Source organism: Pocillopora verrucosa, chromosome 3 (genome assembly GCF_036669915.1).
Source record: "Pocillopora verrucosa isolate sample1 chromosome 3, ASM3666991v2, whole genome shotgun sequence".
NCBI classification, from domain to species: Eukaryota; Metazoa; Cnidaria; class Anthozoa; order Scleractinia; family Pocilloporidae; genus Pocillopora; species Pocillopora verrucosa.
In genome coordinates, this window is record NC_089314.1 from 2,940,047 (window position 1) to 3,407,860 (window position 467,814).

Consider the following 467,814-nt stretch of genomic DNA (forward strand, 5'->3'; position numbering starts at 1 on the left):
TCCTGCTAAAAATATCCCCGGTATTTTTTCAATCAAGGAGGTACAAAAATAGATAAATAAGCTAGTTAGCAATATATTATTCTGTCTCCTCCCAATTTGTGCAACTGAATATGTATGTAGACTTGTCAGGAAATATATCATATATCGTCATAAAAGATATGTATTTTAACAAACAGATTAGTCTGCAAATTAATCGACTAAGATTTTTTTTTTCTACAAACCCCTATACTGAAAACTTCATGGCGCTGAGGCTCTTAATATCTATTGACCCCTAACTGAGGCCATTTGGAGCGTTTAACTGCGTCTACCTTCGTCAGAGCTCGTTTAACGTTTAATTTCTTCATGGTAAAAACAAATTTAGCTTTTTCAAACTCTTCTTCGCCAAAACTTTGAGTACATTCCAGAGTCGTTCATTCTCCCAATGGCATAAAAATGAATAATTCTCAAACAGACAAATGTGAAATTTTTTTCATCAATCGGATCTAGAGGATTGTATCAGATTTCCTTAGCAACTGCAATTAAACAGAACTAACGAGCTGTTGCTAATTTCCGAATAAAAGTCCAGTAGACATCTAAGATCTTAAGCGACAATAGCGGTTTAAACTTTAATTTCGCTTTCATCAACCACAAATTGCTAACTACACACTGCACGGAAACCATTGACCGCAGGCAAGTAGAGTAAGTTGATAAATTCATTGAAGCATTGAAGACAGCCGGTGCCGTTGTTTCTTTTACAGAGATTCTCAATGATCGCGAAACGACCCGTTTAAAGCAAACAAGCACCCTTACGCGTTCTCTACATTCCAGATCGCTTAGTTCAGTTAACAAATGAATATTTATACAACATTAGCTGGTTGTGGGCTCCTCTGACCCGCTGCACACCTCTTCACATGAACGCTCTCACTCACATTCGCTCCACTGAACGGTAAATCAGCTCATCCTCGTGTGCGTCAGTATTCATGACCCGTTCAACGGTTATCACCGGTACAATATATAGTTAGAGAGGCGAGCTAAGCTCTGAGAATATTGCACGAAAATCAGTGAACTTTTGCTTGAGGGGAGTCAACCGAAATAAACGTTGAAGAGGGGGCTAAGAGATTTCACAAGACACTAAAGCAAGCGAGAAAGCTCTTAATGTGACCGATAATTGGCAGGTAATGAGTACATACTGAGTTGGTTACGAACTACAAGTCTCGTCGTAAACGAGAAAGCCAGTTCAGTTTGACACGTTCACCGAAATACCTTCACCCCTTAATTATGTTATCTTTTGCTGATGTGATATAAACCAGGGGAAATCTGAGTCCATATCTTACCCCCCTGGATTTCAAGGAAAGAAGGCATCACATTGCGTTATGAATTCGCTTAAGTTAATGCAATGTTCGATATTACGAGTAATGATTTTACGTATTATAATTAGAGGTGAAAAAAATATAGAAAAGTAACTAAACGGCTCTGTTTTGGTAACCTTTTACCGTGGTGTCCTTTTTTCTCTCTTTGCACATTCTTCTATCTGATTATTATAATCCAGTAATACAGTTTCCGCTCTCTCTTTTTTTTTTGTTTTTTTTCTGTTTTAGCTTTCATTTTACAATTTTTTTTTCTGTTTGCTGAGTTGAAAATGAATACCTTCTATATTCGTTTCCTTATTTACTTGGTGGTTTCGAGAATTGCGATATCAAAGTGTACAAGCACTGCGCCATGTAAAGGAAAAATGCGTGTTTAAGTTATGTTAGTATCCTTTTCATAACGGATAGTGGAAGTATAGGACTGTCTTGCAAATAATGTTACATTAATTGCAATGACTGAAACTTTTGGAGCTAATGTATCTGTTATTAGTTCGTGCATGTCACAGAACATATGTACTTGATGTCATAAAATACTTCTGATTAAGTGTCCATACCGTTAGCTACTATAAGCGTGAGAAAAGAAGTCCATCAACATTGCACTTGCATCGCCGACTGATTTGCATCGTTTAATGAGATATGCATGGATTTCCAAAATCATGGTCTCTGCTATCCATCTCAATATTGCAAAAAAAACTCAGTTGCAGGGGCGTGATAGACTCGGGATAAATCGCTATGTAACGCCGGGTTAAGTACTTTGCTAACACTGGAAAAGATCTATTCTATGAGTGGCAGATGTAAATGCTCCTGCCAGTCTTCCAACAACCACGGTGAGGTGTGGCTACAAACGGATGCGCAGTCGTACTTGAAGCTGAATATCTTTGAATACGAGAGCCTAAACTGCGTTCTATTGGTAACAGCTGATCGATATTTACCTAAATCCCGAAGCAAAAAATAACGTAGCAATCAGTAGCAAGTAGAACAAGAAAAAGAAAGGCATACACAATAAAAACATTAATAAAATGAGGTTTCCATTCCTTTCACGATCGCCATTTTATCTCAGAAATAAGCACAAGGATCAATTGAAATGCTGCTTCGATTACTTTGTGCCTAGATAATATTTGGGCTGTACAAATCATGTTGAAAAACGGATACCTCCACGAACTACGAATTTAATGAACAAGAACGCAAAAGAGGTAATTTACTTCCTACACGTAAAAGTAGATGGTAACGGATGGACAAGATTATCGATGATTAGGTAATAAAGAACTTCAAAAGTGTAAGCCGATTATTTGTGGTACGAAACCGATGACGTAACTCCTTTGATTAACAGCCTACAATCAGTCAGAGGTGACTGATATGAGAAAGAATGTGAAATAAAAGTATTGTATCGTCCATAGATGTCTAGATTATTGTTCATAGAATTCATAAACACAAACAAAACCGACCAGTTTACGCTGCCATATTAACTCCGCTTACAAGTATAACCACATAATACCTGAATCGACCTCTTAGTCTCCACCTCCGTCCATAGAACAAAAGAACGGAAACCTCTTCAACATTTTGTGACCTTGTATTTACCTGACGGAAACTATTGTGTAAGAGTTATTGAAGTTCATTTGTTTGTTTACATCACACCTGGAGATAATTAGTATTTTTAGTCACGTACAAAAACAACCCGTTCACTCCTGCACCACTCAAGATTGACATCTTGAGTGCGGGCCAGAAGCCAAGGTCACAAATTCGAAGGTTCTACAGGCAGCCCTATGACACAATGTCTGTAGTAACCATTGATCTCTTAAGGAGTGCATCATATTGGAAGAATTTGAAAGCTTTCTTGAGAGGTGTAAATAGGATTTATCCAACTCGGTCATAGAGGTTCGATTCAGCAAGAATCGCAATTTATCTATGTTCAGCAATTCCCGAACACGGTCCCTGAACAAAATGATAAATAAATAAACAATTCAGAAGAATAAAGCTGCATTAAGAAAAGAATTTTCCAGACCTGTCAGTATCACCACTTGTAGTTAAAATGATTGAGAGTTCGTGAGCGACTAAGAATGTTAAACATATTTTGAACTAAGGTTCTTAAGTTAAATAACAGCAAGATTTAGAGAAAAATGGGTGGCTCTTATCCCGGTATATATGCTATTTTACTATTCACTCTCAAAGATGGAATGCAACATGTCATATGAAAGTCTCCAAGCAACGTACCCGAACACTTTGCCAACCCAGCCCTCAGTTTCCATTAGAAAGTGCAATTGAGAAAGCTTACTTTTTTCGATAATTCCTTTCGATTTGGTGGATAAGAGTAAACAGATGAATGGTTATAACAGACATTGTGTCATAGGGATGGCTGTTGCTCCTTCGAATATTCTAGCCTGACACTCAGTCTGCATTGGAAAGCGTATTTGAGAAAGTTACTTTTTATGTCACTCGTGCCGATACCCACTTTTTTAATTTATTCCCTTTTTTTCAATTTGATGTATGAGAGTTAAAATCTTTGGTATGTTGCATCAGGGGCTTATTACATAGTTTCTACACTTTTCCAGACCCTCGACCAGTGGGAGCGAGCGATCAAGAGGGTGGGCGAAAAATATGCCGTTGGCAAGGAAACGGTTTTTTTTTTTTTCGCTGCCTGACCCTGCCGTCTTACTTGCGGCACTTCCAATTTTCTTCTCGCTCATTTCCAGTGCGAACTTGGCACAGGCCAATTTGTTTCCGTCTTGTACCTTTCTGTTTTGGGTTTACGTATCGATTTTTTCAATTCCGGTCACGTATGCCCCCAAATACTAGAGATGATCAAGTTTGCGTTAGAAAAATCCACTGAAACAGGAGATACAGACTGGCTGCTGAGTCACAGACAACAGCACGAAAAACATAATATTAATGTAGCACCTGGCTCATTGTTTCATGCCTCGAGGGCACAACATCGTATCACGCCGATTAATTGTTGTCATTAATGAAAGTCTGGTGATATTTTGCACAAATGCAAACAAAAGGAAATTGCGTAACATCACGAACACGTACACGTACGAGATATATTTGACTCACTTCCTCTGCGATCTCTGTATCACTGATTAAGTCCCCTTAAAGCTATAAAAAGAGGTTTGAACACAATCACTTCACAGAAATTAGCGCTCTTTTGAGGAGACCGAAAATGGCTGTTGCAGTTTTAATGGTATTTCTAAAGAAGATTAAAAAGCTGTCAAGTTAAGCATGAAAATGGCCCAAAACACTTCCTGTTTGTTCGTGTAATGTTGCATTCCTCTCACTTTGCGTATCAAATGACGAGTCTTGAAACTATAGAGGAGGAACATAGAAGACATATAATGAGCAGCTTAGACAAAAACTATTCGGAAAAAAAAAAAACTTACGTCGAGTTATTTTTTGCCAAGTGATTGGATTGTATTGGTAAATCCCGTTAAGAGCACTCCACTTATAATATAAAAAGACAATTCATAAACCACAATTATCCTTTCTTTATTCTTTTAATCCGCTGTTGTTGTTGCTGCGGTTGTCGCCTTTTTTCTTTACTATTGAATTGGTACAATGTATTTTAAGATACGTGGGCGTATTGGGTGGGCCGGAGCAAGACCAGAGCCATTTCCCATAAGAGAGTGGTTCAAAAAGACGTCTAATTTCACAAAAATTCTCCCCATCAGGAGAAAAAACGTCTTTTCTTCTATCCGATGGTGGATATAATAAATCCATCGCCGACAGGAAACTTAACACTTGGGTAGACATTCTCATTGCCCATGGGGCACAGTCAGGATGCTGACAAAAGATGCTCAAAGTCTGGAGTGCATATCAGGCGATGATTTGTATGTCCTAGACACACCATCTCTGACCTGTCGTCTTCCGTGTGAACAGCGACAACGTCCTAAGTAAAAAATACAGTCAGATTTGTTTGGTTGATAAATCATGGGTTTGTTGGTTTCTTTCTTCTTTTGGTCTGTTTTTGATCTTTCTTTTGTGATGGAAATTGATATGGAGCCCTTAGAATGTTGACCAATCTCTATAGGGGTTCACCTCTCCTTACAAATAATATCCCCATAGGTACTTGACCTGTAAAACCTGTTTCTATACTTCACGACAAAGTCTCATATAACGATTTAACAAGAGGTCTTTTGTGATCACTCTAATTTAATTCTAAGGTGGTTTCACTCCTGTGTATTTTTCTCCAAAACACTACATGCACTTAAACGTCACAATATGCAAAGTTTGTTTAGTAGAGAAAGTAAAGAGCATACCTGTAAAAATCCACATGGTGTTCCCATGGTTACATCGAGAGCCACATCCCCCAAAAGCAATCTACAACGGCAAATTTTTACTGTTGAATGTTTTTCGATTCTTTTAAACATTTGTTGCGTTACAGTTACAGCTCCCATGCAGGCAGTGCACACCAGGGATGTTTATATTTCTCTCATTTATCCGTTACACTACTTTGATCAGCTTTCCCAGCTCATCATGTTTAATTGATTTAACCTTACCAACTTATCATATCTCTAGACTCAATTTCTTTAGTTCTGTTGAGTTTGCTTTGTTTTCTTAAAAGGAGGGGTTGGAAGGTTGGTCATATGTCTGCTGATGCTTCCAAGCTTGGCCACAAGAGACTCTTTTTAGGAGTGATATTGTTCGACCATAACTTTGTATAGGCATGTCACCGGCGCCCGCTTACTTTTCCTCAATGACGGTGCGCAAAAGATTTAGGAGATGAATGGTGTATATGAAAGGCATAAATGATACAGAAACGAAATGGTACATTTTCTTTCTTCATACCTGGCTTTGCCAGATCTCAACAGCTGAAGTTTACCAATATAACCCTCGGATGCATTATTGAGTGACAGCCTTTGAGGTTCTTTAGACTTCAAAGTAAGAAAATATTATATACATGAACATCAAAATCACATTACAATAATTATTATCCATTGAGGAAATTTAATTTATAGTTCAAGGTTAATTCCGTTGATTATAAGGTTATTTGCTGAGTAATTTTATCAATTTTGACAACCAGTTTAGTATAAAGCCGCATCGTTTGATTCTAGCCAGTTGATCTAAATAGCTGCTTTCAGCAGATGAGGTTAAGTTCTAGTCTAGCCACGCCCTCTGACAAATGTGTCTGCAAATGCTACATCCCAGAGTTCTTTCAAGAGTTTTAAGCGGGAAAGAAGTCACTCAGATTAGTTATATTGCGTTCTGCGAAACTCGTCTGGAAATGTTGAATGACCGAGATATTTCAAATGTTTATGGCAAGAAAGCAATAACTACATTGTTATCCAAGTTCTGGACAAAACTGTGAGAACATGTAACATGACCGAGTTCTTATAAATATTTTTCTAGAGAATGCGATGAATCTTGGTATATATAAGTTAAACGATAAACAGTAACCGTGGCTGAGTAAAGCTTTGAGAGTTACCCAAAGAACGTTAAATATACTTTTCCAAATTTCATCGTATGCCAAGCCGATACTGTTTCACAAGGATCAACTTTACAATTGGAAAAACCTTGCGGTAAAACTCGTCCCTAAATCTAAGGATCACTTAGTATGATCAGCCACACCACATTCAAAGTAAAATCCAACCTTTTCTGATGTAGCTGCTTGTTCACTGGATGTTCCCTCTGTAGTCATAGGCTCATCTTGGTTATTGGGGGGTGGTCTGATGGGCATCACATCAGGAAATTGAAAAAATAGTAACTTATGCTCTCCCTGAAAAAAAGACATTTTGATCATCCTGGTTACTGTCTTGTATAATACAACTGATAAAAATATATACAGTGTGTGTGCCTACAGTAAAATGTGAAAAAGAAATAGAGCGAAATGCAAGTACAAATACTGCATGGAGATATCATTTACATGTAGAAATACACTAAACGAAATTACTAAAATAACAGAGGGACTTTAGTAAATTAAAGTGCTTGCTTGTGGTCAGGGAAGTAATCTAAAATTATCCTTTTATCAGTTTCATCCGTACCATCGATGTTGCTGACAAGAGACTGGAAAGATTCGCTTCATCCTGTGTTTCTTTCTTCACTGCTACTTGTTTGACTGGTTTCTTCATTGTTTCCAAAGGAGGGGCTTTTCCTGAATCAACACTGTCCACATCCATGAGCTCACTTTTCACTAATTTGCAAAAGAATATTTAGTAAATAAATCCCTTCAAACGGCTGGTATGTCGGCTGATAATTTCCGCGGTCGAGATATTGTCTGAAAAATTAATATTTGGCCGAGAAGCGAAGCTTTCAGGGTAAATGTAAAATTCCACCATTACTTTTCGTATCGAGAGTTGACAGTAAATTTGTTGACTTTTTTGTGCTTTCCGGAGCAGCATTGAAAAATATAAAAAAGTGAACTCCTGAGTTCGTTTTTTTCGCGCTGGCTTTGTTTATTTATGAGGACAAATATCGACGTAAACGAGGGTTATTACGTGATAACTATCCGGCGATTTAATACCAAGTGACATAAAGTAACAAATAGAGTCGCGCGAAAATAAATGGGTGGGTTAATGGAAACTGAAAATAAAATGCTTCAGCCGACGTCAATGACATAATTCTTTTGAATTTTTCCATTAAAGAAAACAAAATGCAAACACCTGAAAGCTGAAAATAGGCTGGGAAATAGGTTCATATGAGACAAGCATCCTGCATACTGCTATGATCAGTAATATCCCAGGCATTGTGTGAATACATATAAAAACTAGAGAAAGATTTTTTCCCGTCTTGTCACGAGCGTGCCAGACAAAGAAAAAATTCTGAGTCCCCATGAGGAATCGAACCTCTGACCTTCGGATTCCGCGCTCTAACCACTGACCACAGAAACTCCACGGTAAGCGAACATTCAATATAGTCTTCCTTATTCTATGAATGCCGAATCATAGCATGCTTCACGTCACCCAATAGTAATTGCTGTGAACTTAACCACAGGCAGAGCCAAGTTGCAAATAAACAAATGTATATACTGCACCTTTCATGTCATCCTGCATTGTGGCAGACTCAGCTTGCTTTTCATTCATCCTCACTGCATGAAAGGACAGTGGCAACTGTACGGGCATGATGCCAGATTCACTGTCCATATCATCATTGATATCGCCCTAATTACCATTAATCAAAAAATAGTCATGAGTGAATGCATGTAACTGATCAGACCTATGGGTATCTTTCAACGTCTACTACATTGTACAATGTCAAATGATTTCACACAATCAGATTTTTGCCAAAAATCGTCATGTATGTGTGCCCATGTTCTGTAAAACTATGTTTTGACCCAGGTCAGAAAAACTGGCTCACACACCTCAAGACCAGGCTCACTGGTGAACTGTCTGCATGATAAAGTCAGAGCAATTTCCAACTGAGTTTGGAAGGTAACCTAGGACTGTTTTGCTTCACTTCCCTTCATGATTGATTTAAAAATTTGTGCCACCCTCCAAACCAATCAGATACTCTTTTAAAACTAAATATCCCTTTTGGATCTATTGTGCTGTTAAAACACTTTGCAGTAAGGTTAGGCTAATAGCCCTGAATCAACATTTACATGCATCCATATTGTTATAATATTGTGTAATCATGATCACTGAGATCACATGTTGCTTTGCAAGTCAGCTTCATTATAGGTCAAATCACTTTCAACTGACTGTTACAGTTATAATATTACTAGGAAATTGTACACAAATATTAAAACTACATGATCAAGTTGGTAAATAGTGGTCATGAAATGATATCATTCTGAGTCTTACACTTGTTTCTAGCATCTTGAGAACCCTTCTTGATTCTTCTTCATCATCATTACCCCTGCAACATTAATTTTGTGTTTACATGACACTCTCTTGTTTAAAGAGATGGTACCTTGAAAAATCCAAGTGAGACATATGTTCATGTAATGAGCTACTTTAGACAAACGACTTTGCTCCACCCGCACAGAGTTTCTGGCTTGAGCTATACCTTCCACCTTTTGGGATAAGTAGTAGCACCATGTACATAATAAAATCATTTCTTTGAGAATGATGTAGTGGTTACTTGCTCCAGGGGCCTAATTGTGAATGTATAGGGCATAACAGATGATGCCGAACAACCAAGGCCAGATGTATTGCATAAATGAGACATGGCATAATAAAAATACAAATTTGCTTTGGCCACTACAGATAAGACACAAGGTTTAATATACCCTTCTTTGGTTTAATACCTAGAAGAAAAACAACTTACATGTTGTACCCTTCTTTCTTAATTTTCACACCAGGATGACTGTCCCTTGTTCCAGATGCTCCATAATCTGGAATAGAACTTCCTTGCCCTTGATTCAAAATATAAATCAAAATAGCACCGTAGAAATTACAATTTACCACAAATATTGATTTCCATTGACATGTACATGTAGAAAAATATACTGTAACATAATCATCCCAAAGGTCTCACTTAATCAAGTAAGCTTTCCAGCTCACCAATTCTCTGTTTCTCAACAGGGCCCACTCCCATTGAAAAAACTGAAGATGCCTGGATAATGTTTGGTTTGCCTCGATGCCCTCTGCCTCGTCCTCTACCCTCCCCACGGCCTCTTCCCCTTCCTCCATCTTGTCGTCTTCTCTCTTCTGACCTCTAACAAAAAAAGCAAACATTTAAAAGATCTCCCTTGTTTATCTTAAGCTATGCACCTCAAACAATTTTGTAATTTAAATAATTTTTTTTCATCACATGCTACAAAAAACCGGAACTTACAATATTTCAAGGTTTACAGCAATTAAAACTAAACTAAATAAAAATTAAGAACTTGCTCCAAACTACCTATAGCAACAGCTTTCTTTAACCTTACCCCTGGTGATTTGGCAGATTCCTCTTTTGGTCTAAATGGGAACAATAGAGAAAGGACAGTGAATTAAGCAGCCAGAAAAAAATAGTTTCATTGAGGTTTGAACATTTTTGGTTGTGTTTGCTTGGCTAGACAAGGCAAGTTAGAGATGCTCATATAACCATCTGATCAGTCTGAGTTGGTAATATCAACTGTTCAGTTTAAGCTCTCAATGGATACTTTATATGTCATGCTTTAACTAGGCAGTGTGTGTCATTTGCACATTCTCTTGCTCTGTGTTTCATTAACATTTAAATTTAAATTATTTAGGAAAACGTAAAACCAGACATTCAATGGATTAACTCATAACATGGCCTGCAAGCTTGGTAAAAAGATATCTTTGCCTTGTGCCCTCAGCCAACTACTGTACATGTATGCTTAGCTCATACTTCCTGGCTTCAAAGAAAACAAAACAACTATTTTATTGTACGTGCTAGTGAAAGTATTTCTCTGTAATCACATTCCTCAGTTAACAAGTCAGACTGTTTAATTTTGCATAAGACAGTCTACATTTATGATCAGTCCAAATTAAACTCTAATCAATCATCTTAACATTTATAATTTTAGTGTCTTACTCCTGTTTAATCCTCCTGGTGGGTATATTTGGAGTGAATGTCCTCTGAAATTTTAAATGAAAGCCATATTAAACAACAACAACAAAGTTTCATTATTTTTAGATAAATTTGCTTATTTAGATATCCCTAGCACTGAATTTTACAGCCTTTTTTAAGGGAAATACACTTGCAATAACAGCGGTTACACATGAAAAACAACTCTTCTAATGTTGACAACCTGTCATTTTATGATTTCCAAAACAAATGCAGATTTTTTTCTATGCAAAAATATAGTCCCAATCTCAGTGCAGAATAGGATACACTCACTCAAAATTTTAATATGCACAGTAATAAAAACAAAAGGATAATGCTGCTATGAGTCAAGGATATGTACTTGGAAACTTATACTAACAAATGTATGGAGAAAATAAGCCAAGAAAACATAAATCTCCACATCTCTTACATAATGATTATTAGTTTATTCTTCAAGCAATTTTGAATTTGCATTTTCAACCTAATTACTGGTAGACAAGACTGCCATTTAAATATTTATTTCAAAATAACTGAGATTCACCTTTGGCGTTGAACTGAAAGAGAGTTTAGGTGTAGCTCCAAGGGTCAAATCTCTAGCTGGTCTGAGCGATGGTAGTCTACCAGGGCTGTAAAACAATAAAGTATTATAAATATTATTATTATTATTATTATTATTATTATTATTATTATTATTATTATTATTATTATCATCATTATTATATTACTGGTATTATTAATTATAACCCCAAAACAGCTGGATCACTTTAGTTGTACTAAAAAGTGATTGAGTATTCTTGCATACATGTTTTTATATATAGCAGTGAACAATCCCTATTGAGTTAATTATTGCATGATAAATTACATTTTACCGCAATATCCAATTAGCCCTACCTTGGGGATGTATTATTGAGTTGCCTTGATAACAATGCTGAAAAAAATGTAACATAAGGGGAGCTGATGATTTTTGTATACATGTACATGTATGCATTTTGCAATGTAAAGTGAAATCACCACAAACAAAACTCTACTACGGAGAAATTTTAAATGGAGAGGCGAGAGTAATCTAGGATTGCTTAGTTTTGCTTTAATTTGCTACGTGATTAATTCAGAAAATTCGCAAATCGCCATTTGCTTTGTACTACCCATCAGACAGTTTCCCTGATTTTCTTTGCATTCTTTTAGGCCCCATGTAATGTCTTCCTTTAGGTTTGTTGTGATTACTTTGGCTGTGGTTTTACAACACCCAATTGGAGCGTCTTTGATGAACGGGAAACACTCCTACACGCATCAATTTGCAAAGTGAAGCAACTTTACAACCTGATTTTATATACAAACCTCTTGCTCCCAAGAGTGGAGTTTTTCTTGAGCTACTTGGTACCTCCTTATCAGCGTTGCCATCTTTACCAGACATCACTGCTGTTATGTTTGCACAAACAATTTGTTTTCCCGCTATCGGTTCACCAAATTTTCCTTAATTCTGGGTGTTTGAGAGTAATTACGCTAAAGTCGTCCATATTGAAATGTATATTGTGTTGGTCAGCGGTCACTGTTTGCGAATAATTGTCTTCAAGTAAATCATTAGTGTTATCCCTACCTTTTTCCTGGAGAGGTGAACAGAATGTGTTTTTGATGATTATCGGGATGGAAACGCGAAAAAGCTAAACAAACTAACCAAAAGACAATAAAAAAAAATACAAAATAATTCGCTCTGACGAAGGGCTAACGCCCGAAACATCAGCTATGGAAACTCTTTACGGCGGCCAATTTACATCAAATTACCTAATCAAACAAAAATAAAGGTTTACAGTTCTCATGCCTCGTTATACTGTTGTAGATAATGAATTACTAATACACCACCAAGATGAGATCATGAAATTTATAAATTTTACAACACCCTTAGTCTTTCTACAATGTCGATCCACAAAACTTTCTTCAAGTGACTTACAGAAACGTTTTCCACCTTTCTGCGCAAACTGTACGACTCGTGGACAAAATAGATACTTTCAGTTAAGGTCGGTAAATAAATGTTTTTTTTCATCTGTTAAGTGAGATATGAATGTCAAAGTGTAATTATTAGGACAATACAGTTACATTGTTATTCTATTCTACAATCTACGTCTTTTTTCTTTACTGTCTACATACTTAGATTTTAATTCACCGGGTGTTAGGTTAAGAAGAGACGCTAATAATATTTTTCATGTTGTCGGTATTTAACACATTGCCGGATGTTATTCATTTTCATCATCTACAGGCAGGAAAACAAACAAAAAGTACGTAGATATTGTTTCGACTGTTACTACGAAATTTGGGAGCGGCCATTTGGAATAAATTAACTCATTTTGTTATCATCCAATGTTGATTTCAATTTTCTTAGCTTCTCCTTCCCCAGCGTTTTTTCTTTAATTAAAATCAACAACGGATAATAACAAAATAGAGAATGAAGTGAGATATGAATACAAAAATGTTAAGATTAGGATAAAGCAGTTACACTGTTATACTATTTTAAATTCTACGTCCTTTTTCTTCACTGTCTACATGCTTAGATTTTAATTAACCGGATGTCAGTTTAAGAAGATGCGCTAATAATTCTTTTTTGGTTGTCGGTAGTTTCCACATTACCGGATGATATTCGTTTTCACGAGATTCAGGCAAGAAAACAAACAGAAAGTACGTAGATGTTGTTTCGACTATTACTTCGAAATCTGGGAGTGGCCATTTGGAATGAATGAACTTATTTTGTTATCATCCTTTTTTTTGTTTCAATTTTTTTAGCATTTTTTTTAGTAGAATTTTTTAATTAGCTAAATTTATTTTTAAGAAAAGTTTGTTTTTATTCTATACGGCTTTCTGATTGGTTGGTTGAGTATTGTCCTGAGTTGAATAACCCTCCCAAATCATCAGTTTCTTCTCAAAACTCATAAGCTGCTCGATGCTCACTAGGCAGGGCTTGAAAACCTTCAGCAGTATCTTTACATGACTTACTGATCAACCTATACATAACTGTGGGGATACATACGTTATGAATTCTGAACACCAACTGGATAATCTTACGAAGTGCAAGAACAGAACAGAGCTCGGTGCTGTTTCAAGTGATACTCAACGACCACTTAGTCTTGATGGCGTGCAGATTGTTCTTACTGACCAAACAGAAGATAACAAGCCCATTGGTTTTTCAAGTGGCGGAAGTTCCAAAGCGGAATTGGAAAAGGAAACAAACAGGCTAGTGGATAATATTTCCAGCGCAGTCAAAGGAGAAGCGAGTGGTATTCGCATGAGGCGGATGGGGTTTGTTGCGGCCAATCACTCGGAGCTGACGAAGATGAGAGTTTTGCGTAAAAGATTAGGTGAAAATGTGGAAGGAGAAGAACCCCAAACTTTGGTCAAGAAACTGTAAATATTATGATGTCCTGTTTTTTCATATTTCAGTTATTTTCAAGAACACCAATCGAAGACACGTCGCATTTAGTAAACGGCCCATTTTTTTTATTTCCCTTTTTTTTTCTTCGAGTGGAAAGGGAACGCATCTTACAGATCCCATTATATTGTATACTTTAACACGTTCAGCCGGAAATTTACAAACAATAACTATAGCAACAACCACTTATCCTGAAAAAATAACTGAGGAATATCCACAATGGAGGATTTTTTTCCCATCGATATTTTGTTTACCGGATATGTTTTATGAATAATTGGTAAAACGTTCGTCCAATTTTGTTAATCACTCGCACGCTTACAGACCGAATTGAACTCCACTTAGTCCTTTTACCATTATTAATGAAAATTAGTTCTGTAAACATGGTATAAATCAAGAGATTATCCTTTCCTGGTCAAAATTGAGGAAGAAACTATGAGGCCAAGTTCTCAGAGGGTTTGACATTAAAAATATAATGTTTTAAGTTTCAAAAGTTCCTCAGGTTTATTATAGACTCGTTATTACAATTCTTTCTTTTTTCTTTTTCTTCTAACTGGAGATAAATTTACTTGACAGCACCCTATTACATTGTCCTCTGCTCTGTCATACTCAGAGAAATATTTTTTCTCGATTTCACCCCTTTACTTTCAGGAACAACTCATTCATCACCAATATTAGGGACACAAAAATTCATACAAAACCACCCGTTCAATGGTGTCATATAGAACATGATCCAGATAGCTACGAGGTCAGAAATTTTGAAATGTCTGCTATGTTCTTATTTACCTCAAAGTTCGTTTCAGTCGTTATCCTCAACATCATGGTGCAGCCGACCTGATAGAGAAAGAAAACTGACCAGCACATTGTTTCTTGTCACTCTTGGATCGCTATTCTTCCAACAATAATATTTATAAGTTTATTAGTATTTCATTTGGAATTTCTTAGGAGTTTTTCCTGACAGTCATCCTTTAACTTTCTCCTGGTGATGGATTTGCCTTTTTTCACGAACTCGCTCATATATCCTATAATCTATGCCGTCCGAATGCCCAAAGTGAGAGCAACTGTAATACAACTTTTATTCTGCTGGTCTGAAAGCCACTCTCGTCCAACTCAGTCGATTTCCCTCTTCGCAATCTTTAGTCTGTTTGCAGATTTTGTTACAACAGTCGCTATTCAAAAATTGAACAAAACATCATCTACGTGTACATCAATAGATTTAAACCTAAAATTATTGGAAACAAAAATCCTTTTTGGTTTAAAATAAAATGAAATTATTAAATTATGTGTAACATCTTCTTTAAAAATCGCTTCAGACTAAGCCTGCATAAGTAATCGCATGGGCCGAGTAAGATTAAGTATAAACGATCACAAGTGTTTTCAGAAGTTGCAGAAATTGTCCGAGTAACGAACGAATCCTCTGGAAGCAAAACGCTGTAAAGTCGGTATTTCGAAGTCTATCGTCTTCTTTATCAGAATAGTTTTAAAAATCGACCACATTGGTGCAATATCTATTACCGTTCTAACTTTAGTGACAACATCCAAAATATTCCTCTACTGTTATTTGCGTTAAAAATGACATGACACATAATTTTAAAGCTGGAAGCTAAACCGGAACTCTCCTCTATCCTTAATAAGCCCTAACATGAGTGGGGCGCTTGAAAAGTGTGCCTCTCTCAAAGATCTCACGCGGCGCGGATTTCGTCGAAAAGGAGGGACTACTTGTAGACTAGGCCATTTTGGACGGCCATAATTCGTCCCAGCACTAACTAGGCTGGTTTCAATTTTTTTACAGCACTCTTGCAAACAAAGCTCGGATGTTGACTAAAATGACAATAGTCGCTTCTACGCTTCGCGTATCCACGACTAAAAAACCAAATGATTTAACTCAAAATCGGAGGTAAAACGGCCTATTTGAAGTGCATATGAAAATAAAATAATCTTGACACCAAAATTGTTCAAGTCTTACACATTCGCTTCGTCTTCCCTCTCTCTGACTTCGTCGACATCAGCCACGGAAACTTGGTTTGATGCATGGCGGCAGCACAACAGTTTGCGGAATTCTGTTTAGAACCCACAATTTGTAAAAGCGTAAATAAAAGGATTTATTGTGGCACTTAGAAAAAGAAAAAAAGTAACGAGATTTGCTGCTTTTCTAGGACAGGTTTCTGGAGAAAAACGCTTCCAACGGATGAATGCCCACATTGGTATCCAGCAACACAAAAATCCAGTGGCCACGTACAACAAGACTCGAGTAACATGTATCTCCTTCAATGAACTGCTTCCTCCACAATTAGTCCTGTAACGGAGCGATGGAGCTGTGTTCACTTGATGTTGATGGGTAGTGGATAATACCTTGTAGTAGCTGAACATATACCACTACATAGCGGTACAGTGAAAAACAGTCCAAACATCATGCAGAAATGAACGATTCGAACTCTCATATTGGCGAAACCGAGAGCACATACTTCAAAGCCAGGAACGAATTCAAAACTGAGTAAATTTGTAGCTCAACCAGTCAATAAGTAAAGCAAAAGGAAAATCCAAACACAACACAACCAAATTTTGGATCTGAGGGGCGAAAAATATTTTTTGTAGTGGTTGGTCTTTACAATTTTCACGTATCGGTTAATTGCAGTCAAACCAAGGGTTGCAGGGGTTGCGTAAGTAGAAAACACGTCAATAAAACCTTGCATTTGGCATACCGCGTCGCCAAAATCCCATCTTCCAATGATTAGCGTTGTAGATGCTAAAGGCATTTCTATTGTTGCACAGAGCAGATCGCTGACTGCTAAGGCAATGATATACAGATTTGTGGTTGATCGCATGTTTGGGTTTCTGTATGCTGCCATACAGACCAGACTGTTTCCAATGATGCTTGTAATGTTTAGTGCGACGCAAATACTTGCTTCGATTAAAAGAACAGGTAGGCTTCGATTTGGCAGCTCTAAGTTTGACATCTAGTGGAAAAAAGAAATGAGTATATGAGAGATTAAAAAGGGGCAACTGTATAAATGAATGTATGGTTCATAAAAGAGAAATGGAAACAGACTCCTAAAGGTCTTATGCGCGCACCAATCGCTTCATACACCACTGCCTAAGTAGTGTTCATTACTGCGAAGATCGCTTACGTTATCGGATTGGAATCGTAAATAATGCCTTGCGGAATTCTCTTTCTTTTTCTGTTTTTCTCGTTTCATTGTTCTCCTTATCATGATTATCATGATCATAATTGTGGATACCATTATTATAATCATCATTCTTGCAATCATTCTCATTTTTTGTTATCATTCTCATTGTTGTTATAATTATTATTATCATAGTTCAGAATTGGTGTGCAAGAAATTTACAATAATTTACTTTCACGCTTTACTTGGATCGAGAAAACAGATATCCGCGCTGATTCCTTTCGCTTCTTTAAGCATTTCTGTTTTACTAGTGATTTAGATTTTAACCGGCCAAGGAAGAAGTAGATTTGCATATGTTATAACTCTAAAGCTGACAGTGAATAAATGTGCTTTCTTCAACCTTTTGTCGCTTAAGAAAGCTTTTTTTTGTCGTTATCATAATTAAACGTTTTCGGTACCGGTGCGTTTATTTGAACTCTACGTTTTCCTACTTTTGAATTAAAATTTTGTTAATGTTCTGCGTTTTTAACTCGTGAATTGCGCGCATGCGCAAGAGCGAGTTATAGATACGATGTGGGGAATGGCATTCGCTCGCTCGCTCGATTGGTCGATTCCTGTAAACTTTTTTTAGATTTTAGGCTTTTGAGTGCATTTTATAGTTTTTGGCGAGCAATAAACAGACGAAATGGCGACCTTTGTTGCTAAGAATAGTGGTGGGGTGAAAAAGAAGCCAATGATAATCTTAAAAGAGTTTTTTTTTTCGTTTTAGTTTCAACAAGCGGCGCCAGCGACTGGCAGGCATGCAAGGATTCACACTGAAATAACAGAACAACCTTCGTTTTTCATAAAATTGTAATTTACAGTCCTTGAACTTGAAAACAATCCGAAGATTCATTGAAAATATCACTTACTGCGAAGCGCTCGGAGTTTACAGATGTTCAAAAGCTTTTTCTGTTATAGCGTGAGATTGAGGACAAAATTGATCATTACGTTTCGTCGCGTGTGTTTTTCCTGTGAGAAGCAACAAAAGATGCCGGCAACTGACGAAATAACAAGTTAACACGAAAATCAGATAACACCTAAACAAACAATTTTAGCTACCGATTTTCAGTGAATTTTTAAAGAACAATTTTCTTTTAAGTTTCAAGACAATTTGAAGATTCAACATACAAACAACGTACTAAAATGCGAAAGTTACACACCACAAAATTGATAAATAGGCCTGAAATGAAATTCTATCTTGTTATTGATCATACGTTGCCTAGCACGTGACCTAAATCTACCCAGGCGGAGATCCAAAATGACGGTGGCAGGCTTGGCTTAGTCAAAACTCGTTCCCGTTTGTCTCATTTGATAAAGAGGGAATCGTTAATGTTTTCATTAAGACAGTATTGCCTTGATTTTCTAATATTTACAACGAAAGACAGTAAATTTCACTTTTCACCCACATTTACTTCCAACCTTTTCTTTTGAACCAGAAACAAAAATGATAGACGTTTAAAACACATGACATCATCCACCTTGTCAAATGTAATAGCATGATCATTTCAATTGTAATGCCTTCTTATCCCAACGTTACTTTGTTTCTTTGCTACATTAGCGAACACTGAACTGCTCGTACTCTAGATATGACAATCAACCACAAAATTCCCTAAACCAGATAACATTAAACATAATCTAAAAAATCATGTGTCAATTCACGAGTTTGCTCACAGAGCACTTTGATTTCTCTTCTGCTTCTTTTGGCAAGCTGTATTGAATGTCTCCTTTCTTTTTCTTCCTCCTTTTTTGTCCATTAATTGAAAAAGGCAGAAAAATTAGGCGGTCCACGCATGCTTCCCACTTTAATTCTTTTGTTTCTCAGTGTTAATCCATAAGTGCACGTTGGTGTAGAGAAATGTTTTCTGACAAAATTTTTACTGGCATAGGCATCAACAAGGAAACGCAACAAATGGATTGTACTCAAAACGGTTATCACTTATTTCCTTTGGTCCAAGTATTACAAAATGGAGTGTCAAAATATGACATCATATACTTGAAACCCCATCGTGCTGTCAACCTACTTTCAGCTTTGAACAAATCGATAATTCTCGATCCGTTTCCATAAAACTGAAAAAATGGAAATTCAAGTTACATGCAAATTTAATAGATATGACGAGAGTAAATGCAGCGAGTATTTAGATATGTGGAATTTTACTCACCCTGCCTGAAAGAGAAAAGTACTTTCCGCTCCTAATTTTTTTTGGCTTGTCAACTTCCGTGCGCTTAAGCTCTTAATTGCAATGGAAAATTAACATTTTAGTCAAAAATTCTGTGTCTTCCGCGCTCAAATTGAATTACTTTTCGGCAGAAAAATTATAATTCATACCCTTCTTTGTATAAACCGCAATTTCTCGTCACTTTCACATGTCCTACGCGTGCAATATTTCATTTTTATCGTTGGTTGCCCGAATAAAAGGCTTAAGTATGTATTGCAGCAACGTTACAGTGGCGTAGTATTTTGGCCTAAGGAAAAATATTTTTCCCTTTAAAGACGTCATTTCAAAGAGTTAGAAAACATGGTTACGACCCCTGAACATCAGTTGTTACTTCGCACTAAAACTTGGAACAAAGAGTTAGCTGTACACGCCAATTCATTCCGTTTCAGTTTTATCCTATTTTCTTTATCAATGTTTTTCTTGCTTAGGAAGTTTATTTGCATGTTTTATCTGCATGTTTATTTGCATTCACTAAGGTCGGCAATAGACTATTATGTTTTCTTATGTTTGAGCATTTTCTATTGTCTGTATAAGGGTTTAAGTTTTAAACTTTCATATTTCAACGTTCCTTTTTCGCTTTGTACTAAATAATCTCCACTGATTTTCCTCTTTAACCCTTTAACTCTCAGAAGTGATTAAAATGAAACTTCTCCCTATAATATCCATACCTCATTCAGCAAACAGGTCATGAGACTATTCTAATTCATCACATAGAAGTTGCCATCTTGATCTAGCACCACGTTCTCATAACTAATTGACAAGGAAATGTGAAGCAGCTAGAGAGGAGAATTAACAATCAGATCTTGGGAGTTAAAGGGTTAAACTTTTTATTTAAATTTTCCAAAGCGAAAATCGAACGGAGCGTTTGCATCGTACAGCCATTAAACAAGAAAAATTGTAGATCGAGAGCTGATTAATTATCTTTCCTAATATGCACAAAATTGGCGTTTTTCTCATTTTTCATTACAGATGACAGGCGAATTTAGGGTGAATCCACTAAACATTGAAAAGAGATCGTGGTCTTCATCAGTTGCAGAAATATTTGAAGGTTGAAAACAATTTGTTAGGTAAATAATATTTATGGCCTACCTTATCTTCAACAACGATTTTAGGTGAGTCTGTGGGTTCCTTATGGTTTTCCAGGGATAACGCTCAGAGTCGAGCAAGACGTTTTCATCTCAGAATCAGCATTTCATAAGCTTAACTCAGCCGGTCAATAAGAAAATTGGAGATCGCAAACAGAGTAATTATCCTTTTTAAGGTGTACGCAACCGACGCGTTTCTATTCTTTACTTCTTCCCCAATGATAGGTGTTAATTAAAGCTAGGTGTAATAAGTCTGAAAAACGCGATGATTAAGGGATGACTGTCGTCTATGGTAAGGGATCTAAATAGGGTTAAGATTTCTTGTTACTGTTACACCATCCGATCGGTTGATTTTGACTAGTAAGAAATGTCAACACCTCACAATAGCGTCGTTTAACTAATTTAGGTAACTGGGGTGTTACACGGGTATGATTTCCGGAGGGCCGAATTTCGCGGCTTTCGAGAGCGACTGGGCTTTTTTCAATCTTTGTCCATGGGTATTGGAAGATAGTTTGGAGTGTAGCTGAAACTACAAATGCACAGAGGTAAAATGGAAAAAAATCCAATGACGATGCAATGATAAACGGTTTAAAGGTTCGTATTTGCGAAACCAAGGGTAAAAGGGAATGATGCATCAAAAGGGGATTCAACTTTGACAGACGGATTGAGGGATTCCATAGCTATAAGCCTATTAGGCCTATTTTCCTTTAAAACGTCTACTCCTACCTTTGGCATACAGTTTGCAAACAGCGGGTACTTTGATTATTGCATGTACTTATGAAATTGTATTATTTGTGTCAGAGAGTACCTTTCATAGCTCTTCATTGTTTAAACAGAACACTTCGAGATAAGAAAAGTGGAGTGACACTGTTACGCAACAATTAAGCGGCTATCAGGATGCTGGTAAGATTGAAAATGGCGAGGACTGTTCTATTCTGGTCCTACTCACTGACCATGGGTTTAGCACAAGGTGACGTTAAGAGTACGGCCAATTACACCTTTTGAATGAGAGATTAACAAAATGTGAGGTTATTAAATATAATCGATTCTACAGTATAAACTTTTATATTCATATTTTTCATGGGATATTCTAAAATTACAATTGCATGATCTGTTTCAGTAGCGAATACACAGTCGAGAAATTCACTGAATACCACTTTATATTGGCAAAGACCTCTTTAATTTGTAAAATCAGCTAAAATTAGTGTAATGCATAGCTTATATTCTTCTCTACTGATGATTATTTTAAAACTTTTGATATTTGTTGGTTTTCCCAGGTGTAAACTTAAGTTCAATAAACTTCTTCTACTCTTCATTTTAACAGATAAACTAAACCCTAACGAAGAGGTCTTTCTTTTTATATTTCTATGAGATGTTGTTACAACTGACATATATTTGTGAACAGAGTTGCTTTTACGGTAGAATAAATTTTTAAAGGTGTGGTTAAAAGGTCGAACATGCAGCATGCCTGACTCTAACTCTTCCTCTCTGTCCACGTAATCAATTCCTTCAGATCAGCTCGATTGAAAATTATTTCGTCGTTCATTCCTTCCTAAAGTATGTGTTTTGCTTCTAAAATACTCTTTTAAAGATTTTCAAGTGGGATATCGATTGGGTTTCTAGGGTTTGGAGCCTTGCGAAATATTATCTGTAATATTCCTGCTCGTATTTCTGGCATCCGTATGGCGTAGACTATAGGATTTATTAGCGAGCTGGTAAAAACAAATGTTATCACTGACATCTCAATATGAAATCGAGACTGACCGAAAAACATGTAAAGCAACCGGGGATTAAAATGTGTAAAGCCCCAGAATACCATCATCGGTAGAAACGTTATTAACGAACCAAGGGTAACAACAAATAATGTTCGAGTCAACTTTCTTTCTCTCAGGCAGGCTGCACCATGATTTTGAAGACGACAACCAGAACGTACTTTGAGATAGATAGAGATGTAGCAAAAGAACATGACAAAAAGAAGGACAAAATAATATGAAAGATAGATCAATTCGCAATTGACATAGCTGTAAGAACAGTTGTCTAGCTCTGATATAATGGAGTTTACGACTAGAGGCACTAACCAAGTGACTATCATGATCACCCCATAAACCCTTTTCTTAATAAACCGATGCTTGAAAGGACGAAATGTTGCGTGTACTCGTTCTAATGAAATACATGCGAGATTAAAAAGGGAGACTTGATGGACTTGAAACCCAATTAGTCTCTCTAGAATAAATACCCAGTTGATATCAGGCCTATTGTACTCCCAAATATCGCAATAAGAGCCCTCAGACCAGTTAATCCACAGAGGCCCATTCACTGCTCCCACCAAGAGATCGACTATGGCCAGATGAATAATCATGTATGTACTCTTCCTCTGTAGCCGGCGCTGCTTTCCAAATACAATGATTATTATGATATTGAGGATGACTATGGTCAGACATTCAATGACGTGCACCAGAAGCCACGGAATACATCGTGACGCAGTAAGCAGCTTCCAGGGGTAGAGGATCGTGTCACTGTAGGTACTATTGTTGGGACCAGCGATCATTGAGTTCCACTTGAACCAGCCACAGCCAACCAAAAGATCTTAACGGGGATGAAAAATGTTTACCATCTAGGAGAAAAAAAGAAATATTCTTGGTATCGCTCGATTAGGTTTTGTCTGTCAGTTCACGAGTTTCAACTTGGGTAATCTGTAGCTGCAGCTTTTGGATGTTCGACTTCGGAATAAACAAACAAAAAGAGAGACGCTGCCGTGAGCACCAACAAGGGATCATCCAGAGATATTCTTCTACCAGCTTTGTTGCCCGTTTTCTTTGTTCTGATTTTCAACGCTCTAAAGCGCAAACAAAACCGCCAGCTTCGCAAGCAAATAGTTTGGTGCTTTCTTCGAACCAAAGGATAAGGTCTATCTTTCATGCATCTTCTTTCGGCCCGCACCGCTCTTCAGAAAAATAAGTCTAGAAGAAAGAGTAATGGATGGTGTTCTTAACGAAATATTGAAGTTGCCTGTGTTCGTATTGACGGGTAATATGATGGATAACGATTCTTCAAATAGGAAGCGATTTTGATAAAGAGGGTCAGTATTTTGAATTTCATTTAACTCAATGCCATCGTTTTTTATTTCCATTTTCTTCGACATGAATCTGCAAGGAACTCAGAGTTTTTGAGAAAAAGTTAAGAAAAAAAGAGCAGAAATCGGGCAAATCATCAGCAACATGAAAAAGTAAAAATGTCCGAAGTCAGCGTTTTTAACGGTACATCATTCGCTAAGGTAGAAAAACACAAGAAAAAACTATGTTATTTCAAAGCTGAAACCTAGAGAGAAAAAATACCTCACTAATGAGATTGATTCGAACAAATTATATGGTGCTGACAATCAACGACTATATACTCCATAGAACAGAAAACATATTTTAGGGACATAGGATTAAACTATGAATCAAGCGAGAAAGTTTCCCTTTATCCGTTTATAAATAAATTCAGATGCTTTCGCTATGAAGAAGCCCTCGCTATGGCGAGGAAAAAAGTATCCTAAGGCTGAATATCACCCACTGAAGAAAGAATTTATCAAGTTCTTGCAACTCTCTCGCTGCTACATCCGCTGATATAGAAGTTCTTAGCCATATCAGACTTATCCTAATAACAACAAAACACGTCACAAACTGATCAAATTTTGCAGTCTAAGGATACCAACAATCGAGCTAAAACAAAATAGGCCATATCTTACGTACCCCTATAACATCACGCGGAGAATATCAGAGACGGAGGATCCTATAGGAGGTATCTCATTAATTCAGAAATACGACTGATGTGAATAATAATGCGCTGTCGAAGAAATAAACGTTTCACCTTAAATACAGACAGCAATCATGGAAGACTTTAGCGTTGTAACGTGTGAGGGTCAATTATTAGCCCAAAAGCCGTACGTTTATTATCTAAGAAAATAATTTTTTTAGTATTTACTTTGAATAACAGAGTAAATTAGGATAAAAGCCAAATTGTCTGATAAATGAGAAATTATAAAATTGAGACAACTCCGTCTTCATTGACATCGACGTGGAGAGACAGCGAAACTAACATACTATTTATCTTTTGATGCGCGCCAAAGTATGATGTATTAAGTAATTGAGCTCTTTGACAAATAAAAGTTTTTCGGTCGTTGTATTTTCTTGCTTTTATTTCTCAGCTGTTTGCCATCTTATAATGAAGCACAATATTTGTCTTTTCTTTTTGTGATAAACGTACAAAAGGGGCATGCTGAGTCCGAACTGTGAATTACACATCGAAAACAAGATACCCTGACAGCCAGTGTACACCAAAAAAGACGAACAGGCATTGCTGCTAAGCGTCATTTCATTGTTAACCGTTTTCCGATAGAACAACTGATGTGGAATTATACTGGTGGCATTCGAATTCCATTACCTCAGCAAACAAAACTTAATCTAAGTAATTGCTTTCAGATTCCAATTGTTATTGCTATCCCTTCTTTAAAGCATTTATAACAGTCTTAAAATATTCTGGTCATAAAACAGTCGTCAGAATAATACTTAAAAACTTAAGATTGTCAGATGTCAAGCTTCATCTTTTCTTAATACTACAGAATAAAACGTGTAATTAAGAAGATTTCGGCAAAGTGCACTCCCTAAGAAAGTCACGTAGCTTTCCGACAAGAGGTAATTTCCTGCCAAAGCTTTCTACCTTTTCTGTTTATTGAGGCTTTTATTTGAATTAGATTTGCAGCGTTTAAACTCTGTATGTATTGTCGGTCTTAACATCCTCACCCCATTATGTGGCTCCGTATAATCTGAGGAGATCAGCGTATTTCGATCCTCAGTAATTACATTTTTTCCTTCAGACAGGCAATTGCCGTTCAGATAACTCGTATTTCTAAACCGCCACGACAGCGGGCATCAACGAGTTGAGGATTCCATGCTTCGTTGACTCGGCAAAGAAGCCAGTAAGTACGAACAGTCGAATATCCACTTCGCAGTCTTAAGTTCAGGCTGAAGCTTCATTTTTCGCAATAATTTTAATCAGAAAATGTAAATAAAATGTTAAAAATGGCTAAGCGACTCGCCGAATGTCAACAGCCTTTTCTTGTTGCTTATGTTTCGTGTTGAGTCTGGCTTGTAACGATAAACCCCAAGTTACATATAACATTTCAGAACAAAGAAACACACAACTAGCGGTATTATGTACGGGTCGGGCGCAGTTTCATGAACACAAATGATGAGCAACAAGGGGATCAAAAGAGATAACTCATATATTCATATATTTGAAATACAGACTGAGCCGAATGTGCACCCACTTATTTCCAGTATTTTTTTCTATTGCGAGATGATCAATTTACTTCTGTGGGGTTCCAGTCAACCATAGTCCTTTACACGCAAGAACACAGCAATACGCTCTGTTGAGGAATAAAAACAAAACAAAACAAAAAAAATACCCGTGAAAATTATCACAGCACAGAGATAAAAACGCAGAGCAGATCTTCTTCCGTTTCCAGCTCAACTTTATGATAAAACCTGAATACTCCTTCAAGCAGACCCAATTTTAGATGGACACCTTATGTGACGTGCACTTGGGCCAAAGTCGCGATCTTTTTTCTTTATTTGAAAACATACCCGCATTTGGCGAACACCTTTATTACGCGGATGTCATCACCGCAATTGTGTCCTTTAGTGACTCAAAAAAATTTTTTTAGCAGAAACTTTGAGAGGTTTAACAACAGATGGTCTTTCCTAATTCACGAAAGCTGTATTGCGCTTAAATCGTGTTCAGTTGAAAAAAATGGGAGCTTCAGATATTTCCTTCCAGAATTATCAAACTGCTTTCACGTCTACTCTTCCCATTTTAAGAAAGTAGTCATTTAACGATTATCGTCGCTTCAACGACTTTTCGTTTACCACCTGATATAAGATAAAATGTCATTTACCTTCATTTCTAAACGTTTTTATAAGCTGAATTTCAGTCATCTGGGATGGTAAACACGTCCCGTTGTTTTAATAAAAAATGTTTGCACAAAACAAAAGGCAAGCAGTTTATGTATACCAATATAATGGTTCTACATTAAGTAATTAAATTCATCCTCTGAAGACTGTATAATTATCTTTCTCTTCTAAGTCTCCTTTTTAATTTCTTTAAGTTGTCAAGAAAAAAAGGATGGAAATATATTTCGACTTCTGCCGACCGAGTTTGGGCAAAAATTTAGAATATGTCAGAAAATCATCCTGTTCTTCTGAGCTGAAGTATATGTTTGATCATTTCAACTCTAACTTTGTTATATTCAGAAAAAAAAAGTGTTAAGTGTGAAGTGAACATAAATATCTCTTACTGTTGCGCTAATTCCCTTCTCTCTCTGGAAAGGAAAGAATATGTAAAATACCTTTGTATCCTTTTCAATTCAAAATGATCTCGGACTCGACACATTGAATTTTATTTCAGCTAAGATAAGCAAGTCTCAAGGCATTTTATCAAGATTGAGAAATTTTGTCTCACAACTACAGTGTATTGCTTAACTTATATCGATCTTTTATTCAAGCTTACTTGTCCAATGGGGTTGCAGTCTGCGGCCAAGTTGCCCGATCGAGTTTGGAAAACGCGTTCTGCAAAAACATGCTCACCGCATAATATTTTTCAAACCCTTTAAATTTAATGCTGTGCCTTTTGTCAACTTGTCAAACATTCTTCCTCGTCATCTGATCTATTTCAAGACAATATGTTCTTTTATGCATAATTTGTCAACGATCTAACACCACCCGACACTTCAGAATTATTTAGTTATTCTTCAGAAGAACACCATTATTATACAAGGTCCTCAGCGGCCGGTAATCTCTATCTTAAACATTCGAGAACAAAACATAAGAAACATTCTTTCTCAAGACTGGGTGCAAGGATCTGGAATAGTATTCCCATCCGTCTTCTTTTTCTACCCAAATATGAATTTAAATGGTATACACAGACAGCTGCTAAACATTTTGACGCGAGAGGATACTTATGTTGACGTCCATACTTTAGCTGACAAATTTAGAAAATTATTCCATTTTTAGATTCATTTTCTTTCTTTTTGTTTTTCGCGAGTAATTTTATTCTGGTTGTAATACGTAATACCTAATTGGCTCCTCTGTAATTCATCGTACTATTTCTTTAAAACGTTCCTGTATGTGTATGCTCTCCTAGTAAATTCCTCTTTGCAGTGAAACTTGAAGAACGTTTGTTTCCTCGATTAGCTTCGCCATTTTTCGGGTAGGGATTGCTAGGAATTTAAATTGCCAAAGTAAATAAATAAATTTTATTGTCGTTGTTCATGTTGCTTTCCAAAGCGGTGGAGTCTTCGCCAGAATGAATTAAGAAGAATGAAAGGTTGTTATTCTAGACCATTTAGTTTAAAGACAAACCGAAATTCAAATCATAGAAGAAAGCGCGAGGTAAATGGAGTGTAAAAGGATTGGAACCGTGTTTTTTTTAGTCCTAGTCCATGCGTGTTTTCATGGCTTGCGATTTAATAAAAAGCTGAATAATGGAATCTATAGCATACTGTAAGCTCAACTTTAAAAAGATATTCAGTCACTCCTGCCAAAATGCCGGAAAGCGGTCTAAAATAAAGTCTACACCTGTAAAGTAAGAGGTCATACGATACATTTACTAATTTTTATTAATGTCCTCTTCCTGTCTGCCTGTTCTATTGATTCATTTAACTTAGCTCTCACGTAGGAATACTTTATAAATTGAAGGATTTCGACGGGTGTTTTCAGTTGAGGTAGCTAAGCTTGGCCGAAGTCTTCTCTTCCTTTTACTAATCCAAGTGATATTTCAGGCTTTTAGAGTGCCGCCGTGGATGATAACTTTCTGTCCATACCAGAAACAAAAAGATTTGGAAATCGTCCATTGCTCGCCTGAGGTATGTTATTTAAGTATAACCAAACCACAAGATTCCGAGGTATTATACCTCATGTAAATCGTGTTAAGATATCACCAACGACTGCTTCAAGAGAACCTTTTGTCTGATCGTTGCTTTCTGCATGTAGCAAATAACCCAACTTATTACACATAAAAATACCTAAAAGCTTTGGGGTCTAAATTAAAGATTTCTTGTGGTATGCCTCCTGTATTACAAATTGAGAAATCATGAATGACCGTGTTTTGCATGCATTCCTTTTTTCTTTTTAAACAACATATGTTTGTTATTTAGTTGTGTTGGCTCGTCACTAGCAATTTTCATCTCTCAATTTTACAGCAAGGCACTGCTACAATTTCACTCCACACTCAACAACTATTTAAAGTTACAAGAGGTAGTTTTCTTTTCTCCAAGAATAACTAGTTGTTCATTTGAGGTAAGCCGATAGAACTTTATGTTTAAAATTGTTGAGCATTAAAAAATATTGGCAAGAAATCTAGAAAACTCAAGAAATTGATCTGAAAAAATCGCAAGCGAAGAACTCAAACATTTTTTCTCCCGGATTTAACGCCTTAAGGTTGCATGTGGGAAAATGCTATGGTGCCATTCGATCAGTCTCTGACTTTATTTTGTGAAAAGAAAATGTTTTTCAATGTCTTTGTCGCCACTGGTGGTCTTTGTCAAGTCACACAAATTTCGAATAGTGTTTTGTTTATCCAACGTTTTGCCACTGAACTTAAAAATGGCCGCGGGTAACAAATTTGCATCGAAAAGAATGGGTTACCCACAAATTGCCAAAACTTCCGTGGCATAATAAAGGTCTCCGATGAAGAATTTAAATCGATGCTCAGAACGAAAGGGAGGAACCCGTATGGCTGTACTGCGAAGGAAAATTTTGCAAGATTCTATTAAGATATTGTTCTTCTCCATCAGTGCATTTTAGTTTAGAAATTGAACACCCGGCGACACATGTGAAAACACATAACTTCAAATCAAACAATCTCGTAATTCAAACGAATGAAAAAATAAAGGCAAATAAATTAAATCCTTTGAGTATTTTTCAAACGTTTGGTAAGTGAAAGAAGTCTTCTCGATACCCTGATTCAGATGTTAAATTCCTAGTTTAGCTGAATGTCGAAAATTCACCTTATATATAGTTACTTGGAGATGGAATTCGTTTGCATGATGCGTGGTAAATGTCAATGAAAATAATACCACAATTGCTAGGAACCATATTACAAAGAAGAAGGGACTTTCGACCCTTCAAATTTCCTACTACCCTTAAGACCCGATACCTTTCGTAAACACATTTCCTAAATATAGCTATTCTCCTTTGCAAAATGTTCACAGTTCCAAAATGGATCAAGACGACAATATCAGTACTTCAAACAGCAGTTACGGACAGAACACGACGTTAACCCTGGATCTTGCCTCAGACTGTATCCCATGGCTCGTGATATCCATAACTGAGTGCTTGGCCATAGTCATCTGCAATTTGATCACCGTTATCGTGTTCGTAAAGCAGCGTCAGCTACAGCGTCGGAGCACATACTTGATCATCCATCAGGCAATAGTCGATCTATTATTTGGTGCAGTTTCCGGTCCTGTGATTATTAGTGATCTATTGGGGTCTTACTGTGATTTATGGAAGTACAATACTGAAATCTTTCCATTAGCAAACCTTTTTCCAGTGACTTCTATTGTTAATCTCGCAGTCATTTCATTGGAAAGACTGCATGCAACATTCTCTCCATTTAAGCATCGCTTTGTCAAGAAATGGGTTTATGGAGTAGTAATTGGTACTATCTGGTTAATGACTTCATCGAGGGAGACTGTTCAAGTTATCGTATATAATACAGAAAGTGTCGTGTCTCCTGTCACCATTGCAATCTCGCCATACACAAATTGTTCAGTTTCTCTTTTAGTCATCTGCATCTGTTATATTTCAATCTTTATAAAAGTTCGACGCAGCTCTAATCCTCAACGCCACGGTGCAATCAACAGAGAAAGAAAACTGACAGCTACGTTACTTTGGGTTACGCTTGCATCGTTACTGACATGGCTGCCATTTATTGTATTTAGCCTAAATACAAACGCTCTTAACTTGAGGTCTTTCTTTCATATCAGGATGACACTGGCGGCGCTAGTTGGTGCCAATTCCTTGTTAAATCCAATTGTGTATGCCCTCAGGATGCCTGATTTTCGAGATGGAATATGTCGAATATTCCGTAGGACTCCAAGGCAAATCGCTCCAGGCAGTTTACCGCGTCGAAATCCTCTGCACACGAGTAGACTAGATGATGATGCCTGATTTAATTGTCAGTAAAGCTTGTAATAAGAGTTTCTCCAAAAATCACAGCTGATGAGGAATTCACTAGATACGTAGCTACAGATGAAATGTATCAGCATTCAACGAAGTGCCTTTCATTTGAACAGAGGAGCGAAACATAACACCAGCAAGAAAAAGAAAAAAAACGGACAAATGTCGCTCAACCGTAAGAAAAATTTGACAGTGTGAACCAAAATGGTCCATAATATTTTACGTGTGGTTATACCTTGGAATAAAGCTGAACTAAAATAAAGGAGTATGGAAATATTGTGGTCTCGGCAAACTTCTAGCACAGCCAGTCAACGTATTATACACATTTTCGTTTTCGTCAATATCACCATCACTATTACTGTTATAGTATGTCAATCATCATCATTATCATATTTATAGCTATTCTCATTATTATTATTGTTATTACTATTATTGCTATTGTTATCAATATCATCATTATTATCATCCAGATTGTCGTTTACGAGAGTTATAAAGGTTGTTGTTGACTCCACTTACCCTTGACCATCTATATCAGGTTTATTACCTATTGCGACAGGTAGGTTTGCAAAGTGCGACAGCGTTTTTTTTACAAAGTGCCAAAAGTGTGATCACAAAGTGCGACAAGTGTTATTACAATGTGCGACAAGTGTTATTACAATGTGCGATACGTATTCTAAAGTGTGACAGGTATTGCAAAGTGTGACAATTGTATTACAAATAGAGACGATTATTACAAAGTGTTTCTGTGGTTTTCTATGCTCGAGAGCACGAAAAAGCACAAAGTAAAACTTCGATGTTCATCTAACTGCGTCGCGATTCTGCTCCATTCAAAGTTAAGGTATGAGGAGACTCTCCTGCCTGAAATTTAATTTTGGTTGGGGGATTTAAATAGAAGTTTTTGTTATTTGTGTATGTAGGCGGAAGAGAGATACGGCTCCGGAAGACAGTGCCGCAGAGAGTGGAAATAGAGAAGGCTTTGGATTCGTTTTTTACCGCTAAATTCGAAAGCCTTCAATTTGGTTACCAGCACAAGTGTTACAGGTACCTGTCAGTTAGCGGGAAGACGGTGGATACAAGAAGTAAAGAACATGGTAAAATTTTGCGTTTCCTATAAATGAAATCTTTAAATCGCCAACTAGTGAGGGGTGATAAAATTTATTCTTGGTTTATCTAACTTGAAAGCCGTCGTTGTTGTAAAGTTGTATTCAGTCATGAGAAAGTAAGGACTCTCCTCCTTTGACACACAAGTAATATTTTTTAACGGCTGTAAATATATGTAAATCATGTAAATCATGTAAATCATGTAATATGCAAGCGATCTTCGCAGTAATGAACACTACGGGATTTAAACCCATGACCTCTGCGATACCAATGCGCTGCTCTACCAACTGAGCTAACAAGCCAACTGGAAGCTGGTCATTATGTTGGTTCCATACTAATAAACCCGTGAAGATTTGAATTTTTTACTGCGAAGATCGCTTCCATATTCACGTCTTTATCCGCAGTTCACATACATGATTTTCGTATATTCACAGTCATTTATTCATCACTTTACGGGTTTATTTGGAACTAACTTAATGACCAGCTCCCAGTTGGCTCGTTAGCTAATTCGGTACAGCGCTACACCGGTATCGTAAAGGTCATAGTTTTAAATCCCATACATTTTTTTCAGACCTTATTTTCATTTCTGCTTACGTAGTGATCATCACTGCGAAGATCACTTTCACATTCAAGTAATATTTTTCTTTCTGGAAAATTTTTGCAGCTACTCAATGGCCGAAGAAATCAGAAACATTTCCGACAACGAAACCTCCGAGAAGAAGAATTTCACCTTCAGTTACTCCCCGGACTGCATTCCGTGGCTTGTTGCTTCCATCACTGAATGTCTGGCCATTGTCATCCTCAATCTCCTCACCATTATTGTGTTTGTGAAGCAGCGCCAGCTACAGCGGCAGAGTACATACTTGATCATCCATCTGGCCACAGCCGATCTTTTGGCTGGAGCAGTTTCGGGTCCTGTGGCTGTTCATGATCTTTTGGGGCACTACTGCGATTTATGGAGGAAAACTCAAACGATTTCCCCATTGGCTAATTTGTTTCCCATAGCCTCACTCGTAAATCTCGCTGCTATTTCTTTAGAAAGAATGCATGCCACATTATTTCCATTTGAGCATCGTGTAATTAAGAAAAGGTTTACGCAATGGCAATTGCCGCTATTTGGTTTCTAACTTCATTGAGGGAGACCATGACGAGCCAGAGCAAACCGGATGTTAAAAAATTCGTGGGGTTTGGTTGCTATGGTGTGACATCATGATCCGGCTCAGTAGCTATCATCGCTTTCGATTTGTGGTTTCAACAGGGTGGCGTTCGGTGATTACCTTAACACCGTTGTGTACAACCTCCAATGGCGTCAATCCTGTTTATTTTGAGGGGCTGGATTTTTCTTTTGACTTTTCTTGAGGTTGAATTTCAGACATTACTCGCAATAGCGGGAAATTTGTTCTCATTTCGATCAGGTGCTGTGCGGCATGGATGCCTTCGATATTCGAAGAGCTGAATTGCTGCACTCCACGAGCGATTCGAGGGACTGGTATCTCCTGAATTCCAAAATATGCGGCATTCCTGTAGGAAAATTCATGTCGAGTAGCCCTTTGGTGTCAAGCTTTCCAAAAGAATTTAACACAGTGCAACTCTCGAATCTTAAAAATGGCGGGCACTTGGATCGACGACTAGTTCACAAAGAAGAGGTATTCATAGCCTCTTCTTTCGGCGTTGTTTCCGCGATACTTCGGCAAAAACTAAAAGCGGGCGAAGAAGAAAAGTACAGTTGGTTGGTTGATGGCATCAACAGCCTAAATATTGGCCAAGATAATGAAGATTGCCAAACAGCGACTGACACACGTGACAACAACAAGGACAAAATTCATGACCCTGTACAAAGAGTATTTGGAGTCGATTCAAGGTCAGCCATATCCATAGAGGATATCGAGAAGAGTCAAGATGAAAATCTTAAGCTTAAGGCTGAACTTGAAGTTGTGCTTTCCCAGTTAGAGGCCCTTCGAGATGAGGTGAAAAACGGCGGTCAATCGACGCTGAGCTCAGGCACACAGGACCCGGCAAAGGACAACCCGGACAGTACAGTACAAGCGATATGTGGACCTTGATCGGCGATTTTTGCGATAAGTTCCAGGTGCCTCTTGCATCTTTATTCGCCGATCAGGTGGACCAGAATGTTGAAGTGGCTAAAGTGATGAGCGATATCGCAGAACAGCTGCTGAGAAAAAAAGACCCGAACCAAGCCCTGGAAGCAATTGACTGACTTAGTGTGATAAGGAAAGTAAACAATATTGTTGCACATGAAAAGTAACTAAGGAATGTTACCAAAGAACAATGCACGAGTAAGAAAAGTCTGGTTCACTTTTCATTTTTTCAGCAGATCTACTAGTTCATTATCTGGATTGAAATTATTGCGTTACATAAACTTTTAAGCCTAAGCTTCAGTTACGAGATCTTCCTTTTTCAGCATAAATCTTTAATTTCTTCAGAATACCAGTAGAGACACTCAAATGTTATATGTCCTCTCTGGTTCAACCAGGTTGAAGTCCTGGCATAGTTGTATGCCTGAGTGCTTCTGGGATATATAACATAATAAGTATTTTGGTTCGCACATGGTAAATCGAAGTTCTAGTGAGTGTTATATATCCTCTTTGGTTCACCCAGGTTGAAGTCCTGGTATAATTGTATGCCTGAGTGCTTCTGGGATATATAACATGAGCAGTACTTTTGGTTCGCACATGGTATCGAAGTTCTAGCAAGTGTTATATATCCTCTCTGGTTCACCCAGGTTGGAGTCCTGGCATAATTGTATGCCTGAGCGCTTCTGGGATATATAACATAATAAGTACTTTGGTTCGCACATGATTTTGAAGTTCTAGCAAGTGTAATATATCCTCTTTGGTTCACCCAGGTTGAAGTCCTGGCATAGTTGTATGCCTGAGTGCTTCTGGGATATATAACATAGTAAGTATTTTGGTTTGCACAAGATATTGAAGTTCTAGCAAGTGTTATATATCCTCTTTGGTTCACCCAGGTTGAAGTCCTGGCATAATTGTATGCCTGAGTGCTTCTGGGATATATAACATAATAAGTACTTTGGTTCGCACATGGTTTTGAAGTTCTAGCAAGTGTCATATATCCTCTTTGGTTCACCCAAGTTGAAGTCCTCGCATAGTTGTATGCCTGAGTGCTTCTGGGATATATAGCATAATAAGTATTTTGGTTCGCGTGTGTTGGGTAAGACATGGTTATAGCCAACTTCAATCCTCTGGTTGGCTATCTACCAGCTCATATCCAATGCGTACTCGTGGAATAATTGTTAAGTATTTCTGTTGGATTATGGTATGGGAGAACCTGGAAAATGATGTTATTCCCTCACGATGCTACCTTTCATTACTATTATCAGAATACCCTTTCCATCATAGCGGCTATTCGGCTATTTTTTTAACGTAAGAATACCCTCTTTGAATGAACAAACAAATAATTGTTCAATAAGTTCCAAATTTATTCATCATCCAATTTTTCTTTTTTTTTTTCGGGGGGGGAGGATCATTTCAAATAATATGGAATTGTAATACGGAAACGTGGTGCCGAAAACAAAAAGCAAAAGGGGGCGAGAACCAATGATTCAAAAAAAAAATTTTTATTTATGGACCTCGCCCAGAGGCTCGGTTCATAAAGCAAAAATTTCATCCCTCAGTCTGGAATTTTACAGTTAAGCCCTCGCGCCCGGTTATTAAGTAGTTAGTATTAGCCAAGGGCTTATAACCGAAATTTTACAGTATCAAAAATTTAACATGCTGAATTCGCACTACTTCACGGTTTAAACGGCTAAATTTCACCGTCAAACTCCGCAACGTTCTCATTTTGATCGACATACGCGTTTCGTTTGTAGTCGTAGCGTGAGCGTGTTGCGTGCATTAATCGAAGGCAAAAGTCGTGGCGTCCGGTTCGTCCCTTGTTCATTTCAGGCAGACTTAAAAAAGGGGGAATTTCGCGTGAGTGTTAAAAATGACCCAAAATGACGAAATCCGAGATTCGTTCAACAAAAAGGGTCTATTATACTCTTTCTTAGTATCGATTTGCTGGCACGTACGTATTTGTCTGGCGGTTTACGGTCCAGAAAATAGAGCGGTTTCAGAAAAGGAAAGCTGACTTGGAAAGTCAGCCAATAAAGTCGGCTCGTCCGCTTTCGCTTTTGTTCCCGGCCTATTGATAAAAATCAAAGAGCCAAAATACGTCATTCACTCCAAATGTGGCATACATTCACTGACACGTTTTGAATTACCAAAATAGAAATTTTAATTATAAACGCACACTCTCGTTTCAGGATTATAACACGCTCGCGCGAAAGTTCGCACTTTCAGCGTAACATAAATGATCAGTAGCAGGGATATTGTTACAATGGAATGTTGCAAGCTGCTGGACGTCAAGCTGAGATCGTGGAGTAAAACTCCTCGATCTCAGCAGGATCCAAAGCTCTTTTTTCGGTTGCTAAGAACGTCTGGCTCGTCATGGTTCAAATCGTGTTACTCAAAACACAAGGAAATTCTCATCTTGCGGTATCATTCTCAACAGTTCCACTAATTTTGATTTGTGTCTCTTATGTTGCTATTTTCATAAAAGTTCGATTCAGTTCTAATCCTCGACATCATGGTGCAACCAATAGAGAAAGAAAATTGACCGCCACCTTACTTATTGTCACGCTTGCATCTTTGATGACATGGCTTCCATTTACAACTTTCAGAATAGTTACATATTGACATAAAGATGTTCTCTCAAGCTGGTACCCTCAACGTTCCTACTTCCACATAACAATGACGCTAGCGGCTTTAGTTGGCGTTAATTCCCTGTCAAATCCTGTTGTGTATGCAATAAGACTGCCAGAATTTAGGGCAGGTATTTGTGAAATGTTTCGCAGAGCCCCAAGCACTACATCTCAAGCTGAATTGCCTCTGACAAATCTACAGAGCAAGCATCCTATTACTGAACGTCAATCAACGTAAATACTCACACATGATCGTTTAAAAGTATGAAAAGTATCTCAAAAAATTTCATGCAATGTAAACCTTTTTGCTGCCGGAGCATTGGCATAGCGGGCACATTCTTGAAACATGTCAGAGTTTTGGTTCAACCTTTGTTCGTTGGTTCACCTCATGGAACAGCCTATAGCTATGAGGAATCACCATTTATGCGAACTTATAAAGTTGTTTGCTTTCATGAAGACCTAGATCTCATCCAATCTCGCGTTTACGCGAGGAACAGTATCCATGTCTACAGTCAAATAAAAAACTCGTCGTTCCAGCATCAATTAACAATCTACTTGTTGAATAATATATTTGAAACATGTTACGGGGAAGTAGACAATAAATTTAAATATAAAAGAAAACCATCTTATTTCTATCGAATAAACATAAGAGCAGATTTTGCTCGAGTGTAAAACAACAAGTTCTGAAAAGAGATCTCACTTCATTCCACACCCAATCATTTACCAATGAAACGTAAAAATTGTCTCACACTGTGAATTTTTCAGTTAGTCTAGCAAAGCTTGCCTTAGCAGACTGACAGACTGACAGCTCACGATAAGGCTCTTTTGACATGCAAATGAAGAAAAGAGCGTCTGAGGGGCTAGCTTGAGGGGCTACCCCCATACCCTTCCACTGGGTCTACTAATGCACAAACTGCGCGATGCTCTACTACTGAGCCACAGAGACTTCACGGTAAGCGAATTCAATTACGAAGTTCATCTGACACGCGTCCAGCATACTGCTAGGATCAGCAATGTCGATAGCGTTATGTTTGTAGAAAAAATGAAGAGAGATGGTAAGTTTTGAGCTCGGTGAAGAAATTAAGGAATATGTTTTTTTCGTCTTGTTACGAGTGTGGGACAGAAAAATTTCTGAGTCCCCATGAGGAATCGAACTTCAGACCTTAGGATTCTGCGCTCCGATGCTCTACCACTGAGCCATAGAGACTCCGCGGTGAGCGAGGTGTATTACGAAGTCCATATGACACGCGTCCTGCATACTGCTAGGATCAGCAATGTCGATAGCGTAATGTTTGTAAATAGAGTCCTAGACTAGTCCTACGCTCTTGAAAAGACAAAAAACATCTTTCTTTATTTCTTTGCCGAGCTCAAAACTTACCATCTCTCATAATTTGAATTTATAAAGAGTCAAGTTTCTAAAGAAACTGTGGTGCTGCGTCGGGAGAGAGTATAACAGGACAATTTAGTATTAGTAACGAGTTGATGACGCAAATTGGTCGCCGTAGAGAGTTTCAAATCTGACGTTTCGAGCAGTCGGCCTGAAACGTCAGGGCAGAGTCAGGACAGAGGAACCCTACTAAATTTGAACCTAGTCTGCTACACGAGTAAGGAATCTAAGCCATCCAATTGAAACTAATCGTAGCAGTTTGCATAAACGTTGATTATGACAGTCTCATTGAAATTCTGTCTCCTTGAAATAATTATTCCGATTTGTTTTCAGGCTCAATTTTACTTTCGTTTCGTTACCAGCTGCGCGGTTTATTTGGAGTCATCGCTAGAAAAACCTTCTTATTACAGGTATGATTATATTTTCTATTGTAAATACTTCTAAGGCTATTGAATACATTCATTTGTGAATGTGGTCATAGAGGGTTAGCAAAATCTTCTTCTTGGGTGCACGTTCTTTGAAAAGCAAGAGGTAATTGTACTTGATATTCGGCCTACAGTTACATTTTAGAACATACTCATTTTCCATTCAGTATGCATTTTGCGACTCCTATCTAATCTTTCCAAAAACCTAATCGACGCAACTCTACAGTCTCTCGAGTGAGAAACTTCCCCCACTTATTCTCTGAAATTAATATTCCTATTTTGATAATTTAGATGATTGCGAGTTGCGAAGTATATCGAACAATGCGAAAAATGTCCGTTCGTTTTATGCGAAATTTATTACTCCGCCAAAATTTCATTTTCTTGCATTTTTACCTTCAATTTTTGAAACACCTTACATGCAAAGCCTTGTTTGAGCATGGAATCAAACCCATAATGCCTGTGCGAAAAAGGAAAACAACTCAATCGAAACAAAATTCAAAAACTACCTAGTTCAGTTACGTCGCTCGGTTGTGTAGTTCCCTTTCAGTTTTTGAACTCTGGGGAATCTCCATTAGCTGGACCTGGGTCAGTTGTGTCCTTAATAAGATTTACGGAGTTTTTCGCACCGATCACTAAGCAGGAGACTCTAGTTTGATGTATTTATGTAATGACTTTGAGTGATACAATTTTTGGGAAATCGTGCTTGTACTTCAAATCAGACTTGTGCCAAGCGACTGAACATATTGAAACAACCTGATTATTCTTTGAATTGTTCGCTATCCATTCGCCTTATCATCTTGGATCTGTTTGAGTGCAAAAGTCAGATCTCTCGCTGAATCTCAAAATAGCGAGATGCCGAGGTAAATAGAGGTGTGTACTCACCAAGAACGAAAGCGTATATCAGACACTTTCACACCAGCTGAGATAAGTACGCCTCAAGATTAAGTACAAGCGGCAATATCGTGAGACAAAAATATTCATTGTAAACCTCTAACTTACAAATTTCTTTTCCTCTTGTTCCTGATCACACCATTGCTAACGAATTGTGTCCCGTATTTCAGTATCTGAATAAAACAAAAAATCACCAAAGGGACTCCGAAATCCCAGAGCTGCAAGAGAATCAAAATTAGCCAAAATATTACTCTTGATTACGAGAGCTTCACTTTTAGTTTGATTCCATTTCAAATTTGAACTAATTTTGTTCGTTTTTAAAGGTTTAATGGTTTTATTGGGAACGATATACTTTATCATTAAGCTTTTCAAGTTCAGCAACTAGCTTGTTCAGCGACTAGCTTGCTGATTTATCCGCTAAGAATTCCAGAATTTAAGAAAGCTCTTTCTAAGAACGTATCAGTGCAATGGGGCTCCATTTACGAGACCACAACCTAAGCGTTCCCCACCTGCTGTTCTTTTGACTAGAATCGCATGAAAGTGATGCTAACTGGCACATTTTACACGACATATGGAAAATGGCTTTCTTGTGATGTTGTGGATAACCGAAAAAAAGTGATATATTAAATTGTCATCTCTTCAATTATTAGCATTTAAAACGCCTTGAGAAAGTTGATATATCCCTTCTCACCAAACAAAGTGATTTTAAGCTTAATGTATAGTTTCAAATGAAGTAGCCTTGACTGCTATGATCTTAGGTATATACAAGACAAACTTATTAACACACACCAGGGGAACTTTTCTGGTGTTAATCATCTAAAACAAAAATATATAAGATAAAATTACGATACAGTCACTCTAAAATTACAATATAAGACGATATAAGTTACGATATGGTAAGAAGTTAGACGTCCACGTAAGAGTTTATTTCTTTATTTTCTTTTAAAATAAAAACAGATTCACATAACTTAAAAGTATGATAAAAATCTTGTTACCGAAAGCAAAACGTAAACTTCGGCTAGCGCTGAAGCGTGTGAGTCGTTTTCGACCGAGGTAAGAATTCAACCCAATGCAACCGCAGAAAACAACACCGAAAAATTTGCAAACTCGGGAAAATACGCAATTTGCTGCAAAGAAAGGGAAAAATATGGCCACCTAGGACGTAGAAATGGAGGAATGCGTACCTCGTTGCAAATGTGGGAAAGTATTTGTAACGAGATACCAAAGATTTAGAGTAAAAGCTGAACTTTTAATGCGTACATAAGCGGAAGTTAGCATCTAATCCAAAAATCTAGATTGATTACTTTTTTTCGCAATGCTTTAAAAATAGAAGCAATATAATATAATTTAGTCGGACTGCGTCATTAACGAATATTTGCTTGATCTCTTTTGCTAGTGAGATTCCTTTGCTTTTTAACCCTTGAAAGAGACCTAAAATATTGGTAGTAAATTTCTTAACTTCTTTGTTTACCACATAGGTATCTTTAATTTATTTTAGGTAATTTTGAGACATGCCCGGAGCATTCTGCAATTCTGAGTTCCGTTAGATTACCTTTGGCAAAAAGGTCCTTCCATTCATATTTACATCGTATAACATATCATCAGTTAGGAAAGGCACCCAATTTATTACCAAACTCAACAAAACATGCACTTCGCATTCCATTTGTTCGTTATGTTCTTAGCTTAACACGGGGAAACCCACAAGAAGTGAAATGTCTTAAACTAGATGGCCCAAATTATATCTCTCAATGTTTTACACCTCGTGCTCGCCTGAATAATGTAAATTTCACAGGACGCCAATGTATGAACTGTGTATAATTGTACCTATTTTTACATACTCTTGAGCTATATATATATATAAATGTGTAAATTTGATTCTCAGCTTTCACTTATATATATATATATATATATATATATAAGTTCTGTCTGACGGGCACTTAGGCGCGAAACCCAGAGTCACAGAGAATCGATGCGTCCTCTTTAATTCTTTAACTTATGTATACTAAGCTCTGCTACCAAAGCATTGAGCACTTTATGCCAAGGTAGACTCTACCCCCACATTTATATATATATATGATTTTAAATATATGAAATTCATATATTTGCACCAACTGAGCTAACAAGCCAACTGGGCCTGAATTTTTTTCAGGTCCTATTTCCAACTACTCGTTTCAGTAGTGTTCTTAGCTGCGAGGATCTCTTAATTTCGTTTCTTCACCGCAGTGCAAATATATGAATTTCATATATCTAAAATCATCATTCATGAGTGCTTCATATCTCCATGAACGCACAGATAACGTATGAACCAATTGTTTTAGAACATTTTCAACCCGATGGAAACTTTTTTTCTCGAGGGATTTGTTTGCTAACGTCATGAGCGAGCACAATAGGAATATGAAGTACGCTCACGCAATTGAATTTGATAAGACAAATTTACTAGCTATGTTATAAATATTAATATTTGCATATGCATAACTCAAATTTTATCTTGTTTTGTATTTTTAGTTTGTCGAGCGTTTTTAACATAAGCCTCTGGCTCGGAAGATTGTGCATTTACTTTCTACGTCTTCGACAATAAGTAACGTATTGTGTTCTATTATTTTGTTCAATCAGCAAGAATAATGGAACATTTGTTTCACATATTGTCATTTATCAATTGCACTTGTCTTCACTTTTTCTCACCGCGAGATATTTTTCATTTCGGGAGAAACTTCATGTCATTCAGCCAAAGCTTTTTGCCGTTAACAGATGTTCCTCCTTTCAAATTCAGCTCGGTGAATTGCATTTTAATTTTCAGGCTTGCTTAGATCTCTCTGTTTCTAAAAATTATGAAGGATAGACGTGTTTTCATTGAGTCGCAATTCGACAATATTCAACCGGAAAATGAAGTATTAGCCCCTTCGCTCTTAAACTAAATTTAGAAGGGAAACAGCGATTGTTTGACATTACGAAAGTCCTTTGGATTCCAGTATCACGGCTAAAGTTCTGAATGAGATTGATAATTGTTGACTCGTTGCCCGTGGCAAATGTACGTAAGTTTGGTAACCAAAGCACAAACCGAATAAAGAGAAGCAATATAATTTGCAGCACTAACGAACACATCTTGAGTGATCTTATAAACCTTGTAGACTCAACACAAGCTAAGTTCTCGATATCATTTGCTGGTAGCATTCCTTCTCGTCTAACTTGTTCGAGAGACCTGAAACGGTTTGTATGATTTTCTTAACTTTCGTACCTCTCATAAGATTACATCTTAATTTAAGTTGCAGTTCTGAGTTCGGCTTTCCTGCCTTCATACATGTCCGAATCACTCCCTACATTAATTAGCAAATCTTTAAACATATCTCATTTGGTTACCAACATCCATCATCAAAAAGTGCACACTGCGTTCCCATTTGTTTCGCGATATGTCCATAGCGCAACATCAGCAAGGGCTATAGGAAGTAAGTGGCAAATAACCTCAGCTCATAACAGAGGAAAAAGATACAAAGAGAACCGTAGTACAAAGTTCCAATGAAATTGACATGAATATTGGGATCCTTGTTTAACCTATCACAAATGATTAATTCTACCCTCTTTGGTCGCTGTGATATATTTCGTTGTAAACAGATATTCTTCCCTTAAAATTCAGCACTGTAATTTCCAATTGTATCCTCAAGCTTAAGCTCTCTTTTTCTTAACTGTATAATGGATAGGTGTATGTTTCCAAGAGTCACAATTCGACCAGACTTGTGGAACAGAGAACAGAGAATAGTTGCTGGGACTAAAGCTTGTATAAATCTTGTTTAGAAGAGTAAATTCTGGCTTTCCCACGGGGTCGTTAATAATTTAAGAGTAATTGAGGAGACTTCCTGGTATAACTTTAGGGTTTCTTTAGGTCTCCTCACAACTGATATTATACTTTATCACATAAATTGCGGTGTTATACAGGGATTTTCGGCCCTGAGAAAAGCCGTAACAACACACACGAAAAAACATCGTATTTTCTCACGTGTGTTGATACAGCCAATCAGCTGCTGACTCGTCACTTGCCTTTGGCGCCACTCGGTCAGGTGGATGAATGAGCGGCAAAGACTTCACGATTTTAAATACAAGTTGTTTGTCGGAGCTTTCTCGAATTATGGCGGCTAAAACATTAAAAAATCCGTATCGCTGACAGACAGTGAGGTTCAAACTTTCCTAAAAGGGGAAGAAAACCAATATACTAAAAGTATACTATATACTATACTATATACTATAAGTATACCCACTCTTTACGGTGGCCAATTTACGTTTTCAACCTAGCTGTTAACACTAAATTACCTGCTACACTCTCCCACCAACGCAGCACCACAGTTTCTTTAGAAACTTACCCCCTTTACTAAAAGAAAAACCGAAAGTTACGTATTCAGCGGCTTTGGTGTTACCATTTCTCTAGGTTAAGAATGAAAATCGACAACTGGAAGATTTGCCACCGGCCGAATTTGGCCGTTTATCTGAAAGACTTCTTTTGACGGTAGGGACAAAGCCAATAAATGAGAATTTTGTAAATTGAAAATTACGACCATTGTCGTTTTTGTAATCATGATTCAACGCATTTTTCCATCTTAAGAGTTAGCGCCAACGCACTCTACGATTGTCGATTCACAATACTTTAATGAAGTAGGCTTTTCTTGTCAATAAAGGGCTATTGTGTCTCTATGATAAACAAAATAATACATGGCTGTTGTAGATATGGAATTTCTCTTCTCGTGTACAACTCTGCATCTCAATCGTTCGCTGCGCTCACTCATAAGCTATCGAGTTGAACACTCGAAGAGAAATTCCATATCTACGCGCGCTCATGTATTATTCTCTATTTAAAACTACTCCTTGGAAAGTTTATGGTAGTGAATCAATTTGAACTTTACCTTGATACTGAAAATACCTTTAAAAATCCTACGATACCATTTACATTAGTCATTGACGCATCAACCTCGAACCGGTTATTAAGTCTACAAAATTAAAAGCAAAATATGTCTCCAGCTTGTGACTCAATGACACTGATAATTGTTATTCGTTTCGAGGATTCCTTAAGATTTTCCCTTGAATCTCCTTCACGAGAAACCTTAATTCGCTGCTGATAAAAAGCATGACGAGTCAGTAAATTATACTGATATTTGGAACAGCACTATTCAATTACATCACTTTTACCAATTCATACATCAAAAGTGATATGCATGCAATATCGATCAATTTTAGCTCATTTGAAATAATGTACAATCTACAGCTCGAATTGAATGATGAAAGAAATCAAAGTAAGTGGGTGAAAGAGATTCAGTATTATAAACGTTGCAGTATACTGTGTAAAGAAGGTGCCGTTTTTGTCATCAAACCATAATTATTCAAAACACGGTCTACAATTTTGTCATTGACCGGCTGTTCATACCCGGTTATGAACAATTGTTTTCATTGATGCAAACGCCTTGCTCGATAATATTTGATAGCACCGGAACATTTTAGAAAAAAACCGAGGATCGTTTTAGGAAATTTGCTTGCGGTTAGGTATGCTGAGATAATTATTTAATTACAGAAGTCCACTGATAAATGTTATTACTCACAAATGGCTTTCAACTTAAACCTCTTTTAAACTATCTTACCTAATACAAACAACATTATTACTTCGCTTTGGCTTCCGACTCCCATTTGGTACGAGGCAGACTAACAACAAGATAAAGCGTTGTAAATCCGCAAGAGAAGTCATCTTTCCAGCTAGTATAGTTTCCGTCTTACAAGGACTGATCTTTCTAGTAAAAGTAAAAAACATTGTGATCTTGTCCAGAAAGGCGAGTTTCATATCTTTTTTTCCAAGCTCGCGCTCGCTTCGGTTTTCGTAGACACGGATTTCGATTCACGAAACTTTTTGATAGCAGAACTTACAACTACAATCTTGCTAAATGGCTTGAACAAAAGCTGAAGCCACTTTCTCTAAATGAGTATACAATCACTGATGCTTTTACCTTTGCTGATGAGATTCGTACCCACACTATGAATGAAGATGACATATTGGCTTCTTATGACGTCACAGCTCTTTTTACCAATGTGCCTTTAGATGAGACTATCAAAATCTTAGTCAACAAGGCCTTCACTGGTGATTGGTTCAACAAAACCTATGGCCTTAATCTGCAACAGGACCAGCTTGCTAGACTACTCGAAATTGCCACAACCAATCAGCTTTTCCAGTTTAATGGTCAACTCTACCAACAGACAGATGGTGTGGCCATGGGCTCGCCCCTTGGTCCTCTAATGGCCAATGTCTTCATGTGTCATCTTGAAGAAAAGCTTACATGCGAGGGCTTGATGCCCCAGTTGTACAAGAGGTACGTTGATGATACTCTGGCTGGAATGCCTAGCGTTGATGTTGCTGCTGAGTTTCTTAGTACCCTGAATGGCCTACACCCCAGTCTAACATTTACGATGGAGCTTCCTGTGGATAACAAGATCCCTTTTATTGGCATTGAAATCGTCAAGAACGGAACTAAACTTGAAACTCAAGTTTACAGAAAACCAACAAACACCAGATTGCTCCTACATTTCCAAAGTCACCCGGATAAACGCTGTAAAGACTCTTTATTACAGACAATGATACATCGTGCCTATTCCTTGTCGTCTACAACAGAGGCTTTCAATGCAGAATGTGCCAAGTTGCGCTCTATATTTAGTCGCCTTGACTATCCAATGAGTGTTATTGATTCTGCTATCAAAACGTTTCTTTTTCTAAATTCCTCAGCGAACAAAGCAGAAAGAAACAATGATGATAGTAGCATAGTAAGAATTAGTCTTCCTTTTAAAGATCAAGTGGCCGCTAATGCGGTTCGTAAGCGGTTACGCGATCCTAGCCATAAGATTGGCCCTACTTTGCAACCAGTTTTCGTGAGCAAGAAATTGGGGCAAGACCTCAGACCCAAAGAAATCAAGCCGTCAATTGTTAATAAGCAGTGTGTTGTTTACAATTTTTCATGTGATCTGTGCGATGCAGATTATGTCGGGTATACAGCCCGACACCTTCATCAACGCATTGCTGAACACAAAAATTCGGCAATCGGTAGACATTTCTTAGAAGCTCATGGTAACAACAACCTTTTGAGAGAAAGCCAATTCACGGTTTTAAGAAAGTGCCAGAGCAAATTTGATTGCTTAGTATTTGAAATGCTCTTCATCAAGAAACTTAAGCCCAATTTAAATATTCAGACGGACTCCATACGTGCGAATCTCTTTGTTTGATATTTTCTCACGTTACAATTTTTTAATCAGCTATTGTTGTTTTTTAGTATTTATAGACCAAAAATCACTAACTTATTTTGACTTGATAATGACGTTCAGCCAACGTCGAAACGTCGTCGCTTTTTAGCAATTTTTTTTAATCTTGAAATGATTTTAAGAAATGTTTTATCGCAATTTTTTATAGTGAAATACTTTGAATAACAGAGTAAATTAGGATAAATGCCAAATTGTCTGGTAAATGAGAAATCCTAAAATTGAGACAACTCCATCTTCATTGGCATCGACGTGGAGAGACAGCGAAACTAACATACTATTTATCTTTTGATGCGCGCCAAAGTATGATGTATTAAGTAATTGAGCTCTTTGACAAATAAAAGTTTTTCGGTCGTTGTATTTCTTGCTTTTATTTCTCAGCTGTTTGCCATCTTATAATGAAGCACAATATTTGTCTTTTCTTTTTGTGATAAAACGTACAAAAGGGGCATGCTCAGTCCGAAAAGTGAATTACACATCGAAAACAAGATACCCTGACAGCTAGTGTACACCGAAAAAGGCGAACGGGCATTGCTGCTAAGCGTCATTTCATTGTTAACCGTTTTCCGATAGAACAAATGTGGATTTATACGAGTGGCATTCGAATTCCATTACCTCAGCAAACAAAACTTAATCTAAGTAACTGCTTTCAGATTGCAATTGTTATTGCTATCCCTTCTTTTAAGCATTTATAACAGTCTTAACCTATTCTGGTCATAAAACAGTCGTCGGAATAATACTTAAAAACTTAAGATTGTCAGATGTCAAGCTTCATCTTTTCTTAATACTACAAAATAAAACGTGTAATTAAGAAGATTTCGGCAAAGTGCACTCCCTAAGAAAGTCACACAGCTTTCCGACAAGAGGTAATTTCCTGCCAAAGCTTTCTACCTTTTCTGTTTATTGAGGCTTTTATTTGAATTAGATTTGCAGTGTTTAAACTCTGTATGTATTGTCGGTCTTAACATCCTCACCCCATTATGTGGCTCCGTATAATCTGAGGAGATCAGCGTATTTCGATCCTCAGTAAGAAAATCAATACATTTTTTCCTTCAGACAGGCAATTGCCGTTCAGATAACTCGTATTTCTAAACCGCCACGACAGCGGGCATCAACGAGTTGAGGATTCCATGCTTCGTTGACTCGGCAAAGAAGCCAGTAAGTACGAACAGTCGAATATCCACTTCGCAGTCTTAAGTTCAGACTGAAGCTTCATTTTTCGCAATAATTTTTATCAGAAAATGTAAATAAAATGTTGCTTATGTTTCGTGTTGAGTCTGGCTTGTAACGATAAACCCCAAGTTACATATAACATTCAGAACAAAGAAACACACAACTAGCGGTACCATACAGGTCGGGCGCAGTTTCATGAACACAAATGATGAGCAACAAGGGATCAAAAGAGAAAACTCATATATTCATATATTTGAAATACAGACTGAGCTGAATGTGCACCCACTTATTTATTTTTTCCATTGCGAGATGATCAATTTACTTCTGTGGGGTTCCAGTCAACCATAGTCCTTTACACGCAAGAACACAGCAATACGCTCTGTTGAGGAATAAAAACAAAACAAAACAAGAAAAATACCCGTGAAAATTATCACAGCACAGAGATAAAAACGCAGAGCAGATCTTCTTCCGTTTTCAGCTCAACTTTATGATAAAACCTGAATACTCCTTCAAGCAGACCCAATTTTAAATGGACACCTTATGTGACGCGCACTTGGGCCAAAGTCGCGATCTTTTTTCTTTATTTGAAAACATACCCGCATTTGGCGAACACCTTTATTACGCGGATGTCATCACCGCAATTGTGTCCTTTAGTGACTCAAAAAAATTTTTTTAGCAGAAACTTTGAGAGGTTTAACAACAGATGGTCTTTCCTAATTCACGAAAGCTGTATTGCGCTTAAATCGTGTTCAGTTGAAAAAAATGGGAGCTTCAGATATCTCCTTCCAGAATTATCAAACTGCTTTCACGTCTACTCTTCCCATTTTAAGAAAGTAGTCATTTAACGATTATCGTCGCTTCAACGACTTTTCGTTTACCACCTGATATAAGATAAAATGTCATTTACCTTCATTTCTAAACGTTTTTATAAGCTGAATTTCAGTCATCTGGGATGGTAAACACGTCCCGTTGTTTAATAAAAAATGTTTGCACAAAACAAAAGGCAAGCAGTTTATGTATACCAATATAATGGTGCTACATTAAGTAATTAGATTCATCCTCTGAAGACTGTGTAATTATCTTTCTCTTCTAAGTCTCCTTTTTAATTTCTTTAAGTTGTCAAGAAAAAAAGGATGGAAATATATTTCGACTTCTGCCGACCGAGTTTGGGCAAAAATTTAGAATATGTCAGAAAATCATCCTGTTCTTCTGAGCTGAAGTATATGTTTGATCATTTCAACTCTAACTTTGTTATATTCAGATCGTATCAAAAAAGTGTTAAGTGTGAAGTGAACATAAATATCTCTTACTGTTGCGCTAATTCCCTTCTCTCTCTGGAAAGGAAAGAATATGTAAAATACCTTAGTGTCCTTTTCAATTCAAAATGATCTCGGACTCGACACATTGAATTTTATTTCAGCTAAGATAAGCAAGTCTCCAGGCATTTTATCACGATTGAGAAATTTTGTCCCACAACTACAGTGTATTTCTTAACTTATATCGATCTTTTATTCAAGCTTACTTGTCCAATGGGGTTGCAGTCTGCGGCCAAGTTGCCCGATCGAGTTTGGAAAACGCGTTGATTCTGCAAAAACATGCTCACCGCATAATATTTTTCAAACCCTTTAAATTTAACGCTGTGCCTTTTGTCAACTTGTCAAACATTCTTCCTCGTCATCTGATCTATTTCAAGACAATCTGTTCTTTTATGCATGATTTGTCAACGATCTAGCACCATCCAACACTTCAGAATTATTTAGTTATTCTTCAGAAGAACACCATTATTATACAAGGTCCTCAGCTGCTGGCAATCTCTGTCTTAAACATTCGAGAGCAAAACATAAGAAACATTCTTTCTCAACTGGGTGCAAGGATCTGGAATAGTATTCCCATCTGTCTTCTTTCTCTACCTAAATGTAAATTTAAATGGTATACAAAGACAGCTGCTGAACATTTTAATGCGAAGTATACTTATGTTGACGTCCATATTTGGCTGACAAATTTAGAAAATTATACCATTTTTAGATTCATTTGTTTTCTTTTTGTTTTTCACGTGTAATTTTATTCTGGTTGTAATACGTAATGCCTAATTGGCTCCTCTATAATTCATCGTAATGTTTTTTTAAATGTTCCTGTGTGTGTATGCTCTCTCAGTCATTTCCACTTTGCAGATAAACTTGTTATCAAAGAACGTTTTTTTCCCTCCCGCCTCGATTAGTTTCGCTAGTTTTCGGGTAGAGATTGCTGGGAATTTAAATTGCCAAAGTAAATAAATAAATTTTATATTTGTTGTTCATATTGGCTTTCAAAGCGGCGGAGTCGTCGCCAGAATGAATTAAGAAGAATGAAAGATTTTTATTCCAGACCATCTAGAATAATGACAAACTGAAATTCAAATCATAGAAGAAAGCGCGAGGTAAATGGAGTGTAAAAGCATTGGAACAGTGTTTTTTTTTTAATCCTATTCCACGCGTGTTTTCATGGCTTGCGATTTAATAAAAAAGCAGAATAACAGAATCTAAAGCATACTGTAGGATCAACGTTAAAAAGATATTCAGTCACTCCTGCCAAAATGCGGGAAAGTGGTCTGAAATAAAGTCTACATCTATAAAAGTATGAGGTCATGTGATACATTTACTAATTTTATTAACTTCCTCTTCCTGTCCACCTGTTCTGTTGATTCATTCAACTTAGCCATCACGTAGGAATACTATATAAATTGAAGGATTTCGACAGGTATTTCCAGTTGTGGTAGCCAAGCTTGGCCGAAGTCTTCTCTTCCTTTTACTGATCCAAGTGATATTTTAGGCTTTTAAAGTGCTGCCGTAGATGAGAACTTTCTGTCCTAAACAAAAACAAAAGACTTGGAAATCGTCCAATACTCACTTGAGGTATGTCATTTAAGTATAACTAAACGACAAGATTCCGAGATATTACACTTACTGTAAATCATCTTATGATATCACCAATGACCGTTTCAAGAGAGACTCACGTCTGATGGTCGCTTCATGCATGTGGCAAATGGCCCAACTTATTTCACGTGAAAATGACTAAAAGCTTTGGGGTCGAAATTAAAGATTCCTTTTCGTATGCCTCCTGTAACAAATTTAGAAATCATGAATGACCGTTTTTTACATGCATTCCTTTTTTATGTTATTTTAGTCGTGTTAGCTCGTCACTAGCAATTTTCATCCCTCAATTTTACAGCGAGGCACTGTTACAATTCCACTCCACACTCAGCGACTATTTAAAGTTACAAGTGGTAAATTTCTTTCCTTCAAGAATAACTAGTTGTTCAATCAAGGTAAGCCCATGGAACTCAATGCTCAAAATTGTTGATAATGAAGATTAAGTTAAGTAAAATTCCGTGGTGATGCGTTTGGAGCAAATTTGTCAAGCTGCATTTATTTAATTTTGCCCCATTTTTTTTAGTAGTTAACAGGAGGACGCTGAATTGTTTTAAAAAATGATTTAAACTCTTTGTCTTTGAACCTCATTATTTTTCACCATTTGATAATTCGCACAAAATTTGATTGTTATAAACTCCTTTTAAATTTATGGCCAGTGCTTTGGTTATAATTATCATTATTATATTTGTAAGCCAACGCCGGCTAAGGAGCATTTTTAAATCTTGATACAAATTTTAACTTCCCACCGCAGGTTCACAAACGGAACAAACAAAGCCACTGGTGGACAAAGGCGAGTAACTTACGTTCACATGTGTAGGGTGACACTGAAGAAAGTTTAAATAAAGCTATTCCTACAGCTAATGTTCAATCAGACGTAACACTCGTTCGCTACACTTATTTTTCTGTGGCTATTCTCCAGTATAACTGGTCAGTCTAAAACAGCTCTACAGTCCAGAAAAATGAAAAAAGATAAACGGCAGTCTTGTTCTTTTCTTGATTAACCTGCGAAACGTTCCTAATAGTTAAACAAACCTAGAATGTTGTTGCTTTATTTGCTTTATGTAAACCGTTACGTTGTCATTCTTGTTTAGATTATTTGGCTTGCAGTAAACTGGCAATTCCAGTGGAACTCAATGGTTACAAATTCCAGCAAAGCTTCTCTCAACATCACGAACCTCGAGCACCGAAGGTCGCTCCCACCCTCTTCTTGTATTCCGTGGCTTGTTGTGTTCACTATCGAGTGCCTAGCCATTGTCGTCCTTAACATCATGGCCATTATTGTATTTGTGAAGCAGCGCCAGCTACAGCGCCGAAGTACATACTTGATAATCCATCTGGCCATAGTTGATTTGCTAGTCGGGGCAGTATCAGGGCCGATGCAGATTCATACACGCATGGTTTATTTCACAATAAGTTTAGCAATATGTCCTTTTTTCGTCTTTGCATCTCTTGTTAATCTCACTTTCATTTCGTTAGAACGTGCACACGCAACATATCGCCCTTTCAAGCATCGTTTAATCAAGAAATGGGTGTATGGACTAGTTATAGCTTTTATATATTTATTAACAATATGCAAAGGTACAATAGAAGGAGTAGGCGTTTGGCGGTTCAATAATATTTGGGTCGAATTTTCTTATTTATCTCTTCTCGTTGTCATTTGTCTATGTTATATTTCCATTTATATCAAAGTCCATTTCAGTCGTCAACCTCAACACAATGGCGCAGCTCGTCTGAGAGAAAGAAAAATTACTAGTACGTTGTTTCTTGTCACCTGTGCATCTTTATTAACTTTTCTACCGGTACTTGTTTACGAAGGTATGCTTTCACTACGTATCATAGCCATTCCAAAAAATTCCTCTCATTTTCACATTACCGACACTATACTAACATTATTCTTGGCTAACTCGCTAATAAATCCTATACTCTACGCAGTCCGAATGCCAGAATTTAGGGCAGGTATATCCAATATGGTTTTATGCAGGCCGCCACAAAACCGTTTAAATCCAGTCGAATATCCACTTCGCAATCTTTAGTTCAGTCTGAAGCTTCATTTTTGGCAATAATTTCAATCCGAAAATGTAAATAAAATATTAAAAATGGGTAGGGGACTCACTGAATGTGAACAGCCATTTCGTGTTGCATATGTTTTGTGTTGGGTTTGGCTTGTGACGATAAACCCCAAGTTACATGTAACATTTCAGAACAAAGAAACACCCAACTAGCGGTACTATGTACGGGTCGGGCGCAGTTTCATGAATACAAACGATGAGCAACATATGGATCAAAAGAGGAAATTCTCAAAAAAAACTTTATCAAACCCTATTCATTATTTGTTTACAGACTGAGCTGAATGTGGACCCAATTGTTAATTTTTTATGTGGGGTTCCAGTCAACCATAGTCCTTTGCACGCAAGAACACAGCAATACGCCCTGTTGAGGACTAAAAAAAAACTGAAAAAAACCTAAAAAAATACCCAATACAATAAATGCTTTCACGTCTACTCTTCCCATTTTAAACCGACAGTAAGAAACCAGTCATTTAACGATTATCGTTGACTTGACGACTTTCCGTTTGCCACCCGATATAAGATAAAATATCATTTACCTTCAGTTCTACACATTTTCATAAACTGAATTTCAGTCATCTGGGATAATAAATAATGTTTTCGTAAAACAAAAGGCAGGCAGTTTATTTATACCAACATAATGGTTCTACATGAAGAAATTAAATCATCCTCTGAAGACAGAATAATTATCTTTCTCTTTTAATTCTCCTTTTTAATTTCTTTAAGTTGCTAAGAACGAAAAAATTGATGGAAATTTATTTCGACTTCTACCGACCAAGTTTGGGCAAAGATTTATAGAATATTTTACAAAATCATCCATTACTTCTGAGCTGAAGTATATGCTTGATCATCTCAACGCTAACTTTGTTCTATTCAGATCGTATCAAAAACGTGTTAACTATGAAGTGAACATAAATATCCTTAACTATAGCGCCAATTCCTTAGTCTCTCTGGAAAGGAAAGAATATATAAAATACGTAGGTGTCCTTATCGATTCAAAATGATCTCGGACTCTCATTTCATTGATTTCATCTAAGATTAGCAAGTCTTTAAGCATTTTATCAAGATTGAGAAATTTTGTCCCACAAACTGTATTGCTTAACTTACATCGATCTTTTATTTAAGCTTAAGCGGCTGGCAATCTTTGTCTTAAATATTCGAGAACAAAACATAAGAAAAATTGTTTTCTCAAGATTGGGTGCAAGGATCTGGAATAGTATTACCATCTGTCTTCGTTTGACTCAGCTTGATTAATGAAGCTAACAGTCACGGTAACTAAACGGCTGCTTAACACAGAATGAAACGAGTTAATTCGACGGAGCATGTGGCAGCTTAAAATAAGACTAACAATTTGGCGTTCTGTCTTCTTTTTAAACAGTACATTTATCTGTCACTTAGTAATCTTAGCATGCAACACATGTCGTTAGTCGCAATTTTTCGTTATCAATTTCATAGCGAGTCACCAAACAAGAAATTAAATTCGAATTGGTAGTTTTCTCTCTTCCTAAAACTTGTTCTTCTTTCAACATAAGCCGATAAAAAATTAATGCTTAAAAGTTTTGTTGATGAAGAATATAATAATTTAAATTGCTAGGCGTTGTCTTTCGAAGATATTTGTTAAACTGAATTTATTTAGAAATTTATAAATAGCTATAGCGTTCAAAGACTAAAAACTCATCTACTTAAAATGCATTTCTGTTTCATCATTTAATAATTCTGGATAACATCTCACTAACAGTTGCTTATTAAAGCATCTGCTTTATCTTCGAATTACGTCTTCTGTTTTGTTTTTTTCTTCTTCTTTTGTTAAGATCTTGAGAAAATTCCAAAGTTACTCGTAGGCACAGGAGAATCATTTACGTGCACCTTTATTCAAATACGAGAACATTACAAAAGAAATTTGGCTTTCTAGCAGAAAGCACAGATAGCTTCATTAAGCGTCTACTCCATTAGCAGCTCTTTAGTTGAGGAAGTTGTTCAGCATTACTTGTCAGTTAAGGCCGAGCAAATGTTCGCCGGTTGCTTTTAATTTATGCATCTTAGTCTTCACTCCTGAGCGCAAAACTGTCTAGTTTAGCAACCCGAGAATTGCCTTACTTTATTTGTATTAATCGTGTTTAGATCCATCGCATTGAAATAGACCAATTCCAGAGGAACTCAATCAGGAATACCAATATTCCAGCAGCGCTTCTCATGATATCGCGTAATTCCAGCACCGGCGGTCGCTTCCAACCTCCTCCTGTATTCCATAACTTTTTGTGCTAAGCATTGAATCTCTGGCCATAGTCATCCTTAATATCATTGTATTTGTATCTAATATCGTTTGTATTTAATATCGTTGTATTTTCATTATTGCATTTGTGAAACAGCGCCAGCTCCAGCGCCGAAGTACATACTTGATAATTCATCTGGCCACAGTTTATTTGTTATTCGGGGCTGTATCAGGGCTGATGCAGATTCTTTTCTTCATGGCATGGTGTTTTGGGAAGAGTTGGGATACACCAGAATAACTTTAGAAATACGTCCCTTTTTCCCTTTGCATCTCTCGTTCTAATACTCTTCAGAACAAAGAGACAAACAACGAGTGGCACCATACGTGGTCTATAATCTCCTATTTGCGCTCAAATTACACAAGGCTTTGTTAAAATAATTGTCTCCGAACTAATGCATCACCCTTTATGATAATTATCTAACTTATGCTTGCGGTAAAAGCTAACACCGTACGTTTCAGTACTCTTTCATAGATTTTACGGGAAGCCTAACACTCATCCGACTTTGTTAGGTATTTTTGTCTTGGAACTTTTTCAACTTTTTGCATTGCTTGGGAAACATTGACGCGTTTTCAACCAATGAGCATTCTGAAATTTTTTTTGCAAATATATTATAGAGGGGTAACCGAAATGAACAACTTTGTTTGACCGTCAAAACTTAACTGAGTGTAATGTACAAAATTATAGCTCTCTTTGACCAATAGGGATCTTCTGGCCGATGAGGTTTTTCACTTTTATAACCCAAACGACTTGTCATCTGATGATGTTTCCTTGTTCTTCTTAATTCTTCATGTCGAAGCATAAATTTTCAGTCAAAATACCAACAACATATACCAACAACAGAATACCTTGACAGAAAAAATACAACAAAAGAAACGAACTAGCGCTGTTGCTATAGATTACTTTACTATTTATTCTTATCAACTAAAATATAACTGTGGAATCATAAAAGTGACCTCATAAGAGTTTTAGTTCACAATCTGCGATAGTTTACAAATTAAAATAGTTCGGCAGGTCGATTTTAACACTTTTGCCTGAAGTTTTTAATACAGAATCTTCAAGTGAAATGTTCAGTGAACTTCAGCCGAATTATGGCTCATAAAAAAAACGCGATTTTTTTCACATGACAAGGTAGAAAACAAACTGTACAAGGCAAGTGTTTTTTTAAATGAACGACAGTCGAATTCACCGACACATGAAGATCGCTCGGGATGACAGCGCCGCAAAACTGCAGTGACTGATGTGACTTTCTACTCAACGTATCGGAAAAGATATCAGAGCGAGCTCTTATTTTTTTCACTCGAAGGCCGGCCGATGTAGTTTCTGAGGCTCGCTTTACTGTAATGACCGGAGATCGCCATGCTAAGCGAGCCGCGATGGACTTCAGCATGATCATATTTGCTCAGACACCGTCATGATTAATATGAATTTTAATAGTTATGTCAGTTTGATTATATTTTTCATAATTTCTGTTTTGTTCTGTTTTGTTTTTGAACTCATAACTTTATATACTAAACGAGTGTTAGCTGTGTTTTATTTTTATTCCCGTTCGTAAGCTTGCAATCTAACTGAGCGTGAAAATCTTTAAAACTCGGAATGTCTATTTTGTTTTTCCTTTGAGGATTTTCGTAGCTGCTCACGTTTTAATAATGTAAATTACGGCGCCTGATATGTTTACAAACCTTTGTTTGGTTCTTCTGTTGCTACTTGCCGGCTCGCTTGTTCCGAAATTTCACTTTCAATTATCGGAAAAAAGCTAAAAAGAAGTCCCGGAAAAGGTCGAACATAGTACAATTTGGCAGATGGCATGACAGCTTTAGCTCAGTTCTATGCTCTATACTCTCGTAGAGCACGCTCTTTCAACCAATGACAGCGCGCGTTATATCCGAACTTTATTATAAATCCGCCTAAAAAGCACCTAACTCCCGTTTTAGGGCTGAAAAAGAAAGAAAACTGCACCAGACAACAATTCCACAAATTACGATTTTAATAAGCAATCGATTTTACACTACATGCATGTCAAATGAATACTTCCTTGCGGTATAATGTAAAATTACAATGATGTTTTTCACATTCAAAAAACTGCTTATGGTTTCAACGCAGTCTCAAAGATCGTATCGAGCGGGTCAATACTATTTTAATCTGGCAAAGATCTCCTTCATGTGTCTACGTTAAACCACTTTATGTTGGTATTACGAAACTATCAATCTTCATCTAATAAATTATATAACTATAACCATTTCAAAATCTTTCACCTTGCCTGAAATTTTTCGAATACCCCTTTTAAATGTAATTACAAGGAATATTTTGTGATTTAGCACCAACTGTTACCTTAAGCTCAATAGAATTATGCAATTCTCATTTTCACATATTGCTAACACTAACAAATAACAGTCGCTTTCCATCTTTTTAAAAGTACATTTTTACTATTAAAACACCTTTTACTGCTGAACCGTGCTTATAAATAAATATATACATGTCTATATATCACGGTGCAACTAATGAAAGTCGGACGATACTGATAATCAGATCGGTAAAAAATCCTCCCAACCTTCCATTCTTTCTCAAATTTTTTTGCACCCTCAAATATCTTTTTATAGATTTTGAAGTGGGATATCGATTGGATTTATAGAGTTCTGAGCCCTACGGAAAATTATTACTAATATGCTTGTTCTAACCTCAGGCATTCGTACAGCATAGATTATAGGATTTATCAACGAGTTGGCCACTACAAATGTTATTACTACCATTAAATAATTAAATGATAACTGATTGGAGAAGCTTAAAACAAACTCGGGACTGGAAGCCCAAGAACCCCAGTAAACAATCTCTGGCAGGAACGTTATTAACGATCCAAAAGTGACAAGGAATAAAGTACCCGTCAGTTTTCTTTCCCTCACACCGGCTGCACAATGATGGCGAGGATGATTGCCACGGACTTTGAGACAGATAGAAGTATAACACACGACGACAACAAAAAGTACGGTAAAATAAAATGCAAAAACGATTATTGCATAATAGGCGAAGAAAATAGTAAGGGGCACTATTCCTGATGATATCGAGTTCATGACGGTGGGTACCAACCAAATAACCGTTATAATCACTCCATAAACCCATTTCATAATGAAACGATGCTTGAAAGGACGAAATGTAGCGTGTACTCGTTCTAATGAAATGACAGCAAGGTTAAGAAAGGAAACTTGATAAACTTGAAAACCTAAAACAGTTTCTAGCATACGTAACCAAGTGATAAAAGATCTATGGTACTCCCACAGATCACAAATGCTTCCGCACCATTCAATCATCAGAGGCCCGTGCACCAACCCGACCAATAGATCGACCATGGTCTGATGGATGATCAAGTATTTACTCCGGCGCTGTGGCTGGCGCTGCTTCACAAATGCAATGATGATTATGGCATTGAGGATGACAATTGTCAGACATTCAGTGCCTAATAAAGCTAACCACGGAATACATTGTAATGGAGGAGGCGGTGGATAGTGGATTGTGTCATTATAGGTACTATTGTTGGTACTGATAGACATCGAGTTACACTGGAACCTGTGGGAGCCAACCAAATGACCTGAACAGGAAAGAAACGTCTATAATGTAAAAGTATAGACCAAAGTTCTTGATATCATGCTAGTTACGTTATATGTGTCGGTACCCGAGTTAAAATGAACTTTCGTAATCTGCCTGGTTAACTGCAGGGGTTTTGGGTGCTCGATTAAAAGAGAGTGCGCTCGTTTTCTTGGTTCTGACTCCCAACGCCCCTAAGCGCAACAAAACAAGCGGCTGCGCGAGCGAATAGTTTGGTGCACTTTTCCATCCAAAGGACTACTATTCAGTGTAATTTTTAAAAGAAAAGGCGATCTCACAAACAAAATGATTAGGAAGCGTCTGCTCGAAATGAAGATTCATTAAGAGTATTTGCGCGCTGAAATTGATTTTCCAGAAAAAACGAAGATACGAGAACTGAAAAAAAAACATCACAACATCACATCGCAGATATCCTCAATTAAGAAAAACAACTGATGCCAACTACAACTGTCTGTAGTGGAAAGAAAGTTCTTTGTTTTGTGTATAGGATCGAAATACATGCACTTGTCACACAAACCCTAGCGAGGTGCAGGCCTCAGTGCAAACGACGCAAATTCGTGTCAAGTGATGACATTACCTAAAAAGGAGATAAAATATTCGTGCTACTTACGTTTAAAAGATGATGTAAATTAAGAATGCCATGAAGTTGTGTGGTTAAATAGAAATCTTAAAATTGAGACATATTTTTCTCCTCTGATAGATTTGAGATCATTTCGAGGGTAACCGAAATGCACAGTTTTGTTTATATTTCAAAACTTAACAGGGTATGGTTCAATTAATAATTGGTCTCTTTGACCAATAAAAGTCTTCTAAATGATGAGGTTTTCAGCTTTAATAAGTCAGCTAATTTGACATCTGTTAGTGACATGCCCACTGCAGGATACCCTGGAAGCAAAAATACAAATAAAAAAAAGAAAAATCACCGCTGTTGTCATAAGTATCTTCACTATTCATCGATGTCCGCTAAGAATAATTGTGTAGTCGTACGGGTGACATCAAAGGAGTTAAAAGTTTCCACCACATTATCTTTGCAAACAAAATGGAACAAAGTAATACCTTTCGGGTTATAATCGTTTCCTCCTCTTTTTAACATCATTGCCGTCTTCAACTTTTCTGGTCATAAAACAGGCATAGGAGTAAAAACATGAAATAATTGACCAATACTAAATAGTAAAAGTAGGCTAAGGACCGTTCTAAATGCAGCATCTGGCTCAAAAATGTAATTTGTGTTTTTCTCCCTTTTTTCCTTTAATTTGTAACAAAATCTAAGGAGCCGAAGGAAACAGGGACGACCAATCTAAATAATTAACAATCTGTCGTAAAGCGCTTTAAGAAAGCAATTCCTTTTTTAGTAGATTTCAAGCTAAATCTATTCAAACACTGTTGATTAAAAAAATGAATTCGACGCAAGCTGTGAAACTTCTTCAAGAGAGAGAATCCGAATAGTAGCTACAAAAAGCAAATGCTTAGAATTGTTTCAATCATGTGCCAGGCCCTGACACCGCGTAAAACTTTTTCAGCGTTGAATAGATTCTTTTTTAAAAGGCGAATCTTTTTTCCCTTTATTTGGCAGTTACTCTAGCACTGTAGGTGGGAAGATCTAAGGGATGACGATCCGTTCAGAGATTGGTTTACTCAGAAAGGTGTCGTTATTTTGCTTTTTTTTTTTTTTTTTTTTTTAAGGCGTGGCCACAAACAAGTCAAGCGAGAAGAAAGCGCCAGGGGCAAGACAAGCGCAAGAGGAAAAGCTCCTCGTCTTTCACGTCTCACTCCTGGTACTTTTCTGTATCCCCCTGAAAAACACAAAAACGACCCCTGCACCACCGGCTGTTGAGATCCAATAGATTTTTTTAGAGTTAGGTAGTAAAATCCTCTACTTGCTTTGGTTTCTGTATCCGCCTAAAAACCGACAATGAAAAAAGGACACTTGTAGCCCCATCTTCTGAGATCATGTCCGTAGTTACACAAGAATTAATAGAGTTAGTTAGAAATATCCTCTATTTGTTTGATTTCTAAACGGATGTAGATGCGGTGAAAAAAATAACAGATCACAATTCCACAAACTGAGATTTTAATAGATAATCTATTTTACCAAGCTAAAATTTCACAGGTATATTTCTTTCTGGAACAATGTAAAATTTCAACGTTGTGTTTCACATTCCAAAAACTGCTTCTGGTTTACTTGCAGTCGAAAAAAATCGCCTATTGCAAGTAGAGCCATACAACTCAGGTTATATGCTTCTGTATTACGTCAATGCTATTTTAAACAGACTACGATCTCTTTTTATGTCTTCTTTTAACCGCCTTAACTCATCAACCGACATCATATAATTTATACAATTATAAAATTAGTAGTTAGTTCATATGACACGCAATGGATCAGCAATGTCAATAACGTCATATTTGTAAATAGAATAAGTGAGATGGTGAGTTTTGAGCTCAGTAAAGAAATAGAGAAAGACGGAAAACATCTTTCTCTTTTTCTTTTTCTTTTTCTTTTTCTTTCTCGTTCTTCCATACTATCTTTACCATTGACATACCTCTAATAATCGAGTTTAAAAAGAAGTTTAAAGATATTTAAAGATTTTGAAGTGGGATATCGATTGTATTTAAAGGGTTTGAAGCACTGCGGAAAATTATTTTTGTTAAGACTGTCTTTACTTCAGGCATCCGTATGGCGTAGATTATAGGATTTATCAGTGAGTTGGCAGCCACAAATGTCGTTTTTACCATCATAACATGAAAAAATGACTCGTGGGAAAAGCTGTAGGAAAGCTCGGAATTAGAAGCCTCAAAACCCCAGAATACCATCATCGGTAGAAACGTTATCAACGACCCAAAAGTGACCAAAAATAATGTACTCGTCAGTTTTCTTTCCCTCAGGACGGCTGCACCATGGTGTTGAGGACGACGAACACAGCGGACTTTGAGATAGATAATTATATAACATACCACGACGACAAAAATAAGGGTACAATAATATGCGAAAGAAATCAGTTTAAAGAAGTCGTAGAAGCGAGTAGAGGGTAAAACTTCAATTATTACCGAGTTCGTGACGCTAGGCACCAACCAAATGATTGTTATCATCACTCCATAAACGATGCTTAAAAGGGCGGATTGTAGCGTGCACACGTTCTAATGAAATAACAGCGAGGTTAAGAAGGGAAACTTGATAGACGTCTTGCCCTAACACTAATTCTAGAATATATAACCAAGTGATATTAGGTCTATGGTACTCCCACAGAACACAGAAAAAGCCTCCGTAGCCTTCAATGATCAGAGACCCGTACAGCAACCCGACCAATAGATCGACTACGGCTTGGTGGATGATCAAGCATGTACTCCGTCGCTGTAGCTGGCGCTGCTTCACAAATGCAATGATGATGATGACATTAAGGATGACAATGGTCAGGCATTCAGCACCGAATACAGCTAACCAAGGAATGCATTTTGATGCAGAAAGCGGTGGATCGTGGATCGTGTCATCATAGGTACTATTGTTGGGACTGAGAGACATTGAGTTACGCTAGAACCAGCCTGAATAGGAGTGAAAAACGTTTATGATGTAAAAATGATCCTGTAAAGTTCTTTGTAACATGCAATTTGTGCGTTTACTTTTCGAGTGTCGGTTCACGAGTTTAAACATTGGAAAAGGGGGTTAGTTTCTAGAGAAACTGTGGTACTGCGTCGGTGGGAGAGTATAACAGGTACTTTAGTGTCAACAACTGAGTTGAAAAACTAACCGCCGTAAAGAGTTTTAAGACTGACGTTTCGAGTGTTAGCCCTTCGTCAGAGCGATTAGAGGAATTTTACGTTGAATGTGGATGAATGGTTAAAGGAATTGTGGGTTGAACGTGGGTTTAAGCCACATTCAACCCACAATTGGGTTGAATAGAATAGAAAACGTCAGCCTTTAAACTCTTTACGGTGGTCAATTTACGTTTTCAACTCAGTCGTTAACAGTAAATTATCTGTTAAACCTTGGTAGTTTGCTTAGTTAGCTTTAAGTTTTTTGTTTTTTTTTTCTTTGAGTTTTTTCTTTTTTCTAAGGTATCTGATGAAAGGAAACCGTGCTACTCTGGTTTAAAAGATTTAATGAATGTAACCGAGAAGTTACAATTCATAGACCCAACGTTTCGAACTCCTGTCGAGTACCTTCATCAGGGGTGATCTAAACGCTGCAACAAGATGTCCTTTTGTACGCTCACTAATTAGCTGCCTTTTTCTGACGAAGAGTAAATTGGCGTCAGGAAGTAAGCCGCCATCATCAATATTTAAAGGAGTGTGGGTGGAGTTAGTGTGCCAGGCTTCCAAACAAAGGCGCTGGTGGTAACGCCGATAAGTGGTGATAATTTTAGACTTATCCCACCCAATTGTATGGTTAGTTAGGCATGTGCGCTCCGACGAAGCCGAATTTTCTTTTTTGCGAGAGAAAACCGCTTTTTGATGCTCTTTCAAACGTGTACCAAACTGACGTTTGGTCTGTCCGATGTATTCGTTATCACAGTTATTACAAGGAGGAGAAAAAATAGCGTCGGTTCGTTGTTCGTTCGTAACAGTAGGTTTGGAAGCTTGGCTAACTCCGCCCACGCTCCTTTAATAGTAGTGATGGCGGCTTACTTCCCGACGCCCATGTACACCTCGTCAGAAAAAAAGATCTATCTTTTATGCATCTTCTTTCTGCCTGCACCGCTCTTCGGAAAAAAAAAGTATAAAAGAAAGAGTAATGGCTGATGTTCTTAACGGAATACTGAAGTATTAATGAATTTCATTGAACTCAATGAAATTCAAATATTTCCTTTTTCTTCGACATGAATCTGCAAGGAACTCAGAGTTTTTGAGAAAATGTTAGTAAAAAAGAACGGAGATCTGGCAAATCATCAGCAACATGAAAAAGTAAAAATATAATAATAAAAATATAATAAAATTCGAACATAGTATATAATGCTGACAACCATGGATTATATACTCCATAGAACAGAAAATATATTTTAGGGACATATAGGATTAAACTATAAATCACGCGAAAAAGTTTCCCTTTATCCGTTTATGAGTAAATTCAGATGCTTTCGCTATGAAGAAGCCCTCCCTATGGCGAGGAAAAAAGTATCCTAAGGCTGAATATATATTACCCACCAAAGAAAGAATTTATCAAGTTCTTGCAACTCTCTCGCTGCTACATCCGCTGATACAGAAGTTCTTAGCCATATCAGACTTATCCTAACTAAAACAAACACGTCACAAACTGATCAAATTTTGCAGTCTAAGAATACCAACAATCGAGCTATAACAAAATAGGCCATATCTTACGTACCCTTATAACATCACGCGGAGAATATCAGAGACGGAGGATCCTATTAGAGGTATCCATTAATACAAACAACAATCATGGGAGACTTAAGCGTTGCAACGTGTGAGTGGAATTATTAGCCCAAAAGCCGCAAATTTATCATCTAAGAAAATCATTTTTTTAGTATTTACTTTGAATAACAGAGTAAATTAGGATAAATGCCAAATTGTCTGCTAAATGAGAAATCCTAAAATTGAGACAACTTCATCTTCATTGGCATCGACGTGGGGAGACAGCGAAACTAACATACTATTTATCTTTTGATGCGCACCAAAGTATGATGTATTAAGTAATTGAGCTCTTTGACGAATAAAAGGTTTTTCGGTCGTTGTATTTTCTTGCTTTTATTTCTCAGCTGTTTGCTATCTTATAATGAAGCACAATATTTATCTTTTCTTTTTGTGATAAAACGTACAAAAGGGGCATGCTCAGTCCGAACAGTGAATTACACATCGAAAACAAGATACCCTGACAGCCAGTGTACACCGAAAAAGACGAACGGGCATTGCTGCTAAGCGTCATTTCATTGTTAACCGTTTTCTGATAGAAAAAATGTGGAATTATACGGGTAGAATTCGAATTCCATTAGCTCAGCAAACAAAACTTAATCTAAGTAATTGCTTTCAGATTCCAATTGTTATTGCTATTCCTTCTTTTAAGCATTTATAACAGTCTTAACCTATTCTGGTCATAAAACAGTCGTCGGAATAATACTTAAAAACTTAAGATTGTCAGATGTCAAGCTTCATCTTTTCTTAATACTACAGAATAAAACGTGTAATCAAGAAGATTTCGGCAAAGTGCACTCCCTAAGAAAGTCACATAGCTTTCCGACAAGAGGTAATTTCCTGCCAAAGCTTTCTACCTTTTCTGTTTATTGAGGCTTTTATTTGAATTAGATTTGCAGTGTTTAAATTCTGTATTTATTGTCGGTCTTAACATCCTCACCCCATTATGTGGCTCCGTATAATCTGAGGAGATCAGCGTATTTCGATCCTCAGTAAGAAAATCAATACATTTTTTCCTTCAGACAGGCAATTGCCGTTCAGATAACTCGTATTTCTAAACCACCACGACAGCAGGCATCAACGATTTGAGGATTCCATTTTCCCTGTTGAAGTACAGTACAGTACATCTGAAGTAAAAGGCTGCTTCTGCAGTGCTCTTCTCCTGCTTCGTTGACTCGGCAAAGAAGCCAGTAAGTACGAACAGTCGAATATCCACTTCGCAGTCTTAAGTTCAGGCTGAAGCTTCATTTTTCGCAATAATTTTAATCAGAAAATGTAAATAAAATGTTAAAAATGGCTAAGCGACTCGCCGAATGTCAACAGCCTTTTCTTGTTGCTTATGTTTCGTGTTGAGTCTGGCTTGTAACGATAAACCCCAAGTTACATATAACATTTCAGAACAAAGAAACACAACTAGCGGTACCATACAGGTCGGGCGCAGTTTCATGAACACAAATGATGAGCAACAAGGGGATCAAAAGAGAAAACTCATATATTCACATATTTGAAATACAGACTGAGCTGAATGTGCACCTACTTATTTATTTTTTCTATTGCGAGATGATCAATTTACTTTTGTGGGGTTCCGGTCAACCATAGTCCTTTACACGCAAGAACACAGCAATACGCTCTGTTGAGGAATAAAAACAAAACAAAACAAAAAAAATACCCGTGAAAATTATCACAGCGCAGAGATAAAAGCACAGAGCAGATCTTCTTCCGTTTTCAGCTCAACTTTATGATAAAACCTGAATACTCCTTCAAGCAGACCCAATTTTAAATGGACACGCGCACTTGGGCCAAAGTCGCGATCGTTTTTCTTTATTTGAAAACATACCCGCATTTGGCGAACACCTTTATTACGCGGATGTCATCACCGCAATTGTGTCCTATAGTGACTCAAAAAAATTTTTTTAGCAGAAACTTTGAGAGGTTTAACAACAGATGGTCTTTCCTAATTCACGAAAGCTGTATTGCGCTTAAATCGTGTTCAGTTGAAAAAAATGGGAGCTTCAGATATCTCCTTCCAGAATTATCAAACTGCTTTCACGTCTACTCTTCCCATTTTAAGAAAGTAGTCATTTAACTATTATCGTCGCTTTAACGACTTTTCGTTTACCACCTGATATAAGATAAAATGTCATTTACCTTCATTTCTAAACGTTTTTATAAGCTGAATTTCAGTCATCTGGGATGGTAAACACATCCCGTTGTTTAATAAAAAATGTTTGCACAAAACAAAAGGCAAGCAGTTTATGTATACCAATATAATGGTTCTACATTAAGTAATTAAATTCATTCTCTGAAGACTGTATAATTATCTTTCTCTTCTAAGTCTCCTTTTTAATTTCTTTAAGTTGATGAGAAAAAAAAGGATGGAAATATATTTCGACTTCTGCCGACCGAGTTTGGGCAAAAATTTAGAATATGTCAGAAAATCATCCTGTTCTTCTGAGCTGAAGGATATGCTTGATCATTTCAACTCTAATTTGTTATATTCAGATCGTATCAAAAAAGTGTTAAGTGTGAAGTGAACATAAATATCTCTTACTGTTGCGCTAATTCCCTTCTCTCTCTGGAAAGGAAAGAATATGTAAAATACCTTAGTGTCCTTTTCAATTCAAAATGATCTCGGACTCGACACATTGAATTTTATTTCAGCTAAGATAAGCAAGTCTCCAGGCATTTTATCACGATTGAGAAATTTTGTCTCACAACTACAGTGTATTGCTTAACTTATATCCATCTTTTATTCAAGCTTACTTGTCCATTGGGGTTGCAGTCTGCGGCCAAGTTGCCCGATCGAGTTTGGAAAACGCGTTGATTCTGCAAAAACATGCTCACCGCATAATATTTTTCAAACCCTTTAAATTTAACGCTGTGCCTTTTGTCAACTTGTCAAACATTCTTCCTCGTCATCTGATCTATTTCAAGACAATATGTTCTTTTATGCATAATTTGTCAACGATCTAACACCACCCGACACTTCAGAATTATTTAGTTATTCTTCAGAAGAACACCATTATTATACAAGGTCCTCAGCGGCCGGTAATCTCTATCTTAAACATTCGAGAACAAAACATAAGAAAGATTCTTTCTCAAGACTGGGTGCAAGGATCTGGAATAGTATTCCCATCCGTCTTCTTTTTCTACCCAAATATGAATTTAAATGGTATACACAGACAGCTGCTAAACATTTTGACGCGAGAGGATACTTATGTTGACGTCCATACTTTAGCTGACAAATTTAGAAAATTATTCCATTTTTAGATTCATTTTCTTTCTTTTTGTTTTTTCGCGTGTAATTTTATTCTGGTTGTAATACGTAATACCTAATTGGCTCCTCTGTAATTAATCGTACTATTTTTTTAAAACGTTCCTGTATGTGTATGCTCTCCTAGTTAATTCCTCTTTGCAGTGAAACTTAGCATTGAAGAACGTTTGTTTCCTCGATTAGCTTCGCCGTTTTTCGGGTAGGGATTGCTAGGAATTTAAATTGCCAAAGTAAATAAATAAATTTTATTGTCGTTGTTCATGTTGCTTTCCAAAGCGGTGGAGTCGTCGCCAGAATGAATTAAGAAGAATGAAAGGTTGTTATTCTAGCCCATTTAGTTTAAAGACAAACCGAAATTCGAATCATAGAAGAAAGCGCGAGGTAAATGGAGTGTAAAAGGATTGGAACCGTGTTTTTTTTCGTCCTAGTCCATGCGTGTTTTGATGGCTTGCGATTTAATAAAAAGCTGAATAATGGAATCTATAGCATACTGTAAGCTCAACTTTAAAAAGATATTCAGTCACTCCTGCCAAAATGCCGGAAAGCGGTCTAAAATAAAGTCTACACCTGTAAAGTAGGAGGTCATACGATACATTTACTAATTTTTATTAATGTCCTCTTCCTGTCTGCCTGTTCTATTGATTCATTTAACTTATAGCTATCACGTAGGAATACTTTATAAATTGAAGGATTTCGACGGGTGTTTTCAGTTGAGGTAGCTAAGCTTGGCCGAAGTCTTCTCTTCCTTTTACTAATCCAAGTGATATTTCAGGCTTTTAGAGTGCCGCCGTGGATGATAACTTTCTGTCCTTACCAGAAACAAAAAGATTTGGAAATCGTCCATTGCTCGCCTGAGGTATGTTATTTAAGTATAACCAAACCACAAGATTCCGAGGTATTATACCTCATGTAAATCGTGTTATGATATCACCAACGACTGCTTCAAGAGAACCTTTTGTCTGATCGTTGCTTTCTGCATGTAGCAAATAACCCAACTTATTACACATAAAAATACCTAAAAGCTTTGGGGTCTAAATTAAAGATTTCTTGTGGTATGCCTCTTGTATTACAAATTGAGGAATCATGAATGACCGTGTTTTGCATGCATTCCTTTTTTCTTTTTAAACAACATATTTTTGTTATTTAGTTGTGTTGGCTCGTCACTAGCAATTTTCATCTCTCAATTTTACAGCAAGGCACTGCTACAATTTCACTCCACACCCAACAACTATTTAAAGTTACAAGAGGTAGTTTTCTTTTCTCCAAGAATAACTAGTTGTTCATTTGAGGTAAGCCGATAGAACTTTATGTTTAAAATTGTTGATAATGAAGATCAAGTTAAGCAAAATTCCGGAGTGATGTGTTCCGAGGAGATTTGTCGAGCTGAATTTATTTAATTTTGCCCCAGTTTTGAGTAGTTGACAAGAGAACGCTGAATTGTTTTGAAAATAATTTAAACTCTTTGTCTTTGAATATCATTATTTTTCACCATTTGATAATTCGTACAAAATTTGATTCTTTATAAAAGTTCTGTGGCAATTGTTCAGTATCACTCATCAGTTAAGATCGATCAGACCTTCGCCGCCTACTACTATGACATAAATCCATAGTCCATCAAATAGAAAGATCATCATCAACAGTAGTCCTTGTATTGGAATATTGTTACCTTTTTCGGTTTTATGTAGACTGTTTCGTTTTCATTCATATTTAGATTATTTGGCTTGCGGTAAACCAATCTCAGTGGAAGTTAATGGCTTCCAACTCTAGCGTAGCTTCTCACAATATCACAAACCTCAAGTACCAGAGATCGCTTCCAACCTCTTCCTGTATCCCATGGTCTGCTGTGCTCAGCATTGAGTGTCTAGCCATAGTCATTCTCAACATCATCACCATTATTGTATTTGTGAAGCAGCACCAGCTACAGAGGAAAAGTACATACTTGATCATCCATCTGGCCATAGTTGATTTGTTGGTCGGGACCGTATCAGGGCCGATGCAGATACATTTATTCTTTCTTTGGTGTTATGGGAAGAGTTGGAGTAGAACGTTTTCAAGAATAAGTTTAGCAATACGTCCTTTTTTCTCCTTTGCATCGATTGTTAATCTAACTTTCATTTCGTTAGAACGCGTACACGCAACATATCGCCCTTTTAAGCATCGTTTAATCAAGAAATGGGTTTATGGACTAGTTATAGCTTTTATATATTTATCAACAATATGCAAAGGTACAATAGAAGGAGTAACCGATTGGCCATTGAACGTAATTTGGGTTGTAAGTTCTTATTTCATTCTTCTGGTTCTCATGTGGCTATGTTATATTTCAATTTATATCAAAGTTCGTTATGGTCGCCAACATCAACTTCATGGTGCAGCCGGCCTGAGGGAAAGAACATTGACGAGTACGTTGTTTCTTGTCACCTTTGCATCATTATTAACTTTTCTACCAGGTCTTATTTGGGAAAGTATGATTCACCTTCATATCATGTCCATTCCAAACAGGTCCACTTATCTGCAAATTGATGGCACTATGATAACATTATTCTTGGCCAATTCGCTAATAAATCCTATTCTTTATGCAGTGCGGATGCCAGAATTTAGGGTAGGTATATCAAAGTTGGTATTTGGTAGGACGCCCCAGGACCATCGAAATCCGGTCGAATATCCACTTCGTAATCTTTAGTTCAGACCGACGCTTCATTTTTTTTTCCAGTAGTTTTGACGCGATAAATACAATATTCAAAATGGTTTAGCGATTCAAAAAATCTTTACAGCTGTAATTTTCATAATCCACATTAAAATATTCTTTGTCATTGAACATGTTTTGTGTTTAGCCTGACTTGTAATGGTAAACCCCAAGACAAAACATATTTCACAACAAAGAGACAAACAACGAGCGGGACCACAAGAATCGGGCGCATTATTATTAATGTAAATGATGAACAGCAAGTTGGCGGAAAGAGCGGTATCCAGTTCTATAAAATTAAAATACCTAAATTCTTTCTAAATTCTTTCTACGACTGGAACATAACACGGCTTAAGAGAGCTAAGTTCACCGCGGCGTCGATAAACGATGGTGAGCCACAAAATGGCCAACTGTATTTACGTTGAAATTTTCCTTAGTTGATACGCCATCACAGGCGCACTCAAGAGGAATGAGGGGAGAAAAAATATATATATTTCATAAAGTAGCCACGGCAGTAGTAAGATTAAGGACGTAACAGAGCAAAACGTTAATATTTGTTAACTACAACCTGCATCAAACAGACATCCTGTATTGATGTTGATGTTTGCTTACTCGACGGGTTTTATCCAACAGGTTGAGAAGAAAGCCCCGAAACTCTTTACATGAGTTGTGATATTCTTTTAGAGTATTAAGTCCCTTAATAGTCCGCTGAATGAATTTGCCTTACCACCCGATATCAGATTAAACATTTTTTATCTTCAGTTTTGGACTTTTTCATAAACGGAAATTCAGACAAGTCACTTGGGTTAGTAAACATTGTTTAATGCATAATGTTTGCGCACAAAAAGAGCAAGCGTTATATGTTTACTAACATATAATATTTTTTTGAAGGAAATTGGACTACAATATGTTCTGCAGCTGTAACGTATGAAGTCATTTAACGTGCTGATATTCATAAACGTCCTCTTCCTGTCCACCTGTTCTATTGATTCATTCAACTTAGCAATCAAGGATCTCGTTTCTCACTCCAGGCGAGACACAGGCAAGAGAATGAACTCCTCGTCTTTCACGTTTCCGGTACACCTCGCGCTTTCCTCGCAGTTTTCTATACCCACCTAAAAAGCGCCTAACTCCCGTTTTAGGGCTGAAAAAGAAAGAAAACTGCACCAGACAACAATTCCACAAATTAAGATTTTAATAGGCAATCGATTTTGCACTACATGCATGTCAAATGAATACTTCCTTGTGGTATAATGTAAAATTACAATGATGTTTTTCACATTCAAAAAATTGCTTATGGTTTCAACGCAGTCTCAAAGATCGTATCGAGTAGGTCAATATTATTTTAATCTGGCAAAGATCTCCTTCATGTGTCTACGTTAAACCACTTTATGTTGGTATTATGAAACTATCAATCGTCATCTTATAAATTATATAATTATAACCATCTCAAAATCTTTCACCTTGCCTGAAATTTTTCGAATACCCCTTTTAAATGTAATTACAAGGAATATCTTGTGATTTAGCACCAACTGTTACCTTATGCTCAATAGAATTATGCAATTCTCATTTTCACATATTGCTAACACTAACAAATAACAGTCGCTTTCAATCTTTTTAAAAGTACGTTGTTAAACACCTTTTACTGCTGAACCGAGTTTATAAATAAATATATACATGTGTATATATCACGGTGCAACCAATGAAAGTCGGACGATACTGATAATCAGATCGGTAAAAAATCCTCCCGACTTTCCATTCTTTCTCAAATTTTTTTGCACCCTTAAATGTCTTTTTATAGATTTTGAAGTGGGATATCGATTGGATTTATAGAATTCTGAGCCCTACGGAAAATTATTACTAATATGCTTGTTCTAACCTCAGGCATTCGTACAGCATAGATTATAGGATTTATCAACGAGTTGGCCACTACAAATGTTATTGTTACCATTAAATAATTAAATGATAACTGACTGGGAAAGCTGAAAAAAGACTCGGGACTGGAAGCCCAAGAACCCCAGTAAACAATCTCTGGAAGGAACGTTACTAACGATCCAAAAAATACAGACAGCAATCATGGAAGACTTTAGCGTTGTAACGTGTGAGGGTCAATTATTAGCCCAAAAGCCGTACGTTTATTATCTAAAAAAATAATTTTTTTAGTATTTACTTTGAATAACAGAGTAAATTAGGATAAAAGCCAAATTGTCTGATAAATGAGAAATTATAAAATTGAGACAACTCCGTCTTCATTGACATCGACGTAGGGAGACAGCGAAACTAACATACTATTTATCTTTTGATGCGCGCCAAAGTATGATATATTAAGTAATTGAGCTCTTTGACAAATAAAAGCTTTTCGGTTGTTGTATTTTCTTGCTTTTATTTCTCAGCTGTTTGCCATCTTATAATGAAGCACAATATTTGTCTTTTCTTTTTGTGATAAACGTACAAAAGGGGCATGCTGAGTCCGAACTGTGAATTACACATCGAAAACAAGATACCCTGACAGCCAGTGTACACCGAAAAAGACGAACGGGCATTGCTGCTAAGCGTCATTTCATTGTTAACCGTTTTCCGATAGAACAAATGTGGAATTATACTGGTGGCATTCGAATTTCATTACCTCAGCAAACAAAAGTTAATCTAAGTAATTGCTTTCAGATTCCAATTGTTATTGCTATCCCTTCTTTTAAGCATTTATAACAGTCTTAAAATATTCTGGTCATAAAACAGTCGTCAGAATAATACTTAAAAACTTAAGATTGTCAGATGTCAAGCTTCATCTTTTCTTAATACTACAGAATAAAACGTGTAATTAAGAAGATTTCGGCAAAGTGCACTCCCTAAGAAAGTCACGTAGCTTTCCGACAAGAGGTAATTTCCTGCCAAAGCTTTCTACCTTTTCTGTTTATTGAGGCTTTTATTTGAATTAGATTTGCAGTGTTTAAACTCTGTATGTATTGTCGGTCTTAACATCCTCACCCCATTATGTGGCTCCGTATAATCTGAGGAGATCAGCGTATTTCGATCCTCAGTAAGAAAATCAATACATTTTTTCCTTCAGACAGGCAATTGCCGTTCAGATAACTCGTATTTCTAAACCGCCACGACAGCGGGCATCAACGAGTTGAGGATTCCATGCTTCGTTGACTCGGCAAAGAAGCCAGTAAGTACGAACAGTCGAATATCCACTTCGCAGTCTTAAGTTCAGGCTGAAGCTTCATTTTTCGCAATAATTTTAATCAGAAAATGTAAATAAAATGTTAAAAATGGCTAAGCGACTCGCCGAATGTCAACAGCCTTTTCTTGTTGCTTATGTTTCGTGTTGAGTCTGGCTTGTAACGATAAACCCCAAGTTACATATAACATTTCAGAACAAAGAAACACAACTAGCGGTACCATACAGGTCGGGCGCAGTTTCATGAACACAAATGATGAGCAACAAGGGGATCAAAAGAGAAAACTCATATATTCACATATTTGAAATACAGACTGAGCTGAATGTGCACCTACTTATTTATTTTTTCTATTGCGAGATGATCAATTTACTTTTGTGGGGTTCCGGTCAACCATAGTCCTTTACACGCAAGAACACAGCAATACGCTCTGTTGAGGAATAAAAACAAAACAAAACAAAAAAAATACCCGTGAAAATTATCACAGCGCAGAGATAAAAGCACAGAGCAGATCTTCTTCCGTTTTCAGCTCAACTTTATGATAAAACCTGAATACTCCTTCAAGCAGACCCAATTTTAAATGGACACGCGCACTTGGGCCAAAGTCGCGATCGTTTTTCTTTATTTGAAAACATACCCGCATTTGGCGAACACCTTTATTACGCGGATGTCATCACCGCAATTGTGTCCTATAGTGACTCAAAAAAATTTTTTTAGCAGAAACTTTGAGAGGTTTAACAACAGATGGTCTTTCCTAATTCACGAAAGCTGTATTGCGCTTAAATCGTGTTCAGTTGAAAAAAATGGGAGCTTCAGATATTTCCTTCCAGAATTATCAAACTGCTTTCACGTCTACTCTTCCCATTTTAAGAAAGTAGTCATTTAACGATTATCGTCGCTTCAACGACTTTTCGTTTACCACCTGATATAAGATAAAATGTAATTTACCTTCATTTCTAAACGTTTTTATAAGCTGAATTTCAGTCATCTGGGATGGTAAACACGTCCCGTTGTTTTAATAAAAAATGTTTGCACAAAACAAAAGGCAAGCAGTTTATGTATACCAATATAATGGTTCTACATTAAGTAATTAGATTCATCCTCTGAAGACTGTATAATTATCTTTCTCTTCTAAGTCTCCTTTTTAATTTCTTTAAGTTGTCAAGAAAAAAAGGATGGAAATATATTTCGACTTCTGCCGACCGAGTTTGGGCAAAAATTTAGAATATGTCAGAAAATCATCCTGTTCTTCTGAGCTGAAGGATATGCTTGATCATTTCAACTCTAACTTTGTTATATTCAGATCGTATCAAAAAAGTGTTAAGTGTGAAGTGAACATAAATATCTCTTACTGTTGCGCTAATTCCCTTCTCTCTCTGGAAAGGAAAGAATATGTAAAATACCTTAGTGTCCTTTTCAATTCAAAATGATCTGGGACTCGACACATTAAATTTTATTTCAGCTAAGATAAGCAAGTCTCCAGGCATTTTATCAAGATTGAGAAATTTTGTCTCACAACTACAGTGTATTGCTTAACTTATATCGATCTTTTATTCAAGCTTACTTGTCCAATGGGGTTGCAGTCTGCGGCCAAGTTGCCCGATCGAGTTTGGAAAACGCGTTGATTCTGCAAAAACATGCTCACCGCATAATATTTTTCAAACCCTTTAAATTTAACGCTGTGCCTTTTGTCAACTTGTCAAACATTCTTCCTCGTCATCTGATCTATTTCAAGACAATATGTTCTTTTATGCATAATTTGTCAACGATCTAACACCACCCGACACTTCAGAATTATTTAGTTATTCTTCAGAAGAACACCATTATTATACAAGGTCCTCAGCGGCCGGTAATCTCTATCTTAAACATTCGAGAGCAAAACATAAGAAACATTCTTTCTCAAGACTGGGTGCAAGGATCTGGAATAGTATTCCCATCCGTCTTCTTTTTCTACCCAAATATGAATTTAAATGGTATACACAGACAGCTGCTAAACATTTTGACGCGAGAGGATACTTATGTTGACGTCCATACTTTAGCTGACAAATTTAGAAAATTATTCCATTTTTAGATTCATTTTCTTTCTTTTTGTTTTTTCGAGTGTAATTTTATTCTGGTTGTAATACGTAATACCTAATTGGCTCCTCTGTAATTCATCGTACTATTTTTTAAAAACGTTCCTGTATGTGTATGCTCTCCTAGTTATTTCCTCTTTGCAGTGAAACTTAGCATTGAAGAACGTTTGTTTCCTCGATTAGCTTCGCCATTTTTCGGGTAGGGATTGCTAGGAATTTAAATTGCCAAAGTAAATAAATAAATTTTATTGTCGTTGTTCATGTTGCTTTCCAAAGCGGTGGAGTCGTCGCCAGAATGAATTAAGAAGAATGAAAGGTTGTTATTCTAGACCATTTAGTTTAAAGACAAACCGAAATTCAAATCATAGAAGAAAGCGCGAGGTAAATGGAGTGTAAAAGGATTGGAACCGTGTTTTTTTCAGTCCTAGTCCATACGTGTTTTCATGGCTTGCGATTTAATAAAAAGCTGAATAATGGAATCTATAGCATACTGTAAGCTCAACTTTAAAAAGATATTCAGTCACTCCTGCCAAAATGCCGGAAAGCGGTCTAAAATAAAGTCTACACCTGTAAAGTAAGAGGTCATACGATACATTTACTAATTTTTATTAATGTCCTCTTCCTGTCTGCCTGTTCTATTGATTCATTTAACTTAGCTTTTAACTTAGGAATACTTTATAAATTGAAGGATTTCGACGGGTGTTTTCAGTTGAGGTAGCTAAGCTTGGCCGAAGTCTTCTCTTCCTTTTACTAATCCAAGTGATATTTCAGGCTTTTAGAGTGCCGCCGTGGATGATAACTTTCTGTCCATACCAGAAACAAAAAGATTTGGAAATCGTCCATTGCTCGCCTGAGGTATGTTATTTAAGTATAACCAAACCACAAGATTCCGAGGTATTATACCTCATGTAAATCGTGTTAAGATATCACCAACGACTGCTTCAAGAGAACCTTTTGTCTGATCGTTGCTTTCTGCATGTAGCAAATAACCCAACTTATTACACATAAAAATACCTAAAAGCTTTGGGGTCTAAATTAAAGATTTCTTGTGGTATGCCTCCTGTATTACAAATTGAGAAATCATGAATGACCGTGTTTTGCATGCATTCCTTTTTTCTTTTTAAACAACATATGTTTGTTATTTAGTTGTGTTGGCTCGTCACTAGCAATTTTCATCTCTCAATTTTACAGCAAGGCACTGCTACAATTTCACTCCACACTCAACAACTATTTAAAGTTACAAGAGGTAGTTTTCTTTTCTCCAAGAATAACTAGTTGTTCATTTGAGGTAAGCCGATAGAACTTTATGTTTAAAATTGTTGAGCATTAAAAAATATTGGCAAGAAAACTAGAAAACTCAAGAAATTGATCTGAAAAAATCGCAAGCGAAGAACTCAAACATTTTTTCTCCCGGATTTAACGCCTTAAGGTTGCATGTGGGAAAATGCTATGGTGCCATTCGATCAGTCTCTGACTTTATTTTGTGAAAAGAAAATGTTTTTCAATGTCTTTGTCGCCACTGGTGGTCTTTGTCAAGTCACACAAATTTCGAATAGTGTTTTGTTTATCCAACGTTTTGCCACTGAACTTAAAAATGGCCGCGGGTAACAAATTTGCATCGAAAAGAATGGGTTACCCACAAATTGCCAAAACTTCCGTGGCATAATAAAGGTCTCCGATGAAGAATTTAAATCGATGCTCAGAACGAAAGGGAGGAACCCGTATGGCTGTACTGCGAAGGAAAATTTTGCAAGATTCTATTAAGATATTGTTCTTCTCCATCAGTGCATTTTAGTTTAGAAATTGAACACCCGGCGACACATGTGAAAACACATAACTTCAAATCAAACAATCTCGTAATTCAAACGAATGAAAAAATAAAGGCAAATAAATTAAATCCTTTGAGTATTTTTCAAACGTTTGGTAAGTGAAAGAAGTCTTCTCGATACCCTGATTCAGATGTTAAATTCCTAGTTTAGCTGAATGTCGAAAATTCACCTTATATATAGTTACTTGGAGATGGAATTCGTTTGCATGATGCGTGGTAAATGTCAATGAAAATAATACCACAATTGCTAGGAACCATATTACAAAGAAGAAGGGACTTTCTTTACATGATTACCCTTAAGACCCGATACCTTTCGTAAACACATTTCCTAAATATAGCTATTCTCCTTTGCAAAATGTTCACAGTTCCAAAATGGATCAAGACGACAATATCAGTACTTCAAACAGCAGTTACGGACAGAACACGACGTTAACCCTGGATCTTGCCTCAGACTGTATCCCATGGCTCGTGATATCCATAACTGAGTGCTTGGCCATAGTCATCTGCAATTTGATCACCGTTATCGTGTTCGTAAAGCAGCGTCAGCTACAGCGTCGGAGCACATACTTGATCATCCATCAGGCAATAGTCGATCTATTATTTGGTGCAGTTTCCGGTCCTGTGATTATTAGTGATCTATTGGGGTCTTACTGTGATTTATGGAAGTACAATACTGAAATCTTTCCATTAGCAAACCTTTTTCCAGTGACTTCTATTGTTAATCTCGCAGTCATTTCATTGGAAAGACTGCATGCAACATTCTCTCCATTTAAGCATCGCTTTGTCAAGAAATGGGTTTATGGAGTAGTAATTGGTACTATCTGGTTAATGACTTCATCGAGGGAGACTGTTCAAGTTATCGTATATAATACAGAAAGTGTCGTGTCTCCTGTCACCATTGCAATCTCGCCATACACAAATTGTTCAGTTTCTCTTTTAGTCATCTGCATCTGTTATATTTCAATCTTTATAAAAGTTCGACGCAGCTCTAATCCTCAACGCCACGGTGCAATCAACAGAGAAAGAAAACTGACAGCTACGTTACTTTGGGTTACGCTTGCATCGTTACTGACATGGCTGCCATTTATTGTATTTAGCCTAAATACAAACGCTCTTAACTTGAGGTCTTTCTTTCATATCAGGATGACACTGGCGGCGCTAGTTGGTGCCAATTCCTTGTTAAATCCAATTGTGTATGCCCTCAGGATGCCTGATTTTCGAGATGGAATATGTCGAATATTCCGTAGGACTCCAAGGCAAATCGCTCCAGGCAGTTTACCGCGTCGAAATCCTCTGCACACGAGTAGACTAGATGATGATGCCTGATTTAATTGTCAGTAAAGCTTGTAATAAGAGTTTCTCCAAAAATCACAGCTGATGAGGAATTCACTAGATACGTAGCTACAGATGAAATGTATCAGCATTCAACGAAGTGCCTTTCATTTGAACAGAGGAGCGAAACATAACACCAGCAAGAAAAAGAAAAAAAACGGACAAATGTCGCTCAACCGTAAGAAAAATTTGACAGTGTGAACCAAAATGGTCCATAATATTTTACGTGTGGTTATACCTTGGAATAAAGCTGAACTAAAATAAAGGAGTATGGAAATATTGTGGTCTCGGCAAACTTCTAGCACAGCCAGTCAACGTATTATACACATTTTCGTTTTCGTCAATATCACCATCACTATTACTGTTATAGTATGTCAATCATCATCATTATCATATTTATAGCTATTCTCATTATTATTATTGTTTTTACTATTATTGCTATTGTTATCAATATCATCATTATTATCATCCAGATTGTCGTTTACGAGAGTTATAAAGGTTGTTGTTGACTCCACTTACCCTTGACCATCTATATCAGGTTTATTACCTATTGCGACAGGTAGGTTTGCAAAGTGCGACAGCGTTTTTTTTACAAAGTGCCAAAAGTGTGATCACAAAGTGCGACAAGTGTTATTACAATGTGCGACAAGTGTTATTACAATGTGCGATACGTATTCTAAAGTGTGACAGGTATTGCAAAGTGTGACAATTGTATTACAAATAGAGACGATTATTACAAAGTGTTTCTGTGGTTTTCTATGCTCGAGAGCACGAAAAAGCACAAAGTAAAACTTCGATGTTCATCTAACTGCGTCGCGATTCTGCTCCATTCAAAGTTAAGGTATGAGGAGACTCTCCTGCCTGAAATTTAATTTTGGTTGGGGGATTTAAATAGAAGTTTTTGTTATTTGTGTATGTAGGCGGAAGAGAGATACGGCTCCGGAAGACAGTGCCGCAGAGAGTGGAAATAGAGAAGGCTTTGGATTCGTTTTTTACCGCTAAATTCGAAAGCCTTCAATTTGGTTACCAGCACAAGTGTTACAGGTACCTGTCAGTTAGCGGGAAGACGGTGGATACAAGAAGTAAAGAACATGGTAAAATTTTGCGTTTCCTATAAATGAAATCTTTAAATCGCCAACTAGTGAGGGGTGATAAAATTTATTCTTGGTTTATCTAACTTGAAAGCCGTCGTTGTTGTAAAGTTGTATTCAGTCATGAGAAAGTAAGGACTCTCCTCCTTTGACACACAAGTAATATTTTTTAACGGCTGTAAATATATGTAAATCATGTAAATCATGTAAATCATGTAATATGCAAGCGATCTTCGCAGTAATGAACACTACGGGATTTAAACCCATGACCTCTGCGATACCAATGCGCTGCTCTACCAACTGAGCTAACAAGCCAACTGGAAGCTGGTCATTATGTTGGTTCCATACTAATAAACCCGTGAAGATTTGAATTTTTTTACTGCGAAGATCGCTTCCATATTCACGTCTTTATCCGCAGTTCACATACATGATTTTCGTATATTCACAGTCATTTATTCATCACTTTACGGGTTTATTTGGAACTAACTTAATGACCAGCTCCCAGTTGGCTCGTTAGCTAATTCGGTACAGCGCTACACCGGTATCGTAAAGGTCATAGTTTTAAATCCCATACATTTTTTTCAGACCTTATTTTCATTTCTGCTTACGTAGTGATCATCACTGCGAAGATCACTTTCACATTCAAGTAATATTTTTCTCTCTGGAAAATTTTTGCAGCTACTCAATGGCCGAAGAAATCAGAAACATTTCCGACAACGAAACCTCCGAGAAGAAGAATTTCACCTTCAGTTACTCCCCGGACTGCATTCCGTGGCTTGTTGCTTCCATCACTGAATGTCTGGCCATTGTCATCCTCAATCTCCTCACCATTATTGTGTTTGTGAAGCAGCGCCAGCTACAGCGGCAGAGTACATACTTGATCATCCATCTGGCCACAGCCGATCTTTTGGCTGGAGCAGTTTCGGGTCCTGTGGCTGTTCATGATCTTTTGGGGCACTACTGCGATTTATGGAGGAAAACTCAAACGATTTCCCCATTGGCTAATTTGTTTCCCATAGCCTCACTCGTAAATCTCGCTGCTATTTCTTTAGAAAGAATGCATGCCACATTATTTCCATTTGAGCATCGTGTAATTAAGAAAAGGTTTACGCAATGGCAATTGCCGCTATTTGGTTTCTAACTTCATTGAGGGAGACTGTTCAAATCGTGTTACTCAAAACACAAGGAAATTCTCATCTTGCGGTATCATTCTCAACAGTTCCACTAATTTTGATTTGTGTCTCTTATGTTGCTATTTTCATAAAAGTTCGATTCAGTTCTAATCCTCGACATCATGGTGCAACCAATAGAGAAAGAAAATTGACCGCCACCTTACTTATTGTCACGCTTGCATCTTTGATGACATGGCTTCCATTTACAACTTTCAGAATAGTTACATATTGACATAAAGATGTTCTCTCAAGCTGGTACCCTCAACGTTCCTACTTCCACATAACAATGACGCTAGCGGCTTTAGTTGGCGTTAATTCCCTGTCAAATCCTGTTGTGTATGCAATAAGACTGCCAGAATTTAGGGCAGGTATTTGTGAAATGTTTCGCAGAGCCCCAAGCACTACATCTCAAGCTGAATTGCCTCTGACAAATCTACAGAGCAAGCATCCTATTACTGAACGTCAATCAACGTAAATACTCACACATGATCGTTTAAAAGTATGAAAAGTATCTCAAAAAATTTCATGCAATGTAAACCTTTTTGCTGCCGGAGCATTGGCATAGCGGGCACATTCTTGAAACATGTCAGAGTTTTGGTTCAACCTTTGTTCGTTGGTTCACCTCATGGAACAGCCTATAGCTATGAGGAATCACCATTTATGCGAACTTATAAAGTTGTTTGCTTTCATGAAGACCTAGATCTCATCCAATCTCGCGTTTACGCGAGGAACAGTATCCATGTCTACAGTCAAATAAAAAACTCGTCGTTCCAGCATCAATTAACAATCTACTTGTTGAATAATATATTTGAAACATGTTACGGGGAAGTAGACAATAAATTTAAATATAAAAGAAAACCATCTTATTTCTATCGAATAAACATAAGAGCAGATTTTGCTCGAGTGTAAAACAACAAGTTCTGAAAAGAGATCTCACTTCATTCCACACCCAATCATTTACCAATGAAACGTAAAAATTGTCTCACACTGTGAATTTTTCAGTTAGTCTAGCAAAGCTTGCCTTAGCAGACTGACAGACTGACAGCTCACGATAAGGCTCTTTTGACATGCAAATGAAGAAAAGAGCGTCTGAGGGGCTAGCTTGAGGGGCTACCCCCATACCCTTCCACTGGGTCTACTAATGCACAAACTGCGCGATGCTCTACTACTGAGCCACAGAGACTTCACGGTAAGCGAATTCAATTACGAAGTTCATCTGACACGCGTCCAGCATACTGCTAGGATCAGCAATGTCGATAGCGTTATGTTTGTAGAAAAAAATAAGAGAGATGGTAAGTTTTGAGCTCGGTGAAGAAATTAAGGAATATGTTTTTTTCGTCTTGTTACGAGTGTGGGACAGAAAAATTTCTGAGTCCCCATGAGGAATCGAACTTCAGACCTTAGGATTCTGCGCTCCGATGCTCTACCACTGAGCCATAGAGACTCCGCGGTGAGCGAGGTGTATTACGAAGTCCATATGACACGCGTCCTGCATACTGCTAGGATCAGCAATGTCGATAGCGTAATGTTTGTAAATAGAGTCCTAGACTAGTCCTACGCTCTTGAAAAGACAAAAAACATCTTTCTTTATTTCTTTGCCGAGCTCAAAACTTACCATCTCTCATAATTTGAATTTATAAAGAGTCAAGTTTCTAAAGAAACTGTGGTGCTGCGTCGGGAGAGAGTATAACAGGACAATTTAGTATTAGTAACGAGTTGATGACGCAAATTGGTCGCCGTAGAGAGTTTCAAATCTGACGTTTCGAGCAGTCGGCCTGAAACGTCAGGGCAGAGTCAGGACAGAGGAACCCTACTAAATTTGAACCTAGTCTGCTACACGAGTAAGGAATCTAAGCCATCCAATTGAAACTAATCGTAGCAGTTTGCATAAACGTTGATTATGACAGTCTCATTGAAATTCTGTCTCATTGAAATAATTATTCCGATTTGTTTTCAGGCTCAATTTTACTTTCGTTTCGTTACCAGCTGCGCGGTTTATTTGGAGTCATCGCTAGAAAAACCTTCTTATTACAGGTATGATTATATTTTCTATTGTAAATACTTCTAAGGCTATTGAATACATTCATTTGTGAATGTGGTCATAGAGGGTTAGCAAAATCTTCTTCTTGGGTGCACGTTCTTTGAAAAGCAAGAGGTAATTGTACTTGATATTCGGCCTACAGTTACATTTTAGAACATACTCATTTTCCATTCAGTATGCATTTTGCGACTCCTATCTAATCTTTCCAAAAACCTAATCGACGCAACTCTACAGTCTCTCGAGTGAGAAACTTCCCCCACTTATTCTCTGAAATTAATATTCCTATTTTGATAATTTAGATGATTGCGAGTTGCGAAGTATATCGAACAATGCGAAAAATGTCCGTTCGTTTTATGCGAAATTTATTACTCCGCCAAAATTTCATTTTCTTGCATTTTTACCTTCAATTTTTGAAACACCTTACATGCAAAGCCTTGTTTGAGCATGGAATCAAACCCATAATGCCTGTGCGAAAAAGGAAAACAACTCAATCGAAACAAAATTCAAAAACTACCTAGTTCAGTTACGTCGCTCGGTTGTGTAGTTCCCTTTCAGTTTTTGAACTCTGGGGAATCTCCATTAGCTGGACCTGGGTCAGTTGTGTCCTTAATAAGATTTACGGAGTTTTTCGCACCGATCACTAAGCAGGAGACTCTAGTTTGATGTATTTATGTAATGACTTTGAGTGATACAATTTTTGGGAAATCGTGCTTGTACTTCAAATCAGACTTGTGCCAAGCGACTGAACATATTGAAACAACCTGATTATTCTTTGAATTGTTCGCTATCCATTCGCCTTATCATCTTGGATCTGTTTGAGTGCAAAAGTCAGATCTCTCGCTGAATCTCAAAATAGCGAGATGCCGAGGTAAATAGAGGTGTGTACTCACCAAGAACGAAAGCGTATATCAGACACTTTCACACCAGCTGAGATAAGTACGCCTCAAGATTAAGTACAAGCGGCAATATCGTGAGACAAAAATATTCATTGTAAACCTCTAACTTACAAATTTCTTTTCCTCTTGTTCCTGATCACACCATTGCTAACGAATTGTGTCCCGTATTTCAGTATCTGAATAAAACAAAAAATCACCAAAGGGAATCCGAAATCCCAGAGCTGCAAGAGAATCAAAATTAGCCAAAATATTACTCTTGATTACGAGAGCTTCACTTTTAGTTTGATTCCATTTCAAATTTGAACTAATTTTGTTCGTTTTTAAAGGTTTAATGGTTTTATTGGGAACGATATACTTTATCATTAAGCTTTTCAAGTTCAGCAACTAGCTTGTTCAGCGACTAGCTTGCTGATTTATTAGCTAAGAATTCCAGAATTTAAGAAAGCTCTTTCTAAGAACGTATCAGTGCAATGGGGCTCCATTTACGAGACCACAACCTAAGCGTTCCCCACCTGCTGTTCTTTTGACTAGAATCGCATGAAAGTGATGCTAACTGGCACATTTTACACGACATATGGAAAATGGCTTTCTTGTGATGTTGTGGATAACCGAAAAAAAGTGATATATTAAATTGTCATCTCTTCAATTATTAGCATTTAAAACGCCTTGAGAAAGTTGATATATCCCTTCTCACCAAACAAAGTGATTTTAAGCTTAATGTATAGTTTCAAATGAAGTAGCCTTGACTGCTATGATCTTAGGTATATACAAGACAAACTTATTAACACACACCAGGGGAACTTTTCTGGTGTTAATCATCTAAAACAAAAATATATAAGATAAAATTACGATACAGTCACTCTAAAATTACAATATAAGACGATATAAGTTACGATATGGTAAGAAGTTAGACGTCCACGTAAGAGTTTATTTCTTTATTTTCTTTTAAAATAAAAACAGATTCACATAACTTAAAAGTATGATAAAAATCTTGTTACCGAAAGCAAAACGTAAACTTCGGCTAGCGCTGAAGCGTGTGAGTCGTTTTCGACCGAGGTAAGAATTCAACCCAATGCAACCGCAGAAAACAACACCGAAAAATTTGCAAACTCGGGAAAATACGCAATTTGCTGCAAAGAAAGGGAAAAATATGGCCACCTGGGACGTAGAAATGGAGGAATGCGTACCTCGTTGCAAATGTGGGAAAGTATTTGTAACGAGATACCAAAGATTTAGAGTAAAAGCTGAACTTTTAATGCGTACATAAGCGGAAGTTAGCATCTAATCCAAAAATCTAGATTGATTACTTTTTTTCGCAATGCTTTAAAAATAGAAGCAATATAATATAATTTAGTCGGACTGCGTCATTAACGAATATTTGCTTGATCTCTTTTGCTAGTGAGATTCCTTTGCTTTTTAACCCTTGAAAGAGACCTAAAATATTGGTAGTAAATTTCTTAACTTCTTTGTTTACCACATAGGTATCTTTAATTTATTTTAGGTAATTTTGAGACATGCCCGGAGCATTCTGCAATTCTGAGTTCCGTTAGATTACCTTTGGCAAAAAGGTCCTTCCATTCATATTTACATCGTATAACATATCATCAGTTAGGAAAGGCACCCAATTTATTACCAAACTCAACAAAACATGCACTTCGCATTCCATTTGTTCGTTATGTTCTTAGCTTAACACGGGGAAACCCACAAGAAGTGAAATGTCTTAAACTAGATGGCCCAAATTATATCTCTCAATGTTTTACACCTCGTGCTCGCCTGAATAATGTAAATTTCACAGGACGCCAATGTATGAACTGTGTATAATTGTACCTATTTTTACATACTCTTGAGCTATATATATATATAAATGTGTAAATTTGATTCTCAGCTTTCACTTATATATATATATATATATATATATATATATATATATATATATATATATATAAGTTCTGTCTGACGGGCACTTAGGCGCGAAACCCAGAGTCACAGAGAATCGATGCGTCCTCTTTAATTCTTTAACTTATGTATACTAAGCTCTGCTACCAAAGCATTGAGCACTTTATGCCAAGGTAGACTCTACCCCCACATTTATATATATATATGATTTTAAATATATGAAATTCATATATTTGCACCAACTGAGCTAACAAGCCAACTGGGCCTGAATTTTTTTCAGGTCCTATTTCCAACTACTCGTTTCAGTAGTGTTCTTAGCTGCGAGGATCTCTTAATTTCGTTTCTTCACCGCAGTGCAAATATATGAATTTCATATATCTAAAATCATCATTCATGAGTGCTCTCCAAATTTCCCAAGTGCTTCATATCTCCATGAACGCACAGATAACGTATGAACCAATTGTTTTAGAACATTTTCAACCCGATGGAAACTTTTTTTCTCGAGGGATTTGTTTGCTAACGTCATGAGCGAGCACAATAGGAATATGAAGTACGCTCACGCAATTGAATTTGATAAGACAAATTTACTAGCTATGTTATAAATATTAATATTTGCATATGCATAACTCAAATTTTATCTTGTTTTGTATTTTTAGTTTGTCGAGCGTTTTTAACATAAGCCTCTGGCTCGGAAGATTGTGCATTTACTTTCTACGTCTTCGACAATAAGTAACGTATTGTGTTCTATTATTTTGTTCAATCAGCAAGAATAATGGAACATTTGTTTCACATATTGTCATTTATCAATTGCACTTGTCTTCACTTTTTCTCACCGCGAGATATTTTTCATTTCGGGAGAAACTTCATGTCATTCAGCCAAAGCTTTTTGCCGTTAACAGATGTTCCTCCTTTCAAATTCAGCTCGGTGAATTGCATTTTAATTTTCAGGCTTGCTTAGATCTCTCTGTTTCTAAAAATTATGAAGGATAGACGTGTTTTCATTGAGTCGCAATTCGACAATATTCAACCGGAAAATGAAGTATTAGCCCCTTCGCTCTTAAACTAAATTTAGAAGGGAAACAGCGATTGTTTGACATTACGAAAGTCCTTTGGAATCCAGTATCACGGCTAAAGTTCTGAATGAGATTGATAATTGTTGACTCGTTGCCCGTGGCAAATGTACGTAAGTTTGGTAACCAAAGCACAAACCGAATAAAGAGAAGCAATATAATTTGCAGCACTAACGAACACATCTTGAGTGATCTTATAAACCTTGTAGACTCAACACAAGCTAAGTTCTCGATATCATTTGCTGGTAGCATTCCTTCTCGTCTAACTTGTTCGAGAGACCTGAAACGGTTTGTATGATTTTCTTAACTTTCGTACCTCTCATAAGATTACATCTTAATTTAAGTTGCAGTTCTGAGTTCGGCTTTCCTGCCTTCATACATGTCCGAATCACTCCCTACATTAATTAGCAAATCTTTAAACATATCTCATTTGGTTACCAACATCCATCATCAAAAAGTGCACACTGCGTTCCCATTTGTTTCGCGATATGTCCATAGCGCAACATCAGCAAGGGCTATAGGAAGTAAGTGGCAAATAACCTCAGCTCATAACAGAGGAAAAAGATACAAAGAGAACCGTAGTACAAAGTTCCAATGAAATTGACATGAATATTGGGATCCTTGTTTAACCTATCACAAATGATTAATTCTACCCTCTTTGGTCGCTGTGATATATTTCGTTGTAAACAGATATTCTTCCCTTAAAATTCAGCACTGTAATTTCCAATTGTATCCTCAAGCTTAAGCTCTCTTTTTCTTAACTGTATAATGGATAGGTGTATGTTTCCAAGAGTCACAATTCGACCAGACTTGTGGAACAGAGAACAGAGAATAGTTGCTGGGACTAAAGCTTGTATAAATCTTGTTTAGAAGAGTAAATTCTGGCTTTCCCACGGGGTCGTTAATAATTTAAGAGTAATTGAGGAGACTTCCTGGTATAACTTTAGGGTTTCTTTAGGTCTCCTCACAACTGATATTATACTTTATCACATAAATTGCGGTGTTATACAGGGATTTTCGGCCCTGAGAAAAGCCGTAACAACACACACGAAAAAACATCGTATTTTCTCACGTGTGTTGATACAGCCAATCAGCTGCTGACTCGTCACTTGCCTTTGGCGCCACTCGGTCAGGTGGATGAATGAGCGGCAAAGACTTCACGATTTTAAATACAAGTTGTTTGTCGGAGCTTTCTCGAATTATGGCGGCTAAAACATTAAAAAATCCGTATCGCTGACAGACAGTGAGGTTCAAACTTTCCTAAAAGGGGAAGAAAACCAATATACTAAAAGTATACTATATACTATACTATATACTATAAGTATACCCACTCTTTACGGTGGCCAATTTACGTTTTCAACCTAGCTGTTAACACTAAATTACCTGCTACACTCTCCCACCAACGCAGCACCACAGTTTCTTTAGAAACTTACCCCCTTTACTAAAAGAAAAACCGAAAGTTACGTATTCAGCGGCTTTGGTGTTACCATTTCTCTAGGTTAAGAATGAAAATCGACAACTGGAAGATTTGCCACCGGCCGAATTTGGCCGTTTATCTGAAAGACTTCTTTTGACGGTAGGGACAAAGCCAATAAATGAGAATTTTGTAAATTGAAAATTACGACCATTGTCGTTTTTGTAATCATGATTCAACGCATTTTTCCATCTTAAGAGTTAGCGCCAACGCACTCTACGATTGTCGATTCACAATACATTAATGAAGTAGGCTTTTCTTGTCAATAAAGGGCTATTGTGTCTCTATGATAAACAAAATAATACATGGCTGTTGTAGATATGGAATTTCTCTTCTCGTGTACAACTCTGCATCTCAATCGTTCGCTGCGCTCACTCATAAGCTATCGAGTTGAACACTCGAAGAGAAATTCCATATCTACGCGCGCTCATGTATTATTCTCTATTTAAAACTACTCCTTGGAAAGTTTATGGTAGTGAATCAATTTGAACTTTACCTTGATACGGAAAATACCTTTAAAAATCCTACGATACCATTTACATTAGTCATTGACGCATCAACCTCGAACCGGTTATTAAGTCTACAAAATTAAAAGCAAAATATGTCTCCAGCTTGTGACTCAATGACACTGATAATTGTTATTCGTTTCGAGGATTCCTTAAGATTTTCCCTTGAATCTCCTTCACGAGAAACCTTAATTCGCTGCTGATAAAAAGCATGACGAGTCAGTAAATTATACTGATATTTGGAACAGCACTATTCAATTACATCACTTTTACCAATTCATACATCAAAAGTGATATGCATGCAATATCGATCAATTTTAGCTCATTTGAAATAATGTACAATCTACAGCTCGAATTGAATGATGAAAGAAATCAAAGTAAGTGGGTGAAAGAGATTCAGTATTATAAACGTTGCAGTATACTGTGTAAAGAAGGTGCCGTTTTTGTCATCAAACCATAATTATTCAAAACACGGTCTACAATTTTGTCATTGACCGGCTGTTCATACCCGGTTATGAACAATTGTTTTCATTGATGCAAACGCCTTGCTCGATAATATTTGATAGCACCGGAACATTTTAGAAAAAAACCGAGGATCGTTTTAGGAAATTTGCTTGCGGTTAGGTATGCTGAGATAATTATTTAATTACAGAAGTCCACTGATAAATGTTATTACTCACAAATGGCTTTCAACTTAAACCTCTTTTAAACTATCTTACCTAATACAAACAACATTATTACTTCGCTTTGGCTTCCGACTCCCATTTGGTACGAGGCAGACTAACAACAAGATAAAGCGTTGTAAATCCGCAAGAGAAGTCATCTTTCCAGCTAGTATAGTTTCCGTCTTACAAGGACTGATCTTTCTAGTAAAAGTAAAAAACATTGTGATCTTGTCCAGAAAGGCGAGTTTCATATCTTTTTTTCCAAGCTCGCGCTCGCTTCGGTTTTCGTAGACACGGATTTCGATTCACGAAACTTTTTGATAGCAGAACTTACAACTACAATCTTGCTAAATGGCTTGAACAAAAGCTGAAGCCACTTTCTCTAAATGAGTATACAATCACTGATGCTTTTACCTTTGCTGATGAGATTCGTACCCACACTATGAATGAAGATGACATATTGGCTTCTTATGACGTCACAGCTCTTTTTACCAATGTGCCTTTAGATGAGACTATCAAAATCTTAGTCAACAAGGCCTTCACTGGTGATTGGTTCAACAAAACCTATGGCCTTAATCTGCAACAGGACCAGCTTGCTAGACTACTCGAAATTGCCACAACCAATCAGCTTTTCCAGTTTAATGGTCAACTCTACCAACAGACAGATGGTGTGGCCATGGGCTCGCCCCTTGGTCCTCTAATGGCCAATGTCTTCATGTGTCATCTTGAAGAAAAGCTTACATGCGAGGGCTTGATGCCCCAGTTGTACAAGAGGTACGTTGATGATACTCTGGCTGGAATGCCTAGCGTTGATGTTGCTGCTGAGTTTCTTAGTACCCTGAATGGCCTACACCCCAGTCTAACATTTACGATGGAGCTTCCTGTGGATAACAAGATCCCTTTTATTGGCATTGAAATCGTCAAGAACGGAACTAAACTTGAAACTCAAGTTTACAGAAAACCAACAAACACCGGATTGCTCCTACATTTCCAAAGTCACCCGGATAAACGCTGTAAAGACTCTTTATTACAGACAATGATACATCGTGCCTATTCCTTGTCGTCTACAACAGAGGCTTTCAATGCAGAATGTGCCAAGTTGCGCTCTATATTTAGTCGCCTTGACTATCCAATGAGTGTTATTGATTCTGCTATCAAAACGTTTCTTTTTCTAAATTCCTCAGCGAACAAAGCAGAAAGAAACAATGATGATAGTAGCATAGTAAGAATTAGTCTTCCTTTTAAAGATCAAGTGGCCGCTAATGCGGTTCGTAAGCGGTTACGCGATCCTAGCCATAAGATTGGCCCTACTTTGCAACCAGTTTTCGTGAGCAAGAAATTGGGGCAAGACCTCAGACCCAAAGAAATCAAGCCGTCAATTGTTAATAAGCAGTGTGTTGTTTACAATTTTTCATGTGATCTGTGCGATGCAGATTATGTCGGGTATACAGCCCGACACCTTCATCAACGCATTGCTGAACACAAAAATTCGGCAATCGGTAGACATTTCTTAGAAGCTCATGGTAACAACAACCTTTTGAGAGAAAGCCAATTCACGGTTTTAAGAAAGTGCCAGAGCAAATTTGATTGCTTAGTATTTGAAATGCTCTTCATCAAGAAACTTAAGCCCAATTTAAATATTCAGACGGACTCCATACGTGCGAATCTCTTTGTTTGATATTTTCTCACGTTACAATTTTTTAATCAGCTATTGTTGTTTTTTAGTATTTATAGACCAAAAATCACTAACTTATTTTGACTTGATAATGACGTTCAGCCAACGTCGAAACGTCGTCGCTTTTTAGCAATTTTTTTTAATCTTGAAATGATTTTAAGAAATGTTTTATCGCAATTTTTTATAGTGAAATACTTTGAATAACAGAGTAAATTAGGATAAATGCCAAATTGTCTGGTAAATGAGAAATCCTAAAATTGAGACAACTCCATCTTCATTGGCATCGACGTGGAGAGACAGCGAAACTAACATACTATTTATCTTTTGATGCGCGCCAAAGTATGATGTATTAAGTAATTGAGCTCTTTGACAAATAAAAGTTTTTCGGTCGTTGTATTTTCTTGCTTTTATTTCTCAGCTGTTTGCCATCTTATAATGAAGCACAATATTTGTCTTTTCTTTTTGTGATAAAACGTACAAAAGGGGCATGCTCAGTCCGAAAAGTGAATTACACATCGAAAACAAGATACCCTGACAGCTAGTGTACACCGAAAAAGGCGAACGGGCATTGCTGCTAAGCGTCATCTCATTGTTAACCGTTTTCCGATAGAACAAATGTGGATTTATACGAGTGGCATTCGAATTCCATTACCTCAGCAAACAAAACTTAATCTAAGTAACTGCTTTCAGATTGCAATTGTTATTGCTATCCCTTCTTTTAAGCATTTATAACAGTCTTAACCTATTCTGGTCATAAAACAGTCGTCGGAATAATACTTAAAAACTTAAGATTGTCAGATGTCAAGCTTCATCTTTTCTTAATACTACAAAATAAAACGTGTAATTAAGAAGATTTCGGCAAAGTGCACTCCCTAAGAAAGTCACGCAGCTTTCCGACAAGAGGTAATTTCCTGCCAAAGCTTTCTACCTTTTCTGTTTATTGAGGCTTTTATTTGAATTAGATTTGCAGTGTTTAAACTCTGTATGTATTGTCGGTCTTAACATCCTCACCCCATTATGTGGCTCCGTATAATCTGAGGAGATCAGCGTATTTCGATCCTCAGTAAGAAAATCAATACATTTTTTCCTTCAGACAGGCAATTGCCGTTCAGATAACTCGTATTTCTAAACCGCCACGACAGCGGGCATCAACGAGTTGAGGATTCCATGCTTCGTTGACTCGGCAAAGAAGCCAGTAAGTACGAACAGTCGAATATCCACTTCGCAGTCTTAAGTTCAGACTGAAGCTTCATTTTTCGCAATAATTTTTATCAGAAAATGTAAATAAAATGTTGCTTATGTTTCGTGTTGAGTCTGGCTTGTAACGATAAACCCCAAGTTACATATAACATTCAGAACAAAGAAACACACAACTAGCGGTACCATACAGGTCGGGCGCAGTTTCATGAACACAAATGATGAGCAACAAGGGATCAAAAGAGAAAACTCATATATTCATATATTTGAAATACAGACTGAGCTGAATGTGCACCCACTTATTTATTTTTTCCATTGCGAGATGATCAATTTACTTCTGTGGGGTTCCAGTCAACCATAGTCCTTTACACGCAAGAACACAGCAATACGCTCTGTTGAGGAATAAAAACAAAACAAAACAAGAAAAATACCCGTGAAAATTATCACAGCACAGAGATAAAAACGCAGAGCAGATCTTCTTCCGTTTTCAGCTCAACTTTATGATAAAACCTGAATACTCCTTCAAGCAGACCCAATTTTAAATGGACACCTTATGTGACGCGCACTTGGGCCAAAGTCGCGATCTTTTTTCTTTATTTGAAAACATACCCGCATTTGGCGAACACCTTTATTACGCGGATGTCATCACCGCAATTGTGTCCTTTAGTGACTCAAAAAAATTTTTTTAGCAGAAACTTTGAGAGGTTTAACAACAGATGGTCTTTCCTAATTCACGAAAGCTGTATTGCGCTTAAATCGTATTCAGTTGAAAAAAATGGGAGCTTCAGATATTTCCTTCCAGAATTATCAAACTGCTTTCACGTCTACTCTTCCCATTTTAAGAAAGTAGTCATTTAACGATTATCGTCGCTTCAACGACTTTTCGTTTACCACCTGATATAAGATAAAATGTAATTTACCTTCATTTCTAAACGTTTTTATAAGCTGAATTTCAGTCATCTGGGATGGTAAACACGTCCCGTTGTTTTAATAAAAAATGTTTGCACAAAACAAAAGGCAAGCAGTTTATGTATACCAATATAATGGTTCTACATTAAGTAATTAGATTCATCCTCTGAAGACTGTATAATTATCTTTCTCTTCTAAGTCTCCTTTTTAATTTCTTTAAGTTGTCAAGAAAAAAAGGATGGAAATATATTTCGACTTCTGCCGACCGAGTTTGGGCAAAAATTTAGAATATGTCAGAAAATCATCCTGTTCTTCTGAGCTGAAGGATATGCTTGATCATTTCAACTCTAACTTTGTTATATTCAGATTGTATCAAAAAAGTGTTAAGTGTGAAGTGAACATAAATATCTCTTATTGTAGCGCTAATTCCCTTCTCTCTCTGGAAAGGAAAGAATATGTAAAATACTTTTGTGTCCTTTTCAATTCAAAATGATCTCGGACTCGACACATTGAATTTTATTTCAGCTAAGATAAGCAAGTCTCCAGGCATTTTATCAAGATTGAGAAATTTTGTCTCACAACTACAGTGTATTGCTTAACTTATATCGATCTTTTATTCAAGCTTACTTGTCCAATGGGGTTGCAGTCTGCGGCCAAGTTGCCCGATCGAGTTTGGAAAACGCGTTGATTCTGCAAAAACATGCTCACCGCATAATATTTTTCAAACCCTTTAAATTTAATGCTGTGCCTTTTGTCAACTTGTCAAACATTCTTCCTCGTCATCTGATCTATTTCAAGACAATATGTTCTTTTATGCATAATTTGTCAACGATCTAACACCACCCGACACTTCAGAATTATTTAGTTATTCTTCAGAAGAACACCATTATTATACAAGGTCCTCAGCGGCCGGTAATCTCTATCTTAAACATTCGAGAACAAAACATAAGAAAGATTCTTTCTCAAGACTGGGTGCAAGGATCTGGAATAGTATTCCCATCCGTCTTCTTTTTCTACCCAAATATGAATTTAAATGGTATACACAGACAGCTGCTAAACATTTTGACGCGAGAGGATACTTATGTTGACGTCCATACTTTAGCTGACAAATTTAGAAAATTATTCCATTTTTAGATTCATTTTCTTTCTTTTTGTTTTTCGCGTGTAATTTTATTCTGGTTGTAATACGTAATACCTAATTGGCTCCTCTGTAATTCATCGTACTATTTCTTTAAAACGTTCCTGTATGTGTATGCTCTCCTAGTAAATTCCTCTTTGCAGTGAAACTTGAAGAACGTTTGTTTCCTCGATTAGCTTCGCCATTTTTCGGGTAGGGATTGCTAGGAATTTAAATTGCCAAAGTAAATAAATAAATTTTATTGTCGTTGTTCATGTTGCTTTCCAAAGCGGTGGAGTCTTCGCCAGAATGAATTAAGAAGAATGAAAGGTTGTTATTCTAGACCATTTAGTTTAAAGACAAACCGAAATTCAAATCATAGAAGAAAGCGCGAGGTAAATGGAGTGTAAAAGGATTGGAACCGTGTTTTTTTTAGTCCTAGTCCATGCGTGTTTTCATGGCTTGCGATTTAATAAAAAGCTGAATAATGGAATCTATAGCATACTGTAAGCTCAACTTTAAAAAGATATTCAGTCACTCCTGCCAAAATGCCGGAAAGCGGTCTAAAATAAAGTCTACACCTGTAAAGTAAGAGGTCATACGATACATTTACTAATTTTTATTAATGTCCTCTTCCTGTCTGCCTGTTCTATTGATTCATTTAACTTAGCTCTCACGTAGGAATACTTTATAAATTGAAGGATTTCGACGGGTGTTTTCAGTTGAGGTAGCTAAGCTTGGCCGAAGTCTTCTCTTCCTTTTACTAATCCAAGTGATATTTCAGGCTTTTAGAGTGCCGCCGTGGATGATAACTTTCTGTCCTTACCAGAAACAAAAAGATTTGGAAATCGTCCATTGCTCGCCTGAGGTATGTTATTTAAGTATAACCAAACCACAAGATTCCGAGGTATTATACCTCATGTAAATCGTGTTAAGATATCACCAACGACTGCTTCAAGAGAACCTTTTGTCTGATCGTTGCTTTCTGCATGTAGCAAATAACCCAACTTATTACACATAAAAATACCTAAAAGCTTTGGGGTCTAAATTAAAGATTTCTTGTGGTATGCCTCCTGTATTACAAATTGAGAAATCATGAATGACCGTGTTTTGCATGCATTCCTTTTTTCTTTTTAAACAACATATGTTTGTTATTTAGTTGTGTTGGCTCGTCACTAGCAATTTTCATCTCTCAATTTTACAGCAAGGCACTGCTACAATTTCACTCCACACTCAACAACTATTTAAAGTTACAAGAGGTAGTTTTCTTTTCTCCAAGAATAACTAGTTGTTCATTTGAGGTAAGCCGATAGAACTTTATGTTTAAAATTGTTGAGCATTAAAAAATATTGGCAAGAAATCTAGAAAACTCAAGAAATTGATCTGAAAAAATCGCAAGCGAAGAACTCAAACGTTTTTTCTCCCGGATTTAACGCCTTAAGGTTGCATGTGGGAAAATGCTATGGTGCCATTCGATCAGTCTCTGACTTTATTTTGTGAAAAGAAAATGTTTTTCAATGTCTTTGTCGCCACTGGTGGTCTTTGTCAAGTCACACAAATTTCGAATAGTGTTTTGTTTATCCAACGTTTTGCCACTGAACTTAAAAATGGCCGCGGGTAACAAATTTGCATCGAAAAGAATGGGTTACCCACAAATTGCCAAAACTTCCGTGGCATAATAAAGGTCTCCGATGAAGAATTTAAATCGATGCTCAGAACGAAAGGGAGGAACCCGTATGGCTGTACTGCGAAGGAAAATTTTGCAAGATTCTATTAAGATATTGTTCTTCTCCATCAGTGCATTTTAGTTTAGAAATTGAACACCCGGCGACACATGTGAAAACACATAACTTCAAATCAAACAATCTCGTAATTCAAACGAATGAAAAAATAAAGGCAAATAAATTAAATCCTTTGAGTATTTTTCAAACGTTTGGTAAGTGAAAGAAGTCTTCTCGATACCCTGATTCAGATGTTAAATTCCTAGTTTAGCTGAATGTCGAAAATTCACCTTATATATAGTTACTTGGAGATGGAATTCGTTTGCATGATGCGTGGTAAATGTCAATGAAAATAATACCACAATTGCTAGGAACCATATTACAAAGAAGAAGGGACTTTCGACCCTTCAAATTTCCTACTACCCTTAAGACCCGATACCTTTCGTAAACACATTTCCTAAATATAGCTATTCTCCTTTGCAAAATGTTCACAGTTCCAAAATGGATCAAGACGACAATATCAGTACTTCAAACAGCAGTTACGGACAGAACACGACGTTAACCCTGGATCTTGCCTCAGACTGTATCCCATGGCTCGTGATATCCATAACTGAGTGCTTGGCCATAGTCATCTGCAATTTGATCACCGTTATCGTGTTCGTAAAGCAGCGTCAGCTACAGCGTCGGAGCACATACTTGATCATCCATCTGGCAATAGTCGATCTATTATTTGGTGCAGTTTCCGGTCCTGTGATTATTAGTGATCTATTGGGGTCTTACTGTGATTTATGGAAGTACAATACTGAAATCTTTCCATTAGCAAACCTTTTTCCAGTGACTTCTATTGTTAATCTCGCAGTCATTTCATTGGAAAGACTGCATGCAACATTCTCTCCATTTAAGCATCGCTTTGTCAAGAAATGGGTTTATGGAGTAGTAATTGGTACTATCTGGTTAATGACTTCATCGAGGGAGACTGTTCAAGTTATCGTATATAATACAGAAAGTGTCGTGTCTCCTGTCACCATTGCAATCTCGCCATACACAAATTGTTCAGTTTCTCTTTTAGTCATCTGCATCTGTTATATTTCAATCTTTATAAAAGTTCGACGCAGCTCTAATCCTCAACGCCACGGTGCAATCAACAGAGAAAGAAAACTGACAGCTACGTTACTTTGGGTTACGCTTGCATCGTTACTGACATGGCTGCCATTTATTGTATTTAGCCTAAATACAAACGCTCTTAACTTGAGGTCTTTCTTTCATATCAGGATGACACTGGCGGCGCTAGTTGGTGCCAATTCCTTGTTAAATCCAATTGTGTATGCCCTCAGGATGCCTGATTTTCGAGATGGAATATGTCGAATATTCCGTAGGACTCCAAGGCAAATCGCTCCAGGCAGTTTACCGCGTCGAAATCCTCTGCACACGAGTAGACTAGATGATGATGCCTGATTTAATTGTCAGTAAAGCTTGTAATAAGAGTTTCTCCAAAAATCACAGCTGATGAGGAATTCACTAGATACGTAGCTACAGATGAAATGTATCAGCATTCAACGAAGTGCCTTTCATTTGAACAGAGGAGCGAAACATAACACCAGCAAGAAAAAGAAAAAAAACGGACAAATGTCGCTCAACCGTAAGAAAAATTTGACAGTGTGAACCAAAATGGTCCATAATATTTTACGTGTGGTTATACCTTGGAATAAAGCTGAACTAAAATAAAGGAGTATGGAAATATTGTGGTCTCGGCAAACTTCTAGCACAGCCAGTCAACGTATTATACACATTTTCGTTTTCGTCAATATCACCATCACTATTACTGTTATAGTATGTCAATCATCATCATTATCATATTTATAGCTATTCTCATTATTATTATTGTTATTACTATTATTGCTATTGTTATCAATATCATCATTATTATCATCCAGATTGTCGTTTACGAGAGTTATAAAGGTTGTTGTTGACTCCACTTACCCTTGACCATCTATATCAGGTTTATTACCTATTGCGACAGGTAGGTTTGCAAAGTGCGACAGCGTTTTTTTTACAAAGTGCCAAAAGTGTGATCACAAAGTGCGACAAGTGTTATTACAATGTGCGACAAGTGTTATTACAATGTGCGATACGTATTCTAAAGTGTGACAGGTATTGCAAAGTGTGACAATTGTATTACAAATAGAGACGATTATTACAAAGTGTTTCTGTGGTTTTCTATGCTCGAGAGCACGAAAAAGCACAAAGTAAAACTTCGATGTTCATCTAACTGCGTCGCGATTCTGCTCCATTCAAAGTTAAGGTATGAGGAGACTCTCCTGCCTGAAATTTTGGTTGGGGGATTTAAATAGAAGTTTTTGTTATTTGTGTATGTAGGCGGAAGAGAGATACGGCTCCGGAAGACAGTGCCGCAGAGAGTGGAAATAGAGAAGGCTTTGGATTCGTTTTTTACCGCTAAATTCGAAAGCCTTCAATTTGGTTACCAGCACAAGTGTTACAGGTACCTGTCAGTTAGCGGGAAGACGGTGGATACAAGAAGTAAAGAACATGGTAAAATTTTGCGTTTCCTATAAATGAAATCTTTAAATCGCCAACTAGTGAGGGGTGATAAAATTTATTCTTGGTTTATCTAACTTGAAAGCCGTCGTTGTTGTAAAGTTGTATTCAGTCATGAGAAAGTAAGGACTCTCCTCCTTTGACACACAAGTAATATTTTTTAACGGCTGTAAATATATGTAAATCATGTAAATCATGTAAATCATGTAATATGCAAGCGATCTTCGCAGTAATGAACACTACGGGATTTAAACCCATGACCTCTGCGATACCAATGCGCTGCTCTACCAACTGAGCTAACAAGCCAACTGGAAGCTGGTCATTATGTTGGTTCCATACTAATAAACCCGTGAAGATTTGAATTTTTTTACTGCGAAGATCGCTTCCATATTCACGTCTTTATCCGCAGTTCACATACATGATTTTCGTATATTCACAGTCATTTATTCATCACTTTACGGGTTTATTTGGAACTAACTTAATGACCAGCTCCCAGTTGGCTCGTTAGCTAATTCGGTACAGCGCTACACCGGTATCGTAAAGGTCATAGTTTTAAATCCCATACATTTTTTTCAGACCTTATTTTCATTTCTGCTTACGTAGTGATCATCACTGCGAAGATCACTTTCACATTCAAGTAATATTTTTCTCTCTGGAAAATTTTTGCAGCTACTCAATGGCCGAAGAAATCAGAAACATTTCCGACAACGAAACCTCCGAGAAGAAGAATTTCACCTTCAGTTACTCCCCGGACTGCATTCCGTGGCTTGTTGCTTCCATCACTGAATGTCTGGCCATTGTCATCCTCAATCTCCTCACCATTATTGTATTTGTGAAGCAGCGCCAGCTACAGCGGCAGAGTACATACTTGATCATCCATCTGGCCACAGCCGATCTTTTGGCTGGAGCAGTTTCGGGTCCTGTGATTGTTAATCATCTTTTGGGGCACTATTGCGATTTATGGAGGGGAACTCAGACGATTTTTAGATTTGCCGATTTGTTTCCCATGGCCTCACTTGTAAATCTCGCTGCTATTTCTTTAGAAAGAATGCATGCCACATTATTTCCATTTGAGCATCGTGTAATTAAGAAAAAGGTTTACGCAATGACAATTGCCGCTATTTGGTTTCTAACTTCATCGAGGGAGACTGTATTAATTGTGTTATACGAAACACAAGGAAATTCTCATCTCGCTATATCATTCAAAAGGGTTAGCTCAGCATCAATTTTGTCAGTTTCTCTAATTCTGATCAGCATTTCCTCTATTTCAATTTTCATCAAAGTTCGATTCGGTCCTAATCCTCAACATCATGGCGAAACCAACAGAGAAAGAAAATTGACCGCCACCTTACTTTTTGTCACGCTTGCATCTTTGGTAACTTGGCTTCCATATAACATTATCTTCATAGTTCTATATTGGCATGAAGGTGCCTTCAGCTTAAAAGAGGCCTACTTTCATGTTGTTATGTCGCTGGCAACATTAGCTGGCGCTAATTCCATAGTAAATCTAATTGTGTACGCTATATAGATGCCAGAATTTAGGAAGGGTGTTATCAGAATGTTCCGTAGACCCCAACATCGTACACGCGTCGCTGATTTGCCACTTGGGAATCTACAGCACACACCACGTCCTACTGCTCGTAGATCAGACAGACACGTGAATACCCCAACTTGATTGCTTTAAAGAATGACAATTATCTTGTAGAGTCATCCAAATATCATGTTTAGTGAACTTTTTGCAACCAGGGCACGAGCGTAAGCCGTCAAAATTTTGGTTCGCTCCTTGTTTGCTGGTTCCTCTCATTAGTAAAGAGCCAAACAGGAATTACCTTATGTGCGAGCCAGGAACTAGTGCGACGTGATTTTATATCTACGCAGTCAAATTGACCGTTAATTTTTAATTATTTGCTTAAGCCATCACTGAACAAATGTAGTTTTCGTAGGAAGCGTTTAAAAGCCCAAAGAAAGAGGAACACATGGAGTGTAATTGAGACAAAAAGACATCGTTTTTTTGTAATAAAACAAACATCAGAGTAAACAAGTCTTGGCCACGTGCAAGACAACGAGAGTTGCTGACAAATCTTTTTTCAATGCGACACAAACACATTTGCGATGCCCTCGTCAAACCATGGGAGGTCGTCGCATACTGCCAAGGTTCAACTGCCTAATCAGTTGCGGAAGTTTGCAAATATTTATGACATAATACCATTTTGGTTTTAAAAATAGGGGCAAATCCAGGAATTATTTTCTTGAGAATCCAAAATTTGTTTCAGAAAAACATAGGTATTTCTACTTTCTCCGAAGATCACATAGGGTGAGAGATCTCTCAGGAGGAGTGAAATTTAGAGATTTCATGTTGAGTAACAACATTCGATCCTCTCTTTGCAAGAAACTTGCGGGTGTCAGACAAGTATTTAAACAAACTCACAGGTCTGAGAGGAAGAGATCTGGGTGCCCCAAACGCTTCCCCTGGATCCATCGATGCGCAAACACGAACGCAAGATGCTTTGTCATAGCACCTTCAGATTCCTTAGAGCAGATTGCCCCTAGCAAGAATGATTTTGCTTACATCTCTTCCAGTACCAATGCTGTGTCCTAAGTTAACGCGGCTTCCTAAAAAGTTTATTCTTCTTCTGATAACTGATGACACTCTTGTCAGCTACCTATCACCCTCACAAAAAACCTCTTTGAAACCTTATACTAACTCTGTATTTTCACATTCAGGAAAGTTGACCTGTACCAGGCTCTCGCATGCAATAATTGTTGTCGTTCTGTCTCTCGTCTAAACTGTTACTCAGAGCCTAAAACTGTTTGAGGAAAAGAACTCGGTAACCGTTGCAAGGTGAGGGATACATATCTTGTCTCATCTCGGTTTCCTTGATTAGGAAATGGCTAATCTTATCTTCTGTTCCAAATCATATGGCAAGTTATGGCGTGCTGCAGTCAACGCTTTGAGTGGGTAACCTGCAGACAAGCACAGAGGAGAAACCGTGGTAGATCAACTCAAACGTGTATGATTAATCCATAGGCGAAGATGTGCGGTCTCACTGCAAGCTATTGAACAAAAGGAAGTTCATTTGGTCATCTTTATTTTTGGCTTAGATCTTACAACTTCCTGAACTCATAGGAAGTTGGATTTCTTTAGAGACTCCTTCGAGGTTACTTCACTTAAAAACAGTTCGATAAGTGTCAAATTTTGGACAATCTAAACGGAGAACCCGATCATCCAACGAATTGTTATGAAAATGTAGAAATATATTGAGGGATCCATACACTTTAAACTGCACTCTATAGCTACAGTTTGACTTAACATGAACTGTAAAACAGAACCATAACCCCGTATCTGTTTTCATGTGTTCATAACATGTCATCGGGCGAAAAACATTTATTCTTTACGTCTGGAGTCTTTCTCCACCACTTAAGTTTACATGCTCCTGTTTCTGTTTACATCAAGACTGAGCGCAGCGCAAATTGATTCTAAAAAAGGGGAAGAGGGAAGTTTCTGCGAATCTTCTTCAATTTGCCTTTACACATCGAGGTCCATATAAGGTTACGCTTGTCATCGTTGTTAATTAAGATCACCGGGATGGTAAGGTTTAAGTAGGACGTCACTCCACCACCAGCAGTATGAGGCGTCCATGACCGATTGAATTTCCTCGCCAGGGATCAGAAGGAAAGGTATTTTGTTAAAAAGTTTAAATCTCCTTTTGTTTGAATTAATCGCCGAACTATATCATCCATATCCTTTTCGTGTTCGCACGAAATCAATATCATGTCTGAATGTCGATAATGGAATCAGCTTTGAGAGGTCAGCTTTTATCGCTTTTTTATAATCACTATGAAAAGATTTTTGAACAGAGACCGGGATGGTCGCCGACCAAAATTCGGAAGATTGGTCAAAATTTGCATCGAAAACGAAAACACAGAAAAAAAAAAATCGGTCGAAAGTGTCAAAAGGAATGATTGACATTTCTTAGTTCTGTCGCATCGAGCGGTTTAGTTCCGCTGCACAAACAGTTAATACGTTGCAAGAAAACAAATTATATCAACCAGACTTCTAGTTCGTAAAAGAGAACCGGAATCAGAATCAATAGGGGTTAGTTTATGTTTTTATGTTTTTTAATATCTCTCCGTTGAAGTGTTAGGCGGTATTCAAACACAATTGCCAGCTGCTATAAAATATTTCAGTCGTTGTTTGTATTGCAAACGTCACTGCGAGGAAGTTAAAAATGGATAAAAAAAAAACAAAAAAAACAAAAAAACGCGAACTCGTAGGTCAGAATATCAGTTTGCCTCCACAGAATTGACCAACGTGCGCGAAAGTCAGCAAGTCAAGAAAAGAGTTTCGTGTATTGGGGCAAGTAACCTATGATAAGAGGACTTTTTACCCCATTAAAGATATAACTTTTAATTTTCATTTATTTTTAATTATTTTGGAAAACGATGAGGAAGATCTTTATTTCCCTACTCACAATAAATTTAGGCTGGACTAACAGCAAGATAGAGTTTAAGAAATAGAATGTCATATTTCGACACTTCTTTAATTTTGCACGAACTGAAGGCAATAAGTAATTACCGTTTGGAGTCAAATCCAACAACTGTTTTTCTCGTTATTGGTCTTTGTTAAAATGTTGTTAGAATACATCCTTTTACGCCCAGGGCATTGTAAGGGATTCGTTGTGAGAAAGTAGGGATCACAACAGTTTCTTGCAAAATAAAGGGCAACATAAACTTTGGGTAAGTTGCAATTTTATGCGCAACGTTTGCTTCAAATTGATCGACGCATAAATAAAAAGTAAAGTGTGAATATGAATTCAAGTATAAGAAGTTTGGCAGACTGATCTTAAAGAATGGATTGAGTGACGCAGTCGAAAACGTTTTTACTGTGTTTTCAAAATCAAACAATGAGAACGTATTTGCCAAAAGGTGGTCGTTAAAGAAATTGTGAACGGAGTTTGACTCCACTTTGTCCTTTCGCCGCCCTTTACTCGATGCAGTTTCAGGCTCATTGCGACCAACTTTCCTTGTCATCTGTCACTTTGCAAGAAATGCATGACAAAGAAGGTGCCGTTTTTGGAGTCATCGCTAGAAAAACCTTCTTATTACAGGTATGATTATATTTTCTATTGTAAATACTTCTAAGGCTATTGAATACATTCATTTGTGAATGTGGTCATAGAGGGTTAGCAAAATCTTCTTCTTGGGTGCACGTTCTTTGAAAAGCAAGAGGTAATTGTAATTGATATTCGGCCTACAGTTACATTTTAGAACATACTCATTTTCCATTCAGTATGCATTTTGCGACTCCTATCTAATCTTTCCAAAAACCTAATCGACGCAACTCTACAGTCTCTCGAGTGAGAAACTTCCCCCACTTATTCTCTGAAATTAATATTCCTATTTTGATAATTTAGATGATTGCGAGTTGCGAAGTATTTCGAACAATGCGAAAAATGTCCGTTCGTTTTATGCGAAATTTATTACTCCGCCAAAATTTCATTTTCTTGCATTTTTACCTTCAATTTTTGAAACACCTTACATGCAAAGCCTTGTTTGAGCATGGAATCAAACCCATAATGCCTGTGCGAAAAAGGAAAACAACTCAATCGAAACAAAATTCAAAAACTACCTAGTTCAGTTACGTCGCTCGGTTGTGTAGTTCCCTTTCAGTTTTTAAACTCTGGGGAATCTCCATTAGCTGGACCTGGGTCAGTTGTGTCCTTAATAAGATTTACGGAGTTTTTCTCACCGATCACTAAGCAGGAGACTCTAGTTTGATGTATTTATGTAATGACTTTGAGTGATACAATTTTTGGGAAATCGTGCTTGTACTTCAAATCAGACTTGAGCTAAGCGACTGAACATATTGAAACAACCTGGTTATTCTTTGAATTGTTCGCTATCCATTCGCCTTATCATCTTGGATCTGTTTGAGTGCAAAAGTCAGATCTCTCGCTGAATCTCAAAATAGCGAGATGCCGAGGTAAATAGAGGTGTGTACTCACCAAGAACGAAAGCGTATATCAGACCAGCTGAGATAAGTACGCTTCAAGATTAAGTACAAGCGGCAATATCGTGAGACAAAAATATTCATTGTAAACCTCTAACTTACAAATTTCTTTTCCTCTTGTTCCTGATCACACCATTGCTAACGAATTGTGTCCCGTATTTCAGTATCTGAATAAAACAAAAAATCACCAAAGGGAATCCGAAATCCCAGAGCTGCAAGAGAATCAAAATTAGCCAAAATATTATATACTCTTGATTACGATACGATATATATATATATATATATATATATATATATATATATAAATGTGTAAATTTGATTCTCAGCTTTCACTTATATATATATATATATATATATATATATATATATCTGTCAGACGGGCACTTAGGCGCGAAACTCAGAGTCACAGAGAATCGATGCGTCCTCTTTAATTCTTTAACTTATGTATACTAAGCTCTGCTACCAAAGCATTGAGCACTTTATGCCAAGGTAGACTCTACCCCCACATTTATATATATATATGATTTTAAATATATGAAATTCATATATTTGCACCAACTGAGCTAACAAGCCAACTGGGCCTGAATTTTTTTCAGGTCCTATTTCCAACTACTCGTTTCAGTAGTGTTCTTAGCTGCGAGGATCTCTTAATTCCGTTTCTTCACCGCAGTGCAAATATATGAATTTCATATATCTAAAATCATCATTCATGAGTGCTCTCCAAATTTCCCAAGTGCTTCATATCTCCATGAACGCACAGATAACGTATGAACCAATTGTTTTAGAACATTTTCAACCCGATGGAAACTTTTTTTCTCGAGGGATTTGTCTGCTAACGTCATGAGCGAGCACAATAGGAATATGAAGTACGCTCACGCAATTGAATTTGATGAGACAAATTTACTAGCTATGTTATAAATATTAATATTTGCATATGCATAACTCACATTTTATCTTATTTTGTATTTTTAGTTTGTCGAGCGTTTTTAACATAAGCCTCTGGCTCGGAAGATTGTGCATTCACTTTCTACGTCTTCGACATTAAGTAACGTATTGTGTTCTATTATTTTGTTCAATCAACAAGAATAATGGAACATTTGTTTCACATATTGTCATTTATCAATTGCACTTGTCTTCACTTTTTCTCACCGCGAGATATTTTTCATTTCGGGAGAAACTTCATGTCATTCAGCCAAAGCTTTTTGCCGTTAACAGATGTTCCTCCTTTCAAATTCAGCTCGGTGAATTGCATTTTAATTTTCAGGCTTGCTTAGATCTCACTGTTTCTAAAAATTATGAAGGATAGACGTGTTTTCATTGAGTCGCAATTCGAAAATATTCAACCGGAAAATGAAGTATTAGCCCCTTCGCTCTTAAACTTAATTTAGAAGGGAAACAGCGATTGTTTGACATTACGAAAGTCCTTTGGAATCCAGTATCACAGCTAAAGTTCTGAATGAGATTGATAATTGTTGATTCGTTGCCCGTGGCAAATGTACGTAAGTTTGGTAACCAAAGCACAAACCGAATAAAGAGAAGCAATATAATTTGCAGCACTAACGAACACATCTTGAGTGATCTTATAAACCTTGTTGACTCAACACAAGCTAAGTTCTCGATATCATTTGCTGGTAGCATTCCTTCTCGTCTAACTTGTTCGAGAGACCTGAAACGGTTTGTATGATTTTCTTAGCTTTCGTACCTCTCATAAGATTACATCTTAATTTAAGTTGCAGTTCTGAGTTCGGCTTTCCTGCCTTCATACATGTCCGAATCACTCCCTACATTAATTAGCAAATCTTTAAACATATCTCATTTGGTTACCAACATCCATCATCAAAAAGTGCACACTGCGTTCCATTTGTTTCGCGATATGTCCATAGCACGACATTACCAAGGGCTATAGGAAGTAAGTGGCAAATAACCTCAGCTCATAACAGAGGAAAAAGATACAAAGAGAACCGTAGTACAAAGCTCCAATGAAATTGACATGAATATTGGGATCCTTGTTTAACCTATCACAAATGATTAATTCTACCCTCTTTGGTCGCTGTGATATATTTCGTTGTAAACAGATATTCTTCCCTTAGCTTTCTCGAATTATGGCGGCTAAAACATTAAAAAATCCGTATCGCTGACAGACAGTGAGGTTCAAAATTTCCTAAAAGGGGAAGAAAACCAATATACTAAAAGTATACTATATACTATACTATATACTATAAGTATACCCACTCTTTACGGTGGCCAATTTACGTTTTCAACCTAGCTGTTAACACTAAATTACCTGCTACACTCTCCCACCAACGCAGCACGACAGTTTCTTTAGAAACTTACCCCCTTTACTAAAAGAAAAACCGAAAGTTACGTATTCAGCGGCTTTGGTGTTACCATTTCTCTAGGTTAAGAATGAAAATCGACAACTGGAAGATTTGCCACCGGCCGAATTTGGCCGTTTGCCCGAAAGACTTCTTTTGACGGTAGGGACAAAGCCAATAAATGAGAATTTTGTAAATTGAAAATTACGACCATTGTCGTTTTTGTAATCATGATTCAACGCATTTTTCCATCTTAAGAGTTAGCGCCAACGCACTCTACGATTGTCGATTCACAATACATTAATGAGGTAGCTTTTCTTGTCAATAAAGGGCTATTGTGTCTATATGATAAACAAAATAATACATGGCTGTTTGTGGATATGGAAGATATGGAATTTCTCTTCTCGTGTACAACTCTGCATCTCACTCGTTCGCTGCGCTCACTCATAAGCTATCGAGTTGAACACTCGAAGAGAAATTCCATATCTACGCGCGCCCATGTATTATTCTCTATTTAAAACTACTCCTTGGAAAGTTTATGGTAGTGAATCAATTTGAACTTTACCTTGATACTGAAAATACCTTTAAAAATCCTACATGATACCTTTTACATTAGTCATTGACACATCAACCTCGAACCGGTCATGAAGTCTACAAAATTAAAAGCAAAACATGTCTCCAGCTTGTGACTCAATGACACTGATAATTGTTATTCGTTTCGAGGATTCCTTAAGATTTCCTTTGAATCTCCTTCACGAGAAACCTTAATTCGCTGCCGATAAAAAGCATGACGAGTCAGTAAATTATACTGATATTTGGAACAGCACTATTCAATTACATCACTTTTACCAATTCATACATCAAAAGTGATATGCATGCAATATCGATCAATTTTAGCTCATTTGAAATAATGTACAATCTACAGCTCGATTTGAATGATGAAGAAATCAAAGTAAGTGGGTGAAAGAGATTCAGTACTATAAACGTTGCAGTATACTGTGTAAAGAAGGTGCCGTTTTTGTCATCAAACCATAATTATTCAAAACACGGTCTACAATTTTGTCATTGACCGGCTGTTCATACCCGGTTATGAACAATTGTTTTCATTGATGCAAACGTCTTTCTCGATAATATTTGATAGCACCGGAACATTTTAGAAAAAACCGAGGATCGTTTTAGGAAATTTGCTTGCGGTTAGGTATGCTGAGATAATTATTTAATTACAGAAGTCCACTGATAAATGTTATTACTCACAAATGGCTTTCAACTTAAACCTCTTTTAAACTATCTTACCTAATACAAACAACATTATTACTTCGCTTTGGCTTCCGACTCCCATTTGGTACGAGGCAGACTAACAACAAGATAAAGCGTTGTAAATCCGCAAGAGAAGTCATCTTTCCAGCTAGTATAGTTTCCGTCTTACAAGGACTGATCTTTCTAGTAAAAGTAAAAAACATTGTGATCTTGTCCAGAAAGGCGAGTTTCATATCTTTTTTTCCAAGCTCGCGCTCGCTTCGGTTTTCGTAGACACGGATTTCGATTCACGAAACTTTTTGATAGCAGAAGTTACAACTACAATCTTGCTAAATGGCTTGAACAAAAGCTGAAGCCACTTTCTCTAAATGAGTATACAATCACTGATGCTTTTACCTTTGCTGATGAGATTCGTACCCACACTATGAATGAAGATGACATATTGGCTTCTTATGACGTCACAGCTCTTTTTACCAATGTGCCTTTAGATCAAAATCTTAGTCAACAAGGCCTTCACTGGTGATTGGTTCAACAAAACCTATGGCCTTAATCTGCAACAGGACCAGCTTGCTAGACCACTCGAAATTGCCACAACCAATCAGCTTTTCCAGTTTAATGGTCAACTCTACCAACAGACAGATGGTGTGGCCATGGGCTCGCCCCTTGGTCCTCTAATGGCCAATGTCTTCATGTGTCATCTTGAAGAAAAGCTTACATGCGAGGGCTTGATGCCCCAGTTGTACAAGAGGTACGTTGATGATACTCTGGCTAGAATGCCTAGCGTTGATGTTGCTGCTGAGTTTCTTAGTACCCTGGCCTACACCCCAGTCTAACATTTACGATGGAGCTTCCTGTGGATAACAAGATCCCTTTTATTGGCATTGAAATCGTCAAGAACGGAACTAAACTTGAAACTCAAGTTTACAGAAAACCAACAAACACCGGATTGCTCCTACATTTCCAAAGTCACACGGATAAACGCTGTAAAGACTCTTTATTACAGACAATGATACATCGTGCCTATTCCTTGTCGTCTACAACAGAGGCTTTCAATGCAGAATGTGCCAAGTTGCGCTCTATATTTAGTCGCCTTGACTATCCAATGAGTGTTATTGATTCTGCTATCAAAAAGTATCTTTTTCTAAATTCCTCAGCGAACAAAGCAGAAAGAAACAATGATGATAGTAGCACAGTAAGAATTAGTCTTCCTTTTAAAGATCAAGTGGCCGCTAATGCGGTTCGTAAGCGGTTACGCGATCTTAGCCATAAGATTGGCCCTACTTTGCAACCAGTTTTCGTGAGCAAGAAATTGGGGCAAGACCTAAGACCCAAAGAAATCAAGCCGTCAATTGTTAATAAGCAGTGTGTTGTTTACAATTTTTCATGTGATCTGTGCGATGCAGATTATGTCGGGTATACAGCCCGACACCTTCATCAACGCATTGCTGAACACAAAAATTCGGCAATCGGTAGACATTTCTTAGAAGCTCATGGTAACAACAACCTTTTGAGAGAAAGCCAATTCACGGTTTTAAGAAAGTGCCAGAGCAAATTTGATTGCTTAGTATTTGAAATGCTCTTCATCAAGAAACTTAAGCCCAATTTAAATATTCAGACGGACTCCATACGTGCGAAACTCTTTGTTTGATATTTTCTCACGTTACAATTTTTTAATCAGCTATTGTTGTTTTTTAGTATTTATAGACCAAAAATCACTAACTTATTTTGACTTGATAATGACGTTCAGCCAACGTCGAAACGTCGTCGCTTTTTAGCAATTTTTTTTAATCTTGAAATGATTTTAAGAAATGTTTTATCGCAATTTTTTATAGTGAAATACTTTGAATAACAGAGTAAATTAGGATAAATGCCAAATTGTCTGGTAAATGAGAAATCCTAAAATTGAGACAACTCCATCTTCATTGGCATCGACGTGGAGAGACAGCGAAACTAACATACTATTTATCTTTTGATGCGCGCCAAAGTATGATGTATTAAGTAATTGAGCTCTTTGACAAATAAAAGTTTTTCGGTCGTTGTATTTTCTTGCTTTTATTTCTCAGCTGTTTGCCATCTTATAATGAAGCACAATGTTTGTCTTTTCTTTTTGTGATAAAACGTTCAAAAGGGGCATGCTCAGTCCGAACAGTGAATTACACATCGAAAACAAGATACCCTGACAGCTAGTGTACACCGAAAAAGACGAACAGGCATTGCTGCTAAGCGTCATTTCATTGTTAACCGTTTTCCGATAGAACAAATGTGGATTTATACGAGTGGCATTCGAATTCCATTACCTCAGCAAACAAAACTTAATCTAAGTAACTGCTTTCAGATTGCAATTGTTATTGCTATCCCTTCTTTTAAGCATTTATAACAGTCTTAACCTATTCTAGTCATAAAACAGTCGTCGGAATAATACTTAAAAACTTAAGATTGTCAGATGTCAAGCTTCATCTTTTCTTAATACTACAGAATAAAACGTGTAATTAAGAAGATTTAGGCAAAGTGCACTCCCTAAGAAAGTCACATAGCTTTCCGACATGAGGTAATTTCCTGCCAAAGCTTTCTACCTTTTCTGTTTATTGAGGCTTTTATTTGAACTAGATTTGCAGTGTTTAAACTCTGTATGTATTGTCGGTCTTAACATCCTCACCCCATTATGTGGCTCCGTATAATCTGAGGAGATCAGCGTATTTCGATCCTCAGTAAGAAAATCAATACTTTTTTTTCCTTCAGACAGGCAATTGCCGTTCAGATAACTCGTATTTCTAAACCGCCACGACAGCGGGCATCAACGATTTGAGGATTCCATTTTCCCAGTTGAAGTACAGTACAGTACATCTGAAGTAAAAGGCTGCTTTTGCAGTGCTCTTCTCCTGCTCCGTTGACTCGGCAAAGAAGCCAGTAAGTACGAACAGTCGAAAATCCACTTCGCAGTCTTAAGTTCAGGCTGAAGCTTCATTTTTCGCAATAATTTTAATCAGAAAATGTAAATAAAATGTTAAAAATGGCTAAGCGACTCGCCGAATGTCAACAGCCTTTTCTTGTTGCTTATGTTTCGTGTTGAGTCTGGCTTGTAACGATAAACCCCAAGTTACATATAACATTTCAGAACAAAGAAACACACAACTAGCAGTACCAAACGGGTCGGGCGCAGTTTCATGAACACAAATGATGAGCAACAAGGGGATAAAAAGAGAAAATTCATATATTCATATATTTAAATTACAGACTGAGCTGAATGTGCACCTACTTATTTATTTTTCTTTTGCGTGATAATTAATTTACTTCTGTCGGGTTCCAGTAAACCATAGTCCTTCACACGCAAGAACACAGCAAAACACCCTGTTGAGGAATAAAAAAAACAAAAAAAATTACCCGTGAAAATTATCATAGCGCAGAGATAAAAGCACAGAGCAGACCTTCTTCCGTTTTCAGCTCAACCTTATGAAAAAACCTGAATATTTCTTCGAGCAGACCCAATTTTAAATAGACACCTTATCTACATATATAGGCACTATCACGGCTGCTGAATGTGGATAGTGGTACAGATTTATGCAAACGTACATTCCAAGATATTTAAATAATGAAGAAATTAAAGGAAAATTACAAAACATTACATCACAGTACACTGTAATAGAACAATTTTGAAATTTCTTTTTCCCTAGTTGATTGTTGACTACACACATGTTTGTCAGTTCACGTTAATTATTGATAATTTTGAATAAACGATTGTATGAAGGTGCAATTGATTGTGCGTCTCTATGCAAATTGTGTTATTGCGTGTCTCTAATACGCAATTGATTGTCATACCAAGCAATTGATTTTCTATTAGTGTTAATGATCAACCATTGCGCGAGATTGAAAGTATATTTGTTATGTTTGATTGTCGAAAGGTGCAATTGTTCATCCGTTAATGCTGTTAAATGTTAATACATATGCAAATAGCGTTATTGAAAGTTCATTCGCGTTCATGATGTTCATGGAACTGCAAATGAATGTCTATTTGCCGTATAGTTTCAACTGTTGACGTAAATGAATGTGCATTTTGCGTAAATGAACAGCAAAAGGTGTAAATATCTTTAACTATGGCGCCAATTCCCTTGTCTCTCTAGAATGGAAAGAAAATATAAAATACCTTGGTGACCTAATCGATTCAAAATGATCTCGGACTCACACATTTCATTTACTTCATCTAAGATTAGCAAGTCTTTAAGCATTTTATCAAGATTGAGAAATTTTGTCCCACAAACTGTGTTGCTTAACTTGCATCGATCTTTTATTCAAGCTTAGTTGTCCAACTGGGTTGCAGTCTGAGGCCAAGTTGCTCAATTGAGTTTGGGAAAGGTGTTGATTATGCAAAAACGGGCTCATACTGTACCTTTTGTCAACTTGTTAAACATTCTTCCTCTTCATCTGACCTATTTTAAAACAATCCGTTCTTTTATGCTTGATTTTGTCAACGACCAAGTACCACCTAACATTTCAGACTTATTTAGTTATTCTTCAGAAAAACACCAGCATTATACAAGGTCCTCAGCGGCTGGCAATCTCTGTCTTAAATATTCGAGAACAAACATAAAAAAAATCTTTCTCAAGACTGGGTGCAAGGATCTGGAATACTATTCCCATCTGTCTTCGTTCTCTACCTAAATATGAATTTAAATGGCACATATTGACAGCTACTGAACATTTTGACGCGAGAGGATACTTATGTTGACGTCCATACTGTAACTAATAAATTTATAAAATTATAATATTTTTCGATTCATTTTTTTTTTGTTTTTTTTTTTTTTGGTATGTTTTTGTATTGTATGTTTTTTTTCGTATGTTTTTGTTTTCTCGCGTGTAATTTTATTCTAGTTGTAACATATAATACCTTATTGGCTCCTCTATGATTTATCATATTGTGTTTTTTTCATCGTTCATGTATGTGCATGCCCTCTCAGTCATTTCCTTTTTGCAGTTAAACTTGTTATTGAAGAATTTTTGTTTCCCTCCCGCCTCGATTAGCTTCGTTATTTTTCGGGTAGAGATTGTTAGATAGGTATTTTAATTGCCAAAGTAAATGAATAAATTTTATTGCTGTTGTTCATATTGGTTTCCAAAGCGGTGGAGTTGTCACCAGAATGAATTAAGAAGAATAAAAGGTTTTTATTCCAGACCATCTAGAATAATGACAAACTGAAATTCAAATCATAGAAGAAAGCGCGAGATAAATGGAGTGTAAAAGCATTGGAACTTTTTTTTTTTAATCCTATTCTACGCGTGTTTTCATGGCTTGCGATTTAATAAAAAACAGAATAACGGAATCTACAGCATACCGTAGAATCAACTTTAAAAAGATATTCAGTCACTCCCGCCAAAATACGGTAAAGTGGTCTGAAATAAAGTCTACATCTGTAAAGTATGAGGTCATGTGATATATTTATTAATTTTATTAACTTCCTCTTCCTGTCCATGCACCTGTCCTACTAATACATTCAACTTAGCCATCACGTAGGAATACTATATAAATTGGAGGATTTCGACGGGTGTTTTCAGTTGAAGTAGCCAAGCATGACCGAAGTCATCTCTTTGTTTTACTAATCCAAGTGATATTTTAGGCTTTTAAAGCGCTGCCGTGGATGAGAACTGTCTGTCCTAAACAGAAACAAAAGACTTGGAAATCGTCCATTAATCCCTTGAGGTATGTCATTTAAGAATAACTAAACCACAAGATTCCGAGATGTTACACCTCATGTAAATCATGTTATGATATCACCAATGACCATTTCAAGAGAGACTCGTGTCTGATGGTTGCTTTATGCTTGTAGCAAATGGCCTAACTTATTTTACATAAAAATGACTCAAAGCTTTGGGATCGAAATTAAAGATTCTTTGTGGTATGCCTCATGAAACACAAATTTACAAATCCTGAATGATCGTATTTTGCATGCATTCCTTTTTTCTTTTTAAACAAAATATTATTTATGTTACTTAGTCGCGTTAGCTCGTCACTAGCAATTTTCATCCCGCAATTTTAGTGAGAGACCCAGCTACTATTTCAGTCCACACTCAGTGAATATTTTAAGTTACAAGTGATAAATGTCTTTCCTCCAAGAATAACTAGTTGTTCATTCAAAGTAAGCCGATGGAACTTAATGTTTGAAATTGTTGATAATGAAGATTAAGTTGAGTAAAATTCCGGGGTGATGCGTCTCGAGGAAATTTGTCAAGCAGTATTTATTTAATTTGTCCCCATTTTTTTGATTAGTTAATAAGACGACGCTGAATTGTTTTAAAAATTTATCTAAACTCTTTGTCCTTGAATATCATTTTTTTCACCATTCGATAATCAGTACAAAATTTGATTCTTTATAAAACGTTCTGTGGCAATTGTCCAGTATCACTCATCAGTTAAGATCGATCAGACCTTTCGCCGCTTACTAATATGACATAAAATCCATAGTCTTTCAAATAGAAAGATCATCATCAATGGTAGTCCTTGTCCTGGGATATTGTTACTTTTTCGCTTTCTGTAGACTGTTACGTTTTCATACATACTTAGATTATTTGGCTTGCAGTAAACCAATCTCAGTGGAAGTCAATGGCTACCAACTCTAGTGCAGCTTCTCACAATATCACGAGCCATAAGCACCAGTGGTCGCTTCCAACCTCTTCCTGTATCCCGTGGTTTGCTGTGCTCAGCGTTGAATTTCTGGCCACAGTTATCCTCAACTTCATCACCATTACTGTATTTGTGAAGCAGCGCCAGCTACAGAGGAAAAGTACATACTTGATCATCAATTTGGCCATAGTTGATTTGTTGGCCGGAGCCGTATCAGGATCGATGCGGATACATTCACTCGTTTGTTGGTGTTACGGGAAGAGTTGGGATATATCGTTTTCAAGAATAAGTTTAGCAATACGTACTTTTTTCCCCTTCACATCTCTTGTTAATCTCGCTTTCATCTCGTTTGAACGAGTACACGCCACATATCGCCCTTTTAAGCACCGTTTAATCAAGAAATGGGTTTATGGACTAGTCATAGCTTTTATATATTTATCAGCAATATGCAAAAGTACAATAGAAGCAGTAACCAATTGGCCGTTTAGCTTTATTTGGGTTCATAGTTCTTATTCCGTTCTTCTGGTTCTCATGTGCATATGTTACATTTCAATTTATATCAAAGTTCGTTTTAGTCGTCAACATCAACTTAATGGTGCAGCCCGTCTGAGGGAGAGAAAACTGGCGAGAACATTGTTCCTTGTCACCATAGCATCATTATTAACCTTTCTACCAATTGTTATTGTGGACATTATGATTTTCCTTCATATCATGTCTTTTTCAAACTGGTCCACTTATCTGCAAATTGGTGGCACTATAATAACATTATTCTTTGCCAACTCGCTAATAAATCCTATTCTCTATGCAGTGCGGATGCCAGAATTTAGGGCAGGTATATCAAAGATGGTATTTTGCAGGACACCTCAAGACCATCGAAATCCGGTCGTATTTCCCCTTAACGATCTTTAGTTCAGGCCGACACTCAATTTTTTTGCAATAGTTTTGATCAGAAAATGTAAATACAATATTTAAAATGGTTTAGCGATTCAAAGAATCTGTACAGCTGTAATTTTCATTACTCATATTAAAATATTCGTTGTCGTTGCACATGTTTTGTGTTTAGCCTGACTTGTAATGGTAAACCACAAGTTAAAATATATTTCAGAACGAAGAGACAAACAACGAGCGGGACCACAAGGATCGGGCGCTTATTATTAATGTAAATGATGGACAACAAGATAGTGGAAAAAGCCGTATCCAGCCCTATAAACAACAGAATGCAACATTACGTCATCTGGAGACCCCAGTTAAAACGAAGACTATATGATGAGCGAACTTAACTCAAAGTGGCAATTTTTCTTGACATTATTAATCTAAAACACACCCGTATTTGGAAAACTCCATAATAACGCAGACTTAATCATCACAACTGAGGCTTCTGTTTAATCGAAACTCTAAGAGATTTAACAACAGACTTTCTGTCGTTATTTACGAAAGCTGTACAGTTCTAAAATCATTTCCAGATCACGCTAACTTAGCAAATTTTCAGTATACGGCTTAAGAGAGCTAAATTCACCGCGGCGTTGATAAAAGATGGTGAGCCACAAAGAGACCAACCTATTTGCATTGAAATTTTCCTTAGTTGATGCACCATCACAGGCGCGCTTGAAAGGAATGAGGGGAGAAAAATATATATTTCATAAAATAGCCACGGCAATAATAAGTTTAAGGATGTAACAGCAAACCGTTAATCTTTGTTAACGACAACCCGCATCAAACAGAAATCCTGTATTTATGTCAATGTCCTCTAACTTGACGGGTTTTATCCAGCAAGTTGAGAAGAAAGTACCGAAACTCTTTACATGAGTTGTGATATTCTTTTAAAATTCGCTTTTCCGATTATGGAAAGCAAGGAGCGATCATCTGTGGGATTAACTTGGCTATTTACATATCCAAAAAAATTAATGAAATTCAAAACATAGAAGGAAGCGCGAGGTAATTGGAAAGTAAGCATTGCAAAAAGTTTCTTTTATCTGCCTCTGTTTTCTGTTGATATTTCCATGGCTTGTGATTTCATTAAAGGTAGAATCACAAAATTTAAAGCGTAACTGTAGGATTGACCTTTAAATTAACTCATTCCCCCTGGGCAAAAGGACGATTTGAAGCTATTTTAAGATATTTTCTTGAAGGAAACTGGGCTACAATATGTTCTGTAGCTGTAAGGTAAGAAGTTGTTTGATGTATTATAATTCATAACTGTCCTCTTTCTGGCCATCTGTTCTATTGATTCATTTTAACTCAGCCATCACGCATTTCGTAGGAAAACTGAATTGAAGGATCTCGATATGTGATTTTACGAGAGTTTTCCGAAGAAATCGCCGTTAAACGGTTGTTATATAACAACAGGATAAACAGAAAAGGTGGAGAAGATGGTTGTACATAAGGTACCGCCCTTTTTCATAAATCATTGTCGAGCGTCGTGCTCCTCAAACAGAAGATTTTAATTAAAAATTCAGTGCAGAGGATCAAAAGTCGACGCTGTTTACAAGTACAATCACCATGGAAGAACTGAACACAAATAAACGAGACATAGTTAACTCAATAAAGCTAACAGTCACAGAAACTTAACAGCTGCTTAACGCCGTGTTCATGATGGAAAATTAAAGAAACGGGTGAATTCGGCGGTGCATGTGGAAACTTAAAATAAGGCTGAAAATTTGGTACTCTTTCTTCTTTTTAGACAATACATTTATCTATTATACTTCCCTGTCGTCAGACGCAATTTTTCGTTCTCAATTTCATAGCGAGTCACCGAACACGAGATATTAAGTTAGAATTGGTAGTTTTCTTTCTTCTTAAAACTTGTTCTTCTTTCAACATAAACCGATATTGAAATGTTTTGTTGATGAAAAATATAATAATTTAAATGGCGAGGTGTTGTGTTTCAAAGAAACTGGTCCAGCTGAATTTATTTTAAAATCTATGAATGGCTAATAACATAACGTTCACCTGTTTCGACAAAGACTAAAAACTCATCAACTTAAAATGCATTTCTGTTTCATCATTCAGTAATTCTGGATAACATCTCCCTTATGGTTGCCCATTGGAGCATCCGCCCTATCTTCGAATTGTGTGTTCTGTTTCTTTTATTTGGTTTTTTCTTCTTTTGTTAAGATCTTGAGAAAAATTCCATACTTACTAGTAGGCAAAGGCGAGTCATTTACGTGCACCTTTATACAACTACAAGAACATAAAAGAAATCTGATTTCCTGTAAAAAACATAGATAGCTTCATTTAGTGTCTACTCCGTTAGCAGCTCTTTAGTTGTGGCAGTTGTTCAGCATTACTTGTCAGTTAAGGACGAGCAAATGTTCGCCGGTTGCTTTTAATTTATGCATCTTAGTTCTAAATAAAAAACATTATATATTAAAAATGGCTAGGCGACTCACCGAATGTTAGCAGCCTTTTCTTGTTGCATATGTTTCGTGTTGAGTCTGGCTTGTAACGATAAACCCCAAGTTACTTATAACATTTCAGAACAAAGAAACACACAACTAGCGGTACTATGTACGGGTCGGGCGCAGTTTCATGAATACAAACGATGAGCAACAAATGGATCAAAAGAGAAAATTCATATATTCATATATTTAAATTACAGACTGAGCTGAATATGCACAAACTTGTTAATTTTTTTGTTTTGCGTGATAATCAATTTACTTCTGTGGGGCTCCAGTCAACCATAGTCCTTTACACGCAAGAACACAGCAATACGCCCTGTCGAGGAATAAAAAATCTGAAAAAAAAACTGAAAAAAATACCCGTGAAAATTATCACAGCGCAGAAATAAAAGCACAGAGCAGATCTTCTTCCGTTTTCAGCTCAACCTTATAAAAAACCTGAATATTTCTTCGAGCAGATCCAATTTTAATGGACACCTTAGGTGTGGCAAACTGGGCCAACGATATGTTTACTTTATTTCAAAACATACCCGTATTTGGCGAACACCTTTATTTTGCGGAAGTGATCACCGCAATTGCGTCCTTTAGTGACTTAAAATTTCTTTTTCAGCAGAAACTTTGCGAGGTTTAACTACAGATGGTCTCTCCTAATTCACGAAATCGTGTTCAGTTGAAAAAGCCTCAGGTATTTCCTTCCAGAATTATCAAACTGCTTTCACGTCTACTCTTCCCGTTTTAAACGAACAGTAAGAGACCAGTCATTTAACGATTATCGTCGCTTTAACGACTTTTCGTTTACCACCTGATATGAGATAAAATGTCATTTACCTTCATTTCTAGACATTTTCATAAACTGAATTTCAGTCATCTGGGATGGTAAACACATCCCGTTGTTTAATAAATAATGTTTGCACAAAACAAAAGGCAAGCAGTTTATGTAAACCAATATAATGGTTCTACATTAAGAAATTAGATTCATCCTCTGAAGACTGCATAATTATCTGTCTCTTTTAATTCTCCTTTTTAATTTCTTTAAGTTGATGAGAAAAAAAAGGATGGAAATATATTTCGACTTCTGCCGACCGAGTTTGGGCAAAAATTTAGAATATGTCAGAAAATAATCTAGTTCTTCTGAGCTGAAGTATATGCTTGATCATTTCAACTCTAATTTGTTATATTCAGATCGTATCAAAACATGGGTGCAAGGATCTGAAATAGTATTCTCATCTGTCTTCTTTCTCTACTTAAATGTAAATTTAAATGGTATACAAAGACAGCTGCTGAACATTTTGATGCGAAAGTACACTTATGTTGACGTCCATACTTTGGCTGACAAATTTAGAAAAATATACCATTTTTAGATTCATTTGTTTTCTTTTTGTTTTTCACGTGTAATTTTATTCTGGTTGTAATACGTAATACCTAATTGGCTCCTCTATAATTCATCGTAATGTTTTTTTAAATGTTCCTGTGTGTGTATGCTCTCTCAGTCATTTCCACTTTGCAGATAAACTTGTTATCAAAGAACGTTTTTTTCCCTCCCGCCTCAATTAGTTTCGCTAGTTTTCGGGTAGAGATTGCTGGGAATTTAAATTGCCAAAGTAAATAAATAAATTTTATTTTTGTTGTTCATATTGGCTTTCAAAGCGGCGGAGTCATCGCCAGAATGAATTATGAGAGAATGAAAGATTTTTATTCCAGACCATCTAGAATAATGACAAACTGAAATTCAAATCATAGAAGAAAGCGCGAGGTAAATGGAGAGTAAAAGCATTGGTACAGTGTTTTTTTTTTTAAATCCTATTCCACGCGTGTTTTCATGGCTTGCGATTTAATAAAAAAGCAGAATAACGGAATCTAAAGCATACTGTAGGATCAACGTTAAAAAGATATTCAGTCACTCCTGCCAAAATGCGGGAAAGTGGTCTGAAATAAAGGTCATGCGATACATTTACTAATTTTATTAACTTCCTCTTCCTGTCCACCTGTTCTGTTGATTCATTCAACTTAGCCATCACGTAGGAATACTATATAAATTGAAGGATTTCGACAGGTATTTCCAGTTGTGGTAGCCAAGCTTGGCCGAAGTCTTCTCTTCCTTTTACTGATCCAAGTGATATTTTAGGCTTTTAAAGTGCTGCCGTAGATGAGAACTTTCTGTCCTAAACAAAAACAAAAGACTTGGAAATCGTCCAATACTCACTTGAGGTATGTCATTTAAGTATAACTAAACGACAAGATTCCGAGATATTACACTTACTGTAAATCATCTTATGATATCACCAATGACCGTTTCAAGAGAGACTCACGTCTGATGGTCGCTTCATGCATGTGGCAAATGGCCCAACTTATTTCACGTGAAAATGACTAAAAGCTTTGGGGTCGAAATTAAAGATTCCTTTTCGTATGCCTCCTGTAACAAATTTAGAAATCATGAATGACCGTTTTTTACATGCATTCCTTTTTTATGTTATTTTAGTCGTGTTAGCTCGTCACTAGCAATTTTCATCCCTCAATTTTACAGCGAGGCACTGTTACAATTCCACTCCACACTCAGCGACTATTTAAAGTTACAAGTGGTAAATTTCTTTCCTTCAAGAATAACTAGTTGTTCAATCAAGGTAAGCCCATGGAACTCAATGCTCAAAATTGTTGATAATGAAGATTAAGTTAAGTAAAATTCCGTGGTGATGCGTTTGGAGCAAATTTGTCAAGCTGCATTTATTTAATTTTGCCCCATTTTTTTTAGTAGTTAACAGGAGGACGCTGAATTGTTTTAAAAAATGATTTAAACTCTTTGTCTTTGAACCTCATTATTTTTCACCATTTGATAATTCGCACAAAATTTGATTGTTATAAACTCCTTTTAAATTTATGGCCAGTGCTTTGGTTATAATTATCATTATTATATTTGTAAGCCAACGCCGGCTAAGGAGCATTTTTAAATCTTGATACAAATTTTAACTTCCCACCGCAGGTTCACAAACGGAACAAACAAAGCCACTGGTGGACAAAGGCGAGTAACTTACGTTCACATGTGTAGGGTGACACTGAAGAAAGTTTAAATAAAGCTATTCCTACAGCTAATGTTCAATCAGACGTAACACTCGTTCGCTACACTTATTTTTCTGTGGCTATTCTCCAGTATAACTGGTCAGTCTAAAACAGCTCTACAGTCCAGAAAAATGAAAAAAGATAAACGGCAGTCTTGTTCTTTTCTTGATTAACCTGCGAAACGTTCCTAATAGTTAAACAAACCTAGAATGTTGTTGCTTTATTTGCTTTATGTAAACCGTTACGTTGTCATTCTTGTTTAGATTATTTGGCTTGCAGTAAACTGGCAATTCCAGTGGAACTCAATGGTTACAAATTCCAGCAAAGCTTCTCTCAACATCACGAACCTCGAGCACCGAAGGTCGCTCCCACCCTCTTCTTGTATTCCGTGGCTTGTTGTGTTCACTATCGAGTGCCTAGCCATTGTCGTCCTTAACATCATGGCCATTATTGTATTTGTGAAGCAGCGCCAGCTACAGCGCCGAAGTACATACTTGATAATCCATCTGGCCATAGTTGATTTGCTAGTCGGGGCAGTATCAGGGCCGATGCAGATTCATACACGCATGGTTTATTTCACAATAAGTTTAGCAATATGTCCTTTTTTCGTCTTTGCATCTCTTGTTAATCTCACTTTCATTTCGTTAGAACGTGCACACGCAACATATCGCCCTTTCAAGCATCGTTTAATCAAGAAATGGGTGTATGGACTAGTTATAGCTTTTATATATTTATTAACAATATGCAAAGGTACAATAGAAGGAGTAGGCGTTTGGCGGTTCAATAATATTTGGGTCGAATTTTCTTATTTATCTCTTCTCGTTGTCATTTGTCTATGTTATATTTCCATTTATATCAAAGTCCATTTCAGTCGTCAACCTCAACACAATGGCGCAGCTCGTCTGAGAGAAAGAAAAATTACTAGTACGTTGTTTCTTGTCACCTGTGCATCTTTATTAACTTTTCTACCGGTACTTGTTTACGAAGGTATGCTTTCACTACGTATCATAGCCATTCCAAAAAATTCCTCTCATTTTCACATTACCGACACTATACTAACATTATTCTTGGCTAACTCGCTAATAAATCCTATACTCTACGCAGTCCGAATGCCAGAATTTAGGGCAGGTATATCCAATATGGTTTTATGCAGGCCGCCACAAAACCGTTTAAATCCAGTCGAATATCCACTTCGCAATCTTTAGTTCAGTCTGAAGCTTCATTTTTGGCAATAATTTCAATCCGAAAATGTAAATAAAATATTAAAAATGGGTAGGGGACTCACTGAATGTGAACAGCCATTTCGTGTTGCATATGTTTTGTGTTGGGTTTGGCTTGTGACGATAAACCCCAAGTTACATGTAACATTTCAGAACAAAGAAACACCCAACTAGCGGTACTATGTACGGGTCGGGCGCAGTTTCATGAATACAAACGATGAGCAACATATGGATCAAAAGAGGAAATTCTCAAAAAAAACTTTATCAAACCCTATTCATTATTTGTTTACAGACTGAGCTGAATGTGGACCCAATTGTTAATTTTTTATGTGGGGTTCCAGTCAACCATAGTCCTTTGCACGCAAGAACACAGCAATACGCCCTGTTGAGGACTAAAAAAAAACTGAAAAAAACCTAAAAAAATACCCAATACAATAAATGCTTTCACGTCTACTCTTCCCATTTTAAACCGACAGTAAGAAACCAGTCATTTAACGATTATCGTTGACTTGACGACTTTCCGTTTGCCACCCGATATAAGATAAAATATCATTTACCTTCAGTTCTACACATTTTCATAAACTGAATTTCAGTCATCTGGGATAATAAATAATGTTTTCGTAAAACAAAAGGCAGGCAGTTTATTTATACCAACATAATGGTTCTACATGAAGAAATTAAATCATCCTCTGAAGACAGAATAATTATCTTTCTCTTTTAATTCTCCTTTTTAATTTCTTTAAGTTGCTAAGAACGAAAAAATTGATGGAAATTTATTTCGACTTCTACCGACCAAGTTTGGGCAAAGATTTATAGAATATTTTACAAAATCATCCATTACTTCTGAGCTGAAGTATATGCTTGATCATCTCAACGCTAACTTTGTTCTATTCAGATCGTATCAAAAACGTGTTAACTATGAAGTGAACATAAATATCCTTAACTATAGCGCCAATTCCTTAGTCTCTCTGGAAAGGAAAGAATATATAAAATACGTAGGTGTCCTTATCGATTCAAAATGATCTCGGACTCTCATTTCATTGATTTCATCTAAGATTAGCAAGTCTTTAAGCATTTTATCAAGATTGAGAAATTTTGTCCCACAAACTGTATTGCTTAACTTACATCGATCTTTTATTTAAGCTTAAGCGGCTGGCAATCTTTGTCTTAAATATTCGAGAACAAAACATAAGAAAAATTGTTTTCTCAAGATTGGGTGCAAGGATCTGGAATAGTATTACCATCTGTCTTCGTTTGACTCAGCTTGATTAATGAAGCTAACAGTCACGGTAACTAAACGGCTGCTTAACACAGAATGAAACGAGTTAATTCGACGGAGCATGTGGCAGCTTAAAATAAGACTAACAATTTGGCGTTCTGTCTTCTTTTTAAACAGTACATTTATCTGTCACTTAGTAATCTTAGCATGCAACACATGTCGTTAGTCGCAATTTTTCGTTATCAATTTCATAGCGAGTCACCAAACAAGAAATTAAATTCGAATTGGTAGTTTTCTCTCTTCCTAAAACTTGTTCTTCTTTCAACATAAGCCGATAAAAATTAATGCTTAAAAGTTTTGTTGATGAAGAATATAATAATTTAAATTGCTAGGCGTTGTCTTTCGAAGATATTTGTTAAACTGAATTTATTTAGAAATTTATAAATAGCTATAGCGTTCAAAGACTAAAAACTCATCTACTTAAAATGCATTTCTGTTTCATCATTTAATAATTCTGGATAACATCTCACTAACAGTTGCTTATTAAAGCATCTGCTTTATCTTCGAATTACGTCTTCTGTTTTGTTTTTTTCTTCTTCTTTTGTTAAGATCTTGAGAAAATTCCAAAGTTACTCGTAGGCACAGGAGAATCATTTACGTGCACCTTTATTCAAATACGAGAACATTACAAAAGAAATTTGGCTTTCTAGCAGAAAGCACAGATAGCTTCATTAAGCGTCTACTCCATTAGCAGCTCTTTAGTTGAGGAAGTTGTTCAGCATTACTTGTCAGTTAAGGCCGAGCAAATGTTCGCCGGTTGCTTTTAATTTATGCATCTTAGTCTTCACTCCTGAGCGCAAAACTGTCTAGTTTAGCAACCCGAGAATTGCCTTACTTTATTTGTATTAATCGTGTTTAGATCCATCGCATTGAAATAGACCAATTCCAGAGGAACTCAATCAGGAATACCAATATTCCAGCAGCGCTTCTCATGATATCGCGTAATTCCAGCACCGGCGGTCGCTTCCAACCTCCTCCTGTATTCCATAACTTTTTGTGCTAAGCATTGAATCTCTGGCCATAGTCATCCTTAATATCATTGTATTTGTATCTTATATCGTTTGTATTTAATATCGTTGTATTTTCATTATTGCATTTGTGAAACAGCGCCAGCTCCAGCGCCGAAGTACATACTTGATAATTCATCTGGCCACAGTTTATTTGTTAGTCGGGGCTGTATCAGGGCTGATGCAGATTCTTTTCTTCATGGCATGGTGTTTTGGGAAGAGTTGGGATAAACCAGAATAACTTTAGAAATACGTCCCTTTTTCCCTTTGCATCTCTCGTTCTAATACTCTTCAGAACAAAGAGACAAACAACGAGTGGCACCATACGTGGTCTATAATCTCCTATTTGCGCTCAAATTACACAAGGCTTTGTTAAAATAATTGTCTCCGAACTAATGCATCACCCTTTATGATAATTATCTAACTTATGCTTGCGGTAAAAGCTAACACCGTACGTTTCAGTACTCTTTCATAGATTTTACGGGAAGCCTAACACTCATCTCACTTTGTTAGGTATTTTTGTCTTGGAACTTTTTCAACTTTTTGCATTGCTTGGGAAACATTGACGCGTTTTCAACCAATGAGCATTCTGAAATTTTTTTTGCAAATATATTATAGAGGGGTAACCGAAATGAACAACTTTGTTTGACCGTCAAAACTTAACTGAGTGTAATGTACAAAATTATAGCTCTCTTTGACCAATAGGGATTCTGGCCGATGAGGTTTTTCACTTTTATAACCCAAACGACTTGTCATCTGATGATGTTTCCTTGTTCTTCTTAATTCTTCATGTCGAAGCATAAATTTTCAGTCAAAATACCAACAACATATACCAACAACAGAATACCTTGACAGAAAAAATACAACAAAAGAAACGAACTAGTGCTGTTGCTATAGATTACTTTACTATTTATTCTTATCAACTAAAATATAACTGTGGAATCATAAAAGTGACCTCATAAGAGTTTTAGTTCACAATCTGCGATAGTTTACAAATTAAAATAGTTCGGCAGGTCGATTTTAACACTTTTGCCTGAAGTTTTTAATACAGAATCTTCAAGTGAAATGTTCAGTGAACTTCAGCCGAATTATGGCTCATAAAAAAAACGCGATTTTTTTCACATGACAAGGTAGAAAACAAACTGTACAAGGCAAGTGTTTTTTTAAATGAACGACAGTCGAATTCACCGACACATGAAGATCGCTCGGGATGACAGCGCCGCAAAACTGCAGTGACTGATGTGACTTTCTACTCAACGTATCGGAAAAGATATCAGAGCGAGCTCTTATTTTTTTCACTCGAAGGCCGGCCGATGTAGTTTCTGAGGCTCGCTTTACTGTAATGACCGGAGATCGCCATGCTAAGCGAGCCGCGATGGACTTCAGCATGATCATATTTGCTCAGACACCGTCATGATTAATATGAATTTTAATAGTTATGTCAGTTTGATTATATTTTTCATAATTTCTGTTTTGTTCTGTTTTGTTTTTGAACTCATAACTTTATATACTAAACGAGTGTTAGCTGTGTTTTATTTTTATTCCCGTTCGTAAGCTTGCAATCTAACTGAGCGTGAAAATCTTTAAAACTCGGAATGTCTATTTTGTTTTTCCTTTGAGGATTTTCGTAGCTGCTCACGTTTTAATAATGTAAATTACGGCGCCTGATATGTTTACAAACCTTTGTTAGGTTCTTCTGTTGCTACTTGCCGGCTCGCTTGTTCCGAAATTTCACTTTCAATTATCGGAAAAAAGCTAAAAAGAAGTCCCGGAAAAGGTCGAACATAGTACAATTTGGCAGATGGCATGACAGCTTTAGCTCAGTTCTATGCTCTATACTCTCGTAGAGCACGCTCTTTCAACCAATGACAGCGCGCGTTATATCCGAACTTTATTATAAATCCGCCTAAAAAGCACCTAACTCCCGTTTTAGGGCTGAAAAAGAAAGAAAACTGCACCAGACAACAATTCCACAAATTACGATTTTAATAAGCAATCGATTTTACACTACATGCATGTCAAATGAATACTTCCTTGCGGTATAATGTAAAATTACAATGATGTTTTTCACATTCAAAAAACTGCTTATGGTTTCAACGCAGTCTCAAAGATCGTATCGAGCGGGTCAATACTATTTTAATCTGGCAAAGATCTCCTTCATGTGTCTACGTTAAACCACTTTATGTTGGTATTACGAAACTATCAATCTTCATCTAATAAATTATATAACTATAACCATTTCAAAATCTTTCACCTTGCCTGAAATTTTTCGAATACCCCTTTTAAATGTAATTACAAGGAATATTTTGTGATTTAGCACCAACTGTTACCTTAAGCTCAATAGAATTATGCAATTCTCATTTTCACATATTGCTAACACTAACAAATAACAGTCGCTTTCCATCTTTTTAAAAGTACATTTTTACTATTAAAACACCTTTTACTGCTGAACCGTGCTTATAAATAAATATATACATGTCTATATATCACGGTGCAACTAATGAAAGTCGGACGATACTGATAATCAGATCGGTAAAAAATCCTCCCAACCTTCCATTCTTTCTCAAATTTTTTTGCACCCTCAAATATCTTTTTATAGATTTTGAAGTGGGATATCGATTGGATTTATAGAGTTCTGAGCCCTACGGAAAATTATTACTAATATGCTTGTTCTAACCTCAGGCATTCGTACAGCATAGATTATAGGATTTATCAACGAGTTGGCCACTACAAATGTTATTACTACCATTAAATAATTAAATGATAACTGATTGGAGAAGCTTAAAACAAACTCGGGACTGGAAGCCCAAGAACCCCAGTAAACAATCTCTGGCAGGAACGTTATTAACGATCCAAAAGTGACAAGGAATAAAGTACCCGTCAGTTTTCTTTCCCTCACACCGGCTGCACAATGATGGCGAGGATGATTGCCACGGACTTTGAGACAGATAGAAGTATAACACACGACGACAACAAAAAGTACGGTAAAATAAAATGCAAAAACGATTATTGCATAATAGGCGAAGAAAATAGTAAGGGGCACTATTCCTGATGATATCGAGTTCATGACGGTGGGTACCAACCAAATAACCGTTATAATCACTCCATAAACCCATTTCATAATGAAACGATGCTTGAAAGGACGAAATGTAGCGTGTACTCGTTCTAATGAAATGACAGCAAGGTTAAGAAAGGAAACTTGATAAACTTGAAAACCTAAAACAGTTTCTAGCATACGTAACCAAGTGATAAAAGATCTATGGTACTCCCACAGATCACAAATGCTTCCGCACCATTCAATCATCAGAGGCCCGTGCACCAACCCGACCAATAGATCGACCATGGTCTGATGGATGATCAAGTATTTACTCCGGCGCTGTGGCTGGCGCTGCTTCACAAATGCAATGATGATTATGGCATTGAGGATGACAATTGTCAAACATTCAGTGCCTAATAAAGCTAACCACGGAATACATTGTAATGGAGGAGGCGGTGGATAGTGGATTGTGTCATTATAGGTACTATTGTTGGTACTGATAGACATCGAGTTACACTGGAACCTGTGGGAGCCAACCAAATGACCTGAACAGGAAAGAAACGTCTATAATGTAAAAGTATAGACCAAAGTTCTTGATATCATGCTAGTTACGTTATATGTGTCGGTACCCGAGTTAAAATGAACTTTCGTAATCTGCCTGGTTAACTGCAGGGGTTTTGGGTGCTCGATTAAAAGAGAGTGCGCTCGTTTTCTTGGTTCTGACTCCCAACGCCCCTAAGCGCAACAAAACAAGCGGCTGCGCGAGCGAATAGTTTGGTGCACTTTTCCATCCAAAGGACTACTATTCAGTGTAATTTTTAAAAGAAAAGGCGATCTCACAAACAAAATGATTAGGAAGCGTCTGCTCGAAATGAAGATTCATTAAGAGTATTTACGCGCTGAAATTGATTTTCCAGAAAAAACGAAGATACGAGAACTGAAAAAAAAACATCACAACATCACATCGCAGATATCCTCAATTAAGAAAAACAACTGATGCCAACTACAACTGTCTGTAGTGGAAAGAAAGTTCTTTGTTTTGTGTATAGGATCGAAATACATGCACTTGTCACACAAACCCTAGCGAGGTGCAGGCCTCAGTGAAAACGACGCAAATTCGTGTCAAGTGATGACATTACCTAAAAAGGAGATAAAATATTCGTGCTACTTACGTTTAAAAGATGATGTAAATTAAGAATGCCATGAAGTTGTGTGGTTAAATAGAAATCTTAAAATTGAGACATATTTTTCTCCTCTGATAGATTTGAGATCATTTCGAGGGTAACCGAAATGCACAGTTTTGTTTATATTTCAAACTTAACAGGGTATGGTTCAATTAATAATTGGTCTCTTTGACCAATAAAAGTCTTCTAAATGATGAGGTTTTCAGCTTTAATAAGTCAGCTAATTTGACATCTGTTAGTGACATGCCCACTGCAGGATACCCTGGAAGCAAAAATACAAATAAAAAAAAGAAAAACCACCGCTGTTGTCATAAGTATCTTCACTATTCATCGATGTCCGCTAAGAATAATTGTGTAGTCGTACGGGTGACATCAAAGGAGTTAAAAGTTTCCACCACATTATCTTTGCAAACAAAATGGAACAAAGTAATACCTTTCGGGTTATAATCGTTTCCTCCTCTTTTTAACATCATTGCCGTCTTCAACTTTTCTGGTCATAAAACAGGCATAGGAGTAAAAACATGAAATAATTGACCAATACTAAATAACTTTCTTTTCATTTTCAGCGGTAGTAAAAGGTGGCTAAGGACCGTTCTAAATGCAGCATCTGGCTCAAAAAATGTAATTTGTGTTTTTCTCCCTTTTTTCCTTTAATTTGTAACAAAATCTAAGGAGCCGAAGGAAACAGGGACGACCAATCTAAATAATTAACAATCTGTCGTAAAGCGCTTTAAGAAAGCAATTCCTTTTTTAGTAGATTTCAAGCTAAATCTATTCAAACACTGTTGATTAAAAAAATGAATTCGACGCAAGCTGTGAAACTTCTTCAAGAGAGAGAATCCGAATAGTAGCTACAAAAAGCAAATGCTTAGAATTGTTTCAATCATGTGCCAGGCCCTGACACCGCGTAAAACTTTTTCAGCGTTGAATAGATTCTTTTTTAAAAGGCGAATCTTTTTTCCCTTTATTTGGCAGTTACTCTAGCACTGTAGGTGGGAAGATCTAAGGGATGACGATCCGTTCAGAGATTGGTTTACTCAGAAAGGTGTCGTTATTTTGCTTTTTTTTTTTTTTTTTTTTTTTTTTAAGGCGTGGCCACACACAAGTCAAGCGAGAAGAAAGCGCCAGGGGCAAGACAAGCGCAAGAGGAAAAGCTCCTCGTCTTTCACGTCTCACTCCTGGTACTTTTCTGTATCCCCCTGAAAAACACAAAAACGACCCCTGCACCACCGGCTGTTGAGATCCAATAGATTTTTTTAGAGTTAGGTAGTAAAATCCTCTACTTGCTTTGGTTTCTGTATCCGCCTAAAAACCGACAATGAAAAAAGGACACTTGTAGCCCCATCTTCTGAGATCATGTCCGTAGTTACACAAGAATTAATAGAGTTAGTTAGAAATATCCTCTATTTGTTTGATTTCTAAACGGATGTAGATGCGGTGAAAAAAATAACAGATCACAATTCCACAAACTGAGATTTTAATAGATAATCTATTTTACCAAGCTAAAATTTCACAGGTATATTTCTTTCTGGAACAATGTAAAATTTCAACGTTGTGTTTCACATTCCAAAAACTGCTTCTGGTTTACTTGCAGTCGAAAAAAATCGCCTATTGCAAGTAGAGCCATACAACTCAGGTTATATGCTTCTGTATTACGTCAATGCTATTTTAAACAGACTACGATCTCTTTTTATGTCTTCTTTTAACCGCCTTAACTCATCAACCGACATCATATAATTTATACAATTATAAAATTAGTAGTTAGTTCATATGACACGCAATGGATCAGCAATGTCAATAACGTCATATTTGTAAATAGAATAAGTGAGATGGTGAGTTTTGAGCTCAGTAAAGAAATAGAGAAAGACGGAAAACATCTTTCTCTTTTTCTTTTTCTTTTTCTTTCTCGTTCTTCCATACTATCTTTACCATTGACATACCTGTAATAATCGAGTTTAAAAAGAAGTTTAAAGATATTTAAAGATTTTGAAGTGGGATATCGATTGTATTTAAAGGGTTTGAAGCACTGCGGAAAATTATTTTTGTTAAGACTGTCTTTACTTCAGGCATCCGTATGGCGTAGATTATAGGATTTATCAGTGAGTTGGCAGCCACAAATGTCGTTTTTACCATCATAACATGAAAAAATGACTCGTGGGAAAAGCTGTAGGAAAGCTTGGAATTAGAAGCCTCAAAACCCCAGAATACCATCATCGGTAGAAACGTTATCAACGACCCAAAAGTGACCAAAAATAATGTACTCGTCAGTTTTCTTTCCCTCAGGACGGCTGCACCATGGTGTTGAGGACGACGAACACAGCGGACTTTGAGATAGATAATTATATAACATACCACGACGACAAAAATAAGGGTACAATAATATGCGAAAGAAATCAGTTTAAAGAAGTCGTAGAAGCGAGTAGAGGGTAAAACTTCAATTATTACCGAGTTCGTGACGCTAGGCACCAACCAAATGATTGTTATCATCACTCCATAAACCATTTCTTGATGAAACGATGCTTAAAAGGGCGGATTGTAGCGTGCACACGTTCTAATGAAATAACAGCGAGGTTAAGAAGGGAAACTTGATAGACGTCTTGCCCTAACACTAATTCTAGAATATATAACCAAGTGATATTAGGTCTATGGTACTCCCACAGAACACAGAAAAAGCCTCCGTAGCCTTCAATGATCAGAGACCCGTACAGCAACCCGACCAATAGATCGACTACGGCTTGGTGGATGATCAAGCATGTACTCCGTCGCTGTAGCTGGCGCTGCTTCACAAATGCAATGATGATGATGACATTAAGGATGACAATGGTCAGGCATTCAGCACCGAATACAGCTAACCAAGGAATGCATTTTGATGCAGAAAGCGGTGGATCGTGGATCGTGTCATCATAGGTACTATTGTTGGGACTGAGAGACATTGAGTTACGCTAGAACCAGCCTGAATAGGAGTGAAAAACGTTTATGATGTAAAAATGATCCTGTAAAGTTCTTTGTAACATGCAATTTGTGCGTTTACTTTTCGAGTGTCGGTTCACGAGTTTAAACATTGGAAAAGGGGGTTAGTTTCTAGAGAAACTGTGGTACTGCGTCGGTGGGAGAGTATAACAGGTACTTTAGTGTCAACAACTGAGTTGAAAAACTAACCGCCGTAAAGAGTTTTAAGACTGACGTTTCGAGTGTTAGCCCTTCGTCAGAGCGATTAGAGGAATTTTACGTTGAATGTGGATGAATGGTTAAAGGAATTGTGGGTTGAACGTGGGTTTAAGCCACATTCAACCCACAATTGGGTTGAATAGAATAGAAAACGTCAGCCTTTAAACTCTTTACGGTGGTCAATTTACGTTTTCAACTCAGTCGTTAACAGTAAATTATCTGTTAAACCTTGGTAGTTTGCTTAGTTAGCTTTAAGTTTTTTGTTTTTTTTTCTTTGAGTTTTTTCTTTTTTCTAAGGTATCTGATGAAAGGAAACCGTGCTACTCTGGTTTAAAAGATTTAATGAATGTAACCGAGAAGTTACAATTCATAGACCCAACGTTTCGAACTCCTGTCGAGTACCTTCATCAGGGGTGATCTAAACGCTGCAACATGATGTCCTTTTGTACGCTCACTAATTAGCTGCCTTTTTCTGACGAAGAGTAAATTGGCGTCAGGAAGTAAGCCGCCATCATCAATATTTAAAGGAGTATGGGTGGAGTTAGTGTGCCAGGCTTCCAAACAAAGGCGCTGGTGGTAACGCCGATAAGTGGTGATAATTTTAGACTTATCCCACCCAATTGTATGGTTAGTTAGGCATGTGCGCTCCGACGAAGCCGAATTTTCTTTTTGCGAGAGAAAACCGCTTTTTGATGCTCTTTCAAACGTGTACCAAACTGACGTTTGGTCTGTCCGATGTATTCGTTATCACAGTTATTACAAGGAGGAGAAAAAATAGCGTCGGTTCGTTGTTCGTTCGTAACAGTAGGTTTGGAAGCTTGGCTAACTCCGCCCACGCTCCTTTAATAGTAGTGATGGCGGCTTACTTCCCGACGCCCATGTACACCTCGTCAGAAAAAAAGATCTATCTTTTATGCATCTTCTTTCTGCCTGCACCGCTCTTCGGAAAAAAAAAGTATAAAAGAAAGAGTAATGGCTGATGTTCTTAACGGAATACTGAAGTATTAATGAATTTCATTGAACTCAATGAAATTCAAATATTTCCTTTTTCTTCGACATGAATCTGCAAGGAACTCAGAGTTTTTGAGAAAATGTTAGTAAAAAAGAACGGAGATCTGGCAAATCATCAGCAACATGAAAAAGTAAAAATATAATAATAAAAATATAATAAAATTCGAACATAGTATATAATGCTGACAACCATGGATTATATACTCCATAGAACAGAAAATATATTTTAGGGACATATAGGATTAAACTATAAATCACGCGAAAAAGTTTCCCTTTATCCGTTTATGAGTAAATTCAGATGCTTTCGCTATGAAGAAGCCCTGCCTATGGCGAGGAAAAAAGTATCCTAAGGCTGAATATATATTACCCACCAAAGAAAGAATTTATCAAGTTCTTGCAACTCTCTCGCTGCTATATCCGCTGATACAGAAGTTCTTAGCCATATCAGACTTATCCTAACTAAAACAAACACGTCACAAACTGATCAAATTTTGCAGTCTAAGAATACCAACAATCGAGCTATAACAAAATAGGCCATATCTTACGTACCCTTATAACATCACGCGGAGAATATCAGAGACGGAGGATCCTATTAGAGGTATCCATTAATACAAACAACAATCATGGGAGACTTAAGCGTTGCAACGTGTGAGTGGAATTATTAGCCCAAAAGCCGCAAATTTATCATCTAAGAAAATCATTTTTTAGTATTTACTTTGAATAACAGAGTAAATTAGGATAAATGCCAAATTGTCTGCTAAATGAGAAATCCTAAAATTGAGACAACTTCATCTTCATTGGCATCGACGTGGGAGACAGCGAAACTAACATACTATTTATCTTTTGATGCGCGCCAAAGTATGATGTATTAAGTAATTGAGCTCTTTGACGAATAAAAGGTTTTTCGGTCGTTGTATTTTCTTGCTTTTATTTCTCAGCTGTTTGCTATCTTATAATGAAGCACAATATTTATCTTTTCTTTTTGTGATAAAACGTACAAAAGGGGCATGCTCAGTCCGAACAGTGAATTACACATCGAAAACAAGATACCCTGACAGCCAGAGTACACCGAAAAAGACGAACGGGCATTGCTGCTAAGCGTCATTTCATTGTTAACCGTTTTCTGATAGAAAAAATGTGGAATATACGGGTGGAATTCGAATTCCATTAGCTCAGCAAACAAACTTAATCTAAGTAATTGCTTTCAGATTCCAATTGTTATTGCTATTCCTTCTTTTAAGCATTTATAACAGTCTTAACCTATTCTGGTCATAAAACAGTCGTCGGAATAATACTTAAAAACTTAAGATTGTCAGATGTCAAGCTTCATCTTTTCTTAATACTACAGAATAAAACGTGTAATCAAGAAGATTTCGGCAAAGTGCACTCCCTAAGAAAGTCACATAGCCTTCCGACAAGAGGTAATTTCCTGCCAAAGCTTTCTCCTTTTCTGTTTATTGAGGCTTTTATTTGAATTAGATTTGCAGTGTTTAAATTCTGTATTTATTGTCGGTCTTAACATCCTCACCCCATTATGTGGCTCCGTATAATCTGAGGAGATCATCGTATTTCGATCCTCAGTAAGAAAATCAATACATTTTTTCCTTCAGACAGGCAATTGCCGTTCAGATAACTCGTATTTCTAACCACCACGACAGCAGGCATCAACGATTTGAGGATTCCATTTTCCCTGTTGAAGTACAGTACAGTACATCTGAAGTAAAAGGCTGCTTCTGCAGTGCTCTTCTCCTGCTTCGTTGACTCGGCAAAGAAGCCAGTAAGTACGAACAGTCGAATATCCACTTCGCAGTCTTAAGTTCAGGCTGAAGCTTCATTTTTCGCAATAATTTTAATCAAAAAAGGGAAATAAAATGTTAAAAATGGCTAAGCGACTCGCCGAATGTCAACAGCCTTTTCTTGTTGCTTATGTTACGTGTTGAGTCTGGCTTGTAACGATAAACCCCAAGTTACATATAACATTTCAGAATAAAGAAACACAACTAGCGGTACCATACGGGTCGGGCGCAGTTTCATGAACACAAATGATGAGCAACAAGGGGATCAAAAGAGATAACTCATATATTCATATATTTAAAATACAGACTGAGCTGAATGTGCACCCACTTATTTATTTTTTCTATTGCGAGATGATCAATTTACTTCTGTGGGGTTCCAGTCAACCATAGTCCTTTACACGCAAGAACACAGCAATACGCTCTGTTGAGGAATAAAAACAAAACAAAACAAAAAAAATACCCGTGAAAATTATCACAGCGCAGAGATAAAAGCACAGAGTAGATCTTCTTCCGTTTTTAGCTCAACTTTATGAAAAAACCTGAATACTCCTTCAAGCAGACCCAATTTTAGATGGACACCTTATGTGACGCGCCACTTGGGCCAAAGTCGCGATCTTTTTTCTTTATTTGAAAACATACCCGCATTTGGCGAACACCTTTATTACGCGGATGTCATCACCGCAATTGTGTCCTTTAGTGACTCAAAAAATTTTTTTAGCAGAAACTTTGAGAGGTTTAACAACAGATGGTCTTTCCTAATTCACGAAAGCTGTATTGCGGCTAAATCGTATTCAGTTGAAAAAAATGGGAGCTTCAGATACCTCCTTCCAGAATTATCAAACTGCTTTCACGTCTCCTCCTCCCATTTTAAGAAAGTAGTCATTTAACGATTATCGTCGCTTCAACGACTTTTCGTTTACCACCTGATATAAGATAAAATGTCATTTACCTTTTCTAAACGTTTTTATAAGCTGAATTTCAGTCATCTGGGATGGTAAACACGTCCGTTGTTTAATAAAAAATGTTTGCACAAAACAAAAGGCAAGCAGTTTATGTATACCAATATAATGGTGCTACATTAAGTAATTAGATTCATCCCTCTGAAGACTGTGTAATTATCTTTCTCTTCTAAGTCTCCTTTTTAATTTCTTTAAGTTGTCAAGAAAAAAAGGATGGAAATATATTTCGACTTCTGCCGACCGAGTTTGGGCAAAAATTTAGAATATGTCAGAAAATCATCCTGTTGTTCTTCTGAGCTGAAGTATATGTTTTGATCATTTCAAACTCTAACTTTGTTATATTCAGATCGTATCAAAAAAGTGTTAAGTGTGAAGTGAACATAAATATCTCTTACTGTTGCGCTAATTCCCTTCTCTCTCTGGAAAGGAAAGAATATGTAAATACCTTAGTGTCCTTTTCAATTCAAAATGATCTCGGACTCGACACATTGAATTTTATTTCAGCTAAGATAAGCAAGTCTCCAGGCATTTTATCACGATTGAGAAATTTTGTCCCACAACTACAGTGTATTTCTTAACTTATATCGATCTTTTATTCAAGCTTACTTGTCCAATGGGGTTGCAGTCTGCGGCCAAGTTGCCCGATCGAGTTTGGAAAACGCGTTGATTCTGCAAAAACATGCTCACCGCATAATATTTTTCAAACCCTTTAAATTTAACGCTGTGCCTTTTGTCAACTTGTCAAACATTCTTCCTCGTCATCTGATCTATTTCAAGACAATCTGTTCTTTTATGCATGATTTTGTCAACGATCTAGCACCATCCAACACTTCAGAATTATTTAGTTATTCTTCAGAAGAACACCATTATTATACAAGGTCCTCAGCTGCTGGCAATCTCTGTCTTAAACATTCGAGAGCAAAACATAAGAAAACATTCTTTCTCAACTGGGTGCAAGGATCTGGAATAGTATTCCCATCTGTCTTCTTCTCTACCTAAATGTAAATTTAAATAGGTATACAAAGACAGCTGCTGAACATTTTAATGCGAAGTATACTTATGTTGACGGTCCATATTTGGCTGACAAATTTTAGAAAATTATACCATTTTTAGATTCATTTGTTTTCTTTTTGTTTTTCACGTGTAATTTTATTCTGGTTGTAATACGTAATGCCTAATTGGCTCCTCTATAATTCATCGTAATGTTTTTTTAAATGTTCCTGTGTGTGTATGCTCTCTCAGTCATTTCCACTTTGCAGATAAACTTGTTATCAAAGAACGTTTTTTTCCCTCCCGCCTCGATTAGTTTCGCTAGTTTTCGGGTAGAGATTGCTGGGAATTTAAATTGCCAAAGTAAAATAAATAAATTTTATATTTGTTGTTCATATTGCTTTCAAAGCGGCGGAGTCGTCGCCAGAATGAATTAGAAGAATGAAAGATTTTTTTTCCAGACCATCTAGAATAATGACAAACTGAAATTCAAATCATAGAAGAAAGCGCGAGGTAAATGGAGTGTAAAAGCATTGGAACAGTGTTTTTTTTTTTATTATCCTATTCCACGCGTGTTTTCATGGCTTGCGATTTAAAAAAAGCAGAATAACGGAATCTAAAGCATACTGTAGGAATCAACGTTCAAAAGATTATTCAGTCACTCCTGCCAAAATGCGGGAAAGTGGTGCTGAAATAAAGGTCATGCGATACATATTTTTTTTTTTTTTTTTTTTTTTTTTTTTTTTTTTTTTTTTTTTTTTTTTTTGTTTGTTTTTTTTTTTTTTTTTTTTTTTTTTTTTTTTTTTTGTTTTTTTTTTTTTTTTTACGAATTTTATTAACTTCCTCTTCCTGTCCACCTGTTCTGTTGATTCATTCAACTTAGCCATCACGTAGGAATACTATATAAATTGAAGGATTTCGACAGGTATTCTCAGTTGTGGTAGCCAAAGCTTGGCCGAAGTCTTCTCTTCCTTTTACTGATCCAAGTGATATTTTAGGCTTTTAAAGTGCTGCCGTAGATGAGAACTTTCGGTCCTAAAACAAAAACAAAAGACTTGGAATCGTCCAATACTCACTTGAGGTATGTCATTTAAGTATTATAACTAAACGACCAAGATTCCGAGATATTACACTTACTGTAAATCATCTTATGATATCACCAATGACCGTTTCAAGAGATACTCACGTCTGATGGTCGCTTCATGCATGTGGCAAATGGCCCCAACTTATGTTCACGTGAAAATGACCTAAAAGCTTTGGGGTCGAAATTAAAGATTCCTTTTCGATATGCCTCCTGTAACAATTTAGAAATCCGAAAGAATGAATGACCGTTTTTTACATGCATTCCCTTGTTTTTTATGTTATTTTAGTCGTGTTAAGCTCGTCACTAGCAATTTTCATCCCTCAATTTTACAGCGAGGCACTTGGTACAATTCCACTCCAACACTCAGCGGACTATTAAATTTACGAAGTGGGTAAATTTCTTTCCTTCAAGAATAACTAGTTGTTCAATCAAGGTAAGCCCATGGAACTCAATGCTCAAAATTGGTTGATAATGAAAGATTAAGTTAAGTAAAATTCCGTGGTGATGCGTTTGGAGCAAATTTGTCAAGCTGCATTTATTTAATTTTGCCCCATTTTTTTTAGTAGTTAACAGGAGGACGCTGAATTGTTTTAAAAAATGATTTAAACTCTTTGTCTTTGAACCTCATTATTTTTCACCATTTGATAATTCGCACAAAATTTGATTGTTATAAACTCCTTTTAAATTTATGGCCAGTGCTTTGGTTAGAATTATCATTATTATATTTGTAAGCCAACGCCGGCTAAGGAGCATTTTTAAATCTTGATACAAATTTTAACTTCCCCACGCAGGTTCACAAACGGAACAAACAAAGCCACTGGTGGACAAAGGCGAGTAACTTACGTTCACATGTGTAGGGTGACACTGAAGAAAGTTTAAATAAAGCTATTCCTACAGCTAATGTTCAATCAGACGTAACACTCGTTCGCTACACTTATTTTTCTGTGGCTATTCTCCAGTATAACTGGTCAGTCTAAAACAGCTCTACAGTCCAGAAAAATGAAAAAAGATAAACGGCAGTCTTGTTCTTTTCTTGATTAACCTGCGAAACGTTCATAATAGTTAAACAAACCTAGAATGTTGTTGCTTTATTTGCTTTATGTAAACCGTTACGTTGTCATTCTTGTTTAGATTATTTGGCTTGCAGTAAACTGGCAATTCCAGTGGAACTCAATGGTTACAAATTCCAGCAAAGCTTCTCTCAACATCACGAACCTCGAGCACCGAAGGTCGCTCCCACCCTCTTCTTGTATTCCGTGGCGTGTTGTGTTCACTATCGAGTGCCTAGCCAGTGTCGTCCTTAACATCATGCCATTATTGTATTTGTGAAGCAGCGCCAGATACAGCGCCGAAGTACATACTTGATAATCCATCTGGCCATAGTTGATTTGCTAGTCGGGGCAGTATCAGGGCCGATGCAGATTCATACACGCATGGTTTATTTCACAATAAGTTTTAGCAATATGTCCTTTTTTCGTCTTTGCATCTCTTGTTAATCTCACTTTCATTCGTTAGAACGTGCACACGCAACATATCGCCCTTTCAAGCATCGTTTAATCAAGAAAGGGGTGTATGGACTAGTTATAGCTTTTATATATTTATTAACAATATGCAAAGGTACAATAGAAGGAGGAGGCGTTTGGCGGTTCAATAATATTTGGGTCGCATTTTCTTATTTATCTCTTCTCGTTGTCATTGTCTATGTTATATTCCATTTATATCAAAGTCCATTTCAGTCGTCAACCTCAACACAATGGCGCAGCTCGTCTGAGAGAAAGAAAAATTACTAGTACGTTGTTTCTTGTCACCTGTGCATCTTTATTAACTTTTCTACCGGTACTTGTTTACGAAGGTATGCTTTCACTACGTATCATAGCCATTCCAAAAAATTCCTTCATTTTCACATTACCGACACTATACTAACATTATTCTTGGCTAACTCGCTAATAAATCCTATACTCTACGCAGTCCGAATGCCAGAATTTAGGGCAGGTATATCCAATATGGTTTTATGCAGGCCGCCACAAAACCGTTTAAACAGTCGAATATCCACTTCGCAATCTTTAGTTCAGTCTGAAGCTTCATTTTGGCAATAATTTCAATCCGAAAATGTAAATAAAATATTAAAAATGGGTAGGGGACTCACTGAATGTGAACAGCCATTTCGTGTTGCATATGTTTGTGTTGGGTTTGGCTTGTGACGATAAACCCCAAGTTACATGTAACATTTCAGAACAAAGAAACACCCAACTAGCGGTACTATGTACGGGTCGGGCGCAGTTTCATGAATACAAACGATGAGCAACATATGGATCAAAAGAGGAAATTCTCAAAAAAAACTTTATCAAACCCTATTCATTATTTGTTTACAGACTGAGCTGAATGTGGACCCAATTGTTAATTTTTATGTGGGGTTCCAGTCAACCATAGTCCTTTGCACGCAAGAACACAGCAATACGCCCTGTTGAGGACTAAAAAAAAACTGAAAAAAACCTAAAAAAATACCCAATACAATAAATGCTTTCACGTCTACTCTTCCCATTTTAAAACCGACAGTAAGAAACCAGTCATTTAACGATTATCGTTGACTTGACGACTTTCCGTTTGCCACCCGATATAAGATAAAATATCATTTACCTTCAGTTCTACACATTTTCATAAACTGAATTTCAGTCATCTGGGATAATAAATAATGTTTTCGTAAAACAAAAGGCAGGCAGTTTATTTATACCAACATAATGGTTCTACATGAAGAAATTAAATCATCCTCTGAAGACAGAATAATTATCTTTCTCTTTTAATTCTCCTTTTTAATTTCTTTAAGTTGCTAAGAACGAAAAATTGATGGAAATTTATTTCGACTTCTACCGACCAAGTTTGGGCAAAGATTTATAGAATATTTTACAAAATCATCCATTACTTCTGAGCTGAAGTATATGCTTGATCATCTCAACGCTAACTTTGTTCTATTCAGATCGTATCAAAAACGTGTTAACTATGAAGTGAACATAAATATCCTTAACTATAGCGCCAATTCCTTAGTCTCTCTGGAAAGGAAAGAATATATAAAATACGTAGGTGTCCTTATCGATTCAAAATGATCTCGGACTCTCATTTCATTGATTTCATCTAAGATTAGCAAGTCTTTAAGCATTTTATCAAGATTGAGAAATTTTGTCCCACAAACTGTATTGCTTAACTTACATCGATCTTTTATTTAAGCTTAAGCGGCTGGCAATCTTTGTCTTAAATATTCGAGAACAAAACATAAGAAAAATTGTTTTCTCAAGATTGGGTGCAAGGATCTGGAATAGTATTACCATCTGTCTTCGTTTGACTCAGCTTGATTAATGAAGCTAACAGTCACGGTAACTAAACGGCTGCTTAACACAGAATGAAACGAGTTAATTCGACGGAGCATGTGGCAGCTTAAAATAAGACTAACAATTTGGCGTTCTGTCTTCTTTTTAAACAGTACATTTATCTGTCACTTAGTAATCTTAGCATGCAACACATGTCGTTAGTCGCAATTTTTCGTTATCAATTTCATAGCGAGTCACCAAACAAGAAATTAAATTCGAATTGGTAGTTTTCTCTCTTCCTAAAACTTGTTCTTCTTTCAACATAAGCCGATAAAAAATTAATGCTTAAAAGTTTTGTTGATGAAGAATATAATAATTTAAATTGCTAGGCGTTGTCTTTCGAAGATATTTGTTAAACTGAATTTATTTAGAAATTTATAAATAGCTATAGCGTTCAAAGACTAAAAACTCATCTACTTAAAATGCATTTCTGTTTCATCATTTAATAATTCTGGATAACATCTCACTAACAGTTGCTTATTAAAGCATCTGCTTTATCTTCGAATTACGTCTTCTGTTTTGTTTTTTTCTTCTTCTTTTGTTAAGATCTTGAGAAAATTCCAAAGTTACTCGTAGGCACAGGAGAATCATTTACGTGCACCTTTATTCAAATACGAGAACATTACAAAAGAAATTTGGCTTTCTAGCAGAAAGCACAGATAGCTTCATTAAGCGTCTACTCCATTAGCAGCTCTTTAGTTGAGGAAGTTGTTCAGCATTACTTGTCAGTTAAGGCCGAGCAAATGTTCGCCGGTTGCTTTTAATTTATGCATCTTAGTCTTCACTCCTGAGCGCAAAACTGTCTAGTTTAGCAACCCGAGAATTGCCTTACTTTATTTGTATTAATCGTGTTTAGATCCATCGCATTGAAATAGACCAATTCCAGAGGAACTCAATCAGGAATACCAATATTCCAGCAGCGCTTCTCATGATATCGCGTAATTCCAGCACCGGCGGTCGCTTCCAACCTCCTCCTGTATTCCATAACTTTTTGTGCTAAGCATTGAATCTCTGGCCATAGTCATCCTTAATATCATTGTATTTGTATCTTATATCGTTTGTATTTAATATCGTTGTATTTTCATTATTGCATTTGTGAAACAGCGCCAGCTCCAGCGCCGAAGTACATACTTGATAATTCATCTGGCCACAGTTTATTTGTTAGTCGGGGCTGTATCAGGGCTGATGCAGATTCTTTTCTTCATGGCATGGTGTTTTGGGAAGAGTTGGGATATAACCAGAATAACTTTAGAAATACGTCCCTTTTTCCCTTTGCATCTCTCGTTCTAATACTCTTCAGAACAAAGAGACAAACAACGAGTGGCACCATACGTGGTCTATAATCTCCTATTTGCGCTCAAATTACACAAGGCTTTGTTAAAATAATTGTCTCCGAACTAATGCATCACCCTTTATGATAATTATCTAACTTATGCTTGCGGTAAAAGCTAACACCGTACGTTTCAGTACTCTTTCATAGATTTTACGGGAAGCCTAACACTCATCTCACTTTGTTAGGTATTTTTGTCTTGGAACTTTTTCAACTTTTTGCATTGCTTGGGAAACATTGACGCGTTTTCAACCAATGAGCATTCTGAAATTTTTTTTGCAAATATATTATAGAGGGGTAACCGAAATGAACAACTTTGTTTGACCGTCAAAACTTAACTGAGTGTAATGTACAAAATTATAGCTCTCTTTGACCAATAGGGATATTCTGGCCGATGAGGTTTTTCACTTTTATAACCCAAACGACTTGTCATCTGATGATGTTTCCTTGTTCTTCTTAATTCTTCATGTCGAAGCATAAATTTTCAGTCAAAATACCAACAACATATACCAACAACAGAATACCTTGACAGAAAAAATACAACAAAAGAAACGAACTAGTGCTGTTGCTATAGATTACTTTACTATTTATTCTTATCAACTAAAATATAACTGTGGAATCATAAAAGTGACCTCATAAGAGTTTTAGTTCACAATCTGCGATAGTTTACAAATTAAAATAGTTCGGCAGGTCGATTTTAACACTTTTGCCTGAAGTTTTTAATACAGAATCTTCAAGTGAAATGTTCAGTGAACTTCAGCCGAATTATGGCTCATAAAAAAAACGCGATTTTTTTTCACATGACAAGGTAGAAAACAAACTGTACAAGGCAAGTGTTTTTTAAATGAACGACAGTCGAATTCACCGACACATGAAGATCGCTCGGGATGACAGCGCCGCAAAACTGCAGTGACTGATGTGACTTTCTACTCAACGTATCGGAAAAGATATCAGAGCGAGCTCTTATTTTTTTCACTCGAAGGCCGGCCGATGTAGTTTCTGAGGCTCGCTTTACTGTAATGACCGGAGATCGCCATGCTAAGCGAGCCGCGATGGACTTCAGCATGATCATATTTGCTCAGACACCGTCATGATTAATATGAATTTTAATAGTTATGTCAGTTTGATTATATTTTTCATAATTTCTGTTTTGTTCTGTTTTGTTTTTGAACTCATAACTTTATATACTAAACGAGTGTTAGCTGTGTTTTATTTTTATTCCCGTTCGTAAGCTTGCAATCTAACTGAGCGTGAAAATCTTTAAAACTCGGAATGTCTATTTTGTTTTTCCTTTGAGGATTTTCGTAGCTGCTCACGTTTTAATAATGTAAATTACGGCGCCTGATATGTTTACAAACCTTTGTTAGGTTCTTCTGTTGCTACTTGCCGGCTCGCTTGTTCCGAAATTTCACTTTCAATTATCGGAAAAAAGCTAAAAAGAAGTCCCGGAAAAGGTCGAACATAGTACAATTTGGCAGATGGCATGACAGCTTTAGCTCAGTTCTATGCTCTATACTCTCGTAGAGCACGCTCTTTCAACCAATGACAGCGCGCGTTATATCCGAACTTTATTATAAATCCGCCTAAAAAGCACCTAACTCCCGTTTTAGGGCTGAAAAAGAAAGAAAACTGCACCAGACAACAATTCCACAAATTACGATTTTAATAAGCAATCGATTTTACACTACATGCATGTCAAATGAATACTTCCTTGCGGTATAATGTAAAATTACAATGATGTTTTTCACATTCAAAAAACTGCTTATGGTTTCAACGCAGTCTCAAAGATCGTATCGAGCGGGTCAATACTATTTTAATCTGGCAAAGATCTCCTTCATGTGTCTACGTTAAACCACTTTATGTTGGTATTACGAAACTATCAATCTTCATCTAATAAATTATATAACTATAACCATTTCAAAATCTTTCACCTTGCCTGAAATTTTTCGAATACCCCTTTTAAATGTAATTACAAGGAATATTTTGTGATTTAGCACCAACTGTTACCTTAAGCTCAATAGAATTATGCAATTCTCATTTTCACATATTGCTAACACTAACAAATAACAGTCGCTTTCCATCTTTTTAAAAGTACATTTTTACTATTAAAACACCTTTTACTGCTGAACCGTGCTTATAAATAAATATATACATGTCTATATATCACGGTGCAACTAATGAAAGTCGGACGATACTGATAATCAGATCGGTAAAAAATCCTCCCAACCTTCCATTCTTTCTCAAATTTTTTTGCACCCTCAAATATCTTTTTATAGATTTTGAAGTGGGATATCGATTGGATTTATAGAGTTCTGAGCCCTACGGAAAATTATTACTAATATGCTTGTTCTAACCTCAGGCATTCGTACAGCATAGATTATAGGATTTATCAACGAGTTGGCCACTACAAATGTTATTACTACCATTAAATAATTAAATGATAACTGATTGGAGAAGCTTAAAACAAACTCGGGACTGGAAGCCCAAGAACCCCAGTAAACAATCTCTGGCAGGAACGTTATTAACGATCCAAAAGTGACAAGGAATAAAGTACCCGTCAGTTTTCTTTCCCTCACACCGGCTGCACAATGATGGCGAGGATGATTGCCACGGACTTTGAGACAGATAGAAGTATAACACACGACGACAACAAAAAGTACGGTAAAATAAAATGCAAAAACGATTATTGCATAATAGGCGAAGAAAATAGTAAGGGGCACTATTCCTGATGATATCGAGTTCATGACGGTGGGTACCAACCAAATAACCGTTATAATCACTCCATAAACCCATTTCATAATGAAACGATGCTTGAAAGGACGAAATGTAGCGTGTACTCGTTCTAATGAAATGACAGCAAGGTTAAGAAAGGAAACTTGATAAACTTGAAAACCTAAAACAGTTTCTAGCATACGTAACCAAGTGATAAAAGATCTATGGTACTCCCACAGATCACAAATGCTTCCGCACCATTCAATCATCAGAGGCCCGTGCACCAACCCGACCAATAGATCGACCATGGTCTGATGGATGATCAAGTATTTACTCCGGCGCTGTGGCTGGCGCTGCTTCACAAATGCAATGATGATTATGGCATTGAGGATGACAATTGTCAAACATTCAGTGCCTAATAAAGCTAACCACGGAATACATTGTAATGGAGGAGGCGGTGGATAGTGGATTGTGTCATTATAGGTACTATTGTTGGTACTGATAGACATCGAGTTACACTGGAACCTGTGGGAGCCAACCAAATGACCTGAACAGGAAAGAAACGTCTATAATGTAAAAGTATAGACCAAAGTTCTTGATATCATGCTAGTTACGTTATATGTGTCGGTACCCGAGTTAAAATGAACTTTCGTAATCTGCCTGGTTAACTGCAGGGGTTTTGGGTGCTCGATTAAAAGAGAGTGCGCTCGTTTTCTTGGTTCTGACTCCCAACGCCCCTAAGCGCAACAAAACAAGCGGCTGCGCGAGCGAATAGTTTGGTGCACTTTTCCATCCAAAGGACTACTATTCAGTGTAATTTTTAAAAGAAAAGGCGATCTCACAAACAAAATGATTAGGAAGCGTCTGCTCGAAATGAAGATTCATTAAGAGTATTTACGCGCTGAAATTGATTTTCCAGAAAAAACGAAGATACGAGAACTGAAAAAAAAACATCACAACATCACATCGCAGATATCCTCAATTAAGAAAAACAACTGATGCCAACTACAACTGTCTGTAGTGGAAAGAAAGTTCTTTGTTTTGTGTATAGGATCGAAATACATGCACTTGTCACACAAACCCTAGCGAGGTGCAGGCCTCAGTGAAAACGACGCAAATTCGTGTCAAGTGATGACATTACCTAAAAAGGAGATAAAATATTCGTGCTACTTACGTTTAAAAGATGATGTAAATTAAGAATGCCATGAAGTTGTGTGGTTAAATAGAAATCTTAAAATTGAGACATATTTTTCTCCTCTGATAGATTTGAGATCATTTCGAGGGTAACCGAAATGCACAGTTTTGTTTATATTTCAAAACTTAACAGGGTATGGTTCAATTAATAATTGGTCTCTTTGACCAATAAAAGTCTTCTAAATGATGAGGTTTTCAGCTTTAATAAGTCAGCTAATTTGACATCTGTTAGTGACATGCCCACTGCAGGATACCCTGGAAGCAAAAATACAAATAAAAAAAAGAAAAACCACCGCTGTTGTCATAAGTATCTTCACTATTCATCGATGTCCGCTAAGAATAATTGTGTAGTCGTACGGGTGACATCAAAGGAGTTAAAAGTTTCCACCACATTATCTTTGCAAACAAAATGGAACAAAGTAATACCTTTCGGGTTATAATCGTTTCCTCCTCTTTTTAACATCATTGCCGTCTTCAACTTTTCTGGTCATAAAACAGGCATAGGAGTAAAAACATGAAATAATTGACCAATACTAAATAACTTTCTTTTCATTTTCAGCGGTAGTAAAAGGTGGCTAAGGACCGTTCTAAATGCAGCATCTGGCTCAAAAAATGTAATTTGTGTTTTTCTCCCTTTTTTCCTTTAATTTGTAACAAAATCTAAGGAGCCGAAGGAAACAGGGACGACCAATCTAAATAATTAACAATCTGTCGTAAAGCGCTTTAAGAAAGCAATTCCTTTTTTAGTAGATTTCAAGCTAAATCTATTCAAACACTGTTGATTAAAAAAATGAATTCGACGCAAGCTGTGAAACTTCTTCAAGAGAGAGAATCCGAATAGTAGCTACAAAAAGCAAATGCTTAGAATTGTTTCAATCATGTGCCAGGCCCTGACACCGCGTAAAACTTTTTCAGCGTTGAATAGATTCTTTTTTAAAAGGCGAATCTTTTTTCCCTTTATTTGGCAGTTACTCTAGCACTGTAGGTGGGAAGATCTAAGGGATGACGATCCGTTCAGAGATTGGTTTACTCAGAAAGGTGTCGTTATTTTGCTTTTTTTTTTTTTTTTTTTTTTTTAAGGCGTGGCCACACACAAGTCAAGCGAGAAGAAAGCGCCAGGGGCAAGACAAGCGCAAGAGGAAAAGCTCCTCGTCTTTCACGTCTCACTCCTGGTACTTTTCTGTATCCCCCTGAAAAACACAAAAACGACCCCTGCACCACCGGCTGTTGAGATCCAATAGATTTTTTTAGAGTTAGGTAGTAAAATCCTCTACTTGCTTTGGTTTCTGTATCCGCCTAAAAACCGACAATGAAAAAAGGACACTTGTAGCCCCATCTTCTGAGATCATGTCCGTAGTTACACAAGAATTAATAGAGTTAGTTAGAAATATCCTCTATTTGTTTGATTTCTAAACGGATGTAGATGCGGTGAAAAAAATAACAGATCACAATTCCACAAACTGAGATTTTAATAGATAATCTATTTTACCAAGCTAAAATTTCACAGGTATATTTCTTTCTGGAACAATGTAAAATTTCAACGTTGTGTTTCACATTCCAAAAACTGCTTCTGGTTTACTTGCAGTCGAAAAAAATCGCCTATTGCAAGTAGAGCCATACAACTCAGGTTATATGCTTCTGTATTACGTCAATGCTATTTTAAACAGACTACGATCTCTTTTTATGTCTTCTTTTAACCGCCTTAACTCATCAACCGACATCATATAATTTATACAATTATAAAATTAGTAGTTAGTTCATATGACACGCAATGGATCAGCAATGTCAATAACGTCATATTTGTAAATAGAATAAGTGAGATGGTGAGTTTTGAGCTCAGTAAAGAAATAGAGAAAGACGGAAAACATCTTTCTCTTTTTCTTTTTCTTTTTCTTTCTCGTTCTTCCATACTATCTTTACCATTGACATACCTGTAATAATCGAGTTTAAAAAGAAGTTTAAAGATATTTAAAGATTTTGAAGTGGGATATCGATTGTATTTAAAGGGTTTGAAGCACTGCGGAAAATTATTTTTGTTAAGACTGTCTTTACTTCAGGCATCCGTATGGCGTAGATTATAGGATTTATCAGTGAGTTGGCAGCCACAAATGTCGTTTTTACCATCATAACATGAAAAAATGACTCGTGGGAAAAGCTGTAGGAAAGCTTGGAATTAGAAGCCTCAAAACCCCAGAATACCATCATCGGTAGAAACGTTATCAACGACCCAAAAGTGACCAAAAATAATGTACTCGTCAGTTTTCTTTCCCTCAGGACGGCTGCACCATGGTGTTGAGGACGACGAACACAGCGGACTTTGAGATAGATAATTATATAACATACCACGACGACAAAAATAAGGGTACAATAATATGCGAAAGAAATCAGTTTAAAGAAGTCGTAGAAGCGAGTAGAGGGTAAAACTTCAATTATTACCGAGTTCGTGACGCTAGGCACCAACCAAATGATTGTTATCATCACTCCATAAACCCATTTCTTGATGAAACGATGCTTAAAAGGGCGGATTGTAGCGTGCACACGTTCTAATGAAATAACAGCGAGGTTAAGAAGGGAAACTTGATAGACGTCTTGCCCTAACACTAATTCTAGAATATATAACCAAGTGATATTAGGTCTATGGTACTCCCACAGAACACAGAAAAAGCCTCCGTAGCCTTCAATGATCAGAGACCCGTACAGCAACCCGACCAATAGATCGACTACGGCTTGGTGGATGATCAAGCATGTACTCCGTCGCTGTAGCTGGCGCTGCTTCACAAATGCAATGATGATGATGACATTAAGGATGACAATGGTCAGGCATTCAGCACCGAATACAGCTAACCAAGGAATGCATTTTGATGCAGAAAGCGGTGGATCGTGGATCGTGTCATCATAGGTACTATTGTTGGGACTGAGAGACATTGAGTTACGCTAGAACCAGCCTGAATAGGAGTGAAAAACGTTTATGATGTAAAAATGATCCTGTAAAGTTCTTTGTAACATGCAATTTGTGCGTTTACTTTTCGAGTGTCGGTTCACGAGTTTAAACATTGGAAAAGGGGGTTAGTTTCTAGAGAAACTGTGGTACTGCGTCGGTGGGAGAGTATAACAGGTACTTTAGTGTCAACAACTGAGTTGAAAAACTAACCGCCGTAAAGAGTTTTAAGACTGACGTTTCGAGTGTTAGCCCTTCGTCAGAGCGATTAGAGGAATTTTACGTTGAATGTGGATGAATGGTTAAAGGAATTGTGGGTTGAACGTGGGTTTAAGCCACATTCAACCCACAATTGGGTTGAATAGAATAGAAAACGTCAGCCTTTAAACTCTTTACGGTGGTCAATTTACGTTTTCAACTCAGTCGTTAACAGTAAATTATCTGTTAAACCTTGGTAGTTTGCTTAGTTAGCTTTAAGTTTTTTGTTTTTTTTTTCTTTGAGTTTTTTCTTTTTTCTAAGGTATCTGATGAAAGGAAACCGTGCTACTCTGGTTTAAAAGATTTAATGAATGTAACCGAGAAGTTACAATTCATAGACCCAACGTTTCGAACTCCTGTCGAGTACCTTCATCAGGGGTGATCTAAACGCTGCAACATGATGTCCTTTTGTACGCTCACTAATTAGCTGCCTTTTTCTGACGAAGAGTAAATTGGCGTCAGGAAGTAAGCCGCCATCATCAATATTTAAAGGAGTATGGGTGGAGTTAGTGTGCCAGGCTTCCAAACAAAGGCGCTGGTGGTAACGCCGATAAGTGGTGATAATTTTAGACTTATCCCACCCAATTGTATGGTTAGTTAGGCATGTGCGCTCCGACGAAGCCGAATTTTCTTTTTTGCGAGAGAAAACCGCTTTTTGATGCTCTTTCAAACGTGTACCAAACTGACGTTTGGTCTGTCCGATGTATTCGTTATCACAGTTATTACAAGGAGGAGAAAAAATAGCGTCGGTTCGTTGTTCGTTCGTAACAGTAGGTTTGGAAGCTTGGCTAACTCCGCCCACGCTCCTTTAATAGTAGTGATGGCGGCTTACTTCCCGACGCCCATGTACACCTCGTCAGAAAAAAAGATCTATCTTTTATGCATCTTCTTTCTGCCTGCACCGCTCTTCGGAAAAAAAAGTATAAAAGAAAGAGTAATGGCTGATGTTCTTAACGGAATACTGAAGTATTAATGAATTTCATTGAACTCAATGAAATTCAAATATTTCCTTTTTCTTCGACATGAATCTGCAAGGAACTCAGAGTTTTGAGAAAATGTTAGTAAAAAAGAACGGAGATCTGGCAAATCATCAGCAACATGAAAAAGTAAAAATATAATAATAAAAATATAATAAAATTCGAACATAGTATATAATGCTGACAACCATGGATTATATACTCCATAGAACAGAAAATATATTTTAGGGACATATAGGATTAAACTATAAATCACGCGAAAAAGTTTCCCTTTATCCGTTTATGAGTAAATTCAGATGCTTTCGCTATGAAGAAGCCCTGCCTATGGCGAGGAAAAAAGTATCCTAAGGCTGAATATATATTACCCACCAAAGAAAGAATTTATCAAGTTCTTGCAACTCTCTCGCTGCTATATCCGCTGATACAGAAGTTCTTAGCCATATCAGACTTATCCTAACTAAAACAAACACGTCACAAACTGATCAAATTTTGCAGTCTAAGAATACCAACAATCGAGCTATAACAAAATAGGCCATATCTTACGTACCCTTATAACATCACGCGGAGAATATCAGAGACGGAGGATCCTATTAGAGGTATCCATTAATACAAACAACAATCATGGGAGACTTAAGCGTTGCAACGTGTGAGTGGAATTATTAGCCCAAAAGCCGCAAATTTATCATCTAAGAAAATCATTTTTTTAGTATTTACTTTGAATAACAGAGTAAATTAGGATAAATGCCAAATTGTCTGCTAAATGAGAAATCCTAAAATTGAGACAACTTCATCTTCATTGGCATCGACGTGGGGAGACAGCGAAACTAACATACTATTTATCTTTTGATGCGCGCCAAAGTATGATGTATTAAGTAATTGAGCTCTTTGACGAATAAAAGGTTTTTCGGTCGTTGTATTTTCTTGCTTTTATTTCTCAGCTGTTTGCTATCTTATAATGAAGCACAATATTTATCTTTTCTTTTTGTGATAAAACGTACAAAAGGGGCATGCTCAGTCCGAACAGTGAATTACACATCGAAAACAAGATACCCTGACAGCCAGAGTACACCGAAAAAGACGAACGGGCATTGCTGCTAAGCGTCATTTCATTGTTAACCGTTTTCTGATAGAAAAAATGTGGAATTATACGGGTGGAATTCGAATTCCATTAGCTCAGCAAACAAAACTTAATCTAAGTAATTGCTTTCAGATTCCAATTGTTATTGCTATTCCTTCTTTTAAGCATTTATAACAGTCTTAACCTATTCTGGTCATAAAACAGTCGTCGGAATAATACTTAAAAACTTAAGATTGTCAGATGTCAAGCTTCATCTTTTCTTAATACTACAGAATAAAACGTGTAATCAAGAAGATTTCGGCAAAGTGCACTCCCTAAGAAAGTCACATAGCCTTCCGACAAGAGGTAATTTCCTGCCAAAGCTTTCTCCCTTTTCTGTTTATTGAGGCTTTTATTTGAATTAGATTTGCAGTGTTTAAATTCTGTATTTATTGTCGGTCTTAACATCCTCACCCCATTATGTGGCTCCGTATAATCTGAGGAGATCAGCGTATTTCGATCCTCAGTAAGAAAATCAATACATTTTTTCCTTCAGACAGGCAATTGCCGTTCAGATAACTCGTATTTCTAAACCACCACGACAGCAGGCATCAACGATTTGAGGATTCCATTTTCCCTGTTGAAGTACAGTACAGTACATCTGAAGTAAAAGGCTGCTTCTGCAGTGCTCTTCTCCTGCTTCGTTGACTCGGCAAAGAAGCCAGTAAGTACGAACAGTCGAATATCCACTTCGCAGTCTTAAGTTCAGGCTGAAGCTTCATTTTTCGCAATAATTTTAATCAAAAAAGGGAAATAAAATGTTAAAAATGGCTAAGCGACTCGCCGAATGTCAACAGCCTTTTCTTGTTGCTTATGTTACGTGTTGAGTCTGGCTTGTAACGATAAACCCCAAGTTACATATAACATTTCAGAATAAAGAAACACACAACTAGCGGTACCATACGGGTCGGGCGCAGTTTCATGAACACAAATGATGAGCAACAAGGGGATCAAAAGAGATAACTCATATATTCATATATTTAAAATACAGACTGAGCTGAATGTGCACCCACTTATTTATTTTTTCTATTGCGAGATGATCAATTTACTTCTGTGGGGTTCCAGTCAACCATAGTCCTTTACACGCAAGAACACAGCAATACGCTCTGTTGAGGAATAAAAACAAAACAAAACAAAAAAAATACCCGTGAAAATTATCACAGCGCAGAGATAAAAGCACAGAGTAGATCTTCTTCCGTTTTTAGCTCAACTTTATGAAAAAACCTGAATACTCCTTCAAGCAGACCCAATTTTAGATGGACACCTTATGTGACGCGCACTTGGGCCAAAGTCGCGATCTTTTTTCTTTATTTGAAAACATACCCGCATTTGGCGAACACCTTTATTACGCGGATGTCATCACCGCAATTGTGTCCTTTAGTGACTCAAAAAAATTTTTTTAGCAGAAACTTTGAGAGGTTTAACAACAGATGGTCTTTCCTAATTCACGAAAGCTGTATTGCGCTTAAATCGTATTCAGTTGAAAAAAATGGGAGCTTCAGATACCTCCTTCCAGAATTATCAAACTGCTTTCACGTCTACTCCTCCCATTTTAAGAAAGCAGTCATTTAACGATTATCGTCGCTTTAACGACTTTTCGTTTACCACCTGATATAAGATAAAATGTCATTTACCTTCATTTCTAAACGTTTTTATAAGCTGAATTTCAGTCATCTGGGATGGTAAACACGTCCCGTTGTTTAATAAAAAATGTTTGCACAAAACAAAAGGCAAGCAGTTTATGTATACCAATATAATGGTTCTACATTAAGTAATTAGATTCATCCTCTGAAGACTGTATAATTATCTTTCTCTTCTAAGTCTCCTTTTTAATTTCTTTAAGTTGTCAAGAAAAAAAGGATGGAAATATATTTCGACTTCTGCCGACCGAGTTTGGGCAAAAATTTAGAATATGTCAGAAAATCATCCTGTTCTTCTGAGCTGAAGGATATGCTTGATCATTTCAACTCTAACTTTGTTATATTCAGATCGTATCAAAAAAGTGTTAAGTGTGAAGTGAACATAAATATCTCTTACTGTTGCGCTAATTCCCTTCTCTCTCTGGAAAGGAAAGAATATGTAAAATACCTTAGTGTCCTTTTCAATTCAAAATGATCTCTGACTCGACACATTGAATTTTATTTCAGCTAAGATAAGCAAGTCTCCAGGCATTTTATCAAGATTGAGAAATTTTGTCTCACAACTACAGTGTATTGCTTAACTTATATCGATCTTTTATTCAAGCTTACTTGTCCAATGGGGTTGCAGTCTGCGGCCAAGTTGCCCGATCGAGTTTGGAAACGTGTTGATTCTGCAAAAACATGCTCTCCGCATAATATTTTTCAAACCCTTTAAATTTCACGCTGTATCTTTTGTCAACTTGTCAAACATTCTTCCTCGTCATCTGATCTATTTCAAGACAATCTGTTCTTTTATGCATGATTTGTCAACGATCTAGCACCATCCAACACTTCAGAATTATTTAGTTATTCTTCAGAAGAACACCGTTATTATACAAGGTCCTCAGCTGCTGGCAATCTCTGTCTTAAACATTCGAGAACAAAACATAAGAAACATTATTGTTTTTTTAGAGGGCACGGTAACGAATCTTGGAATCTGATTGGTTCTTTACCCGGTCAGTATTTTCCTATCTCCGCCCACGGGCCAAGGTAACGCTTTCGTGAGTCGCCGAGTACATCCCAACTTTCGTTGTCATTTTTCATAAATATACCTCGTTTTCCGGCTGGGCAGTATTTTTAAGCAAACACGTCGGTCACTACCTCAAGCCGATAAATAACTTATGAATCCTCTCTTTTCTCTATATCAAATCACTTTGGTTGACAGAAAAATATTGGTTTCAGAATGAATTTGTATAAACAATAGTGTCATCACGGTGGTTGACAAGCGGCCTAAAAACCGTCTGCAATTAATTTTAATCGTTCACAAAAAGTACCCAGAAAGTTGAAACGTGAGGTATTTGGTTACAGTTAAACTAAACGATGGAACTTTCATTCATTTAATATCTGAATTTTCTCGAGCAATTTGTTCATAGTGAAAGAGCGAGCGAAGTTTTAATTTAAGTTCTACAACAAATATACGCTCCCGGTGAGTCTTTCCAATTCCATTCAATTTGGACATTTGTACCGTAAATTGCACAACAGAAATTGAAGGAATTTTTTGAGAAAAGGCCGCATTAAATTCCCTTGTGTCTCGTTGGAGTGTGCCGTTCGAATTTAGTTTTTGTGAAGGAAAGACCAGAATTAAACACGCCATCACAGCAAACAAACAAGCAAACTCTCACAACTTCAAAATAAAAAAATTGAATTTACTCACAATTACTTTCCTCGCCGTTTACTTAATGAACAGAGGTAAATCTTCGTACATGAATGAATGGTCGATGAAAGTGAATAATACTTTCCGTTAGATCATTGACTGATTTTGAAGAAAACATTGTCGTGACAGTCCTTGCCAAACTAGTTCTGTTGGTTTTCAAATGTTCCTACGCTTTTTTTTTCGTGCGCGCTCTCTAATTGACAGGTGTCAAATTGTGACAGATACTAGTAAAAATAATGTTTCAAAGTTTGTTTGGAAGCCTTTTAAATCACCTTTATCTTTACGGAAATGAAAATGTTTCGCTATGGCATCTCTCTTAAATTTGCATCACCTCTATTTCAACTATCATTTACTCACTCAAAAATTGTTCAGTTTATGGAAGATCTTGCCGTATTTACGGCCATAAATCATTCGGGTTCTTTCGGAAAGAATTTCGTCAAGTTTAAAAACAATAAATATGTTATTTACCGGCTAAGGGTCGGTCCGTATGGTAAAAAACTGTGACCTCGGTCTTGAAAATGCTGCCCTCGGCCTACGGCCTCGGGCAGTATTTTCAAGACCTCGGTCACAGTTTTTCACCATACGGACCTCCCAGCCGGCAAATAACATATATTTCTTTCTCAACTGGGTGCAAGGATCTGGATTAGTATTCCCATCTGTCTTCTTTCGCTACCCAAATATGAATTTAAATGGAATACATAGACATCCGCTGAAACTTTTGACGCGAGAGGATACTTATGTTGACGTCCATACTTTAGCTGACAAATTTAGAAAATTATACCATTTTTAGATTCATTTTTTTTCTTTTTGTTTTTTCGCGTGTAATTTTATTCTGGTTGTAATACGTTATACCTAATTGGCTCCTCTGTAATTCATCGTACTGTATTTTAGAAACGTTCCTGTATGTGTATGCTCTCCTAGTTATTTCCTCTTTGCAGTTAAACTTAGCATTGAAGAACGTTTGTTTCCTCGATTAGCTTCGCCATTTTTCGGGTAGGGATTGCTAGGAATTTAATTGCCAAAGTAAATAAATAAATTTTATTGTCGTTGTTCATATTCCTGTCTGCCTGTTCTATTGATTCATTTAACTTAGCCATCACGTAGGAATACTTTATAAATTGAAGGATTTCGACGGGTGTTTTCAGTTGAGGTAGCTAAGCTTGGCCGAAGTCTTCTCTTCCTTTTACTAATCCAAGTGATATTTCAGGCTTTTAGAGTGCCGCCGTGGATGATAACTTTCTGTCCTTACCAGAAACAAAAAGACTTGGAAATCGTCCATTGCTCACCTGAGGTATGTTATTTAAGTATAACTAAACCACACGATTCCGAGGTATTATACCTCATGTAAATCGTGGTAAGATATCACCAACGACTGCTTCAAGAGAGCCTTATGTCTGATCGTCGCTTTCTGCATGTGGCAAATAACCCAACTTATTACACATAAAAATAACTAAAAGTTTTGGGGTCTAAATTAAAGATTTCTTGGGGTATATTGTCCAGTATCACTCATCAGTTAAGATCGATCAGACCTTTCGCCGCTTACTAGCATGACATACATCCATAGTCTTTCAAATAGAAAGATCATCATCAACAATAGTCCTTGTCCTGGAATATTGTTACTTTTTTCGCTTTCTGTAGACTGTTACGTTTTCATACATACTTAGATTATTTAGCTTGCAGTAAACCAATCTCAGTGGAAGTCAATGGCTACCAACTCTAGTGTAGCTTCCCACTATATCATGAGCCATGAGCACCAGAGGTCGCTTCCAACCTCTTCCTGTATCCCGTGGTTTGCTGTCCTCAGCATTGAATCTCTGGCCATAGTCATCCTCAACTTCATCACCATTACTGTATTTGTGAAGCAGCGCCAGCTACAGAGGAAAAGTACATACTTGATCATCCATTTGGCCATAGTTGATTTGTTGGTCGGAGCCGTATCAGGACCGATGCTGATACATTTACTCTTTTGTTCGTGTTACGGGAAGAGTTGTAATATAACGTTTTCAAGAATAAGTTTAGCAATACGTACTTGTTTCCCCTTCACATCTCTTGTTAATCTCGCTTTCATCTCGTTTGAACGAGTACACGCCACATATCGCCCTTTTAAGCACCGTTTAATCAAGAAATGGGTTTATGGACTAGTCATAGCTTTCATATATTTATCAGCAATATGCAAAAGTACAATAGAAGCAGTAACCAATTGGCTGTTTAACTTTATTTGGGTTATTAGTTCTTACTCCGGTCTTCTGGTTCTCATGTGCATATGTTACATTTCAATTTATATCAAAGTTCGTTGTAGTCGTCAACATCAACTTAATGGTGCAGCCGGTCTGAGGGAGAGAAAACTGACGAGAACATTGTTTCTTGTCACCATAGCATCATTATTAACTTTTCTACCAGGTGTTATTGTGAACATTATGATTTTCTTTCATATCATGTCCTTTTCAAACTGGTCCACTCCTCTTACAATTACTGGCACTATAATGACATTATTCTTTGCCAACTCGCTAATAAATCCTATTCTCTATGCAGTGCGGATGCCAGAATTTAGGGCAGGTATATCAAAGATGGTATTTTGCAGGACACCTCAAGACCATCGAAATCCGGTCGAATATCCACTTCGCGATCTTTAGTTCATGCCGACACTTAATTTTTTTGCAATAGTTTTGATCAGAAAATGTAAATACAATATTCAAAATGGTTTAGCGATTTAAAGAATCGGTACAGCTGTAATTTTCATTATCCATATTAAAATATTCGTTGTCGTTGCTCATGTTTTGTGTTTAGCCTGACTTGTAATGGTAAACCACAAGTTAAAATATATTTCAGAACAAAGAGACAAACAACGAGCGGGACCACAAGGATCGGGCGCTTATTATTAATGTAAATGATGAACAACAAGAGGGTGGAAAAAGCCGTATCCAGCCCTATAAACAAAAGACTGCAACATTTCGTCAACTGGAGACCCCAGTTAAAACGGAGACTATATGATGAGCGAAATTAACTCAAAGTGGCAATTTTTCTTGACACAATTAATCTAAAACACACCCGTATTTGGAAAACTCCATAATAACGCAGACTTAATCATCACAACTGAGGCTTCTGTTTAACCGAAACTCTAAGAGGTTTAACAACAGACTTTCTGTCGTTATTTACGAAAGGAATGAGGGGAGAAAAATATATATTTCATAAAATAGCCACGGCAATAATAAGTTTAAGGATGTAACAGCAAACCGTTAATCTTTGTTAACGACAACCCGCATCAAACAGAAATCCTGTATTTATGTCAATGTCCTCTAACTTGACGGGTTTTATCCAACAAGTTGAGAAGAAAGTACCGAAACTCTTTACATGAGTTGTGATATTCTTTTAAAATTCGCTTTTCCGATTATGGAAAGCAAGGAGCGATCATCTGTGGGATTAACTTGGCTATTTACATATCCAAAAAAATTAATGAAATTCAAAACATAGAAGGAAGCGCGAGGTAATTGGAAAGTAAGCATTGCAAAAGTTTATTTTATCTGCCTCTGTTTTCTGTTGATATTTCCATGGCTTGTGATTTCATTAAAGGTAGAATCACAAAATTTAAAGCGTAACTGTAGGATTGACCTTTAAACTAACTCATTCCCCCTGGGAAAAAGGACGATTTGAAGCTATTTTAAGATATTTTTTTGAAGGAAACTGGGCTACAATATGTTCTGTAGCTGTAAGGTAAGAAGTCGTTTGATGTATTGATATATTTCATTACTGTCCTCTTTCTGGCCATCTGCTGTTCTATTGATTCATTTAACTCAGCCATCACGCATTTCGTAGGAAAACTAAATTGAAGGATCTCGATATGTGATTTTACGAGAGTTTTCGCCGTTAAACGGTTGTTATATAACAACAGGATAAACAGAAAAGGTGGAAAAGAAGGTTGTACATAAGGTACCGCCCTTTTTAACTCGTGAATTGCGCGCATGCGCAAGAGTGAGTTATATATACGATGTGGGGAATGCCATTCGCTCGCTCGCTCGATTGGTCGATTCCTGTAAACTTTTTTTAGATTTTAGGCTTTTGAGTGCATTTGATAGTTTTTGGCGAGCAATAAACAGACGAAATGGCGACCTTTGTTGCTAAGAATAGTGGTGGGGTGGAAAAGAAGCCAATGATAATCTTAAAAGAGTTTTTTTTTTCGTTTTAGTTTCAACAAGCGGCGCCAGCGACTGGCAGGCATGCAAGGATTCACACTGAAATAACAGAACAACCTTCGTTTTTCATAAAATTGTAATTTACAATCCTTGAACTTGAAAACAATCCGAAGATTCATTGAAAATATCACTTACTGCGAAGCTCTCGGAGTTTACAGATGTTCAAAAGCTTTTTCTGTTATGGCGTGAGATTGAGGACAAAATTGATCATTACGTTTCGTCGCGTGTGTTTTTCCTGTTTGAAGCAACAAAAGATGCCGGCGACTGACGAAATAACAAGTTAACACGAAAATCATATAACACCTAAACAAACAATTTTAGCTACCGATTTTCAGTGAATTTTTAAAGAACAATTTTCTTTCAAGTTTCAAGACAATTTGAAGAGTCAACATACATACAACGTACTAAAATGCGAAAGTTACACACCACAAAATTGATAAATAGGCCTGAAATGAAATTCTATCTTTTTATTGATTATACGTTGCCTAGCACGTGACTTAAATCTTCCCAGGCGAAGATCCAAAATGACGGGGCTGTCCTGGTGTACCGGTACACGGGGGAATTCCTATTGTTTTCATATTCATTCATGGAGTTGTGACGCAGTTCGTTAATGTTTCGTTCCTTTGTGTACCAGTACACGAGGACACAACCAAAAATGACGGTGGCAGGCTTGGCTTAGTTATATCACTCGAAACTCGTTCCCGTTTGTCTCATTTGATAAAGAGGGAATCGTTAATGTTTTCATTAAGACAGTATTGCCTTGATTTACTAATATTTACAACGAAAGACATTAAATTTCACTTTTCACCCACATTTACTTCCAACCTTTTCTTTTCAATTCACGAGTTTGCTCACAGAGCACTTTGTTCATAAATCATCGTCGAGCGTCGTGCTCCTCAAACAGAAGATTTTAATTAAAAATTCAGTGCAGAGGATCAAAAGTCGACGCTGTTTACAAGTACAATCACCATGGAAGAACTGAACACAAATAAACGAGACATAGTTAACTCAATAAAGCTAACAGTCACAGAAACTTAACAGCTGCTTAACGCCGTGTTCATGATGGAAAATTAAAGAAACGGGTGAATTCGGCGGTGCATGTGGAAACCTAAAATAAGGCTGAAAATTTGGTACTCTTTCTTCTTTTTAGACAATACATTTATCTATTATACTTCCCTGTCGTTAGACGCAATTTTTCGTTATCAATTTCATAGCGAGTCACCGAACACGAGATATTAAGTTAGAATTGGTAGTTTTCTTTCTTCTTAAAACATGTTCTTCTTTCAACATAAACCGACATTGAAATGTTTTGTTGATGAAAAATATAATAATTTAAATGGCGAGGTGTTGTGTTTCAAAGAAATTGGTCCAGCTGAATTTATTTTAAAATCTATGAATGGCTAATAACATAACGTTCACCTGTTTTGACAAAGACTAAAAACTCATCAACTTAAAATGAATTTCTGTTTCATCATTCAGTAATTCTGGATAACATCTCCCTTATGGTTGCCCATTGGAGCATCCGCCCTATCTTCGAATTGTGTGTTCTGTTTCTTTTATTTGGTTTTTTCTTCTTTTGTTAAGATCTTGAGAAAAATTCCATAATTACTAGTAGGAAAAGGCGAGTCATTTACGTGACCTAAAACCAGTCATTTAACGATTATCGCAGCTTTGACGATTTTTCGTTTACCACCTGATATAAGATAAAATGTCATTTACCTTCATTTCTAGACATTTTCATAAACTGAATTTCAGTCATCTGGGATGGTAAACACATCCCGTTGTTTAATAAATAATGTTTGCACAAAACAAAAGGCAAGCAGTTTATGTACACCAATATAATGGTTCTACATTAAGAAATTAGATTCATCCTCTGAAGACTGTATAATTATCTGTCTCTTTTAATTATCCTTTTTAATTTCTTTAAGTTGATGAGAAAAAAAAGGATGGAAATATATTTCGACTTCTGCCGACCGAGTTTGGGCAAAAAGTTAGAATATGTCAGAAAATAATCTAGTTCTTCTGAGCTGAAATATATGCTTGATCATCTCAACTCTGACTTTGTTATGTTCAGATCGTATCAAAAACGTGTTAACTATGAACATAAATGTCTTTAACTGTAGCGCTAATTCCCTTCTCCCTCTGGAAAGGAAAAAATATGTAAAATACTTTGGTGTCCTTATCTATTCTAAATGATCTCGGACTCGACACATTGCATTTTATTTCATCTAAGATTAGCAAGTCTTCAGGCATTTTATCAAGATTGAGAAATACAGTGTATTGCTTAACTTATATCGATCTTTTATTTAAGCTTACTTGTCCAATGGGGTTGCAGTCTGCGGCCAAGTTGCCCGATCGAATTTGGAAAACGTGTTGATTCTGCAAAAACGTGCTCTCCGCATAATATCTTTCAAACCCTTTAAATTTCACCCTGTACCTTTTTTCAACTTGTCAAACATACTTCCGCGTCATCTGATCTATTTTCTATCTGTTCTTTTATGCATGATTTTGTCAACGATCTAGCACCACCCAAAATTTCAGAATTATTTAGTTATTCTTCAGAAGAACACCACCAATGTACAAGATCCTCAGCGGCAGACAATCTCTATCACATTTGAAAACAAAACAAGGATCTGGAGTAGCATTCCCACCTGTCTTCTTTCTCTACCTAAATGTAAATTTAAATGGTATACAAAGACAGCTGCTGAACATTTTGATGCGAAAGTATACTTATGTTGACGTCCATACTTTGGCTGACAAATGTAGAAAATTATACCATTTTTAGATTCATTTGTTTTCTTTTTGTTTTTTCACGTGTACTTTTATTCTGGTTGTAATACGTAATACCTAATTGGCTCCTTTATAATTCATCGTACTGTTTTTTCAAAACGTTCCTGTATGCGTATGCTCTCTCAGTCATTTCCTCTTTGCAGTTAAACTTGTTATTGAAGAACGTTTGCTTCCCTCCCGCCTCGATTAGCTTCGCTATTTTTCGGTTAGGGATTGCTAGGAATTTAAATTGCCAAAGTAAATAAATAAATTTTATTGTTGTTGTTCATATTGGCTTCCAAAGCGGCGGAGTCGTCACCAGAATGAATTAAGAATAATGAAAGGTTTTTATTCCAGACCATCTAGAACAATGACAAACTGAAATTCAAAAAAAAAAGAAAGCGCGAGGTAAAGAGAGTGTAAGCGCATTGGAACAGTGTTTTTTTTTAATCCTATTCCACGCGTGTTTTCATGACTTGCGATTTAATAAAAAGCAGAATAATGGAACTTAAAGCATGCTCTAGGATCAACTTTAAAAAGATTTTCAGTCACGCCTGCCAAAATGCGGGAAAGTGGTCTGAAATAAAGTCTACATCTGTAACGTATGAGGTCATGTGATATATTTACTAATATTATTAACTTCCTCTTCCAGTCCACCTGCTCTATTGATTCATTCAACTCAGCTATCACGTAAGAATACTATATAAATTGAAGGATTTCGACGGGTATTTCCAGTTGAGGTAGCCAAGCTTGGACAAAGTCTTCTCTTCCTTTTACTTTTAAAGTGCCGCTGCGGAACTTTCTGTCCTAAACAAAAACAAAAGACTTGAAAATCGTCCATTGCTCACTTGAGGTATGCCATCTAAGTAGAACTAAACCACAAGATTCCGAGATATTACACTTAACGTAAATCATATTATGATATCACCAATGACCAAGAGAGACTCATGTCTGATGGTCGCTCTATGCATGTAGCAAATGACGCAACTTATTTCACATAAAAATGACTGAAAGCTTTGGGGTCGAAATTAAAGATTCCTTGTGGTGTGCCTCATGTAATACAAATTTATAAATCATGAATGACCGTATTTGGCATGCATTCCTTTTTTTCTTTTTAAACAACATATTTTTTATGTTATTTAGTCGTGTCAGCTCGTCACTAGCAATTTTCATCCCTCAATTTTACAGCGAGGCACTGCTACAATTTCACTCCACACTAAGTGACTATTTAAAGTTAAGTAAAATTCCGGGGTGATGCGTTTCGAGCAAATTTTTCAAGCTGAATTTATTTAATTTTACCCCATTTTTTTCGTAGTTAACAGTAGGACGCCGAATTGTTTTAAAAAATGATTTAAACTCTTTGTCTTTGAACCTCGTTATTTTTCACCATTTGATAATTCGCACAAAAGTTGAATCATTAAAATTTATCGCCGGTGCGTTGGTTATAATAACCATTATTATATTTGTAAGCCAACGCCAGCTAAGGAGCATTTTTAGATCTTGATACAAATTTTAACTTCCCACCGCAGGTTCACAAACGGAACAAACCAAGCCACTGGTGGACAAAGGCGAGTAACTTACGTTTACGTGTATAGAGTGACAGGAAAGTTTAAAGAAAGCTATTCCTACAGCTAATGTTCAATTAGACGTAACATTCGTTTGCTACACTTATTTTTCTGTGGCTATTCTCCAGTATAACTGGTCAGTCTTAAACAGCTCCCTGCTTGTAAAGATAAACCCCAAGTTACGTATAACATTTCAGCACAAAGAAACACACAACTAGCGGTACTATGTACGGGTCGGGCGCAGTTTCATGAATACAAATGAGGGGTCAAAAGAGGAAATTCTCGAACAAAACTTTATCAAACCCTATTTATATCTCTAAATTACAGATTACAGACTGAGCTGAATGTGCACTCACTTATTAATTTTTTTCTTTTGCGTGATAATCAATTTACTTCTGTGGGGCTCCATTCAACCATAGTCCTTAAAACGCAAGTACACAGCAATACGCCCTGTTGAGGACTAAAAAATCTGAAAAAAAAACTAAAAAAAAAAACCGTGAAAATTATCACAACGCAGAGATAAAAGCACAGAGCAGATCTTCTTCCTTTTTCAGCTCAACCTTATGAAAAAACCTGAATATTTATTCGAGCAGACCCAATTTTAAATGGACACCTTATGTGGAGGCGAACTGGGCCAACGTCGCGATATGTTTTCCTTATTTCAAAACATACCCGTATTTGGCGAACACCTGTATTACGCGAAAGTGATCACAGCAATTGCGTCCTTTAATGACTCAAAATTTCTTTTTCAGCAGAAACTTTAAGAGGTTTTACTACAGATGGTCTTTCCTAATCGTATTCAGTTGAAAAAAATGGGAGCTTCAGATATTTCCTTCCAAAATTATTAAACTGCTTTCACGTCTACTCTTCCCATTTTAAACGAACAATAAGAGACCAGTCATTTAATGATTATCGCAGCTTTGAAGACTTTTCGTTACCACCTGATATAAGATAAAATATCATTTACTGTCAGTTCTAGACATTTTCCTAAACTGAATTTCAGTCATATGAGATAATAAACACATCCCGTTGTGTAATAAATAATATTTGCACGAAACAAAAGGCAAGCAGTTTATGTATACCAACATAATGGTTCTACATTAAGAAATTAGATTCATCCTCTGAAGACTGTATAATTATCTTTCTTTTTAATTTCTTTAAGTTGCTAAGAATAAAAAAATTGATGGAATTTTATTTCGACCGACAGAGTTTGGGCAAAGATTAATAGAATAAGTTAGAAAATCACCCAGTTCTTCTGAGCTGAAGTATATATATGAATTCCCTAGACTCTCTGAAAAAGAAAGAATACATAAAATGCGTAGGTGTCTTTATCGATTCAACATGATCTCGGACTCGCACATTTCATTTATTTCATCTAAGATTAGCAAGTCTTTAAGCATTTTATCAAGATTGAGAAATTTTGTCCCACAAACTGTATTGTCTAACTTACATCGATCTTTTATTTAAGCTCACTTGTCCAACGGGGTTGCAGTCTGAGACCAAGTTGCTTAATCGAATTTAGAAAAGGTGTTGATTATGTAAGTACGTGCTCATGCTGTACCTTTTGTCAACTTGTCAAACATTTTTCCTCTTCATCAGACCTATTTTAAAACAACCTGTTCTTTTATGCATGATTTTGTCAACGATTTAGCACCACTTGACATTTCAGAATTATTTAGTTATTCTTCAGAAAAACACCACCATTATACAAGGTCCTCAGCGGCTGGCAATCTCTGTCTTAAGTATTCGAGAACTAAACATAAGAAAAATTATTTCTCAAGACTGGATGCAAGGATCTGGAATAGTATTCCCATCTGCCTTCTTTCTATACCTAAATATGAATTTAAATGGTATACAAAGACAGCTACTGAACATTTTGATGCGAGTCGTCACCAGAATGAATTAAGAGGAACGAAAGGTTGTTAATCTAGCCCATTTAGTTTAAAAACAAACCGAAATTCAGATCATAGAAGAAAGTGCGAGGTAAATGGAGTCTAAAAGGATTGGAAACGTGTTTTTTTTTAGTCCTATTCCATGCGTGTTTTCATGGCTTGCGATTTAACAAAAAAAGCTGAATAATGAAATCTATAGCATACTGTAGGCTCAACTTTAAAAAGATATTCAGTCACTCCTACCAAAATGCCGGAAAGTGGTCAAAAATAGAGTCTACACCTGTAAAGTATGAGGTCATGCGATACATTTACTAATTTTTATTCATGTCCTCTTCCTGTTTACCTGTGCTTTGATTCATTTAACTTAGCCATTACGTAGGAATACTATATAAATTGAGTGATTTCGACGGGTGTTTTCAGTTGAGGTAGCTAAGCTTGACCGAGGTCTTCTCTTCCTTTTACTAATTTAGAGGCTTTTAGAGTGCCGCCGTGGTTGATAACTTTCTGTCCTACTCAGAAACAAAAAGACTTGGAAATCGTTCATTGCTCACCTGAGGCATGTCATTTAAGTACAACTAAACCACAAGATTCCGAGATATTATACCTCATGTAAATCGTATTAAGATATCACCAATGAGCGTTTCAGGAGAGACTTATGCCTGATGGTCGCTTTATGCATGTAGCAAATGACCCAATTTATTTCACATAAATATAACTAAAAGCTTTGGGGCCTTAATTAAAGATTTCTTGTGGTATGCCTCTTATAGTACAAATTGAGAAATCATGAAGGACTGTGTTTTGCATGCATTCCTTTTTTCTTTTTAAACAACATATTTTTGTGTTATTTAGTCGTGTTGGCTCGTCACTAGTAATTTTCATCTCTCAATTTTACAGCGAGGCACTGCTGCAATTTTACTCCACACTCAGCAACTATTTAAAGTTAGAAGCGGTAATTTTCTTTCCTCCAATAATAACTAGCTGTTCATTCAAGGTAAGCCGATAGAACTTTATGTTTAAAATTGTAGACAATGAAGATCAAGTTAAGCAAAATTCCAGAGTGATGTGTTCCGAGGAGATTTTTCAAGCTGAATTAGTTAATTTTGCCCCATTTTTCGAGTAGTTAACAAGAGGACGCTGAATTGGTTTGAAATAATTTAAACTCTTTGTCTTTGAATATCATTATTTTTCACCATTTGATAATTCGTACAAAATTTGATTCTTTTTAAAAGTTCTGTGGCAATTGTTCAGTATCACTCATCAGTTAAGATCGATCAGACCTTCGCCGCCTACTAGTATGACATACATCCATAGTCCATCAAATAGAAATATATTCCTTGTCCTGGAATATTGTTACTTTTTTCGCTTTCTGTAGACTGTTATGTTTCATTCATATTTAGATTATTTGGCTTGCGGTAAACCAATTACAGTGGAAGTCAATGGCTTCCAACTCTAGTTTAGCTTCTCACAATATCACAAGCCCCAAGCACCAGAGGTCACCTCCAACCTCTTCTTGTATCCCGTGGTGTGCTGTGCTCAGCATTGAATGTCTGGCCATAGTCATCCTCAACATCACCACCATTACTGTATTTGTGAAGCAGCGCCAGCTACAGAGGAAGAGTACATACTTGATTATCCACCTTGCCATAGCTGATTTGTTAGTCGGGGCCATATCAGGGCCAATGCAGGTTCATGCATTCATGGCTTTCTGTTACAAGGAGGTTTGGGATATAACGTTTTCAATAATAAGTTTAGCAATACGTCCCTTTTTCCTCTTTGCATCCCTTGTCAATCTTGCGTTCATTTCGTTGGAAAGAGTACACGCAACATATCGTCCTTTTAAACATCGTTTAATCAAGAAATGGTTGTATAGACTAGTTATAGCTTTTATATATTTATCAACAATATGCAAAGGTACAATAGAAATAGTAACCGATTGGCCATTGAACTCAATTTGGGTTTTTAGTTCTTATTTCATTCTTCTGGTTCTTGTGTGCCTATGTTACATTTCAATTTATATCAAAGTTCGTTGTAGTCGTCAACATCAACTTCATGGTGCAGCCGGCCTGAGGGAAAGAAAACTGACGAGTACATTGTTTCTTGTCACCTTTGCATCATTATTAACTTTTCTACCAATTACTATTTGGGAAAGTATGATTTTCCTTCATAACATTTCAATCCCAAACCGGTCCACTTATCTGAAAATTGCTGGCACTACACGAACATTATTCTTGGCCAACTCGCTAATAAATCCTATTCTCTATGCAGTGCGGATGCCAGAATTTAGGGTTGGTATATTAAAGCTGGTATTCTGCAGGACGCCCCAAGACCATCGAAATCCGGTCGAATATCCACTTCGCAATCTTTAGTTCAGGCCGACGCTTCATATTTTTTGCAATATTTTTGACCGGAAAATGTAAATACAATATTCAAAATAGTTTAGCGATTCAAAGAATCTGTACAGCTGTAATTTTCATTATTCATATTAAAATATTCTTTGTCGTTACACATGTTTTGTGTTTAGCCTGACTTGTAAACCTGACTGGTAAACCACAAGTTAAAATATATTTCAGACCAAAGAAACAAACAACGAGCAGGACTACAAGGATCGGGCGCATTTTTATTAATATAAATGATAAACAGCAAATTAGCGGAAAAAGCAGTATCCTAAGACTAAGACTGGAGCATTACGTCAACTGGAGACCCCATTTAAAACGGAGACCATATGATGAGCTAACTTAACCCAAAGTGGCAATTTTTTCATGACACAATTAATCTAAAACATACCCGTATTTGGCAAACTCCGAGATAACGCAGACTTAATCATCACAAATGAGACCTTTGGTGACTAAAAACTTTTGTTTGACCGAAACTCCAAGAGGGACTCCTACAGATTTTCTGTCGTTATTTACGAAAGCTGCACTGTTCTAAAATCATTTCCAGATCACGCTCACTTAGAAAATTTTCAGTATACGGTTTAAGAGAGCTGAAATCACCGCGACGTTGATAAAAGATGTTGAGCCACAAAGTGACCAACCTATTTGCTTTGAAATTTTTTGAAACGCCATCACAGGCGCGCTTAAGAGAAATGAGGGGAGAAAAAAGATATCTTTCATTAAGTAGCCACGGCAATATGAAGTTTAAGGATGGAACGGAGCAAAACGTTAATCTTTGTTAACGAAAACCCGCATCAGAAATTCTGTATTGATGTTAAAGTCCGCTTACTTGACGGGTTTTATCCCACAAGTTGAGAAGAAAGCACAGAAACTCTTTACATGAGTTGTGATATTCTTTTAACATTCGCTTTTCCGATCATGGAAAGCAAGGAGCGATCATCTGTGGGATTAACTTGGCTATTTACATACCTAGAGAAAATATTCTTACAAAATAACATTAAATGTCTGTGTTGTTTCGGTTTAATAAAATGAGAGCCCCAGATATCTCCATCCAGAATTGTGGAATTGCTCTCACTTCTACTCATCCCAATTTGAACGAATGTTTGCGCACAACAAAGGGCAAGTGTTATATGTTAACGCACAGAATGGTTCTATTTTGCGAAATAGGATTCGTTCTCTGAAGTCTTTATATTAACTTTTATATTTATAACTTTTCTCTTTTAATTCTCGTTTTTTTACAATTTATACAACTTGTGTATCATGATAGCTGCATGTTTCCTTTTCATTTCGACTCAGTTTTGAATTCATCTCTGCCGATCAAGTTTGAGCGAAGATTTTCGTCCCCCTTTAATGACGCCATGGCTAATGGAGAGTGTCTAAGTGCTGTTAAATGAAAGTGCTTTGTCCTTTGTTATATGTCAGAAAATCGTTCAGTTCCTCTAAGATAAAATATTTACTTAATCATCTTGGTTTCCAGAAAGACAGAGTCGCAAGCGGAATAACAGCAAGAATAGTTAAAGATGTAAGACATTTAGGGTAAAAAAAATAAATGAAATTCCAAACATAGAAGGAAGCGCGAGGTAATTGGAAAGTAAGCATTGCAAAAGTTTCTTTCATCTGATTCTGTTGATGTTTCCATGGCTTGTAATTTCATTAAAGGTGGAATCACCAAATTTAAAGCGTAACTGTAGGATCGACCTTTATACTAACTCATTCCCCCCAGGCAAAAGGACGATTTAAAGCTATTTTAAGATGTTTTCGTGAAGGAAACTGCGCTACAATATGTTCTGCAGCTGTAAGGTATGAAGTCATTTGATGTATTGATATAGTGCATTACTGTCCTCTTTCTGGCCATCTATTCTATTGATTCATTCAACTTAGCCATTTCGTAGGAAAACTGAATTGAAGGATCTCGAAATGTGATTTAGTCAAAAGAGGTTTCCGAAGATGTTGTTTACAAGTACAATCACCATGGAAGAACTGAACACAAAAAACGTTAAGTTAACTCAATATAGCCAACAGTCACAGTAACTTAATAGCTGCTTAACGCCGTATTCATGATGGAAAATTAAAGAAACGAGTTAATTCGACGGAGCATGTCGCAACTTAAAATAAGGCTGAGAATTTTGTATTCTTTTTTCCCTTTAAACAATGTAGTTTTCTGTTACTTAGTAATATTAGCAACACATGGTGGAATGTGGATCTAATAATATTAGCAACACCTGGTGGAATGTGGATCTAATAATATTAGCAACACGTGGTGGAATGTGGATCTAATACTTCCCTTTCGTCAGTTGCAATTTTTCGTTATCAGTTTCATAGCGAGTCACCGAACAGAGAACTTAAGTTAGAATTGGTCGTTTTCTTTCCTCTTAAAACTTGTTCTTCTTTCAATATCAACCGATAAAAATTAATGTTGAAAAGTTTTGTTGATGAAGAATAAGATAACTTGAATTGCGAGGCGTTGTGTCTCAAAGAAATTGGTCAGGCTGAATTTATTTTAAAATCTATTAATAGCTAATAACATAATGTTCAACTGTTTTAACAAAGACTGAAAACTCATCATAAAATGCATTTCTGTTTCATCATTCAATAAGTTGGATAACATCTCACCAATGGTTGCCCATTGGAGCATTCGCCCTATCTTCAAATTGTGCCTTCTGTTTCTTTTACTTGTTGTTTTTTTTTTTCTTTTGTTAAGACCTTGAAAAAAATTCCAAAGTTACCAGTAGGCAAAAGTGAATCAATTACGTGCACCGTAATACAAATGCAAGAACATTAAAAGAAATCTGATTTCCCAGTAGAAAACATAGATAGCTTCATTTGGCGTCTACTCCGTTTGCAGCCCTTTAGTTGAGGCAATTGTTCAGCATTACTTGTCAGTTAAGGACAAGCAAATGTTCGCCGCTTGCTATTAGTTTATGCATCTTAGTCCTCACTCCTGAGCGTAAAACTGTCTGGTTAAGCAACCCGAGAATTGTCTTACTTCATTTGTATTATTCGTGTTTAGATCAATAGGATTGAAATAAACCAATTCCAATGGAACTCAACCAGGAATACCAATATTCCAGCAGTGCTTCTTATGATATCACGTCCTTCCAGCACCAGCGGTCGCTTCCAACCTCCAACCTCCTCTCTATTCCGTAACTTTTTGCACTGAATCTCTGGCCATAGTTATTTTTAATATCATTGTATTTGTATCTAATATCGTTTGTATTTAATATCGTTGTATTTTCATTGTATTTTCATTATTGCATTTGTGAAACAGCTCCAGCTCCAGCGCCGAATTACATACTTGATCATTCATCTGGCCTCAGTTGATATGTTAGTCGGGGCTGTATCAGGGCCGATGCAGATTCTTTTCTTCATTGCATGGTGTTTCGGGAAGAGTTGGGATACACCAGAATAAGTTTAGCAATACGTCCTTTTTTCCCCTTTGCATCTCTTGTTAAGATCGCGTTCATTTTCGTTAGAATACGCACACGCAACATATCGTCCTTTTAAGCATAGTTTAATCAAGAAATGGGTTTATAGGCTAGTTATAGATTTTATTCATTTATGAAAAATAATATGTAGGGGTACAATACAAGAAATAACCTATTGGCCATTAAATCTTATTTGGGTTTATTCCTCTTGTCTCTTTCTTAGTGTTTTCATTTGTGTATATTATATTTCCATTTACATCAAAGTTCATCGTGATCGTCTTTTTCGACATCATGATGCAGCTGGTCAAGGGAGAGAATACTGACGATGACCTTGTGTCTTGTTACCTGCGCATCATTATTAACCTTTCTACCGCTAGCTATTTACAAAGGTATGGTTTACACTCATATCTTTGCCGTACCAAAATTTCCTTACATCTTCAAATTTCTTGTACCAAGCAACAACATTAACCATCTCGCAATCTTTTGTTAAGGTATAAATATAACATAAAAATAGTGATGGACTACGGCTACTTCAAGCTCATTCTTAGTGGTAGAACAAGGTGACCAAACCTTCTGTTCTAATGCAGCATTTTTACGGAGGCAAAAGAAACAAAGACAACTGACCAAAATAACTGAAACAGCCCGTCGCAAAGCACTAAAAGAAAGAAATAAGTTTCAGTAAATTTCAAGGTTAATTTATCAAAGACTTTTTACTGACGTACAAAATGATGATGATATAAGAAGCAAAGTGCACTCGAGGAACTTGCCGAAGAGAAAAAGTATCGTGCAATAGTTAGAGAAAAGCAAATACATAGACTTTTTTAAAATTATATGCCATGTCTCGACATGGTCTAAAATCTTCCACTGTTGAAACAATTTTTGTGCAAAAGACGAATCTTTTTTTTCCTTTATTATGCAGCTGCTCGAGCACCGTGGGTAGGTTGGTCTAGAATATAAAGATCCACGTCTTTTCGATATCGGTTTACTTCCAACCTGAGTTCATACATCGGTTTCCATAGCGGTTTCTTTATTTCTGCATTTGTAAGGCGGACGCACACGCGAGACGAATGCAAAGATATTTCAAGGGATGATGTAGTGATTCTCTTAAAGAGGCACTCGGTGAGACTCCAAAGTAATTAAGATTCGCTGAGGATGATGGTTAGTTGGTCTTGTAACATGGCGTGCTTGATCAGGATCAAAGGGGTTATCCGTCGTTTAATCGGCCATCACTCCAGTCGAGACATGGGCAAGAGAATGAGCTCTTCGTTTTTCACGTCTCCGGCACGCCTCGCGCTTCTCTACACCTTCTCTACAAGAAAACTGAATCAAACAGCAACTCCACAGATTGAGTTTTTAATAAGTAATTGATTTTGCATTACATGCATGTCAAATGAATACTTCCTTCTAGAATAATGTAAAATTAAAATAATGTTTTTCGCATTCCAAAAATTGCTTGTGGTTTAAACGCAGTCTAAACGATCGTATCGAGCGGGTCAATACTATTTTAATCTGGCAAAGATCTCCTTCATGTGTCTACGTTAAACCACCTTATGTTGGTATCATGAAACTAGCAATCGTCATCTAATAAATGATATAACTATAACCATTTCAAAATGTTTCACCTTGTCTGAAATTTTTCGAATGCTCCTTTTAAATATAATTACAGGGAATATTTTGTGATTTAGCACCAACTGTTGCCTTAAGCTCAATAGAGTTATACGCTTCTCATTTTCACACAATGCTAACACTAACAAATGACAGTCGCTTTCAATCTCCTTAAAAGTACATTGATGCCGTTAAAATACCTTTTACTGCTGAAACGAGTTTATAAATATATGTGTACCTGTATAAATAATTCGGTGAAATGATTGAAAGTCGGACGGTACTCTCGGCAAAATCAAATCGGTAAAAAATCCTCCCGACTTTCCATTCTTTCTCAAATTTTTTTGCACCCTTAAATAGATGTTTAAAGATTTTGAAGTGGGAAATCGATTGGATTTATAGGATTCCGAGCCCTACGGAAAATGATTACTAACATGCTTGTTCTTACCTCAGGCATTCGTATAGCATAGATTATTGGATTTATCAACGAGTTGGCCGCTACAAATGTTTTCGTTACCATGAAATGATTAAATAATGGCTGATTAAGTAAGCTGAAAACAAGCTCGGGACTGGAAGCGCAAGAACCCCAGTAAACAATTTCTGGCAGGAACGTAATTAACGATCCACAAGTGACAAGAAATAAAGTACCCGTCAGTTTCCTTTCTCTCACACTGGCAGCACCATGGTGTCGAGGAAGACAATTGTTACGAACTTTGAGACAGATAGAAGTATAACATACAACGACGACCAAAAGTAGGGTAAAATAAAATGCAAGAACGATTACTGCATAATAGGTGAAGAAAAAAAAATAGAGGGCACTATTCCTGTTGACATTGAGTTCATGATGGCAGGCACCAACCAAGTGACTGTTATAATCACTCCATAAACCCATTTCTTGATGAAACGATGCTTGAAAGGACGAAATGTAGCGTGTACACGTTCTAATGATATGAAAGCGAGGTTAAGAAGGGAAACTTGATAAAATTGTAAACCTAAAACATTTTCTAGAATAAATGACCAAGTGATAAAAGGTCAATGGTGTTCCCACATATCACAGATGCTTCAACACCATTCAATCATCAGAGGCCCGTACACCAAACCGACCAAGAGATCTACTATGGCCTGGTGGATGATCAAGTATTTACTATGGCGATGAAGCTGGCGCTGCTTCACAAATACGATGATGATGATGACATTGAGGATGACAATGGTCAGACATTCAGTGCCTAATACAGCTAACCATGGAATACATTGTAATGGAGAAAACGGCCTCCAATAACTGCGGATTGTGTCATAATAGGTACTATTGTTGGGACTGAAAGACATCGAGTGACAATACAACCAGCGACGACCAACCGAGCCAACTGAACAGGAAAGGAAAACGTCTGTGATATAAAAGTATCCACCAAAGTTCTTGGCATCATGCTAGTTACGTTTTATGTGTGGGTTCGCGAGTAAAAACTTTCGTACTATGCTGCAGCGTTTTTTGGGTGCTCGATAAAAAGAGTGTGCGCTTGTTTTCTGACTCTCAACGCTTCTAAGCGCAACAAAACATGCAGATGCGCGAGAAAATGGTTTAGCGCTTTTTTTCATCTAAAGGACTATTACTCCGGATAATTTTTAAAATAAAAGTCTACTTAACAAACAAAATGATGAGGAAGCTTTTCTTTAAAAAGGGGATTAATTAAAAGTATTTGAAAAATGAAATTGATTTTTCAGAATAACAAAGATACGAGAACTTAAAAGACATCACAACATCGAATTGCAGATATCCTCGATTAAGAAAAACGACTGATGCCAACTACAACTGTCTGTAGTGGAAAGAAAGTTCTTTGTTTTGTAAAAAAGATCGAAATACATGCACCTGCCACTTAAAAACCTGGCGAGGTACAGGGCGAGGAACAATCCTCAGTCCAAACGACGCAAATTCACGTCAAGTGACGACATCATCTCAAGAAAAGATAGAATGCTTGTGCTACTTACGTTTAAACGATAAAGTAAATTAAGAAAGCCATGAAGTTGTGCGGTTAAATAGAAATTTCAAAATTGACACATGTTTGTCTCCTCTGATAGATTTGGGATCATTTCGAGGGGTAACCAAAATGCACAGTTTTGTTTGTATTTCAAAGCTTAACAGAGTATGGTGAAATAAATAATTGGTCTCTTTGACCAATAAAAGTCTTCAAAATGATGAGGCTTTTAGCTTTTAATAAGTCACCTGATTTGACATCTGATGATGAATTTCCATTCCAAAGTTAGTTACATACCAACAGCAAGATCCCATGACGACAAAAAAGAAAAACGACTGCTGTTGCCGTAAGTGTGTTCTATCTTTTTATCCTTTAATTTGTGACAAAATTTAAGGAGGCGGAGGAAACAAGGGGCGACCAATCTAAATAGTAACCAATCTGTAGTAAAGCACTTTGAGAAAAAAATACCTTTTTAAGTAAATTTCAAGGTTAATCTACTCAAACGCTATTTAATGAAATACGAAAATATTACATGATGATATAAGAAGCAAAGTGCACTACAAGTAAGTTTTAAAATTTGCCGAAAAGAGAAAATTTCATGCAGAAAGTAAATACCCATAATCTTTTCAATCATGTACCATGTCCTGACATGGTTTAAAACCTTTCACCGTTGAATCAATTTTTGTTCAAAAGACAAATCTTTTTTTTCTTTCATTGTGCAGCAGCTCGAAAATCCGCGGACAGGAAGATCTTAAGATGAAGATCCGTGCCTCTTTCAATAACATTTTACCTCCAACAGTGAGTTCATAGATCGGTTTGCTTAACAGGTGGCTTAATTTCACCGTTTTAATGGCGGAGGCATAAGTGAGAAGAGCGCGCTAGAAGTGCGAGAGGTGATGTAGTGTTTTTCATAAGGTATCTTAATAATATCCTATAAAAGAAATAAAGGTCTATCAACTTCTGAAATTTTAGTTTGGTATCGTTTTTTATTTCAGGAGATATAAAGCAAACAGTAATTTGAGTTTAGAAAGGAAGGCGCGAGGTGATGATACTTCATGTCAACTTCTTCTCGTCCCCGAATTAACGATTTCAAACCATTGTTGATTTTCAAAGCACACTGCACAGTTTTTTTTACGGTTCCGAAATCGCTCATTTGATAGTTCTTTCCGAAAGCTAGAAAGACTGGAAGCCCAAGAACCCCATAAAATGATCTCTGGAAGGAACATAATCAAAGATCCGGAAATGACAGGAAATAAAGTACCCGTCAGTTTTCTTTCTTTCACATCGGCTTCACCATGGTTTCGAGGATGACGATTGCAACGGACTCTAAGACAGATAGAGGTACAACAAATAAGGGTAAAATAAAACGCAAAAACGATTAATTCATAATACATTCTAGTCATCAGAAGCCCGTACGCCAACCTAACCAAGAGATTGACTACGGTCTGGTAGATGATCAGTTGTGTAGACTTCTATTACGCTTTAATTGCTGCTACTTCAAAACTACGTTGATCGTGATTTCCTCTTTTCTTGTCTGTGTTATCTGCCTCAATAATGACACAAAAATTGCTTTTTTAACCACTTTTTTCCACTATATAATTAAAACAAGTCGGACGGCATTGACGGCAAAATCAATTTGATTAAAAATTCTCCCAACTTTTTGTTCTTTGCGAACATTTTAAACACTCTTTAAATAGATGTTTTAATATTTTGAAATGGGATATCGATTGGGTAAACAGGGTTTAAAGCCCCGCGGAAAATTATTTGCAATATGCCTGCTCTTAGTTCAGGCATCCGTATAGCGTAGATTATTAGATTTATTAGTGAGTTGGCAGCCACAAGTATTATTCTTGCCATGTCAAAATGAAATAATGACTGATTGCAAAAGTTATAGAGAAGCTTGGAGTCAGAAGCCAGAACACCCCAGAATACCATCATCGATAGGAACGTTATTAACGATCCAAGGGTAGCAACAAATGAGTTTTGAAAACAAAACAGTTTTCTTGCCCTCAGGCCGGCTGCGCCATGGTGTTGAGGATGACGACTACACCGGACTTTGAGATAGATAGAAATATAACATACAACGACAACAAAAAGAAGAATAAAAAAAAATGCGAAAGAAATCAGTCCAAAAATGTCGTCAGAGTGAGTTATTATGAACGTGCTCATGACGCTAAGCAACAACCAAATGATTATTATCATCACTCCATAAACCCATTTCTTGATGAAACGATGCTCGAAAGGACGAAATGTAGCGTGTACTCGTTCTAATGAAGTAACAGCGAGGTTAAGAAGGGAAACTTGATAGACTTGTAGCCCTAGGACTAATTCTAGTATAAATAACAAAGTAATATCATTTCTATTGTACTCCCACAGATCACAGTTGAAGCTTCCGCTCCATTCAATCATCAGAGGCCCGTATACCAACCCGACCAAGAGATCTACAATGGCCTGGTGGATGATCAAGTATTTTCTCTGGCTCTGTAGCTAGCGCTGCTTAACAAATACAATAATGGTGAGGAGATTGAGGATGACAACGGTCAGGTACTCAGTGCTAAACACCGCAAACAATAGGATACATTGTGATGGAGAAAGCGGCTTCCTTTACTTTTGGATCGCGTCATTATAGGCACTATTCTTGAGACTTGAAGCCATTGAGTTTCAATCGACCCAGCCACCACCAACTGAGTGACCTGAAGAGAAGAGAAAAAGGATATGATGTGGAAAATATAATAGCAAAGTTCTGGATACCAAGAAATTACGTTTCGTGTGTCAGTTAAAGAGTTTGAACGCTGGCAAGAGACGATGCCGTGAGAACCAATATGGTTCCTTTGAATGTTTTATTGCGGGCTAAGCTTCTCAAATCTTTGCCACTTATTTTTTGGTTCTGATTATTAATGTTTCTAAGGGCTAGCGAAACCACCAGTCGCACAGGCGACCATTTTGGTGTTTTTTTTTTCTTTTTTCTTTCTTTCTTTATCAAAAGGATAAGGGCTTCCAAGGATAACAACAAGAAAAGACAATTAAACAAATAAAATACTGAATCTGCTTCTGTTCGAAATGACGAGTGATGAAAAGTACTAGCGAAAGGAAATTGATTTGCCAAAATAAATTCGAATTTTTTCTTCCCAGAGAGTTTCATGAATCAGTCTTGAGTAGATTTTAAATTTTCAACTAGAAAGTCAGCTTTATCAACATCACTGTTTATCTTGCTTCTTTTCGTTATGGATCTGACGAAGTAAAGAACCTCGACATCCAACGTACTCTAATAACATCAACAAGGATACGAGAGGCCAAAAAACTAACACAATAATCGCATCGTGGATATCCTCGAGTAAGGTAAACGACTGATGTGAACAACAATTGTTGGTCAGGGATGGAAACTTCTTACTTTTGAAGGAAAAAGGATTGAGGTACGTGCACCTGTCACACAAACCATAGCGACGTACAGGGCGTGGATCAGTCCTAGGTCCAAACGACGCAAATCCACATTAAGTGGTGTCATTTTCTAAAACGATGAAATGAATTAAGAAAGTCACGAAGATGTCTGGTCAAATAGAAATTTCAAAATTAGGACATCTCTGTCTCCTTCGACAGATTTGATCAATTGAGGGGTAACCGGATGAACATTTTTGTTTATCTTTCAACACTTAACAGAGCATGATATAACAAACCATCAATCTCTTTGAACAATAAAAGTCCTCTGATCGATGAGGTTCTTCGCTTTTATAACTCAGCCCATTTGTCACCTGATGATGTTATATAAATAATTTTTTTTTCGTTCTTTTTTTTTTCCAATGTCGAAGCGTGGGTCACATAACAGGTTTGAACAAGAAACCGACTTATCGGTATAATACTGTACTATACTGCTACCTCGCTACCTCCTCTATCAGAGAGGAGGTCAGTCAGTTTACAACCGCCGTCAATTCCTTTCACCCGGCTCTGAAATATACCTGGGAAATTTCCAACACTTTTTTTGGCTCTTTTGGCCATCAAAATTTCAATTGAAGGCAACAGTCTATACACTAGCGTTTACTACAAATGTATGGACTCACATAGTTCCTTGTTGTATTCATCTTCGCATTCATCACACGTCAAGAATTTCATACCTTTTCACAGTTTATCATACTTCGTCGCTTATATAGTGAAGACTCTGGTTTTTCCGAGAAATTAGGGGCAATGTGCCAGTTTTTCGATAACGTGGCTATCCTGTTTCTGTCGTTTCATTCACTCTCACATTTCACCCTTAAAACAGAACCAAAAAAAACACTATGCGTGTATTTCAATTCCTAAAACAGTTGAATATGTGCGCGCTTGTAAATCTATTCTTTTGCGTGACAATCAATTCACCCTTAGGAGGGTTTTAGTCAATCTTAGTAAATTGCACGCATGAACCCGTGAATGCCCTCTGTTAGCAAGTAAAAAAAACTGTGAAATATCATCATAGTGCAAAGATAAACTGCACCTGGCATATCCACTTCCGTTTTAATCCTCAATTTGTGTTAAGACTGGAACAGTATATCAAGCAGACCCCAATCAAACGGACACCCAATGTTAAACGAACATATTAAGCCAAAGTCGCCATTTTTTCTTGACACACTTAATAGGGAACATAGTCGTAACTGGCAATTCCCAGACAGATCAACAAAATTGAGTCCTTTAGTGATTCAAACCTTTTGTTTAGCATAATCTTGAAGGGATTTTATATGAGACTTTTTTCGTCTTTTATAAAAGCTGTACTGTTCGTGGGGCCGTACGTGTTCAGTTCGTGTTCGTGTTCAGAGCCAAATGCACCACGATGTCTATTTAGGATGTCGAGTTACAAAATGGTATAAGGGAATAGCGCCCACGCTATCTCCAGCCATATCTGCGTTTTTCGAGAACAGACGTAGATTTCCACCCTCGTTGTAGCCAGTGTTACTGGCGGTTGTTGGAGTGTGTCAATGGGGTTGACGTTTAGCCGTAAAACGGCAAAAAACCCGGCAAAAAAACATTTAGCCGCTGGGCGTAGAAATTGACAACTTTTAACTGTTAGTCATAACAAAAAAAAACGTTGGTTGTAAAAATCTTTCCTTTCTACAATGTGTCATTTTCTGTTATCTTGGGTTAACCGTAGTCGTAAATTGGTCATAATTTTAACCATTGTTTGTTGAGAATGCTTTGTCCATAAAGCTTAAGGATCAGCGTTAAGAAAAACTCATTCCCTCCAGACAAAATGGCAATATGGCGATATAGCGATTTCTATTTCAGGAAATTTTATTGGAGGAAAGGGCGCTAAATGTTGTCTACCGCTGTAAAGTATGAAGTCATTTGATGTATGAACATATTTCATTTACTTCCTCTTCCTGTCTACCTGTCCTACTGATTCATTCAACTTAGCCATCACGTAGGAATACTATATAAATTGAAGGATTTCGACGGGTGATTTCAGCTGAGGTAGCTAAGCTTGGCCGGAGTCTTCTCTTCCTTTACCTTTGAGTGTTGCCGCTGATGATAACTTTCTATCCTTAAGATTTCTTGTGGTATGCCTCTTGTAATACAATTTGAGAAATCATGAATGACCGTATTTTGCATGCATTTCTTTTTTCTTTTTAAACATATTATTTATGTTATTTAGTCGAGTCGGCTCGTTACTAGGAATTTTCATCTCTCAATGTTGTAGCAAGGCACTGCTACAGTTTCACTCCACGCTCAGTGATTATTTAAAGTTACAAGTGGTAGTTTTCTTTTCTCCAAGAATAACTAGTTGTTCAGTCAAGGTAAGCCGACGGAACTTAATGTTTAAAATTGTTGATAATGAAGATTAAGTTAAGTAAAATTCCGGGGTGATGCGTTTCGAGGAAATTTGTTGAGCTAAATTTATTTAATTTTCCCCATTTTTTTGATTAGGTAACAAGAGGACGCTGAATTATTTTGAAAATGATTTAAACTCTTTGTCTTTCGCCGCTTACTAGTATGACATACATCCATAGTCCATCAAGTAGAAAGACCATCAACAATAGTCCTTGTCCTGGAATATCGTTACTATTTTTTGCTTTCTGTAGACTGTTATGTTTTCATTCATATTTAGATTATTTGGTCTGCGGTAAACCAATCTTAGTGGAAGTCGATGGCTTCCAACTCTTGTGTAGCTTCTCACAATATCACGAGCCTCAAGCACCAGAGGTCGCTTTCAACCTCTTCCTGTATTCCGTGGATTGCTGTGCTCAGCATTGAATGTCTGGCCATAATCATCCTCAACATCACCACCATTATTGTATTTGTGAAGCAGCGCCAGCTACAGAGGAAGAGTACATACTTGATTATCCACCTTGCCATAGCTGATTTGTTAGTCGGGGCCATATCAGGGCCGATGCAGGTTTATGCAATCATGGCTGAGTGTTACGGGAAGATTTGGGATATAACGTTTTCAAGAATAAGTTTAGCCTTTTTCCCCTTTGCATCCCTTGTCAATCTTGCGTTCATTTCGCTGGAACGAGTACACGCAACATATCGCCCTTTTAAGCATCGTTTAATCAAGAAATGGGTGTATGGACTAGTTATAGCTTTTATATATTTATCAACAATATGCAAAGGTACAATAGAAATAGTAACCGATTGGCCATTAAACGTAATTTGGGTTTATTGTTCTTATTTCATTCTTCTGGTTCTCGTGTGCCTATGTTACATTTCCATTTATATCAAAGTTCGTTGTTGTCATCAACATCAACTTCATGGTGCAGCCGGCCTGAGGGAAAGAAAACTGACGAGTACATCGTTTCTTGTCACCTCTGCGTCATTATTAACTTTTCTACCACTTACTATTTGGGAAAGTATGATTTTCCTTCATGTCATGTCCATTCCAAACTGGTCCACTTATCTGCAAATTGGTGGCACTATACTAACATTATTCTTGGCCAACTCGCTAATAAATCCTATTCTTTATGCAGTGCGGATGCCAGAATTTAGGGTAGGTATATCAAAGTTGATATACCGTAGGATGCCCCAAGACCATCGAAATCCGGTCGAATATCCACTTCGCAATCTTTAGTTCAGGCCGACGCTTCATTTTTTGCGATAGTCTTGATCAGAAAATGTAAATAAAATATTAAAAATGGTTTAGCTAGTCAAAGAATCTGTACAGCCGTAATTTTCATTATCCATATTAAAATACTATTTGTCGTTACACATGTTTTGTGTTTAGCCTGACTTGTAATGGTAAACCACAAGTTAAAATATATTTCAGAACAAAGAGACAAACAACGAGCGGGACCACAAGGATCGGGTGCATTATTATCAATGTAAATGATCAACAGCAAGTTGGCGGAAAAAGCGGTATCCAGTCCTATAAACAACAACAAAAGAAACCACACTTTTTCTAAGACTGGAACATTGCGTCAACTGGAGACCCCAGTTAAAACGGATACCATATGATGAGCGAACTTAACCTAAAGTGGCAATTTTTTATTGACACAATTAATCTAAAACATACCCGTATTTGGCAAACTCCATAACAACGCAGGCTTAATTATAACAACTGAGTCCTTTGGTGACTTAAAACTTTTGTTTAGCCGAAACTCCAAGAGATTTAGCAACAGATTTTTTGTCGTTATTTATGAAAGCTATGCTGTTTTAAAATCATTTCCAGATCACGCTAGCTCAGCAAAATTTCAAAAACCGTATTTGCGTTGAAATTTTCCTTACTTTTCTCTTTTAATTCTCATTTTTTACAATTTATACAAATTGCGTATCATAATAGATGCATGTTTAATTTCATATTTCGACTTAGTTTTGAATTCATCTCTGCCCATCAAGTTTGAGCGAAGGTTATCGTCCCCCTTTACTGAAGCCAGTGTTAATGGAGAGTGTCTGAGTGCTGTGACATGAAAATCCTTTGTCCTTAGTTATATGTCAGAAAATCGTTCAGTTCCTCCGAGATAAAATCATAAGTTTCATCTTCTTGGTTTCCAAAAAGACCGAGTTGTGAGCGGAATAACAGCAAGAATAGTTAAAGATGTAAGACATCCAGGGTAAAAAAAAATTAATGCAATTCAAAACATAAAAGGAAGCGCGAGGTAATTGGAAAGTAAGCATTGCAAAAGTTCCTTTCATCTGATTCTGTTGATGTTTCTATGGCTTGTAATTTCATAAAAAGTAGAATCACAAAACTTAAAGCGTAACTGTAGGATTGACCTTTAAATTAACTTATTCCCCCCAAGCAAAAGAACGATTTGAAGCTATTTTAAGATATTTTCTTGAAGGAAACTGGGCTACAATATGTTCTGCAGCTGTAAGGTAAGAAGTCGTTTGATGTATTGATATAATTAATTACCGTCCTCTTCCTGTCCACCTGTTCTATTGATTCATTCAACTTAGCCATCACGCATTTCGTAGGCAAACTGAATCGAAGGATCTCGAAATCGCCGCTTCACGGTTGTTATATAACAAAAGGATAAATAGAAAAGATGGAAAAGAAGGTTGTATCTAAGGTACCGCCCTTTTTCATAAATTATCGTCGAGGGTCGTGCTCCTCGGACAAAAGAGTTTGGTTACAAATTCAGTACGGAGGATGAAAATTCGACGCTGTTTATAAGTACAATCACCATGGAAGAATTGAACATAAAAACTAACCATAGTTAACCTCGTGAAGCTAACAGTCTAAATAACTTAACAACTGCTTAACGCCGAATTCATGATAGAAAATTAAAGAAACGAGTTAATTCATAAAGATAACAAATAAATAAAGATAACAAGTTTGTATTCTTTTTTCTTTTTAGACAATACGTAACAGCGCCAGCCCCAGCGCCGAAGTACATACTTGATCATTCATCTGGCCACAGTTGATATGTTAGTCGAGGCTGTATCGGGGCCGATGCAGATTATTTTATTCGTGGCTTGGTGCTTCGAGAAGAGTTGGGATATACCAGAGTAAGTTTAGCAATACGTTCTTTTTTCCCTCTTTGCACATCTTGTTAATGTCGTGTTCATTTTCGTTGGAATACGCACACGCAACATATCGCCCTTTGAAGCATCGTTTCATCAAGAAATGGGTTTATAGACTGGTTATAGCTTTTATCCATTTATGAAAAATAATATGTAGGGGTACAATACAAGAAATAACCGATTGGAAGTTAAATCTTATTATGGTTTATTCTTCTTTTCTCTTTCTTATTGTTTCCATTTGTATTTGTTATATTTCAATTTAGATCAAAGTTCATCGTGATCGTCTTTTTCGACATGATGATGCAGCCGGTCTAAGGGAAAGAAAACTGACGAGGACATTGTGTCTTCTTACTTGTTCATCATTATTAACCTTTCTACTAATAGCTATTGACGAAGGTATGGTCTATATTCATATCATTGCCGCTCCAAAATTTTCCTTACATCTGTAAATTTCTTGCGCCACACCAACATTATTCTTGGCCAACTCGCTAATAAATCCAATACTCTGTGCATTGCGCATGCCAGAATTTAGGGTAGGTATTTGAAAAATGGTACCCTGCAGAACCCTAAAACCGTCTAAATCCGGTCAAATAACCATCTCGCAATCTTTTGTTTAGGCCGAAGCTTCATTTTTCGCAGTTATTTTAATCTGAGAATGTAAATATAGTGCTCAAAATGTGAATCACAGAGTGTGAACAGCTGTTTTATTTTGATCATTACTATTAAAATATTATTTTCATTTCACATGTTTTGTGTTGAGTCTGAAATGTAAAATAAGCGTCTCCGAATTAATGTTGAAACCTCTATGATAATTAACTAATTTATGTTTGTGGTATAAGCTGACACCTACGTTTTAATACTTTTTTCATGGCCTTTATGGGAAGCCTAACACTCACCCGACTTTGTTGAGTATTTTTATCTTAGAACGTTTTCAACTTTTTGTACTGTTTAAGTTACATTGACGTGTTCTCAACCGATGAGGATGCTGAAATTTTTGCAACCATATTCTTAGAGGGGTAACCGAAATAAACATCTCACTTAACTGAGAATAATGTGCAAAATTATAACTCTCTTTGACCACTAAAAATCTTCTGATTGAAGAGGTTTTTCTTTTTTTACTCAAACGCCTTGTCATCTGATGTTTTTTTGCTTGTTGTTCTTTACTCTTCTTGTCGAAGCATAAATTTTCAGTCAAAATCGTAAATAACATATGTCAACAACAGAATACCTTGACAGTAAAGATACAACAAAATAGACGAACGAGCGCTGTTGCCATACATTACTTCACTATTCATTCGTATCTAATAAAAAATAATTTTGGAATCATAAGGGTCACCTCATAAGAGTTTTACGTTTTCACCATGCTGCTTTTGCAAAGAAAACGTGAACTTAGAAATACAGTTTACAAATGCTTTCCCTTGTTCAAGCGATTTTACTGTCGTAAAAATATGACATGAAAATATTAGAGATGGACCACAGCAAAGTGAACTTGAGGAACTTGCCGAAGAGAAAAAATATCGTGCAATGGTTACAGAAAAGTAAATACATAGATTTTTTTAATCATATGCCATGCCTTGACATGGTCTAAAATCTTCCACCATTGAATTAATTTTTGTGCAAAAGACAAATCGTTTTTTCCTTTCTTATGCAGCTGCTCTAGCACCGCGGGTAGGTTGGTCTAGAATATAAAGATCCGTGTCTTTTCAATATTAGTTTACTTCCAACAGTGAGTTCATACATCGGTTTGCATGGCAGGTGTCTTTATTTCTCCATTTTTAAGGCGAAGGCACACGCGAGATGAATGCAAAGATACTACAAGGGATGATGTAGTGATTCCCTTAAAGAGACATTTGGTCATACTTCTAAGTAATTAAGATTCGCTAAGAATGATGTTTAGTTGGTCTTGTGACATGCGTGCTTGATCAGGATTAAAGGAGTTATCCGTTGTTTAATCGGCCATCACTCCAGGCAAGACACAGGCAAGAGAATGAGCTCCTCGTCTTTCACGTCACCGGCGCACCTTGCACTTTCCTCGCACCTAAAAACCCGCCTAAAAAGCGCCTAACTCCCGTTGGAGCGGTGAAAAAGAAAGAAAACTGCATCAGACAGCAATTTCACAAATTGAGGTTTTAATAAGTGATCGATTTTACACCACATGCATGTCAAATGAATACTTCCCTCTAGAATAATGTAAAATTACAATGATGTTCTTCACATTCAAAAAATTGATTATAGTTTCAACGCATCTAAAAGATCGTATCGAGCGGGTCAATATTATTTTAATCTGACAAAGATCTCCTTCATGTCCACTTTAAATCATCTTAAGTTAGCCTTAAGAACTATCAATCGTCGTCCAATAAATTTTATAACTATAACAATTTCAAAATGTTTCGCCTTGTCTGAAAATTTTTCGAAGGCACCTTTTAAATGTAATTACTAGGAATATTTTGTGATTTAGCACCAACTGTTACCTCAAGCTCAATAGAATTATAAGTTTCTCATTTTGACACAATGCTAACACTAACAAATAACAGTCGCTTACAATCTTCTTAAAAGTAAATTGTTACCATTAAAATACCCTTTACTGTTGAGCCGAGTCTATAAATATATATATATATATATATATATATATATATATATATATATATATATATATATACATAGGAAGTCTGCAAGTCGATTTTCGCGTGGAACAGTGCTCAATACGTTGAAGCAGAGCAGAATAAATATTATGAGAGGAAAAAACGACGCAACTACATATCCCGACAAGCCTGTTTCGTGAATCGCTTCACTCTTAAACCCCTGAAGAGTGAAGCGATTCACGAAACAGGCTTGTCGGGATATGTAGTTGCGTCGTTTTTTCCTCCCATAATATTTATATATATATATACATATATACATGTAATATAAAGAAACTGTAAACTTCTGTGTCGAATGAAGATACTAAAACCAATGAAAATGAAAGATTCACTTTTAACTTTTACTTACGTAACAAGTCAATAAACACACTTTGCTATGCCTGAATAGCCGCAACAGCGGTGAAACGCGTAGCGCAAAAGCAAAGTAAAAGTTAAAAGAATAATTTCGTTTTTCAATGGTTTTAGTATGTACATGTATATATATCACGGTGCAACTAATGAAAGTCGGACGATACTGACGGCAAAATCAAATCAGTAAAAAATCCTCCCGACTTTCCATTCTTTCTCAATTTTTTTCGGCACCCTTGAATAGATGTTTAAAGATTTTGAAGTGGGATATTGATTGGATTTATCGGGTTCCGAGCCCTACGGAAAATTATTACTAATATGCTTGTTCTTACCTCAGGCATTCGTATAGTATAGATTATAGGATTTATCAACGAGTTGGCCACTACAAATGTCGCTATTACCATCAAATAATTAAATGGTAACCGATCGTAAAATCTGAAATCAGAGAATGGAATGGAAGCCCAAAGACCCCCAAATACAATCCTAGGCAGGAACGTTATTAACGATCCAAAAGTGACAAGAAATAAAGTACCTGTCAGTTTTCTTTCTATCACACCGGCTGCACCATGGTGCCGAGGAAGACGATTGCAACGGACTTTGAGACAAATACAAGTATAACACACAACGATGACAAAAAGTTGGGTTAAATAAAATGCAAAAACGATTATTGCATTATAGGTGAAGAAAAAATTAGAGGGCACTAATACAAACGAGTTCATGACGGCGGGCACCAACCAAATGACTATTATAATCACTCCATAAACCCATTTCTTAATGAATCGATGTTTGAAAGGACGAAATGTAGCGTGTACTCGTTCTAATGAAATGAAAGCGAGGTTCAAAAGGGAAAATTGATCGACTCGTAAACCTAAAACATATTCTAGAATAAGTAACCAAGTGATATCAGGTCTATGGTGATCCCACAGATGGCAGATACTTCCGCACCTTTCAATCATCAGAGGCCCGTACACCAACCCAACTAAGAGATCAAGTATGGCCTGGTGGATGATCAAGTATTTACTCCGGCGCTGTGGCTGGCGCTGCTTCACAAATGCAATGATGATGATGACATTGAGGATGACAACGGTCAAACATTCAGTGCCTAATACAGCTAACCATGGAATACAATCTAATGGAGAAGACATCGTGGATCGTGTCAATATAGGTACTACTGTTGGGACTGATAGACATTGAGTTACATTGGAACCAGGGAGAGCCAACCGAACAACCTGAACAGGAAACAAACGTTTATAATGCAAAAGTATAGACCAAGTTCTTGGTATCATGCTTGTTACCTTTTATGTGTCGGTTCTCGAGTTAAAACTTTTTTAATTTGCTTGGTTAACTGCAAAGTTTTTGGGTGCTCGATGAAAAGAGTGTCCTTGTTCTTCTTGGTTCTGACTTTCGACACTTCTAAGCGCAACAAAACAAGCAACCGCGCTAGCAAATAGTTTGGTGCACTTTTCCATTCAAAGGACTACTGTTCGAAGTAATTTTTAAAAGAAAAGACTACTTAACAAACAAAATGATGAGGAAACGTCTGTTCGAAATTAAGATTGATTAAGAGTATTTGCGAACTCAAATTGATTTTCCAGAAAAACAAAGATACGAGAACTGAAAAAACATCACAACATCGCATCACAGATATCCTCAATTAAGAAAAACGACTGATGCCAACTGCACTTGTCTGTAGTGGAAAGAAAGTTCTTTCTTTTGTATGTAGGATCGAAATACATGCACCTGCCACACAAAACCTAGCGAGGTACAAGGCGAGAACCAATCCTCAATTCAAAAGATGTAAATTCACGTCAAGTGACGACATTATCTAAAAAGAAGATAGAATGCTTGTACTACTTACGTTTAAACGACGAAGTAAATTAAGAAAACCATGAAATTGTGTGGTTAAATAGTAATCTCAAAATTGGGACATATTTTTCTCCTCTAATAAATTTGAGATCATTTCGAGAGGTAACCGAAATGCACAGTTTTGTTTATATTTCAAAACTTAACAGAGTATGGTTCAATAAATAGTTGGTCTCTTTGACCAATAAAAGTCTTCTAAATGATGAGGCTTTTAGCTTTAACAAGTCACCTGATTTGACATCTGATGATGAAAGGTGGCTAAGTACAGTTCTAAATGCAGCATCTGGCTCAACAAATGTAATTTGTGTTTTCCTCCCTTTTTCTTCCTTTAATTTGTAACAAAATTTAAGGAGGCGAAGGAAATAAGGACGACCAATCTAAATAATTAACAATCTGTCATAAAGCACTTTGAGAAAGCAACACATTTTTAAGTAAATTTCAAGGTTAATCTACTCAAACGCTATTTACTGAATACGAAAATATTACATGATGATATAAGAAGCAAAGTGCACTGTAAGAAAGTTTTAAAATTTGCCGAAAAGAGAAAATTTCATGCAATACTTGCAGAAAGTAAATACCCATAATCTTTTCAATCTTGTACCATGTCCTGACATGGTGTAAAACCTTTCACCGTCGAATCAATATTTGTTCAATATTCAATATTTGTTCAATATTTGTTCAAAAGACAAATCTTTTATTTCTTCCATTGGCTCCCGAACACTGCGAGCAGGAAGGTCTTAAGATGAAGATCAGCGTCCTTTCAATATCATTTTACCTCCGACAGTGAGTTCGTTGATCGGTTTGTTCAACAGGTGGCTTAATTTCTCCGTTTTAATGGCGGATCTGCATACGTGAGAAGAGCGCGATAGAGGTGCGAGAGGTGATGTAATGTTTTCCATTAGCTTTAACAGAAAAAAAATTTTTTTTTTCAATTTCCTAAAAACTTAATATCTTATAAAAGAAATAAAGGTCTATCAACTTCTGAAATTTTATTTTGGTATCTTTTTTTACTTCAAGAGTTATAAAGCAAAAAGTAATTTGAGAGTAGAAAGGAAGGCGCAAGATTGATGATACTTTATATCAGCTTCTTCTCGTCCCCAAATTAACGATTTCAAACCACTGTTGATTTTCAAAGCACACTGTACAGTTTTTTTCACAGTTCCGAAATGGCTCATTTGCTAGTTCTTTCCTAAAGCTAGAGAGATTATTGTTCTCATTAAATTGTTGTTTTCAAGCTGTTATCGTGTTCAAAAGCGACAAGTCTCTTTTGCCGTTGCGGCGAAAGGAAATTTCTTCACAGTTTGCATCGGAGCGAAAATATTGTTCACTGATATAGAAAGGGGTTCCTAATAGACTTCAGAGATATAGTGGCCAGAATCTATTTCCATCGAAGTTACCGAAGGCACTAGTTCGCGAAAAATATCGTCGTGAGTCTATCATCATTCGCGTAGCATTACACTTCGAGCACCGATCGTTGGCAAGCTGTGTTGTGTTTCGAGTGAAACTTTCTTTCCTGTGCCTGACGTTTTTTCTTCCTCTTTTTGCTTCGACACAAATGGTTACATATTCATGCGTGTTGCACTAAACCTTCTCGACCCAACTTCAAAATACAAATCCCAGACACCATTTTTTATTTCGTCATATGCAGATCACGTTGAAAAGAAACGTGTTGATTAAAATGCGTCGTCAAATGAAGTTATCTGAAACGTCTAGGCATGAAAAAATAAGCTTCCATTCTGTTTAATATTAAAAATTGCAAAATTAAATTATATTATAAGCTTTAAGAAAATTTATACCATTACTGGGATAGCGGGCATAATTTTCACGCTATCTCTGTTTGAATGAAAACGCTTATTTTCCTTCTGTGATACCTCAAAAGGAAATATTCTATGTGATGAAAGATTCCCTAGGAAGGATCGTCAGTTGGTCTTTTAACATGGCGTGCTTGCATCAGAAGTAAAGGAGTCGGCCATCACTCCGGGCGAGACACGGGCAGAGGAAGAGTTCTTTTTCTTGGACTTCTCACACCTCGTGCTTTCCTCACACTTTTCTGTACCCGCCTCAAACTCAAAAGCGGATAACGCCTATAACGCAGGCTGTTTCTATTATCTTTGTTAATAGTGTTAGTTAGCAATATCTTCCCCATCCTCTGGTTCCAAAAAGGATGCAGATGCGGTCAGAGAAAATAAAACCACATCAAACAACATTTCTACAAATTGAAGTTTTAATAAGTTATCGATTTTACATTACAGGCATATCGAATTATACCTCCTTCTTGTTATGGCAAATGTGTATCTTTTCTTTTTTCTCTCAAGTAGGTCTTATATCTCCGCACCCATTCATTCACACTAATTCTTTTCGTTTTTCCACGTATCATTTCTCCACCATTATTTTCGTACTTTATGTAAATTATGCCGCCCTTTATATATCATGTTTCATGCCCCTGTTAGCAGTGTGCCTTATTTTGCGTCGATATAAACCTTTTTCATGTCATTTATGTTCCCTTGGCATTTGGTTAGTTTTTTGGTAAGTATCTTCGCATTTATTTTTCCCGTCTTTTTTTTGTAAAAGTCGTTTTTCTGTTACTTAGGTGTTTACTTCTTCTTCACGTGTGTATTAGAGAGTAGTTTAATAGAATGCTGAATAAATGTGTTTTAGTGAAGTGGGCCCATGCCCCTTCACTTCTAAAATAATGTAAAATTACAATGATGTTTATCACTTTCCAAAAATTCCTTAAGGTTATCACACATCCAAAAGATCCTATCTAATAAGTCAATGTTATTTTAACCATGCAAAGATCATTTTGTGATTTAACACTAAATTTTGGCTCAAGTTCATTAGCATTCTTCGTTCTCATTTTTACACAACACTAACACAAACAAGTAGGGTTCCCTCTCAATCTTTTCAAATTAATTGTTACTACTGAAATACCTTTTACTCAATCGAGGTTTTTTATATTACGATGTGATTAATGTAAGTCGGACGGTATTGAAGGCAAAATCAAACTGATTAAAAATCTTCTCGACTTTCCTTTCTTTCTTTAAATAAATGTTTAAAGATTTTCAAGTGGGATATTGATTGGATTTATAGGGTTCCGAGCCTTACGGAAAATGACTACTAATACGCCTCTTCTTTCTTCAGGCATCCGTATAGCATAAATCATAGGATTTCTCAACGAGTTGGCCACTATAAATGTTATCGTTACCATCAAAATGTAAATAAAGACTGATTGGAAAGATGGAAACAAGCTCGGGACTGGAAACCCAAGAACCGCAGAAAACGATCTCTGGCAGGAACATAATCAAAGATCCTAAAGCGACAAGAGATAAAGTACCAGTCAGTTTTCTTTCCAACGGACTCTGAGACAGACAGAAGTATAACATACAACGACGACAAAAAGTATGATAAAATAAAATGCAAAAAACGATAAGTTCATAATATCTGACGAAAAAAGTAAAGGGTACATTCCTGATAATATCGAGTTTATGATGACAGGCGCCAACCAAATGACTGTTATCATCACTCCATAAACCTATTTCTTAATGAATCGATGCTTGAAAGGACAAAATGTACCGTGTACTTGTTCCTATAAAATGACAGCGAGGTCTAAATTAAATAGATGTTTAAATATTTTGAATTGGGATATCGATTGGATAATTAGGGTTTAAAGCAAATTATTGGATTTATTAGTGAGTTGGCAGCCACAAATATTATTTTTACCATTTCAAAGTGAAACCCATTTCTTGATGAAACGATGCTTGAAAGGACGAAATGTAGCGTGTACTCGTTCTAATGAAATAACAGCGAGGTTAAGAAGGGAAACTTGATAGACTTGTAACCCTAGGACTAACTCTAGTAAAAGTAACAAAGTGACATCAGGCCTATGGTAATCCCACAGATCACAGTTGAAGCTTCCGCTCCACTCAATCATCAGAGGCCCGTACACCAACCCGACCAAGAGATCAACTATGGCCTGGTGGATGATCAAGAATTTACTCTGGCGCTGTAGCTGGCGCTGCTTCATAAATACAATAATGGTGAGGAGATTGAGGATGACAACGGTTAGGCATTCAGTGCTGAACACGGCAAACCACGGGACACATTGTGATGGAGAAAGCGGCTTCCAGTGCTTTTGGATCGTGTCATTATAGACACTATTGTTGAGACTTGGAGCCATTGAGTTTCAATCGATCCAGCCACCACCAACCGAGTGACCTGAAGAGAAGAGAAAAACGATATGATGTGGAAAATGTAATAGCAAAGTTCTGGGTATCAAAACATTACGTTTTATGTGTCAGTTAAAAAGTTTGAATGCTGATAAGAGACGATACCGTGAGAACCAGCAGGAACTACTTTGAGTATTTTGTTGCGAGCTAAGCTTCTCAATTCTTTGCCACTCGTTTTTAACTCGTGTATTGCGCATGCACAACACGAGTTATAGGGGGTAGTGGGAAAATGCGGTCGCTCGATCGCTCGATCGCTCGATCGCTCGATCGCTCGATGGGCTGTAAACTTTATGCAAATGAGGTACGCACGTTACCTATTTTTAAATTGTTGTCCATGTTTTTTAAAGCTCCTTGAATTCGTAAGACCTTCTTAAAACAGTCTTACTTTGTGTACAGAAAATTTTGAAAGCTCAGCTATTCACAGATTTTCTGTACAAAATTGCACGCAGTCGTTCAACTGGAATCTTTATTAAGTGCGTGTAATGACAGCAATATGAACAGTTCGTGTCATAAAAACAAAACTTTTACCGTACTGAACTGCACCGCGATACAGTTTAGTCTGTTATTCTTGCTTCTGGCAGTTAAACGTTTCCGATGGAATCGACCAGTTTTCTTTAACCGGCTTACCGCTCAACAGCAATTTTTTTTTTTTTTTTTCGTTTTAGTTTCAACAAGCGGCGCCAGCGACTAGCGGGCGTGCGAGGATTCACACTGAAATAACAGAACAACCTTCGTTTTTTATAAAATTGTAAATTGCAATCCCTGAACTTGAAAACAATCCGAAGATTCATTACAAATATTATTTACTCCAAAGCGTTCGGAGTTAACAGGTGTTCAAAAGCTTTTTCTGTCATGCGTTGAGACTAGGGACAAAATCGATCATTACATTTCGTGTCGTGCGTTTTTTCTGTGTGAAGCAACAGAATGTGGCGGGAACTGACGAGATTACGGGTAAACACGAAAATCAAATAACACCTAAACAAATAATTTTGCCACCGATTTTCAGTTAATTTTTACCGAACAATTTTCTTTTAAGTTTCAAGACAATTTGAAGATTCAAAATAAATATTACGTACTCAAATGCGAAAGTTATACACCACAACAATTGATAAATAGGTCCTGAAATGAAATTCGATCTTGTTCTTGATTATACGTTGCCTAGCACGTGACCAAAAATCTACCTAGGGCAGTCTGGGCTTAGTCATACACTCAAAACTCGTTTCCGTTTGTCTTATTAGATAAACAGAGAATCATTCATGCTTTCATTTATACAGTATTGCCTTGATTTTCAAATATTTACAATGATAGTTTCACCTTTCACCCACATTTACTACCAACTTTTTCTTTTGAACCAGAAACAAAAATGACATATGTTTAAAACACATGACATCATCCACCCTTGTCAAATAAAATGGCATGACCATTTCAATTGTAATGCCTTCTTATCCCAACGTTAGTTTGTTTCTTTGCTACACTAGCGAACACTGAACTACTGCTCGTACTCTAAATATGACAATCAACCACAAAATTCCCTAAGCCAGATAACATTAAACATAATCCAAAAAATCATGTAGGTCGTCTGTCAATTCACGAGTTTGCTCACAGAGCACTTTGATGTGGTTCTGATTCTTGATGTTTCTGAGCAACCGCCAGCTGCGCAGGCGACCATTTTGGTGGTTTTTTCTTGTTTTTTTATGTTTTTATTTTTTATCAAAAGGATTAGGACTTCCAAGGATAACAACAATAAAGGAAAATTAAAGAAATAAAATACGGAGTCTGCTTCTGTTCGAAATGACAAGTAATGAAAAGTACTTACGAAAAGAAATTGATACGCCAAAATAAATTCGAATTTTTTTCTTCCCAGAGAGTTTCATGAATCAGTTATGAGTAGATTTTAAATTTGCAACCAGAGAGTCAGCTTTATCAACATCATTGTTGCCGTTCTTGACGTGCCTTTCCCTTTGAGAGTTTATCTTGCTTCTTTTCGTTAGGGATCTGACGACCAAAAAACCTCTACATGCAACGTACCCTAATAACATCAACAAGGATACGAGAGGCCAAAAAAATATCACAATAATCGCATCGTAGGTATCCTCGAGTAAGGTAAACGACTGATGTGAACAACAATTGTCTGTCAGGGAAGGAAACTTCTCACTTTTGTATCAAGGATTGAAATACGTGCACCTGTCACACAAACCATGGCGACGTACAGGGCGAGGAACAATCCTACGTCCAAACTACGGAAATTCACATTTAGTGGTGTCATTTTCTAAAATAATGAAATGGATTAAGAAAGCCATCAAGATGTCTGGTCAAATAGGAATTTCAAAATTAGGATATCTCTGTCTCCTTTGACAGATTTGGCATCAATTTGAGGGGTAACCGAATGAACATTTTTGTTTATCTTTCAGCACTTAACAGAGCATGATATTACAAACTATCAATCTCTTTGAACAATAACAGTCTTCTGACCGATGTCGGTGGGAGAGCCGAACGAAGGGCTAGCGCTCGAAACATCGGCTTTGAAACTCTTAACAGTGGCCAATTTACGTTATCAACTCAGATGATTATACCAAATTTCACAGTAAGATTAACTTGGTAACGAACGTACGTTTTAAACTAATCAAAAGTTGGTCAGATCTTTTTCATTTACTCAAACCTAGGTTACTATCAATTAATTTATTCTCATATTACGTGGAGACAACAGCAGCGGACTGCGTCGGCTTGAAGGATTGCGGAAAATTATTTTTAAAATCCTGCTCTTAACTCAAGCATTTGTATGGCATAGATTATAGGGTTTATCAGCGAGTTCATGCTTGAGGAATAGCAAATTAGCTGTCGTAAGAATGTTGAAAATGTTCCTCTGGAAAGAGCCAAAAGTAACTGGATATGGAAAACGAATACAGTTGTACATATAATCGTTGGCAGAATTGTTAACAGTGATCCAAGGGTGACAAGAAACAGTGTAATTGTCAGTTTTCTTTCCCTCAAATCGGCTGCACCATGATGTTGAGGATGACGACTACAGAGGACTTTGATGTAAATGGAAATGTAAGAAACTAAAATCACAAAAAGATTAACAGCAAAGTATGACAATGCAATAATATCATTTCCATTTCGAGTTTCGCCGTCCTCACCCCAATGGGAAATATCCAATTTACATCTATTATCACACCATACATCCATTTCTTTATAAAACGATGCTTGGAAGGACGAAAGGATGCGTGCGCTAGTTCCAAAGAAATAATCGAGAGATTGATCAAAGTGCTCTGTGAGCAAACTCGTGAATTGACACATGATTTTTTGGATTATGTTTAATGTTAGCTGGTTTAGGGAATTTTGTGGTTGATTGTCATATCTAGAGTACGAGCAGTAGTGCAGTGTTCGTAGCAAAGAAACAAAGTAACGCTGGGATAAGAAGGAATTACAACTGAAATGATCATGCTATTACGTTTGACAAGGGTGGATGATGTCATGCGTTTTAAACGTATATCATTTTTGTTTCTGGTTCAAAAGAAAAGGTTGGAAGTAAATGTGGGTAAAAAGTGAAATTAACTGTCTATCATTGTAAATATTAGAAAACCAAGGCAAAACTGTCTTAGTGAAAACATTAACGATTCCCTCTTTATCAAATGAGACAAACGGGAACGAGTTTTGAGCGATATAGCTAAGCCAAGACTGCCATACTTCACAAAGGAAAAACACATACGAAACGTAATCATCGATTTTGTCCTCAATCTCACGCCATAACAGAAAAAGCTTTTGAACATCTGTAAACTCCGAGCGCTTCGCAGGAAGTGATATTTTCAATGAATCTTCGAATTGTTTTCAAGTTCAAGGATTGTAAATTACAATTTTATGAAAAGCGAAGGTTGTTCTGTTATTTAAGTGTGAATCCTTGCATGCCTGCCAGTCGCTGGCGCCGCTTGTTGAAACTAAAACGAAAAAAAGAACTCTTTTAAGATTATCATTGGCTTCTTTTTCACCCCACCACTATTCTTAGCAACAAAGGTCGCCATTTCGTCTGTTTATTGCTCGCAAAAAACTATCAAATGCACTCAAAAGCCTAGAATCGAAAAAAAGTTTACAGGAATCGACCAATAGAGCGAGCGAGCGAGTGCTATTCTCCACATCATATCTACAACTCGCTCTTGCGCATGCGCACAATTCACGAGTTAAAAAGGGACACTAGTCGAAAAAGAAACTGTTATACTAATTCCGGTTGTATTCTTATTCATAATACAATATTCGTCGGCTTATTGAGCTCCCACAGATCACACTAAGAGTTTCCGAAAAATCCCCGTGAACCCAGCTAAGGAGATCGACTATCGCTAGATTGATGATCAAGCAGGTACTCTACCGTCTTAGCTGCTTCAAAAATCCCCTCCCCCCCCCCCACCCCCCACCTCTGGCCCCACCTGTTCAAAGGCTGGATAACGCTATCCGCTGAATAAATCTTTGTCAGGTGGATAGCGCAAAAATCATTTATTAACTCTTATCAGCTGGATAGTGATTTCTCCGCTCTCTGAACAACTTAGCCCAAATCTGCAATCGTCGCTGTAAATACTGATTGGAGGAGAGTAGAAACGGCTCAATAACTCATATAACACCAATAAAAAAATCAAGTATGCGGAAACTTTGTTGTTTACATTTAATTAATCTTGGTTCGATGTTTGTGATAATTTGCCACATCAAAACATGTTATGTTTTTCCCTACCATCTGCCTCTACCCAGGCTACCCGTTAGCGCGCTGAAATTTTAAAAGAGAGGTCCAGACTGGCATCCTATCTAGCGGGAGTATAGTCGCCTCATACTATGAAAACCGGAATAAGCTCGTGTTCGATTGGCCAATTTGCTTGAGCGCAGACTACATCTTTTTTACCTTTGACCTTTTCAGTGATTTTTTCCGTATCACTTACTCTCCTCCTTCATATCAGTTCCAGCCGAGACCTTTCAACACAGCTTCCTGTTTGGATTTCAAAGTGCTTTTATCCCTATGAAGAATAATTGCAGGAAGAGGTGGCAGCAACTTGATCTTGATGACGTCCGAAAATTTGCAAGGCAACAACGTTAGGTTATTTTCGGCATCATTCCCAAAAAAGGCAATTTGAGACCCAAGCATACTAAGTAAATATAATAAAAATTTGAAAGATTGTGGCACGTAAATTTAAACAAGCTAGCGTAATATACATTTGAAATTTGTGTTAAGAACAGAATGATGGGTTACAGAAGAATCTCTCTAATTCCGTAAACTTTAGCAAAGTCCACGTGAGGATTGTGTACTGATATTGTGAATTGAAAGTGACACTTGTTGACATCAGGGAAGTCATGCGACAGCACTTCAGTGCATTGAAGCTATGTCTAAGAATAGAAGAGGAATGTTTCCGGTCCGAAACGCCGCGCAAAACAATTGACCATATAAGGGCTTTGAGATAAAATAAAGCCGTAAACAACGTGATTTAAAAACTACAGAATTAATGATGTCATTTCGTCTTTATTGTTTATCGGTCTTGAAACATTTTAACTGCACTCTGTTTTCGTTCAGATAGTCCGAAACACTTAAAATCCATGTCTAGAGATGTATAGCGAATAAACGAAAAAAGTTTTTTTTTATTTTAGCTCCAGACGCCGCGTAACTGGTCCTGTTTTCCTTCTGTTTTACCTTGCTGCGCTCTGTGATCAGTCAAAAAAAATCGCGCAAACCTCTTGACCAAGCAGGCGCCAAACTTCAACCAATTACGACTTAGTCATTCGCGAATTCGCGCGCCTCAGACAATTTGCTTGTTTCTACTTTGAGTTCTCAGCGGCTGCCTGTGATCTTTTACTTGCCCTGGAAACAAATATGAAATGATAAGCTAGATGACAACAATAATGGTACTTTCGTCGAAGGTTTAGCCTCCCACCCAAGCTTCGTCACGTGTTTCTACCAGCCGACGCTAACAAGCCCTTGGTGCGGGAGGCTATAAGAGGTCAAGAGTTCGATGGGATGAAATATTGGATGTTTTACTTGATTGAAGGGAGTTCTTAGAGACATACTGAAAAAGAAACAAATTTTGTTTGATCAATGGCTCCCGAATGGCAACTTTGCTATCAACCAGAAGATTCCTTTCGAATTTCGAAGTAATCGTTCTTTACTAGAACCGGGAAATTTTGCTGACTGCTCGTTTGTGATTGACAGTTTTTGTAATGTTGGCCTATCAAATTAATTAAACCATTATGACAGTGACTGTGATAAGCTTATTTAAGGAAGCTTCACGAAATTAAAGATTCACGCTGAACCAATTTTCCCTCCCTGTTTTGATAAAATTTGTTTTGGAGATACGAGCCAGATGAATGGGAAAATTACTGAATTCTATCATAACACAAATTGTGTTCTGTCCTAATCTATAGTACTAGGAGGCGGTAAAGCACCGAAGAGCTAGGGAGAAATACTGTGTTTAATGTTCTCCCTTAAACTTCTTCCGTCATCCAACCATTTTGCGTCTTGCAACACGACAGCACACCTGTGGCTTCTTTATCGATTGAAAACATCATCTAAAAGTTTGCAAAATTGCGCACAATATTAGAAATACTTGTGCAATATTTGTTACTTTTACCTTCATGACAAAACTGCACGTTGTTATTAAACTCTACTGACAAAAAACGTACAATTAACCACGTACATATACTACTCTCGTCATGAAAGAAATTGACGTAAACAATATCTCCTCTTTTTAACTCAGATGGACGTCCCCACTCTCTCCCCTCCAAATTGAAATTATAAGATGAATTTTACATCTACACTCAAAACAACATCATCAGGCTGTTTTTAAGAAATGGAAAGACTTTTTATTTAACAATTCTAAATTGTGTTGTATTTACAAGACAGGTAAATAACTACAGATTTTGCTGAGGCAAAACATCCTTGTCTTTACTTGAGCGCTTTGAACTCCTGCGGAATATTATACGTAAAATTCCCTCCCTCAATTCCGGCATCCTTATGGCATAAATTATGGGATTTATTAGCGAGTTCGTAAACAAGAAAGTAACGGTTATGAGGAGAAAGTTCATAGTTGATCGCCTTGAAAGGCTCGTGAAGAACTGGAAATCAAACACAATGATACTTAATCTTATTACAGTGGGCAGAATAGTGAACAATGATCCAAGAGTGATAAGAAACAATGTACTCGTCAATTTTCTTTCCCTCAGACCGGCTGCACCATGCTGTTGAGGATGACGATTGAAACGAACTTTGATATAGATAGAAAGATAGGAAAGACAAATCACAAATAGTTGAACTGCAAAGTATGAAAGTATGACGATAAAATCGAAATTAAGACTGAAATTACGGCTTGCTATTTGTGTTGCTCTTAGTGCTAAGGGTACAATCCAAGTTACTGCTATTACCACTCCATAAACCCAGTTTTTTACAAAGCGATGCCTGAATGGAAAAAATGTGGCGTTAACTCGTTCTAGAGAAATAACGGAGAGATTACAAAGAGACACTAACAAGAATATCGACTCGAAAACTTTTTGTATTCTCATCCATGATTCTTCATCAGTCGGACTGTTGTCACCCCACAGATCACACCAGGTACCTCCCAATCTGGCAATCCAAGCAGGTCCCGAAACACCAACTAAGAGATCGACTACTGCCAGATGGATGATCAAGTATGTACTCCGCCGCTGTAGCCGGCGCTGCTTCACAAATACAATAATGGTGATGATATTAAGGACGGTTACGACCAAAGACTCGACGCTGATTACAACAAGCCAAGGGATACATTGTGACGCCGGAGCCCGCATCCACACCTCATCGCTGGCTTTATTTTGAGTACCGTCGCTGATGAATGAAGCCATTGTGTTGCCTAAAATACTTGTATCGACTTGTAGCGCGTTTATACAAATACAAATACAAATGAAAAAAAGTGGAGATTTGCTTTCGTAACAAACTACTGACAAGGATATACATGATCAGAATCATATCATGATGTAATGGTCGGCATGTCTGTTGCTTCTACGCTGCGATTATGAAAAACAGTGGTTTAATTTTAGTTGTCACAATTCTCGATAACTAATTTTGTGTAAAATCCGTTCTCAAGGTAAATTCCAATCTAAAGATTTTCTAAACAGAGCCGTTTTCCAAGTCACGTTAATAAAGAGTGCTGTGAGCTGGGATTCGCCAAACAGGCGACCAGGCGTTCTATATTTTTGGGAAGCGAAATAGATATGCTAGAAGGAAAGAACGCCTGATCACAGGTTAGAGTTCGCTAGGTCAGCTAACTTGTTTACATCCCCGTTGCCACCCAATAGAGTTCAGTTTGGTAGTAACAACTGTGCGATTTGTCACACATAGCTGAGTTCACGAAAAGATGCCCGAATAGACCCAATTTAACTATTTGAAAAATCTGATTTGGGAGGCAAGACATATCTAAACACAAAAGCCAAACCCGTCTATTGAAGCATATATAAGAACGAGAGCTAGGATGTGTCATGGCTAGCAAATGATCATGCGATTTTATCGTATATAAGCCGAAAGAAAACCTAAAATTTGACAGTTATTCATTCTGGAAGCGTGACTTACTTTTGTTGGTGGCTCCGGGGATGAACTAGACCTCAAGCAACTCCGATAAACTTCTAATTTTACTCCCGGAGATTTTCGGTTCTTTCCGTAAAATTATCCTCTCACAGTTCATTGCTTTCGTGCGCAGGTAGACCTAAAGTATGCGTGTTGGTGACGTAAAGGAAATAAATTTTAAGGGATCAGCTCATTGAGAGCGGATAGGCAATATCAGGCAAACAATAAAACATAGTAACATTGTTTGACTTTCATTTTAAGAGCATGTGTTGATGTTGGACATTGGACAATGGGCAGTGATTGGGAAAAACTGGTAAAATTCTCTGAAGCTTTGGCCGGCAACATTTAGTCACTTAAGATTTTAAAAGAATAGTTAAGGCACCGTAAACAACTGAATATTTTGTTTACCCGAACTGCCTTAATGCACAGCGAATATATGTTAACCTAGGTTGAGTAGGGCAATCACAGACTCCTTAAAAATAGTCCAATTGGGCCAAGATCAGTCTATGAAATTATTGACTGTGGACGCGCGGAATCTCTGAAACTTGTGGAACTTACAAGGAAAAATATTTTTCATTAGCACTAAGCATCGAGGGTTCGGGGCACGAAGGAAAAAAATTACTGTCATTGTATGGCGGAAATCTGGGGAAAATCGAATTTGGTTCGAGTTAGCGCGAGGTTCGAAATATCGAGGGTTTGAGTTATCAAGATTCGGTTAATATTATGATGACGAGGAAATTTATCTGAGAGCAGAATAACATTTTACATACGAGGGATCATTATAAGCTATAATCGTCGATAATTTATATTTATTTTGAAATCGTGTCCAATTCTACGTAGTAAAACAAACCTTTTCTCCCCTGTTTCCTGCGATATGAGCTGTCAGTCCAATACAGTTGTTATAAACTAAATATTGCTAAGTGGACAATCGACTGTGAACCATTTAATCAGTTTGAAGTCGTGTGTATATCATAAGTTATACACCTGCCGGTGATTTTGGTATTCGTGTCATATAGAGTACTGTGCTGCCAAAAAATAACAATAAACTTGACTGACCGTCTGAAAAGGCCGAAAGTTAATCGGAAATAAGAAAAATGTGTAAAGCATCCTATACAAATATTTTTGAGATTTTTCAAGTTTGAGTGCGGCTGTCAAACTGATAAAGACAGATGTTATATATTTGCCATTTTATTTTCGGCTATGACTTTTACATATGAAGTGTACTGGCGTTTCGATTTTTGAAACAACATTTTTTCGAAAATAGGTTCATGTGCAGGTTATAGTTAAGACTGTGTGAAAAAAATGGAAACGTCCATAGGAATCTTTGAAAGTAACAAAAGTAAGTAAAAGGAAAACTTGAGTCTTCTCGAACATAAATCCCATCCGACTACCTGTAACCTGTCAATTTACCATTTCGTTTGAGCTCTATCAAAAAGGTTAGATGCTTTTGAAACACCGTGACTTCCTGGCTTGCATGGTTTTCTATTATTCCTGTAAAACAAGTTAGTTCTGGCAGCCAGAAAGCAGTCCATTCACCAGGCCACGATCCGAGCGACAACCCTAGCCACAACAACTTCCGCACATGCGAAGACGTTTGACGGTTAGGCCTGTCCCGATTGTGCCCGTAAAATTAAAAAAAAAAAAAAAATTAACAAAAATTCAAACAGTTGCGACCCGAATTTCTTGATATTTTTATATGAACTGTTGATTAAATGTTTTATTTTTCGTTTTTTCAGTATAACTACTGGCATCAGTCAAGAAAACTGCTCGCAAATATGGGCGAGATTTATCGTGCGTTATTGTATCGCTCTAGACAGAAATCATCAGGCACACAACCTTACCTTAACGCCAAATTGGTCAGGCCAGCGAGTAGAATTTCTTTATCGCGAAGTAATACACAGTTAAAACCTTACCTTATAGAAAAAACGATAACCTCTTTTTGTGGATACCGCATTTGTGGAAATTGCCATTCATGCTATGATTGCGGGGTTATTTCCAAAGAGAAAAATGTGCGAAAGGGTCCTAAATTTACGTAGCACTCATAACGCGCAAGCCGCGCGGATCCTCGCGCCAGTTTACATTTTAACTGTCAATTTAAATTAATTTCACGTTTGAAGGCGAACACATCTCTTTCACTTGCTAATTGAGTCCTCTCGCTTTACTTTGACAAGCCTATGGATCATTTTACACTTCCCTGGTGAGAATTTTTTTCTTAAGCAAAGCTCGTCGAGGGTGACAGGCTATGTGTTCAAAGGGTTGATAAAAATTTGAGAAATTTGAGTAAATCGTTGACTTTCCGTGCTAAATTTGTGCTCTAAAGCAATATTGTGCGCAAAAATTGCTCAGTAATACAAAAATTCGAAACGCCAGAAGTTGCTCAGAAGTTGCCGTGCACAGCCATGACCAGCCTATTGACGGTCTCCACAATATCTCCCTGCAATGCGGACTTTCTCACAGGTCGCTATCTTGCATCCCAGAATCTGGAGCAAAACCCTTCTTCATCAGCCCGTATGACATAATATTTTGACCGCATGAATTAAAAGACATGCACAATATTTTTTTCAGAGCAAAGAGACTCGACCTTCAGGCCACCAAAAAAAAAAACCGGAAATGGGCAAAATTTCTGAATCGCATCTCTAAATGCTAAGCTTCTGCAACAGTCAAAGAATAACAAAGACATATTGTCCTTTCTGTTGGAGATGCCAAGTTTTCTGGAAAAAAAAAAAAGGGTTTCCATGCCTTTTTCAAAAGCGCTGTTGATATCAGAAAAATGTAGAGGAAGACCTGGGAATAGGATAGATATAGATGTAGATAATGGCTGAGAATTATTACTTACGCCGATTACAATCAATTCAAGCCTGTGATAAAAAAAAAAAACAACAAATGAAAAAAAAAAATTCTGGCTGAATTAATTCAAATCTATGCGGCAGCTTCAATTTTCAAATGAAATGAACACTTTTAATTTACAGTTGCACCTTTCTATGAGGACTCTTTATCATTGTTTACTTATAAACAAAGTACCCTCAGATCGAGGCGGTTTCGCCACCAGTTTGGCTCCTTCAGAGGCAAGCCCTAGCTCCCAGAGATCTTAGCGAGCCATGCACCTCACCATTGAAAGACAACTGATCAAAACCTAGCCGCTATAAAGTTCACCTTTGATGGAGCTCAACTTCCAGCGCTTGTGGTGAAAATCGACCTCACATAGGAGATAATCTCCTTGGGAAATGTCCACAGAAGTAGGTGCGACAAGAAGACGTGGAAAAGAAGGCTTAACTGCGAATGGATCGAGCGAAGATCTCTTTGATGGTCTGAAGGTAAAGTTGTTGTCAAGATTGGTGTCTTGGATTCTGCAATGTTTTTTGCTAGCTGATTGTGAGGCTGTTAAACTACCTCTACCTAACCTTTTCTTAATAGCATTATTTGCTCGAGTTTCTTCTTTGTATTACTGCGTGGGCTGTAAGATTCACCAGATCAGGCGATCGATGTTATGTTTCCAGCAATCATATACTAAACTATTTCTCATTCGGCACAAATCGTGCTGTGGTCAGCATTTTAACTTTTATTCGAGCATTGGTGTTTAATTACTACCACCGCTTTTTTTGCAAAATCTTGCGGTGTTGCTGCTTTTTTCATTCCCGCAGAAATGCAAATTTACTGCAAAAGACGTTGATTCTCAAGCATTCTCCACAATGTTTTGCTACGTTCAATGGTCGACCAGTATTTTTCGGATCACGCGAGGCTACCGTATTACAAATCTTATTATGCCAAACTGTCAATTAAATAAAACATTGTCATATCGTAAGGATATTTTTAGTGTCTCTATAAAATATTGTTGATTCCGTTCTTACGGCACTGCAAAACTGCACTTTGATCATAATCGCGAATCTTATGATATGCAGATTGGTCATATTTTTCAAACAACCAACGTTTCTATTGGTCGGGCGCCTTTGTTTACTTACGTTTTCTTAGAATTGTCTTTTGTTTCAACCGAATCTCATATTAAGTTTTCATTTTTTGACAGCTAATATTCGATGTTTACTTACATCGTGAAGAGGAGCGTGGTTGACGATAGTTTCTTGTGAATAAAAGCATCAAAAACGAAAATGATGTGCCTGTTCTTATTTCACAGGTGCTCTCATTGATTTACAAATACAACAAAATTAAATCAACTGCAAGGCAAAAGTGTACTAAGTCAAGTATATAATTGCCTGCAACCTTAAAAAAAATTTTTTTTTTGGTGAAGGAAATGAAATCAGCCTCTCTACTTCTCAGTTTTCTCTCTATCATTGTATCATCATATCAAGCAAAATATATTTTTATCCATGATATGCACAATAATAGAAATAAAAAATGTAGCTTGAGGATGTGCACACAGGAAGAGATAGAAAGAAGAAAATTTTTTTTTTATTAGAGACCATATGGTATGCAAATATTCAAACAGTTGGTTAAGGAGAGTTTTTGTGTCTGAAAAGGATAGCAGTGACAGTAGAAATGGCAGTGTTAGTTGGTGATTTCTGATGCAGGTATACATAAATAAGAAACAAAAATTTGAAATAGCTGTTAGGTTTTGAAAAGCTTGTTTAACAATGCAAAATATCTGTTGTTTTCCATCCAAAGGCTTCTACATTCAGTATCTTTTGTAAACAGTAGACTTTTTGCTGACTTAAGATCCTGAATTGTTGAAAATTATTTTTTGAGTTACACAAAATTTGAACTTTCACTTTGATGAATTTTGCTTTTATGAGAAGATTTAAATAACAGTCAGATAATGTAGAATTAATTCTCTGACTATTTTCCTGAGCTTCTTTATTCCTGGAGGAAACCTCTGGAGGTATGTCTATGAAAGTAAGGCAGAGGCAAGAATATTCCAACTAGATAAGGATCATTTTCACACAAACAAATATTAGAAATATATCACTAAGAAAGTCTCGATATTTCTTCTCTTGTGAGAATGATATAATGGCAAGATAGCAATTTATGTATACATGTATAACATCAGTAGACCTAGAATTCAACACGTAAGGAACTTTCCCTCTTTCTTTTGTTATTTGCAGAAAGAGGAAAACAGAAATCAAGAGGAACAGGTCAATAATTGTATTTTTCTAGAATTCTACTTATGTAAGCACACTGTCCTAAGCCTCAACTTGATTAATGTTCAACATTTGGTGCACTAAAAATATGAAGTGATTACACAAAATTATTTATTCATTCTTAAAAGAAAATGACAAACAGGAGAAAATGGATGAGGCACAGGACAAATTTTCACTTTGCAAACTGGCTTTGTCTTTGGTAAAGTGGCTGTCCAACTATCACAGTCAAATATGAGTTGTGCTTATTGTCTTAAGGCTTCGCACTCTGTGAGACTTAATGGAAAGGGATAAGTTATATATGATAAACTAGGTCTTAAAAGATTTTCATGCAAAATTAGTGCAGTAAGTAACAAAGTAATGTCGTGAAATTTGTGGCTTTCACTGCAATTTTATCTGGAGAAATTATACAGAGTTGCTTGGAGTGCAGCTATTTGCACATAACTGTTACCAGATCTAAAATTCCCTTTATGACAAATTAAAGATTTAGTTATGTTTTGTTTTGATAGGAAATACCGCCCTCAGAAGATAAAAGAGAAACTTACTCAGACTCAGCTCCTGTAGAACAACCAAGCATGTTAGCAAGCTTGAATCCACGGTGAGCTGCTCTCTATGTATGTCTTCCTAGTGTATGTATTGATTATTGAGAAGTATACAGGACAAATCTTACAGATGAATGTTTGTCTGCAGTGAGTGTAAGAACTAGCATTGTAAGGTGCTCTCTCCATACATGTCTTTGTAGTTTACGTATTGTTTATCAAGAAGTATACACAACACATCTTACAGACAAATGTTTGTTATAGTGAGTGTAAGAACTAGCAGTGTAAGGTGCTCTCTATAGATATGTCACTGTAATTTATGTTTTGCTTATCAAGAAATATACAGAACACATCTTACAGACAAATGTTTGTTGCAGTTAGTGTAAGAACTGGCAGTCAGCAAGCTTGGCTAGTTATTTTACAAGGTTTTGCTGGCTTTTTCGGTCTTAAACTCTTTCTGCTGTGGAGAAGGCAACCCAGATGAACTGTTAAAGCTGGAAAAAACAAGCATCAGTGACTTTGCTTGAGTTAAAACTTCATAATGTTTATGTAGTTGGAAACAGACTGAATACCAGATAACATAGCCAGAGATCAAAGTGACCTCTTAAACTTGGGATAAAGTTAGGGAAAGTCCTTGAAAATACCCCTTTGTGACCAAAAAATAGGTTCAGCACTAGGACTCCCCCTTAAAACATTCAATGCTTGGAGGGGAGGGGGAATAAGGGCAGAATTCATGAGCCACATAATTTTCAGTACGTTGCTTATAGCATCTAAATCTCTAACCTACTTTCCAAAGAAGATTTGTTAGCCACAAGGGAAAAACATCAGTTAGATTTTTTATCTATATGTAAGTAGACAGTGGTGCTTTGTTTTGTCTTAAAGAGCAGTTAACATTGTTTTCTTGTCTTCCAGATGGAGGAACTGGTGGATCAGAGGAATGTTCTCTTTGGTGATGATTGGAGGTTTCTCTGTTATAGTTTACTTAGGTCCTTTTGCTTTAATCCTGTTGGTAAGTTTTTAAGAACTCTGTTTTCACATACATTTTAAACAAAAAGAAAAGTGTGAGAGAAAGGGTGGATATCTGCAATGTGTAGAATGAAAAGGCATCATGTGGATATGGTTTTTAGTTTATAAAATCATGTCAGGAGATTCTGTGGTGTATTGGTTGGCATGTTGCACTCCAGGTCCCTGGTTTTCCAAGAGTGGATAATGGCATTCACTCCATCCATCAGACAGCGCAGTGCAATTTGTTATCTTTTATTGTCTGGATAGTGACTTACCTGTTGGCCAACATTTTACACCAATCATGGTTACTGTCGTGTGTTCTTGGGCAAGATGTTTTAAAATATACTTAGGATGCTTCTCTCCTCCAAGGGGTTTTATCAGGTACCAGCAAACTGAAATGGAAACAGTACCACTGAAAAGTAATTTGACACCCCCTCAAAGCTCAGTCCTCAATTCTCGAAAACTTAAGGGAGTGAGGCTTCGAGTTTCAAGACATTTGAGTCAAGTTTTGAGACACTCAAAATAATAACAAAATGCTGGGGGGTGGTAACATGCCACTGTTTAGTATACCCTGTAGGGAAGGGGAGAGAAGCAATGTTCCCTTACACTTTCTGTCAATGAAAGCTAGATGAGTTCTGGCCATCAGGGGTAAATAGTTGTATGACACTTAACCCCTGAAGTGGACAACTATTCTCTTAAAGAAGACAACTATTCTACTGCTCCTTTCATTTTGCAGATCCAGTGTATTCAAATCAAGTGTTACCATGAGATCATCTCTATTGGACACAAGAAATATGAAAAATACAACCTTCCATGGTTCAGATCCCTAAGTTGGTAGGATGATTTGCAGTTTACAGATTGTGTTGTAGGAACTAGTATACAGTGACAGATTGATCCTACTGATCCTCTCATTATCCATTCCAGATGGAAATTTTCAGGAGCTGAAAGTAATTTTGTCATGTTTTTCATTTTTTTTTACAGGTATTTTCTTGGATGTGCAAACTTTTTCTTTTATGGCGAGAGCATAACAGATTATTTTAATGGTAATCCAGACCCACAAGTGGATGATGCATCAGAGGTAAGTGTTACACCTTCAATGTTACTTATTTTCAGGTTTATTTTAGCCTGTAAAAGTTATATTTACCACAATGAATCATCGACCATTTCTATTGTTTCTTTTTCTTTTTCTTTTTCTTTTTTTTCGTTTTCTGTTTTGTTTGGTCATTTTTAATTTTTTTTTTTTTTTTGTAGGAAGTGGTGAAAACGTACATAACTTATCACAGGTTGATTTCATATTCACTTTACTTAATTGGTGAGTACCATTAAAGAAGTAATAGCACATTATCACATTATTCTGTGTAAACTGTGGTGTTTAACAAGGAATTCCAAATCTAAAAAAGCTGTAACCATGCTCTTGTAAAATAACGAAATTTTTTTGTGTTTGATATTGCCAATTAGCTTCTGACACATCACTAGCCCTTTGCACCACTCTGCTTGGTTGCTAAATGAGTGGCAAAGCATCCACAATTCTCAATTCAAAGTCATTTGTTGAATTTTCTTGTCAAAAGGGGCCAGTGGTGTTTATATAATAAACAAAACAATCTATGAATACTTGTACTTAAATAATTTCTATCCTCATGTTCAACTCAATTTCTCACTTGTTTGCTGCAAGCACACCTGGGGGTATCAAGTTGAATGCTCAAAGAGAAATTCCATATCCATGGAGACATGTGTATTATTCCCTATGTACATGTATGAGCCAAAAGATACTGATTTTTTCTGGTGGAACTCCTGTCAAATGGCACAGTAAAGCAGTTGAACAAAAATGATTATAAGGTTGCAGAGTAGTTTTGTGTACTATACTGGCAGACATAGCTCTTACTAATGGATTTTGAGGTCCATAGGTTGTAAGTTACAGACCAAGTTTTTCCACTTGGGTTTGAATGTGCCACAAATCCTAGTGGAAAACATAAGGCTCCTTAATTACATCTCTGAGTCCAAATAGAGGGGAAATATTTCAGTTCAAACAAACTATTGATTTTAGGAGGCTGTGCAATGAAATACTGCACGCTAAATTGACCAATCATAGCACTTGTACTGGCTAAGAGATATGATAAATTGCTTTACACTGTCAGCCTATATTTCTTAGGTGCTGTCAAGATTACAAATGTGCTTCAAACCTAACACTTGTGCATAAAATAATATGAAGTCACTGATACATTGAATATAATAATAATAATAATAATAATAATAATTTATTAGTTGTATAGCCCTATTTACATGTACAGATCAATAGTGCTTTACACTGAATAAAAATTAAAAACCTTATATATCTAAATAAAATTTACAATAGTAATGGTAGCTAAACATATAAGAATAAATTATTTTAATGTAATATATCTGAGTTAATGATTACAAAAAGCTTCATTAAACAGAAACGTTTTAATAGCTTTTTTAAATTTATCCAAACACTTAATCATTCTAATTTCATGAGGAAGTCTGTTCCATAAGTATGGTGCTGCTGCCTGAAAAGACCGATCTCCAAATGTCTTCAGCATCTTAGCCTTAGGGGGCTCTAAGCGTAATATGTTGTGTAATATGCCAAAAAATGATTGAACAAGTTTTGTTTCCTTGCAGGTTTCATTTTATTTGTGTTAAATTTAAAAAAGGAACACTACAAAGTGCAATTTTCACTGGTAATTATGTTTGTAATTATTTTTTGTGACTTCTATGAAATTAAATGTACATGTAGCATTTCTATCCAAAGTTTCAAGAAGAAAAATCATGTAGGCTTTGTTGTGTGTGTTCTTTTTGAGAGAGTATATGTAAAAAAACCAGCAGAGCCTTTTCAGTTAGATTTCCAAAGATAGATTGAAACAAGCACTGCATGCAAACATTGTTGAGTGTGCAAGAAGTATTCTGAATAATGTTGAACTGTTTTGATGAAAAAGAAACAAAAGAAAGACAGTGCTTTTTCTATCAATGAAGACAGAACATTCTTGTGTAATCTGTTAGTCTGATTGAAAGATGCATTGAGTTCTAATGCAAATAGTGAATTGTCCTCTTTGCTTTTAGTTTGGCTGGACCCATGTGACTTTGCTGATTGTTGTCACCCAATCACACCTCATTATGCAGACCTTGTTTGAAGGACTCATTTGGTGAGTAAATTATTGGCTTGGGATGATGTATATTGCTTTTAACCCTTTAACTCCCAGAAGTGATGAACACGTAACTTCTCCCTATAATATCCTTACGTTCCCAGCAAAAAGTTTATGAGAATACTCAAACTTGTCTATTAGAAGTCAATATCTTGATCTAACACCAAGTTCTCATATCTAGAGTACAAGGAAATTTGTAGCAGCTATAGGGGAGAATTAAAAATCCCATGTTGGAAGTTAACCCTTTAACTCCCATGAGTGACCAAGACAGAATTTCTCCTTACAATATCAATACAATATCAACCAGATAAGTGATGAGAATAAAGAAAAATATCAATTTAGGGATAATTAGTTAATCCAATACTAACTTCTCTGAGCTAACTTAATAGAAATTGTATGGTTGACAGTAAAGAGAATTACAAATTTGATCTGGGAGTTAAAGGGTTAAATGAAAGGGCAAAGAATGTATTACCTGGGAGATATCATCACACAAAATTATTAGGACTAGAAAAAATGTGTGGTACTGGCACTAGTAATGAGTAATTGGAAAATTAGCTTTCAGATCTCAGGCATGGTAAGGTTAAGTACTATTTTTCTCTCTGCTGTGTTTGTAGGTTCTTTTTACCTGTCAGCATGGTGATTTGCAATGACATCTTTGCATATATTTTTGGTAAGTTGCTGGTTGTGCTTAACATCTTTTGCCTACCTTTCCCTTCTGTTTGTACACCCTTTAGGAATGCCTTGCCATGTTTCTTTGTTTCATGAAGTCAAGTTTGCACTTTGAAATTTTAAATTTTTAGACTCTGGAAAACAGAATCTGATAACGAAAGATTAAGAAAAACCTTTCATAATAAAAAGTAGTGAGATTAAAACATGATGTTTCAAGAGAAAGAGACCAACTCTGAACATTCCAAAAGACTCCATTCCAGCAAAACTGTTCATTTATTTATGTACATTCTTTTGTTTTACTCCATCTCATTTTATTCTAATTTAGTTTCACACTTTCCTTTCTTTATATAATCTCACTGAACTTAATATAATTTTACATTTGATTATGGTGACACCTTGTTGCTGAAAACAGAATCATTCTCACTCAGCTGGCAATTGGGGTGTCACTAAATTTTTTTAAGTGCCAGAACATCCCTAATGTTTGTTGTGCCCCTAATAATGGTAACATTGCTTCTTTTTATGTGTGCAATCATTAAAATAGGATTCTTTTTTGGCCGAACTCCTCTTATCAAGGTATGTTGTTTCTTCCAGTCTTTTGTGTAGTACAATTACCAATAATAAACTACTTAAAGTTTACTGGTATATAATTATATACTAGTTCAATGTGGTTTAAAATTTGAGCACAGAAGCCCATATACTTGCATAGTTCTTGTGACTGGTTTCTTAACACCACCATGGCAGTATTTTTATCACCAAAGTGTAGGTATGCCCCCACAAACCAGGCCTTCTAATCTGGCAAAATGATTTCTTGTAAGGAGCTGGCCATGTGTATGCTGTGGAAGCAAGCTGTTTGATGAGTGCAATTATCTTTAGGGATTCACATTCTCTTTGTGTCACTCTATACCCAGCACTAAATTTCACTGAGTAAATACATCCTGTACTCCATCATACATTTTCAATTGATTCATTAGTGATTAACTTTAAACTACACATTTCTTTTCAGCTTTCACCCAAGAAAACATGGGAAGGTTTCATCGGTGGAGGAGTGACAACAGTGATATATGGATGGCTTGTAAGTAATTTTGCTGCATGCTAGTTTAAGGGCAATCCATGACAAAGTAGATTGGTTGACACTCTGCCATTGAGATTGCAATGTTCTAGAAGAGCAAACCAGTGTCATTACCAATATGTTTACTTTCCCCTCTCTGCTCCTGTATAATATTTTCACTTCATTTTCTGTGATTGTGAAACAGTGTTGGATGTCATTTGTTTTATTTTCTCCTTAGATCTCTTATTTCATGTGTCAGTATCAGTATTTCATCTGCCCTGTGGTGGTAAGTTAAGAAAATAAAGGTCCAGATTTATGAATCTTTAACTTTATGATAACTGCATTGGTAAAGTTTGTAAACAAGTTTAAAAACTTTCATTCTTTGTGACCAAACCAATCAATTTTAAATTTAAATAATCTTTTGTAAGACAGGTTTTTCAAATTTTTCATTCAGAATAATAAACGTAGGTATTTAACCCTTTAACTCCCAGAAGTGATAAACATGAAACTTCTCCCTATAATACCCATACATTATCCAGCAAAGGGCAAATGAGAATACCCAAACTTATCAGGTAGAAGTTTTTATCTTGATCTCATACCAAATTTGCCTAACTTGTTTGCTAGTAATTGCCAGGAGGGGAGAATTAACAATCAGATCTTGGGAGAAAAGGTTTAGGAATTGACTGCTGTGACAGCATATAGTTCTATCATTGAGTGCAATCACTTCAATCCTATTTGCAAATGAAGTGGCTTAGCCAGCCAGTTTGGAATTATGGGAGGTATCCTTTGATTTGCAAAGATGATGTTGAGCCCTAAATCTTAGAAGTTGTCTGAAGTCTTCTCATTTGTGTAGTCTAAAATAAGCAAGCTTTGCTTTTTTTCAGTTCAGTGGCTCAATAACAGACTTCAAGACAACTTGTCAGCCTTCATCGCTTTACAAATTGACTGCCTTTACCATTCCTGCTCCTGTCAAATATCTTCTAGGATTTGTAAGTTTTAATTTTTTTTAACCTCAGAAACAGATTGTTCTCAGTTTCTCTGTTCAGTGAAACGTTTTACCCCTTGGTGTTCTCCAAAGTGAGGTCAGCTGAACAGCTTATTAACGGAGAAGTACATGTATATGGCAGTAACTGTTTCATTCTTATCTTTGCCATTAAGAATTTTATATACAGGAATGTTACCACTTACATGTACCATGTACTGTATGTATGATTCCAAAGAGTAACCTTGATGTTCAAAAGTTGTCTTCAAATGTGCTGGAAAAATTTAATTTCTGATGCTGCTGTTTGGATGCAACTCGGTTGCTTTAGTTGGAGGTGGACTCACACTAGGATGACATAATTCTATCCTCTGCATAGCCCATCATATACTGAGCTTATTGTTACAGTTATGTTTTAAATACCACCTATTGGTTTCAGGGTGGTTTGACACAAGATGAAGTGTGGCTATATCCAATGCAGTTCCACTCCATTGTTTTGTCACTCTTCAGTTCATTGATCGCACCATTTGGTGGTTTCTTTGCGAGTGGATTCAAGAGGGCCTTTAAAGTCAAGGTATACAGAGAGTCCACCTTCTTTTGTATTGATAATGTCTACAGGTATTGGAATGCAAATTTGCATTCAGTTACACGTGATTTGATTTTCATTTATGCTGCCACCCATCGTGCACTGCTTTGAATTGTTAAAATCTATGATCCTGTGACTCACCAGAAAGAACTAAGAAAGCACTCTCCTGTTGGTGGTTTGGTTACATGTCAGTTATCCATCTTATTGTCCAAGATTGTGTTTGTGAATTTTAGCAGGGAGCCAGTGAACACTGCATGTCACTTGGCAGGATTACACTGATTACTTCAGTCATCTGTTGAAGAAGCAGCTAGGGATATAAATTTCAGATCAACTTTCAAAAAGTGCTTGTGGATACAATTTGATTTTCAGTTACACTGCCCCATAAAGAAATGTCTGAAGTGATGAAAGCTACATTTGTAAGATATGGTGTGTGTGTGTTTTTTTTTCTTTTTTTGGTTTGTTTTGTTTTAATTTTGTTTTGTCCTTCAGGACTTTGGTGATACCATTCCTGGACACGGAGGTCTAGTAGATCGCTTTGACTGTCAGTTCCTCATGGCAACTTTTGTTTATGTTTACCATTCCACATTTATAAGGTATGGTGGATAAACTGCTTGGTCACTTGAAGTATTCTTTGGTTGAAATTCTTTCCACCAGCAGCAATAGGTTTCCTTATAAATGAGTTAAGAGAATGTGGTGTTCACACTTAGGCTGATTAAGTTTTGTTGATTCTCTTACTTTGCCAGATTTATGTGAATGAAAGGCACACTGATGTCAGATTGCACAACAACACAATCACTTTTCTTAACTTGGGGCTGGGTTGTTTAAAGCTGGGTTAAGATAATCCAGTGTTAGTATGAAATCTGATCTCAGATCTGAAAGCTTTAAAAGAGAATTCAGTTTAATTCTTTTTGTCTAGAATTTATTTATTGGATGTTTCAAAAATTGTAGAGAAAATTATTCTGTAAAGGCTTTTGCTTAAAGTGATAAAGAAACCTGGACTGAGACTCCACCTCGGGTTAGGGCTAATCAACCTTTGAACAACTGGACTTTGATGGCCAAGTAGTGACTTGTGACAGTGTAAGCTTTGAAAGGGAACTTTACAAACTTAACATTATCTTGAAATTGCTCAAGCAACTATGTGATTTTCTGTATACAGGGCACCTCAACCACACAAAGTGTTGCAACAAGTCTTATCTCTGAAGCCAGAACACCAACTGAACATCTATAAAGAGCTTAAGTCTAGCTTGCTTAGAAGAGGCATTCTATAGTGGATTCAACAGTGCTGCCACAACCATCCCATATTTATCTTGTAAATCACTGGGTAATAATGTTAACTTAAGCATCAGGATTATGATAACTGTACATGTCAATTATATAGGCTATGGGTATCCTTGTATAACAGATATCCTTGTATAATAGATATATTACTGATTGTATTTTAAGGCTTTTGCTTTTCACAATTATGTTTTGAATGTAAGTACAAGCATTTGAATTATGTTGTGTAAAATGAAAAGAAGAAATAAGGTGAGATATGAGTTCCTGTCTGTGAAGCTCATACAGGTTGACAGGCATAGAACAAGCACTTTGGTTCATCAGATGTCATGATGTGATGTCTTGTGAATTACCATACAGAGTTTCATTATATTGTGCTCAGCTGTTTTGATGTAACACAACTCAAATCATTGGGAGCACAGATATAAGCAAGGAAAAGAAATTGTGCTTGCTCATTTACTTATCCCTAAACTTGTATCTTAGCTTAACTCTTTCGATCCCATGAGTGACCAAGACAGCATTTCTCCCTACAATAAGAATACAATATGAAGCATACAAATGATGGGAATGAAGAAAAAATCAATTAGATTATTAGTTGATCTGATACCAAATTCTCTGAAGTAACATCACATGCATTGTATGACAGATAGTAAGGACAACTCCAGATGAGATCCCAAGAGTCAAAGGGTTAAATGTGAGCTAGCTCTAAGCTGTCATGCTTGCTCTTGGTTCTCCACTAGTTACTAACACCAGCTTTTGAAACCAGGCTTCAGGGTCCATTGATCCAGTTAAATGTTGAAGTCTGTTACATGATGAAAGGAAAACATCCCCATTCGTAGATAAAGGAGTAAAGTAACATTAATACACCTGTTCATAATATTAATATATATATATTTTAGCTTTTTAACTTTGTTTTAAATTATGTGGAGGGATTAATTGTTGATTTTGGAAAGATGTTATATGCATACTGTATCTAAAGATAATAAAATTGATAAAACTTAAACATGTCTAGATCAATAGAAACTATCACTGTAATTTTGATGGTTCTATCCTGTGTTTTAAATATTCTGAACATTACTGTGATATGAAAAACAGCTATTTTTTTTAAAGGCTCTACATTTAGCTATGTTACCCTTTTGTGCCTCAAAAAAGTGTCATCTGGTGAGAAGAAACAAAAAAATAAGTAAGAGATGAGATAGATAAATATCTAAGAAGTTGTGGATGGAGGAGGTTGGGAAGTCTTAATTAACATGTGTCTTGAACAAAGTTGAAATATTGCAGCAAAATTATGTAGCTTCTTTGAACAACAGTAAGATTTAATTTAGCCGCTGATTTGTACAATCTATTTTAATAACAATCTTTACCTATCAAATGATGTTCATTTAGTGTAATATAAAACCCTGATGTGCGATATTTTAAGAATATCTAGTGTTCTTATTAATGACATTATTAAAGGTGATTTGTGCAAATTGATTTGAAATATGATGGGGATTTTGTAAAGTAGGACTTGAGGTTATTTCTCTAGTTATTCTCATGTCTAGAAATTCAATCCAACCATTTCCCACAGAGATTTACAAACATCTTTCACCAACCTGAAGCTTGTTTCATTTTCAAAATTCATGATGCCCCCAATATCATCACTGTCAGTTTCTATTCTCAAGGTTAGGAGTAAACAAGGTTCATACTCTTCTGAGATAATGAACCTCAATGACCTCCTGAGATTTTTTCCAAGAACTAAGTTCCAAGAATTTAGTTCATGAATGTGAAAACGAACATGTAAAATTCTTGACTTTCAAGGCATGGTAACTGATATAGCAGAACTCTGACATTCCATGTTTTGAATGACCCATATAAGGTAAGTTATTCATGTTCAGCTGTCTTCACCCCTTAACCCCCTTAGAGTGACCAGCATCTAATTTCTATTTACAATATCATCCCTGAATAACACAGAAAGGTCACGAGAATAAAGGAGAATCACCAGCTAAAGAAGCTTTTGCTTGTTATTAAACAAATTATCCTTACCCACCCTCCTAGGAAATTGAAAGGAAATAGTATGGAGAATTTGCTTCCTGATGTTAGGATAGAATGGGTTAACTTATTAGCCTCCCAGGAATGACCAGTATCTACTTTCTCCTTACAGTATCACCCACAATAAAACACTAAGGCCATAAGAACAAAGGAAACGATATGTGACATGAAATAGTGTATTATCATGACAGTACTTAACAGCATCAACAAGGAAGAACAAAAGCAAGCATTTGAGCCGAATAACAAGTTTATTATATTTCAATTTACCACTATACTTAGTTTGAAACACCTTGAAAAGGTTTTCAACAACCAATGACAACTGGTGAATTTCTTCCATACTGAAGCCCACTACCAAAGTTCCCTTCATTAGCGGTCCCTATGTACAGTTCAGCACTTGTAAAATAATTTCCAACAAAAAATATAAGATTCCCATCATTTGGGCTGCATGCTTGTGAGCTGCCTTTAGTCATCAGTAGCTGCTGGTTCTTCTTCGTCAATCTTTGGTGCAAGGTAGTATCTGCAAACAGAGATGACATCGGTCAAAGAGGAATGACAGAAAGGTGACAACAACATGCAATAACCACCCTGTAACAAATGATTCTTCCTCAAATCATTTCATCTCATTATAATTAGCTTTTGAGCAGGTAAAGGAAGACAATAAACTGGTTAAAGAACAGGACCAACTACCAAAATAGTAAAAAAGTGAAATTTTGACAACGCTAACAGCAATGAAGAAAGGAGTGTATTACTTTGCCTCTTCATAATACTTTCCTTTTGCTAAATCAAATGAAATATTCTTCCTTTGCAAACTTACTTGAGGTTGCCTAACTCTCCTACTTTGTAGTCAAGGACTAAGGGCACATCCTCTTTCAGGGACATTTTAACTGTGCTGGATAATGGAGTAGCCTGAACAAGACAAATGAAAAACCATTGAGGACAAAGTTGGTACTGCCATAGAGAGTAACAATTCAGTTTTGGCACATTTATCTTCACATCATATTATTTTGAAAATTATTCGATGAGAAGCATTATTCATACACCCAAAAGAAAATAACAAAGCCCTTAAGCCTGCATACATGCGTTAGAATGATTTGCTTGACAACTAGATCTTATTCAAGTTATCTGTTATCTACCAATGCTCCCAATACTAGAGAGAAACTGTGAGAGCAGACTGACTTGCCTAAGAAAAAAACCAAATATCGCTGGCCATAGTTTAAAACGGCACCATTAAATGTCTTAAATGCTTCATTGGATCTCCTATATAGCCTTTCATAATTCTCCACAAATATCTCAAGTTTTGGTTACCAAGAATTTTTAAGTATAATATTAGTTTTTTCTGGCTGGTTGAACTTGTCTTCTTTCATGCTAAATGTACTTAAGTCTTGGAAAAAGCCATACCTATCATGGATGCATTCTGTCAAGAAAATCTTTTCTTACCTTAGTGAAAAAGTTTAAATATCTGAGAGCAAAAGTAAGTTCCACTGGTTCATTGAGCTGAATTTTAACCTGGAATCACAAAAAGTATAGTATTTATAGAAAATAAACTTGTTAAGTTACTTATACCAAGTGAGCTGGCATGAAATTAACGTGATTCATAACTGTCTCTGTACCAATTCCTACGTTTTTAATTACAAAGCACATCACTGAATGACTAAGTGGTAACCAACCTGATCCTCTTCAACATCAACAGTTGAGTTTTGTGAGAGAGTAACTTTTCCTTCACCGAGGTCCCCTTTGGCTGAGAACCTAACTCCTTCTTTAGTACAGTTTATTGTCACTGAATCACCAATCTGTGTCAGGTCTCGACATATTCTTTGGAATTCAGATGATGGCATTGTCACAACAGCATCATATTCCTGGTCCTAAACAAAAAGTTATCAAGTGTCACATACTGCACAACAAGTTTTCTTAAACCCAGTGGTCTCAATGACAATCAATACAAATGTCACAAACAGTCCATTTACACAGGTACCAGGTGCCAACTATCCCTTTCCACTTGGTGTCCAAAAATAAGCATGATGCCTTTGCCATCCTGTTAAAAGCTAAAATGCAGCTACTGTTATCCAAACATGTTCATAAGTTTTCTCAATAAGTTTTGATCAAAGGAATTATGGAATTTGAGGAAGCCCCTCCAGTATCCCAAGGTTAAGTTGCTTAAATATTCCTCTTTAAAACATATATCTTGTTGTAGTTTGCTGCTTTCACTAGGCAAGATGTACAAGAGTTGAAAAGGTCAACATTTATCAAATTGATTTCAAAGCAAGAGAGAGAGTAAATAGATAAATAAGTTATTTACTGACTTCAGATTAATCAGTATTGTTAAAAACAGCAACCTCAGACTTAAGAATGCTTCTGTATCCACCTTTGCAAAACCTTGTCACAGTTTTTCACTTTCCCTAACCAGTAATAAGATATATCATAGCTTACGTACCGGTATTCCTAAATGCTCACTGTCAATATCCATAAGTCTCATTTTATATTCGCATTGCCGTTCACCATCTAAAAGAAATGAACACAAAGTAAGAACAGGATGTGTTAAATCACAGTTTGCTAATGGTTTCAAAGAATCTCATTTGGTACTATACTCTTGAGAAATACTCCTGGTCAGTGAAAGTTATCTGGAAAAGTTAAGCCTTGATTTGTTATGTAAACATCTTCCATTTCTACCCTTGTAACAATTGCCAGCTTTGATGAGCAAGTTTGCTAATCAAAAGGGTGTCTTTCTTTCCTACAGGAAGGGAGGTAGGGAGATTGAACAAATATTTTACTTCTGAAGACCACTTAAAAATTTTTTGTTGCCACATTTGGGTAAAATTGAGCTCAGAGCATTGAAATTTTTAAATAGTACTTACTTTGGCTATCAAACTGAAATGTCACCATGTCACCTCCTTCTTCAGCTTTAATTGTGATGCTGTCATCATTACTAGCACACTTCAGTATTTTGGAAAGATTAGCAGTTTCCATTCCAAGAATGACATTTCTATCACACCTATATGGCTCAAATCCATCAGCTTCTAATGATATTGAAACTAAACTGACGTGACTACTGTCCATGGCTTGAACATTAATGCCACTACTTGAACATTCCCAATTTGCATTTGGAACCAAATCTTTGATGGCTTCAAGAACCTTTTTGAAGACGTTTCCTTGACCAAGTTTAGCCTCAAACATTTTGCAGACAGACGATGACAGAAGTTTATGTGTAGAAGAATGATTGAAGTCTGAAACAATATAATGCATGATTAGACTGACCATCTGACAAATTCTTGTTTCCCTCATCTTTTAAACTAACCCTGGAGATAACCCTGGAGAGAAGTGATGACAGAACTTTAAATTTTGCATGCTGTAATTATTTATCTACGTTTATGATCAGTGATGAGCCCAGGAAGTTATATTTCAATACATCAAGTTGAAGATTGCCAGTTGAACGATTTTACTTAACACATAAATCTTCCACCCTATTTGCAAATCTACATTGCTATCAAGTTGCATTTAGTGTGTTGTATCATTCACTTGATCCAAAATTTAGCAAATTCGAAGCTTAATTATGCTTGAGCCATGAAAAAAATCAAATCCTCTACAATAAAAATAAATAAGTTTAAATTGCTACGACGATGACTCCTCACGATATTTCTGCCATCAAACGAAAGTTCTATGCTTAACATTCTTTAACCCATCGAGGGTTCGAATTCGACCCATTAAAATGGCGGGAAAGGTAGCCATTATTCCCGCGCTCGATTTGAAGTAAATATTTTAGATGCGTTAGCAAAACCTTGGAGAGGATGTCTTAAATTGATCTTAATTGTAATCAAACGAAAGCTTGCCTTGGAAAGCTACTGGGCGAATGTTTGTGAAAATATCGCCCACAAACTCGAAGAAGCAAATGCACGCTGTTTGACACAATGTGGTTCGAATTCCAAACTAAACCTATCGTCTTTGACTTATTCCGTTTCCTCTATCCTCCGAATCTTCACATGCTGTAAATAATTGAATGATCGCGAATGAAATCGAAAATTAAGACGATTTCTTAGTTCGACAACAACATGGCCGCTTAAGCAGTTATCGCAGACTCTAGCGTCGATACGCATATCAAGCAAACTTAAATCACCCTATAGCAATCATGATCCGGTGAAAAATCGCGAATACTTAAACAAGCTTTTCCATGGGTAATCGTTAGCATTATTGATAAGTTTTCTTTATCGGAGAACACAAATGAGTACATAACATGTACCTTACCTGAACACACAACGATCGAAGACGAATTATGAATTACGCGCCAAGGTCTTGAATGAAAAAAAGTGCGGGAAATTCAATTATTGGTAAGTGATTGGTTCACGATAGCACGTGATCTATCACGGGGTATTTTTCGCGGGAAGCACGGTGACAAAGAATAGTGGGAAACGGGGCAAGTTTGAACATGACTTAAGAATTAAGAAAACGTAATCATACATCGTCGCGTCTATGCTTGCTCCTGACTTGTGTACAGTTTGCGCCTTCGCTGTTCTCAACTAAATGTTTTAATTTTTGGTGCATACTCTCAACTAAATATCTTAAATTTTAGTGTACACTGAATCTACATGACATGGAAAGCGCCATAGATCGATCGACGTCAGTTTGTAGATAGCCTTAAAAAAGCCCGCTCCGCAGACCGGGTTCTAATTCCGAAGTCACCATCAACAAGGAGACATATTTCAGCTGGCAATCCTCTTTCTGGCTTGGTACTTTCCAGATCCGTTGCCCATCCCCGGGTACCCACGGGGATCTGAGGAAGAACCTCGCTCTCAGGGTTCTCTCACTTTTTCTTAGGGAGCCCACAAACATCAAGTCTGCTCACGCACGTTTCACCGTATTGCTGTGATGTTCAGACTTTTGCAGTGGCAAGTTAATTTTGTCTGTGCCTCAAAAATAAATTTCTCGTCATCAGTTTCTTGTACGGTATTTATTTGAAACTTTACGATGATAATTGCAGCCCATCGCTAAGCGAAAACGAGAAAAGTTTCTCCGTAACCTTCTTTTTCACCTGCACTTCTACGATCATTCTGATTCCCGTGTCTCCCGGTTGCCAACTGGACACCTGAATGTTATCAAATTGCTTTGACTTAACATCCAATACAGGGAACTAAATAAGCCCAATGCCTCGTCTTTTATTGTAGAAATGTTTAGATAACAGCAGATTTCGTATTTCTATAGTTTAAAAATTAGATTATAATTACTTCAGTGAAAATTATCATCTAAGCGCATTTAATGGACAAATCTAATCTTCGTGCGATTCAACACATTTATTTCACAAAAATTTCGAAAGTGCGTGAAAGGCACGTGTAACAATGCACATGAGCAATGTTCCTTCGCCCACACAGAGTTCTTACAGGCCTTTCAGTTAGTTCCTGCGGTTTACATGTGGTAAACTTAACCTAACGTTTGCACTTTAAAGAATTGAAGGGGATTCGAAACTCAGGCCTCCTAGGAAATGCCCGAACAAAATTAATCACGGACGAACAGGACGGAGCTTATAGTTCTCATTTAAAAAAAACAACAAACAAATAGAAAAACACCAACAACAACGATAAGTTTGCAGGTGGACAGCGAAAGGTCAGAATAGTTTGTGGATGCTTTTCGCATAAAAATTCTACAACTGCAACTTGCAAAAATTCGTTGGAACCCCTGGACCGACTTTTGTCATAAAAAAAATCCGAGATCTTTGTTACACAGACAGCGAAAGTTCAGAATAGATTTTATACACTTTTCGCATAAGGAATTGACAAAATTCTTCAACGCAAACTTTACAAACTCCTTAGGATGCCTGGCTTTGGTTGAGCAAAAAAAAAAAAAAGAGATCTATGCTGTATAGACAGCGTAAGTTCAAGATACTTATCGCATCCTTTCCAAATTCGGAATTGACAATATTCCTCAACAAAATATTATTTTCTCTGCTAAGACTTGCACAGTCCTCTTTTCTGTGCCCCACGACCGGCTTTTTCTTCAATGAGGCCATTTTTTTTTCTAACAGCTAAATGAGGAAGGAAGCTGTGGTCAGCTCTGCAAAGTTGCACTTGGTTTGCATTTTTCAATGGCAACTAAAAGATCACCCATTTCGATTGGCCGAAGATGTGGTTGGCCATTTTCATTCTGTACGCTGTCCCTGCGGTAAAAAAAGTAACAAAAAAAATTATAACTACAACAACAGAATGATCATAGGTTATTTTAAATCTGAGTGTAAACCAAAGTAGAAAGGTACCTAGAACTGAAAAATCATTCAATCTGTGCCTTCCACAATTAGAACATTCTAGAGATAGAAAATAATATTTTAAAAACAGGTGGTTAAATTATAATCACCTGTTTTTAATCCTATTTGCCCTTGTGTGTCGGCAATTGGTAACACAGACAAGGTTGGTACTCATGATTTTCTTTCCATTTTTAATACCGACATTTTCCATTTAAAAAAAACTGAGCAAAAAAAAAATGAAACTACAATGTACAAACAAAACACATGACTTACGACGATTGTGGGTTGTTCTTTTGTTTCACATAATCTCTCACACAAGACATAGCGGCAACTCGACCTAAAAAAATAAAAATACAATTAAATGAATTTTTAACTCATTTGTCAATATTTAGTGAATAGAGGACTATTTCTGTGTTTCCATAGCCTCATTCAAACACAAGAGTACCTAGTTCTTCTGTCAGTCATTTTTGTAAATAACCATAAAGTAGTGCAAATCAACCCTACTAACACTTGACTATCCCCCAGTGGGCAAGTCTATAATGGGGTCAGGGAGGAGGGAAGGGGTGACAGAGAACAGGTAAGGTGTATTATTTAATTCAGGACCATTACAAGAGGAGCCAGTGGACAAGATCTGAGTGAGACATGAGACCATAGGTCTTAGCCACATACATAGCACATATAAGAGCTTCTTTGCTTCCCGCATTGCTATCTTATTTCTTCTCCCCACCTCTAATGCCTCACCCTCAGTCATGTTTTGGACCTACCATTCTCCCTCAAGCTGAAGAATATAACATCTATCTAAATTTCCAGTTTCTAAAAACATTTCCTCCTCATTCTTGCAGACTAAGGCCATATCTCCCTCTCTTGAATAAGGCAAACCAATCAATTTCCTATCTAATACTAACTGTAGAACTTACATATTTCTTTCAAGCCACTCCCAGAGTATCCTTCCGTTAGTAAGGATAATTTGTCATAATTCACATCATCCTTAAGCTGAAAAATTAACAATGAATAATGTGACTAAAGAAAGTTCTTCATGTATGTCATAAGATAGGAATAAAAGTTCATGATTGTACACATGGCATAAGGAAATTCCCATGACTCAGCTTTTCTCCTTTCATATTCTTCTATCTTCCAATAGCTACATTCAGCCAAACAAATGCTTCACCAAAAACTTCAGTGACCCAGAAGAACTTTGGGAAGAGAAAGTGATGGAAGATATTGATCTAAACCTGTTGGTCTAAGCTACAAGTATGTCCAATCAAATTGTTCAAAAGATGTTACCAGCACTTAATATACAAGTCCAGCAGATAAGATTACCTTTTCTTTCTTGAGAATAATCTTTAATATATCTTTCCTCTGTTCTGCATCCTGAGAAGAGAACAAGTGTCATAAGTAAAAGTTTTTAACTTAAAGACAATATTCAAATTCTGCTTATGAAAGTACAGTAACAGTGAATGACTGACAGATTTGCTCCTTAAATTAATTTATAATGAAAATTTGAACAGCAATGCATAAATGTACTCAGACAAAATGAAACATATGTAAAACTCCAGCTTAATCCTACTTACTGGCAATCCAACACGAAAAGAACATGGCATCCTTCTCAAAATGGCTTTGTCAACATCTTGAGGTCTGTTAGTTGCACCCATGACAATAACTTGAGAGGTTGAATCAGTCATCAGTCCTGTAAAACACCCAAATTTGATTAAAATCAAACCTCCTCATACATCAAAAATTATTCAGACCAGGGATAAATTGTGTTAACAAATACTTAACCACATGTGACTACATCTGATCTTCATAACCTGATTAAGAGCAGCAGCAGGTAGTAAAAACATTATGGTCAACATGCACAATCAGAATATTTACTTTACACCTTACAAATGCTTCATCATCAAACCACTCATATCATCATGATTATTATCAACTGTATTGTAATATAAAATTGATTTCAGGTTAAATTTAACTTACTTTAATCCAATTTGTATTTCCTATGTCAGAGATTTGTACAAATAATCCCTAAACAAACAAAATACTAAGCAAACTGGGATGAACTCACTCTAACCTAAAATTTACTTTCAGCTTAAACCACCAAAACTCATAAGATAAAACATTTGAGCAAGATAAGAAAGTGGATGAGAAGTTTAGAGAAACAATTCTAATTAGATTGGATTGGGAATAACATGGTGAGCTCAAGATTACCATCCCACAGGCTCATAAACTGTGCCTTCATCATTGCTGTGGCCTCGTGATCACTCTTGTCACGCATCCTAAGAAAGGAGTCTGTTAAAAAAAAATCAAATTATGGCCAAATTAGAGGCAACAATCAAGTTTCCATGCACCAAGAAGAGAACAGACATTGCTCCAAGCAGCCACTCTTTGGCTCCCCAAAGGGGGTTATTCATTAATCAAACACTAATTTTTCAGAGCTGATATTAGAAGAAATATATGGCAGACAGTGAAGAGGATTACTAGTGAGATCTTGGGACTGAAAGGGTTTATAACTCAAGAGAATCTGAAGTTCAGTTTCATTAGTGATACAAAGAGAAACTTATGACTGTACTCTTTCATAGCTTTTCTTTAATACAAATCTCTTACATCATACCTATCTCATCAATAAATATAATACAAGGTTGTAGTTTGACAGCCTGCAAATAAAGCCAAGGAGTGTATTAATCAAAACATTTTCCTTATAATCATGTGATGACCATAAAAATAGTGTTCTCCTTTTTAGGCGGTAACCAGTAAAATTTACTGACTGGTAGAGACTCTAACCACCAGCAATTATCACCTAAAATTTCTTGAAATTCTTGAAAATTCAACAGATAAAAGGATTGCCCTTTTGACTACCAGTTTGAAATTTATCTTACCAGTCATGCTTAAAATAAGAGAGAACACTGAAAAATGCCATACAATTTCTTCAAGTCATACACAAAAAAGGGTCAGCTGTTGCTTAAATGTATACTTTTCAGTGGGGATGAACATCACAGGTTAATTTTTTGGGGGTTTTTGTTGAGAAATTTATGATAAGATTTTTCTGGTTTGAAAACCTTAAAAGCAAGAATAAAATATTTGAACAACAACCTATGCAAGTTAATATTACCCCTTTGAGGTCTCGTCTCTTCACTTAGCTAGCAACTGGGCTCAAGTATTATCAGAGGGTAAATTTTTGTCTTCTACTGCATTGTAAATTTCAGCTTGGTCAGTGAGCCAAGATGGCACTTTTTACAGAGGAAAGAACTGGAGGCAAGAATTTTCTCCAAGACTAAGCTTGTTCTTTTGACTGGTCCTATTGGAAAAACACCTAATTGCCTTACCAGTGAAAAGACAGCGGCAGCAAGTTTCTGTGATTCTCCATACCATTTGTCAGTCAAAGAGGACACTTGAAGGTTGATAAATCGACAACCTAAATTGAAACAAAACAATTCACTTTTAATTGATAAAAAACATTTTCAAAATACCTCATCTGCATGGATAACTACGTTACTCTGTAATCAAGGTTATTCAGACATTTTTAATTAAATCACAATATATTAATTAGAAATAAAGTTTAGTGTCTTACCTGCTTCTTTTGCAGTTGCCTTGGCTATCATTGTTTTTCCACATCCTGGAGGACCATGTAATAAAACACCTACACAAAGAGAGAAGAAAGCGCCCTTTAGTTTGAGTTTCCCTTAAATGTAATGTCTACAAAACAGTTTCCTACCTTGAAGAGTACAAGGTGAAAAAAAAATTTTCTTAGCAAACACAATTACATGAAAATCATTGCTTTCATTTTACAACTAATAATAGATCACTTTCCATAGACACTTTATATACTAACACAGTGCCTTTTCCATACCTTTAGGAGCACTAAGAAGAGAAGAATTTTTGAAAATATCCTTTTGTTGTATTGGGAAAATAACTGATTCCTGTATGTAAATAAAATTGATACATAACACAACAGGTGAAGGATTGAAAAAACCTTTTTTGAGTGTACACAATAAATTGTTATTAGTTAATTAAGATTGTAAGAAAGCAGTGAAAGCAATGAAACAAAAAGAAACCATTTCAGACAAGACAATAGCAAAAGTCATTTGACAATACATTACTGATTAGAATGGTTACAATGTTGCTTAAACTTTTCACTTCTGTAGTTACTAAGCATATACTTCCTAGAATATATTAAAGACATTTTCAGTCAGGAAGGTGAGGATAAGAAAGAATAACAACGACAGAATGTAACAAGACCAATGTTTCAACACTCCTTAAAGTTGCTCAAAAAACTTTTCAGACTTTGGGGCATATTTTTGCCAAACCTAAGGATCCTGTCACAAAAGAAAAATGAACCAACACTATATATTCTATTCCGTGCAATGACTATGATAACAAGTATATGGGACAGACCAAATGTCAGTTTGGTACACATTTGAAAGAGCATCAAAAAGCGGTCTTCTTTTGCAAAAAAGAAAATTCAGCTTTATCGCAGCACACATGTCTAACCAACCATACAATTGGGTGCAATAAGTCTAAAATTATCACCACTAATCGGCATTACCACTAGCGCCTTTGTTTGGAAGCCTGGCATATCAACTCTGCTCATGCTCCTTTAAATTGTAATGATGGTGGCTTACTTCCCAATGCCTATTTACACCTTGTCAGAAAAAGGGGCAGCTAATTAGTGAGCGTATAAAAGGACCTCTTGTTGTAGCATTTAGATCACCCCTGATGAGGATGCTAGACAGGAGTGTCGAAACATTGGGTCTAGGAATTGTAACTTCTTGGTTACATTCATTAAATCTTTAAACCAGAGTAGTATCAAACCATTTCTGATTGTCCACTTGGTTGCCATGTGAACTTTAATATATAGTATTGTTTAATTCCACTCCAACTCCTTAGACTAAAGTTAAGAGAAAAGAATTGCAAGACAAGGAAAGACATTGTCTTTCAAATAATAGAAATGAAAGGGTTAAACCAGTAAGATAACATGTACAAGAATAATAATATACTGAAAAGGGTCGTCCAATCACTAACACCAAACCATTGTTCTTACCTTGATTTCCTCAATCGTTTCGTGAAGACCTCCAATGTCCTTCCACGTGATTGGTAGAATTAAAGGATCCACAATATCTGCTGCTACTGTGAGTTCATATTCACTTAACTATAGCAAATAGGAAATGCAATAATGATGTTATCACCTCTGGTTATAAAACTAAGGACATTTTTTTGTCACAGTAACAAGTCTATCACTGATTTCAAGAGTATCACTTACACCAACTTAACGTGACATGAAAATATGAACCATCAATTAAAAAATAATAATAATAACAACTCTCAAAAATATATAATTCAAAATTGTAGAATAAGTTCATTTTTTATAAAAGTTCTCAAAAATGTATCTAAACAGACACTGTGTGACTAAAGGTGAAACAAACCTGTCAGACAATGTTACCATTTTGTAGCAAAATAGGTGAAAGTTTGTCATACATGTACAAGGTTGATATTGATTAACATTACCTTTACCCCTTCAATACCAATTTTCTTTAAGAGCTTTTGAGCCTGAAAGAAAATAGTTTTTAAGTCAAGAGAAAATTTACAAAATATAGCTACAATGTACATGTACCTTGTCTTAGTGCAGCATATTTGCATTTTTCACATGAAAAGGGTCTCTCCATACAAAATGTCACATCAATGTGAGATACATTCTAATATGGACTGTATACCTTGGTGATGAACAACTGTCTTATATAGATAGAGGATAATTTTTTTGTAATTTTTTATTCCAAGATATCACATAAAAAGTAGAAAAAACTTTTGCACATGTTATCCACTTCAATCTTTCAGAAGTATATTTTATGCCACAACAAGAGGTGACTTGAAATTATTATTCTCCCAATAATGATATAAATTCTCATTAAGAGTAAAAGTCAAGATAAATAACTCTGGAAGATGGCAATTGATGAGAGATGAGAGCTAATAAGTACATATAGACTCAAGTGAGTTAGGTAGAGGGATCTTACACCAGTAGGTGAATCAAACTCTTGTATGTTGTCTCATTCCTGAGACAGAGATCCTGAAACGATGGTTACTGATAAGAGAAGCAGAGGGCTCAATGAAAAAGGTGGCATGAAAACTGGTCAGAACTCAATTTTATTACCTTAACCAAGCCACCCAAGGCCATGAAGTCTATGAGAGTTGAGTCATGTGAGTTAGCATTCTGCTGCGAGCGGAAATGGTGCTTTATGATAGTGCACACCGCAGATTACAAGCCTGAGCTCATCAGGACCGGCCTTAAAGTACACGTGGTTGTAAAGTTATTTTCTAAACTTAATTGATCGCTGTTTCCCAGAAGCTAGAAATCTAACCCAGGTGCATGAATTCGCTAGAAATTATTCCCAATATAATACAATCGACATGAAATCTTGCCATCAATAAATGAAAGACAAATTCCGAATCAAACGCTACGGTCACAAATTTTACACTAATTCGAGCACACATTTCATCACTTCAAAACAAAAGTATATCTACCGCCGGGTTCCTTGAATAAACCTTTGAAAAATCGATAACAACACTGATATTTACCGGCATTTAAGTGAACAATCATTACCTGCTTTTGCGCAGCTAAGCGGTTTTTTTTCGTGGGATCCATGGCGTCCATTAACCATTTAACACCGTAATACGTTACAGCACCAAGAATAAATGCTTGTATAACTGTAGCTAAGTACCTTGCTCGATTATCAGGCATAGTAAACTAAAAGTGAAAGTAAAAACTCAATACTACCTGTGAATCTCTTATGAATTTTTGTAAACTCCCTCGTTTGTCACAATGCAGCGGATTCCCTTCAAAGAGTATGCGCAGTATGTTTGCTTCAGTGCAACGCATCATGGTCTCGTCCTCTTCTATTTCTCTGTGATCAACACAGGTTTGTGTTAGGAGATTTGTGTCACAATCTTCTCAATCTCGCCCGAAACTTTGAATCATCGGTGTCTATCACATAATAAAATGATATCTTCATTATTCATGAACAGCACTATGCTGTTATTTTTCTTTTGATTTCCATAGTATGGCTCCAAGAAAGGGTCAAAAACAACAAGGTGGAGAACAGAACATCTCTCTTGGTCCTCAGGTACATGTTGTGTTCCAGAACACTTGGAGTTTTGTTTGGGATAAATTTTTTGAGCCATTTCTGTAGTCTTAAATTTTTTGAACGTTTGAATTTCAGGCCAGTGAAGGTGAAGATGTCTTCGCTGTAGCACACATCTTCGCTTCGTTCAACGATACTTTCGTGCACATTACTGATCTGTCTGGAAAGTGAGTCGTCTTTTCCGTTTGATCAAGTTTCTTCTTTCCAACCTGTTGTGGGACTTTTTTGCCATTTTTATCGTTGTTTTTATTTTTTCTCTTCCATTTGAATTGTTGAAGGAACATCGGTGATATCTGAAATGCAAGTAATAACTTATAAAAATAGTTTTATCGACGCACTTCGTTTTACACATTCAACCTGAGAGGCAGGTGGTGATGTTTATGAAATACGCTGATCACCAGATATAATTAGAAGGCTTTAAGCTTGCATTTCAGTAGAGCTAACAGAATAATAAAGCTACAGTCAAATTAATTCAATACGACTTCACTTGAGGCCTTCTTAGTTTAACCTGTAACCCTTTCACTCCTACAAGTGACCAAGACAGAATTTCTCCTTACAATATCAATACAATATCAAGCAGGTAGGTGATGAGAATAGAGAAAAATGTCAATCATGGGATTACTAGTTGATCCAATACCAAATTCTCTGAACCAACGTCATAAGAATTGTATGGCAGATAGTAAGGAGAATTACTAATAAGATCCTGGGAGTGAAAGGGTTAACTCCCAAGATCTGATTGTTAATTCTCCCATCCAGCTGCTATATATTTCCTTGTGAATTAGTTACTAGTGATGTTGGATCAAGACAACAACTTCTACTCACTAAGTTTGAATATTCTCATCACCTGTTTGCTGGATGATGTATAGATATTATATGGAGAAATAACTTGTTAATCACTTTTGGGAGAAAAAGGGTCAAGCACTGAGCTTTTAGCTAGGGAGGAATATAAAATCTGAAGCATCATTCAAGTTTAATTTCCATGACTCAGCAAATGAGCTTATATGAGGGTGTTTTTTTTTTTCCCACAGGCAATACTTTTGAATAAATCATGATATACCCCCTTACTCTATTAAGTTTGCAAATTGTAGATGTTAAAAATAGTTATTGTTTTTTATCAGAGAAACAGTTGTTAGAGTAACAGGAGGAATGAAAGTTAAGGCTGATCGTGATGAGGTAAGTATTGCATTGTATTCTTGTCTCCTGAAAGTGAAGGTTAGATCTTACACTTTGGACGAGATGACCTTAGTGAGTTGAATGCAGGCAATGATGTCTTTAATATACGCTGATGTCCAGTGATAAGAAACATGCTCTGAGCTTGCTTCATTCATGGTACATTTTGTTAGATGTTCTGTATGTGTGTGTGTGTATATATATATATATATATATATATATATAACGACTTTATTTAAATAATAACATATAACATATTATTATTAAAAAAAAGGGTTATAGAAGGGAGGAACTTAATCCTCATTGTAAACTATACCCCAGAGATAAAAATTTAATACTATGCAATATACATACACACACTGAAACATTTTACAAACAGGCATTTATCTATATAAATATAAAATCTAAGTAAAGAAGACATATCTAAGGCTGTGCTCTAGGAAAAATTTCAGGGTGCCCTTCGGGCACCTAGCCATGACAAGTAGGTCACCCAGCCTTCCAGGTTGGTCTCCCAAATTGATTAATTAATTAATTAATAATTAATTGATTAATTAATAATCCATGATGTTTTGAAAGAGTAGCGTTGTATACTTCTTACAGTTCCAGGGAATCTGCAGAATTGCCAAACAGTTTCATCTTTAATCTCTCTTGTTTAATATTCACTTCACTGGGCACAGGCGGCGAAGCGAGTTACTATGTTTAGCAGTCACATATTCTATTTTGGTGAACTTGTGATATCATGAAATCCTGTTATAAATTAACCACATACATGTTAAAACCGCTAAGAAATTTCTTTGAAGACCACTAAAATAGGTTTCGAAACAAAAGGGTTCTTATATTAAAGTTTCATAATCGTCAAATTTTGATCGAATGATTACAATTGCGAGTAAGTTGCCAAATATGATGCTGATAAACATCTTGCATGCCACAGACGAAGCTAATTAAATAAACACAAATTTGCATAAAGGACAGTTTCGTTTTATTAATCATGCGCTCCACTATTAAAACTGTTGAAACACAAAAATTAAATATAAGCATCAACCACTTCAATAGAAAAATTAGATCTTCAACACATGCTTGTGCAAAAATTGTGCAGTTTCTCACGGGCAAGGAAAAAAGAATTTTTCGTGCTAAATCATATGAAACAATATTACATCACACATGCGACAACTTTGAGCGTGAACAATTCTTGTTGTTGTCCTGCCAAATATTTTTTAGTTCTGCAAATGTCATCAAATTAGCAAATAAAATTATAAAATGTTAGTTACAATCAGAGGCTCACTTTATTGCGTCGTTCAATGGACAAGAAACCTGGGCCATGTACTATATTAATAAACCGGAAGAGAAACCACCAAAGCAAAACAAGACCCATGACCTAACTTAATATTTAACCTAAATGTACAGATCACACGGGCTATTGATTGCACTGCGCTTTCAGCACTTTTGCTTTTCGGGCTAACGGGAGCCAGGGAGCACGATGGAGTTTCTTTTTGTTTCGTTCCATTCCGTTTCTATACGTTTGCTGGTTTCATTTCAGGTTTTCACACAAGCCGAAATCTATGCACCCGGACGGGCGACCGCTTTTCTTTTGCAGTCACCCAAGTTGCCTGCCACTAGAGCACAGCCTTGATATCTAAGATAAAAATTTTGTTTAAAATTATAATTAAATGATGTACAATACATAGAATAATTTAATTTTGTAATTATAGGCCTTGTTAAGTAATGTTGATTTAAGAGCTTTCTTAAAAGCATTCATTGAGTCAAGTTCAACTACTGATGACGGTAAACTGTTCCATGTGTCGATATATCTGTGCCAAAAAGAGTACTTAAAGAGTACTTCTGTACAAGTGAGTATCTAAAATCTGGGACTCAAACCGCTTGAAAAATGTTGTAATGATACAGCTGTTCAGAATCTGATAAGTGTAGTGTTTTTGTGCTGTATTTTTTTTATTTTTTTTTGTGAAGATTCTTGTTAAGGAGAATCTTCTCTCCTGATTGTTGTTATTATTGTATTTCTTTTTCAATGAATAGTTGCCCTTTTCAATGGAGCAATTCTATTTAAACAGTGACATAGTTATGCTTAAATATAGTGCCATAGGGTAACTATCTGCTTACAGAAATTTTTGAGTCCTAGATTTAGGATTTCCATACCTGTTATTCCATGTAACTAAACACTTTTTTTATGTTGCTTACATGGCAGTCAAAGTAATTGAGTCCCCTGGGCTGATTTATTTACTCAATGTATATCATCTGTTTCAGGCTTCCCCTTATGCTGCAATGTTGGCCGCGCAAGATGTGGCTGCTAGGTGCAAAGAGATTGGTATTACTGCTCTGCACATTAAGCTTAGGGCAACTGGAGGCAACAGGTTTGTGTGTTTCCTAGGTTATATCAAGCTATTATTTTGCAGTATGGTATTTGCAGTTTTGATATTTACCTTTTGATATTGGCCTTTACCCAAATCTCTTAACAGTCCCCGTTGGGACAAGAAAATAATGCCTTGGGGATTTTGAAACCAAGAAAGTCATGTATAGAATGTTTCATGGAAACTCTATCTATATGGTATTTACACACAAGTTGGTAGTATTGGAAATTGAATGAATGAGTGCAGCTAACAAGTGAGATTTCTGATACAAACTGATAAGTGCGTAAATACCATACGGACAGACTTTCCATGGTGTATCGTATTTATTATATACATACAGAGATTCAATTCTTGTTTAATGACAATTTATTGTTTGGCAGATTCAAGGCAAAATCTCATAAATTGAAAGATGTTAACCATAAAAATTGCCTTTTCATCAGAAACAATGCAACACTACTGACAGCAAGTGAAAAATAACAAAATACTTCACTATGCTTGAAACAAAGCATCTTCAACTTGAGGGTTCATAATCTTCTCTGTCTTTTTGTTGATCCAAGCAAATGAACTTCTTGAGATGTATGCTAAATTTTCAGTTTTCTCCTGTTGCAATAATTATTTGAACAGTTTCAAAGCTTGCTGCTTTGTTTTATCCTTTTTTCCCTTTTTTTCCTCCTTCTGCTTGCTTTGTATTCTGCATTATGTTCCACAGAGGAGTATTTGTCATCTTAGCCCAGATAGCGGATTATTGATAATATTCTGAACAGCTGAAAAATTAAATGATGCCAGTCTAAATGGAATTAGAATCACCTTGATATGTTTCATACATGAAAAACATGAAATGTGGCTCCTGATTAAACATATTGATGAGTAGCACAGTCACATAGCCATTTGCTGTAACATAGTTCAAAAATAACTATTTTTTTATTTTTTCACTTTTTATCACTTTTTATCACTTTTTGACTTTAATTTTGATCAAAATGTACATTGTAATCAATATCTGTAAATATTTTTATTATTTTGCATTAATAACACTAATTTTGGTATTACCCACAATCCCTTGTGGGCGTGGCACATTTTTGGTTTTTCATAAAATCTTAAGAAAATCAATGTAAAAATGGAAAAAAAGAGGTTTTGTAATCATTAGTTCACATTGAAGCAATGATTTCCTCATTTTCTTTTAAAGGGAGTTTGTAAATAGACTTTCGTCCTCTCTTTCTGACTGGTAGGTCACCGCAAATGTGACGGACAGTAGCAGCATGTACAAACGCTTTCCGTTTTTCGTCAATTGTGAAGGTCATGTCATGAATGTTCTCCCTTATGTAAAAGTGCCCCTTAAGAACTCTGTCTCCTCTGTAATAATGACACTGATAGTCATCTGTGACATTACTGTCAAGTTCTTCAACTCCATCAGAAGTGACCTGAAGGAGATAGAAGTCGTAGACAGGATCATCTTCAGCGGCTATCGCAACTGTACTTCCCTTGCTGGCCAGGTCAGCTATGTAGGAAGCAGTATCATGGTCTAAAATTGGTGCTTCAGTTGCCTGTCGAGTGGTTGCCACATCACCCTCTCTGGTTAGCTCCACCAGCTTCCATTCATCAAGCCATGCCTTGTTAGTGCAATTCTCCTCATCATTCACAATGCAACTGATGCAGTAACATGAGCAAATCATACTGCCTGTTGCTTTTGTCATAAACTACAAACGGCTTTTAACAATGCTTTGGACAATTTCCGCCTTCTTTCGGGGTGTGGAAGGGAGTGTCTTCTTGACTTTATCTATAGCACGTTTTTTCGACGTCCGGTTTGCGAAACCTGGAGAATCCACGCTATTATTAAATTCTTGTGCTTCTGTTCGCTTCTTTTCACGGTATTTTCTAACTCTTTCTCTTGTTTGCTGCCTTGTCTTTTCTCTTTTTTCTTGTGCTGCGATACGGGAAGCTTTTCTGTGCTCCGTTGTTTTTTGTTGGCGTTTGTTTTTTTCGGCAATGCTTCGTGTGTGCGGCCGAATTGATTTCTCGGCTTGCAATTTCTTTCGCCGTTCTTTAACTTGAGCAATCTTTTTTGCCTTGTTTTGTTGATAATAGGCCTTGTCCCTTTCTCTTTTTGCCGCTGCTTTTCTTTCTTGCGCCGCCTTCTTTCGCGAAATACCTGAATTTAGATTGGACTCTTTTGTTTCCATCTCCAGCGGTTGAATTCCCTCAGTGTTGAAAATCGCGTAAAACATTTCACTGTTATGCAATAATCTGCCCCTGCAAACTCTGTATGGACTCCCATGTTATTGTCTGTATAAACAAACCTTGTGCTTTCAAAGAGAAGCTGCGAAGGAGCGGATTTCGTGAAAGTTTTGGTGGTGTTTTTCGCCATATTCCTTCGTCACTTTCCTTCGTTACGGTTCATGAACACGGAAACAATGGCGGAAATTGTTTCTGCGTCGACCAAACGTAAATTTCTAGCGTTAGATCTAACGAAATGGGTTGAAACGTTCTGTAAATTTAGCTTAATACAAGCCCATTCCAGGAGAGGTGAGCTTGTTTACTCAACTTAACAAGAATCGCGTCTGACAACGGATCTACTGGTGGATATGTGATGGAATTAAGCTCAATATGGCCGTTACGAAATGTGTTTCTGCGCGTTTTATTTTGATCTGGAAAACATTCTACTTGACGATTCAACTTCAGCGTTGGTTTGTAAATATTATGATGTATGCCCATTACATTTTTGTTATTAGTTTGTTGCTTAAACAGTCGAAATTATCATTATTGCTAGTTTTGCACACTATGGTTGTTTTAATAGTTGCGAGCGTTTCATTGTTCAGTGATAAAAACAGACGTTTATAACTTGCGTTAGAATAAACCATTCCTGTTGCAAATCATACTGCCTGTTGCTTTTGTCATAAACTACTAACGGCCAAAAAATAGTGGCCCCATATGCGTTCCACATTGAGATATTTCATTTTTTTCCTTCCGTCTGATACATTTCATGTTACGCGTTACACCCAGAAATTCACGCATTTTCAGGAAATATTTATTTTTTACAATTTTCACTTTGTCGCAAACCTTGTTTTCTTTACACCAAAATGAAGTAGGATAACTAAGCTTATATTGTGGAAAGTGTGAGATTTAGAGGTTAAACCTTCCCGAAGATATTCGTTAGCAAAAGCACTTGAGTCCAAAATGGCGGCGTGACTGTGCTACTCATCATTGTTTTCCTCACACTTAAATGAAAGCTGTACTTTGACCAGCTTTTGTACAAAATTTTATTTTGCCCCTTTTCATTGTGTAAATCTCCATAAGTAAATAATAAATAACCATGATGTATGTATGACTCTTGCTTCTATTTCAGAACAAAGACTCCTGGCCCTGGTGCCCAGTCTGCTCTGCGAGCTCTTGCTCGTTCCGGAATGAAGATCGGACGTATTGGTAAGATACAAAGCACTTTTACTGCTGTTCTCCATAATTTCCTTACTAGTGGGTTGACTAGATTTGTCTTTTTATGCCTGATTCATGAGTGGTGACACTAGAAAATTTGGCCTAAACACAATGGCAAGTATGTGTAGATGTGACCCAATTGTCTATTTGACCTGTGGTGATATACCCATTTAAGGAAAAAAAAAGAGGTTTTTTTTGTTGTAGTTGCTGCATACTACTATATGCCCAAGTGGTTTCAGCTGTGCCCTTTTGCAAACTTCTTCTTTAAAAAAACTCCGCTTATACACTTCCGCAAGGCTGTGCTCTAAGGAAAATTTCAGGGAGCCCTTCGGGCTCCCAAGCGTTTTAGCTTGGGTGCCCAGGCCTAAAAGATGGTCGCCCAAATCAAAATTTCGGGGAGCCCTTCGGGATCCCAAACATTTTAGCTGAGGTGCCCGGGCCTCCTAGTTGGTCGCCCAAATTAATAAATCAGTCAGTTAATTATTAAAAAATTAAACAAACTGTTTTCGTAACGAGTCAAATAGAACTATGTGCATTTATTTATTGTTTTTATGTTCATGAAACATCGTATCCTTTGACCTCCTGAAAACCTATCATCACTTATAGTCAAATAATTATTTAATTCACACTTACAGAAGCAGTGCAAAACTATTTTTTGGAAAATGAATAGTATACATATACCAAAGATAATCTGAGAGTTTATACCCGTTTCTAAAACAATCACAAAAAAAACGTATCTTTTCTTTTTTATACATCGTGTTTTACTGGAAAAACAATCTTAAGTTATGTTTTTGCCTCGCAGACACGGCAGTAAAAAGCCGGCTAAAATATTAAATTAGCATAGAAGAGCGTCTCCCGTGTTTATTCAGCGATTTATTAATCGCCGACCGTACTTTACGCCTATCAGAGCAGAAGTAACAACTTCTTTTGAAAAACTAGCTGATGAGCCATCCCAATTTAAAGGAAAAATTTTAATGCTATTGGAAAAGCCGTTAAAATCGAAAACTGTGCAGCTAGTCAAGTTCAAAGTCAAGGATTATGCTACATGTGAATTCACGTGGAACGACCTTTGAACATCAACGCGCGCCCGATGGAACAACATTTTCTTTTAAAAGAACGACTCCCGTGTTCATTTAGCGATTTATTAATCGTCGACCGTACTTTACGCCTGTCAGAGCAGAAGTAACAATTGCTTTTCAAAAACTAACTAACGAGCCATCCTAATTTAAAGGAAAAATTATAATACTATTTGGAAAAGCGGTTAAAATCGAAAACTGTGCAGCTTGTCACTATCAAAGTCGATGATTATGTTACACGTAAATTCACGTGGAACGACCTTTGAATATCAACGCGCGCCCGATTGAACAACATTTTCTTTTTTTTTTTTTGACTGTAAATCAAGAAACCAACACCAGCCAGTCGCCCGGCCGGGCGACCAAGAAAATATTTTCAGTCGCCCGAGGCCAAATGTTAGTCGCCTCAGGCGACCGGGCGCCGTTAGAGCACAGCCTTGCTTCCGTGTATGCCTTTCTCCAGCAAAAAAAAAAATAACATGTTAGAGTGGAGGTCCAAAGCAGGGTTGTAATAAAACCTCAAACCTGCCAGAGTTTATATAGGTATTTTTCCCTTTGCTACCAAAATCTGCTGTTAACATAAACCTCCCACTGCATTTTCCTTTTTATCCCCTTTCCTAATTCTAAAAAGGCTCGTGTTGTCCAAAACTTAAGTATATATGTTTTTGTTTAACAGAGGATGTTACTCCAATACCTTCAGACAGTACAAGGAGAAAGGGTGGTCGCCGTGGACGACGTCTGTAAATTTGCGCCTGTGACAAGCGGTGAAATAAAAAATAACAACTCTAGAGACAAGTGCTTGTGTCCTTTTTGAAAACATTCTTCCTCTATTAGAGATGTTCATCGGGAAGTAACCCTTCCCCTCTAACCCAAAGGCTTGAAAGGATCGAAGACACGGCTCAATGAGCAGCCAGTCTCCGAGATTGATTAAAGATCGGGCTCAGAATTAAAACGAAAAAGTAAATGGCTGAAGTTGGGGCTGTCAGGAAAGTCTTCGAGGCAAAAGCGACTAGACTACTACTGCTTAATCCCCGTTTTCATCAGCATAAAGTGACTTAATGTTATTTCCGCGAGATCTGTGTTTCGTATGCTGAAAGAATATCTTGTCTTGTCTCTCCACACGGTTGATTGAAAACGATTAAAAGGAAGATTAATTTGGCTTTATCAATTGAGTTGACCTCGTAGAGAGTTTCTTAAGCTAATGTTACGAGTTTTAGCCCTTCGTCAGGGCGACAGAAGGCTAGTGCTCGAAACGTCGGTTTTAGAAAATCCTTACGGTGACAAATTTACATTATGAACTCGGTTGATAAAACCAACTTATATTGTAATATCACTACGGTTAAGAACTTTAGGATAAATGCACTCTACACCTCCCGGCTTTCATTGGGTGTAACACTTGCAAAATTAAGAAATATTGAAGGAGTTCTCACTGTGCGAATGACTTGAATTATCTCTTAAACTCGCTCCAGACCTCGCTCCAGACCTCGCTCCAGTTCTCGCGCGCTCCAGTACAAGTTTTAAAAATGGGCGCTGTCGTAGTGACTCGAGGTATCGCGAACACATTAATTGCTTGAAAAACTCAGTGAAATTTCTCTTTTTTTCGAAGTGAAAAGAGCGTCAGAAATTACTTAGGGTTGTGCGGGGTTAAGGGAAGTGAACGACGTCGTGTACAGAGCGATAGATTAGTGGAGGGTTCCTTAGTTACTCTTCCACGGTGGGCAGTCGATAAAAACGAGAGGATCCAGTTTAGTAACATAAATCGATGAATGTCGACAATGAAAGTCAGCTCTGAGCTGTCAATTAATATTTACCGATTTGGAAAAATCATCATCGATTTTAAGCAGTCAGGACGATAACGCTGAGGAAAACGTCGATTAAAAAATGAATTTCTATTTTTAGTTAGAATTTTGCAGACGGTTGCATGTGATTGGCGTCTCTTTCGGCGTCACTCAGCGTTTAGTTTCAAATGGAAATTAAACTTATTTGCCGTCGCAGTTTCAGTTTGTAGAGGAAGCAAACTTTGATTTCACGTTGATGTTTTGCAGGGGATGTCTAAGAAATGTACTCAGTCTTAAAAACGCATATGCTGAGCTTTCGTTTTTCCCATTTGTTCTTTTGTTTTGCTACGTCCTTACCGGTGTCCTTTCCGATGGGAGAAATGGATGGTCAAAAGAAGCCCATCAAAACTCGAAAAACTGGTTAAAATCTATCTCAAAACCAAAAACCGAGAATGAAATTCGATCGAAAATATCAAAAGTAATCGTAGAAATGAGGACGAAACCAAGTTCTTAGTCTGAACATGGAAAACCAAATCTCCAAAAATGGGAAACCGCATTTGATAAGAAAACCTAAGATTCCGAGTTTTTTTCAGTTTTTTTCCAGAAGAAAAACCTAGAAAAAGAAATATTCGATGAGTTCGAATGTCCCGGCTCTTCCTCGCAGCTGCTAGAAATAACTTTCCACAGCTGTGTTTATTGCAAACTTCAGAGCGTTTTTTTTTTAATTTGACAATAGATCAATATAAATTTATTGGCCCTACAGATGGCCTTTAGAATCGGCAGAAGGACGGCAAGGCCTTCCCCGCGCAGAAAAGATAAAGAAAAATTCAGAGTTTTAGAAGATAGAAAGGAAAGGCCGAAACTTTTGGTCACTCCACGGCCGAAAAGTTCCTCAGTTTCGTCGAGGAAGACGCGATCTTTGGTTAGAATATATTAATCTTCCACAGCGATAGTGTACTAACGTGCGCGAACAAAGTTTGATGTTTGGGGGAAATTTTTCAGCGGAGTTGAGGTTAGTTACAGATATTTAACTTTTTTCCGTTTGGTAAAACAAATTTTGACTGCTATAAAAAGGAACTAAATTCGCTGAACTGTGACAGGCTAAGACCAGCGAAATTGAGGACAGCAATTCGAGCATTGTAAGGAAGTTTATCTGCCATCAAGCCATACTGCCTGCGAGTCGTTATTTCCCTTTTCAAGTAAGTTGTTTTTATCGCTTCTGCCTAAGTTAGAGTTTTTATTAAGCCTGATAAGATGAGCGGTAAATGCTAAAACTTCTAATAATTGGCAAAATCTTTTGGATTAAAGCTCAGATCGCAGACAGTAAACAGAATCGTCATGAACTGCAAATTTCTCTTTTCAACTCCTCTCTTCATAGGCCAGTCTTAATTAACAAATAGAGAAGCCTTGGCTGTGCTCTGTTCTGTTATAAAGCTCGCAGGAAGCGGCTAGAGCACGAAAGAAGTGTAGGGAGAAACACTCGACTACGTCTCGTGTTTCTCCCCACTTCTTGAGTGCTCTAGCCGCTTCCCAAGTGCTTTATAACAGAACAGAGCACAGCCAAGGCTTCTCTATTTGTTTTATAATAAAGAATCCATTAAATTCCCCGAGCATTACTTTCAATTTTCAAAACAAACTTTATTTCCAAAGCGAACAACAGTGTCGTCAGCATGCTCTATACTCTCATAAAGCACGCTACAATAGCCAATCAGAATCCCTGTTAGAATGGTTCAAATAATCTGATTGGCTGTACAAGACTAAAGCTGTCAAAAGTGTCAAACCATCAAAGTTCACCTTAAGCGATAGTTTACAAACTAAATAGTTCGGCAGGTCGAATTTAACACTTTTGCCTGAAGTTTTTAAGTCTCTAATACAGAATCTTGAAGTGAAATGTTCAGTGAACTTCAGCCGAATTATGGCTCATAAAAACACGCGAGTTTTTTTCACATGACAAGGTAGAAAACAAACTGTTCAGGGCGAGTGTTTTTTGAATGAACGACAGCCGAATTCACCGGAACATGAAGATCGCTCGGGATGACAGCGCCGCAAAACTCGGCTGCAGTGACAGATGTGACTTTCCACTCAACGCATCGGAAAGGATATCAGAGCAAGCTCTTATTTTTTCACTCGAAGGGCGGCCGATGTAGTTTCTGAGGCTTGCTGTGATGACCGGAGATCGCCATGATGAGCGAGCCGCGATGGACTTCAGCATGATCATATTCGCTCAGACACCGTCATGATTAGAATGAATTTTAACAGTTATGCCAGTTTGGTTATATTTTTCATCATTTCTGTTTTGTTCTGTTTTGTTTTTGAACACTGAACTTTATATACTATATGAGTGTTAGCTGTGTTTGATTTTTATTTCCGTACGTAAGCTTGCAATCTAACTGAGCGTGAAAATCTTTAAAACCTCGAATGTCTATTTTGTTTTTCCTTTGAGGATTTTCGTATCTGCTCACGTTTTAATAACGTAAATTAGTACAATTTGGCAGATGGCGTGACAGCTTTAGCTCAGTTCTATGCTCTATACTCTCATAGAGCACGCTCTTTCAACCAATGACAGCGCGCGTTATATCCGAACTTTATTATAAATTACGTTTAACACTAGTACAATAATATAGAAACAAAAATGAGCAACGAAGTTACGGCTGCACGACTTCAATTGTCGACCTACAATTGGTTTTCCGATCAGTCAGGAGCTTTCCGCTTAGCTACGACAGCTGAGTCCCTAAGCTTACCAATAACAAAGTGACCTTTATACGACGGTAAGTGCAAAAAGTTAAGCCGGAACAGTAGACCATTTCTTGCCATAACATCATGCTTAGAAACAATTCAATTTTGACCCAACTCTCTTTTCGGTGGGAACCTGAGTTTTTATATCTTAAACAGATGTCCCTTTAATTTTAAAGTCATAATATCAAATGACATAGCTCCTTTGACTCTGATCACGACACGTGAAAATGATCGACAGCATACAGTTTTTCGACGCACTGCTCAGAGTGGGTGTGATACAAATTTGACAAACTTGGCTTCTGACCATCAACGTTGTCCTACTCAGAAAACCATTCTTGTAACACGATCGTGCATGAGCGTAATTGTCTATGTCTGAAACATGACCGACCATAGGCGTGCTAAGAATACTTACCTCTTCCGGGGATCGAGAAGTTAATCAGTAAAAGGTTCTTTTTTTCATTTTCTCGGTACAGAAATCTAGACAAGGGTAATTTATCACACGATACCAAGAATGAATAACCAAATATAACAAATGATACAAAATGGCAAAATGAAACTGATCAAGAAAGCTCAGATTATATTTCCACCTTTTATGTACCGCCCATACGTAATTTCATTTTCCATGAGCGTTTGGCACAATGTCAATGAGGAACTGGTAATTTTTCACGCCCTTTAGAGCAAGCACAAGGTACTGAGTAGGAGAGTAAACAAGTGACAGCATTATAAACAGATGGTGTAACTACAGACAGGTATGTAAAAGGAAGATGTTTTTATTTGTCTGTGGCGTCGGACAAAGAAAAAGGTTCCCTTCGAGGAGATATGAATGTCAGACTTTGCGCTGACTGTTAACCTACAGAGAACTTATTTGTGAGTCAGGCCACGTATTAGGTTGAATGTATAGGTTGTTATTAGTACAGTGACACTACGGTGAATCTGACGCTAGCTTTCTTTGTGACCTCAAGGGTATATAGTCTAAGAGGTTCTTTTAGTCTAGATCAGTTTTGATTGTTTTGTTTCTCCTGAATTTCGAACATTACTGTGTCTCTTGCAATTTAATGCAAACGGCATTATTTTTTCATAACGATATTCATTTGCTCTATCACAGTCGATGTTACATCGGACCTCAAAGTCATTATGTAATGATACACTTGAATATCAAATGCACTTGATACACTTGGTCAAACTGGATGCACATCATAGAATTTCTTTTGTGTTACCGCTAAAGGATATGATTGGTAGAAAGAAGCCAACTTTTCAAGAACAAAACTCAGTGATGTTCGACTTGACTTCTCTGCTTTCACATTATCGTAGCTAGCCCATTCTTAGATGTCAGATAGAAACAAGAGGATATAATCTCATCTCTTGAGATGAATAATAAAACTAATACAGCGATCTGTTAATAGTATCTGTATTTTCTGCATCTCCGGGTCGCTCATGAACACCATCATCAAAGAAACTTAGTCGCTTGAAAAGTACGTTGACGTTTTGTTAAATCTAAAGCAAAAGTTAAAAAAATGGACGGGAAAAACACATGGGTTTCCGTTATTTCGAGTATTCATACGACACTCTCCGCTTTGAGAAGGCATTTTCTACGATAGGAAGATTGATAAAGTTGCCAACCACATCCTGCTCCCTAAGTGGGGCAAGCCTCGAGGCACAAGCATAATATCGAGCCAAACACGAATAGTTGTGACATATTTTGCCAAAATCACCGCAACCTTAGATGTCTTTTGTGGTCATTTGTGAAGATTCTTGATTCGAAATAAACCTGTTATCTTACTAGTTCTATTTACATTTGCAAGTTCTTAATTAAAGCAGCTCTTGTCAAGTATTAACGAAAGGCCTAAGTCGTTTTCTAAGTCGCTGAGAGCATGTTAAATACACAAGTATTGACTTTTGGTTTACGCTCCAGAGTGAAATCGAGTCGCAGCCTTGGATATCTTTTGTAGTCAGCTGAGAGGATACTTGATTCAAAATAAACTTTCTATCTTTCCGATTCTATTTACATTTTCGAGTTCTTGTATTAGCTCTTCTCAAGTGTTTATGTAAACCTAAGCCGTTATGTGAGTCGTTGAAAGCATGTCAAATACACAAGTATTGACTTTCGGTTTTCGGTCCGATAGGAAATCATGTCTGAAAGATCGCACATTCTGCTCCTAAGCTAAATGAAATGACATGCCCATCAAACGTTCCACATGGTTCAGGAGTGAACACTTAACGGTTCTCTTCGGCTTCTTTAATTGCGGAAGTCGCACCAAATCCGCGGTAAGCGTTCCCTAAATCTTCTTCTGTGCCATAAAAGTCTCTAAGACCGTAATCTCTCCAACGATGAGCCAACCTTCATCTGTCGACTGATTCGATTTGTCTGTGCGATGCATGATGATCGCATTTTCAACTGCGGTCTTTGGCTTAATATCGATCGAGTTCTTGACTACAAAACTTTTCATGCCGGCTTCCTGATTCATGTGTTAAATTTGGACTCGACCGGTACACTAAAAAATGTATATTTTGGATATGAAGGGAGAAACTACCCGTATCTCTGAAGTTCTTTTGCTCGGAAACTATTTATATTTCAGACTTTGTCTTGGTTGATCTTCACGAAGGTCCATTGCAAGGTAAAATCAATAGATTATAATCTCTTGCTAAGCTAGAATAAGAAAAATGGTCATTTTTGAGCTCGGTTTAGGAATAAGAAATATTCTCGATTTTTTCATGGGCACTGGACAAAGGTAAAATTCTAGTCTCCAAGGAGGAATTGATATTTAGATCTGTGGCTTTCGCGCTCCGATGCTTTTATGATCTGCAATGTTGAAAACGTCGAGCGTGTCAATTGAATAAAGAGGATGGTAAGTTTTGAGAAGTTGATTTTCAAATCACAAATGTTTTTCTCGTTTTTGTCATGTGTCTGGGAAAGAAACGAAGAACATCTCAGGTTCCCTTGTCACTGCTCTTGTCGCAGAAATGAGATCACGATATGATTTTATTCATTTTCATCTTTTTTCTTTTCAACCTTTGTAAAATAACAACATTTGCGCGACAATATCATTACCCAAAATCCAACCTACGTAGGAGCAGACATGGGGTTTAATAGCTGAAGTACTTCCGTCATCCTATCATTATCTCCTGGATGTATGAACCCCTCTCAGCAATACAGGAACAGGTCAATTTTCCTCCTATATTTCCTTTTTTGTATATAAACAGCCATTACTAATTGCGGGTTGCGTGTGGCTTCGATGAATGTATTGTTGTTGAGGAATTGTTAAAATTGACCAGATCCAGCTATCACGACTGGTCAATAGCGCTTAACGCTTATTTACTGTAAACGACATGCCTGGCGACGTATGAGCTTTAGGAAATACCATTATCCATAAATTTCACATGCGCAGAAGTTTTGGAAGGCTTAGTTGGCCTTTCTCGTGAGCGCGTGAGAAAATGTACCATCTTCATCTAGCCACTTCCTTGCGTGAAATAGGAAGCTGATGCCGGGCACACGTACAACCACGAATTTGAAAAGCTTTTTAAAAGCTGTTTCGACATTAAAAAGTGAACGCATTTCGAGGGATATCACGTTGTAGTAGTGTGAGGTCACGAGAGTTATGTGGCCCTTTTACCTAAATAACGGGAAGAATTGTTGTCTTCTTGTCACATAAAAAAGTTTTAGCTTGATTTGTGGAAGATTCCAGCTCGTTACGGAGATCGACGTACAAGTCGCAGCGTCCTAATTTTCATGATTGTTTTGGAAAGCAAGCTGAGGTGCAGGTCTTGGGGAAATTCTTAGCCCGGTAACCGAGATTGCAGTCGAAAAACTGAGATCGTTATGTCTCTGTAAAGCCAAAAAGGTCAAAAAGGGCCGTTTTAGACCTTGAATTAGTGATAGCTCCATTCTCGGTGGGACATATGTCCCACCGTCTATATACGCTTGGGGAATGGCCGGGTTACCGCTTCATACAGGTTGACCACTTAATACAGGTTCCACAGATTGGGGGTATTATTAAAGAGAAAACGATAAACAACGCCACTTTATACCATAATTGACCAGGTCTTGTACAGAATCTCGCTCAAAATGTAAGTTCCTTTGATTTTGGGAGAAAAACATAGATAAAAAACTACTTGGAAGATTATACTTAGTTTTATTTGAGTGGTCACGTTGACCTCGACCGCTTTATAGAGGTGAAAATTACAGTGATTTAGTTGAAACAAATTCTTGACTTTGACAGCTGACCGCTTTATACAGGGTGACAGCTTAATATGGCTCTACTTAATACAGGTGCTAGAGAATGTCAACAGTTGATAATCTCTCAGCACAAGTGAAATGGAATAATCAAATTGCGTCATCTTGCGGTCAGTTGTCATTGGTTTGGGGAGGGACTAGAACAAAGAAAGTAGCGCTTCACTTGACGAGGCCAATATTAACGGCTGAAGCGGAGGCTATCATCTTGCTGATATTTCGTGATCTCCGATCATCGAATTAATGAACCCGAAATCGGGTTATCGGTTTTCAGTTTATGACTTCCTCATTCTTTGTGCTTCGTCACGTTATGGCTCGAAAAGCAGAGAAGAAGTTCAGCTGACCATACAACGCAGCTTTTATGATTACTGATTCTGGCCTAGTGTAAAGTTGGACCATTTTACGAGAAATTTTCCGTACTTATGGCGAATTAACAATAAAACGATTCTCAGATACAATTACAACAGTAGTGACAATGACGATGACAACGTTAATGACATTGACGATTGACAGTTGCAATGACAACCGATGAGGACGTTGACAATAACAGTGACAGTGAAGAATGATTCCACAACCAACATGTTCATTCTCTCTTTTCTCTTTCTACATGTCGCTGAGAAATATTTTTATTTAAGAATGTGAAATCTAGTGGACAGTTATTGTGATTTAATGTGCAGGACCGTATAACCGCGACCTCTCACCAATCGCAGACAGCCACACTTCAAAAAAACTGACAAAAAAATGCAGAACAACCTTCGAGATCGCACACTGAAGAAACATGACGACATCTCCTCAAAAAGTGCCTGCGTCTTCAGAATTCCAAGGGTCTCTCGCGTTGCTACGGAAATATGGAATGTTCTCCACGTAATGCTTAGTTTGTCGTGCCCATTAGAGCTATCTAGTTTCCCTGACCTTCCTTATTGATTCAGCTACGTGTGTAGACTTCATAATTCAATTCAACTCTCAGCAACAAAGACCGCAAAAGTTAACATGTTGAGACAGGTCGCGGCCTTATTTCGCTGCTTGCTCGTTAGAAAATGAAACAAGTTCATGGTAGACACCGAAAGTATGAGTAGAAATGCGTTTCTAAAACTTCTCGGAGGCGCCCGTAACTTTTTCTGACTGTTTATGGGTGATTTTCTTGGCTCTAAAAAAATTTTTCTCATTTCCAATTCAGTCGTAGAGTTGAAAGAAATTAGTTTATAACAAAAATACTTTATTTGAAAGAGAACCCAAACAAGAACTTAAATCAACATTCCTTTTTACAGTCAGGATTTCCCTTTGCACTGACTAAGAACTAAGGAAAATGAAGAAAAAAATCGCATTGGCAGCAAGCACCGCCAAATATTTGATATGCTTATTGCTTCTGGCCCATGCAAAGGGTTTAATAGTCCTAAGGAGGGACAACGTGTCTTCGATGTGTACGGCATTCCCGACCCCTCGCTCCTTCTGTACATTTTTGCTGCCGTCATCTGAGTTCCCAATTTTCTTGTTCTCACATTTCTTTAACCCCACGCCGCCCCCACGTGAATTAATGTTATCAAAGCTTTCAAACAGTTGTGGATCGTATTTACATTGAGCTTTTAACCTTAACAGATTCGATCAATAGTATGCTAACGAATCGCGCTCATTCCTCTTGTTAATTACGATCCAGTTTAACTTATCTTGTTCTGGGAAATCAAGCCTCTTACAAGCCATGGAATTAAATTAGGCTATCTGATATTTGTGTATACATAACTGCATCGAATTCGGTCTGTTTTGAATAATCAAGATATACAAAAACAAAAAAGTTTCTTAACCTCCCATAAGAAGCAGAATAATAGTTCAACCGGTTTATGAGGAAATGAGTGGATCGTAAAGATTCTGGCTCTGTAAACTGCGAAGTGGGTGACATGAAAACACATCTTCCCTTACACAGAAAATTTCAGCACCTCCTCTCATTTAATATGATTGGCTCAATATTTCACTAATTGAATGATTGGCGTCTATTGTAATCTGCGGTCACTTAAATGTCTGGAGATGTTTCTAAGGACTTCCGTACCAGCCTCTCGTTGCTCTAAGGAAGGGATTGAAATATCCCTCATCTCCTGCTGCTGACACAAGAAATCCTTCATGTGGTTCATGTAGCACAGTCAAATAAGACTTGTGGACATCACGAAGGTAGGACTTTCAGGTGTCATTTTTTCATTCGTCTTTGCTTAACAACTGCGCGCTTTGTGATTCGCTTGGGTGACGCGATTGATGATGGTCGAATTTATAATACTGTTGGTGGGAAGGTTGCGGTAGCGTCAAATAACGTTCCAATCGTGCTAACTTTACAAAATTTTCGTATATCTCTGCGCACACGTTCAATTACGGAATGGCTAGGCTACTGGTCGCTGTCATGTTTCATATGTTTGCTCTGTTGTTCAGTTTATGCAGATATTATTGGGGCTCCAGCGCTAATCCGTAACACAACATTAGATCTCGAGGAAGTGTGAGAATGCGACCTAGTTACTGCGCTCTTCAATAATTCCTTCTAACGAGCATAAAATAGATTCAAACTGCCGAGTGAACTGTAGAAATATGTATATACCTCGGAAAGGGTGCCGTTTTAAGTGTCAGACTTCGAAAAGAAAGCGTGTCGCTGATCTGTTTTTTTCGCGCCAGCTTGCCCCTGGTACCGTGTAAAGGTCTGCTCCTCGCTCCGTATTACAGCGCAGCGCTCCGCTAAACTTTTTCTCTCAGAACCACTATTGCCTTAGCTCAGCAATATCGATATTACTTTGTGTATGTCATCAAAATAAAAAAGCTGCTTATTTTTGGCTAAGTTCTCTTTATTCTGCTCAGCAATATTTAAAATAATACTGGTTTCTTATCGCGTGGCCCTATATAGGTGCTTATGTAATACCCATAAACCCTTTTCAAATGATCAAGATTACAATACAGACAAGCTTGCTTCAATATTTTGTAGAAACACACAGTCATTAGTTAACTTCTCTATCTCAGATCTCGCTGAATATTTACGTCGGAATTTTTTGATGGAAATACTGAACTCAGGACTCACTTGTGAAATCCAATGCCCCCCTCAGAGCTCGGTACTTCATGTGCCATACACAAATGTACTGTTTTCCAATGTTGTTCACATGTTGTCTATTTTTGCTCCGTTCAATATATTTTCAAGAATAATAAAGCTAATATTGTCACATCTTTCATTACCACGGAAATGTTGGCTAACTGTGAACATTCTTTTCGTAGGTCTGGAATCTTGAGCGTTTTGATTTGTTAGAAAAAGCTGCAATTCTTTGAGGAAGTTGAGGATTATCGGCGAACATCCTAGAGCTCTCCAAAAATGCAACGAGCTACTCTGCTCGTGGTCATTGTGTTGTGCGTATCAGGTGAGTAACTACAGTAAATCTATTTTTTCTTTGAGTTAGGAAGGACATTTTGAGGAATTGGTTTTACACATAGGAAAATCGATTAGCTACGTATGTAAAATGTCCATGGTTCGATGAGGAACTGGAACAACGGTCGGCGCGGCGCTTTTTAAAAATTTATCATCGGAATAATTTCATTTAAACTATTGCGTTATCAAGCTACTTCAACATCAATACCAATTTAACTGAAATCAGTATCTATTTAAATAACGCCGAAAATATTGCCAAGAATTCGAAAGTATTATAGAGACAAGTTAAGACAGGAAAAAACAGATCGTTCGCTTAACCAGTTAATCTTGAAACGCGACAAGCTTTCTTCGGTTCAAAGATAGTTGAAAACTTTTCCGTGCATGGTACGAGCTTACACAGTTTTCAAGTATACTGTCGGATGTTCCTTTGAATTTGTCATGCTCAAATTTATCGGCCTATAATCCTACCACCTTTACACGTTTTGTTTATAGGTGAACATAGCGAAAATTTTCCTTCTTTTTCAATTAAGACTTCGACAAAGACACAAGTTGGTAATCAAATTACGCGAGCACATTGCTACTTTTCCTCTAAGGTCAAACAGCCCACAGAGTCTGACACAATGTCGGCAAACGGAAAACAAACAATACTGCTTATTTGGATGAAATTAATCGCGACGAGATTATTTTTAAATAAATGTATCTCGTTTATGTAAACTGTTTCTTTAATAGCGGCTCCAAAAGGCTTTCTTTGCGAGCGAGTAACTTACGAATGGTATACATAAAGGGTCCCTAACAAAATAAGTAATTGGAATTGTTCGAAAGGTTATCTGTATATGCTTTTATCTCACTAAGAGGAAGGGATTATTAAGTTTCTTTTAGTTTTTTCCTAGTTTCTGAGTTGTGTTTGAAAAACAAACTCTAACACGCCCAAACTATAGAAGTCAGCTTGAGAATGTGCTCTACTGGGGGAGGGTAGGGAGTTTTGTTAAACAGCTGTACAGATCGCAAATCGAGTTTCACTTTGATCCAAAATGTATTCAGGGAGTAATTTCGCATTTCAATATCTTCAGTAGGACGGTAAGCTTAATAGTTAGAAGGTCTTGTGTGACACAGTCAAGTGGAACTAGCTTTGTTATTTCCATTTAGCTTCATTGCTGATCTAAAGCGGATGAAAATTTTGATTAGGAGTTAACCCAATCGTTCCTGTTCAGTAATTTCTGGTTACTTTGATCGGGTTCAGGCTCTAGATAAGTGTTGAAAATCGCTTTAGGACAACGCAGAGTTCTTAGGTTGGATTACCTGCATGTTTTTTTTGTGTGTGGCTTTTCGTCCAATTGGAAAGATACAAATCGAACTGAAGGTAATAGTCAGTTACCGTGACAAGAATTCATTGGCTGTGTAACGCTGGTGTGCGTGCGGTTTTTGTTATCTCCAGAACGCACTCGTTGTTTATTTGTGAATGAGCTACATTTTCCTAACGAGCCAAGTCCCTCTTCATTAACGTGCTGCTTACACATAAAGAATGCGCTCCTCAAGAATTGGTGAAACAAGACGCGGGTTAATGCCTGAAATACATATGTGTTACTGATCAAGCGTGAGGTCAAGATGGCTTGATACTGGCGGAATTTATTTTGGCGTTTTTATGGACCGAGACGAAGTCAAGGTCCAAAAACCGTAGAAAAAGAATGAGGCTGCTATCTAGCCATCTTGACCGAACAAGCTTTGTCAATAAAGGATTTACTATACACCAAATAAATTCGCTCTAATACGAATCAAGAATGGCTGGTCGATTTCCAGAGCTAGGAAACAAAACCTACTGTGTTTGCAGCACAATAAACCGTCAGAAAGTCGTTTATTTTTTCTTTATCTTAACTGTCTTCTGCCGCTTTTTGCGACTGCATCGCCGACATTGACCAAAAGTTGTGGACTTTGTAAGTCCGCTCCAAGCATTTTCTTACTTGCGTAGTTAATGCGAACATTAGTTTTGCTTCATCTTGCCCACGGGCGCTGGCACCAATATAATAAACGTGCTTAATTTATATGTAACCGCAAGTGTTGACATTGTTTCCAAGATATGCATGTTCAAAACATTTTGAATCAATTTATCTGCAGGTCATGATTTGACTTGAAATAACTTAAGAAAAATTCAGAAAAAGCTCATTAGTCTTTCTGGAGTGAACCTGCTTCCTTGTCTCAAAATGAGTTTCTCAGCTCATATTATGAATTTTCTTCCAAAGAAGCATTAGGGCAAAACTCCTTTGCTAGGTTTTTGTAACATCTCTTCAAATCAACTACTAGCAACCAAATATTGCTATCTGGTGAAACAAAGCCAGGCATTATGGCGTGCGTGTTATCCAAATGCTAGGTTATTTGTTTGTAAACACAAAATAATGAAAAGATCAATTACAAAAAAAGTTGGAACAGTGGAGATGTTTCAGGTTAGGAAAGAGAGATGACAATGTGATTACTCTTGAGTGAGGACCAGCCTACCTATCATGCCAACCTATGCAAAGAAAGAAACCTATATGTCAGCTAGCCTTTAATCATTGTGCAAAAATTGTGTCTAATGTCTAGTTTATTGATTTTGATCACCATTATCAGACATGCAAATAAAGTTCTTTGCTCATTCAGAACACCTTTAAAAATGGTTTCCTTTTTTCTTCTTCCTTAAAGGAACCTCTGCACAAAATTGTGACTTTGAGTCCAGTGTTTGCAATTATAAACAGGATAAGACTGATAACTTTGATTGGAGGTGGTATCATGGTGCTACAGATACCAAAAGCACAGGACCTGCCAAAGATCATACACCAAAATCCAATAAAGGTGAGTACTGAGTCAGTTTCAGCACAACTGTACTTTGTTAGTTGGTAATAAACCTATAAACTGATTTCTTTTAAACCTTATTTTCCTATGTTAATGGTTGTGTTTATAGTGACAGTAAGAATGGTTTTAACAGCAGGTGGGTAGTGGGAAGGTGTATCAGCTTGTAAGGAGGTGTAGCTTAACTTCAAATAGCAATTTCTCAAATGTCATTTTATTACTTGCATGCCTAAAATTCTCCTGAGAAAAGGCCAAAGTGTTTGAAAATATTTGATGAGAACAACTTCAATGCTACATAAAGCTCAAAAAATGTGCAAATGTAAGAATCTAGAACTTCCAATAGTCTTGTTGGAGACTGGGGCTGGGTTGTATGAGAGACAGTGGCAAAACAGTTAGTGCACTGGATGCCAGGAGAGAGAGGTCTGTGTTCTTGACCTGAGGGGGGTGGGGCATTTTGTATCTTGTTGGAGGCAGAATTGCCCAAGGAACAAATGGGAAAAGGGGGAGTATAGATACAGATCTGGGGAGTTAATGAAGTAATACTTTCAAACTACTTAAAACTTTTTCCCTATCTCAATATTTATTGTGCTCTACTTCTAGGTATCAAGCATTGTACAACAGAAAAATCAAAACACAGACTTCCAATATAGATATATATGCATTTATTAATAATTATATACATGTCTAAATAATGTTTCTTTCTCTATTTTTTCAGTAAAAACTATTGGTGGTAACTCCAATGGTGCAGATTGTGTGTTTCCATTCAGATATCTTACCAGAAATTATAGCCAATGTACAGCCGTAGCTCACTCTCTCCTTTGGTGTGCTACCACAAGTGATTATAGCAAAGATGGTAAATGGGGAAATTGTGTCCCGGATGGTGAGTGACCATGACTTGAAACTCTCTTAGAAAAAGATGTTCAAGACTGATGCTAAATGTCTGTTTCAGAAAGGTGTCTGTACCTCACCTTTATGTGAGGCAGCTTAGTAATTAGAAAGAGAAATATTTCGAAAGGGTGTCAGGCTAAATTCCCTAGAAAGGAATTTAACAAGAATTTGATATGACAGGTTTTAATTTTTCCATTTCTTCTTTCAGGTGTTTATTCATTGGGCTGCTATCTAACATACAATGGAAACCATATCTTTAGAGTAACCTTACCTGGTACAGTCAGGGGAACAAATGTTATCCAACAGTGCATTACTGAAGCAAAGACATTTAAAAAAAATAATAAAAAAAACCTTCAAGGCATTGGTATCAGGAATTATGGTTCTTATTACCGTTGCTACGCGGATGAAGAGGCTGATCTGCGATACAATAAACATGGACCTTCTCTTAACTGTGGATCACAAGGTCTTGGTACTCAGAACACCAATACAACATCTGTGTTCTTGTTTACAGGTAAAATGTGCATCATTTAATTGTGGCTGGGTTGTATGAGAGACAGTGGCAAACAGTTAGTGCATTGGATGCCAGGAGAGAGGTCTGAATTCTTGACCTGAGGGGGGGGGGGGCATTTTGTATTATAACTCACTTATCACACGGCACAAGATCATGGTACAGTTATCTTACAATAACCTCCCACTATTTCCATTGAAAAAACAAACAAGTCAAAGCCAGGGGAAGAAGCCAACTCAAGAAGCCAGCTCAAGAGCTTCTCATTTTCATCTTTATTACTTAACATGGAAGAAAACCAAAATGAACTTGTTTTGTAGAGTTCAGTGTTAGTGACATTGAAAAGCTGATATCAAATACTGTTCCAGAAAAAAATCAACAAAATTCTGCTGTCAAGGCATAGCATGAAAATTATTGGGAGGGTTATAAAATGAATAAACCCCCTCCTGGCTCGCTTGTATGTTGGCTGATAACATCCTTGGCTGAGAGATTGTCCTAAAAATTTCACATTTGCCCCTGAGGCTTTGCTTCTCAGCCAAATATTCACTTTTCACCAAACATATTAGCAGCCTCGAAAGGTTAATTGACTAATTACATTTGCCTTCTTGTATGTTTCTTGCAGGTCGATATATGTATGTTGAGGTGAATGGAAAGCAGAATGGAGATATTGCCCGCATCTCAAGCCCATTGGTTTCTGTGTCCCAAAAAACCACTAAGTGCTTGAAGTTTTGGTATCACATGTATGGGCCTCACATAGCATCACTTAATGTGTATGCTAACACAACATCTTTGGGATTTCCTATCTGGTCAAAGAATGGTACACAAGGAAACAAGTGGAAGCTGGCCAAAGTTGATGTTGTAATGAGCCAGTCTTATTCTGTAAGTTTTTTCCTATTGGCTTTCATAACATTGGCTTTCATAACATTGACCTTTTTTTCATGCTTGAGCATGGAAAAAAAAAGGAATTCCTTTTTCCAGGAATTTTAAAAGGCAAGGATAGGAAGTTTTAAGGCAAGGATAGATGTGCACAATAACTTGCCAACAGTTTTTAAAACAAACATCTTTGATTTCATTTATAGGCTAATGAATTAGGTATCAATCAGTCTTTATCGTATAATTTTGTACAAACTATAGAAAGTTAATTTAGTTAGAAATTAAAGTTTTGCTGGTCGTATATTGTGAATCTGTTTTTTAGCCAGATAATAAGGGTATGGCAATTTTCTGGTCATATTTGTAAAAAAAGATAGAACATAATAATATTGTCTTTATTTTCATGTAGCTGAGTGTAATTTGATCAATGTTTTCTTGCCTTTTCTAGCTGGTTTTTGAAGGAACAGCAGAAGGGAATGATAAAGGAGACATTGCTTTGGATGACATTCAGTTGGCAACTGGATCATGTGATTACTCTGGTGAGTGTTATTTGTAGACAAAATGTGTACACTTCCTGGAAAAAAAACGACTTGTAGAAAATCTTAGATGCTTGTTCTTAGTAGTATAGAACATGGCTATGAGTCTTTTCACTCCTTCAGATAAGATAATAGCTTACGGGGCTGTTATGGGACACTGTTTGATGTACTGTCTGTTTCCTGATAATATTGTGTCTTCCAACTTGCTTTCTCAAGAATTAAGCCTAGTGGTCTAATGTGCCTCTCTGAATGTGTTCATGGTAGTTGGGATGCCAACGTGTTGGTCCATTCAAATACCAGGGATGTGGTGGTATCATGCTGTTTTTGCATTCAATTAATATAACATTTTTTTGGGGGTTATTTCATAAGTTTTGGTGGCCAAAAAAAAAAGAGGTAGAGAAGTGAGCTTGGGGCACTACAGTGCTTGAACCAGATCCCTGAGGTAGAAGTTGAGGAGGTCCTGCAAGAGAGAGAGAGAGATTATTCACTGTTTTAAGAGGCATGCAGTCATTAAATATTAAGTGAAGTCAATTTTTGTTCATGTTAAAGCATTCAGGCCTTATGTACCATGTGCAAGTGGCAGCAAAAGTGCAGGTAGAGATGTAGATCACTACTTTTGTTTCTTTTTTTATTCCTAGGTGACCCATGTAACTTTCAAGATGATAGCTGTAGCTTTACTCAGGACAACACAGATAACTTTGACTGGATACGAACTAAGGGTTCCACACCCACTCCAGGAACAGGACCAACTGTTGACCACTCATATGGATCTAGTTTGGGTAAGGTTTTATTTTTTTATGATTTAATTGATTGCTAATAAGATAAACTGCTGTTGATATTGATGATTTCTTGGTAATTTTGATTATCACCTAGGCTTATTCTTGGTAAGTTCCCAAAATATTCTGTTCAGTGAAACCTTATGATAACTAGATTTTTCAAACCTGCATGGGAGAATCAGTTGATTGCTCAATCACCTTGGTGAGGGTTTTCCTGTCATTTACTATTGTTTATTGGTGTCGTGTCATTCCTTGTGTGTTGGTTCACATTAAGAAGGTTGATGAGACTTCAAATAAATTACCTGCTGGAGACAACTTTTAGAATTTAGTTACCAACAGTGAAGTGACTCAGTCACATTGTTGAGCAGCTGGTTGCAATTTTCAGATTCTGTTCCAGGGTGGAGATGGCTTCTGTACGAGTATGTTGCCCAATAGCCTTAAAAGTGTGATTCAGCCCGGGCTTGGTTGCAAACAATATGGCAGCATGTTTTCTAATGCTGTCAACGTGGTAAGTGTAAAATGCTTACTTGGTAACTTTCCTTTTGTTTCTCTGCAGGTTATTATATGTTACTTGAAGCTTCAGGACAGAACAATGGTGATAAAGCCAGGATCATGAGAACATACAAGAAGGCTACAGTCACAGAAAGTTGCTTTCAGTTTTGGTACATGATGTATGGTTCAAGCCTTGGTACACTCAATGTCTATCAGAAAGTTGGAAATAGTCTTGGAAATGCAATTTGGACTGTCTCAGGTGACCAGGGTGTTCAGAGGACTTGGCTAAAAGGACGTGTCACACTCAACAGTACAGCCCAATTTACTGTAAGTTTGGTTATCTTAGCTCTCAACAGTGTTTGAAACTTTAGAACCACAGATTGTAGTGTTGTCAGGTCACCAGCTGTTTCCATGAATTAAAATGTATTGTTATCCTAAACCTTTCAACTCCCAAGATCTGATGGTTTATTCTCCCCTGTAGCTGCTACACATTCCCTTGTAAATTAGTTATCAAATGAGAACTTGGTGCTAGATCAAGATAGCAGCTTCTACCGGATAAGTTTGAATATTCTCATTACTTGTTTGCTGAAGAAAGTATGGATATTGTAGGGAGAAGTTTAAATTTATGTCCATCACTTCTGGGAGTGAAAGGGTTAATGGTACTTGCCTCTAAACTTACTTTGCCAAGACAAACTAAAGGTACTTTTTCTTTTTACTCCAATCATCTGCAAATAATTGTGGATGCCTGAAATACTTTGGGAACAAGCTGTCATGATTAGCACTGACAACAATTATTGTTTCATTCTGATGAATTACATTTGAGATAATTTTTTTTTACTAAGAGCAAACAACAAAACCACAAACTAGATGTAATTATGAAAAACTTAATATGATATTTGCTACTTGCTATGTTAAATATGTGATTTATTTCTCCACTCCCAAAAACTGTGGGAAAATTGCAACTAAGTTATGAGTTTGTCATTAACCTTACTTTTGACTTACTGACAGAAGTTCTTTTCTTATTAAATATTGGTTTTGCATTCATTTGACTATGATTGCTTACATTTTTTTCACTGTTAAAAAACTTGCCTCTTAACCCTTTCAGTGGCAGATAAGACAATTTTAAGCATGTTGATAATTTTTTTTGGTATTACAGGTTGTTTTTGAAGGAGTAAGAGGAAATGGTGCCAAAAGTGACATTGCTATTGATGATATTTCCATGTCTTCAGGCCACTGTCCAAATCCTGGTTAGTGTACCTCTTTTTTCCTGTATCATGGCTTATGGCATACTTAAAAGATGGATTGGTCTATGATTAGGAATTGCTCAGTACAGAAAACTGCAATTTTTCTGACAGAAGGTTAACTGCCTTAATTACCAGTCATAGACAAGAGGCAAAAAAACAAAGGCAAAACTTTAAATTAGTTCTTCATATGTCATAAAACAAGGGTTGTAACATTAAAACATGCTACAACTTCATACAATCAACCTTGAATCAATACATAGCATAGAATAAAGTCCTGAGTTACTTTGATCTTCACTGTAGGGGACTGCAATTTCCAGAATGACTTCTGTACTTGGAGTAACATGGCTGGTGATGATTTTAATTGGATCAGGGGATCAGGACAAACACCAAGTTTCTTTACAGGTCCTGATACAGATCGCCTGGGTTCTTCTCAAGGTACAAGGCTATAGTTACTGTAGAAAGTAGATACAAGTGTGTCATAGTCCTTTAAACCTTTCCCATTTATTCCCACCTATCTGGTGAGAACAAAAGTAAAATTGTGCAAGGAAACAACTCTTTTTCTTCTTTGCTTTTTCTTCTTTCTCGTCATTAGGTGCCTACGCCTTCATTGAGACATCAAGTCCTAGAAAACAAGGTGACAAAGCAAGATTAGTCAGTACACAATTTAATGGAACGGCCTCCAAGAACTGCTTTACTTTCTGGTATCACATGTATGGTTCAAGCATTGGCACCCTCAATCTTTACCAAGTAGTTGGTAATACTGAAACACTCATCTGGACCCTCTCAGGAAATAAAGGAAGACAATGGTTTAATGGACAAGTGCCAGTTGGAAATCAAGCTAAATATAAGGTAGCCAAACATTGTCAGCCCCCTTTTACTAGCAGCCTCTAATAATGTTATAATTACCAGCCTTGGGAAGCAAAAGATTCTGCTAGAAGGCAGTTTCAACCAATATGTCAGTCATGTAAATGTTTTTGTCTAGAAGAGTCTCTTTTTTCCTTATTTTATTTTTTTTCCTTCTGAGGTTTGATTTGGTAATGTATGATAACAACTTTCGAATAGACTGACAAAAACACAATTTAAAACAAGGAATACAGAAGATTTGGTAAATTTTCTATAAACAAACAGAATAATGGTTAGGGCTTTACTGAGTGTCACTTGTCTAATGAGAATGTGTTATTGCTTGTAATAAGTGGCTGTACATGTATTTGTTACTGCTAAGGGTTATAGTGCATGTTGTTTGCCAGTCAAAGCTCCCTCAGTTTAATTATAAGAGACCTGAAGGGACTCTTTTGTTTGAGATCTGGGGTGAATACAGCTGTAGCTCTCAATTTTGTACTAGTGTCAACTAGTGGGTGATGTGAATAAACCAGCAAATCAGCCAGAGGGAGTTTTCTTATTTGTTCACTAAATTCTCTAGTTTGATTGAGAAAGAATCAGATAATGTAATAAGAAAAGTAAAGCATTTATCAGTTCCTAGTAGTTTTTAGAATTGGAAGCTTTCATGAAGGTTAAGTTTAGCAAGTTACCCAAAGACAAGAGCCACTTTCTTGTGACATTCAGGCTTTGATAGATTAGCACATCCCTGCCAGTACTGATGAGCTTTAATTTTTTTTGATACACACAACAGATCATTGCTGAAGGTATCAGGGGAACTAGTTATCAAGGAGATATAGCCATTGATGACTTTAGGTTCCTTCCAGGAATCAATTGTCAACTGAGTCCGACAGCAGCTGCTCCAAACTATGTTACCACTGCAGCTCCAACAACTTCATCAGCCACAACAACGCCTATTCGTAAGTTACCTTCTTGTGTACTTTCTTAAGTGCCTTTTTTGTGGAGTAACATTCTATCATGCAATAAAACTCAAAATCAAATAATGCAAATGGAAGAGTCTTGTAATGCTTGTAAGTTTGGCAACCTTTGGGAATTAATGGCAATTTGCCTAAGGTTGGGTCTTGGAGGTTGTAGGAATCTCTTTGCAGTATCATGTTCAAATATGCAACAATTTTTTATTATGCTGATCTGACTACAAGAGCTGCAAGAAACTCTTTTTGCTCACAGCTGTAAACTTGATGTAAACAATGAACTTTTTATTATCTTAGGTTATCAATGTAGAAGCATTTCTTTCCTTCCCACACAATATGTGTTTGTTTTTTGGCTGTAGAGTTGAAACTATGTCCCTGTCTGCTATTCTGTATAAGTATATTGTGCCCGGTAGGCTATTTAGTGACCAAACTCATATAGCATATTGAACTCAAATCATATTATCAGTTTTTTCTGAAGTTCCTTACTTATGTGTATAAAATGTTCTCTGCAGCAAGTGGTGGCATAAACTGTGACTTTGAATCAGACATTTGTACCTGGACACAAGACAAAACAGACCAGTTTGACTGGACAAGGAGAGCAGGCTCTACTGCATCATCATCAACAGGCCCCTCTGCTGACCATACGAAAGGAAATGGTTAGTAATGTGATAACAGTGATGCTACTTTTAAACAATAAAATAATGAAATGTTTCACTTCCACCAGGTACTTGTTACTTAGAATTTACTTTGACATTGGCAAGACATCTGCCCTGATGTCCACTTGTTGGTGAGAGATAGCGATTACTTATTGTGTCTTTCCTTAGTTATGTTGACATTCTTTTGGTGAACTGGTTTGCAGGTAATGGCTGGTACGTATACATTGAAACATCTTGGCCAAGAAAGATGAATGATACAGCAAGGCTTATTAGTAGTTCTATTCCAGGAACTACTGCTAGCAAAGGAAAGTGCTTGTCATTTTGGTATCACATGTATGGAGCAGACATCAATACCCTTAGTGTTTACGTCAGGACAGGTGCCCATGATTCAATGTTGTGGTCTAAGACAGGAACACGGGGAGACAAATGGATTCAAGGCCAAGCAACTGTGACCAGTAGAGATCATTTTAAGGTAAACTTGAAGTCAAATATTCATTTTAAAACTGTGCAATTCTTTGGGGCATTTTGTGAGATCTGTTATTTCTAGTAATGAAAGGAGCCTATGTATTGGAGTGGAATGGAACAAAATAATGGTATTGTAGATAACAGTTTTAGTGAACGACACAAAAAAACATAAAAGTGGTGTGAAACACTAACTGTAGGTGATAAGTAAGCAGAAAGAAAAAAGTAAAAACCTTTATTTTCTGCAACCCTGCATTTCTTTACAGATTGTAATGTCTGCTTCAGTTGGCAAAAGTTACCAAGGAGACATTGCTTTGGATGATATTTCTATGACAGATGGACCTTGCAACTATGCCTCAAGTATGTATTGGACAACATGTAAAATTAATTAACACCTGGTTCATCCTAAAAAATGCCTGAGATGTTCATGGGCTTCTGGTTTTTCCAATGTCCTAAGACACTAAACTATTCAATGTATGGCTGCACAGGATATCTCACAACCTAGCCATGAGCCTTGCACAGAATTGCCTAGGAATCTTCATGCTGTCATATTTGTGAGAAACTGAAGGGGTTGGAAAGGGGTTGGAAAGGCAAAGGAAGGAACTTTGAATGGAGAGACTAATATTTACTTTGCCCATGACAAAATAAGTGCTCAGAGCAGGCTCAAAAATACAGCATAACTGACTGCCACATTTATACTATTTGCTGTTTGAGGTTTATTGCTTCTTAATAAGCTCAATAATGAAACAGCCCTGAAACCGAATTAAAACCTTAAAACTCTAAGGGTGTCAAGCACCTAATTTCCCCTTGTAGTCAAAGATCTTGAAAATAGAGGAATGGATCACCAACTTAAGAAGTCTCGCTTGTTTAAGCAATTGTCCTTGTTAGTACCAAAGGAAATGTTTAGAGAAGAATATAGAGAGTATGAATACTGATGCTAGGGTGTAAAAAGGTAAACAGTAGGAAAAATTATGATTGAACCTCTCTTACCTCTATAAAATTACTGTGGCTCCACATTTTTCCTTCTGTCCACCGCCATTAACTTTTACCCTTAAATTCCAGAGATGATTAGCATGTAACTTCTCCCTATAAGAATACTCAAACTTATTTGATAGAAGGTGTTAACTTAATCTAACACCAAATTTTTGTAACTAATTAGCAAGGAAACATGTAGCAGCTAAGGAGAAAATTAACAATCATAGCTTGGAAGTTAAAGAATGAGAAGTCGCAAATTGGCTGTGAATTAACTCGTCAACGTGTGGGGAATTGTAGTATAATGGAAGTCAGTGAAATTTTATGTAAGAAAAGTTTTGTTTTTATGTCTGGCTAAATTTTGATTGACTGTTCGAATTGTTTTAATTGGACATTGCAGCGACCTGCACATTTGAAGAAAGTCACATGTGTGGTTACCAACAGGATACAACGGATGATTTTGATTGGGCTCGTGGCAGTGGAGCAACAGTTACCCCCAACACTGGGCCTGCTGCTGATCACACATTAGGATCAGCTTCAGGTATGTCTGTGGTGACACTTAGCTTTTCTAAGGGAAAGGGTGAAGATGCTTTCTCTTCACTGCCTATCAATATTATTATATATGCAAATAATGCTATTGAGCATCAGAAGGTATTCTATGGTCTAGCAGAGAAAATGTTACCAGTAGTCCTATCTCTGCTGTTGAAAACTGACACTAATAATTTTGAGACTGGAAGGCTATTCACAATTACAAGAAAAAATGTTAATAACAGTTATATATTTTTGTAAGGAACTTCGACTTTACTCTCCTCTACAGCAATATTATTTAAAAAACACAAGATACTTAAACAACTGGTGATAGAAAATTGGATAATTTTGGTTTTGACAACTGAGTTAATAATGTAAATTAGCCACTGCAGAGAGTTTCAAAGCTGACAATTCGAGCAGAGTGGATGACTAAGGCTAACACTTAAAACATCAGCTTTGAGACTCAATCTATATGGTAGCCAATTTCAGGGCGTGAAATTGCACCTAATACAGGCGCCAATGCGACTACATTTTTCACTTTGGCGACCAAATCCTGAAAATTAGTCGCCAAATTGGCGACTAGAATGTTTCATCATAACCTTACCTAGAGATATAATGAATTAAAAAGATTTGCAAAGACAAATGCGCGGCAAACTTCCTCGTTAAGTTTGTTTCCAAACGCAGCAGATGCCATAACTAGACGCCATCTTGGATTTAGGTGAGCTTAAACATTGCATATCATCCATCCTAGTGTCCCCTTTGTAGCACGTTAAAGATCTTTTCCCTAACTTAATTTCTAGAATGATGGCAGCGTAAAAAAAAGGTTTTGTTTGTCTTTCAAAATGGCAACCAACTTTTTTTGAATTGGCTACCACTTTGATGAATTTAGGAGCCAAGTGGCTATCAGAAAAAAAAATTAATTTCACGCCCTGAAATTACATCATCATCTCAGTTGATAAAGCCACAATTATCTTGTTATGCTCCCCTACTGATGCAGCACCACAGATTCTTTAGAAACTTACCCCCTTTAAACTTCGATCAAGATCTCACACCCAGCCTGTCACCATTTGCCCAAGTTGGGCTTTCTGTATAACTATACTCACAAGCTTAAAATTTTGTCTGAATACATCCAGGGTTTTACATGTATATCGACAGTTCAATTGCTCAAAGTGGGAAAAAGGCCAGATTACTGACTCCTCAGATGCCCAAAGTTAGTGCCAAATGTCTGAAGTTCTGGTATCACATGTATGGATCAACGGTAGGGACTCTGGCAGTGTATAAGAAAACAGGTTCTTCAGTGGGTATTCGCATCTGGAGACGCTCTGGGGATCAAGATGATGAGTGGCTTGTTGCACAAGTTAGTGTGTGGAGTCCTGTAAAACCATTTTGGCTTTCATTTGAAGGTCAGGTGGCTGGCAGCACAGGAGATATTGCCATTGATGATGTTGAAATATTTGCGGGCAAGTGCCCAACACCTGGTGAGTACAGGCTTGGTACTGCGCTCTTTAATTCCTAGGTTCAAAGCCAAACATGCGCTTTTGTTTCAGGCTTTTTCCCGTACAGTTAGCAAACAGTCAAAATCTGACAGATAAATGACAAATTGGAGGGTCTCAGTGTGCATATTCATGATGTCACTTACCCCATTACAGGTTATATAATTGTCAGTCTTAATACACTTCTTGAGAATTTTATAACAATCATGTGTAGAAGTTTACAACAATCATTCCTCAATCCATAGTTTCCAAGTTCCTAAAGGATGTACATTTTTTTTGGAACCATCCATCACTTTCTGTTATATTGTTGACCACTTTTGTCCTACATCTATTGTCTTATCCTCTTCCCTCTCAAAGTTGACCAAACAGGAGTTTCTCCCTTCAATGTGTTTCCATTTCAAGGGTGATGAGAAGAAAGAAAGATTGAACACCAAAACTTCTTCCAGTTGAAAAATGAAAAAAGAATAAGGACCAGCAGAGAATTCATATTTAAATCATATGGAAGTGATATGAACATTTTTTTTCCCTTTGTAGGAAATTGTGACTTTGAGAAGGGAACATGCACCTGGAGAAACACCCGTAAGGGAGATGACTTTGATTGGTTACAAGGCAAAGGTAATACACTGTCATCTACCACTGGGCCATCTAATGACCACACCACTAACTCTGCCAACGGAACCTACATGTTTATTGAAGCTTCATCACCAAGAAAAACTGGCGACAAGGCAAGATTTTTCAGCGAGACATTTAGTGCTGTTCCTGCCAAAGGAACGTGCCTTCAGTTTTGGTACCACATGTATGGTCTTGATATTGGAACCCTTAATGTGGTGCAAAAGACAACATCTGGAAGCAAGTCTGAAAACATTCTGTGGACTTTGCAAGGTCAGCAGGGTAATAAGTGGTTAAATGGAAAAGTGTCCCTCAGCAAGGTTCCAAGCTCTGACTTCTGGATCATCTTCGAAGGAATACGTGGTACTGGTTACCGTGGAGATATTGCCATTGATGATATTCTCATAACAAGTGGAGATTGTACCACATTCCCAGCTAATGCAGATCCTAACCCTGTAACAACTTCAGTACCCACAGCTACCACCCAGTTCACCCTGCCACCCACCATTGCGCCTTCATTGTACAACTGCGACTTTGAAAGTGGCTTTTGTAACTACACCCAAGAGCACATAACAGACATCTTTAACTGGACACGACATCAAGGTGGCACATATTCTGGAGGGACTGGCCCAACGGCAGATCACACCAAACAACAAGGAGTAGTAGGACCCAATGGTCCAGGGTCTCTTCAACACAAGTTATCTGCAAAGTGTATACATGTCTACTTGGGTGGGTTTCGTAAACCAAACCCAGGCACTGTTATAGTGACTTATGACGGATGTGGAGAGAGTCGCTTGGAGTTTCAGCTAACTTCTGATGGTTATATTAAATATACCAAGTACAATATGTGTCTGCGACGAAGAGGGGGATCTGGTGTTAATGCTGATGATGTTGTGTTAGAAGACAAGTGCAATGAAAAGTGGAAATTCACCTCCAAAGGTTCAATACAGCATCTACCAACAAGCAAATGTTGGACTCCATATGGTGGTAAGGCAGTAAATGATGGCAAGCTTCTCCTCAATACAACTTGTGATAACAAGGATCAGCAGTTCAGGTGGCAACCAAGTAAGTCAAAACAGAGATACTCTGATTCACTATCAGATGTTTCCCTTGTTTTGAGCACATATTGCACCTTATCTTCAAAAATAAATTTCACTTTATGCAAAGGTTTTTGGTTGCAATCAGTGTGCTATAACCAGAAAGTGTTTTAACTGAGTTGTAATAGGAGAGTTGGATGAAAAAAGGTGATTTCAGAGACGTATGAGTTAAGAATCTCAGTGTGGGAGCCCATGATAATTTATATATGCAGATCAGTAGCTATCTTCCAGAAGCACAAAGTCTATAACCACACACTTTGCATTGCTTTCTTTCTTGATCTAGCTCTCTTCATCCTTCTTCTTCCAACAGCAATCAAGAGATAATATGAACAGCATTCATATCATCTCCAGGGCTCTTGAAAGCCAATGATTCTAAATAAGATGAGAAAGAAATAATTAAGACATGAGACTGTAACCATGCATTTTGTTTATCTTTTCAGCACGTGGATGGTATGTTTACATAGAGGGATCATTCCCGAGGAAGCCTAGTGACACTGCAAGAATTCATTCTCCTTATGTCAATACTAACCCTTCGCAGACCAAGTGTCTTTCCTTTTGGTATCATATGTATGGACCTCACATAGGGCAACTTAACATCTACCGCTATGCTGGTGGCCAGCTTAACTCCCCTGTCTGGTCCAAATCTGGCTCCCATGGCAACAAATGGTTGAATGGTCAGGTAGAGCTAACAAATAACAATCCTTACAAAATTGTGTTTGAGGGTGTGCGTGGTTCAAGTTACCAAAGTGATATTGCTCTGGATGACATTCAGCTCAGCAATGGCCAGTGTACTGCAACTATGGACTGTGACTTTGAAAGTCCAGTATCCCAGCTGAGATTGTGTGGTTGGAAGCAATATCCTGGGGCTAATATCAACTGGCGTCTTGGTCAAGGCAACACATCATCAATCAACACAGGACCAGCAAGTGATCACACCCTTAGGGATGGCAGAGGTAACTAGGAAATATCTTTAAATATCAATAGAATAACTTATAAACCTTCTAAAGGAACTGGCATTGATGTACATGTATGGTGGAAAGGGGTGAACTAAGCACCTAAATCAAGGTTAATGTCTTATTACTATGTAATTGTCTTTCATATTATGTGGGTGGAAATGTATATAATAAGGCCTTTTGTTGTTGTAGGAAATTTTCAATAACAATAACTTGCATCTTTTTATCAATCTACCATCACCGAATGCCTGTAATTTTAAGTGAGAGAAAAGCTTCTCTGTGTACTAGGTGCAAATAATAAAACTAAATTTTAATGTATTTGTTGCTTTGTATTTACAGGACATTACCTTTTCATTGAGACATCATTTGTTGCCCCTAACTCTAAAGCCTGGTTGATAGGTCCAAAGATTAACCCACAGAGTGGAAAGTGTTTTCAGTTCTGGTACCATATGTATGGGAGCAGTATTGGTCAACTTAATGTTTACCTCATGACATCAAAAACAGTTCCATCTATTCCTGCTTGGTCACGACAGAGAGATCAAGGGAACTTGTGGTATATTGCTCAAGTATCCATCACAATCCCTAACTATGTTAATGTAAGTTTGACTGGTTGTCTTGAAGACTCACTTGTGATAGCTATGTTAACTACAACATTGTGCTAAATGTGTGAAATGTAGCTGGATAAATTTCAAATGCTGTAATTTTCATAAACTCTGGTAAAATTCAATATGAAAAAATTATGTAAAAAATTTATTTTGACACAATGTATTTCAGTTGTTTGAAATAGTTAGGAGACTTAGTTCAATTGTATCTCAACTACATTATAGTGCTTTTGGAAAGTATACAGTTCAAAAGTTATACTTCTAGATACAGACATTCAACCATCTAATATCCTATGTTTTGGCATAACGAGGATGGTAATATTTTGGTAGGATTGCAAGCACAACTTTTAGACACCCTATCTAAACTTTTTGATTGCTTCCCAGAAGAGTATCCTTTTAGGGGTTCTGGAGACTGGAACAAGTGCTCTCTTCCACTATTTAATTCTAGTTAACATTATTGTCAATTGTGTGATTTAAATCTGTTTGGCAGGTGTTATTTGAGGGTGTACGTGGCACAAGCTACACTGGAGACATAGCAATTGATGACTTTAAGCTCATGGATGGACCTTGTAATCAGGCAGGGTATTGTGACTTTGAGAAAGATGACTGGTGTACATGGACAAATGACAAGAGAGAGGACAACTTTGATTGGTTAGTTGGTAGTGGCAGCACACCATCAGCCTTTACTGGGCCTGCTGTTGATCATACGACAGGTTTGTTCCATTAATTATTATTATTATTATTAATGCACTTTAACTTTAAGCCCTTTTCCTTGAAGTACATTTTTAGGTAAGTTTGTTTGAGATATCTCTCTATCTCTCTCTCTCTCTCTCTTTCTCTCTCAGGTCATCTCAAACTCCTTGGAATCTCAAAATATTTTCGTTCCCCTAGTAGGTTCCAATGTGATTGCAGTATGGTATCTTTGTAAAACTTCCCATCATAAGGATTTAATGTTTCACTCAATTTTGAATTACAGTATGTTTGATGTACGCAATTTTAATGCACATTGTCTGATGACTGAGATGGTGTAGTTGTTTACAACAGGGAAGAAACATGTACACACATTTGCAACTGAAAAGGCTGTCTACTAGCCAGGTTATATCAGCATAAACAGTACATTTTATGATTCCTCCTCTAATTTTTATTCTGAACAAGATAAATATTGAAGATTTATGATTGTTTTGCAGGACATGGTATTGGAAAATACATGTTTATGGAGGCATCTGCACCAACCAGACCAGGAGATAAGGCCAGACTGTACAGTGAACGCTTCCAACCAACAGGTGGCTCTTGCATTAAGTTTTGGTATCACATGTATGGTCCTTCAGTAGGTACCCTAAATGTTTTAGTCAAGACTGGTGCAGGCAATCGGTCTGAGGATATTGTGTGGACACTTTCTGGCAACCAATTAGATCAATGGAAATTTGGGCAGGCCCCTGTTGTGAGTGCGCAAAGTGGATATCAGGTAGGAATTTGGAATGGCTTGTATTCAGGCACTTCCTTGATTAACACCCACAATGGTTTCTGATTGGAAATGAAAACAGTGTTCTTCCTGTTTCTAGGATTCAGGACTTTCTCTTATCTTAGGCTGATGTTTCTTTTAAGAGTAGCATATTCTCTCCCAGAAGAACAAAATTTTTCATCCAGAATATTTCAATTTGCAATAAAAGACTTTGAAGAATTGTCATTGTGGTTGAAACCGTGGCTGCTTTCTGACTGATTATGCTGGAGAGCATGAGTAAGGAAGTGATCTGCTTGCTTACTGTATGGGAAACAATACAAAGATGTCCTTTGTAGAGATGAGCAGCTTTAGGCAGATCAGCCTAAACTGCAGTACCTTAGCTTACAGCTAAGAAACTTTTTGGCTCATATGTGGACTCTCTCATACTACCTTGATAAGGTGTGTGAGGTTTGAGTCATGCACCAGTGATAGGTTCACATTGTTAGTGCAAGTTTTCTTTTCTTACAGGTTGTATTTGAGGCCATCAGAGGAAGTGACTATCGAGGGGATATAGCAATTGATGACATCGCATTTACAGTTGGAACCTGTACTGTTTTGCCACACAATGCTAAACCGACACCTCCACCAACTCCACCAGCTACAACTGGGCCTACAACAATTCCACCCAAGGGGAAATTTGACTGTGACTTTGAAGGTGGCTTTTGTCTTTGGACACAAGATTCAACTGACAGTTTCAACTGGACCAGGCATCGCGGACGAACATCATCAACAGACACTGGGCCAACCACTGATCACACTCTTAAAACAGGTACAGTCTAGGCAGGAATTGATACTCTTCATGTGGAATACACAGTGGCTAAAGTGCTTAAGTTGCTGAATCATGCTGTACCAGTTCCTAACTCAGGATTGTAAATGGTTTCAGTTGACCTGTTAGCAAAAACTCAACAAAATGTCTGGAGTTATTTATCCATAGCACTAGTATGCCACTCCAAGGGTGAAGAAATACCCCTAGTGAGCTCATGCTGGTAATACTGGGTAAGCTCTTGTAGTTTGTGGAGTTACATCATCTCTTTTATTACTTAGAAATGAACTAAATTTTGATGCTCTGGCTCATTAAAAGATGGACTCCAATGCAGTAAATTGGTACAATAAGATCCATGCCTAATTTGTGGCCAGTGAATTATAATTTTACTCTATATGATGCAATGATTTGTTTTTGTAAATTGGTCAGCTATATGTGACTATTAGTATAGTGTATAAATATGATAATTTGTTGTGTATTTTCAGGAAATGGTACCTATGCCTATGCTGAAGCCTCATATCCCAGGCAACTGAATGACACAGCTCGACTGATCAGTCCCACACTTCAAAGTAACACAAGACCTGGAACATGCATCTCTTTCTGGTATCACATGTATGGTGCTGACATTAACTCCCTGAATGTGTACACGAAGGTTGGAGGATCTCTTGGCACAGCGATTTGGCAAAAGAAAGGAAATCAAGCAAATGCATGGAAATATGGCCAAGTCTTTGTCAGGCAGCCTCTAAACTACCAGGTTAGTGAATGGTATTCTATGTTTTCTTTTTATATCCAAGTTGTTCTAACAAGTGATATGATCCTATCATATGCAAAAGGGTTACACCATAAATTTTTTAAATCTTCTTTCCAGCAAAACAGCTGTATAAACATTTACATTATTACATCACCAGGCATATTTGTATTACACTGTTCTCTATACATTCCCTGAGGTACTGACAATGAGAATGCAATTTAAGTAGGAAATGAGCAGTTTTTAAGTTGGTGCATAATCATTGCTTTCATTCTCAGGACTAAATGTTAGATCCAGTGGTGATACTGTAAGGAGAAATTGGATCCTAGTTACACTGAAGGGTTTCGGAGATAATGGTTCTCTTGCTCTTTTAAGGCTAAAGTAAAAAAATGATATTTCCCATTTGTCAACAAAGAATAGCCCCCTTCATTAAAATTAAGCCAGAAAATTCCAAGTAGTTGGCTGAGAATTCTATAACATTCAGTTCTTAATGAACACTCAAACAGTGCTAATTGCATTTATTTGTTGTGCTGATAAACAAAGCTGCTGGGAAATCACTTTTGAAATGATGGTCTTGTCATTGAGAAATCTTGATTGGCCTTAACAGGTTGTTTTTGAAGCAGTGCGAGGAAAGAATTACTTGGGTGACATTTCATTGGATGATATTGCTGTCAAAGATGGCTTCTGTCCACCTCTGAAAGAATGTGCATTTGAAGAAACTGGCTTATGTGGATGGTCAGATGAAAAGAGGTACTTTTGTCAGACTGTAGTGAGTTTGTTAATTACTAGTGGCCCTATCATTGCAATCACTTTTCTGTGTTGTTGAGGTGTTTTGTACACATTGAAATATTAAGTCAATGGTATTGGGGTGTAGTTGCTGTAAAAGCTGTTATAAAGTAGGCTAAAAAGATCTATGCCGGTAAAGAAGTACCACGGTAAAAATGATATATCTTACCTTCTAACAAAAGAATCCCATTTTCTTCATTATTCCTTTTTGGTGCATATGATTGTAGTGTTGATAACTTTGACTGGACAAGGCAGAGTGGTTCCACATCCAGCTCTGGAACAGGTCCAACTTTTGACCACACTTTGGGGACAGCAAAGGGATTCTACATGTTTATTGAAACCTCCTCTCCAAGAAAAGCAGGGGACAAGGCACAACTGTTAAGCCCCAGATACGGTGTGACAAACGGAAAATGCTTGCAGTTTTGGTACCATATGTATGGACGTAGCATTGGAACATTAAATGTCCGTATTAGACGTTTGGTTCAAGGTAAACCCACCTACTTTCTACAGTGGTCCAGATCAGGTGACCATGGAAACCGCTGGAGGGTTGCACAGGTAAAGCTATCATAATTCAATTCATTTTATTTTTTTACAATTTTCAATTCTGTTAAAACCAGTACAAAAGTGTGTTAATAGTTTCTGGAGGATATCTTTATGCAAATATCATTAGCTTTCCTTTTCTATATTTGGGGGCTGAAGAGTTTTTTTTTTGTTCCTTCTATTATCTGTGCTGCAAAGGATCTCATTTTTTGATAATTATTGTTAATTATGGAATCTGAGAAACTCTAGTTTGTAAAGGGGAAAAAAGTCCACTGTCATGAATTTGATGTGAAGTTTTTATATGAAATAATTTTGTCATGAATTTGTTTTTCTTTTCAGGTAACTGTATCATCTGTAAGTGATTACCAAATAGTATTTGAAGGAGTAGCAGGAAGCAGTTATCAGGGTGACATTGCCATTGATGATGTAGTTTTACTGGACAATGCTTGCCCACCCCCTGGTGATTGTAATTTTGAGACTGGCATGTGTACCTGGGTTAATGTGGCACAAAAGGATGATTTTGATTGGGTGCGGTATAATGGTGATACAAGTACCTTGGGCACTGGTCCTTCTACTGATCACACAACAAAGACAAAAGGAGGTGAGTAAATAGCTGAAAAGTAAGATCATACATGTAGCAATAAGTAAACATTTTTGGGTAAGGAGGTGAAGAAAGACGATTACAGATGTCCTTGAAGGATTGTTAGGGGGTGAGTGCTGGCTTGGCACATAACATTTCTGATGCTGCATTGGTTAGAAAAACCCTCTCTCCTCTGGAAGTTACAGCATTTCATGTGCAGAAAGAGAGAAAGAAGCTCTGTTTGGTATATTGCATTTTGGCATCTGTAAGAAAAAGGAAAAGGTTATGCCCATATGGAAATTGACTTTAAATTGTGGACTTGTCATTGTGAAAATGTTTTGTTTGCTTTATTTTTGTATTGAAAAGCACATGGTTGCCTTGAAAGAGCTTAAAACATTGCATTTTGTGTATGTTTTTCAATGGTTAAGTTCATCATTATTTTGTGATCTTTGCTGAAGGAAGAATTGTAGAAGGGTTTATGAGCTTTGGCTGTTTTAGCTTTTTGTTGCTAGACAACAGGGGCAGTTAATGTTGCTTGTTTATCCTGAATATGAAATGAACAGGTAGGTGCCGTTTTATAGCTGCATCCTACGAACAGAAATGCTGATGCAGCTTGTTAAGTTTAGCTGCATACTATGAACAGAAATGTTGATGTGGCTTGTTTATTTTAGCTGCATCCTACAAACAGAAATGATGATGCAGCTTGTTTATTTCATCCTGGTAGGGTACTATATGTATATCGAAACATCAAGTCCACGTCTGCTTAATCACAAGGCCAGGATGGAGTCTGAAGAATTCCAACCAACAGGTGCATCAGGACGTTGCTTGAAGTTCTGGTATCATATGTATGGGGCTTCTATTGGATCACTTAATGTCTGGATCAGCAGCAATGGTTCATCTGGTCAGATATGGACTCTAACTGGTAATAAAGGTGACAAGTGGCAATTTGCTCAAGCTCCTGTCAGCAGTAAAAGTGTCTATCAGGTCTGAACTTAAGTTTTTTTGCATTCTGGAAAGAGTTTTTATAAAGTCACTTTTCAGGCCTAGAAGGTTAATGGATTTTTAGGTTTAATCATAGAAATTTATGAGGAAATGATTGTGATCTTGAATGAGCAAGTTGTTCTTTTTGAAGCTGATTTCTCAGTCTTTCTCTAAGGACATTCAAGAGATCTGGCTATTCATTTACCTTCTTAAAAGCTTGACTTCCTAGGAAACTAGTTAAAGGAATTTAGCACCAAGTCAAGAAAACACCCTATAGCTGATCACAGTATGTTTGCCAATTTTCATCACCTGTTAACCTGATCATTTACTAATATTATAACAAGAACTTAAGAGTTCCTTGCTTCAAAGAGAAATTGGGTTTAATACAGATTTCCTCACGTAGTAAAATGCTGGAAAAACTTATTTTATAACTAAACACTTTTTCTTTGCAGAGTTTTAATTGGGACAAATTAACAAATACCAGTACTAACTAGTTAAAATGTCTTCTGTATGTGGGCTTTAGTTACTCTCTGTTGACAAAGAAAATATAGAATACTTGTGTTCTTTCTTTGGTTTCCAGGTTATCTTTGAAGGTGTCAGGGGCCAAGGTCATCAAGGTGACATTGCTATTGATGATGTCCAGTTTACAGTTGGCTGGTGTGTTGTCCTGCCTCCTGGTGCAAGGCCATTAAACCCCTGGACAACCCCAGCAGTGACCACCTCACCACCTATCACAGCCCCAACATCAGGTAAACAATGATTTTATTTCCCTTGGAAGAATAATGATTACAGTCTTTGCAAAACAACCTGAAATCCCAGAGAAGTGTAATTCCTCGGGATATTTAGCTACCTACAAATGCATATATAAATTGAGATTTTTTTAAGGAGCAGAATTGAGTGAAGGGGCAAAATGGAGAACTGTTTGTTTCGGTAAATGTATTTTCTGTAGGCATCATGTTATGCTTATATTAAGCTGGTTGAGAGTCAGCTACAATTCTTGGTAAAATGTTTTTCTTGACAGCACCTTCCATCTATGACTGTACATTTGAGAACAATACGTGCACATGGACTCAAGCATTGGATGACACTTTTAATTGGACAAGGCATCAAGGGAGTACACTATCTCGGTTCACTGGACCATCTACAGATCACACCACTGGAGGTGCTACTGGATTTTACATGTACATTGAGACTTCATCTCCACGAAAGCCCAATGACACAGCACGCTTTGAGAGTGCAATGGTCCCTGCCACACAACAAAAGTGCTTGCAGTTCTGGTATCACATGTATGGCCCTCATGTTGACACTCTTAATGTGTATACAAAAGTAAACCAGCAACTCGGGTCACCTGTGTGGACAAGAAGTGGCACCCAGGGAAACAAATGGAAACATGCTACTCTTTCTTTGACTGTGTCATCTAAATTTAAGGTAAACAAAAATGATGTTACTTTTGAACATCTCCATGGTATACTTGCAAGAATTTGTTTCATACAGCATTTAGTGAGGGAATTAGAGTGCAGAGAACTTTATGTCCCATAAGCTAAGCTTTTATTATGTTTGTGGCCCAAGCTCAATTATCTAAAAAGTGACATGCAGTTGTTTTGATATTTCTCCCTTAAGGTTGTTTTTGAGGGTCGCAGAGGTTCCAGCTGGGCTGGTGACATTGCTCTAGATGACATATCCATGCAAGATGGACAGTGTCCACCGCAGACTCAGTGTTCCTTTGAAGATCAAAAGCTCTGTGGATGGAAGAATATTCATGGTGACAACTTTGACTGGACACGAGCCAATGGCTTCACAGCCAGTTTAGGAACGGGTCCATCACTTGACCACACCACAGGAACAGCTAATGGTGGGTGTCTGTCTGTCTTGAGGGCTCAGGCAAACCATTTTATGAGTTCAGAAGTCTTTCAATAGTATGGTTAAGTCATGTAGAGAATGGCAAGTTGTTTTCTTGTAAGGTTATTACTTTTTTCTGACCATGAGGGTCAGATGCACACTCAGAATGCCCTTAAGGGTTTTTTTTTCATTTGCAAGGTGGCTGGAACTCTGACTGGGTACTAAGAGTGCTTAACAATCTTATTACTGAAATGGAGTAAAAATATTTGTTTCACTTTGACATAGATTCCATGTATGACTTGAATGCTTTATAACTAATTCAAATATACACCATGGCATTTATGAGGAGAGGGAGATAAACCAAGTGGTTAAAATGCCAGTTCCTAATTCCTCTGAGAGTGAATGACTCCAATAGTCCAGTTTTCTTTAGATCATAAGTAGTGGAGTCCTGAGTAGCATTGATATTCTTCTAACTTACAATTCCACAAGTGTGATTTTCACTACGAAACACATATCAGGTTGCTATACACTTGCATTTGCATTACCAAGGGAACCAGAAACCATGGACTTGAAACACTTCAACTGTAAGTTCTTTACTTAAAACATTCACAGGTTACTATTTGTACATCGAGACCTCTTCACCTCGCTCAAAGGGGCATAAGGCTTGGCTTGTGAGTCCACAATTTAAATCAACCAATGGAAGATGTCTCCAGTTCTGGTACCACATGTATGGCTCAACCATTGGAACCCTAAATGTTCTTCTACTACAAAACAAAACTCGTTCTTCTCCAATCTGGAGCCTGTCTTCAAACCAAGGTGACATCTGGAGAGTTGCCCAAGTCACACTCAACAGTGCTGTTGACTTTAGTGTAAGTGCTTCAACTTGTTGTAGTAGGAGGTAGGAAAAGACTTTTGAATGTTGTTTGTACCATATGCTGTTCTTATCCACCTTAAATCTTTAAGATGTTGAGAGGAATAATTTGTTTACACTAAATGTAACATGTATCGACTGTTTCTTAAAATTGAATATTTAGCATTTGCACTAAGTATATTATGTTTTCCCAAAGACAAATGTGTTATTTTACCTTCACCCAGTATTGTCCAACGTAAGAAGTTAAGCCTACATTCCTCATGAATATAATTATGGAAAAACTGAGGAAAGTGGGAAAAGCTGTTTGGATGAGAGATACAAGTTTGTGGGTCCTTGGCAGTTTTGGCTTACTTGCTCTTTTGAAATGAGGAAAAGGAAGAAAACATGAGTGTGGTATTCTCTCTGTTTGCTACCAGCTATAGCACTAAGATAACATGTATCATTGTATATTTAGGTAATATTTGAAGGCATCACAGGCACAAGCTATACTGGTGACATTGCTATTGATGATGTGGAGATCATGGATGGTGCCTGTCCCTTACCTGGTGGGTGGATAGTTTTGAAAGTGATTCAGAAATTTTACTTGTGACTGATCAGTTAACTTACAGTAAAACCTGTATTAATTGAACTCTTACCAGTGAGTGGGTGTTAATTGATAGCTGTTTCGCATGGTGTCCTCTTGATACTGTTTTTATAGTAATTTGAATAAAAAGTATGACCTTGTAAGTGGAAGAATGATGGAGAGGGCTATGAGTCCAATTCTTGTGTAGAAGTGTTGACCAAAGTCAAATAAGAAGAACAAGAGAAAACATTATGCGAAACTGATGACTACTCAAAATTGAAAATGCAAACTGCTTGTATACCAGGAAGATGCAAGGGACCATAACTAATTTGCATGGTTTTAGTTTGGTGTTCTTTTGGCTGAGTGAGAGAGTGTGACTAGTTTTCTCTCTAAAGACACACACAGAATGCGAAACTTGTACTGTTTTTTGTCCAGTTACTCAAGGTTACCTCTAGCACCATATCTGTATGGTAATAACTTTTTTGATGAAAGTTCAATACATTTGGAAACCCATTTGATTGACTTTTCCTTGTTAAATTGCAATTTTTCACAAAGGTGACTGTGACTTCGAGAAAGGTATGTGCACATGGGTTAACTCACCAAATGTCTTAGAGGATGAATTTGATTGGACGCGAGGAAGTGGTGGAACACCAAGTCAATTTACAGGACCAAAGATTGATCACACAACGGGCTCAGCAAAAGGTCAGTGTCTCTTATCTTTTTTCTGCTTTTGCATCTTTGCTGTTTATCTTTCCTTGCAAAGTGAGTGTTAACAACCTTTAATGCAAGTCTAGGGTGCACGGTTTTTGATATCTCATGGAATTGAGCCTGATTTTCAAAGTTTTGCACAAGTAAACTTTAATAATCTCCTCATACTTATCTTTGTTCCCTTTTGGTTAGTTCTCGTCATGTTGTGTCTAAGTAACCCAACAAATGGTTAGTTGTTGCTTAAGGTTACTCCACAAACCTTGGGCAAATAATAATTAAAACTCACTTAGACTGTCAGTAGAATTTACTACAATATTTGTAGACTTCCAACCTGTTCAATTGCTATAATTGCATTTGTACTTAATGTTCTCGTCAAAAAAAGATTTATAATGGAATAGTGGACAAAGAGTTTATTTGAACCCTGCAAATATTAACATATTATTTTACTTTCTTGTGAAAGGAAACTACCTGTTCATAGAGACCTCACTCCCCAGGAGACGTGGAGATCGTGCAAGGCTGGAAAGTGAAGTTTTCCCTGCAACTCCTAGCAATGGCAGATGCATGCAGTTTTGGTATCATATGAATGGAAGCCATATTGGCACCTTGAATGTGTACATGAGAGTGTATGGGCAGTCAGAGACAAAGTTATGGTCACTCTCTGGTGATCAAGGGACTGCGTGGAAAGCTGCTCGACTGCAAATTCTAAGTGGTGGTCGCCATTATCAGGTAACTCATAATTTGAGGCTTTCTCTTTAACTAGTCATGGCATTTTTTGCGTTATGGTAAACAACTGACATAGAGAATCCCTGATCTCGGATCTTTTGAACCCATTCGCAAAATGTTCATGGTTTTGGAAGAAAATTACATAGTTATGCTTTGCATCCTTTTTTCCATCTCTGCATTTTGAAGCTTATCCTTTTAGGGCCAAGGAACATTCTGTCTTCCTGGTCACACAGCAAATGTGTCTGCGTGGATGGTAGTAGCTGTCTATTAGAATGTGAATTTTGTCAGCAGTGTTTGTATTTGATTGCGCATTAACTCTATGACCCCTAAGAGTGACCAGCATCTAATTTGTATACAATATCACCCCTTATTCCACATTCAGATCATGAGAGTAAAGGAAATGATCACCAACTAAAGAGGCTCTTGATTGCAAAACATATCCTACTTAGAAATGAGAGATCAATATGGAGAATATGCATACTGATGTTAGGGTGTAAAGGGTTAAATCACCCTCAAATGTAGCTCTTGTCTTGAAAAAGATGCTGACGTCAATGATAATTCTTGTAGATCATCTTTGAAGGCATTCGTGGAGTTGATTATCAAGGTGACATAGCGATCGATGACATAACATTTACTACAACTGTTGGTAAATGTATAACAAGTCCGGTCAGTGCAGTTCCATTTGATTGTAACTTTGAAAATGGAATATGCTCTTGGAGCCAGTCTATCACAGATCGCTTCGATTGGACAAGACATAGGGGTTCAACAGGCAGTGTTCTGACAGGGCCCAGCATCGACCATACAACAGGCACACGTAAGGATTAAATTACTGTTTAGAGACTCTGAATGTCATAACAAACCCCCATGGCTCACGTTAATTGACAATTTTTTGGAACTGTTGTACAGATCTAATGAATACTGTGCGCAGTTTTCGTTTTGCTTTTAGCAGCTGTCCTTTGGTGAGCCTTTTGGTGTCTTTTACATCACATATCACACCTGCACTTATCGACCTTCATTGGCTCCTAGTAACGTTCAGAGTTCAGTTTAAATTGCTCCTCTTTGTTTACAAGTCATTGCGCAACCAAAGTCCTCCCTACATTAAAGATCTTTTGTCCCTGAAACCAGCTACTAACTATGCTTTTCGCTCGTCTGCTCAATCTCTTCTGTTCGTTCCAAAAGCCAACTGCTCTTCACTTGGGGATCGGGCCTTTGCACATGCTGCATCTGTTTTATGGAACTCGCTGCCACTAACTAAAAGAACAAGTAGTAGCCTCGCCATTTTTAAAAAGCAACTTAATACATTTCTATTGAGGAAAGCTTTTAGTTTGTTTATTGCCTTTGAACATTTTAATTTTAATTAGTAGAGAACTTTAACTTATGTAAAGCGCTTCTGAATATTGTTTACAGTTTTAGCGCTATATGAATTCCTTATCATTATCATTATCATTATCGTTTTATTCGTTTTCTTTTAGGAAAGTAATTTAAGGTGTTAACTTGAGGTATCTGAGGCTGACACTGTTTTGGAATGTCTACAGGTCAGGGCTGGTACGTCTACATTGAAACATCTTTTCCGAGGCAAGTTAATGATACTGCTCGCATCCTTAGTCCAACAATTAAAGCAGATGGGTCCCAAAAATCAATTCACTGTGTGTCCTTCTGGTATCATATGTATGGACCTCATGTGGACACGTTACGACTGTACCAGAAGGTTGGTTCTACCCTGGGGAAACCCAAGTGGGTAAGGCAAGGAGATCAAGGAAATCAGTGGATACAGGGAGAGTACACAGTAGAACACACCAAAGATGTACAAGTAAGTTTTAGTTATGCGTAGTGCCATTCACAATCTTCTTCAACAATTTGGGCATCCTTTCTTGTTTCAAGAGAGCAACAATTTTGTGCAAAAATTTTTCATTACGAATGAATTTCTATTTGAGTGGTATAGATAGACATCAGTTTTTGGTAGACTTACACAAATTAGGTTAAACTTTTGCATAATTGATCAAGATGAATGGCGTATATTACATCTGCATTGCTCTCCTTGTGAATGACTACAGATGGGTTTGCAGAATATGTTGTTATTTGTATGACTTATGAGCGTAGTAGTCGCTGATGCTGTCTTCTCCTTTACTCTTACCCTTAAAATTTTTGCATCTTGTAGATTGTTTTCGAAGCAGTTCGAGGAGTAAGTTACCGTGGAGATATTGCGCTTGATGATATTTCACTGAAAGATGGCAGCTGTCCCTCATCAGGTAAACGAGAAAACCTCTTTGAGATTTGCTCGGTCTGATTGCTCAAGCACTTAGTCATTTACTTTGTCATAGACTAGTTTAAAATTCATTAAATATTTTTGCTAGCGTTTATTTTGTTTAAATACATTACGTGACATAATGTACTCCAACTTAAAACTTTTGAATATATAGCAGATTTGCCCGTGATGATATTTCCTTATTTTCTTGCTTTAAATGATAACTTGACCTACAAGTGCCATACATCAGTCAACATGTTACTAAACTTTATCATATTTCTTATTTAGGAATGTGCAGTTTTGAAGCAGCTGACATCTGCGGGTATCAAAACAGCTATGACACCACGGACAAATTTAACTGGCTCCGAAGCAATGGTCCAACTACTAGTATTGGCACTGGGCCAGTGGCAGATCACACCTATGGGACTGTGTATGGTAAGATTTACTTCCACAACCTTGTCAGAACCAGAAGTATACATCTAAAATTTTTTGTTTATGATTTTAAGAATCACAATAGACTAACTGTACTCCAAGCCAGGACTGGCAAGAAGAAAACTATTGGACTTTAACTTTGCTTTAAAATTAGTCAGTTTTGCGACCTGTGCTTAAGACACAAACTTGCAAACTATTTTATAGGCTTTGAAATGGTATAACATTTAGTTATTTTTTTGGCAAATGGTTATATTGAAAATGTCTGAGTTGAAGTTAGAGCCATTTAAATAATAATACAGAATACAAGAAGAGAGGAGAAGTAAAATCAAGTTTCTGATGGTTGTATTGTTGCTTTTCAGGCCATTACATGTACACTGAGGTTTCTCCCTTAAACCTAAATGCGGGTGACACAGCTCACCTGCGAAGCCCAAGATATCCAGCCACACAGGGTTCATGCCTTCAGTTCTGGTACCACATGTATGGCCGCACCATTGGAACATTGAATGTATATGTCGAGACCTTCTCTATATTCAAGTCTAAAGTATGGAGCAAAACAGGCAATGACAGTAATATCTGGAATGTAGCACAAGTAAACATCAAGAGTCGCATTGGATATCAGGTATGGGGTTTTGTAAGAACGGTTATTTTAATCCATTTTGGTGAAATAAAGTAATAATGAAGTATTATCATTCGTCCACTACCTGATCACTTATGAAGATCGCAACATTTTGACTTCATATTGCGTGTCTTTGTCTTCCACTTAAACCACTCTTTAACTCACAGTAAACTTATTTTTCAAAAGATTGTTTTTGAAGGAGTAAAGGGAGCAAGCTATACTGGAGATATAGCCATTGATGATGTCAAAATAATGAATGGCAGCTGTCCATCACCTGGAGATTGCTCGTTTGACGATGGTATGTGCACTTGGACTAACGCCCGAACTGGGGATACATTTGACTGGATTGTAGGAGGTGGAAGAACACCAAGCTTTCTGACAGGACCTTCCAAAGACCATACAACAGGCTCTGGTAGGTTTTTCATTTTATTTGTTTTTTTGTAATTGGCATGGTTCACCCTTTTCTTCTACCTTAAAAACTAATGCCGAAGGACCAGCCTGTCGTTGGTAGTAAATATGTTTTTTTCTGCAAGCTGTTTCAAATTTGATTCTAAAAAATGAATTGTTGTGCAATTTTCAATGTTTTTCCAATTCTAGGCCAGTATATGTTTATTGAGACCTCATCCCCGAGAGTGCCTGGTGACAAGGCATATCTCCTCAGTGAACCTTTTGACCCGACCTCCAGTAGTGGTAGATGTCTACAGTTTTGGCATCACATGAAAGGAGCCTCAATTGGTACCTTGAATGTCTACATATACACCGGCAATTTCTCAACAATGTCTCTGCTGTGGCAGAGAATAGGAAATAAGGGCGATAACTGGTTGCTTGGACAAACGCCCATAAGAAGCAGCGTCAAGTATCAGGTGAGATGTCAGAGTGCATGTATACTTAATTTGGGAATATTCCAGATCTGCCACTTGCCACAATCTTTCCCTTCGAGCTTCCGTTACAAAATTGTACCTCGCGGATTATACTGCAAAGTGACAGGAGAACAATTTTCGCGTCTGAATTGAAAAGAGTGCTGGACATGAAAATTATTATGGAGAGATCTACTTGATGAACACCCTGACTTTTACAGGATGCAGAACATAGAACCAGCCTTGATATTTTAAAACATGAATGGTCTATATTTCTTTCATGTAGGTTCTGTTTGAAGGTATCCGTGGAAATAGTTATACCGGTGACATAGCACTGGATGACGTAAGCTTCACGGTTGGCGCGGCCAACTGCAGGTTGCAGCCTTATGATGCACTGCCTGTTAACATGACAACTGCAGCTCCTCCTGTCACCACATCTCCGTCTATTACCCCAACCACAATAGGTAAGTCGTCTCATATCTTCTCGCGGGTGGGGAAACGCGCATCCTGCTGTGCGAATAAGATGGCCTGTTTGCATGCTATCTTTGGCATTTGTTCTTGTTCTTACTGGATCCTCGTAATTTTTCATGGCCATTGTGGTTGTGGCCATAACTGTCATCACATATAATTGAAAAGGGCTACATTCATGTGCTTTGATTGAAACTTTCCTTCTTGTAGGATGTTTAGGCGAACATATATATTCACTGGTTACTTCACTCTCGTACAACAGTTAAGAAATATAAGAGATGTAGGTTGATACATTCTAGAAAGTGAAATGAGGTGTCAAGCCTAATATACCATACTGTTTTTGTCTTTGTAGGAAATCAAGGAAATGACTGCAATTTCGAAGTTGGGATATGCTCTTGGACTTTTGACTCCAATGGAAAATTTAACTGGACCCGTCACCAGGGCTCCACAGCATCTTCTGGTACTGGACCCAAATATGACCACACTTTAGGAAATACAGGTGAGCGATCTGGTCCATTTCAAATTATTGAATAGATTTCTTTTTGCACATCATGGAAGAGTTGAGAATTACTCAGTTTCTTGATGCATGAAAGTCTAACAAAACATTTCCGTGTTATTTCGCTTCGATTACTTCGTGTAAAATAGTTCGTCTCAAATATTTTGCTACCTTGTAACGCTTTCTAGGACAAGGCTACTATATGTACATCGAGACTTCATCTCCTCGCCAACCAAACGACACGGCTGGATTGGTTAGTCCAATTATTCCGACGTCAGGACCAACTGCTTGTGTGCTGTTCTGGTACCATATGTTTGGGCCTCACATTGCTTCTCTTAACGTCTACGTGAAGGTAGTGTTCATATGCTCATACTGTTTTAAATTTTAAAACAATTTTTCCTTTGTTTTCAAGAGATTACGGAGTTTTGCTAATACGAGACTTGAAATGAAAATCCTTTGTTCTACCAGTGTCCTCATATTTCAAACTATTCACGGTGGTATTTTCGTGTTATTAGACTCCTCTCTAGGCATAAGAGTAACTTTTTAGTGTAAGCTATGATAAGGGAAGGGAAGGGAAGACAGATCAAGAGGACAAGCCAAACCAACATAGGCTGCTGTACCAAAGTTGATTTAGGTGATGCCTTTTTTACCATTTATGGTCTGCGCAAGAAATTAAGAGCATGAAAAGAGCAAAGCATTGCAATGCTAGCCTATTGCAACAAATTGTTGTATTCTCAACTGATGGTTTAAATTCTTCAGATTTAGTAACTAGTGGTTCATTTTCAGGATGAAAACAATCCAAAAACTCTCACGTGGCAAAAAGTTGGCTCTCAGGCTGATGAATGGAAACAAGGACTTGTGCAATTCAACACAAATCAACGTTCCTACCAGGTATGACTCATACATTGCAGTATAATATATTCACCATGTAAATTAGATTATCCTCAAGATTTCCTTATCTATAAGCCAATTTTCATGAAAAGTCAGAAACGAACTATAGTTGGGAACAAAACCCTTCGAAAAAAAATACTTTGCAGAGCATTCCAAGTACGGTATTTTCCATAACAGCTAATTTAGAGTTGAATTCTGATTCCTAATATTTTGTACTTAAATCTCAATACAGGTTACTTTTGAGGGAGTACGTGGCTCTAGTTACCTAGGGGACATCTCGTTGGATGACATTTCTTTCCAAAACAACAATTGTCCAGCAGCAAGTAAGGACTGATCATGTGTTTTTTGTCTGTAAGGAGCTGCGATATATTTTTGGGACTGTGCTAATTTCCGCGATTCCCTTGTTTAGGTTGATATGTTAACCAACAGTTTCAGCTAAGGTTTACTTTCACTAACAGAACGGACTTAGGTTTTGTCAAGTTACAATCTGCCTATTTTTATGTTATTTCCTGGCACAACAAAGTTATTCAGTCTAATGTACAGCAGTGCACGGAAAAGCCACTACGCCCATGAGTTAAAAAGGTTTCTTTTTTTGTTCTTAAAACTCCACATGATTTGAACCAAAGCTAGTTACCCTTCTTGAACCAAAGCTAGTTACCCTTCGTTATAAAGAAAAAGACATTTTACCTCCATCCCACACTAGTTTTCAAACCTTTCGATAACTTGAACCAATTTCGTTTTCAAAAGGGGTTAGGAAAGTTGGATTCCATTATAGCTTTTCAATTCATAGTTATGACAACATGTATTGATCCTCCACGGTTGTTTAATTAGCTCATGTGTGTTTGACTTTCAGGTGAGTGTACCTTTGAGGCCTTTGTGGGATCATCATCACTTACTTGCGGCTGGACGCAAGATACCACAGATGACTTTCAATGGACCCGTGCAAGTGGTTCCACTGCTAGTTACCAGACCGGGCCAGCATTTGACCACACCTATGGAACCAACCAGGGTAAGAAATGCTGAATAATGATTTTTTTTGTAAGTTTTTATGACAAGCACCCCTTTGATTTTGACTCTCCAAAAGTTATAACCTCTCCTATTCTAGTAAGTACCCCTATTCTCTCAGTTATAGGCCCATCAGCGATTATTGAGAGTAATAGTGGTAATAATTTCTCACATAATTGGGTTTTTTTTTGGTCACATATAAAAAAAAAAAAATTCAGAACAAAGCAGATAGTAGCAAGGGCTTGGTTGAATGTTTCAGCCGCACGCCATTTCTATGGTAAGTACCCTTCCGTGCGTTCCCAAAACACACGTAACAACTTCACAACAGGCTCGAAATCAAATGTTGAAATGGTCATCACGTTCTTGAAAGAGACATTACTCTTTCGTACAACCTTTTGTATATGTTTGGGAAGTTTCTTTTAGAAACTTCTATTCAGGGAACATTTTGTCTAGTCCTTAGGATGAACCCACCTCGCATGTAATCGTGGTTTCATGTTATCACCTTGATATATTTTTCTTTTTTTTCTGTTTTGCTTATAGGGTATTACATGTACATCGAGACGTCTTATCCAAGGAAACAGGGTGACAAAGCAAGGCTTATTAGCCCCACTTACCCTGCTGTTAAGGGAGGCCAGTGCTTCCAATTCTGGTACCACATGTATGGCCAAGACATTGGCACACTTAATGTGTACGTGAAGTCACCATCGGGTAAACCTGGCGTGCCAGTGTGGCTTAGGTCGGGTGATCGTGGAAATATCTGGAAGATTGCTCAGGTAGCAGTCACTTCAAGCTCTAATTTCCAGGTAGGTGCATTTTTTGCAGAAACAATTATGAATCATTTACTATTATTCAAACAGTGATTATTGTTTGTATATAACATCAAATTATTAGAATTAGGAAACAGAGAAATTTATGGACATCAAATGGGAGAAGTGAGTGTCAGATCTCTGGACTCGGCGCTAAAAGCGAATCAGGCATAGAAATCGAGAGTAAATAATGTACTGTTGTTGAATAATGATTCAAATAGGTCCCGCCACACTGTTTCCTGCTCACTTTCTCTCACAAAATAAATTAAAGTAGAAAAGCCAATCAGATTGCAATATTTGTGATAAAACGCTAGCATACTTACAACAATTAACGATACTAATAGCTAATTTATAATAAGCAGGGGTAAAAATTTTATCAAGTATTTAAAGAGTTTCTGAATACCGAAAGAACAAATCATCTCTCCTAAAATTTCTTCATTATCTTTTGAACCCTTGTGGCAGATTGTGGTAGAGGGTGTAGCAGGCAAGAGCTACCAGGGAGATATTGCTGTTGACGATATGAAGTTAATCAAGAGCCCTTGTCCATTACCAGGTAAATCAGTAACATCTAAAACTATGGAAAGAGTGTTTGATTTAGAAATGGTTGAGCCAATAACTGAATTTAAAACACATGACTATTTGCCTTTTTAAGGTGACTGTGATTTTGAAAGTGGAATGTGCACCTATACTAACACCCCGACTGAAGATCAGTTTGACTGGCTGAGAAATGCAGGAGCAACTCCAAGCTGGAGGACGGGCCCAAAGGTGGATCATACTCTGGGGACTGGTTTAGGTGAAGTATTCTGTGTTGTGAGACTGCTGCAGCTGAAGTGTACTGTATTTTTTGGATTAAATGCCTCATTTTTATGAGTGGCTCTTGTTCGACGGCGGTGCCCATCAATTTTTTGCTCTCTTGTCGGCGTTAACTCAGGGTAGCGCTTAATTGCTTAACTACGGTATATAAGAAGGAAGAGGTGTTGTTACTTATAGTTGGCCTTGTTATTTACTTGGAGATGCAATGGCTTTTTGGTCCCTATCTCCCTACGACCTCAGAGCTTTACTCAGTCTGCAACGAGGCCGTTCTGTTCTGTGCTTAGGCGAGGCACATGATCCTCGCGGTAATCCTCTCCATTCAGGAATGTAAATATATTCTGGTTAACTGTTGGGAAACCTGATGTATAGGGTAATCTGCGATGGACTAGCATCACATCCAGTCAGTGGCAATACTCGTACATGGTAGTCGCTTGATACTATAGAAACCAGGATTAGCCTTTGACAGTATAGACCACTCGACTCTTGTGAGGCTGAACGAGTCTCTTGTTTTGCAGGTCATTACATGTACATAGAAACATCATCACCTCGTAGGCAAGGCGACAAGGCTCGTCTTGTCAGTGAGGACTTCTCACCAGTCACAATCCATGGAAGATGTGTGAAGTTCTGGTACCATATGTATGGTGCTTCAATTGGCACGCTTAGAATTCTGGAGAAAACTGGTCCAGGAAACAAATCAGAAAGTGTCATTTGGGAGCTCAGTGGAAACTTTGGTGACCAGTGGTACAGTGGACAGGCCCCTATTACAAGTGGTTCTCCTTACCAGGTAATATTCGTTAAAAAAAAAAGAAGGCACGTGTAGTATTCAGTGACTGCTACAAGTGACTGAATGAAGTGACTGCTGTGACTCCATCAAGGCTGCAGTTTGACGGGAGTCAGGTCAGAATAACCAAATCAGTAGAAAAATTCATGTATGACTGAGGCTGATTATAATTTTCTGGCGAGAATTTGTAATTTTTCGCTGGAATGTTATATGTTGGAAATGTTCGATTTAAAATAATAATCAATGCAAAGAACATTTTATATTATACCTATTCTCAAAGTTTTATTGTAACGATAGAGTTCAATTTTTTCCACATTTTCTTACAGGTGGTCTTTGAGGCTGTGAGAGGAAGTAGCGTCAGTGGTGACATCGCAATCGATGACATCACATTCTCTACATCAAAATGCTCTGTTGTGCCTTCCTTGGCGGTGCCCCCCACTCCACCACCCACCAAACCCCCTCCCATCATCAACAACTGTACTTTTGAAGGAGGGTTCTGCTCCTGGAAAAACCTGAATGGAGATGATTTCGATTGGACAAGGAGCAGGGGATCAACGGCTTCGTGGAGCACAGGACCGACTGTTGATCACACGAAAGGAACTTCTCAAGGTATCCTGAATTAGTTTTCGAGAACACATTTTAAGTGTTTTCCGTATGTTACACCAACGAAACCAAGCGTGATGGAAAAAAATATGAGAAGGAGCCATTGAGAGCTCAAATTGCTTCTGATTGATGGAGTATTATGGACCAATGATACAGCGAAGCAAAACAAACGCAATTTCTAATTACTTTCGATACTCAGTTAAAAATTGCTCCAACGGCAAAAATTGCGTTAAACGATTAAGATTTCCTTGGATATCGTATGCTTAGTCTACAGCTATCTAAAACTCCACGAGCCTAGCTACTTATGTAATATTCGTGAGATGTGCTAAAATACAGTAGAATCTCCATGCATTTTAACACCTCCCCTAGGCAAGTACAAATTCACAGTCGAAGCACCATACTCCCTCAAATAAGTGCATTTGGTAAATCAATTTTTGCTGAGTTTATATTAATATAACCCAATTGCTATGTCAGAAATGGGATGAGAGAGCCATACGATTTTTTTTAACATTTGCTAGGTTACTATGTTTACATCGAGACATCCTCTCCGCGTCGTCAGAACGACAACGCACAGCTCCAAAGTGGCTTGATACAGCCAACCACGGTCACCTCAGGACGATGCCTGAAGTTTTGGTTCCATATGTGGGGTCAACACGTGGACACCCTTAATGTCTACCGTAAAGATAGCTCTTCACAAGTCAGGTGAGCTTCTCGTGGAAGAACTCAGTGCCTTTTGGTTTTTTTGTTGTTGCCAAACCAGAGTTCAAGCAATCAACATGGCCAATCAGGGAAACGGAAAATCTTATCCATAGCCAACGAGTTTTCTGATTAATGACAGGGAAATTGATGCGCATGAAAACCCTAAAGCTTGGTTCGCGTCCGATTGGTCGAGGGGATGAGACGAGTTTCTGGAGCTAGTGGAGTAAACCAAAAACAAAGCAACTGCAATGTGCTTTGGACACTCGATTTAAATTTGCTCCATGAATTATTGCAATATGGATGATAAGCTATCATCTGCTTGTGTCATTTATCTCATTATGCTATGGGAAATATTATAGGGGCAAAACCAGAAAAACTCTTTGTTCAGTTTGCTAGGAGCCGATGTAAATGCTTGCTCTCAACTGACAGCTTAATGTCATTATATTGCGTAGAACGAGGATGCGAAAAGTTGGAAAAGACTGCAGTTAAATCAGATAATAATTTCTTCTTTGACTTCCTGGGAGCCTTCAACTGACAGCTAAATGTCGTTTTATTGTGTAGAATTTGGACTCGAAGAGGAACACAAGGTAACAAGTGGAGATATGCCCAAGTGAACCTGATAAGCAACCAGCCGTTCTATGTCATTTTCGAAGGGGTTCGTGGTAGTAGTTACATGGGAGACATCGCCCTCGATGATTTGGATGTTGCAGATGGACCTTGTCCACCTCCAAAGGCTTGTGACTTTGAAACTGACATGTGCTTGTGGAAAAATACAGTGGGCGATAAATTTAATTGGCAGCGTGACAGTGGGGGGACACCGTCCTTGGGGACAGGACCTTCGTCCGATCATACCACTGGAACGAGCAATGGTGGGTTTGGATCGTTCTTGTGTTTATTCTGGTATTTATCAGATTAATTCCAGTCCAGATTAAGAAACGATCGGTAGGAAGTGAATTACAAGCAGTTTTGTTAACCTTTTAAAATGTTCACTCTCCAGGTTACTACATGTACATCGAGACATCCTCCCCTCGCCAACAAGGCGACTTCGCATTTCTCATCAGTCCCAAGTACACAGGAGCACAGAATGGCAAATGCTTGAATTTCTGGTACCATATGGCTGGGCCTCATATTGGCCAACTGAATGTGTATGTCAAAACATTTGGCTCCCCGTCGAAGGGTTCAAAGGTTTGGAATGAGACTGGTGACCAGGGTAATTTCTGGCTGCATGCCAGAGCACCTGTTAAGATCAGTGGAGATTTCCAGGTACCCCATGTCATAATTTTATGAAGTATATCTACTTTTTAACCTCGCCTGCGATAAGGTTTATGCTTAGGCTAACATGGAAAAGGACCCTTAGCAAACCGCGACAGAGACGGCAACGGTGGCGGCGACGAGGACATGGCGACACAAAACATTTAATGAGCATAGTAGCTCAGCACGTGCGTTCTAAAGTTTTATTCACATTCCAGACGTCCTCTGTAAAACAAAAAACGAAAAATCACTAAAACTTGCGTAGTCTTAGTTCGAAAACCTTGACGTTCAATAAATTATCTTTGTATTTCGAATTCAATGTCGCACTCATATTTTATGATGAAGCTGAGTTTAAGTGCCCCTCGATACAGTAAACCATCCACCCTTTCGCAAGATTCTCTAGAGAATTACGAATTCATTTCAAAAATAGACGATCACGCATATGTGCAATGACATTTATTCATTTTCAAACTATGATGGTGGAAGAAAACTTCATTTACGACAAGTATGATGTTGATAAGTTTTATTGTTTCTTCCAAGATTTTGTTTGAAGGAATCAGAGGCCAGAGTTATAAGGGCGATATTGCAATTGATGACTTAAGCATTGATGACAGCCCCTGTCCACCAGAAGGTTGTTCTTCGTATTTAATTATCCAGTGTTTACGTAGGGTTTTTATGAATTGATTTTTTAATTCGCATTTCAAAATATGGCTTTGCCTTGTCTCCTATGCAAATGATGTTCTCCTTTCGATGACCTTCAAAGCTCTCTGAGGGCAAGTCTTGACTGGAAACAAGCCAAGAAGAGCTTGATTTCAATTACACTGAAAGTTTCGTGAAAAATAAACCTCTGGGCCTTAAAGGCACAATGTTACAGTATGTCATTTACCGTCTTGGTTTGTTCTCTTGAATGTGAGTTATTAACTTCAAATTGACAAGCAGTACTAGCGAAATTACAAATTCGCAGCGCAGAACATTGATTCTCGAGCTTCATAACTAGCGTAAATTTCAGTCATTTTAACTAAGAACCTTTCAAGTTTTGAAAGCCACCCTCTTTTATTGATTCATACCTCATAACTAACGAACATTTCAGTCGTTTTAACCAAGAATCTTCCAACCTTCGATAGCCACCCTCTTTTATTTATTCATACCTTCTTTTAGCTTTCCTTTTTGGATATGTATGTTTTGAGTTGCTGCATAGCTTTGAAATATATATTAAATAGTTAGGAAATTATACTGGTTGATTAATAATTTCTTAAAACTGAGATATTGAATGACCATGCTAAATTCACAAACAATTTTTTTTTTCAACGAAAAGCGTGTTTCCTTATTACACCTGACAGTACTGAACTTGTTTTTTTGTATTTGAATGATTTGTTTTTTGAACACAGGAAGTTGTGACTTTGAGAAAAAGAGTTTCTGTGCATGGCTCAATGTACCTAATGGTAATAGGTCTTCGGGACTGGATGATTTTGATTGGACTCTGGGAAGTGGCAGCACACCGAGTTACCAAACGGGACCGTCGAGTGATCACACGACTGGATCCGCCGTCGGTAGGTTTAAAGTGGCTTTGTAAAAGGAGTCGTGGGTTTCGTATGTTGAACAACTTACTGCTGTTTCACCACCGTAACAATGCCCAAGACGTATAATTACTAATATAATTTTTGATGCCTTTGATGCACTGCACTCGAAAATTCGTTAAGATTTTCTTCAGGAATTTTTATTTAATCGTTTTTATATTTGGGCTATTTGACGTATTTGTTTTTGGTTCTTTAAAGGAACTTACGCTTTTATTGAAACATCAAGTCCTCGAAAGTCAGGTGAAATAGCCAGATTGAGAAGTAAAATGTTCGCTTCCACTACTGGAAAGTGCATGTCATGGTGGTTCCACATGTATGGTGCAACCGTTGCCAACCTTAATATCTACATGAAACAAGTTGGCAAGCCAGAGAGTTTGGTTTGGAACCTCAACGGCTCACAGGTATACACATTTTCACCAACATGCTCTCTGTAACCTTGCCTACATTACACTCATCCTTCATTAATTAGTCTTTCTTTTATTACCATTTTTTTCTGCTCTGCAGGGCAATGTCTGGCGCAAAGCAGAGGTGACAGTAACCAGCAGGACAAGCTATCAGATAATTTTTGAAGGTGTAAGGGGAAAAGACTACCAAAGCGACATCGCCATAGACGACATTTTGTTCAACGCTGGCTACTGTATAGGACTGTGTTCTTCTGTCAATTCTCAGCAGCGAGTAGACTGTGGCTATGTTGGTATCACCAAGGCAACCTGTGTGGGTCTGCGAAGATGTTGTTGGGACGATTCTGTTCCGAACGTTCCGTACTGCTTTTATCATCCCAGTGCATGCAAGAGTGTCAAGCCGGCGACGAGGTACGGTATATTGTGCAAAAGTAGCGATACCTATCCCCTATGATAAAGACGATTTTGAATGTAATTATGTGTAGCAACTGTGGCAAAATATGCTTACGAAATGGTTCAAAAGCATTATCATTCACGGCTTTGGCGTAATTCAAAACATGGGGCCGCTTGTTAACGGCAAGCGGCGTGATTGGATTCTGGTTTTCAATTCTCTTTATTATCCCCAAATTAACGTGGAAGAAATATAGCAAAACATCTTGTATTCTCAGTAAATTCAACGTAATTGTCGTGCATGACCTCTCTGGTGCTGAAGCGCAGTCGCTCCTAAATGTTTCTCCCAGTTGCTAGCCAGGACAAGGTTCAAACATTAATTGAATTCAATTTAAATTTGTCCAGGCAAGACTGTGGCTACGTTGGAATCTCGTCAACTCAGTGCCAGTCTCGCGGTTGCTGCTGGGATAGCTCTGTTCCGAACGTTCCCTGGTGCTTCCACGGACCCAGCAGGCCAACACCTTTCCCCACCACCCCAGCCCCACCCACAACGCTGCCACCATCCAAATGGGACTGCAATTTCGAGCAAGACTTCTGCAACTGGAACAACTCTAAGGAGGACGACTTCAACTGGTGGAGACAGTCCGGTGGTTCACCTTCTATTGGAACCGGTCCAACAGCGGATCACACAAGCGGAAGTCAAAAAGGTCAGTACTCAGAGTCAGTTTATTTTGGACAAATTGATGCTTGAGCCCTCTTGCTTTGAGGAAAGGAGTTACGTAATATTCCGAGTGAACCGATCTTGGATCAGTGCAGTTCTGCCACAGGAAAAAAACGGGTAAATTTTTGTTTGATCTCATCGTTTGTGAATGGTTTCGTAGTGAATTGCATCAGTTCGGGTCAAGAAAACCACACGTGGGTATAAAATTGGCTATTTTTTCGCTAAAATTTCTTTAGACTCACAGAGGAAAACTGGTAGTGTTCTGGTTTAAAAATTATACAGTAAGTATTTTCACTTGATTTCATTCTCTTTATAATTCGAAATCGAGTATCTTCTTAGCTGATTCATGAGTACTTTGCTTTCTCTTTGCAGGTTACTATGTGTATATAGAAACATCGTGGCAAAGGCAGAACGACACAGCTATTCTCGAGAGTGCAATGGTTCCTGCAACAATCGGCAAACTTAACAACATGGTTTGCTTACAGTTTTGGTATCACATGCATGGGCAGCATGTAGATACATTGAACTTATATATAAAACGAGGACAACAAATTCCTGCTCAACCAGTGTGGACCAAAAATGGCACCCAGGGGAACAGTTGGAAACTGGGCCAAGTAGCTGTGAAGAGCAGTACCCCATTCCAGGTGAGGTTTAATTGGGGATGTTTGTCCGTAAGGCAGATTCAAGAGTTAGGAAATGGCAATTGCAGAAAAGAAGCTTGAAGATAATTCGAGCTTCGACGGGATTCGAACCTGTGTCTTCCAAATACTGGTTGGGCGCTGCTACTTACTGAGCTACGAAGCCACACGTCGGGAGTGGGGGACATTGTAGAGGGTTCTTCTTTTCCTCGGGGGAATCTGATTCAATTTGTAATGAAGTAAATTTCATCTCACCTGCGTATTGAAAATCAAATATCGCCATGGTCCTCGCAGGCGAGCAACAGTTTGGAAATTGCGTCCATCACTGTTTTTACGGTTTCCCTTGCAACCACAAAAACCTAAGATGTATAGTCGTTCTAGGAACACATAACTGATACTAACGGAATGGATTTTTATTTTCAGTTTGCTTTTGAAGGGAAACGTGGTGAAAGCTACCAAGGCGATATAGCTTTGGATGATCTTCGTGTTTTGGATGGTTCTTGCCCTCTCCTGCGTAAGCTAAAATTCTTAGATTGTTATTTTTTTCTCTATTTAGAGTACTTAATGCATGAATCACAAACGGTTCTCTAAGTTGTGTACGCGCACAAAGCAAATTCTGTAACAAAACTGATTTCATTTATGTATCTATTATCTGACTTGCGTGATAAAGATATATTTCGTTTCTCTTGCAAGATGTGATAACATGATGACGGCGTTGCAGTGGCGCCAAAACATTGTCTTGATATCCAAAATCTACAACAAAAATTTTGATACAACGTCATTGAGATCGCAATTCTTTGGAATAGTTTACCGATTCTTTCCCCTTTTCGGCTATTTCTTGGTGTAGAAGACACAGTATACGTCACACTATTGTTTTCACTGCTTTTTTATTCCCAGTTGCGATGAAATTCTTTTGTGACGTGTACTGTGTCTTCTACACAAAGTAAGAGTCCCCTTTTCTATTACATTGACACCCTGCTCAGGGAAATGAAGGGTATTGTGTCAAGAGGTCGTCAATTAAAGAGATATTTATGAAAATTTGATTTGAATTTTTGTTGGAAATTGGTGTTTTGTTCTGTATCTACGGTTTTCTTCTAGTTTTTGGAGATTATAAATTGCTTGAAATTAGGAGAAGTATCTTCTAAGGCACAGTAGTTACAACGTTGGAGGTATAGAAATTTTCAGGTGGATACGCACGACTTGTTCCTTCCATCGTGCTATTCTCATTCATCTATCTTTTTCTTGTTTCAGCCTTATGTGACTTTGAGGATCCTAAGATCTGTGGCTTCACCCAAGACCAAGGAGACATCTTTGATTGGACGAAAGGAAGTGGTAACACGACCTCAGTCAGAACCGGGCCATCATTTGATCATACTTCCGGCACTGCATTCGGTGAGTCAAATATACAGCTTAGTGCTCGCAATTGGTGGCCATTTAGAGGAGATACATGAGATTTCCATGACTAATTGAAAAAACATGTTTCACAGTCTTTGAACATATGAATTATTAGCATATTTATGTTTCATTTAATACGAGCAGTTACCATCTTACCATATTTTAGATACTTTTTCGGTCGGAGAATATTAAATAAAAAATTGACTTTTTAAACAGTTAAAAGCTGTCATGTTTATATTTACTCCAGGTAGCTACATGTACATCGAGACGTCATCACCTCGCAAACCTGGAGACTACGCCCGCCTGGAATCTCCTACTTATAGCGTAACAGATGGTAATGGAAAGTGTTTGGTATTCTGGTACCATATGTATGGAAGTGGAATTGGTAGACTTAATGTGTACATCAAACGTGGCAACTCCCTTGGGACGAGAGTTTGGACGGCATCTGGCAATCATGGGAATAGATGGCTAAGAGGAATGATAACAGTACAAAGTCCAAACACTCAGTGGAAGGTAAGCAACTAAGTTTGAAGGACTCTAGTTAAGTTTGCAGTGCAGAGGTCTTAATAAGGAGAAGGAGTTAAAACTTGAAATTGTTGGCTCATTTTTTCAAGGTGCACATATCATATATTTATTCCTTAACCTTCCGAGATCAGTATGCATATTCTCCACAACATTCTTATACACTTCCCAAGGTACTGGAGAGGACATTGAATGTTTGTGTAACAATAGAGAACTTGATTCTTTCTTGTACTCTCATGGCTCTAACATTTGATTTACGAGTGATATAATAAGGAGAAATGCGATGCATATCAGCCCTAGGGTTTTTGAGGGTTATACTGTATTTGATCCACTCTTAAGAAAGCGCTAGTTTGCCTCTGTCATTGACTCTATAGACTTTCTTTATTCACTCATGGCACTATTTTTGATGAATAGAAATTACTCCGTAATGAGGTTCTTAAGTTCGCTCTTAAAATTAGCATTAAACTGAAAGTGTTTCAGTCAAGTCATTCATGGTTTATTTGTTTTCTTAGGCTGTGTTCGAAGGCATCAGAGGGCGTGGTTATCGAGGAGACATTGCTATTGACGACACCAATGTCAAAAGTGGCCCCTGCCCACCACCCGGTTCGTGTGATTTCGAAAAAGGTTTATGCGCGTATCAGAATGACTTGGTGGATGACGTTTTTGATTGGGAGAGAAACTCCGGCCACACTGGAAGCATTGGAACTGGACCATCTGTTGATCACACAACTAATTCTGTTAATGGTAATTTAGTTGTTTTATAAATATGGGCGATAAAGTGTATAAAAGACGATAAGTTGTAAGCCCTCTTTTGATGCAATAAGTTTGAGACTGGTATAAGAAATCTTTAAGCCTTGTTTATTGTTTTTTTGTGTGCTTTTTGATGTTCGTTGTTGTTGTTGATGTTGTTGTTTTAAACCAGTCATGCAGCTGGGTTGTCATTTATGATTAAGAAAATCAGCAAATGACAATGCTGAAGTCCAATCTTACTAATAAGGCGTACTAGCGTATCATTTTTTTTCCTTTTTGAAATTTTCCCTATCTATCAGGTCTTCTATCTTCTTGCGTTTCTCATTCGTCCCATAAGGTCCACTACGCGAATAGTCAGATGTCGCGCAACACTTGTTACATGGCATAAAAAACCCTGCAAAGTATTCTTAGCTTGGTAGAAAGGAAGAGCCTCATGAAAGAAAAAGTTCGATATACGAATTACATTTTAATTTGGTCCGTACAAACAGGTCGCTACATAGAGAAAGATGTTTTTCGTCTTGTCACGAGCGTGGGGCAAATAACAAAAAATATTCTGAGTTCCCACGAGGAATCGAACCTCAAACCTACGGATTCCGCGCCCAGATGCTCTGGAATCCTTCTGAATGGAATCCGAGGGTCTGAGGTTCGATTTCTCATGGGGACTCAGAATTTTTTCTTTGCCCCACGCTCGTAACAAGACGAAAAACATCATTTTTATTTATTTAACGAGCTCAAAACTTCACATCTCTCTTATTCTATTTAGGTCACTACATGTACATCGAAACGTCTTCACCACGAGTGAAAGGAGAGACCGCCAGGCTCGTCTCAGATCGATTTAAAATCGCGGACGGCCATAACTGGTGCTTGAAGTTCTGGTACCACATGTATGGTAACAGTGTCGGGGCTCTTAAAGTGAAGCTGAAAATGTATCCATTTAACCCCAGTAAGCCCTACTACAACACTAAATGGACTGATCAGTACAACCACGGGGATAGTTGGTTGTTTCAACAATTACAGCTTAACAGTGCCGATGACTTTGAGGTATGCTGAGACATTAATCTCTCTGAAAATTGGTTTGGGAACACTTTGTCTGAGGGGTCCATGCTAAAGGATGACGACTCATTTTCTAAATTGCAATCCCCTCTTTTTATTACTTTAACGTAACAATAATTTGAAAGGAATTCTTAGCAATCTTTTTTTAAATCAGAGTTCGCTGTATTAACTTGTCTGGTTAGGGTAATGGCCCTGCATCAGGAATTTTAACGTTACTTATAAGTTAACCTTGATTAAGAAGTTTTTATGTGTTTTGTTTGTTTGTTTTTGTGTAATTTGTGAAGTGCTGTAATATTTGGTAAAATGTTTTGTTCAGTTAAATCGTATTTTTGAATCCACGATGAGGTGACCCTCTGTTTCTTGCCCTTTTGCAGGTTGTATTTGAAGCTTCAGTTGGTGCCTCCTACGACGCTGATATTGCCATTGATGATATTGACGTGACAAAGGGGTACTGTCCAAGTAAGTATAAGTCTACAAGCCTATCAACCTAGTGCTTTCTTGGAGGTCTCCTCTCCATACCATACTGTTGAATTTATAAAAATATTACCTCTGAAGTGGCTGATAAATGATGACGATGAACTATTGGCATTACACAACGCCCTCTTGTTAGAACAGAAAGGAACGCTCATTTGTCATAGATTGTTGCTTTATCTAAGTGCCTCATTGCACAGTGATATTATATCAATATTCTGTTGCGATATTCGATTTATAAAACAACCATCTAAGTTGGGCTGGGGAATAAGAATGGTTCTATTCGTTTTAAGATATGTCTGGTTATGCACGTTGTGCTCAGGTCGTGGACTAGCGCACCGGACATTTTTTCTTTCTTTCTGTTGTAGGCATTGAAATAAAGAAGTAAGTTTGGCTTGAAAATGTATTCAAACAAATTAACTAAGGGAGCTTTCAATGGTTGAAGTATGATACAAAAGAGGTTTGCTTTTTGTTTACACTGAAAAGGAAATTGAAAAAGATTGTTTTCCTCTTGTGTTTTAAGGTCCAACTCCTACTCCCACACCCAACGCATGCGCTGTGAAGTGCAAGTCTGGCAAATGCGTCAGTTCAACCAATGTGTGCGACTTTATCAATGACTGTGGAGTGGGTGATAATACTGACGAGCAGAACTGTGGGGACTGTACATTTGAAACAGGCAAGAAATGTTTGATTTATTGGCTCCTTCCACTGTCTTAAGTGTCATTGTTGTAATAAAGCCCTTTCCCTTCATTTTTTGTTGTAAGCCTCTATCCTTTCCAAACAAAACTCACAAATAAAACTCAAAGCAACATGATAATGATATATAGATGCTTTGCATACCGCAGCGTATTATTATTCTCTTGTGCTAGATAGTATTTTAGTCATCGCATACGAGTACACTTGTAGTTGTTTGCGTTTTAAATATTGTATGTGTCTCAACGAAAATTTAAACTGTAAGGGTAATAAGGCTGTTCGAGAACTAAGAAGAAAAACAGTGACTTGCAATGCGGCTCTCAATGAGTTTTTCAAAAGCTCGTGAGGTTTATAAAAGCGTTGAAGTGTGAATTTGTGTACTATTGCTTCTGTTGTCCCTCAATTCACTAGCTCTTGTTTTAAAAATTAGGACAATGTGGCTGGAATGACACCAGTAAAGGCGCATTCGACTGGAAAAGAGATCAGGGCGGCACACCATCCAAAAACACTGGACCAAGTGTGGATCACACGATAGGTAGTCCAAAATCTCTTGCGTAACGAAACGTGTACTTTTATATGGACGTAAAGCAGAGGGAACTTGATCGTTGGATTGTGTTGCTCTGTTCTTTTGATGGATGGTGCTGTCACCGTACAAAGTTCCAAACAAAATTGATAGCCTTCCATTAATGTTTGACAAAAATTCAAACCGCTAAACCTGTGGTGAAAATATTTGCTTCCTTGCTAATATAATGCGAGCGTATGCAACGTGAATGACGGATTGTTGTGGAAATGATTTGGGTTTCTTAGTCTCTGACTGGAAGAGAAAATGCAATGGTCTAAATCATCCTATTTTTCATACCAAAATTAACTCTTTCACCCCCAAGATTTTATTAATCGCCTTTGTCTCGCATAAAATTCTTTTGATAGTTGTTGGGACAATCTGGTATTGGATCAACTAGTATTTCCCTAATTGATATTTTTTCTTTTTCTCATAACTTATCTGCTGGATTGATATTGATGTTGTAAGGAGAAATTATGAAAGAGTTAAAAACTATTAGTTATAACCCCGAAAACGGCGCGGAAATGGTCGCTTCCCAACCGTTGAATATGAGTCGAACAGAATGCTAGTCAAGGGAGAAATGTAAGCTTTTAACGAAGACTCGATCCTGAGACCTTATTATGTATTTCGTGGTCCCATGCTCTGCCCAAAATTCGGTAGTGAGCCGAACGCCTTATGATAGGTTCATACGTGAAAAGCATCCTGCCTGCTGCAGCCATCAAGAGGGTAAAAAATTCTGTGTGTGTGTTTGTGCGAAGAGATAACTGAAGAAAAATGGTAAGTTTCGAGCTGTCATTAAAGAATTTTTTCTCTCCCTCCACTTCCCCAAGGCACTGCACTCGGTCACTATATGTATGTAGAGGCTTCGCACGGTAATTCGTGGGATCTGGCGCGTTTTGAAAGCACTTGGTTGCAACAGTCTGCATCAACTTGCGTGGTTAGCTTTTGGTACCACATGTATGGCAATGGAATCGGTACATTGTATGGTTATATTAAAGTTGGACAGATTTACACGAGATTGTTTGAAGAATGGGGTAACAAAGGTATGGAATGTAAAACACGTTTTGCTCTGATTCATTTGTGTAGCATGCTGCCGCAAAATTGTACTGTTGAAAAGAAAGACTCTTTGAAGTGATGATTGTACTTTCTTACAATTTAACAAATAAGCAAGTGATTTCATGTCACAGGCCAGGAAATGGATGCTAGACTTCTGAATTTTGGTTGTTGACTATTACTTTACAAAATAATCTCATGAAGACAACATTTCTTTTAATCCAGTTTATTTTGTTTTGAAATGGTGAACAAAAGAAGAAATAACATCCTTCATACATTATTTTGTTGATGTGGAAACAAAGTGTCATGGGAAGGTGGTGAACCTTACCATCCGAAAGGGGAACCCGCAATGTGTCGCATCGAAAGATTTGTTGTTTGAGTAAAAACTGTCATAAGACCTCCAACATAAATTTCTGTTATAATTGCATCTTGTTTAAGTTCTTGTAAAGAAGAGAGTTTAATCGTAACTTTTGCGACAATTGTGCAAATGTTGGCTAACTAAGATTCTGTTCGGTCCCAAGGTAACAAGTGGATCAAAGGAAAACTGTACGTTGGCCGTCACTCAGGACCGTTCAAGGTCATTTTTGAGGCAGAGAGGAGCTACAGTGTTTTTGGTGATATAGCTATAGATGATGTTAGCTTCGAGAATTGTACCCTGCCTCCTGTTGTTAGCAATTGTAAGAGAGGTCAACATCGATGTGCCAGAGGTTCCTGCATTGATCCAGGGCGTCTCTGTGATTATACTGACGACTGTGGTGATAACTCAGATGAAGTCAACTGTTACAGTTACAACTATAGGTATGGTGTCGAGGTCACTTGTCAATTCGAAGCTAAACTTTCGGTGATTTGGTAAACAGATGGTACAATGATTTTGCTTAATAGATGCGAACAGACCCTCGAGTCTCTAAATCAAAACTTCGACTAGTAGAAAATTGTAGATTGCTGAATATGAAAATTCGTTTTGCATCTATCAACTTTTTCCTCGTAATTTTATCATTGTTGCAAAAATAGATGCTTCTAAATTGCGTCTAAATTTGGCCAAAGAAACACCTCCTGAAGTTTTTCTTAGCCTAGTATTCGTCGAAAAGTGCCGCAAATTAAGGAACGTACTGAATTTTTCCCCCGTTCTTTTTATACTGTCCTCCTAAATTAAATTCTGGTCGATAGGCAAAGAGCGTCTGGAGGGTTGGTAGCGACATTAGACGGCAGAGGCAACTTGCCTTTTAGAATGGAGATTGCACTGAATTTCTCGCCATAAACAATTAACATTTAAGCTTAGCTTTCTTAAACTTTCAAGGAGATTTTGAAAGTAGTTGCAGAACTAAATTGTGCTTTTTTTTTCTCTATAGGTGTACCTTTGAGCAATCTTTATGCCGGTGGAATCAACTGTCTGATGATGACTTTGACTGGACGAGAAACCAAGGGTCTACAGGTTCTTACGGAACGGGACCTATGTTCGACCACACTCTTGGCAGCTCAGCCGGTAATGTGGCTTCATCACAATGTTCAGATAGAAGATGGGGATGAGCTGCTCTCAAATATTGTTAATGGAGAAAGCTGCTGAAAGAAAAACTTGTGTTTCTCCCAATGCAATTTGTTTTGTTAAGTCGTGAGATTGATTTAGTCTTGAGCAAAGTTATAAAGGTTCCTGTTGACCCGTTTACCAAATTAGAAGATTCCTCCACCATTTGCCACGCGTCCAAAGCTGATTAGGGTCTTTTAGAAAGTGTCTGTCTAAGTTATTGACTAAATTTTGTTCATTTCAAGCGTTGAAATGTAATACCCTAAGGTCTTAAACCTCCTTCGTAATAGATGCAAATTGTAACTACATCTTCAATCTTCAAAATGCCGTGCACACAAATTTGATATACGCGAGTTTACTTTTGAGTTTAGTGGGCCAATTTCTCCCTTCATTTCCTCTCAAATGTACGGCTTTTAAGTCATCCCAATTTAGCTTTATGTAGATTATCAACGACAAATGATGTCCAAGCATTGTCCTCGATCAGAATTAGAATTAACGCCGCTTCCTTTCACTTTGTTTTGTTGTCCAGGATCTTACCTTTACTCGGAAGCTTCTTGGCCACGTAAAAAAGGCGACAAAGCTCGTTTGGCAAGTGGTTTTATAAGCGCTTTGCCCCAAGGTGACACCTCTTGCAAGTTGAGGTTCTATTTCCACATGTTCGGACCCGACATTGGTTCCCTGAATATCTACACCCGGCCGTGTAACGGTTGTGCAGAGACTCTTGTGTACACGAGATCAGGCAATGTGGGCAACTTCTGGGATCGCGCCGAGGTTTCCCTTCCGAGCACTGTCCCATTCCAAGTATGAAAATTGATTCTTTGTTGACTGATATTAGCATTAAAAGCTGAAAAAAATTTATGCAAGATTCTTTATAGACGGTAGGCTGTATTTTTTGCACGTTATTTTGGGTTAAACATGAAAAGCAGGCTATCTCTAATACACGTTGACCCGGCTTTGTTTGAGTCAAAGTGGAAAATTTGTTACTGCTTATTAAGTGCTTTAAACGTTCAGTGGAAAACTTGAAATTTGGGTCAAATGTCGTTTCTTTTCCCGCACACTTTTGTAAGTTCATTTAATTTTGCCGCTGTCACTGCCACAGTCTAATAGCCTTTGCCATTTTCCATTGGTATAAGTATTGTCTTGGCTATTTCATTACTAGCTGTAAGAGCGTTTCCTATACATTTGTTTGTTTTGCACTGAATTAATTTCATTTTTTGGGAGGCAGGTAACTAAAATGCCCACGGAGCACTTAAGTGCAAGCATTAAAAACATGCTTGTTGCTTCCAGGTTGTTATTGAAAGTGTCCGCGGTACAAGCTATCAAGGTGACATTTCCATTGATGACCTGTCAATGACCCAGTTCTGTCGCTCCTATAATGGACCAATTCCAACAGCGCCTCCGCCAACCACAGCAGCCCCAACTGTCCCAGTATGCCCAGGCTTTAGATTCAAGTGTTCCAATGGACCTTGTATCGACTGGGGATATGTGTGTGACTATAGGGATGACTGCGGAGATGGCTCAGATGAAGTTAACTGTGGTATGTATTAAGTTCAATCAGCGCTTTCAAAACTGTTCCTCATTTTCGTGACTTAACCTTCCATAGTGGTTGTATTTGAAATTTGTCCTAAATACGTGTGCTAATGATCTGTTGCTTTTTTGAAGGTCCTTGTGATTTTGAATCTGGCTTGTGTAATTGGAAAGATACCAGTCTGGGGGTGTACCAGTGGAGCAGAAACAAAGGTTCAACCGTGGCAACGGGCACAGGACCCAGCATTGACCACACCTGCGGAAATGCTTCGTGTGAGTTACCTTTTACAGTTAACTACAGTTACTTCTTGAACCCATCTAAGCTAGCAATAAGTCTCTCAGGCATGCCTGTTATTTCATTTTTCCCTCCTGTCTTCTAAGGCATAACAGTATACAGGACGCATGTCGCTTATCTTACCGTAGAGTTCTTTCTAACTGGAAGGTAGAGCGCTGAAGGTCAGAGGCTTTGACCTTCGTGGGGCTCAGAATTTTTTCTTTGTCCCACGCTTGTGTCAAGACAAAAATGAAAACGTTTACTCGGAAGGAGAAACGAAGAAACGTGGATAATTCGAACAGGATCTCGATCTATGGGTATCGATTGGTTCTTTAGAGTCATGGAGACTCATCGTAGTAAGGATCTTGTGACAATCTTCTAGCATAATGCTACTGGAGAGTTGCAAAGGCATTAATTTGGCCTGCCAATCTCACAATTTGTTCACATTTTAGGTTACTACGCCTATGTCCACTCCGGTGCGGGGTCATTCTTCGATAATGCTATTCTTCAAAGTCCTAACATGACCAAGACAGGAGCAGGTTGTATAGTGAGGTTTTACTATCACATGTACCTCAGGAGCGGCAGTGCCTGGACTGGATCGCTGTACTTAAAGCTTAGCTACAAGGGATCCACCTCTAACATCTTTGAAGTATCCAGTAGCAAGGGTGACAAGTGGCAAATGGCAGAAGTTGGATTGGGTCATTTGGATAAAGGTCATTAGCGTTTCACCCTCGCACCATAGGCAGGGTTCTTGACAAAGTTACCTAAGCAATTGTTCAAATATGAAAGCCTATTTCATTCGACATAACATCTTTCTTGTCTTCTGTGCAACCAATGTTGTGAAGATAAGCAACAGATGTTATTACTTTGAAAATATATCATAAGTGGAAGGGCTCTAGCTTGTTTTGACCTTTTTGTCCCACGAAGTAGCGTCTCGAAAACGAGGTCTGCCCTGTTTTTTTTCCATTCTCGAGGCCCAGTGATCTAGGGTTGACAAAATGGCGTACCAGGCGCCCCTCCACAGCGAGTGATGGGGGGGGGGAGGGAGGGTGGGGATAGTGGGAACTGAGTGAGAAATTAATATCCTATGGAAAAAATAGAAGAAAAACTTCGCAGCTGTGCCTTTTGTCATGACAATTTTATTTTTATACTTGTATCGTAGATTTCAGCCTCCAGTTTACAGCATCCAAGTTTATACAGGCGGCTGACATGGCTGTTGATGACATCACATTCCCAGGCTGTGCCTTGGCACCTATTAGAGCTTGCATTTCTGGGGAATACCGCTGTACCAGAGGATCATGTGTCAAGCCTAATCAGGTGTTGTACTTCAATCTTTTCAAGGTGTTAGGCGGTGTAAATGTGTTTGGATTTTATTGAGAACAGTATTTTAAGTAGTCTAACTCTTGACTACTCAGAGACAGATTTTGACTATCTTCTTGTGGCAGCATAGACAATAGCAATAATATGAACAATTGACAAAGTATAAAAGTGAAGTTCTTGTCATTTTGTACTGGCCTATTCCGTCGGAAGATTGAGGTGTGTTGGATGGGACTCACACCTACGTCGGTGTAATGAAAAATCTTGAATAGAGTGGAGTTGAAAGATTTTGATCCCGCAATGTCAGATGAAGAAACCCGTTAAGATATCGAATTCTTTGTTTCCGTCATTATTAACAAGGCCAGTTTACATTGAATTTGCTCTTTTGTCGAAATATTCACCATGGAGGCAAAGAAATCCAGTTACTGAAATTGAAACCCGTAGTATGATCAGTGTTTCTGTGGTTGACAAAATCAGTATCTTTGGCCACCTTTAAAAACTATCTCATGCATGTCAACTGCCCATTAAGTGAAAGTGGAGTTACTAAGACCAATTATTGATTTTAAAAGATCTGTGATTTCTCTGATGATTGTGGTGATGAGAGCGATGAACTACCCTCAACTTGCGCAACATACAAGGAAAGATGCAACTTTGAAAGAGACCTCTGTAGCTGGACCCAAGACACTGACGACATCTTTGACTGGACGAGACAAAGTGGTGGAACGGCGTCATGGCTGACAGGCCCTGGCAGAGATCATACCACAGGTATGGCAACTTAGCTGTACTAAGCGTGCGTGATCCATCTTCTTTCTAATAGATTTCAGCTTTCTAACAACACCGTAAGTCAAAGAAAACTCAAAACTGTCTTTAAGTTTGGTAGGGGTGAGTGGAGGAAGAGAAGTCCAATATAAGTCCAATATAAGTTGAAAAAGCAATGAAACCGCTATGACGCGTGCCACTTACTGGAGGTCCTTGTCGCAAACACGCTCTTAGCTGCAAGGGGTTAACGTCGATTTGATTTTTTTTAACCTATTTCTGCGAATATCATTTAGGCACGACAAAGGGTTTCTATGTGTACATAGAGACATCATCCCCAAGGAAAGCTAATGAGACCGCTCGATTAAGCAGTGTGGTGTTCAGGCCCTCTGGGCCGAATGACAGTTGTTACCTGCGCTTCTGGTACCACATGTTTGGACAAGACGTGGATTCCCTTAACATCAATTTTAGAACATCGGTGACAGGACCGTTGAAGGGAATCTGGAACTTGACAGGTAAAGAGACGCTGGTTAGGATTTTTTTCTTGGTTCTCTGTAGGGGGCTCGACTTTGTAGTCGCAAATCGCATGCTTGAATCTAAATTTTTCACTTGTAGGCTTCAAGAGCAAGTTAAAAAGCATGGGAAACTACTATGTGGAGGGAATATCATTTTTCACATGCTTTTCAAACGCAAGTGTCACATGCGAGACTGAGCCTAGAACTTTGCATTACGATCGCCTCTGCGTTAGTATTAAATATTCAACGACTGTTTCTTCGAGAAACAGTTCATTTGGTTTCCCGAGAACCTCAGTAACTCCCGAGCCGGAGCCCTGGGAAACATCGATTTGTTACATAGCACAATGAAGGCCATAAACACACTAGTGATTGAGGGTTTATAGAGTGTAGGTTTTCTCTTTAATTAGCTCAAAACTTCTTAACTCCCGTTCGTTCCCTTGTAGGTGAACAAGGTGACATCTGGAGGCGAGCCGAGATCCTTTTAGTAAGTGCAGTGAATTTCCAAGTGGTGATTGAAGGAACAAGCGGTCCAGGTTATCAAGGGGACATCGCTCTGGATGACATCTCATTCACGCCAAACTGTCGCCCAGATACCACCGCGACAATTTCACCAGACCCTCCCACTGGAACACCACCTACCGGCTGTGACGTTGGGCAATTCAGGTATGTGGAGGACTGAAGCTTTGAAAAATGAAGAAAAATGAATGAAAAATGAGAAAAATGAAGTGAAGTTTGAGAGTCATGCTCTGAAGGTGATGTTGCTTGTTTTTCTTTTTTTCTTTTTGGCTTCTAATTAAACTGCTGCCCCGCGTCAAAGCGAGATGGGTGCCTTAGCCATCCAAATTCTTACACAGTCGGACATTGTTGTTAAACTACTTTTTCTAGTCATTTTCACTGCTAAACAATCCCCAAAATGTCAATTTTCCTTCAGATGTTCGAATGGACAATGCATAAGTAGCAGAAAAGTCTGTAATTTCCGCGCAGACTGTCGTGATAAGTCAGATGAAGTCAGCTGCCCAACGAAATGTGACTTCCAGAAAGACTTCTGTAAATGGACGAACGCTCAGGCTGGAGATCATTATGACTGGATTCGTAACAAGGGTCCAACGCCCTCTAAACTCACGGGACCCTCGGCGGATCACACTCTCAACACATCAGCAGGTCAGGTTTATTAATTGAATAGAGCGGAGCAAATTTTTTAAGTAAGGCGAAGTGCAACCAACGGGTGTGACTCCTTCCTTATGTCGCAATTTTCCGTCTCAGTATTGAGCTTTCATATGGTTTACTTGCTGTAAATTGTGCTTCAGGCTACTATATCTACACCGAAGTCACCAACCGCACAGGCTTCCTTGCTGATGCACATTTGGTCAGTCCGTTCTTTAGACAGGCTGGTAAAACTTGTAAGTTCAAGTTCTGGTATCATATGTTTGGTCCAAACATCGGATATCTGCAGGTCTATTATCGTAGGAATTCACGTGATCAACGGCTGTTTAGTATCTATGGCAACCAGAACAATCAATGGAAGCAGGGTAGCGTGGATGTTCCAAGATGTGCAAATGACTTCCAGGTGAGTCTTAGTGTCTCGTCTTGCCAGATCGTGGTGCTGTGCTCTTTCACAAGTTATTCATATATTGCCTCTCACCACCACCCACGAGTATGGAGTTCTCCTGGGTGGAGAGGGTTGGCTTCCTTTCTATGTGGATACGTATCTTATAAGGATAAAATTTTCGCGGCGTGTTGAGTTGTAAGTTCCGTCTCTTGAGCCGGTGTAAAACGGTATCTTTTCATGGAACAACTGGCTACTTTTAACAAACTTTTCCATTTCCCTTTGCAGATGGTTTTTATGGCCAAACACTACTCAGGCGGCAGTCTTGGTGATATAGCCCTGGATGATATCAGTTTTGAGAACTGCGCTCAGCCCCTTCCACCCAGCAGCTGTAGAGGCAGCAATGCATTCCGGTGCGATAGTGGACACTGCATTGATCAGTCAGTCAAGTGCGATTTTGAACCGGACTGTTGCGATAGCTCTGAGGAGAAAAATTCGACCTGTGTGAACTACAACAGGTAAAGTGATGTTGTTGTTCCTGAGATTTATAGGGGAGAGGGCAACGTAGAACTCTGGACAAGTCATTGAAGACATATATTATCGTCAATTAGAGTTGTGAGCTTTAAGATCTTAAAATGACCTCCCTTTACGAGATCCATGGTCACGGACTTTTTGCATACTGCTAGGATACGGATGTCGATATGTGATGCTTCTGCGCGATGATTATGCAACTAAAAATTGTAACTTTTAAGCCTGGTTATTTAAGTGATAATTGTTGTTATTCGGTGAATGATAAAGACCTACTCGGAGGAAAAGTGTTCGGACCTGCGACCTTCCGATTAGTATTTCGAATGCTTTACTCTGAGCTGTAGGAGTCTCATGGAAGGCTAATTTTGACAGTTACAGCCCATATAAAAGTGTTTTTCTGATTCACTATTTTTTTTGTAAAACAGATGTAACTTTGAAGGAGGCCTCTGTGACTACATGCAGCTTGCAAACGATACGTTTAACTGGAGGAGGCAGTCGGGTCGAACAGGCTCGTACGGAACTGGGCCAACTTATGATCATACTACAAAGTCTCCTCTTGGTATGTCATGTCACAACGGAAACAGTGCAAGAAAATGTTTAGTCTCCGAAGTAACTATAAGCATAATTCGCATAGTTGCTACCTGCACGGCAGCGTGTACCTGAAAATGTACCTCACATGGGCCGCATAAAAAAAATGACGTTGTGACATGCAAAATGTGTCCCCTATAGTGAAAAGAAATTTCGCAGTTGTCTTGACTCTAGCGGTGTTATCTTTGGAACTAACTAGAAGATCGTAACTGTCTGAGGCCAGGGTCGGTTCCTATAAAAAGACTTCTGAGAAGCTTTACGTAAAAAAAAATGGCGTTGATGCGGGTCATGTGCTATGGTAACAAAACAAAATAGACAGCATTAAAGAACACCAGGGAACTTAGGCAAAGACGAAAATGCTAGTAGGACTGAGACACTTTGTACAAATCTTTAACTTGATAAGGTGTTTGTCATGTTCACAAAAGTAACACATAATATATCCTATGTTTTGGCAGGCTATTACATGTACATTGAAGCATCCTCGCCGCGCAAGAAGGGTGACAATGCCATGATCGGGAGCGCTGTATTTAAGCCAACATCAAGCGCATGCTTAGTAAGGTTCTTCTACCATATGTATGGCAGCCATATCGGAACACTTAACATTTATACAAGAACGAGTACCACTGGTGCAATGAATAGAGTCTGGACACTAAGTGGAGACCAAGGTGACCAGTGGATTAGAGGAAATGCTACCATAAATGTGAACCAAAACTTCCAGGTGAAGAATGTTTAGTAAATATTGCAGATACTGAGCTGCATTGTTTGGGTCGATGTTGAAGAGCTGGGTTTGAGGTTGCAAGGCACGTCAGAAGTCTCTATAATGTTTTCCTTCACCAACACGCGTCACTTTGATTCTGTACAGTCAGAAGTCGACATAAGTAACACCAAACTTTCTGAAATGCCTTTGTAATATATGATAGGCTGACGTTCCATCCATTAAAAGTTCCTGTGCTTCTAATTCTTCCATGTTACGGAAAGTTACATGAACTTTGGCGATGTGGGGTAGTCTCAACTTTTTCTCTAATTTTCTTTATTTTTATTTTTATTAAACTTGATGTAACATCATCACTTTTTTCAATATTCCTGCTTGCGATCGAATCGCCCCATTTGCTTAGTGTTTCTATTTAATTAATTCGGCAGACACTTAACCTTCTTACGGTTTTCAACAGGTTATATTTGAAGCTGTGGTTGGCACATCCTATAGAGGAGACATCGCCATAGACGACATAACATTCACACCTCAGTGCGTTGTTGGTGGCTCAATCCCAGGTGACTATTTTCTCGTCCTGCAATTCTCTGTAGTATCGTGTTTTGTAAACCCAGTATTATTATGGAGACTTCTAGCATTTTCAACTTCACGCCTTTGATGAATTAATCTAAAACGAGACCGTGATGGAAAAAAAAAGGGAAAAAATGCAGTATCTATATTCTCCATACCCGTCTGTATACATTTCCTTTGTTTCTGACAGGGAGAATTTGTTTAACAATCAACAGCTTCTTCAAATGGTGATCATTGTCGGTATTCTCGTGACGTTATTGTTTGATTCAGGGAGTGATATTGTTTGATTCAGGGAGTGATATTGTTTGGAGAAATTAGATGCTAGTCACTCTTGAAGGTTAAAGGGTTAACCTGACTTAGACCATTAACGTATTTGGACGTTTTAGGTTTACCAACACCGTCACCTACTCCAACCTCGGCGCCAGTCTTCAAATGTGCCAAAGATCAGATCTGTGGCTCTCCTTGTGATTTTACAAAGGATATGTGCAACTGGAGTAACTCCAATTTGGACAACTTTGATTGGACGCGACATCGAGGTTGTACTGCAAGTATCAGTACTGGTCCATGTACTGACGCCGAAAAGAATCCTTCTGGTCAGTTCAATAATTCTTATGATTCTTAGGCCAATGACACATGGTACATGATCTTTGCTCCTCACGAAAAACAAAAATCAAAACAAAAAAAAAACAAAAAATATATATATATATATATATATAGGAAGTCTATGTATTGATTTTTCCGTTTTACATTGCTCGATACGTAAAAGTAGAGCGCGATATATGTTGCGGTAGGGGAAATAAACAGAGAGACTATACTTTCATTCTTACAAGCCTGTTTCGCGATTGCTCACTCATCAGGGGATTTTATTTTATGTATATATAAATAAATACATATATATATATATATATAGTTTCCTTTTTTTCCCCTCTATTTATTAACAGGTTACTACTTATACATTGAAACATCAACGGGTATAGTTGGATCGAAGGCTGTACTTGTTAGTCCCCAGTACCAGCAGGCCTACAGTAACTGTAAACTGAAATTCTCGTACCACATGTATGGAAGCACTGTCGGTAGCCTGGCTGTATTCCTCAACGATGGCACCTCCAGGACAAGAATGATGATGCTCATTGGTTTGTACTCTAAACAACTTGTTTATAACAGTTATAGCCCTCTCCACCCTTGTACTGACGTATTTAGCGATTGCTTATCCCTTCACACCCTAAAATCAGAATGCATATTCTCCAAATGTTCTCTAATTATTTCCTAATATGCCGACATGGAGAATTTGTGTAACAATCAAGAGCTTCTTTAGTCAGTGATCAGCCTATTCGCCTGACCTCAATGTTTGATTCAGGGGTAATATGGTGCGGAGAAATTAGATGCTAGTCACTCGTAGGGGTTAAAGGGTTATTCTAGCCACTCAAATCGCCAGTGGTAACCCGTGTTTCCCGCGCTCTAAGAAGTTTGCCTGGTTTTTTACTCCAAATTCTCATTGGCTTATGATGATGTAAATGTTTGTTTTGATTGGCTGTTGCCGTTACTATGGTTTGAAATTTTCAACACTCCTTTAAAGGCAACTTATTTTTCTTCTCATCCCCTGGTTTCCGTAGTGCATATGATTGCGATAAAAGTTGTATTCTAACCACTTCTCGGAGTCAATAGATCGAATAAATAATAGTATGGAGGGATCCGTTTGCAACTATCATTTTCCTACTTATGAATTTTATCATTTTTCGGAGCACTCAAAACTTCGTGTATTATTTCCCGATAGGCAACCAAGGGAACCAGTGGTTTCAAACGGTCGTATCTATCGGACGTCGTAAGACCCCATTCACAATTGAATTCGAGGCAATGCGTGGAGTTTCTTGGAATGGGGACATTGCTATTGATTCCATTTCGTTGCTAAGCTGTAAAAAGCCCACTCAATGTAAAGGTTCTCTTCCTTCAGATACTCAGAGGTGAGGTATAGTGATGAGACAAAAGAATGATTTGTTTGCATCTCATAGACGAAAAGTGTTCCAGCACTTTTTCAGAAATGTTAAATCATAGAGACCTCACAAAATGATGACAGTTTTGTCGAGAGTAGCTAAATTTTTGTTTTTCTTAACAACTATACAGCTTTTAGGGTCAAAATGATTTTTGCCTCATTGCCAGGAAAAAAAATATATTTTCTTGACGTTTATGCAAAAACAGATAACGATTAATTAAAAATCCGCAGATTGAAAGTTTACGAAGGTTTTAATGCTACATGATTCTTGATATAGAGAATGTGTTTGTACATTTCATCGCCTTTCACTGTTTACCAAAGGTGCACAAACGGTGCTTGTGTTAAGAAGAATCTCCTCTGTGACTTCTCCGACGATTGCGGGGACAATTCCGATGAAACTTCGTGCAGTAACTACTTGGCACGCTGCGACTTCGAAAAGGATACTTGTTCTTGGATACAACAATCTGATGATGAATTCGACTGGAGTAGGAGGAAAGGACCAACTCCATCTCTCTCTACTGGTCCCGCGCGAGATCATACTTTTGGAACTTTGGCAGGTTAGAGTGTAAACTGATCTTGGTCAAAACTGATTCCATCAGCCCTAACTCCATGCATTGCTTACAGAGAAATTAAAGTGGAAGAAACGTCATCAAACTTAGTTGACCTGTGTGTAAAGGAAAAACTGACTGGAAAATGTTTAAAGAAAATTTAAAAGTTGTTTACCTTCTAAATAATAAGTTTGAAATTTTCTTTCAGGTTATTACATGTACATCGAGACATCAGGAAAGAAATTTGGAGACCGCGCCAAACTTGGCAGCCCCAATTTGAAAGGGCAGTGTACTCTGCGCATGTGGTATCACATGTATGGTGTGCACGTCAACGATCTTGTAGTCTACATGCGCAATACGTCTGATGGACCACTCCAAAGAGTTGGTAATTTGTCTGGCAATGTAGGAGATAACTGGATAAGAACTGAGCTGAAAATGAGTAACGGCAATCAACCATATCAAATTGTCATTGAAGGTTGGTGCAGTTGAGTGATTTTGATTGTTTCATTTTGTTCTGTTTTTTGTTAGGGGGTATTAAACCATGAAGATTAGATGTGGATTAGTTCTGCTGTGTTTCATGTAGAAGAGCCCTCTAATTGACCATTATATTGATTTTTTGTATTAAGCTGTGAGAGGGAATGGCTACAGAGGAGACATAGCCATTGATGATCTTAGCATTGCCATGAAGCCTAGCTGTCAGTTGTACGGCGGGTCACTGCCTGCTGTTGGTTCAACTGTGAGTCCAGTCACCACGGCATATCCTAACAACTGTCAGAGTAATCAGTTCGCCTGCGTCAGTGATGGCAAATGTCTTCAGCTTGGTCAGGTCTGCGACTTTAACAAGGATTGTGCTGATGGCTCGGATGAAAGAAATTGCCGTAAGTGATATAATATTTCCCCTTCTTCCCTATTTTTTAGCTATAGTAAAAACATGCGATGAAGTTTCCTCAGAGCTGCAGCACATTTGGATTTGCACTCTTGGCAATCATTAATCACACTTCGATGAAATACAATGTTAGCTGGTGATTTACCGTTCATTTTGAAAAGTCACCAGGATCGGCTCAATTCTAATCCATAATACCGAGGGTATTTGTCCTTCTGTACAATAGTAGTGACTCGTCCGTTTTCATATGAAGTCTGTTATTAGATTGACGACAAATAAACTTTGTACATCCAGATTCAAAGCGTGGTTGATGTTTACAGTTATCTTGAGGAAATGCTGCCTCTAATTTCCCTGCTGTCTTAGATTCTCAGATGGACTCGTAATACTCTTTTTTCGAATAATTCAAACTATTATTAAGTTGTATAATTAATATTAATCAGAGTCATTTCTTATTTTAAAGTCATTTTCTGTGGACGGGCACTGTGGTTTTAAATGACATAAACTTGGGATCTATCATTTCTTACCTTGTTCTCTGGTTATGTAATGAATGGTTTGTAAAAAATATTATTGTTGGTTATTGCAGCGACCAAATGTACTTTTGAAAGCAACCAGTGTGGCTGGGTAAACACAGATAAAGACAACTTTGACTGGAAGCGCAAGCAAGGCCGAACTCCAAGCTTTGGTACCGGTCCTTCCGTTGACCACACGACGGGAACAAATCAAGGATATTACATGTACATCGAGACTTCGTATGGTACCGTTCGTGACCGTGCAAGAATGCTCAGTCCTGTTTTCAAGAAGGTATGATATTGGGTCTCAAAACGAAGACCAATGAATGTCGGCTAGTGGTAACTTGTAATTTCGTGTTCTGGCGACAAGAGAATATTTTAACCACTTTCAACTCTCAAGATCTAATTTGCAGCTTTCCCATCTAGCCTACGCACATTTCCTTGTTATTAAGCCAAGTTTAGAAGAAGTGTGTCTTCAGAGATACCACCATGAGCTGATCAAATTGTCTTTCCTCATCATCTGTTAACCAGATATTGTATTGAAATTTCCAGCACATGTTACAATTTGATCGTGCGTTTACTTTCTATAGTATATCATACTGAAGATTTATGTTAAAGAGCGGCTCAGGAGTAGAATCATCCTAAAGTTCTTGTTTGTTTTCCTTACTAGGCTCACTCTAACTGTAAGATGACATTCTGGTACCACATGTATGGTTCGTCCATTGGCTCTTTGAATGTTTACCTCAATATCAGCAACAAATTAACTCTTTGGTGGAGGAAGTTTGGTAACAAAGGCAACCAATGGCTGCAGGGAACTGTGGGAATTGGAAAGCAGATGCAGGCTTTCCAAATTCTCTTTGAAGGTGGGAGACGTAACCTTTCTTTAAAAAAGACGGGAATGGAGACAGAGGGTTTTTGTGTTCCAGTTGAGCGTTTCTCCACTTGTCAAGTAATTTTCTCTTAAGGGGAACGGCGTGTGTGTGTAGGGAAAACAGCATTTTGCTTCCCACAATACTAAATTAACCTTTACGCTCGTCATATGATCGTCTTACATGCAGGAGGCTAGTGACTGTCGAAAACGTTTAAAGTACACCGATTTATTTTTTCTTGTAATTTTAAAGGTATTGTGTTTCTTTCAACGAAACAAATGCATTTTAGCCAAGGCAATGCTCGTATCTATAATCTTTTTTGATGAAGTGAGGACAAGCACCAAAGAGGTTTTTAAACGATTATTGAAAAGGCTAAAAAACTACAAACAGGAACCTCCCATCCTTCTTAAACTGCAGCAACTTTATTACCACGCATTTTTTTTCGATTTGAGAATCAGTCATGTCGCCCTTGAAATTTACTAGCAATCCAACGTGTGGTTAATTTTCCCATTCCTAGTTGTATCTCATAAGCGTCATATTTTCATTTTGGCTATTTTTAGCGACCCGAGGCAGAAGTTACTCGGGAGACATCGCTCTTGATGACATCCAGTTTGTTGACTGTGCACTTCCTCCGGTGACCAGCAGCTGTTCCGAATTCGCCTGTACACGGAAATCCTGTGTCAAGCAGGACTATGTCTGTGATTACAATGACGACTGTGGTGACAATTCAGACGAAAAAGCTTGTGGTAATGTCATGTTGTTCACGATGCCCTTGTTTAGAACATCTACCACTGCTTTCTAATTGCAGTATTGCACATGAGCCTACACTTGAGAAATTAACCGCTGACCAGAAGTGCCTTCTTAGTTCGTAGCGTTTGGAATTTTCTTTATACTATTTTTTTCTTTCAATAGGTTACTTGGCAAGAAACTTAACATTGCCAGTTAGCCCGTCATCATTTTTCTGTTGATTCTCATATTTTCTTCAGTATATCTGGCCCTAACCTCAATCTACTTTTGTCAGGTACTTACACAACACGGTGCGACTTCAGTCAGGGACCTTGCGACTGGACCCAAAGTACTGAGGACGACTTTGATTGGTTACGAAGACGAGGTGAATAGCTGATGATTAATGTAGTAATGGTCTTATTAAGATGGGGTCAAACAAAATAACTCGTACAGGGCCTTTTTATGCGCGAACTTACGCAGGACATTCGCAACAGTTGCTTTTGGATCTCTTGATGTTTCACTCGTGCTTCTTCTTGATATTTCGCGGAGGATCTTGTTTTGGTCTTTTCAGGAAGATGTGGAATAAGAAAATTTTGCATTTGAAATTTACCTTAAACTCACCACAAAGCATCAAGTAATCATGATCATCCACATATTTTAGTAAAGCGGGCAGTATTTTGATTGCATAACGAAGTAGTCGTTGTCTTCGACTGCGACTAACAACCACATTATTTTGATGTGACAGGTGCCACAGCTTCTTGGAATACTGGCCCACCTTCAGATCACACCACACAGACTGGCTATTACATGTACATCGAAACTTCTTGGCCTCGAAAGTATGGCGACAAGGCCTGGATGGTAAGCCGAAACTTCCAAGCACTGATTCCCGGCTCAAATCCCTGCAAGCTCCGGTTCTTCTACCATATGTATGGGGACTCGGCTGAGAAGTTTTCCTTGTACATCAGGACTACTCGAAATGGAACCAATATGCAGAAAGTGTGGAGCAAAGTTGGTTCACAAGGAGCTGTGTGGAACAGAGCTGTCGTGACCCTGGCTTCAGACAAGAACTTCCAAGTATGGCTTTACTCCACTTATCCATATTTATCTCTCCACTTCCAGGAGTGACCAAAATGAATTTTTCTTCAAAATCTTTTTTAGTAGTAAAATGACGATAAGAAAGGATAAAATTAACTGTGCGATATCGATCGTTCCCACACAAAATTCTCGGAGCTGAAATCATTAGATAATATATGGTAGACACTTAGGAGAGTTTATTTTTAGATCTTTGGAGGGAAAAAAATTAAAATTTTTACTCCTTTTCAGTTCTTCTCTCAATATTGCTTTGAGATTTGAATTTCCCATGTTGGTAGTTTTTGCTTTTGACCTTTTTTTTCTAATTTTTTACGGGTTATGGGTTATGATGACGCTCGGTTTAAGCCGTGTGAAGCATGAATAGTCCCCGTGAATGATGCAATAGCCGACGGGTGAGCGAACCTCAAAGGCAGTCACTTGCGGTAGATGCGGTGGGTGATTGTTAGCGGGAAATCACGCGCAATCAAAATTTAGATTTTGTTACATATCATTTGCATTGCTTGCCTACAAACAAACATGTCGACGTGTAGTTCTCCCAGTGGCCTCTTTACTGGAAGTTTGGGCGGTGGGGAAAGGGCTTTTGTGATGTAGGCATAGTGTAGCCCTCTCGTCAGATCTGGGTGGCTCAAAATCCGATTAAATCTAATTCTGGGTCAGCTCTATACTAAAACTTTACGTCGTCATGAACCATGAGTAAAACGAACCTCTCAATCCACTGTGCCTGTTTAACAAGACTGCATTTATTTTTTTCAGGTGATATTTGAGGGTATGCGAGGCGATAGCTACACTGGTGACATTGGTTTGGATGATGTTTCCTTCACAACTGACTGCAAGCCATATGGTGGAGATCTTCCCTATGCCCCATCGCCCACACCGACTCCTTCAGGAGGACCCACTCAGTCACATCAGTGTAGCAGCGCAGAGTTCAATTGCGCGAAACAGGGGCCTGCTGCTTGCATCCGAAGCACGCAGGTAATTGTTGTTAAACATTGTGCCTCTACTTGACGCTATTTTAGGCTTTTCTTATAGGAGTAGGAAGGGAGGGGGGGGGAGGGGGGGATTGTGTTGATTACTTGCGTGATAAATTATTGTTAATATTTAGACAGAGTTTTGAAGGTTTCAAAGCTGCAATCTTTAACACTCCTATCCCTATCTCCTACTCCTTCGCTCCTCTTTTGAGCAAAGGGGAAGCGAACAAAAAGTAATTTTTTTCCTTATTTTGGACTTACGGTAGTTTTGTTCGATCTTCACTGATAAGTTTCGAATTTATGGCAACGCTTGCTCCTCAGGTCTGCGACTTCCAAAACGACTGTCAGGATGGATCAGACGAAGGCAACTGTGCAAAGACTCGCTGTACTTTTGACAGTGGGGACTTATGTAATTGGTATGTGGATAACCCTACACGGAAACGGCGTGATGTGGCCTACACCTGGCTAGCTCAGCAGGGTGCTACAGGCACGGCCCTTACGGGACCCACAATAGACCACACGACAGGTAAGAAGCTTTTCAAGTCTTGATATCGTTAGTATCGGCTAGGCTTCCTGTGATCAAGCTGGTGCTGGTGTGTTCTTTTACTGGGTACTTAAGTTTCGGACATTCGCATATAATTTGACTGACATCTTTTACACTGATTATCGAAGTTATTTCGGGGCCGATACTGTACCGTTTGAGCTGCAATACTCGTTTTATATGCGACGAGCGTCCTGCATTCTGCGAAGGTTAGTGTTATTGGCGCGTCTCGTTCGAGGACAAACTAAAAGGATAGATATTTTGTGGTCGAATAAGGGACACGTTCAAGAGAATGGTTTGTCACGAATGTGGAAGAAAGAACATCTTATGAATTCCCACGAGGTCTCAAACCTCAGACCTTAGGATTCCTCGCTCAGATACTCAGCCACTTAGACACAGACTACACGGCGAACTAGGCCATCACAAGATTCACATGTGACACTCATCCTGCATACGATAGGAACAGCATTGTCAAAACTCTACGTATGTTAATAGAATACGAAAGATGGTAAACTTTAAGCTCGCTAATGAAATAGGGAAGGATGTTTTTCCTTCTTGAAAAGATGTTTAAGATGCGTTTTCTTTGTTTCTGACAGGTACTACAGCAGGATGGTATATTTACGCAGAGAGCTCTGGAGGTTCTAATGGTGATAGGGCACTACTCTCCACAACCCGGATCGGTCAAACTGGACCGCAATGTGTTCTGTCGTTCTGGTACCACATGTATGGACGATCGGTAGGAACTCTGTCAGTCAAGCTGTCCTTCTTAGATGGAACACAACCTGTTATCTGGACCAAGTCTGGTGACCAGGGCAACTCTTGGCTACAAAGCCGCTTGGTGATCGGATCAAGACAACTATTGAAGGTATCTGGTGGATGCGTAATGTATTAAAGCATTTCTTCCTGATGTTTCTTTTACATCCCCATATGATTCCATATTCTCGTAAGAGAGGCTCTTGTCTTGTTAAGGTTTCTGTGAAAACCCCAAGATCTCTCCTTTTCAATAACATTTTCTTTCATATTTGCTAAAGGCCTTAATGCTTTAACCCTTTACACCCTAACATGAATATACATTTTCTCCTTACTGATCTCTGTAGTATTCCTAAGATGTAGAAAAGGAGAATTTTTTTAACCGTCAAGAGCTTTTTTGTGGGTGATCATTTGCTTTATTCTTGTGACTTAAATTTATAATTCAGGGGTGATATTGTAAGGAGAAATTAGATGCTAGTCACTCTTAGGTATGAAAGGGTTCGAGTGCAAAAACCAAAGTAATCACTTAGAGGGAAGGAAAGTCTCTCAAAGAGTCCATGAAAATTCAAAATATAAACAAGCAAACTGCTTGACGCGCAGAAAAATGCGATTGATCAAGTTGCGGTTGGTTTCAGCATTGAATCTAATTGGTTGAGTGGCGCGAGCGTTTAGACCAATCAGAAATTAAAGTAGCGCAAAACCACCGTAATCTCAGATAATTGTGGACACTCGAAAGAAGCTCGCCCTGTTTAGACAATATTGGTTGATTCTTTTAAGAAACATGACTTATATTTAATTTATTTCCTCTCGTGCAACTTCTCACTTTCTACTTTAACCACAAAATAACTCTTCCATGGGACTAGCTTTAATTTCCGACCTTTTGTGGCTTTTAGGTCATCTTTGAAGCAAAGCGGGGCTTCGGTTACCAGGGAGATATCGCTTTGGATGATATAGAATTCATGAAATGCCAGCCGCTGGACACCACAAAGAAGTGTACCGTGGATGAATTCCAGTGAGTGTAAAATGCTCCGTAGCTTTTTAAATGACATGATTATTTGTACTCGCCTGCTTCCTAAATCACTCAAAATTAAGAGTATTTGAATAGTTGTGAGATCCAGAATTAGTGATGTTCTGAACATATTAGATTATGTGTGAAGTAGCCAAGCTTCCCTGCCCTATCCCGGCCTATCCCTTAAATCCTGGTATCATTTTTACGACCACATCAAGTAGTTAACAGGGAACAAATGGACATATTATAAATTTATCTTGTGCGAGACCAGATTTTCCTTTTTTGAATTATCAGATGGAAAAGTAGCAATTAGGTATGGGTATTTTTAAGATCAAAAGACAGCGTAGGAATTAGTTTTCCGTTTCTTAAGCAGAATTTTGCTTAATTGTGATGAAAGACAGGATTTAATCGAAACATCCAACATAATGTTGCAAGCGGATATTGAAAATTCAAAAGAAAGTTAATGCCATCTCTTTGTGTTCCCTTTTTAGGTGTGCACAAGGAGGCTGCATCCCGAAGACATCACTATGTGACTTCAGTGCTGACTGTATGGCTGGGGATGTATCAGATGAGGCCACCTGTTCTGCTTACAAGTCTGGACAATGTGATTTTGAACATGGTCTATGTCTGTACTCACAGAGTTCTGATGACAAATTTGACTGGACTACATCCACTGATGGTACATTCTCCTATGGTACCGGCCCTTCATCTGACCATACAACTCAGACAAACAAAGGTATGTGTTGGAGCTAAAAATAAAAAATTATATATATATATATAAACAAACGAGTTTATATTTAAAATTGGCCTCTGAAAGGGGTTTCTTAAGTTGAAGTTTCGAACGTTAGCCCTTCATCAGAGCGAATGTCGGAGCTACCTCGATGCGCCCCTTGTTTGGTCTCGTTTCGCTGCTCGCTCTTCAACAGACATATCAATAGTTCTTTAGAGATAAAGTGGGTTGCGTGACAGGGATAAAGTAGTGTGACAGGACTGAAAGACGTTTGCTTTAGAAGCTTTTTCTGTAGCAAGAGTTCTAACTTGTGTTTTTATTGATAGCACGAAGTTGTTCACGGAAAAAAAATAATTCAGTGTCGTGAAGCTGAAGATGAAATGATAACTTTCAATCAAGTCACCAGAGAATAACTCAGAAAACTCTGAGTTCTTAAACTGCCTGACTGCTTAAAGCTAGATAAGGAGAGTTTTAAAGCCGCGATTAGTTTTCAATGTGTTTCTGATCGGTTTAGAGCTTTCCGATAATTTGCAGACTAACTAAGAGACTCTTAGTAAAAAACGTTCCTCAGTATAAGAAGAAGGAAACTTCCTTGTAGTCATGCACAACTGTGAACAAATGTACAGAATCTCAATTATGAATTATTTTGCTTGGTATCCATTTCAGGTCGGTACATGTACATCGAGACTTCATGGCCTCGCAGACCCGGAGACAATGCCCGTTTGAACTCACCCATCTTAAGGAGCACTTCATCCAACTGTTACCTCCGATTCTACTACCATATGAAGGGTAGTCATATTGGCAGCCTTCTCGTAAGAACACGCACAAGCTACTACGTAGGAGGTCTTTCCAATCCTATATTGAACATTACAGGACCACAGGGTGACTTCTGGTACCGCGGATTGGTTCAAGCACCTTACAGTCAGAATGATTACCAGTTCGTCATAGAAGGAGTGAGAGGCAATGGATACCAGGGTGATATTGCGATTGATGACGTTTCCCTCACGCCTGGTTGTCAGATATGCAAGGATTGCACCATGCCAGGTAAAATAGCAGGCATTTTACTCTTCGCTAGTCGGTTTATTTTCCTTGTAGCCTTTTTATTCAGTGCTTTTTGATTGCCTAAAAAACTGAAAGATTACTTTTGGTTACTATAAAGGTACCTTAGTGAAACCCGATTCTTAGACAGGGATGTAACGCGTCACCAGAATGGCAACTTTGTGTTTTCGCATACTGTCGTTTGTTTGTTTTAATTACGGTAAAAAGAAATAAAGGTTATCAGGTAGAAAGGAGGATGCGACAAAAAAACCAAAAATTATGGAGTTTTCGCGCAGAAAGTAAGATCTAATGGTTTGGACGATTTACATCTTTGTTAACCATTTGTCGTCTTATTGATCATTGCAAGTAAGTTTCATCACATGGTAGTTTGCCGAACTGCTATGTTTGATTTGATTATGAGTTTAACTAGGTGCCCACATGGTTCAAGAATAAGTGTCGCTTCTAGGTTTCCTTTCCGAGCACTGCATGCTGTCCACCTAGATTTTCCGATGTCGTTATCGGCTCCCACAATACATGATTATTTCATCGAATGTTAGAGTGATCCAAGGCTTTTTACATAGTTTTCATTAATCATTTTCTTTTCTTTTTTTCTTCAGGTCAGCCAACACCGACTCCATTTGGTTTCCACTCGCGGCCCACTGGGACCTCTTGCGGTGCTCAGCAGTATGTCTGTAAGAACCTCAAATGTGTGGACAAGGCTCAGATATGTAACTTCAAAAATGACTGTGGAGACAACTCCGATGAAATCCCCTGCGGCTCGGATTGCACATTTGAGGATGATTGCTGGAGGGGCTGGAGACAATCTACCGGTACTGACAACTTTAACTGGAGGCGGAAGAATGGACAGACACCGAGTGTTGGAACGGGCCCTACCAATGACCACACTCTGGGAACGGCCCAGGTACATTAACGATAAGAGTTAAAATATTTTGGATTCTCTGCTGTGGTAGATGATTATTGAACGTGGTTGAGCAAAATATCATTATTTTTCGGTGGCAAGCAGATCAATGTTTGTTTCTCGGTGCGAAGGGAAAAGGAAGGTTAACACATAATGGGCTCCATCTGGCGTGATATTTGCTCCAATATCTGTTCGCGGACAAAATACAATCCAAGTGAATAGTTTTTCGATAGAATGAAATTTTCTGAGATCGAATATTTGATTTTATTGCTCCTTATGGTGGCCATTGTGTCTATTATTCTTGACGTTTTTCTCGCAATACGCGACGGAAGCTTCACGGGAAGCTTTTCGTCAAGAACATTGACAATTCAATGACATTCGATGGTATAACAGCGCGATAGTCGGCGAGCGTGGTAACAAAGCAACTGGTGTTTCCTTGTTATCCTGACCGCCAGCTATTGCGCTCAACCCAGAATGTTTTACAAGTAATTATAGCGGCTGGTTTGTTTGTTTATTTGTTTGTCATTTTTTTAAAGTAGCAGGTGGATAATGACATCTAACAATTTTTATCTTTTCAGGGCTACTACATGTATATTGAAACATCACGCGCGAATCTCGGTGACAAAGCAGAGTTGACATCGTTCAGGTATTTTGCTTCAAGTCCCAACTGTAAGATGACAATATGGTATCACATGTATGGATCAGGCATTGGAGTGTTTGAGGTCAAGGTCAAGAAATCCGATGGAACGTATGATTACAAGTATACATTGAGAGGAAATCAGGTAAATCATTTTTTTTAAAATTTATATCATGAAAAGTTTTCTTTTTAATGACCTATAAGGTGAAAGCAGTACTAAGCAGACATTTAAGAGACTCTAGCTTGAGTCAGTTTTATACTTGAGTTTCCTCTCTATACAGCTTGTAACAGTTGTCGAAAAGCGAGTTTATGAGCAATTTGTCCTTTAACAGGGCAAGAGATGTGCAAATAAGCTTCAGTGCTCTGATGCTATCGGTTCGTCTAGACCAATCTGGGTTCCTTCGAATCTGGCCGTTTCAAATTCAATATTCGTGTAGAATATTGAATTTCCTTACAGGAAAGAGAGAAAAAACTGGTTCCAAACACGGAGTCCTAAGAGCCCTCATACATTTCGCACGGTACCGGTACCTCATTGTATATCAAAAGTGAGCCTTAACGCCCTAACTACGGAAATGTGTTTATAAATTTGGTACCATGTGGTAAATAAACTTTTTATGATCTCCACAGGGAAATGCTTGGAAAAAAGCGGACATAGATATTGGTGCATACAGGAACTTTGTGATCATTATTCAAGCCACCCGTGGATCAAGCTGGCAAGGTGATATTGCCATCGACGACATCTCTTTCAGCAATTGCTTCTCTGATGTCACAAGGAACTGCACTCAGAATGAAGTATGTTTACTTTGGTTGTGTTATTTTATTTGAAAAGATGTCTTTAGTTTTCAAAATAATTAAGGGATTAATATTTCGTTATGATTTCCTTGGGCTGAATTTTTATAATTAATTGCAAGTTATACCGTTTCACGTACCCTTTTTGATACAGGGACACCAGGTAGGTTCGCTTGTAGAGGCGTCGATATCGACTTAACATGAATTTTTACACAGCTACTTCATTTTTATCACCCAGCTGTTCTTTTTTCTCTTTATTTTTCCCTCTCTGCTTCGCTGCGTTTCTGTTTGATGATACAAATTGTGTTCGGTTTACATGAACCGATAAAGACAACAGGATGTTGAAGCTGAGGTATAGGGAAAATTGATATAAGATAAACAGGCACCGTTGAGAACGCCCAATCTCCTTATTCCTTGCCCACCTACCCGCCTCTAAAGTGTTCCTTTTTAGCCAACGGCAACATTGCATCTTTTCAGTCGTGTAACATGCCTCTGAAATTCCCTGAGGTAACTTACGTCGTAAATTTCTCATGTTTACTTCATCAAAGGTGAAATGCAAAGACAGTGGTCATTGTGTAACAGAACAAAGAGTTTGCGATCATGTCAAAAATTGTAAGGATGGTACTGATGAAAGTCAGTGTTCCAGTCGAAAAGCCAGTTGCGACTTTGAAATCAACTGGTGTAACTGGTTCAACTACTGGAGTGACGACTTTAATTGGCTTCGTCAAAGTAAGATCGGAACGACTGGAACAGGTGTGATATTTGATTTCTTTCGTAATGCGTTAGCACTTCAATTTAATTCGTCTGGGCGTACGCTAGTTCATCCCCAGTGTTATAAAAACGTCGTGGCACTAGCTTTATGTGGTCTTTTGTCATTGGCATGCGTAGCACGCGTTCGGGTAGAACATAGTGAGAAGAAACGCGAGGGAAATAAGTTCCTCTATTGCTCTAATGCGCGTGTGACAAATTGTGTTGTGTGCAACGGCTTGGTAATAAGCTATTCTTCCTGTCGGTTCAATTCAACCTATGATTACTTGGCGAGATATCTTGGCCTAGCATGTCTGCTTCTTTGTGTGTTGATACTTGGCTAATTTGACGTTGTAACCTAATGGCTTTTTAGTTTGAAACAGCGCCATATTTTGCAGATCCAACTAAATTATCCCTGTACTTGGAGTTGCGTGAGAGCTAAAAGAGCTCAAAGCACTAAAACAGTAAAATAATTCTCTCGTCTAAATTCCGTTTAACATATTTTAACGATAGTCGAAATTTGAAGTATTAGGATGGAAATTATCCTAGCTCCAACCAGATGTGTCATAATCTTTCTTGTTCTTGTCTCCAAGGTCCAAAAGGAGACCACACCACTGGGAGTGGTTGGTTCATGCACATAGACTCGTCAAGTCCAAGGCAGCTTTTAGACAGAGCGAAACTTGCACATGGTAATTTGTTCCCGGCCGGCCGCGGAGTTTGTACTCTACGATTTTACTACAACATGTATGGATCACAGAACATGGGATATCTGAAGGTCCACTTGCTTACTAATTGGTTATCGAACTGGAGGGAAGTCTGGAAAACGAGAGGTGAGATGTGTGTAATGAACTTGAAATTAAGATGAAAACGAGACTTATAGGCTAGCTTCGTGGTAATTAGTCTTCCAATTAGAATGCCATTGTATCTGTTTTTGTTTATCTAAACCTGTGGCCCACCGCCGGCGCCTTCCCCGATCCTCCCTTTATAAAAAAATGATTTATTGAGAAACTTGTTCAGAGTCCGTACAGTTTTCAATTCTTGAAAAAAGGGTAGTATGGAAAATAACAAACTTAGTTTCAAGACCTGGATAGGTACCAGATTACTTTCCAAACTGCAACGAGTATGTTTCATTATTGCAATCGCTGAAAAGTTTGACAAAAGGCCTGTAATTTGTACACAAGTTTACACAAACCATAAACCGTGGTCGTTTTTTTGCTCCTTAGGTGATCCTACCAATCAAAACTGGGTGCGTGCAGAGGTCAAGCTAGACTCCTACTCGTCGTTTAGGGTTGGTTTTGAAGGTATCGTTGGCGGAGATGACAAGACTGATATTGCATTGGATGATATAAGCTTTTCTGCCGGCTGCTACAAGGTATGTATTCTTCTACTGCGTAAAAAACGTACAACTGTAAAAGGGGAATAGGGTTGTAGTTAAAGACGTTTTTAAGGTATTAAATTATGGAAGAGCTTCTTCCTTCAAAGAAATGTTTAATGGAGAGCTTCTAATATCAATTTATTTGTTTGTTTGTTTGTTTGTTTGCTTGTTTTCTCTCAAATAATTCATTAGTTATACATGCAGTCAGCAGTTTCAAGATATTGCGTTGGCTTTCGCTTTGTTTGATCTCGTAACTCCCAAGGTCTGATTATCAATTCTCCCCTATAGCTGCAACACATTATCTTTTTAATAAGATACGAGAACTTAGTACTAGATCAAGAAAACGAGTTCTACGTGATAGGTTTGAGTAATCTCACTACCTGTTTGCTAGAGAATGTTTGGGTATTGTAGGGAGAGATTACATGTTTATCACTAATGGGAGTTACCAGATTTGTCAGGTTTAAGACCAAATTCGCCAAGCAATTTTATGGTAAAAATAAGTCCTCTAGAAAATCTCAGCTGGGATATATTCTGAAGGCTCCTTAACATGCTCAGATTCGTTAACTAAGCTCAAGAGTAAGCTTTATATAGCTCAGTCATAGAAGTCTGCGGTTTGATTCTTCTTGAAGGAAAAATGAATAAACATCTCTCTTCGACAGCTGAGCTTAACTTGACTGATCTTTTAAGCGCAGATACACCCGTTGAGTCTGTTTTGTGCTATTTTTTTATTCAGGGAGGCATTCCGCCTGCACCAACAGGTGCTGCACAATGCACCAGTAACCAGTTTTACTGCAGTGCAGACGACCTGTGCATCAATATTAACTGGAAGTGTGACGGAGAGCAGGACTGTACTGATGGCGAAGATGAACTCAAGTGTCCACCACCTTCACCGCAACCAACCCCTCCACCTGGATCATCTCATCCCGCAGACTGCAACTTCGATAAAGACTACTGTTTGTGGGAGTCTGCAAAGTTTGCTGATATGAGATGGCTGCGAAACCAAGGCCAGACACCTAGCTGGAACACTGGCCCCAGTGCTCATAAAAGTGGCGCAGGTAACAAAATTTATACCACATATGTAACTTGGCTCAGTCAAGTGCAAATCCATAATTGTTGTTGCTTTCTGTAACGAAGGCATCTTTGTTTTTGCGAAAATTAAGTGCTTTGTCCAAACCTTTTTTAGTCATTTATTCTCCTTGAATGATTATTGTGATTTCAGTGTGTTCGTTTCTGCAAGTAAAACGTTGTTTGCCTTTGCCAAGAACGTGCTTTGAAGCTGCTAAAAGCGGAGCGAATAAACCAAGGTGTAATGTGTTTATTTCCTGAAGGAAAACTAAATTAAAAGCGAATGGACAAATGTGTCGCTGATTTGTGTTGTGTGTTATCACAGGTTACTACGTTTACGCTGAAGCCACAGGCTACTATTTGGGCCACTTTGGAGAGCTTTTGGGTCCAAATTTGTTACCATCTGCAACGTGCCAAGTTTTCTTCTGTTACAATATGAATGGAAAAGACATGGGAACCCTAAATGTTTACCAGCGCTTTACTAATGATGCCAAACCTGACATGACCCAAAAGAAAATCTGGTCGAAGAGTGGTGACCAGGGCAACAAATGGCGTTGCGATTATGCCAATATTCCGAGTAAAGTGCAATTTTCAGTTGTCTTTGAAGCTATACGGGGCGACGGCTATCAATCAGACATCGCCGTGGATAATATCCAGTTCATCAAGTGCGGAAATCTTGGGCCGACTCCAGCTCCAACACCAAAACCCAAACCGTCCATCATGGATGACGATTTTGAGAAATGCGTCAGCTGTTGGGTTAATGAGAATGATGGCCACGACCAGATGGATTGGATTGTTGGACGTGGGGAAACTGCTAGCCAGAATACAGGTCCTTCCTACGACCACACCAAAAAAAGCATTTTAGGGCGCTATCTTTACATTGATGCCTCCAGTGTCTCGTCATCGGGCTGGTACCATGCCGATTTGGAAAGCAGGCTGCTTGTTGTTGACCGAAGGTGTTACATGTCTTTCTGGTATCATATGTATGGCTCTGGGGTGGGCTCGCTGTGGATTGTCGCCTATGCGTTTTCCGATCCTAAAAATTTGATTGGTAAGTGACAAACTCTATGTGGCTGGGATTTTGTAGTTGATATGGAGCACTCTTATTTGTTAGGTCAGACTTTAAAACTCCTTTCATCCCGTTAAAACAAGGTAGGAGTATCGCTTCGTGAAAGTGGAAACGCTCGGACAAACTAAAGGCCTGCGTAGTAGGAGTTTTGAGCTGGGGAGCCGCAAAAGGAATGGGAAAGAGTGATGCTTGTCTTTCACTTGTCTCTTGTAATTAATTCTTATACACCCAGGTTTCATTAGCAATTCTCCTCACTGTCCTTCATACAATTCTTTTGACGATAGTTCGGAGAATTTGGTATTGAGTCGACTTCTAATCCCCTAGTTTACATTTTCTCTATTCGTATCACTTTACTTATCTGCTTGATATTGTTTTCCTATTGTTAAATCACTTATGAGAGTTGAAGGGTTAATTTGAGGTTTTGATTATCATTTTAAAAGATGCTCTACAACGTTAAATGGTGGTTTGAATCTCTTGAATGACAGAAGAATTGAAAACATTTCTTCCCATAGATCACAAACAGGTCAACTTGTGGTATGATTGGGGTAACCGTGGTAACAAGTGGCAACATGGCATGGTGAGTATCTACAATCCGGAGACGGCCAATAAGACAGTTAGAATTGTGATCAGTGGGGTCAGAGGATGGGACTACAATGGAGACATAGCAATAGATGACATAGAGTTCCACAACTGCAAGTTTAATGATGAGACAACACCATGCACAGAAACCTTTCCAAAGTGTAATGATAACCCGTTCACCCGTCCAACGCTTGGTAAGTATTTCACGAAGCCTCCTATTTCATTCTGAAGAAATTAAAACATTGAAGGGCAGATGGACAACCAGTGTTTCGTCTGTCTCAAGATTGCGGCGTTTTGTCCTATACAGAAAGGAGAAAAGGTTGGGGGGGAAAAATAGACTCATCCCTCTTTCCAATCCCATCTTTAAAATATGTAAAAATAACATGGCGTATTACGTAAAGGCCAAGCTCGCATATCAGGCTGAAGCCACATGTGATCCAAACCTATAGGAGGTTACAAAGAGGATATTACAAGGTCGCGCGGAGATACGAAACTTCTCTTTGAGTGTTGAAAAATATTTCACGCGTTCGCTTTGCTCACACGTGAAGAGAAAGTTCATATCGCCCCGCGACCGTGTACTATTCTATTTATTATACAAACATCAATGAAATACTAAATCACATCGAAAGGCGCGATTTTTAGATGTAACCTTAGCAACAAGAATCTTCTCGCGTGTGAAGATAAGATGTTATCTTTGTGAGTGAAGATATCATGTTTTCCCGCTAAAGCTCACTTGGTATTTCATTGGTGTTCAGATAATAATATTATTTTATATATTTTCATATAGGTCCGCTATCCGGTGACTGTAATTTTGAGCACGGTACTTGCCACTGGAACAACACAGCCGTCAACGATATGCCGTGGTATCTTAGAGAGGGCAAAACTTCCAGTAAGAACACCGGTCCAGCGGTTGATCACACCACAGGAACATCAAGCGGTAGGGAGTCAATTGTTTACTTTTGTCCTTGACTCTAAACTGCTCTTATAATGAAGCACTGTGGACCCTCACTGTTATGTATTGTAAGGATGAAAGGCAAAGAAGAACATTTCTCTGAATCAGTGACGCGTTTTGTCTACTTGTAGGTTATTACATGCATATTGAGGCCAGTTGGTATGTCAAGGGCGCTGTTGCCATCTTGGAGGGTCCTTACATGATGCCTACCTCAAACTGCAAGATGACGTTTTACTACCACATGTCCGGCCCTGACACAGGCTCACTTACAATCTTCGTGAACAGTGGAGATGAAATGAAGGTGATATTGAACATGACTGGCCACCAGGCTGACAATTGGATCAAAGCTGAAGCAACGGTGAAGAGTGATTACGCCTTCCGAATTCACATCACTGCCACACGAGGAGATGGTTACCAAGGAGACATTGCCATAGACGACATTAAATTTCAGGTACAATCACGCTGTATTATTATTATTATTATAATGATAGCAATTATTATAGTAACCGTGGTAAGGTGCTCCTCATAGATTTATACAATAAACCTACTACTACCCACCCTGGGATTGGACGTTGCTTATTTCTCAGAGTACAGACGCATGGCACATTATTATTATTATTATTATTATTATTATTATTATTATTGTTATTATAATTGTTGTTGTTGTTGTTATTGTTATTATTATTATAGCTATTATTTTAATTATGATTATTATAACTATAATAAAAATAATTATTATTATTATTCCTATTATAGTTATCATTGTTAGTTTTATTATTTTTCATTTATTAATGCTGTTGTTGTTATTATTATTATTATTATTATTATTATTATTCTTTCATTATTTCTGCTCTCCATGACGCATTGTTTTGGAAATCTTTGGGTGATTTTTATCGGTGGGCGACTTGAAAAAATACCTAGACTGGCGCAAAGCTTCGCCAGTTAAGCGCTCGGAGACCTTAAATACTTAAAAAAAAGTATTAAACTTACTCCTGCCTATACTGAAGTGAATGGAGAAAACGTCACCGAATCACTGTCTTACAAACTCCTTCTTTAAAGTAGTACCTGAAATTCTTTGCAGGGTCAATGTTCCTTCACAGACGACCAGGCCTTGAGATACGGTGACAAAGCCCTGAAAACGGGTTGTTCTGACGGTGGACGAGAAGGTTTCTTTCAGCATCCGACTGTGGCCGGCTGCAAAGGTTATTGGTGGGGACGTAGAAACCTCCGAGCCAAGCCTTCCTATGTTGGTGCCACGTGCGGAGATGACATCGGGCGTTGGGGTCGTTGGTGTGGCCAACCTGCTGACCTGTGCGAAGATGGTTGGCATGTCTGTGGAACTTTTGGAGACGTTTTCGAAATTGTCAACCGAGTAAGACTTAAGTTGCTCCTTTCTAAACAGAAAAGCTACAAATGATTTTTCTTCAAATGACAGCGTCAATGCATGTTAAAATACAGGATAATCACAACTATGAAACCGCATGAAAATTTCTCAGCGCAAATTTAAAGGTACAGGTGGGAATCCTGTGGGAATATGAGCCACTTCATGGACGTTCTCTAACTAGTGACTGTAACTCCACAGGGCATGCGTTTGATATAGAACCTGTTCTTAACTTGTCCTGGCTAGTATCAAGATGCGATCACAAGGGCAATCCTTTTGTAATAGTTTGTTTCAAAAGCGAACAACTAGTGTAGTTATATGCCCTTATATGTCATTTGTTTTAGTTTCAAAGAGCAGTCGATGAAAGAGCTAGGAAATTCCTACTATATTTGAACCAGAAGTTTGCAGAAGTTTGTTTTTACTAAAATCTGATCCCTTCATTGTGTAGACGAACGGTGTGGATTGCCAGAGAGCTGGTTATGGTCATTTCAGCGCCGGTATTAACCACTGTAAGACCAACAGTGGAGGAGGCGACGGCTGCAAGCGAGTAAAAACTGGATTAGATTATGGTTGTGGTCAATACCACGACTCGTGCTCAGAACCGCTTTGCTGCGGCTTTGGTTGCAAAGGTCCAGACTCCTGTGACTCAGGTAGGTCAAGCTTTATTGTCGGAGCTTATAGAGCTTTTGGTAGTGTGAAAAACCATCAAAGACGGGATGTCAGTCCATTTCAAACTAATGCTTGACTTAAAAATCTTGTTTTCATTTCCTTCATAAGGTGTTTTCAAACGCCAGACGATGTACACGCCCGCTGCTGGCAATCTAGAGGGTTGTTCGTTCATGTCAGTAAGTAATGCAGGCGGCATCATGTGCTGCAAAGACGACAGTACCACTCCTACCTACCCCCCGACGAATGCACCAACTAAAGGTTCATGTGACTTCGAAAGAGGCATGTGTGATTGGATTGTTGATTCAACTGCCCCTGCAAGTTTTACACGAAACCAGGGAGAGACACAAAACAGAAACACCGGTCCACGCTATGATCACACTAAACAGGATGCGACTGGTAAGATTACAGATTCCAGAATGCTTTTAATTAGCAACCTTAAGTTAAAGCATATCGCTTAATTGTCTTTCGTTAAACCTATGATCGCCATCTTGAATTCGCTGAGCTGAGGAAAGGTGGCGAGAGCGGTAATCTTTTACTATGGGAGTGGTTGATATGCGGGAAGAACGAGAGGGGCATGAAGAGGAGAATCCTTGGTGGTGGATCATAAATAACAAGAGGATGATTCTGATTCATAGCCATTGCCGTTAGTCGTCTTCGGGCCTCTCCCAGCCGCCCCACCACCTCACCTCCCTTCCCCCCCTCCCCATCCCCCTCTTACAATCCCCGTGGAAAATGAAAAAAGTGGATGCTTGGCAAGCAATTTAGTTTTTGTTTACTCTCCCTATATGACGGTGTTTGTTTAGCCCATTTGAGTTATTATTCAGCTATGGCAAGCTTAGTGTACTTCTATGGCTTCAATGAAGAGCTCGCTTATTTTTGTTTGTCTATGTGGCTCAGTGATAGAGCATCGAGGCACGGAATCCTAGGTTTGATTGATTTGTCATGGGGCCCATCTAAGTTTCTATTTGTTGCTCCGTGTAGGGTACTATCTTTACATGGATTCATCTCAAGCGCAGCCCAAAGACACAGCCAGGGTCTCTTACACCTTCACAAGTGTATCAGAGTCTTACTGCCGGATGAGTTTCTTCTACCACATGTACGGCACTGGCATGGGTGTGTTGCGTGTGTTTGTTGAACCCAAAGATGGACAACGTACCGAGGTAATTCACAATTTTCTTTAGAGAACAGTGTGGAGATTATACATACTAATGTTAGTGTGTAGAGGGTTCATCACTTGCATCATTGCCCGTTTTAACTGCTTTTTGCCTTACGGCGAAAATAAAGTTAAACAGGGCAGCTCCTTTTCTAACGATGTTGTTGTTGTTGTTTTTGTTGTTGATAATGGTGTACAAACAAGCAAGTTATATTACTGACCATTATAAACATTATCTTCCTATGATATCTCCTTTTAGGTTTGGAAAAAGGCTGGAAACCAGGGTGACGGCTGGTATAGAGGTGTGCACAACTTCACGGAACTGATTAAGAACAAGACAGCTTTCACCGTCAGTTTTGAGGCAGAGCGTGGTCCAACCACGGCTAGTGACATAGCGATTGATGACATCACCTTTTCATCCTGCACACATAGTGAGTGTGATTCAGTTATGACTATATAGTATCGTTTTAGCTCCGTCTACACTAATCCAAAGATGTTTTGCATGATTTATTCTAAAAACGCGGTTATGCAGGATTTCTTCAAATTAATTGACAACAAGCCATGTAGCCTGCTACTGTCTCACTTGTCATTCTCTTTGTTTTTCACTGACTATACAATACAAGTACGTTAAAAAACGTTTTGGGGTACTTCTACCTTGTGCCCCTTTCTTGAAGTAGGGCCTCTTACGTTGATGGGACCCACTGAGCGTCTTTGACTACTTTCTTAAATAAATCTTAAAAAGGATATCAATGATTTCTTTACATACAATCGCTTTCGTTGACTTCTCCTGCACATTTAAAACGCTACCTTATCAGTATAGTCATGACGATAGGCAGGGCATGCGCGTACTCTGCTACTTTTAGTCCTTTTCAATTGCTTGAAGTGGAACTGTGACAGAAATTGTGAGGCTGTTTGACGTAAATATTTGCGATATTTGCAATACCCTTTTCAAATTCATGTAGATAGGAAAAAAATGGGCTTCCAAGAGAAACTCTTTCTGACCATAGTTACTTGAACCACAATTTCCATTTTAAATCTGGCTTAATATCTAGCAAATCTCACAACAAGACCGTCAACTGTTATTTACAAATACCGTTTGGCAAAGTCTCACCGCTTTTATTCCATTATTTTCAGCGCCACCAGGTCAGTGTAAGCGTGACGAATTCCGATGTAAGAGTGGAGAATGTATCAAGTCGGCCTTCGTTTGTGACCAATACCCAGATTGTAAAGACCACTCGGACGAGGGAGCAGAAGCTAACTGTGGTAATATTTTGTCAAGTTTTTATTTCTGTGGTTGTTTTTTGGTTTGTTAGATTGTTTGTTTTTCTCTTGCTCACTTTGACCTTCTTTTGAACTAGGAAATATTTTGGCATATACCACACAGGTGAATAGTGCCTTTCGCGCGCGCTGATTCGCCTGTTTGGAAGTGATCAGAAAGTACTATTCACTTCCGAAACGTAGAGACAAAATCACACGTCAAGATTTTGAATTCCGACTTTTTTCTGTATATTGACAGAAATGAACTAATTTTTGGTTTCCGTATGGTATATACTAAAACAGTTATTCGCTTCAGTTTCGGCGAAAGTATTGTGTGTTTACCTCCACTTCGGTCAATAATTAGTAATAATTGAAGGAATGATGGCGTAATTCTTTGGTAGAATTTAGTTACGTTTTTATGACGATTTCTAAAGTCTGCTTTACTTGTTTTTGCAGCCAACCGTAATTGTGGTCATTTCCAGATTTATTGCCCAGCTGATGGAAAATGCCTAAACAAGACTCTGCAATGTAACGGCAAGTCTGATTGTACGGATGGAAGTGATGAATCACATTGTGGTAAGTTTGCTCGCTCAAAGTGATTTTAATTGTTGAAGATTATCATTTTGTAATCCTTCTAACTTTTGTTATATTCTGTTTTTTTCTTTTCTTTATTTACTTTTTTTTTCCATTTTAATTATTTACTCCCCTTAAACATTTCGGTATTTATCTCTTTTATGTGAAACAATTTTCGTGATGTATTTCGTTAAAAGAAGTTTAGGGAAATAAGATCATTTTCCTCAGTAACTTCTTCGTAAAAGTTTTGTCTGATGTTGCGTTGATTTATTGTTTTTAAGAAGAGATTGCGTGTTATAGACAGGACTGCTCTCTGATGTCAAGGTCTGCAGATTACGAATTAAACCCGGAATTTTAGGATATTTTACAATGTGTTTTATATAGTTAATTAAAACTTACAACGTTCAATTGCTTTGTTTCCAGCATGTACCGAAAGCTATTGTATCAATGGACAGTGTCAACTAGACAACTTTGGGCGTCCGGATTGTGTGTAAGTATCTTCATTACGTAGTATGGTATGACAGCAATTCGGATAGAGTTAAATAAACTGTGTTTTTCTTCCAGTCACTCCCGCCAGTTTTCGCCCAACAATCCCTTTTCTTGTTTGTTCGTTCGTTTGGTTTTGTTTGTGTTTTTCGATGACCGAGGGTACGGCCAGATGAAGCACAGTGGTTTTAATGTTAGCTTCGGGCCCCATTGGTCGCTTTGATTCAATCTAAAGCTGGAGTTGCCATCCGAACCGTGGCCATCTTTATCACATGTGGTTGCATTGTGAGCCAATTGATAGTGCTCAGTTACTCAACTTAATTTATTTCGAAAGTAATTAGTGTTTCTTCTTTGTGAAAGATGCGATGCCAATTACAACGGTGCAAGATGTCAGAACTGTACCAGTTGTGAGTGTCCTAAAGATCAAATCCAGTGCAAAATTGGCAAGTGGTTCTGCACGACCAAGGAAAAAATATGTTCTAAAAGCGTTCAGTGTGGCCTTAGTCCCGTTGAGTTTGTCAAGCTTTGCCAAGGTGAGGCTTAATACAGCGTAAAACTTGGGATCACATGTGGAACGGGGTTTATTTCGGTTTTCTGTTTTACTTGGTTTTATTTCCTTTTTATTTTATTTTACTGATTTTTTTCTTTGGGGGGGGGGGGGGGAGGGGCGGAGGGGGTTCTTCTGTAGTTGTCTCCGATGCTTTCAAAAGACAGATACAAATGGAATCTTATTTTTACACGCAGTGCTGATATATATATATATATATATAATTTTTTTTTTTCAGCTTGCACACCACATTACTGTGTAAATGGAAATTGCAAGATGGTAGATGGAAATCCGACTTGCGAGTAAGGCTTGTGTTTTTTTGTTTGCATTAACGTAGTCATGATCAACGTTTAACGGTATTTTCAGTAAGTGATGAATCAGCCTCATCGGAAAATGAATAGCGTCATGCCATCTTCCTTTTTTCGGAAAGCTTGCCGAGAGTTTGCATCTTGTTCAGCATTTCTTGGGAAGTTATTTGAGAGACGCTGTCCCTTGGTGTTATGTGTCGCTTAGTGTGAGTAGAAACACCACACGGATCACTGTGTTGCTTTCTTAGGAAAGACACTAACCTCTCACCATGCCCCTCTCCTCCCATCAAAGTAAATGGAAAATAGTTAGCAGAAAGTAAAACTAGAAAAATATCGTTAAGGGGGTGGGGGTGAGGAGAGTAGCCAGACTGATGGTCGCTTCATGAAAATGAAATCGTTTTAAGCTCCGGCAGGATTGGTTTTGTGGGTTTAAGCAAACTCAGCCTCAGCGATAAGCGCTTGATATATATCCACTATGTTATAATGAGATGCTAAATTTGTAAATTTTATTTCAGGTGCACCACTTCTGACTATGTCGGCCAACGATGTGACACTTGCAATCAAAAAAATGGCTTGGTGAATTGTGGAACAAATGGCAAATGTGTGAAGATAGATCAGATCTGTGACCAGAGCATATCGTGTCCGAAAAATAAATCAGAGATCCGCAACTTATGTGGAAGTAGGTGTCCATAGCACATTAAAGCGGTAGTTTGATGGTAATTTTTTTATTATTTGAAACAGGAAAGCCATCGTGCAATCGTGTCCTTTGAAAAACCGACCCGACCCCTCCTCGACTAAAATGAGCGGCTCGCCGAAAGAAACAAACCCGTTTAGTAGTTCAGAAATCTTTTGATCTACCGTATGAAACCTTGAATATATTAAAGGATAGCAAGCAGATTCGTTTCGATGTGAATTTGGTGTACTAAATTACTTCTATTTTCCAGGTTATTGTAGCAATAAAAAAAAAGAAACTGCGGCATTTCGCCATCAAAACTAACAATTTTTTCTGTTCCTTTTAAAGGCTGTGAAGACCAGAAGTCTTTCTGCCCTGAAGGAGCAGAATGTAAGGCGGACGATAAAGGGTTTATGGCCTGTGTGTAAGTATGCGGACCCGTATTGCATGGTCAAGTGTGCAGCAAGTCTTTTGTTTTGGTTTGTCAAGGAATGGTCATCAGTCAATTATGTTCTTGAGCTTTACGATATTCAGAAGTGGAAAGTGTGCATTCCTCCCCCACCGATGAATTTCCTAAACTAATTTTGTGTGACTTTATAGTACAAATATACATACAAGCTATATATATCTTGTGTAGCAGAAGGCCCGTCAACTGTGTCTACTTCATGGCTTACATAAGCTTCCTCCTTGGCGTGGCCAACTTTTTTTGTCCCTACAGAAGGTCCTTACTTTCATTTACAGCAATTTAGCACTTGGTCGTTATGATTAGTTAGCTTTAATTGAATACGATAAACTTAACGTGTTATTTTTTACTCGTTAACCCATGTTTCTTCTCGTGCTACAGATGTCCATTTGATAGGAACGGACGAAAATGTGAGAATCAGATTCCAAACAACTGTACAAATCAGATACCTTCACTTCAGCCTTGCCTTGGAAAATGCGTTGAGAAAGCAGTCATTTGTTCTCGCAACCAGACTTGTAACTACCCTGAAGATCAGATCAAATTCAACTGTAAAGGTAAGCAAGTGACGGCGATGAGAACTTAGAGAAGCAAACGGTTTAGTTCGCTCTATACGAGCTTTATAAAACTTTCTTCAATTCTTCACATTCCTATGCAAAACCGTTTGTAGAGGGTCTCAGTGGGGCGATGGCTTTACGGCTAACGGCTAATTCTTTTCTAGACTGTTAACTTTTTTTTACGACGAATGATTAAAATTTGTTAATTTATACCCCAAATGGCTAATTTTTTTGGCCGTTTACGGCAAACAGTTAAACCCTTTGAGACCCTTTGTGTAGGTGTCATGTGTAAGCTTATATAAGCTTATATACATTGTAGCGTTGTATTTGAATTGAATATAAATTAATTATTTTGTATGCAAGTCACTAAATTTTCCTCATTACTTTTAGCACCGCCCAAGACTGGAACAAGGACAGATAAACAAAAGGGCAATAAATCGTCAAGTAAGTAAATTGTTATCTAGTAAGAACAACGTTAATTCTTATGTGGGGTTACCTACGTATAAACTGGAGTGATTTGAATTATAGTTTCTTACACAGAGAGGTATGGTTGTTTAGAAACTTCGCTGATGTTTTTAACAGCCACAGTGTCAATCCTCTCTTTAAATAAGTCTTCTCATGTGTTGGGATAGGCTCCAATAACCTGACCAAAAAAATTGATCTTGAGACCGTCTCTGTCTTTTAGTTTACATTGGCGTCGGTGTCGCTGCTGGAATTGTGTTAATCCTTATCGTCCTCTTTGTGGCCTACTATATAATGAAGAGTAAAAAGTAAGTATTAATCTTTTTGTTGTTGTCTTTTTCGTGTTTCATGCCTTCTTTCAGACTTTCTCTCAGGAAACGGAAAACGAGAATAAAGCGTAGAAAGTGTCGCTGTTTTTTTTTTTTCCGTCTTTGTTTGTTTACTTGTGTAGCTACTTGAGTTGAGACAGCTCACTTTCGCCTTTCACAACTGAGGTTGTTTGTAAGTTGCTACAGTTATCTCTGGTTCAAATTGTTTGTTTTCAATTAATTTCGACCAATTTTTCCTTTGATTAACAGGAAGAGACTTACCTTGTTCTCGGTGTTTTATGACCCCTCCAATAAGGAAGGCTCACAAATAAGGTATGTCATTTCAAGAGTAACTCCTTTTTCCCCTCGTTGTACTGCTTCAAGTCAGTCTTGATCGCCCTACTGTTGCTAAATGAGTACGCATGTCAAGAAAACTTGAAGAAAGATTTGTACAAAGGGTACCCTGCGATGAACTAGAAATTCCATCTCGGGGAAGTGATAAAACTCCTGGCCATTCCGTGGACTAGGCTTTGATAGATATAAGGCAGTTGGCTCTTAACTCCTAAACTTTTGCCAATTTGACGTATTTATAATGGCTGTCTCTCACAGGAAAGGCAAAAAGGAGAAAGGAGAAATCGAAATGGCTGAGGGTGTTGGAAACCCTGTGTATGATTCTTTCAATGAAGGACAACCCCTGGAAGACGTAAGTGACTCTTGTGACAGAAATGTTTTACTTAATGGAGACTTTTAAAGAGGATAAGTCCACGCACGTCTAGGTATCGGAAAATCCACTGGCTGGCTCCCTATGCGCTGATGTAATGTCTTATTGAAATCTGGATTTTTTTTTTCTTTTTCGTTTTTTTGAGGGAGGAAAACTGTGTAACTCAAAAAAAGGCAAAACGAAATAAAAGAAAATGCAACCCACATTCGACACAAAGTCTAGGAATCGAAACTGAGCCACTAGGGTGGCAAGCAAGTGGTGTCACCTCGGTGCCTTCTTGGTCACATTTATTTTCACCAGGGTGGAGGTGTCTGATTTACCCTGCAGGCTTCCTTGAAACTTTTTGAGCTGGCAGCAGCATGATGTGGGAAGGAGAGGGTTACAGGGTTTGTTTTTACTTCAGAGGGAAGATTCACTAAGTTCGTAAATCACGGCAATTATTTTCAATGTGTGCAACTGAAAAGTTTTCTTATCGGTCTTCTTTCGTGATCTTTATATCAGTTTCACATGAGTGACGTGGATACAAACATGTTTGCCTCAGATGACGCGTTTGGGATTGCGGTGAGTATTTTAGTTAAACATGTCTTCCATTCCTCAAGTATGGACTGACGGTACTGAAAAATGACATCTATGTTTTCAAAGTACCGGGTTTCCCTATTAAATTATCATTTGATCTAAAAGTAAAAACACGTACAGGAATAGTTCAGAAGGATAGAAAAAGCTTATCCCCACACCCAACAATTATCGTTACGATTTAGCCTTCGAGTGAGACGTTTACAGTTCGATCTGTTTCGACCTACAGTGGAACCTCCTTTCAGCAGACACCCTCTTTGAGTGGAGAAAGTGTCTTCTGAATAGAGATGTCCTTTTACTGATGGTGACAGGTTCACTGGTAATAGGACGCGATTTTTTTTTCACCCTTGGCTACAGCTTGTTCCCAGAAAAGAGGAGTTCCTTCATCTAAGCTAAGAATTTCAAAGATTAAAAAGGTTAAGAAAGCATCTTTTTCCGACTCGGATCTATTAAGGTTGCCCTCCCCCCCCGCCCTCCCCCCCCCTCCCCCTTGAAAACTACTAATGTGTCTCTCTCGTTCCTTTCTAGTCGGATAAGGAAGGAGCAACGTCCATGGCAAACCCATTGTATCAAGATCCTTACCTTGAAGAAGACCTAAACAAATATTGAACAAAGAACGCAAACGTCAAAAATGCTGAAAACGAGACTAGAAGAACATTGCTGTCTTAGTTAGAAACCTTTTGCAAAAAGTCTTGGAACATTTAGTCAGTACATACATATAAGATCTATTGATTACTATTTCTTAAATCACTGCTTCCTAGAAAATATTTTTATCACTGTGATGAGTTCAAATATTGGCAGATAGCTTGATATTATTTTTTTTACTTATTCTTCAGCGAGGGAAAATGTAGACGCATTTCTGACCAGATACATTCTTTTTTTTTACCGCTTACTAAGCCGCAATAAAAGAGCTATATTTTAAGCTTTTCCTTGCTAGGTTTTGATATCATGAGTTTTTTTTTAATGCTGCTTTTGAGAACCATGCTGCTTGTGTGATAATCCGAATAATTCATTTGATAATGTCTGCTTGGATCAAGATAATTTGTAGCGTAGCAGAAAAAAAATTTTCAACAGTACACTTTCTTAATAAACTTTCTAGATTTTCTAAGTGCGTCCGTCTTTATGTGTTTGTTTTATTTTAATTTTGTGTCCAAATGGTACATAAAGAGTGCTCTCCTGTCCAACAAAAAATTATGATTTTTATTTTGACTTTCAACTTTTTCGTGTTTTTTTTGCTCAACAAGGTGAATTGGGAAACCACCGCGAAGCATTGAAGAATGTTCTGTCACGCGCCAAGTTTTCTCACCATGCAGAGGCATTTATTATCAATTGATTGAACAACTGAGAAAACTCGAAATCTAAGAGGCTACAAAAACGTGTTTATTAACATAAAGGTTAAACTACGGATCTAAAAGAGGCCATAGACGCCTTCCTTGGTCCCTGCCTGTTTTTCAAACACTTCAGTCGCTTGTTGCTATCACTGCAAACACGTGGTCCTAAAAAACGCTATATTTACCAACCTTTCTGTCACCTCCAAAACAGACTGAGTTCAGACAGTATCTGTGACAATCGGAAAGGATGGTCTAATTCTCAGGGAAATATTATTAGCGACCTTCTTCTGTTAATTCTCCAAACAAAGCCAAAGCCCCGAAGTCAAGTTGATTTCCTGTGAGACGAATCACCAGTGACCTTTAAATCGGAAAGAAAACTAAATATTTTGTAGTGAAAGATCCACTTGATTCAAGCGCTGTGGAGGCCTGCGAAATATTATTCGCAAAATACCCGACCTTAATTCTGGCATCCGTATGGCGTAGATTAAAGGATTTAGCAGCGAATTGGCAAAGAATAACATAAGGGCTACCATTTCGACTTGAAAAGTTCCTTTAGGGGAAAGGTTGATAGAGGAGGGGTATTTGAATATGTCGAAACTGAACCAAATCGCACTTGGCAGAAACGTTACCCAAGATCCTAGGGTGACAAGAAACAATGTACTAGTCAGTTTTCTTTCCCTCAGACCGGCTGCACCATGGTGTTGAGGATGACGACTGCATCGGACTTTGAGAAAAATGGCAAAATAAGAAACACAGATAGCAAAAAGAAGACTAAAAACAAAAGAAAAATAATAAATAATTAAATCAGGCAGATCTCTGTTTAAATATAGTTTGAAAAATATGCGTCCTCCTTCCACTGCTACAGGTGTAAACCAAATTAAGGAAGTTACCACTCCATATACCCATGGACTGATAAAACGATGTCTGAACGGGAAGAATGTTGCATGTGCCCGTTCCAATGAAATAACAGCGAGATTGAGCAGTGAGGAGGAAGGAAAGATAAACTCTAAGGCTCTCTTCATTTTGACCAGCCAAGTATTATTTGTTGTGTCGTACTCCCTCAGACTACAAGAGCTTCCAATCTTTTCAACGCTCAGAGGCTCACTGATACCTCCAGCCAAGAGATCGACTATAGCAAGATGGATGATCAAGTATGTACTCTTCCTCTGTAGCTGGCGCTGCTTCACAAATACAATAATGGTGATAATGTTGAGAACGACTATCGCCAAGGATTCAGCGCTGAGCACAACGATCCACGGGTTGCAATGTAATTCGGAATTGATCATCTCAACTTTCTGGCCCCACGTTCTCATAAGTCAGGGTCGTTGATGGCTTTGGCTGTTTACAAGAATCTTCACCATTCTAATGCTCTTAGTATGAATTCGAAAATATGAGTTATAATCGTGGCAAACAATATTACCATATGCACAATTAGAATGAAAGATGACTTTTTTCAGATGCACCAGTTTGATTCCGAGCCTTGGAAGAATAGCTTAGTAAGTAATAATTTTCAACGCTGCTGGAGTTCCGAATGTTACCACGAACACCATTTTTTGGTATGAGTAGTTATGGCAAAAGTAATTTGCTTGTCTTCAATGTTATCTAGCGTTTGATTACCACTCCTCATTTGGATGAATGATGCGGATGCTCTTTGACATTTCTATTAAAAACATAGCGTGAATTGCTTTCAATTTCATTGATTTTAATTTCCGCTCTAATGCGATAGAACCTTTTAAAATTACAAACCCTGTAATTTTGAGAATGAAGTCAATTTTTTTTCCTTTTCTTTCATTTTTTTACTTAATACTGTATAATAAAACTTTTTTTCAGTTCTGGTTTTCATAAAGGGATCGTAATACTCAAGAAGCCAAACCAATGGAATCTTTTTGAACATATGCAAGACCATATACTGAATAAACATTGCGATTTTATTCGTTATTGATGGGACGTGAAAATTAATGAGGTTTTTTTGAGCGAAATTAGAATGCGGCTCTTTGCTTCTCTAAAATGATTTAGAACCCAGGAAATAATTTCAGTCCTCGCAAGAGCCTTCAGGTTCTGGCAGTTGCAAGGCTCTCAAAAGGTGCTGAACAGCCGATGTCAATTGTTAACATATCTGACCCAGGTAACTAGTCCTTTTCGCGCCACGATGGATTAGCTCGGATGTTATAGGGCAAGTATTCTTCTTCTCCTAGCAGCCGTAGAGAAGCACAACCTCCCGCGTCGGGGAAAATTTGGGCCAATAGAAAGAAAAGTTAATTCGTGTTAACGGAAGTAAGAGTTAATTATTAAGTAAATGACTGAAAAACGTTTATGTGGCGAACCCAACACATTACGCAAGTCAAATCTAAACCAGATTTTCAAACACTTCGCCAATGCGGTTACATTATTTGGGAAAAAATTGCCCAATCTTTTTTTAGAGACAGAGCTCAGATTGCATTGGACTGAAATGACTGAAGCAAACGGCCAAATATAATCCATTTACAGAACTTGACGAAATTCGTGTTGGCACTAGGCTTTCACTTAACTGTACTTCGTGATTAATCAAGTTTTCAAAAAAAGAGCAGTCTATTCAGATTTTGCCAAATCAGGGGCGCAATACAGGTTAAAACGGAGTAGCAGCGTAAGAGTTAGCGGTCAGAATAACAAGGGGAAAAAAGCGCTTCACGCGACAAGATTAGCCAATCAGATTCTACCTAAAATGATTACAACAGTTGGAAGGTGTCAAGTAGGGAGTCAAATAGCGCAGAAGAAGTGTACAATGTCGACATTCCCTGTCTTAAGCAGTGATTCCGTAATCCCCTCTTCAAATATCACCTATTTTTTGTTTACCTCATGATATGTATTCCGGAGACCACACTTCAACAGATGTTTTTATATCATCAGAGAAGTTCAATTATTTTTTTTATTATTACTTTCTGAATCAATTAAACTGTCACTATGGAAATTAATAATGATTGGTCTTAATTACTACTCACAACGTTTTGTGATCTATATGAAATTCAGAAAACTGAAATATAATGATTTTATGCTGTCTCACTGAACTAAGACGAGACCTTTTTGTTTTCAGTGCTTACTCAAAGGAGTGGAAAATTACCACAAACACTATTGGTAACACCTCCAATTGATACATCAGTTCAGAACAGAAAAACATAATGAATAATTGCTGTTGCTCTACTTGCTATCTATAAAACTTAAAAAGCTACAAAGTAGGGTAGCACAAGCCCTTCCTTTTTCTGACTATGACCCTGATACATAACTATTCAAAGTCGAAATTGGACAAAGAATCTTAGTATTTAGAGTCTCATACTTTTGGAGGCAGGGTGGCTGAATGTTAGCAGTCTGGTCAGGGCGCTAGACTTGTAATGTGGTGGTCAAGTCCACCTTGCTCATTGGCTGCGCTTTGTAGATAGCCAATTGGTCTGCCCCCTGCCAGTTGGGATTATCAAACAGTTTATTTAACCATTCATTCATTCGTATATTTATTCAATCATACGTATTGGTCTTGAAAGCCCACTGGGGAGTGGTCAATTAAGTATACATACTTATCTACATAGATACATACTAAAACGGCCGAGAGAATTTAAACTCTTTGTATTCTCTCGAAACGGCCCAGTTATTTATGAGTCCCTCAGGAGCTTGTTCCTGAGTAATTCAGGTCTAAATTCATTACGCCGTTGGACACTACCTTCTATAAATGTGCTAACTATCCCATCGCCACCAAATAATTATTTTCGAAAAAGTTGAATAGCAATATAATAGTTTGCCTGAAAATATCAGGAAAGCAGGATCTCTGAACTAATTCAAGAGAGAAAATTACTTTTCTAATAATTAAAGACGAGGCATTTATGGAAACAAAAATCAAATAATCTTAAAACTTATAAGAACAGTTTTTAATTGAGTAATAAAAGTGATCCTGGATTGTTTGGTATTTCTTTACTTCGCTCTGTGATTGATCCAGAATACTCGCGCCACCATCTCAACCAATCAAATGCAAAGCTAAAACTAATCAAAACTTGGTCGCTCGCATTTTCCCGCGCTTCAAGAAGGTTGCCTGTCTTAACTTAGAGTTCTCATTGGTTAATAACGATGCTACCCGTCGCTCTGAGTGGTATTTGTAATTATTTTGCTTTTAGTTTTTCGACGTTCAATTAAAAAACTGGTCTATGCGTTAATACCAGCGGAGTTTGTGATGTGTATTTGTCAGTATCTGATTGTATCTTAACGAGATCAAGGAAAGATTTGCAACTTTCTTACTTACTTACTAACCTTATTAACTTACTCACTTACTTATTTACTTACTTACTTACTTACTTACTTATTTCCTTACTTACCTACTAGATAACAAACTAACTTACTTATTTACTTACTTGCATACATACATACATACATGCATACACAATTACTCACTTTCTTAATTACTTACCAACTTACTTATCTATTTACTTACTTACTTACTTACTTACTTACTTACTTACTTACTTATATACAGACATCCATACATACATGCATACATGATTACTCAATTTCTTAATTACTAACCTACTTACTTATTTATTTACTTACTTAGTACTTTTACCTAACAGACAGCCGGGATTCCTTTTCAACCTCCTAATAGCGTCATAAACACTCATCTGAGAACCGATCTGTACTAACACTGAAAAGGGAAGATTGTACAACCTTAACTTCTTCTCTTCAAGCATTTTATTTTTGCAAGATAACTGGGCTTTGGTAAAACAGTCAATAATAACTGATAGTAATGATAACATGATAAATGATAAGAGTACTTAATGTGCAGTACTCCTGAGATTAAAAAAAATCAAAGTTCTCAAAGGGGAAAATCGACTGGGCTTAAGCGGTTTGTAGACTTACGAAATATCATTTGATTTATAGCTGCTCTAAATTCTGGCATCCGTATGGCGTAAATTATAGGATTTATTAGCGAGTTGAATGTCACAATTGTCAGTACTGCCATATAGATGTTAAAAGTTATCTGTTTGGGAAGACTATTAGATAGCTCCGGAAAATTAAACACACCCCAGAAGACCACCTTTGGTAAGTAAGTTAACAATGATCCGAGGGTGACGAGAAATAACGTACTCGTCAATTTTCTCTCCCTCAGGCCGACTGCACCATGGTGTTGAGGATGACGACTACAACGAACCTTGATATAAATTGAAATATAACATACGAAAATAAGAGAGAGAAGGATTGAAGAGTATAAACAGCGAATCAAAAATGGAGGAACGCGGTTGTCAGAAAAAGTGACTTATTCTATTTCTAACACGTTCACGGCTAAAGGCAGCAACCAAGTGAGAGCGATAATCACTCCATAAACCCGTTTCTTGATAAAACGATGTTTCAAAGGACGAGCCGCTGCATGTAGTCGTTCTAATGCAATTACAGCGAGGTTAAGGAGAGAGACTTGATAAAATGCATGGCTTGCAATTATTCTTAATTTAAGTAACCAACTGGGGTTAGATCTTAACTTCCATAGTTGACAGAACCCATTTCCATTATTGAGAATGAGCAGAGGCCCTACAACCACTCCGACCAAGAGATCGACTGTTGCAAGATGGATGATGAAGTATATGCTTCGGCGCTGCAGCTGGGGCAGCTTCACAAAAATAATAATGGTGATGAGATTAAGGCTGACTATGGCCAGACTTAGAATGCCAAATACAACTAGCCAGGGAATGCAATGACAGGCAGGAACAGGTATCGCGTCCACGTTGCTCGTTTCACTATAGGTAATGTCCTTACTGCTGTTGGTAGCCATCAAGTTAGCGCTGAAATTGGGACTTTACCAGACGACCTGTGAATGGAGAGAAACTGTTAAATGATTTTACAGTCAAAGATACATTGATGCAGAATTTGTCATTTTATTGTATTTTTCAAAGTTTCAGCTGGTAGCAACATATGCTTTTGGATTTTGGCATTCCAAGAATACATGACAGAGGGCCATTTGATCAAGAAATTTGGGCTGATTGTCAAGCACTTTTGTTAAATATTTATGAGAGAGAGCTCTTAGAGTTTTTCATTTATAGTTACATTAGTTTCTTTCTTTTTTTTTTTTTACAAAATCCTGCAATAAACCGATACTTAATTGCAAGCCCTTTCACAATGACTCCCTGAACCCAGCTGGTTCGATTAGCTAGAAAAATCTGGCTTCTTGTTGATAAGAGTTACGAAGAATTTTTGAGCGGTATCGCGATTCTTATAAAGTTGGTCCCAGTTTTGCTCAAGAAAAAAGACTACAATATCTCATGGCACTGTCGCTTCACTTTTGCAGCATGTGATCGGCTAAAATTAACAATTGGTTCATGCTTAGTGTTTATACATCGATTAAAGGATGCACGCCGAAAAATTGGGAGCACAAGAAAAACGCACAAGAGTTGCTCGAGGCTTAATAGTCGCTAGACTGTGAATTTGCCATTTGCGATTACATGCCATTGCTCTCTCTAATCGGTATTAAACTACTTAACACCATTCCAGTTTTGAAATTTTTCTATAATTAGCATGCATGAAGAAGTGGAGAATTGTGAGAGTGACACTAAAACGTTGCGCAATAAACTGATTTGTGGTTGCCACCAGCGATATCAATCTCTGTTTGGTAAACAAGCGCCCTGCTCCATAGCGACACTCATGACACAAAAGCACCAGGTTTTTTTCGGCTCTCCATTAGGTATGAAAAACTGGCGAGATATCAAAGTTTTTGCTATGCAGAAAGCGTTAAAATCTCCAAATAAAAAATTTCCAGGCCGGTTTTTAGCCTTCTCATGAGAGCAGATTAAAACACTTTAAAAAAGAGAAAGATGGTGGTTAAAAGATTTCAGACAATGTCCCATTTCAACTGGCAGGGATGAAGTTATGAGGCCCTTACAGCGCATAAAAGCAGGGAAGCAGCTCAAAAGCGGCAACAGGAACTTGCACTCCTCGCCAACACTTGCATGCGATCAAAATAATGCAGTATAGAAGTGATAGTTGCCACTATAGTAACGACGTGCACTTAGACCATGTTTCGGCTTAACTTAACGACAAATATTGGACAGAGTTGATGTCTACCCAAGATTCGTTCACACCTCATTAGATAATGATCTCCTGTGTCAAGAAATACATCCTGACAAAATTCTAGCAGGCCTATAACTGACCATTAGAAAGAACATGGTAAAATACGCCTGCTACAGACAAAGTGAAAAAGAAACAAACTACATCTTACAGTGAGTGGGTGAATCCTCTGTACTAAGAATAAAGATCCTCTGGGTTAGCTTGAATTTAAGGCAGTTTAAAGGAAAATCGCGGTGGTGTGCGTTGCTTGAGATCTGGATTAGAACCTGAAAAAATAAGGAATGAAATAAGCAAAGTACACATTGTTGAAGAATGTGACAAATGTTAAAAATTCCCCCCTCTAAGATTGGAATTTGAGTGGTCAGTTTTCTTAGATTTCGACCATAAAAACTAGTATTAGCGGGCCTTAAATACAGATTCCCTGAGTAGTTCTGTGGATCGATTTGTTTAACGAATTTGATTTGAACGAGTTTCAGGTCTTCCCTTTTGGTGGCATAGAAAACACAAATCTTTAAAGGGTTTAACATGACAAATTTGAATTAGTTTTCTAGAACCAAGGAGAAAAAATGAACACGAAAATATGACTTCATGTTGCCTACAAACGTTTTCAAATCCGACTCACCACTTAATTTTACAAGAGTGATCGCGAACTCGAAAGATCGTCTTATTCTAACTGTGACTTTGCAGTCTTAGTTATGAAAAAGAGAAAAAAAATTTCTTTAAGATTCTATTTTCGAGTATGAGCTCCGCCTCCTTTGATTGTACCACCCACAGAGCCTATAGAATCTACAGCAAACACAGATGCCTTAGGGGCAATCTTCCTGAAGCAAGTCCTGCCCATTTTCCAACTCTAAAACGTTCCACCCTATTCATCTCCTTTCCCCCCCGTTTTTTTATTTTTTTATCTTAATCCTACTACCTAATCCTTCCTTAGTAAGTATTACAGCTTAAACTTTCGTTCTTGTAATCTTGTATCGGCTCCTTGGCGCGCAACCGTATGCTTTCATCAAACAAATTATCCCTCGAACCTCCGATTAAAAACTTTGGTAAACTTATGCACCTTTACTTCTGTTTGGTCGGCCAATAAATCGTTTCCTCTTGACTTTGAACGCTCCAGGGGAATACAGATGCGTCACGATTACATACCTATCATTCTAGAAGATGTTAAGTCGATATTTTTTCTCGTTCTCTTGGTATATGAAATGATTGTATATCAAATGATTTTATACCGCAAGAATAACGTGAAAAAAACTCAACAACTGCGTTTTGAAAGAACTTAAGAGAGAATTCTATCATTAAGACAGTAATCTATCAAAAAACCCATGGAATTTATGATGCGTGACTCTGCCCGCTGCTCTCTATTTCACTAATATGTCTTTTCACCGTTGTATTCATGTCTCTTGCAATTTTCTTTCCTTTTTTCTTGTCTTTTTTTTTCTTCCAAATTCATACCTGATCTCTAGCTTATTGACTTATTTGATAATGACAAATGGACCCAGCTTCTATCTCACAATCGGAAGGCATCCGAGATTTTCGCTTCGTTGCTATCATGAAGACTGAGAAAACACATTTTTTCTGTATTTATCAAAGTCCCACTCGCGTTGGTGTTTGAATTCAACGTACACTTTGTAATCTGTAGTTTACATTGCCGACTAACCGTGTCTCCGGCCCCGGGCAATATTTCAGACACTGTTTCCCTCAGTTTATTATCAGGGCGTCCTTTACAACTCATTCAACGTGATTGTTAAGTTTGTCAGAATTCTTATAAGTGGACTTACCCTGAGAAATTTCACATAGGCAGGGGTGTAGTAAACGTTCCCCTTTTCTGAGAGATGGAAAATGATATGAACATCTTAACAAACAGTCATAAAACGGAAGCCAATAAAAAAACTTGATGGGAAGACTCATCAAACTTCGTGCTTAAATTTAGCTTGCCAGCCATCGATATTCCTGGCCTGGGCTCATTAAAAATATCAAAGTATGCATCAAACCTCGAGACAAATATGAAATTTGTCATTCAGGATATTGGTAAACCAGACAAGGGCTCTTCCAGTTAATTTCTCCAAATGTCGTGTCAATATTTACAAAGGTACCTTGGTATTGACGATAACTGAACTATGAAACCTAACATTTCACAGGATGAATAACCAATGATCTTTTTAAGGACATCAACAAGTGTTATCTAGCACATACAAAAATATGTCTTTTGTCTGGCGTCGCCACTCAATAAATTGTTAGGGCGCCAGTATATTATTTTTTTGTTTCGGACCTTAGGGAAATCAGCTTTTTGCCATCATGAAGATTAATAATCAGCCAATAAGATTTGCTTTAATTATGAAGTGTAAGTATTCTTTCCATTTTGCAATCTTTATTTGTTTTATACTGGAAAAAAAGCCTTATTCCTTTGTCAACTGACTGCCACAATTAGCAACCTTTGATGCTGTTGATGGACTTCCCTTCAGTATTTTTCGAATGGACGACAAAGCAATCAATTTTTTCTCTCGAAGCGATGAAAATCCACTTGACGGACATTTTAAAAGCTCTTCGTATCACAACATATCACAGCGGAATGGTGCAGCATCCGCGATGGTTTTTAAAGACTTGTTTCATCGTAACGCCTAATTATAACATTATTTTTTTTTTCATCTGACCTTCAGTTGATAAATGAGCAATAAAAACACCGGGTGGCAGTTTTCTTTCTCGTCTGAGCTGGCGTTTAACCCTAAGGTCGATTTTATGGTCAATTTCATTCCGATATTGAATACTGTTGAGTAAGTTTATCAAGAAATAACTATTTATAGAAGTTGTTTTTTAAGATGTCTGAGGTTGTCTGTTATAAGTAGGAGTTCATGGTCATTTTTTTAAACACTTTGATTTTGTTTCTTTTGTAAGAGGACTCAAGAATGTGTTGGGCTATTAGGCATTGTTAAGGATAATGACGTAGGGCAGTAGCATCCAGGACAATGGTCAAGTGAAAAACATCTGAATACGAACTTATAGTCATGGTGTAAAATCATAAAACGAAGAAGATTTTATTTTGAAATCGCTAAAACTTTTCAGGCTTTGACGAATAATCATTTTCTAGCTTTGTCTTAAGTTATGAATGTGATGTCTCAGACAATTAGAGACATCGGTTTAAAGTTTGACAAATTTATGAATTGGTGAATGATAAGTATGCGTCTATCAAGGAGGCATACGGGAAGTTTGAAGAGCCCGAGACAAGGGTTGCTCGAGGCGTAGCCAGGGGCAAGACTTTTAAACATATTTACTTTAATTTTCATTTTAAGTTGGACAAAATCCATCTTAAATGGGATGGAGCAGTTCTAACTTCTTGAAAGTTTTGAAACTCTCGGCCAAACGATGGTCTAAACTGGAAGGGAACTTTGCAACAAAATTTAGCGGCACACGTCAAGATGTAATGCGCATGCCTCTGGGCAGGTCGAGATTTCTACCATAACGGCTAGACACGGATTAGACGGGACGAATGCAAGCGCCGTTTCATGTTATCATTTTGAGTATACCGGCTCTGAATTCTGGCAAATATCCAGCATACTCCCAAGATAGCCAACTATCTATTTCAGTTTGTAAATTATTAAAACTAGGAATAATAAAAAAAGGAATTAGAACATTGGAAAGTACGAGAAAAGGGTTGCTCGCGGCGTAGCCAGGGGCAAGACTGTCGTGTTTTTAAAACATATCCGTTTTAATTTTCATTTTAAGCTGCCCAAAGTTCATCTTAATTGAGATGTAGCAGTCTAACAATCTTGAAAGTTTTGAAACTTACGGCTAAACGATGGTCTAAACTCGGCGGGAACTGTGCAGCAAAATTTAGCTGCACGCACGTCAAGATATGATACGAATGGCTGTCAGCAGGTCGAGATTTCTACCACAATGGCTAAACACGGACTCGATAAGACGAACGCAAGCGCCGTTTTATGAAATTACTTTTAGTCTACCGGCTCACAATTCTGGCCATAAAGGAACATTTAGCCGTCAGGACGGCAACGCCAAGGAAGACGTCGATTGCAACATGAATATCTATTTTAGTTAGAGTTTCGAAAATGGCTGGATATGTTTACTGTCTCTAATGGCGCTACACCTCAACTTCAGCCTAACGTATATAAGCAGCATTGAGTTCCATAGGGAAATTAAACTAATTTGCCGTCGCGGTTTCCCTTCGCAGACGACGCAAATTTTGGCGATTTTACGTTGTTGGTTTGCAGACGACGGCTAGGAAATGTACAAAAATTTAAAACGCACGTGCTTAGTTAGTGTTCTGTCCATTAAATTTTTGTTTGCCACGTCCTCGTTGCTGTCGTCGTCGTGATTTTCTAAAGGTCCCTATTATCAAGCAGACTCCTTAGGTTGCCAACGATCTATTCGAGTAAGTAAGTAAAACGAGGAATATAGAAAAAATAATAAGATAGATAGATATCGAGTTACAGCCGAAGTGAGGTTTAACAAACTTTGCGCAACGATTCAAAAGACTTAGAGAAGACGATCTCACAACCACCTCTTCCTTATGAGAGGTGATGATTTGTAAAATCACCGCATGGTAACATTTGCTATAGTTTTGCACTAAATTCCAATTTGCCATTACTTCAGAGAAAAAGTCGAAGGGTTTTTATGGTTATAAATTGTATCTAACCACGGACATTCTTTAGAAGGTTCTACTTCTTCATTATTTTCATGTATAATTGCATTTCGAAGTGTTGGTTTTGACGGTAGAAGGAAAACTGGGGCACTCGGAGGAAAACCTTCGGAGTAATGAAAAGAACCCAAAAGATGAAAAACAATGTTACCCGCTAGGTTTAGGAATCAGACCTGGGCCACAGCGATAGGAAGCGAGTTTTTTTTCTCTCTTGCTACATCTCTAAGTCCCTTGGTGTTCTATAACTGAAATGTTGTATGTTTACAAACCTTGGCAATACACTCGAGATATATGTCTTGAAAGACCCCACTTTATAGTAGTCTGTTATAGTCTGCAACACAGCTTCAGAGGAGGCCTAACAGCTAATAAAATCTTGATAAAAGATTTACACATTTAAATATGCTTAACAGTCTTACACTTTTCAAATATCTACGTCATACCCTAACTATAAATCAGCATGCGTGACTAAGTGCACTACTTTTTTAAGCACAATAAGGTGGACATAGGCACATTCTGTGATGCACTAGAACATAGTAAATCCCGCTCGACGTATTCAATCCACAAAGGCTTATGCACTGCTCTGGGTAAGAAAGAGATCATGAGATACATGGGCCAGATCTGATTTTACTCTTCCTCTATAGCTGGTGCTACCTCACAAATACAATATTATAACGGTGATGATATCAAGTCTGACTACGCCCACACATTTAATTCTGAGATGAAACAAAACAAAACAAAAAAAATGGAATGCAGTGGGAGGCAGGTCTTCGTCTTTCTTGTAATGAGTAATGTTGCCACTGTTAATTCAACAAATAACTTACAAATAAAGGCAAATGGTCTAATTTTCAATCAATGGTCCAGTGATGCTCTTTTTCTTGCGTGCTGTAGTTTTTCAATGTCCCAGCGGGTACCGAAAGCCCATTTCAGTTTTTATCCTCGTTGATTTACCCTAATTTTTGGATCTATGTTATTGTATTGCATATTATGTTCGTATCTGTTTGTATTTTATCGTAAATGAAATAAGAATGCTTACTAGCTAACTTCATTTTAAGACAGGTTTTCCTTTCTTGTGGTAATTTCTTACCATCAACACCCATTTGTAGATACAGTGTTGAGGCTGGACTTATAATCTTCTTTACCAAGCACTCTATTTCATTCTAATTTTACTTTGCATAAAAATCATAGTAAATATAACAATAATTATATTGGTAATAATAGTAGTATCAATAGTTATAATCCTAACAAATAACCCTTGTTTTTTTTTTCTTTAGTGTGAGCTGTACTCTTAAACCCTAAGAGTGACGAGCATCTAATTTATCCTTACAACAATAATGCTGAAACATTAATTTAGGTCACTAGAATATAGGAAATGATTTCCAACCTACGAAGCTTTGATTGTTAAACCAATTCTCTTTGTTAGTACCAAAGAAAATGTGTAAAGAAGAATACGAAGAATATGGATGTTGAAGTCAGGATACAAATTGTTGAGATAAAAAAAAGAGAGTTAACGATTTTGAAGTGCATGGGACATCGATCGGCTGTAAGCGGTTCGGAGACCGTCGAAAATTATTTGCAATATACCGGCTCTAAATTCTGGCATCCGACGGTATGACGTAAACTATAGGATTCATTAGCGAGTTGATTGTCACAAATATCATTATTACCAAACCAATATCATAAAATGACGGGAAGGAAAGGCGAAAAATTAGCTCAGGAAAGTTAGACACACCCAAGCAGGCTACCTTCGGCAGGAAAGTTAACAAAGATCCAAGGATGAATAGAAATAATGTACTCGTCAGTCTTCTTTCCTTCAGCCCATCTGCAACATGGTGTTGAGGATGACGACTGCGACGAACTATGACGTAAATTGAAATATAGCATACAGATATAACACTGAGAAAGTAGGATAAAAAAGTATAAACAACGAAGTAGAAATAGAGGGACCCGGTTGTCAGAAAAAGCGCTTTAATTTTTGAAAGGCAGGCAAAGTAATCCAGTATCCGTTGTTTGTTTCATAACGGGTTGTGCTGCTGCTGTAAGTAGCCATTGATTTTTCTCTGAAATAAGTAGTTTACCAAACGACCTGTTAATTGAGAGAAATTGATGAAGATTTTCAGAAAGTGACACATTATCACAGCGTTTTCAAACTTTCTGTGTTTTTTTCAACGTTTCAGCAAGGAGCAACAGACTGGTGAGTCCTATAAGAAAAGTTTCATCTTGTTACAGAAAATTGATGCACATCGATATGGGAATACTTCTATATTTTTCGTATAACACACCAACGTACAGCCTTCCGAAGAATCTTTTAGCTTTGCCTCGATATGAATTAACTACAGTATTAGTCAAGACTTATGTAAGTAGTAGCCATACAAGTAGGAGATACTAATTTTCAGCCTGATTTTAGAGTCACCAAGATACAGCTAGTTTTAATCCCACGTCCATACCTCAGGAAGGACGTTGGAGGCAGTGAAAGTGGGTATTTGTCCATTTTTCTCACAGAGAAGCTCGTTGCTTTAATCACATTTGCTATATCTGCTCAGAACTTTAGTTTGCTTCGAAAAAGGCGCTGTTAAGTGTTCCTCAATCAGGATTCTATTGAGGAGCATTTCCAAAGCAAGTTTGTTTTAAACTGAGTGTATAAGAACACTTAGTCCTCGAAGAAATGTAATAACTTCATGTGTACTCTTACGAGTAACTAGCGTATTTAATATAAAACGTAGATGACTCAATTTAACGATTCACGTCGTTTTACTAAAAGAAGAAATCACTCGGTGTAACTTAGCGAAGAAATGGATAATTTCAACGAGAATCGTTAAACCGTAAAAAACCCCCAAAATATTATTTTAAAGATTCCATTTTCCACTAATTTATCGAATTTATCAGAGCGGGCGTCGATGACATATTGGACTCGATGATCTTATTTGCTGTCATCAATAATATGGAAAAAAGAGTTTAAGAACCATTTTTTTGAGATTACGAAAATCGAGAGAAATGATGGGGCATTATTTTCTCTTTTAAAATAAGGGCTACTTCAAAAGAATGAAATGTTTCAAGCTCCTCATGCAAAAGAAATCTGGACCTAACCATGCAACTTTAGCGCATGAATTAAATGCAGACGAATATTTTGAAGATTACTTAACGATAAGTTTCCAAACGTCGTGCTAATATAAACTATATTTGGAAAAGGAATTGCTTTAGAATCTGATGGAACTAGCATTTTCAATATGCTTATTGTTGCCATAGAAATGACTGAGAGTTTCATTAATAACAGTACGATGATAAATTAAATGCATCAATATAAAAATATTTGAATTTAATTGTCTGGAATTCTTTTTGAAAGACTGGAAATATTAATTCTGAAAAAGCCAAAACGACACGGACTTCCCGCAGAGTTTGGCAAGTTTGATTTGTAAAAACGAACAAATCTAGAAAAAATCTAGAAAAAAAAGACACATATTCAAAAATACCTCCAAGAAGTAAAGAGAAGCGATCATGACAGATGACAAGAAAGGTCACTGATGAAGGTGGAAAGATAAGCTTGAAAGACGGCTAAGATTTTGGGACAAAAAACAACAATGCTATTTAGTCAAGCCTGATATGCTTTTGATAGTGATGGAGCCAAAACACAAAAGAAAGACTCACTTTACATTGAAGTAAGTACAGTCGACCATTCCAAGACAAACTTCACTGCATTCAACAAATGCCGCATGCTACGATTAGGGAAGTACTAACGTCACGCTGTAATAAAAGCACAGAGCACTCAAAGTAGCGTCAAAAGTGATTAGTCCTATACTTATCGATTACTAATCGCAACTGCTTGTCTCTTACCAATACAGAAAAGCAATTAAGGGCCGTAAGTTAAGACGACACACCACTTTCGACCATCTTTCACCTCAACTCATTAAATAAATAAACGTCCAGTTACACTGGGTCCACTAGAGGGAAATTTCAGTGAGATCATATACAACGCAGACATGTTTTGTCGCTGCTTAACGCTTAAGAAGTCATTTATTGAAGCGTAAAATTTGTCGTTAAATCTCTTTCAAAGCTCTAAAAATACTTCTTGTAACAGAGTTGTAAAACCCCCTTTTTTTCTGGTGCGTCTCAAAAGAAAATTTCGAGGTAAAAAGTTAAATTTTGTTATTTTCTCGTTTGAAGGTGCGAAATGCTGATGAGACTTGCTATTAGTAATTAATTCAATGCTAGATACATTGAATGTACTCCCTCCCTAAACAACTTAATGTCTAAGTAAAACACATATTATGAGAGAGCAGATTTTATCGGAAAAGATCCTTGTCTGACATTGTTTTGTCATGGATATCAATGGTTGTGAAGACAACCCCTCCCAAATTCTTCATTTGCTTTCTCGTGAGGAAGCCAAAGGTAACGCTACAAATAATTCTTGTAGTAAGAAAGTACTCGCGCAGGAAAATTTCTTGGTCGGGAGCGGCCGTTCTCTTGGAGGGAACGTTGCCTAACATTCCAAACCACGGCTGCAAAACTCTGACGAATGCCAAGTAGAGAAATCTCCCACTCGGTTACTGAAAACTCAGAAAAAGGAAAGGAATCAAATTCTACAAAAAAGCAAGAGCGGCAAAGAAATATTCTGAAGCCATCTCGAAAGGCAGAATTCCAGTAAGGCAGTTACAACGTTAAATAGCGGGGACGTACATCACAAGCGGCACCTTTGTGCCTACCGTCCTTGGCAATATTTCTATTTCAGAAAAACAATTACATTATACAGTGTACGGAAGAGGAACTGTGGCCACGATTGTAACAATATGCATCATGTGCATGTTAAATTTTACCCTAAAACAATTATTGGTAAGGGATGTAGTAGACATAAGGTGTTGAAAAACCAAAATTCTTTAATTCAATGCCTTAGAGACCACACTCACAACAGGTTTCAATTCATATTCTAAATTAAAACTCTTGCTTTTTCCACGGAATGAGAGAGATAAAACAGCTTAAAATAAAAGCTAAAGGAAATGAATAAATTACAATAAAAAGTAAAATAAACCACCAAAAAATGAATTTGTACACGCCTGTAATTTATAGAGGTATAGTGAGATAAAATTTTGGAAGTAAGTTTACGTAATAACTAAAAATCTGTGTGCATTTAAATATATTCAGACAATAAATAATGACCTCCTGTCTAAAAAATATGTGCCCTGACACACTTTACATGGTAAATTCTAGAAGGCCTACAACAATTGGCATCACAACGTGTAAAAATACGGCAGCTGCAGTTCCAGTCCCAGAGGCTGATAAGGAAAGAAAAAAATGTTAGAGTTAAATGAACTCTTCCCCCCGAGGGTAACAACTCTTCCCCCTGAAGGTAATAACTCTTCCCCCCTGAAGGTAACAACTCCTTCCCCCAAGGGTAACAACTCTTCCCCCCTGAAAATAACAACTCTTCCCCCAAGGGTAACAACTCTTCCCCCGTGAAGGTAACAACTTTTCGTCCCTGTGAGTAACCAGAGGGGAGTAGTAAGACTTCTTGTTGCTTCACACTATGGAAACCACGATAAGTTCTGGCTGGAAGGGCCACTTGCCCTGAGCACACACATAACGCAATAATAATAAAAAACAATAAAAGTCAAAGTTTTCCTAGGTCAAGTCATTAAAACTCACCAACACAAGTATTGAAGCCATTCCCACTGAATCCCATCTTGCATTTACAGTGGTATGAACCTGGGGAATTGGTGCAGACTGCGTCCTTGTTACACTTGCTTCCCTCTGCACATTCATTTATGTCTGTATGAAGCAAAAAACAAGAGCAATTTTTGAAGGATTGTTGAAGGGTTTTAAAATTTACTCTTTACATCCCAAGAGCTTAATGTTGATTCTCTTAACTTCCATTCATTCATCTCTTCATAATTGTAACCAAATTTATCAGAGAATATGGTGATCAATCAGAAAACATCCTGCAGTAGGAACTTTTCTGTACTCTCATCCCGTCTGCCAGCCAATACATTGATATGGTAGAGTGTAATTTAATTTTGCTACTAGAGAATGGAATAATGAAGTTGTGTTATACTATGCAATGCACAAAAATGCTGACCACACCACCTGTCTTTGGAGTTTACAGTATTACTTTTTTTGCTTGCATTTGTCTTTGGACAATTATGTGACCATAGCATGAAGCAACATCAAGACTTAATGCTATGGAAATCTGGAAGAGAGAGGCAAATTGGTTTATGAAAATGTTTATCACACTTTGATTCGGACCTAAAAACTAGGTTACAATAAATGCTACAACTTGCCACATGACTGTCTAACACTGGTCATCAACTTGGCAACCTCCACCACAAAATGTTTCTCTAGTCACCCTAAGATGGGTACCAATCAACCAGCATTTCAGCTACAAACCTTTACAAGAAAAGCCATTTCCAGTGAATCCATCCTTGCACTTGCACTCGTAAGACCCAAAGGTATTTTTACAAGTTGCATCTTTGGAACACTCAGCATTCCCTAGAACACATTCGTTCACATCTGCAAAGCATGCATAGTAAGATTAACATTGAGTTGCAATTCTTTTTTAACAAATTTTTCTAGTCACTTATATTTACAATTCATACCTTGATTCTAGCCCCCTGGTATTATCTTCTACACATGTCCTTTACTTGCGAGTTTGATTGTATCTCATTTTACATTTGAGCAAAACTTAAAAATAATCTTTGCACAAATTTCCCTTTATAAGTGAATAGTCATTAATTGGCTAACAGTACCTCTGTCTGTACAAGCATAATACTTGGTGAGGTTTTTGGCTGCAGTTGCTGTAGAATATGCAAAGCCGAGATTGTCGTTGCGTGAAGCTTTTGCTGAGTTGTCACACCAAACAGTAGTCTTACAGGTATACAAAGGGTCTCGTTGATAACAGGTGTCAGTCAAAAGTATAGACTTGATGTTGGCATCCCAAAAACTGGTATTAAAGATAAAAGAATTGTTGAATATTAGTAGTACTACCATATTTTCATTACTCAAGACAAAGTAAAGCATCATGTTCTGTTATGGTTCTCCAGGTAAAGATTGAACCATTTCTATTTTGGCTTCACAGTGATAGGCTACTTCAGTCATACTGACCATGAAAGTTTTAACATGAAATTAAAAATAAAATGTAAAATACAACAATGTATCTCAAATGGACATTTTCAGTGAATTTGCCTTAATTCTAGGTTGGATTTAAATAAAATTCTCACATTATAAACTTCCTTGGGCTTTAACCCCTTTACTTTCCACATGATGTATTGAGTATGTCATGCAATTTGCAGTTTGTGTGCCTACATGACGTAATCAGTATATGGTAGTTTAGAGAGTAACAGTCAAGTTTCTGCTACAGATATAAGATAACCTGACCTCTAAACGTAAAACATGTCAGAATTCTGAAAAAAGTCAATTTGCAATTGGCACAGGACTTTACAGTGGGGTTGGCACCAACAAGGTTAATGCCAGCCACAAATTAGTCTCCCACTGAGGGGAGATTGCAGTGATCCTTGTTGCTTCTTCCTGTTAAAACCTAGATAAATAACCATTGGGAGGGTAGATTTTTGGCCTTTAAGCTGACTTTGACCAAGTGGTAACTATTTCTCACCTCAAAGTGTCTGACTTTGCAAATGCTGTCTCTACATTTGTCAAATTTAGGCCAGTGGGTTTTCCCTTGAAGTTCCACATGAACTCAACAGGCACATACTGTGAATATGTCTTAACCTCCTCAAACATTTTAACATAATTGCTCATGGCATCTTGTTCATCCTCTCTTCCAATCACTGCCAGATAATTTCCTTTGTTTTCATAAATCAACCCCTGCATTTCAACAAATGTACTAAAATAATCCTTTACTGGTTGCCTGTATTCTCTTTGGGAGTCCTTCTGAAGGTTGAAGTTTGATATACAATCCATAATGATTGCAATCTTGACTGTGCCACCCTGAAGAACCTTAGAGATACCATCAACGAATGCCTTACTTCCACAGCTTTTGTTGCATACTGCATTGCCCTGTTGCACATTAAATGTTTCAGAACGATCAAAGGCAACAAATATAATGCTGTGATTCTGAACACACTTGTCCTTTCCTGCAGAGGAAAAAAGTAAGAATCTTGACCCTATCACAACTACAATCTGAATATTAATTCTCTCTAGCTAGTGCCTACCCTACATTGCAAACAATTTTGGTGTTACCAGTGAATCAAATGAGAACTCGTGGATGTCGTATATATTTGTCCTCATCAATGCTCTGGTTGACGAGAAATCACCTCACCATCACTCCCGGGATTGGAAATTTTGAAAGGGGCTGGGTCATACAATTAGTATCTGCACCAGGCTCTTCCATTTGCCTACCTATGTGCGAAATTGCTACCTTTTTTCACCAGATTGACAAGATGCAGAGTATGCGGGTAAATGAAGGAATTGTATCATACTCATCATCAATAGCATGTACATCATGAGAAAAATTGTTCCATTATTTAACAGGTTACTTAAATTAAAGAGCATATATGCAAGACATAACCCAACCCCCTTCAAATAAACTGATATGGATTTCTACCCAGTAGAGGTAAGGTTGACTTAAATTTTATACCATTGCACTGCAATGGCACAGGTAAAATGGGTCATTTGTTGGACATGGCTAAACAGGAAATAGAAGAATTCACCTGTGAGATCTTCAGCCAGAGTAAGAAGAGCTGTGAGACCAGAGCCGTCATTGTTAACACCATACTGCTGAAGACCTTGTGTATCAAGATGAGCTCCAAGGATGATGGCATCATCATTTGCAGTACCAAAGAACTGACCTTTAAGAATGCCTATCACATTTGTGCCACTAGCAGTCTGAAACAAAATTCAGGCAAGTCAACAGATTTACTCAGTATCATCCAAGATAAAAGTCTGAGTGACATTTATTAACCCTTTCACTCCCAAGATCTGATTAGTAATTCTCCTTACTATCTGCCATACAATTCTCTTATGATGTTAGTTCAGAGAATTTGGTATTGGATTAACTAATAATCCCATGATTGATATTCTTTATCACCTGCCTGCTTGATATTGTTAGGAGAAATTCTGTCTTGGTCACTTGTGGGAGTGAAAGGGTTAACAACGGTTCTGTACATTAAGTTTGTCAAAAAGTTTCTTAGTCATGTGAAATTATCATGGGTTTGACAAATTGCCCCCTTAACTTGCATGTCACCCGAATATAAACATAAAAGCTAGTATACTTTACTATCAAGGCCATAGCTAGATTTTGTCAGAGGGTGCAATGATGTGAGTGCCAGAGGGAACCCTCTGGAGCCCCCTTTAGAGTATACCTCCTGGATTAAAAAGGTGTCGAAATTGACAATGACATGATAAACAGAGAGGGTTGTCCTTCAATTTGCTTTCCTTTTGTTTGCTTTTTCATCAAGGCAAATAAATTCATTGTTAAAAGTTTCAAAGGAAGATCAGTTAAGTTCAAACTATCTGCATAACACAAGTACTCAAAAAAGAGTTGAAATTTGTTTGCATATTATTTTGGGCCAACTGCTCTCCTGCCAATCTGCTTGCAACAGCTTCTGAAAAGAGTTGGATGTGGGCAGGTTCAATCAGTATAACATAACAGCTTACCTGTCCTGTTGTTGTGTCACTTGTGGTAAAATTTTGCAAGTCTACGTCTAATCCTACACTTTCAAACTTCTCCTTCATGAAAATAGTTGCATTCTGTAAATTTTCTTTTCCATCTGGTCGGTAGTGGGTACGGCTGGTCTCAAACCTTTCCAAATACATCTCATATTTTCTTTTATCTGCCATAGGAATCCTATCAGCAGCTGAAACCGACAACATGGACATCTGCTAAATATTTATAAGTAGTTTGATGTAATTTTAGACAATGTTTTAAAAAAAGAAAACAAACACACAAACCAACAAAAAAATCTGCAAACAATTTTGTCAGATTGGCCAAAACAGCCAGCCTAGATAACTGGAATAGTTTAAAAAAGTTATTACTCATAACTTGAGAAACAAACTCATTTAATGTAAATGGAATTTCTTAATTACAGGACTGGTACGAATGTTTGGAAATATTGACAGATAAAAAGATATCTTTATGCGTATGTACTGCATGATGCATAAACATATTAATTCAATTTCAATAACAGTCCCTATGGCAAAGAGCTTTAGTTGAGAACCTTAAGAAAGTACGTCATTGATCAATTCTCAAGTACAGATCATAAATATCGTCAAATATTGATCAATGTGCGAAAAAGAAACATCTCTATTAAGAAGGGGAGATATATTCTCCAAAATCACAATTACAATAACCTAAATAATAAAAATGCAAATGAAACATAATCTGCATTAACAGCTGGCTTTTAAAAAGTCACTCAAGTGTATTTTTAAGCCACGTATGTTATAATGATGTACTATGTAGAATTTTTATTGTTGAAAATATGTAGAAATCTTACATTAGTCTTCTTATAATTAGTTAGGAATTTAGTTTTATTGGATTTAGTTAGGAATTTAGTTTTATTGTCCGTACACGACCACATCAGCTTTTGCTGAATTTTTTTATCGTGTTTAAATAAATGCTGTTGTTGTTGTTGTTGTTGGCATCTTTCCTATCGATTCTGACTGGGGCAAAGGTTAAAAGTGAACAAGGCCTTCAGTTCCCGCATAAATAAAAATGACCACACTCTGTACAACCTTTGCTACCATATCAAAGATGGAAATTCAGCAACATAGAAGAATATTCGACAAAATCATAGGCATACAGAATCATCACTTTTCACCTTTGTTAGACGATCGTACCTCCCTGCAGCTTCGATAATCAACACAGTTACTAGCAGTACTATGTCTACAAAGGTTACTTGTAACATTGCAACACACTAGAGAATGATGAAACACTCACCTGCGAAAACTTCGAAGGCAACCATAAATAGAAGGAGTAACATTTTCGATGTAGCTTCCATGTTCGATCGACTAATTGCAAATGATGCACACACGCAAGATTTTTGATCTTTTCTTACTGGTTCAGGTTCAGGTTGCAAAATGGCATTAGTTGAGTCCGTACATCGTAAGCAAAATAATAATGATTTTACGAAAAGTTGCTGCTGAAAGGACTCGCCCTCACCAGAGTATATATACTGCCGGCGTGACAATTGTTACGGGAAGACTAAGACCGAGTTGTTTTGAAAAGAGCTAGTGCCAGAGTTGAGGTGCTGAATGTAAATTGTTGGAGCGTTTATAATTTATTTAAATTTTGTATTCAAGGATACTTGACAGAGAACGAGCAAGATTTCCAAACAAAACCAAAATTAATTGAGCATACCGCTCCTGGGTAAAGAAAACAATGGCGAAGACAATAGACTGGCTTTGGGACTACGGAATATTCACATACAATCTTCAACGATCTCACTCTTGTCTGGGTAGGTCTCTCGTCGCACTTCGAATGACCGAAACCTTTAAGCGGGTAAAAAAATGCATTGACGAGAAGAATCGACGGCGAATCAGATGTTTTGTATTGCCAATGGGACTGTTTGATAGACCTCTTTCATAATGGCGGGAATGTTTACCGTCCTTTAATGTGCATGCAGGTCAGAGAAATAAGACTCTTCGCTTCACTTTTGTGAGAAAATGTCATGAAAATGAAAGGAAAGTAATCACGACCGTCATTTAAGAAGGAGGTCTATGCAAAAAAGGTGTGGTGAAAGTAAGTGATATTCGAGAATATCCTTCCATTTCTGTCAAATTTTAACACTCACCGGTTTCATGGGTTTCTTTTTTTCTTTTCCAAATAGACAATAGAATATTTCAGAATCCCTTGGAGACACGAGAGACATCAAACTTAAGTTATAGAATGGTTTCAAAAGCTTAATAGCGATGTATTCTGGCAGAGGCGACTTTATTCATGAACTTTAAGTAATCTATCTATCAATGCTGGCAACAGTGCGAAGTCGTCCGCTTGAAAAGTGCTTTTCAATTCGGTTTAAGGAACTGTATTCAACATAATAAGTGATGACATTTTTGACAAAAATAAATAAAGTGTACCAATAAATATACTTAATTTTTTTTATCTCAACGACAAAGATGACAACGGCCCCTAACAATTTTACGATATCTTTACACATGATTTAAATTACAAAATGAGAAGCGTTCTTACGACTCTCATGGTTAAATAAATATGATCAGTATAAACGCCCGAACATTGCTTTAAACAACCTCAAGAAAAAACTAACAATGCCAAATATAGCGTCCTAAATGCTTAAAATTGCATCTACAACATTCTTCATCTAGTCCTTGCTGGTGTTCCTTTGATTACAACCAAGTTCAATGTGTTCATAATAATACTATAATTGAGATGAAAAAAGATAACAACTTTCAGTGCCGAACAGTTGATCCAAACATTAGGTGCGTTTTATGCTCACAAGTTAGGCTTTGGCTAGTCCACTCATAATCATTTGCCAAAGTTCTTTCTTTTTGGGTTGCCCCCGCCGGATACTTTGCAAGAGCTCGTTAAACTGCGTCATTCCACCCGGTGCCATGCAGAACGCTCCACGAGCGTGTCTAAGCAGCTCAACGAACTCATCGTACTCGCTCTGGGAAATTTTTAACAAGTTGTAATGGACACACTGGGCATACATAGTCAAGCTCTTCTGTACTAAAGGACTAATGGTCGGAGAGCGTAGATTTGCCGTCAGTTGCGCTGGGTTAGAGCGCGCCATGTGTCTCGCTGCTTCCAAGGCAAGGTCGTGTAGCACAAACGGGCTAGCCACTGCGTTCAAAGCAGCAACACAGAATCGCTGAAGATGCGAATTGCCGAGCCTAGCGGACAGTGAACACAGCCACCTGATGTCATCGCTGCAATTCGGATTACGCGAAAATTTTACGTTAGGTCGGTCATCTGAGGTGCGTCTGGATAAGAACTCCAGCGCTAACATGCCCACCCGGTATGCACTGTTTAGATGATACGAAACGTGTATCCCTTGCTGTCCGGCTGATACGCGATTTAAATGCTGACTTAAACTTGAATTAAAATTGGTGGCTTGATATGGTGGAGGAGTAGGTCCTGTGTAACCTCCTGATAATGAGTATTGAGGCCCAGTCAAGGATCGCGATTGAGAATATGAACGGTATCCTGAGGATGCCCCCGGTAAATAGGGGGGATAATGCCCCATCATCTGATGGACTTGCTGGTGCATCTGCTGCTGTACGTATTGTTCGGGCGTTGTGTACAGAGGAGGAGGTATGGACGGATAACAAGGAGGCATTGTAAATTGTGGTACCTGGGGTACAAACGGGCTCACTGGAGGAGAATGGCCAGACGAGGCTACAGACTGAGAAGATCTATTCAAAGAACTTCGACTTCTTGATTCGCTATTTCCTGGTCCGGAAGCTGAGCTATTGTTGGTTTGGTTCTTCTCGTGAAGGTGGTACCAGTGCTTAGCGACTTCAAACAGAACTTCAGGATACACTCCGCCGCCCCGAGCTGCACTTTCAACAGCTTGACACGCTTGTTCCAATAATTGGGCATCCTCCTCACGACACTGAGACAAGGCCCGCTGAATCTCCCCGGGATTGAGAGTAGTTGCCATGTGAAGACACGACAGTCCAAGTTCAGCCGCAGCACGTACCATAGCGCGATCATTATACCTGGATGCTCGATCAGCAATAGACACAACTTCAGAGGGGGTCAAGTTACCCTCCCAACGTTTTAGGAGAAGCGTTATCGCTTGATGGCCAATTTCCATGGCTTGACCAGAGATCCAAGAGACATGTGATGAGTACGTTCGCGACAACCAATTTGCCGAAGTTCGATTGTGCAGTCCAAGTGCAAAAAGTCCAATTTCAAAGGCACACAGCTGCAGTACTCTATGGGCACCAGCTTGAGTATCGCTGCTTGTTGCTTGTGTGAACACAGAGGTGCCATTGCCTCCTCCGGCCTTAGAAAGGACAGCCTTAGCCAGTTCAAACATGAAATGAGCTTCAGCCTCAGTTGCTTGATACAGAGCTGATTTGCCTCCCCTCCTCCTCCTTCGTCCACGACGACGACGGCTTCTATTAGTATCCTCTGCACCGGCGCTAACGCTTCCTCTGGAGCCGGATTCACTAGATTGTTCTTCTAATACTTCTGATGGAGCTATCACAACGGCATCTCCTCCACTGCAAGATTCGCCTTCAGCAACTGAACAACTAGATGCCTTATTTCCAACTTGAAAGAATACATTAGATGTCTCTGAGAGTTCGTTATCGACGGCACCACTTGAAGGCGAAGCTCCAACTTCTTCCGTTTCACCCTCATTTACCAAATTGTGACTTGATTCAATTTCGTGAAACAATTCTTGCTGAACACGGCTATGACATTCATCAAAATCCGCTTCAATGTCCGACACATCACCTTCAGACGAGAGGCCATGATTGGCCAGGATTACCCTCTGGCTAAGCTCTGGGTTGTCGCTTGAACAGGAATTAAAAGCTTCTGTGTCATTTGAATTACAATAGAAATGAACACTTTCTAAGCGCTGTGATGGTGCATTTCCTTCGCAAGGACGTGGAACATCGACACTCGGAGCAAAGAGGTTAGGATCACCGCTATTTTGAGTGTTTTGGTTTGGTGGAATAGTATCCGAGTCCTCCACAAGAGGCACTTGATTATGTAGGTGGTCCACATCTATGAGGTCTTCTCTACTCTGAGGAACAGCATCTGGTCGAAGAACGGAAGACGGGTTACTGGCAGCGTCATAGTGTTGACTGCTGTTGATAAACGGATCACACTGCGTTGGTTCACAATTAGGTGAAGCCTTGCTTAAAGTTTCATGTGAATGGAGGATTCCTTTGTCATTCTGCTTACTTCCCTGAAGATCAGCCTTGTACGCTGCCAGCCCAAGGTGAGGGACCGGAACAGAATCTGTATCAACTCCACTTGAATTTCCGCTTTCTTCATCCAATGACAACGAAGCATTACTTGCTAAGAGTCTTTGTTCATAAGATCTTTCATTTCCTCCTCGGAGTTTGTATCTGTCTATTCCTGAACTATCTTTACAGCTGCTGTCTGTACCACTGTCACTGGTGCTGGAGGACTGGTGACTATTGTTAGGAAAGAAAAAGGGAGAAAAAGGAGCTACACAATATGCAGTGAATTCGATGCAAATAATACAGTTGAATCCCATCGAACGTCGAGCGGATTGAAAAAGTAAAGTAATTGGGAGTTAAGATCAAATGAACGGAAATCGGAATATAAAACAACAACGAAAAAACCACCTGTGTTTAGTAAATCATGATTCACACCAAATCCTGCTGTAAAGTTAAGTAAAGAGGAGTAGAGAACTGAGTCGAAAAATGGAGTATTTTAAAGGACTTAGGCTGCAAAGTTGTCTTTTGTAGTAAGATGCACCAATAAAGAAGAAACCAGAACTGGACTGCACCATTTTGTGAAAAACCTCTCCAATAATAATTTATATTAATAAGTATAACATGTGGCAAAGGTCTCGAGGATACCAACCCAAAACGCAATTTAATTTCCTACCTAGCTTTACGGTTAGGAAGCACTATAGTAGCTTTGCCCTTGACAACATTGGTGCCAGATGCTTCGCTTTCCTTTCCCTCGTCCTTATTATCCTGAGAATCAGATCGCTCCACTCTCTTCTTATCTTGAGGCGTACCAGCAGCACTCGGTAGGTCATACCGATTCTGGTCTAAAATGACGTCCATTATTTGGCGAATCTTCGTCGGATCGTCCCTTGAGTAAACAAGTAACGCTAGTGCCAGGTCGCCTCTTTGTTGCCTTGTGCCTTCACATAACATGGGGTAGTGGTGCTCAAACGCATTTCCTTTCATTCCTAATAAGAGTATTCGAGAAGTAAGAAATTGATAATTAAAAGAAAGACTGGGTCGGGGTACTCGCAGAGGGCAAACGATCCCCTCTGCCGAAAAGGGGGAGGGGAGGGGGGTTGTCGAAGGTAAGTTTGTTAAAGTTTGGAAGGAACATGGGCTGAAATTATTATCGGTTATTGTCTTTCCTCCAAGCTTTTTCTTTTCTTCTTTTCACAAAATCCCCAAACTCCGATTCCATTCAGAAAGATAGGGCGGTGAGTCAATGAGTCACAGCAAAGTCAAATTTATTTTGTTCTTCATTTTGAGGATATTTGATTTGAGTGTATGATAACGTTGAGGGATATTCAAATTAACCAACATAACTTAAGATAGAAATCACAGTGAATTAACCTTTCTAGACCATTTACAATTGGTGCTTGTTTGTTAACCCTTTTGAAAAGATCAAGTGGAAAAATGTGCAATGAGACAATTTTTGCATTAGTCAGAACAGGTATGCAGTGAATAGATGATCTTATCGCGCAACCTTCTTTGCTATGTGAATAGCATGATTGCATACAGCTCCATGCAAAAGATATTGGCAACAAAATGAAGCTAATTTGTTTAATAGCGAAGTAATTTTCCCAGCAATAGATAGAAGTTTTCTAACCTCAGGAGTTAATTCAACGACCTTCAATTTACCCTTGTTCACCTACCTATAGCATACAGAGCAGCCTTAAATCCCAGCTCTTCGTCTTCTTTAGTTGTTTCGCATAGTTTCCTTGCAGCTTGCCGCTTAGCTTTTGATTCAGTATCGCTTGACCTCAAGATATCAAAGATGAATGAGGCCAACATGATGGGCAGAACAGCCTCTCCTCTTCTCAGTTCACCCTGATGAAGAAGCCCGGCCTTTTCCTTAACAATAGCGAGTTCAGCTGGTCCAAGAGGAAGTTTCTTTAGCAAGCTGACCAACTCTGATTCTTGATGTAACAGTTTGACCTGTAATTAATTCATATAAAGCTGTTTTTAATTGAGTGTCGAAAGAAATCAGGGATTACTTTGGTTTTGCTTTACTTCGCTCCATGGTTGGTGCACACAACAAGTGCCACTCTCTGAACCAATCAAATGCAAAATTACACCCACTAACGACCTGGTCAGCCGCGTTTTCCTGCGCTTAAGGCACTTGACATTTTTTTTAAACTTTGAGTTGTCATCGGCTCTTTGGGGTATTTTATTTTCCTCTGATTTGTCATTGTGATTACTTTGGTAGAGGAGGTGTTGACGAATCCCATGATCATTCGTGATGATTGCAATAACTTTCAGCCTTACAAAAGTTTCGACCTTGAGAAGCTAAATTACCATCCTCTCTACGAAGGGAGTAAGATATCGAGTGGTGACTGGCAATACGACTGTTGCCGTTCAAAAAGGGTAAACAAGTACCACTATGAGAGAGATAATGGTGAGATTCGACTCACACAATTTGTTAGAAAACGACACTCGCGTGTTCTAACCTGCGATGAAGAATAACTTTGTCATTACCTCTAATGCTTTACTCTTAGCTGGCTGCCTTGGCATTTCCAATCCTAACATACAGACTTTGAAAGCTAAATGATGACAGTGCAGGTCTTCTGCCAGCACATTGCACAGAAAACCAGCTTTCAGCAGAATAGTATTTGTAAACGATGTCATGCGAACACCCAGTCTCTTGCTCCTGGCACTAAAATGGGACGAGACGTTCCTATCATCGCTCAGAATATTCTCTGCAAGTTTCACGGCTAGTTTTCCGGCCAGGGAACTGTAGCCATGGACATGAAGAGCCTCCATTCGTGCACATAAGACTTGTAAATCTTCACCGGCATCGAAAATTGGGTTGTGCTCATCTGCTGATGAGCTGCCGATGCTTTCTTCAGTTGTACCCGGGCTGACGCTAACAATGGGGCTAAAATTAATCACAACTGTCAGTGTACAGATATTCAAGTCTGCTCTCGCGCCTACTGGCCCATACCGCTAGCCCAAACCGCCGGTGCGGAGCTTGTAAGCTTCTTTGTGAGCAAGAAGCTACAAGGAGTGTTGTAACTCCCGTCCGCCCGCCCACCCGCCCGAGAAGATGCAAGAGCAACAGAGGTTACTCCCCTAATTTCTCAAGTTTTCCGGCCAGTTTCTAGTTCTCAGGACTTACTAATTCACTTGGGTGAAGACAGGCCCTGTGAAAATTAAGTATTTTGCACAAGAAAACAACACCATTTTGCGGTCTCAGCCAGGATCAGGGCCTCTCGATCCCCAAGTCCTGCTCACCACCATTTCCACAACTGAAATATTGTATTCCTCTCAATGCATCTCACTTCAATCTCAAATCCCTCCCTTTCTTGCAATTTATTGATAGATCCCAAAAAATTCTGTGTCTCCTTGAAAAATGAACTCATGTCTAGTGCCAGAGAAATTCTGGTTTTTACGTGAAAAATAAAGTTAAAACTGTAGAAACTTAAAGAAAAAAAACACATATGGTTGTGTAGCTTGGGAGCCAATATTTCGATAGTTTGAGGCAGCTCTGAAACTACACCAAAGAGGATTTGATTCTTATAATGCTACACATACCTTTCAATAGGTGATAAGACATTTTCATGAAGTCCAGTCTCTGTGCTCCCACAGGATTGTGCTGTCCCTGTATCTCTCTTCAGCGCTGAAGAAAGCTGGGGTTCATGATTTCTCTCTTTGGGAACTAAACCTACATCCACATTTTTCCAGTTGAGAGAACAAGCTTCTATTGCAGCAAGAAAACCAGGAAAGCATGAAATTGCTGCAGGTGGAATCGAAACACTGGCACCTCGCCCTGAAGAAATCGTGATATTCAGGGTTATTCTCTAATATTCAATTCAATCAACCTCGTATCTTCCTCATGTCTGTTGGTAAAATTAATTCATTACTTTCAATAAAAATAAGTGCACTTGTTTAGGCCATGTTGTAGGGCGCTAGACTGCCGTGCAGGAGTAGGAGAGGTCAAGCCCCAGACTGGATCAAACACTCAGGGTCATAAGACTACTGAGGAGAATAAGCTAATACTGAGGCATTCTAGTCTTCTCGGACAAGGACGATAAACCGTAGGTTCGGTCTCCTGAATCCTCTCTGTAATGGATAGAAGGGGATATTAAACAATCCATACACTTCTCACAGAGAGTATGGATTGTAGCTCCTGATGTTGGGGTTTGACGTTGTTATTTTTGATACATTTTTAAGATCCCCATAAGTATTTTCTAAGGTAAGAGGTAAGAAAATAAAGGAAGACAAAGAACTTGTTGACCACCAGATTTCCTCCAAAATGGAATGATAAGAGAATTATGGAACTTGGCTATCACTAAATATCAATATTTGCCTTCGTCTCCTTGAGCAATTGTTTACCTTAACCTGCAGCTTTCTCAAACTAATTAATCTTCACATTTTGCTTAACTCTTTCCACTAATTGTCAAATGTTTAGAGTAACTGACCATTACCTGTTTGTCCTTTATCTACAGTCTTTTGATGCCACTCTTGCAATTGCATCTTCATCTCTTCCCTCTCATCATCTGACAACTTGGGATTCAAAGCTGCCAGTCTCCACAATGCCACAAGTTCATCACAAAATCCAGCACAAGCATGTTTAGTTGCTTCTGTGCTTGCAGTATTGGTGTTCCCCCTGTAATTATTTCCATAACTATGAGAAGGGGAATTCCCTGAAGCTTGACTCCGACTGTCATACCACCAAATTAGCACCTGATCATTGGCTAGACATTCTTCTGTGAGAATAACCAGAAGATTCACTGCATTCATGTCACCCCTGCTGAAGAGTTCACGAACAATGGACAGAAGGTTCCACATCCCCTCAGGCTCTCGTCCTTTTAAAGGTCTGAGTATATTTGACCTGCACATGAAATGCATGGAAAAAAAAAGAAAGAAATGTGCAGTGAGGTACAAAATAACTGATGCAGGGTTTTGTTTTATTTTGATGTAAAGGTTAGGCACCTCATTAGTGGATCTGGTTGATTATCCTTGAGCAAAAAAAAATACTCTCCCCCCCCCCCAAAAAAAAAAAAAAAAGAAAAAACACTCAAGCTGAAGCATACACATGTACACACAGCAACTCAACTGCATTCAGTTCTGTAGAAAAAATCTGGGTGCAAACCATGTGTCACTAAATATTCTTCATATGTGAACTTCCAGGAAATATTTAAGTCATTGTATACTGAGTATTTCCACTCTGGGCAGATCAACAACAAACTGGAAAAAAAACTACTTTTCTTTTCATATTAGTCTTGTTTCAGCTCTGCTTTTTAATATTAAAATTGCAAATGTTAGTTCCCCACAGAAATTGAAACTAAGAACGGGAGCAAGAGCTGCAACAATATGTTCTAAGAAAAAATTGCCAATCCACAAGATAAATCAACCACAAAATTTTCATGCTATTCAGTAAATTAACCCATACCTAATTAAAAGTAAATTTAAAAACTAAGCCAATGTGTATCTCACCATTCAGCAGCTGTGGGTGGAGCAGTATTTGCTAAAAAGAGTGCATTCACATCACTAAATACCAAAGGACTTGGGCCACAAAATCTCACAAGCATCTTTTTAATGTTCTCATGGAGAGAACTTTCATCCAAACACCATTTTGAATGATCTGTAGCTGATGGCCCTGCTGTGGGATCTAACAAATACCATAAAGATGATTTCAAACACTGAATGATGTCATTGATTCTTAAAAGTGTGCTTGTCTGTCTAATAACAAATTGTGACTGGATACACTGCATAAATGAGGATTCTTTCTAGGCAAAGCATTCTCTAGAGCTGTTTAATTGTCAAGAATGTCATAGTTTTGATGTCTATTTGACAATGAATGACATTTTAGCACTGTTGTATAGCTAATTTGCCATGCACTGCATTAAAAAAACTTTTAATTGGTTATCTTGGCGAACACAGTGAATAAATCTTGTAAACAAATATTACACAGTCTGCTTTGTCGATCAGTTTGACAGCTGACTGTAGTGTCTATAGAAATAACATTTCCCAAAAATGGGGATACAGTGGTTTAATAGTTGTCATAGTGCAATCCAAATAGAAAGGTCATGTACTGAGTTCTAAGAAAACACACTTCACTCCCACTTGCAATGCCACTTTCCACCCAGGAGTGCAAATGGGTTATGGATTACCTGATGAAATACTGAAGGGAGAGGGGAGCGGTTAGTCTTGCAGTGAACTTGTATCCCACAAAAGGAGTAGCTGTAACAATACTAGTTCAAACAATAAATAAAAACAGCCACTGACTCTTACCTGGAGCACCTGGTACAGAGTTGATGGTGGATTCTTGTGAAGACAGTAGCTCATCAAGAAGCCTTTGAGCGGTTGGGAGAAGCTTGTGTAAAACCAAAACAAACAAAATCAAGTTGTGAACCAAATGGGCTGCCAAATTCAAAAGCCATAATCAACATTGATGACAGTTTGACAGTTAAACATTTTATTTCTCATGTCTGCACTTGCAAAGATCTGGTCTCTGTAACAGTATCAAAACATTTAAATCATTAGTGAAAATTCAATAGTATTATTACCTGTTGTGGCAGTTCTGTGATGAGATACTGAGCAAACTTCTGGAGCTGATCCCGTCTCAAACGAGATAAATATTCTGATACTGGAGCTCTTAGGCAAACCATCTTTGGGAAGTGTATTCGAAAAAGACACAATGCAATTACATGAGAACACCAGGTTGCAGTTTGATCACAAGTACAATTACAAGAGGTTATGTGGCCTCTGTCAAATGTGACGGCTACATTAAATATTCCTTTGCTTTGGCAAACACTGTGAGGTTGGTGAACTGTGCCACTTAAATGAAAACCTGCAAAGAGAAGATCATGCTAAAGTAAGAGGAAAAGGAACTTATTCCTAAATTCTGTCATATATGAAAGGCATTACTGTTATTGGTTTTTTTTAACATGTGTGCATATTAGTCTACCAAGCTCTCGGTCACAATACCATTTCCACTCAAAAGCAAGGTTAAGAAACTTATCTGCGTATTTGTAAAGGGAAAATAATCATGCCACCTATTTTAAAAGAGGCCTATGAAGAAAAATAGTCTGAGCTGCATATGTGGATAACTGTAACTCCACATTGTCTGTCAAGACATCAATGAATAAGGTGAAAAAGTGAGGTATGGCAAAATACGTGTAGTGAAGTATGGAAAGGTAGTGACAGAGGAATGTTACTTGCATGGTAAAATGACATTGCATTTTTATGTCCTTTGTTTGAGTGATCATCAACACATTCATTTTATTTTTCAACATAGTTTTCCTCTGCATGAACATGTAAAAAGTTTTTCATCTGCTACAAGTATCGATTGCCAGCTTGTCCAGGACTTGATTTATCATTTCACAACTTGGCCAACACTCAATTGATATGTACATGTCAGCTAATTAACAAAGGGTTCACAATCACTTAACAAACTGTTGACATAGGTTGATAGTCAGTTAACCCTTGCTCTGGCAAGAGTGACCAAAAATAAATTTCTACTCACATTACCCACACATCCTCATGGAGAAAGAAGATGCTGAAACATATGCACTAATTGAGTGGGTGGGACAAGACAATATTTGGCTCAAGGTCAAGGACTGGTCATTTAAAATTGCACTATCATCAGTGAGGAGGAATAAGCATTCAGATCTCAGAATTATAAAGAGTTGTTGTTCAAAGGGATTTTATTGGAAGCGTTTCACACCGACACGATACAACAAATGAAGTTCGCTGTGGGTTTGATTACTAACAAAAAAAAAACAAATAAAATCACTGAACAAACTTGAAATCGAAAATACACCCTACAGAGCTGACTGTTTACAAATGGCCAACATCAATTATATTGATTCATTTTCGGTACCAAACTATTTCAGTACATGGTTTACAGCGTAGCACATATGGAAAGCCTTCTTGCGACAGTTCGGTTTAAACAGGTGAAACAGGCTACCGGCGAAGTCTTAATTCACTTACCAATCTGCAGTACATCTTTAACGGCCTGCACTTTGAGAAGCTGTTCCCCTTCCAGAAATTTATCCGGAGAGCCATTTGCTAAACACGAATAGAGTCGAATGTCTTCTTCAAAGAGCGGAAACGACCAAAAAGCGATTCTTTGCTGGAGCTGCTCAGGAATCTGAGGAAATTTGCACTCAACAGTTTCAAAAGGAAAATGTTCTGCTACTGTCCTAGCGCAAATTTCAATAAGAGTTTCGACTGTCGCTTCACCCAAGTCTGAACCAAACTGGACGCCATTTTGAGAATTTCTCTTCCAGCCTCGCCAATTTCCACAGAGACTTTCTGGCTCTGAAACCCAGGAACAAAGTGAATCTTCTTCAAAGCGATCGCTGTCGTCAAAGGACAAATGTTCTTCATTATTTTCTTCCCATTCAAACCATAGCTCCATGTTAGCTTGTTGTTTACATTCTGCTCTCTTTCAATCCGGATGGCGGTAATTTTAGTCCTCGCTGTCCTTACTCAACCCCAGACCTCCAAAAGACTCACGTCTCGTCCCCAGACCTCACGGATACATCCAAATAATAATTATTTTAATCGAAGTTTAATAGATCGAATGTACGTCCAGAGACTACCAATCTTCGGAATTTCTTGAGGTGCCTAGAGACTGAAGAAAGCGGAAGCTTGAATTTGTGCATATTTGAATTTTAATGTAAATATTGCCAAATAAAATTCAATCATTTCAAAAAATGCTAGTAAGGGAGTAGCTTATAAGCGCTGTGGAAGACGGGTGAAAGGTAGATTGTCTCACCCCCCCCTCCCCCCTCCCCATTAGACGCAAGTCACAGGAAAGGACACTAGAATGAGGAAATATATTCCTTCGGGGGTGGGGGAAGCGTTTGATAGCATCACAACTTAACAAATAAGTGGAAGGGGGTGTGTGTGTGTGTGTGTGTGTGTGTGGATGTTTTAAGGGAAGGGTACGGAGGGCCTCCCAATCTCTTTGGTTACCCGAACGAGCAATAACTTGACACTTCTGCTAACCGAAGGCAATTTTGTTTTTGCTTCCCTTTAGATCTGAAAAGCGATACTGGGCTAAGGACATATTAAGAATTTTAAATGACCTGAAGTTAGATACATAGGCCAGGGCTTTCATGTCAGGTCTGTTCTTGACTAAACTGACAGGCGCATTACTACAATCTGCAACCTACGAACTTCCAGTCGCATATCATGTAATGCATAAGAAAATTTTTCCCTTTGTAGCCATAGCCTTAAGAACCATGATTGCCAAAAAGAGACAATTCGTATACTGTGGTATACTAAAATCTTCTCGTTCGGGCGGAGCCATTCAAACCAGTCTCGCATCGCTTTGGCAAATGCAATTCTGATCAATAGCGAGTCTGCGCATGACATCTATGGCGGATAAAGTAAATTTAGCTTCTATTCATTTTCGTTGAAATACCATTCCTCAAATCGTTTCAGTCAAAAGGAAAATGACGAAAATCTTTTAATCACATTACAATTATATCCCTTTGCACAAAAATACTAAAAGCAGACGGAAAATGGTAGAACCTTCATTGTTCTGTAATGCTTCAGTTCTCACTCCACAATAATCATCCATGCAAATACTTCACGATTAAACTTTCAGTTGCTTAGTTCCCAGAACATAATGATTGATCAATATTGTTCATTTTTCAGATATCTCATCTACCTGCAATAGCAACATCATTGCTCTTACTTCAATCAAAAATACAGTTAACCAATACCTTAACGGCTTTCACACATTTTATGCGTCGGCAATTCCTCAAGTGCTCAATAAATTATCATCACAAATTATCACTCACGCGCAAGGAAAACAAATTGCTAAGTGCTTCAAAGACTTTTCAACCATAACACCCAAGAAGTTACTTCAAGAAGCATTTCTTGATATTTTGCTTCGGTCACCTTTAAACACTAGCCCACCGTGGTTCTGTAAGTGTCTGAAGTTATGATTTCGGCCTATAAAAATGATTATCTTAAATCTTAAATGGTTATCTACCAGACGATTGGGAAGATTATGTGGAAACACAGTATGGACTACTACTGACCCGTGGGACCATCGGGAAAATACTCGTCTCGATAGAACTCTTTACCTCTATCCGATCATCATGATCGTTCGGGTCGTAGTGCTAGTACTGTTGTGTTTTCTAATACTTCAGATCGCTTTGATTTTTTTGTTTTGATATGATTGGGAAATCTTATGAAACCACGCCTGAGAACTCACACAATCATGAAATGGCTTGATTTTAAAGTGGCCGCCTAGTGGCCGCTGATCAATTTGACTCAATTAACGAAGGAAATAGGAGCAAACGTCGTAGGTTGTCGGATGATTTAGCGACAATTTTGAAAACAATCTCAGCCTTCTCTACTTTTCTTGGGCGCTGGTTCTTCTATTTTTTCTTCTTCATCTGCTGTGAGGTAAATTTCATCTGCGGCAGAAAATTCTTTGCCTTTAACTTTATTCTCTAACCCCTAGATACAAAGAAAACATAAAAAAAGATAAGCAGTGTGAAAAACTCTTACTTTGGTAACGGAACACAGGCCTATACTTTCCGAGAAAAAAAACCAAGGACACTAGATTATCTCCATACAATCAAACCTGTATGAAGCGGTCACCCTAGGAGACCGCTAAATACAGGTTGACCGTTTAATACCGGTTCCACAGAAGAGGGGTAATGTAGAAATGACCACTAATGTACAAAAACTTGCTAAAAAATACTTCCAACATTGATTTCGGGAGAGAAACATGGATTTAATTTTACTTCAAAGATTATTCGTGGTTTTATTTGAGTGGTTGCTCTTAAATGACCGTTAAACACAAGTGGAGGACAATACAAACAGGCCTTTGGGACTCATTCAATGGTGACCACGACTGCTCAATAGAGGTGTAAATAACTGATAAAGGGGACACAAATTCAAGACTTTGACAACCGACTGCTTAATACAGTGCTGCTTAATACAGGTTCGACTGTAGTTTCTAAACAATAACTGATACGAGGCATTCATATCCGCTTGTGACGCAGAATTTTAAATATGGTCGAGTTTACTTCGTTTTATGCGAGCAAACTATAAGCGCCATTTTTTTTTTTTTTGACGGTCAGATGTGTGGGAGTTGGAAACATACACATTTTTAAAATCTTTTCGGAGAATCTTCAAAACTTTGAAATTCCATTTAGATAGCTTTGACTCCTTTCAAAAAAAGGAGAAAAGGAGAAAAGATTAAGGGCTCGGTACTTCTAGTAGCACACTGATACATAGGTGGAATTTCCACCTTCAGTCTCTTGTGCATTCAGTAACAGGTGACCCAGTAACATTAACCCTTAACACCCTAACATCAGTAGGTATATTCTCCATACTGCTCTCCATACATTTCCCAAGGCACTGATAAGGAGAATTTGTTTCATAATCAAGAGTGTCTTTAAGCTGGTGATCATTTTCTTGGTTCTCCTGACCTTAATATGTGATTCAGAGGTGATATTGTAAGGAGAAATTAGATGCTAGTCACTCTTAGGGGTAAAAGGGTCAACACAAATAGCTGAATAAACTCACCTCTCCAGCATAGGAAAGAAGAGGAGAAATTTCACAGACTATAGATGTGGTCCTAGAACCAGAAAACAAAAGGTAAACTTATTGAATCTGGATGAAAAAAACAATGACAATTATTGCTCTATTGTGTTCTCACAAAAATTCCCTTTTTGGTAAGCATATCTGATATCAATCTGGATCAGGGCACTCGGTCTTTAGGGGAAAAATAAAAAAGCATGCAATGCGAGTCCCCCCCACCCACCCAATTTTCTGCCATCCTTCAATACTCCTGTGTGGAGTGTGGCATTATGAGAGTTGTGTATCATGTCCAAAAATACAACACAATGAGCCAATCAGGGCTCCAATCTGAAATTCTCAACTTCTAGTCAAGCAAGCTTACCATTAAGCCACTGTATAACTAAGAGCATGGTACAACTGAACATTTTACAACTGTTTACAAAAGAGCTCTCAAGGACTTACCCATTGGTGTCTTTAAACTTGGCACCAGCTTTGGTTAGATATCTACGATGCAAATTTGACAAGTCCCTGAGTGCTGTTTCTGGACTCTCCTTTGGTGAGCCCTTGGCATTTTTTAGAGGTGAAAATTCATCTTCTCTAGCAACTTCCAGAAGAGCAAGTTTCCTATAATTGTAATAAATCAAAAGATGAAAATGCCATGAATAAGACAATTGCACATCAGTTAATAACTACTATTGGTTCAACAGTGATATTTAATAGCTATCTAATAACAAATTATTACCCCATTCACTTCAAGATCTTCAAGGTATTAGTATTAATCTACTGGACAAGAGCTCTATCAAAAATGTTGCAATTCTTGTAATTTGACTGTGCATCTGAAATGAATTACCATCAATGATGATTGTTCCATAAGGAATCTACACACAGCAGTTCAAGAAAAATTAAAACATAATTTATAATTTTTTTTTCCTTTACCAATTTACGATGATAATAATATTGTAATTTGAAGGAAATCTTACTCTGTGAACTCAAAGACATCAAAGACAAACTTCTCCAGTTTAATTCCATTTGGTTCCACTGGTTTATTCCTGAAAATGACAATACAGAATTTAATAAAATGAAGCTCATCTTAAAATAACCCATTTTGTCTTCAAGCTACTCATGTATGTGCTCATATCTCAAGCTGAAATTCAAAAATTAATCTTGATACTTCTGATAATTTACTTCAAAATATTCTCTTCTTTCAAAGGACAGATATCAACATTCACTTTTATTTAGTTGCAACATTCTATTAATGAACTCAACAGAACACCACGAAATTTGTTCTGTATTTGGAAAAATGGTAACATTGTTGGTAACAAAACTGACCAGGTAAGTGAAAAATCTTTAAGTGAAAAATCTTTCTAACCTTTTTCCACTTCCATCAACAAATGGGATCTTCTTCTTAGCAATGTGAAACTTGAGTGATGGTTCATGCTCCCTGAGGTAAAAATGTGAAAAACCGAAAAAGGGACTACACATCATGTGCAAAGTTATCAACCATAGGAAGGTTGGACTGTAAAATATTTGGCTCTATGTTGCAGCACTGTGTTATGACCAAGAGTAACAAATTTTCCCATCCCACTCACCCCATGGCATGCAACCTTCATAAACTGATTTTTTTTTTATGTTTTTCATTTGAAGTCCACGTGGGGCTTTACATATCATAAGATAATAACCTTCTTTCTACTGCCTTTTCCGGAATTTCATGACCTGCATCATTAACTCAGTCTAAAGCAATGATTCATTATTTGACTCAATGATTACAAGAAATGATGATGCAACAACCCTAGTAACAAAATTTCTTAAATTCGGTTGAACATTTAGAACAAATGGAAACATTGACCAGATAACGTTCATCTCATTCTATAGAAGTGGCAAAAAAAAAATGACAACAACAACATCATGAGACACTTCTAAATTAAAAAATGCACAAGCAGGCAAATAAATTGTTATTGCTAATTACAAACTCACTCAAATGAAGATTCAATTTTCAATTGCAAATCTGTTAAAGTATTTATGCATTTATGCATCTATTAGAGGGCATAGTACATTTTTGTGAGTGTAGTACCTTTAGTTGAACTCCACTCATACTACCACTTACGTTACAATTTTCTCCAAGAAGTCCACAGTGAAGAAATGATTGCAAATGTTTCCATCTCGAAATAAGAGCCTATCATTGTTGTCTGGGTCTTTCATTTCCGCAATTTCTTTTGATATCTCACTGTATTCAGCAACCTGATCAAAAATTCTTATTCAATACTTAAAAAATCTCAATAACAGGCATTACTCTGTTGCCTGTTTTGATTTATAGATCAGGCTTTGAGAAATTAAAGCCATGACAAGGAATCAAACAACTTTCAGAAATTTGTGTCTTCCCAAGGCAAATTATACATAATTCATTTCAATTTGTAAAATAATATAATTTTTTAGCATTTATGATTTGACCTAAAAATTCTTTCTTCTTCTTCTTCTTTCGTTTTTTTTTTTTTTTTTAACAGTAATCTCTCAATCTGCCTGCCTCTCATTTCAGGGCCTCTGCCATTGGAACATGTATATATGTATGACTGCACATGGCTGGCCTCAAATAGCATCTGATCACACCACTAGTCAAGAGGAAATCATGACTTCTCAAAAAAATCACAGTTTGCATGAAAAGAAAACTATGAATTATGACTTCAGGCTTCATACCCTTTTTCACAAAGACTTTTCCATGGTCCTCTTTGAGGACAAGATCATTGAAAAACCTTATGGTGTTTTCATTTACACTTCATATGGTTGTTCAACATCATGCTGTCTATGAAATATAATGCGATTTTCCTTGTGTGAAACCTGGAGACAGAGAGAATTTGCTCTGAAAAAATTCCATTCTCATGAAATATTTGCAGAGGAAAACATAGGCATCAATGTTTGGTTTGTGTGCCATTACTCTCTACCAAAGGCCTGTTATTGAAAAATTCAGAATCTTTTATCAACCCTGAGATATACACTTGCAATATCCTTCCAAGTTTGGTTTAGTTTGGTTTGGTAGATAAAATTATAGTTGGGAAATTGATGATGACAAAAATTCTTGACAAACAGTTTGGATATTTGAAAAATATCTGATTTATTCCAAAACAATTTGGGATGAAAATTAGATTCCCATGTCAAGTTGACATGAAAAACAACTAACCTGATATTTGCCCTCACATTTCACAACAACTCCAACTCTCTCATCTGGAAGTGTTTTCTCGACAACCTGCAATAAATAAATAACAATCTGTCAAGGAAATCAACTCAGACAAAAACCCATTATTTAATAATTCATTTGACAATTCATTGCCTATTTTTATTACATATTAAGAAAAGAAGAGGACTTAAATGCATTTTTTAATTATGTATTTTGTTTACCAAAACTTTATCAAGTTATTTCACATATCTGTTAGCTTTTCAACAGGAACACTGACAGTCTGACTATAGGTAAGCATAATTTAAAAGGTATAAATAGTCTGCTTTAACAGGGAGGCTGTAATTGAAACTAGATGCATATCTACATGTACTCAGGCTCTTGTAAGGGTATATCATGGGTGGAGCCCTCAAGAGGAAAATTGTAGGAGTAAAATTGTATAACCCATAAAAGTGAAAAATACCATATGTACTGCATGTGAAAAACATTTGAACAGTATACATGTACATGAAAAATATCATTCCTTCCAAAGCTTATGTCCACATGCTCTTCTATTAGTTCCATGGACCCTTTAAGGAATCTTTGTGTCTTAAAAATAATCCTAAATTTTTTAACTTGAACTTTTTGAGGTATCTCTGCAATCTTTTGGAAAGTGTTTAGAAATCTTTGGATTTCTTCAGTGACAATCAAGTCCTACAAGCCTTTGGCCCAAAGCAAGTTGGCAAGAACATGAATAATTTCTTTACCAAGGTAATAAGAGCACCAACCTTAGCACCACATTCTGCTGACTTGTCAACACAAAATCCAACAAACACAGGATCTGCCATCTTAACAAGGATGTTGTCAACACAGTATACATGAAGATACTCTATTCCTCGCTTTCTCATTGTACCAATGGTAACATGGTCATCTACACCATCATCAATAAGGGCAGCATACAAACCACCGTTTCCTCCAGGGGCTCTGGCAACTTTACCACATTGATCAAGAATAATTTTTCCATCCATTGTTAGACAAGGAATGGTGTGCTGCTCAAAGAATAGCACATCATTTCTTTGCAGCCCAAAGTAATTGCGTTTTTCAAAAAACTTTTTTGTTTCTTCCATGGTGTGTTCACTTGTCATGATGTACCTATAGTGGTGTGACAATAAGCTGTCAATAAATTTCAAAGTTCTTTCAAAATAAAATCTTTAACATCTCCTTAGAGGGTGGCAAAGGGTTTGAATGTGACTTGGATATAGTTTAAAATTAATGTGACACATGAATATTAAAGAAAGGCACGTGTGCTGCATAAATTTTTTCTCAGTTCGTGGAAACCTAAAGATCACTCTAAACATTGTAGGAAGAGAGAATAGAGATGTTTAGTTTTCCTTTTCATAAATGTGATGCATTCATTTTTCTGAAATTTGTGTGAAACAGGATCAGGACCTCTGCTTTGCTACCCTCTTTTATTCTGGTAATTGATGGTCCAAACTATTCCTCCAATTTCAATTTTTCAGTTTTACTACAACTAAATTTAAAGGCAAATAATAAACAATATGGTTGTACACATCCAAAGACTTCCATCAGTATCTGCATAGAAATTCAATCATAATTTGCCAATGAAATACTAAACTCACAATCAGCAGCTTCTGCTTATGGCAAAACTTTAGCTGAGTAAGCAAGTTTGGAATTTCTGATAATAACAACTCGTAAGATTTCATTCCCTTGTCAGTGCACGCCACCCCTGCCAAATCCCCCACCCCTTTCCCCCATAGTAATACTGAGGGCTTCCATTCTAGTACTCTGGTTACAATACTCAAACACAGTGCTTAATGATTAATAGTCCCTACTTCAGAAACTGCCGACAGGATGGACTACAGTTTCCCTATTTTCGAAGGTTGTTCTCACATGACTCTCACAAAATTATTACATGCCTTACAATACCAACTTACTGATAACAACAACAAAATTATGACGCCTTGAGCGCTTTGTGAATTACCCAACAACTTCATTCATATTGATCTCGATATTTGTGTACCCACAATCGCATTTCTAGAAATTTTGAACGTTATTTGATTGTTGCAAATAAATTGCCAGCTTTAATGGCGAAGGGGTGGTATTCACCTAACATTGGGCTGACAGGAAATTAGTTTAAAAAATTAGCGAAAACGATTAACAGACAATGAACTATGCAATCATACAAAGGAATTAAAGTTGTGACTTACCAAGGAACTGTCGATTTCTTTCCGGTGAGTTCATAAGCCAGTTCTTGCACTTTTAAGATTCTCTGGGCCTGAAGTTGATACAATGTCTTCTGTGATGGTAACCCGACATTGTACATTCCCTTGGGATAAGAGACTCCCAGCCGCGTTCCTTGCCCTCCGGCGAGAAGCAGTACAGCGACTTTTCCTTCGCTTATCAACTGTAGACCTTTCTCTCTCCAACTGGTGACTTTGTTTTCATTTTTCGCTCCGATTACACTACCAACTATCTGTGGTGGAACTGGCTCCAATTTCTCATCTTTCTTGTCACTTGCTTCGGCTTCGCGCATGGTCTTCTCGAACCAGTGGTTAATTTTGGCGAAATCGATGTGCTTGAGATCTTTGTAAAAATTAGATTTCTCCTCATCGTTAAGTGAATCCCAATGCAGGAGCAAATGGTCTTGATTGTTCTCTTTAAGTTCACGTCTTAAGTTATCGATGTCCATTTCAGCGGAGATGATGCCCGTTCGAGAAAATTATTGATGAAACCGGCTAGATACCGGCTAAATCAGTCAATCGGGATTACGTGATGTCGGTAGAAGTGGCGTGATACATTTGTAGACAATAGACTGGGAACTAGGCGGATGGAAACCGCCCCTGGGGACCCATGAGTAAAAAATGCACGTAGCCTGGTTTGAAGCTTTAATCATTTCATTTAATGACATCAAAAGTCGATTTCAAAAGTCCATCTAACTTTAAAAAAATAACAATTCGATGTGCATTTTATGGATTACCAACATATTCATAGAATACTGAAACAAGTCCCAAAGTTAGATTTCTTCTATCTGAAGGTTTAGCATGCGAAAGAATGTTCTTGTTGTGTTCCTCTTTGGCCCTGATACCATCATAATTGAACTCTTTTCAATTGAGTGTCGTAAAATCAAAACCAAAGTTATCTTAACAGCCAATCAGAAGGAAGGAAAAGATCCTCAAGAGCCTATGAAAACTCAAGGAAAAAGAAAACCAACGAAACTAACTTGGGCGCGATAACACGTCCTGGTTGGTCTTAGTGTTGCGTCTGATTGGTTGAGAGAATGGTAAGAGTTTCCTAGACCAATCACAGGGCAAATTAGAACAAAATCAATGCAATCCCAATTTACTTTCGACATTCCAATGAAACTGCTCTTTCAATGACACTTATCTGACAGACACTATAATTCATTTTCAGAACTGCAAATTTTGGATCAGTTCTATCCGCTTTGCAAAAAAGTTTTATGAGAAATACAGTGCTTGTAAAAATCTGGCGCCAAAGTTAGATTTTCATCCATCTTAAGGTCAAGAATGTTTAGGCAAATTTTTGCAGTCCATATTTGTGAATATTTCTTTTAACTTAAAGAATATAGGATCAAAAATTTCCGTTTTTTTGAATAGAATTCCCAAACGTTTCCTACAATCAAGTGAGAAACTTTTCATACAACACCATACGTTAGTTAAAGTCAAGGCTATGCTCTTGAATTTGATTGGTTGACTTAGCGCTTCAAAAGTGTGAGTGCATTTTCACTCAACTTCTGGTGTGATATAATATTCCAAAACACCCGCCTCCAACCCTTCCCCCCAACCCTTTTTAAAAGGTGTGTTTCATATTTTCTATCTTAGATATAACAATAATGATGAAAATAACATAACTAATAGTGATAATAAAAATGACGATGACAATGCCTGATGATAATAATGACAATAACAATGGTTATGATAATGATAATGAAAATAACTACTGGTAATACCAGTAATGATAACGAAAATGATGATGACAACAAAACTGACAATGAGTGATACTGAAAACAATAATACCAATAATCATAATAAAAATGATTTGAATTACAGTACTGCTTCCTCCAAAATTGAATGTGCAGCATTTTATATTATAACATACCATCATTTTCCTAACTACAATAAAACCGTAGTATTATATATTATTAGAGTTCACTGGTAAGGAATGCTGAGAAAAATTAGAGATACCAACAAACAAGTTACTGTCGCTTATGTTGAAACCCACAGTGTACAACAATTAAATCTGTAAGGTTTCCTAACCAGTCAATTCTTACTGATAACCATTTTCAAATCTAATTAGAATTCCACACAAATTTTTGACAATTAAAATATTCCTATGACCAGCATTAATAATTTTTTCAACCCTCCTTGACTTTCTTTCGTGGTAGCTCTCCATCTTTTACTTCTTTATTCTCTGGTGTCAGATGAATAGTCTTTGTTGCTGAGAACTCCTTGCCTTTAACTACATCTTCCAATCCCTAAAAAAAAAAAGAAAACAAAATGAGACTGTCTTTCTATCATCAACAGTTACACCCAGTACACTAAGACTGGTTTATGCTGATATTATGTAGTCTGAAACTAAGACCAGTGTTCAACCCTAACTTTCTGGCTAAATTTGCCTTTTGGGCAAACGGTTTGTTTTTTATGCCAATTGTTTATTTTGGTTGCCCACTGACTAAAGATTAGTTGCCCATAAAAACTAAAAGGAGGCTTGTTAAATAAAACAATGTCAATTTTATAATGTAATACAGTTGACATGAAGTTTTGTCCACCAATGATGATAAAGTAAAAGCTATGACAAATTGTTATCTGATGATTTGGTGTTCACTAATCACTTATTAAGAAGTAACTTAGTAAATGGTTTGCAAATATTTAGGCCTTTTTGGCCATGTGGAAACTAGGTTCCATTGTAGGAGTATTCCTTTCACGCGCAGAAACATGGCATCTTTGGACATAGTATCTTTTATGGCTTTGGATATGTTTTGAGGTTTGTAGCTACATATACATATATCATATATGTATATAATATATATACATATGTTAAATGACAAAAAAGTAAGACAGCAATGAGATGTAAGGTTGGTTATATCTTTATCATGTTTATGGCCACTACATCATTTTACTAGTCACTTTTTCATTGCAAATTAGATTGTTCTGCAAAATATTAGTCCACCAGGCCAAGAAATGGGGTAAGCATTAGTGTCAAACACTGCAGACAATGCAAAAAATTTATCATACTCATATTGCTTAGAAAGGAAAATTTACTAAATGACTGTAAATATATACACTACTTAAGTAGTAGTGAAAATAAGGCCTAGAAAAAATTTAGGTCCATATGGGATTTGAAGCCATGACCTCTGTGATAGAGCACTGCACCACTATTACAGAGGTCATGGGTTCAAATCCCATATGGACCTAAATTTTTTTCAAGCCTTCTTTTCACTACTACTAAAGGTAGTGTTTATAGCTGCAAGGATGGCTTTCATATTTGAAAATTTACTACTTTCCAATTAGCCTTTACAATCAGTGGTTGTTTAATTTTACTACATATTGAAGTATAAATGGTATTTACAGTAATAAACTCAATTTTTTGTGTGGTACATACAGAGAAAATAATTCACCCCAGTGCTGGTGAAAATGGTGGATATCAACCTTGCTACTTTACCCCTTGATAAATATCCATCACTATTCACCTCTACTTTGGTGAATTAATGTCAATTATTGTGAGCATCAAAATTTTCATATTAAGTGATACTGTCTTTCTGTAACTTTTGTTAGCAATATGTATTTAGAAGGCATTGTGAAGGTTTTTGTCCTTGAAAAACCTATCCTCTTAGAAAAAGAAAAACAATTTGAACTGCAACATGAAGGAATATTATTTCCAGAAATGTAGAGGATTTCTTCTGTCCTATGACTGTAAATTGTTATTAGAATGTATTAGTTACCTCTCCAGCATAAGAGAGAAGGGGAGATATTTCACACAATGAAGGGCTGTCCCTGAAATGAAAAGAAAAGGAATTATTACACTAAAATCATACAAAAATAACATTAAGGGAAAACATACCCCTAAAAATTTCCATTCATGCAATCACTTGTAAAAAATAGTAAAATTTTGAGCAATTTTTAATACAGTATCTTCCATACAGCAATTCTACTTAGAAATATGATCCACTGATCTTGCTGATTAGATTGAAATCTCTGGTGGTACAGTGTACAGAAAAGATACTTAAAAACTGATTCACCTGCTGTTCAAGCTTATCATAACTTCTGTAGCAAGGAGCATTTAACACTTGGTCTCCTTTGCAGCAAGTGTTTACCTCATCACTAAATAGGTTAAGACTTTACACCAGGTTACGCAAAAAGAAAAATTGATAGTAGCAACCAAGCCTTCACAGGACTGTAATGCTTCACAATTCATTGATACAACTATCAATTCAAGTTCCTTAAAACTCTGCTTGTCATTTGGGTCAAGGACTTTATCAATAGCCAGCCACAGTCCTGATTTAGATAGGAAATGAGTACTATAGTTCTACTAACTTGGTGCTGTCAACAAATGTTCCCCCTGCTTTGATTATGTAGTTATGATGTAAATTCAGCAAGTCTCTGCAAGCTGTTTCTGGGCTGTCTGTTGCTGAACCTTTCTTATTTTTCAGAGGAGAAAATTCATCTTCCCTGGCAACCTCTAAGACTGCAAATTTTCTGCAAGAGAAATTTAATGGTCAAATTATCTAACTTTGAAATTCTTCACCCAGATAAAAATAGTACTTCATTTGAATTTAGCATAAATATTGACCAAACAAAAAATGAGACAATTATTGTTATTGGACATTTTCTGGGTGCTCCTAGTTTATTGGCAGATGCAACTGTACATAAGCAAACCAAAATAAATTGATTGGCTGACTTCATTGGAAAACTCTGATGCAATAGTTTAAAAACAGGAGAAATTAAAAAAAACCTTTCCTTATGCTTAGACTCCTAGTCCTGACACAAAGAGAGAAGGGGTCATATTTGACTGTACAATCATGTACATGTATTTTGAGTTAAATTCAAACAAAAGTCCTGTGAGACTCATAATGTCACTGATTTACCAAAAATACATGTAACCAATGTTACACATAAAGACCCTTCCAAGACTGTCCACTGCTTTTCTTGATAAGCCCACCCACAGTTCATTTTACAATGAATCTATAAAGTCAGTGAAGATGTGCAGCAAGTGAAGTGTTAAGTCAACTAGACTCTTATTAGAGAAAGCTTTCCTCTGTCCCTTTTAGTTCTGAACAGACATATTAAACTTAAGTTTCCACTGTGGAGAACTATCAGATGTAACAACTTGTATCATTTGAATATTTCATTAATAGTTAATAATTGAAGGGTGAAAATTGTCCTCACAGAAGGTAACTACATGTAGAAACCTTGATATTAGCAAAGTCAGCTTACTCAGTAAATTCAAAGACATCAAAAACAAACTTCTCCAGTTTTATTCCATTAGGTGCATCAGGCACAATCCTGAAATGAAAATTAAAGAACACATTAACGAGTTACATAATTATTAGTCTAGTACTGATCAATACTGAAAACACAGGAGCAAATTTGAAATGAAAAAATTCCCTGGACTAGAAGTCTGCAAGCAGCAAGGAAAAAAAAAAGAAAAACTAAGTTATTTATCAAAAGTAAAACTTTGTGACTTGTCCATTAATTCCAGAGTGTGGCTTATACAGGACACTGTTTTATTTTATTCCACAGTTCTGCCTCTTGCTTTCACTACTTTGTGGCCTTTATTATTTTATATGGGCAAAAAAAAAACAAAATTCTCTATATGAGGATGCTGTCCAGACTTGAGTCTGTTTTGAAGGCTTAACATCCTTTGCCAACACACTTACAAAACTTTTGAAGGTTTTGATAAAGAGAATGCAGAGACCTTTATATGATCCTTAAAGTATAACCAAGAGTGTACTCACCAATTACTAGTTCAAATTTATAATTATCATGGTCAGCAACATGCATGTACATACCGATTCCCACTGTCATCAACATAAGGAATTTTCTTCTTGGCAATGTGGTATTTTAGCGATGGCTCGAGCTCTCTAAATTTACAAAAATAAATCAAATTAATATAGAGAGAGATAAATGCCAGGGGTAAGATACATTTTCCTTAAAAATTACTCCTGACCCAAGAATTACTAATCAACGCTCAGTTTGTAAAGCCTTTTTTTCAATACGTTTAAAACACCATACAGTACATGTCTCAATTGAAAGTAAATCACTTACTTGACAATTTTTTCCAAAAAGTCTATGGTAAAGAAATGGTTGCAAATGTTTCCTTCACGAAAGGTAAGTTTTCCATCAGGGTTTCTTTTGTGCTGCAGTTCTTCAGAGATCTCACTGTACTCTGCAACCTAAAAAGTTTAATTTTAATAAAAGTAGAATTTCCATTCTGAGATTGCCTTCATCCCTATTGAAACTAAATTTTTCCAAAGATAGGAAATGTGATTGAGTGAAAAAGTATCAAATCATTCAACCCTTTCATTCCTAAGACAGGCTGATGAGCTACATGACTATTAATATTTCTCCATCCCACATTAATAAATTGTCAAGAAGAACAGTTAACATTTTACACCTGACCAACAGTATGCATACTCTTTATACTGTTCTCTACACATTTGCTAAGGCGCTGACAAGGAGAATTTGTTTAACAATCAATAGCTTCTTTAATTAGTGATTACTTCCTTAATTGTATGATTCAGTGATGATATTGTAAGGAGAAGTTAGATGGTGGTCACTCTTAGGGATCAAAGGGTTGGGATAATAAAGAGAAGTATCAACAGTGAGATGTTGCTTAATTTTACAGGAAACTCTCTGATCTAAATTTAAAATCAATGTGTAACAGGAAGAAAGGGGAGTTGAAGGCGAAAGTTTGAAAGTAAAAAAGGGTTAGATACTTGTACATTATATTGCTATTAGACAAAATTAGAGTGATGCATAGAGAATACAGCAGAATGATAAAAGAAAAAGTTTAAAAGCGCTAATCATACCTAGTAGGTATGACCTTTTTGGGACTAAGTTATTTCAAGAAAGACCATTCACTTACCTGATATTTTCCATCGCATTTGACCACCACTCCTACCCTCTCCTCTGGCCTTTTTTTCTCCACAACCTGCCAAAAGTTTTTGTGGAAAACATCACAAATGTATTACAGGAATATGTATCCACATAGATGTAATCAAAAGTAATCAAGTTATACTTTTGAAAACTACTCATAAGTTAAAATGTGCCAAATGTTTCACAAAGTTTCCCCAACCAAAACTGGAAAATGGCTGCTGTACAAATTGCTTTTGTGGTGTTTCAACAACAATGTATTTCTCATCCTTGTAAACCAAATTTTCTCACAATTATAACACCTTTCTGGTGTTATTTGATTAACACAATTAGAACTTATAGTATAAAAGTTCTGGAATGAGTGGAACGTTACATAATTTACCACAGGACACCAACCTTAGCACCACATTCTGCTGACTTGGCCATACAAAATCCAATAAAGACAGGATCGGCCATCTTGACCAGGATGTTATCAACACAATACACATGCACATACTCTATACCACATCCTCGCATCTTGTCAATAAGTTTCTTCTCATGAAGAGCTTCATACAAGCCACCATTTCCTCCAGGGGCTCTGGAAACTTTACCAGGCTGGTCAAGAATGATTTTACCTCCAAGGGTCAAACATGGAAGGGTGTGCTGCTCAAAGAAAATCACATCATCTTTTTGGAGTCCAAAATAATTGTGTTCCTGGAAGTACTCTTTTGTTTCATCCATTGTATGTTCACTGGTCATGATGTACCTGAAGTGTAGTGAACAAATCACAGAACTGAGTAAACTCCATTACTCTGACGACCTCATAAGTAGTACTTCTTACTGTCTGCTATACAAGTCTTATTATTTTGATTCAGGGAATTTGGTATTGAATCAACAGGTAATTGCCTTGTTGATAGTTTTCTTCATTCTCATTACTTGTCTGCTTGATAGTGTATTAATATTGTCAGAAGAAATTCTGTCTTAATAGTGACAAGGGTTAACAGGAAACTCTTGGGAGATGTGTTGCAACACTTAGACAACAACAAAAAATATGTATGTTTCAACTGGAGTCCTCTTGATTGATTCAATAAAATTAATCATCAAAGGTTATTCTTGGCCAAATTTTCAGAAAATATTATTTTCAAATTCAGCATATGGTTTTATAATTACCATTAATTCTTAAGGAACAAATAAATTTGGTGTATAGCATTTTGTTTTCAAGTCTTGAATGGTAAAATTTTTTAATGTGCATAACTGTTGTACTCAAACATTAATTTCAAAAAGTCAACATGTTTTTAATCTAGGCACATTCATTTTTTTCTTTAATCAAGGTACAAAACCAGTCAAGAGGTTTATTTATTTTATGACCTTCCCATTACTTTTCATTCCATGCATTGATAGCATATTTTGTTTCCCTGACAGCATCACAGAACCCTTCAACACAAGTTTGCTTTCCTTCTGTGTTTTTTCACAGCTTTTTCCTGTTGGCTTTGTTTCACATTAACAGAAGTAGTTGGAGGACAAATATTGATGCAGATGGGGGATATTGCATGACAACTGTCCCATGATTGATGAGAGTAGCCAATAAAATCAGGTGAAAATTGATGGGTGTGTTGTCAATTCTGTATAACCCCATACTTCATATTGAACAGAGTGCGATGTACTTGTAAAAGAGAAAACATTGCAAACCTGTTCACAATACATTACCTTCGGGACTGAGGATTAGAGTAGAAAGAGGTTATAAAGTCTAAACAAGTGTCGCAATTATTTTGGAACAAGAAGCGAGTGAGCTCATTTATGAAAACAGTCTCTCCCCCTTACCTCCCACAATAGGGTCCAAAGGTTCTAAACACTTCTGGTTTTTCGTGGAAACGACTTGTCTGAACAAACGTTGCAATTATTTTGGAACAAAAACAAATGAAAGTACCAATTAAAATCAACAAAGCTGTAAAATTTACATTTCCGTAGAATTCTAAATCGGTTTATTATGCATAGTAAAACCTTGATTTATTATTCATAAATTCATTGAACAGAGCGCAATGTACTTGTATAAGAGAAAACATTGCAAACCTGTTCACAATACATTACCTTCAGGACTGAGGATTTGTTTTAGAATAGAAAGAGGTTATAAAGAAATCTTTCCCAAAAGAGAAAAAATTAAAGAACCGAAATGGTCAGAAAACTTCACCCTGTAACATACATCCTGCGTCTTACATGAATACAGTCCCTCCCCCTTACCTCCCACAGTAGGGTCCAAAGGTTTTAAACACTTCTGGTTTTCGCGGAAACGACTTGTCTGAACAAGTATCGCAATTATTTTGGAACAAGAACAAATGAAAGTACCAATTAAAATCGACAAAGCTGTTTGATTAGCTGATGTAAAATTTACATTTCCATAGAATTCTAAATCGATTTATTATTCATAGTAAAACCTTGATTTATTATTCATAATAAAACCTTGCAAATTCATGGTTGGAACACTACATACGGAATTACGCTTAACGTATCAGCGGGTGAGCTCATTTTTCATTCCAAGAAAGGAAGAGGTTGAACGATCACACTGTTCTTTCCTTACTTTGGGAAGTTTTATCGAAGAGACTTTTCCGTTGCAATTGTTCGCAAAAGAAAGTACGGAAATTTACATTCTCAACTTGTTGTTATGGTCACGCACAGTTGCACCGAAACGTCGTTAGCGATGCTAGCGGAAAGGGAAAATTAGCTTCTTGCTTGAGAATTTTGTATGCATCGAAATATACACTTGTGAAAAGCTAAATTCTACGATGATTACATTTTATTAGCAGTAGAAAGAAATAAAAATGTGCGAGAGAAGTCAGCGCTTGTCTACCAAACTAAACGATTGAGGGCACAACTGAGGTTTACTTACCATGGAATCGTAGCTTTCTCTCGAGTGTGCTTATACGCCAGCTCCTGCAATTTCAAGATCCTCTCAGCTTGCAGTTGATAAAGGGTGCTCCCTGATGGTAAACCAACGTCGTACTTTCCTTTCGGATAATCAACTCCCAATCGAGTACCTTGACCACCAGCCAGAAGTAGTACAGCGACTTTACCTTCGCCTATTGCTTGCAGTCCTTTATTTCTCCAGTCGGTGACGTTGTCTTGGTTTTCTACTCCAATGACACTGCCAACCTGCTCTGGAGGAACTGGCTGCAATTCTTTGTCCTTCTTTTGCATAGTGTTTGCCTCGGCCATCGTCTTCTGGAACGCGAGATTAATCTTCGCGTACTTGATATTTCGAAGATCGTCGATTAACAACTGCTGTTGATCCATCGGTAGCTTATCTTTAAATTTCATCAAATGATCCTGACCATTTTCTTTCAAGTCTTTTTGTAACTTATCATATTCTTCCTCCATCTTAAGGACAATAAAAACTTCGCGATTGCACACAAACCTGCTCACGTTACCGCGCTCTCCACGGCTTCCTTTAAGTGAGGTCCTAAGTAAAGTTTAGAACAGTTGCGCCTCGACTGCAAGCTGTCTACGTGGAACTGAGCGCCCCTGGCTGAAATATGTCTGGGGAGGGGTGAGGAAGAATCGGCTTTTTTTTTTCACTTCCGGGGGCTCTACTGCCTTAAAAAAATAGAGAAGTATAAGATCAAGGCTAGACGCAAACTGTGTCAATGATGGACGCAACCTTCTGGCTCAAAATGGTTCTGCTGCACCGCGACCGCAAGCTGTCTACGTGGAACGGAGCACCCCTGGCCGAAATATGTCTAGGGAGGGGTGAGGAAGAATCGGCTTTTTCACTTCCGGGGGCTCTTCTGCCTTAAAAGAAAGAGAGAAGTACAAGACCAAGGCTAAGCGCAAACTGTCAATAATGAACGCAACCTTGTGGCTCAAAATGGTTTTGTTATATCTTAACACCAATTCAACATGTAAAATAGATTCAATGTTGTGGTTGCATCTGTTCAGTAATACATGTAGATCACATGGCGTCAAAATGTGGTAAGAACAGAGAAGTGGCAAAAGAGGTGCACCCAAGTGTGTCAGTAATGTGCTTATCTCATTTCCACGTCTTCCCCAATTTTCTTCTAAGCTCTCATGTCTAGTTATAAGTTCTCTGTGAATGCAACGCTATCGAAGGCGAAAGTTTAAACTATTTATTTCAAAATAAAAAATATTGAATACCTGATGCCAAGACAGTGAGCTGTTGTCGAATATTGATAAATAAACAATTCGTTCAATTTTCATGTCTGTAGGGATTTACGTTGATGAGTTACTCGCCAAAATGTCTGACATAGATTTATAGAAATTTATAGAAAGTTCATGAATTTACATTTCAACACATCAGTTTAGATTAAACAAGTGTGGTTTATCTAGTTAATTGAAGGCTACTTGAGCATTTAGAGAGCATTTTCAGCACCAAAAGTGATCTTTCAAAAGATATCTGCCCTCTTTACTGATCTTTACCGCAAGTAATGCGTGCTGTCTGACTCTTTCACGTATCGTGACCCCCTCGTCAGACTTAATAACTTTATTATTTATTTTACCCATCCGCTTAATTATTGAAAACATTGTTTCCTGCAATTTGTTAACCGAGCGATTTTCAGCTAATGAAAATTGGCGTACATTGGTGACTAACTGCACGTTTGACAATACGGTCGGGCTAAAAGGCGCTCTATTACCGCCGATTCTCAAAAGGAGTGGGCTGATGGTTAATACTTGCTTTCTTTTCCGTGATAAGTTCGCCACTACCAATATTTACATAGGCTAAGAGGGCAATTCTAGCGAAATCTGAACGGTAGTTTAAATACATTACCGCTCAGGGATACGTTGACTACGCAGACGCATTCCATACGCTCAGACGCAGGGTAGTCAGACGCGCATAATCTATTTTTCTGCGCGCACGGTCGAAAAAAATGCGCGACTCATGTGTCTTTGGTTTCCTTTGTGTTACATTGTTGGGTAAAAGAAAGAACTTTTCGGTTTAGAAAAGCGACGAGTCGACACCGGAAAATTTACGTAGTGAAAAATGCTATCATGTTACACACTCACACGTCGCATCGCTTCGCGGATTTATCCGATCACGAGTGGTTGCAGCAGATTTGTTTGATCTGAGCTGTTGATGAATCAGAAAGAAAAGAAAATTTTCACTCATACGAGGCATTGAAACACATGTATCATCAAGCGAATAACGCATTGGAATGTAAACAATTCGGTGTTCGCATCATGATTTATTAGAAACTTCAAACTTCTCTCGATCACCTTCGATAAATGATTACTTAATGGCGAGGAAGGAAAATTTGCTATTTTAGATAGTGAATGATGTTTTCCTTTATTCACTGCAATGGCCGCTCGTTTTAGTGTTTTATACGCACCCGGATGTAAATAGTTCGGAGCGCATCATATTCATTAAAACGATGACATGCCCAATTGGAAGAACAGCAGCTTTATAAACGATTCGCGAAACTCTTTATTGAAGAATAAAAACAAAGTAGGATTCATTGCCGAATTTGTGGAGGGCAACACGAAACACCCTCCAAAGCCTCCAAACACTTTTTGCCGCAAACCGATCATCGAGGTTCAACTTAGCGGTATTCAGAAAAACAAAATAGTGGACTTAGCAATAGTGATAGTCTTAGCCGCCTTTGCGTTTTTTGAAATGCGTTCCTCCGATGTCATGGCACCTGAGTCGTAAGTATTTGAGATTTTTCGATCCGACTTCGGTAATGACGGTATCGAATATTCAATATCGGTATCGACCCACCTCACTGCAGACAATGTAAACGTAGTTGATAATTTAGTATATGTTACATTAATTTGCGGCAGTTGAAAATGTATAGATGTTGCAATAACAAGTTTGCACGAAATCTGTATCAGAAAAAGGTCAACTAGTCGTCAGGAGCCCAAGTGATGGGCCCAAGTGGTGGGCTCCTGACTAGTCGAAAATACTGAGAAGATAAATTTCTCCACTTTTGAACTCAAGAAGAATATTATGGTCACAGGTACACGAAAAACCCCAAATTATGATCTAGCGTGCTGTTTCAAATGCAATATATATGATGTACTGCAATTTTTTTCTCTTGACATGATCGAGGAGAGGTAGGCTGTGTGACTGAAGGCGCTGATCGCAGGATTTGCATGGTACCGCCTGCTCGCGCAATGAGCAAAAAAATATTAAACTCGCACTCGGAAATGGAATCTAACTTGCCACAATTTGGCATTCAATAACCTTTTCGTCTGTAGTCTAAGCTGGTCTCCTTAATATAGCACGCGTGCGCATGGTCCAATTTGGTGTGTAAATATACATGTTTTTTACATTAAAAATTAACGTGAAAAAGCAACGACGTTTCGACCGCTCAATGGTCATTTTCAAGTTGAAGGAAAAAATGTCAGAGTAAACTGGACTGTTTGATCTTTGAAATGCTTTTCATTCGCGAACTTAAACCAAAACTGAACAAACAGAGTGATTCCATCCGTGCATAAGTATTTATGTAATCGATTCACTTTTAATATTTTTTCTTTCGCCTTAGCGTTTTTTATCCTTCTTGCCTCAATTTCTCGTATTGTTTCTATGTAAATATTTCAGATTTTTAGTCATTATCTCATTAGCATTTTTTAAATTAATTATGACCGTTGAGCGATCGAAACGTCGTTGCTTCTCAGCAACGTTAATTTTTATAGTAAAATCCGTTTCTAAAAATTTGTTGATTCGAATCATACATGTGACTAACAAATCGAACATCAGCTTCACGGTGGTCCGATTTTGTTAAAAAGTCTAAAGATACAGATCAGATTTCTCTCCACTGTGACCCACAATAAATATGAGTCGTACATGAATCAAAACCATTTGCTTTCCTCTATATGGGGCATATAATTTTGTGTCTCCACCGTTTCATGCATAAGCATGTACGCGGAACACTTATTGATAGTGTAGCTTTAACCAAGTAACCAAGGAACTTGCCAGTCGAGCCTCAAGAAATATTGGCCTTCAGCCAATAGTCAGCCAATCAATGTGAATATTGTTTGTGCCAGTTTAAGCTTCAGTTCCCAAGGAAAGATAAAAATACATTCCACCTATAACATAGTTCAACAACTTTAACAACTTTCTATTTAGTTGAGAAAAAATCGCGCTGTTGTCTTATGAATGAGTTTTTTTGCCATAGGGAAATCTCGTAATATCAACTTCCCCTAATATTAACTTCCCGTATCAGGCATGGCCAATTTTGATTGGCTTCCAACTTACTCTTTACCCACGGTCGAGCATAATAAATTGCATTTGTATAGTTTTTGAATAGCATTGAAGCTTCTGGTACAAAAACGTCAACAGGATTGTTAAAGTTGTATCTTTCCGTCCCTTATAAAAGATATCGATTGAAGTATGACGACGAATCATACATCCATTGCCACTGTCTTTTTCTGTGGGATTGTTTTGATCTTTGTGCAAGTTGGTGAGTATTCTGCGCGTCAATTTACGTTTTAGATTAGCTTAATAGTTTATTCCTCGAAATTAATGATATATTTTTTTTGTGGTTGCATTTCTTGCCACAAAAGAGCCATATGTCTTTCGGTGTATCTATGTATTAAGGATTTGACGTGTTACTTCTCGCAGTTTCACACGACTGCCGAACCAGCGAACAAGAGACAAGTGAATAATTAATGATAGTTCATTCACTGAACAAAACAAATAACTGTTTTCTCAAGTTAAGGTAATTTAAGAACCAACCTGAAAAAAGTTTCAATAGTTATTGCAATATAACTGCTTTATAAACTGCGTTTTAAACGAAGTTTATTACTAACCTAACTAATTTTCAGGAGGGTCTGTAAAATGCCCCAAATGTAACGTGTAAGGTCACTTTAAGGTTTCGATCGGATCAAGCAGTCTCTCGTTCAAAATTTTTAATTAGTTGCCCTCTAGTTTTCGTGGAAAAAAAACAAACAAAAAACAAACAAAAACACGACGCGAAGATGTGTCACCTAAGGACGCCCTTGTCATCCTTCCTTTAGATCAGACATTTATTTTAAACAAGTTTTCGTTGCCTCGGTTACCCACCTCGACCTGACTTGCGTTGCGAACGGTTAAATTTGAGGAATACGCGGACGTTAAGCGCTATAAACAGCCTCTACAGGCATGTTTTAGCTATTTATTTTCTATTTCCCGTTTCACTTACCCGATGCTGACTTTTCGAAGCTCCTTGATTCTTTTAAACAATTTTTTCGTTCCAACCGAACAACTCAAAAGTGGAAAACTCACTCAACGTGAGAAGAAGGAAAAAGAGCTTCGGGCTAGCCTGAATTAGAAAAAAAAAGGTTCAAACGAGAAAACATAATTAGACATCTGATATCCGTATTTCCATCCCACCCGCCGGCCTCTTAAAGCAAAGTAGCCTCGTGAGAGACTTGGCGTGCAAAATTCCATGTCACTCTATAACGCTTGTTCAATTTTCCCAGCATTGTCAAATAATTACTGGTCAATTGGCTGTTACCAAGATCGTGGTGCCCGTGCTATACCAACGCTTGAGGGACAAGATCCCATCCTTGATGGTTACTACCAAACAAGGCAGAACGCCATCAAGAAATGCTATTACGCGGCTAAAAAGAGAGGATTTAAGGTGTTTGCAGTTCAAAATGGTGGGTGGTGTGCATCTAGTCTCCTGGCTGCTAAGACTTTCAACAAATATGGCAGATCATCTTCTTGTAGGCAAGATGGAGAAGGTGGACCTTGGGCTAATCAAGTTTATTACATCAAAGGTTAGCTATTATTTACAATATTTACTATAAATTGCATAGTTATTTGGATACCACTATAGAACGACCTCCAAATAGGGAGGCTGAAAACAAGGAACATTCAAACAGTATGTATCCATAAAAGGTCACTGAGATATGTCTTGATGTATCTGTTTTGATGTTGTGTCTTTTTGTTTCTTTGTTACCTTATTTGTTTACAAAAACAAGTACGCCTGACCTGGCGAAACCTTTGATTTAATAAGTAACCTAAGGTAGAAGTCATCCTTCACAAAAATTATTTATCTCTTGGCTCAAACCCTGATTGTTATTAACTTTACCGAAACCTGTTTCGCGCTCGTCTGATATCAGATTACGAAAGTTTTGGTTGCTATAAAGACACCCACGTTCGTGCAATCGATACGTTAGAAGGAAAAGATCCTATTCTTGATGGCAGTTACGGGCAACGAAAAAACCCTATCGCAAAATGTGCCGTGGCTGCTATGAGAGCGGGTTACAGCATGTTTGCAGTTCAGAATGGTGGATGGTGTGCGTCAAGCAGATTGGCCGAGGAGACGTTCAACAAGTATGGCAGATCGTCTTCTTGTCGGTCGGATGGTGAAGGCGGACCTTGGGCCAATCAGGTTTATGAATTGAAAGGTAAATTACTAAACTTGTAGTCCGAAAATGAGTAGAGTTGTTTTCTTTAAGATGGAGAAAATATAAGGCTGAAACAAGAGTTTTTCCATGCATATATTTTATATGTTTTGTTGAATCTGGGATATTCAGCCTTGGTCAAAGCATTAAGATCAATTAAAAAAAGTACCATAACATTTGGTCTTATTATGAGCAAATATATTTTGCAGTAAAGTTAAATATTTTCCCTTGTGTCTGTGAAAAATCAATTATTGAGGAAGATTAGTCACCACTGGAGTTTAGTGTAAAACAAGATAATTTAAACTGATAGCAGTTAATACTCTTTTGGTGGTAGGATGCTACTTGAGATAAATATGCTCTTTCTAGATTTTGAGAATAATGTCTAATTCATGAATAATTTATTTTATAGGTCCTCAATTTGAAACAGTCGGGTGTTATCAAGATCGTGGTAGCCGCGCCATACCAACACTCGAGAATAAAGAACCCATCCTTGATGGTAACTACCAAACAAGGCAGAACGCCATCAAGAAATGCTATTACGCGGCTAAAAAGAGAGGATTTAAGGTGTTTGCAGTTCAAAATGGTGGGTGGTGTGCATCTAGTCTCCTGGCTGCTAAGACTTTCAACAAATATGGCAGATCGTCTGCTTGTAGGCAAGATGGAGAAGGTGGACCTTGGGCTAATCAAGTTTATTACATCAAAGGTTAGCTATTATTTACAATATTTACTATAAATTGCATAGTTATTTGGATACCACTATAGAACGACCTGAAAATAGGGAGGCTGAAAACAAAGAACATTCAAACATTATTTTTTTATATGAGGTCACTGAGATATTTCTTGATGTATCTGTTTTGATTTTGTGTTTTTTTATTGGTTTCTTACCTTTTTTTTACCAAAATAAGTACGCCTGTCCTGGCGAGACTTTTTGATTTAATAAGTAATTTGAGGTAGTAGTCATTCTTCACAAAAATTATTTATCTCTTGGCTCAAACCCTGATTGTTATTAATTTCACCGAAACCTGTTTCGCGCTCGTCTGATTTCAGATTACGAAAGTTTTGGTTGCTATAAAGACACCCACGTTCGTGCAATCGATACGTTAGAAGGAAAAGATCCTATTCTTGATGGCAGTTACGGGCAACGAAAAGACCCTATCACAAAATGTGCCGTGGCTGCTATGAGAGCGGGCTACAGCATGTTTGCAGTTCAGAATGGTGGATGGTGTGCGTCGAGCAGATTGGCCGAGGAGACGTTCAACAAGTATGGCAGATCGTCTGCTTGTCGGTCGGATGGTGAAGGCGGACCTTGGGCCAATCAGGTTTATGAATTGAAAGGTAAATTACTAAACTTATAGTCCGCAAATGAGAAAAGTTGTTTTCTTTAAGATGGAGAAAATATAAGGCTGAAACAAGAGTTTTTCCATGCATATATTTTATATGTTTTGTTGAATCTGGGATGTTCAGCCTTGGTCAAAGCATTAAGATCAATTAAAAAAGTACCATAGCATTTGGTCTTATTATGAGCAATATATTTTGCAGTAAAGTTAAATATTTTCCCTTGTGTCTGTGGAAAAATATATTGTTGAGGAAGATTAGTCACCACTGGAGTTTAGTGTAAAACAAGAGAATATAAACTGATAGCAGTTAATACTCTTTTGGTGGTAGGATGCTACTTGAGATAAATATGCTCTTTCTAGATTTTGAGAATAATGTCTAATTCATGAATAATTTATTTTATAGGTCCTCAATTTGAAACAGTCGGGTGTTATCAAGATCGTGGTAGCCGCGCCATACCAACACTCGAGAATAAAGAACCCATCCTTGATGGTTACTACCAAACAAGGCAGAACGCCATCAAGAAATGCTATTACGCGGCTAAAAAGAGAGGATTTAAGGTGTTTGCAGTTCAAAATGGTGGGTGGTGTGCATCTAGTCTCCTGGCTGCTAAGACTTTCAGCAAATATGGCAGATCGTCTGCTTGTAGGCAGGATGGAGAAGGTGGACCTTGGGCTAATCAAGTTTATTACATCAAAGGTTAGCTATTGTTTACAATATTTACTATAAATTGCATAGTTATTTGGATACCACTATAGAACGACCCCAAAATAGAGAGGCTGAAAACAAAGAACATTCAAACATTATTTTTTCATATGAGGTCACTGAGATATTTCTTGATGTATCTGTTTTGATTTTGTGTTTTTTTATTTGTTTCTTACCTTTTTCATTTTTTTATTTTTACCAAAACAAGTACGCCTGTCCTGGTGAGACCTTTGATTTAATAAGTAACTTGAGGTAGTCGTCATCCTTCACAAAAATTATTTATCTGTTGGCTCAAACCCTGATTGTTATTAACCTTACCGAAACCTGTTTCGCGCTCGTCTGATTTCAGATTACGAAAGTTTTGGTTGCTATAAAGACACCCACGTTCGTGCAATCGATACGTTAGAAGGAAAAGATCCTATTCTTGATGGTAGTTACGGGCAACGAAAAGACCCTATCGCAAAATGTGCCGTGGCTGCTATGAGAGCGGGCTACAGCATGTTTGCAGTTCAGAATGGTGGATGGTGTGCGTCGAGCAGATTGGCCGAGAAGACGTTCAACAAGTATGGCAGATCGTCTGCTTGTCGGTCGGATGGTGAAGGCGGACCTTGGGCCAATCAGGTTTATGAATTGAAAGGTAAATTACTAAACTTATAGTCCGCAAATGAGAAGAGTTGTTTTCTTTAAGATGGAGAAAATATAAGGCTGAAACAAGAGTTTTTCCATGCATATATTTTATATGTTTTGTTGAATCTGGGATATTCAGCCTTGGTCAAAGCATTAAGATCAATTAAAAAAAGTACCATAGCATTTGGTCTTATTATGAGCAAATATATTTTGCAGTAAAGCTAAATATTTTCTCTTATGTCTGTGGAAAATAAATTATTGAGGAAGATTGGTCACCACTGGAGTTTAGTGTAAACAAGAGAATATAAACTGATAGCAGTTAATACTCTTTTGGTGGTAGGATGCTACTTAAGATAAATATGCTCTTTCTAGACTTAGAGAATAATGACTAATTCATGAATAATTTATTTTATAGGTCCTCAATTTGAAACAGTCGGGTGTTATCAAGATCGTGGTAGCCGCGCCATACCAACACTCGAGAATAAAGAACCCATCCTTGATGGTAACTACCAAACAAGGCAGAACGCCATCAAGAAATGCTATTACGCGGCTAAAAAGAGAGGATTTAAGGTGTTTGCAGTTCAAAATGGTGGGTGGTGTGCATCTAGTCTCTCGGCTGCTAAGACTTTCAACAAATATGGCAGATCGTCTGCTTGTAGGCAAGATGGAGAAGGTGGACCTTGGGCTAATCAAGTTTATTACATCAAAGGTTAGCTATTATTTACAATATTTACTATAAATTGCATAGTTATTTGGATACCACTATAGAACGACCTGAAAATAGGGAGGCTGAAAACAAAGAACATTCAAACATTATTTTTTAATATGAGGTCACTGAGATATGTCTTGATGTATCTGTTTTGATTTTGTGTTTTTTTATTGGTTTCTTATTTTTTTTTTTACCAATACAAGTACGCCTGACCTGGCGAGACCTTTAATTTAATAAGTAACTTAAGGTAGTAGTCATCCTTCACAAAAATTATTTATCAGTTGGCTCAAACCCTGATAGTTATTAACTTTACCGAAACCTGTTTTGCGCTCGTCTGATTTCAGATTACGAACGTTTTGGTTGCTATAAAGACACCCACGTTCGTGCAATCGATACGTTAGAAGGAAAAGATCCTATTCTTGATGGTAGTTACAGGCAACGAAAAGACCCTATCACAAAATGTGCCGTGGCTGCTATGAGAGCGGGCTACAGCATGTTTGCAGTTCAGAATGGTGGATGGTGTGCGTCAAGCAGATTGGCCGAGGAGACGTTCAACAAGTATGGCAGATCGTCTGCTTGTCGGTCGGATGGTGAAGGCGGACCTTGGGCCAATCAGGTTTATGAATTGAAAGGTAAATTACTAAACTTATAGTCCGCAAATGAGAAGAGTTGTTTTCTTTAAGATGGAGAAAATATAAGGCTGAAACAAGAGTTTTTCCATGCATATATTTTATATGTTTTGTTGAATCTGGGATATTCAGCCTTGGTCAAAGCATTAAGATCAATTAAAAAAAGTACCATAATATTTGGTCTTACTATGAGCAAATATATTTTGCAGTAAAGTTAAATATTTTCCCTTATGTCTGTGGAAAATAAATTATTGAGGAAGATTAGTCACCACTGGAGTTTAGTGTAAAACTAGAGAATATAAACTGATAGCAGTTAATACTCTTTTGGTGGTAGGATGCTACTTAAGATAAATATGCTCTTTCTAGACTTTGAGAATAATGTCTAATTCATGAATAATTTATTTTATAGGTCCTCAATTTGAAACAGTCGGGTGTTATCAAGATCGTGGTAGCCGCGCCATACCAACACTCGAGAATAAAGAACCCATCCTTGATGGTAACTACCAAACAAGGCAGAACGCCATCGAGAAATGCTATTACGCGGCTAAAAAGAGAGGATTTAAGGTGTTTGCAGTTCAAAATGGTGGGTGGTGTGCATCTAGTCTCTCGGCTGCTAAGACTTTCAACAAATATGGCAGATCGTCTGCTTGTAGGCAAGATGGAGAAGGTGGACCTTGGGCTAATCAAGTTTATTACATCAAAGGTTAGCTATTATTTACAATATTTACTATAAATTGCATAGTTATTTGGATACCACTATAGAACGACCTGAAAATAGGGAGGCTGAAAACAAAGAACATTCAAACATTATTTTTTAATATGAGGTCACTGAGATATGTCTTGATGTATCTGTTTTGATTTTGTGTTTTTTTATTGGTTTCTTACCTTTTTTTTTACCAAAATAAGTACGCCTGTCCTGGCGAGACTTTTGATTTAATAAGTAACTTGAGGTAGTAGTCATCCTTCACAAAAATTATTTATCTGTTGGCTCAAACCCTGATTGTTATTAACTTTACGGAAACCTGTTTCGCGCTCGTCTGATTTCAGATTACGAAAGTTTTGGATGCTATAAAGACACCCATATTCGTGCAATCGATACGTTAGAAGGAAAAGATCCTATTCTTGATGGCAGTTACGGGCAACGAAAAGACCCTATCACAAAATGTGCCGTGGCTGCTATGAGAGCGGGCTACAGCATGTTTGCAGTTCAGAATGGTGGATGGTGTGCGTCGAGCAGATTGGCCGAGGAGACGTTCAACAAGTATGGCAGATCGTCTGCTTGTCGGTCGGATGGTGAAGGCGGACCTTGGGCCAATCAGGTTTATGAATTGAAAGGTAAATTACTAAACTTATAGTCCGCAAATGAGAAGAGTTGTTTTCTTTAAGATGGAGAAAATATAAGGCTGAAACAAGAGTTTTTCCATGCATATATTTTATATGTTTTGTTGAATCTGGGATTTTCAGCCTTGGTCAAAGCATTAAGATCAATTAAAAAAAGTACGATAACATTTGGTCTTATTATGAGCAAATATATTTTGCAGTAAAGTTAAATATTTTCCCTTGTGTCTGTGAAAAATCAATCATTGAGGAAGATTAGTCACCACTGGAGTTTAGTGTAAAACTAGAGAATATAAACTGATAGCAGTTAATACTCTTTTGGTGGTAGGATGCTACTTAAGATAATTATGCTCTTTCTAGACTTTGAGAATAATGTCTAATTCATGAATAATTTATTTTATAGGTCCTCAATTTGAAACAGTCGGGTGTTATCAAGATCGTGGTAGCCGCGCCATACCAACACTCGAGAATAAAGAACCCATCCTTGATGGTTACTACCAAACAAGGCAGAACGCCATCAAGAAATGCTATTACGCGGCTAAAAAGAGAGGATTTAAGGTGTTTGCAGTTCAAAATGGTGGGTGGTGTGCATCTAGTCTCTCGGCTGCTAAGACTTTCAACAAATATGGCAGATCGTCTGCTTGTAGGCAAGATGGAGAAGGTGGACCTTGGGCTAATCAAGTTTATTACATCAAAGGTTAGCTATTATTTACAATATTTACTATTAATTGCATAGTTATTTGGATACCACTATAGAACGACCTGAAAATTGGGAGGCTGAAAACAAAGAACATTCAAACATTATTTTTTCATATGAGGTCACTGAGATATGTCTTGATGTATCTGTTTTGATTTTGTGTTTTTTTATTGGTTTCTTACCTTTTTTTTTTAACCAAAATAAGTACGCCTGTCCTGGCGAGACTTTTGATTTAATAAGTAACTTGAGGTAGTAGTCATCCTTCACAAAAATTATTTATCAGTTGGCTCAAACCCTGATTGTTATTAACTTTACGGAAACCTGTTTCGCGCTCGTCTGATTTCAGATTACGAACGTTTTGGTTGCTATAAAGACACCCACGTTCGTGCAATCGATACGTTAGAAGGAAAAGATCCTATTCTTGATGGCAGTTACGGGCAACGAAAAGACCCTATCGCAAAATGTGCCGTGGCTGCTATGAGAGCGGGCTACAGCATGTTTGCAGTTCAGAATGGTGGATGGTGTGCGTCGAGCAGATTGGCCGAGGAGACGTTCAACAAGTATGGCAGATCGTCTGCTTGTCGGTCGGATGGTGAAGGCGGACCTTGGGCCAATCAGGTTTATGAATTGAAAGGTAAATTACTAAACTTATAGTCCGAAAATGAGAAGAGTTGTTTTCTTTAAGATGGAGAAAATATAAGGCTGAAACAAGAGTTTTTCCATGCATATATTTTATACGTTTTGTTGAATCTGGGATACTCAGCCTTGATCAAAGCATTAAGATCAATTAAAAAAGGTATCATAACATTTGGTCTCAATATGAGGAAATATATTTTGCGGTAAAGTTTAATTTTTTTTTACCTTATGTTTGTGAAAAATAAATCATTGAGTAAGATTAGTCACCACTGGAGATTACTGTAAAACAAGAGAATATAAACTGATAGCAGTTAATACTCTCTTGGTGTTAGGATGCTACTTAGGATATGCTCTTTCTAGACTTTGAGAATAATGTCTAATTCATGAATAATTTATTTTATAGGTCCTCAATTTGAAACAGTCGGGTGTTATCAAGATCGTGGTAGCCGTGCCATACCAACACTCGAGAATAAAGAACCCATCCTTGATGGTAACTACCAAACAAGGCAGAACGCCATCAAGAAATGCTATTACGCGGCTAAAAAGAGAGGATTTAAGGTGTTTGCAGTTCAAGATGGTGGGTGGTGTACATCTAGTCTCTCGGCTGCTAAGACTTTCAACAAATATGGCAGATCGTCTGCTTGTAGGCAGGATGGAGAAGGTGGACCTTGGGCTAATCAAGTGTATCACATAAGAGGTTAGGAAACATTTTTTCGATAATGTTGAGTTCTATTTATCCATTTTTTAATTTTGATTTCGGTTATAGGGGAGGTTTCGTGAAACTTAAGGCAAAACTGATGTTCAGGTTGGACGCAGTTTAATTTGAATAAACGTAAAAGCTTTTACATTTCTGCGCTAGAGTCGTTACGACTGGATATAGATAGACCGAAAGGCGACTACGATATTGCCCCCCACTTAACAGAGAAATTGATTTTTTCTTTGTTCTTTAGGCTACAAATCCAGTGGATGCTATAAAGACACCTCTAAACGTGCAATCCAGACGCTTGAAGGAAAAGATTCTATCCTGGATGGACTTTACTGGAATAGAAAAGATGCTATTGCAAAATGCGCCGTAGCTGCCACGAGAGCGGGTTACAAAATGTTTGCAGTTCAGAATGGTGGCTGGTGTGCATCAAGTGCTACTGCGCCAGTGACCTTCGCCAAATATGGAAAATCCACGTCTTGTAAGCAGGATGGGGAAGGCGGACCATGGGCTAACCAAGTTTATTCCATTATGTAACTTAGTGATGAGAGTGATATTCTGGTAAAGGGCATTTGTGTGAGCATTGATTGTCAAAAGTAAAATGAAATCATTAAAAGCTTTGAGAAGTGATAAAACTTCCTGCGTTGTTTGACTTACTTTTAGGTATGGCATGCTTTGGGCATCTGTTATAAATACATGCATGTTATTCACCAGTTGGGACGTCCGTATTGGAAAAAAAATGTGCCCGTGGTGTGAGATACCGCCAACAGATCGCACGATTCGTATAGTACCGCCAGCTTGCGTCTACATGTCCGAATTATACACATTCTTGCTTTAACTACCTGGATATTCCACTGCGTGATCTTTAGTAGCGTGTTTTCAAAGTAAAGCATTAACTCGACAAGAAAGGTGGGAAGTATCAAATATCCCCTCAGTAATTTCTTTGGTTATTGAAGTGGTGACGTAAGACACAAAAAATATGATGAAAGGCGAGTATTTAAGTAGAATGTCGATTTCACAAAAGTTATTTTTAGCTTGGGTCGGAAAGTATTGTGGTTTCAATAATAATAACCACAATAACTTTGTGGTTTCCTTATGTAGTTTCTTATTACTGAAGTCATTTTGATATATCACAAGAAACAAACTTTCTCTTGATGCATGTAAATGACAATTTGATTTTCTGTTTCAATGAAGAGTAGAAGAATCCTTTTGAATGCATGGTCACATTTCGCTTTAGTTCATTTAAAGTTACTCAAAAATTCTTAGCTTTCTTGAGCTAAAACGTTTCTGCAAACAAAACGATGCAATTTTTGCTTTGAGTATGTTCCAAATTCAAGTTTTGATTTGACTCATATTAAGTGTCGGGTTCGAAAATTAGTTTGAACGACTAGTTGATTGCGTCAATTTTTCTTTGCAAACTCTCACTGACGTTTAATTACGAAAAATATGTGCAATGGCCCATACTGAAGTATCTCAGCAAATATGCAACCAAATTCATCCAAAAAAGGCGCGCAAATTAGTAGCTTTTAACTTTTTAAATAGTATCTAGACACAGGTGTGCAGGTCTGTAGAGACGGTTGTGCATAGTTGTGGATCGGGAAAGATTTTTTTCACCCTTTACGGTGGCCAATTTACGTTTTCAACTCAGTTGTTTACACTAAATTATCTACTTTTTCAGTATAGCTTAGTGTCTACCAGCGCAGGCGCATAACTTCAATTTTGGATGAAACATAAACGTATACGTGAAAGTGGATTTAATACTCTCTCGAAAAATTAGTGCGGGTTCTGCAAACAACAAATTTGGTCATATATACGTATGGTCATATATATATTTACATACAATGGCGGCTTTAAGTTGTCCAAACAGAACGATGCCGGAACCGCTGTCAAAAAATTTAGTCAAACGTCAATATTAACAGATGACATGAGGTTTTAAAATCAAACTAAATTACTCTCCTTAGATACCAAAATTGACTGGATCGAATGCATACTGTTTCGCTCTCAGTATTGGCAAGGAAATCAAATTTTCAGACCATGGAATAACAGTAGGTGAGTCCACTTCAGATCCAAGAAAAGTGAAAGAAGAGTAAAGCGTAGGTAAAATCAGGTTTCATTACACTCAGTAAAAATACCAATAAGAGGAAGTCTTGCAATAATGTTTATTTGTTTTTAATTTTTTTTCCATCTTACTGTTTGCTTAACGGCATTATGATGCCCTTTCTTTTGCCGGCTACAGTTTGACACGCTTACAATATCATTGCAAATTATTAAATGAATTAAAAATGTAGATTTCCCAACTGTCAAATGGAAAAGCGTTAATAAAAAGAAAATGTTTTGATGCATCGGTCACAACCTCAAAGTTGAAACAAAGGCTTGTCTAAAAATAACAAATGATTCAAAGAAAATTAGAAATTTTAATTAAAAATTTTAAGTGTTTGCAAAAATACTTAAGAGAAAATAAAGGAAAAAAAAAATGAGCGATAAAAAATAAAAACATCCATCGCGTCGAGGGTCGACTCCTCTTAACTAAACTTTTTGTCTTTCCTGCTCACCTGTGTAAGGGAAATTTACTTATTTTTCCCATTTTTTTTTAATTAGATAGAGAACTTTATTAAGATATGTTCCACTCGGGGACAAATCCATTTCGTATCACAATCGTTAAGCTAAAGACTGCGGGCTGTCCAAGCGGAAAAGTTGTCATCTTTACGTATGCATCCATTTATCCGGCTTTAAGTCACCAAATTCAAAGTATGACGATTTTCTATTTCTATCAAACTATTAGATGTTTTGTTATCTTATAAGGGTTAGAGACAATTTTCCACTTCCTTGTTTTACATATGCTTGCTATTGAAGAAGAAACGTAGAAAACGAAAGCAGCGCCTTTATAGTCACTCCTCATGAATGTTGGCTAAATACAGATCTTTAGACATCATTTCATGGAATCTTAAGATGTCTTAGGTTAAAGAATATCGCTGTTTATTCTCTGTGGCAAGGCACTCTAGAAAGAATAATGTTTCTTTTCTGCTATGCGGCTGTATTAACCCCGGAACATTAAAAAAGAAAGAAAAAACACAGCAAACTGTGTAGAAAACTGTATCAATGTTTCATCGATACAAAATCCTCAACAATTTTTCTCCATTAATAGTTCGTTTGGTAAATTGCAAATATCTGAGGAAAGGTAAATGGCTTACAACAAAACCAACGCTACGGACTGGATGCAGATTTCTGCCTCCCACTGCATTTCATGGCTCGCTGTCTTCGGCATTGAATGTCTGGCCGCAGTCATCCTTAATATCATCATCATTATTGTATTTGTGAAGCAGCGCCAGCTACAGAGCAGAAGCACGTACTTGATCATTCATCTTGGGGTAGTCGATCTCTTGGTGGGGGCGATCGTAGGGCCTATGATCATCGAATTGTATGGGAGCAAGCTCTGTCGTCTGTGGGAGTCAGGGTCTTATTTCGATTGGTTACCTTCCCTTCAAATATATGTGGGTCATGGAGTTTATCAGATCTCTCTTAATAACCTCGCGGTCATTGCATTAGAACGAGTACACGCAACATTTCGTCCTTTCAAGCATCGTTTCATAAGGAAATGGGTTTATGGAGTGATGATATCTGTCAATTGGGTAATCCCCTTAGCCATGTATAGTATCGCGTTTTATTTTGGGGTCCATTCATTCCTAATCCGTTTCATATATTTGTGTTCTCTTCTTTCTGTTATACTTGTATGTTATGTCTCAATTTACATCAAAATCCGGTGCAGTCGTCATCTTCAACACCATGGTGCGGTCAGCCTAAGGAAAAGAAAACTGACCACAACACTGTTCATTGCTACCCTTGCATCATTGTTAACTTTCATGCCGAGGTTAGTGTATTGGGGAGATATCAATTTTTCGGACCTTATTATAAGCCTTTCACGCCAGTCATTTTTTGATGTTGTTATGGCAACAATGACAATTTTGATTCTCAACTCTATAATTAATCCTATAATTTACATCATACGAATGTCACAATTAAGAGGAGGTACATCAAAGCTAATATTCCGTAGGGCTCCAAATCACGTAAACCCAAACCGCGTCTCACCTCAAATAGCTAATTGTTTATCTTAAGAGCACAACATATGCTGAAGAAAAGAGGCATGGTTTTGTTTCTCCAATTGAAACCAGATTACAAGTAGCGAAGGAATAAATCGGTCCAGTCTTTTGAGCTGGTTACGTGAATTTCTTTGAAAATGGATGCCGATGATTAGAGAGATTCTAGGAGCGTTTACGAAAAACCTGTTTGCTAGGCTAAAACCTGTTTTCTAGGCTAAACTTGAACCTGCTTGTTAGGGTAAAACCTGTTTACTAGGGTAAAACCTATTTGTTAGGGTAAAACCTGTTTGCTAAGGTAATGTCTGTGAGAATAAAAGAGTAACATTGTATTTATGCACCGAATATATTCTCTTCTAAGCCTTCGGTAAAATAATGATAATGACAGGATGCAGATCGAAAAAAAATTAACTTCGGAAAATGTCCGAGGATCGTGAGTATGCCCAAAAAGGAAAAACTTTCCTTTGTGAGTGAAATAGCATCGTGTGTTGTATTATCATGTTTTAGTGTTCTTGATTGATCAGAGAGCACAAACCATTATGTAATGCCATGTAATTGTTTAATATTACGGGGAGGGGGTAGGGGATGTAAATAAGATGTTTGTAACATCAGTGATTTATTAAACCTTGCTTTGCTGAATAATTGTTTTTCTCTGTTTATGTGTAAGTTTGACAAAGAACGCTTAACCATCAATTTATCGCGGCCCTGTTGTTCATATGGCGGATAAAGCTATCAGACGGATAAATCACTATCCAGTAAATAAGTGTTAACACAACTTATTGCGTTATTCACCAGATATAAATTTCTCCTGGGCATAGCGTTACACCCTTGGAACAACCGGGGCCTGAAGAACACGATTCGTCCAAAGAAAGCCCACAAGATGGAAGATAAGGCATTACAATGATAACCCCACGACGAAAACCGCATAAATTAAAATGCTTGTTGATCAGTTTTCAGTTTATTTCTTCGGACCACGTTGGGGAAGACACAGGAAAACAAAACTGTTTTAATTTCTTAGATCATAAAATAAGTGATCTGCAATAGGGATGATAGTAGGAGAAATGTTGCTGTTTTAATTTACTATAGGTATGACAGGCGTTTTATGAACCACATTTACGGCTAACTTGAACGCTTGGCCTCATACATAATACTCTAGGTAAAAACCAAGTCTACGTTAAATTGAAAAAAATGTTTTAGGGTCTGAAAATACGAATTTTAACAATGACTTCAGAAATTAGCTATTTTAGGCTATCTGCCAACGAAATGTCGCACAATCAGGAAAAGGTTTAACCGAAAAAATGCACACTTAGAGCAAAAACGGTAGCGCATTTGACTAGGACGGAATTGTGGAATCGCTCTGTATGGTATTCACTACTCATGTTTTAGCATATGTCTTATAACTTATTATCGGTGCATAAAAAAACGAAATATCATATATGTGCCAATATGAAGTCATTTTAACCTCACATTTGCCTGCTACCACAAACTGACAAGCAATGAGATCGACTGTTGTTGTTTTTAATCAGGGCCTGCGAGTTTTTTTCGGGGATACGTTTTTAAGCTGAACAAAAAAATAATAAGCACACTACGTTAACGGTCGGAAGCGGTGCGTCCGTAAATCAATTTATTTTCTCTCCGAAGAGTTTTTTACAATTATTTCAAACTTTCATCCTATCAAATATCTTTTCTCAGACAGTTTCATCACGAAATTATATTTAAGGTGTCACGTTTGACTCCTCGAATCTGCACTCATGTTTTTTTGTCTACTGTTTTATATAAAGGTTCACTTAACAGTTATGAGTCACTAGCATCGTTCAAGTCACCAAATTTTTATCAGAAGAAAAACATTTTGAATATCCATCCGTTTCAGTTCCAAGAATCCACCATAGCCTGAAGCGGAAATTAAATTGGGCCCTCAGCCTATCAATATGTCTCTGATGTTATGTCATTAGATGAGAATGCGGAAAGAAAATTGCGTCATCTAGTTATTCCTGACTCAGTGGTTGAGATATGAGCTGATTTTTTAACGAGCAATCATAGGGAAAGTCCCATTGTAATTGGATCAGCATCATCACGGCTTACCGTATTTCTAAGAAACTCCACCCATGACCATTTGTAGTGTCGGTCATTCCGGGTAAATCTATTCTAGCCTAGATTCTTGTTAGCGCAATAGCTACGGCTTGAAGACCAAAATCATAGGAGAGTTTGAAAGTGGCCTGAATCATGAGTAAGGTAGGTATGCAACTAAAAGCGGGCTCACTTTATGCACAACACATTTCTAAATTTAGGGTTGAGCAAGTAATCTTGATTTCAGTAGCAAATGGACGATTATTGTCGATATAACACAGATTGAATAGATACCGACGCCCATTTGAGATGCTTCAAACGAAACAGTTGCTAATTATCTCAACCATTACTAGCGCTGTACAACAAGTGATAATTCTCATCGACTGATAAGCAACTTGTTGCCTTCGGATTGGAGCATTTATGGTATAGAATTTCTAGACATACCGTTTGTTTACAGTTACGGCGACTTTCACTATCGGTGAAATCTTATCGCTGATCATTTCAATGTCACACCAAGGCGAGATCATAACGAAATCCCATGGAAATACATAGAGGTACTTATATGTGAAACATGCAGCCTTGGTCAGGAGGTTTCTAATTTCTTCAGCATCCATCCAGCGTATAGTTTGTTTGTTTGTTTTTTCTTTAATTTCACTTGTAGAAGGTTAAAGCGAACTTATGTCAACAACTTCGCTATGCAAATCAACCCCGCGTCGTGTAGGGTTATTGTTGAAGAACTTGACTCTTGAGGATTGGTCGTACGTGCTCTTCAGTTGATATGGCCAATTCAGAAATTCTTGTTCGCCTGTTATGTAGAAAACCGAGTGAAAAATGTACGTCCGGTATAGTGTTTTCCATTCTCTTTTGAAGCCGTGGACTGCTTCTTAGAAGTTTGGCGTATCATAAATCCACTAAATCTTGTATATTGCGCATCATCTGATTAATAAATTTATATCCAAGCCTTTATAATGGGCTATAAACTACAGCTGAGATTATTAGAGCTGCTGTCAAATTATTTTTTATTTGATAAGTTGGTTTTATAAACCGCGTCGATAATGTGAATGAGCCACAGTAAAGAGTTTTTTATAGTTGACGTTTCGAGCTTCAGCCCTTCGTCAGGGGCCTTCAGCATTCGCTTCGACGCTACCGCTCGAAACGTCAGTTTTAGAAACTCTTTACGGTGGCCAATTTACTCAATCAATTCAGTTAATAAAACCAAATTATATTGTATATATCTCTCACCGACGCAGCACCACAGTTTCTTTAGAAACTTGCCGCCTTGATTTTTATTTGGTAATAAGGATGAGACTGCGATCTCGATTTTCTGTACAAAGGAAAATGTATTTTTTTTAAGCGACAGTTTACAGCACGCACGTCTGGTGAAACTAACTTTAGCGTCCGTATAAAACTAAAAGGCAAAATTCCTGTAATGGTTTTAACGGTTTAACCCTTTACACTGTAACATCAGTATGTAAATTCTCCTTATTGTTCTCTATCCATGACAAGGAGAATTTGATTCACAATTAAGAGCTTCCTTAGTGGGTGATAATTTCCTTTATTCTCGTGAATGTTTGATTCAGGGGTGATTTTGTAAGGAGCAATTAGACGCTGGGCAATCTAAAGGGGTCATAGGGATAGTTTTCTCTTGCTGAAGGTAAATACGTTTGTTCCACTCATTTAAATCAGGGTCCAGCAGCCCGCTACATGGAAAACATCGCATTGAAAGACGAGGTGGACAAAACCTCGCGTACTGTGGAATCACAAGAGAGACAAATTGAGGCCTTACAGAGTCAGATTGGCGAAGTGGATAATCCAACTCTTTATCGGAAGTCTAAGGTTGGTGCAGCTGTAATTCGCGTGGAAATATGCACGATCATAGATCTTCTTTCATTTGAATGATTGAATTGATTCAATGATTTTCATACCGGAGGACTCTTGACTCCTTTTAAGAGTCTTTTAAATGTGATCAAGTGTTTTGTGGACTTTAAAAGTTAGCCCATAGATAGAAAGACTAAAGCCGGCACAACCTGCTCCAAACCTTATTGTCACCTACACGAACGCATTTCCCTCATCAAAATAATGGTTAGCAATAATGATAAAATAATTCATTTTTTTATTATCTTTGTGCTGATGAAGCCCTAACCGGCGAAACGTTAACTACCAAAGTATATAATATTTGTGCCTTTCGAAGTCTATAATGTTTTTCTCATATACATATATCAACCAAGCCATGGTACCATGCTTCAATTCAAATATATATAGATATGTGACTCTACGGTTCTTCCAATGAATTCTCTGAAACCTGGAAACTTATGGTTTGTTCCTTCAACTTTCCAGTATCATCCACCAGGAAAGGTAATGAGACCAAAACAAAGCAACAAATCACAGTTTAGGAAAATCTACCTCCTTGTAATTTCAAGTGCAGGAGCACGGGATTATATAGTAAATTAAATGAATCTCTTCCCACTTTCCGGTTGTCTTCCAGAATCTAGTAAGGAAGAAATGGAAATCAGCAATTTTCGTGATACTGGTTATAGCTGTGGCTGTGCTAATAACATTCGTGTATGTCTCCCAATCTCAAAGGTAGGATGCTTGTAAAACAAGTAAAGAACACATGGTACAGATACTCTCTACTCCTTCTTCATCATAAATCTCCTAAATATATAGCTGTGACTGGCGGTAACGGCATGTTAGATATTTCTAAAGCCACTTCAATCAAATAGTGTTGAAAATTTGGCATACTTCCGAGCGAATTATGAAAAGGGAACCATAGAAAATAAAAATCGATTTCGATTCACTTCTTAATTCATTACTAGGGGAAAATTTGTTAATAAAAGTTTCCTGAAGTATATATAAACACCTATACTGAGATTAGATGTGCAACCAAGTAGTCCTTGTTGTGACGCGACTGTAAGTCGTCAGAATTAGGAGATTAAAGCTCTTTTAATTACGTGAAAACTCTATTTGCCTCCAGACTGGAGGAGAGAATAGAAACAGGGAAAATAATTTAAATCAAATTTCGCGGTGCGGTCTGGGTGCGGAGGATGGGAATGCCTCCCTGCACGTACTTGGAGTGTCGTGTGCCAAATTTACCGCTTTTGTTGCTGTTGTTCAATTTATAGTAACTCGTCTGGTCTGAGTGAATCACCTCAATCGGCTCAGAGTAAGTCGCTCAATTTACAGATGCCGTTGGCACAAGGAAAAGACGGGAAAGCATCTTTAGACTTCGGTAAGAACGTGAATGGAATAAAAGAAAACTTCGAAAGAGTGAAAACGTATATTCAACAATTAATCCCCGAAGAGGGCATTATTGTTGAATAATCATTTAAGCATATGAAAAAATGTACATGCAATTCAGTTGCGTGTTTAAAACTCCACGAGATTCTAGGAACCCCTTAAACACATGGTAATGAAGAAGACTAAAATTTGGAAATTTTAATTCTTACAAAAAGCATTACCTTACTTTCATCTACTCAAATCCCATAAAATCTCTGTTGTCACGGAGAATGAATCTAATTAAATGAGCCAAAAAGTTAAATTAGCTACTTGACTGGAAAAAGACATTTGCGCTTGTTTTTCTTGCTCATAAAAATTGTTTACTGACTCTTCGAAGGTCCAAATCTATTCTTGGACAAGGAAAAGATAGAAGCTACGAAATGATTCCCACATAATTACCTTATCATTGCACTTACCACAATTCTTATACCTATATTAGGAGTGCGGCTAGACAATCTGCTTCAAGAATGCCAAAATCCTCACTGGAAGCGATCCTTTCCGGATCTTGATTACGCCCTCTTTGGCTATGACGTTTTAAAGGGCTATCCACTGGCAACAGGCCACGATCCCGGCTTCACTCACCCAATATTCATGACAGACTACACTTCTGCAAAGCAGACTTCTGACTGTCGTTACAGCGTCCCGGAAGGCTTGGTTGTTGTACCTGACGTGTCCTGTGAAACATCGTTCTCTTCCAAACTTGTGCGGAACAGACTGGAGATGTCCAAGTCTCTTGAGGCATCTGCTAACATTGAAGGTGGGTTTCAAAAATACTATTTTGTCTCTTGATTTGTCCCTGACAAAGCTCGTTGCGAAATGTTTTCACATTCGTTGCTTATACTCCTCTGATTCCTCTTATAACTTCGTGTTTTTCGCTCATATGATTGTGTGAGTAACTCGTTTCAGAATCAGCAACAACAGGAAAATTTAACAACCGTTAAGTGACTCTCATTTACTCCTCTTGTTCCCAGAGTCTTCGAAAGAATTTTTTGATATACCTAGGTCTGGAAAAAGATGTAGATGTTCGATGAAATCACATGGATATCCAAACTTTTTAACTGTACTTTACCTCGGCACAAGAGGGGATCAATTTTTTTATTAGCGTTTGCCTATTTAACATTAATGAATTCCTCTCCTATTGAAACCATGTAAGATGTTTGAGGCTGGAACTTTATGACAGTCAGAAAATTACCATTATTTGATCTTGTCAAAAGTAAAGGATAACGAGGCAAACGTAAATTCCTCGCCTCCCATGATTTCCTTACCATCATACGAACAGGCAGGCACTCATTCAGTTGATATCCAAATGCTCTGTTTGGGTGGACCGTAAGCGAAAAACAACAAACCTTCACTATTCCGGTGCCAATAGACGACTAAAACTAAACCAATGTTCTTCATACCATAGGAGGTGGATGGGGCTTTAAATTTAGCGCAAGCGCAAGCTACAAAGAATCTGTGGCACAAATGTCGTCAGGAGAGTACCTGTACATCATTTCGCAGGCTCAGTGCCGTTATTATTTCAGCAAAATGGACGAAACGGATCCCCCTCCTTTTCATCCAGGGTTTGTAAGCTGGGCAAAGAGACTATCCAACTCAAACGGTAACAGTGATGCAGTCTTTGAGTTCACCAAATATTACGGAACTCATTACCTGTCAGAGGTTACGTTTGGAGCGCGATTCATGAAGAACCATAAAATGAGTCAAACAAAGTACTCAGAGCTCAGGAGCCAGAAAATTAGTGTAGAAGCACAAGCTAGCTATTCAGGGCTTTTCAGTATTGGAGGGGGATTTTCAATGGACTCAGAGCAAAGATCTGCTGTTCACAACTTTCAGAAGTCTGTGGAGACAAGCACAATCACTGTAGGAGCAGCTCCCCCGAGCAACGGCGATGCTATGACGTGGGCTTCCTCTGTCCAAGAGAATCCAGTTCCAATAAAGTACACTCTAACGCCCATCCATAACCTGTTTACTGAGAGATATTCCAAGCATCTTCCTGACGTCAAGTTGGATGTTGTGCGTGAGATGATCAAGAATGCCTCAAAAAATTATTGCCAAGCTCTAAAAAAAGAGGGACGGGTAGATTCTTGTGACGACGACATTCATTTGGGCATTTCACTGGAAAACATTGGAGTAACGACTTTTGGTAATGTTGCCGAATTTATTTTGATTGTTTGTTTTTGTGTGTCAAACTTTTACATCATCAGAAAGATATAGGAATTTTGATAAAGTTTGAAACCGCAAGATAATTTTGTTATAACGTGGACTTTTTCGCGACATTTTTTACACTTGACTTTGGATAGGGATTGCGGAAATTTCATAAGGGTTTAACAAGATGTCAAAACTCAAGCTCAAAACTCTTCTGAAAATTAATGTCTAAGACTTTCTTTGGAGAAGTTAACATACTTCTTCAAGCTTTTTGGATAGTGCAATAGTTACCTGGAATTTTGTTTTTAAGGGTGCTCTCTCACGAGCCAGATTTATAGTGTGCCGATCAGCTAAAATTTGATTTCTTCCACGCATGCAAGTATATTAATCAATAAAAAAGGTAAAGAAACAAAACAAATTGTGCAAGGATGCCCATCATTACACTTTTTAATAATACTCTTCAGTAGGACATGTGATAACTTTCCGAGGGTTTTAGAACTGTTAACACAACTCTGAGTGAAAAATTTTCATTTTCTGCTTTCTTTTAGGCTATAGATATTTGACAAACGTGGATGAGACAGATTGTAGAGCTATTTGTCTCTTAGATGAGAAGTGCGTGGCAGTCCAGCATTCTGCGTGGAGGGGGTGCAAGCTTCTCGACACGAGAAAGGATCTTACAGCGCTTAAAAAGAATTCCAAACTGGTGGTGTTCCTGTCGAGACTGCAACGATTAAAGGAAAATTTTGTTCTGAAAGATCTCAAAGTCAAAGAAACTCAGCCACGCCGTGGCGAGAAGCAGGTCTCCAATATTTCTGAGTGTATTTCCTTTTGTGGTGAAGATGCATTTTGTCAGGCGTTTGTGATGTGCGACAAGAAAATCGGTAGTTGGTGTGCTAACGCTAAAGGTAACTGCTTGCTGTACTCAAAGCAGAAAATCACGGCTGTTGAAATAAATCATTATTCCGAGATGCATTACGTTTGGAAAAATTACACTTTGGCTGAAGAGCCAATAATAAAGAATCCGGTATAATTCTTTATCAACTCATAAATGTAGTTGGCGCAATAGGCTCTTCCACCGTTTCTTTTGCTGTTTTTTCTTGTTTCTGATCTTTATTCAACTTTTGAAACTGGCTCGATAGCGACACTATGGAACAGAGCTTCCTCAATTTGTAAAGTAAACAATTTCGAGAGTAATACCGAACTTAAGTAAATAAACCCCTTCAGGCGGCTAGCGTGTTTGAAAAAAGAATATTTGGCCGAGAAGCGAAACTTTCAGCGTAAATGTGATATTTTAAGACAATCTCTCAGGCCAGGTACATTATTAGCCGACAAGCAAACCAGAAAGGGGATTTATATGTTTTATAACCCTCGCATTAATTTTCATACTGCGCAAAATCGCTCATAAAAAACAAACAAACAAACAAACAAACAAACAAAAACCATTGTTGATCTTTTTGTGCTTTCTGGAACAGCATTTACGACCAGCGTTTTAATGTCACACATCACTGGAATCTAAAAAACGAGATTATCTTTCCTCCACGTAACAGATGACTAGTAAAATTCTTGAGGTGGCTTTTTCCGCTGAATTTGTTTCTTCAGGACAAATATCGACGCAAACGGGAGTTATTGCGTGATACCTGTCCGGTAACACACCACGAGACATAAAGTAGCCAATGAAATCGCGCAAAAATTAATGGGCGGGTTATAAATAGATACATAAACATATGAAGATATAGCGCAGCGGCCGAAGTCAGGGAATAAGTTGTAAGTTAGCTGTTAGAACATTTTGGTCTCAGAATCCCCCCTTGCCAAGAATGAAAGGTTTACCCACTCTCCCATACGAGGATAAATTAAAGTGTTGTTGATAGTAATAGCTGTATTACATTGTAAACCAGTTACGGTATTTTCATTATATCATTGTATTTTTAAAGAAATGTTATGCAGTTTTGCACTGGAAGTATTACGTTAGTAGTGTAAATGATATCGGGCAGAATACGTAGACATAATTAATTATTCAAAACCGATAAAGCGGCAAATTTGATCGCAAATTCGCTTTGAAGAGCCTTTGATTGAATAATGGACCATAATTGGCCCACTAGGCTTTATAAGGGCCTGTTTACATGGAGGTGTAAGGACCCTCGGTAGGTGAGGTAACCAGCCTAGCCGTGGTCGAAAAAAAAAACGCGTTTACATGCAATCTTACAACCCCGGGCTGCTGGGGTAAGGTTTCTTGAGGTTGTTGTTACGCTTGCAGTTAAGGAGTTTGAGCAGAGTCGTCCTAAGCTCACATCTCGAAAAAGACGGAAGATTAATTCTCGGACACATATGTTTTTATTCATGGAAGCGGCACGCGTTGTGTTACGCGGTGTCTGGTTTCGCGAGGAACCGTTGACCCTATGCGGAATAGTTTTTTGGAAACCAAATATGGTCGATTTACAACGCTAAAATATTCCGAAATGTGAACATTTTACACTCCTTGTGTGTTTCTGGTGATTTCTGCCATGAGACGGCTAGGAAATGTGCAAAGTTTTAAAACACACGTTTCGCTTTTGAGCTTTTTGTCATGAACGCGACCCCGGCTAGGCGGCGGGTTGATCCCAAAGAGTGAATTTGTCACCCCGGCTGACAGGGTTACCCTACCTGGCAGACCGGGCAACCCGCCTAGGCGGGTCACCCCACCTATCATGTAAACGTGATCAAAATAAAATAAGAAATTATATGAACAGGCGGGTTACCTCAACTACCTGGGGTCCCCCACCTCCATGTAAACAGGCCCTAAAACTCTCTATTCTGATTTTAAGAAGTGCTTGCTTCTAAATCAACGCAGGGTTTTTTGAACATTAAAGATGTATCTACAATTTGCACTTAAAAGGAACGATTTTTACTCCATAGAGGCATCATCCTTTTGCACTTGAAAATACTCCAAATTCGGTCACTTTTAGAACGATTTTCTGAAAACCTTATAACCCACGACAAATCATGCACGGCAAACGGCAGATCTATCTTTCCTCTCAGAGAATCCATTTTAATTTTGAAAATTGGCCGACGTGAACCTTAATCCTTTCCAGTCGAGTATTTTAAGCGTTGTTTGCAGTTTCTGGTGTCAATTTCGGCGGGCACATCTTTGAGAAACAGGTTTTTTCGTTGGAAATTTAAACGGATTTAAATTTTGTATGGGCACTCAATGATTTTAGAATTACAAGTGTGAATGCAAGCAGTGTTTATAAGTAGTGTTAGAACTGTGATGTCTGCATAGAAAGCTGTTTCAGGTTTTATCACTCGTTTGTTTTTCAATACGAATTATGCCATAATTCCAAAGCTATTTTTAGAGGGAAGAATGTGTGAGAGAGGAGAGAGTCATACTTTCCTAGAATGTCTTCTTGTCTTCCTAGGTCCCATTCCATTAAATGAACAGATTTTATTGTTTCTGCAGAAACATGACCTTGGGGATCATTCAGGGCACCAGTGATGTTACTCTCAGCACGTATTTTATACGCAAGCTCTCCAAGAACAGTTTTCTCTTTCTTTCATGATGCACTGATCACACCTATTACGATATTTCTGCAAAGAAAAGTTTTGTTTTAATAGCTAAAAACTACTTCTGCGCCATTTAATGTCTTTCGTAGTGTCACGGCAAGAACTGAAAACATAATACGCCAGTGTCTTTTAACCAGAGTTCACAAAAGGAGGGAACTCAACAGTGTATCGAGTACGAATGTCAAACTATTTTAAGATTCTCCGACCAAACAATAAGTAGCAGTAGGAAACAACGGGTCAAAATTGGGTAAACATCGGAATTCTAATGTCATTCACTCACTCGCTCACTCACTCATTTCGACCACGTATGTGGCTTCGCCTCTTAGAGGAGGCAGTAGCCACTCAAAACGGAAAACCGCAATGAGCACTAATCCGAAAAACCGAAGCTTTTTTGGCACAAAAACCGAAATACCGATCTATAAGATAGCCGAAAAACCGCTAAACTGAAAATCACACAGCCCTCCTTCTGCTTATTTATCCTTATATTCTTTGAATTTCTCACATCTGGTCCGTGATCCCGTCAGTGGTCCTATCCGTAATCTAATCCTAATTTTCCCTTACCACGTGTTTGTCTTCTTTGTGAGTGACATGTCACTATGCTCCGAATGACATTAGCATTTCATATCTTGAGAAGCTTGGTCTGATGAGCCTTAGTGTCAGTTTGTTACGAAACCATAACTTATCCTTGTATGCTTCAGGCTGAAGGGTAGAAGTGGAAGAGAACTATTCAAATGTTCGCGATTTGTCGAACCACAAGCATTTGAATCTCGAAGGACGAAGAAGACATGACTTTCCGTGTGGTAACTACAATTTGCTTCATTCTCGGACTTTCCGTCACCCGAGTGGTTTATGGCGAGAAATGCGGAGGTATTAGATCATATTTACTTGCTAGTTTTATTGCATCTCTTGAGTTTTTACGAAATGTGACCATATTATTGGGCAATCTCTGGGTTTTTTACGAAAGCATGTCTGGACAGGTAGCAAAACTAACGAGAGCGATCTGAGTTTTAATTCAATTCAACATGTCTGGTTAAAGTGTGCTTCCCCATTCATGACACATTGCTCTGTATTTTAACATCACAAGGGAGAAGATATATCATGCAGGATTTTTTCGATTATACAAACAAAATAAGGTTTTCATTTACCATTGAAAAATCGTGCTCAGTTTGAGGATGGATCAAACGCTCGACCGAAATCGAAACTTGAGCATCAGAGAGAAACTAATTGCTGTGAATGATATACCTTCCTTTAAGATAATTCTCATTTTCCAAATGAAACATAGCCTTAAGCTTAATTTTCTTTTCGAGAGCGATGAAGTGGGAAATGGGGCCGGCGAGCTCGCGAAGAAGGCTATCGGTGGTTAGGTACCTAACCTTTTAATTGAAAATTCTCTGTTTATGCATGAGACCGTAATTACTAGCTCGAGCGTGTGCTTAAATTAAAATTTAAGTCAACAGGATCGCTAAATACCCTCTTTAATTCATCCGCCATAGTATTTCTGTTATTCGCCGCTCTCTTGGGTCCTTAAACACCTCCCCCTACCTTCAGTAAGAAGGATGGCTTCATTTTTAGTCTTGGATACGCGAGCGTAGAAACGACTATACACCTTCGACACGAAGCGCCATCTTAGATTGCGTGACGCACCAAATCAAGGCTGGACGGGCATTAGGTATTGGGTTGCGTTGTTAATTTCTGTAGTAACGACAAACGAAATAAAAGTGGTGAGAATTTATCTTTCTTCAACTTTCCTTCGAATGATTTATTGAGATCGAAATGGATTGCCCCGAAAAGGCGAGATGAAGAGCCAGATTTCGAGGTAAGAGAGGAGTCGTGACCAGTGAGTTGTTGGATGCACGTGTTATTAGCAATCGACCTTCCCGTTCGATTGAAGAGTAAGCCAGCAGTTTTTATCTATGAAATATTTATTCATTCCATATCCATAACACTGGATTAAGGTAATGAATCTATTATTATTTTAACAGTAATAATGAGATTCTCCCTCGTTTATTCGCGTTATAATTTGCGGTTTTAAAAGAATTTGCCAGATAAAGAAAGGCTCTACTCTAGTGAGCTCGGCTCACTTCAAACCAGAAGATATGTATATGACTATGACTGGGCTTTACACGTCTAAAACATCGCAGTTTGCATGGACCAAGAAGGGTAAAGAGCGCCGACAAAACAAATTGTAGGAATTAAAAAAATTTTGCGGACCAGCAAGCAGAAGAGAAGCGACGTCAATTCTTTGTCAATTCAATCCGGTTCAATAGTCGTAAAAAACTGCTGGCTGTTGCGTGCAAAAAATTCGATCCAAACCGCAAACCGCGTACACAAAATTCGATCCAAACCGAAAACCGCTTGCAAAACCGTGAAAACCGGTAAATATTCACATCCCAGTTATCAAAACCCAAATCGATCCGATACAGTTGTGACAAGCGGAGCATGCAGAGGTTTCGCAGCTATTCGAGATCAGTGGAGGCGCATAATTGCCGCTCATATCGAAGATAAACCGAAACCCAAATAGGAAAAACAGAAAACCATATCGGATTCAAACCCGAAAACATATCTGTATTTTTTTACGAAAACCGAAAACCAACCGCTGCAAAACGGAAAATCCGCAAACCGAAATAAACACCGAAACAAAAAGAGTGTTTCAAGTTATTTAGCACAAGAACCGAAAAACCAGTCTCATAAATAACCACGAGATATGCAAATTAAAATAATCTGTCAATTTATTTCGGTTAGGAAAGGAAGCTGCGGCGTCTCTGTTGGACTCTCTCGTCTGTGTAAAGGCTTCTTAGTGTTTCATCGTTTCTTTTTCCAACCTTTTTACCGTGTGGGAAAATAGGCCGCTGGAAGAGCTAGAGTGACGCGAATGACATTAAGAGGATGAGGGTACAGCTGCCGTTTTTTGTTTGTCACGCAACATCTCTTTACTCACAAATTCTGTCAGTGCAGATTAGACGAGCATTAACAAGCGCTCGTGGCTTCTTATATTGCCCAAAGTGTTTTCCCGTTTCAACGGAATAAAAACGTAGAGGAGTATTAAGTGAAGAAGAAAATTTTATGGTTAAATGTAGGAGGTTAACACGGTGCAAAGAAGGACGAAAAGTTGGGCTTCACTTTAGACATACAAATTTTTATCAACTGCAAGTCAAAAGTAACATTCAGTCAAAATTGTTTGTTTAATCTTTGTGTGCAGATGTTTTTGACGATTTACCCGCATCTTGCTGTCCCGCAAAGTACGTGGATGTCTGTTGTCCGTTTGCAAAACCGTGTAACGCCTTAGCAGCGACACCTACTCCTAGTATGATGACATCAAGTCCAACGCAGAGAAGCGGGGGAAAACCGTTTTGTATGAAACCTCAAAATTCGTCAGCCTGCGAGGCAGGATTTTTCTTCAACAAAAGTTTGAAGAGACTCGAACCCTGTCCTGATGGTAAGTTTGTAGTTTCCTGATGACATTTGATCATTTTGCCATCCCGGAAGTGTGAAGTCGCAACAACTTACGGTTGTTTGTTATAATGAAATATAGTCAGCAGCTTCATAGCAATGTCCAAACGCGGGAAATTCATTAAAATAGTGTTTTTTTTTGTGGAGAAGATCTATTTACTATCAATATCCTAAGTGCGGTCATGGAATGGTTGGTACAGTGGGAAGGGGGAGGGTGGCCGCAATAAAGGAGTCGACTAAACACAGTTTTACCACGATTGAAGTTTCAGACCGATGTAGAAAAACAAAGGTAGGGGTTATTCACGACTAATTTCGCACGTTAAGGATTTGAGCGAGACTACGGACAAGCCTGTGAATTTACCGCTTTGCAAGTCATGCCTTTTCTCGGTCTCAGACTTCGTCGCTCCCCACCCCCACCCCTCCTCCTCTTGGGTTGATGAATTAGATATAGAAGAGGCAGCGCAATGATGAAAACCAAATTGTTCTCATGATCTCATAAAAGGGATGAATTCAACTCTCAGAAAAAACACAATTAAGGCGAAAAGTCATCTGTCGGCTTGAAGTAAGAATCTACCGTAAAGTTGATGAAATATTGACTTTATGAATGTTTTCAGGCTTCTATTGTCCCCAGGACCAACTCTGTATCATACCATGTCCAAAGGGAGCATACTGTGTCAGGGATAAAATAGTTAACGCCACGGTAAGTTTTACATGATCTTATTCAACACAGAGTGGGAGAAGCGGTGGACTAAAAGTTAGTGTGTTGGACTCTGGGTCGAGAAGTTTGAAACTGGCTGGGTCTTTGGGACAAAACAGTTTAATTTTATGGTGTCCTTACAACCCAGAGATGTGAATGGGTACCGCGGCGAATTGTCTTGAGCTAAAATCAGTTTCCAGATAAAGGCCAAAACAATTTCGACTTCTTCTCACTCGTGGGTGGTGGCTGGATTTAACTGGAAGGGGGGGGGAGGGGGTTGCCAAAGTGATATTTCATAAAGTATTCATGCAAAAACTACAATGCTAATGAGGTTTGAGTCTGATAACACACTTTTGCTAACGTTTATGAAACCAGTGTCACTTGAGGTTTTTTTAATTGTAGATTTACGCTACTAAATGCTCTGTTCTGAGCCCGTAGTGTGTTCGGTTCATGATGGAAAAAGTCATCTTATTTTCTAGAAAAAATCACCCCAACTGTGCCGCGAGAGTGGAAAATGCTGCAGTCCTTCTCAGTCCATCCCTATCTTTGATTCTTCAAAGTATATTTGCCCTGGAGCCCAGCTTCCAGTTCCCTGTCCTCCAGGCAACTATTGCCCAAACGTCACCATTCAAAAGACGTGTCCAAGTGGATATTTCTGTCGGAATGGAAGCGTGGAACCTCAAGACTGTCCGGTAAGGGTAACTAATCTTGTTACATGTAGTCGGTAAAAATCACAGTATTATTAGATAGTGTACATCCGTAGGTATCTCCTAAGTGGTAACAGCCGTTAAAGACAAATGCGAGATGAACGGGATTTTTAAAGGCTATTTGTCCATGTGAAATCCAAGTCCAAAACTATGGACATTGTATATGCTTATGGATATACTACAATCTCAGAATTAGTTCGGCTAATTGTTACTCCGTACTTCTATGAATATCGATAGCAAATGCTAAGACTGCAAGGCAAACTGGGTAATGCTCTTAAGATGCATCCTTTTCATGAATGCTATGCATTACATGGATTTAGTTCGTTAACGAGGAAGGAATCGTCGCAACTAGATTTAAGGAGGAACAAATTTGTGCCTTCTGTGGCTTTACTATTTCACGGCGCCAAACACCTTTCTAAGTGAAGCTGTCTTTGGTAAGATTGGTTCGGGGCGGTGAGTGTCAAATTTTGCTGTCCACGTCGAAGCTGCAATACTTATCCCAGTTGTTTTTGCATCTGCGTGAAGCAAAAATTACCTTAGGGAATATCAATTCATCTTATATCGTTCATTTGCATTTTATGGCAGAAACATGTGGAAGATGCCATCCCTGTTGTTGCATGCACAACTCCTTGTTGAGCGCAGTCTTATTTTCAATTGGTCTATTTTCAGATTCTCTCCATATGCAAGAAAGGGTCTTCAGCTCCTGTCAGCGCTCCTGGTGGTGTTTTACTCATCTTTGCAATATTGCTGGTGATGCTGTTGCTTTTGCTTTGTTTCAACCACGAAGAAAAACTTATAGAATGGTGTGAACGTTATGTAACAAAGAGACTCTTCGCAAAGCGACGGTTAAGAATGGAAGAGGATATCCGGAGGAACACTTTGGATAAATACCGAGAGGAGGCGGAGCCAAAGACACAAACCATCACCATTCGTTTTCAAAACCTTAGCCTCTCTCTTAAAAAGGTAACTACCTGGTTGTGAGATGGGGGGGGGGGGGGGGGGGGAAGGAAGGAGGTCTTTTGTTATCAATCTCCAAGTAACGGTCAATCTCATGAACGAATGTTCGCCAAAGGTTATTTTTCTAACTTCCGAGTCCGGAACGCTATTAAGTCAAGTACTATCGGCAGCAAAAATGCTACTGTGGCTAGTGCTACTGCTACTGCTACTGCTACTGCTATTATAATAGATATGATAATAATAATGATAGTATTGATAATGAAAATAATAATAATATAAAAATGATATCATCATCATCTTGTTATTCGTATTACAGTCGAACCTCGATTATCCGGACATCGATTAACCGGACTTTTCGATTATCCGGACTTTTTCTCTGATCCCGTTTTTTTCATGAATATTAATGACCTTAGATGTTAAAAACTTTAGGAGGTAAAAAAATTCAGAAATTATGTTAAAAGTCAGGAAAATTGCGTTTAAAACAGCGCATTACACGCTCCGCTTTCGAAAGATCGAGCGCTCGGAGACAAAAAGAGACAAGAAGTATTCTAATGCGTTCAGCTGAATTTTGATTTGTTCAGTATTGTTTTGTTGCTAAGCTGAGCGTGGGTTATGTAAACACACGAGACAATCATAACTCAAAACGACAACATGTCTACGAAGCGAAAGCGATCTATTGAAGCAAACTTTTAGAATTAAAAATGTGTTATCTTTATTTCTTTTGTTTACATTGTCTCATTAATATTCATATTTTCGATTATCCGGACTCTCGATTATCCGGACTCTCGATTATCCGGACTATTTACCCTAGTCCCACCGAGTCCGGATAATCGAGGTTCGACGGTACTCATTAATTTATTTTGTTTAGTTTTGGCGCCAAAGTACTGCAGGGGAACTTGTTAACACTTAAAAAAAATTCGGCGCAAAAGTGCGCCACGAAAAATAAAAACCATGCAATTTATGGGATATATTTCGAAGGACTCTACGTTAAAGTAAGATTTTCTGCATGCGTTGGAGAGTAAAGGAAGAATTTATGCTTGGAACATATTTCAATTGGAGCGTAATCTTTAGTAAAAGGAGAATACTAAAGAATGAGTCAGAGCTTACTCCTAAAAATATTTGACACCACAAACATTGTAGGTAATAGGATTTTTATGTACTTATGCGTTGTGTGTTGTTTTCTTCATTTTAACAGACAAAAGTAGCCATTCTTCAAGGCGTGTCCGGACAACTCTTACCTGGGGAAGTAACTGCAGTAATGGGTCCCTCAGGATCCGGCAAAACAACGTTCCTCAATACCCTTAGTGGAAAAGCCTATTATGGGGTTGGTCTTCCATGTGAAATAAGTGTAACAAAAATACTCTCATTGGAGCTTAAAATTCGAGTGAATTGTGCCAATTATTGACTTCAGCACTCTTGAGCTTAAGGGTGTGATCAGTCTCTGGATGCTGTAGAAATTGACGCATTCTTAGGTACTATCAGGGCTTTACTTTCCCTTGGTGTCCGGAACTGAAGATGGTCTGATAGTATTAAAGTTATTGGAATCATCCTTAAAAATGGCCATTAGGAGTATAAGGGAGGGCTGGATGGTTAGTTCTTTGCAGGAGCCTTTAGCTGATAGAATCAGATCGAGGAAAACTAAACATTTCCTTCATTTAAAGGGAAAGCATGTCATTGCTAGCCTGCGGAAAATACTATTTTAGGCTTTTTTGTTGTTATTATTTTGCAGTTGAGACTAATATTTACAATACCACAACTAGAAAATTTACTGTTGCGACAATGCAATCACTAGTTATGGCATGCGTGTTTAAATTGCGGTGTAAACCTATTGTGACTTCAGGAGCGTTAAAGTAATCGACTTGATGAACAGAACTAAGATTGAAGAGAGATCTGGGAAAACGATACAACATACTCTTAGAAAGCATTGGGGTTCACTTAGTTAAACAAATTCAAGGCTGCTTACTGCAGTTTTTTATTTCTGTTTTCAGAAACGCGCGGGTACTCTCTTCATCAACGACAACTTTGTACAGGACTTAGGTGTTTTCAGAAACATCACGGGATTTGTTCCGCAGGTTAGTTTTGCGTCAGAAACAAGGAAGCAACTGCTTAGTTTTTTTCTATCGGTGTGCTATCGTTCAAGAGGGCCACCACCGTACCCAACAAATTGATCGACAGTCAGCGCTACAAACGGCACAGAAGGAAAAATACCGATCGCATTCCCTTCACTCGTACATTTCACCGTTACAACCACGCAATTAGATCTTTTTCCTCAAAAACTTTAAATTACTTCAAAACGATTCAGAGACTAGCACTATCTTCTTGCAACCTCTAACAATTTCATTCAAACACGACAAAAACATTTTGGTCAGAAGTTCATTTCAAACCAATGACCAACATAGAACTTTTAAATACAGTAGCTCACGATGCAAAACCTGTCCTTTCATTCATAACGTAGAGAAAATGTCGCGACCCAAGAGATCTATTAAGATCACTGATCACTTCACGTGCACCTCCGCCAATGTCAACTATTGTATAACTTACATTCACTACAAGTAGTTATACGTGGGTGAAACAGGAAGGCGATTAGGTGACCGATTCCAAGAACACCTTCGCGACGTAGATAGAAATGACAAGGACGCAACAAAACCAGTCGAAGCTAATCTCCCCTGATCATTGTTAGCAAATTGACAGTTTGTGGCCTTTCCTTACATCTAGGCAGAACAAAAATTTATTTCTCAAATCAGCACTCCTAATTTCCACTGAATCAACGAGCGCTTTTCATTCAGTTATTTTATTCTTATTTCTCGTCATCACGTTCCCACCAATAGCTTAGCTCCATTTTCTTCCTATAAACACACGCATCCACAATTCCTCCATTCGCTCCGATGAAGGGCTAACGCTCGTAACGTCAGCTTTGAAACTTTTTACCGGGCCAATTTACGTTATAAATTCAGTTGGTAATACCAAAATTACCCTTTTACACTTTCCCACCGACGAAGAAGCACGTAAGAAACCTTCCCTATTTATTCATGTAGATCTCAGATTTTGAATTATGTTTCCGTTAGCGTTCGCTTACACTTGGTTACAATAAATTGAATTTCGTTCGATTACTCTCTGACTTTCCTTGAACGAATTATTTTATGTTTTAATCCCCAAAGAGCAAAGTTGTTTCTTTGAAGGAATACTTAAAGCTGCTTCCTTTAATAAAATTGGTATCAGATTGGCCCTATAGTTTTGCAGACATGTTAACGATGACGAACATTTTGACTGTTCTGATAACTTTGCGATTGTAGCTCAATGCTATGATGGTACCTGAAAAAAAAAGAGTCCTACCCTTCATACAGATTTCTAGGTTCAAAAATTTGTAATTTTGGAAAAAAAACGCGTAAGGATTGGCCATAGTTGATTAGAACAATTGTTGCTTACTAATGAATCATTGCACTCTCTCCTTAAGTTCGCACATAACACGTGGGTGGTACGTGGACAAGAAAACATCAACAACTGTACAGTTTTAATTGCTAAAGTTGAACTTATAAACTCAAAACAGTTCATTGCGTTATGTTTTAAACTCACTAATGTGAGTGATAAAGAACCTTTTAATAGCTCGGTTAAGGTAGCATTCAACTTTTTCAAATAAACAATTCTGAAAGGTTAAGTTCGCGCGTGCTATGCCGAAAAACAAGCTTGACTTAACATAAGTTCACACATGAGGCAAGGATTGAGCGCTCGCACATTAACACGTGGTTTTCACTCTAATCGTAGTAAGCATATATACGCTTAAAACAGAATTATGTCATGGAGCGAAGTCACTTCTGTATGGAGCGAGGTAACTTTTATTGTGGAGAGATCAACTTTGGTTGGAGTAAAGTGACTTGAAGTGATCTAGCCATGGAGAGAAGTGATCAGATACCGTTAACGAGTTAGCATTTGTGAGAATTTTCAAGTCTTAGCCACAGAAAGAAGCCAAACGTAATATATAATTTAGTCCAGAGATGGGTTAAGTTGTATATAATAAAATGCTTGGGACAATTCGAGTTATTGCTGCAGTGTTTGAAATTAGATTGAAAAAGAATATGATTCAAAGCAAGGATATAAAGGAAACTTCTGTGTCAGGCAGCGTAAGGAATTAATCCTGTGCTCATCCACAATATATGCCTCTATTAAACTTGTACTCTTTTTCCTTCAGGAAGATATCATGCACAGATCACTGACAGTAAAGGAGGTTTTGATTTATCAAGCAAATCTCAGGTTGCCATCCTCGATTTCCCAAGAAGAAAAGAAAAGAAAAGTCAACGAGGTATGTCGCCGATTAAACTCTTGTATATTACTGAAACTGAATAATGCTAATAAGAGAACTGTATAGGTAAGCTCGTTCTACATAACTCACTTTACCGTTAAATCAAATAATAAAATTGAAACAGTAAAATCGACCCTTTTGATTTGGCAGGTCCTGGATCTTCTTGATTTGGCGCGCGTCAAGAATACAAAGATTGGAGACGAGGTATGGGCTTTCTAAAGAGAAAAACGCTTGCCAGTGTGAGGACCAACTCTTGATTATTCAGTATATTATCATGACACCATTACAACGAATTACTGTGCCCGCAACTCGCCGTTGAAAACAGCATCTCGCCTTTACAGCTTCGAATTTGTATGGCTTCTATCTATTGCCGGTTCGAGTTTTACGTGTAGATGTGTCATTTTCGTTGGATTAATTTAGTCTAGTTTGTTTATTTGCTTGTCTAATTGTTCTGTTTTATTTATTTATTTATTTTTACTGTCTTACTAGGAATCAAGAGGCATTTCTGGAGGGCAAAGGAAACGCGTCAACATAGGAATGGAATTGGTGACTGACCCGACGTTGCTTTTTCTTGATGAGCCGACGAGGTAGGACATTTCTTTAGCGAGTTCTTGCATTTGATACTGATATTCCTTTTAGGTTTCTCTTAAGGTGATGAAACAGTTGATGGTATTTCGAATCCTCAGCCGCTGAAGGCACATCAAGGCAAAATATCATGAGTCGTTACCATAGGTCTCCAGTGTCCCTTTTTTTACCACCGTAGTCGTCTGATTATGCATTCTAAGGCTTTGATATTAAGGTGCTTCCATTTTGGATTCATTGAACTCTGCACTTCCTTTGTTGTTTCTTTTGCAGTGGTCTGGACAGTACTTCAAGTTTGATGGTTGTGGATGCGTTGAAGGCCGTAGCTGAAGAAAAGAAACTGACAATTGTTTGCGTCATTCATCAGCCAAGATACGAAATATTCAGTAAGTCTGAATTGCAAATTGAAACAAGTTTAATTTTTCTCCTCTAACCTGTTTGCCGCCTCAAAACGTAGACAGAAATACCTAAAATTTATAATTCAACCCCTTTTTCTGGTTGTCGTGTTCCAGTTTTCGTTTTTTTGTAGGTAAATTCCACAAAGTTCTCTTTCTTGCGCCCGGTGGACTAACCGTCTTCCTAGGAAGTGTACGAGAGGCAGAAAACTACTTTGATAGGCTTGGATTTCAAATACCTGAGAAAGTGAACCCAGCAGATTTTTACATGGATGTCATCGGCGGATTGTGTAAGGGCTCTGAGGAATCAACTGGTACTTTATCCGAGCGTTGGGAGGAGTTTACTGCTGAAAATAACACGGGCGCTGAAAACACCGACTCTGCTGATGGGAGTCGGGCAGTTCCAGATGACGGGATAGAGCAATTTCCTTTTACATCTTTTCTGGGAATGTTTAGGAGAAACCCAAATAAAGGTACTCAGCGATTTCCAAAGGTATTACAAGTCTGTTCCCCGCGATCAATGATAATTAATTGTCGCCTAAATCAATCGATATTAACCCTTTAACTTCCAGAGGTGATTAACATAAAACTTCTCCCATCCATACATTCTTCAGCAAACAGGTAATGAGAATATTCAAACTTATCAGGTAGAAGCTGCTATCTAGATCTAGCACCGAGTTCTCGTAACTAATTTACAAGGAAATGTGTAGCAGCTACAGGGGAGAATTAACAATCAGATCTTGGGAGTTAAAGGTTTAATCGATGTTTTTCAGTCAGTTTGTGTGCATGTATCTGCCGATTGATTAGGAATCGTCCGTGGCAATTAGAAATCTCTCATTCAAAGCTATTTATACTGTCAGCGATTCTTCGCATTCGCAACGATATCTCGCGATCTATGCTTCTACTTCTTAGCGGAGAATTTACTTCAGAGTTGAGTTGACTTCAGTTGTTGATTGCTGGTATTAAGGAAGGATCCAAACAGAAAGGAACGAATACATGAAGTGACTACTAAGTTACCATGGGAAATAGAAATCGCTTACAGTCGACATGTTGAAACGGGTTCCAATTCCGTTGAAGCCTAACTTTTTTCAGGCTTCTTTAGGGCAATCTCTTTAATTGCAGCACAACTGCGAGGATCATTTCTTTACTTCTGACTCGACATGTTGAAAGTTGATGAAGCCCTACATCGATACGATCTGTTAATTAATATCATGGTGGATTAGTCTGACTGGGCGCGCAGCTGCAACTTTGGGAACTCGTCTTACAGTCTGTGCCTGAAAAGGAAATAGCCTGATGATGGTCGTCAGCAGTTCGTTGAACGTTGCGGACCATTCAAATTCCAATGTCTCACGTTTTTGTAATGTTCAACTTCATATTCTATTTGACTTCCCTCTCTTCAACGAGACTTACTTGCTTTAGTAGAAGGTGATCGCCCTTTCAATTTTCATTTTCAGATCAAGACAGGCAGATGCCCAACTTCTTGATTCAGTTCATCACGTTTCTTCGTCGTGAGATTCGACTGCAGTTTCGTCTGTCACGATCACTTCTTCTGGATCAGTTCTTGGTGTTACTTGCAGGGGGTACCCTTGGGGCCCTCAGGAAGGAGGTTAGTTGGCATTTATGTAGACAGTATTTAACATTTTGCAAATAAGGATCACTACTGCTGGTGTGATACATAGCGCGCAAAATGGTTTTGACTAAGAGCGCCGTTTTTAAAATTTTTCATATATCTTAGTCTCAGAGAGATTTGTTGCTAAAGATTAAAGTGCAACGCAAATTAACATTTCTTGGAAAGAAGCAAGGGTCCCAAAAGTCAAGATATTTTAAATAACTGTGATAGCCAAGTTGTCGTCAGTAACTGAATATTATCACAGCACCGATGCTTAGCTTCTCGCACTAGGCGAGATTTGTAAAACTTCCCGCGCTAAACATTGAATCCCAGAGTACCTTTTCTACATTCTTTGTATTCTTCCTATCTTAGGTGATGACTCGTCCCAGTTGAAAATACCTTTTTTATTTCTATCACCAGGCTCCCCTTGACGAATTCTTCACTCTCGTCACTCTCAGCTCCTTAGCAATTGGTCTGACCGCCATGTTATCTGCTTTGAGATGTTTTGGTAGCACTAGGACTACTTTCTGGCGGTAAGGGGTAGAGAATTGTGTTTCTTGATCTGTGTGAATAACGATTCGAAAAAGACGATCGACGATGACAGTAGAGACGAAAATGCAGAGGACGACGGCGACAATGAAAATGACGAGAAAAACGGACATTTAAACGACACGTTTTTGGCGATAACGGCTAGGGCGACGACGAAACGATTCGGAAGACGACAACGACGGTGAGATGGCATCGAAGACGAAGTGCAGCGACGAAGACATAAACGACAACGAAGACAAGTAAGAAGACGGTGGATATGGATCCTTTCTTTTTCGATATGTGAACAACAAAGAGAAAATTTTTTTAACTTTTTGGGAAAAAAAATTGGACTTCCACGTTCCAGAGACATGATTAGGAGAAGAATCTGACTGGAACGTATCGATTTTCTTGGAAATTTTTGGAAATCGCATCTTTCATTAAGCTGTTGGAATGTGAGTGGTTTACTAATTACTTTTATTCCTATTTGATCTTCATCATTAACTTTACATTGCAGTGAAGCCGCAGCTGGTGTCAACAGGATAAGTTACTTTGTGGCTGTCAATGTCGCTCAGATTCCCATAATCATCATCACTCCTGTTGTTTATTTGAGCCTGCTGTATCCACTGATTGCACCGAGAGGTAGAAATCGATGTCGTTTTATCTCATAGGCCTGGGTTTTCATAACTATTAGAATAGCGCGGGCCTCTGTTTTTCTCTTTCTTGTCAACCTGATAATTTTTGAAGATTCTCTTTGTACTTTCTTTCAACTTTTTCCCCTTGCGGCGTCTACAAACGTCCGCAGTCGACCAAAGTAGTAGTGTCCGTTAGTGCGATATTTGACGTAAGGCCAGAAAGTCAGAGAATGTTAGGGTTGAGGCCGGGCACTCGCACAGCATGAGATAATAGGGACCTTAAGCAGTCAGAACAGCAACGCCAAGGAAGACTTCGATTAAAAAATGAATTTCTGCCCTAAATTAGAATTTAAAAAATGGCTGCATTTGTTTACCGTCTCATACGACGCCACACCTCAACTTCAGCATAACGTATAAAAGAAGCGTTGAGTTCCGAATGGGAATTAAAATAATTTGCCGTCGCGGTTTCGTTTCGCAGACGACGCAGATTGTGGAGATTTCACGATGTTGTTTTGCATAGGACGGCTAAGAAATGTAGAAAGTTTTTAAAATGCACGTGCTGAGCTATTGTTCTGCAAATTAGTTCTTTTGTTTTTCCATGTCCTTGTTGTCGTCGCCGTCGTGGTTTGCTTAAGGTCCCTAATAAACAGTTCATTACCTCTTGCGCACAGTTATACCTCCCTCCACCCCTCTTTACCTTTCAAACTTAGATCTACGTGTCTGTTCTAATTTTTTTAAAATTGTTTTTTAGCTTACTTCCGATTTCATTATGCCGCCACTCTTGGAGTTCAGTTCGCCTGCACCGGAGCGGGATACTGCATATCCGCTATCTTCAGCCCCAAAAACTCACAGATGGCATCTGTTACTTTTGCACTCATTTCCTCTCTTGTGGCAGGTAAACAAAGGAAAGGTTATCATGACAAACAGTAATACGAGGGGGAGATAGAAGAGGGATAGACAATAGAGAATGGAACTTAAGAAAATTTGTATTGATGTGTCACGTTAATCAATTTGACTTCGCTGCTTTGAGGTATTGTATCGGTTTGCTACCTTTGGGTTACTGGACATTACTTATCGCCTGGGGAAGAGGGTGGAGAATTTTGGGGAGATCGTATGTTTAAGGGGGAGGCGGAGGGCAGAGGGAAGAATCAGTCGTCGCCAATAAGGTGGGGGGGGGGGGGAAATTAAGAAAATTGAGCTCAAATGAGGGGGGGGGGGGTCATAAGAATACAACGGAGCCTTAAAGGATCAAATAAATTTCATCGTGGCAAAACCATAATCCTCCCCCCCCTTCCCCCCCCTCCCCGCGGTGAATAAGCACCGGCCTTACTGAAACAGAGGAAACTTCTCGTCAACTCTGTCTCGAATATGACGAAATTATGAGGAAAGTCCTAATTGCTGATAATTACTTGCGCTAAAAGTTCAAATCTAGGACATTATATTGTTTCGGATTCGGTGTCTGGGCAAACAAAGTTTAGAGCGATACCGAAGGCAACCCATCGTAAACCAAGCCAAACACAACCGAGCTTTTAAAAATTTACCAGAATGTCTGTTGCGTACGCTTTTGGCATAGGCAAAAACTCTTTCAAATCTTAACAATTTGTCCACGTTATCGACTTGCGATTATGCATGAGTTGGCACTCCTACAATGTAATATTTGCCAGGCGCGATCGTGGAACAATTTATTTAAATGTCGTTACTAATTATTTTGCAATACCAATTTCATGCTGCTGAGTGTTTCTTGCCCTCACCCTGCTCTGCTGCCGGTTTTCTTCGTAAATTGACATAATTCTATTTCTATCTCGCACTGAATATGCAGGCAGTTCTCCTACACTGTGTAAAATGGCAGAAAGCGCGCTGGGTCCAGTGATCTACAGCCTGTCTTACTGCCGCTGGTACCTGGAGGCGCTGTTTGAAAAGGAAGCTATTCGTTACCCAGAAGTCATGGCGGGCTATGTGCATAGGCTATCGACAAGGAATGGTTATACACTGGATAACTACAGCTCTTGTGTAGCAGTCTTATTTGCCATGGGATTTGCTTACCGATTGCTGGCTTTGTTGTTTATGTTGTTTACAAATAGGGGGAAGCAACATTAGTTGCATCTTGTTGTTCGAGAAATCTGGAGGAAAGCGTGTTACTGTTAAACTTAAGCGTGGCTTTAAATTAGATAATTAGATTTAATTTTTTTGCGTATGTCCTGTGATATTGAACGCAAGAAAAGGAATTAGACGAAGGAGCCAGCTTGTGCAAACATTATTTTGTTGTCAGTTGAGAGTATTCATTTCTGTTTTGTTGATGTTTTTTTTCGTTAACGTGCTCGAAGGTGCCATATTTGTTTAAATTGTTAGGTGTCCTGCCAAGTGTCTGTTGTGATGTACACACAAGGCTTAAAATGACTATGCTAAGAGATTTAGAGGTCACCTCTGTTAGCTCGAAAGTCAGAATCACTACTGTCTAATTTTAATCACAAGAACGCCTAAACCTGTGAAAATTTAGGCACAATGAAAAATGCCAAGTTTCATAGAAGCGTATAGGAACTTTATACTATTAAACGTTCCTCAGTAGCTGATTTATAAAAGCATACTCTCCAACTCAAAGTAATGGTCTCAGTTAACCTATGTTGTGTTGGCACATAATTTTAGATTGGTGTAAGGAGCTTTTTTAAGCATCTGATTTTAACTTTTCATGTTATGTTTGTTGTTCTCCGTGCAGTAGGTTTGAGTTGAGTAAACTGCAAGTTGTCTAGGTGTAATAAGTATAGTGATTATAAAACCGATAGCTAACGACTTCAAGAGTCTATAGATACTTTGTGCACCGCACACTAACGGAAGAACCTTTAATAATCATTGAATGAGTCCGTGTTAAATAAAATTGTGTTGTTGATCGTCTTCGTTACGTGATGCAGTAGGGTCTTTCTGGGGAAAGGGGGCTAACATAGTCGTAAAGATCCCCTCGCTCAGTTAAGCCTTCGAAGTATTTCTTCTCGTTTGTAAATAAGACTCTTGCAATTCTTTACGCATCGTTTAAGTGATCGCAGTGAAAGACAACCAACATTGAAATAATCTTGTAATAGCAAATTAAAGCAGAGTAAGGTTGTTGTTGTTGTTTTTTTTAATGAATTTAAATTTTCTTTTTACGGTACACGCAATCAGGCATGGGAACGGATATTTCTGATTCCAAGATCTCTGAGACCTTTTAATTCTTCAAAGTCTACTCAAGAGTCTACAGTATTTTAAGAAATTTTGAGGTCAATTGATACCTTTTGCACCGCAAGTAAACACAGAGTGTTGATTAATGGGTGAATCAGTCTGTCAGATAAAATTGTGTAGTTTTTGTCGTTGTTTCCTGATGCACTAGCGTCTTTCAAGGAATTTGGCAGGGGAGGGGATCCTCCTTGTGAAAATAAGACTGAGAATTACGCCTTTGACGCATTCCTTCTCGTCTGTAAGGACGACTCTTATAATCCGGCTTCACGCTTCCGCTAAGCGCTCTAATTGTGAGATCTCAGAGACTTTAGAGGGCTACTGGGTTTAATATTGATAAAGTCTCGCTTCTTAACCTCGTTTTTATTTCATTAGAGCGAACACACGCGACATTTTTTCATTCCAAGCATCGTTCTGTTCTGGAGTAGTTATAACTGTTACTTGATTAGTCCCTGTAGTCGTTATGTCTTTAGTGTTTGGACTTATAAACTTCAATCACGTCAGCTTTAAAATTACTTCGGTCCTTTTCTCATATATTTCTATTCTTCTTTAGTTATATTTGCATGCCATGTTTCTATTTATATCAAAGTTCGTGGTGATCGTTTTGCTCAACCCCATGGTGCAGCCGGCCTGAGGGAGTACAATGTTTCTCGTCACATTCGGGTCGTTCTTAACTTTCCTGCCGCTTGTGATATTCTGGGGTGAAGCAGCTTTTGATTTTAAACTACTATACAGCCTTCCCACCAATTATGCTTTTCACATTCTAACGGCGGTGTTTTCATTTTATGTGATCAACTCGCTAATAAATCCTATAATTTAAGCCATACGGATGCCAAAATTTAGAGCAGGTATGTTACAAGTAATATTTCGTAAGACTCTACGCCGCTCGAACCCGGTCAACATTCTACTTTAGGACCGTTAATTTTAATGTTTGGAGAACTATAAAATTTAAAAGAAAAAATTAGGCTCGAAGTAAACAAGGAAAATTCCTGCGCGCTTCTCTACATTGCTAACACAGGTCCATGACGGAAAACTAACGTCAATGATGATATCAATGTTTAAAGAAGATACTGTTTGTTAAGTTTAAAATTACAGGGATAAAAATGTTGACTCACTGATTATTACCATTGGTATAATTAAATATTGCCATTGGTATTAAGGTAATTATGTGGGAAACATTTCATAGCTTCAATCTTTTCCTTGTCCACGAATAGATTTAGACCTTCGAAGAGTCAGTAAACAATTTTTATGAGCAAGAAAAACAAGCGCAAATGTCTTTTTCCTATCAAGTAGCTAATTTAACTTTTTGGCTCATTTACTAAGATTCACCGTCTGTTTAAAAACACATAGTGACGAAGAAGACTAAAATTTGGAAATTTCAATTCTTACAAAAAGCATAACCTTACTTTCATCCACTAAAATCCCATAAAATCTCAGGCTGTCTCTTGAGGCATCTGCTAACATTGAAGGTGGGTTAAAAAAAAACTCTTTTGTCTCTTGATTTGTCTCTGACAAAGCTCGTTGCGAAATGTTTTTACATTCGTTGCTTATGCTCCTCTGATTTCTCATATAACTTCGTGTTTTGGTTGATATGATTGTGTGAGTAACTCGTTTCAGAATCAGCAACAACAGGAAAATTTAACAACCGTTAAGTGACTCTCATTTACTCTTGTTCCCAGTTTTTGAAAGAATTTTTTTGATATACCTAGGTCTGGAAAAAGATATAGGTATTCCATGAAATCACATTGATATCCAAACTTTTTAACTGTACCTTACCTTGGCGGAAGAGAGGACCCATTAATGAATTCCTCTCCTATTGAAACCATGTAAGATGTTTTGAGGCTGAAACTTTGTGGCAGTCACAAAATTACGATTAAGTGATCTTGTCAAAAGTTTAGGATAACGAGAGAAACGTAAATTGCTCGTCTCCCATGGCTTCCTTACAATCATACGAACAGGCAGGCACTCATTCAGTTGACATCCAAATGCTTTGTTAGAAACAAAAACAACAAACCTTCACTATTCCAGTGCCAATAGACGACTAAAACTAAAAGAATGTTCTTCATACCATAGGAGGTGGATGGGCCTTAAAATTTAGCGCAAGCGCAAGCTATAAAGAATCTGTGGTACAAATGTCGTCAGGAGAGTACCTGTACATCATTTCGCAGGCTCAGTACCGTTATTATTTCAGCAAAATGGACGACACGGATCCCCCTCCTTTTCATCCAGGGTTTGTAAGCTTGGCGAAGAGACTATCCAACTGAAACGGTAACAATGATGCAGTCTTTGAGTTCATCAAATATTACGGAACTCGTAACCTGTCAGAGGTTACGTTTGGAGCACGATTCATGAAGAACCATAAAATGAGTCAAACAAAGTATTCATGACTCAGGAGCCAGAAAATTAGTGTAGAAGTACAAGCCAGCTATTCAGGGACCTTCAGTATTGGAGGAGGATTTTCAATGGACTCAGAGCAAAGATCTGCTTTTCACAACATTCAGAAGTCTGTGGGAATAAGGACAATCACTGTAGGAGCAGCTCCCCCGAGCAACGGTGATGCTATGACGTGGGCTTCCTCTGTCCAAGAGAATCCAGTTCCAATAAAGTACACTCTAACGCCCATCCATAACCTGTTTACTGAGAGATATTCCAAGCATCTTCCTGATGTTAACTTGGATGTTGTGCGTGCGATGATCAAGAATGCCTCACAAAATTATTGCCAAGCTCTAAAAAACGAGGGACGGGTGGATTCGTGTGACGACGACATTCATTTGGGCATTGCACTGGAAAACATTGGTGTAAAGACTTTTGGTAATGTTGCCGAATTTATTTTGATTGTTTGTTTTTGCACCATGAGACATAAAGTAGCCAATGAAGTCAGGGAGTAAGTTGTTGGTTAGCTGTTAGTTTGTTAGAACATTTTGGTCTCAGACTTGCAACTGATATGTTAAATTTAGGATTTTATGAATAAGCTACATCGGGGTTATTTGGGCTGTTTACCGCTTGCAAAAAGCTAAAACTGACGTTCATGTCTAGCAAAAGTAAGAGAATCTTGGGTAAACATCAAATGGCGCAGAAGTAGTTTTTAGCGTGATTTAAACCTCCTTTCTCATTTCCATGTAAGCCATGAAAGTGTGTACTACCTCAAGGGGTCTTACAGCCGTCGTGTTCTGAAATCGGGTATAAATTGCAAGAATCAGGCGGTCCACCCTGCCAAGAATGAGAGGTTTACCCACTCTCCCATACGAGGATAAATTACCGTGTTGTTGATCGTAATAGCTGTACTACTTTGTAAACCAGTTACGGTATTTTCATTATATCATGTATTTTTAAAGAAATGTTATGCAGTTTTGCACTAGAAGTATTACGTTAGTAGAGTAAATGATATCGGACAGAATACGTAGACATTAATTAATTATTCAAAACCGATAAAGCGGCAAATTTGATGGCAAATTCGCTTTGAAGAGCCTTTGATTGAATGATGGACCATAATTGGCCCACTAGGCTTCGTAAAAATCTCTATTCTGATTTTAAAAAAGTACTTGCTTCTAAATAAACGCGGGGCTTTTTGAACATTAAAGATGTACCTACAATTTGCACCTAAAATGAACGATTTTTACGAAGTAGAAGCATCATCCTTTTGCACTTGAAAATACTCCAAATTCGGTCACTTCGGTCGAGCGATTTCCTGAAATCCTTATAACTCACGAGAAATCAATGCACGGAAAATGGCAGATCTATCTTTCCTCTAACAGAATCCGTTTTAATTTGAAAAATTGGCCGACGTAAACCTTTATCCTTTTCAGTCGAGTATTTCAAGCGTTGCTTGCAGTTTCAGGTGTCAATTTCGGTGAGCACATCTTTGAAAAACAGGTTTTTTCGTTGGAAATTTAAACGGATTTAAATTTTGTATGGGCAATCAATGATTTTAGAATTACAAGTCTGAATGCAAGCAGTGTTTATAGTAGTGTTAGAACTGTGATGTCTGCATAGAAAGCTGTTTCAGGTTTTATCACTCTTTTGTTTTTTAATACGAGTTATGCCATAATTCCAAAGTTATTTTTAGAGGGGAATGTGTGAGAGAAGAGAGAGTCATAATTTTTCTGGAATGTCTTCTTGTCTCCTAGGCCCCATTTCCTTAAATAAACAGAGTTTACTGTTTTGCAAAGACATGACCTTGGGAACCATTGAGGGTGCCAATGATGTTACTCTCAGCAAGTATTTTATACGCAAGCTCTCCAAGAACAGTTTTCTATTTGTCTCATGGTGCACCGATCACACCTATTAAGATATTTCTGCAAAGAAAAGTTTTGTTGTAATAGCGCCCAATCATGAAATGATTGTGAGATGTTTATCGTCTTCTGATGTCTTTCGTAATGTCACGGCAAGAACTGAAAACATAATGCGCCAGTGTCTTTTAACCAGAACTCACAAAAGGAGGGAACTCAACAGTGTATCGAGTGCGAAGATTCTCCAACCAAACAATAAGTAGCAGTGGGAAATAACGGGTCAAAATTGGGTAAACATCGGAATTCTGTCATTCACTCACTCACTCACTCACTCATATTCGACCACATATGTGGCGTCGCATCCTAGAGGATGCAGAAGCCACTCAAAACGGACAACCGCAATGAATACTAATCAGAAAAACCGAAGCTTTTTTGGCACAAAAACAGAATATTGATCTAGAAGACAGCCAAAAAACCGCTTGACTGAAATCATACAGCCCATCCTTCTGCTTATTTATCCTTATATTCTTTGAATTTCTCACATCTGGTCCGTGATCCCGTCTGTGGTCCTATCCGTAATCTAATCCTAATTTTTCTTACCGCGTGTTTGTCTTCTTTGTGAGTGACATCTCACTATGCCCCGAATGACATTGGCATTTCATATCTGGAGAAGCTTGGTCTGATGAACGTTTAGTTTCAGTTTGTCACGAAACCATAACTTATCTTGTATTTTTGCTTCAGGCTGAAGAGTAGAAGTGGTAGAGAACTATTCAAATCTTCGCGATTTGTCGAACCAGAAGCATTTGGATCTCGGAGGACTGAGAAGACCTGACTTTCCGCATGGTGACTACAATTTGGTTCATCCCTCGGACTTTCCGTCACCAGAGTGGTTTATGGCGAGAAATGCCGGAGGGATTAGATCATATTCACTTGCCTGCTTTATTGCATCTCGTGAGTTTTTCCGGAATGTGACCATATTATTGGGCAATCTTTCGGTTTTTTTATGAAAGTATGTCTAGACAGGTAGCAAAACTAACAAGAGCGATCAGAGTTGTAATTCAATTCAACATGTCTGGTTACACGGTATGCTTCTCCAAGTATCATGACACATCGCTTTATATACTAACATTAGAAGAGCGGAAATACATCCATGCAGGATGTTTTCGATTATCAAAACAAAATAAGGTTTTAATTTACCATTGAAACAGCGTGCGGAGTTGGAGGATGGATCAAACGCTCGACCACGTGAAACTTGAGCATACTTAAGAGAGAAACTACTTGCTGTGAATGATATTCTTTCCTTTAAGATAATTTTCATATTCCAAATGAAATATAGTCTAAGCTTAATTTTCTTTTCGAGGGCAATGAAGTGGGAAGGAGGCTGGCGAGCTTGCGAAGAAGGTCATCGGTAGTTAGGAAGAAAGACCTTTAAATTGTAAAGTCTCTGTTTATGCATGAGACCGCAGTTACTTGCCTGAGGGTATGCTTAGATTAAAATTTAAGTTAACAGGATCACTAAATCTCCTCTTTAATTCATCCGCCATAGTAAGTCCCCCTTCCTTTAAGTTGTTTTGCGGCCTTCAATGAAATCACAAGTTATGCAAATTCCACGTATCAAGAAAAGTGACTCAACATTGATAACAATAGGCTTTGTCATAATGACCCTACACGGCTATTTTGAACAGTGGCGCAACAGCTTCAGAACAAAATATAGAAAGTTCACACGGCAACCAGTGGGCAATCAGACATAGTTTGAAGCTACTCTGGTTTATTTTTTAACTTTGTGGCTATTCAAGGACGAATCATCAAGAGAATTTTGAATAGCCACAACTTTACAGTTGCGTCAAAACACCTTTTCAGACTTTGGGGCATATTTTGCCGCTAAACCAAAGGATCCTGTCACGAAAGAACAACGAACGGACGCCATTTTATTCCTATTCCTTGCAATGACTGTGACAACGAATACACCGGACGACCAAACGTCAGTTTGGTACACAGCGTGTAAAAGAGTACTCAAAAAGCGGTTTTCCCTTTGCAAAAAGGAAAATTCAGCTTTATGGGAGCATAGATAACTAACTAACCATACAATTGGGTGTGATAATTCTAAAATTATCACCACTAATCGTCGTTAACCGCCAGCGCCTTTGTTTGGTGGCTTGGCATATTAACTCCGCCCACGCTTCCTTTAAATCGTGACGATGGCGGTTTGCTTCCTGACGGCCTAGTACACCTCGTCATAAAAAAAGGCCGCCTAAAAGGACCTCGTTTAGATCACCCCTGATGAAGGCACAGACAGAACGTGGTCGCAACTTTGGGTCTATGAATTGTAACTTCTGCGGTTACAATTCATTAAATCTGCAAACCAGAGTAGCTTTAAAACTAATGCCAGCTTCAGAACACATGAGGTATTTGACGAACTTTCCGCATTAGCATACGAGAGGGAAATTTAAACGTCTCGGAAAGGCTGCAAGGAGAGACAGCGAAAGGAGAACATTTGAGGGGAGAAAATAGCAGCGAGAAAGGTGGAGGGGGGAAAAAAAAGAATAAAACTTTTCACTTTCTGCGCTCGACGGACTATCGAATCACGACTTCGCTCGCTCTCATATTTATCTTTCCTAGTGTTGTTGTAGTCCCGTTCAAATCTCAGCGCGCGCCTACGCAGTCATACTCAAATCTTTGTTTTCATAATAAGTAATGGTAATAGGACTGAGTGGATTCCACTTTCTGTCTGTAATCATACAAGCGATAACAAAATTGAACGACCAAGCCGGCGGAAGTCCGATATTGTTTATCCACGAGCATGATAATGAACTGTCCGATAAAAAAAAGATTAAGTCACGAACTCTTTTGCGTCAGCTTCAGCCAAATGTTCCTCATCGCTACAAAATACCTAAAAGACTATTATTTAATACTTAATGTGAGAAGTTTTAGCCGGAACCGCTGTCAGTTTAGTTCGGTTAAGTGCGTGAAAGTAGGCAGCCGTGTCTCTGTTTATCGCTCCTCTAGTTTTTGTAAATCTTCTTAGTAATCATCGGGAAACAGCCGTCGCTTGGATTAAGGGTACTTCTGCCGTTGTAAATGTGTGTCACGCAACATCTCTTTACCACAAATTCTGTCGGTGAAAAATTAGACGAGGCATTCATAAGCGCTCGTGGCTCATCTATTGCCCAAAATATCGTTTCTTATTTTCCCTTTTCCAACGGAATAAAAAACGCACGAGCAGTATTAAGTCAGAAAGAAAATTGTAGGGAATTAAACGTAGGATGTTAACACAGTGTAAAGAAGAACGAAAAGTTGTGCTGTAGAGGAAAAAGTCACTTTAGACATATACAGTTTTATTTTCTATCAAACGTACAAGTTAAAATTAATATTCAGATTCAAATTTGTTTTGTTTAATCTTTGTGTGTCAGATGATTTTGACGATTGACCCGCATCTTGCTGTCCCACAAAGTACATTGATGTCTGTTGTCCGTTGGCAAAACTGTGTTCCGCTACAAGCGACAACCCACTACTCCTAGTATAGGATTCCAAGTCCAACGCAGAGAAGCAGTGGAAAACCATTTGGTATGAAACCTCAAAATTCGTCAGCTTGTGAGGCTGGAGTTTTCTTCAACAAAGTTTGAAAGGAGACTCGAACCCCTGGTCCTGATGGGTAAGTTTGTTAGTTGCCAGAAAAGTAGAGATGATAAGTTTTTGAGCTCGGTGAAATTAAGAAAGTAGTTTTTTCGTCTTGTCACGTTCCAAATCCGAATGGTTTGAGTTTCTTCCTCATGGGGACTCAGAATTTTTTCTTTGTCCCACGCTCGTGACAAGACGAAAAAACACTCTTTCCTAAGTTTGTAGTTCCCTGATGATATTTTATCATTTTGCCATCCCGGAAGTGGGAAGTTGCAACAACTTACGGTTGTTTGTTATAATGAAATATAGTTAGCAGCTTTCATATTAATGTCTAAACGCGGAAAATTCATTAAAATAGTGGTTTATTTCGCGGTTTATGGATAAGATCTATTTACTATCAATTTCCGAAGTGCGGTCATGGAATGGGTGCGGGGGAAAAACTACTTCTCATTCCTTCTCCTAAAATAAATCAAAACCATGTTGTCACAACTTGCAAAACAATCCCACTGGAATCTATTAGCGGATAGCTCCAGTGCAGACGAGAGATACGTGTTATCAAGGAAAAAAATGGAGGTTAACTAAGAAAATAACTCAACCAGGCTGGATATTTTGTTAAAAGGATCCTAAGACGCTTTCCGTTTTGTAACGAACTTCAGGTCGGGATCGAAACTTGGTTAGTTTATTACTGTCGTCTCTGCTGATTTCTGTAGACAGATTTAAGTAGGCCTTTGCATTGTGACAGAGCCAAATTGGTAAATAAAGGATTTTCAATGATTCATGTTTGCGTAGTTACATATTATTTCGTATGTTTAGAGAGAAAACAATTTTTTTCTCTCGTAACCCGCTATTACAGATTCTCGCTACTGCGGACACTAAATCTATTCCCCCCCTCGAGGGTGTCCGCAATAAAAGGGGTCGACTCTACACTCTTGGGTTGATGAATTAGATATAGAAGAGGCAGCGCAATGATGAAAACTAAATTGTTCTCATGATCTCATGAAAGGGATGAATTTAACTCTCACCAAAAACGCAATTAAGGCGAAAAGTCATCTGTCTGCTTGAAGTAAGAATCTATCGTAAAATTAAGGAAATATTGACTTTATGAATGTTTTCAGGCTTCTATTGTCCCCAGGACCAACTCTGTATCATACCATGTCCAAAGGGAGCATACTGTGTCAGGGATAAAATAGTTAACGCTACGGTAAGTTTTTCATGATTTTATTCAACACAGAGTGGGAGAAGCGGTGGACTAAAAGTTAGTGTGTTGACTCTGGGTCGAGAAGTTTGACACTGGCTGGGTCTCTGGTGCAAAGTAGTCTAATTTTATAGTGTCCTTACAACCCAGAGGTGTGAATGGGTACCGCGGAGAATTGTCTTGAGCTAAAATCAGTTTCCAGATAAAGGCAAAAAACAGTTTCGACTTCTCCTCACTCGTGGGTGGTGCCTAGAGTTAACTGGGAGGGAGGGGGGGGGGGGTTGCCAAAGTGATCTTCCATAAAGTATTCATGCAATCATGCAAGACAATGTTAATAAGGTTTAAGTCAACGTTTAATGAAACCAGTGTCACTTGAGGTTTTTTTAATGGTAGATTTACGCTACTAAATGCTCTGTTCTAAGCGACGATCTTTATGATTTCATATCCTTAATGGCAGAGCCCGTAGTATGCTCAGTTCATGATGAAAAAAATCATCTTTTTTCTAGAAAAAATCACCCCAATTGTGCCGCGAGAGTGGAAAATGCTGCAGTCCTTCTCAGTCCATCCCTATCTTTGATTCTTCAAAGTATATTTGCCCTGGAGCCCAGCTTCCAGTTCCCTGTCCTCCAGGCAACTATTGCCCAAACGTCACCATTCAAAAGACGTGTCCAAGTGGATATTTCTGTCGAAATGGAAGCGTGAAACCTCAAGAATGTCCGGTAAGAGTAACTAATCTTGTTGCATTGTCGGTAAAAATCACAGTGTTATTCGATAGTGTACATCCGAAGCATTTCCTGAGTGGCAACAGCCGTTACAGACAGATGCGAGATGAACGAGATTTTTAAGGCTATTTGCCCGTGTGAAATCCAAGTCCAAAACTATGAACATTGTGTATGTCTATGGAAATACTATAATCTCAGAATTATTTCACCTAACTTTTACTCCTTACTTCAAATATGAATATCGATAGCAAATGCTAAAACTGCAAAGAATAATAGATAATGCTCATAAAATGAATCCTTTTCATGAATGCTGTACATTATATGGATTTAGTTCATTAACGAGGAAGAAATCATTGTAACTAGATTTAAGGAGGAACAAATTTGTGCCTTCTGTGGCTTTACAGCTAGACTATTTCAAGGCGCCAAACCCCTTTCTAAGTGAAGCTGACTTTGGCGAGATTGGTTCGGGGCAGTGAGTTGCAAATTTGCTGTCCACGTCGAAGTTGCATTACTTATCCCAGTTGCTTTTGCATCTGCGTGAAGCAAAAAGGGAATAGAGAATATCAATTCATCTTCTATCGTTTATTTACATTTTATGGCAGAAACATGTGGTAGATGCCATCCCTGTTGTTGCATGTACAACTCCTTGTTGGGCACAGTCTTATTTTGGTCTATTTTCAGATTCTCTCTATATGCAAAAAAGGGTCTTCAGCTCCTGTCAGCGCTCCTGGTGGTGTTTTACTCATCTTTGCAATATTGCTGGTGATGCTGTTGCTTTTGCTTTGTTTCAACCACGAAGAAAAACTTATAGAATGGTGTGAACGTTATGTAACAAAGAGACTCTTCGCAAGCGACGGTCAAGAATGGAAGAGGATATCGGGAGGAGGAACACTTTGGATAAATACCGAGAGGAGGCGGAGCCCAAGACACAAACCATCACCATTCGTTTTCAAAACCTGAGCCTCTCTCTTAAAAGGTAACTACCTGGTTGTGAGATGGGAGAGGGGAAGGAAGGAGGTCTTTTGTTATCAATCTCCAAGTAACGGTCAATCTCATGAACGAATGTTCGCCAAAGGTTATTTTTCTAACTTCCGAGTCCGGAACGTTATTTAGTCACGTACTATCGGCAGCCAAAATGCTGCTATGGTTAGTGCTACTGCTACTGCTACTGCTACTGCTACTGCTACTGCGCTACTGCTACTGATTACTGCTACTGCTACTGCTACTGCTATGCTACTGCTACTGCTACTGCTACTGCTACTGCTACTGCTACTGCTACTGCTACTGCTACTGCTACTGCCACTGCTATTATGATAATAAATATGATAATAATAATGATAGTATTGATGGTGAAAATAATAATAATATAGAAATGATATCATCATCATCTTGTTATTCGTATTATTCATTAATTTGTTTTGTTAATTTTTGGCGCCGAAGTACTACAAGGGAGCTTGTTAACACTTAGAAAAATTCGGCGCGAAAGTGCGCCACGAAAAAATAAAAACCAATTTATGGGATATATTTCGAAGGACTCTACGTTAAAGTAAGAGTTTCTGCATGCGTTGGAGAGTAAAGGAAGAATTTATGCTTTGAATATATTTCAATTGAGCGTAATCTTGAGTGGAAGGAGAATACTGAAGAATAAGTCAGAGCTTACTTCTACAAATATTTGACACCACACACATTGTCGGTAATAGGATTTTTATGTACTTATGCGTTGTGTGTTGTTTTCTTCATTTTAACAGACTAAGGTAGCCATTCTTCAAGGCGTGTCCGGTCAACTCCTACCTGGGGAAGTAACTGCGGTAATGGGCCCTCGGGATCCGGCAAAACAACGTTTCTTAACACCCTTAGTGGAAAAGCGTATTATGGGGTTGGTCTTCTATGTGAAATAAGTGTAACTAAAATAATCTCACTGGAGCCAATTATTGACTTCAGCACTCTTGAGCTCAAGGGTGTGATCAGTCCCTGGATGCTGTAAAAATTGACGCATTCTTAGGTGCTATCAGGATTTTACTTTCCCTTGTGTCCGGAACTGAAGATGGTTCGATAGTATTGAAGCTAATGGAATCATCCTTAAAAATGGCCATTAACAATATAGGGGATGGCTGGATGGTTAGTCCTTTGCAGGGGGCTTTAGCTAATAGAATCCGATCAAGGAAAACTAAATATTTCCATCATTTAAAGGGAAAGCATGTCATTGATAACTTGCGGAAAATACTATTTTAGGACTTTTTCTTGTTATTTTTTTTTTTTGCAGTTGAGACTAATATTTACAATACCACGACTATAAAATTTACTGTTGCGACAATGCAATCACTACTTATGACATGCATGTTCTAACTCGCGCTGTAAACCTATTGTGACTTCAGGAGCGTGAAAGTAATTGACATGATGAACAGAACTAAGATTGAAGAGAGATCTGGGAATACGATGCAACATACTCTTAGAAAGCATTAGGGTTCACTTAATTAAACAAATTCAAGGCCGCTTACTGCAGTTTTTTATTTCTGTTTTCAGAAACGCGCGGGTAGTCTCTTCATCAACGACAACTTTGTACAAGACTTGGGTGTTTTCAGAAACATCACAGGATTTGTTCCGCAGGTTAGTTTTGCGTCAGAAACTAAGAAGCAACAGCTTAGTTTTTTTCTATCGATGTCGTTTTAGAGGGCCATCACCGTGCTCAACAAATTGATCGACGATCAGCGCTACAAACGGCACAGAAGGAAAATACCGATCGCATTCCATTCACTCGTACATTTCACCGTTACAGCCCCGCAATTAGATCTTTCTTCTCAAAAACTTTAAATTACTTTTAAATGATTCAGAGACTGGTACTATCTTTTTGCAACCTCCAATAATTTCATTCAAACACGACAAAAACATTTTGGTCAGAAGTTCATTTCAAACCAATGACCAACATGGAACTTTCGAATGCGGTAGCTCACGATGCAAAACCTGTCCTTTCCATTCATAACGTTATCTGTTAAGATCACTGATCACTGATCACTTCACGTGCACCTCAGCCCAATGTCAACTATTGTATAACTTACACTCACTAAGTAGTCATACATTGGTGAAACAGGAAGGCGATTAGGTGACCGATTCCAAGAACACCTTCGCGACGCAGATAGAAATGACAAGGACGCTTCCAAACCAGTCCAGGCTTATCTCCCTGATCATTGTTAGCATATTGACAGTTTGTGGCCTTTTCTTACATCTAGGCAGTCCGTAAAGCCGCAAAAATCTGGAACAAAAACTTATTTCTCAAATCGGCACTCCTAATCTCCACTGATCACAATCGCTTTTCATTCAACTACTTTTATTCCTATTTTCTCGTCACCATGTTCCCACTAATAGCTCAGCTCCATTTTCTTCATAGAAACACACACACAACCCACAATTACTCCATTCGCTCGGACGAACAGCTAACGCTCGTAACGTCAGCTTTGAAACTTTTTACCGTGGCCAATTTACGTTATCAATTCAGTTGGTAATACCAAAATTACACTTTTACACTCTCCCACCGACGAAGAAGCACATCAGGAACTTACCCTATTTATTCATGTGGATCTTAGATTTTGAATTATGTTTCTGTTAGCGTTCGCTTGCACTTGGTTACAATAAATATAATTTCTTTCGATTACTCTTTGACTTTCCTAAAAAGGAATTATTTTATGTTTTATTCCCCAAAGAGCCGAGTTATTTCATGGAAGGAATACTTAAGGCTGCTTCCCTAAATCATTTGGTATCTCGATCGGCCTTATAGTTTTGCAGACATGTTAACGATGACGAAAATTTTGACTGTTTGATAACTTTGCGATTGTCGCTCAATGCTGGCATGATACCCGGAAAAAAAAAAGTCCTACCCTTCATACAGATTTCTAGGATCAAAAATTTGTAATTTTGGAAAAAAAAACGCGCAAGGATTGGCCATAGTTGATTAGAACAATTGTTGCTTACTAATGAATCATTGAACTCTCTCCTTAAGTTCGCACATAACACGTGGGTGTTACGTTGGACAAGAAAACATCAACAATCTAGTACAGTTTTAATGCCTAAAGTTGAATCTTATACAACTCAAAACAGTTCATTGGCGCTTATGTTTTTAACGTCACTAATGTGAGTGATAAAGAACCTTTTAATAGCTCGGTTAAGAGGTAGCACATTCAACTTTTCCAAATAAACAATTCTGAAAGGTTAAGTTCGCGCGTGCTATGCCGAAAACAAACAAGCTTGACTTAACATAAGTTCACACATGAGCAAGGATTGAGCGCTCGCACATTAACACGTGGTTTTCACTCTAATCGTAGTAAGCATATATACGCTTAAAACAGAATTATGTCATGGAGCGAAGTCACTTCTGTATGGAGCGAGGTAACTTTTATTGTGGAGAGATCAACTTTGGTTGGAGTAAAGTGACTTGAAGTGATCTAGCCATGGAGAGAAGTGATCAGATACCGTTAACGAGTTAGCATTTGTGAGAATTTTCAAGTCTTAGCCACAGAAAGAAGCCAAACGTAATATATAATTTAGTCCAGAGATGGGTTAAGTTGTATATAATAAAATGCTTGGGACAATTCGAGTTATTGCTGCAGTGTTGAAATTAGATTGAAAAAGAATATGATTCAAAGCAAGGATATAAAGGAAACTTCTGTGTCAGGCAGCGTAAGGAATTAATCCTGTGCTCATCCACAATATATGCCTCTATTAAACTTGTACTCTTTTTCCTTCAGGAAGATATCATGCACAGATCACTGACAGTAAAGGAGGTTTTGATTTATCAAGCAAATCTCAGGTTGCCATCCTCGATTTCCCAAGAAGAAAAGAAAAGAAAGTCAACGAGGTATGTCGCCGATTAAACTCTTGTATATTACTGAAACTGAATAATGCTAATAAGAGAACTGTATAGGTAAGCTCGTTCTACATAACTCACTTTACCGTTAAATCAAATAATAAAATTGAAACAGTAAATCGACCCTTTTGATTTGGCAGGTCCTGGATCTTCTTGATTTGGCGCGCGTCAAGAATACAAAGATTGGAGACGAGGTATGGGCTTTCTAAAGAGAAAAACGCTTGCCAGTGTGAGGACCAACTCTTGATTATTCAGTATATTATCATGACACCATTACAACGAATTACTGTGCCCGCAACTCGCCGTTGAAAACAGCATCTCGCCTTTACAGCTTCGAATTTGTATGGCTTCTATCTATTGCGGTTCGAGTTTTACGTGTAGATGTGTCATTTTCGTTGGATTAATTTAGTCTAGTTTGTTTATTTGCTTGTCTAATTGTTCTGTTTTATTTATTTATTTATTTTTACTGTCTTACTAGGAATCAAGAGGCATTTCTGGAGGGCAAAGGAAACGCGTCAACATAGGAATGGAATTGGTGACTGACCGACGTTGCTTTTTCTTGATGAGCCGACGAGGTAGGACATTTCTTTAGCGAGTTCTTGCATTTGATACTGATATTCTTTTAGGTTTCTCTTAAGGTGATGAAACAGTTGATGGTATTTCGAATCCTCAGCCGCTGAAGGCACATCAAGGCAAAATATCATGAGTCGTTACCATAGGTCTCCAGTGTCCCTTTTTTTACCACCGTAGTCGTCTGATTATGCATTCTAAGGCTTTGATATTAAGGTGCTTCCATTTTGGATTCATTGAACTCTGCACTTCCTTTGTTGTTTCTTTTGCAGTGGTCTGGACAGTACTTCAAGTTTGATGGTTGTGGATGCGTTGAAGGCCGTAGCTGAAGAAAAGAAACTGACAATTGTTTGCGTCATTCATCAGCCAAGATACGAAATATTCAGTAAGTCTGAATTGCAAATTGAAACAAGTTTAATTTTTCTCCTCTAACCTGTTTGCCGCCTCAAAACGTAGACAGAAATACCTAAAATTTATAATTCAACCCCTTTTTCTGGTTGTCGTGTTCCAGTTTTCGTTTTTTTGTAGGTAAATTCCACAAAGTTCTCTTTCTTGCGCCCGGTGGACTAACCGTCTTCCTAGGAAGTGTACGAGAGGCAGAAAACTACTTTGATAGGCTTGGATTTCAAATACCTGAGAAAGTGAACCCAGCAGATTTTTACATGGATGTCATCGGCGGATTGTGTAAGGGCTCTGAGGAATCAACTGGTACTTTATCCGAGCGTTGGGAGGAGTTTACTGCTGAAAATAACACGGGCGCTGAAAACACCGACTCTGCTGATGGGAGTCGGGCAGTTCCAGATGACGGGATAGAGCAATTTCCTTTTACATCTTTTCTGGGAATGTTTAGGAGAAACCCAAATAAAGGTACTCAGCGATTTCCAAAGGTATTACAAGTCTGTTCCCCGCGATCAATGATAATTAATTGTCGCCTAAATCAATCGATATTAACCCTTTAACTTCCAGAGGTGATTAACATAAAACTTCTCCCATCCATACATTCTTCAGCAAACAGGTAATGAGAATATTCAAACTTATCAGGTAGAAGCTGCTATCTAGATCTAGCACCGAGTTCTCGTAACTAATTTACAAGGAAATGTGTAGCAGCTACAGGGGAGAATTAACAATCAGATCTTGGGAGTTAAAGGTTTAATCGATGTTTTTCAGTCAGTTTGTGTGCATGTATCTGCCGATTGATTAGGAATCGTCCGTGGCAATTAGAAATCTCTCATTCAAAGCTATTTATACTGTCAGCGATTCTTCGCATTCGCAACGATATCTCGCGATCTATGCTTCTACTTCTTAGCGGAGAATTTACTTCAGAGTTGAGTTGACTTCAGTTGTTGATTGCTGGTATTAAGGAAGGATCCAAACAGAAAGGAACGAATACATGAAGTGACTACTAAGTTACCATGGGAAATAGAAATCGCTTACAGTCGACATGTTGAAACGGGTTCCAATTCCGTTGAAGCCTAACTTTTTTCAGGCTTCTTTAGGGCAATCTCTTTAATTGCAGCACAACTGCGAGGATCATTTCTTTACTTCTGACTCGACATGTTGAAAGTTGATGAAGCCCTACATCGATACGATCTGTTAATTAATATCATGGTGGATTAGTCTGACTGGGCGCGCAGCTGCAACTTTGGGAACTCGTCTTACAGTCTGTGCCTGAAAAGGAAATAGCCTGATGATGGTCGTCAGCAGTTCGTTGAACGTTGCGGACCATTCAAATTCCAATGTCTCACGTTTTTGTAATGTTCAACTTCATATTCTATTTGACTTCCCTCTCTTCAACGAGACTTACTTGCTTTAGTAGAAGGTGATCGCCCTTTCAATTTTCATTTTCAGATCAAGACAGGCAGATGCCCAACTTCTTGATTCAGTTCATCACGTTTCTTCGTCGTGAGATTCGACTGCAGTTTCGTCTGTCACGATCACTTCTTCTGGATCAGTTCTTGGTGTTACTTGCAGGGGGTACCCTTGGGGCCCTCAGGAAGGAGGTTAGTTGGCATTTATGTAGACAGTATTTAACATTTTGCAAATAAGGATCACTACTGCTGGTGTGATACATAGCGCGCAAAATGGTTTTGACTAAGAGCGCCGTTTTTAAAATTTTTCATATATCTTAGTCTCAGAGAGATTTGTTGCTAAAGATTAAAGTGCAACGCAAATTAACATTTCTTGGAAAGAAGCAAGGGTCCCAAAAGTCAAGATATTTTAAATAACTGTGATAGCCAAGTTGTCGTCAGTAACTGAATATTATCACAGCACCGATGCTTAGCTTCTCGCACTAGGCGAGATTTGTAAAACTTCCCGCGCTAAACATTGAATCCCAGAGTACCTTTTCTACATTCTTTGTATTCTTCCTATCTTAGGTGATGACTCGTCCCAGTTGAAAATACCTTTTTTATTTCTATCACCAGGCTCCCCTTGACGAATTCTTCACTCTCGTCACTCTCAGCTCCTTAGCAATTGGTCTGACCGCCATGTTATCTGCTTTGAGATGTTTTGGTAGCACTAGGACTACTTTCTGGCGGTAAGGGGTAGAGAATTGTGTTTCTTGATCTGTGTGAATAACGATTCGAAAAAGACGATCGACGATGACAGTAGAGACGAAAATGCAGAGGACGACGGCGACAATGAAAATGACGAGAAAAACGGACATTTAAACGACACGTTTTTGGCGATAACGGCTAGGGCGACGACGAAACGATTCGGAAGACGACAACGACGGTGAGATGGCATCGAAGACGAAGTGCAGCGACGAAGACATAAACGACAACGAAGACAAGTAAGAAGACGGTGGATATGGATCCTTTCTTTTTCGATATGTGAACAACAAAGAGAAAATTTTTTTAACTTTTTGGGAAAAAAATTGGACTTCCACGTTCCAGAGACATGATTAGGAGAAGAATCTGACTGGAACGTATCGATTTTCTTGGAAATTTTTGGAAATCGCATCTTTCATTAAGCTGTTGGAATGTGAGTGGTTTACTAATTACTTTTATTCCTATTTGATCTTCATCATTAACTTTACATTGCAGTGAAGCCGCAGCTGGTGTCAACAGGATAAGTTACTTTGTGGCTGTCAATGTCGCTCAGATTCCCATAATCATCATCACTCCTGTTGTTTATTTGAGCCTGCTGTATCCACTGATTGCACCGAGAGGTAGAAATCGATGTCGTTTTATCTCATAGGCCTGGGTTTTCATAACTATTAGAATAGCGCGGGCCTCTGTTTTTCTCTTTCTTGTCAACCTGATAATTTTTGAAGATTCTCTTTGTACTTTCTTTCAACTTTTTCCCCTTGCGGCGTCTACAAACGTCCGCAGTCGACCAAAGTAGTAGTGTCCGTTAGTGCGATATTTGACGTAAGGCCAGAAAGTCAGAGAATGTTAGGGTTGAGGCCGGGCACTCGCACAGCATGAGATAATAGGGACCTTAAGCAGTCAGAACAGCAACGCCAAGGAAGACTTCGATTAAAAAATGAATTTCTGCCCTAAATTAGAATTTAAAAAATGGCTGCATTTGTTTACCGTCTCATACGACGCCACACCTCAACTTCAGCATAACGTATAAAAGAAGCGTTGAGTTCCGAATGGGAATTAAAATAATTTGCCGTCGCGGTTTCGTTTCGCAGACGACGCAGATTGTGGAGATTTCACGATGTTGTTTTGCATAGGACGGCTAAGAAATGTAGAAAGTTTTTAAAATGCACGTGCTGAGCTATTGTTCTGCAAATTAGTTCTTTTGTTTTTCCATGTCCTTGTTGTCGTCGCCGTCGTGGTTTGCTTAAGGTCCCTAATAAACAGTTCATTACCTCTTGCGCACAGTTATACCTCCCTCCACCCCTCTTTACCTTTCAAACTTAGATCTACGTGTCTGTTCTAATTTTTTTAAAAATTGTTTTTTAGCTTACTTCCGATTTCATTATGCCGCCACTCTTGGAGTTCAGTTCGCCTGCACCGGAGCGGGATACTGCATATCCGCTATCTTCAGCCCCAAAAACTCACAGATGGCATCTGTTACTTTTGCACTCATTTCCTCTCTTGTGGCAGGTAAACAAAGGAAAGGTTATCATGACAAACAGTAATACGAGGGGGAGATAGAAGAGGGATAGACAATAGAGAATGGAACTTAAGAAAATTTGTATTGATGTGTCACGTTAATCAATTTGACTTCGCTGCTTTGAGGTATTGTATCGGTTTGCTACCTTTGGGTTACTGGACATTACTTATCGCCTGGGGAAGAGGGTGGAGAATTTTGGGGAGATCGTATGTTTAAGGGGGAGGCGGAGGGCAGAGGGAAGAATCAGTCGTCGCCAATAAGGTGGGGGGGGGGGGGAAATTAAGAAAATTGAGCTCAAATGAGGGGGGGGGGGGTCATAAGAATACAACGGAGCCTTAAAGGATCAAATAAATTTCATCGTGGCAAAACCATAATCCTCCCCCCCCTTCCCCCCTCTCCCGGCGGTGAATAAGCACCGGCCTTACTGAAACAGAGGAAACTTCTCGTCAACTCTGTCTCGAATATGACGAAATTATGAGGAAAGTCCTAATTGCTGATAATTACTTGCGCTAAAAGTTCAAATCTAGGACATTATATTGTTTCGGATTCGGTGTCTGGGCAAACAAAGTTTAGAGCGATACCGAAGGCAACCCATCGTAAACCAAGCCAAACACAACCGAGCTTTTAAAAATTTACCAGAATGTCTGTTGCGTACGCTTTTGGCATAGGCAAAAACTCTTTCAAATCTTAACAATTTGTCCACGTTATCGACTTGCGATTATGCATGAGTTGGCACTCCTACAATGTAATATTTGCCAGGCGCGATCGTGGAACAATTTATTTAAATGTCGTTACTAATTATTTTGCAATACCAATTTCATGCTGCTGAGTGTTTCTTGCCCTCACCCTGCTCTGCTGCCGGTTTTCTTCGTAAATTGACATAATTCTATTTCTATCTCGCACTGAATATGCAGGCAGTTCTCCTACACTGTGTAAAATGGCAGAAAGCGCGCTGGGTCCAGTGATCTACAGCCTGTCTTACTGCCGCTGGTACCTGGAGGCGCTGTTTGAAAAGGAAGCTATTCGTTACCCAGAAGTCATGGCGGGCTATGTGCATAGGCTATCGACAAGGAATGGTTATACACTGGATAACTACAGCTCTTGTGTAGCAGTCTTATTTGCCATGGGATTTGCTTACCGATTGCTGGCTTTGTTGTTTATGTTGTTTACAAATAGGGGGAAGCAACATTAGTTGCATCTTGTTGTTCGAGAAATCTGGAGGAAAGCGTGTTACTGTTAAACTTAAGCGTGGCTTTAAATTAGATAATTAGATTTAATTTTTTTGCGTATGTCCTGTGATATTGAACGCAAGAAAAGGAATTAGACGAAGGAGCCAGCTTGTGCAAACATTATTTTGTTGTCAGTTGAGAGTATTCATTTCTGTTTTGTTGATGTTTTTTTTCGTTAACGTGCTCGAAGGTGCCATATTTGTTTAAATTGTTAGGTGTCCTGCCAAGTGTCTGTTGTGATGTACACACAAGGCTTAAAATGACTATGCTAAGAGATTTAGAGGTCACCTCTGTTAGCTCGAAAGTCAGAATCACTACTGTCTAATTTTAATCACAAGAACGCCTAAACCTGTGAAAATTTAGGCACAATGAAAAATGCCAAGTTTCATAGAAGCGTATAGGAACTTTATACTATTAAACGTTCCTCAGTAGCTGATTTATAAAAGCATACTCTCCAACTCAAAGTAATGGTCTCAGTTAACCTATGTTGTGTTGGCACATAATTTTAGATTGGTGTAAGGAGCTTTTTTAAGCATCTGATTTTAACTTTTCATGTTATGTTTGTTGTTCTCCGTGCAGTAGGTTTGAGTTGAGTAAACTGCAAGTTGTCTAGGTGTAATAAGTATAGTGATTATAAAACCGATAGCTAACGACTTCAAGAGTCTATAGATACTTTGTGCACCGCACACTAACGGAAGAACCTTTAATAATCATTGAATGAGTCCGTGTTAAATAAAATTGTGTTGTTGATCGTCTTCGTTACGTGATGCAGTAGGGTCTTTCTGGGGAAAGGGGGCTAACATAGTCGTAAAGATCCCCTCGCTCAGTTAAGCCTTCGAAGTATTTCTTCTCGTTTGTAAATAAGACTCTTGCAATTCTTTACGCATCGTTTAAGTGATCGCAGTGAAAGACAACCAACATTGAAATAATCTTGTAATAGCAAATTAAAGCAGAGTAAGGTTGTTGTTGTTGTTTTTTTAATGAATTTAATTTTCTTTTTACGGTACACGCAATCAGGCATGGGAACGGATATTTCTGATTCCAAGATCTCTGAGACCTTTTAATTCTTCAAAGTCTACTCAAGAGTCTACAGTATTTTAAGAAATTTTGAGGTCAATTGATACCTTTTGCACCGCAAGTAAACACAGAGTGTTGATTAATGGGTGAATCAGTCTGTCAGATAAAATTGTGTAGTTTTTGTCGTTGTTTCCTGATGCACTAGCGTCTTTCAAGGAATTTGGCAGGGGAGGGGATCCTCCTTGTGAAAATAAGACTGAGAATTACGCCTTTGACGCATTCCTTCTCGTCTGTAAGGACGACTCTTATAATCCGGCTTCACGCTTCCGCTAAGCGCTCTAATTGTGAGATCTCAGAGACTTTAGAGGGCTACTGGGTTTAATATTGATAAAGTCTCGCTTCTTAACCTCGTTTTTATTTCATTAGAGCGAACACACGCGACATTTTTTCATTCCAAGCATCGTTCTGTTCTGGAGTAGTTATAACTGTTACTTGATTAGTCCCTGTAGTCGTTATGTCTTTAGTGTTTGGACTTATAAACTTCAATCACGTCAGCTTTAAAATTACTTCGGTCCTTTTCTCATATATTTCTATTCTTCTTTAGTTATATTTGCATGCCATGTTTCTATTTATATCAAAGTTCGTGGTGATCGTTTTGCTCAACCCCATGGTGCAGCCGGCCTGAGGGAGTACAATGTTTCTCGTCACATTCGGGTCGTTCTTAACTTTCCTGCCGCTTGTGATATTCTGGGGTGAAGCAGCTTTTGATTTTAAACTACTATACAGCCTTCCCACCAATTATGCTTTTCACATTCTAACGGCGGTGTTTTCATTTTATGTGATCAACTCGCTAATAAATCCTATAATTTAAGCCATACGGATGCCAAAATTTAGAGCAGGTATGTTACAAGTAATATTTCGTAAGACTCTACGCCGCTCGAACCCGGTCAACATTCTACTTTAGGACCGTTAATTTTTAATGTTTGGAGAACTATAAAATTTAAAGAAAAAAATTAGGCTCGAAGTAAACAAGGAAAATTCCTGCGCGCTTCTCTACATTGCTAACACAGGTCCATGACGGAAAACTAACGTCAATGATGATATCAATGTTTAAAGAAGATACTGTTTGTTAAGTTTAAAATTACAGGGATAAAAATGTTGACTCACTGATTATTACCATTGGTATAATTAAATATTGCCATTGGTATTAAGGTAATTATGTGGGAAACATTTCATAGCTTCAATCTTTTCCTTGTCCACGAATAGATTTAGACCTTCGAAGAGTCAGTAAACAATTTTTATGAGCAAGAAAAACAAGCGCAAATGTCTTTTTCCTATCAAGTAGCTAATTTAACTTTTTGGCTCATTTACTAAGATTCACCGTCTGTTTAAAAACACATAGTGACGAAGAAGACTAAAATTTGGAAATTTCAATTCTTACAAAAAGCATAACCTTACTTTCATCCACTAAAATCCCATAAAATCTCAGGCTGTCTCTTGAGGCATCTGCTAACATTGAAGGTGGGTTAAAAAAAAACTCTTTTGTCTCTTGATTTGTCTCTGACAAAGCTCGTTGCGAAATGTTTTTACATTCGTTGCTTATGCTCCTCTGATTTCTCATATAACTTCGTGTTTTTGGTTGATATGATTGTGTGAGTAACTCGTTTCAGAATCAGCAACAACAGGAAAATTTAACAACCGTTAAGTGACTCTCATTTACTCTTGTTCCCAGTTTTTGAAAGAATTTTTTTGATATACCTAGGTCTGGAAAAAGATATAGGTATTCCATGAAATCACATTGATATCCAAACTTTTTAACTGTACCTTACCTTGGCGGAAGAGAGGACCCATTAATGAATTCCTCTCCTATTGAAACCATGTAAGATGTTTTGAGGCTGAAACTTTGTGGCAGTCACAAAATTACGATTAAGTGATCTTGTCAAAAGTTTAGGATAACGAGAGAAACGTAAATTGCTCGTCTCCCATGGCTTCCTTACAATCATACGAACAGGCAGGCACTCATTCAGTTGACATCCAAATGCTTTGTTAGAAACAAAAACAACAAACCTTCACTATTCCAGTGCCAATAGACGACTAAAACTAAAAGAATGTTCTTCATACCATAGGAGGTGGATGGGCCTTAAAATTTAGCGCAAGCGCAAGCTATAAAGAATCTGTGGTACAAATGTCGTCAGGAGAGTACCTGTACATCATTTCGCAGGCTCAGTACCGTTATTATTTCAGCAAAATGGACGACACGGATCCCCCTCCTTTTCATCCAGGGTTTGTAAGCTTGGCGAAGAGACTATCCAACTGAAACGGTAACAATGATGCAGTCTTTGAGTTCATCAAATATTACGGAACTCGTAACCTGTCAGAGGTTACGTTTGGAGCACGATTCATGAAGAACCATAAAATGAGTCAAACAAAGTATTCATGACTCAGGAGCCAGAAAATTAGTGTAGAAGTACAAGCCAGCTATTCAGGGACCTTCAGTATTGGAGGAGGATTTTCAATGGACTCAGAGCAAAGATCTGCTTTTCACAACATTCAGAAGTCTGTGGGAATAAGGACAATCACTGTAGGAGCAGCTCCCCCGAGCAACGGTGATGCTATGACGTGGGCTTCCTCTGTCCAAGAGAATCCAGTTCCAATAAAGTACACTCTAACGCCCATCCATAACCTGTTTACTGAGAGATATTCCAAGCATCTTCCTGATGTTAACTTGGATGTTGTGCGTGCGATGATCAAGAATGCCTCACAAAATTATTGCCAAGCTCTAAAAAACGAGGGACGGGTGGATTCGTGTGACGACGACATTCATTTGGGCATTGCACTGGAAAACATTGGTGTAAAGACTTTTGGTAATGTTGCCGAATTTATTTTGATTGTTTGTTTTTGCACCATGAGACATAAAGTAGCCAATGAAGTCAGGGAGTAAGTTGTTGGTTAGCTGTTAGTTTGTTAGAACATTTTGGTCTCAGACTTGCAACTGATATGTTAAATTTAGGATTTTATGAATAAGCTACATCGGGGTTATTTGGGCTGTTTACCGCTTGCAAAAAGCTAAAACTGACGTTCATGTCTAGCAAAAGTAAGAGAATCTTGGGTAAACATCAAATGGCGCAGAAGTAGTTTTTAGCGTGATTTAAACCTCCTTTCTCATTTCCATGTAAGCCATGAAAGTGTGTACTACCTCAAGGGGTCTTACAGCCGTCGTGTTCTGAAATCGGGTATAAATTGCAAGAATCAGGCGGTCCACCCCTGCCAAGAATGAGAGGTTTACCCACTCTCCCATACGAGGATAAATTACCGTGTTGTTGATCGTAATAGCTGTACTACTTTGTAAACCAGTTACGGTATTTTCATTATATCATTGTATTTTTAAAGAAATGTTATGCAGTTTTGCACTAGAAGTATTACGTTAGTAGAGTAAATGATATCGGACAGAATACGTAGACATTAATTAATTATTCAAAACCGATAAAGCGGCAAATTTGATGGCAAATTCGCTTTGAAGAGCCTTTGATTGAATGATGGACCATAATTGGCCCACTAGGCTTCGTAAAAATCTCTATTCTGATTTTAAAAAGTACTTGCTTCTAAATAAACGCGGGGCTTTTTGAACATTAAAGATGTACCTACAATTTGCACCTAAAATGAACGATTTTTACGAAGTAGAAGCATCATCCTTTTGCACTTGAAAATACTCCAAATTCGGTCACTTCGGTCGAGCGATTTCCTGAAAATCCTTATAACTCACGAGAAATCAATGCACGGAAAATGGCAGATCTATCTTTCCTCTAACAGAATCCGTTTTAATTTGAAAAATTGGCCGACGTAAACCTTTATCCTTTTCAGTCGAGTATTTCAAGCGTTGCTTGCAGTTTCAGGTGTCAATTTCGGTGAGCACATCTTTGAAAAACAGGGTTTTTTCGTTGGAAATTTAAACGGATTTAAATTTTGTATGGGCAATCAATGATTTTAGAATTACAAGTCTGAATGCAAGCAGTGTTTATTAGTAGTGTTAGAACTGTGATGTCTGCATAGAAAGCTGTTTCAGGTTTTATCACTCTTTTGTTTTTTAATACGAGTTATGCCATAATTCCAAAGTTATTTTTAGAGGGGAATGTGTGAGAGAAGAGAGAGTCATAATTTTTCTGGAATGTCTTCTTGTCTTCCTAGGCCCCATTTCCTTAAATAAACAGAGTTTACTGTTTTTGCAAAGACATGACCTTGGGAACCATTGAGGGTGCCAATGATGTTACTCTCAGCAAGTATTTTATACGCAAGCTCTCCAAGAACAGTTTTCTATTTGTCTCATGGTGCACCGATCACACCTATTAAGATATTTCTGCAAAGAAAAGTTTTGTTGTAATAGCGCCCAATCATGAAATGATTGTGAGATGTTTATCGTCTTCTGATGTCTTTCGTAATGTCACGGCAAGAACTGAAAACATAATGCGCCAGTGTCTTTTAACCAGAACTCACAAAAGGAGGGAACTCAACAGTGTATCGAGTGCGAAGATTCTCCAACCAAACAATAAGTAGCAGTGGGAAATAACGGGTCAAAATTGGGTAAACATCGGAATTCTGTCATTCACTCACTCACTCACTCACTCATTTCGACCACATATGTGGCTTCGCCTCCTAGAGGATGCA

At 37.7% G+C, this 467,814-nt stretch overlaps 33 protein-coding genes and 16 pseudogenes across 33 annotated transcripts; 27 read left to right on the forward strand and 22 right to left on the reverse strand.

Annotated features, from left to right (window-relative positions):
• Window positions 1-4,674: 4,674 nt before the first annotated feature.
• On the reverse strand, window positions 4,675-12,290 carry LOC131799409 (DNA-directed RNA polymerase III subunit RPC4-like). Its single transcript, XM_059117135.2, has 14 exons — window positions 12,105-12,290; window positions 11,661-11,697; window positions 11,311-11,395; window positions 10,758-10,801; window positions 10,147-10,177; window positions 9,779-9,932; window positions 9,543-9,630; window positions 9,077-9,131; window positions 8,308-8,434; window positions 7,319-7,467; window positions 6,928-7,053; window positions 6,126-6,211; window positions 5,597-5,657; window positions 4,675-5,226 (listed from the first exon to the last, which is right to left on the reverse strand). Exons 1-14 carry the CDS (start codon window positions 12,178-12,180, stop codon window positions 5,113-5,115), a joined length of 1,233 nt encoding a protein of 410 aa, XP_058973118.2. The 5' UTR covers window positions 12,181-12,290; the 3' UTR covers window positions 4,675-5,112.
• A 3,853-nt stretch (window positions 12,291-16,143) lies between these two features.
• Window positions 16,144-17,138, reverse strand: LOC131799392 (histamine H2 receptor-like; annotated as a pseudogene).
• Window positions 17,139-21,929: 4,791 nt separating this feature from the next.
• Window positions 21,930-23,197, reverse strand: LOC131799395 (substance-K receptor-like). Its single transcript, XM_059117118.2, has one exon. It carries the CDS (start codon window positions 23,195-23,197, stop codon window positions 22,235-22,237), a length of 963 nt encoding a protein of 320 aa, XP_058973101.2. The 3' UTR covers window positions 21,930-22,234.
• A 6,709-nt stretch (window positions 23,198-29,906) lies between these two features.
• Window positions 29,907-30,860, forward strand: LOC131799447 (QRFP-like peptide receptor). The gene has a single exon (XM_066162981.1). It carries the CDS (start codon window positions 29,907-29,909, stop codon window positions 30,858-30,860), a length of 954 nt encoding a protein of 317 aa, XP_066019078.1.
• Window positions 30,861-32,641: 1,781 nt separating this feature from the next.
• LOC131799439 (adenosine receptor A3-like) lies at window positions 32,642-36,931 on the forward strand (annotated as a pseudogene).
• A 7,698-nt stretch (window positions 36,932-44,629) lies between these two features.
• LOC136279343 (uncharacterized) lies at window positions 44,630-46,638 on the forward strand. The gene is made up of 2 exons (XM_066162982.1): window positions 44,630-44,672; window positions 45,197-46,638. The coding sequence occupies exons 1-2, from the start codon at window positions 44,630-44,632 to the stop codon at window positions 46,636-46,638; spliced, it is 1,485 nt and encodes a 494-aa protein (XP_066019079.1).
• Window positions 46,639-51,790: 5,152 nt separating this feature from the next.
• LOC136279344 (histamine H2 receptor-like) lies at window positions 51,791-52,786 on the forward strand (annotated as a pseudogene).
• Window positions 52,787-57,683: 4,897 nt separating this feature from the next.
• Window positions 57,684-58,634, reverse strand: LOC136279328 (melanocortin receptor 5-like). Its single transcript, XM_066162958.1, has one exon. The coding sequence runs from the start codon at window positions 58,632-58,634 to the stop codon at window positions 57,684-57,686; it is 951 nt and encodes a 316-aa protein (XP_066019055.1).
• Window positions 58,635-61,266: 2,632 nt separating this feature from the next.
• LOC136279447 (muscarinic acetylcholine receptor M4-like) lies at window positions 61,267-62,206 on the reverse strand. The gene is given in 2 exon segments (XM_066163233.1): window positions 61,267-61,786; window positions 61,788-62,206. Coding segments are annotated over 2 exon segments (939 nt in total).
• Window positions 62,207-69,071: 6,865 nt separating this feature from the next.
• On the forward strand, window positions 69,072-70,001 carry LOC131799450 (trace amine-associated receptor 9-like). The gene has a single exon (XM_059117166.2). It carries the CDS (start codon window positions 69,072-69,074, stop codon window positions 69,999-70,001), a length of 930 nt encoding a protein of 309 aa, XP_058973149.2.
• Window positions 70,002-77,458: 7,457 nt separating this feature from the next.
• Window positions 77,459-78,412, forward strand: LOC131799440 (QRFP-like peptide receptor). Its single transcript, XM_066162983.1, has one exon. The coding sequence runs from the start codon at window positions 77,459-77,461 to the stop codon at window positions 78,410-78,412; it is 954 nt and encodes a 317-aa protein (XP_066019080.1).
• A 1,782-nt stretch (window positions 78,413-80,194) lies between these two features.
• LOC136279346 (adenosine receptor A3-like) lies at window positions 80,195-81,156 on the forward strand (annotated as a pseudogene).
• A 7,742-nt stretch (window positions 81,157-88,898) lies between these two features.
• Window positions 88,899-90,907, forward strand: LOC136279347 (uncharacterized). Its single transcript, XM_066162984.1, has 2 exons — window positions 88,899-88,941; window positions 89,466-90,907. Exons 1-2 carry the CDS (start codon window positions 88,899-88,901, stop codon window positions 90,905-90,907), a joined length of 1,485 nt encoding a protein of 494 aa, XP_066019081.1.
• Window positions 90,908-94,863: 3,956 nt separating this feature from the next.
• LOC136279348 (QRFP-like peptide receptor) lies at window positions 94,864-97,303 on the forward strand. The gene is made up of 3 exons (XM_066162986.1): window positions 94,864-94,995; window positions 95,332-95,428; window positions 96,343-97,303. Exon 3 carries the CDS (start codon window positions 96,350-96,352, stop codon window positions 97,301-97,303), a length of 954 nt encoding a protein of 317 aa, XP_066019083.1. The 5' UTR covers window positions 94,864-94,995; window positions 95,332-95,428; window positions 96,343-96,349.
• Window positions 97,304-99,080: 1,777 nt separating this feature from the next.
• Window positions 99,081-100,079, forward strand: LOC131799446 (neuropeptide FF receptor 1-like; annotated as a pseudogene).
• A 7,560-nt stretch (window positions 100,080-107,639) lies between these two features.
• On the forward strand, window positions 107,640-109,634 carry LOC136279356 (uncharacterized; annotated as a pseudogene).
• A 3,877-nt stretch (window positions 109,635-113,511) lies between these two features.
• Window positions 113,512-115,545, forward strand: LOC131799438 (histamine H2 receptor-like). The gene is made up of 2 exons (XM_066164426.1): window positions 113,512-113,678; window positions 114,556-115,545. Exon 2 carries the CDS (start codon window positions 114,579-114,581, stop codon window positions 115,506-115,508), a length of 930 nt encoding a protein of 309 aa, XP_066020523.1. The 5' UTR covers window positions 113,512-113,678; window positions 114,556-114,578; the 3' UTR covers window positions 115,509-115,545.
• Window positions 115,546-121,260: 5,715 nt separating this feature from the next.
• LOC131799444 (histamine H2 receptor-like) lies at window positions 121,261-122,256 on the forward strand (annotated as a pseudogene).
• Window positions 122,257-127,150: 4,894 nt separating this feature from the next.
• Window positions 127,151-128,101, reverse strand: LOC136279329 (melanocortin receptor 5-like). The gene has a single exon (XM_066162959.1). The coding sequence runs from the start codon at window positions 128,099-128,101 to the stop codon at window positions 127,151-127,153; it is 951 nt and encodes a 316-aa protein (XP_066019056.1).
• Window positions 128,102-130,755: 2,654 nt separating this feature from the next.
• LOC136279446 (histamine H2 receptor-like) lies at window positions 130,756-131,711 on the reverse strand (annotated as a pseudogene).
• Window positions 131,712-138,863: 7,152 nt separating this feature from the next.
• Window positions 138,864-139,882, forward strand: LOC136279357 (histamine H2 receptor-like; annotated as a pseudogene).
• Window positions 139,883-144,748: 4,866 nt separating this feature from the next.
• Window positions 144,749-145,699, reverse strand: LOC131799449 (melanocortin receptor 5-like). Its single transcript, XM_059117165.2, has one exon. It carries the CDS (start codon window positions 145,697-145,699, stop codon window positions 144,749-144,751), a length of 951 nt encoding a protein of 316 aa, XP_058973148.2.
• A 2,653-nt stretch (window positions 145,700-148,352) lies between these two features.
• LOC136279448 (histamine H2 receptor-like) lies at window positions 148,353-149,309 on the reverse strand. The gene has a single exon (XM_066163234.1). The coding sequence runs from the start codon at window positions 149,307-149,309 to the stop codon at window positions 148,353-148,355; it is 957 nt and encodes a 318-aa protein (XP_066019331.1).
• A 7,401-nt stretch (window positions 149,310-156,710) lies between these two features.
• On the forward strand, window positions 156,711-157,672 carry LOC131799437 (histamine H2 receptor-like). The gene has a single exon (XM_059117155.2). It carries the CDS (start codon window positions 156,711-156,713, stop codon window positions 157,638-157,640), a length of 930 nt encoding a protein of 309 aa, XP_058973138.2. The 3' UTR covers window positions 157,641-157,672.
• Window positions 157,673-162,711: 5,039 nt separating this feature from the next.
• On the forward strand, window positions 162,712-167,835 carry LOC131799436 (adenosine receptor A3-like). Its single transcript, XM_066164279.1, has 4 exons — window positions 162,712-162,819; window positions 163,496-165,069; window positions 166,318-166,414; window positions 166,821-167,835. The coding sequence occupies exon 4, from the start codon at window positions 166,860-166,862 to the stop codon at window positions 167,787-167,789; it is 930 nt and encodes a 309-aa protein (XP_066020376.1). The 5' UTR covers window positions 162,712-162,819; window positions 163,496-165,069; window positions 166,318-166,414; window positions 166,821-166,859; the 3' UTR covers window positions 167,790-167,835.
• A 5,372-nt stretch (window positions 167,836-173,207) lies between these two features.
• Window positions 173,208-174,169, reverse strand: LOC131799435 (trace amine-associated receptor 8c-like; annotated as a pseudogene).
• A 2,333-nt stretch (window positions 174,170-176,502) lies between these two features.
• On the reverse strand, window positions 176,503-177,468 carry LOC131799434 (adrenocorticotropic hormone receptor-like; annotated as a pseudogene).
• A 3,454-nt stretch (window positions 177,469-180,922) lies between these two features.
• LOC131799433 (histamine H2 receptor-like) lies at window positions 180,923-181,843 on the forward strand. Its single transcript, XM_059117154.2, has one exon. The coding sequence runs from the start codon at window positions 180,923-180,925 to the stop codon at window positions 181,841-181,843; it is 921 nt and encodes a 306-aa protein (XP_058973137.2).
• A 1,277-nt stretch (window positions 181,844-183,120) lies between these two features.
• LOC131799432 (uncharacterized) lies at window positions 183,121-184,280 on the forward strand (annotated as a pseudogene).
• Window positions 184,281-186,970: 2,690 nt separating this feature from the next.
• On the reverse strand, window positions 186,971-187,913 carry LOC131799397 (sphingosine 1-phosphate receptor 4-like). The gene is given in 2 exon segments (XM_066163201.1): window positions 186,971-187,865; window positions 187,867-187,913. Coding segments are annotated over 2 exon segments (942 nt in total).
• Window positions 187,914-191,570: 3,657 nt separating this feature from the next.
• Window positions 191,571-194,917, reverse strand: LOC131799471 (trace amine-associated receptor 6-like). The gene is given in 5 exon segments (XM_066164432.1): window positions 191,571-191,817; window positions 191,819-191,937; window positions 191,940-192,117; window positions 192,322-192,800; window positions 194,628-194,917. Coding segments are annotated over 4 exon segments (918 nt in total). The 5' UTR covers window positions 192,763-192,800; window positions 194,628-194,917; the 3' UTR covers window positions 191,571-191,637.
• Window positions 194,918-199,687: 4,770 nt separating this feature from the next.
• Window positions 199,688-200,944, reverse strand: LOC136279894 (melanocortin receptor 5-like). Its single transcript, XM_066164328.1, has one exon. The coding sequence runs from the start codon at window positions 200,648-200,650 to the stop codon at window positions 199,688-199,690; it is 963 nt and encodes a 320-aa protein (XP_066020425.1). The 5' UTR covers window positions 200,651-200,944.
• Window positions 200,945-204,482: 3,538 nt separating this feature from the next.
• On the forward strand, window positions 204,483-217,184 carry LOC131799389 (phosphatidate cytidylyltransferase 1-like). The gene is made up of 17 exons (XM_059117114.2): window positions 204,483-204,682; window positions 206,423-206,452; window positions 206,965-207,053; window positions 207,907-208,003; window positions 208,736-208,833; window positions 208,981-209,077; window positions 209,251-209,311; window positions 210,637-210,695; window positions 211,075-211,157; window positions 211,772-211,827; window positions 212,368-212,399; window positions 212,830-212,898; window positions 213,113-213,160; window positions 213,759-213,863; window positions 214,293-214,427; window positions 214,929-215,032; window positions 215,596-217,184. The coding sequence occupies exons 1-17, from the start codon at window positions 204,593-204,595 to the stop codon at window positions 215,705-215,707; spliced, it is 1,365 nt and encodes a 454-aa protein (XP_058973097.1). The 5' UTR covers window positions 204,483-204,592; the 3' UTR covers window positions 215,708-217,184.
• A 784-nt stretch (window positions 217,185-217,968) lies between these two features.
• Window positions 217,969-220,959, reverse strand: LOC136279731 (proliferating cell nuclear antigen-like). The gene is made up of 6 exons (XM_066163745.1): window positions 220,592-220,959; window positions 220,171-220,238; window positions 219,407-219,601; window positions 219,177-219,245; window positions 218,554-218,645; window positions 217,969-218,256 (listed from the first exon to the last, which is right to left on the reverse strand). The coding sequence occupies exons 1-6, from the start codon at window positions 220,908-220,910 to the stop codon at window positions 218,202-218,204; spliced, it is 798 nt and encodes a 265-aa protein (XP_066019842.1). The 5' UTR covers window positions 220,911-220,959; the 3' UTR covers window positions 217,969-218,201.
• A 2,040-nt stretch (window positions 220,960-222,999) lies between these two features.
• On the reverse strand, window positions 223,000-230,758 carry LOC131799402 (outer mitochondrial transmembrane helix translocase). The gene is made up of 13 exons (XM_059117128.2): window positions 230,552-230,758; window positions 229,462-229,503; window positions 228,998-229,105; window positions 227,807-227,876; window positions 227,528-227,596; window positions 227,283-227,371; window positions 226,571-226,613; window positions 226,168-226,248; window positions 225,534-225,649; window positions 225,283-225,333; window positions 224,880-224,955; window positions 224,236-224,299; window positions 223,000-223,878 (listed from the first exon to the last, which is right to left on the reverse strand). Exons 1-13 carry the CDS (start codon window positions 230,687-230,689, stop codon window positions 223,770-223,772), a joined length of 1,056 nt encoding a protein of 351 aa, XP_058973111.2. The 5' UTR covers window positions 230,690-230,758; the 3' UTR covers window positions 223,000-223,769.
• A 54-nt stretch (window positions 230,759-230,812) lies between these two features.
• On the forward strand, window positions 230,813-239,916 carry LOC136279808 (small ribosomal subunit protein uS11). Its single transcript, XM_066164083.1, has 7 exons — window positions 230,813-230,867; window positions 231,008-231,071; window positions 231,168-231,256; window positions 232,208-232,262; window positions 234,519-234,625; window positions 237,963-238,039; window positions 239,798-239,916. The coding sequence occupies exons 2-7, from the start codon at window positions 231,009-231,011 to the stop codon at window positions 239,863-239,865; spliced, it is 459 nt and encodes a 152-aa protein (XP_066020180.1). The 5' UTR covers window positions 230,813-230,867; window position 231,008; the 3' UTR covers window positions 239,866-239,916.
• Window positions 235,342-237,324, reverse strand: LOC131798922 (uncharacterized; annotated as a pseudogene).
• Window positions 239,917-249,890: 9,974 nt separating the features above from the next.
• LOC131799405 (MAM and LDL-receptor class A domain-containing protein 2) lies at window positions 249,891-342,223 on the forward strand. The gene is made up of 135 exons (XM_059117130.2): window positions 249,891-250,023; window positions 251,101-251,240; window positions 253,922-254,071; window positions 254,784-254,948; window positions 255,165-255,467; window positions 256,084-256,340; window positions 256,780-256,870; window positions 257,506-257,646; window positions 258,200-258,462; window positions 259,292-259,382; window positions 259,680-259,814; window positions 259,972-260,228; window positions 261,010-261,175; window positions 261,700-261,843; window positions 262,047-262,315; window positions 262,572-262,665; window positions 263,678-263,818; window positions 264,939-265,283; window positions 265,833-266,972; window positions 267,445-267,957; window positions 268,297-268,553; window positions 269,050-269,272; window positions 269,747-270,024; window positions 270,529-270,829; window positions 271,309-271,577; window positions 272,179-272,321; window positions 272,585-272,912; window positions 273,237-273,498; window positions 274,202-274,461; window positions 275,039-275,207; window positions 275,480-275,886; window positions 276,079-276,310; window positions 276,910-277,166; window positions 277,623-277,713; window positions 278,286-278,432; window positions 278,899-279,164; window positions 279,729-279,975; window positions 280,697-280,971; window positions 281,320-281,410; window positions 281,695-281,841; window positions 282,198-282,457; window positions 282,641-282,866; window positions 283,052-283,317; window positions 283,598-283,775; window positions 284,132-284,278; window positions 284,464-284,627; window positions 285,062-285,166; window positions 285,399-285,489; window positions 286,020-286,175; window positions 286,712-286,974; window positions 287,440-287,530; window positions 287,630-287,770; window positions 288,306-288,574; window positions 288,898-289,180; window positions 289,693-289,876; window positions 290,435-290,742; window positions 290,871-291,136; window positions 291,665-291,755; window positions 292,513-292,674; window positions 292,900-293,102; window positions 293,206-293,513; window positions 293,898-294,199; window positions 294,586-294,857; window positions 295,275-295,365; window positions 296,103-296,243; window positions 296,494-296,759; window positions 297,281-297,512; window positions 298,282-298,559; window positions 298,946-299,030; window positions 299,566-299,718; window positions 300,166-300,270; window positions 301,125-301,337; window positions 301,869-302,145; window positions 302,697-302,830; window positions 303,399-303,670; window positions 304,157-304,406; window positions 304,532-304,669; window positions 305,123-305,383; window positions 305,833-305,987; window positions 306,557-306,752; window positions 307,040-307,258; window positions 307,702-307,921; window positions 308,190-308,419; window positions 308,566-308,825; window positions 309,093-309,322; window positions 309,758-309,891; window positions 310,376-310,638; window positions 311,090-311,189; window positions 311,586-311,792; window positions 312,141-312,332; window positions 312,974-313,160; window positions 313,511-313,746; window positions 313,946-314,212; window positions 314,364-314,615; window positions 315,204-315,421; window positions 315,800-315,992; window positions 316,559-316,744; window positions 317,020-317,109; window positions 317,470-317,798; window positions 318,570-318,788; window positions 319,106-319,310; window positions 319,922-320,190; window positions 320,969-321,087; window positions 321,576-321,820; window positions 322,481-322,858; window positions 323,470-323,774; window positions 324,350-324,553; window positions 325,036-325,200; window positions 325,746-325,950; window positions 326,538-326,774; window positions 327,168-327,316; window positions 328,053-328,374; window positions 328,710-329,435; window positions 329,966-330,226; window positions 330,820-330,969; window positions 331,116-331,435; window positions 332,066-332,356; window positions 332,814-333,015; window positions 333,143-333,430; window positions 334,016-334,194; window positions 334,447-334,618; window positions 335,322-335,450; window positions 335,901-336,020; window positions 336,441-336,507; window positions 336,864-337,036; window positions 337,289-337,352; window positions 337,874-338,037; window positions 338,380-338,455; window positions 338,876-339,048; window positions 339,439-339,492; window positions 339,734-339,818; window positions 340,089-340,151; window positions 340,428-340,521; window positions 341,041-341,100; window positions 341,641-342,223. Exons 2-135 carry the CDS (start codon window positions 251,195-251,197, stop codon window positions 341,719-341,721), a joined length of 28,371 nt encoding a protein of 9,456 aa, XP_058973113.2. The 5' UTR covers window positions 249,891-250,023; window positions 251,101-251,194; the 3' UTR covers window positions 341,722-342,223.
• A 5,048-nt stretch (window positions 342,224-347,271) lies between these two features.
• Window positions 347,272-348,222, reverse strand: LOC131799391 (trace amine-associated receptor 8b). The gene is given in 1 exon segment (XM_059117116.2): window positions 347,272-348,222. A coding segment is annotated over 1 exon segment (951 nt).
• Window positions 348,223-359,010: 10,788 nt separating this feature from the next.
• LOC131799414 (uncharacterized) lies at window positions 359,011-365,283 on the reverse strand. The gene is made up of 8 exons (XM_059117140.2): window positions 365,039-365,283; window positions 363,760-363,959; window positions 362,814-362,988; window positions 361,757-362,237; window positions 360,894-361,087; window positions 360,535-360,657; window positions 359,797-359,919; window positions 359,011-359,426 (listed from the first exon to the last, which is right to left on the reverse strand). The coding sequence occupies exons 1-8, from the start codon at window positions 365,097-365,099 to the stop codon at window positions 359,344-359,346; spliced, it is 1,440 nt and encodes a 479-aa protein (XP_058973123.2). The 5' UTR covers window positions 365,100-365,283; the 3' UTR covers window positions 359,011-359,343.
• Window positions 365,284-366,032: 749 nt separating this feature from the next.
• On the reverse strand, window positions 366,033-377,414 carry LOC131799423 (zinc finger SWIM domain-containing protein 8-like). Its single transcript, XM_059117148.2, has 10 exons — window positions 376,936-377,414; window positions 375,510-375,793; window positions 375,235-375,316; window positions 374,437-374,611; window positions 373,425-373,831; window positions 372,532-372,766; window positions 371,476-371,875; window positions 370,653-370,935; window positions 369,653-369,965; window positions 366,033-369,213 (listed from the first exon to the last, which is right to left on the reverse strand). Exons 1-10 carry the CDS (start codon window positions 377,363-377,365, stop codon window positions 366,558-366,560), a joined length of 5,265 nt encoding a protein of 1,754 aa, XP_058973131.2. The 5' UTR covers window positions 377,366-377,414; the 3' UTR covers window positions 366,033-366,557.
• A 1,046-nt stretch (window positions 377,415-378,460) lies between these two features.
• On the reverse strand, window positions 378,461-386,455 carry LOC131799398 (UDP-N-acetylhexosamine pyrophosphorylase). The gene is made up of 9 exons (XM_059117121.2): window positions 385,870-386,455; window positions 384,430-384,793; window positions 383,669-383,734; window positions 382,601-382,734; window positions 381,866-381,937; window positions 381,477-381,545; window positions 380,959-381,120; window positions 380,503-380,554; window positions 378,461-379,425 (listed from the first exon to the last, which is right to left on the reverse strand). The coding sequence occupies exons 1-9, from the start codon at window positions 386,349-386,351 to the stop codon at window positions 379,309-379,311; spliced, it is 1,518 nt and encodes a 505-aa protein (XP_058973104.1). The 5' UTR covers window positions 386,352-386,455; the 3' UTR covers window positions 378,461-379,308.
• A 79-nt stretch (window positions 386,456-386,534) lies between these two features.
• Window positions 386,535-396,222, reverse strand: LOC131799399 (UDP-N-acetylhexosamine pyrophosphorylase). The gene is made up of 9 exons (XM_059117122.2): window positions 395,636-396,222; window positions 393,169-393,517; window positions 392,765-392,830; window positions 391,945-392,072; window positions 391,689-391,760; window positions 391,114-391,182; window positions 390,214-390,375; window positions 389,622-389,673; window positions 386,535-388,154 (listed from the first exon to the last, which is right to left on the reverse strand). The coding sequence occupies exons 1-9, from the start codon at window positions 396,121-396,123 to the stop codon at window positions 388,035-388,037; spliced, it is 1,506 nt and encodes a 501-aa protein (XP_058973105.2). The 5' UTR covers window positions 396,124-396,222; the 3' UTR covers window positions 386,535-388,034.
• A 3,787-nt stretch (window positions 396,223-400,009) lies between these two features.
• On the forward strand, window positions 400,010-410,098 carry LOC131799428 (uncharacterized). The gene is made up of 15 exons (XM_066164278.1): window positions 400,010-400,160; window positions 401,161-401,460; window positions 401,806-402,093; window positions 402,500-402,793; window positions 403,138-403,425; window positions 403,831-404,124; window positions 404,480-404,767; window positions 405,173-405,466; window positions 405,811-406,098; window positions 406,505-406,798; window positions 407,143-407,430; window positions 407,837-408,130; window positions 408,477-408,764; window positions 409,170-409,463; window positions 409,717-410,098. The coding sequence occupies exons 1-15, from the start codon at window positions 400,091-400,093 to the stop codon at window positions 410,004-410,006; spliced, it is 4,152 nt and encodes a 1,383-aa protein (XP_066020375.1). The 5' UTR covers window positions 400,010-400,090; the 3' UTR covers window positions 410,007-410,098.
• A 5,495-nt stretch (window positions 410,099-415,593) lies between these two features.
• Window positions 415,594-424,088, forward strand: LOC131799412 (uncharacterized). The gene is made up of 7 exons (XM_059117137.2): window positions 415,594-415,795; window positions 417,317-417,466; window positions 418,116-418,213; window positions 418,753-418,859; window positions 419,346-419,663; window positions 420,312-421,049; window positions 421,600-424,088. Exons 1-7 carry the CDS (start codon window positions 415,787-415,789, stop codon window positions 422,079-422,081), a joined length of 1,902 nt encoding a protein of 633 aa, XP_058973120.2. The 5' UTR covers window positions 415,594-415,786; the 3' UTR covers window positions 422,082-424,088.
• A 990-nt stretch (window positions 424,089-425,078) lies between these two features.
• LOC131799417 (uncharacterized) lies at window positions 425,079-441,327 on the forward strand. Its single transcript, XM_059117143.2, has 17 exons — window positions 425,079-425,455; window positions 427,788-428,024; window positions 428,653-428,738; window positions 429,215-429,427; window positions 430,112-430,405; window positions 431,595-431,723; window positions 432,388-432,471; window positions 434,586-434,696; window positions 434,847-434,900; window positions 435,186-435,283; window positions 435,552-435,664; window positions 435,808-436,146; window positions 437,128-437,279; window positions 437,703-437,815; window positions 438,325-438,449; window positions 439,194-439,337; window positions 440,262-441,327. The coding sequence occupies exons 1-17, from the start codon at window positions 425,374-425,376 to the stop codon at window positions 440,537-440,539; spliced, it is 2,652 nt and encodes an 883-aa protein (XP_058973126.2). The 5' UTR covers window positions 425,079-425,373; the 3' UTR covers window positions 440,540-441,327.
• Window positions 441,328-443,733: 2,406 nt separating this feature from the next.
• On the forward strand, window positions 443,734-444,534 carry LOC136279359 (uncharacterized; annotated as a pseudogene).
• A 4,989-nt stretch (window positions 444,535-449,523) lies between these two features.
• LOC136279360 (uncharacterized) lies at window positions 449,524-462,886 on the forward strand (annotated as a pseudogene).
• Window positions 462,887-465,337: 2,451 nt separating this feature from the next.
• LOC131799427 (uncharacterized) lies at window positions 465,338-466,093 on the forward strand (annotated as a pseudogene).
• Window positions 466,094-467,814: the final 1,721 nt, after the last annotated feature.

What these genes read in the sequence shown, in the direction of transcription:
- LOC131799447 (XM_066162981.1), top strand. Translation starts at nt 29,907, where the DNA reads ATGGATCAAGACGACAATATCAGTACTTCAAACAGCAGTTACGGACAG.
- LOC131799412 (XM_059117137.2), top strand. An exon ending in TATGTCTCCCAATCTCAAAG is followed by an intron (nt 418,214 to 418,752) that starts GTAGGATGCTTG and finishes TTCAATTTATAG; the next exon opens with TAACTCGTCTGGTCTGAGTG. An exon ending in GAAAGCATCTTTAGACTTCG is followed by an intron (nt 418,860 to 419,345) that starts GTAAGAACGTGA and finishes TACCTATATTAG; the next exon opens with GAGTGCGGCTAGACAATCTG.
- LOC136279348 (XM_066162986.1), top strand. Translation starts at nt 96,350, where the DNA reads ATGGATCAAGACGACAATATCAGTACTTCAAACAGCAGTTACGGACAG.
- LOC131799436 (XM_066164279.1), top strand. Translation starts at nt 166,860, where the DNA reads ATGGCTTCCAACTCTAGTTTAGCTTCTCACAATATCACAAGCCCCAAG.
- LOC131799414 (XM_059117140.2), bottom strand. Translation starts at nt 365,099, where the DNA reads ATGGAAGCTACATCGAAAATGTTACTCCTTCTATTTATGGTTGCCTTC. An exon ending in GCAAAGTCAGACACTTTGAG is followed by an intron (nt 361,088 to 361,756) that starts GTGAGAAATAGT and finishes CTTTAATACCAG; the next exon opens with TTTTTGGGATGCCAACATCA. An exon ending in TTATGCTTGTACAGACAGAG is followed by an intron (nt 360,658 to 360,893) that starts GTACTGTTAGCC and finishes CATGCTTTGCAG; the next exon opens with ATGTGAACGAATGTGTTCTA.
- LOC131799389 (XM_059117114.2), top strand. Translation starts at nt 204,593, where the DNA reads ATGTCCACAGAAGTAGGTGCGACAAGAAGACGTGGAAAAGAAGGCTTA. An exon ending in TGGTTCAGATCCCTAAGTTG is followed by an intron (nt 208,834 to 208,980) that starts GTAGGATGATTT and finishes TTTTTTTTACAG; the next exon opens with GTATTTTCTTGGATGTGCAA. An exon ending in TTGTTTGAAGGACTCATTTG is followed by an intron (nt 211,158 to 211,771) that starts GTGAGTAAATTA and finishes CTGTGTTTGTAG; the next exon opens with GTTCTTTTTACCTGTCAGCA.
- LOC131799428 (XM_066164278.1), top strand. Translation starts at nt 400,091, where the DNA reads ATGACGACGAATCATACATCCATTGCCACTGTCTTTTTCTGTGGGATT. An exon ending in TCAGGTTTATGAATTGAAAG is followed by an intron (nt 403,426 to 403,830) that starts GTAAATTACTAA and finishes TTTATTTTATAG; the next exon opens with GTCCTCAATTTGAAACAGTC. An exon ending in TCAGGTTTATGAATTGAAAG is followed by an intron (nt 407,431 to 407,836) that starts GTAAATTACTAA and finishes TTTATTTTATAG; the next exon opens with GTCCTCAATTTGAAACAGTC.
- LOC131799437 (XM_059117155.2), top strand. Translation starts at nt 156,711, where the DNA reads ATGGCTACCAACTCTAGTGTAGCTTCCCACTATATCATGAGCCATGAG.
- LOC136279343 (XM_066162982.1), top strand. Translation starts at nt 44,630, where the DNA reads ATGTACAATCTACAGCTCGAATTGAATGATGAAAGAAATCAAA. An exon ending in GAATGATGAAAGAAATCAAA is followed by an intron (nt 44,673 to 45,196) that starts GTAAGTGGGTGA and finishes GATCTTGTCCAG; the next exon opens with AAAGGCGAGTTTCATATCTT.
- LOC131799438 (XM_066164426.1), top strand. Translation starts at nt 114,579, where the DNA reads ATGGCTACCAACTCTAGTGCAGCTTCTCACAATATCACGAGCCATAAG.
- LOC131799423 (XM_059117148.2), bottom strand. Translation starts at nt 377,365, where the DNA reads ATGGAGCTATGGTTTGAATGGGAAGAAAATAATGAAGAACATTTGTCC. An exon ending in CTCTGTACCAGGTGCTCCAG is followed by an intron (nt 374,612 to 375,234) that starts GTAAGAGTCAGT and finishes GGTATTTGTTAG; the next exon opens with ATCCCACAGCAGGGCCATCA. An exon ending in CTTCCTAACCGTAAAGCTAG is followed by an intron (nt 369,214 to 369,652) that starts GTAGGAAATTAA and finishes TCCTAACAATAG; the next exon opens with TCACCAGTCCTCCAGCACCA.
- LOC136279731 (XM_066163745.1), bottom strand. Translation starts at nt 220,910, where the DNA reads ATGTTTGAGGCTAAACTTGGTCAAGGAAACGTCTTCAAAAAGGTTCTT. An exon ending in TTGATGTTGAAGAGGATCAG is followed by an intron (nt 219,246 to 219,406) that starts GTTGGTTACCAC and finishes TTGTGATTCCAG; the next exon opens with GTTAAAATTCAGCTCAATGA. An exon ending in GGAGAGTTAGGCAACCTCAA is followed by an intron (nt 218,257 to 218,553) that starts GTAAGTTTGCAA and finishes CTCTGTTTGCAG; the next exon opens with ATACTACCTTGCACCAAAGA.
- LOC131799399 (XM_059117122.2), bottom strand. Translation starts at nt 396,123, where the DNA reads ATGGAGGAAGAATATGATAAGTTACAAAAAGACTTGAAAGAAAATGGT. An exon ending in GAGAAAGCTACGATTCCATG is followed by an intron (nt 393,518 to 395,635) that starts GTAAGTAAACCT and finishes ACTACACTTCAG; the next exon opens with GTACATCATGACCAGTGAAC. An exon ending in TTCTCTCTTATGCTGGAGAG is followed by an intron (nt 388,155 to 389,621) that starts GTAACTAATACA and finishes TTTTTTTTTTAG; the next exon opens with GGATTGGAAGATGTAGTTAA.
- LOC136279329 (XM_066162959.1), bottom strand. Translation starts at nt 128,101, where the DNA reads ATGTCTATCAGTACCAACAATAGTACCTATAATGACACAATCCACTAT.
- LOC131799433 (XM_059117154.2), top strand. Translation starts at nt 180,923, where the DNA reads ATGGCTTCCAACTCTTGTGTAGCTTCTCACAATATCACGAGCCTCAAG.
- LOC136279347 (XM_066162984.1), top strand. Translation starts at nt 88,899, where the DNA reads ATGTACAATCTACAGCTCGAATTGAATGATGAAAGAAATCAAA. An exon ending in GAATGATGAAAGAAATCAAA is followed by an intron (nt 88,942 to 89,465) that starts GTAAGTGGGTGA and finishes GATCTTGTCCAG; the next exon opens with AAAGGCGAGTTTCATATCTT.
- LOC131799402 (XM_059117128.2), bottom strand. Translation starts at nt 230,689, where the DNA reads ATGCCTGATAATCGAGCAAGGTACTTAGCTACAGTTATACAAGCATTT. An exon ending in CTTTTCGTGTTGGATTGCCA is followed by an intron (nt 225,334 to 225,533) that starts GTAAGTAGGATT and finishes TTCTCTTCTCAG; the next exon opens with GATGCAGAACAGAGGAAAGA. An exon ending in TTATTCTCAAGAAAGAAAAG is followed by an intron (nt 224,956 to 225,282) that starts GTAATCTTATCT and finishes TTAATTTTTCAG; the next exon opens with CTTAAGGATGATGTGAATTA.
- LOC136279808 (XM_066164083.1), top strand. Translation starts at nt 231,009, where the DNA reads ATGGCTCCAAGAAAGGGTCAAAAACAACAAGGTGGAGAACAGAACATC. An exon ending in ACATCTCTCTTGGTCCTCAG is followed by an intron (nt 231,072 to 231,167) that starts GTACATGTTGTG and finishes TTTGAATTTCAG; the next exon opens with GCCAGTGAAGGTGAAGATGT. An exon ending in TTAAGGCTGATCGTGATGAG is followed by an intron (nt 232,263 to 234,518) that starts GTAAGTATTGCA and finishes CATCTGTTTCAG; the next exon opens with GCTTCCCCTTATGCTGCAAT.
- LOC131799440 (XM_066162983.1), top strand. Translation starts at nt 77,459, where the DNA reads ATGGATCAAGACGACAATATCAGTACTTCAAACAGCAGTTACGGACAG.
- LOC131799449 (XM_059117165.2), bottom strand. Translation starts at nt 145,699, where the DNA reads ATGTCTATCAGTACCAACAATAGTACCTATAATGACACAATCCACTAT.
- LOC131799405 (XM_059117130.2), top strand. Translation starts at nt 251,195, where the DNA reads ATGCAACGAGCTACTCTGCTCGTGGTCATTGTGTTGTGCGTATCAG. An exon ending in TGATCACACTCTTAAAACAG is followed by an intron (nt 270,830 to 271,308) that starts GTACAGTCTAGG and finishes GTGTATTTTCAG; the next exon opens with GAAATGGTACCTATGCCTAT. An exon ending in GGACTGTACATTTGAAACAG is followed by an intron (nt 299,719 to 300,165) that starts GCAAGAAATGTT and finishes TTTAAAAATTAG; the next exon opens with GACAATGTGGCTGGAATGAC.
- LOC131799395 (XM_059117118.2), bottom strand. Translation starts at nt 23,197, where the DNA reads ATGATCGCTGGTCCCAACAATAGTACCTACAGTGACACGATCCTCTAC.
- LOC136279328 (XM_066162958.1), bottom strand. Translation starts at nt 58,634, where the DNA reads ATGTCTATCAGTACCAACAATAGTACCTATAATGACACAATCCACTAT.
- LOC131799417 (XM_059117143.2), top strand. Translation starts at nt 425,374, where the DNA reads ATGACTTTCCGTGTGGTAACTACAATTTGCTTCATTCTCGGACTTTCC. An exon ending in TGGAACCTCAAGACTGTCCG is followed by an intron (nt 429,428 to 430,111) that starts GTAAGGGTAACT and finishes GTCTATTTTCAG; the next exon opens with ATTCTCTCCATATGCAAGAA. An exon ending in TAGGAGAAACCCAAATAAAG is followed by an intron (nt 436,147 to 437,127) that starts GTACTCAGCGAT and finishes TTTCATTTTCAG; the next exon opens with ATCAAGACAGGCAGATGCCC.
- LOC131799398 (XM_059117121.2), bottom strand. Translation starts at nt 386,351, where the DNA reads ATGGACATCGATAACTTAAGACGTGAACTTAAAGAGAACAATCAAGAC. An exon ending in GATGTCTTTGAGTTCACAGA is followed by an intron (nt 381,121 to 381,476) that starts GTAAGATTTCCT and finishes TTACAATTATAG; the next exon opens with GAAACTTGCTCTTCTGGAAG. An exon ending in TTCTTTCCTATGCTGGAGAG is followed by an intron (nt 379,426 to 380,502) that starts GTGAGTTTATTC and finishes CTTTGTATCTAG; the next exon opens with GGGTTAGAGAATAAAGTTAA.
- LOC136279448 (XM_066163234.1), bottom strand. Translation starts at nt 149,309, where the DNA reads ATGTCTCTCAGTCCCAACAATAGTACCTATGATGACACGATCCACGAT.
- LOC131799450 (XM_059117166.2), top strand. Translation starts at nt 69,072, where the DNA reads ATGGCTTCCAACTCTAGCGTAGCTTCTCACAATATCACAAACCTCAAG.
- LOC131799409 (XM_059117135.2), bottom strand. Translation starts at nt 12,180, where the DNA reads ATGTCTGGTAAAGATGGCAACGCTGATAAGGAGGTACCAAGTAGCTCA. An exon ending in TCCACTCTTGGGAGCAAGAG is followed by an intron (nt 11,698 to 12,104) that starts GTTTGTATATAA and finishes CATTTTTTTCAG; the next exon opens with CATTGTTATCAAGGCAACTC. An exon ending in TCTTGTCAGCAACATCGATG is followed by an intron (nt 7,054 to 7,318) that starts GTACGGATGAAA and finishes TCTTTTTTTCAG; the next exon opens with GGAGAGCATAAGTTACTATT.
- LOC136279894 (XM_066164328.1), bottom strand. Translation starts at nt 200,650, where the DNA reads ATGGCTTCATTCATCAGCGACGGTACTCAAAATAAAGCCAGCGATGAG.